The sequence below is a fragment of the Lissotriton vulgaris genome, chromosome 12 (assembly GCF_964263255.1).
Source record: "Lissotriton vulgaris chromosome 12, aLisVul1.2, whole genome shotgun sequence".
Classification (NCBI taxonomy): Eukaryota; Metazoa; Chordata; class Amphibia; order Caudata; family Salamandridae; genus Lissotriton; species Lissotriton vulgaris.
In genome coordinates this window covers 39,713,244-40,289,959 of record NC_141700.1, presented here as the reverse complement: position 1 = coordinate 40,289,959, position 576,716 = coordinate 39,713,244, and the positions used below count along the sequence as shown (strand labels likewise).

Below are 576,716 nucleotides of genomic sequence, written 5' to 3'. Positions count from 1 at the left end.
TCGACCCTCGCGATGCTCTGTCCCTCGACCCTCGCGATGCTCTGTCCCTCGACCCTCGCTATGCTCTGTCCCTCGACCCTCGCGATGCTCTGTCCCTCGACCCTCGCGATGCTCTGTCCCTCGACCCTCGCGATGCTCTGTCCCTCGACCCTCGCGAACTACCAAGCACAAAAATGTCTGCCCCCTCTATTTTATACAAGTGGCTCGTAAAGAGTCCAAGGTTTATAATAAGCATAATTGAGCTCACCAAAATGCATCACCAAACCACATAATCAACAGAACCACATAATTTATTAGGTTCATCTTTCTGTGATGAACCTATTAAATAGAAAATTACAAAATTCATATACATTTCCCCATTATGTGGTTCTGTTGATTATGTGGTTTGGTGATGCATTTTGGTGAGCTCAATTCTGCTTATTATAAACCATGGACTCTTTACGAGCCACTTGTATAAAATAGAGGGGGCAGACATGTTTGTGCTTGGTAGTTCATTTTTTCCCTGTCGGTCTGCCTCTTATTTAATTTCAGGGGGCCCCTACTTATTATTGGATCCTCGACCCTCGCGATGCACTGCGTCCCCCGCCCCCAAAGTCTGCATTACCCAGCCCCTTTAGGCCATATACTATGCCTACAAGATTACTTACCGTACTGGAGAGGGACCCTCTGGGAAGAATCAGATGGCCTGGCTGATCCCATCGGGGACACCATGTTCCAGCCCTGGGCTTTCCTGTAAAAATCGAAGCGTTCCGAGAGATGCAATATTGATGATTTCGACTGACACCCTTGGATTCATGCACGTGAAAGGGGGGATTTACAAAAGCGGGGCTCAGGGCTGAAGGCTGGTCCATGATGACGTGGGGTCACGTGGTAACCGCCCCCACCCAATGCCCCCCTACTCTTTGAAACCCGGATGTCCTGGTAAGCAGCTGCCCCCTACCCCACAGCTCCCCCGCAAGAGTCAATCACGTGGTATCTTGTGTATTTAACAGACTATTCACGCAAAGAAACCACGGTAACGGCGGTGGGGGTTGGGGAAGTAAGGCAGGGCTTAGGCCACCCCTAGGCATGCCCTCTTATTACTAAAAGAGGGTCAACATCCGTGCAATGTACAAAGCCCAAAGAGACTGGTCCTGCCGGGAGGTGCTCTTTAAAGTGTCTGCTCGCAGCTTGTGGAACGTTCATTTCACGGCACTAAAGCGCTTACATAGAGCTGCGCGCACCTCTTCGGCGCTAGAAAAAACGAAACTAAGAGCCCGGTGACTGATTCCCGCACAAAAATGAGGCATTAAATCAGAGGGGACTTGCAGTTACCACACTATAATGTGCCAGACTTTCCTCGGCTCAAGGCATACCTCCATCCATCACGGGGGTCTCTCCGTCCCGTCGTGTAAAGAGGCCACAGGAAGTTTGTCCATGCTGCTGAGGTCACCCCAGAGGCCCGCATGCCCCGGGGCAGCCTCCTACGTCAGGGGTCAGCCAGGGCATGACCCTTCTGCAGGCATCCCCAGAGGGTAAACACCGCTGTGGCCACCCAAGTGTAACTTAAAAATGCACACACAAAAAAAGGCTCGCACAAATAAATCGAAATTCAACAATTTCAGGCACTCAATTAGAGACATTACATTTTAGAAATGCAGTTGCGAGGGCAAGAAATTCCAAGCAATGGCGGACTTCCCATCTCATAAATGTACATTTGGATGGCAGGAGAGGCGGCGCGAGGGTGGGGCTCCGTGCATTGTGGGGCAGCGCCCTAGCCTGGGTGCTTGTAGGTAGGTGCATGCACCGTCCATGGAGCGGGTATAGAACAATTTTTAAAATTCAAGGTCGTTTGTAGGGCAGAGGAGGGGGCACAATCTGTCCTCATGGAAAAAAGGCCAGTATGGACCAAACTTACTCCTGAATACTTCCCCGCCTGTCGAAAGCTTCTATTCCACCCACAGGAAGGCCTACTCCAGCACAGACTGTGGAAAAGAACCACTCAGAAACAAGGGACCATAACGGATCTCCAGGGTTACTGGAAGGATCTGTGAACCCCAAAAATCAAGAAAACTACCCAGTGCGGGAGGAAAGATAGTGGAGAAGATTCAAAGCTTTTTAGAGGCGAGCCCTGCGAATCGACCCAGTGGTTTAAAAACAGAGGAAGGTCTGGAATGAAGCTGAACATTTAATTTTCATTTTTAGGTCTCGCGACCTATCAATGCGCGCAAGCGCATTGAGCGGAGCGAGAATTCATGTCTCGAAAATCCTCGTGAAACCAAGGGCTTCTTGCGCTGCGGTTTTCATTGAGTTCACGTGAATCACGTGACCAAACAAGCACATGCATTCACGGCCGCAGAGCACATCAAAGGGCTTCGCCCAGCGTGCGCTCTGCAGCTTCTCCTCCCCTAATTGAATCATGGCCGGCCGCAGGCCGGCCGTACTTTCAGTTTCCCGGCAATGCTTGTTTATTCACGCCCCCCCACCAGGCTCTCCCGCCCTCATACAGCTTCCCTCCTAATCCGCCTGCCTCCCCTCACTCGGAATCCCGCCCCAGGCTCTCCCGCCCCCATCCGGCTTCCGTCACAAGACGCCTCGTGCATTGCATTTGTAAACAGGGCAATGAAGGACGAATGTGCCCCGGGAGCTGGCGAGCTGCTGCAAGCCACTGCTTAGCCCTATAAACCGTCCTCTGCACGGCACTGCCCCTTCTTGCTTGTAGGCAGCCTGCAGATGTGGGGTGAGTTCCTGAAGTCTGCAAACTAATAGCAGCACGTTACCAGTCTACAGGCATGCTCCTTCGCTTCACCGCTCTGTGGTAACAGGTCATGCCTGTGAGAGTCACTACAGCGCTGGCTGCATCTTCCCTCTGCCTGTTCCTAAGGCGTCACGTCCCAAAAAACAGCACAACACCACAACATGGCCACAAGAAACAAACAATCCGCACCCATGATTAATTGCAAACAAGTAGGCGCACTTGAAACTGCTGTGAAACATGACTATAATTAAAGTGCAATGTATGTGATCACACAGCATTTCAGTTGCTGAATTGCTTCTCCCTACCACTTACAGGGTGAATCTAAGAGCGGGCCATAGATTCCCCCCCCCCTCCCCAGCCATCGGTTAAACAAGACAGAAACGGCATGCTTGAGAGACAGAAAGAAGGTCGCTATCCTGCGTTGCTCGATATTTCTATCTATCCTAAGCCTGCATAAGCATTTGACTTAGTAACACAACTGCAGGCACTTACTTTTTTGCAGCGGTATCACGCCTGCTGGTAGCTGGTGCCCACAACCCAGACTCTCCCGGGCGAGCCAGCCCACTACAACACCGCAGTCGGCATGATTTTAGCTAATACGGCTGCTGGTGTGCTCTGGAGAGGCTGAGGCTGCAGCTGAGGAACCACTCCAGCGGCCAGGTTCACTCAGCTGCCGGTGTGGGTTCGACTCTGTCAGGTGGCGCATTCATGATCAAGGGTAAGGGGCACACATGGACAAGACAGGTACACAATCTGTTAAACAGTAAAAGTATCCCTGACAAGGTGGCCACTGGCCTAATATGATCCCCCGAACCAGACACTTTACGTAAGATTAAATGTTAATTTACCATTTGACGACAAGTGAGAAGACTAATGTCGTAGCTTGCACCGCACCACCCAATGGCCAATGACACTGCCCTTATTTTGAGTTACAAACATCAGTAATGTCGACGAGGTCAGATACTTAAGACACTAATCCATTACAATGAACGGAGGAAAAAAACATTCCGATGAGCAATACAAAGGGTGCTCGAAGAGTGATCCTACATAGAGAGAGGTGCTTTACAAGAATGAATATCATTAATAAAAGAGGGTGTCACCCTCCGAGTTGACAGGTACGCAGACATGACATTTACAGTAACTGACGTGTATGTGTAGCTTGCGACACCAAAAGTTTAATTGGGGTGGAGAGGGTACAAAGACCCCTGCCACAAGTAGCAAACTTTTCAGATTTCATTGGCAACAAGCCATTCATTGGCCGTAATGAATAATTTATCGTAGTCATAGCATAAAAAAAGTTTACCATTCATTAAAAACAAAAACAACAAGCACTGGTGTTGCCAATAGGTCTCGCAGTAGGAAAGTTGGAGCTATTGGTTTTGTAAATGACAAAGCCCTTTATGTTTTTAAAATGAAAACAAAAATAAAAGGCATTGTTATTTGCAATTGTAATAGCTCCAACTTTTCTACTGCGATACCTATTGGCAACGCCAGTGCTTGTTGTTCTGTGTGGTATTGCACCTTACACCTACAATGCAGAGCTGTGATTAGGCGCGCTACGCTATGCGGATGCCAGCAGACGCAGTGACATCACATTTGTGGAGTGCGGGGGCGCCCATCAAGGAAAGGAACTAAACTGAAGCAAAAACATAAATAGAGATAAAACCAGACCAATCAACAGGGTTGGATCAATAAATGAAAATGGAGACATATCGTTCGACCTGCTCAACTGGTTCCTTTATCGGTGCCAATCAACAGAAAGACATTTGGCATCAAACAATGAATTAAAAAGAAATGGCAAAGCTGATGCCATTGAAAAACCTACATGGAGAAACCCATAAAAGAAAACAAGCATGTTTAAGCACCATTAGCCCTCATAACACGGACTACACCACAAAGGCATCAGAGTGCAACAATACATGGCAGTGGTAAGCGCAGCACCGTGTTCTGAGACAATAACAAGACAATAACAAGAAATCCTAAAGCAAGCAGTGAGCAACACAAAAGGTTGTTTGTCCCCTGCCACGACTTGTGGTTCGAAAGTCACAGATCAACTCACAACAGCATCTAAACCTCTGGCTTGGAGCATTTTGGTTTAGACTGTGGTGTGTGAAGAGTGCTTTTGCAGCTTTGACAAGGGGTCTTATAATGGCGTATTCATATGTAAAAGATTTTTGCAACATTATAAGGCAGGTTCAGTTTATACTTTGCTTCTCCACTTACTATTTTGCTGTGATGTCCAGACTTTCTCTTTCCCAGTCCAACAATACAAGCAGGTGAGCTCTGTCGCCTACTAACAAAGAGGTCTCTGTTCCGGTCTACAGCGAGTACATAAATCTGAATATTAGAAATATACCCCACTGATATCCGACACGGAATCAATCCAAAGATAAAACATCCCATGTGGAAAACGTGCTCTCATTCGCCTGCTGATTCCTTTGATTTGATTCGAACAAATACCCTAAGGCGTCTTGGCGCGAAGTAACATGGTAACAGAAAGATCAGTTATTGTTTCATTAAAAAAACAGGTTTTTAAAGACGTGCAAAAGCTCAGAACGGAGGAAGCACATTTTATTTCCAGAGAAAGCTAGTACCAGTTTCAAGCGGTGCGAACCACAAAACTCCTACCTCCCTAAGAGACAAATTTGTACGACAGCACCACCAGATTTCTAGCCGCACTGGAACGAAGAGTCCTATCAGGGTCACACCATTAAGCTTCTCTCTTAGAAAAGCTGGACCAGGTCCCTGGAGCACTTTGTAGGTGATACAAGGAGCTTTGAACATTATCCTCTTGTGAACAGGGAGCCAGTGTAGAATCACCAAGGCTAGGGCGGCAGCATGGAATCTCAGGAGTTTCATCAACCTCCCGGCCGCTGAGTTTTGAAGAATCTGAAGTGTTTTCAGGGGAGCTTTTGGAAAATGTATATATAGACCATTGCAATAGTCCATCCTCGACATTACAAGGCCCATAACAACTGTTCTCAACAGATTAGGAGGAAGAAACAGCTATTTTCCTGATCACGCGAAGCAAGAAGTTACAAGTAGAAATGACCTGATTTACGTAGGCCATATATTGGTGGTTGGAAATCTACACATTTTACAAGGCGCCTGGAAGCTCTGCCTACAGACCGACAAATCAACCTCTAGAACTAGAATTTGAGACTTCAAATGCTTCACTTACTGCTTTTTAAATGTCAGTGTCCAAAGCATGGATGCTGAACAATGGACTAGGTGACCCTCCTGACAGGGCGAACCCATACAACGAGAACAGATAAAGAAAGGGAAACAAAGTCTGAGATTAATTTTGTATTCTTTAAACAGTTAAACACAATGGCTTTTGTTGGACTTCTGAGGAATTTAGGGAAAAGATTCTCTAAAAACCAGCGCCAAAGGGGTGCCCTTGACCAGATCCTTCTCAACAATTAATGGGCACAGGGCAGGAAGGACCACACCGGTCAAGAGTGAAGGCAACAAACCGGAAGCAGCAAACTTATCTTCTGAAATACGCTTGTCGCCAGTGGTGTCCATTGCAAGACACCTCAATATTGCTTCAACCGTTCAATATCAACGTGCATACTGGGCGTCAAACCCAAGATCATGTTTATAGGCGAAGCACCAGACAGACCCCTCACTCCCTCTCCTATAACAAGCAAGAAACACAGGACTCTGCTTCAGGACACACCTTTCCCTTCTTGCTGCAGATCTCAAGGGCTACAGAGAGCTTGGACTTCCAGGTCTGGACACTGAAGAGAACTCTCCACCTCCTCCATCACAAAGACTGGCTGGAGCTCAGCAGGACTCAGCATTATCCTGCTTTAAATGCCGTAAACATCTCAGCAGTGCCGAAAAAGAAAAGTGTAGAACCTCCAAAGGATTCAAGATCATACGGTGGCATCAGGCATAAACAAAGGAACCAATCACGTCACATCTGTTAGTGCAAAGAAGCCAGTTCATAATTATTCGCACCAACTTCCGAGCCTCTGGTGATACAGGAATAGATTACACTGGAAAGCAGGTTCCTGAACCGGACTCCAACACTAACCTAAGGCAACACAAAATTAGCAGCACAACAGGGACTACAGTACTAGGACAATGTCCTTATGCCCCACATTTGAACATTAACTTCATGCCACCCCTGAGGAAAGACCTTAAGAAGTAGGTATTAAATAGAGAATTTTAACACCCACCAAGCTAGTCTCCAGGTCACACACTCACCACTTTAGAAGAGACTGGGCCACAATCTAAAGCGAGGTTATTCCACAAGGAATATGCACAAGCGATCCAGTAAAGAGGCGCACCATAATCTGGCATCAGGGGATCCAGAGGTCTCCTTACAGTGAGGATTTTACTTTCACTCCTCCGGTCTATTGCCCTCTCCCAGCATCTCCTAAATATTATACCGCATATTTCTTACTTTCAATATCCTGGTGTAACACATTGAGTTGTCACCTCTAAACTATCCCAATGGCCTGATAGTGCGGGCCGCACCCCATGCAATGTGCCATGTTCTTTTTCGTCTTTCACTCTTTACCAGTCCACTTTTTAGGTCTCGCCTGTCGATGCGCATGCGCATCGAGCAAGGCGAGAGTATTGGGACTTATCTACTCTTTATCCACACTGCAAGGAATCGTGGCGATTCCTTGCAGTGCCCGTGACTTTTAAGCTCAATGCGCATGCGCATTGAGCTTAAAAGCGCGTGCACGTCCGTCTTTGTTTACCCGCTCCGCCCCCTCCCCTTCCCGCCGTGTCGCATTTCTCCTCCCCCCTCCCCTCTCTTCCCTCCGTCTTGTATGCCACTCGCAACGCTCCCTGTTGCTGTCTCACACAGGTATGCGTCTCTCTCTCTCTCTCATGTCCTTCTCCCCCGCCCCTCTGCGCTGCTCTCTCCCCCTTGTGCTTCTCCCCCGCCCCTCTGCGCTGCTCTCTCCCTTGTGCTTCTCCCCCGCCCCTCTGCGCTGTTCTCTCCCCCTTGTGCTTCTCCCCCGTGCACGGTTTTCCCCTCACCCATTAGTGTCTCCATTGTGTACTTTAATGCTGAAACAAATCTTCATTTTTAGCTCTGACCTGCTACGCAGCATTTGCACCGTCCACTACGAGACGTATTGTTAGATTGGACTCCGCCCATTGCTTACCACTGGCTGGCGTCATTGCCACTCATTAGCTTGCTTCTTATTCTAAGACTTGCGTGGCTTTGCTTCCTGTTCATCTGCAGCATGGACACAATACTAGTATGCTTCCACTGTACATTTTTCATGCGCTGCTATAGTTTGGTTTGTTTACGCACTCCACTAGTGCATGTGTTTTCCAGCTGTCTCCCATGTGTGCTCATTCTCCTCCGCTCTCACGTGTTGTACCCTCATGCTGGTGTGCCTCTCCTCTGCCTGCTCCAGTTTCGGTCTCACTCAACGTGCACGTTGCTCTTTCTGTCCATTAGATTGCTCCCCCACTCGTGTTGCTTCCCCCACACCCTCCTGTTGCTTCACCATACCTCCTGTCCTCTACGACCCTCTGCGTTCTTTCACTGAAGTGCACCTCTCCGCCCTCTGACACGTCACACCAGCTGTACTCCTGCCCTTCCCAGAAACCCTGCAGAGTATTGCTCAGGAGTAAAGCAGCCGCTTGTTCTATCTGCTCCAAAAGCTTTGCATTAAACTCCAGGGAGTTCACGGTTTTACTTCTGCACAATTTTCAGTCTCAAGTACGAAGCGGCTTTAGTTTTAGCTGTTGTAGGGAGCATGGCTACGGTCGTGGCGCTATGTGCAAAAGCCTGGATCTCTCGGCCCCACAAGACAATTGCCCCCGAATGCTGGTTCTAATGTTTGCAAAGCTCCAGCGGGTCTGCGACTGACTCGAGAGCCCCACCCGTCTATGAAGGAACACGGCTGATCCACGTCAGTGTGTTTATTTCAAGGGTATTCATTCATTCGTCACTTTACAATCGAAGGTGAGCACTACACACGCATGACGTCAGCACACGGATGGCGCCTCCACACGATGATCACGCAACAATATTTCCAGCACGAATCGGGTCCATTTTAAAAGGGAGGTATGACGGGTTACCTCCTCAGGGCATCACGTGATATGGTGTTTAGACACATTATACAGTGCGCATATACACCAAGATGAGTGGCATTTGAATCACACTGACGTCATTGTATGCAAGAATTCTCACTCATATCCATAACAGTACTCTTAGGGTCATAATGAAGTGATTCTGTAATGAATTATGAGCTATGCGCTTGCCCATTGTTTAATACAGACCTTTTGCTTTCATTGCAGCAACTGTTTTTGATATAAAGTGCCTTTCCCAGTACAGGACCTATTAGTCCTAAATATTTTTTCCTGAGAATCGTAGCTAGAAACTGCTGTCCTATTTCAGAATACTCTGTCCGATGATCGACTGTGTCAAGTGAGCGCGGGAAAACTCGATGTGCCTTTTGTTAATTTACCCAAGCAGTCTATAGTTACGTTTGTTGTTATGACATGAGCTACATTTTTTAACAGCTTTAAAGTAGGCTACATTTTCGAAAGAAAGAGCTTAACTTCCGTATTGTAATAAGCCTGATTACAGATGATTTTACACACGCCACTCCATATTCTAAGCTTTTGCTTGACAATTGTTAGGGTGGAATTCTGTACGAATGTAATGTGGAATAATCGTTTCCATTGTTACAGCACTGCAAAAAAACACAAGCGCTTTTTACTTATATACTGGCTTGTTAGCCAACGCCGTGGTTCTTGTTTGTCTACTTCAAAAGGATGGAATGCTAGGCAGGCCCTGTATGGATTTATACCTTTCACCTACAAATATTTGGAGAGAGCGTTTAAACAAACTATCTCGCATGCTATTACCATATGTTTTGGTAAACACACCACTGCAGCAAATTCTTTCAGTTCACTGCTGTGCTTGAAAAAAACCTTATCATCACCGGAATGCACATAATAAAAGAGGGGCACCTTTTATTATAAGTGTGCACATAGACTTTTTTGTGCTAAGTGCAAATTGCAACATTTCAATAAATATTTTACTCTGAGTGATAGAAGGGGCTCTGTTAGTAAAAAGCTGTTACGTACTTTAGGATGCAATTTAATCACTTGTTGAGTAACATTTTAAACCCCTCACCCTCACCCACCCTCACCCTCACTCACCTTCAACACCTCACCCTCACCCACACTCACCCTCAACGCCTCACCCTCACTCACCCTCAACACCTCACACTCACTCACCCTCACCCTCTCTCACCCTCTACCCTCACTCACCCTCAATACCTCACCCTCACTCTCACTCACCCTCACCCTCACTCACCCTCACTCACCCTCACTCACCCTCACTCACCCTCACTCACCCTCACTCACCCTCACTCACCCTCACTCACCCTCACTCACCCTCACTCACCCTCACTCACCCTCACTCACCCTCACTCACCCTCACTCACCCTCACTCACCCTCACTCACCCTCACTCACCCTCACTCACTCTCACTCTCACTCACCCTCAACCCCTCACCCTCACTCACCCTCAACCCCTCACTCACCCTCACCCACCCTCACCCTCACTCACCCTCACTCACCCTCACTCACCCTCAACCCCTCACCCTCACACAGTGCAATAGGTCTCGGAGCATTTGAGTTAGAGCTTTTAGAAATGTTTATGGCTTTTTTTTTTTTATTCTTTAGCATTGGCTACAGGAAACAAAAATGCTAAAGATTTACAAAAAAACCCATAAACAATTCTAAAAGCACTAACTCTAATGCTGCGAGACCTATTGCATTTCCAATGCTTGTTGAGGTTTCCCTTTCGGTGAAGCCATTTAATTCCCGCTTTCACAAAGGAAGTCTGGTTGTCATCAAGCAAGTTGGCTAACCTCAGTTGTTCAGATAGAAAATACCTTACCACATGGTATTATTTATATCTGGGATTTTGTCATTTAGGGTTCTCAGCCCCGTTTCTGTTTTGTGGGACAAACCTTTTTCTCCTAGATGACATTCTTTTCTTAGGTTTTCCCACCTTGATGCTTTATTTGCTTTAGGTAAATGTTGGCCGTTCCACTGTGGCAAGTGCAATAACACAGTTCGTCTCAGAGAAGATGCAGTTTTGCTTCCAGACACCCCTATTATCCTGATTCTGGTTCTAAAAATGTGGCGAGTGTGGTTTGCGGACCTCAGGATTTCTTCCAGTTAGACTTTCCAAGATCCCATTTGCATGAGTGTGATTAACGCTACAAATCTCAATTCCCAAATTTAGGACCCTGCTGATTCACACTTTTAAAACAGGATTCCAATTTGAAGGACTACCCCCTTATTCACTGTTTTTTCAACAGATGTATTCCCTCGGATTCAAAAAGGATGAATAATGTAATGTTTGGAAATAATATTTGTTGTTGCTCGTACGTTCAGGGCAGGTTCTCCTTAAACCTGTCAAGTGGGAACAAATTTAGAGCTCCTTCCTCAGACAGGCTCAAGCTAGGCCACTAGAATTATGCTGCAATAAAGGCCAAAATATGCAGCCGGCTTGTCAAAAGTATACTGCAAGATCAGGCAAGTTATGAGGCAAAATGCAGCACAATGTGCCTCAGTATTATTTTGTCATTTCAACACCTATTAATGTTGTTTGGACAAAGTTGCACCTCAATAGCACCAGATTAACACGTTAAATACTGAAAGGTTACCAGTAACCTTTCGCTAGTGGTCTCCTTTTGAGAGGAGCCAGGATAGAAAATTGTTTAATTAACTTGTGATTTGTTTGTGTTAGAAACACCTTTTTTTGGTAAAATCTGATAATTGTTTAGCAGAAGGAGGATTCAGTGGAAAACGCCACAAGTCCATAATGATGCAAAAAAAAAAAGCTGCTGCTTAATTCCAGTGCCCCTGGACGAGAGGCGTCGCAAAGTGTGCGCTGTGTCAGGGTTTCATCTACAAGAGTGGAAAGAGAAAATCTACATTGTGTATATTTTATTTAAAAAAAACTTTGTTTAAAGGAATTTGCTAAGTGGAAGACAGAGTGGAAAGGAAAGATGACAAACATTCGAATATCATTTTGCTAACACTATAGCGCAGGAGGCGAAGACACAACACTCCAGTAGCTGTGTGGTCGTAGAACAGGTCACGAGAACCACGCACTTCTAACCAGAGGAATAAAGCGTGCAACCTGGTGAACATAGGATGGCCTTGACTTTTGACTGGACGCTTTAAAACCTTTTCCTAAGCTGAATCTTTGATGGGTCTGGGTTTCCAGAAAGTCCAATCTTCCTCTTATGAAACCGCCTCTGTATCACCAGAGAATGCGATTGGGCCTCAGGAGTAGGTCTTGGATTGCAGAAGAAAGGAACTGGACAAGGGGGCAATGTTTGTATATCCTCGGAGGTGGTGACCCAGCATGACACCGGCTCTGAAGCTTCCAGCATTAGTGTTGAGTGCCATATAATTTCAAGGCCCATGCCAGCCAATGGTTCGACTCCGGCGTGGTTCACCTTCATTTTACGCCCTTTATGATACACAGCAGAGTAGACAGTGGTGAGGCTCAACAGAACAACCCCTTGTGTCACACGCTCCATCACTCCACTGTAGGGAGTTTACAAGGTACACAATGTATGTAATCACGCCCCTGCCACCCCTCGATTCTGTACAGGATCCTGAATCGTCATTCACCCGCTGTCTTGCACAAAAGTCCATCTCTATTAAATGGATTTGCACTTTGTGGACAGCAATGCAGGCACCTAATGTTTTTTTACTCTGACCTGTTGTCGCTTTTGCACTTATGTCCTGCCTTCCGACCTATTGGAAAGAGCGCCGATATCCCTCGGGATCTTGTTTGCGCTATATAAAACTTTATAAATAAATAAATGTCAGCAGCAACGCGGCTCTGCTCAGCCTGGAAAGGCAGCGAGACATCTTAGGAGGCCTGGTCCCGCCTGCAGTCACAGCCGAGGCTTTACAGCGCACGCACCCGGGATCACCGTGCAAGATTCACTTCCACAGAAACAGGCCAAGCAGGGAGGGCAAAAATGGTTCAGAAAAGGGGGTGGTGATGAACAGAGTGTCTAAATTAAGCAGACCACTCTTACCCAGTCCAAAGATCAGGGCTTGATCCATCACCGTTTTTTAGCTCACTGCACCATCCCAGCTCAGAACTTGGCTATATGCAAATTAGTCTGACCCTGGCCCAGTGCATCATGGGAACAGGGCAGACCAAACTACCAAGCCAATTCTTATACTGGGAAGGAAACAAGCTACCGGGGACCGGTTTCTGGCATTTCAGCCGTCTTCGGCCCGGCTTGCTTGAATCCTGATGGTGCAATGAGCTAGGGACTCACATCTGAGTATACCCTTCCACGCTTATGGTGGACAAAAATGATTCAGAAAAGGGGGTGGTGATGAACAGAGTGTCTGAATTAAGCAGACCACTCTTACCCAGTCCAAAGATCAGGGCTTGATCCATCACAGTTTTTAGCTCACTGCACCATCCCAGCTCAGAACTTGGCTATATGCAAATTAGTCTGACCCTGGCCCAGTGCATCATGGGAACAGGGCAGACCAAACTACCAAGCCAATTCTTATACTGGGAAGGAAACAAGCTACCGGGGACCGGTTTCTGGCATTTCAGCCGTCTTCGGCCCGGCTTGCTTGAATCCTGATGGTGAAATGAGCTAGGGACTCACATCTGAGTATACCCTTCCACGCTTATGGTGGACAAAAATGATTCAGAAAACGGGGTGGTGATGAACAGAGTGTCTGAATTAAGCAGACCACTCTTACCCAGTCCAAAGATCAGGGCTTGATCCATCACCGTTTTTTAGCTCACTGCACCATCCCAGCTCAGAACTTGGCTATATGCAAATTAGTCTGACCCTGGCCCAGTGCATCATGGGAACAGGGCAGACCAAACTACCAAGCCAATTCTTATACTGGGAAGGAAACAAGCTACCGGGGACCGGTTTCTGGCATTTCAGCCGTCTTCGGCCCGGCTTGCTTGAATCCTGATGGTGCAATGAGCTAGGGACTCACATCTGAGTATACCCTTCCACGCTTATGTTGGACAAAAATGATTCAGAAAAGGGGGTGGTGATGAACAGAGTGTCTGAATTAAGCAGACCACTCTTACCCAGTCCAAAGATCAGGGCTTGATCCATCACCGTTTTTAGCTCACTGCACCATCCCAGCTCAGAACTTGACTATATGCAAATTAGTCTGAGCCTGGCCCAGTGCATCATGGGAACAGGGCAGACCAAACTACCAAGCCAATTCTTATACTGGGAAGGAAACAAGCTACCGGGGACCGGTTTCTGGCATTTCAGCCGTCTTCGGCCCGGCTTGCTTGAATCCTGATGGTGCAATGAGCTAGGGACTCCCATCTGAGTATACCCTTCCACGCTTAAGGTGGACAAAAATGATTCAGAAAAGGGGGTGGTGATGAACAGAGTATCTGAATTAAGCAGACTACTCTTACCCAGTCCAAAGATCAGGGCTTGATCCATCACCGTTTTTTAGCTCACTGCACCATCCCAGCTCAGAACTTGGCTATATGCAAATTAGTCTGACCCTGGCCCAGTCCCTTTCTCACTGCACCATCAGGATTCAAGCAAGCCGGGCCGAAGACGGCTGAAATGCCAGAAACCGGTCCCCGGTAGCTTGTCTCCTTTCTGGTGAAGAATTGGCTTGGTAGTTTAGTCTGACCTGTTCCCATGATGCACTGGGCCAGGGACAGACTGATTTGCATATAGCCAGGTTCTGAGCTGGGATGGTGCAGTGAAATAAATAAAGGTGATGGATCAAGCCCTGATCTTTGGACTGGGTAAGAGTGGTCCGCTCAATTCAGACACTCTGTTCATCACCACCCCCTTTTCTGAATCGTTTTTGGCCACTATAGGTGTGGCAGGGTATACTCAGACATGAGTCCCTTTCTCACTGCACCATCAGGATTCAAGCAAGCCGGGCCGAAGACGACTGAAATGCCAGAAACCGGTCCCCGGTAGCTTGTCTCCTTTCTGGTGAAGAATAGGCTTGGTAGTTTAGTCTGACCTGTTCCCATGATGCACTGGGCCAGGGACAGACTGATTTGCATATAGCCAGGTTCTGAGCTGGGATGGTGCAGTGAAATAAATAAAGGTGATGGATCAAGCCCTGATCTTTGGACTGGGTAAGAGTGGTCTGCTCAATTCAGACACTCTGTTCATCACCACCCCCTTTTCTGAATCGAGCAGGGAGGGCGGCACATGAAAGAGGCCATTGGGGGCGAGAAGGCAGGGCATGAAGGCAGGGCATGTTCATGGTTCCCGTCAACCTACACCTTAGGTCTGCCATCTCCGTACTATACCTGGACAATAGAATGCGCAGTTTGCAGGGTCTCGGGGGACAGTCTTGCCTCTGTAAAGTCCACATTCAAATTCTGGTCTGTGTGTGAACTCTGCCGCAGCAAAATCCCAAAACGCGAATATTATACAACACAACATGGAATTCCGAAGGGAGGCCGATGCAGGCGCTTCGAGGCGCGAGTCTTTCCAGCTCAGGGCCGGGGCGGCTTGAGTCCGGTGTGAGCGCGAGTACACCTTCCTTCAGTATGAGATGGCGCACCCCTCCGCCCCACTGTCCACATCTGCACTCTCGAGCCAGAAGGAACAGGGGTCAAAGGGTACGAGAAAAGGCCAGGGGGCGGGCACAGCGCCTAGCACTAGGAGATGAGACGCACGCATAGCAATGAGGGCTGGGACAGGCGCTCCCCAGCCCCCGCCTAGTACACAAGGATATGTACACACACACACACACACTTGTCGTGCTGTAAGCGCTAGCTGTGTAATAATGTAAACGGTGTTTACCTCACACAGCGCCAGGAGCACCAGCCCGCCGGGTCTGGTATCAAGGAATGAACGCCTGGCAAAGCCCAGCGGCACACTCGCTTGTAAAGCTAAGCAGGCGTGGTGGCACCGGTGCGCACGAGCTATGTGTAAACCCGGCCCCTGCCGCCCCGGGGCATCCCAGGGGCCGACTTTGAAGCTGGGGAACCGGATCGAGGCTGGCGGGAGGCGGAAGCATCCTGTGATTCTGGGCAAACCACTTCATCTCCCCCTGCCTAGATAAGAATGTGACCATCTGCTACATAACCGGTGCTCAAGTAAAGCGCCCGGATAGCTTCGGGGCGAGTTCGCGCGATAAAAAAAAAAGAAAAATAATCGGTGGTTTTAATGTCGGGGTGTTGCGGCTCCCTCGGGCCGCCTTTCGGGCGCGGGGGTAGGGATGGCAGTAACCGGTGGGGAGAGAGTGTCAGGAGGGCTGGGGTCTGAGCGCACTTCCAGGGTCACAGAGAAGGGTAGTGCGAAAGCGGGGGCGCCTGTGCCCTGTCGGTGCGTGCATTAAGCACACTGCAACACTGACGGGCCTCTAGCGGGACACTTGGATACTCCCTTGCGCTGAGAAGGACATGCGTGGAGCGAAGCGCTACGCGAAATCAAAGACGCGCAACTTAGGGGGAGGGGGGAGGGAGGCCGGCCACCTCTGCGAGAGAAACATGCGGCCATTTGTTGTTGTTTTAAGGTTCTGCCAAGGCCCGGGGTTGATACTAATTAGGACTTTAAATGAAATCGCAGGTTTCCAATTGTACTTTTCTGCCTTTGTTCACTTTAATTATTATTCATGGGCCGTTAACGCGGCTCCAGAACACTTTCATAAGTGCGTTCTATTTATATTAACTGTTGAGGTTCAAACAGTAAGGCCTAACTTGCCGGCTCTGTGTCATTCTCTCATCTTTGTACCCACCGGGGCATCAAAATACCGTCGGTGCCCGTAGAAAAGCTATCAGGTGCCAACCCAACCTACGAGGCATTTTGAGGAAGATTCTGGCTGCAAAGCAGCCCTACTTTAGGGCATGCTGCTGGGACCATGGAGTCCGACATCACAGGGGAGGAAACTCAGAGAAAAGAAAAGCATTGCCAAAGGCAAAAGGTCTCACCTTTGGGTCTATTAGCTTTGCCAACGCCTTATGACGATGCCTTTTGGCGATGCTGTACCGCACCCACAAGACAAGATGCTGCGCAGTGCCCACAAGATGCTATGCAGCACGGCTAAAAGGGGAAAAGGCCAATGAGACAGCGGCATCATTTTGTAAGGGGGGCACGTGTCATTATACATGTGCGCCATAACGTGTATTCTTAAAGCGCACATTCACCTGTAGGTACCTTAGCGCTGAATAACAGATGTTCGTTGTTACCAAACTCCATGGTACTCATTTTATCGACCTCAGATGGATGAAAGGCTGAGTGGACCCGCTGATATTCGAACCTGTGACCATGAGGTCGAAGACAGGCCCCTGCAGTGGCCGCATTAGTCCACTAAGCCATCAGACCCGACACCCTTAAGTGAAGTGGCTCAAAGGGGGAGTGGGGGGTCAGTGGCACGGGAAGCAGCTCACGAGGGAGAGCGACAGGCGCGAGAGAGACGCAAACAAGCGAGAACGCAACAGGGCTCAGGAGAGAGTTTGGCGGGGGAGAGATACAGGAGAGGCCGCCTGCAGCACTAAGGAGCCAGCAGGAGGCAGGGGTGGGACAACCACACGAGGGATAGCACTAGAAAACAAACGTAGCCTGACGGAGAGCTGAAGCAACACAAAAGAGAAGTTTCCTAAATGTGAGCAGTGGAAGAACAGAAGCCTGCCCATCAGAGAGATGGGAAATAAGCTGTGGCTCAGAGGAAGAAGATAGACGAGGAAAGCTATCCAATAAGAAACAAGCAAATGAGAGACAATGAAGCCAACCAATGGTAAGCAATGGGCGGGCCATGCAAGTTCTTGGTGCGTCCACAATCGCTCTTCTGCAACCAGACAGCTTGCACCGATGGTACACTCGGCCTAAAAAATGGTCTCCGAGGCATCGTACAATAAGGCTGTCAATGCATGAAGCCAAATCAGATTTATTGAATGAACGAAACTAGCACAAGAACTCAAGCTATCGCAAGTAACCTGGGATTACTGAAACCCCCCGAGGCGGCATCCATCAGAGAACAGGAAGGGGTGTATGGAGGGCAGAGAGCCAACTCAGGGCTGGACTTCAAGTCAAAATATCATGCAGGCTGACTGACTCACTGTGACCCTGGGCAGCTTACTCAACTGATACGCCAGCATGGTGGCTCATCGACCTGGAAAGTTACCCATGAAACTTGCAGTGATCAGCGGGAAGCTAGTTCGAATACTGGACAACAAGGACACTTCAATGCGTTCAAAGTGGGAACAAATATCCTCGGTGATCAATAGTGCATAGAAACGACAGAAGCGGGTGGTACGCACAATATTACAAAGGTATGTTGGACTATTCTTAAACATTCATATGAAAGGGCCAATATAACCAAAGTGGCAATGGCCATAAGATGGGTGTAACCAGGAGCACAGTTCTGTGAGAAGCCGGAGACGCAAACTTTTCAGTCTGAGGGATATCTCTGCTGTGCGAGTCCGGGAGTCACTGCGGTCCATGGGCACCGTTCACAAAGGTATGGCCATAAACTGATGTTTGTAGTTCTAATTCATTGTTACACCTGCTGGGATTTCACACATGGATTCCAGGTGGGTGTAAATGCGTTCACTGGTTTGGATTTTTCCGGAGGCATGCAGAGAAATCTACAGGAGTAAACCCCATACACAGAGTGAGAATTAGACAAGGCAGGGTTAGCCTCGTGAGTTTTTGAATAGCCACAAAGGTATCTTAGTGGCATTCACTAACGCCTGTCTACCTCCTTCCCACCCTGGAAATAGTCAAACCTACATCAGCCAAAGGGCTGGAATAAATCCCCTTTTAGGAACGGACCACCCTCAGAATTTATGGAGATTAAGGACTTTCTCTAGAAGGAAAAATGTTTTACCCCATGAACGAAAAAAAAGCAAAGTGCAGCTGTGCAGGGGAACCCATTCTCCCTATGCACAATGTTATGCTATGTAGATGTCCGCAAAGGCGGAATAGAAGCTGCGGATGTGTCGTATGACATTCCCAGAAGTACGACTGGAAAACCTGGCCTGGCACAGCTTTCAGGCGTCCATGCAATTAAAGTTAAAGTCAACACCACCATTCCCTCCCTGTCATCAATGTGTCCTACAGATCCTGGGCTTGGCAGGAGTGAGACAAGGATCAAGCTGCGGCTGTTTTAATAAGTACTTCTTCGTGTTACTCTGACGTCTTCTAGGGAGTGGCGAGTTAGTCAGCATCACGTCTCATCACAAACTAAGCACCTCCCCCAAGACGGGGTTCAGGAATCCTGGAGCCCTCACGGAGCTTGGACTGGGGCCCAGCTGCTGACATCTTTGGCACCGGATTCTTTTCTTGGCATGACTGCATGTGATGCAGAAGCTGAAACCAAAACTGGGCTGGGTTACTCACCCCACGTCAAACCTGCTCACATGGCTGGGTCTACAGGAAGCCAGAGTAATGCTCCAACACTTCTCCCCGGATCCGAAAATTGTACAACTTTGATGTAAAGAGGTCCATTGAGCAAAACAACAGCCTTGACCAGACTCAAATGTCCATGAATTGCACAGGGCGCAGAGTGGACCCTTCCTCGCTATGGACATACAGGTGTTAGAGAATCGAAGTGGGAAACATTGACGCATTATGCAGTAGACGCAACTGTCAAATTCAACCAAAACCAAGTAAACTCAGCTGTGCTGGAGTGAGATTGGGTCACCTTAAAGAGGGAGGGAGTATTTCACAATGAGAGGTGGGCAAAGACTGGACGGAAGCCATAATGAAACAAACTACTTTGATAGCTGAGAATCACTGCCTGTTATAAATATGTTTGTGTTCACGTACATCTTTTGCAATATGTGAAGGAACATAATTTTATATTATGGAGTTGTATAAAGTATCCTTCAAGAGCAGTGACTGCTATTAATGTGAATTTAGCCCTTATAGGGTCCAAGTCTATACAGCCTGCGCCCAAGAGGTGTGGGGTCATGCCTCTAGATTAGGTGGCATGCAGCCATACACAAGGATACCCCGACTGCTTAAGCACTAAGAGGGTCCTCCCCACAGAACCCGCAATTCTGTCCCCTGATCTCAGAAGCCCTCAAGGGCCTGGAGACGTAGGCCCTGTAGCCCATCACCTCCCTCCGCTCCTGCCTTGCACTTTCACCCTACTACACAACTATAGGGGACAGTGGAAGAGGTGAATGGGAACACAAGAGAATAATGGGAGAGGTGACAGGCAGGGAGTAGGTGGGGTGGGGTGACAGGACAGCCACATGTAGGGTCTGCACAGAAGATTCTTGGGCCAACAGAAGACAGGCAGAGGGAAGGCGTCCTTGATATGCATGTCAGGTGTCGCCCGTCACATCTCAATTCTTTTAGATGGCCCTTTTCTCCCCTGATGTCTCCACAGCATTCACTATGTGCTGTCAGGGTCCCTCAGAAAGCACAGCACCAACAGGCAAATTAATGAATGATTTTTAGAAATCAAGATACAGTTCCAAGTTTGGCGCCAAGGTCTCCGGCTTCGAAGCACTCTCAGTGTTGGCAGATATGGAAACTAAAGCACAGGAAGATTTTATGATTTAAACAGGATCATGCAATGTGAAAGAGGGGGCACACATTAATAGCCGGGTGCTCTCTGTTCTACAGTCAGCAATGATGGCACTAGATAGCACCTCCGGCAAGAATAAAGGACAACCTACTACTGCCATCGATGGACAACATGGGAACCTCCTACTCACTTAGAACACCAACTCATGGCACCTGAAGAGTTCCTAGCCTTCTGCCTTGATGGCACCCCCAAGGCAGCATCTCCATTGATGCAAAATGACCACTTTCCTCAAAACATTCCAAGCCAGAAATTGGAACGAAGTATGCCCCCTGATCTTTTTTGGGAGAGTTGCACGTTCAACAAATATTCTAGGAATGGCGTTAGAATAGTAAATTAGACCGCCCGCGTTCACCCTGCCCATTGCTGCCTTGAGTATGTAACAACTCAGATTTAGGCCATAATGCAAAGTAAAATAGAAGAATAAGAGACGCCAACTGCTCAAGCCAACTAAAGGCATTGATGGTCCCACCCACAGAACAGCAGGCAAAACGCTTCTATACTGTTTGATGGATGTGGCACGTATAACCACACTCGGAGGCTGGCGAGTGGCGAACTGACGTCTTTCAGGTCTAGAGCTGGTAAATGTGCATGGCATATCCAGGACGAGTAACTCTTCGCATACTTGCTGCCGCATCAGCTTTGGGTACCTCAGATCTAAAACCTGGCATGCTGCGTAAATGAGTCAACGGCGAAGCACATTGCTTGGTCATGATTACGTGGCAGAACCAAAAACAGAGGCACATGATCATGATTAAATCTGCCGACTGATGCTGGGTGTGGCAACTCGCCCTGTCAAGGAGAAGCTTGCCCATCTAAGTCCACTGGAGAATATAGTGTCCTCTTTAAACGGGGCCACCTCAGTGGAAGGCCTGCTGCTTCTTTGGGTGCTCACGCTAAACTAGGCTCTTCCGAGGGTACACGGCTCAGAATCTTCTGTACTGAAGCCTGCACACCAGGGACACAGACACAGAGTAACAAGTGGAATTCTGGGGCAGGTCACTGCAAATCCATCATGTAGGCCATTCCATTCCAGTTCTTTGTTGCACATTTAGACTGTAGTGGGAGGAATTGAAGGGGAGCACTAGTCTAAGAAAGAAACAGGCCTGCAGACTCCGCTCACCTACTTCAGAACCCTTCTTAGTCCCAACTCCACTCCGCTTTCCTCCTGCTCCGTCCGTACCCTAGTCCAACAAAGAGGATGTAAAGTCCCACTCCTCCGCCCCACACTGCCCCGGCCGGGATCCTGCAGGCTGTTCTGCTCATTCCGCACAAGGGACCAACTTCTATCAATTGTAAAGGCTGTTTCCACCGGCTCTTACATTTCTATGCGTGCTGAACTTCACAAATGTGCCCCATGCCAAAAGGAAGAATAGGAAAGAAAATGAAAGAAAGAAGAAGAAAACTGTCCCGTGCAAAGTGATGACTCCTGCCAGATCTGAGCCAGTGACGTGAAGGTAGAGCTGGGGACTTTCCAATCATGTGTCAAAGGGATTTCACAAGCACTCGACTGCCAGATAAGAGACCCTGCTGAAGAGACTGCAACTCTACTGGAACGATCTGCCTTCAGGGGAAAAGGATAGATTGGTGAAATTGCTAAAAACAGCTTTTTATGGAGGCAGGTAAAATGCACACATCAAGGCATCCCTCTCCACGCTGCAGTGCTGCAATGGCAAGTAGACAGGTGGGATTAAAGGCAATGCATCTGTGAGACCCAGAGGCAGTCGATCATCCAGGGCATGAGACCCACAGCCCTACTGCAAGTTGGAACAACTGGTGGGATCCATCTGAGGGAAGAAGCTAAAAGCCCAATCTATGCACTGAACCAAGGATCTCAATCTGACAAGTCTAGGCAGAGTCTTCGATTCGATGGACCATGGACCTCGTCTCATCAGCTCGATCCATCGAGGACCAATGGCTGCATACAGGGCCGATGTATTCTGATGTTCTCGTGAATGTGGAATGTTACATGAAAACTAGTCTACCTACTAGAACATTGGTGCGGAAACCAAAAACAGGCTGAAGATCATACACTATGGAGAAGAGAGTCCTAGGAGGAACAGACTCATGTGTGTACAAGGATTGCACGCAGACCAATCCCAAACAACAGCTGGAAATAAAACAAACATTCACATGAACCTTTCTATCATAATGAACTTTTCCAAAGTAACAGTTTTCCAGCTGTCCACCAGCCTACTACCCTGTGTAAACTGCAAGGAAGATAAAGCATCACTACTCAATGGGGTCTGTTCAACAGAAACAGATGGCCAATGGTGTGTTTGCTACACAAGGGCTTTTATACGCGAGGAGGATGTGTGGTACCACCAGGCGAGATGAGAGAGACTGCTGGAACAAGCAGAGACTGCGCCCACTCAGTACAGAAAGCCCCATCTCAGCAGCCACCCTGTTGGCCCTGCTTTCCTGACAGTAGTGTTTCTTAGTTACTATATCATGCCCACCTTCACAGGTTTCTAAATTAACTAAATGCATACAAAAAGGGTTCTTGGTTACTGGTAGTTCACAGACCCTAGCGGAGTCTGAAGTCCGGGCACTAAAGCTTGCGCTTTAAATCAAGCCAGAGGCAGCAGATAACAATGATTTAAAACAACAAGCATTTGCAATGCAATAGGTCTCGCATTTACGCGAGTTTGAGCTATTGGCATTGTAAATGACAATGCCTTTTATTTATGTTTGGTTAAAACATAAACAAAGGGCATTGTCATTTACAATGCTAATAGCTTAAACTCTCACAAAAGCGAGACCTATTGCATTGCAAATGCTTGTTTGCTTGTAGGAGGTGCATCGAGCTTAGCTCTTTCATTGTACGAAATCTATTCTTGAAAGCGCCTAGAACAATAGTTACTAGGAGGAGTGGCAGGTAAGACACGGTTATCTTATATATATATATATATTATTTTTTTAATCACAGAATAACATGACAAATACCGAAGGACAAAGAATGAAAACAGGACAGGATTGCTTCCGACACCTGGCATGGGAATTCTCGAGGGGTCTGCGTGTGCATGCAGTCTCTGGGGCACACAGAAACTGCTTTCCTAAGAGGCACACATGTGTTCACTCTTTTTCATACACAGCCACACGTGCATACATACATACAATCTTTCCACGGACACTCAGAAACATACACATTCACGCTGACTTCACAAGCGCACGCTCTCCACTCACTTCTCTCACACACACACATACACACTTCAAATACACCCTCACACATCACACACGCACAATTTCTTCCACAAACCTGCCTTTCCCAGCTGGACACCCGTGAATGCACGTTTTACCCCCAAGCATGCATTACTACAAAAAGACATTGAACAACGTTTTCAAAGACACCGACGGATTGCACTCGTGGGACCCGAGGGGGCTTTTGCCTTCTCAAGTTACTGACGCGCGCCCTGCGTTCCCGGCCGTGCCTGGGAAATGCTGTCTGCCTATTTAACCAGCACATCCCTTTATTTACTTTGGACAGAAACTTAACACCTTGCCAACTCCTATACAATGTGATTTATATTTTTTGTTTTATTATTATTATTTGTATACTACACAGTAAATATGGCGCTCTCTGCAGTGAGTGTAACCACGAGTCAAATGCATTACCCTCTCCTCTTTACTCCCACCCCACCTGGCCACCACCCACGCCGATGTTTAAACTGTGAAATACAGCAATACTCATGGTTCATTGGGCCACGGGGCCACGGGGCCCCTGCACCTGTAGCACCAACGGAAACCACGCGTCCGGACAAATGGCTGGTCTTGCGACTTACAGCAGCCCCACGTGTTTGAGAGGTGCGTCTTTTGTCATGAGCTTTGCAGTTGGGATGTGGTGTGCGGTTTGTGTCATAAGATTCCATGACGACACTCTTGGTGATCTTGTGTGGTGTTGAAATTGAAGACACTTGGGCAATTATCATAGGCTTCAGGTGGCTTATTTGTATTTACTCTTTATAGGTACAGGACTACAAGTCCCAGAATGCAAAGTAAAAAGGAACGGATCTGCTGGACGCGGGTCTTCTTGCGAGCTCTGCGTCTGTGTGTTCAGGAAGAGGCGTGTGCACGTGTCAGAAAAGCGTGGTTCTGCTTGTGTGTTTGGAGTCCATGCTTACCCAAGCGTCTTATCAAGAAACATTGTGCATAGGCTGAGCAGGCTGTCCATAGGAACTTACTGGCAAATGTACACGTGAAACAGATGGCGTGAAGGAGGGAAGAGGAGCGAGTGGGACGACACTTGACAGGACGGCTTGCAACAGCTATGAGTTGTGGAGTTTACAACTGCAAGGGGCAGTGCATGCTTCTGTGGAGACTGCATTGCGCATGTTTGCATGGAATGAGGGACCCTGCACGTGAACATGTGTGGGAAACACGAGCTTGTGAAGCAGGGTGCATTTGTCTGAGTGTGGATGCAGGGCGCCTGGTTATGTGTTCGGAAGGAGCGTGGGCTTGTATTTTAGAAGAAGAGTGCACACTTTCACCGGGGGGACAGACTGAGTGCTATTGTGTTAAGAGAGGGAATGTATGCGCCTAGTTTGTGACACTCGTTTCGTGCCAAATGCCGCTGTAGAGAGTTTACTTGGCTACGAGTTGCGTGGATTGGCTGGGGGGAATTTATGTGCAGTGCAGACCCCCTCTCTCTCCCCCACCCGGGCTCAGCGAGCGCTGCTCACGTCTCGCCAGTGCGATCGGTTTCTGAATGACCAGCTCTGTCCGAGGTGGGCTTCTCCTCGCCGGGTGCCAGTCACGTCAGCTGGTTGCTCCTTTGTAGCCCGTTTTCAGATTTGGTGAGGTCCTCTGTGAAGACATTAGCGCAATGGACACTTAAGCCAGTATTAATATACATGCTGTGTGGAGATGGTGTCTGGCCCTTTATGGTGGGTATGTGGATTTAGGGACATGACATACAGAAGCATTTCTCCGGTAGTGCGCACTGTGTGTACATACTGTCTATGGTTCATCCTGAGGTGACGGGACCACTGGCTGAAAACAAAGAAACCCAGCGTGAGGGGGACGACTGGTCACCCTCAGGTGCAAGCCTGTTACATATTGATGAGACACACAAACATGCAGACATTGGTAAAACTGAAAGAAGTCAATCACGCCTCACATATCCGCTCCTGCCTTTCATGCAAGTTTTCCCCAGCCTCCGCCGGCCGCCCCTGAATCTGTAGCTTCCGGGCAGCATCACAGCGCCGGGCCGTATATCGGCCTCTCTCTGCCACAGTGTCAGCTTGTTGTCTCATTGGGCTCCCTGGGGGCAGTCCCCGTCTTAAGGGCTCAATGGTCATGGCTGCTGGTATCGGGTGTGAGATATAGCGTGCACATGGCCTATCCAGGTGCCATCGCAAAAGTGAAAGCGTGGCAGAGCGCGAGAGGAGACGGGCGCATTCACAGCCCATGTCTCCTAAAGCGCTCTGTCACAGCCATTGTCTGCAATGGGTTTGGAGCTCGCGCACCTCTCCTGTCTTCACTTCGCGAGCTACCCGGCGGACTTCCACCCTTTATGCTGTGCGACGCCAGAGAGGAGGGAAAGATGAGAAACGAGAAGAAAAAAACCAGCAACACAGAACAGAAACAGAAAGCAGCCCGGGCTAAGTGAGAGGGCGGGGGCTGCCCGCTCATGCGCGCTCCGAGCCCCGGTGCCAAAGCGGAGTGCGGCATCTGAAGTCCCGGGTCCCAGGAGGGGGCCCGGGTGAAGACCAGCGCTGCGGAGGAGACACGGAACACGCCGAAAGAACCCGGTGAGTGGTGGGGGGGTGGTGTACGCGCATGTGTGTTCGAGTGTGTCTGTGCGTATGTCTGTCTGTGTGCGCGTGGGTCTGTTTAAGGGGGGGGTGCGTGTGTGTATGTAGTGTGTGTGTCTGTGTGTGTGTGTGTGTCTGTGTATGCGTGTGGCTGTGTATGTGCGCATGCGTGAGTGTGGCTGTGTTTGCGCACGGGAATATGAGGCACGAGAGGGGCACGGTGCCGTGCGCGCCCACAAGGTAAAATCTCCGGCAGGAGAAGCGCGTGTCAGTCTGCTGTCCACATTCCCCCCAAAGTGATAACATAAGTTGTCGAGCCCTAGACAGCAAAAGCTTCGCTTTTGCTTTCGTCTAGGCTCGATCTAAAAAAACGGCTCAGCAGACCACAAGACGGGGGGCACGGTGTTTGCATCATCACATGGGAAGCCGGAACTGATGCCTTTGAACTGCGCTAAAAATTGTAGTTATTGAGGAGAAAAAAGATCCAGGTTTTTTCAATTGCTTGTACTGTCAAAGTGAATTACTTATAATAAAGTTTGGTTTATAAAAGTTAAAAACATGCTAGACTTGGAATAGTCCGTATCTCAGGACAAATAATTCAAAATAGAAACCAAACAAGAACATTAAGAAACAAGCATTTGCAATGCAATAGGTCTCCCATTATTAAAGTTTGAGCTATTGGTGTTGCATTGTTTAGCAATGCCAATAGCTCAAACTTTAATAATGCGAGACCTATTGCATTGCAAATGCTCGTTATTGTGAGCGAGGGAATGCAGGCTAGAATCCTAAACGTGTGGTTACCTAATAATGGCAGTGTATTAAAGAAATCTGTTACGCCTGTCAAATAAACTGCTCTGGTTTTATTTGAGCCAGTATGCAAATCTGAGATGAGCATTATACCTGTTTACAGCGATGCACGGTGAACGTCTCGCAGGAGTAATAGTGACTTCTCCTTGTGACGTAGCCGGTGCCATTTCTTCCTATAATCGTGTTTGAAGTTAAAACAGCTTTTTGAAACATGTTATATTTATGATTTTTATGTAAATTTAAATTATATTAAACTAGTATTTATCCTTACCGGGCCTGTGTGCGTTAATGACTTGAACGTTTTGTATTTGAGCAGGTTGTCATTGTCTAATAATCCGAATAAAAATGTATATCTAGGCCCACAAAAATTATTGTTGTGCGACATTAGAGATGTTTGGATTGTGTGTGACAGTGACTAGGTGACTATAAACAGAGTGAAATTAGGACTTACAATACTCAAAATGCGTGCATGAAAATATTAATACTGCATGAACATTAATACTGTATAGGGTGTGAGCGCGCGCCCGCGTACGTGCATGTAGTTAAAACTACAGGCAGCTGAGAAGACATTATTATAATTCTAGCTGGCAAAGCTCCTTAAAGGAGCAGTGAAACCTGGCCTATCTCGTTGCAAAAAGAAACATGTACGAGGTGTAGTGATAAAACATTAGGCGCAGGTTCCTCAGTCTGAGTCCCACGGGAATTTGATGTTCACACGCAATGCTTTCGGGAGCAGCGACTGCCTTTGTGATGTCTGGCACCTGGGTCCTGCTGGGGAATCCACTACTGGGGCATGCCCTAACATAGGCTGCCGTGGCCTGTCTCCTTAATCTGCATTGGGTTCAGCTCTGCCTCTATCTGGTGATTAAAGGCACTTGGAATGGCGAGGCCACATCTGTTCTCGCTCGCCACGACTGCCAGGTCATATCTCTATTCTCTTCTACTTAAAAATGCAAGGCCTTGGTGACACATGGGCTCGTGCACCTGCTCCTCGGTGATTACATTATTGTGATACGAAGGGGTTGTACCTGTAACCTTATTTACAGGAATGGCATTCTCGTCACCACACGACCCGTGTCAGAATGCATAGGTCACATCAGGGATGCGCTCAGTAGAAGAATAAGAAGCAATTAAGATATGATTTTAGGAATTCGCTTGTTAAAAAAAAAGTGACATAACCTTGAAGCACATTAAACAAGCGGCATTGGAAGCGATCGCGAAATCGTTCCCTATTGTAAAACCAGCAACACAGAACAGAAACAGAAGCGGAGTGCGGCATCTGAAGTCCCGGGTCCCAGGAGGGGGCCCAGGTTAAGACCAGCGCTGCGGAGGAGACACGGAACACGCCGAAGGAGCCCGGTGAGTGGTGGGGTGGTGGTGGCGGGGAGGGGGGGGGGGGGGGGAGTGTACATGTGTGTTCGAGTGTGTCTGTGCGTGTGTCTGTCTGTGTGCGCGTGGTCTGTTTAAGGGGGGGTGCGTGTGTGTATGCAGTGTGCGTGTGTCTGTGTATGCGTGTGGCTGTGTATGTGCGCATGCGTGAGTGTGGCTGTGTGAGTGTTTGCGCACGGGAATATAAGGCACGAGAGGGGCACGGCGCCATGCGCGCCGACAAGGTAAAATGTCCGGCAGGAGAAGCGCGTGTCAGTCTGCTGTCCACATTCCCCCCAGAGTGATAACATAAGTTGTCGAGCCCTAGACAGCAAAAGCTTCGCTTTTGCTTTCGTCTAGGCTCGACCTAAAAAAGGGAAACAAGTTAAGCTCTCACTGCTGATAGCTGGAATCAGTAGATCTACCTGGAATCCCAGCATGACCAACTATGCCTTTCATCCTTCAAATGCTAAGCACCATTGACAATGACCTCAGTAGAAAATACACCCGAGGCCATAACAACCATCTTGGATATCACTGACATTTTCTTTGCAAACGTCAAATAAGCCCTAACAAAAAATACATCAAACAACGGTAATGGCAGACACACTACCAACCGTTGGAAATGGTAGATGACACACTATAACAGTGACAATGGCAAACACGCCATCAAACAATGGCAATGGCAGACACGCCATCAAACAAAGGCAATGGCAGACACGCCATTAAACAACGGGAATGGCAGACACGCCATCAAACAACGGCAATGGCAGACACGCCATCAAACAACGGCAATGGCAGACACGCCATTAAACAACGGCAATGACAGACACGCCATCAAACAACGGCAATGACAGACACGCCATCAAACAACGGCAATGACAGACACGCCATCAAACAACGGCAATGGCAGACACGCCATCAAACAACGGCAATGGCAGACACGCCATCAAACAACGGTAATGGCAGACACGCCATCAAACAACGGTAATGGCAGACACGCCATCAAACAACGGTAATTGCAGACACGCCATCAAACAACGGTAATGGCAGACACGCCATCAAACAACGGTAATGGCAGACACGCCATCAAACAACGGTAATGGCAGACACGCCATCAAACAACGGTAATGGCAGACACGCCATCAAACAACGGTAATGGCAGACACGCCATCAAACAACGGTAATGGCAGACACGCCATCAAACAACGGCAATGGCAGACACGCCATCAAACAACGGTAATGGCAGACACGCCATCAAACAACGGTAATGGCAGACACGCCATCAAACAACGGTAATGGCAGACACGCCATCAAACAACGGTAATGGCAGACACACTACCAACCATTGGCAATGGCAGACGACACGCTATCAAACAGTGACAATGGCAGACACGCTATCAACCATTAAGTAATGGTAAATACAGTATCCATCATTGGTAATAGCAGACACACAAGCCATCATTGGTAATGGCAGACCAGGTTTCTTGGGGCTGCTAGGCAGTATAAAAGAGTCATTGATGTCATCAACCAGTTTGTCTTGCTTAAAATTCCCCATTCAAATGTGTGCGCCACCGGCTTAAACATAAATTGGGACATCTCCTACCTCTTTGGACAAAAAATATTTGCACAGATAAATTCCTTCACACCAGGAAACGAAACCTCAGCTCATACTATAAACATCCCTGCATTACTCTATACCCTGGCTAATTGACAAAGTATGATGTTACAACATACAAGGTGCTTTATAAAAAAATAAAAAAAATAAAAACCATGAAATTGGACAAGCAGATTGTTTGTAGCAATTCTCAAAGTTAAAAAATCTACAGTAGTAAGCACTTCTGTGGAGGAAGCCAGCTAGACCGCCATCTACAGTGAAAGGCTGTCCCCGTACTCACCAGGGTCGGACTGACGATGCCCTGCTCTGGCAGCAGGAACGGGGTCCTTCCACAGCCCCAAGCCACCTTCTATGCTGGGGACTCAATCGACACGAAGGCTAAAAAAAGAAGCTGCATGCAGGTGGCAAAGCCGGCTGCGTGTGTCAGCCCGAAACCTCCAATGGCAGGTTGCCTCATGAAGCAATGTAAATACATCACGTGCTACATCCTAAGTGCTTAGGGCATTTTTATGAGGAAATTCCTGTTGAACGATTGAATATTACCATCCTGTGTCCTTGCCCTAAAAATGCCAGCAATGGGAAATGTTGAATGGATCATCACACACTACAGGGCTGACCATTCCCTCTCTGCCATTCTGAGGTCGAGTTGTGTGCCAAAGGGCACGGAAGCATGACTTTTTCAAGGTGGGCCATGAACTCATTTTAGCCCCAAAGCTAACCCGACTCTTGCACTTTGTGGCAGGCAGGACAAGCTGGCGCCCTACCTGGGGACAAGAACAGAAAACTTCCTACAAGACCCCGCGTAACACCAGCGCTCAGTTATTCACAGGCACGTCTATAAAACCTAAACAGCTACAACCGTTTGGTTGAGCGTCAGCATCTGGTTGGAACTGCTTTCAAAACCGACCACTCCACATTTCGGAAATCCTTCAATACGCCAACACAAGGGCACGCTGGAAAGGGCCTCAGGGCGCCTGTGCATGCTGCACCCACACCACCAGCTGAGGTGGAAAACGTGAAAAGCAAAAACACTGCCAAGCACAGGAATCATTGTTTAAGTGGCTGGTTAACCTGTTTAGATGCAGAAACATGCCCCGACTACTTACTGGTAACCTTCGGCCCTTCCTTACTGGTTAACCTGTTTCAAATGCTGCAACAACATACCCCGACTACTTACTGCTAACCTTCATTACTCAGTGTTTACTTTACAAGGTGTAAAGCACCTTCAGGACAGAAAATAAGAATAGTTTCGGACCGCAGGTACCAACTGGAAGAGAACACCCTGGCTGAGAGAGTTTACTTTCAGTTCATCCAGGACTGCTCCTACTCTACCAGCAGAAATACTTTAGGAATGTGCGAAATGTACTGTCAAATGTAGGAGATGCTGAGCAAAGTTAATAAAAAGATATGCAAAAAAAAGTAATGTGCGAAATTCACACAAATAGCGGGGAAATTACACATGACTACAGAAAAAAACAAATACAGCAATTTGCACTGAATGTTACGTGGTGTAATGGCGTAAATTCTATTAATGAGCATAACATTTCATTCTGGAAATTACTCTAACTATGCTGACGTAAATGACATTTCGTCCAGAACTTTTTGATGAAAAATTGGCCAACTATAATGTTTGACTTAAAAAACGAATTGGGAAATAGGAGTTTCTAAATAAATCACTCATGCAAAACAGGTCCATGTTATAAGTTCGGAGGAAAAAAAGACAGCTCACCGCAACTGATCATGGAGTTAATGGACAGCGCTACAACTACCTCCCAGATGCTTGTAAAATTCTGCTTCACACGAGGAATGACCTGCTGTCATCATAACACGAATATACCTGCAGTCAAGTGAACATATATTTACTATAGCAGAACACCGACCTCACATCTTTTTCCTTTACACATACATCAAGACGAATAAAGAGCATAGACATCCACTTTCAATAATCGCCTTGCCAAAACAGTTTGCTCCGGTTTCCGCTTTGGGGTTCTTTGATTATATATATATATATCCTTCCCAACAGCTACCTTGCTCCATCTCCAAATAGGCTTGCACCGTGACCTTGAGACTTAAAACATCTCCCAGAGGAGTGTATGGCACATATCCTTCGCTTTCTTCTCGCTACTGGGCTGCTGACATATATAATGGATCTTTTTGCCTGCTACCCTTAGACTGTCCCCAACCACTGACTATCCTCCTGGAGGGAAGGCGGTATCATATGAGGTCTTAGTAGTGATGGTGTGCAGGGGGCGCACAGAGACCCTAATGGTCTTTTAAGGGTGTTCCTCTTAGGCTAGGAGTCCAGGAAGAATCATCAGATGTTTCTATATTAATGTCCACCGTATCCGGCTGTAAAAAGGCAAAACAGATCACCTTTGCAAATGTATCCCTTAGCCCCCCAACCTGCCAGTCCCTGCCGTCTTCACATCATGGGATCAACGCCACCAGTTAATAACTTGGCCATTAGCTTCCAGAGGGGTACAGAATCCTCCTGTCACTGCAGCAAGCTTTGTAACACAAGACATCGGCATTTCAATCAATGCTTTTTTATTTGTAACCAATATTCTGCGGCAACAAGAACACACGGTTTTACTACACGATATCCACACGACATTTACACAATTACAGAATGTGAGTGAATCTATACAACTGTCAGTAAAAACAATGAGCTTGAAAACAAAAATCATTCACCAACAGCGTTCAATGAAAAAAACAGGGAAAAGCGGAGATCCACATTTTAAGAAAACAAGGAATGCCTATTTTCTGTGGCAAACGAAGCTATACGAATTGCGAATCTGCCCCCAAGCATGTTTACCAGGCAGTAATGATGTATCCGAATGGCACAACCTTACAGTGGGAAAATAGCAGAGGGTGAGTAATCAAACACACCGCACTATCAAAGGAAGCCACATTTCTGCAGCTTTCACTGAAATACTTCTTTAAAAGATTTAGACTGAGAACTCATAAAGCTATTACAAAGCCACAAACCAGCGATTTAAAAAAGACTAAACCACATTTCACTAACATCTGGCGGAAGGAAAACGAGAGCCTTGCCCCCAGCGACTTAACAAAACCTGTAAGCCAAGATGTCGACAGTTAAAATGATTTACTGACAAAAGCTATTACAGCAGACACAATATCGAAAGTTTATTTTATTCTAGCTTCGAAAACACTGTCGCCAATATTGCAATGCATATGAAACTGTATGAATCCCACGAATTATTACAGTGCTTTACCTTTTTATACAGAAAAGGAAACAATTGTTTCAATAAAAAAAATTCTTAAGAACAGAAAGCAACAGGGTGGGTAGAAGCAGAGCATTGGTATACGCTTTGTAAGGTACCGTGCAAGTCACGCCATTCTGTTAACATCCATAAAAGGGTTAAATTGGGGGCACGGCCTGACCGCCCAAGATGGCGGAAGCACACTAGCAGTGCTCTGAGACTTCCTCTTCCATTCAAAACCTGGACCACTCAACATACCCTATCCCGTGGGGCCTGGAAGCCCCCTGTTCCCCTGGACATAGCCCCCGCTGGGGGCCCATGGCAGGGTCCCGGCTTGCCATTCCACCTACAAAAGGGGATCGGGCCTGCGCGGAGTGCGGCCCAACGGTGGGCCAGTTCCCTTGGAGGCCGCGATCCAGGAGGTGCCACGTGTCTTTCCTTACACAAGTCAGGTGCCCGAGGGCTGCACTCCTGGTGGCAGGGGTCCCCGCTCCAACCCTCGCCTTCCGTTGTTGCCCACGCAACACAGCCCTCTCATGCTTTAACTCGAGGGACCGGGGCACTCCGGCCTGGGTGATCCACGGGACTGGACTGTAAAGGACATGTGGTGCGGTGGCTCCCCAACTGAATATCTGCTGCCCTCCTGCACCTGATGGACTGGAGTTTTGGCCCCAGCAGTTGTGGGGCCTGTGACAGCTCCGAGCCTGACCAGTTGCAGGGGGTCCCCCTCCAATTGCCTGCCTGTGAGTCAGGCCTCTGTCAGCCCTGACCAACCAGCAATGGAACCTTGAGGCGGTGACATCACACCAACCTACACACTCACACATCACAACCCAGCTGGTGAGTCTCACTCACTCCCCTGGCCTGACCTACAATTCCTGGGGAAGGTCCCATAGCCGCACGTGGCCCTCCCCTCATCAGAGGGTATGCAGGCTGGTCCAGAGGTGGGCCTTGGGGCGCCAGTGCTACGACTTTGGCTGGAGAACTGGTATGAATGCAGCCACAACTGATTCTGCTAGGGGGTGCAACCAGCTGCACGTGCCGCCAGCTGTGTGCCCTGGGGCAGGCGTGCCGGAGTGAGGCCCTGCTCTCCGCTGGTGGAGGACGGATTCACCCCTGGCAACATCTTGTGTCTAGACTGTCCGCTGCCTATTTTCCTTGAGCAGCAACATCACTGGTCCCTCCCTGAGTGACATGTCTGACCCGCTGGTAAACTACACGAAGGCCCCTTCGCACCTGCACGTCATAGGGAAAGATAAGGTTGTGGTGACCCAAGCCCAACCTAAGATCGACCATTCACTGTGACATCTACTAGCCTGAGCCCGGGGGGCGCGGTCATGGAACCGGCTATGCTTTTGACCCCTACGGATGTGTACACCATCTTTTCAGTAATCCAGACATCTAGGGAGGCAGTAGAGACCAAGATCGGGGAAGTGGGAGAGGACATATCACTTCTCCAACAAGACCACTGCCACATGGCCTCTAGGTTGACTGTGGCGCAAGACAGGATATCTGTCGTAGAAGAGGAGGTCTCCATCTTCAAGACCAATATGGCGAAGAAGCTAGTACTAATTGCCACCCTCAAACAGCAGATAGAGAACATCGAAACAACCCCCGCTTTGAAGGGTGATCCGAGGGGGTGGAGGCCCAGTCTTCCATAATGTTCCTGGAGACCTTGACGAAACCCTGGATACCCGACAGAGTGCTGTCACCCTGGTTTCCACTGGAGCAAGCGCATTGTTCGCTGGTACCCCGACCACACACAGGGGCTCCCTCGAGACAGCTGATCGCATGAGTACTTAACTACCGCGACATGGATTCTGTACTGCGGTTAGCACACAGGACAAGGCCTCTGCAGTTCCAATCCTCGCATGTCATCATCTTCCCGACTACCCACATCAAACCCAGCTGCAGAGAAATTCATTTGAAAAGGTTAAGCAAAAACTTTTTGCCCTAACTGTATATATGCTAATCTACCCAGAACGTGTTTTAAGGTGATCTTTCAAGACCGCACACAATTATTTGATACCTGGAGGCGGAGTGGACAACGGAGCAACATATCCTGCAAAGGCCGAAAGCCGTGCCTCAGTAAGGACCCTCGGAGAGACAGACTGTCCTTGGCAGGGGACCCAGCACAGGCACCCGTGCACCCCATGGGGTTGTGCACCCGAAGGAGACTCACCCGCACCAGAAAGCCCGGGCTGTCATAGAGTGAGAGGGCCCTCCCTCCCAGGGGCCCAATCTTCCCCTGCTGTCAAACTGGTGCTCAAGCGATAGCGCCTCAGAGGAGGAGATTCTGGCCTGCACAACTGGCTATGATTGCATGCTCACAAGTCTGATGCAAAAATGATCTGTCTCATCGGACAAGGTCCATGTCACGCGCACATTAACAGTTTGACTGTTTTGTTGTGTTAAAGGGAAGATTAGGGCAGCCATTGCTTCTGGGGTGGTGAAGCTGGGGGGTACTGTTTGTTGTTTTTGGGTTCAATATCATGCAGCAGCACCCACACATACGACCAACTAGATATCAGCTAGGGATACGATCAGCATTACTTCCATTCAAGCAAATGGAGACTAGAGTGCCCCGATGCATTCCCATATGCACGTTTAGTTCCTCCTCGCTTCCGTCCCCAATTGACCTGATGATGAAGCTCCTCATTATGTTGTGGAATGTCAATGGTCTTCTCGACCACATTTAAAGGACAGCAGTCCTCCAATATGCTAAGCGCCACCAGCCATATTTCCTGATGCTCCAGGAAACCCAGCTGAAGGGTTTCCACTGCCCATTCCTCAGATGGTACAGTTACAATAGGAGGTTTCATGCGGGATTTGCCTGGCGCTCCTTGGGAGTGGGCATACTTTTCCACAGAAACCTACCCCTTTTGGTGACGACCGTAACAGCGGACCAACTGGGTAGATATGTAGGGGTGGAACGGTTTCTAGAAGGGTATCAAGGTAATCTCCTTAGCATATAAATCCCACCACACTTGCAAAGAGGGACCCTGGCTGCTCCAACACAAGCCATCTTCGGGATGCCCCAAGGAGTGACGATCATTGGAGGCGACTTTAATGCTACCTCTAGACCTGCACTAGAGATGTCTCCAGAGACCCCACGGCAGCTCGCTAGACACAAGCTTGTAAGTTTGGAGACTGGATGCAGGCCCTAAGCCTCCGAGATAGCTGGAGAACCTGGTATGACTCCAGAAGAGAATACACCGATGCATCTGCGTCGCACAAGTCACTCTCGCATATTGACCTCATACTCCTTCCTGCGTCAGATAGGTTACGGGTCAGTGCAGCAGCCATCTGCCCTAGAGGTATGCTGGACCACTTCCCTGTGATGGTGGAATAGGGGGTTGGTCATGTGGCTCTGCAGCCGCTGAGGCGACTTAATGCCTGGCATCTTCAGGATGAGAAATGCACAGATCTTCTCGCCACTGAACTTGATTACTTCTTTAAGCTAAACGCTGGGAAGGTGGATTTCCCAGGTACCCTGTGGGAGGCAGGCAAGGACATGATTAGGGAGCTCGCCAGAGGCTATGGCAGGCTGTCAGAACGAAAGAAGGTGCGCACCTTGGTCACCCTTAACTCACAAATCCTAAACCTTGAGTGCCAGTTTATCAGACACCCTACCGAATCCCTCACACACTAATTGAAGGAAGCGAAAAACCTCAGAGAAACAAAGATGGAGGTGGCCCACAGATGCTTGATGGCCTCAACGCAACAAATGTATTAACAAGGAGAAAAATCCTGGATATTACCGTACTGGCAAGTCACAGGTGGGGGTGGCATCCAAGATAGTGCCATAGATGTACGATGGCTTCCACCCCAACATGCTGTTCTCTTTCTTTCATACAGAATTTATGACAGATAGATGACAGGTTAGTACTTCTTTCATAGGGTATTTTGGAGAAATGTGACCTACTGTTTGTTTTAACTGATGAGGTGACATGAAAGTCGATTGGGCTAAAAAGAAGGCTCTTGACCTCAAAGTTAGAACTTACTCATCACATCAATTCACTCAACCAATCATTTGCACAGACCAGCATAGCCCACCCACTGGTGGGAGCCACATCTATTTCCACCACAAACCGGGGTAAATCATTAAGAATTTCTTCTGAGAACACAAGACTAAATCAACTAACCAAAAAACACTAAATTAACCACCAACCATGGCTTCTGGAGAGGAATGCTACTCATTATAAAGAACCTGCAACGCCTAATCAGTGGTAGCAAGCACTATATAAATGCAATTGCAATACAATATACCAGTATTGCAATGGCCTGTACGGCGTTAATGGAGTCTTGTTCAGACGCTGTTATGTGGCAAACTTCACTGAATTTGGACAGAATTCCTAGTTCTAAATCCAACGTTGCAATGTGAAGATGTGCAATCCTTTGCAACTTAATGTGTCTAAGGTTTGTCTCAGTTCTCATACAATGGGAGCATAAGTGATGACGTTTGCAAATGTGTCATGCAAGTACACTATCCCACACAAATATTGCATCCCTTCCTTAGAAGGCCCAGGTGTATGAAGTTCCTGGCCTCTCTCTGAGAGTCACTTACGATGGAGCACCCGGGAAGTGAAGTGCACATCCTCTCTGTGAGACTTATTTAAGTAACCAAGCAAGTATAGTCCCCAGCCCAACTCTAAGTCACTTACTTCGAAGCTGCAGCTATTTGAAGTCTCCAGCCCCATTCTAAGAGCCACATACTTAGGAGGCCAAGGGGGGTGAGATCCTCAGCCCCTCTCAGAGACGCTTACATAGAAGGCTCAAATACATAAAATGCATATTCCCTCTCTGTAAGTCACTTACTTAGGTGGTCCAGCTAGGTCAAGTCCCCAGTCCCTCTGAGAGTTTCTTACTTAGGAAGCCTAGCTAAGCAAAGTCCTCCTCTATCTCTGGGAGTCACTTACTTGGAAACATCAGGTAATAAAGCTCTGGGAGTGACTTACTTAGGAGGCTCAGGTAGGCTAAGTCAGTGGCCCTTCTCTGAGAGTCACTAATTTAAGAAGCCCAGCTGGGTTAAGTTCCTCTCTGTGAGCCACTTACTTGGGAGGTCCAAACATGTGTAGTCCATGGCCCCTCTCTGAGAGTGAATTACTTAGGAGGCCCAGCAGGGTGAAGTCCCTCTTTGAGCCCTATAATTGAGATGGCCAGGTATGTGAAGTCCCTCTCAAGAGTCACTTACTTGGGAGGCCCAGGTAGGTGAAGCCCCTCTCAAGAGTCACTTACCTGGGAGACCCAGACAGGTGAGGCCCCTCTCAAGAGTCATTTACTTGGGAGACCCAGACAGGTGTAGTCCATGGCCCCCCTCAGAAAGTCACTTGATTAGGAGGCCCAGGTAGGTGTGTAAGTCCCTGCCTGGGAGCCACTTACTTTGGAGACCCAGACAAGTGTAGTCCATGGCCCCCCTCAGAAAGTCACTTGATTAGGAGGCCCAGGTAGGTGTGTAAGTCCCTCCCTGGGAGCCCTTTACTTGGGAGGCCCAGACAGGTGTAGTCCATGGTCCTTCTCTGAGAGTGACTTACTTGGGAGGCTCAGATCGGTGTAGTCCGTCTCTGGAGTCACTGGAAGCCCAGGGTCGTGGCTAAGGAGCCGGCCTCTGGTCTCTGCTAGCCCCCTTGGATGAGTCTGGTCTAGTCCAGTCCAGGCTGATCCCGGCCTCTTGAGCCGGTGCCTCCCCCAGTTGATCCTGGCATCGCTGCTCGACCCCCAGTGGGTCCCTCATCCGGGGTAAATAAGTTCACCAGGCCGTGGGTGAGGCGAGAGCCTCCGGCTCCCTCTGCGGTACCTGGAGCCCACGGCTGCCCCGGGACCCTCCGCGGGGAGCCCGCAGAGGACACAGGTGCATCCCGGACACACCGGCACCCGCCAGGCCCCCTCCTGACAGAAGCCCCGCACTCACCTGCCTGCTGGCGCGGGGTCCACCGCCGCCCCCGCCGGCTCCTGGCACCGAGCAGCCTCCGGGACTCTTCTGAGGAGGACTCTGGAGCAGGAGGTGAACTTGGACCAGCGCGAGCCACCCGGCCTGAACCCGACGTCACCACAGCATCTCCGCCCGTGCTGGACGTAGGGAGGGACGTATTCGGAAGAACCCGGAGCCCCAATCACCGGCCAGCACCCGCTGCGCGTGCGTCAAACCTAACCAATGTTTACAGATGGAACAATGACCTCGCTCCAGCCAACCGTGGGTCACGTGAGCAGGCTTCGTGGGGCGCCACCCGGCCTCTACCCTGCGTCAGGAGCGCTTGGCAACCACGAAACCAAATAACAGGGACAGGTCATAGACATAGAAGTAGGACTAAAGGTGGCCACCCAGGCTGAAGGGCTACAGTGATGGAACTCACTTATTTACATATCTGCCAAGTTTTTAGGTGGCTTATGTGTGACATAACCATGGTTTCAGTGGACTATGACATTCAATGACCAAATGTATGGCATTTAGAGAGACACTTTCCTGCCAGTAAAACCAAGCAATGAAAATGAATGGACACATAAATATCAGAAATTGTGTTAACCATGATATACTGAGTGATGTGAAAAAAGAGAAAACTAGAAGTCCCAGAATGCAAAGTGCTTAGTGTTAAAAAGTCAGGACTCACAAAAAGTATTACAAATTACATCATGAAGTCAGCTGAAGATCATCCACATTACAGTCCTTGGCCCACCTGACACTCAACCACTGTCTGCCTAGAGGTGGGTGAGCAGGGCTCAAGTCTGGGTACCACACAGGTGGACAGCGTCCCCCCATTTATTTTACTGAGAGCTCGATACTGGAGCAAATGGAGGCACACATTCACTCTTTGGCCTCTCTGGGGCGAGGTCAGAGCGCATTCAGAACATTGCTCAAGCGCTGGCTTCTGTCATGCAATCGCATCTCAGGGGTGAGTGAGGGGAGGCGGAGTCTGATGGTGCAAGCCACCTTTCGTGACGTCACTTCCTGTCGTGACGTCAGCGTCCCCCCACTTCTCTTTTTTAGGACTTGTGCCCTGTGGGTGAGGCAACAAATTAATAGGGAGTGCTGAGCCAAGGGTCTGGCTTGCCTCTTACAGCCCATGTACAAGCCGATCCCTGAAAATATTTGCAATGTAAATCACACAGCAAACATCACGTAACATACAATAAAGTATGTTCAGACGTCAAAAAAGTACATTACTTCAACACGTGGAAGCTCTGACGTTAATATGTCAGATTATAGCACTGTACTGAGAAATACTTATTAAAAGTGATAGTTTTTCAACATAAACCATTAGTGAACTACCAGACAAGACAATAGACATGTAAACCTTGTATGTGGCCCAGATTACTAAAGAGCAACATTACAGTCTAATAAACAAAATATAACAGATTTTTGTACAGCTGATATTCTGAACTATTTATTTGAAAATTCTTTTATACGGGATAATGGACAAAAAGTAATTTTGGTGAAATAAAATATTTGCCTAAGATCCCATTTAAGTGGGGGAGAGTTGTGGTCCAGCGCCCAGGGCAGCTGACTTTGGAGCACAGAGTTCACAGTTCGATCCCCGACTCCGGAGGCAGCTCAGCTCAGCACCATGTGGCTCTGGGCAATAGCTCACTTAATTTCCACGGCGGTCCCCAGCGCCTTGAGACCCGTAAGGGTGAGTAGTTTGCGCTTTACAAATACAGATTTATATTTTTTTACTGAGATTTATCCAGGTTTTCTGGTTTCACTTTATGAAAATCAGCCACTACAATTGCCAAAGATTAGTGCCAAACTCCCTGTTAGCTCATTTATTCACTGGCTAATTTACAAATGTGATGCTGTGGAGTCAATTGTGTTCTCTCATTTACAGTAGTGCTGAGTCATTGTATTGTAAAAACACGCACATATTCACTACTGCTGAGCAAATGTATCCAAGTTAGGAGCCTGATCACATCATGCACTGTGCTCTCCTTCGCATAAAGTCAAATGTAAATGTAAATGTTTTTGTACTTGTATAGCGCACAGCTACCAGCAGTGGGTTTCCCGGCGCTTGTACGAATACCGCAAGGGAACCCTTCCTGGCTTTTCCTGTGAAGTGTCCACTCCTGGGCACCCCCATGGTGCAGACCAGGCATCCCTTGCATTGTGGGGGCCGTTGTGGAGCCTAAGCAAGCTATTGCCCAGAGTTGCAGCGTGGGACCCATGATCAGATTAGGCACTGAGGGGAGAATATCCAGTCAGGGGAATTAATGAGCCCGAGACCCGCCGGGGCAGGAATCGAACCCTGGTCCCTGGCCAGAGCTCTGCATCGAGGTCTGCCTGCTCTAACCATTGAGCCACACTTCTCCACAAAGTCAATGTTTTGCCATCTACTGAACTCCATTCCTCATCTAGACATCTTTCCATTCTGTACAAGCCTCAATTGAAGGCCTTATTGGTGTTTTGTGGAATAAAAGGAGTGCATCTTTTAATTATCTCCTAATATTCAACATATCTGTGGCACTGTGTTTAGTGGGGTGAGATGCATTTTTGAATGACATTAAGGAGAGAAGTGCAATGACTTATTCTTGACATCAGAGATTATACAGTCGTTTGGTGAATTTGTTTTGGAATAAAGAAACATATTCCCCAGGGCAGACACATTTCAAAGTGTGCATTTCTGCCCGTGGCATTAACTTGTGACTGTAGATTGAGCCTCCTAGGGATTTGGCATGTGCAATGACGGTAGGCTTGCAGTTGAGAATGCTGATTGAGTGTATCCAGTATTGAAGCAGCAGTGGTGGCTGGGACAAGGAAATGAGAAATACTATTTGAGATGGATTGGGTTTTAAACAATGAGCGGTCATTTACCCTTAAACAGCCTTTAGAGAGACTGACAGGGTGGGAATTGTCATTTGGACAAAAGTCCTTCCAATACGTTTGAGTCCTCAACATATTGAGGGTAAAGGTTCATAGATTTCTTTTGTATGACTCCAAGTAGTTTGAATAAATGTTGAAGAGGGTAGGGGTTAGAATGGGGGATACCGTATGATAAGGCAACTGTTTTTGAGATGCTGGAATACATTTTTAACATCCGCAATCTGCCCATTAGGTATTACTTGATCTATTTGAGCACCACTTCATCTATGTCCATCTGACTCTTGAGAGCATTAAGAAGCATTCAGTGATGTACTGTACCCTAAGGAGTCGAGAAGGCTGTAGAGGTCGGAGCTGCCAGAATCCATGATGCAGACGCTTCATGGATGACCTGGGACAGTGTTGTTACAGCGCTGGAGCCTTAAATGAACCTTGCTGGTACTCCTTTACAAGGTCATTGTCTTGGATATGGTGAGTAAGGGGACTTGCTACTTAGTTTTCAATACCTTTTGCAAGACAGAGAAGATTGGAAACAGGGCAAATGTTGTTGAGTTCGCTCGTGTCTGCAGAAAGTTTTTGATAAGTGGGATGACTCGGCCACTCTTGAGCCTGTCAGGAAGAATTCCCCAGCTTAGAGAGAGATTCATTCGTTTTTATCCACAAGGGGAGCAGGTGAAAAGCAAGGTCTTTCGTAATATTTGGTCCACTATAGTTGGTACATAACTTTGCACTGAACTAGAGATAATGATGTCTTATACAGCTAGTTAGCTAAAGCTGCAACAACTCAGTTTAGTAACAAAAGTAGATTGTGAGTGCATCAAATGTGACACCTACCAAAAGTGTTATCACAAATTTAAAAAAGAAAGTAAGCAGTGAACATACACTTGACAGGGCCACTCTGAGGGTGGATTCTTTGGTGCAGTTGCTGTCTTTTCATCTATTTTTAGTAACCCAGTGCACACACAAGCATCTGATCTAAACAGGTATATTGAAGGAGAGGGTCACAGACTTTGGTTCCAATTAATGTCTTGATCCAAATCCAGTATATAAAATACTGACTCAAATTGCATGAAACTTCAGAACTGGGCTGACATTGAATCAAGTTTACACATTTTTCTAACACATTGGTACGTAATAATAATCACTTTTTAATGTGATGGCATATCAACGATAGTCTCAAAAAGTCCAAAACACTCTGGTTGAACTTTGTGTTGAAATAATGAGGTAGTCCAACCTCAGATTGCCATAGTAGAGCATACATTTGCAAGTGGACATAATGCTAGCAGTTGCCTTTTTGTGTTTGCCTAGATGAAACCATAAACAATACATTTATTAAAACAATCACAAATCATAATCACGCAAAAACTCTAGCCATATTCGGCCGCAAATGAGAGAACGTCTGGTAAAGGATGACATTAGGGATCACAATTGTTTCCCCGGGTATCATTAAGTCAAGACTTGTGTTGTCGCAAGCATCTGCACATTACATCAACAATCACCCAGTCAGGAGGAGCTTCACGGGCAAGCAAGATGGCCGCGTAAGCTCGGAGCTCCGGAGACCCTCCGACCCTCCGCATAAATCCTGGTCGAAATCCTGATCCATGGTGGTGGATTCTAGTTGGCGAATGGTCGTAGACACGGGATCCACTTTCCGTTCCAAAATCCGACACTCCTTGACAAAGTTACGTCGTGTCGAAATTCGGTGCCAGGGGCGCACCATTGGGGATGGCCGACGGCTGCAATACCGCAGGGCATGATCGATATGCTGAGTGAGCGCCTCCTGTTTCAGCTGGCGGAGTGAACGGAGTTGCGGAGTGGCCTATTGCCGACTGGACATTTGTGGTAGCTACGCTCCGCACTCGCTTGAGTGCCTGAAGTGATCTTGGAGTACTACCCTTTGTTCTGCCCAGATCCAACATGGGTTGGCAGGGGTGATCCTGATAGAACGGCGAACCGGGCCAGCAGGAAGACGGTCCAACCTCAGACCAACAAGATCGACCGGTACGCCCAGCAAAGGATCTCGCCACACTGTTGCCGCTCAATCCAAAGACTCCTTACGTGCGGGCTCGCCCGACGGGTCGGAGCCCACGTTCCGGGACATCATGGGGGCTATCGCCGGCATCAGAACAGAGATGCATAAGCAGCACGAGGTCCTGGCGCACAAAGTTGACACCCTGGCGATCGACCTCAACTTGATTAGGGCCGACCTTGGTAAAACGAACGACAGAGTGAAATCGCTCGATATTAAAACTGCCAGCCTCACGACCGATGTCTCGGACCTGCAGACGGAGGTCCGGAATCTGAGGTCGGTCAATGACCTGTTCTCGAGGCAGCTGGAGGACTTTGAGGGGCGTGCCAGGCGGCAAAATGTGCGCATTATTGGGGTACCGGAGGGGGCAGAGGACTCGGCCGCCGACCTCTTTGTCAAGGACCTGATCAAGACCCATCTGGCCCCGGCGGGCCTCAGCCACTTCTTCTCGATCGAGCGGGCCCACAGAATACCGGGTGGTCCTCCGCAGACGGGCATCGCACCGAGACCCATCATCGCCCGCTTATTCAACTTTAGAGATCGGGATGCGATCCTACAGGCTTCGAGGCGACATGGACCACTCAAGTTTCAGAACGTGGATGTTAACTTCTACCCGGACTTTACTAGGACTGTTCAGAGACAGCGCCAAAGTTTTGCGGGAGTGAAGCGGCGTCTCAGAGACTTGGGGCTGAAATACTCCATGATGTTCCCCGCTAAACTGCGTATTGAACGCGATGGCCACGCTCTGTTTTTCGACATGCCTGAGGCTGCTAGTGACTGGCTGGACACTTTGACGCACCGACGCGAGGAACAGGAGGAACATTCCGAAGGTGCCTCTGGAGGCCCCGATCATCAGGAGTAGTGCTCATCACACTAACTTTGTCGGTTGGTGTACCTGTTGACTATGACCTACAATGCCAAGCTGTTGCACTTTATTGTGTCTATCCTTTTCCTTACATGGAGGGTGGCGGGGGGGACTACGTGATCTCCTTTCTCCTCTATGGTCTTCTTGTAGCTTAGTTTATGGGGCGACAGGCACACTGCTGGTTGGGGGGGGCTTTTTAGTCTAATGCAGGGGTGCAGGGTGGGGGGTGGCATGAGGGTTGGTTTTGTGTGCTTTCTTTGTTTCTTTTTTCCTTCTCTAAGGCAATGTATTGTATGCTCTGCTTTGTTTCATGCATCGGCGGGGTCTTTTGGGGTCGGCGGAGGCCTGAGGTACGACGATGGGGGGTAGGCCGGGCCACGGCACAGACACCGCACTCCTCTCCGTCATCGAGGAGGCTAGGTGCATCCTGGATTCAGGAGGATCAGTGGCAGTGATCCTCCTGGACCTCAGTGCCGCATTCGACACGGTGGACCACCGTGTCCTCCTCCACCGCCTGGCCAAGGCAGGAATTGTGGGAACCGCACATGCTTGGATCAAATCCTTCCTCTCGGGTCGTTCATTTCAGGTGTGGGACGGTAACTCCCGCTCAGACCCCCTCCCGCTCACGCGTGGTGTGCCCCAGGGGTCCTCGCTTAGTCCCACCCTGTTTAATGTCTATATGGCCCCGCTGGAGGATGTGGTTACCCGCTATGGGATAAAAATAGTCAATTATGCCGACGACACACAACTCGTCGTCTCCCTGTCCCAGTTGGACAAGAACCCTGAAATCTTACTTAACTGCCTGCAAGATATACATACCTGGATGTGCGAATCCTCGCTGAAGCTGAACGGGACAAAAACAGAAATCATGCTTCTGGGCAACAAATGGTCCTCTGTCCCTCCCTCAGCCTGGCCAGATTCCTTCGGTGACATCCCTACGCCCAAGACAGAAATTAAAACACTAGGCTTCTGGTTGGAGCAGGACCTCTCCTTGAAGACCCAGGCAGTCAAGACCGCGGGGACCTGCTTTGGTCTTCTCCGCTCAATTCGGAAGATCCTCCCCCTCCTGCCCCCCCTGTCCAGGAAACTTCTAGTGCAAGGGCTCATATTAGCACGCCTGGACTACGGCAACACCGCATACCTCGGGGCTCCTGAAACCACCCTGGCCAAACTCCAGCGCGCACAAAACGCCGCGGCGAGACTCATTCTCAACCTTCCCCCCAGAGCCCACACCACACCAGCCCTCAAATCTCTGCACTGGCTTCCGGTCCGCCAGCGAGTGGAGTTTAAGGCCATGTGCATCACGCACAAACTCATCAATGGGGTTGGACCTGCCACCCTCAAAGATATGATTACACCTTATAAAGCCCACAGAAACCTCCGCTCGGACAACGAACATCTGGCCACAGTCCCAAGATTCAAGAAGTCGCGTACCGGTGGACGCCGCTTCTCGGTTAAGGCCTCCTCCACATGGAACGCCCTTCCTCGCCTGCTGCGTCTGGAACCTAGCCACGCACTTTTCCGCAAAAAACTCAAAACCCTCCTCTTCCCCAAATAGTTCCTGGTTTTCGCCTGTCCTGGATTTTACAGTATTATAGCGCGGGGATGCCCTCGGGTCACCAGGCGCTCTACAAATCTCAAAATAAATAAATAAATAAAATAGGCAATTAAAAGTTCTGTGTTGGAATGTTAATGGCTTGGGTGATCGTATTAAGAGAGGGGTGGTATTGCAATTGTTCAAAAGAAATATGCCTGATGTTGTTCTGTTACAGGAGACACACTTGGTGGGGAATACGTGCCGTGCGCTTAACAGGAAGGGTTTCCAGATGGTGGCACATTCAGGGTTTTCTTCGGGGTCCCGGGGGGCGGGTATTATGGTGCGCACGTCTCTCCCTTTCGAGATTGACTCCACTATCGTGGACGAGAGGGGGCGGTATGCTGCCATCACGGGGCGGTGGGAGGGGCGTGCTTTGATTCTGGTTTCGGTTTATGTTCCCCCGGGGCTGCAAAACAACACTTTTCAGGACCTTGGAAGCGCCATTTTGAACCTGCCTGCGGGGTTGCTTATTGTGGGGGGTGACTTCAATTCGGTCTGCTCCGGGACCTTGGACAGACATCCGCCTAGAGACCTCCGTAGTTCGCAATCATGGCTGCCCGACTTCCTTGACACTATGGGGTTGGTCGACTGCTGGAGACTCATGCATCCCACCCAAAGCCAATACTCGTTTCATTCTGGGGCACATGGTAGCCTCTCGAGAATAGATTATGTCCTTGCCTTGGCGGCCCATGCGCCGGCGATCTCGGAGGCCCGCCTGTTGGCGAGGGGCATCTCGGACCATTCCCCGGTGTGGGTGTCCTTCGATTTTGACATTGTGGTTGCCGAGCGGCCCGTGGTGGTCAACCCATGGTACTTTCGGAACCCAAAGACGCGCGGACTCTTGGCCAAGGCTATTGAGTTCTACTTCAGTGAGAATGATGGGTGGGTTACATCAGCCGCTACCTTATGGGAGGCATTTAAGGCGGTCTTGCGAGGTGAGGCCTTTGCCCTCATAGCGGACGTCCGTAGGAACAGAGACGCCGACATGGTGCGCATTGAGGCAGAGATTATGGAGCTGGACTCTCAATTGGAGGTGGGCCCTACGCCTGAGCTGCTCTATACCCTCTATCTTAAGCAACTGGAATACCGCGATCTTGCCTCCGACGCTGCTATCGTCATGGGTAGAGAACAACAGGGTAGGATTTATGATGTCGGGGACAAGACGGGCAAGCTTCTAGCTTGGCTCGACAAGAAGGAGAGAGCCAGTCGCGTAGTTCCGGAGGTGTTGGGGGACGACGGTTTGCTGGTCACTGACCCAAGGGCAATCGTTGAGTCGTTCTCTGACTACTTTTGGGGCATTTACACTTCGGTCTCGGACCGGTCTGAGGCCGACTCGTGCGTTCTCCTGGCAGATATTGATCTCCCGTGCCTGCCGGAGGCAGACCGTGATGACCTGGACAGGGACATTACTGCGGACGAGATTGCCCTCGCCATTCGCTCCCTGAGGTCTGGCAAGGCGCCTGGCCCCAATGGTATCCCTGTGGGACTTTATAAAATCAAACCGGAAGTAGTTTCCCCGCACTTGCGGAACATGTTCCTGGAGGCGCGGGAGGCAGGCATGCTTCCCCACGACCAGAGGTTGGCCACCATTGTGGTTATCCATAAGGAAGGAAAGCCAAGAGATTTGTGCCGATCGTATCGCCCCATCTCTCTGTTAAACGCGGAGCCTAAGATTCTAGCCAAATTGCTCGCCAACCGACTGATTGGCGTAATTGGCGACTTAGTGCACCCGGACCAGTCGGGCTTTATTCCACACCGCAACACTGCTCTTAACCTTCGGAGACTTCACGGAACCCTGGCTAGGGCCCACATGCTTGAGGAGCCAGCTGTCCCCGCGTCGTTGGATGCCACAATGGCTTTTGACTCCCTTGAATGGAGTGACCTGTGGGCAGTGTTGGCGAAGCTCGGCTTCGGTCCGGAATTCGTAGGGTGGGTCAAACTTCTGTACGCTAGCCCGTTGGCTAATGTAGCGGTCAATGGTCGAGTTTCGGCACCCTTTGTTCTTCAGAGTGGCACCAGGCAGGGCTGTCCTCTGTCGCCCCTCTTGTTCGCACTTGCACTCGAACCATTGGCGGCATGGCTACGCAACCACCCAGACATACATGGCATCCGATGGTCCCCTGACTTCGAGGACCGAGTGTCATTATATGCAGATGACATCCTTCTGTATCTCACTTCCCCTTGCAAGTCTCTCATCGTGGCCTGCGACGTGCTTCGGCTCTTTGGTCAGTACTCCGGCTTGGTTATTAACTGGTCGAAGTCGCATTTGTATGTCCTGAAAGGGGGGACGCCTCGCCTCCCAAGAGGCTGCGGCATACAGGTGGCGAGACAGGGATTCAAATATTTGGGGATTTACATCTCCACTGACCCTAAAGCGCGCTACGAGAATAATTTGCTTCCCCCTCTTCTTCGCCTCCGGCGGGATGTGGAGGGGTGGCGCAAACTTCCGCTTTCCCTGCTTGGGCGCGGGGCGCTATTCAAGATGATGTCCTTGTCCAGATTTCTCTACGCCCTGCAAAACACTCAGGACCCGGTCCCGGCCCGATACTTTGGTGAGATTGAGAGTTTGCAACGTGCCCTACTTTGGGATGGTCGGCCCCGCATTGCTATCACGAAGCTCCCGCTCCCGTGGTACGATGGGGGGATAGCGCTGCCTGACGTGCGAAGATATTACTGGGCCTCCCAGTTGGCAGCCATTAATCATGGCCTCTACGGCCCTGTGGGTAGTCCAGGGTACGCCATGGATCGGTGGCTCCTGGATGGCGGGAAATATCATAGGGCACTATATACGAGGTCTCTTGATAGGCGGATGTCTGGGCCAACGAAAACTGCTGTACATATCTGGAGAGCGATCACAAAGGCGCAGGGGTGGAAGGATAGGCTTACAAAGGTGATCCCACTCTATGATTCTGATATACTGGGTAAACTATGGCACACTAAAGGCTTTGATAAGTGGGACTTGATCGGCATTTCCAGGGTGGAGGACATGATGTTGCGAGGGGAGGTAAAGTCTTTTGCCTACCTGCAGACGGAGTTTCAGCTGGGTGAGACGGAATACTTCCGGTACGCTCAGCTGAGACATGCACTATTGTCCGCCATGCCGGAGGGTGAGGTGATTCCCGACAGTTCTCCCTTGGAGGATCGAGTACTGGATGGCCACATGCCGGACAGTGCTATCTCCTTGACATATAAGAAGCTGATCAATGTTCGCACAGATCTCCTCCTGGGGGTGAGAGATCAGTGGGTGCGGGACGGGATAGAGATTGACGACGAAGACTGGCAATGTGCTGTGTCATCCCCCAAGGAGGTACCTATCCCCTCCCGTCTTCGGTTGGTGCAGCTAAAGATCTTGCATAGAGTCTATGTCACTGGCCCTAGGCTTATACATATGGGACATTCTGCTGATGGCCTCTGTAGGCGTGGTTGTGGTGCTCTTGCCACCTTCATGCACATCATTTGGGAATGTCAAGCGATAGCTTCCTATTGGAGGCGAGTGCACATGATCATGAGCGAGGTGACCGGGGTGGAAGTACACGCGGAGGCCCGAAGATGCCTCTTAAATATCTGTGGCCCGACAGATCACAACATTGCCCAGACCCGATGGGTGACCCTTGGGAATATGGTTGCGAAGCGGGACATTGCACAGATGTGGGGGGCAACAGCAGCCCCGAAGGTGGTACAATGGAAGGCCAATATGGATTGGTGTATGTTCCGGGAAAAGACTGTATATGTTGCCAGGGGTAAACCTAAAAAATGGCAGAAATTGTGGGGGGCTTGGAATGAGTACAGGGGTGACATTTGCATACCTCCAGAACCCGCTCCACGGGAAGAACACTTGTCCCCATAGCCCATGATTCCAACTGACGGTTCGATATCTTTATTATCCTGTGCTTCCTTCTCCCACCGTTCTTAGTATCTCTATTGTTCTGATTATAACTGTGGTCATTGTGCTTGACCGACTCCTAGACTAGGCCTCACTGTACATTGGTTTCATTGCCTTCTCTCTTAGCGCCCGTTTCGGCGCCTCTTTCTGTATCTTTCTCCCTTCTTCTTCTGATACAAAAAACTGAAAAACGTAACCTTCATTCGTTCTGACATTATGCTTCTTGCACTCTAATTCACTGCATTTCGTTTTGCTGCCTAGCCTCCGGGATGTAAGGCTGAATAGCTGTGTGCACTATTTGAAAATAAAGGTTTTAAAATTTTTTTTTTAAAAACCCAATCACCCAGTCCAACTGTGATGTGTAAAATAGTGTTTCTTTTCAGTATCATTTCACACAAATGTCACATGTTCAGCAGACACATGGACCATTCTCCAAACATGTGCATGCATTTAACGTTTGCACCCTTGACAATGGAATCTTTCAAATTTAACTAAGAAGATCACAGTGGTCTCTGAAGTCCTCTAACATCCATCCACTCAAAGAAGTATAAATCAACTTCAGCAGTTACTACTCACTGTCCAACGATAAAAGAGTTCTCTAAAAGCATCATAATCCTTCAATTGAGTTTGTGCCTTTTCTACGATTCCCAGATTGAAAACATTGAAGTTCTCTAATATAAAAAAATCATATAGAGTCTTTGAACGCCATATCTCCTTTAAATACAGTCAACATTGGATTGGGTTCAGTCCTCTGGTCCTCCATGGGCATGAACTATTGGCTTTACCAATGTTTGCTTGCCTTAAACAGCACCTCCAGGGAAGCCCTTAGGGCAATGCAAATCATATCTTTTAAATCAATGTTAGATCTGGCTTTAGCTAAGATCTCTTGATTTTACAATCATAATAAACATCATATAATTAATCTTGGCTGGTTCCAGCTCTTCATCCATTGGTCTGTTGACGTATCATTCTGCACAGAGCATTGGTCAATAGGTCAGCCCACTTCAACCAATGTCTAACTTTACTATGAATGATGTCATTCCGCTCTGAGCCTCTTTCACAAGATGTACACCCACATACAAATTAGTTCAATTCAGTGCAGGGACTACAACGGCAATATGTATCTTTTGAGACAAATCTTTAAAAAAAACATATATTTATTATTGAGGGCACGACAGCTCCTCCAACAATAACACTTTACAAAAACCACGCCAAACAAACATTGGCTAAACCAAAGAGTTGGCAGCCAACACCAGACCGATTGGCTTAACCAATACAAGCTTTACATTCTTAGGGGATTTTTAACTCACCCCAAACTGTTCCACAACTGGACTTAGAATAGTAACTGAGCAAGGTGATTGAAGAAGGATGGCTGGTGGGTAATAGACTTCCTAAACACCACCACCACCACCCTTCCTCCCTACCCCGCACACTGACAGGTAAGTTGAGAGGTATATTCCAGTACTGTGGTTAGAATAGTAAATTTGCTTTACCAGTGCCCAAAAAATCCTCAGCAGCCCTCAGGGCTCAACTGAGGTCAAGAAAATGTGTTTCAGAGTTTGTACACCTTGTTGCATTTCAGAACATTTTGATTAGCCGAAAGAAGTTCTCCCAACACACATTAGTACCTCATTCAGCCCATGCCTTTCTGGTGCCAATAATCCTGCTCTCCTAAAGGCAAAAACAGCATTACAAGTATCAGAAGCCAAATCAAATGATCAAAATGGAAAGAGCACTGGAAAATCTACAGTCTGTGTTTCTGCGGGGGCTCAAGAAAAGCGGTGGTAAGATGCATATGAATTTGCAGCAGGAATTATTTGGCTACCAACACAAGTCTTCACGCACTTTCTAGCGGGGACGAACACAGTGAAGTTGTTGGGGACGTGTTGAGGTGAGGTGAGTGGCCTGCTGTGTACTTGTCGGCTGGAGCGTGGAGCTGTCGGTGCCCCACAAATTCTCCTGCTCAACCCCTGCCCACCTGCCACTGCGTTGTTAGAGTAAAACTTGGGTTTTGCACCAAATAGCTCTGGAGACTGAGAATGTACATCACACATCCGGGTAACCTTCTAGTTTTTCAACCGTGCAGGGTCCCCTGGGAATGAGAGGAGGAAGTGAGCACCACAGGCCCCTGTTGGCTTCAAGAGACTGGCGGGCAGCAAGTAACGTGAGCCCCAGGAGGTCGAATGATCCTCCACCTAGTTTGCCCTGCAGCCCTCCCCCCCGCCCCAGCGCCTTGAGACCCTCACAGGTGAGTCGTTGCGCTTTACAAGCCATTGCTTGATTGAAAGACGTACTGTAGAATTGCACCACCACCTCTCTTTGAAGGAGGCCCGTGGCGACCTAGAGCTGAAAGCATCGTGCAATATGTGTAAGAGCGGACCGTGTAATGACATATCAAAGCTCTGGACATGTAGTGCATTGGGAATGGCTCATAACTTGGGCATAAGTAGCCAGAAGCCATTGTGGGCTGTGATGGCCGGCACTCCCCTCCCAATCCTTTAGCTCAAGCCCATGTTGAACACATAGGAACCTCAAGGGCCACATTCACCCGCCCTTCACCGTAAAGAAACTTCAACAGGGAGGACGCGTAGCTTTTGCAGCACTGCATGTTTTCCTACAAGGCATCCCAAACTTTGTTTAGTGTTGTTTTGATTGGCCCCCTTCTGGAGTGAGAGAGCACTATTGACATGAAGGACTGTGGACTGGTTAGTCCATCACCAGCGCAGTGATGAAACTCTGCTTCCGCCATATGCAGGTATGCAATCTGAACCAGGCCACACATGCATGTTTTGAAGAATGTTGAATATCGAATTAAATGCCACAACAAAAACGAAACCACATTCCACCCTCTAAATAGACGACTCATCCAGGTGGCAGAACAATCGACGAGGTATTTAGCTTCTTCAAAAAAGGATTGTGTGTGTCCGCTTTTGCAGTCAGGGGCTGTATACAACAACCACTGACAGATTTAACAATGCATGCCCGTCCTCTATTGGCCTGTCACGCTTCCTCTGTGGACATCCCCCAGAGTGGTTACCGCGTCATTTACCACGAGCCGATGTAAAAGTGTCAGCTGCTGAGGATTTAGACTATCAGCTACTTGTTGTCCCAACACAAATCCTACACTTTCTGGCCTGACTGATAGATGCAACCTGCCTCAAACTATGCAAAAAGAACAATTGATGGACAGAATGCAGAACAATGTCATACATTCCCCCCAGTACAGAGATCTGGGCCAAAATCCATCGTTTTGTTGCTCACCATGCCATTCCAGTTTGGACCCTACCTATGCAGCACCTGGCCTGGAATAGTTGCCCATCTTGGAGATTCTCATCTATCCCCCCCCCCCCACTCCGTCCCCAGAACATTAACCTACTTTCAACGTTGTTAGTCCCACAGTTGTGGTGCCCCCAGTTCACTGAGCTTGACTCCATAGAGCACCTACTGACTCCTGATACCTCCCAGTCCATGACAAAGGACTCCTCCCTGATTCTTCTTGGTGGTCCCCATACAGCATCCAGGCTGCCTCTAAACAATGCGCCACCCGGGGTTGCTTATTTGTTGCTCCCGGATGGACCTTGGGGGGTTTCTTGCCTGTCTGAAGCCAATGCATGTCCAAGGGCTGCTGCTTTGTAGCTTCAAGGGGGGACCTTGAGAGCCTCCTGGCTGCCTACAACAAGTGCACAATCAGTGGTTGCCCTTGCGTTACTCCTGAGTGAACCGTATAGAATATTTGTGTCGGCTCAGCTGCTTGTAACCGGTGCATGGCCAGGGATTGCTCCACTGCTGCTCCTGTGTGGACCCTATAGAATATATAGGCTGCCTCTAACCAGGGCATGACTGGGGTAGCTGCTCTTTGCTCCTGGATGGGCAATATTGAGTATTCATCCCAACATGCATTGCAACAGATCCAAACACCACAATAAAAAGCTTCATTTAAACATTGATATTATAGTAAAACACATTAAATACAATTGACCAAGCATGGATATTTTGGTTCACAATATTTTAGCCGTCACAATATTTTGACCACAATACTTATTGTTACATGATATTTTGGAACAAATCTTTTTGGGGAACCTCCAAACCAACTCTGATCATCGCCTGGCACTATCCAGGTGTTTTAGGGGATGAAATGTTCGCTCACAAGCACATTACAACTGAACGTTGTCCGTCCATCCACACACCTTTGAGCAAACTGTGAAATACGGTACAGTATGGAAATCCACCCATCCCAGCAGAACTGGTGTGAACCACAGCTGCCGTCCCAGCTGTATATTCTGTTTGTATCTCAAACAAAGTCAGTAGATGACTGGAAATCAGAGAGGCAAGCACTGTTCCTGATCCCCCTAAAGACATACCTGCCCCAAATCTGTAACCCAAAGTCAGGCTCTAAACCTGGGGTGTTTAGCTTCGGACCAGGTTGTCCAGAATTGTGCCTGATAGCCACATACACCACAATGAACTTAAATAGAAGATATTTAAATATTCAGCTTAGTACCGAACATCTGGCATGGTCTGGATTTTCTGGACCAACTTTTTAAACCTACTTTTTTTCCTAGCGTAAAAAACCTAACCAGTTTTCATTGCATATTGTGTGATATGTTTCTGCTGTCATATGACCACATGTCACATGGGTGGTCTTCGACCATTAACTCTAAGCAGGCATGGGCATGATGGCCCATATGCATGGTGGAAAATTCATACCACAGCGCCCTGAAGGCGGGAAATCTAGGTCATCCTGAAAGCCCCCTTCATGACATGGGAACAGTTCACATCTACACATTTTTTCAGACATGTAATGTTGGACCTTCTGCACCTTTTCCATGGCCAATCACGGCCCACGGCTATGTGCTCATTCAAAGCACTGGATCAGTTTATACAAATTATAAAAGGACCAACAATAGAGCTTTTTTGTTTCACTTTGGTTTTGACTGGTATCCGGTTGCATCGGTGAGTTGTGGGAGCAGCAAAAACCAGCTCAGGTATCAGTTTGCAATCAGTGTCCACCACAAATGCCCCTCCTTCACCCTCAACCTCAGCGGGCAATATTTAACTGCCCTCTTTTTTTTTTTATAAGTGTCCACAAGTTAAAAACACAATGCCTTGTTGGAAACAAATTCAAGAATGCCCTCGATAGTTGATCATCCTCCTATCTGTCCAGCCTGATGATGTCATATGAAGTGATCAGACTTCTACAGTTAGCCAAGTGGAGGATCTCTGTTAGTTTGGTGTGAGAAAAAGGTTAAGTATTTTTTTTTTAATCCTACCAATGATAAACATTTTTAATGTGTATTAAAACTTATTACAAGTTATGTATAGAATGAATGCAAATTTTACATTTCAAAAAAAGTTTAAACTTTCATTTGCATTTTACATTTTTATTAAAATTTTATATTAATTTAATAATTTATTAACATATATACTTTTCAATGTGAAACTGATGTATATGATATATATATTTTAATCCTCTGCCTCCATTATTTCTAGCTGTGAGTGGCATGTGTGGGGCTGGATTTACTCCAAGGCTGAGCTGGAGTAGAAGAGTATATTTAGTACAGTTTTGGACCTTTTTTTGGCTGAAGTAACTTTAGACGTGAACCTTGTGAATGAACTCCCATTTAGGTGTACTTTTACCCCATTTTCTAGCCACTCCCCTGTCCCTCCCACATTTACTACTAAAACGTAGACTACATGTGCAGAGCTCACCGCCCACGTCGGAGACCTCCACACAGATAGGAGTAGCAGAGCCAGGGGTCTCTGCACATCGGTTCGCGATTAGCGTTTTGTTGGACGTGATTAGTTCTATTGTGGGACTACTCGGTGCATCACAAAATACTGTTTTTGAACAGGCCCCAAACTTGTTCATTTACTCACATTGAAAATAAACAAACCTGCCAAATGGAAGACTCTTGAATTTGGCAGCTCTCTTTCTTCCATCAGGCTGGTTGCAAGACACATCGATTTATATCCCCTCGAGCTTCGAGAACCCTTTGTTTACATTGTTAGAACATTCTGCCCTCTAGTGGCAGAATGTTCTAATAGCCTTATAGCCCTGTTTCGTTAAAGTCCCTCTCAGGCTCGGGCTGTTAACGATTCAGCGGGCCTTTAATAGCCGGTATAGCCCACTACGGCGGGCTATAAGGCTAAAATACAAAGCAACCCACATCTGTGGAAATTTTTTAAAGAAGGTTGGCACGTGGCCGGTATTTCTCTGACGTGGCCAGTACTGTTATGCATAGATGAGGACTGGGCCCATCTGAGTGGGATTCTAGTGGATGTGGCTGAGGGAAATGTCTTAATAGAACCATGGCCCTAAAGGCAGGCAAAACAGGAAACAAGGAGCAAACAAAAGAAATCCCACTTTCCCTGTAGCAGGAAGGTTTGAAACACACGGTACTGATGGGTCCTTATATAGAGAGGAACGGGAAATGAAGACAGGAAGTGATATACAAGAAGTTAATCCTCCATGAAAAGTGGTCCTCAACATATGTTCCTCAGAAAAACAATGATGTTTTGTTTCCATTTGCGATATTTGCACAATATATAGCAAATTTGCACAGAATGTATGAATTGTATATTTTAATCATGATTTTAACATGAAATATACAAGTTAATTTATTCTTTTAATTGATTGCATATTTAAATCAATTTAATCAATGGAAACTGACATGAGAGAGACATTGGGAACAAAGAGTTTATTGAGTGAAAAGGAGCAAGAATCTCCTTGAAAACGTTTATCTTTTTAATCTCTTTATATATGTTGCATTTTAAGTTTATTTGGACCACAAGTTATCAATTGAAATTTGACATTTGATATATTATGAATGCGTACCTGGACCAGGCTGAAGTCTGTTTTTTATATCCACAGGCTGAGGGGTCAGCTGATGATGTACACGCACTTTAAATATATGGGTGTAATGTCGGACCATGTCATGTGATCAAGGGACGGAGGTCCCGAAACGCGTCATGGCGGCGTGTTTTTTGCACGAAGGATGAAATAAATTTTGATTTTGCAAAATATCCACTTGGGTCCGGTTTCGTTGTTGTCCTGGAGTGGTTTTCGGGACGTAACGGAGTTCGTGTCATATATATATATATATATATATATGGATTGAGAAAGACCTTTCGGGCATATTTACAAGGGCATTGCGCCACTGGAACGTCACTTTTACCAACATTTCGGCCCTGCACCATATTTACCAAGCAGCGTTAAACCACTTTTTGTGGATTCATGCTGCTTTGTAAATATGGTACCCTTTCACGCAGGTATCTGCGTGAAAGGGGCGTGCAGTGGGAGTTGCTGTGGACATTCCTCCGCAATACCCATTGCTTTTTGATGCTGCCTCACATTTACAAGGGTGTGTAAATCTAAGGCAGCGGCAAAAACAAACGCCATGCAATAGCAGGCATTAGAATGGTGCAACGAGGAGAAATACTTTTATTTGTACGTGTTCTACTCATTTTCGCGTTTTCTGTGTGTGCTGCATTCTGCACTACACATAGAAAGAGCTAAACGTCATTAATGACTGTTTAGGTGCAGGAAGGCGTCCCTTCCTGCATATACACAATAATTAAATAATTAAATAAAGATGATTTGCTACTTCTATGTGTGCTGCATAATGCGGCACACATAGAAGTAACACATCACCATTATTGATTGTTTAGGTACAGGAAGCGACACCTTACTGCCCATACAAAATCATCCCGTGCAACGCAGGCACTCCCCCACTATGGCGCAAGGGTGTCTGTGTTGGCGCTAGGCAGCTATTTTTAGCAGCAGTGCTAGGGAAAACACAGCGGTGCAACGTGTTCTTGTAGATATGGTGCAAGCTCTGCGTTTTGGAAATGGAAGAGCGCAGCACAGCAAAAGTCGCAGCGTTCCGCCATTTCCTTGTAAATATGCCCCTTTGTGTCACTTCCTGTTTCATGGACAGAACAAACAGAATATGGAGTCTGTTGGGCACAAGCATGCAGAGTTCCCAAAAGATGCTTGGAATAGAAGAGGTTAGCCCCAATCCTGCCTTTCAACAGAATTCGGCAAACAAGAGGGACTAGTGCCACTCAGGACCCTGCGCGGGCATTAGCATGCGGGTGGAAAAATAGGGACTCGTCTCACCGCATCTGAATAGCCTGCAGATCCGCCAGCAAGAAAGACCAAGCTTTGCAACGTGACCCTTCTCTAGAAATAACACACCACCCAGCAGGGGCGGTCTTAGGCATGTGCAAGCTGTGCACCTGCACAGGGCCACCAAACCCCAGGGGCCACCACACCAATATATATCCTTAATATAATAATCCTCTGAGAATGGATACATATTTGCGTGGCGGCCACTGGCAGGGATTTGGCGGCGTCCGCTCTGTTCCACTTCCAAACACCTTCCTGAGCTCGGGGCGGACAATCTTAATTATGACAAGTCCCTGTCCTTTCTAGAATCTAAAAAAAAAAACTGAATGGTATTATTATCTGTGGAAGGTGGCAGCCACAATGTCAAGGCATATTTCTGTATTTCACGGGTTTCGTGTTGCACTAATCAAAGTTCTACCCCACTCCATCAAGCCAGTTTCTGATCACATAGTTCTTAAATATTATAATCCTCCTGCCAGTACATGAATTGACTAAAAACGCAAACATCCGAAAATTATACACCGGAATCATAACCTTTATCTGTTAAGCTGTCTTCTTGCCAGATTCGATTGCAAACTTTTAGGATATTGTATGCAGAAAAAGTACAAATTGATGTCTGCCAAATGGAAACTCTGGGCTTTTAATTTTTTTAATCTAGGTTCGTTTAAACAGATTTTACAATTTTCAATTGCAGTAAATAGTACTAACACAATAGTAAAAAAAACATTGTAATGACTTTCTAACTAATGTCATTGTAATGAAATGAGTTGTTTTTTCTGTGCTTTGCAAAGGTGCTTTCTTCTGTATTCTTAGCTCAATTGCAAAGCTTTTTATTAATCATGCAATAAAGAATTAAATTAAAATATCTCCCCCCCAATCATTTTATATTTTAACTATTTATCTATTCCAGTGGACTGACACATTATTCATTTGTGTATATATTTATATATTTACTTGGGAGCCAGTAGTGTGGCATTTTGAGTAGAATGGACTTACATAAGATCAAATTGTGGTACATAGCTAGTTGGAAATAATGGAATACATGTGACCAGAGGAGGTTTTGGATTTGTACAACTGAGCTGTTTCATGATGGAGTGACAATACCACCAACAGATGGAAAATACCAATAATGCATGTACCTATAGCACAAAGAAGCCGGCTTGCAGGTGCCTGTGACACTGTGAATAACACAATGGATAGATACGATAGGCATGTGTGTGCAAGAATATGAGAGCATCAGTGCGCGAGCCTCTCTAATAATAAGACTAAGATGGGTTATTAACTCCCCAAATACAATTACTTCAAGTAGAATCACTTCAAGGGGCTGTGGTGATAGACTGATGCACTGAGCATAAAACATGAATTAAATATATCCAGCAGAGCAATGGGTTGCGCTCATCCACTGCGCGAGAGCAGAGATCTTTGTTGTGATGAAGAAAGCAAGATGGCCGCCACATATGGCGCCATCTTGCTTCGAGTACAGAATCTTCCATAAGGGAACGGGAGCCTTCCGCACGCTGCTGGAACCTGCTAGAACAGGAAAGAGATGGGCCTTAACTCATGCAGCGATCAAGAAAGCTACTTTTTTTTTGTGAAAAAGACACTAAAGGTGGGAAGTTAGTAAATTAATGTTTTCATGGCAACAAGAAAGTATGTCAGCCAGAGTCAACAATAAGGAAATGAACAGGTCTTTCTATGCGTCGACAAAAATGCTCCCTTTAACAGGTTCGGTGTCTCTGCCTGGCTAGACTGAGCCCTCCCAGGGTGCAGGCGGAATGGTGATAATGAGAAAAGCAACATGTCCTAAGCAGGGCCCAGGGCTGCCTGCAGAGGCGGTATGCCCAGCTTTGGAGCCTCCTGCCGCTGGCCAGCACAGTGAGAATTAATATAATTAATACTTTTCAATGATCAATGAGGCAGGCTCTTTTTTCGGCTCTGCCTGACACCAGTTGCTAGGGTAAACTGTCCTCTTCCTTCCACTGTAAAAGGCAGATTGGAGTTGCAGAGTTGAATGTCCTGCCCCTGGGCAAACTGCAAGCTGTAGATACCAAAACGAAAGGCTTCTGTTTTTTAGGGTTTGCCATAAAAAGCAGCTTTAGTGATTACTAAAAATACCAATACATACATACATATATACATATATATATATATATATATATATATATATATATATATATATATATATATATATATATATATATATATATATATATATATATATATATATATATATATATATCCAAAACTAAGTTTGCCTGGAAGATAGAGGGGCCCACGAGCAAGGTAAAGATTTCAGCTTTTAATTCTTTGTCAGGATGCAGCTTGCGAAATGGATGCAAATACAGCAAATTCAATGAAAAGTCAGCCTGACGCGTTTCGTATTGCTACTTCTTCAGAGGCACTGACTCGAGCTGCAAAGCAGGCATTCTTTAGGCAAAACCACGGCACAAGTACCCGCCCTGAAATCTTTACCTTGCTCGTGGGCCCCTCTTTCTTCCAGGCAAACTTGGTTTCGGATATTTCAGCAGCGTGCCTGAGCCGCGGAGGTCAGCCCTGGGGCTGTTCCAGCCCCCCACGGAGACGCTTACAACGCCACCAATGTGGGAGCAAGGAGCGTTTGTTGGGGATAATGGACAGCTGCGGAGTTGTGATGTGACTCTGCATACCCCACTGTGGCCTCACCTCTTCATCAACAGTGTGCTCCAAGGCAGACCACTCACTGAAGGAGGACAGGACATCACACTACAGGTACCATGAAGCCCTGCGACCGGCAACGCCCACTAGGGCGGGTACTTGTGCCGTGGTTTTGCCTAAAGAATGCAGCGGCGGTCCCTCCGGTGGAATTAGGATGTGACCTCCACCCTGGCAGTCATATCCCGTATATTTAACATTTCGGCGGGTGCTGCTTTAAGCAGCACCCGCCGCAAAGTTAAATATGCATGCTGTGCATTTGCATGCACAAAGCCGGCAGGCACCGAGCGGTGCCTGCCGCGTAGTGCATGCAAATGCAGGGGGGTACCATAGGTACCCCCCATGTGCACCCCCCCTTCACCCTGGGGGCCCGCAATGGGCCCCCAAAGAAAAGACCGTATGCCTTTCCGTGGCGGCATTGCCGCCACGGAAAGGCATGTCCTGAAGCTCATCCTAATATGGCTGGCGGTGTCTGATAGGCACCGCCACCATATTAGAGCTTTTCCGCCACGGTCGGAAGGCGACCGCGGCGGAAAAGCAGCGGACGGTCTTCCAGTCCGCCGATGACCCCCCCAGCTATCCTAATGTGGCGGGGGGTCTTTTCATTTACTGCAGCGGTGAATCTGCATCCTCCGGGCCGGCGGTGGCTTCCGCCGGCCTGAAAGGATGTGGATTCACCGCAATCCTAATCGATCTCTATATTTGGCTATTCACCATTTAGGAGTGAAAAGTTACTCAGAAGTGTAACATATCTCCACTCCTGAAATAGGGTGTGGAATCAGTAAAAACTTAAAATACAACAGAAAAGGTCACTAAATGTTATGAATAAATGTTATCTAATTATTTTATTTATTTAAATTAAAGTTACATTAATTTTTTTAATTGAAAAAGTGTCTAACATGCATTGACGCAGAAAGTATTCCCAAAAAAGAAAAGTATACACATTCATATCGGATCTCTGAAAACTCCTCTTTTCAACAAGAAACTGCACTGCATAACAGATTTTTTAATGCACAGGACGAATAATCCCCCCCCCTCTTGATTGAATCTGTAAGTTATGAGTTTTGTCTGGAAGACAAAGCTCCTCGCCCGGTCCATCAACGAGGGATTTAAACACCATCTGATCAAAGGTCTTGCATTTTTAATGCCAGAATGGAGCAACTGACAAATAAAGGCTGGACAGTTATTGCTTATTGTCCAGAACTGTGCACCACTTGATGTGCAGAGAACTTTCATTTATTTTATTTCACTTTCATGCATTTCCATTTTCTATAGTGTGAATAGAGCCCAAATGGACGGAGAGGGATTTACATGTAATATAGGATTATACCGAAGTCAAGAAAGTTGGCGAGAAACGAGGTCTTAAAAAAGAAGAAATCATGCATTATTGCCTAGTCGAAAGTTAATCAACAGCTCCAACAAGAACATAAAAAGAGTCCCTGTCACATCCCATTTGCCCAGATATGCATAGTTCGAAAGCGGCTATAGCTTCCTTTGAGAATCATTATGCGGTTTCATAAGTAAGTGCAAAATAGCATTCAGGTGAAGGGGCTTTGCGAATGGAGAGGAGCACCGAGAAGAAGTAAAAAAAAAGATGTAGAGATTAAATATAGGGCCCCGAGAGGCTAGTGAACATCAAGCCTCCGATGGAGGAGCTATCCACTCCACATATCTAGGGTGAAAATCCTGAGATAGAGCAAGATAAGATGGACATTTTGGTGCATCTGAGTGCTTCATGGGTGGGCCTGTTTGAGGTAAAGACCTCAATGAAGCAACAGTCTCAGGTTTCGTTGGTCCTTGCTTGAGTAGCTCACACAGTCCTGCTGTTGTCCGCACAGGCGCTACAATTGTGAATTATACATAGACTGATAGTAGGCTTGACATCATTTCTAACTGCTGCTCCTTCCTCTTCTGGAGCGGAACAGCATTGGCGCGGAGCCCCACGACGACACTTCCTGGCTCACAGGGCACTGCTGAAAAGTTTCTAGATCCAGTCTGACACCCGGGAAATATCCACAAAGACAGGATTCTGCTATTAGAGTATCCACCAGAAAGAACGCTACCGAAGGTAAGTGGTTCATTCTTTTCTTCCCTTACACACTGTTGGCATTTCTTTTATAAGGGGGCATCCCTGTGTCTCCTCCATGCCCCCCTGGACTATCAGCGTCTTCTTACACCATTGCCTAACTTTAACTCCATCCTTTCCTCCTATATTAAAGCAAGCACCGCGCACCAAAGTAAGGGTAAGGAGAGCGTCTCTCTCCACAAGACCTCACCCGGAGGGATTAAGGGGCATATTAGCAACAAGTAGCGCGATTAATCGCTAAATAGGCTTAGCGACGATTTTTTTATTGCTGCCTATCGCTGGATAAGTTAGCGGAGAAAACATGCTATTAGCAACGTTTTTCTCCATTGTGCTAAAATATCCAGCGATGGCGGCGAAATACGTGAATATCACTGAGAATATAGCGATGTTCACGCATTAGCGACAAAATGCTCTTAGCCATGTTATCCACCTCCCATTGGATAACATGGCTAAGAACTGGTCTGGGCAGGTGTTAGTATTTGGAGATATTCGCGCTTATCGCGAACATTTCCAATGCTAGGCCTGCCTTGTTAATAGGCGATAGCGACGTTAGCGACTGCCTTCAGTCGCTAACTGGTTGGGTACGCCCACTTTGCATATCATTAGCAATAAACATCGCTGACATGCAAACCACTCGCTATCGCCTAAAAGCTGTCGCTAACATCAGTTAGCGACAGCTTGCTAATAGGGCGATAGAATTATCGCCGCTTAGCGCCGAAAACGGCTCTAAATCGGCGATAATTGCCTATCACCCGCCTTGGTAATATGCCCCTAAGAGATTACAGAATTACCTACATGAATAAAATAAATACCATAACCATGTTGTTCACATGAAGGTCCTTAAAAGGTGAAGGTTTTATTGCTGTCTTAGAGAAGAAATATGCATATTTTTACACTAAAATCCTCCCTTTCCTCTTCCTTAAATCGAACTTTAGCCCTCGCGCAACCCCTAACTAAATTCCTAACACTAACCAAAGGCAACTGGAATTATGCGGCAATTGAGTGCCAAATGACATGACAGGGTTGACTAGATTATGTGGCAAGAAAATGCAGTTTATGCAATATATTCTGTGACAGTATTGTTTTATTACTTAGCCCTCTTAACAAACATTAATGCTATCTGGGCAAATGTTTCAGCCCATTAGTATCAGTTTAATACTTCAATATAGTAATCAGCAGCTGTTCACCTATGCACAGGGTATGCTATTGTGCGGTACCACGTGTGGTGGGTTTTTATTTTTTTAACCTCATCGCTGCGGCGCATATTTTTGCGCTACGCAACTTTTTTCGAAAAGCCGTGCTAGATGACGAGCTCAGCTCGTCATCCGCACATGCCCCCCGTGGCTGATGACGAGCTGAGCTTGTCATCTGTCATCAGCATCGAAGGGGTTAAACATTTTTTTAGCAATTTTGATTAGCTTTAGCTATAAATATATTTGTGGTTAAATTCGATACATTTTATAGCCGATGTGGAAACGTCGTGGTCGTAATATTGCACTATTCCAGAGGCCCCTCTCTTATTCCAATCATAACAACCTTAATCCTTACGAAGATACTTTATTTGACATCATCCCTCACACCATACCATATTCTATACTCATAACCTAAAGGCCACCCCTTACTTTTCCTCTATAACTATCCTGTCCTCCAGCCCTAGCTCATGCATTTTATTTCCCCACTTTTTTTCAAGAATTTGTATCTTTGATTATTTTATACTCTAATTTTCTACATGTCTCTCTACTTTCTGGTGCTGTTCCTTCTTAATTCACCTTTCTTACTTCAAACCTATGAATATGGCATTCGAAGGCCGTTGTCAGTGAACACAGATTTTTTAAATTTTTATTAATTAAAAAGTCGAGAACGTGTTTAGTTCTACCTCTGTTAGCCGGGGTAGGAGGAATATGTGAAATTTATCATTGCACTTGTTAGGTGAAACCGGCATGATAAATACCACTAAACGAGTCTGTCTGTATCACGAGGCGGTCTATTTCGCCATCTAGTGGCAAGATTTAGGTAGGACATGCTGCATTCGTTTTCGTTACATAAGCGTACAGAGATAGTGAGTAATAAATGATTTACCAGTGCTTATTTGAGTCGGGTTCTCTCATGAGTCGGTCTGTTCCGCCATCTAGTGGCATGAGTTAGGTAATACACGATGCAGTAGACTTCGGTACACAAGAGTAATGAGTTCGTGATGATTTTCAGCGCTAAAACAGTGCTTGCTTAAGTTGAGCCGGTGGTTGCAGGTGGAGCCCACCAGCATTATTTTTAGAGTCCGACATTCATTTTTCCTCAACAGAATATAGAAAGCAGGGATCAGAAAGAACCAGCAAGAGTGAAAAAAAAGTTTCAGGAAGTGTCTGGTGAGGAATGAAAGAGGCTTAACATGAAATAAAGAATAGGTAGCCTCGGTAACCAGCACCCCACATTTGATAGTGGGCGCTGTGGGCTTCAGAGTAAAACAAAGGGCCCCGGCACTTCTTATTGTAGAAATTAAAAACTGGCTAAGACTATAGAGTGCCTATTTGAATGCTCACTATTTTTCAGGGGTTGTGGTCGGGCTAAGGCCCTCATTTGCAAGAGGCCTACGCTACCCAAGAATCCCTTTTTATGTCGCTCCGGTAGCGCAGGTCTCTCAATCATATCTATGAGGCGAAGCAAAGCCGCCCTGCGTGGCGTTGCAAAGCGCGGCCTTGCCTTACTCTATGTCAAGAAGGCATTCCACAGGTGTTTATGGGGGTGTTCCCTCTCAACACCAATAGAATTTGACACTCCCTCAGATTTACAACAACAGGTAAACCTCGGGTAGCAGCAAAAAGGTATGCTACCCCAGAGCAAGCGTAACTAGGAGACATGTTCACATTTCTCCTCGTTTTTTCCTCTTTCCATGCATGCTGCATTCTGCAGCACACATCGAACAAGGAAAACTGCTGTCATGCCTCGCCTGTGTTGGCGCTCAGCTGCAAATTGTGTGCCGGTGCTGGCTGTATGGATAGGAATATACCGTATCTTGTAAATATGGTACATTCCTTCCCTTTCCAATGGGCATAGGGCAGTGCAGGAAAACAGCTTGCAGTGCTGCTCTACGCCAATTCTTTATGACTGAGGCCCTAATTTTGTACAGTTAGAGTTGCTTCTTCTCTGGCATTATAGCAGCATTAAGTTGGAATAACACCACAACTGGAACCTGGCCTGATTGTTTTCTTGTTAACTTCTCTCTCACACCTTCAATGCAGTTAAATGTAATGGAAATAAGCAAAATAATTAACGTCACATCTAAAAGACTACAACTACTGTTCAAGATGTTTCATTTCTTGCAACCCCGGTCCTTAAATCTGGAATGTTAAGTCGATTTACTTCTTGCTACAAAGTAAAATGTACACAACTAGATCTAAATTGTCGAAAAGGCAAAAGCGTTAGCTATCAACTGTGCAGAGGGTGCAGTGACACCAGGGCCTGGGTGTCTGAGGGGACCCTTGCCCCACAAATGATATCTGTTTTTAACTACAAACTAGGAGGCCGGGCCTCTTTCACTTGCTTTTTAGAGCATATCGCAAACATGCTTATGCTACTACGAAAAAAACAGAAAGAAAATGTTTCCAAATTCAAGTAGCTAAGGGCAAGCAAAATTGTATGATACATTCTTCCAGCAAAGAATCATTATTGAGAATCCGCCATTAGTAAAGTTAGTTATTAAATACATGCTATGTTTGGAACTGTTAGTCACATCACCAACGTTTCCTCCAAAGAATGGGCTACCCAAAACATCTTTGTCCTAAAATATATGTTTGATGCTAGCAATGCATAGTTTTGAAGCAAAATTTCCAAAATTAGGCAAGGGTAAGTCACAATTCTTAGAAGTAATGAATCAATCAATTGGTATTAATAAAGTGCGGCTAATCACTTGGGAGGGTATCAAGGCCTGTCTTAGAGTTTGGCGAACGGGTTACCCCTTCACAAACCTTACGGATATCCTATTAACCCCTTCGATGCTCATGACGGAACGGTTCCGTCATGAGCATCAGTCGCGCTGTGCTCATGACGGAACCGTTCCATCATGACCACACCCGCAATTGGAATGTTCAGCACCGGGGGAGAATCGGTGCCACAGGCAAGGTCTTAACATAATTACAAGTGCATTAGGGTGTAATGCACTTGTTATAACGCAGGCGTGATATCCGTTACATTGGTGACAGAGTACCATCGCCCAAACTTTAAATTAGGCCCTAAATTCCCACTTCACTTGAAGCCTGGAAACTCCCCTCTGGACCCAGAACTCTCCGAGCTATAACTTAGACAACTTGGCCCCTTTGATCTGCTCACTCATAGTGTGTTTAGTACACACTTTGCTGAAAGAATAGTCTGTTCAGGACCCAAATACAAAATTGACTTCAATATACTGATGTCTGAGGTGTCAAACATGACACCCATACCCATGGCTTAGGACAAATGTAACCCCTCTACTCATATTTGGGGATTAAAAAGTGCCCATCTTTGCCCTATGCCTGAGAAGAGGTGTTTGCACTTTACTGAGTGGAAAGGCAAAACGGTACGACTTTCCCACCATGACTGGATCAGCGACCTGAATTCTTTCTCACTGCCTGCAGTAGTCCGTGGACAACTTGGTCCTGTGTTTACCGATAGCGGGCAAAGTACTCATTTTTGGGGACCGAGGCTTCAGAATCAGAATAGACTGTATTTAACCTAAATAAATGGGACATAAAAGTACAAAAGAAAACAATACATTAAACTACAATTTGTATCGAAACCAGACCCAGTCTTATTTTTCTTCTTCAGACTTTCGCCCAGAACAACAGAGAGAAAGAGAGGAAAGAGGAGGGAAAGATAGACAGGAAAACAGTGACAAATGGAATAAGGTGAAATCAACACTAGGTTGCTTTGGTATTCAAGAGATTGCAAGTGTAGGGTGGAGGAATAAAGAGGCGTGAGGTGGAATCAAGATTAGACAGCCTTGGAATTCATAAGAGAAAGAGACAGGAAGTGTCTGATGGTGGATGAAAGAGGCATGACGTGGAAACAAGTCCAGGCAGCCTCAGTATTCATGAGATAAAGAGACAGGAAGTGTAGAGTGGAAGAAAGAGGCACGAGGTGGAATCAAGACCAGGCAGCCTCAGTATTCATGAGATAAAGAGACAGGAAGTGTAGGGTGGAAGAAAGAGGCACGAGGTGGAATCAAGACCAGGCAGCCTCAGTATTCATGAGATAAAGAGACAGGAAGTGTAGGGTGGAAGAAAGAGGCACGAGGTGGAATCAAGACCAGGCAGCCTCGGTATTCATGAGATAAAGAGACAGGAAGTGTAGGGTGGAAGAAAGAGGCATGAGGTGGAATCAAGACCAGGCAGCCTCAGTATTCATGAGATAAAGAGACAGGAAGTGTAGGGTGGAAGAAAGAGGCATGAGGTGGAATCAAGACCAGGCAGCCTCGGTATTCATGAGATAAAGAGACAGGAAGTGTAGGGTGGAAGAAAGAGGCATGAGGTGGAATCAAGACCAGGCAGCCTCAGTATTCATGAGATAAAGAGACAGGAAGTGTAGGGTGGAAGAAAGAGGCATGAGGTGGAATCAAGACCAGGCAGCCTCGGTATTCATGAGATAAAGAGACAGGAAGTGTAGGGTGGAAGAAAGAGGCATGAGGTGGAATCCAGACCAGGCAGCCTCAGTATTCATGAGATAAAGAGACAGGAAGTGTAGGGGGTGGAAGAAAGAGGCCTGAGGTGGAATCAAGACCAGGCAGCCTCGGTATTCATGAGATAAAGAGACAGGAAGTGTAGGGGGAAGAAAGAGGCATGAGGTGGAATCAAGACCAGGCAGCCTCGGTATTCATGAGATAAAGAGACAGGAAGTGTAGGGGGAAGAAAGAGGCGTGAGGTGGAATCAAGAACAGGCAGCCTCGGTATTCATAAGATAAAGAGACAGGAAGTGTAGGGGGTGGAAGAAAGAGGCCTGAGGTGGAATCAAGACTAGGCAGCCTCGGTGTTCATGAGATAAAGAGACAGGAAGTGTAGGGGGTAGAAGAAAGAGGCGTGAGGTGGAATCAAGACCAGGCAGCCTCGGTATTCATGAGATAAAGAGACGGGAAGTGTAGGGGGTAGAAGAAAGAGGCCTGAGGTGGAATCAAGACCAGGCAGCCTCGGTGTTCATGAGATAAAGAGACAGGAAGTGTAGGGGGTGGAAGGAAGAGGCATGAGGTGGAATCAAGACCAGGCAGCCTCGGTATTCATGAGATAAAGAGACAGGAAGTGTAGGGGGTAGAAGAAAGAGGCCTGAGGTGGAATCAAGACCAGGCAGCCTCAGTATTCATGAGATAAAGAGACAGGAAGTGTAGGAGGTGGAAGAAAGAGGCCTGAGGTGGAATCAAGACCAGGCAGCCTCAGTATTCATGAGATAAAGAGACAGGAAGTGTAGGAGGTGGAAGAAAGAGGCATGAGGTGGAATCAAGACCAGGCAGCTTCAGTATTCATGAGATAAAGAGACAGGAAGTGTAGGGAGGAGGGAGAAAGAGGCATGAGGTGGAATCAAGACCAGGCAGCCTCAGTATTCATGAGATAAAGAGACAGGAAGTGAAGGGTGGTGGAAGAAAGAGGCATGAGGTGGAATCAAGACCAGGCAGCCTTGGTATTCATGAGATAAAGAGACAGGAAGTGTAGGAGGTGGAAGAAAGAGGCATGAGGTGGAATCAAGACCAGGCAGCCTCAGTATTCATGAGATAAAGAGACAGGAAGTGTAGGGAGGAGGGAGAAAGAGGCATGAGGTGGAATCAAGACCAGGCAGCCTCAGTATTCATGAGATAAAGAGACAGGAAGTGAAGGGTGGTGGAAGAAAGAGGCATGAGGTGGAATCAAGACCAGGCAGCCTTGGTATTCATGAGATAAAGAGACAGGAAGTGTAGGGGGTGGAAGAAAGAGGCATGAGGTGGAATCAAGACCAGGCAGCCTCGGTGTTCATGAGACAAACATGCTTGGAATGTGAAGTGGCGGAAGGAAAAAGCATGAGGTAGAATAGAGACCAGGCAGCCTCAGCACAAGGCAACATTCAGCATTGCTGGGGGCGGGCTAATAAAAAAATATATATATGTAGGCCTGCACTTTTTTCTTTCTTATTTTTTGAACACTGGTAGTACTGCTATGCGTAACACATGCGATTCCTTGGCTGAGACCATCTACGCCGACCCCCTGCAGATTATGCAATTTATGGGAAGAAAATATTACTCATTTGGTTTGCATATGTGCAGCAATGGCGGCCGAGAGAAAGCGATATCTGAAAACTGCTTCATTGATAGAGGTGTTCGCACATGTAGACATGCTATGGTAGTTTGTTTTCAGACCAATGGACATTACAATGAATGCTAATTTGACTAAATTCTTGATACTTGCAAAAAAGAAACCGGACGCCAGTGAGTCGAGCCCAGTAAATTTGGAAGTTTTAAATAGCTAGGGTTAATTTTGCACATAAGTAATGAAACTACAATGGCTACTATCCATATTAAGATGTATCTATTTTGTCTTGTAAAAATGACGGACTGAATTAATGTTTATAACTTTTTTTGGTATTATTTGAGAAAATTGTCCGAATAAGATTATTAAGAATTTTAGACCTATTTCCTATGTTTTAAAAGGTGTGTATTAAAGATTTCTCTAATTGTAAAAATTCTATTAATCATACAATAAATTTTACTTAGTTACTTACTAGTAATTCTATGTCAGTGTGACTAAATTCTAAGAGCTCAGGATTGGAGCACAAGTGCCTCTTCCAACGGTTAAACTGGTGCTGGTGTGAAGGGTCTTTCGTAAATACATCTGATAATTAAAGTGCCACCACTTTAATCAACTGTAGAGTGGGCATAGCCCCTCCCTCTGCCTTTCACAGCCTTTCTCTCATTGAATAATGTCCATGCTCCATGGTTCAGTCATCCTATCCCTTTGTTTTATTTCTTCAATGTATAATATTTACACTTCTCTTGGCCTCAGTAGGAACATGTTCACCCATTACCATGCATTACATGAGCATTCTTCTGGTAATGTTTTTTTTACAGATAAACCCTGCTGGATGTAGTCCTCCGAAGGGAAGTACACTCATTCCTTGCTGTGTCGTGCTCACCCCTTCACATCTTACTGTTAAAAGGGGTGGGCGTGTCTTGGTGCATTCCCGTTACATTTGCGTTTCTAGGTCTCTCGTGCTTATCCAGAAACGGCACCATACCAGCCTCGGGTGCAAACCTTCCCCCTGCCTGGTATTGCCGATATAAATATTCAGATCACGATTGCCTGCGTTATTCTTCAAATGCACCATCAGACCAGGAGTAATCCCATTAAACCACGGATAATCCTATTAGACCGCGAACGCTGCATCGGACCACGCATGCCACATCTAATCAGACCATGGGTTGTGCCCATCAGGTCATGAGTGCCCCATGAAACCCCAAGGATGTTCTACCAGGCTATGAAGATCTGCCATTAAACCAGGAATGTTGCATCAGCAGGATAATGCTGCATCAGGTCATGGATGCCACATCTGGCCAGGCATTTGCCCATTAATCTCGTGAAAGTCTCATATTACTTAGTGAATATCCGGCAGAAAACCATTGTTATCGCCCATAATCAATAAACCAAAGGAATTATAGAGCGCACGGCTACTCACAGAGTGTCTCGGCACTGGGCAGATTAGATGCCAGCTGGATCAAGAGCCAGCCCACTAATAGGAAGATTGGAACAACCGGGTTTTAAGATTGAGTCCGAAACAGCGTTCATCTTTCATAAAACCATGAATGCCACTCCAACCTGCAGTTGTCTTACCGCATCTTGGATGCCCTGCATAAGGGCACAAATGCCAATCACCAGACCAGGAATGGCATCCTTTAAAGCAGCTTTAGTAAACAGTAGGTGGTTTTTAATACCAGGTCTGGGCGTAGTTCACTGAGTTTTGCTACTCGAAACTCTGCAAAGTTACAAACAAACTCCGTGAAGTTCCGCGAGTGGCAGAGTGCAGTGCGAACTGCAGATTGCGCTGGTATTTCTGCCGCTCGGGTAGAAATTCTATCCGAGCGGCAGCTCGCGCTTGCAAACTGACCGTTCGCGATCGCGAGCGGGGAAAAAACTCAGTTGCACATCACGAAGCAGAGTTTTCTGCACTCTGCGAACTCCGCGGAGTGCGAAGTGCAGAAAACTCCGCAAACTCCACAAACGGAGCGAAGTTCACCGCCCAGGCTTATTTAATACCATGATCATTAAGCGCTCAGAAGTAACTGAAACTCAACACGCAGAGCTGTATACAAGTTCTATTTACTGCACTGATGTCCCTAAGATACATTTTCTCCAGGGTGACCACCCTGATCCATCATACAGCAAGCTTTATCTGCAGCGATATGTTCTGCGGTGGGCACAGTTGCCAAGAATGATTTCTCTGAAGACGCTCCCCGTGCACGCGGGGGATCCTGAGCTGTGTCGGCCCAGTCTTCTGTAAACACTGCAAGGGTCTGTTTATAACACAGATGGCACCCTTAGGAAGTCTTTCTTTCTTCAATTTCCAAGTGCATTTCTCAGTATGATCTACAGTATATGTTTAGACAAAAACACAGACTGCACATTAATATGAGAGTCAAAACAGTGGCGCTTTCAGGACAATGTGTTCCAGATTGCTCCGTGCAAAGCCTTAAGGACAAGAACACCCCTTTGGAGATAATCCAGGAGGACTGTGTGGTTTGGACCTGGGTAAAAAAGTATATTACCTTTCAATTACCCCTCAAAACTTGAGCTGTGATCAGCCCAAACACAAGGATTTTCGGACCCAGAGTCAAAATGACATGTCTTCATTTGCCAGTACTTTTGCACCAGCAAAAAAGTTTTTGGGGGAACATCAGTTTTTTTTTTTAGAGTTTTATACAGCGGGAACTAGACCCGAGACATTGGGTATCAGAGCGCTTTACATGGCACCAGTTTCGTTACAGAAGGACTCATTCATTTTTTTTTTGTTCGGCACGGGGAGCTTAAGTGATTTGCCCAGAATCACAGGATGTTGAGCGTCGTTGCCGAGACTCGAACCCAGTTCCCCAGCTTTGAGATCGACCGCTCTAGCCGTAAGGCTACATCCTTTTACATCTGTTGTGATCTGGTGCCTCTTGTGGACATGTGAGGTGCTGCCACAAGGCAGATGCCTGGGGTGTTCTTAAAGTAGTACTGGTCCTGTTGGTAAAATTAATTGCTATGGGCAGGCACCTCTGAGTAACATGAGCCTTTCATATTTCAGGTATCATATGTTGCATCGGAATTGTCGACTTTAGGCAAACCCAATGAACTTTGAAAAAATGTCAGGATTCCAAGGGGAGAGGGTTGTCCGACCGCGGTACAGGTTGTTAGTGGTAAGGTTAATGTAGGCGATTAGTTCATGTTGGTGGTCTTGTGGTGGATGGAAGAGGCAGTGCTTCGTTTGTAAAAGAAAGCTTGCCGGTGCCAGAAGCTCTGCCGAATATGAAAGCCGGCGGTCTGGATTCCACCTCATGCCTCTTTAATCCACTACCAGACACTCCCTGCACCTTTATCTCACTCTTGCAGGTTCCTGCTTTCTCTCCTTGTGACACTTCATTTGTTGCTTCTCTTCTCCCTTCTTTCCTGTTGGTGTGCTTTTTTCTCCTTGTGCTCATTAAATGTGGAAAAATAAGTGCTGGCTCCCAAAAATAAGTCTTGGCGGCTCCCACCGGCTCAAATTAAGCACTGGGATGAGGCAGTAAAATGCAAACCACAAGCTGTTGGAGTCTGGTGGTCGAGATATCTCGGCGACTGGGTCTCGTACTCACACTTCGTAACTTGTCTTCAGCAGCTTGACTACCAGTGGGTAGACAACTTGGCCATGATTATGTGACTGCATCAGTTATTGTACATTATTTGTTGCACCTGATGAATAACAATACCCTGGAGATTGCTACTTATTGGATGTTAAAAATAACAGCAATTACAAGTTTCCCAATTAAAATAGGCAACATGTGGACTGCAGAGCCAAACTGCCCAAAAATGTGCATGTCCCAGTATTTATTGCCCATTTGTTTGCATGAGAAGGTATTCAGGTTTGCCCTGCCTAAATTTATCACGAGAAAAATCCAACTCTCTTAAAATTCAGACACACTCATAAACCCGACACCCATCTTAACAGTGGACTCCACCAGTGTTGGGGTTTTATGTGTCTTTAAAGATTGAGGCCTTTGCCACCTTTTATGAATGGTCTAGACCCCAACACTCCATGTGTCACTTGGACCTCTAGATGTCTGTGGGTTGGTAGATTAGAGATTTCTCATTGGTGGGAAGTGTGTGGAACTTTGAAGTTGATCCTGAGTGCCACTAACAGCCAGCTGAGTACTGTCACTACAGCTCTGAAGTCCCTACCTTAGACCTTTCAGAGAGGCCAAGGACTAAATGGGTATTAGATTAATCACTGCCCCTTAGGCCATCAGAAGTTGTACCCTCCAGAACAAAAGTAGGGTTCTTTCCGTGCGGCAGTGTGACTGATGATTTTGTTGTCATGATCTATATTGCTTGGCAGTGTGACAGACACTTGTCGCGTCTGTGACAGGGCTTTCTGAGCAGTGTGATGAATGTCTAGCATGTCACTGCCATTGTTACCTGGGCAACGCAATGAATGCCTGCTCACCACGTTCTACCCTAATATCGCGTTTTCAGTATTGTTGTCAGTATATATATATGTTCATTTATGTTACATAGCATCAAGGTACATAGAGGTGGAGTTAAGAACCGACACTCGATATCGTGACATAGAAGCGCCTGTACAGACAAAAATGCCAAGGAAATAAAGGAGGCAAGGTGGGAAGACAATTTAAAGGCATGCGTCATCTCAGGACTGAAAAGGTAAAGCCTGGCTGAGAGACTAACTTCAGTTAAATGGAGCTCGAAATACATCAGGCAGCTGCAGGAGAGGCCTGGTTGGAGAAGTAGGGCTCATTAAACTTAGAAACCTCCAACCGAAGAACTTCCTAAAGAGGGACCAGTATGCTGATGGCCGTGCAGCAGAAGGGAAATGAAGCGCATAAGTTAGCAGTGACCTGGGGAGATTAAAGAAAGAGTGCATGGTGTGAGCAGAAGCTAGTGGTGAGAATGGACGTGTAATTGTAAAGTGCATGTTCGCCCAAGGGTCTCTTGGCGCTGACTAGCAGATGTTTATTGTTACCCAACTCAATGGTACTCATTTTATCATCCTCAGAAGGATGAAAGGCTGAGTGGACCCACCAGGATTTGAACCTGTGACCATGAGGTTGAACACAGCCCTCTACTACAGTGGACGCATTAGTCCCCTAAGCCACCAGACCCGGCTTCTCTCTACTCGAGATAGAACAAGAGGGTAAGCTCTGATTCTGAACTCAGTGGGACTAGGAATGAGTTTAATCCTTTTTAACAACACTGGTTTTTAAAGGGAGGATTTCAAAACCTAATCAAATGGATTTTTGACCTTCTCGTGAGAACAAGGTGTGAGCCGAGACACCTGGCCGAGTACGAAAGATGTCAAGTGAGGGCAGTGCGCAATGCCACTGGATGATGCTGTGGAAGATGTGATCAGTAGGAACAGGGGGCCAGATGTACAAAGAAGCTATTAAAAAGAAAGGTCTCAAACTGCGCACCAATGTTTTGTGAATTGGATCTGATTTTGCGAACCGACCTATGGACTTTTAGGTTTGTGATTGAATATGCCCCCTGCCTCATCGTTAATTTGCGACCTTCTTCATCAGTGTTCATGAGGGAGGTTGCAAATTAAGACTCGCTCCAATTGGATGCCATCCCACAGATGGTGGCCTGCTCGGGTCAGAAGACCACTGTGTCTGTGATTACATTTAAATGAAGTATAGTTTTGTTAAATGCATCCCATTTTCCTTAAAGGAAATGGTTCTGCATTTAAGAAAAACATTTTTTAATTGAAAAAGAATGTTTCAGATTTAGCTGTGGTGCCCTTGATAAATAAGCGCGAGTCTAAGGTTGTTCTTGGGAGCTCACCACCGCCTCTGTCAAAAGGCAGGGTTGCAGAAGGTACCAACACTTCCTGGTCTTGATTCCACCTCACGCCTCTTTCTTCCCCCTACACTTCCTGTCTCTTCCTCCCATGAATACGCTGGCCGCTTAGTCATGATTCCACCTCATCCCTCTATCTCCCACCACTATACACTTCCTGTCTCTCTATCTCACTCTTTCAGTTTTTTGCATTCTTACTTTCTCTCCCTCTTTCTTACTCTATATTCTCTCTTTCTTTCAAATTTTGATGCCGCAAAACAAATTGCCAAACATGAGAGCCAGTGTATCCCGCCTGCTACGGCCTGCAGAGGTCAAGTACCGCTTGCAGTTTGGAACCCACAGGTGATGCCATCAGTATATGGAGGCCAGACATCTAGGAAGGTATAGAAAGGTCAGAGATATTCCAGAGGAAAAATACCAAGATTGATGCTAGTGTGTGTAAGAAATCCTACAAAAAGAGATGAAAGCCTTCAATGGCAATATTCTGAAACAGATGGGGGAGATGTGACCGAGGCAAGAAAATGTCCCATGGGTATAAATTCTATAGAGGAAATGAATACACGACAGGAGGGGAGCAGAAACACTCCCTCGGCCACAAGTCCTTATATGCTAACAATAGCTATGTATGCATGTATCTATCTCCCAATGTATACAAAGAGGATGAAGCTCAGAGATTTATTTACATTAAATAGGATTGAGAGTTTGAACTTGATGCAGCGGTATCCTTCTCATAACTGATATGTTTCTTGGAACTTGCAGAGACCAGGGAGGGGCACAACTCATTGGTCTGGGATTTTATCCAAAGTCGAAGAAATCCAGTAAAACTCTTAGAAAAAATCCATCCTGCTCCCCGAGGTATGTCATTGCTCACCAGCGGCATGCTGCATGCCTGGAAGAACGCGTGAACGCCCATGCAGCGCAGACTAAACAGTACAGAGCAAGATTACGACTCCATCGAAGACCCACTGATATTTAATGTAACTATTGTAATATATATTTTTAATCTACGATCAGTTTTGCAATTGGTATTTATTCTCATGCCGGATTTGCTCCATGTGTAAAAACATTCTGAGTGCAAATTAATCTCCAGGAGGACTCTGAAAGCACAATTTCCAGTGCATCAAGGCACAAACACTATATGCTGGTACATGTTATACTGCACATGTCTAGCTGTGCATCAAAGCTTCTCAAAGGATAGGTGCACCAATATAGAACACATTATGAGCTGTCCTTCCTTTTCTGATCACTACCTTCTATATGATGCCCATGCTTGGAAAACATAAAACAAAGGAAGACGGGATGCTGCAGACGGGTGTTTGCACATGCCTCAACATTCCACCCTAGCCGTCTGCAGCACATTACACTTAAAAAGAAGCGTGTATTAAACAGATGATGTACTATTCCATTGTAACCTGTTTACATCTAAAGGTGGACAGCTTTAAAGGGAAGTACAAAAATTTCCTAAGACAAACCGCTAAGGTCTGAAAAGACACATCGGTCACATGAAAGATAAGCAACAAAGTGATGGAATGAATGTTTGAATTAATTTCAGCCACTGTTAGCTAAAGCCGGACAAGCCAAGGTCCCAGCTCTACCTCTTCCTACTTTTAGAGACAGACGACCATCTGAGACATTTCCAGATTTATATATAGTTTGTCCTCCTCTGGTTTTTTAGATAGAGGATTAATGAAATTTCAAAAACAGTATTATCATGAGATAATTGCCCACCAGCACATCCTGAAGATTGCATTGCCTATCATAATATATGATGATGCTATGGCACTCTGTCGATACTACAGCATGTCACAGGACGAAAAAAGAGACATCACCGTTTTTAAGCGGCACTTCTGAACAATTTGCAACGTATGAACAAATATTTTGTCTATGAAGGCAAGCAATAGACACTGTTAATTGTTTTCAGACTCTGCTTTAAGCCGACTGTCTCATCCTCCATCAGCTATTTGATCCTAGAACTCATAACCATTTGGAAATTCAAGAAACACTGTTAAAAAATATTTGAAGTTTAACATTTAATGATTTTACCCATTCGGCTATACATCTCACTAGTGCAGCACCGCTCTTATGACAAACTTTAGACAGAAAGGGACGCCCTGCTACAATTTGTTATCAATCAACAAAGAATGATAAAACCGCCAAAATCTACATTTTGCAAATGTAATTGTTGTGGATGGCTGAGTGTCAGAATATCATTTTCAAAAACAATGGTCCAATAGGGTGCAGATTTTTTATTATTAACTGTGTTTGGGCAATCATTTTGTAAAGGGTATCTAAAACACCATATTTCTTACAAACAATATTTTAGTTGCAAAATCCTGGTATCATGCCCTATGGGCACACCAGAGCCATTCCCCTAGACCCTAACATAAGCAGAAGGTACATCGCTTATCTAAGAATCAAACATGGCATCTCAGAAGGTGATCTCCCACAAATCTTGAACCAAAACAATAACATCACATGAAATACAACCACATAAGACAAGCCCTTCATGACATCACAGAAATTTACATCATCAAATGGGAGATCTACTTTCTACATCAAGAGTACAGATCACCACTAACGCAGGAACAAATCCATGGAAATAAACATAAATTGTTCTGCATTTCTTAAAATCATAACAGTTTTGTACAGGTTTAGGGGGCGATTCTTCTTCTTTATTATTATATAAATCTTTTATTAAGTAACTTTTTTCCCCTAACAAATAAAAAATAAATTTCTTAACAATTACTTAGAAACTCTAAATAAAAATAATCAGAAGGAAATTGCAATTTCCAAATGAATCACTTTGTATTACATTTTTAAGGATAATTAATACCATTCTATTTAGTACCAAATTTATCACAAATCATTTGAAAATTTTCTTTTTGATCATCGAGATATTAACAACAACTCAACAAGAAATAATTCAATAAAGCAATATTTCCTTAACTCCATTAACTACACCTAAAGTTATATATTTGTGTTGGGATACTAAGAATACCTAGCTGCATCATCAGTAAACTTAGATGAAAAAATAGAATTACACAGCAGAATGAGATACTGAGATATGGCTGTACTAGGTTTGTACTGTACCAGGGCATTCAGTGATGAAGTTACCCAAAAACGTTTAAATATCATTAAATGAACTCAATTTCAAAGTTACTTCCATAAGTGTTTTTATCATCAATCACTAACTGATTAGATGTTATAGCTTCAGCAAATGTAGGCAACTCATATTTATCCAACACAAGTACCATTTTCCTTTTTACAATGGCCATGACCAAAATGTAATATATTCTCTCAAAACAAGTATGTACCGGTCCATTAGTCAAGCCACACAAATATCTCTTCCTCAAAAAGTAGAGGGTTCTCAGGAGATATTGGGGCGGGAGCTCACTTAAGTGTAGGGAAAACAATCGGTTTCTGGAGTCGGATGTGAGATATCAACCCTCAATTATAATGACTGATACAGCAAGAATGAGGGAGAGATAATGCAGTTCATCCATACTCACTCAAACGTATCATAACTTCAACATTTACCAAGTTAACAAATGGAAATCTGTCCATTTCTTAAGCTATTCTTAATATCAGCCTTTATCATAAGCCTTTTTTTAAAAGGATTTCCCACTTTTTAAAAATGTTTGATTGGCTTATTTCAAATGATGTACAATAGTATTTCTTCAATTCTGTTTCTTGATACATGAAACTCAAATACAAATTGTTTCAACAACTGATCCAACAAACATATTGGCATTAAGTATTTCTTAATTTTAAAAGTGTCTTCTTAATAACTAGTGTCTCTCTTTGCTTAACATGTGGGCTCTTCGCCCCTTTTGGCAATTCATGTGGTTAAAGGCAAAAAAGAATGATAGAGGATGCCTTTGTAGAGCAAAAAGACTCTTTAGCTAAAGTAAGTTTTTAGAGGGCACTGCTGAGATTGCAAATATTTGTCCAGATTTCAGTTTTTTTACCACAAACATTAAAAATAGTTAATACTCAGAATGTTGTATACCGCCAAACACAAGGCAAAAAAAAGAAACTGTTTCACTAACCTTGAAAACGGACAACCTTGGCTCCCTTTTGGGTGCACGTATTCTACGAGCATGCGGCGCATATCGATAAAGGAAAAAGAGCCTTGGTAAAAATTGCTGTGGAATTTGGAGGATCCATCGGAACAGGAAATGATCTGCAGTGGAAAAGGGGGCACTTGGCCATGCTGAAGAGCATTTAACAAATTACATCAGCATGCAGGACTACATATCCGTAAACAGACCCCTAGTGTTGGTGAGTTTAGGAAGAACGGAGAAGCATGCGTGGTCCAGACCCTCTAATTCACAGTGAAGGAAGCTACTATAGAACATGAGGATGTAAGCAATGAGTAATCCATGCAGCTGTTTAATTTAAGAGTGATTTAAATGCTTAAATACACGTTGTTGCCTTTTTGAGCTGAAATAGTGATACGCCATGCCGCTATACCATCAGTGTGCATGCACTGCTATGTTAGTAAGAAACGTTGAAAATCCTGGCACAGTTCACAGCAGAAATGGAAGGACAGTGAGAGGACATGAGTACTTTTAGATGGTGCAAAGGTGTGAGTAAACTGTATTGGTGCACTCTCATATACTACACCTACAAACAAAGTCCTACTCCTCTGCACAGACATACACTACTGCTCAACTTAAAGTATTGTGGCAGTAGGTAATACCCTTAGTGATGACATTATTTGATGGGGCCACCTGGATGTGCACCCCAGGTCACTATACACTTGAAGCAAAGGACGCCTGTTTCATAAATCCCTGGTTGATCGGCACAGGGTCATAAAGAGAAGGCAGTGCCTTGAGGCCCAGTGAAGAGCCGTCGGACGCGCTAGGAGAGGATGCTAAATTCTCTGACTTTGGATGTAGGTCCTACTTTTCTGCAAAGCAAACTTGCAAAAGATGATATTGAGCTCTGGGAAATGAGTAGGGGTCCCCTAAAATAGCAATCTAGAGTAGTTCCTTCCTGCTTCCAGGATTGCCTGTAACAGCTTGCAGAGGCTGACCCTTGTCAAGGCTAAATTAAGCATTAGTTCAGCAATTAAATCCATGACACTGAAGTAAAGAATGAGTAAGGTCTTCGGGCCCCATGTGGTGTGGTACCAGAAAAGCGTTCTTAGAATATCATACGTAAATACTGTGCCCTAATTATCACCCGCAAAAATATTGGACCATTGGAGCTAATAATAGAAAATGTATACCCAATGAGGAATCATCTTGTAAACAATATTTAAGACACATAGGTTTGACTCGGGTCCTCCTTGTAACTAAAAGTTGTAAACTCTCAGATCCATCTTCCCACTAGCGAGAACTCCACCGAATGGAAACCCTAGATCAATAATAACTGTAAATCCCAGAAAGGTGCAACCAAAGTAGCTTGCACAGTGTCCGATTCCTCCATACAATAAAAAACAGAAAGGGAGGTCTCCTCACAAATCCAGTGTCGGGACGAGGAGTGAAGGAAAAACAAGAAATCAAAACAGTCCCTATATTTAACTTGAAAAGAGGATAATTCTATCCATAGTATACCACCATAACTCAAGAGATCCTTGCACCTAAATCCACTCTAGTAAATTATATACACAATAAAAAAACAATTCTTGTAAAATTTTGAACAATTTATTACAAATTATACAAAATCAGGATTAAAAAGCAATTGGCTATTAAAAACAAGTTGTCGACGCAGGTGTCATCATAAAAACCGAAACGCTGCGTCGACAACTTGTTTTTAATAGCCAATTGCTTTTTAATCCTGATTTTGTGTGTTTGTTACATTTGCACCACTGAACCATTGGAAGGGTGCTGACACTCTTTTTAAACATTTTACATTGTGGCACTGTAATTGATATTTGACATTGTATAATTTGTAATAAATTGTTCAAAATTTTACAAGAATTGTTTTTTTATTGTGTATATAATTTACTAGAGTGGATTTAGGTGCAAGGATCTCTTGAGTTATGGTGGTATACTATGGATAGAATTATCCTCTTTTCAAGTTAAATATAGGGACTGTTTTGATTTCTTGCGATTCCTCCATACTCCAGCTCATTTCTCCCTCGATAACATCTCATAGAGTTTATAAAGAATGCTATGGATATCCGAGAGGTACTTTAGGAGTCAATGGATGTCAATTGGGTTAAGTCAAAACTTTGTTTGTGTCCATAGGCTTTAATTGAAAATATACTATATATAAGTGGCAGTACTCTCCCGAGTATTTCACCAGTTCTTTGCAGTTAAAGAAGTGCAGGTACTCATCGCCTAACAGTACCGTTGCATTTAAGACTGTGCTCGAAGAACAACCAGACACCTGATAGATGGTGCTACAAAGGGTAGAGACTACTTTTGCCAGCCAGGACGTTTAGCGTGGCAGCTGTGCGGGTGCGTGCAAGCAGTGCAAGCCGGGGGTACTCACTTAGGCACTGCAGACCATTCTTATTCACCAGAAGTTTTCCGCACAGCGTGCAGCTGGTAAAGCTGGAGAAAGCCCCCGGGACCAGATGATGCCCGTGCACCAATTTCACCCTCTCCTTGGGTTCTTTTTCCTTTTCCTTCACTTTTGGTTGATCTTTGCTCTTACCCTAATAGGAGGAAAAACAAACAGAAAAAGAGTCAGTGACACGAACAGGTAAAATATCACAAGCCAAAGTTGTACTTTAGATAGGATTCCATCCTAAGGAAATGTTTCCTATTCCTAAGAAAGCTGTTACTTAAATTTGCTCTTGTTTAAATATATTACCAAATGCAACAAGTAATTAAAAATTCTGAAAGTGGTGGGCCTTTCCGAGGGTAACCATCTTTTTTCATTATAAAGGGTCCTTGAATCCCTTGAATGTTGTCCCCGTCATCCCATTCCAATGCTAAGTGGGCGACACCTGGGCTTTCTTGTTTCAATACCCCTTAGCGATTGCAAGAGGACTCCTTCCCCAAGATAGACATTCTCTGGTTAAGATTCCACTTCTGTAAAAATCCAGAGAGGCAAGGAAGAGGGAAATGGAGTTCGCGGCCCACCCTCCTCATATATCATATACAGTGTCACAATCAAGAGAGTCAGCAGACCAGCCGTCTACATCACAGAAACATTCAACATATAGAGTCCAACCTGCATCCTACACTTCCACCAACCCCCCCTTGATTCTGTGCTCTGCAGCCAACTTTACCGTCTAAGACCCCTAACACTTCTCTATCCTGGGGCCAAAGACCAGATCTTTCTTCCGTCACTATTGTGTAAAAGCAGAAGATCAGCCCACGTACCAGTGGCACTGCCCTAAAGCCGGCCCGGGGTCTCCGCACCTCTCTACCACTGTGCCTCAGGCAGGACTTTCATGCATGGTCAGTGAGTAAGTTCACAGATTCATACATGTGACAGTGTTGGTGGCCAAGTGGATGACAAAGACCATCTGGGAGCAGAAGGTAACAATCTCAATTCCCTACACTGTCTTCAAAGGTTTATACTTTTATTAATCTTCAGAAGGTGCTGTCAAAGGTGCAACAGTTGAACCTGTAACCGCGTAAGGGTCCGCCTCGAAACAGCGCCATCATCCCAAATACCTTATCTTTCTGCCAGGATCCGGTCACGCGGCTCTTCAGGGAACTCAGCCTCCTTTTCACTTTTGTTCCTCTTTCGACTTTGTCGTTCTTTCCACTGCCGACATTCCTGTAAAAATCCAAAAGATGGGTCCCTAAGACTTTGAAATACTGGTAGCCCATTGGTTCTTCTGAACGGCAGCTCTCACAACGTAAGACTGTTGACAAACAGAGATGGAATTACTCCTAGGGGATGTATCGTAAGAGTTTCTGACAATCATGAAGCCTCCGCGTGGCTGGGACGGGGTCATGAATGTATCAGGTGACCCCGGCTACAAGCCTTTACTTCCCAATGCTTAGCAACTCCGAGCATCGAGCAACCCAACAGCTTCAAGTCAGTAGAGTCCAAAGCTAGTGGCCACTAACCCAACATGGCACCGACCAGTGCATTCTGCGGCATGCAGGTCTGATTCTTATTGGATATATCCAAATTTACACTTTTTTTAATATAGACATGGGCATGCTGTGTGCTATATCCCTCCTGCATGACATCTGACACATACATTTGTCCTACTGTTTCAGCCTCTCCCATAGGCTAATTTCTGTTTCTGATAATTCCAAAAAGGGCTCAAATGTGGCACTGTTCTTTTACGTTGCATAATTTCCTGTGCCCCTGACACATGACTCTAGTCCATGTACATTCAGAGTAACTACTTTGGCCTGGCAGTTTGACCCTGACCGTCCCATCCAGGAGTGATTTGCCTATGGCAGGTTGGTTCCTGTCTGTAATAGAACAGATTAGCTAAAAAAACATGGATGAAATCCTTCGCCACATGACTGTCCCTGAAGATGTCTCCCTCCACTGTCAAATGGATGTTGTTGCATGGAGGGAGTGGGAGAGCCACATAACCCAATGTTGTGATAGGATGGGGGTGTTTGAGGATGGCCCCTGAGTGTCAGACACTTGTACGATTATTAGGAACAGACAGGTACATGGGATGAACCTACAGTCCACCTCTGGGAACTTTAACGGGCCTAACTTGGTGAAGGAACTAGGGTCACGGGGAAGGTAGCCACACCGCGCAAAGTGCCAAATGTACTGGGACTGGATTTGCAAAAGTGGCCACAAATTACGCACTGACTTTTTGCAAACACAATGTAAATGTAAATGTAAATGCCATTTGTAAAGAGCACAGCTACCTCCAACGGAGGTGTCCCGGCGCTGTCCGTATACCGCTTAGGAACCCTTCCTGATTTTTCCCTGTGGAATGTCCACTCCTGGGCACCCCCAAGGTGAAGCCAGGCATCCCAGCGCTGTTGGGGCTGTTGTGGAGATTAAGCAAGCTATTGCCCAGAGTTGCAGAGTGGGACCCATGATTAGAATAGGCACTGAGGCGAGAATTATCAGGTCCGAGGAAATTGAGCCCAAGACCCGCCGAGGCGGGGAATTGAACCCTGGCCCCGGGCTAGACCTCTGCATCAGGGTCTGCCGCTCTAACCATTGAGTGGAAAACAACTACGGGGAGGCTCTAATCAGCAAGGCTGAGCCGGGATATCAATGAACAAAAGAAGGTGCCAGTGCTGATGTGAATAATATTCAAATAACTAATGACCAAAACAAAACTCGAAAAAATCAAGAACGGGATTAACTATTTAATAGTTTTTTATTTTAACAAATTTTTAGAAAAGGCGGAACTTCTCAAATTTTTCATTTACAAAGGACATATTTACAAAAGGACACATGAAACTAGGGGAAGTGTTTGGTGTTGATCAATCATACAATATTACATGCATATCACATACATTCGAAACACATTCGTACCACTCAGGGACAGGGAAAGTGTGGGGCACAAATAGCAATAAAATCTGTACACTAAGATATACTACAAAATCAACTAAGCGATAGGCCACTGTCTGCGGACACAATTTACAGAAAAAATGACTGACAAATAACAATCAGTGTATACTGTACAATCCTAATATGGTCTACAAACAAAACTTTTTAATAGTAGAGCTCGGTATTGTACTAGCGACTAAGGAAAACCTATAAACTCTTGTCGCTCTCGCAGACACAGTGTGGCAGGGGCCTACGCGTTTCGAATCCCGCTGACTTTCCTGGGATTCTCTTCAGGGCCTTATGTAGTATCTGAATAGGAAAAAAAGGGATAAGAAAAAATACAAATATTACAAACGCGTAGAATTTCTAAAGAGGAACTTGCAGAAATCGCAAAATTAGAAGCTGAAATCAGCACTAATCCCACCATAGCTGATGCTAAAGCACTACTAGAAAAGGTAGCAAAGGAGATTCAAGAGTTCAAAGATTATGCGGTAACCCAAAAAAGTAACCAATTTGAGAAAGATAAAAAATCTTTCTCTTTGGAAAATACCTACCCTTATTTGAAGGCAGATTTCTATTCAAATACCGAATCACGCCGTTTCCTCTCTGAGAATCAAGGTAGGTCGAGGAAACAGTTTATCTCGTTTTCCGACACCTCGTCGTCAGGAACGGACAGTGACGCTGGCGGAAATTACAACCGCCCCAATAGAAATCGGAATAACTGGAATAGTAACCAGCAACAACAGAATCAATCTTCTAACCCCCATTTTTTAGGAAGAGGCCAGACGCGCCCCAGGGCCAGGGTGAGATACACGGTCCCATGGGAGATGAAAACGTGCCATCTAAACGAACTGATTTTGTAAAGATGAAATCAGAGTTCATTGAATTCTGTAGGAAGTTACGACTTACTCTTTTCTTTAGAGACATCCCGGCTCAAAATCATATGGAGGTGACCGGTCTAAGAAATAAGTCGATGTTCTGTCCTCCTTCAAATAAAATACCGAAAGAACTCTTGACCTTTGAGAAAAGCGTCCTTTCAGCCATTTCAGCCATGGAAAAGCAAAGAAAGTTTGTGAAGTTTAATACCACCAAAAGACAGATGACTGCATTGAATACTCTAAAAAATGATACCTCTGTAGTAGTAAAACAAGCCGACAAAGGCGGTGCTATAGTGGTTTGGGATACCAATGATTACACCGCCGAAGTGATGAAGCAACTAAATGACCCCACCTGCTATCGCAAAATAGAAAAGGATCCGACTATCGACCTTTAAAATGAACTCCTCTTGATAGTACAAGATGGGTTTGATCAAGGCTTTGTCGGCCCGAAAGAATTGGAATATCTTAAGACCAAACACCCCAAGACTCCGGTGTTCTACGTATTACCTAAAATTCACAAAGACGATAACCATCCGCCAGGCAGACCCATCGTGGCAGGATGTGGTTCTCTGCTCGAGCCTATTTCAAAATACGTAGACTGTTTCTTGAAGGAATTTATGTGCCAGGTGATATCTTACTTGCAGGACACCACGGACTTTATTAACAAATTGTCCAAGATTGATTTTTGTGAACATCGGGATATCTTGGTCACCTTAGATGTGACATCCTTGTACACACAGATCCCTCAGGACGAGGCGATTGCTGTATTGTCCCATTTTTTGGATTCAAGATCCCGCCCAGTGCGAGTACCTACTAAATTATTACTCGACCTCGCTACATTCGCCTTGAAGAAGAATTACTTTAGTTTTAACAAGGAGTTCTTCTTCCAAGTGAAAGGTGTAGCTATGGGCTGCCCTTTTGCGCCCGAATTAGCGGTGCTCTTTATGTCCCTGTATGAGGATACCTTTATACATAACAACAACCCATTCCATCAATACATCGGAACTTGGCTCCGAATTATAGACGATGTGTTCATGATATGGACAGGAGACAGTAACACCTTGTCCCTGTTCCATCAATGGCTAAACTCCAGGACAGCTGACATAAAATTCAGCTTAACTCAGTCCATGAGTAAAGTTTCTTTTTTGGGCGTCAAGGTCTTTCTGACAGAAGGTAAATTAGCTACCACGCTGTTTACCAAACCCACTGACCGCAATAAATCTTTGATGTTTAACAGCAACCATCCCCGTAGCCTCAAGGAAAATCTCCCCTACGGGCAGTTTCTGCGGGTCCGCCGAAACTGCACGTACAATGAGGATTTCCACCTACACTCAGAGAAACTAATATCTAAGCTTTGCGATAGAGGCTACCATAAAAAGCTAGTAAAAAAGTGCAAAAAGCGAGCCCAGTGGACCCCTCGTGAAACCCTTCTAGAACGTAAAGAGAAACCCGACCTGAAACGACAGGTATGCGTGACAACTTTCTGCCCCAACGCCAATCAGCTTAAAAAAATCATTAAGCAAAATTGGCATCTAGTGAACAACTTGGATGACAGCCTTCAAGAGCTGCCCCTGTTCGCATTCAAAAAGGAAAATAACATCGCCAATCACATCGTACGTGCGGCCTTGCCAACATCTAAACCGCCCACACTGCGACAAATGATGGGAATGCCTCCGGTGACGGGACACCACAAATGTGGTAGTTGTCTGTGTTGTGAGTCCACATTGGAAGGCTCCCTTTTCCAACATAATGGAATATCGTGGAAACACAATTCATTCAGCAATTGTAAAAGCAAATATGTCGTATATGGCATAATATGTCCCTGTCTACTTTTGTATATAGGAAAAACCAGCCAAGAAGTGCGGCAACGCATTTTGCAACATAAATCAAGACTGAGACATAACACTGAGAACTCACCATTGGTGCAACATTGGACACAAATGCAGCATAAGATCAGCGACCTCAAATGGACGGTGATATCATGGATTGAAAAGGATCCCCGTGGGGGGGACATGAACTTACAACTGTCTAAAAGGGAGGCATATCTTATTGTTAAATTCGACACGACCACATCTGGTCTTAATGAACTGAGTGAAATTTTTAAACTGTGAGAACTTCATTATAACCATGGATATTTTTCTTGTTAAATCCGCAGTACCATTCCTACTGCGATCATCTCTGGTGTAGTAACCTTTTGATTACCCCACCAGGTGGGTCGTTGTAGATGTCGATGGCAGGTTCCGCAAAGTTCAGCTGCGTAATGTTCCGAAATCCAGCCCGGGCTTTTTTCATTCGCCGCTAAAGCGCGCCTCTCGACCCTATATAGGTCAGAGAGCAGTAACCTAGGATCTGCGACACGCATGCGCTAGAGATTAGTACCTTCTACAACGCCAGTTGACCGGCGGCTGCCGGCTAACTATACGAGTAAGTCCAAACTTCTCTTGCTCTCGATCCTTTGTCGTTTGTACTTTATATCTCTAAGACTCCGCTTGCTTCTTTGCAGGTCGGACTTAAATTAAGTTTTCACCAGCGTGTTAATCCAATGCTTGCCAGAAGCGATAATACAAGTACCAGGCGGTAAGCGCTTTTTCTTAGAGTAAGCTCCAGTCTATGGTAACTGATGTGCCAGTATTTATACCTCTTTCCATTTACTTCCCCAGGCATAGGCAAAATTAAACTTCGGACCTTTGACTATACCATACCTTGGTTACAGTTAGCGGTAAGCAGAATTAGGTGACGGCTACATTTTAGAAAGACTTAGTCGTTTGAATTCTTAACCAACTGATCTTGTTATCGCTTCTTTTCCTTTAGATTGCTAACTTTCTGCATCTGTAAGGAATTGATAAACTGCTCTATGGTTCATCCTCAGACCAGCTTAGGTAACAACGATTCAACAACTGTTTTATACTAAAACACGGCATTTAAGGTGCCCCTATAATCGTCGTTTTTTCTACTTTATAGAACGACTGTACAAACTATCGTACTCCGGTTTGAAGCTTGAAAACCAAGGCTATCTTGTGCCGATGGTAAGCTTGATTTTAAATGCAGACCAATTGCTGGGTTACAAATAGGAGCCGAATCTAAAAAGTGTCATTTTTCCAACAGAAAGATTCCGAGTTCTGCTCCGGTTTTTTCAGCTTGCATTTCAATTATCCTCAGTTCCTAGGACAAAGGCCTACAAAGCAAAGGACACCAGGCAAGTAGGCCCGTAGATTTTGCTTAAACCCCGCTTTTTACTACTCTCCAGGAGGTTTTTCTAAAACATATGCCTTTGCACTTATAGATATAAAGACAACCGTATTGTGCCCCCACGTTCCATTCTAAGTTGGATTCGTCTCCACCGGTAAGACAATAGAGATATGGAACTTCACTTTGCCAGGTTCACTGATGTACGGTCTCTTGATTACTTAAAAAACAACCTTTTCTGTTTGTAATTTTTGTATTTTTTCTTATCCCTTTTTTTCCTATTCAGATACTACATAAGGCCCTGAAGAGAATCCCAGGAAAGTCAGCGGGATTCAAAACGCGTAGGCCCCTGCCACACGGTGTCTGCGAGAGCGACAAGAGTTTATAGGTTTTCCTTAGTCGCTAGTACAATACCGAGCTCTACTATTAAAAAGTTTTGTTTGTAGACCATATTAGGATTGTACAGTATACACTGATTGTTATTTGTCAGTCATTTTTTCTGTAAATTGTGTCCGCAGACAGTGGCCTATCGCTTAGTTGATTTTGTAGTATATCTTAGTGTACAGATTTTATTGCTATTTGTGCCCCACACTTTCCCTGTCCCTGAGTGGTACGAATGTGTTTCGAATGTATGTGATATGCATGTAATATTGTATGATTGATCAACACCAAACACTTCCCCTAGTTTCATGTGTCCTTTTGTAAATATGTCCTTTTGTAAATGAAAAATTTGAGAAGTTCCGCCTTTTCTAAAAATTTGTTAAAATAAAAAACTATTAAATAGTTAATCCCGTTCTTGATTTTTTCGAGTTCTGTTTTGGTCATTAGTTATTTGAATATTATTCACATCAGCACTGGCACCTTCTTCTAACCATTGAGTCACACTCCTCCATAATCTGATTTTTCAAGTCAACCTATGGACAAATAAGTCAGTTTGCAGAATAAGAAATCACAGTGAGTCACAGACCTTCAAGCCTAAATAATTTTCATTAGGCAGGACTCAATTTGCGGTTCACTACAATTGGTAGCCAAGGATGGGGGACTGCAAGGGTCAGCACACCAACGTCTGTGTGATTTGCTTTTCAAACAAAGAGTACTCTGTTTTTTTTAGCAGCCTGGTTTCCTTAAAACTTGTACACCAGTTTGCAGCGGGGATGGAGTCCAAAGGGGACCCCTTTGCGACTAAGTTACCACCTAGACTTGGGAGTTTGTAACTTATCAATAGGTCCCAACCAGAATTCCTGACACAAACTTTTGACACATAGGATACAGAACTGCTATTTGGAAGGGGTACCCGCAGCACGGCCACTCCAAACAGCGATTCGTAAACCATTTCTAAACCCACTTTAGGACCTGTAAAAGTTTACCGATTCCAATAATAGGTTTAGTACACAGGAATAAACTTTTTAGGAGTTTCAAACCCACAAATTTAGTGAATCACAGGGTTTCAACTGCTAAAACGTTTTACAGACCTGGCCCCAAGTTCTCACTACTGAGATAATACAAAATATTAAAGTTTGCCATCTCTGGACTGCAAAAATAGTGGCCTCCTTTGTCCTCTCCTAAAAGGGGAAGGAATTATACAGCACAGGTGGAACAAAAGAAAGAGCAAGAAACACTATACTGCAAGTGTAGGTGTTTGTGTATTTGTGTAATATACACCAAATGCCCCCTCCTTAATGCATTCACTGACATAAACACTTATTCATTCACTCATTCACCGATGTACTGATGCTCATTTACCCAATTAATTATTCAGTCACTGATCCACAGCTGCTATCACTGGCTCACTCACTTTTATTTTTTACTTAATCATTCAATTGTTGACACAATGACTTAATCAGTCACTCTCTCAATGACAATTCAGTCAATCACATACTCAATCGTCCGCTGCCCACTCCGCATTTATCACCTCCTCCTTCACTGATTCTTTGCTTACTCAGGCCTTGTTCCAACACTCAACAACTCATTCCCTCACTTGCACCCTCACTCTCTCACTAACATACTAACACATTGGCACCCTCGGTCACTGACTCATACTCATCCCAAGACATGAACCTCAATATTGACTACGACTATGAAACATCGTCGTTCGACAGTACTGTCCGCAATATATCAGCTTTCACAATACCATCAAGGTAATTAGACGTGGAGTTAGAATAGTAAATTACACTCTCCCGTGTGTGAGTAAACTGACAGAACTTTGGGGTAGATGTATCAAGATTCCATTTTGCGATTTCTAAATAGCGATTTTTAGGGAATCGCTATTTAGAAATCGCAAAATGTAATGTATGTAGAAAATTGCTATTTTTTAGCGATTTCTTAGTCTTCCTTATTTGCGAATTCGCATTTTGCGAATTCGCAATTAAGGAATAATTTCCCATGCATTCCTATGGGCCAGGAGGCCCATAGGAATGATTGTGAAAATATTCTCAATTTGCGATTCGCAATTTGCTAATCGCAAATTGAGAATAATTTCAAGGGTGCAGGGGTGTCTAAAAGACACCCTGCTGCACCCCTGAAATCTACATGTGTGTGCATATGGTGCACATACATGCCCTATGGGCATGTATGTGGGTCACATGCCACCTTCACAAATGCCAAATAGAGCATTTTTAAAAGAATTTGCAAATTACCACCAACTACAAGTTGGTGGTAATTTGCGATTTCTTAACCCAAATTCGCAATTTCGAACACCTACATACATCGCATTTAAGGAATCGCAAAATTTGCGGTTTCTTAAATGCTTAAGCAAAATAAGGAATCGCAAAATTTTGCGATTCCTTACTTTGCGATTTTTTGATACATGTCAAAAAATGCTAATAAGCCTTTTGCGATTCGCAAAGGCCGGAAATCGCAAAAGGCTTGATACATCTGCCCCTTTGTCAGTATCTTGCACGCATGTTGTTGCAGGCGGACAGTTGAGTTATCCATGTGTTTGGTTCGTTGGCAAAGAACCAAGCTCAGGTTCTGAGGTCTTGCCATGCTGATCTTTAGGTAATGCCAACTATGTTGAATTTGAACACTTCCAAGGCCGATGTTCCGCCCGCTCCACACTGTAGAAAAACACTTCATGCACTACCAACTCACTCATTGGACAGGAACTCGAACCACGTCAGGTCCTGCTTGGACTCCACGCTCCCTTCCGACGAACAGTTTCGCTGCTTTGCTCTGTGAAGTAAAACAATATGAAACACAGACATGAGATCGCCAGGAAGAAACCTCTCGAACACCACAGAAGTAACCCATGCAAGCACCTGTAGAACAAATCTCACAGAGATATCCCCCCATGCCAGTCTTGCTTCACTGAAAGCTGTTTCCTTGAGTTCAAACCCTCTTTGATGGAGTTCTAGAGTCTCGGGGGGAGGGGTGTTGGCGCACCTGGCAGATGGTAGATAGTTATTTTTAAACCTGCCCACGAGTGCGCCATTGCAGGCGGCGATGCCATTTATAATACAATGTAAACAATTTGCCACTTAGAGATATTTGCTACTAGGAGATGTGGTGTAGTGATGAAGCTACTGACTGCAGAACATGAAATCCAGATCCCAAACACTGGCCAAAATGCAGCTGCCAGAAGCCTTCTTGGTCTCCGTAGAGCTTGCCCTGTGTCGGATGCCATTCGCCGACTCCACTGGTTGTCGGTGGCCAGGCGGATTGAGCTTAAGGCTCTCTGCTTGGCCTTCAAGATTTAGAAATATGCAACTCCAGGAATCTTGGCCAACCTGTTGCTGCCATATGTACCTACACGCCAACCCCGTTCCTTGGGGCAAAACCTGGAAGTGGTTCCCGGGTAAGGCGGGTAAGCCCTGGGGGACGCTCGTTCCGTACTATGGCGGCAAAACTCTGGAACTCGCTTCCTGTACAGATCTGTAGCTTGAGCAACTACCTAGCTTTCTGGAAGGCAGTTAATACACACCTCTTTCCCCTGCTGTAGATCTTTCTGCCTCACCCCGTTTGTTTCTCACTGCTGTCAGCGTCAGGATGCCTCTTTGCAGGGGCAGCTTTATAAAATGTTATAACATAACTCCATCTCACGGTGGAACAAACCTTTTATCAACTAATGTTGACGCGTTCACAGCAGACTAACCCCCAGCGTAAAACACTGTATACGACACCCAGAAAGCAACTCACCCGTGGTACTCTTTGAGTTCTTGCAGAACCTGCTGCACTATTAACCTGTAGGAGGAAGAAGACGGGACAGTGAGATACGGAGCCGCTTTACAAGGGGCCAAGAAACCAAGGACCCTATTCACAAAGGGTCTCTGCACTCCTGGCGGGGGGCTCGCACTCGTGACGGGGGGGCTCGCACTTGTAATGGTGGGCTCGCACTCGTGACGGGGGCTCGCACTCGTGACGGGGGCTCGCACTCGTGAGGGTGGGCTCGCAGAGAGAATCTGCAATGCGGAGGTCCCGCCACGAGTGCGAAAGCCGTTAATGAATTGGGCCCCTGGTGTGTTTTGTTGGCAATTCAACTTTAAGAAAGAGTGACATCACCATTAGTTATGTGAACACAGAAGCTGCATATTGAAGGGGTGATGAAATGGAAGAACATTCTCACCCCTTATTGCTAACCCTTCCCAATCAAGGCGCTATATTGCTGTCCAACCAGCCAACCCGATGCACCTCTTGCCAAAATAATATTTCTCTCTGCCTTACATTGTTTTTAGCTTTTCTCTGTGTTCTGTCCTTAGTCACAGTCCAGTGCAGATCCTTAGCTCCTCCCTATCGACTCAGCTTCGAGTATGTTCTTTCAGTTCCTGCTACCATTTTCCATTGCCTCATATCTTGTATTTCTGTTTTGCTTTTGCTTTCTATTTTGTTTCTTTCCTTTGCTCCTGTACATACCCACCCTTTCTCATTTTTGATCATTTTATCCCCAAGCTGATTGTGTTTCTCCTTTCGCAGTCTCTTGTTTTCCTTGCGGTCCTTATCTCTTGCTTGTTAAGTCTCTGGTGTCCTTCAGCTTCTTCTGACCTATTTGGTCTACAGTTTGCCCTGTTTTTCTCGTTATAGTTCCTAGGCTGCTTGTGTTCTTCTGCTGCTGTTTGTTCTCTGTTGTTTCCTTGATTCCATTCTTTTTCATGCTCGCTGCAATTCTTCAGTTCTTTCTATTTGTGTCAGCCTCTAGTCTTGCCCTTTTGTCTTTTTAGTCCCATGCTTGCATCCGTTTCTTTCGCCTTACGTGTGCTTGTTACTTGGAGCTGTTTTCTCTCTGCGGCTTACCGTCTACTCTTCTTGGGCTCTCAGTGATTGGTGAGGGTTCTATTGTATCCCCGCCTGTGAATAGCTGTGTTCCTTTCGTGCAGGCTCCTGGATTCCAGGCAGCAATCTCTGCACCATCCTTGTGTTACACGCAGCCTTAAGTGCCATGTTGCATGATGTTGTGTAGCATTAGGAATCTCCGCCATGCTTCTTGTTGTTATATTAAGTTATTAATTTTTTTATAACGCGCAGACAAAGGGAATCCCCGAGGAATTTCTTAAATCGTGCTAAGCCGGGACAGGATCGTATGTACAAGGGCACCTTGTTCCAGTGATGGGGGGGAAATATGTAATGGATCTGCTGGATCCCAGAGGCGTCTCCTGTGCATGTATGTATAATATTTGTTTGTGCCCCAGGGTTCAGATGCAGAAGCATTTCTGCTGCTCCCCCTCTGTGGAGTTTGCAGAAGGACTATCTTGAGCAATAACCATCACAGAGACATTGATTTTCTTAATTAGAATTGTAGTTTTGGGTCTTCTCTGTGTACAACCCAAGTGCTCAGCCAGTGTTTGTCGAGGTATTGGTTCATTTCTCTGTTTATAAGTTTAAGAGTTGTCTTGCCTTCTCTTCCTGCTCTGTTCATGTCTGATTTATTCTGGCTTAAATCATCACCTGCTCCTCAGTACTGGTGCACCCACTCCCTCCTCTGTAGATCATTATCACTGGGCATTATGGGGTATTCTCCCCAGCCCCACAGGGCTTGCCACCTCACTCATCTCAGGTAAGAGCATGGGTACATTTGATTTATCAGGTTCAAGTGATCGACCCTTGTACTTGTATCAACAGCCCGAGTACTAGAATGTTGTGTCCTAAATAGAGTTTGACAAAAATATTGTGTCCTAAATATTGTTTACAAAAATATAACACTTTTGAAGTTTAAAATACAAACTCTACACCCAATGCAGTGATATTTTTGTGAAGCATGCTTATAGTTAGGTCAGGCAATGTTTTTGTTATCGATATTATGACTTAGAACTGTAATCATGAGTTGTTAGAACAACTCAGAAAATCAATTGCATCCTAATTATCTGGTTTAGGAGTACTACACAGTGAATCTTAGTGTGCATAGCAACCAGCAGGTATGTACAAGTGATTATCTACTAGGTGCACTCATGCAGACTACCATCATTTTATTGTTTTGTGTTTTTCCACAGCAGCTGACTACTTCTAATGTTACAGTCAGAACTCAAATGGAAACCAGGCCTATTGGCTTTGACAAAACTTGTTTACTTGTGGCGCATTTTGTTCCTAATCCCTTCTGTAGGGAGCTGAAGCGTGATTACGTCTAACCTTAACCTGCTTGTTAATAAGAGAGATTCACCAAGGGTTTTCAGTTCTGTGAATCATCCAGTTAAGGTGGTTGTTTGTGCCCTTATGTGCTTACCGGTATACAACCGTTACAACGCAACTATTTCAATGGACTACTTTTACAACGCAACTACTACAACGCAGGATCCTTTACAATGAATGCCTTTACAACGCATGACATTACATAGCAGATGCTATTACAACGCATGCCATTACAACGTAAGTATAGGTAAGTATATCATTTTATTTAAACATTTATTTAATTCCCAAAAATTATTTAATTAATTTAATAAATATTAAAAATAAATTAATTTAAGTAATTTTAAAAAGTAAGTATGTGTATAGGAGTATATGTTTTGGGGTACTGAGGTATATGTTTTGGGGTGTTTGGGTATTTTAAGGGTTCAGATATAGTTTTGGGTTATGGGGTACAGGGGTAGTTTTAGGGTTTAGGGATAGGTATGGGTTTTGGGGTACAGGGGTATTTTTAGGGTTCAGGGCTAGGTTTGGGTTTTGGGGTGCAGGGGTATTTTTAGGGTTCAGGGCTAGGTTTGGGTTATGGGGTACAGGTAACTCTCCCTGGAGTTAGAATATTATTTTAAAACACCTACACTATTTTTACACTAACTGGAGTTAGAATATTATTTTAAAACACCTACACTATTTAAAAAAATATATATATATATATTTACAAATATATTAATAAAAAATGAATTTAATAATTAAAATTAAGTAAATATTTATTAATTACATTTATTTAAAAAAATAATATACTTACCTAGACTTACGTTGTAATGGCATGCGTTGCAATAGCATCTGCTATGTAATGTCATGCGTTGTAAAGGCATTCGTTGTAAAGGATCCTGCGTTGTAAAAATTGCGTTGTAATGGTGTGCGTTGTTAAAGTATGCGTTTTAACGTCATACATCCGTGCTTACCACTCAAGTCTTCCTAATCCCATATTTTAATTAATTTGTCTTTTCTCAGTTGCACCTTTTGTTTCTAGCATTTAGGAAATGTCACGATAAAATATCAGTTTGAGTCGTATTAGGAAAGTCTCCATGAGTAGTTCAGTTTTTCGCTTACACGTGATGTGGTTCTACGTCATCCGGCTCAGCCTTTTCCAGGGGTAGGGTCTCAGCGCCTGAAAAAAGCAAAAAAAAAATTTTTTTTTAGTTCAGTAAATTTTATTGAGATTTTACAAAAATGCAAATTTACTGCATTTTAAAAAACAAACCAAGTAGGGGTATTGATCAATAGTCATCAGAATAAACACCTACTCATATGGTGGCTCTATAACTGCAAAGCTAGGAATAAAAACAGGATCGCAGATGACACGCCTGGTATGAAATCAGCCAACTACCAAACTAGCCACTGCTGATTGATAAGTACATGTACTTAGATTTATGAAGTAAAATTAGAATGATGATGAGAACAACTGTAAATAGTTGCTCCGCCACCAAGCAAAAATAATCTTTAAAGACACTCTGGGTTTGATTACAAGTCAGGCGGTCCTCGGACCGCCAGACTCGTGGTGGAGTGGCGGTCCAGCCACCGCCACACTGGCGATCTGACCGCCCCATTACAAGTTGGGTGGTCCGACTGCCCTGGGACCGCCGCCAAGGAACAAGTCAGTGAACTGCTGTTCCCTGGAGGTTGCATGGCAGTCAGGCGGCTGCAATATACTTGGCAGGCCCGCCGCGGTCCCGATAAGCATTGTACAAGTTTCCTCTCCTCCAGGGTTTACATGAAGGTTCATCCTCCATGTAAACCCTGGAGCAAATGAAACAAAGGGGGCCCTATAAGGCCTCCTGTGCCTCCTGAACGTGTGGATGCACACAGGGGGCATAACTTGTGCCCCCTGTGTGCATGCACCACAGTTCTTGCAATGCATGGACTTTCTAGTTCTGCCATGCAGGAACCTTGTTAAGCATTCCCATAGTGGTGCCTTTTTCAAAGGCACCGCTGCCTTTGAATGAGGCACCGCCCTGGGAACACCACAGTGCCCACCAGGCTACTTAAAACTCGTAATCTGGTGGGCGGTCGGCGGTGACCTTCGGTGGAGAGGTGGTGCAGCAGTTTCCACCACCACGCCACAGCTCGGCCAAAAGTCGTAATCAGGCCCTCTGTGTTATTCATAAATAAGGCTCCTTGTTTTCTGTTTTTACTGATTTTTACAGATAAGTACAGACTGAAAGTCATCTACTTCCTGCTTGTATTTATTTTTAAATAGGGATATGTACAGAACAAAGGGCCACATGTATCAAACAGTTTTTGCTTTCGCCCGTTTCAAATGCAAAAAATGCTTTTCACTTGTAACAAATCCTATTTTGCGATTTGGTAACCTGTTACCAAATCACAAAATAGGTTGGCAATTCGGTATTTGGAAGGGGCGTGTTTAGGGCGACCCTTCCAAATACCGAATCGTAACAGTATGTATAAATGTTTTGGAAGAGGTGTGGCACAGCGGCCAGGGTGCCTGACTACGGACTACACGGTTCACAATTCGATTCCCGGCTCCAGCGGCAGATTAGCCCAGCACCATGTGACTCTGAGCAATAGCTCGCTTAATCTTCCCGACGGTCCTCAGCGCCGGGACACCTCCGTTGGAGGTAGCTGTGCACTTTACAAATGCTGGCATTTACATTTTGTGACCGTGAATGCAGTCGCGAAACATTCACAATTTACCACCAACTTCAAGTTGGAGGTAACACATACGCAAAACCTTTTTTTAAGAGTAGGCAGTGGTCCCACGGACCACTCACTGCCTGCTCTTAAAAAAATGAAAGGTAAGCTTTCAATTTTTAATTGTGTAAAGCATCCCGTTTTCCTTTAATTGATTTTAGCGATTATTAATATTAATGAGGTAGATCGATTTGTGACCCCCTAGGGATCGCTAAATGAAACTCTTGGAGTTTTATACATTTGTAATAGTGATTACCTACTTGCGATTCCCTGAAAATCGCAATTAGGTATCCGCTATTACAAATGTTGATACATGTGGCCAATAGGTTTTCTTTCGGACGATTCTCACTACTGTCAATCATGAGTGTCAATAGCTATGCAAATTGAAGGTAGGGGAGTTAAAACAAAAAAGGATAATGAAGCTTAAATAATTGCACCAGTATGACTGCTTACGCTGTTCTACAGTGCAAATGGTTTCAAATGACTGTATTGTACTGTAAATGACTATAATTCATTGGTCCTGCAAACATGAGTAAACATTTGTTGGTTAAATAAATGTGGAAATATACAATTTGTAGTTTCATTTTTTACACTAAACACAAAATACATATATGGATAAAAATAGGTAATATAAGCAAAAAATTAAAATGCATAAAAACAGATAAAATGAGCAAGCAAATATGAATAAATACAGACAAAATGAGCCAAAAATAAATATGGATAAATACAGATAAAATGAGCAAAAAATAAATATGCATAAATACAGATAAAATGAGCAGAAAATAAATATGGATGAACATAGACAAAAAATATCCTGAAACTGTGAGCCCTATTCCTAAAACAAGAGTGCTAGAGAAAATACAAGGTCAAACCACTTCCCAGCAACAATGCGAATAATGAACAGCGCTGAGTACATGCAATTGTTCAGCCTACAGACCAGTGATTGATCATAAACCGTCCTGCAAGAAGGCACGACAACAGCAACAGTCCAGGAACATAAACATCAGCTTATAGCATATACAAAGGATCAAGGACATATAAACAAGAGCATAGGAAAGACATAAAACAGCAACGCACAGAAAGCAATGGAGCAACATAGACAACCGTGCGGGTGACACAAATCATCTCTATACACAGGAGAAACAGCAGTTCAGGAACACAGGAAACAGCTGATCTAGAATGTACTCACATTCATTTTTGTATTTATATTTTTATTTCTGCCCACACTCTATTGGAACTGCTGTACATAGGGTGTACTCCAGGTGATACGTAGACCTGTATAGATGGAGGCGAGGCTGAGTGGGAGGTGAGAGAGTATCAGGTCATATTTGACACTAAGGAAACTGAACAGATGAAGGACTCTACCACTTAGGCACACAGAGAATAACCCTAGACACTGGCACTGGAGAGGCAATGAAGTCTACAGTGGAATTGCCCATACAGGACAGGACTGGAAGTGGAATATGTGATCGAGCCTTGAATAAGTCTAAGCTGGGCGAAACACGTGTCGGCTGCTGCTGTTTTTTCTAAAAACCTTTCATTATAGAGAAAAACAAAGGAAGACAATGAAAGATATATAAATCCAAATATTTCTCTTGATCTATGTGCAGTGGTGTGCATCTTGATTGTTGTAATTTAAAAGTTTTGGTTACACCTGAAGGCAACGGGGAGCTTAAAGATTAGAAACCACGATTATCTTGAGCGTGTACAATTAACATTGGATGGGCACATAGGGAAGTGTGTACATTTTTAGGTCTCACCTGGCATTAGCAGCGTGCATGCGCTGCCCTCGCCATGCAAGGGCTTCTTGAAATCAATACATTCCAGAAGTCGTGTGTCCGCTCCGCCTGCAATTTTCATTGGCGTGCGTCGGTTTTCGTCACTAATATTAAAAATACTTTGATGATTGCACCGAAGGGCTTTTAGTCCCTTCTTGTTGCCACCCTGTCCTCTTTAGAAGATGTCCACCGGGATTGGATCTTTTACTTGCGGCAGGGAGACAGTGTCTCTTAATTAGCCGCTAAGCACTTGTTTGTGGTATTACTGCGTTTATCTTTAACAATGGCTGACACACCTTTCATTTCTCTTGCGTGGCTTGTTTCTTTGTTTCATTGCCATTCAGCTCAGATTACGAGCTAAATACTTTCACTTTCCCGCTTACAGAAGCTTCCCCAGCTGTCCACTGGTGAAACACTCCTCCGGACACCGGGCTTCATTTTTTTTCAAGGCTCATGTTTTGTTTGCTTAATTTCATCATTTTTTGATGTATGTCTGATCCGTGTTTCTCATGTCTGCTGTCTCATGCATTTAATCACAGTGTTTCACACATCTCTTTATCTGTGTGTCTATTCTGACTTCTGTTTATATCTGCAGTCTGTCTCATGTACGATCTATCCTTTTGTCCACTTTTACTCCCCTCTACCACTGGTTCTGTGCCACGCTCTGTCCTTTTCTCCACTGTCACTCCCCTCTGCCACTGGTTCCCCATCACACCATGTCCTTTTCTTCGGACTGCGCTACTCGTCTCTTCAGCTCCCCGCCCCCTTCATTCAGCCTGCCTTGCAGTGTCCAGCCTGGGTGGATGACCCCTAGCTCCCCCCATCGTGTGAACTAGAACCGAAGTCAAGAAGCACGCTTTGTCTTCCATCGAAACAGTGGGGTATCTTTAGGGTGGGGTCAGGGGAGTCTATAAAACAAAAACGCACAGAAACGCCCTCCCCAACAGCCTCCCCCCCTCCACACACACACTACCCTATTCTCGGACACTTCAAGCTCCCAGCTCTGGGGAGCTGCCCCCTGTAGCGCTTCCTGTGCTCTTCCTACACCCCTACCCCGCACCAGCCCAGCACTCCACACACGCCGTCTCTCCGTCCATCCCTGGAAGACAATGGGCTGATTCCGCAAAAGGACTCAGGTGAGCAGTGGGAGGTGAATGTGAGAAGTCTGGAGGGCAGAGAGGAGGTAAACGGAGAGAGAGGGAGTAAAGCGAGAGTAAGAGAGGAGGACAGTCATCACTGTGGTGCGTTGTAACTAGTTCTACCCACGTGTGATTGTAGAGTGTATGTGTAGAGTACCTTTGTTGTCAGTCTTCGCTACATTGTAGCCATCAACGAAAAAGAACCTGCACTTCCATCGGCCGGGGGGGGGGGTGCGAAGGTTAGGCAGCAAAGGCGCACAGGAGGTGGCCGTCCAGTAGTAGCAGTAAGGGTAAGAGTACAGTACTGGGGACAGCGGATGAGAGTGCATTGTGGGGCACAGCAGGTGATAGTTCAGTGTTGCGCACAGCGGGTGATATTTCAATGTGGCGCACAGAGGGTAAGAGTGCGGTATTGGGCACAATGAGCGAGAGTGCAGTGTAGGGCACAGCGGGTGAGAGTGCAGTGTGGGGCACAGTGGGAAATAGTTCCGTGTGGAGCACGGGGTGATAGTTTAGTGTGTGCCACATCGAGTGATAATTCAGTGTGGGGCACATTGGGTGAGAGTTCAGTGTGGAGCACAGCGGGTGAGAGTGCGGTATTGGGAACAGCGGGTGAGAGTGCAGTGTGTTGCACAGTGGGTGAGAGGGAAGTGTGGGGGCACAGTGGGTGAGATTGTTGTATTGGGCACAGCGGAAGAGAGCGCAGTGTTGGGCACAGCGGATGAGAGTGCGGTATTGGCCACAGCGAGTGAGAGTGCAGTGTGTTGCACAGTGGGTGAGAGGGAAGTGTGGGGGCACAGTGGGTGAGATTGTTGTATTGGGCACAGCGGAAGAGAGCGCAGTGTTGGGCACAGCGGGTGAGAGTGCAGTGTGGGGCACCTTGGGAAATAGTTCAGTATTGGGCACAGCGGGTGAGAGTGCGGTATTGGCCACAGCGGATGAGAGCGCAGTGTTGGGCACAGCGGGTGAGAGTGCGGTATTGACCACAGCGGATAAGAGTGCAGTGTTGGGCACAGCGGGTGAGAGTGCGGTATTGACCACAGCGGATGAGAGTGCAGTGTTGGGCACAGCGGGTGAGAGTGCGGTATTGGGCACAGCGGAAGAGAGCGCAGTGTCGGGCACAGCGGGTGAGAGTGCGGTATTGGCCACAGCGGATGAGAGTGCAGTGTTGGGCACAGCGGGTGAGAGTGCGGTATTGGCCACAGCGGATGAGAGTGCAGTGTTGGGCACAGCGGGTGAGAGTGCGGTATTGGCCACAGCGGATGAGAGTGCAGTGTTGGGCACAGCGGGTGAGAGTGCGGTATTGGGCACAGCGGAAGAGAGCGCAGTGTCGGGCACAGCGGGTGAGAGTGCGGTATTGGCCACAGCGGATGAGAGTGCAGTGTTGGGCACAGCGGGTGAGAGTGCGGTATTGGCCACAGCGGATGAGAGTGCAGTGTTGGGCACAGCGGGTGAGAGTGCGGTATTGGCCACAGCGGATGAGAGTGCAGTGTTGGGCACAGCGGGTGAGAGTGCGGTATTGGCCACAGCGGATGAGAGTGCAGTGTTGGGCACAGCGGGTGAGAGTGCGGTATTGGCCACAGCGGATGAGAGTGCAGTGTTGGGCACAGCGGGTGAGAGTGCGGTATTGGCCACAGCGGATGAGAGTGCAGTGTTGGGCACAGCGGGTGAGAGTGCGGTATTGGCCACAGCGGATGAGAGTGCAGTGTTGGGCACAGCGGGTGAGAGTGCGGTATTGGCCACAGCGGATGAGAGTGCAGTGTTGGGCACAGCGGGTGAGAGTGCGGTATTGGCCACAGCGGATGAGAGTGCAGTGTTGGGCACAGCGGGTGAGAGTGCGGTATTGGCCACAGCGGATGAGAGTGCAGTGTTGGGCACAGCGGGTGAGAGTGCGGTATTGGCCACAGCGGATGAGAGTGCAGTGTTGGGCACAGCGGGTGAGAGTGCGGTATTGGCCACAGCGGATGAGAGTGCAGTGTTGGGCACAGCGGGTGAGAGTGCGGTATTGGCCACAGCGGATGAGAGTGCAGTGTTGGGCACAGCGGGTGAGAGTGCGGTATTGGCCACAGCGGATGAGAGTGCAGTGTTGGGCACAGCGGGTGAGAGTGCGGTATTGGCCACAGCGGATGAGAGTGCAGTGTTGGGCACAGCGGGTGAGAGTGCGGTATTGGCCACAGCGGATGAGAGTGCAGTGTGGGGCACAGCGGGTGATTGCTGTCTTTTTAAAATACCTCATCTACTCAAACTGCATTATTTCGCGGACGTATAGGTGCAAGCATGTTTCATTGATCTTCGTGTATGCAAATTGATGGTGACTCTCTGTGAGGGGCATATTAATACCATGGATAATGTGCTGCATAGCTAAATACTTATAGGGTCCCAAAGACGAGACCTATTGGCTACGGCAGTGCTTGTTATCCACTGTTGCCTATCTGTGCGATTCATTAATGGAACAAAACATTCCTTTATACTGCAGTTTATACATGGATATTGGACCACGCCTACTGTAAGATCATGCAACAGCAATTTTGGTGGCAGAGGCATAAACCCTACAGGTGAAAAGCAGTTACTACTGAAGGTTTTTGAGGGATTTTAGTGTGTGGTGTTGCAAGAGAGCTGCATAGAGGGTGTTCTATTAGCAGGGCATTGTCTATCTATTGAAGCAAAAGTGTTTTAAGCCAGGTGAAGCTTGGTATCACACAAGGCGGGAGCAGGTGCGGTGGGAGTCTGTGCAAGATTGGGTGGAGGAATAAGGGCATGATTCTTGTCCATTAAGACCCGCCTGTTCTGCAGGTCATTGGGAAGAGGAATGTGGTATTTCATAAGGGAGTGGGCGGCAAAGGATTTGAAAGGCGACAGAGTGGAAGACCGTGAAGGAGTCTATTGCAACTGTCTATTTATCTAATGGCAAGGAATTTGGTGTTGGGTTTAGTTGAGTTGAGTGGAAGGTGAGGTGGGGTTGACTTTTGCAGATGTTGGAAGCTGGACCTAACTACAGCGATTTTGTAAGAATAGAGTCTCATCAAAGTGTCCTCCGAAATAAAAGGCATAGTTGCATAGCAACAGGGGGGAATTGTTCAACAAAAGAAGGCTCAGTATTTTTTACTTTGACCATCAGGCAGGGTTGTATGTTCTTACAACACATTCCGTTGCAACGCATGCCTTTACCACGCATGCGTTACAACTGAATGGTATTTCAACGCATAACCTTTTCCTCGAATTCTTCCGTGGTGACGTCGTATGCCGTAAAGAGGAAGCGGAAGTTTCTTTCCGTTTCCTCTTAAACAAAGCCGGTTGCCTGCACATCCCGACGTGACTTCAGGTGAGTTGTTTTTTTGGGGGAGGGAGACCCCCCCAAGCTTTTTTAAAATTTTAACCTTTACCACATATGCCTTTACTACATACCTCGTAGTAAAGGTATGCATGGTAAAGGCTTTCCTGGTAACCACGCATGCGTTGTAATGCATGCGTGGTTAAGGTATTTGTGGAAACGGCCGCGTTGTAGTGGCCGTTTCCCCTCAGGCAGAAAAGGCCTACAACAGCGAGTTCGCCACTCAAGCTTGGTGAGAGTTGGTCAAGCTTTAGCAAAGAGATGAAGGCGGACTAAAATCAGTGGAAAGGGGAAAGTGGTAGGCACAGAACAGAATGAAAGTGCCAAAAAAGGTGACACGGAGGATGGAGAATAGCGCCAGAGAGTAGATGTATGGAGGGAGGTGCCACCCAAAAGATTGGCGGCAAAAACACAGGATTAAGTGTTTCCTCGAAAAAGTGTTTTTGGTCATATTTCTTATGGGAATTTAGGCTCAAGATAGCGATGATAGAGGATAGGCGGCTCTGTGGATACTCAGTATGTGGTACATTACTTAAGGCCTTATTTACAGTTCCACAGATACCAAAGAAACTGAGAGCCCATCTGCTCTATTTAGAGTCAGGCAGGCCCTCAAGTTTCCGATGGCAGTGCCCCAGCTGGCTTTGCAAGCGGAAATCCTACACGACAGCCCAGAAGCGTTGAGGCCATGCAAATTGTCTGCCCCCTTTACAGCGGATGTGTGAGGTATTTATTTCTGTTCAGTACCGCAGGGAAAGCCTACTGGTCCAGAACAGAAAGGAATACAAATGGCCCCATACTCTGGAAGAAAACTCTCGGATGTCAGTGTCACTAGTACTCAGTTCTTCAAAAGCAAAGTCCAGTTTTGAAAGTTTGTTTTCGTAAAACCAAAAGGCTTGCTCAATGGCGGCATGAAATGGGAAACAGCCATTACAACGCAACTAAAACAACGCACTACCATTACAACAAAACTTTTACAACGCAGGATCCATTACAACGCATGCCATTACAACGCAGCTGCTATTACAACGCATGCCATTACAACGCATACCATTACAACGCAGCTGCTATTACAATGCATGCCATTACAACGTAAGTATGGGTAAGTATTTAATTACATTTTAACCCCTACACCATCCAACACTTACCCTACTATTACGCCCCCCTGGAGTTAGAATAGTAATTTTAACCCCTACACTATCCAACACTTACCCTTCTATTACACCCACCTGGAGTTAGAATAGTAATTTTAACCCCTACACTAACCAACACTTACACTACTATTCCATTCCCATGAATTAAAAAAAATAACACTTACCAATACTTATGTTGTAATGGCATGCGTTGTAATAGCAGCGGCGTTGTATTGGAATGCGTTGTAATGGTATGCGTTATAATGGATCCTGCGTTGTAAAAGTTTTGTTGTAATGGTATGCGTTGTGAATTTATGCGTTGTAACGTCATACATCCCATGAAATATGGTGTGCCTTCAGAGAAGGCATGGAGCTCTCCACATAGTTGATGGAAGGCACTTAATATGGTGGGGTCTAAATTGGCCAGGGAGGCATAGGTAATCGTCTCTGCCACCATGCCAAAATATTTTTGCAAGAGATGGGTGTTACAGATACTACTCAGATCTTGTAGGAGCTAAAGGCTCAGTTAAATTTTTCTAAGCACCGTACCGAACAAGCAAAATAGATTTTTATTTCATATTCATACACAGAACAGTCGGTCATTGTGACCACCAACCAGGGGGTTGGAATACATTTTTTGGCTTAGGATTCGCTTGACTTGTTCTTTTTCGTGGAAGCGAGCCCTGGCACGCGACTCCCGTAGCAGCGCGTTCCAGTTCCTTGGATTGACCTTCACTAACTCTCTGCACGTCAAAGAGTTAGGTTGAAGGAACTCGCTGTCTCTTCCAGATTTTTTACCTTCTTTGATGTCCTGTCAATGTTCCACTGATTTTTTTATTTATAACATTTTATATATCGCGAACATGACCCTTGTGGGTATCAGAGAGCATTACAATATTCAAGGCAACATGATGTAGAAAAACAACACCAAAAAATGGGGCTGGGAGCAACATCTGTCCACACTGTGGGACACTTGAGTTGAGACCTAAGACTTGTTGAGGTGTAGGGGAGCTGGACTACTGAGGTGCTTTAACTGGAGATTTGTAGAGTCCAGCACTGGACACCCCCGCTAGCACAGAAGAGGACCATATGAAGTCTATATTCACTGCTAAAAACTTCAACTTATGTTAATGTCTAAAGGAAGTTCTTCTTAAACCCCACAGATGTTTGTTTCTGCCCCACACTCTAGCAATACCCGTTGCCCTTCATCTGCCATCCACCTTATGGTTATCGAACGATACGGAGGGATCTTTCCCGTCTTCCTGATCTCCACAGATAAGAACCTCTGTGTATGTGGGGCTGGGTGTGACAGAGCTCAAAGTGTGTGATATCATGGAGGCTGTTTAAATATCTTTAAAAGAGTAAAAAACATGAAATAAATGCATCAAAGAGCTTCCCCTTTTAGGACGTGATTCACAAAGGGTCCCCGCACTCAGGGCAGATTCTCCGTATTGAGAATTCCAATTGCGGAGAATCCGCCCCAATTGCGGGGACTCCCCCATGACTGCAGAGCCTCGGCTGAGTGTGCGGAGGCCCTTTGTCATTAAGGCCCTCAGTTTCCTTCAAAGAGATCTGAAAGTAAGTGAATCAGGACAGAGGAGACTAGATTAGAATAGGTCCAGAGTGAAGTTTATGCCTTCAGTGTTTACTTCAGAATCTGTTCCACCTCACCTGGTATTTTTATGCCAAGGTATGCACGTTGTTTTGTCTCCTGTTGCAAAGACCATGTGTCATACTTTTTATGCAGCCGTTTTGATAGAAGCATCAAGTAAATTGATTTTGTAACCCAAGAAGTAGCCAAAACTATTCACCAGATTAAGCAATTCTGAGATGGAATTCTACAGGGAAGATAATGTTACAAACATATCTTCTGCAAATATCAAATGCTACTATTTGTCTGGAACCATCTTGACTCCAAGTGTGCTTCACTGATCTGGACGGTGATGGCTACAGGCTCTGAGGATAAGTTAAGCAATCAGGGGGACAGGGGGCATTGTCCAGGGAGAGTGCTTTGGAATCAACTTCTCTAGCCCTGTTACCACTCTCCACCCTCCCACACCTCAAAGGAGCCTTGGAAACACAGGTGTTCTCATGACAAATCAAACCATCTCCACGTCATCGGCAGAAGTACAACCACATGTAACATTTAATAAGAGTGCGCTGGGCACACCACACGCATAATAAGTAAACACGTATTGGCAGTGAGTATGGACACCAGTGATGATGCAGCTTCCTTTGCAGAACATCTGTTATAAAAATACTAAACTGAAATACATTAGTAAAATGTCACTAACCTTCTGTCACAGGGCAGGAAGAGCCCAAGGTATGAGACAGTCTCTGGGTGCAAATCTTATCCAGGGTGGCAGGGACCGACTTCGACCTCAGTCGTTTTCCAGTGTCATAATCCTAAAAATAAGAAAACCCACAGAGTCAGAAGACAGATGGAAATTGTTTGAGAATTCAGTTAAAGAGAAATTGCAGTCTGCCAGTGCCGTATCCAAAGTACACATATTTAGACCAATTAAGCTACATTTTATGGGTAATTTTATAAATGTCTTAGCTATGTCCAATTAATGTAGATACATAGCTAATTCTCAATGGTTAATGCCATGGAGTTTCCTGACCAATCCGATAGTCACTTTTAAGAAAGATGCTTGACCGGTGTAGGAATCTCAATTGTAAAGAACATGAGCATAAGGTCCTGACTTCTAGACCAGAAATTACCAGCATTGTGATCAGGTTCAGTCAAGTGTATCAAAATAACCAACTTGAGCAGCTTCCTCTGCACCTACCGCTTGAAACAATCAATGTCATTGGCCAAGTCTAACGGATTAAGCAAAGAACCAAATCATTGGCTACCAGAGTGTGACAATATTTACCGATCACCACACCAACTCAACACCCTGCAAGACATCAAAAAATGGATACCGTCCACTTCCAAACATTGAACACTGACAAAATAAAACATGGGCCCACCCTCCAAACAGATCTACACCCTTAGCTGGAGCTTCTTTACTAGGAAAAACTTGAAAGCCAGCATCCATTGCATTCCTCACGAACCGCAACCTTGAGAAGCTTGACAAAGATGCCCAGCCACAGCACTGTTGAGAAGATTGACAAAGATGCATCGTCATAGCAACCTTGAGAAGTTGTCAAAGATGCATCGCCACAACAATCTTGAGAAGCTTGACAAAGATGCATTGCAACAGCAACTTTAAGAAGCATGCCAAAGATGCATCGTCATAGCAACCTTGAGAAGTTGATAAAGATGCATCATCATAGCAACTTTGAGAAGCTTGACAAAGATGCATTGTCATAGCAACCGTGAGAAGTTGATAAAGATGCATCGTCATAGCAACTTTGAGAAGCTTGACAAAGATGCATTGCCACAGCAATCTTGAGAAGTTTGACAAAGATACATAACCACAGCAACCTTGAGAAGCTTGACAAAGATGCATCACAACAGCAACTTTGAGAAGCTTGACAAAGATGCATCGCCACAGCAACCTTGAGAAGCTTGACAAAGATGCATCGCCACAGCAACTTCGAGAAGCTTAACAAAGATGCATTGCCACAGCAACCTTGAGAAGCTTTACAAAGATGTATCGCCACAGCAACCTTGACAAAGATGCATCCTCACAGCAACTTCGAAAAGCTTGAATAAGATGCATTGCCACAGCACCCTTGAGAAGCTTTACAAAGATGCATTGCCACAGCAACCTTGAGAAGCTTGACAAATAGGTATCGCCACAGCAACCTTCAGAAGCTTGACAAAGATGTATCACCATTACAACCTTGAGAATCTTGGAAAGATGCATCACCACAGCAACCTTGAGAAGCTTGACAAAGATGCATCGCCACAGCAACCTTCAGAAGCTTGACAAAGATGTATCACCATTACAACCTTGAGAATCTTGGAAAGATGCATCACCACAGCAACCTTGAGAAGCTTGACAAAGATGCATCGCCACAGCAACCTCGAGAAGCTAGACAAAGATGCATCACCACCAAGGGTGTAGCGAACGTTGTGGGGGGCCCTCTGCAAAGTACATGAAGGGGGCACCTCTCCCTGGCCCAACAATCGCCACAGCAACCTCGAGAAGCTTGACAAACATGCATCACCACCAAGGGTGTAGCGAACATTGTGGGGGGCCCTCTGCAAAGTACATGAAGGGGGCCCCTCTCCCTGGCCCAACACCTAGCACTTTTGCTTAAGGGGAGCCAGGAGATTGGGGTCCCTCGCATCGCATCGGCTGCAGGGGCTTATGTTACACCAGTGAACACCGCAACACCCTGAAAATCTTGACAAAGATGCATGGCCACAGCAACCTTGAGAAGCTTTACAAATGTGCATCGTCACAGCAACCTCTAGAAGCTTGACAAAGATGCATCGCCACAGCAACCTCGAGAAGCTTGACAAAGATGCACTGCCACAGCAACCTTGAGAAGCTTGACAAAGATGCATCGCCACAGCAACCTCGAGAAGCTTGACAAAGATGCACTGCCACAGCAACCTTGAGAAGCTTGACAAAGATGCATCGCCACAGCAACCTCGAGAAGCTTGACAAAGATGCACTGCATCAGCAACCTCAAGAAGCTTGACAAAGATACATAACCAGAGCAACCTTGAGAAGCTTGACAAAGATGCATCACCACAGCAACCTTGAGAAGCTTGACAAAGATACATAACCAGAGCAACCTCGAGAAGCTTGACAAAGATGCATTGTGACAGCAACCTTGAGAAGCTTGACAAAGATGCATTGTGACAGCAACCTTGAGAAGCTTGACAAGGATGCATTGCCACAGCAACCTTGAGAAGCTTGACAAAGATGTATCGCCACAGCAACCTTCAGAAGCTTGACAAAGATGTATCACCATTATAACCTTGAGAATCTTGGAAAGATGCATCACCACAGCAACCTTGAGAAGCTTGACAAAGATGTATTGCCACAGCAACCTTCAGAAGCTTGACAAAGATGTATCACCATTATAACCTTGAGAATCTTGGAAAGATGCATCACCACAGCAACCTCAAGAAGCTTGACAAAGATGTATCGCCACAGCAACCTTGACAAAGATGCATCCTCACAGCAACTTTGAAAAGCTTGAATAAGATGCATCGCCACAGCAACCTTGAGGAGCTTGACAAAGATACATCGCCACAGCAACCTCGAGAAGCTTGACAAACATGCATCCCCACCAGGGGTGTAGAGAAAGTTGTGGGGGGCCCTCTGCAAAGTACATGAAGGGGGCCCCTCTCCCTGGCCCAACACCTAGCACTTTCGCTTAAGGGGAGCCAGGAGCTTGGGGTCCCCCGCATGGCATCGGCTGCAGGGGCTTATGTTACACCAGTGAACACCGCAACACCCTGAAAATCTTGACAAAGATGCATGGCCACAGCAACCTTGAGAAGCTTGACAAATGAGCATCGTCACAGCAACCTCGAGAAGCTTCACAAAGATGCATGGCCAAAGCAACCTCGAGAAGCTTGACAAAGATGCACTGCCACAGCAACCTCGAGAAGCTTGACAAAGATGCATCGCCACAGCAACCTCGAGAAGCTTGACAAAGATGCACTGCCACAGCAACCTTGAGAAGCTTGACAAAGATACATAACCAGACCAACCTTGAGAAGCTTTACAAAGATGCATTGCCACAGCAACCTCGAGAAGCTTGACAAAGATGCATCGCCACAGCAACCTTGAGAAGCTTGACAAAGATGCATCGCCATAGCAACCTCGAGAAGCTTGACAAAGATGCACTGCCACAGCAACCTTGAGAAGCTTGACAAAGATGCATCGCCACAGCAACCTTGAGAAGCTTGACAAAGATGCATCGCCACAGCAACCTTGAGAAGCTTGACAAAGATGCATCGCCACAGCAACCTCAAGAAGCTTGACAAAGATGCATCACCACAGCAACTTCGAGAAGCTTTACAAAGATGCATCACCATTGCAACCTTGAGAAGCTTGACAAAGATGCATCACCACAGCAACCTTGAGAAGCTTGACAAAGATGCATCGCCACAGCAACCTTGAGAAGCTTGACAAAGATGCATCGCCACAGCAACCTTGAGAAGCTTGACAAAGATGCATCGCCACAGCAACCTCAAGAAGCTTGACAAAGATGCATCACCACAGCAACTTCGAGAAGCTTTACAAAGATGCATCACCATTGCAACCTTGAGAAGCTTGACAAAGATGCATCACCACAGCAACCTTGAGAAGCTTGACAAAGATGCATCGCCACAGCAACCTCAAGAAGCTTGACAAAGATGCATCACCACAGCAACTTCGAGAAGCTTTACAAAGATGCATCACCATTGCAACCTTGAGAAGCTTGACAAAGATGTATCACCACAGCAACCTTGAGAAGCTTGACAAAGATGCATCACCACAGCAACCTTGAGAAGCTTGACAAAGATGTATCGCCACAGCAACCTCGAGAAGCTTGACAAAGATGCATCGCCACAGCAACTTCGAGAAGCTTTACAAAGATGCATCACCATTGCAACCTTGAGAAGCGTGACAGAGATGCATCGCCACAGCAACCTCGAGAAGCTTGACAAAGATGCACTGCCACAGAAACCTTGAGTAGCTTGACAAAGATGCATCACCACAGCAACCTTGAGTAGCTTGACAAAGATGCATCACCACAGCAACCTCGAGAAGCTTGACAAAGATGCATCACCATTGCAACCTTGAGAAGCTTGACAAAGATGCATCACCACAGCAACCTAGAGAAGCTTTACAAAGATGCATTGCCACAGCAACCTTGAGAAGCTTGACAAAGGTGCATCGCCACAGCAACCTCGAGAAGCTTGACAAAGATGCATCGCCACAGCAACTTCGAGAAGCTTTACAAAGATGCATCACCATTGCAACCTTGAGAAGCTTGACAAAGATGCATTGCCACAGTAACCTCGAGAAGCTTGACGAAGATGCACTGCCACAGCAACCTTGAGAAGCTTGACAAAGATACATAACCAGAGCAACTTTGAGAAGCTTGACAAAGATGTATCACCACAGCAACCTTGAGAAGCTTTACAAAGATGCATCACCACAGCAACCTTGAGAAGCTTTACAAAGATGCATCACCACAGCAACCTTGAGAAGCTTGACAAAGATGCATCGCCACAGCAACCTCGAGAAGCTTGACAAAGATGCATTGCCACAGCAACCTCGAGAAGCTTTACAAAGATGCATCACCACAGCTCCCTTGAGAAGCTTGACAAAGATGCATTGCCACAGCAACCTCGAGAAGCTTTACAAAGATGCATCACCACAGCAACCTTGACAAAGATGCATCCTCACAGCAACTTCGATAAACTTGAATAAGATGCATTGCCACAGCACCCTTGAGAAGCTTTACAAAGATGCATCGCCACAGCAACTTTGAGAAGCTTGACAAAGATGCATTGCCACAGCAACCTCGAGAAGCTTGACAAACATGCATCACCACCAGGGGTGTAGTGAACGTTGTTACTGGCCCCTCTGCAAAGTACATGAAGGGGGCCCCTCTCCCTGGCCCAACACCTAGCACTTTTGCTTAAGGGGAGCCAGGAGCTTGGGGTCCCCCGCATCGTATCGGCTGCAGGGGCTTATGTTACACCAGTGAACACTGCAACACCCTGAGAATCCTGACAAAGATGCATGGCCACAGCAACCTCGAGAAGCTTGACAAAGATGCACTGCCACAGCAACCTCGAGAAGCTTGACAAAGATGCATGGCCACAGCAACCTCGAGAAGCTTGACAAAGATGCATCGCTACAGCAACCTCGAGAAGCTTGACAAAGATGCACTGCCACAGCAACCTTGAGAAGCTTGACAAAGATGCACTGCCACAGCAACCTTGAGAAGCTTGACAAAGATGCATCGCTACAGCAACCTTGAGAAGCTTGACAAAGATGCATCGCCACAGCAACCTCGAGAAGCTTGACAAAGATGCACTGCCACAGCAACCTTGAGAAGCTTGACAAAGATACATAACCAGAGCAACCTTGAGAAGCTTGACAAAGATGCATCGCTACAGCAACCTCGAGAAGCTTGACAAAGATGCATCGCCACAGCAACCTCGAGAAGCTTTACAAAGTTGCATCACCATTGAAATCTTGAGAAGCTTGACAAAGATGCATCACCGCAGCAACCTTGAGAAGCTTGACAAAGATGCATCACAACAGCAACCTCGAGAAGCTTGACAAAGATGCATCGCCACAGCAACCTCGAGAAGCTCTACAAAGATGCATCGCCACAGCAACCTCGAGAAACTTTACAAAGATGCATCACCATTGCAACCTTGAGAAGCTTGACAAAGATGTATCACCACAGCAACCTTGAGAATCTTGACAAAGATGCATCACCACAGCAACCTCGAGAAGCTTGACAAAGATGCATCGCCACAGCAACCTCAAGAAGCTTGACAAAGATGCATCGCCACAGCAACAGCGAGAAGCTTTACAAAGATGCATTACCATTGCAACCTTGAGAAGCTTGACAAAGATGCATCACCACAGCAACCTTGAGAAGCTTGACAAAGATGCATCGCCCCAGCAACCTCGAGAAGCTTGACAAAGATGCATCACCACAGCAACCTTGAGAAGCTTGACAAAGATGCATCACCACAGCTCCCTTGAGAAGCTTGACAAAGATGCATCACCACAGCAACCTCGAGAAGCTTTACAAAGATGCATCACCGCAGCAACCTCGATAAGCTTGACAAAGATGCATCACCGCAGAAACCTTGAGAAGCTTTACAAAGATGCATCGCCACAGAAACCTTGAGAAGCTTGACAAAGATGCACTGCCACAGCAACCTCGAGAAGCTTGACAAAGATGCATTCCCACTACAACCTTGAGAAGCTTGACAAAGATGCACTGCTACAGCAACCTTGAGAAGCTTGACAAAGATGCATCACAACAGCAACTTTGAGAAGCTTGACAAAGATGCATCGTCACAGGTCCCTTGAGAAGCTTTACAAGATGCATCCTCACAGAAATCTTGAGAAGCTTTACAAAGTTGCACAAAAAGCAAATTAACTAAAATCACCAACTTCCAGTAAAACCCTATCTGCAAAAGAAAGACAACTTATGGCTGCTTCCTCCAACTAGACCATGGGATCCCACCTCCTACAAGCACACACAAGTAAATTTCTCTGCCCCCTAAATATTTGTTCAATACCACTTTAAGATGGGTGATCAGTGCAAAAGAGGAGTGTTCACTTTCAAAGAATTCCTGCAGCCTCTTAAATGCCTTGGCAGATCTTTGGGGCCTGTGAAGTAGCCAGTCTCAAACCCCCAACATATAATGAACTGAGTAAAATAAAATGAACCTGCCTTATCCTCCCGGTCGGTGCCGCATTCACACAATGCCAGATCCCGTGTCCCAGCGTTGGAGTCTCCGCTTCCAGCTATGATGCCCTGGGTCCAAGCTACGAGTCCTCCTGCCGGCAGGTTCAAAGACTGACTTGGGGACATGCTGGCCATGCTGTCGTAATCCAAATCCTCAATCTCCAAGGCATCGAGGCTGAGCCTGGGGAGGGAAGGTGTGAACTTATTAGAGCAAAAACATCCAAATACCTGGGTCTTTTGGTCCAATTCAGAAATCTCTGACTTCGTCTACCCACATCGTAGTGCGTGCTGTATACAGCATTATGATAAGACCAGATCCATTACATCGCCCAACGTCTACATTGCAAGGAATGTACAGGAAGGCTTAATAAATGAATGTAGCTAATGGGGTTCGGTAGATGACGTGGAGATAGAAAAAGTAATATACTTACTATAGTGATGTAATGGTACGCAATGTAGAATATGCTAAATTATTATAGGCTGACCCCGATATAGTGTCATACAACTATGGCTACACAAATTCAGTGGAGAAATTTGGGGAATGTAGCCATGGCAAGATGTGTGCCTGTTTAGAGCTTTTTCTAAAGCCCATGAGTGTTTCATCCTATTTCCTTCCATCAGCCTAGTGTCTTCTGATGTCCCTATCATTGCCTCCATCTTCTATTATCCCTCTGTGATCGCCAAAAGCTGTTGGCCCAATGCACTATGCCGCTTGCAGGATAAGTTGGCATTTGGTGGAGCAAAAGTAAGTTTTTACGTAGGTAAAGTCATATTTTGTATGTCGAAAATGTGATTTTACATTTGCAAATGGATTTATTTATAAGTATACACATGTAAAATTATAATAGCATGGTGCATGAGAAAAACATTTTTAGGGATGGCGTGTTAGTGTTGCTGGGCCAGATGCTTTGAAAAGTAGGCGAAGACGGAAAAACTGGCGAGTTTGCAAGTATTCAAAACCTATTCCGCAGCAGAATCCCAATCTTGATCCTACCCGAGACCTAGGGCATTATATGGCATGCTTAACTCCATTCCACTAGGGCAGCCTATAGATGTATTCCACTGCACTGTCAGCTAGGCCGAAGGTAAAAGGTTAGCACTGGTGGCAGCGCTATGGCGGATCACCCGTTGTGCAGTAGAGCAGTGCAACAGCAAGTATGGAGGACGGGGGACTCCGCCATGTTTGCGTCAGAGGACTCTGTGTGTCAAACTCTAAATAAAGCCCTTACTGCTTTCAAGGGCAAGAGTAAGTCCCTAGGAAGGGTGGAGGGGGAACAGCACGCCTCCTGTTTTTAAAAACATCCAAGCAAAAAGAGAGGCAATTGAAATATACTGAACTTACGCAAGTGGGGGCAATCAAGCAAACAGTGAAACATGTTCACAATCACAAACTCTTTTAACACGAGGTAACTTCCTACATATGTCCTAATGATGCGGGCTGAGAAACATCGGCAAAAGCAGTTGTTTATCCAATTTTCTAGACACCATATCAGGGGTCACAGAAGACATGGCTGTAAAACCCTGAAGAATTTCCAATTTTCAATAATGACTCATAGATTGTAACCAAGCCACATCTGAATGAGTGAGCAACCACAAACTCCTTCAGTTTGTTTCATAACAACTTGTTAAACAAGGTGCAACAAAGCAATGAGGAGTTAAAGGAAACTCAAATATTTCTTTAAGTCACCAATTAACATATAGGCACCGTCTTTCTCCCCTATGCTTTCTCTTGCAGGACGGCCTTCCCAGACAAATAGTCTTAGAATTGGGCAGAAAAGGTACTCCAGCTCTACCGGGTGCAGTGCCATGTTTCCGACAGCAGAACCTCCGCGGGCAACGCAGGTGCAATCCTTGGACCAAAGGGCCGACTGACATCAGGCGGTCAGTCAAAGTACCTCAGACTTTCCCGCCTGTTTATTGCAGACTTTCTAAGATACTTTTTTCCTCTTTTGGACCACCGGGGAAGGCCTTGCGATCCACGAACAGGAAAATAAGTAAGTGACCTCCCACACGTTGGGACAAAACTCCTAGAGTGTAAGGGATATTATTTTTTAGTTTTTCAAAAACAGACTCTGCTTTGGAAGTTTGTTTCTGAACAACAACAAACAGTGCCCTGTGGTCACTCTGAACATGGGGCCCGCATAGCAAAGCTTCAGCGCCTTTAGAAGATCCACCATGGTGGCAGCTCCCCTGAAGGCTGAGATATCTCCGCAAGACTCTAGGTCTAGGAGATAGAAGGTCTCTAGATATAGCGGCGGGCTGTCAGGGTACCGGAGTATGTGCTTTTGCTGCCTCTGCAGAACAAAGTACCGCCCAACACTTCCTGACTCTTTAACTCATGAATACCGAGGCTGCTTGGTCTTGATTCCACCTCAAGCCTCTTTCTTCCACCCCTACACTTCCTGTCTCTATCTCATGAATACCAAGGCCGCCTGGTCTTGATTCCACCTCATGCCTCTTTCTTCCACCACTCTGCACTGCCTGTCTCTTTATCTTGTGAACACTGAGGCTGCCTGGTCTTGATTCCACCTCGCGCCTCTTTCTTCCACCACATTGCACTCCCTGTCTCTTTATCTCATGGAGTTTCTTTTTCATCCCTGCTTTCTCCCTTTGTCACAGTTTCCTGTCTTTATGTTTTTTCCTTTTTTCCCACTTTGTTTCCTTATCTTTTTCTTCCTTTCTCTCTTGCTCTGGGGCACAGTCTAATGATGAAAATAAGCCCAGGGCCCAAAAAATGACACCCACCACCTGCAACCACATGCCCAATCACGCAGTGGCTCATAAACTCCTATTCAAACACCAGCTCTTTGGGCCTTGCAGGATCACAAATATCAAGAAAAATTGCCTGTGTTTTTAAACGAAAACTCGAGCTTTGCAGCTGCATAACAGTTTTTAAGGGCTGCCCACAAATTCGTTAAAAAAAAAACACCACATTTTATTTTGAAACAAAATATTGAGGCCTTGGCCGCTTCTTCTTTCTGACATTGTTTACTTCCGGGCAGATGGCGTCTTATCAGATGTTGATGGTTGAAGTTGCCCATCTGTTACGCAGAGCGTGGCACGTGACGCTGGACGTCGTGACGTCCATAGCGCAGCACCCAGGGTGCACCTGCGAGCATGGCAGCCACTGTAAGGAACTCACGCCTGGTGGTTAAGAAGGAGAAGCTCCTAAAACGAACAACATGTTGAGATACAACTGAGTTAGGAGAGACCAAAATAGATCTCCACGTGCCAGCCCCCACCCCGCCCCGGGCCTCAGCTGGGGTGTGAGGGGGTTTGCACGCGGGCAGCATGATGCTCTTTCGACAAATGTTGTTTTGCTGCACAGAAATCTTTAACCGCAAAACAAAACACTATAAAGTGTCCCGAATTATTCATGAATCCATTGCCTGAAGTATAAATGCACCCCTAATATCCCAGGCCCCTTTCAGGTGTGGGGGATGCATGTTCATCCGTGCTCTTTTTCAGATGGGTGGGCATCCGAAATGTGGGGTATATAAACACCTCACCCTCCGCAAATTTTCTCCTGAAATTTTTTCCTTGAGAACCCCGATGAAATTTACTGGGGAGGGGGGACATGGGGAGAATTTGATGACCCTAGAATTCAATGTGGAATTCCACATTTAATTATTTTAGAAAGGAAAATATTTTAGGGTATTTACAGCTCAATCTAAATACTACACCCTGAGGTAATGTTGGGCTATGTCTGTCGTGAGCGTTAAAAGTTTAAAATAACTCTATACTTTGCTAACATATTATTTAATTTTTGTAAGTCTGTTTTACATAATTTTTTCCTTTGTTGAAAATAAGTTAGGTAACCTATTACTTATAATTCAATGGACAACAGTGACTAATTTCACACAAATAGGAATATTTTGTGACGTAAATTAACATTTTTGGCCGGTGTGATGGCCCGCCCATAATTCATCTCAGGCCACACCCTCTACTTTGGCGGCACTCCATATTTAGGAATATGGGGCTGGTTCAGATCTATTATATGTATTTCAGGAAGGTGTAGGGGTTTGCTCCCCACCTCATCTAAAATCTGCACATCTAACTTGTTGGATGAGAGCACTTTTTGGAGAATCACTCTAATCCAGTGAATGTCACCAGCGGCCCCACTGGATTAAAAGTAGCTTGTTGCGATACACGTCAGCGCTCGCTAGTGGGGACACGTCCTACATTGCAATGTACCGCGCACAAGCAGGAGAGGAGTGTGTCTGAGCCAGTAGAGTTGGTAGTGTAGAAAACTACTGCACACTACAGAGGAGGTGTCGGGTACTCCATCGCCTGTCACTGCATCGACCTACCACTAGATTGCCTCCACTACGTCGGCTATATCATCTTGGGGAGACTTCCACCATCTCACGTTTTTACGTTTATGCCTTAAGTGATGACAATCCACTAATCCCAACCAAACACGAGAAGGATTCAAGGCCCTCTGCCCGGCGCCCTACACACTAACCGCTGCCTAGTGCCCTACACACTACCCGCTGCCTAGTGCCCTACACACTACCCGCTGCCTAGTGCCATACACACTACCCGCTGCCTACTGCCCTACACACTACCCGCTGCCTAGTGCCCTACACACTACCCACTGCCTACTGCCCTACACACTACCCACTGCCCACTGCCCTATACGCTACCCTCTGAATAGTGCCCTACACGCTACCCACTTTCTGGTGCCCTACACACTACCCACTGCCTACTGCCCTACACGCTACCCGCTGACTAGTGCCCTACACATTACCCACTGCCTACTGCCCTACACACTACCCGCTGCCTACTGCCCTACACTCTACCCGCTGCCTTGAACCCTATACACTATCTCCTCCCTAGAGCTCTACAAACTTGTCAGGGAAACTGAAGGTGCCTTATTATTGAAGAGGCACCCAGGGCAAATGACAACAGACCCTCCCTCCAGCAGGTCAGATGTAGGCACTGATGAGGAGATCCCTGCCTTGAAGCAGTCATCGTAAAGCAGAGAAGGCAAAAACTCCCCAAAATATGGACCCTGTCTGAAGTACAGGTCTCTCTGACCAGCAGCCGTAACTAGCAACCGAGCAGCCTGCCTTAGAGTCTGCAGGGAGCTCGCCACCCATAACTGCATTGGATTTCCCACCTCCAACAAGGCAGCAGAGGGGAATCCCTTTACTTTAAGGGCACTGTGACGACGCAGCAGTGATTCGCTCACCCTAGGGACGGTATCCCCCATGATGGAGAAGTGGCCGATCCAGCCATGCCCGTCTCTGCTGGCAGAAATTCTGCTGCCAAACATGGACCGTAGAAGTGTACCCTGAGGGTGGAGTGCATCACGGGCACCCATGATCTTTGTCTCCTGACACGCGGGGACATTTTCCAGTGCTTGTTTTGCAAAGGAACAAGGGCCCGATTTAGATTTCCGTGGACTGTTTACTCCGTCACAACGGTGACGGGTATCCTGTCTGCCAAAATAAAAATCCCTATTATATCCTATAGGATTTATATTTCAGCGGACTCGATATCCGTCACATTTGTGACAGAGTAACCCGTCCGCCAAGATCTAAATCGGGTTCCAAGGTTTTGCACAGAAGCCTGCGGCGGGCGTTATCCACCATTGCGCTGCCGAATACAAAGACTTTGATTCCACCTCGTGCCTCTTTATTCCACCAGCAGACACTCTCTGCCTCTCTCTCTCACTCTTTCATGTTCTTTTTCATCCACATTCTCTCCCTCTGTCACTGTTTATCACCTTTCTCTTCCTCCGTCTTTCTCCATTTTGTCTTTTTCTCTGTTGCTCTGGATCAAAGACTTTTGAGGTCAATTTAGTGTTGATCCACAAAACCGAATGGCAGCGGTGCCCACCTAGGAACCACCAGTTCAAATTAAGCACTGCATTTCCCACCATGTCAGGGACGCCACACTTTACTTTTTGAATGTTTGCCACCATTTCTGGGGGGTTCAGGGGGTGCTTCACTGACTCCATTAGACACGGTAGTGGAACAGTCACCCTAGATCTGATGCTGACCCACAATCCTTTGCTGCAGAGTTAACAATGAATCAACAACACTCATTCTGGTTGCCCTCACTCAAGCGGTTGTACCGCCAGAGGCGTGGAAGGGAGATGTGGTGGTCCTTTACACCCTCCCTCTCAACCCCCAAAGTGCTGAGAAGCAGCCACTGGCAGCTGGACTGTCAAGAGTACAGATTGAAAAATATATCAACCAAACATCAAATCAGGACTTCAGATGTCTTGTTGGTATGCAGAAGTACCTGTGCTTCTACGTCACAGTCAAACAAATACCATGAGCTCTCGGAAAAAGACGAAACCAAATCTTATGAGGGACAATGGATTATTTATTGTATGTATGTACATAATGCACAACCTTTACTATTAAGCCAAACTTTCTAAGGAAATCCAGTGAGCTGTGAGCTCAGTTTACTTTAATGACAATGCTTCGGATCTATAAAGGTGTCCACGTTTGCCAAAATGTAACAATAGGAGGCTGCTTTTAATTTTCCCAGAATCCTCCCTCATTATATGCAAATTCATGCAGAAGCCTAAGAACAAGATTTATGATTGGTTGCTTTCAAAATAAAATGTGCACAAAAAAATGCAGCTTGAAAGAAAATATTTTGCTTAACTATTGAGCAAGTTCCAGGCATCATGTAGTATAATGTGTTTGATGCATACCAATATTAAAAAAACAATCATAACAAAGAAACAGTGCACAAGCATTATGGGTAACATTATGTGGAACATTTAAATAAAATAGGGGCCTAAATCTTAAATAAAGTCACAAAAGTGTACAGCAGGCATACGTCCTTTCTTTCGGACAAATTTACGACTTTCAAGAATTCTGAAGAGTTTATAGAAGTAGGCCTGGAAACCGTACTCCTAGGAAACCCTTTGTGAATTCCTTGTTCATATGAGCAAGCATACATGCATATATATGCTTACACAAAAATGTGCTGAGATTACAGATTCACTTTCCGCACACCCACTCTTTTCCCCCACCCTGAAACAAGTTTCACTCCTGCCATTTTCAGAAGTAAATGTCCGACCTTTTTCCTATTTGAGGTATGGCATAGTTAGAGATGCTATTGCCAGAGCTTGGGTATAATAAAAACGTGGCCGTAATTTGGCACCAAAAGGGACAAGTGGATATTTTTACACTACAAGTAGATTTCTGAAGCAGCCTGTCCCTTGGACAAGTAGATATTTGATCAAATTCCACACCCCTGAAACATTACCAATTAGGAAAGAGATCCAAAAAGCAAACAAAAACAGAGCGCCCTCACATGCAGTAAGTAGTCTGCCTTACCTCCGTGAGTTGTCCGAAGGTGATATAGGACTCTCCCAACTGTATCGTCGTGATGTTGACATCGACCTCACCAGATCAGGAAATGCCTTGCGATCTTCATCATCCAGCCCCTCGTCTTTCTCCAGCCCTCCCAACCCTTCATGACTAATAAACCCATCTTGTGGAAGGCGGAGGTTTGAGCTCCCATGATGTGGTATATCGCAGCTCTCTTCCGTAAAGCCCAGCGGACAACATAAGGGCGTAGAACAGGTGATAATGACTGCCCCATCTGCAAAGCTCACATTGGCCTCGTCCGACAGGCGGAAGCTTGCGGTCACCCGGGAAGCCATTTGCTGGGCCGCTGCGGCGTCAGCGACACTGAGAAATCCCAGGTCCTTGTAATATTCTGTTTCACGCAGGGAAGGGTCCATTGAAACAAGGTCCTCGGCACTGCTCATGACATCGGCGGCATGGTCTTCAAGGTCCAGCGAGGAGTCATCCTACGGTGAGAAGAAGAATTTAGAATCACATTTCTCAATTCACTACAGTCTTCATATATTTACCAGGATAGATGGGATATTATGTTTTGAACAGTAATATGTATCTTTAATATTTTTATCACCCTTTCTTCTTATTCACAGTTCTCTGGCTTGGGGTGTCAACTCGCCAGCCAGGCCTTCACGAGACACTTGCATTGGAGACTACCGAGGCCCAAAGGGTGAACTTGGAGAGAGCATTGCGAGTCATGTACACATCCCTGACCCCATCGGATTCCTATTGCAAGACAGAGAAAGATACCACAGCGCCACCTCTGGCGAAAAAGAAGATTGCAAGTCCCTTCAACTACTCAGCAAGACCTTACAACAACAAAGACATAGAAAGACACAACAGAGACACTTCTGGCTAAAAGGCATATTGCAAGTCCCTCCAACTTGTCAACAAGACCTTACAAGAACTAATCACTAGGGCCACAGGCTCACTGGCCATATCGCCTGTGACTAGCTTTACTTTCTTGTCAAAGGAGGTGTGCTGTCCTAAATGACGAGTTTGATGCCCTGGCATCGCCTTTGAACTCAACCAGTCCAATTGCTGTCAACTTGTTTTGTTCTACGTTCACAATAATCAATTTCATGGTGAAATTTCAACTTTTGCAAACAAGAGGAAAACAGAACCAATGCAGTGAGTTACATAAAACCTTACAAACAGTTAGCAACAGTAACCCTGTTCAAGCAACGTCTACTGGCCAATGTAAAAATAAATAAACAGTTAAGACCCTTGAAAGAAAGACCAAAGACCAAAGGTATTTAGACCCTGGTGGTGGCGCTAAAACAGGAGTAATCAATGTTTGAACCGTAAGAGCACCTTGTCCACAATCACAAGTACCGCTGACGGACACCTGGTGTCCTCCGCGGAGGCGTAGTATCCAAGGAGTACGCACCGCTGGATGAGCCTTGTCCCAGGTGGCTGTGCAGACGGTGGCCCCGTGGTAGTGCCGCGCTGCCATGTTATGTGTGAGGGCCAGCAACTCAGATGAAATGAATGAACAACACTTAATCCGTCACTACTTCTCCTTTCCGTAGTGTATGCAATACACCCCGTGTTTTCAACTCAGAATTAGGGTTTTCGAGAAACGCTCAAAGAACGAAAGAGACAAACACTGGGGTGGTTCCCTTTTGTTAACGCTTCCTATATTCTGGGGGGTTTTTGTAACTGAGAAAGTAGCGTATGGGAATTTTAGGAGGTCACTCGAATCCTCAGTGACTAACAGTGGGTTTATCCAATCATTCCACACCAATGCATCTTCGCTTTTCATCACTGTTTTTCCAGGTAAGTGTGATTGCTTGCTGGAGACAGAGATTAAAGGTGGAAGCAGGGTGGTCTATTGTGAAGCCAGCCTGCCTCTAACACTTGGTGTGCTCTTTGGTTTCGCTTTTCACTGGCCCGGATATCCCAGCTGGTGAAACTGTTGCAGTCACCCTCCTCTCTGTGTGTTTATTGTTGTATAAACTTGACCTGAGTTGCTGCAACACACAGACAAACACATTCTCTTCTCAGTGCTAAAACAGTTCCTCTTAAAGCCTAGGGGTTTTAAACAAGTCTGTTCTCCTGCATTTCAGGAAACTGATCTGAACTCTCTATATTCTTGACATTTCTGGCCACTAACAAGTCCAGATTGGCGCCCTGTGGGACCATCTGGTACTCAGCTATAAGCAGCAGAGGTCTGAATATATCAAGATAGTGCCCAAAAGCCAAGAGGTGAAATAGTTCATTAGGCTTGCGTACAGCCGTTTATTGAGGCATTTACACCAGAAAGCCAGCCATGTGAATTCTTCAAATTCTCACTGAGACGCACCTCCTTTTTAGGTTTCGCCTAGCGGAAGCTGCGCTCTGCGCAGCTTTTCCGCGCAGGCGAAATCCTGTTGAGAAGAGTAGAGTGGCTTTTGTTCGGCCCTCGTCCTTGATTGGCTGGCTCCGTAAACGGAGCCTTGCCATTGGACGAGGGGCCTGTCCGTCAATGCCGGACCAGACACGGGGGCGTTCCCGACATTCTTTGGCTTTTGCCGACGTCACGGGACGCCGGGAACGCCCCCGTGTCTGGTCCTGGCATTGCCGGCACTCGAACGGGAAGGCGGCAATTAGCGGCTCTCGGCGGTGTTAAAAGTAGCAGCGCCCGAGAGCCGGCCGGCTCCGGGCGGAGGCTGCCAGCGGGAGCGGCAGGTAATTGGAATGATTCCGAGCACGGACTGCTCACACTTTTCCTCGTGGCCCGCCTCACGCATCCATTTACAGCTATCCGCGCCAGGGGCCGCACCCACTTTCCTGAAACGAGAGCTGCAACCGGTTTCGCAACACTGAGTCTTGCTGTTCCTGTGAGAGCCAGGGACTGCGCTGCACAGGCCCGCCGAGTACAGAACAGGGCATCGCGGAACGCATACAGGTAACGAGCGGCAGGAGCACCGTGCACCAGCCGCCGGAAAAACAAACGACGCCACAAGCGGCCGCCGCCATCTTACTGCTTGGAAGTGTGCGAGGCGCCCCCCTCCGTTAAAATGGCGACGGCCGCGCAACTTGTGTTCCATGCCCAATGAGCTTTGTGAATGGGGTATCATCCCGGACAGAGGGAGGTTGTTTACTCCATGTGTAGTGTTTTGGATGTGTTTCTTCCTCACCGCAGCTTACCTAACACGACTTGGCTGTTGCTGGCCTTAATACCCGTGCTAAGCTGTACTCTTAATAGGCGCATTTCTTCAGTCAGCTGAATGCAGAGTCTGTTCGAGAAAAGTGGGTGAAGTCGCCTCGGTAGAGAGGAAAATTAGACCCAGTGTCTGCTTAGTGAAAAGAAATACCACCTGGCCCCTCGCTTTTGATGGTGTATAATGCCAGGTTAGCCTCTTCCAGGTCTCCGTCTACCAGCTATTTAGACGTGATAGAGCAAACGTGGTTAAAGGATAGATCAAGAACTAAACAGTGCGATGGCTAATTACCTCATTTCTCTGGGCTCGCCGATGCAAATGGAGAAGTCGGGCCCAGTCAGCAGAATATGCATTGGATTTCCGTTGCACTGTCCCCCTGTTCCCCCACGGAGCATCAATTCTCTTGAATATTGCCGGCTCTCTATAATTGGATGCGAAATGGCATTATTTTATTACCATTAAATGGATGTGTTAGGTTCACGCTTTCAGTCCTTGACTTTGTTTGTGGAAAAGAGCGATATTTATTAATTTGTTGACTGCTGTGCCCAGAGTCGATGACTTTTCTCACAGTGCATGTTGTACATTATTTTGAGAGAAAACATTGTTCATGAAGTTTTGGGATCCCACCCCTGCTCAGAGATTAATGTGTGTTTATACATGTAGACAAACCTGCGAGCGGAGCGCCGTGTGCCTGTGTGCGTGTGTGTGCGTGCCTGTGTGAGTGAGTGCCTGCTGCTGCCTGCCACGGCGCAGGGAGTGCGGGGAGCAGACGGGAGGGCACCAGGCAGCAGCGGCAGCGATGGTACTCATTCTCAACCACATCCTCATCGCAGTCCTTCAATTTTTCAGACGGGGCCAGCAGGTCTTCCTGAAGGCGGAGGAGAAGCCGGCATGCTCGGACGCCCTGCAGGTAAGAGACGGCGCCTCCGGTCCCCGCGTCCCCTGTGCGCGCCTGTGTGATCTTGTGACAGCGCCGCGCTGCTTGTGCCCCTTCGAAGTCATTGCTGTCTCTTGGGCTGTGTGCACTGCCAAGCATACCCTGTGTATAAGCACGTGTGCGGGGGGGGGGGGGGGGAGAGGTATGAGGGCTGCAGGTGAGAACTGCTCTGTTGGTAGAACAATGAAGTGCTCGTGCCTACAAAGTGCTCATATTTCAACTTTTCCCCGCTGTGATCGCGTTCACTTCCCATTTAAGCGAAGGATGCCACCTCGGACAACGGCAAAGGTAGGTGCCCTCCCCCACCCCTCGCATGTGTTTTGTTCCCACCATCTGTGCGGGGCTTTGTGGGGCGTGATGGATGTGACCTGTAGACAAGTGGGGGCAAGAAGCCTGTCCCCTCCCCCTCCTGCCCTCGGCCAGGCAGATGCTCAGACTCTCTCCTGTTGTTTCCGAGCAGATGGGCTGGCATACTCTGCCCTGCTGAAGAACGAGCTGCTGGGGGCGGGCATCGAGAAGGTGCAGGACCCGCAGACCGAGGACCGGCGGCTGCAGCCCTCCACGCCCGAGAAGAGGAGCCTCTTCACGGTAAGCCACAGCGCCCCCTGCTGTCCCCCCTCACACACCCGCTGGGACGGGGTGATGACCTCTGTGAAGGTCACAGCCAGGCCTGGGCGGTGTGCTGTGGGCGGGCCTGGTCTCTGTGCAGCACTTAGTGTGTTCTACCATATTTGTTTGTATCCCCGTGGGTTGCTGTGCCTGCTGCAGGGGTCTGTGTGCAACCAGCTCAGTGTTTAGACTCATGGATAGCTTGACTCCTTCCGAGAGTATGCCGAGTTTTAATACATTTACAAACAATAGTCAGTATCCTCACTCCAATCACATGCTCTATTTCAATACACACAACGTGTATATGTATAAGCTGGATTCTTACACCTATAAGCTTGTTGGTTGCTGGCTTGTACTACCATTTCTCATTCGTAAACACGAGGAATTTTTTGTTGCTCGTTGCGGTTTTCTATAAGCCATCCCATAAAATGTGAGTTGCTCCTTGCTGATCACAGCCCCACGAGCCGCTCTCACCTTGCGTTTTCCTTCCTTGCAGTATTCCCTCAGTTCAAAGCGCTCCAGCCCAGATGACGGAAACGAAGTGTCTCCATACTCCTTGTCGCCCATCAGCAACAAAAGGTCAGTCCTGGCGCGGGCGGGGTGGCATAAAGAGTGCATTATATGAAGCGCAAATGTGCAGCGAATGAAGCTCTGCTCCATCTCCACCAGTTGTAAGAACCATGCTATAGTATAGGCCTTGATTATTCAAATGTTTCTTCAGACCTGTAGGGGGGAAATAAATGCCCTGCATGATGGTGCCCTCCATGTACCACCTTCGCCCCTTCCATGACCACTTTGTGGCGTCCATCAAAGTTAAAATAGAGCCCTTTCCTTATCGGGTGACAAATTAATTAAACAAAAAAAAGATTACATATTTTTACACTGGTGTAATACTAGAAGCAGACAGCGATGCAGCAGCATCAGTGGAAACCCTCTAATACTCTTTATCGCATCTTACGCCCACTAATAAGGGCCATGTTCCCAAGAAAACTATTACTGGCTGTTTGACTCGTTGAAAAGACTGAAGGGTCACATCACAGGTCTGAAAAGATTAAACCAGCTTTGTTCCTACCCATTGACTTGATGAGTCTCACTTCTTGCCTAGTGCTACTTTTAGCTGACTTGGGTATCCATGGAAATACAACTTGTATAGGCAACTTCAAGATTGTTTTCGTGCCTCTGTTGCCTGCTTGTGACCCTGTTGCTTGCTTGGGACCCTGTTGCTTGCTTGTGACCCTGTTGCTTGCTTGTGACCCTGTTTTCGTGCCTCTGTTGCCTGCGGGGGGGCTCGCAGCGAGCCCACAGTGTGTGGGGTGGGGCTCGCAGTGTGTGGGGGGCTCTGTGTGGGTGTGTGTGTGGGGGGGCTCTGTGTGGGGGGCTTTGTGTGGCTGTGTGTGGGGGGGCTCTGTGTGGGTGTGTGTGTGTGTGTGGGGGTTTGTGTGTGTTGGGGGGGCTCTCTGTGGGTGTTGGTGTGTGTCATTTGCAAGAGATAAAGCTAGTGGCATTGTAAATGACAATGCCATTTATTTATGTTAAAAAAAAAACATAAATAAAAATAATGTCAAGAGCAATGCCAATCGCTCTAACTTTAACAAAGGCGAAACCATTGCATTGTAAATGCTTGTTATCCCAGTGACCCAGGAAGAGGCCATCGCCAACGCGACGGGTCATAAGCCCTTTTCAGAAGAACCGACTCTCTCTTCAAAATGGTGTCCAAGCTGTCCTTAGCGAAGGCTGCCAGCCAACAGGATCTGAGCCCAGTAACCAACAGGGTCTGCCAGACGTCATTTCAATGATGTCATAATGTTAATGGGACGTCACAGGGGGAAACTGGCAACAGACTAGGGCTGCCAGCCAACAGGATCTGAGCCCAGTAACCAACAGGGTCTGCCAGACGTCACTTCAATGATGTCATAATGTTAATGGGACGTCACAGGGGGAAACTGGCAACAGACTAGGGCTGCCAGCCAACAGGATCTGAGCCCAGTAACCAACAGGGTCTGCCAGACGTCATTTCAATGATGTCATAATGTAAATGAGACGTCACAGGGGGAAACTGGCAACAGACTAGGGCTGCCAGCCAACAGGACCTGAGCCCAGTAACCAACAGGGTCTGCCAGACGTCATTTCAATGATGTCATAATGTTAATGGGACGTCACAGGGGGAAACTGGCAACAGACTAGGGCTGCCAGCCAACAGGATCTGAGCCCAGTAACCAACAGGGTCTGCCAGACGTCATTTCAATGATGTCATAATGTTAATGGGACGTCACAGGGGGAAACTGGCAACAGACTAGGGCTGCCAGCCAACAGGATCTGAGCCCAGTAACCAACAGGGTCTGCCAGACGTCATTTCAATGATGTCATAATGTTAATGGGACGTCAAAGGGGGAAACTGGCAACAGACTAGGGCTGCCAGCCAACAGGATCTGAGCCCAGTAACCAACAGGGTCTGCCAGACGTCATTTCAATGATGTCATAATGTTAATGGGACGTCACAGGGGGAAACTGGCAACTGACTAGGGCTGCCAGCCAACAGGACCTGAGCCCAGTAACCAACAGGGTCTGCCAGACGTCATTTCAATGATGTCATAATGTTAATGGGACGTCACAGGGGGAAACTGGCAACAGACTAGGGCTGCCAGCCAACAGGATCTGAGCCCAGTAACCAACAGGGTCTGCCAGACGTCATTTCAATGATGTCATAATGTTAATGGGACGTCACAGGGGGAAACTGGCAACAGACTAGGGCTGCCAGCCAACAGGATCTGAGCCCAGTAACCAACAGGGTCTGCCAGACGTCATTTCAATGATGTCATAATGTTAATGGGAAGTCACAGGGGAGAACTGGCAACAGACTAAGCCTGCCAGCCAACAGGATCTAAGCCTGCTAACCAACAGAGTCTTTATGACGGGTCAATGATGTCATAATGCGGTGGCGACGTCACAGGGGAGAACTGGCAATAGACTAGGGCTGCCAGGCAACAGACTAGGGCTGCCAGCCTGCCAGGCAAACGAATCTAGGCCTGGTAACCAACAGGGTCTGTGTGACGACATGTCAATGATGTCATAATGCTGTGGCGACGTCACAGGGGAGACTGGCAGCTCGAACTAGGGCTGCCAGCCAACAGAATTTGAGCCCGGCAACCAACAGGGTGTCGGTGACGTCATTTCGCAGATGTCATGAGGACATACAATAAAGCAATGATGGAGAAGGAAGTGGGGGAATGGGGGAAGGGATAAGGGACTGGAAGAAACAAAGAAGGGGGAAGAGACTGAGAGCTCAGAGGGGGTGAGACAGCAGCAGAGGGAGTGAGAAGTGACCTGCAGAGGTGAGACAGGAACCGACTGATTGTGAGGCACAGGGCACAGGGCAGTGCTTAATTTGCACACACAAACATAATAATAAGTGCCAGGGAGGGCCATAGTGAGGAGACCAGCGCAGCCTGCACCGCCCATTGCCCCTGGCAGCGCTGCCAATGACAGCACCAACACAAATGGCAAACATCACACTCCTACAAGTGTGACAAGTCAGACTATTGCAAGCCACCCAATGCTATAAAAATGGCTGGGGCGGCAGGCATTACTAATTTTTAATATATAACGAATTAATAAACTTTTGCTGTGCTCATCTCTAAATCGCTAACTTAGACAAACAGCGCCACCGTACGGCAGACCGTCATAAGTGTAGGTGTTGCCAACTAAATGCGGGAAACCACAGGCTCAAATTAAGCACTGACAGAGTGCACGCCACACTGGAGGTTGCATTGGAAAGCTTACGTGCATGCCAGAAGGTACCAGCAGGAGGTCGATGGGAATCCAAAGGCAGTCGGGTAACAAACAAGAAGCCCACCCCGTCCCCACACACAGAAAATACTGTGAAGGCCATTTATACTTGCATGTCTCACTGATATTCATAGATGTTGGGTTTAATGGAGTCCCCCTTGAAGGGTGTGCCTCCCTGTGCTGCAAGGGCTGTAAGATATTGCATAACCCCCCGCCCAAAGCACCACGAAAGGCTCCCTCGCCGTGTGCAAAGATCACTTTGTATGGTAGTGCTGTGGTTACATTGGGATTCAGAAAAGGGGGTGGTGATGGACAGAGTATCTGAATTAAGCAGAACACTCCTACCCAGTCCAAAGATCAGGGCTTGATACATCACCATTTTTTAGCTCACTGCACCATCCCAGCTCAGAACCTGGCTACATGCAAATTAGTCTGTCCCTGGCCCAGTGCATCATGGGAACAGGGCAGACCAAACTACCAAGCCAATTCTTATACTGGGAAGGAAACAAGCTTCCGGGGACCGGTTTGTGGCATTTCCTGCACCATCAGGGTTCAAGCAAGCCGGGCCGAAGACGGCTGAAATGCCAGAAACCGGTCCCCGGTAGCTTGTCTCCTTTCTGGTGAAGAATTGGCTTGGTAGTTTAGTCTGCCCTGTTCCCATGATGCACTGGGCCAGGGACAGACTGATTTGCATATAGCCAGGTTCTGAGCTGGGATGGTGCAGTGGGATAAATAACGGTGATGGATCAAGCCCTGATCTTTGGACTGGGTAAGAGCGGTCTGCTTAATTCAGACACTCTGTTCATCATCACCCCCTTTTCTGAATCGTAGTTACATTGGGACCATTTAATATGCCAAGGACCCTGCCCTATTTCAGGTTAATTATAAAAAAGAAAAGTGCAAAAAATACAATGAGGAGGTTTCAGACTTTTTCCCTGAGCACCATGTTGTATTGAAACTCTATTGCCGCCAGCTGAAGGGACTCTACCTAACGGCAATTCTATCCCATGAGCAAAAGAAACAAATAAGTATCAACAACTATTCCTGTACCGAATGTAAACACAATGCTTGATCACTTGATCAGTTGTAATAGCTACTCCCGTCTACTGATATGCTCACTGTATATGATCATTATGTGAATATTGGGTGTAGGCATTAAGTGTTTGGGTGCTCCTTCATGTACGCAATAACAATTTATTTGTATGTATTATTTAGGTCGGGTCCATTTTTATAGTTTCGATTGTTTCCATTGTTTTCATTCTCTCCTTTTATTTTACTAATTTTAAATCATCTACCTGTGTCCATACATATATGTATTTCTTTTACTAGTATTTTCTCTTAATAAAAATGACTTGAATTCAAAAAAATGTTGAAAGAAAGGAGGTGTTTACTGGTTTGAAAACAACACTATTGTTCAACAAGGTATGGTGGTGCTCTCGAAGAGGCTGCCTCCACCAATGGATGCATTTAAAATTTGATGGATGGTGCCCCAGCCACTGGGTGAGCCGAGACCCTAACCTACCCCACCTCCTCCAATGCAGAACCCCCCACTGTACTGAGTGTCCCCTCTCCCCCTTTTGGGGATCTCTTGGCAAAAGTGCACATGACCATAAGGCAGAAGTAATTTCGGCAAAGAACGCCCAAAGGGCCGCCATGTTGGTGTGGAACATTCCGCATTAAAAATCTCTTTCAAAAAGAAACCCCTAAGTTGAGCCTTTGTTTTTGAAAAACAAAATTGCAGTAGCCCTGGCGCACAGGGAGTTTTCTTCCTGCATCTGGGGGCATTGTTTGCTTTTCCAGCCCGTGTTCGGCATGCTACACAAGTTGGACTCAAACATGGAAAACATACTTAGGGAAAAACGCCCAGTGGTGAGACAGGCCGCCACTTGCTGACAAACGCTGCAACTTCAGATATTCAATGATGAACCAACTCTAAAGGAGGCAGAGTAGCCACGAGTTTGGTGGGGCGGTTTACAGCGATTCTCCCGTCCCGCTAAACTATGCGAACCAGGTTTACTAAGGGCTTGCGTTGTCCTTGCGTCATGCAAGGCAACGCAAATCAACGCAAACCCTTACTTTGGATTTAACAAGACACGCAAAGCTGCTCTGTGTGGTTTAGTAAATCCAGAGTAACGACATGTGTTACTCTGCGTGAAGGAGGCATTCCATGGGTGAAGTTTGGGTGTTTCCACGTATCCACCCATGGATGTTGACTCAATCACAGATTTATTAAGGTCAGTAAACCTGGGATTGTGGCAAAATTGGGCTTCTTCAGACCCAGGCGTCATTACTTCCTCTTTCCATGTGTGCTGCTTTCTGCAGCACACGAAGAAAGAGGAATATCCCTGTACAAATTGTTTTTATGCAGGAAGGTGCCCTTTCTCTCACAAAAACAACCCTGCTCGTAACGCAGGCACCCCTGCTCCATGGCGCTTGCACTGGTGCTAGGCAGCACACCGTGCGCCAGTGCAGGGAAACTGCAGAAACGTATCATATCTTTGTAAATATGGTGCATTCCTGCTCCCTCCCTGTGATGCAGTGCAGCATGTTCCAGTTCTGGGTTGCGTGACTTTTTAGTAAATTTGGACCTACATTACCACAAAAGGACTCAAAGCCCGATGTAGCTTTTTCTGTTGGATGTCCAATCCTCAGGCTGTGTTAACGCAGCATCCGCAACAACAGTCAACAGCTTACCATAAGTACCCGAGCCCGCCATGATGGCAGGCATTTTACCCAAAGTGCCCAACATGTTTAGGGACACCACGCTTCTCTTTTAATGAAAGTCTGAAAACATTTCCATGGAAACCCTAAGTCAGCCAAACTTGGTAGTGGACCACCAACCATCCTGCCCTGGGCACCGGTTCCAGCTACCCTGGTGACGGAGAAGCCACCACCCCTTGGGATGGCCAATGGTGGAGACGCAAGTGTCTCTACCAGCAGGAGATTGGCTAAGCATCCATGGGGTGTACTTACTCACCATCAATTTTTTGTAGCTCCTCCTTTCCATCCTTCCAATTAATAAAAGCCGCAGGGAACGCACTACTTTTTCTAGGACAAACGTAGCGCTCATCAACGCAACGCCACACGGAACCATCGAACAGCGGCAATGAACCACATCGATGGCACCTCTCAAGCGACTTTATTCCATAGTGTAACTATCTGAGATGGAAAAAATGGATCACAGTCAAACCCTTTTCATAAACTGTCTTAGTAGGCGTATTGGGGGACTACATCTTCTAGGAACAGTTTGATACTCATGTCTCTTGCATTCAGCTTTTATTGATTTATTTTCACCTTTTAAATCCCTATTAAGCTTCAACATTTCTAAAGAATAGAAGCCTAGCTGACCGCGTCCATCATTGTAACTCTAACCTCTCTTTCTTTCATTACATTTGTACTTTTTCCAACTCTCTGAAATCAGTTTCATAAGATGCCATAAGTTTATCCCAACACCATCCATGCGCCTATGGTCTGGGTAGGCCGCAGCCATCTTACTCAAGAGCAGGTTCCTGGAGACATTCTTGGATGGGGTAACAGGGTTGGGATCACTTGCCTTTTCCTCGGCCAGGGAGGCAAAGAAGACCTCATCTTCGGTGATCAGTGATGGAGAGATGGGGTCATGCTCAACGCAGGTCGTATCCGGGATACTGGCAAACTGGCGCGAGCAGGGCTTGCAATCCGAACCTGCAAAACAGGGGTTCACATGGGTTAAACAGGTTTACCAAGACCACAGAGCAGGTTAAAATCAAGACCTAAGTTCAATGGGGGAGAGAAAGTGGGATAACACTGATACGATAGGGTCTTCCGTTACAAGGTACAACTCTCCCACCAGACCTACCATTCTTTTAGAAGCACTAGTCTTATGGGTCAGGCCCTTTCCGTCTGCTACATAGACTGCGGATGCAAAACTTCCACATACCTACATATGCACTCTGTATATAGACTCAAATTGGACCACAGGAAGCCCCGCCTTAGCACCCAGGAGGTCCTAAGAAACATGACAGTGCATTTATGGCCCACAAAAAACACCAGTTAACCCTAAATCCAAAATACATTATTCCGCGTAACTCCTCCTACATTAGATCCGTCACCAAATGGAACTTAAAATTCAGATTTGTGCATAGTGGTCAGTGCAGACATCTGGCCTGCTTTTAAGTAGAGAAGGGGGATGCAACAGCTGTACCCAAGATTGCAAAGTTACTAAAGAGAGGAAGCCAGGATTAAATCTCTAATCATGATGTTCTGTGGTCAATACAGAAAACAACAACTCCTTCCTGAATTCAGAATATATACAAACTGTCCTCTCAGAGGGAGATTCATTCTCGTCCATTTTCCAAACACCTCAGGCTGAAGCTCTCGGAAGAGCACAATTATATATCTGAAGTTTCACTTTAAAGTGGACTTATTCCACCAAATACAGGGATCTCTCAGCGCTGGTCATCAGTCAATGACATTTTTGTTCCTGTGTTTGTAGCTTGTCGCTGTGTTGTTGTCCTCAAAAGGTTTAGGGGGTGGAGCTCAAGGGGGGACCAGTGCTAACTTGACAGCAGTAAACGGGGTAAACACTATTGTATGGTATCAACCCTATCGCCATGCCACACAGCATTCAATGGAGCCACAAGCAGGCCTGTTGGTACAGCCAAGGGATGGGTCTATTATTGAAGATTTCCCCTGTAATTACATGAGCATCCTGAAGGGGGCACTTCCACAATACTTTTAATGGGACAGTATTGGCACTTCTCAGTAGCAAGCAGGCACTTTAGGGTAGCAAGTACCCGCACTTTTCTATTTCCATTTAAAGCACTGCTCTCAGCTATAGATGTTACAATGCATAGTAAAATACATTTCCTAGATTCCACGCCGCGGCGTAGACACTGCCAACTCACAGGAGATGGCACACTAGCAGCCAATAGGATCAGAGAGTGCCTCGACCTGGTGGACTGTGCGTCAAACCGTGATGCCACCATCCTACAAGAATGTACAACAATTGGTCCAACTGGCCGGCGAAATGAAACACCACAAGCATCTCACGTCTGGATGTGAGATGCCCGCGGTGTTCCCATCACATAATATCCACTGTCGACCAGACAGTGTTCTAGTGTGGTTGCTCCTCCTATGGTCCTGATGAAGACCCGTCGTAAGGTACCAATCACCCTCTTCTAGTGTTTTGGGTCGAAACGTCGACTTTACCTGCAAATTGGACCTGTGCTTATTCGCTTAGCCCAGTAGTGGAGTATCTATCATGCATTCAAGGCATCGCACTTCTTGGGTTGTTTAGTTAGTCTTGATACTTTGTTAGACAGGTCGCATTCACATTGTAATATATTATAAATATTGTTAGTCTAATACCACATCCCTAGCCCTCCACGAGCACTACCTTGAGCACTTTATTCACTTTTTCACTTTGGAGCAACTATTGAAATTTTAAACTTGTGATCCTGTGATTAATTCTCAAACATAAACTTTTTGGAATAATCAAGTTAACCTGGTCATTGTTCGATTTAATAATTGTGGGGTGTCTTTTAATCTTGTTTTCCGCTTCGAGAAAGTTCCCCTGTCAGTTGGACCAATTGTTGTGCGTACCAATATTGGCCCAGGTGTAGCTGGTTACTGGGTATACCCTATTGTTATGTAACAACCTTCCTCCTAGAAGCCCAAACTCTGCATGAAATGAGCCCTTGGCACGCCTCTGTTCTCTGTTATCAAGTTTAACTGCACCTCAGCGTCAATGTAGTGACTGCAGAGAGGACAGAGGTACTTGCTGTACCAGCGTCCTGACAAGACACACCCGAAGCAGGACAGAGAATGAAATGTCCTGCAGTCTTCCTCAGACAGCAGCAGCAAGCAAAGCCGCCCCTTTCTCAGTCTTGGCTCAGCGCAGACATCAGAGCTAGCTCTCTCCCCCACAGACAGCAGAACTACCCACCCACGGTCACATCCAGTGCAGCTAGCCTCACTTATCACCAACAGAAGAGCTATCTTTCACCTTTGCAGGAAAAGCCCTTCCTCAGCTAGCAGAGTTCTCAGTCTGTGCAAACAGCAGAGGAGCTATCCCTCACTGACGGACAGCAGAGTTATCACCGTCAGAGAGAGAAGGGCTATCTCTCGCTTGTCTCAGGCAGCAGGTCTACCCATTGCTTGTGACAGACAACAGAGCTCCCCCTCATTTGTTACAGACAATAGCGCTATCCCTTACTGGCCACAGACAGCAGAGTTATCCCTCTTTTGTCACAGACAACAGAGCTATCCCTTACTGGTCACAGACAGGAGAGCTATCCATCACTTGCTACATACAGCAGAGATATCCCATCATTTGTCGCAGACAGCAGCGCTATCCCTCACTAGTCACAGGCAACAGAGCTATCCCATCACTTTGTCACAGCCAGCAGAGCTATCTCTCACTTGTCACAGACAATAAAGCTATCCATCACTTGCCACAAACAGCAGAGCTATACCTCGCTTGCCAGACAGCAGAGCTATCCCTCGCTTGTCTCAGACAGCAGAGCTATCCTCGCTTGTCTCCGACAGCAGAGCTATCCCTCACATGTCACAGACCGTGGAGCCAGACCCTGGCTGTAACAGACAGCAGAGCTAGACCGTGCACCTCAGATCTGTCCTAGACAGGTGCATACCTGTCGGTCTGCGTCCATCCATCTATCCCATTGCTCCAAAAGGTGACCACTGCACGACAAACATTGCTGTAACTCCCTCTGGTTGGATGGGGCTCTTACACGAAGCCCCCTGCAAAGCCTCCACCAGGGATCGCCCATACTCATAGCATAAACCAGACTCAGGCAGGTTAGACTGAAGGGTCACAAGACCAGTCCCCACCACAGGAAACACCACTGTGCGAGAAGCCCCACCTCACCACCACACGTTCACACCTACTTGGACCGGACGCATATCCGTCCTCTCCAGTACCCCCAAACCCCTCCCCAAGAGAACCTCCACAGTGGTAAACACACAATTGCAAACATCTCTGCCCACGAACAAATCAAGCGCCAAAAGGTCAAGTAATGGGTGAGTGCAGCGCTATATAATTACCCTTAGAGATTTGGGAAGCCCACAGGCTCTTGAGAAGGAATGCCAATGAGAGCTGGGGACAGGTTTACCTGCTGAAAACAACCTAGAGGATAAACTAACACCCCCACTCTATGATTACACAGTCCCCAAGCCCTGCAACCTGACATTAGAACTGACTTAAACCGCTGTGGAATCATGCACCCCACATACCAGCTCATACAAAACGTAGGAAAGTACAGCCAGACCCAACACAGATCACAATGACTCCCCCATCCCTGCCCTGCAACTCAAAATCCAACAAAACACCACAACCACTGACAGATACATCTGCGACTAAAAGTTCTAGGGTACCAGGTAATTGTCAGGCATGAGCTAAATAAAAATGCTTGACATATGTTTCACTTTATAAATAATATAAGGGGATATTAAAGTAGAGGAGAATTTACTTTTAGGTAAGCCACTGAATTTATGCCGCTGGAGAGGACCAAATTATGCTTCAGGGGCGACTAATTTAGGCGACAAGCAAAGGCAAAATATGCAGCAAATTACGGCACAGTTTTTGATAGTGTTACTTTAGGATGTTGACACTTTTACACATGCTAACACTGTCTGGTAAAGGTTCCACCTCATTAGTACCGAAGTAACACCCAAACAGAGCAATTAGCAAAAGAAAGGTGACCAGTCAATCTTTGCGGAAGGTTTTCTACTTAATGGCAACACCGGTTTTAGTAACTTTTGACCGATTTATCTAGAAACAAAGGTTTTTTTTGTTAAAATCTGTACATTATGCAGCAGATGATTAAACATGCTCAAATGCAGCAAATACATAAATATGCGGAAAATGCAAAATCACATCATTCCAGTGGCCCTGCTTTAGAGTTGTCACTAGAAAACTTTACAAGTTGGCATCTGTATATCTGACAGGGATGGAGCAGAGTCAGCCACAGGTCAGGCAATGCCTGGCCTTCCCCTAAATTCTCTATAGGGTTGCCTGGCTCTGCTTCATCTTCTGCTCAAGTCGTTTGGAACCAAGTTGAGTCTAAGAAGAACAGAGACAGCCGGGCTCTGCTCTTTGTAGGGCCCATAACTCAATGTAAAAATGATTTAATTTGCAGCAGCGCCAGAGGACAGGGTGTGCTCCCTCCCAAGCCCTCGCGTGCAGACGGAGAGCCATGTTTCCCCTCCTCGGTCCTGAGCAGCATCAAAGCCGTCCAGGGTGGAAGGGGAATCCGTTTTAATGGCTGCCAGGCAGCCGGCCAAGGAGGACGCCTGCTTGCAATGGGCCAGGAAATCTGCAGGTTTTTTTTACCAGCAGCACAAAACCAGAGTATGAAATTACTCTAGCTGCTTTAGCCGGCTTTAGATTCCCCAAGATTACTCCGATTCCTGTAACTTTTGCCGAAATCGACCAAAAGATTACTTTTAATGCATGACGCTGCGTAAGATTACCGGAGACGATTACTCGGGTTACATCGCAACGCATCTTATTCTGGAATGAGATCACTCCAGTTGAATTTCCCTCTACTGCAGGGGTCTTCAAACTGAGGACCCCCCACCCCCCAGGGGACCTCAAGTGATTCCAGGGGTCCCCAGGCTCTAGCCAAAAGAAGCATTATGCTGATAACAGTGCTTTGTTTTAGGAGGAAAGAAAAGAGCGACAATAAAGGGCCATCACTAACATCTTTTGCCACTGATGTCCTGGCTGGGAGAAGGTGACGAAAGGGAAGGGACTGCAAATATTCTTCGAAACCCCCACTCCCATGTCAAACCATCAGACTCTGGGTACACTTACACGTTAGCAAGGCCCGCCTGACCAGAACAGTATATTTGGAAATCATGTATTTGATTGCATTTTTAAAACGGTAACAGAACTTAACTGCAAAGTTTAACTACGTCTAGACATATTTAAACGTTGCCAGTTTAACTCCTTAACCGCTACGGTTTTTCCGCCGCGGTGTGGGCGTTCGAGTGGATGGGGCTCCGTCGGCCGTTGGCCAACGGCAGCACTCGCGCGGTAGTGGCCGACGGGAGCAAGGATCGGGTTAATAGAATGATTGTGAAAAGTTTAGAGGGAGGCCCAATTATTATTTTTTTCACGGTGGGGGGGGCATTTAAACTTTCGAAGAGCACTGCTCTACTGAATGATGAACAGAGGTCCCTTTTGCTTCTTTGATTCGTCCTTCGATTGGTAGCTCATGTTATAAAACTGATATAAGTGTTGGTCGATATTTAAACTCCGATATTGTATGTGTTTTTGCTTTAAAAGGGCTCCTGGCTCAATAACATGTCCCCCCCATAAACACAGCCCACCCACCGCACACATGCAGCGCGCGCAGATTTTGAACTTCTTAAATGCAGTGATCTTAATCCACCACGCAGACTTTAATTTCAGATTCAAGTTCATTAAGGCACATGCCTTCCAGAAATACCTAATAATGATTTACCCCTTATTAGGCGCTATAAGGCATGCTCTCTCCTCCACTCATTCACCATGGTAGTAGAAGTGGCCCAGTGGCTGCTAGAGTGTCTGTCTTGGATCTAGGACATGGGTTATCAGTCACATGTACTTGACCACATTGTGTGATCCTGGGCAAAGTTCACCTTTTCACTCTAACACCCTTCATTTACATGAGCAACTTGGTTGCTTAGGAACAGTCTAAACTCTGTGTCAACACTGGACCTTTACATTATCTGTGCACCCTCGCCTCCAGCATCTTTTTGTGAGTTTTCTGCCCACTGGAGAGTTTAGTCGCCCACCTCTCTGGATACACACTTCATGCCAGTCTCCAAGGCACTAAGTGTCCTGGAACTGTTAATGCCCTGAGCTCCATTTGTTATCCGCACGGTACACACATTCCCTAACATGGTCTCCCTGGCCCTCTCTCTCAGGCCTCGCTGCTCTCCAGGGAACACAGGAATTATCCGACACCTTACATACAAAGCTCTCACCCCGTTTCCTAAACCTGAAGGGATAAAAACACTTTATTGATGCTGCTGGACAGGGGTTGGGGGAAGGTCTCTGCTAGAGGGGGGCACCCCATACAGATGATTAAACATGTGCACATATTGGGGCATAGATAAGTACATTTTTAGGCATAAAAATTGAACTATTGTGGCACAAAAATTTAAATGTTGTGATATTTAGTGCCATTTTATTTTATTGTAAACCAGGGCCATTAGAATTAGGCGGCAGGTGAGGGCCAAATTATGCAGCAGTGTTGACTAAATTATGAGGCAAGAAAAGACAAATTATGCTGCACAATGCAGCCCATTTTGTGAAAATATTACTTCATTATTTTGTCATTTTTACGTTTCGTCTGCACAGTGCTTGTGCTGTGCTTGAGAAATCTATTGTTTTAAATATAAACTTGAAAGGGACTTACATCCCACCTCCTCTCTTTCCTGGGATCTCATTGGGTCCTCTGCGTGCCACTTACCTTTCCTCCATTTCTATAGGCTGTAGCATATTTTCCTGCGTTTACCAATGCGTGTTCCTCATCTGCTTCTCTTATCAGTTTCCCATGACCGAAATACTGATAGCATCCACTTTGGTGGAACTATATTTTCATAAAGTTTTGCCTTTTACTCTTGCAGCATATGTATGCAACTATTTATCACCAGAAGAGATTAAGTTATTTGCATAGAATCACAAGATGTTGTGAGGTGCCCCTGAGACTTAAACCTGGATTCGCAGCTCTCGAATCAGCAGCTCTGGCCTCTGTGCCACATCGTCTCCACCCCTGTGTTATCTGTCAGGGAGCTCTTTCCTTCTCCCAGACGATAATTGAGGAAAACAGCTTTTTATTCATTACATAGGCATTACCAATGCTTGTTGCACTTGTTAACACCGCCTGGGTATTGGTTGCACCTCATTAGAAGCAGTTTAGCACCCAAACATAGCAATAAACAGATGAAAGGTGACCACTCAACCTTTGTGAAGGTCGTGTTGTTGCGTTTTTAGTAACTTTTGAACCGTTTGAGCTCAAAAAAAATTTTGGGTTCAATTCTGCAGATTATGCAGCAGATGATGGATTATGTGGCCAATGCAGCAAAATCTATAATGACGCGACAAACGCCATGGCCGGATAATCGCTTACTTCCAGTAGCCCGGACTATAACTTACTTTGGCCAGTGGGGGTGGAGACGGCAATGGTGCTTTGGGTGAGGGAGGGGTGACTGTGAGCTTGCCGCTTGGGCTATGGATGGTGGGATTCGTTTTTTAGGTCTCGCCTAAGCCAACGCGTTAGCGGTGGCTTTGGCGAGATATTAAGTAGGGGCTTTCAAAAGTGCTCCCAAAGTGCGGATAGGGTACAGTGCATGTGCGCCGGGCGCGTGTACCATTTGCCCGCCTGCTGATCACTTTTGCGGCCGCTTTGATGTTCTCAATGAGCCGCGCGGCCACTGAGAACATCAAAGAGGCAGCGAAAGTTCTCACTATTTGCCACCCCTCCCTTATCCCACTTCCTGCTTGTTTACATACATGCACCACTGGCGTGCTTTGCCCCCCGTGCGATCATTTTCGCTTTCACGAGTGCTATCCCCAACAGGTTTTGCCACACTGCCCCAACCACAGCAACCTCTCAGGGTTACCACCTACTACCTTCCTCTGCCCGTTATCCCTTCCACCCCCTTCCAGTTACTCACGCCCCCGTTTACGTCTCACTTTTCTCCCCTCCTGCACACTTCCTCTCACAGCTTCACTGCAAGCTGTGGCCGTAATCAGGGTCCCCTGCTTGCCGCAACCCCTCCCTTTTCCCCCTCCCTCCTGGTTAGCCTCGCTCTCCCAAGCACCTCGCTTAGGCACATACATGCACCACTGGCGTGCTTCTATCCCCCGCGCAATCACTTTCACGATTGCTTTCCCCGACAGGCTCTGCCCCACTGCCCCAACCACAGCAACCTTTCAGGGATACCACCTTCTACCTTCCTCTGCCCCGTTATCCCTTCCACCCCCATCCAGTTACTCCAGCCCCCCGTTTACGTCGCACTTTTCTCACCTCCTGCACACTTCCTCTCACAGATTCACTGCCCCCTCGCGTCTCTCCTTTTAAATAATCAATAGAAATGATGCCTACTTGCATAAAACCTTATATTTGATTTTGTGATAATATTACTTCATTATTTTGTCATTTTTATGTTCCGCTTGCACAGTGCTTGTGCTGTGCTTGAGAAATCTATTGTTTTAAATATAAACTTGAAAGGGACTTACATCCCACCTCCTCTCTTTCCTGGGTTCTCATTGGGTCCTGTGTGTGCCACTTACCGTTCCTCCATTTCTATAGGCTGTAGCATATTTTCCTGCATTTACCAATGCGTGTTCCTCATCTGCTTCTCTTATAAGTTTCCCATGACCGAAATACTGATAGCATCCACTTTGGTGGAACTATATTTTCATAAAGTTTTGCCTTTTACTCTTGCAGCATATTTATGTAACTATTTATCACCCGGAGAGATTAAGTTATTTGCATAGAATCACAAGATGTTGAGCGGTGCCCCTGAGACTTAAACCTGGATCCGCAGCTTTCGAATCAGCAGCTCTGGCCACTGTGCCACATCCTCTCCACCCCTGTGTTATCTGTCAGGGAGCTCTTTCCTTCTCCAAGACGATAACTGAGGAAAACAGCTTTTTATTCATTACATAGGTATTACTCTGTATCTATCGCCATCACTCTATCTATCCATCGCCCTCACTCTATCTATCTATCGCCCTCACTCTATCTATCACCCTCACTCTATCATCCTCACAGTATCTATCACCCTCACTCTATCTATCTATCGGACTCACTCTATCTATCCATCGCCCTCACTCTATCTATCTATCGCCCTCACTCTATCTATCGCCCTCACTCTATCTATCGCCCTCACTTTATATATTGCCCTCACTCTATCTATCTATCGCACTCACTCTATCTATCGCCCTCACTCTATCGCCCTCACTCTATCTATCGCCCTCACTCTATCCATCACCCTCACTCTATCTATCGCCCTCACTCTATCTATCACCCTCACTCTATCTATCGCCCTCACTCTATATATCTATCTATTGGACTCACTCTATCTATCTATCACCCTCACTCTATCTATCACCCTCACTCTATCTATCTTTTGCCCACACTCTGTCTATCTATCTATCGCCCTCACTCTATCTATCCATCTATTGCCCTCACTCTATCTATCTATCTATCTATCTATCTATTTATCTATCTATCTATCGCCCTCTATCTATCGCCCTCACTCTATCTATCTATCTATCTCCCTCACTCTATCTATCGCCCGCCCTCACTCTATTTATCGGCCTCACTCTATCTGTCTATCTGTCTATCTATCGCCCTCACTCTATCTGTCTATATATCGCACTCACTCTATCACATCACTCTATCTATCAATCGCCCTCACTCTATATATCTGTCTATCTATCGCCCTTACTCTATCTATCGCATCACCACAGCTTCACTGAACGCCATAGCATCACTCGTTGCCACCACAACATCACTCAGCGTCACCACAGCATCAATCTGTGGAACCATTCAACAACAACTGATTCAAATATGTTGTTTCAATGTTTCAGGCTTTATTACAAAGGTCACAAAAAGATGTTAATATTTCACTTCTGTTCTTGGATTTTCATCGCAATAAAATACACTGAACATAATCTTCACAAAAGTTATTTACAAAAGTCTAAGCCATTGCCATTATAAATTACAACAACTTTTATTTAAGTATTAATTATTTAAAAAAAATAAAAGCCATTGTTATTTGTAATATGAATACATCTAAGTCACGTAAATACAACACACATTGCATTACAAATGCTTTAGGTGTCACATTTGCGAGAGGGTAAAACTACTAGAATTGTAAATGACAAAGCTGTTATTTTAGCTATTTTCAAAACCAACACATAAATACAAAATTTGTCATTTACAATACAATAGCTCAAACTTTCCTAATACGAGACCTATTGCATTGAAATGCTTATTTGGGTGGTGGGGGCACCGGTGCTTTAGTTGCCACACCTGTCATCTCTTGACTAAGAAATGCAGATGAGGTCAGACGAGAGGTAGCCCATTGGTGAATGGAAAAGGAACACTTTGTTGGTGGATGACGTGGGTTTGAAATGTGGGAATTTTGTTCGTTTGTAGGTGCATGAAAGTAAAAAGAGGGTGACAACCGCCCAATGTGAGTGAGTCAACAGGTACGGGTTGCGGAGAGGCCACTAAGGGGGAGGAGCGTCGCCCCACTGAACAAAAGGGAAAATAAAATGATAATAACCATTGTTTTTTTCATTTTATTTTTCCTATATAGGTCAGTGGTTCTCTGGACGGGGCTGGCGGAGTAGGGAGAGGAGTGGCTTTCACTCGTCAAGTGCGCAGGAGTGCGTAGGACCTCTTGGCCGCCCTCTTGGGCCGCCCCAAGCACTCCTGCGCACTTTGCAAGTCCCCCACCAGGCTGCATTACACAGTCTGGTGAGGAACATGCAAAGCCTCCCAGTCCCGTCTGAGCGTTGATCCACGGCGCTCAGACCAAACACAATGCTGCTTTGCAGCATTGTGATTGGCTATGGGGAGGCTGAGAGGGCGGGTGCTTCCTGCTGCTGGCAGGGAGTGAAGGAAAATTTTGGAAAGACATAGGACGAAGGAGAAGCGGTGGCCGTTTAACCCGTTCCGTGCTCGTGTCGGCCAACGGTCGACGAGAGCACTACCTCGCGGGTGCTGCGCACAACTATTGGCCGACGCAGCCCCGCCCGCTCAATAGAACGCCCCATATTCCGCCGCAGTAAACGGGTTAAGGTGTGTGTTTTTTGTTGTTGTTTATCTTTTCTTTTTTGTCCTCTCCCCGCCCCACCACCTAGGTCAGGTAGCAGCCACTACTGCTGGGGACCCACAATGAGCCTAACAAGTTTTGAATGGTGAGGAGGTGGGGAGAGCATCGCTCAAGTGCTCTACCCACCCCACCCAGTGCTTAATTTGTGGCAGGCTGTCAGAAATGCCAGCGATGCGAATTGAGTACTGGTGTTGGGCACCAGAAACCACCATCTCAAATTAAGCACTGACCCCACCACCACCCAAAAGTAAGTTAGGTGGTGCTTTGTGGGTGGGGCGTGGGGGCTGGGTGTCTGCTGTTGTCCTGTGATGGAGGGGTCCGATGCTGTCTGCCTCATGCCTGAGTTAATATATTGGTGCCTATGATGGGAGAAGGTGAGGTGGGAAACCCAATATACCCTTGGAGGCTTGGGCAAAATCAATATTATCGGGTAAAGTGTGCCAACAAGGGATTTCACTTAAGCAATTTTCTATTGACTTATGTTTAACAAATTAATAAAGTTCAGTCATACAAAATCTTGAACCAATGATATAGTAAATAACAGCAGTTCTGCAATCATGCACAAATCGATCAAATCAGGAAAAAGAAGAAAAATGGACACAGGAATATCGTATAGTCAAAAAAAATATTTTCTTATAACAATTTATATTGAAAGGGGTACAGTCATAACGGAAATGAATCTCAAGCAGGTACATGAAAAAGGCAAATCATCATAAAAACCTATAATTCATGTGTGTAAAACATCCATTCCAAATCAAATATAATAAGTGCTGTATTCCAAAGTCAATACAAAAAATCACTTAAAATATCGCTGGGAGCAAGGACATGGAGAATAAAGTCGACGTTTCGGTCTTCTGTGGTATTAATTCTTCAGATCATCTTCAGGACAGTAAAACAGTATGTTTAGCAAAGACCCTTGTATTAAACAGTTCAAGGCGAATTGGCTTCAATCAAATTCAATTTGCAATAAAAGAGACAGCTTCTTGATATTCTGACTCTCAAAAGTCAATGAGAGGACTTTTCTGATATTTTATATTTCATAATTGTGGCTGTCGGTTGGCCGTACGAGTTGAACGAAGGGGTGCTGTTTGTTCCTGCCCTATTACAGTCTTCATGCTTTGAAATTTGCGTACCGGAAATTGTTGACCGGGTCATTTGACAGAGGAGTTTCATTCTAAAACCTACAGCCACAATTCTGAAATATGAAAATTTAATTTGATTGAAGCCAATTCGCCTAAAACTGAAAAAAATATTAACTCTACAGCGGTGCCACCCTTCACTGCCATTGATGGAACTTCAAAGAGACTTGTTCTAGTTCTTTCAGTCTCATCATTTCAGCACTGAAGCATTTTCAATATTCTATATAACAAAGGTATAGTTGTTGCTTATTTATCTTATGCAACTAACAACCATTGGCAAAGCCAATCGTCCTGGCTTCTTGTAGGTGTAATGTGACTTGTGGTATTATAATTCTGGATGTAATGACAGAAGCAGCAAAGTATCACTGGGGCGCGTACTGTGGTAAGCACAGATTTATAACTTACTTTATAAGCCATGCCCTAATTACGTTGGCCCTGCCCCTTGAGAGACCCCTCATTTTTTTTTTACCCCACTTAAAGCCCTGTGTGTCGCAAAGAATATAATTTCGGCAATTTTGCATAACAAGCGTTGCATGACATTAACTAAGATTACACTAGTGTAACAAACATTTCACCCAGGTTTATTGCCAAGTCTGACAGGATCAATATACACGTTGATGAGACCATAGTCCTGTATTTAAATCATAATTTCTATAAATTAAACTCATAATCTGCAGGTTGTTGGGCCATAAATCCTGTAATATCCCCGCCACCGAGCCCTGTGTTTTTCCTGCCACTGCGGCTGACTCGCCGTTGCTCCTGGGCGCCTGCCAAGCTCCCCCATGGGTTTATATTTGCATGTATTTTTTTCTAAAAGGCGCAATCCGTCTTGGCGCAGCGGGAAGCAGGGGCTTCGTGGCACGAAAGGGCGCGCTTTGATGCATAGCCCAAACAAGCCTTGGCTGCACCTTGGCACGGCTGACAGAGGTGACGCTCTGTTTGCTTTAAGGGAACATGAAGCAGGTTGGGTCTCGTGAGCCCGCCACTGAGGCCTTAAAAGGGTATGGAGCTGCTGTTTGGAAGGGCTCTGCACCAGCGCGCGCCTCACACGAGCCTTTCCCGGCTAGGCCCAGGGGGGTCCAAGGAAGTGCCTCGGAGCGGAACTGGGCCGGAGTAAGCCCCTTCAGGCGACCTCTTAAAGTTACTGATGAGTCAGGTGAATGCACCTGCCCCGGAAATAGTTCTTCCCAAGCTCTGCCAGCTTTTCAGAGGCCTTAGCCTGCTGGCTGACGTCACGTGATCGTCACCACACAGTATAATAGCGCCTAGATTGGCCCCTGACATATGGCATGACACAATACGGTATAATCACATCTAGAAATGCGGGCGTGTCGCCTGACATGTGACTGACGAGACACAGTATGATAGCGCCTAGAAGCGCTGGCGTGTTGCCTGATATGTGACTGACGAGACGCCGAGGCATATTCACAAGGGCAATGCGCCACCAGAACACCGATGGAGCAATACCCTGCTCTATATTTACAAACCTTTGCCAAGGCACTTTGCGTGGCTTAACGCAGCCGTGTGAATATTGCCCCCTTTACCGCAGGTATCTGCATCAACTATGTATGCAATGGGTGTTTCTGTGGGCGTTCGAGTGGCGCAACGAGGAGAAATACTTTGTTTTCCTCCTCGTTTTTTGCTCTTGTGGGCTGCATTCTGCAGCACACCTTGAAGGAGCAAATTGCTATTAATGATTGTTTTTTTGTGCAGGAAGGCGTCGATTCCTGCACAAAAACAATCATCCCTGCAACGCAGGCATCGTTGCACGATGGCGCAAAGGTGTCTGCTTTGGTGCTAGGCAGCTCTTTTAGCAGCGGCGGGGGCGCAAAGGAAAACACAGGGGTGCACCTTATTCTTGTAAATACGGCGCATGCCTGCTTTTTTTAAATGACATTCAGCAGCTAAATTGCTTGCAGCACCGCACTGCGCCATTTGTTTGTAAAATTACCGCCAGTATAATAGCGCCTAGAAGCGCAGGCTTGTCGCCGGACATTTGACCAATGAGACACAGTATAATATCGCCTAGAAGCATGGGCTTGTCACCTGACACGTGACCGACAAGACACAGTATAATAGCGTCTAGAAGAGCGGCCTTGTCACCTGACATGTTACCAACTGACTCCACCCTTCCTGCTTTTCAGAGGCCCCACCCAGCTGACTGACACCCACCTGACACTGCCCCCGGGCCTGGCCCCTTTAAGATGCCACTGCTTACAATCTGACCTGTGAATGCGTCTGTCTTGGCCCTAGATGCTTTCACAGCCAGTGGCCAGCCGACTGACCTAGCCCAACTCGGTTGGCTTGTCATGAGGAAGAGGCTTGATGTCTAATGCCATGTTTGCAGGGCCCCATCCCAACCGGGTTCTGGGAGTCTAGTATGGAACTTAACTCACAGCCACGTCATCTAGTCGAAATTTCCCAACTTTCCATTTGACCTGGTCCCTTGTTTCTAAGAGAGTGTGGCTCTTCAACTGACTGACCAAAGGACCCATTTACGGGAAGCCTGAAACATGAGCTCAGTCAATATTTTGGACTGAAATACAAATCACCATAAGTTTTGGGTCATCCTGACTCTGATAGGTCCGCTGAAATGTTTACCAAAATTTGGCAACCAGGGTGCTCATTGTTCCATTCATGTGTGTGTTTTTGGGTAGTGGAAAGGTAGACATGGATATGACACCTCGGCATTCAACCCCTCCTCCGCTCTCTCAACAGACAGAATAGAAAGACTATTGTTTCTTTGGTGGAGACCCCCTAGACACCTGGCAGCTGTCCTGGACACCCTTGGTTTTAAATACAATAGATTAATATGTATATAGTAAGTCAGTTCAACCACAAACATAATAGTCTTTCTTCTATGCCTATTACGAGCACCGTCCTGTGTAATTGGCAGTTGTCCCAGCCCCGCGTGTCTGTAGACATAACAGTGTCCATATTTATAGTGACTGGGAGACACGGACAGCTGTCAGCTGCCTTGGTCGTTCTTTTCACCACTACCATTTATGGTGGGCCAGGGGGGCTAGTTAGAAGTTCATGGCACGTGTGAGTTATAGTTACCTTAGGGCACAAGTTATAGTTACTAGAGATAACTGGAACTGAATTTCCAAGATTTTTTTTTATTGTAAGATTTTACGTTGGCACTGAAATTTTCACTTTACTACAACGTCACTTAAACCTTTGTTTTTTTCAGTAAATGTATAGGTTTTTTAACGTAAAGTAATATTTTATTATCATACATACATCACGGCCTTCAATGCGGTTGGTTTTGCAGGTCTTGCCAGCTCTCAGGCAGACTGATTGAGTTTGTCAAAGAGTCACAACACCAAAATATTAAAAGTAAGCCTATTGGCTTGATAAAGGGGTTCGCATATCAATTTATAACGCAGATCTATCATCTTTCTCCAGAAAACAACTATATGGCTCTTTCCTTTTACATGGTTTTTATTATTACATTTAGTGGGTGGAAAAAGTTAAAATAAATAGTCAAAGAATATTGAGTTTTTGCTAAAAATAAAACCAACATGCCTCGGAGTCTTTTTTAAAATATTTTTTTGCCTAGAACAAGAGGACTTTGTTTTCCAGCTGAGGAGCATATAGCTCCAGCTAAGAAAGTTTTAGAAAGATATGGTAAGTTTTTCTGTGGTCAAGGATTTAACCCCTTCGATGCGGATGACAAAGCCAGCTCGTCATGGGCGTTACCTGCGCTGCGCGCATGACGAGCTGGCTTTGTCACGAAAGCCGCGATTTTGAAATTTCAGCACGCAGCGGGAAAACCCACTAGCGTGCATGCGGTTAATGACCTAGGAGACATACTGTTATTTTTTTAAATGTGGCTGGGGGCTGTTGGACTGCCTGCAGCCCCCAGCAACATTAGAAAAGGTTTTGGGGTGGCCCTCCCAATTCTAAGGGGCTTCCCTATGCTAAACAAATAAAAAAAAGCCTTTGCAGGGCATTATGGGGTGCTCCTTCAAAGGAACAGTGAACAATACATTATTATTCCTTTTGATATCCTGGTTCCCACCCAGCATATCCTTTTTTTACATTTGTTCGGGAGGGGGCATGTGGCCTTCCTCCCTGAGCCTGAAAGGTCCCAAGGACCCCATACTCTGGGACCTTTCTGTTTTTAATTACGGTAGGGGGATGCATCCTATTCGGGCCTTTTTTACCTCTTAGACTCCATTCCCCGGTGCCTTTTTCATTTTTAAGCAGAGGGGCGGGCGACAACTTTTAAAGCCTAGGGGCCCCATCCCTCTAGGCCTTTCTTTTTTTAAAGGGGAAGTGGCACACAACTTTGTGGAAGAGGTGTGGCGCAACGGCCAAGGTGCCTGACTCCGAACCACAGGGTTCACGGTTTGATCCCTGGCTCTGGCGGCAGGTTAGCCAGCACCATGTGACTCTGGGCAATAGCGTGCTTAATCTTCCCGACGGCCCGAGCGCCGGGACACCTCCGCTGTGTGTGGGGACCTTGGGCTTTTGAGGGGAAGGAGTTGTTGCGGACTCCCTCCCCGAGCAATAGTGGCCCCTGGACCCACATTACCGGGGCCTTATGTGGGCGCCCCAGGTCCCTACGCCCCAGGTCCCTACAAGGCCTTTATAATTTAATTGGTCCCCAAATAAATTATAAAGGCGTCGGAGGCCGCAACGGGCCCCCAGTGCCAGGGCCGTAGTTTAAAAGTGCAAAGCCGCCCGTGCTGCAGCCGGCACTCCTTCTGACCTGCTTACGGTAACTGCTGCAGAGTGCACACAAACGCAGGACTTAGTTTTTGGCAATATAATTGAAAGCACCGCGGCCGCCTGCAACAACAGTGCTTTCAATTATATCGCCAAAAACGAAGTCCCGCGTTTGTGTGCACTGTGCAGCAGTTACCGAACGCAGGTAAGAAGGAGTGCCGGCTGCAGCGCGGCTTAACTAAGCCCCGCGTTAGTGTGTTCTCTCGGACTCCTGGACCGTTGTTGCCCCTCCCACCCCCCGTCCAGCCTCAGAGTCCAGGGCCGTTAATCTTGTAGCATGCGCGGCACACGCGAGTGCTACCAATGACGGCCCTCGGATGTATGTCGTTACTACGCATGCTTTTACAACCCATGCCTTTACCACGCAACTTTTACAACGCAAGTCGTTACAAAGACTTGCGTTGGGGGGCGCTGGATAGTGAATAGTTTAATTTACTATTCCAATTCCAGTCCCCGTGGATAGTAGGGAAGGTTTTGGATAGTAAATTAAACTATACCCTATCCTACAGCGACCCCCAGCGCAAGTTGTTGTAACGACTTGCGTTGTAAAAGTTGCGTGGTAAAGATAGTGCGTGGTAAAAGTTGCGTTGTAAAACGCTGTTTCGCACGGCCCTCTAATGACATTTTTGGCCAGCCCTCGTTTGCGATTAGAACGTAGCAGAAACACATTATGCGCTTCACCACTACGCTCTCGTCGTGAGGAGTCAATTCTGGCCTGGGCAGTGCTTTATACTTGCAGGCAGCTTTGGGCGTTTTGCTGGCCTGGCTCTCTGGACTGTGAGTCTGGCTGCTGCACTGCAGACTCAGTACTAATAGGGGAACAAAGTTGAAACCGAACCATCCCTGCTTGCGATAGACCCTGCCTGGAGCGAGTGAGGTAAGAGGAAAGAAGCAGATTCAGAGGGGTGGGTGGCCGAGTCTGTGGCTCATCCATCATAGCTGCCAAGGTTTCAGATTGCTATGTGTGACATTTTTATAATGTCAGAGTAATTATGAGTGACATTCCAACTATTATGAGTGACACTTTCTCCCGAACAAAATCAAGCAATGAAAAAGAGGGAAACATATTAATATTAGGAAATTACACCCATTAGAGCAACAAGAAACTTTAAGAAGATGTTAAAATAGCCGGAAATCACCAGAAATGGAATGGCACACACATAGCTAGGGATCACAATTCGGCCGCAAAGTGTAATTTTTATCAAAAAAGACACATTGAGCCATTTAATAAAAATCAATTCGCTGATTACAGTACGGCGCCACCAGCTATTATTAACCTGTGGCTGAGAGTAAACTGCATGGCTATTTTAAGCACATAACATTACAGTTCAATGAGGCATGATTGGGAGGGGGGTTAGGACAAGCATCAGGAGAAGAGGCTGACTGAGGTACTAAGCCTACCTATGTAGGCTGTATTATATTAAAAATACATTTTCTGAGACACTGACCAGCAGTAAGAATTCTAAAGCATCCGGCCACCCTGGCCAGGGTCTGGTAAGTTGCCCTGAGCTATGACCTACGAGTGTACCGATGTGTGTCATGCAGCAGGCTGTAAGTCTAGTTTGAAAAACATATATGGCACAGAATTGTTTCTTTTAAGATATTCCAGCTATTTGCCAGAAACATGTCGAACTGCCACTGGCCCGGGCCAGTAACCCGCGCTACCGGGCAGAATGGCCTCATTAGAGCCCTCCCAGGGAGCACCTATGCCCGAACCTGCAGTAGTGTCTGCTGCTTTGCTAGAGAACATGCTCGTGTCCTGGAACTGCTTACTTTTGCACACTGGGGGATCATAGCAGGCATATTTAATGTTGGTGCTTCCGTCCGTGGGAGAGATAAAGAGCAGGTCTAGCCAGGGGTTGGTGGAAGGTGGCAAGGCAAGTTCACAAAGAGCCCCCCGCAAACTGTGTGAGTCCAAGGCATCTGCAGGCAGGACAGCTAGGAGGGCGCGGTATCCAGTGTGCTCACCGTCCTTTTTCCACAGTACCCCCCCCCCGAGGGGCGGCAATCTGAGGGATAGCCCCGGCGCCACAAGCTCTAGCTACATGATACTAAAATGTGCATGTTTTCTTATAAGTGCATATTTTATCATCTGAGTGTGTGTATATATATATATATATATATATCATTGAATCATGTCAGGCGTTCAGGCACAAGTGTACATTAACCAATTAAATAAATGCAAAATATACACATTTCAGCTTAATTTTTTCATAATATTTACAACAAGGGGTGGTGAGGACAGAGTCTCTGAATTAAGCAGCAAGCTCTCACCCAGTCAAGAGATCAGGGCTAGATCCAACACCGTTTTTTAGCTCACTGCACCATCCCAGTTTCAGAACCTGGCTGTATGCAAATTAGTCTGTTCCTGTCCCAGTGCATGATGGGAACAGGGCAAACCAAACTACAAAAGCCAATTCTTACACTGGGAAGGAAACAAGCTCCCGGGGACCGGTTTCTGGCATTACAGCCGTCTTCAGCCCGGTTTGCTTGAATCCTGATGGTGCCGGGCCGAAGACGGCTGAAATGCCAGAAACCGGTCCCCGGAAGCTTGTCTCCTTTCTGGTGAAGAATTGGCTTGGTAGTTTAGTCTGCCCTGTTCCCATGATGCACTGGGCCAGGGACCGACTGATTTGCATATAGCCAGGTTCTGAGCTGGGATGGGGCAGTGAGATAAATAACGGTGATGGATCAAGCCCTGATCTTTGGACTGGGTAAGAGTGGTCTGCTTAATTCAGACACTCTGTTCATCACCACCCCCTTTTCTGAATCATTTTTTCATAAAGCTTAAAATAAATATGGATAAATACAGGTAAAATTTGCAAAAAATAAATATGGATAAATACAGATAAAGTTGACAAAAAATAAATATGGATAAATGCAGACGGAAATGATAAAAAAATAAATACCATAAAACCAGGAGCCCTAATTACAAACCATAAGGCCCAAGCCAAGTGGTTTATAAATATCACAAATGCACATGTTGTGTATCCCCCTCCCAGCTCCCTCCTCCAGCCCTGGGAGTCCTGCTCAGTCTCATGTCTTCTGTACGTGGCTGCGTACCCTGCCAGGAGGCTAATCCCCTCTTCCAGAGCACAATCATCTTGTTTAAAGTGCACTGTGTGTAAATATATGATGAAAACAAGCTCCCCAGGGCAGGCTTCTTGGAGCAGCCCTGCAGGGATGTGTCGCCATCTCAGTGGCTGCTCAGCGGCACGTGTCCCACTAAGGGCCAGGGATGCCTCTTTGTGAGAGGTCATGAAAGAAATAGGGAAGATTTTTCCATCTACGCACCCAGAACCTGGAACAACATCCCCATCTCCATCGGAACCGCCCCTAACGCTGCTCCAACGTAGGAAAGAGTGAATGAATGCTCCTCTTTAAAGAATACTACATCACAATGCATTAGCCGTCCTCCACCCAGCTCCCTCACCTATTGCTTGTTTGCCGTATGCTTGCTTTACCATGTACAGCAGTCCGCTGCCTTCGACTAGGTTCACGCTGTAGAAATATCATATACCTACACACATACATAAATAAACATATAGAAACATACATGAATATATACATAAATACATACCCACATACATGCATACCCATATAAATACATACCCACATACATGCATACCCACATAAATGCATACATAAATACATACCTACATACATTTATAAATACATACCCACATACATACATACATACATACTTGCATACATACATAAATACATTCATAAATGCATACCCAGATACATAAATACATACATACCCACATACATGCATAAATACATACACACACCCACATATCACGCTTTAAGCAGCCCACACTACTGCTTGTTTTTTTAGACTCTCTGGTGCAGATTTACAAGAAACTGATGCATCTGTGGGGATCGTCAGTTCCCCTGCAACTCCTTGCAAGACCCTTGTACCACCAAGGATGCACCGTATGAAATGCGTTACTTACCTGTAACTGCAGTTATCCAGTATTAGTGTCTTTCATAGATTCACATGCCTGAATCATTCCCCGTCGTCGAGACGGGAGCCTCCGGTACATAAAAAAGTAATGTCCTAAGACATACATAAAGAGAATAGGTCTAAGGGTCTAACCTTAGTAACCTATCTAGGTCCTTATGCAGGAAGGACCAAATAGAGTAGGCTCCAGGGTCCCACCTTGGTAGCCTATCTGCGTCCTTTTGTAAAAAAGGACCAAAACAAAAGGAACAACCAATCAGCTACTACCTCCCTCTAGAACCTTCCTGTGAGGAGCCTCAGTCTCTCAGATTTTCGTACGCACCAAGTTGGATAGGTGTAAACCTGTAGAGAGAGGTGAGTCCTTCCAGGGGAGGCGGGAGGGTGCATGTGAATCTATGAAAGACACTAATACTGGATAACTGCAGTTACAGGTAAGTAACGCATTTCTTATCCAGTATTTGGGTGTCTTTCATAGATTCACATGCCTGAATCAGAGTAGCAAGCAATACAATATGCACATTCTGTGAAGATACAGACAGTATATTACTGCAAGAAATGAACATTTGTGACTGTAGGAAAAAAACAACAGCATACAATGTCATGCAGAATCTAGTAACAAAGAAATGTGCATACCAGTCAAGGATGGTGGGAAGTAGGAGGGCTCACCTCACTGGAATAGATGGCGAAGCACTGCTCTGCCCACTGCTGCGTCTTTCGTCAGCTCAGCGTCCAAGCAGTAGTGCCTGGTGAAGGTATGCGGGGACTTCCAGGTCGCCGCTCTACATATGTCTAGGAGTGGCACTCCAGCAAATAGTGCCGCAGACGTAGACATGGCTCTGGTGGAGTGGGCTTTGGCCCGTGAGTCCAGAGGTCTTCCTGCCTTCTCGTGGCAGAGAGTTATGGCTGAGGAGATCCATCGTGATATGCTCTGTTTAGTTAAGGGCATGCCTTTCCTAGGCCTGCTGAATGCGACAAAGAGTTGGGATGACTTCCTGAATTGTCTTGTTCTGTCAAGATAGAATTTTAGGCATCTTTGAAGGTCTAAAGAGTGCAGTGATCTCTCAGCCGGGGTAGATGGGTTCGGAAAGAATGATTTAAGAACCACCGGCTCATTAAGATGGAAGTCCGAAGGGACTTTGGGTATGAAACGTGGGTTGGTACGCAGGATGACTCTGTCCTCCTTGAATTGAAGGAATGGGTCCTGGACGGAAAGGGCCTGTAGCTCGCCTACTCTTCTGGCCGAGGTCAGAGCAAGTAGGAGGGCTGTCTTCCACGACAGGAATTTTATGTCAGACTTGTGGATAGGTTCGAAGGGATGTTTCATCAGCTGGTGAAGAACTATGTTGAGCTGCCACGTTGGAGGGACAGGTTTTGGTCTAGGGAAGGACCTAAAGAGGCCTTTCAGAAATTGCTTAATGAGTCTGTCCGCCCACAGAGAGGGGCCCCTAGAAGTTCGAGTGAACCTAGAAATCGCTGCCAAGTGGACCTTGATGGACGCATGGGCCAGGCCTGAGTGCGCCAGGTGTAGAAGGTATGGCAGGAGTTGTTGGGGAGTGACCCGGAAGGGGTGTAGACCCTCCTTTTCACACCAGATGCAGAAGCGTTTCCACTTGAGAGTATAGGTCTTTTTTGTGCTGTTAGCTCTGGCGTTGGACAGGACATCTTTGCACTCTTGTGGGATGTTTAGATGGCTGAACTCACGGTAGTCAGGAGCCAGGCTGACAATTTCAGAGGGCCCAGGTTCGGGTGGAGAACCTGCCCGTGAGACATCGTGAGCAGGGTTGGGTGACTGTGAAGACGAAGAGGTGGGTGGACGGATAGACGGTGGAGCTCCGTGTACCAGTGCTGCCTCGGCCAGGATGGGGCGATGAGGATTAGAGTGCAGGGCTCCGATTTCATTTTCCTGATTACTCTGGGTATCAGTGGGAATGGCGGAAAGGCGTAAGCAAACACGTTCTGCCAAGCTATTGAAAATGCATTCCCTAGAGTTCCTGGTTGGGGAAGCCTGCTTGCGAAGCTTGGGCATCTGGCGTTCTCCCTGGTGGCGAAGAGGTCTATCTGTGGTGTCCCCCACTTCGTGAAGATGTGGTTCAATGCACTCTCGTCTAACTCCCATTCGTGGGATAGGGACTGTTCTCTGCTGAGGGCGTCCGCCAGGACATTGTCCTTGCCTGGAACGTATTCGGCTTTGAGGGTGATGCCATGTTGTAGAAGCCAGTTCCAAACTCTCTGAGATTCTCGAGAGAGAGATAGCGAGCGCGTCCCACCCTGTTTGTTCAGGTAGTGCATAGTCGTGGTGTTGTCCGTCCTGACTAGCACTGGGGAGTTTCTGATGCGCGGGAGGAACGATTGGAGCGCCAGGAAGACCGCCCGTAGCTCTAGAATGTTGATGTGGAGCTTGGACTCCTGTGGCGACCATTTTCCGTTGGTCTGTAGTTCTTGTAGGACTGCACCCCAGCCCTCCAAGGATGCATCCGTGGTGATGATATGTGGTTGCGCCGGAAGCAGGAACGGTAGTCCTTGCGACAGGTGTTTGTCTGAAGTCCACCATTGTAGACTGTTGATTAGATGTTGAGTGACTCGTAAGCGGTCCTCGAAGGATCCCTTCGCTTGTGTCCATTGTTCTGACAGTTCTTCCTGAAGGGGGCGCATTTTTAGGCGGCAGTGAGGGATGAGAAGGATACATGACGACATCATGCCAAGGAGCGATTTGAAGAGGCGGACGGTCAGAGACTGTTTGGATGCCACTGACTTGGCCAAGGAGATGAGTTTCGACTTTCTCTCCTGTGATGGAAAGGCCTTCGTGCAATCCGTGTCCAGGGTAGCTCCTAGGAAGGTGATGACTCGAGCTGGTGTCAGGGATGACTTTTCCCTGTTGAGGGTCAGTCCAAGGCGGCGGAAAAGATGCAGACAGGCGCTGGAAGATGCAGCTGCGGCTGCTCTCGACGGAGCTTTTACCAGCCAGTCGTCCAGGTAAGGGAAGACCTGGTGTCCCTGCTGGCGGAGATAGGCTGCTACCGGAGAAAGGCATTTCGTAAAGATCCTTGGAGCAGATTTGAGGCCGAAGGGGAGTACGCGGAATTGGTAGTGTATCCCTGCGACTGCAAACCTTAGGAACTTTCTGTGACCCTTGAGGATAGGGATGTGGTAATAGGCGTCCTGTAGGTCGAGTGATGTCATGTAATCGCCTTTTTCCAGGAGTCCCAGGATCTCCTGTAGCGTGACCATTCGAAACGATTGCTTCTTGAGAAACACGTTGAGGGCTCTTAAGTCGAGAATTGGACGCCATTTCTTCCCCTTCTTGTGGATGAGGAAGAAGTGGGAATAGAAGCCCTCCCCCATCTGGGCGTGTGGAACTTTTTCTATCGCGCCTTTCTGGAGCATGGATGTTAGTTCTTGCCGAAGCAGCCGCAGGTGTCTGTGAGGACGCTTGACAGGTGGTGTCTGAGGAGGGTTTGAGAGGAATTCTAGAGAGTGGCCGAATTGAAGGAGTTGTAGAACCCACCGGTCTGTCGTTATTTGCCGCCAGTTTTGAAGGTAAAAGGAAAGCTTCCCTCCAAGTCGCAAGGGAAGCGATGGTGGAGGGGCTGGCCAATTGGAAAAGTCATTGTCGATTGCCTGCTGGTCTCTTCTGTCCTTTCCCTCTGTAGGACGATTTATTGAAGGAGGACTGACGTCCCGACTGGTTTTGGCGCTGTTGAAATTGCGTTTTACCCTGAGAGTAAGAGTAAGAGGACTTGTTTTGATAAGATCCTCTATAGGAGGATTGTCCCCTCCCCCTGTTGGCACGAAAGGACTGAGTGCGAGATTGCAGAGTGCCCAGGGCTCTGGCTGTGTCAGTGTCCTTTTTAATTGCAGTGAGGGCTTCGTCAATCTTCTCGCCGAATAGGTGATCGCCATCATAGGGCATATCTAAGATCTTGGTCTGGACCTCCTGTCTGAAAGAGGTGGCTTTAAGCCAGCCTTGGCGTCGCAGGACAGCGGCTCCCGCCAGCTGTCTGAATCCAGTCATGGCCACGTCAATGGCGCAGTCTATCAGTTCTGAGGCCGATGTTTGGCCCTCAAGGAGGAGCGAGTGTGCCTCCGCTGTAGCATCTTCCGGCAGGTCGGCAATGTAGGGCGCGATGTCCGCCCAGAGTTGGCGGTTGTAACGCCCAAGAAGGGCGATGGAATTGGCAATTTTCACCGTTGTCGCAGAGGTAGTGGAAAAGCGTTTCCCAACTGCATCTAACTTCCTGCCTTCTTTATCTGGTGGTGTCGATAAAGGTGATGCAGGGTTACGCGAGTTCTTCTGCGCCGCCTGGGTGACCACAGAGTCCGCCTTGGGGTGACCCGTGAGGCATGCTGGAGCTGAAGACGTAGCTCTGTACTTTTTATCCAGTTTGGGTACGATTACCTGTAGGGAAGCTGGAGATTGCATGAGCTGCTTGCCCTGTTTGAGTAGATAATCAATGATCGGAATCGATCTAGTAGTTTTCTTAGTTGGTTCTTTAAAGTCATAGAGGAAACATTCAGTTTCCTGAGATTCCATTGACATATGGAACCTTTTGGCAGCCCTTTCCATGAGGTTATGGAAACCTCCAATATCAGCAGGTGGAGACTCAGAAGATTGTGGCTCCGGAGAGGCTGGAGAGTGAGTAACATAGTCCTGGTCCGCATCCACGTCCGTATCATCATCTCGGACTTCCCCTTCTTCATGTTCCCTGTCCTCTTCCTCGGACGAGATAGGATCTTGAGCAGGGTCCTGTGTCCTAGGAAGGATCAGTGGAGGGGGCCTAGGTCTTGTCCCTTGTGCAGGAACGGGCACAGATGGCTGCGGGGTTGGTGGGACAGTAGGGGTGGCTTTCTGCGGAAACCGCAGTTTGTAGTCTTGGACGAGAAAGCTCAAGTCTGCAACCAATGAGGCCGGCAAGCACACCATTGGGGTCACCTGGGTGTGGACTTGGGTAGGCACTACTGGAGGGGTCGATTCCTCAACCTCCTGCTCTTCGTCCGTACTCTGGCACTTGACAATTAGGTCGGAAGGACTAGTGGCTTGGGTAAACTCCTCCTCCTCCTCCGGCTCCTGGTCCTGTAAGAAGCAGGATGGTGTCAGCTGTTGGACCTTACTAGGTGAGGTCATCTCCGGAGTGATCTGCCTTTTGGTGATCCTAATGGAGACATGGGAAGTCTGAGCGTCCATTGCGTGTGACAAGAGCTCGGATTCTTTCCAGGTACCAGTAGCCGTCGGTATAGTCTTCGTCGACGGTGCATCCGTCGACGACCCTCTCGTCGACGGAGCTTTAAGCAGCGTTTCCTTCGTCGACTGCTTCGTCGTCGGCGCCGCCGTCGACGGAGCGCCCTTCGTCGACGGAGTGTCCCTCGTCGACGGCTTCGTCGACGGTGTGACTTTCGTCGACGGTGTCGTCGTCGACGTCCTCGTCGACGGTGCTGTCGTCGACGCCCTCGTCGACGGTGCCGTCGTCGATGTCCTCGTCGACGGTCTTGTCGTCGACGGTGCGGAGGATGAAATCGGTCGTCCTGCTGACGACGAGTAGGTTAGAGTCGTCGATGAGGAGGACGCCGACGATGCCATCGTCGTCGATACCGTCGTCGTCGATGTTGAGACGGTTTTAGGCGATGAGGTGGTCGCCGATTGCGCCGTCGTCACCGTAAGCAGTGGTTGCTTCCTAGGGACAGGAAGGTCCTTGCTAGATACGGCAGGCTTGCCCTCTGAAGCCTTTTTAGACCTCTTAGGAGGGGTCGCTGAGTGGCCAGGCGAGGAAGCCCTAGGCCTCTTCAGGGAAAGTTGTGAGGCGACCGACATGCTCTCCCCCTCGGAAATGAGGTCGGTCGGTTTGTTTTTGAGCCTGTTCAGCCAGATAAGAAGTCTCCCTTCCCGGTCTTTCTGGGTTTTGACGGAGAACTTACGGCAAATCTTGCAGTCGATGGTCTTGTGGTGAGGGTAGAGGCAATACAGGCATTCCTCATGTTCGTCGTCCACGTGGAGCCTTAGTTTACCACAGGAGGCACAGGGACGGAAAAGTGCTCTTTTCTTGACGTCAGCCATAGTAGAAAGTCGAAAAAACTGTGAAGTTTGGAGAAAATACGATATTCCTGAGGAGAACTCAGGTGGAGACTCCCTAGCACAACGTGCGGTAGAAAATCTGAGAGACTGAGGCTCCTCACAGGAAGGTTCTAGAGGGAGGTAGTAGCTGATTGGTTGTTCCTTTTGTTTTGGTCCTTTTTTACAAAAGGACGCAGATAGGCTACCAAGGTGGGACCCTGGAGCCTACTCTATTTGGTCCTTCCTGCATAAGGACCTAGATAGGTTACTAAGGTTAGACCCTTAGACCTATTCTCTTTATGTATGTCTTAGGACATTACTTTTTTATGTACCGGAGGCTCCCGTCTCGACGACGGGGAATGATTCAGGCATGTGAATCTATGAAAGACACCCAAATACTGGATAATTACAATATGACACACCATGGCGCAAGGATTGACAGATGCGTCAGAAATTCTGACGCATCTTTCAGCACATGTCATGCATTGCTGGAGTGGTGTCGCAAACACGACGCAACTCCAGCAATACTTGGGGAAGGCCTGAACTTGATACACTGCATCACTCCTTACGCCTGCCAGTGGCGTCCTAGAAGTGGCGCAGTGAAATCTTGTAGATTTCACTGCATCACTTTTACGAGGCTTTCCTGCGTGGGAACGCCCACCCTGCATACGTTATACCTGACGCAGGTATAATGTAATGCAGGGTTTTACAACATGATGCTTCTCCCTAGATGCGGCCTGTTGTAATTTGGCCGCATTGTTTACGCAACGGCGGCGCAAAAGCGTTGCAAGAGGCTTGTAAATTTGCCTCCTTCTGTCTCATAAGGTCTCACTGCAGAACAGAAGGACTTCAATCGAACCAGCCCAGCTGTTCTTGAATACCACCTTGGGGTCAACTTCCTGCGGATGACAGATCTTCAGCAGATCACAGACTCAGACCGAGATCCCTCAGCAGGTGACCGTCTGCAGGGACGAACAGACTCAAGAAGAAATATCTGCGGTGATCTCTAGGCCTTCGGCTCCCCCGAAGGCTCTGCAAGTTTGGTGCATGGGCGCCATCTTTCAGGCAGTCGTGCACTATACTTTTTTGTTTTTTTAAAAACAATTTTCCAAAGTTGGCATTTGTTTTTGAAAAACAAACAACGAATAACCCCAAAATCCTGAGAGTTTTCTACCCCACCCTGTGGCTTTAATGTATTTTTCATGGCCGTTAGCAACCAGGGCCGGACTGAGAACCAATACCGGCCCTGGCAAAGTGCTCGGCCGGCCCCCTGGGGGTGCGACCAAGCTCTTAGCCAAGGTTGGTTTTCAGCCGCAAAAATGGCCCTGTAACAAAACCGGGCCCCAGGGCCTAAAACCGGCCCCCACCCTTGCGGCGCACCGGGGGATTGCCCGATGCCCGCAACGGCCAGTCCGGGCCTGTTAGCAACCGCTTTTTCCTGGCGATGGCGGACAGAACAAAAATAATACGAATGTCTGCTCTACACAGGGGAGGACATTTGTGACGGAGTTCCCTGTCTGTCAAACCGGGCCCTCTGACTGCTCCGATCATTCAGTACACTCCAGACATGACAGGGCCTCCGTCCTGGTGGACTAAGGCACAAACTACATCTTTAAGGAAGAAAACACTCTAGGCAGGGAGATATATATATATATATTGCTTCCCAAAGTTATTAACACCACAATAAATACTTATTTTTGTGTTAATAATTCACTATCACGGTTTGTTAAAAATCTTGTTTAGGGGACGAGACAAAAAAGAGACAGGAAATGACATCACACACTTTAAAGTATTAGTACTGGTTTTGTTAACTGCCACCTATAATCGAGACCAATGTCTTATGCTAAGACCGAAACGCGTAGATCGGCAGATCGGCTGCCTTTACCCTAATTATGATGAACTATTGAAAAATCGCAAAACACTGACGTGAGTGAGACCCCGTTTTGTCCTCCCTGGTAGGAAGTATTTGTGATTAATATTATATATATATATATATATATATATATATATATATATATATATATATATATATATATATATATATATATATATATATAACACCAAACGCTGTCTCCGCACCTCCTTCTGGCGAGCCCAAAGACAACACAAATCCAAATGCTTCTGGCACAAAATCTTTATTTTTTGGAGCCGCTAAATCTGACGCATTTCGGGCATCCGCCCTTGGTCACAGATTGTCCAGTTAAAAGCTCGCCATTTTCTTAAATATGTTTTACAACACCACATGTGATCATAAACATAGAAGACATACTATAAACAACCTAGTTTGCACTTTCTTCTTTTTTCGAAAAAACTTTAAGCAAGCATTTCAAATGTCAGCCGACAAATGACAATACGTAGGATCTAAGCCGCATAGTTCTATTCAATAAACATTTTCAAATATCACTGCATAAATGCAAAATATTTCAAGAAAATCTTTTGGGCTCCTAAATCCAGATTCCACATGCTATTTAAATATAACAATATACAGTTTTCAAATTTAAAACTCTGAAAGGCAGACAGCATCACTCCAAATTTGAGTGAAGAGCCTATGAATAAATAATAAACCTATATTCTCTTATCGTATACATTTGTGCAAACAATGCAATAAATATGTGCAAAATAGATACTTGTTTTGCCATATTTTTTAGTATGTGCAAATAACGCAATATAGTACTGTGCAAATGTGTTACATCTTGTGCAAAATATCGCAAAAATTTGTAAACCATCATACTCATGCATGTGATTGTGCATATATATACATATATATATATATATATTTTTTTTTTTTTATTTATTTATTTATTTATTTATTTATTTATTTATTCACATTTCCATAGAGTCTGTGTTGAGAAATGTTTAATCACTTTAGTGGTTTATGGCCAATAGACTTTACTTCCTTAATTCCCTGATACGCCGTATCGTTTTTTTTTTGCCTAAAATGTGTTAATTGTATGATTAAATAGACGGTCGTGCGGATTCGTCTCATGTTTAAGTCATGCACCAGCTCTCAGTGATGCCTCGGGTTCCAGGTCAGTACAGAAAGCCCTGTATTCTCCTCACAAATCCAGATTATCCTACAAAAAACAGGAGTTCTCGAAGAAAGCTTGGCTCCTTCCTGGAATGTGAGGTATTAAAAGGGCTTCTTAAAACCATGGGCTGGCAGCCACCCTCTCCAGGAAGGCATCCCAGCACCCCTCACAGCTGAGCTACAGTTTGCAACACCCTGTCAAAGACCATCTTAATCCTTCACCGTACATCAACAAGACATACTGGACCCAACCCGGACACCAGCATGACAGAACCTGGCTCCAGTTGGCTAAGCGTTTGCAGTCTCAAGGGTACATCCGTTCAAGTGTTACTAACATATATAGCTTGTAAATTCCACAGAGGATTTGAGTGAAGCCTACACCCCCTTCAGCCGCAAAGACTGGCAGCAGAACCACAAAATGGTTAACATATTCATCTGCTCCAACAGACCCCGTTGGCCTTGGTCAATGGGTGCCCAAGTATCGTAAGAGATTGCGAAGCACTAGTGAACCATACTAACAGTAGTAAGCGCTTTACAAATTTTCCAAACAACTGAGAGAAGAACATAGGGAAAAAAACTGAAGTTATATCAATAGGGGAGGCTCTACCCTGTCCTGTAAGACAAGGCCCATAACCTGTGCAATATCATGAAAATAAACACTCCTAAAAGCCGCAGAAAGATGTATTAGACACAGAATTCTGTATCTAGGACACAGGTGTGCAGAGTGTGAAAAGGAAGATGCATAAGCACAAAGTGAGGGATAAAACATCTCCATGGTACAGCTTCCTCTAAAAAGGATCTTAAAGCTTGTGGAGACAAAGAAAAGAATTATTAAACATGGATGTATGTGGTAACGCGATCAAACATAAGCAGACCTAGTCACTGCTGATCACACATCTTTGGGTGTCCTCAAACTTGTGGCGAAAAGTTGTCAAACATGGTTCGGTTTCAGAGGACTCAATCAAACGTAATCAAACATTCGCTTCTTTGACAAGCCTGATTACTTGGGATCATAGAAGGTCCCACATGGTGACATGCGTTCAATCTCAGTCAGACACAGTAAAAACAAACAACAATGTTCAATTGAGACTAAATAAGAGCATAATAGGAGAACCATGGAGAAATATGGACCAACATGGTCAAACATAAATGCACACGGATAAACATACTTAAAGATTGGCAAACATGAGGAAATGCATTCAAACATGCTTCAACATGATTAGACATGACCAAACATGGTCAAACATGAATGTTCATGGACAAACGTGTTCAAACATAGGCATCATGGACAAACACATTCAAGTGCGATCCATCATGGGCGAGGGTTCAAACATGGTGACAAATGTGGTGAAACATGCACCATCATGGACAAAAGTGCTCAAACATGGTCAATCACAAATCTTCATGACAAACATGCTTAAATATGGTACATGGAGAATGAAGTTCAAATCTGCCATCATGGTCAAACATGGACAAGTGTGGACAAACATCAATGTACATGGACACATGTTAAAATATGCTTTAACTTGGACAAATGTGTTCATCCATGGCCAAGCATGGAAGTACAAAGACAAACATGTTCAAACGTGCACCATCATGGGCAAACGTGTTCAAACATAATCCATGAGGGACAAACGTGTCCAAACACGCTGGTCTATTAAGGGCAAACATGTTCAAACATGGTTCATCATGGACAAACGTGTTCAAAAGTACAACATCATAAATAAACGTGTTCAAACACAATCCATTGAGGACAAACGTGTGCAAAAGGATACCATCAATGACAAACGTGTTCAAGAATAATCCATTAGAGACAAACGTGTTTAAACACGCTGGTCTATCAAGGGCAAACATGTTAAAAAATGGTTCATCATGGAAAAACGTGTTTAAACGTACACTATCATAGACAAATGTGTTCAAACATTATCCATCTAGAACAAACGTGTTCAAACTTACACCATCATGGACAAACGAATTCAAGCATAATCCATCAGGGACAAATGTGTTTAAACACGCTGGTCTATCAAGGGCAAACATGTTAAAAAATGTTTCATCATGGAAAAACGTGTTCAAACATACACTATCATAGACAAACGTGTTCAAACATTATCCATTGAGGACAAACATGTACAAACGTACACCATCATGGAAAAACGTGTTCAAACATACACCATCATGCACAAACGTTTTCAAACGTACACCATCATGGGCAAACATGTTCAAACGTACACCATCATGGACAAACGTGTTCAAACGTACACATCATGGACAAACGTGTTCAAACATAATCCATCATGGACAAACGTGTTTAAAGATAGGCAACCTGGACAAACCGTGGTCCATCATGGACAAACACATTCAAGTGCGATCCATCATGGGCGAGTGTTCAAACATGGTGAAGCATGAATGTACATGGACAAATTTGGTCAAACATACACCGTCATGGACAAAAGTGTTGAAACACTGTCCATTATGGACAGTCGTGTTCAAACATGGTCAATCACTAATCTTCATGACAAACATGCTTAAATATGGTACATGGAGAATGGACACACATTAAAATATGATTCAACTTGGACAAATGTGTTCAAATATGGCCAAGCATTAAAGTACAAGGACAAACATGTTCAAACGTACATCATCATGGCCAAACGTGTGCAAACGTACACCATCATGGACAAACATGTTCAAGCAAAATCCATGAGGGACAAACGTGTTCAAACACAATGTCTATCAAGGGCAAACATGTGCAAACATGGTTCATCTTGGACAAACGTGTTCAAACCTATACCATCATAGACAAATGTGTTCAAACATAATCCATTGAGGACAAAGATGTTCAAACATACACCATCATGGAAAAACGTGTTCAAACGTACACCATCATGGACAAATACGTTCAAACGTACATCATCATGGACAAACGTGTTCAAAAGTACACCATCATGGACAAATGTGTTCAAACACCACCATCATGGACAAACGTGTTCAAACAAACTGGTCTATCAAGGGCAAACACGTTCAAAAATGGTTCATCATTGACAAATGTGTTCAAACGTACACCATCGTGGACAAACGTGTTCAAACGTACACCATCATGGACAAACGTGTTCAAACGTACGCCATCATGGACAAATGTGTTCAAACATAATACATCAAGGACAAATGTGTTTAAACATAATCGATAAAAGACAAACATGTTCAAATGTACACCATCATGGACAAACATGTTCAAACATACACCATCATGGAAAAATGTGTTCAAATGTACACCATCATGGATAAACATGTTCAAGCATAATCCAGCAGGGGCAAACGTGTTCAAACATAATCCATCAGGACAAAATGTGTTCAAACGTACACCATCATAGACAAACGTGTTCAAACGTACACCATCATGGACAAACGTGTTCAAACGTACACCATCATGGACAAACGTGCTCAAACATACACCATCATGGACAAACATGTTCAAATGTACATCATCATGGAAAAACGTGTTCAAACACCACCATCATGGACAAACGTGTTCAAACATACACCATCATGGACAAACATGTTCAAACGTACATCATCAAGGACAAATGTGTTCAAACGTACACCATCATGGACAAATGTGTTCAAACGTACACCATCGTAGACAAATGTGTTTAAACGTACACCATCATAGACAAACGTGTTCAAACGTACACCATCATGGACAAACGTGTTCAAACGTAATCCTTCAAGGACAAACGTGTTCAAATGTACCCCATCATGGACAAACATGTTCAAACATACCCCATCATGGACAAATGTGTTCAAACATAATCTTTCAAGGACAAACGTGTTCAAATGTACACCATCATGGACAAACATGTTCAAACATACCCCATCATGGACAAACGTGTTCAAGTATAATCCATCAGGGACAAACGTATTCAAACACGCTGGCAAACATGTTCAAACATGGTTCATCATGGACAAACGTGTTCACACATACACCATCATGGACAAACATGTTCAAACGTACATCATCATGGACAAACGTGTTCAAACACACTGGTCTATCAAAGGCAAACACGTTCAAAAATGGTTCATCATGGACAAATGTGTTCAAACATAATCCATAAAAGACAAACATGTTCAAATGTATACCATCATGGACAAACATGTTCAAACATACACCATCATGGACAAATGTGTTCAAATGTAACCATCATGGATAAACATGTTCAAGCATAATCCAGCAGGGGCAAACGTGTTAAAACATAATCCATCAGGACAAAATGTGCTCAAACGTACATCATCATAGACAAACGTGTTCAAACGTACACCATCATGGACAAACGTGTTCAAACGTACATCATCATAGACAAACGTGCTCAAACATACACCATCATGGACAAACATGTTCAAATGTACATCGTCATGGACAAACTTGTTCAAATGTACATCATCATGGACAAATGTGTTCAAACACCACCATCATGGACAAACATGTTCAAACGTACATCATCATAGACAAACATGTTCAAACATACACCATCATGGACAAACATGTTCAAACATACACCATCATGGACAAATGTGTTCAAACGTACAACATCATGGACAAACGCGTTCAAGTATAATCCATTAGGGACAAACGTATTCAAACACGCTGGCAAACATGTTCAAACATGGTTCATCATGGAAAAAGATGTTCCAACATACACCGTCATGGACAAACGTGTTCAAACATGCACCATTATAGACCAATGTGTTTCAACATACACCATCATGGACAAACGTGTTCAAACGTACACCATTATAGACAAACGTGTTCCAACATAATCCATCAGAGAAAAATGTGTTCAAGCACGCTGGCTTATCATGGGCAAACATGTTCAAACACGGTCTATCGTGGACACACCTATCCAAAGTGGTTCTTCATGGACAGACATGTTCTAACATTGCTAAAAATGAATGATCATGACAAACATGCGCAAATTTTGTACATGGAGAATAAAGTTCAAAATTGATCAAACATCTGCCAACAAGGTCAAACTTGAACTAGCGTGGACAAACCAGAACGTACACGAACAGACATGTTAAACCATGGCTCAGCTTGGGCAAACATGTTCAAACATCGCCAGACATGAATGTGAATGGACTAAAGGGCTCAAGCGTGCTCCAGAATAGACATGCATGTTTAAGCATGATCAAACTTGAATGCATATGCCATATGGGGAATCATGTTTAAATATGAGCAACATTTCACCAACATAGTCAAACATGGATGGACTTAGATACACACTTTTAAATATGGGTAAACACAGTGACATACATTCAAACATGTTCTAACATGGGCGAAGTTCGGACATGATCAAACATGGCCACACAAGGTAAAACATGGCCACGTAAAGTCAAGCATGGCCACGGAAGATCAAACACGTCTGCACAAGGTCACACATGGCCACACACGGGCAAACACAACGGCACAAGGTCACACCTGGTCACACAAGAAGGTCAAACATAGCCACGCGACACGCGTAGTCAAGCTTGCTCAAACATGAAACACTCTCAAGCGTGTTCAAACATAAGTAAACGTGGTCGCGTGTTTGGTGGCCTTCAGCCGTGCTCACACCTAGTCACGTGCGCTCAAATGTGTCACACTTTCTGCAGAAATGGTTTGTGGTTGCTGAAGGGAAATACGCCTGGTATTTTTTAGGCTAAGCTCCAGTGAGACCGCATCGACGACTACAGCCGACTAGCCGAGTACATACAAGATACTCGGGACTGGCAGCTCACATGTGCTAAACAGGCATTGCATTCATGGTACAAACCTCAGAAGTCTGAGGGCCTAGGGCTGAGCCCGTGGAAGAGGCACCTATAGTTCGCTGCAGCTGGTGGTGCATTAACCTCCGGCACTAGTCAGATCTCATAAAGGAAGCAGGCCGAGTCGGATCCGGGCAAGAAGGGAGAGCGTGGCGCAGTCAAAAACAAAATATTACTGCACCATAAAAGAACATTATAAAAGCACACTGCGCCTGTTTCCAGGACACGATGTGACATTTTTCCGAGATTTATTGCCCGTCATTTATTTTTTGCTATTTAATGTTGTCCCTTCTCCGCTCTGTCGTTTTATGTTTTGCTTTTTTTCTCAGCCATTTCTGTAACAATTACTACCTGACAGTAACAATAGCTGCTGTAAAGCGCCTTGTCGCCCTGATTGCATCTAGTGTGCGCTATCTAAAAACTCAAATCCACTCTAAACACGGGGTCGACAAAGCCCATGGGCTGTGACTTCGGAGGCGTGTGAGGTAACACACTTTCTCTCGGGTCTGTGTAGGGCGAGGCTGCAAAAGACCATTCAGTCTCTTGGCCGCTCATTTTCTCCTCCTGCGTCTGGCAGCTGCCGGGCCTCAGACTCCGCCTCCCGCAGTAAAACCCTCCCATGGGCAACTCCAGCCATCACAGTCTTATTGGTATAAATCTAACGAGATAGCTCGGTGGGTTGGGCGCCTTCTACAGAGATCTCTTTGAAACTTGCACGCGAGGGATTGTGACCCTGGCGTGCACGCACGGCTCAGCATTTCATCCTACTGAAGAAGACACAAGGAGCATCATTCACTAGGCTACAGCAAGATTTTTTATTTAGAGTTCACAGAATCAACTTGGTTTGTAGGCTGTGCGAATCAATGCATTTAAGTGCAGTCAACGCGCAGACTGCCACAGTCCGCCTCGGATGCTGGGAAGGAAGCTGTTAGTGACATGTTATCCAGAAAAAAACGTATTTGCCACCAGTTTTGTGCACATTTTATATTTTACCCTTCGAGTAATTACTTAAGTACGAGGAGAGAGTTCTTGGTTTAAACAACCTCTAGTTAAAAAAAAAAAGGTTAAATGACGGGTCTACATGAAAACACTTTTGCGGAGTGTGAACCCTGCCGCACGAATCTTACTTTCTGTTTTTTAATTCTATTTGAAGAGCAGTTGCACAAGCGTTATGCAAAAACAAAGGCAGTTTGTAAGGATCGTAATAAGTGAGTCTTGCTGCCTGGAAGGAATTAAACGGGTGCAAAAAGAGATGCAACGGTATGCCAAAGATCACACGGTGTGGTCAAGCAGGGAAGCCGGGACTACGTGTCCAAGACTCCACGACCAAAGCGGACTCTTTAGCCACCAGTCACTTCGCCATGAGGGTTACAACCACGCAACGCTGAGACTTTCCAGTTGTGTCCAGTGCAAGCGTCTGCTTGTAGGAGTGAATGTATCACTCGGTTTGTGGTGCTGAGGAGATTCCTTATGGTGAAGCGTGTCACCTTTGGGTGGGGGAGGGGATTTGTCCTACGAAAGGGACATCCTTCCACTCTGACACATAACTAGACCCAGGGGCCTATTATTGTGTTTGCAGTTACAAGAATGGGGGATAGGCTCCCTGCTGGTCTTTAAAATTCCTCTGGTCCACCTGTTGCGTAATAGTTATAGCACTTCAGAACAATGAAACAAGAAGCTCTGAGAGGCAACATGAACAAACTTTAGAAGACTGAGGGCCTAAAGGCCAGACATGTACATATGAAACGAGAGGATATCTTTAGATATTTGATCCTTTATTTCAGATATTATAATGGAAAGCCAATACAGCCAACACGTTTCGCCCGTGGCGGGCTTCTTCAGGGCATCCAAAAGGAGAAGAACTCCTTGGTATAAGAGTTCGGTGTCAGTGTAAATGGTAAAAAAGGAGAACCACAAGCTGTATCTGTCGAATATCTTTTTGTATGATCCAGTATTGACAAAGGATGTTTAAGAATAGTGTTCCTCCAGCAAAGAGCTGTTTGGCAACAGTAAAGCATAAACGGCATTAGTGATGTGGAACCATCAGCCGCATCTTAGACAGGACCCGTATTCAGTTCCGGCATCCCGATCACGGCAAGTTCAATTGCTGCATTGCGTGACAGGGAGGCCGCAGGACAGCACCATCTATACAGAGATATGGCTCTCCCCTCGCGCTGGCACTGATTTCCGCTGCGTGCACCACGCACACACTCTAGCGCCATAGCGCTAGGGTGCCTGCCTGAGTCTACCATAGGCAATGTACAGGAAGGGTAGCCTTAAAATACCAGGCCTAGACAAGTTCAGAAGCTTTTCCCCATGCTTTATGCAAAGTCAGAAAAGAAAGGAGAAATAAAAACGTTTCTCCTTCTAACACCTCCTTTGAAATGGCGGTAACTTTTGGTGTAAAACCCTGTCTACTATTGTTTGTGGATAGGGTTTTGCTTCAAAAGGCATGGGTGGTGGCAGGGGAACGTCCAGGCACCCCCCATGTAACGCCCCCTTGGTCCTAAGAAGCGCAAAGTAGTGCTTCGTGTTACTTTTAGGGTCCTTTCCAGAGCAAAACAAATTTTGTGCATGAAATTAAATTAAAAAATAAGCATTTTTGCTTGTGACATCATGAACCATAAGTGACCTGTTGTGACATCACTAACCATAAGTGACATAATGTGACACCATTCACCATGTGACCTATTTCGACATCATTCACCATATGTGACCTATTGTGACATCATTTAACACCTAGGACCTATTGTGACATCATGAACCATAAGTGAGCTATTGTGACATCATGAACCATAAGTGATCTATTGTGACATCACGTACCATAAGTTACCTATTGTGACATCATGAATCATAAGTGACCTATTGTGACATCATGAACCATGAGTGACCTATTGTGACATTACGTACCATAAGTTACCTATTGTGACATCATTCACCATATGAGACCCATTGTGACATCATTCACCAGATGAGACCTTCTGTGACATCATTTAACAGATGGGACCTACTGTGACATCATGAACCATAAGTGACCTAAAGTGACATCATTCCGAATATTTTCCCTGTTGCAATATCAATCACGATATGAGATCTATTGTGACATCATTCCTTATAAGAGCTTTACTGTAACATCAGTCATCAGATGAGCTGTACAGTGACATCACTCAACGGATGTGACATCACCTCATTCATTAAAAGAGCACTACTGTGACGTCACTCAACAGACATTCACAGAGCTGAGGTCCAATGTGACATCATTCTCTTTGTCAGCACCAATGTGACGTCATTCATAAGGTGAGACTTGTGTGACATCCTTCACTATATGAGACTTGTTATGACATCACTCATTATAAGAGCGCTACTGTTACATCAGGGGAGCCCTATTTTGACGTCATTCCCCAGATGAGACCTATTGTGACATCATTCAGCGATGGGGCTGGCTGTGATATCACTCACCACATGTGGCCTCATCTCACATCCTTCATTATGTAAGACCTATTAGGACAACATTCAGCAGATGTGCTCAGTTGTGACATCAGAGACATATCGTGACACCATTTATTCTAAGCGACCTATTGTAATATTATGCACTAGATAAAACGTGTGGTATCATTAACCCGATAAGAGCCACTGTCATAGCCTTCATTCGCTTTATGAGACCGACTGTGACGTCATTCACCCTGAGCCCTACTTTGATATCACTCATCATAAAAGCTTTACTATGGCACTACCATCAGATGTGCTCTATCGTGACATCATCCGCCAGTCGTTACTTGCTGTGACGTCATTCACTCCTATGGCTCTATTACCTATTGCAAAACCATTCACAGAGACGAGGGCAATTCTGACATCATGTTCTACGTCAGCCCCGACGTGACATCATTCACCAGAAGAACTTGATTACATGATTCAGCAAATTAGACCAGTTGTGACATCATTCACCAGACTAGACCATATGCCATAAACCAGCTGAGACCTATTGTGACATCATGCACCCTGAGATATCACACATTATAAAAGCCGTACTGTGACTCAATCATCAGATGTACTCTATCGTGACATCATTCACTAAACGACGCCTCTCGTGACATCTTTCCCTATCGTGACATGGACCACTGGAGGAGCTCTTTCGTGACGTCAGTGGCAGAGCTGCCGGTACAAGTGCACACCCTGCCTTCAGTGACCGGGGGCCGCCGTCCCCGGGGGTCTCGGGCGCCCCCCCCCCCCTTCTCCCCTGGCCTTACCTCGCTTGAAGGACCATCTCTTCATCCACAGCTTGGAGAAGGAGGGCCACGAGTGGTTGAGGATGGAGTCGGCCATCGGGAGCGCGAGAGCCGCAGGGGCTTCCAGGAGAAAGTGAACTCCACAGGCTCATGTGAGACAGAAGGCAGGAGCAGGCTGATGAGGAGGGGGGGAGGGGGAGGACAGGGGAAGAGAGGGAGAGAGGGAGGGGCAGAGAGGAGAAGAGAGAGAGAGGGAGGGGCCAGAGCTGCGGGCCGATGCTGGACCCACACCGGAGCCCGCCAGCCCCCAGGGCTCCCAGTGACGGACTGCGGCGACCAATCACAAACAGAATGGACCCCAGGGGGTTACGGGCAGACCAGGCCCTTTACGAGGCCGGAGGGGCTGGGGCTGAGACTCGTGTGTCAGGATGCACCTTACAGAAGCACCAGCCTGACATCCGTCAGACCCTGCCCCAGCCCCACCGGCAGCGATGTGTCCACGGACAACTTGCAGACCCTGGCCTCGGCTATCTGAGGTATTTAACGATCACACCCCACTGTCCTTTCAGGGGAACTGGCCCAGCATGTGAGACACTGCCCCAGGTTTACTGTCCCATTAATGGCCTTCCACCCAGCATGTGACAGACTCTGCCCCAGGTCTACTGTCCCATTAATGGCCTTTCACCCAGCATGTGACAGACTCTGCCCCAGGTCTACTGTCCTTTTAATGGCCTTTCACTCTAGCATCTGACAGACTCTGCCCCAGGTCTCCTGTCCTTTTAGAGGGGCTAGCCTTTCACCCAGCATGTGACAGACTCTGCCCCAGGTCTACTGTCCTTTTAATGGCCTTTCACCCAGCATGTGGCAGACTCTGCCCCAGGTCTACTGTCCCTTTAGAGGGACTAGCCTTTCACCAGCATCTGACAGACTCTGCCCCAGGTCTACTGTCCTTTTAATGGCCTTTCACCTAGCATGTGGCAGACTCTGCCCCAGGTCTACTGTCCCTTTAGAGGGACTAGCCTTTCACCAGCATCTGACAGACTCTGTCCCAGGTCTACTGTCCTTTTAATGGCCTTTCACCCAGCATGTGAGAGACTCTGCCCCAGGTCTACTGTGCCTTTAGAGGGACTAGCCTTTCACCAGCATTTGACAGACTCTGTCCCAGGTCTACTGTCCCTTTAGAGGGACTAGCCTTTCACCAGCATCTGACAGACTCTGTCCCAGGTCTACTGTCCTTTTAATGGCCTTTCAACCAGCATCTGACAAACTCTGTCCCAGGTCTCCTGTCCTTTTAGAGGCCTTTCACCAGCATCTGACAGACTCTGTCCCAGGTCTACTGACCTTTTATTTGCCTTTCACCCAGCATGTGAGAGACTCTGCCCCAGGTCTACTGTCCCTTTAGAGGGACTAGCCTTTCACCAGCATCTGACAGACTCTGTCCCAGGTCTACTGTCCCTTTAGAGGGACTAGCCTTTAACCAGCATCTGACAGACTCTGTCTCAGGTCTCCTGTCCTTTTAGAGGCCTTTCACCAGCACCTGACAGACTCTGCCCCAGGTCTACTGTCCCTTTAATGGCCTTTCACCCAGCATTTGACAGACTCTGCCCCAGGTCTCCTGTCCTTTTAGAGGGGCTAGTCTTTCACCCAGCATGTGACAGACTCTGCCACAGGTCTACTGTCCTTTTAATTGCCTTTCACCAGCATCTGACAGACTCTGTCCCAGGTCTCCTGTCCTTTTAGAGGCCTTTCACCCAGCATGTGAGAGACTCTGCCCCAGGTCTACTGTTCTTTTAATGGCCTTTCACCCAGCATGTGACAGACTCTGCCCCAGGTCTACTGTCCTTTTAATGGCCTTTCACCCAGCATGTGACAGACTCTGCCCCAGGTCTACTGTCCTTTTAATGGCCTTTCACCCAGCATGTGACAGACTCTGCCCCAGGTCTACTGTCCTTTTAGAGGGGCTAGCCTTTCACCCAGCATGTGACAGACTCTGCCCCAGGTCTACTGTCCCTTTAGAGGGACTAGCCTTTCACCCAGCATGTGACAGACTCTGCCCCAGGTCTACTGTCCCTTTAGAAGGACTAGCCTTTCACCCAGCATGTGACAGACTCTGTCCCAGGTCTACTGTCCTTTTAGAGGGGCTAGCCTTTCACCCAGCATGTGACAGACTCTGCCCCAGGTCTACTGTCCTTTTAGAGGGACTAGACTTTCACCAGCATCTGACAGACTCTGTCCCAGGTCTCCTGTCCTTTCAGAGGCCTTTCACCAGCATCTGACAGACTCTGCCCCAGGTCTACTGTCCATTTAATGGCCTTTCACCCAGCATTTGACAGACTCTTCCCCAGGTCTACTGACCTTTTAGAGGGGCTAGCCTTTCACCCAGCATGTGTCAGACTCTGCCCCAGGTCTACTGTCCCTTTAGAAGGACTAGCCTTTCACCCAGCATGTGACAGACTCTGCCCCAGGTCTACTGTCCCTTTAGAAGGACTAGCCTTTCACCCAGCATGTGACAGACTCTGTCCCAGGTCTACTGTCCCTTTAGAAGGACTAGCTTTTCACCCAGCATGTGACAGACTCTGCCCCAGGTCTACTGTCCTTTTAGAGGGACTAGACTTTCACCAGCATCTGACAGACTCTGTCCCAGGTCTACTGTCCATTTAATGGCCTTTCACCCAGCATTTGACAGACTCTGCCCCAGGTCTACTGTCCTTTTAATGGCCTTTCACCAGCATCTGACAGACTCTGCCCCAGGTCTACTGTCCTTTTAGAGGGACTAGCCTTTCACCCAGCATGTGACAGACTCTGCCCCAGGTCTACTGTCCTTTTAGAGGCCTTTCACCAGCACCTGACAACAGACTCTGCCCCAGGTCTACTGTCCCTTTAATGGCCTTTCACCAGCATCTGACAGACTCTGTCCCAGGTCTCCTGTCCTTTTAAAGGCCTTTCACCCAGCATGTGACAGACTCTGCCCCAGGTCTACTGTCCTTTTAGAGGGACTAGCCTTTCACCCAGCATGTGACAGACTCTGTCCCAGGTCTACTGTCCTTTTAGAGGCCTTTCACCAGCACCTGACAACAGACTCTGCCCCAGGTCTACTGTCCCTTTAATGGCCTTTCACCAGCATCTGACAGACTCTGCCCCAGGTCTACTGTCCTTTTAGAGGCAGCGGCCTATCACCCAGCATGTGAGAGACTCTGCCCCAGGTCTACTGTCCTATTAAAGGGACTCTGCCCCAGGCCTACTGTCCTTTTAAAGGGGGCTGGCCTTTGTCAAACAGGCTGTTGGTGGGATGTGCCTTATCCAGACTTTTGTCGCCAGTACATTTATAAACTGATGTCACTGGCTGCGAGGTCACCCCCGCCGCGTGCCCCTGTGACGACATGCTCATGACATGTGTCCTGGGTGTATGTAGAGCTTACAGCAGAAAGCCCCGCCCGCCCGCCAACCCCTGGGGTCAGTCACGGAGTGAGGGATTATTAATATGTATCATTCACTGAAACCCGCCTCCAGACAGAGGTAAACATCTGGAGCCGACTGGGTGCATTTTCCACGATTTACAGTCAATGAACTCGTCCGATTTGATTTCGTGATTGTGAACATTAAAGCTCAGAGGTACAGAGTAGCAAACACTTAATATAAGGATTGTTGGGGCTCTGGGCAAAATGATATTTTGCCTGTGAGTCGCTCCCTTTCGGCAAAAAGGCCGCTTTTTGTGCCAACTTTTTGGATGTTTTGCCACCTGTGGTGCTTTGGACTGAGTGAGTAAGGCAGGTGTCTGCTATCCGCTCATTGTAGCATGAGCACAGATTTAATCCCTTCGTGGCCGCAGAGAGTCTGGTTTGATGCTGTCAGGGACTGAAGATTCTTGCCAGAAGCAGCCTGGCTGGCTGGTGGGATCTTGTAATCTGGCACCGTCATCTCTTCACCCAAAGAGCATCAGATTATATATTTAAAACAGGACAGAAGTCTAGGAGATCAGCCGCCCTTCCCTCCACCCCTACACCACCACCCAATCCCCCAGGCACGTTCTCAACCCATGTCTGATGGCAGAGCAAACTACACGTTGAAGAAATGGCTTGCCCAGAGCCTGCTCGATTCGCCCCTTTTCTGCGTGTGACGGAGGCTTGCACGGGAACCTGCTCTTGCCGCCCCTTTTCAGTGTGTGAGGGAAGCTTGCACTGCTGCTGCCTTTTTTGTTTCTGTTCTCTGTGTGAGGGAAGCTTGCACTGCTGCTGCCTTTGTCGTTTCTGCACTCCATGTGAGGGAAGCTTGCACTGCTGCTGCATTAGTTGTTCCTGCACTGCATGTGAGGAAGTCTGCACTGCTCCCTTTGTTCTTCCTGCGCTCCGTGTGAGGGAAGCTTTCACTGCTTCTGTCTGTCATTCCTGCGCTCTGTGTGAGGGAAGCTTGCACTGCTGCGTAATTAGTTGTTCATGCGCTTTTTCTGAGGGAAGCTTGCACTGCTGCATTAGTTTTTCCTGCGCTCCCTGTGAGGGAAGCTTGCACTGCATCTGTCTTTGTTGTTCCTGCACTCTCTGTGATTGAAGCTCGTACTGCTGATGCATTCGTTGTTCCTGCGCTCCATATGGGGACGCTTGCACTGCTTCTGTCTTTGTCGTTCCTGCGCTCCGTGTGAGGGAAACCTGCACTGCCGCTGCCTTCTTCGTTCCTGCCATCCATGTGAAAGAAACCTGCACTGCGGCTGCCTTTGTTGTTTCTGCGCTCCTTGTGAGGGAAGCTTGCACTGCTGCTGCATTCATTGTTCCTGCGTTCCATGTGGGTGATGCTTGCACTGCTGCTGCCTTTATCATTCCTGCGCTTTGTGTGAGGGAAGCTTGCACTGCTGCATTAGTTTTTCCCGTGCTCCCTGTGAGGGAAGCTTGCACTTCTTCTGTCTTTTTCGTTCCTGTGCCCTGTGTGAAGGAAGATTGCACTGTTGCTGCCTTTACTGTTCCTTTGCTCTGTGTGAGGGAGGCTTGCACTGCTCCTGTCTTTGTCGTTCCTGTGCTCTGTGTGAGGGAAGCTTGCACTGCTTCTGTCTGTCCTTTCTGTGCTCCGTGTGAAGGAAGCCTGTGCTACTGCTGCTTTTGTCGTTCCTGCGCTCTGTGTGAGAGAAGCTTGCACTGTTGCTGCCTTTGTCGTTTCTGCACTCCATGTGAGGGAAGCTTGCACTGCTGCTGCATTAGTTGTTCCTGCACTGCATGTGAGGAAGTCTGCACTGCTGCCTTTGTTGTTCCTGCGCTCCGTGTGAGGGAAGCTTTCACTGCTTCTGTCTGTCATTCCTGCGCTCTGTGTGAGGGAAGCTTGCACTGCTGCGTAATTAGTTGTTCATGCGCTTTTTCTGAGGGAAGCTTGCACTGCTGCATTAGTTTTTCCTGCGCTCCCTGTGAGGGAAGCTTGCACTGCATCTGTCTTTGTTGTTCCTGCGCTCTCTGTGATTGAAGCTCGTACTGCTGATGCATTCGTTGTTCCTGCGCTCCATATGGGGACGCTTGCACTGCTTCTGTCTTTGTCGTTCCTGCGCTCCGTGTGAGGGAAACCTGCACTGCCGCTGCCTTCTTCGTTCCTGCCATCCATGTGAAAGAAACCTGCACTGCTGCTGCCTTTGTTGTTTCTGCGTTCCATGTGGGTGATGCTTGCACTGCTGCTGCCTTTATCATTCCTGCGCTTTGTGTGAGGGAAGCTTGCACTGCTGCATTAGTTTTTCCCGTGCTCCCTGTGAGGGAAGCTTGCACTTCTTCTGTCTTTTTCGTTCCTGTGCCCTGTGTGAAGGAAGATTGCACTGTTGCTGCCTTTACTGTTCCTTTGCTCTGTGTGAGGGAGGCTTGCACTGCTCCTGTCTTTGTTGTTCCTGCGCTCTGTGTGAGAGAAGCCTGCACTGTTGCTGCCTTTGTCATTCCTGTGCTCTGTGTGAAAGAAGCTTGCACTGCTGCTGCCTTTGTCGTTCCTGCGCTCCGTGTGAGGAAAGCTTGCACTGCTGCTGCCTTTGTCGTTCCTGCGCTCCGTGTGAGGAAAGCTTGCACTGTTGCTGCCTTTGTCGTTCCTGTGCTCTGTGTGAAAGAAGCTTGCACTGCAGCTGCCTTTGTCGTTCCTGCGCTCCGTGTGAGGAAAGCTTGCACTGCTTCTGTCTGACGTTCCTGCGCTCCGTGTTAAAGAAGCCTGTGCTTCTGCTGCCTTTGTTGTTCCTGCGCCCTGTGTGAGAGAAGCTTGCACTGTTGCTGCCTTTGTCGTTCCTGTGCTCTGTGTGAGGGAAGCTTGCACTGTTGCTGCCTTTGGCATTCCTGCGCTCTGTGTGAGGAAAGCTTGCACTGCTTCGGTCTGTCGTTCCCTCGATCTGTGTGAAGGAAGCCTACACTGCTGCTGCCTTTGTCGTTCCTGCGCTCTGTGTGAGGAAAGCTTGCACTGTTGCTGCCTTTGTCGTTCCTGCGCTCTGTGTGAGGGAAGCTTGCACTGTTGCTCCCTTTGTCATTCCTGTGCTCTGTGTGAGGGAAGCTTGCACTGCTTCTGTCTTTGTCGTTCCTGTGCTCCGTGTGAAGGAAGCCTGTGCTTCTGCTACCTTTGTCGTTCCTGTGCTCGGGAAGCTTGCACTGCTTTTGTCTTTGTCGTTCCTGCGCTCTGTGTGAGGGAAGCTTGCACTGCTTCTGTCCTTGTCGTTCCTGTGATGCTTGTGAAATAAGCCAATGCTTCTGCTGCCTTTGTCGTTCCTGTGCTCTGTGTGAGAGAAGCTTGCACTGCTTCTGTCTGACGTTCCTGTGCTCCGTGTTAAAGAAGCCTGTGCTTCTGCTGCCTTTGTTGTTCCTGCGCTCTGTGTGAGAGAAGCCTGCACTGTTGCTGCCTTTGTCGTTCCTGTGCTCTGTGTGAGGGAAGCTTGCACTGTTGCTGCCTTTGGCATTCCTGCGCTCTGTGTGAGGAAAGCTTGCACTGCTTCGGTCTGTCGTTCCTGCGGTCTGTGTGAAGGAAGCCTAAACTGCTGCTGCCTTTGTCGTTCCTGCGCTCTGTGTGAGGGAAGCTTGCACTGTTGCTGCCTTTGTCGTTCCTGCGCTCTGTGTGAGGGAAGCTTGCACTGTTGCTCCCTTTGTCATTCCTGTGCTTTGTGTGAGGGAAGCTTGCACTGCTTCTGTCTTTGTCGTTCCTGTGCTCCGTGTGAAGGAAGCCTGTGCTTCTGCTACCTTCGTTATTCCTGTGCTCTGTGTGAAGGAAGCCTGTGCTTCTGCTACCTTTGTCGTTCCTGTGCTCGGGAAGCTTGCACTGCTTCTGTCTTTGTCGTTCCTGTGCTCCGTGTGAAGGAAGCCTGTGCTTCTGCTACCTTTGTTGTTCCTGTGCTCGGGAAGCTTGCACTGCTTTTGTCTTTGTCGTTCCTGTGCTCCGTGTGAAGGAAGCCTGTGCTTCTGCTACCTTCGTTGTTCCTGTGCTCGGGAAGCTTGCACTGCTTTTGTCTTTGTCGTTCCTGTGCTCTGTGTGAAGGAAGCCTGTGCTTCTGCTACCTTTGTCGTTCCTGTGCTCGGGAAGCTTGCACTGCTTTTGTCTTTGTCGTTACTGTGCTCTGTGTGAAGGAAGCCTGTGCTTCTGCTACCATTGTCGTTCCTGTGCTCGGGAAGCTTGCACTGCTTTTGTCTTTGTCGTTCCTGTGCTCCGTGTGAAGGAAGCTTGTACTGCTTCTGTCTGACGTTCCTGCGCTCCGTGTTAAAGAAGCCTGTGCTTCTGCTACCTTCGTTGTTCCTGTGCTCTGTGTGAGGGAAGCTTGTACTGCTTTTGTCTTTGTCGTTCCTGCGCTCCGTGTGAGGGAAGCTTGCACCGCTTCTGTCTGACGTTCCTGCGCTCCGTGTTAAAGAAGCCTGTGCTTCTGCTGCCTTTGTTGTTCCTGCGCTCTGTGTGAGAGAAGCTTGCACTGTTGCTGCCTTTGTCGTTCCTGTGCTCTGTGTGAAAGAAGCTTGCACTGCTGCTGCCTTTATCGTTCCTGCGCTCCGTGTGAGGGAAGCTTGCACTGCTTCTGTCTGACGTTCCTGTGCTCCGTGTGAAAGAAGCCTGTGCTTCTGCTGCCTTTGTTGTTCCTGCGCTCTGTGTGAGAGAAGCCTGCACTGTTGCGGCCTTTGTCGTTCCTGTGCTCTGTGTGAAAGAAGCTTGCACTGCTGCTGCCTTTGTCGTTCCTGCGCTCCGTGTGAGGGAAGCTTGCACTGCTTCTGTCTGACGTTCCTGTGCTCCGTGTGAAAGAAGCCTGTGCTTCTGCTGCCTTTGTTGTTCCTGCGCTCTGTGTGAGAGAAGCCTGCACTGTTGCGGCCTTTGTCGTTCCTGTGCTCTGTGTGAAAGAAGCCTGCACTGCTGCTGCCTTTGTCGTTCCTGCGCTCCGTGTGAGGGAAGCTTGCACTGCTTCTGTCTGACGTTCCTGCGCTCCGTGTGAAAGAAGCCTGTGCTTCTGCTGCCTTTGTTGTTCCTGAGCGCCGTGTGAGGGAAGCTTGCACTGCTTCTGTCTGACGTTCCTGCGCTCCGTGTTAAAGAAGCCTGTGCTTCTGCTGCCTTTGTTGTTCCTGCGCTCTGTGTGAGAGAAGCCTGCACTGTTGCGGCCTTTGTCGTTCCTGTGCTCTGTGTGAAAGAAGCTTGCACTGCTGCTGCCTTTGTCGTTCCTGCGCTCCGTGTGAGGGAAGCTTGCACTGCTTCTGTCTGATATTCCTGCGCTCCGTATGAAAGAAGCCTGTGCTTCTGCTGCCTTTGTTGTTCCTGGGCGCCGTGTGAGGGAAGCCTGCACGGCTGCTGCCTTTGTTGTTCCTGCGCTCTGTGTGATGGGAGCTTGAACTGCTGCTGCCTTCGTCGTTCCTGTGCTCCGTTTGAGAGAAGCTTGCACTGCCTTTGCATGGGCTCTATCTCTCTTGTGTGTGCTGAAAGCTACTCTCTATTGTACCTGTTCTGCAAATTTCATTAGCTTGGACTCCCATTGCCTTTATGCAGACACCTCTGTGTGTGAAGGAAGTTTGTAATGCTGTTGTGTGGGCCTTACCTCTTCAGTATGTGATAGAAGCTTGCACTGATGATGCCTGTATGTGACACTTTTTCCCGCAAATGAATATGTTCTTCCCGTGAGGGAAGCTGGCACTGCAGCTGGCTTTGCTGTACATTTGTTGCATGTGCTATACCTGTTTTCTGTGTGATTGAAGCTCGCATTGCCATGCTGTATGTTTTCAATGTGATAGGGTATTGAGGTACTGCTGCGTATGCTGTACCGTTGTGTTCTGTGTGATGGAAGCTTGCAGTGCTGCTGGTTATGGTGTATGTCGGCTGCGTGTGCTGTACCTGTTCTGTGTCTGACAGAAGCTTGCAGTGCTGCTGGTTATGGTGTACATCGGCTGCGTGTACTGTACCGTTATGTTCTGTGTGATGGAAGCTTGCAGTGCAGCTGGTTGTGGTGTACTTCGGCCGCGTATCCTGTACCGTTGTGCTTTGTGTGATGGAAGCTTGCAGGGCTGCTGGTTATGGTGTACGTCAGCTGCTTATCCTGTACCGTTGTGTTTTGTGTGATGGAAGCTTGCAGTGCTGCTGGTTGTGGTGTACGTCGGCTGCATGTGCTGTACCTGTTCTGTGTCTGACAAAAGCTTGCAGTGCTGCTGTCTGTGCTGTACGTCCAGCGGTAGCCGGCGCAGGTAAGCGCAGCGGGACGGGAGGGTTGAAGTCGACAGACGATGGAATAGGTCAACTTAATTAGATAAATCAAACATATTCTGTTGTCTGCCGACTTCTCCCTGGCCCTGCCCCACTGCGCTCCACCGCCCGCGACTGTGTACGTCTTCTGCCTGTGCACACCTGTTCTCCATGTGATGAACGCTTGCACTGCAGTGGGCTGTTTTATACGTCTGCTGAGTGCTGCACTTGTGCTCTGAGTGATGAAAGCTTGTACTGCCACCAACTGTGCTATATGTCTGCCGTGTGTGCTGCACCTTTTCTCTGTGCAACGGAAACTTGCACTGCGGCTGTGCTGTACGTCTGCTGCACATGCTGTACCTGATCTCTGTGTAAATGTAAATGTACCGGTATTTATAGAGCGCACAGCTACTTCCCTGAGGTAGTTTCCCGGCGCTGTCCGTATACCGCTTAGGAACCCTTCCTGGTTTTCCCTGTGAGTGTCCACTCCTGGGCACCCCCAAGGTGAAGCCAGGCATCCCAGCACTTTTAGGGCCATTGTGGAGATTAAGCAAGCTATTGCCCAGAGTTGCAGTGTGGGGCCCATGATTAGACTAGGCACCGAGGCGAGAATTATCAGGTCCAAGGAAATTGAGCCAGAGACCCACCGAGACGGGTATTGAACCCTGGTCCCGGGCTAGACCTCTGCATCATTGAGCCACACTTCTCTGTGTGATGGAAGCTTGCACTGCTGCTGGCTTTATGTACGCTGCATGTGCTGCACCTGTTCTCCGTCTGATAGAAGTTTGCACTGCGGCTGAGCTGTACATCTGCTGCGCGTGATGCACCTGTTCTCTGTGTGAACGAAGCTTGCCCTGCAGCTGTCCTGTACGTCTGCTGCGCTGCACATGTTCTCTGTGTGAACGAAGCTTGCACTGCTGCTGTGCTGTACGTCTGCTGCACGTGCTGCACATGTTCTCTGTGTGACGGAAGCTTGCACTGCTGCTGGCTGTGCTGTATGATGGAAGCTTGCACTGCGGGTGTGCTGCGTGTCTGCTGCATGTGCTGCACCTGTTCTCAGTCTGATGGAAGCTTGTACTGCGGCTGTGCTGTACGTCTGCTGTGCTAACTGCACCTGTTCTCTGTTTGATGGAAGCTTGCCCTGCAGCTGTCCTGTACGTCTGCTGCGCATGCTGCACATGTTCTCTGTGTGAACTAAGCTTGCACTGCTGCTGTGCTGTACGTCTGCTGCGCATGCTGCACATGTTCTCTGTGTGACGGAAGCTTGCACTGCTGCTGGCTGTGCTGTATGATGGAAGCTTGCTCTGCGGGTGTGCTACGTGTCTGCTGCATGTGCTGCACCTGTTCTCCCTCTAATGGAAGCTTGCACTGCGGCTGTGCTGTACGTCTTCTGCACGTGCTGCACATGTTCTCTGTGTGACATAAGGTTGCACTGCTGCTGGCTGTGCTGTACCTCTGCTGTGTCTGCTGCACCTGTTCTCCCTCTGATGGAAGCTTGCACTACGGGTGTGCTGCATGTCTGCTGCATGTGCTGCACCTGTTCTCCGTCTGATGGAAGCTTGCACTGCGGCTGTGCTGTACGTCTGCTGCGCATGCTGCACCTGTTGTCTGTGTGACGGAAGCTTGAACTGCTGCTGTGCTGTACGTCTGCTGCGCGTGCTGCACATGTTCTCTGTGTGAGGAAAGCTTGCACTGTGGCTGTGCTGTACGTCTGCTGCGCGTGCTGCACCTCTTCTCTGTGTGACGGAAGCTTGCACGACTGCTGTGCTGTACGTCTGCTGCGCGTGCTGCACATGTTCTCTGTGTGATGGAAGCTTGCACTGCGGTTGTGCTGTACGTCTGCTGCGCGTGCTGCACTTGTTCTCTGTGTGATGGAAGCTTGCCCTGCAGCTGTGCTGTACGTCTGCTGCGCCTGCTGCATCTGTTCTCCGTCTGACAGAAGCTTGCACTGCTGCTGTGCTGTACGTCTGCTGCGTGTGCTGCACATGTTCTCTGTGTGATAGAAGCTTGAACTGCTGCTGTGCTGTACGTCTGCTGCGCGTGCTGCACATGTTCTCTGTGTGATGGAAGCTTGCCCTGCGGTTGTGCTGTACGTCTGCTGCGCGTGCTGCACATGTTCTCTGTGTGATGGAAGCTTGTACTGCGGCTGTGCTGTACGTCTGCTGCGTGTGCTGCACATGTTCTCTGTGTGATAGAAGCTTGAACTGCTGCTGTGCTGTACGTCTGCTGCGCATGCTGCACATGTTCTCTGTGTGAGGAAAGCTTGCACTGCGGCTGTGCTGTACGTCTGCTGCGCGTGCTGCACCTCTTCTCTGTGTGACGGAAGCTTGCACGACTGCTGTGCTGTACGTCTGCTGCGCGTGCTGCACATGTTCTCTGTGTGATGGAAGCTTGCACTGCGGTTGTGCTGTACGTCTGCTGCGCGTGCTGCACTTGTTCTCTGTGTGATGGAAGCTCGCCCTGCAGCTGTGCTGTACGTCTGCTGCGCCTGCTGCACCTGTTCTCCGTCTGACAGAAGCTTGCACTGCTGCTGTGCTGTACGTCTGCTGCGTGTGCTGCACATGTTCTCTGTGTGATAGAAGCTTGCACTGCGGCTGTGCTGTACGTCTGCTGCGCGTGCTGCACTTGTTCTCTGTGTGATGGAAGCTTGCCCTGCGGTTGTGCTGTACGTCTGCTGCGCGTGCTGCAGATGTTCTCTGTGTGATGGAAGCTTGCACTGCGGCTGTGCTGTACGTCTGCTGCGTGTGCTGCACATGTTCTCTGTGTGATAGAAGCTTGCACTGCGGCTGTGCTGTACGTCTGCTGCGCGTGCTGCACTTGTTCTCTGTCTGATGGAAGCTTGCACTGCGGCTGTGCTGTACGTCTGCTGCGCGTGCTGCACTTGTTCTCTGTGTGATGGAAGCTTGCCCTGCAGCTGTGCTGTACGTCTGCTGCGCGTGCTGCACTTGTTCTCTGTGTGATGGAAGCTTGCCCTGCAGCTGTGCTGTACGTCTGCTGCGCCTGCTGCACCTGTTCTCCGTCTGACAGAAGCTTGCACTGCGGCTGAGCTGTACGTCTGCTGCACGTGATGCACCTGTTCTCTGTGTGACAGAAGGTTGCACTGCTGCTGGCTGTGCTGTATGTCTGCTGGGTCTGCTGCACCTGTTCTCTGTGTGATGGATGCTTGCACTGCGGCTGTGCTGTACGTCTGCTGCACGTGCTGCACATGTTCTCTGTGTGATGGAAGCTTGCACTGCGGCTGTGCTGTACGTCTGCTGCGCATGCTGCACCTGTTCTCCCTCTGATGGAAGTTCGCCCTGGTGCTGCTCCCTTCAGGCCTGTATTTGCATTGAAAGCGGTCCAAGCCGGTGTGATACGTCACCTTTCATAAAATATAAAATGACACCTCGCGTTGCAAAGGTTACATTAAGCACACCGGTGTCTGCCGCCCACTCACATCAGTCATATTTTTATGTCGGTGCGCTGCTTTCTATCAGAATTCTCCTACGCAATCTCCAAACTTAATTTAATGGTACACACTTTTCATGTAAGCAAAGAAAGCTATCAATTCTAACGCCTATAAACCCACCTGAAACGTGTTGTACTTTGCATGTTTGACACTTAAATGTCGAACTTGCGTTCCTCAAATGCACAGTGCTCATCTCAGCCAGGAGGAGGCCGCCAGGTACTAGGGGCGGCCTTAGGCATGTGCAAGCTGTGCGCCTGCACAGGGCCACCAAACCCCAGGGGCCACCACGCCATTATATATCCTTAATATAATAATCTTCTGAGGATGGATGCATATTTGGTGGCAGCCCCTGGCAGGGATTTGGCGGCCTCCGGCTCTGTTCCACTTCCAAACGCCCTGACCCCCCCCCCCTCTTTACTGACCTCCGTGCTCCGCCCCGCCCGAACCCCCTCTTCCAGGGCGGGACTGGAAACCACAACCGGCCCTGGCAAAGTGATCGGCCGTTCCCCCCTCTACACTCAGGGTCGTTGGAGGTGCCGCCGAGCTCTTTGCCGGGCCGTTTTTCGGCCAATTTTGGTACAGGGCCAATTTTGTACCTTTAACAAAAACAGTTCCCAGGGCCCCAAACCAGCCCCCACCCATCTGGCACACCGGGGGATTGACCGGTGCCCGCTATGGCCAGTCCGGCCCTGCCGGGCCCCCTACCTACGCTCCCTGCCCAGGGCCACCATGAGCCTAGAGCCGCCCTGAGGTGGAACAAGACCTCTTGTACCCTGTGAAACTCTTCCAGGAAAACACATTCCCTGCCACAGCGCCCCTGCTGGCTGTGAGCCCCTGCTGCAATGCCTGACTGCTGTCAGCAGTGCCACCTGGTGGCAATGAATCAGTGCTGCAATGCCTGAATGCTAGCGGCAGCGCTCCCTGCTGGCTGTGAGCTCATGATGCAATGCCTGAATGCTAGCGGCAGCGTCCCCTGCTGACTATGAGCCTGTGCTGCAATGCCTGAATGCTAGCTGCAGTGCCCCCTGCTGGCTCTGCATTAATGGAGACCATTAGGGCATTTCCATAGTCTAGCCGACCTTGAACCAGCGGCATTCGAGATGCCAGTGGAACCCATTGGAAGATCTAATGGAGACTGCGCATTAGTCCATAGCAGATGCCTGTCACATGATTAACATGGTCAGTCATGGAGAGGTGGTTGGCAATCATCACTCCAAGATTACGAACCACCGACTTGGGAGATGGACAGGGGCCGAGATTGGGAGGCCACCGATCACTCGATCACAGGGTTTGAGCTTTGCCAAAGAGGGTGATTTCCGTCTTGCTGGCTTTAAGTTGCAGATGATTAGTTCGCAATCAGATGTGTATGTCAGACATACACTTCATGAATCGGAATTTGGCACCCGCTGGATCTGGGCCTAGCAAGGTTAGTAGTTGTGTATCGTCAGCTTACGACCCAGTGTCGGAGTCATACAATTTGATCCCTCTAGCTATGGGTGCCACGTACAGATTGAAGAGTGTGAGACTTACGATAGAACCCTGTGGGACACCCTTGTCTATCAATTGGCTACAGGAGACAAAAGTACCAACGTGTAATTCGAAGATCGATCTGTTAGATAGCTCCTGAGCCAGTTCAATTCACCTCCCCTGACAACCATCTCCCACAGACGATTCACAAGCGTACTGTGGGAGATGGTGCCAAAGGCAGCCGATAGATCAAGTAAAACCAAAATGGCTGACTGACCAGTGTCGAGGGAGAGTGATGATATCGACTACCTCCAACAGAACGGTTTCCGTGCTATGTGCAGCCCGAAACCCAGATTGGGAAGAGTCCAGTAGATTATTACTACTCTCTAGAAAGGTGGTAAGTTGTTTGTTAATTAGCGACTCCAAGAATTTCCCCCAAAAAGGGAGAAGGGGGATGGGCCGATAGCCTGTGCTGCAATGCCAGAATGCTAGCGGCAGCACCCCTGCTGGCTATAAGCCTGTGCTACAATGCCTGAAGGCTAGCGACAGCACCCCCTGCAGGATATGACCCTGTGCTGCAATGCCTGAATGCTGCAAAAAGAGTAATCGATGGACAGAATGCAGAACAATGTCATACATTCACCCCAGTACAGAGATCTGGGCCCAAATCCATCACCATGCCATTCCAGTTTGGAAATCAGTCTGTTTGGAAATCAGTCTTGACCCTGGGCCCAATGGGAGCAGTCCAGCCCGAAATGACAGGCCAGGTCCTCCCTGCACTGGAAACAAACATCCTAGGACCGGTTTCGAGCTTTCAGCCCTCATCAGCCAGGATAGCTTGACTCGGGTGGCATGGAGAGCACGGAACCCACGTCTGGGCATACCCGTCCCACTTGGGGTGACAAATACAAAAAGAACAATAGATGGACAGAATGCAGAACATTGTCATACATTCACCCCGATACAGAGATCTTGGCCTAAATCCATAGTTTTTTTGCTCATCATGCCATTCCAGTTTGGACCCAGCCATATGCAAATCAGTCTTGATCCTGAGCCCAATGCCTGAATGCTGCAAAACGAGCAATTGATGGACAGAATGCAGAACAATGCCATACATTCACCCCAGTACAGAGATCTGGGCCTAAATCCATCACCATGCCATTCCAGTTTGGACACAGCCATTTGCAAATCAGTCTTGACCCTGCGCCCAATGGGAACAGTTCACCCCGAATTGCCAGGCCAGATCCTCCCAGGACCGGAAACAAGCATCCTACCACCAAGATACAATCCTATCATGGACCATAATTCTTCTGGAAAATCTTAAGGTACTCGCACTAAGATACCATAGTGTTTACTAGGTTTTGAAAATGTGAGGAAATGTGAAAACGACTGGTATCTCATGTGTGAATATGGTTAGCTATTTTATCACCAGGGCTTGAATAATGTCCATAGACCTAGCGGCTGTGGGTTACTTGTCGTTTTAATAGTTAATTGTTTTTCTGTTTTCTGTTTTATAACATAGGATTTTGAATTTGGGGGGATATTGTTTTTCCCTGAAGAAGGTGGCGGTCGAATAATAGTACCCACCGAAACGCGTTGATGCTCTGATGATAAAGCCCACCCAAGATCTCACTGGACAACTGTTACACTAAACATATGATAAGAAAAGAAGTCATCCTTCTGTGTAATAAGTGATTTGTGTCAAATTGGTGTGGTGCTTTTATGACTAGAAATAACTTTCTTGCATGTTCTCCTGCAGTGTATTATTTGGTTTCTGCTTCAATTATTGTTTTTATGTGACTTGTACAATTTGGACAATGTATTGACATCTGTACAATTTTTTTAATTTTTTTTTATTGTAGAATTACTTCTGTTGTATAACATATATGTGTTTCTATGTGTTTTTAAAGAATGGAAAATAAATATGTAATGTTCAATTGACCCATACTGAGTTTCTGGGATTTGTGGAATTCACGTTGTTTATGTTTTGGTGATAAAAAAATTGTCCTTTGAGTATGAATGTGATGTGATCGTAGCTACCCAAAGGGGATTGTTTGTGTGACTTTGGTGTAAGTCTGTGCTACAACGCCTGAAGGCTAGTGGCAGGGCCCCCTGCTGGCTATGAACATGTACTGCAATGCCTGAATGCTAGCGGCAGCACCACCTGCTGGCTGTGAGCCTGTGCTGCAATGCCTGAATGCTAGCAACACCGCCCCCTGATGGCTGTGACCCCATGCTGCAATGCCTGAATAATACAAGCAGCGCCAATTGCTAGCTATAAGCCTGTGATGCAATGCCTGAATGATATCAGTAGGGCCCCCTGCTGGCTGTGAGCCCATGCTGCAATGTCTGAATGTTAGCGGCAGCGCCCCCTGCTGGCTACGGGCCTGTGCTGCAATGCCTGAATCCTAGAGGGAGCGCCCTCGCTGTGGTGGAGGAGTGTCGTGCCCACCCCTCCTTTTGCAGGCCAGTTGAGAGAAAGCAAAAAAAAGCTAATAAAACAGTATTATTTTCATTTTATTTTTCCTCTTGACGGAGCCGAGTCTTTGGAGGCGGGCCATGTCATGACAAGCACAGAAGGCGAGTGGTGGGCAGCTCTGCTGTCAAAGCGCTTGATGGTTTGGCCGACCGTCTTAGGATGCCCAGACTGTCTTGCGTATTGACATCTTCCCAACCCAAGCTGCATAGCCTGGTAGAGAGAACAGCAGGCATAGGCTCCCAGTCCCCTTTGGAGCGGAAAACAAGCCCGCTCAGGCCAATCCCAGGGTTTGTCTCATGCTGGCCAGGATTAGAGAAGCGTTGGGATTGGCTGTGGGTAGTTTGGAAACCACAACATGTACACAGCAGGAAGGAGAAGAGCGGCAGAGCAGCGATCGGCGAGGAGCAGGTACATTATTTCAGTTTTGTTTGTTTTGTCGCCCGTCCATCTGTCCCACCACCCAACACCCTTCCCCCACCCGGCCCCGCCACTCTACTGTGAGACCAGCCGCTACTGGTTTCTTCCTCTGCTTTGCCCTCCCTGCTAATCTACTTCTGCAACCCACAGACGATTTGAAGCCCTGGTAAGCCTGCAGGTGTGTTCTGCTCTTAATTCCTCTTTCTTACTTTGGGGAGCAGTGTTTTGGTGATGCAGGGGGTGAAGATCGGAAGGTGAATTATTGGTTCGCTTTTAATTCACCGAAGCACACATTTCTAACTCCCTACAAGAGAGATTCTTTATGTCCTTTAACCAAAATCTTTAAATTTACCATCTTTTGTTTGCTTTGATCCAGTGCTCTAAATGGGCCGGTACTGTCCGGTACGGAGTACTGGCATTTTTTTATTTTGAGAGGGAGAGTACCAGCACTTCTCCAGAGAGACGTAATACTTTTAATTAGAAAGTCCCGGCACTTCTCCAGAGAGATGTAATACTTTTAATTGGAGAGTACCGACACTTCTCAGAAACAAGCCGGTACTGTGGTACAGAGTACCTGCACTTCTATTTTTCCAACTCAAGCACTGCTTTGACCCACCTATAATACCGTGTTATGTTATGTAGATTTGTATGGCACAGCTTATCACCGGTGAGGGTATCCAGGCGCGAGACCTTTTGTTTGATAGGTCATTGAGGCCAGCACCCCTACTACCTGCCTTACACTGACCTCTGAACCGGAAGCTCTTGTCTCAGCACACTTCCTGCTCTGTGCCGTCCCACCAGCAGCTCTGTGTCCGGTAGCGCCAGTCCGCGCCTGCATGGACGTCTAGCTGCTAAATTTCCCTGGGTAGCAAAAATGACGTCACGCACATTGTGAGCCAATAACATCAGAGGGCGGATTACTGTGCCGCGGAGGGTTCTGCTACAAGGCCAAGGCGTGGAGAGTACAGGAAGTAAGCAGGGCTCAATACATTCTGTATGGTTTCTGTTCCTGGTGCTGCCTGCATGGCTTTTAGGACCAGAGGTTGCCATGGTTATCCAAAAGCAAGCCAAGGGTACCAGCTCCCAACCATGTACGAAGGCACAGAGTGCCCATATAGAGTTGTTGACTCTTAGCTCCCCTCCCCCCCTCCTTCGCACTCAAAACACTTAGATTTTAGCCACTCAAACTGAGCTCTGGAGAAGCCACAAGATAATTAAGAGTGTGGAAAACCAGAAACCTAGGCATGGTTGTGTTCAACTAGTCTCTTAACCCACTTAGTCTGCAGTTAATCCCTTTACCCCCCCTCCTCGCTTCTAATTGATACATTTACCTGCAATGCCCAGAGACGGATGTCAGGTGGGACTGCCAGAAACCAAAGAGGAAAAAAAACACACTTACCTGCTGAGCGTCTGCGTGTCAGGTGACCCACACCACGACATCATGCCGCGCCCCGCCACGCGCTGCTCTGCCTGGGAGTCGCTGCAGCGGCCAGTGTTGCGACACCCGCTCACTCTTTCTCAGGACTTCCTCTTTTTGGGGTGCCCGCTTTCAACAGCGGCTTTTGATTTCCTTTTCCGCCACCTAAAATCGAGTTATAAAAACACAGTCATACAAATGAGCCCTTTCTCTTTTTTGGGGTTGATTTCCATGTGTCATGAGGTCCATGGTGGGTTCTGTGGCCCCTTCAGAGTGCCCCCAGTGGAAAAGAGTGTACCTGGGCCTGGGTGAGCAGCTGACCTGGGGTCCCTGGCACAGAGACCACAGCGTTATCTCAGGGTGAACTCACACAAGCAGTCAGGCACTTCGCTGTGGCTGATGGCACAAAAATAGCCGTGCAGTCTGCATGCAAAAAGATCATACCAGGTCCTTCCTGTCCTAGAGTGACCACAACAAATGTGTAAATGTGCAAGTTGAGTCAGTGCTGGGCTGCTCTGCCACACATCCTTTTTACCAGGTGGCTGCTGCATGCATTTATCTGGGTTGCATGAATGCAAACCAAGACTCCCAGAATGCATTGCTGTCAAACATAAAGCCAGGACTGGCTGCATGGTAAGATGTGGCATCAACGATGCATCTGCCCACTGGTTAAAGAGGGGGATCTTCCATTAATATATTTGTTTTTTTCTGTTTATATGAAGGTATTTGATTGTTGAGCATTATTAACTTTAAACAATGTTATAAAGAATTGAGATACAATAAAAGAAAATTCTGTATTGTGCCCCCTGGTGAAAGCCCGACTCACACAAATGTGTTCCTGGGGCCAGTTTACCCAATTTCTTCAAATTGAAGAGTACCTCTCGCCTAAGTCAGGGTAAGGCACACCCACTCAGAAAAAGCTTTCGAAAATTAGCCCTGAATGAGTCTTGGAGCAACAAACAGACCCACCACTCATGTCCTTCCCACTCGGCTGGCGGGCACAGCCATGTGTGCTCCTGGGCAAGAATCCTATGGTGGACCCTGAGAGAGAGGAACTAGCTTCAGTCATGCCTGAGCAGTGTCGCAGTGCCCACCGGGCAGTGCCAGGGAGCCTACATTACTGGTGACGTCTGTTCCCAGTGGCCTTAGCAAGGACGCCTTTAACATAAACTACAATACACCTCTGTATTCATACATGCATAGTTGGCACTCTGTGTGAGGTGATCTCTGAAGTCTTGTGTTGGTACACACCTCTTCCATTATATGGCCTTCTTGCACTCTCACCTTCGGAGGATGGTGATTTCTGGGTATCGCGTTCTCGGTCGTCCCCGAGTGAGAAGCGATATATAGTGTTCAATGAGATCAGAGTGTGTTATTTTTGTGTGGTTGAGTTATGTGGCCTTGGGATTTCACGAGTTGGGTACACATCCCTCAGGTAGGTAGTGATGGAGCAGGGGAGAGACAAAAAGTTTTGTGTAGCCCTTGTGAAATCAATTTCGTATAATAATAACAGAATTAATGGAGCGATGCATGAAAATTAATCAACAAAACACATTTAGACATTTAAGTTACACGTGGGAAACAAATGGCCATTTGCAAAAATAATATACTAACAATTGTGAACAAGTCATATTAATGTAAAGCTATAATAATATACACTAATCAAATAAGCATGTATGTTTACGCTTTATTAGGGAGTAAGTATATGTTGTGACAAAAGAAATAAAATGCACTTGGTAAGTAAAAGAATGCTATTTGTATTGCTTGATGCTAGGTAACAATTAACTGGGAATATTAGAATGGTGGGAAGTAAACAGAAGGGCTATAATTCTAAATCTAACTTCTGTTGTGTTTGTTTTCACATTAGTTCTCATTGAGGCCTACGCAGCCTGTTTGTTGAAAAATGGCTGGTGATTGAAACGTTGAAAAAAAAAGAAAAGAAAAGAAAAGGCCTCCACGCATGCGCGTCAGTGAAAAGCCAAGTAAATGGAATAGCCTGTGCGCAAAGTGAATGATGTCATGGTCAGCGTGGTCTAGGGCACGGAAGTATGCCAAAAGATGCCTCATCTAAGACAGTGTGAAAGGAACAGTAAGGATGAAGAATAACAAATTCTGTAACAAAACGAGAATGACGAGCATAAATCGGAGCTGAATGCTATGGGAACATTTTGTAGATGACTTCGCAAAAACACAAACTGGTTTAGGCAAAGATGAATGAGGTGATCATCACCACCCCTCTAATGGACCAATCAGAATGAACTGTGGGCCCTAAAAGTTTCAAATTTAAGTTAGATACTCTTCTGACCGACTCGATAGCTGCTGTTAGACATATTGTTGCCATGTCTAACGTATATTGGATCGTCCGCCTAAAAATACACGTCCTAAGACACACAATGAGATCTTCTCTGTGGAAGGGATTTTTTGGTTCATTCGCATATATCTCAGGATATCTTTCTCGAGAGGTCAAAACTGGGCCAGACAAAGAGATATCCGTTCTACACTCGTAGAACCCTAGATATTCCCGATGAGAGATCCGTCCCACCTGGGTTTGGCCGTAAACGGTGGACTCATCTTCACTGCCTCTATTCGGTCAAGACTCGAAATGCTGATAATCATGGAATCACGCGGAGTACCATGCCCAGTAGACGGAACGGGTATACATGGAAGTGAAAAGCATGGATATAAGCATTACTGTGGAACATATGGAGATAGTCAATGTAATGTACATCAGATGGACTCCATGGAGAGAAATTGCATAATGAAGACCTGGGTTAACACAGACATATTCTATAGAATCCCATTGACCGCCTATGGGCCCAATGGAGTACGACCATGTATGTAAATTCATGAAATTCCACAAAGCTTGACCATGTCATGGAATGCATGGAGTAAGGCCATACATGGAATTGCATGGAATTCCGTGACAGACACCACAAACGGCAATCCATGGAATTGTATTTAGAGAGATAAGATATGGGAGGGGATGTAGCCTTACGGCTAGAGTGGTCAACCTCGAAGCTGGGGAACAATGTTAGAGTCTCGGCAGGGCGCTCAACATCCTGTGATTGTGGGCACATCCCTTAATCTCCCCGTGCCTAACAAAAATGAATGTGTCCTTGTGTAACGAAACTGGTGCTCATGTAAATAGCTCTGATACCCAATATCTTCGGGTCTAGTTCGTGAAATATAAAACAAAAAAAATAATAATAATAAAAATGGAAAGCCTTGTAATTCCTTGGAGAAAGACTATTGTTGGCCCTCTGCTATGTCTTATGCACTAGGTATTGCTTGAAATTTTAGCTTAGAATGTTTACTATGTAATTCAGAATTTATACTGGTGAAACTTGTTCGTCTCAGTTCTACTCTCTACAGTTTCCTCATCAAACACAATCTACTTTTCAAAGGCACACAAACAACCTTAGTCTCATATTCACGGACTCCTGGTGCACTACCCCCAAAACCCTCTGTCGAAACTAAGACAATCATGAAAACAATTGGGCAGCGCGTCCACTCAATCAACAGGTAGAGAGAATAAATGCTCCATGCGCCAGGCTCAGTCCCATTTACTGACCTCATACCAGCAACAAGTTCACAGATTCATGACCAGACGATGTGTCAGGACCTCGCGTATTACCGCCAACTGTTCCCCTGAAGGGCATGATACAACCACACAATCCCACCTATGACCACCAGGCAAGTTGGAGCATCACAAAGCCACACCAGAGGCAGGTGAACACTAGACAACTATTATAGCCTTAGAGCACGTCGTAGCGGGCTCTATTCCGGCCATTAAAGGCCCGCTCCAGTGTTAAAGGCCCGAGCCGAAGACGAGGGCCTTTAACAAGGGAGTGGGCCTTAAATGGCCGGTACACCCTTCTACGGAGAACTCTATGGCTATTAGATCATTCTGCCCCTCGATGGCAGATTGTTCTAATTAGTCTAAACAAACACCTTTCGGAGCCCGATGGGATTTAAATCCCCTCGGGCTCCGAGAGGCCTTTTGTTTACAGCAGCAGCTGTTAACAAAGTCAAACATTGGAATGTTGGAGCTCCGGGCTTCTACCAGCCATTAGATGCCCGGAACACTCCATTGTTTTCAATGGATCACGGAACATTCCTCAGTTATAATAGTTAATAAAACCTTTACCAACCAAAATGTGACACTGGGCCTCCGGTCTCAGATGTTTCTCAATTTGTGTGAAAAATGCTGATTTCATATTCTTATAATTTTTTGTTGGTAAAAACCAGATGGTCAAATGAGAAATAAAAATCAGAGCCGGACCTTTGTTGTCAGTCTTTTGTGTTTTTAGGTGTGGAGGTCTGTGATAGAGTCTAAAGTCCATCTGAGCTAGTCAGTTTCACAAGCGGGTCACATTCCATGCCCTCCTTCCTACACACTCAGGCCTCTTCCTGCGCTTAGCCGCCACTGGGCGCTTTGCCATGCGCAATGCCCTCAGTCGAGATGAACCCTGACACACTACCTCCAACTTCACATGAAGTCTATAATCTTGTCAGCACGGTACACCGACTCCGATCCTGCCCCGTTCAAAGCGCGGATCCAGAGATTCAGCCAAGCTCACCAACATCAAAGGCGGCCTCGCCGTTGCCACCAGCTGGGCCGGTTGGCAACGATAAGACTCTCCAAGCAGCAAGGAGTCTGCGAGGCCAAAAGAAAACGCAAATGCGCAAGTGCATTCGTATCTTTCGCACTACACAAGATCACAGAGCGCGTCAAGAAGGGATTGGCGAGAATTGAAGATGACAGGAGAGTGTGTCAAAGTTTTCTTAGTCTGTCTGGCCCACCAGCAAGTCCTCCGCAGAGTTCAGCCTATGACCAGGTTTGGTGATTGAGGTTGAACTCATTGGTGCCTTCAAAGTGCATCTTTCACTTGGATGACGTAAGCAAAATCACGATTGGCGGTTTGTAAAATGCACCACTGAATCCGCTGTTGGAGCCTAATTCACAGATGATATACCATAACTCAAAGGTACTCATCTGATCAGCTTGCAAGGATGAAATGCTGATGCTTTCCCCAGGATTTAAGTAGGAAACGTACAAGTTACACATGGCTCTCAGCAGCATGTGCCTAACCCATTCAGTTATTTTATATGCTTTCACCTTAAAAATATGTAGCAAGCAACACCAACACAGATGGGAGATTTTTACCAATGCTATTTTTAAACATTGTAGGAGTAGCAGTGACACAAAGAGATTACACATAATTTGATGCCAATTGATACAAAAAGAATGACGCCTTGTCCTACCCTTAGAACCTCAACAGCCTCATATTTGCTTCTAAATGGAAACTGCACAAAGTAAACAAGATTGTAGAAGCTTTTTAGGTCTTGCATGGAGACAGGTTGAGCTGTCTCACCACCTCCCTATTTTCCCAAAAATTCATTATACATTTATCACTGGAAAATCCAGGTAAATGTGAATTATGGTTCTGCAAACACAAACCCTACAAAAGCCCTGAAATTATGCCACACACAACAGTCCAGCAAACTCGGTGACGTGCATATCACAACGGCAAACGTCATGCCTTTTCAAGTTTCTGTTCACTAGCAACCTTTTGAGTGTGCTTTTTTCAGTGAACTTCTGGGTTTCTTTTAGGAGTAGAACATTTACCTACTTGAAAAACATTTCACCCTGTGCACGCCCAATGGGAGGAGTTGACAGCTGGCCTTGCAGACCCATGATTCCAACTCTTCCAAATTCTCTGAAATTCTCGAATCTGGTAAATTGGTGTGCATTCTTTATTTAAAAAACGAAGCTGCATGCCCTTGAATCTTATAAAGACTGCACATTCACTATGTGTCTCTTCCACACCTCTGACACCATCTCCACCCCCACACGGGTGCTTGCAGCAGGTCATCATGCTTCACCTTCTCTGAGAATTTAACAACTTCAAAAGTTTCAAGATGGTCCAAAAAAATGAAAATATCTCGAAAACTACTGAATAGATTTACACAAAATCAACCACATTTTCTAAGTGAAGTTCCTTTTTCCTTCCACGTTTGCTGTGAATACGGTCAGCGGTTTTTCCTGCACTGAAGAGCACATTTTCAATGTGAGCTTGAAAGGGAAAACAAACTTTTTTTGACCCCTATATTTAATTCCTCTACATCGATGGGCATACACATTTGCAGAATTCCGAGCAGCCATCTTTATCTACTGGTCAGTTCGAGGCATATTCACTTCTTCCTGCTGTCTGCCATATCATGGGCCGGTGGGTCCGCCCACGTCAGTCATTGGCTGTCTTCACTGTGAGTGACAGCATTTTTACCTGTGCACATGTGACCATCCCCCTAAAAAGTAGTCCACTTCAGTGCCAGAGTTACACTGCATTTATTTATGTAATAGGTCCGTGTGCTTATTTTTTTGCAAACATATATGCACCACATTCAGATTACGTAGTTTTAATTTGCTCTAATACTTTTAAACCTTTATTTCCATGTTTGCAAAAAAAATGCTTTTTAAATTGCACGCTTGCCAAGGCCTGACCTGTTGGATTTACCTACACTTCTGACGTGGTAGCCACTACCACTGCCTTTACGACCATTGAGACCGGGGGTAGCAGGGGCAGTGCAAGTCTAAGGAAGAGAGCAAGAGAACCAGTATTGTAAATCGCCCATGCACACAGCAAAGCGGTTTCAAAATGGCTTCCCTTCGCATGAATGAAGGGAGATGGGACGATAGGGTAATTGTAATTGTAATAGCATTTTTAAAGAGCTTACTACCCCCGACGAGGTGTCGAAGCGCTTTTTCGGCAAAAAGCACACTACTCCGGGACCCATAGAGGATTTGGGTTGAATTAGTATGGTGAAACATGCAAGAAAATTTTAAGTGGCGGATATGTTAGACGCCCGGGTAGTCGGCCAAACCACCCACTTATAAGGCATTTCCAAAATCATGGTGATCGTGTTGAGCGCCTGCACAATGGTCTTACGACAATGGATCGGAATCTAATTGAAAATTCAAGTAAGTAATCACGTGATGCCACAACTGCTCCTGCAGAATGCGTTGACTTTGTCGTTCATGGAACGGCAGTCATCGATCGGAAAGCCACATTTCTCATCTGGTTTCTTATAGATCGGGGACAGGCCTAAAGTATCCAACGACCAAGAGCCAGTCCAGAGTATTCCTTCCCACACAGGATTATCTCCGTTTTGTCTCCATTGAGCTTTAAGCAGCGGCTCTGCATCCAATCGGCCTTGTAGTTCGGCAGACCATTAGAATCGCCTATTGATAATGCGCTGTTTTCCTCAATCGAGACAACTAGCTGAATGTCATTTATGTATGATGTAATGTCAGACCCCAAACTCTAACGATGTTTGCCGAATGAGTCATATATACATTAAAGAGTGTAGGGCTCAACGAAGAACCACGAGTTACGCAGCAGCTGACCACCTTCGGCTTAGACCTGAAGGGAGAAAGATGGATAGACTGGGAACCCCTGCTCAGAAAGGAACCAAACCACTTGAGAGTGGTTGAGTAGAAGCCGATCTTGTGCAGTAGTTTTTAAAGTGAATGATGAGGAACCGTATCCAAAGCTGCAGACCGGTCTAGCAGGAGGAGGGCCGCCGAGCTGCCTTCATCCACCAATGGCCAAATATTGTCCATAATAACCAGCAACGTTGTTTCAGTGCTAAAATTTGCTCTAAGGTTGAGGAAAATCCAGTAAATTGTTTTCTTTCACATATTGTGAAAGCTGAATATTAATCCACTTCTCAAGAAACTTAGAAGGTCGATTGGGTGATAACTAGCCATATCGCACATAGCCAATCCAGCGTTCTTTATATAGGGGCAGCACAAAAGCACATTTCCAGTTTGAGGGTCCTTAGCATTAATAGCATGGACATCATTTAGGGGTCGCCATGGGTCACAGCTGCGACTCCTGGCTTGCCCCTGCGACTCCTTTGACTGCATTTTTTACCCCTGGCCTCAGAGGTGGCAAAATTATTGCCAGGATCACAGGGGCAGCTCATCCTTATGGACATCGGTTGGGCCCTAATCTTGTTTCTTGGCAATTTTCTATCACACTAATCGTTAATAATTATATATTATTCACTAGTCATAAAAAATGGAGAACAGTTAGCTGGAATATGACTCTCCCTGGCAGCAGAGGAAAGTAAAAAATGCTTTTAAATGCATGTTGTGTGCATGTGTGCAGGTGAGAGTGTGTTTATATGAGAGAGGGTGTGTGTGTGTGTGTAAACATGTGTGTGAGTGAACGTAACGGTCAAATGTTGTGTGATGTCACTTCTGCTACCCCTGACCTTTGGGTAAACTGACGTTTGTGAATAATAGGAGAACAGTTGAAAAAATCTGTTGAATAAGGGCTCAAGAAAAAGGCAAGCCACAAGTAAATAAGATCTTGGTGCACCTGCGTCCGCACCAAAATGAAAACAACACACTGTTAGGGAGCTCAGCAGGGGTCGCAAATGTGAGAAGTTGGCCTGGTATATGCTGTCCACTATTCTAGTGGGCACCTTGCACCAGTCCAAACGACCCTTATTGATGATAGGTTAAAGACAACCTTATATGAAAGCTATCCTAGTGGTAGCTGTGGAGAGGAGCCTTCGGGCTAAGTCTTGAAGGAGTGTAAAGCAGCTTCTTTTACCAGTCTATAATCTCGTAAATGACTAAATGAAAGGAGAACCACACCAGGTATATATAAAAAAATATATGTATTTATTCTAAACACATCCGACTAGTCTCTTTATGAGGCTAGAGGCAAAAGTACATACAGTAAACTTAATATCACACAGTAAATTAGCACAATATACGTTGAGCCCTAGGGGTGTACCAAACCATATATTAAGAAAGTGGTATAAGAACCACAACTTGACTAGGCACAAGGCCTAGAGCCTGTAGAATCACTGGGGCCACAAGGAACCACCCAAGGTAGTGACACAGGGAACCCACGGAGGATGCGTGCAGTGTCTAAACACAGTCGCGAATCACCATTGACTTCTATGGAGAAAGTCTAGTTGGAAATTTAAAGATAAAGGACACTTAGGAGTGGACTTTGAGCAAACCCCTTTAGACTTAAGGGGTTCTATGGGCAACACCCATGGGAGCACTGGAATACTCAAGTTACCTCACCCAGGCAAGCCGGGTACATAGGTGTCTTTTGGTGTTGGGAATCGTTGTCATTTTCAATGGCGATCTGCTGCAAAGTGCTGCTGTCGTGGTAGAGGAAAGTGTCCAGGGTGATCCAAGCCTGGATCAAAGATGAGAAGAACCTGAAAGCAGAAGGGACAGAGTCAGGGTCACTTGCCAGTGACCAGGGGCACGATAGTCGAATGCCCACTGATCTTGGGTGATTTCAGGTAAAAGAGGTGAAGCTTGACTCTTCAGCCACAAGGACCAGGAGGCGTCGACGACTACCAGGATCTGGAATCGAGCTGTCCCACAAAGGATGTCGAGTGCTGTGGTGTCAGTGCCCGAATTGGACCCAATATGCCTTGGCAACAGCAACCCACGCAGGAATAAATTAATATGCTTCGGTGTGGACCAACAAGGTCCTGAGGGACTCACCACTCGGTGGGGAGTCAGGACACGTATGGAGCAATCAGGGAAGCCCAAGGAAAATCAGAGTTGCCTTCGTAGGGACCCACCAGTCGATGGACCAAAGATCGCAAAGGAACCTCGAGCGGAAATGCAAGAAGCAGGCTCACGGAACACTTGTGGAGTGTAGGCCCACAATCTTAAGTGCAAATGGTGCTCGGGGCTTGCGCTACAAGTAACCCAAAGCACAACTTCAAGAGACGTCGAGAAGTCAATGCACTAGCAAATGTGCCAGTGTCCAGGAGTTCTGGTTCCACGTCACTCACGAGGGCTGTGGGTCTCGGCTTTGCTGGGGACTCAGGTCGGCCTCTGAGAAGTCTGGAAATCATCTTCCTGTGTTGCAAATACTTCGGAGTCCGGCAGGAGCTTCGGAAATGCAGACCGGCAAGATGCTTCATTGGTGCCTGCCAAGCAGGGGAGTCACTCCTTGATGCCAAGGGAGATTCTTCCATCCTCTAGTCTTTAGTAGAGCGTCAAAGTTCAAAAATTCAGTTTCAGAGTTTCGTCCAGGTGTAATCTAAAGTCCTGTAGCCAGGGGTTCCTTTCTTATAACCAAGGAAGGGGTTGGACATACTCTGAAGACCCACCTATGGGAGGGTCTGGAAAGCCGGGTGGCTACACCCATTTCCTTTGTCCAGTTTCGCGCCAGAGCAGGGGCTAGTAGCCCCTGCAACCGGTTTAAACTGGATGCACAAGGACACCAAATGTGCCCCCAGTGCAGACTTCAAAGCACTCTCAGAGTGCACCCACTCAGCCCCAATACACTAAAGCCTGTCTGGGAGGTGGTTGCACCGCCCTGTGACAGGAAACCGATTGTCCAGGCCTCCCATGCCAGAGTTTCGGTCAGCAGCAGGAGGCCAGACTTGTGTCTGTGGCTGCAGCATCCATTTTGTGATGCCAGGGCTCTTTTAAACTATTACCGGTTCGACCAGTGTGTACATGTCTCTCACTCTAGAAGGGTGGAATTCTACCCCGCCACCAGAACTGGCGGGGGTGGGGGTAGGATTCCAAAGCACTTGATAACCATGATACCTCACAGTTATTAACAGACCTTGCAGCAGTTGGCATGACTCAAATGATAACTTCTCCCACGCACCAAGCAGGCCATACCCTAGACGGTCTATTTACCAACAGCCCCTTAGTAAAGATCACTCAAACTATTCCTCTCGTCTGGACAGACCATGCAGCGATTTTCTTCACTGTAGAAACTAATCCACCAAAACCTACAGTCACAGCCTCCTCCCAATCTTCATACAGAGACTGGAAAAACATCAATCTACCGCATTTAGCGGAGATGATGCAAGAAAATTTTACTCCTGATGAGCATGACCCCATCATAGCGTCCTCTACCTACTTGAGGAACCTAAACATGGCCTGTGATAAGCTAGCACCAATCAAATCCTCCTATCGAAATAGGAAAACACCATCAGCACCATGGTTTAATGAAACCCTTCGGATGCAGAAACAACACTGCAGGAATCTTGAAAGGCACTGGCGACACAACTATAATCCTGCAGATAAAATGACCTACAAAAACGCCCTAGTCATCTATAAAGGACTTATAGTTGCTGAAAAAAGCCGCTATTACACCTCTCAAATCGAGCAAGCAAAAAACTCAGCGGGAGAACTTTATAGGGTGGTCAACACTTTGTCCAACCCCCCTGCACCTCGCTTAGAAGGCTCTCAGTCATTAGTGGATGCCCTGGCCACCTACTTTGAGGAAAAAGTCAGATCCATCTTCATCACCTTTACGAATTCCGCCCCCCCTCCTCTCTCCGAGGCACCCCCTACTAATACCCTGCCCTACCTATTATCTTTTGATGCTGTCGATCAGAATCATATTCATCGCTTGGTATCCAGCATCAAACCCGGCTCCCCTCTTACCGCATCCCTGATGCAATCTCTCCTGCTTTGACCACTATCTGCAACGCCATGTTTGCAACGGGCGTATATCCTTCAGTCTGGAAGGAAGCCATTATCAAGCCCCTTCTAAAAAAGCCTACACTGGACCCTCAGCTTCCAGCTAGCTACAGACCCATCGCCTGTCTCCCCTTTCCAGCCAAAATTTTCGAAAAGTCTATCAACATCCAGCTTTCCAAGTTCATCAATGATAACAATCTTCTTGATGAGACTCAGTTTGGTTTTAGACAGGGTCATGGGACGGAGACGGCACTACTAAAGGCCGCAGACGAAATCAGAGCAACCATGGACATGGGAGGAGCAGCAGTCCTAATACTTCTGGACCTCTCGGCTGCTTTTGACACGGTCGATCATGTCACTCTGATCGACCGTGTCTCAGCGTTAGGAATAAAAGGCAAAGCTAAAGATTTGATTGCCTCATTCCTAGCTAACCGCCCTCAGACCATCAAGTTGGGCAATTTCACCTCCCACACCTTCTCCCTCCCGTGCGGTGTTCCCCAGGGCTCCTTGCTAAGCCCGACGCTGTTTAATATCTATGCGTTGGACTTGGCGAGGGTGATAAAATCTTATTGAATTGCCCTCACTACTTACGCCGACGACACCCAACTAGTGTTATCGGTGTACAATAATGGAACATCTGTTGCAGCCAACTTCCAGGAGGGAATGAAGGCAATAAGCTCCTGGATGTCATCAAATTGTCTCAAGCTTAACTCCGATAAAACGGAGGTGATTACATTCGGGAGCTTGCGCCCAGCATGCTCCTCAGTGGTGGCCACCTCAGTTAGGACCCCCACCCCAGCCGGTGGAAAAGGTTCGCAACTTGGGAGTCATCTTTGACAACAAGCTGGCGTTTCACCACCATGCCAACGCCGTTGTTTCATCGGCTTTCTATACCCTCAAAAAAAAAAAACTGCTTCCTTACCTTCCACAATCAGCAGGAAAGACTCTCATCAGTACATTAGTGTTCTCGAGAACCGATTACTGCAATTCACTTTTTTTGAATGCGCAGGAAAGTGTTCTCAATAAATTACAATCAGTACAAAATGCTGCAGCCAGAACGCTACTGCGAGTAATACTGAAATCTAGCAGTTTAGACTAACAGTATGTCTAAACAGGAAGAGTCCGTCTTAGTGGACCTCAGTCTGTCATCGAGTTCTATTAACACAAGTAAAGTCAGGCGTGGTTTTACTTTCCACAGCAACAGCGTGTACACATTTGTCCCTTCCTAGTACATCATAGTCTCTCCTCGCGTTCTATGCACTAATTAAGTCAGGATTAGCCTAATTAGCGGCAGCGGTGTTCACATAAATACGCGCGCGCTGCACCACTCTTTCATTTCATCCCGGGACTACGCCCGAAGCAGACGTTCGCCTCCACGCTACTTTGACTCCAGAATTAAAAGGTATGCCATCGGCAGAGAGAGATTAGTACGCGTTAGCAATAGAAATCACCTGGCCTCACTATAACTTAGGAATTGATGTTGCCCTGTAGGAATCTGGAAAGCTGCATTAATTGCATCTACACGCTCCAACTTCATCTCGCCATCTTGCAGAGAAGTTACAAGCCAGCAATAACGGTAGGTTCTGAGTACTTACTTGCTAGCTTAATTGTTAGACCAGACTCCGTCTAAGATATATCCTTGTCCCAGACTATAACAAGCATTGCTCTTGTCTTTTAAGGAATTAGACGTATTTGTATGTATGGCCATCACATACACAGCAAGTACTAATCAGCTTCTGACCCCCTATCAGTGACGGTCTCCAATTGACAATAAGCCCGGTAAGCATGCAATGGGGCAATCTAAAGAAAACCGGTCGTTTGTAGTTAATAAGACAGATTCTCCGTACTGATATTTCCGTTTTTTATTTGTTTCAATCATCAGATACCGCGGGCATCGCAGATTTCGAGACCTAATTAGCATATATTTACAGTGTGGAGGCGACACTTTTCGAAGCTCTCATTTGGGTAAGAAGAGCAATTAAGTATATTTATCTTTGGCATAGCCCTTATAACTATCAGACATAGCCCATATCAAAGCATATCCTAAAGGGTGATTCTCTATTTACTATCTAGGCAGTTATTTATCCAACAAAAACAGATTGATATATCTATCTATTAAGTAGCAAGACCATAAGAACTGACAAGTCTTCAAAATAGGTTAGTTGCCCTCTTTACAATTCAACTATCCATCTTGAGATAGGATTGCATTCATGTATACCTGTAACACTAATTGTGTTTTCTATTTGTAGTCATCAACATCACAGAATTAGCTTTGTATCACATGTGTTCCGGTTCAGAATAGTAGATGAAACCGCTCTAACGTCAATACCATCACTTATTTTCAAAGTCTTTTCGTATCTGTGGTAAGTGTAAATTAGATGCATGAACAGAATGACACCCGTTAGCGATAATCTTATCGTAAGAACAAGGAGATCATCTATATATATATATATAGATATTCATAAATAGGAAATCCATTCTGCTTTTCAGATACTCTAGTAAGAACAGAAATATCCATGTGATATAACTAATTAAGACTCCAACAATAATTGGTAGAAAACGATTTAATGTAGAATAAAGAACTATGAGATTCAGTTTTTTTCTTTTCGTGTTATCTCCATTCAATCCTTTATCTGCTTTTCTCTTAATTATATCCTTAGCTTTATTCTTACTATTTAAGATGTAATGTTAGCTTTGATCATCGCCTTTCAATTACTGCTATATAATGGTGACTGTATAATGGATCATGAAATATCATAATGGAATCAGACCTGTTCCTGTTTTATCTATCAGATATTTAACCATATCTGTCATACTTTGCATGATGTTCTAAAAATCATATAGGATCAATTGTTTATGCTAGTGATGAATACTCTTCTTATCTGACACGTAGGCTGATATATATTTATTTTGTTACAGATTAGTATTTGTCAGAAATGATTTATTGTATAATAATGATGATCAAACCCTGAAGAATAAAACAATGAGACCAACAACCCACAAGTCATTACATCTAGAGACTGTGGTTAAAATATATATACAAATCAGTAGCAGGCTATAAAAGAGGTTATGATATATGAATTGATGCTTCACAATTTTCATAAATTATCAACTATGTTGTGGATAGATTTAGGACCTGAGACTTTTTGAACAGTGTTTCTTTTATATAAAATGTATAGAATAAACATATTAATGTAATAACTAAGAATGATTTAATTAATACTATACATCATTTTATTTTCAGATAGTTGTAAAATTGTCTTGAGAAAGGCGTTGGCCGCCGAAACGCGTCGACACACAACTCACTCTTCTATGTTCAAGAATTTTTATGTTATGATTGATGTAAATTCAACTTTTTATGAAATGTACTTTTTAGCTATTGTTTATATGATTGTAATAAACTTATGTTTTTAATTGGAAGCTGTTCACTCTCAGTGTTGGTCCTTTTCGTATTGTGTGTTTAAATTCAAAATTACTGCCTAGGTAGTTTTCTCCATTTGCCAGAACGCTACTGTCCATTCCTAAATTCTCATCTGTTTCCCCGTTCATCAGAAAACTCCATTGGCTCCCCATCAGGAGCCGAATTAAATTTAAAGCTATGTGTATAGCCTATAAGACCCTGAACAATACTGGACCACAGTTTTTAAAAGAAGCCCTCCGTCCAGTTGAACAACATAGAATTCTACGGTCCTCTTCAGCTTTTCTGTTGAAAGTCCATCGAACTAAAAGGGCCAACTGGGGAGATAGACGCTTCACCATTGCCACGGCCAAATTGTGGAACACTTTACCTCTCCACATCAAAACTGCTCCCACGCTTCTAAAATTTCGTAAAAGCCTCAAGACATGGCTATTCTCTTCCTCCTACTCCCCTGTCTAGACTCCCCTGACTCCCTCTAGTGAGTTCTGTGAATTAGCGCCGAGACACCCTTATGGGTATTTGTTTGCGCTTTAAAAATTGCTAAAAATAAATAAATAAATAAATAAAGTGTTTGACACCAAACACTACATGTTTCCATGCAGCCATTCCAAAGTTAGCATTTACCGCAAGGTTATAATGCACTTAAGAGTATATGGTCTGTCTGCATCACAGAACAGCCTCAGAGAATAGATTCCAAAGGCTGCAGAGGGTCCTGCTCATGCATGGGCTCCCTCTCACACAAAACCAAGCACTCTGCCTTCAGGATTGATAAGGCCTGCCATAGGGGTGACTGGTAGGTTTCTATGTGCAGTGATTAAAGGTAGATATAGGTAACCTTTATCTTAGTAAGGGGTGCATGCACCACCTTACCCAGGCTGCAGTAGCAGTCCTGTGGTGTCATTTTGGAAAGCTTCCCAGGGTGGCATAATACATGCTGCAGCCCCTGGTAGTCCTCTGGGGTACCTATGCCCTTAGTACCTAGTGTACCATATACTAAGGACTCACAAGGGTACCCCAGTAACCAAACTGGAGTGTACCTAAAGTACTTGCAATCAATTGAGAGAGGAATCAGCTAGGCTGGGGTCCTGGATAGCAGGGCCCCAGCCAGACTGAAGTAAAAAAACTGTGAAACACCAGCAAAAAGTGGGGGTGACCCTAGTAAGCAGATCCTTCTCTCCTACAGCAATGGCCTAGATGACAATCTGGCAGCACTAGAAGTACTGGACTAGCAGCTCAGAGAATAGGCTTTTTTTCTGCTGTTTGTGGCCTTTTTTTTAATAGTCTGTTGGGCCAGATTTTACTGTTCATTTCCCTAATATTATCACAGGCATTGCCTGCCATAAGTGTAAATGTATGCACTCTCCCATACCTTGCGAAACACCTGAACAGCTTGTCTTTACAAGTGCAAAACTGGCCCCATGTGTAAATGTGGGCTGCGTTTTCCAGCTGTCTGATTGGCTGAGGGCCACTTCTATTTTAGAGGCCGGGCCTATTTCGTGTCCCAGGCCGACCCTGCCTATCACATCCCAAAGTGCACCGCCTCTCCCGGCGCATGACTGGATGCTGACGTACGCCTCTATAAATAGAGGAGCCTCTTGACCTCTGACCCCGCCAATGCAGCGTAAGAACGCGCAGTGGATTTGGGTGAGTGCGGAGCCCTCGGCATGGGTGGGGTCCTCCTTACCCTCACCTGGAGGGCTGCAGAGATACCTCACTCGGGCGGCTTCAAGGCGCTGCAGGTGGATTCTCTGCCTGCTAAGCTGTGACCCTTCTGCTCGTTACCTCGTTTGAAGCTAAGCTGCCCTGTCAGGCTACAAGACACAGCGGAGGCCGCTGAGTGCCTGGGAAGAAACACAGAAAACACTGGGAGACTAGATGGTTGTAGTGGCTGTTCATCTATAAACCACGGCTCTAATCTTGCTTGTCGCTTAACCACATTGTGTGATCCTGGGCAAACAACTTATCTTCTTGGGCTTCCGTGACAAAACAAAAATAAGGGGGTGCGGAACAAGACCACTACTAAGCACTATAAATAAAGAAGACAGGGTGAAAGTGTGTGCTTTGGGTCAGCCCATTGCTCGTGATTGGCCATCTTCCTTGCCTATCCTATTTGCTTGCTCCCATTGCGATGGCTTATTTATTTATTGAATTTATATGGCGCACAGCCCTCCCAGTCGGGCTTTAGAGCAAAGTTCTCTATTGAGACTACCCTGTTGGGTGTCACGGAAATGCTGCGCCAGCGTTTGGATGCAGGGGAGACCGTGGCACTTATATTGTTAGATCTAAGTGCCGCATTTGATACGGTTTCTCATACTGGATTAATAAAGTCTTTTCATGCTATGGGCATTTCTGGATTGGCACTTGACTGGTTGTCTTCTTTTCTATCCGAGCGAACATTCCAGGTCTTCTCTTCTAGGGCCACTTCTAAGTCCTTTTCCTCCCCGTAAGGGGTGCCGCAGGGCTCAATCTTGAGTCCACTCTTTTTTAACATCTATGTGCAACCTTTGGCAGCGATTGCTGAAGAAGCAGGGTTGACGATCTTCTCGTACCCCGATGATACTCAGATCATCTTTTCCTTATCGGTGGAAAAGAAAGTGGGTCCTTCGACCCAGTGGCGGCTGGTGACATTTGAACTTGGTGAGGGGGCGCAAAATTCCCCGCGTACTGCACTGAAGTGAGCAAGCCAGAACAACCTACGAGGGATTTGGGGGGATTCTTCTCCGAATAGTTTTTGAAAAAAGAGTGGATAAATGGAGCATTTTCAAGCAAATTTGAGGAGAGGAAGCAGGAAGGTTAATTAAGCAATACAATTTAATTATATATGAGTCTTCTTTTTCAATTCAAAAACAAATTATTGAAAACATATATCCTTTATGGGGATGAGCACTGACTGCTTACATTCAAACGCCATTATCACTGCCCTCAGACATCCCACCCCCACAACCTGTGCCAGCAAAATACACTGTACAAAAGATAGCAAACACCTGGGAATCACAGGAAATCCATACAGTGTGACATACAGCTAGGTAATCATTAACATTATTTTGAAATGCTCCTTTTAAAATCTAATTTTTTGGTCCTTTGCAGTTTAAAAAAGTACTGTTTTGTTTGAACATCTTCATCACTTGGTCCCAGCAGGCGGTTAACACATGTTGAAGTTCACAGCACCCACATACCGAATTGTTGTGTGACCTGTGCTCTGATCATTCTGTGTACTATTTAGAAGTTCTTAGGCTGTGAACTGTTGACATGTAAATAGTGACTACAGTTTTGTATACACTCCGTGTATGCAATAATTTGAAAGTGGATTAATCGATTTTGTGCTATTGAAGAGCAAGAAAAGCATGAAGAGCATCAAAGTAGGAAGCTCTATATAAATACCCTTCAGTGGAATAAAATTGTGAATAATGTACTGACCTCTGACGTACACTAAAAGAGCTAAGGGCAATACAACTATAACAATGCATCATTCGAAGCCAAAAACGAATTGACTCAATTTTTAATTTGTCCCTAAAACTCAAAACTAGCGCCAGTATGGCTTGCCTTGGTGAGATTTGCCTTTGTGCACTCATTTTCTTTCCGAAAACGGAAAACGTTGTTTCCCTGCTTACCAGTAAAACTGCAAATTTGTCATTTCAGAGCACAGGAAATGAATAACAGATGACAATCTATGGTGCTCAAATGACTATACTGTAAAAGACGGGGAGGCTGAGCCTGCCTTGCCTGAATTGAAAACAGCAGAATATAATTTCAGATGGGAAGGGAGTGAGAGAAATAGCACTTCTTAATCTTAGGCCTGGAAAAAATGAACACACTGGAGAACACCAACTGCAGTTGAAAGCTATTTCTTACACTCAATGCAACAGTCCATTGCGCAAACGCTTAAACTTTGCACAGTGTGTCTGCCATCCCCCCTCCCCACCCCAGCCGACATCCATAGCTCAAAATATTCAAATAACCGAAAGCTTAATTTTAATTAATATCGACACAAGTTAATGAACATCTTAGGATCCATAGCTCAAGCCTCCCAGTCTTTTTAATTTCTATAGGCCCGTTTAGTTACTGGACATCAAACTGTTACTGAAATTTCATAGCATAAATCCATAGCTCAATCTATAAAAATGACACTTCTTAATGCAGCACCTGGAAAAAAAATAACCACACCGGAGAACACGAACTGCAGTTAAAGCTTTACACCAAATGCAACAGACACACACAGCCCATAGTGCAAACGTTTAAACTTTGCACTGTGTGTCGGCCCCTTAGGCACCCACCCCACCATGGCATCCAAGTGACGACATTCACCAGGCATCCATAGCTCAAAAAATTCAAATAATAACTATTGCTGCAAATAAGCAAAAGCTTCATTTTGTATTAATACCTGCTGGTATGTTTCACAGTACTCGGTCTGCAGTGTGATTACTTTCCGGTCTAGGAGTCTGTGCCTTCACCATTCATCAGAACTCTGTGCTGTGACAACTCACACTCTGAGACCAACTGAGTCCCGTGCGGATCTTTATCTCTTCACCCAAACCCCTCCTTTCTCTTCTGACAACATCCTTGGAAACTGGCCTATGGATTTGAGCTGTCCATAGCTCAATCCATTAAAGGGCACTTCTTAATCCAGCGCCTGGAAAAAATAATCACGCTAATCATCTCACCGCCACCGGAGAAGAGCAACTGCAGTTAAAGCTCTCCTTTACACTTAATGCCAGACTGCCGATTGAAAAATGCAAAACAAATACACACAGCCCATAGTGCAAACGCTTTAACATTGCACTGTGTGTCAGCCCCCTCTACCCCACCCCGGCTGACATCCATGGCATTGGCATCATGCGAGGACAAGGCCCTAAAAGGGCCTACAGTATGTAAGAAGTTTAAAAATGCCGGCTTGGGCCCTACCTGGGCTGGTGAAATTCAACTGACCAAGTCACAACGTCAGACAGCAACTACCTGCAGTAGATGGTGGACTACAAGCTGCTGCCGGCAGTGATGAACTCTCTGCTCCTAAAATGCAGCCGGTCCGTGACGCAGTAACCAATATGGCTTCCTCTCAGTACTCTGACTGCCACAGTGCCACTGCAGTGCAGACTCATGCGCGGGAAGCCATTTGAAGTAGAGTCTGCGCAGACTCGATTCCTTGGCTTCCCGCCTGCCACACCCCTTTCCCAAGTCGTCACAGGGTTGGTCCCACCACGCCCTGTAACGAGTTGGGAAAAGGGTAGAGTGACAAGCTCAGAGTCTCCACTCCCTCTGATTGACGTGGAGGGTTAGAGATCCCGGGCTTGTGTTTAAAACGCCCGGCGCTAACTTTACCTCCACGCCATCAGGGGGTGGAGACTGTGCCTCGCAGCTAGGTCTTTGCCGAGCTGATGACATCACAGCCTTCAGGGCTGTGAGGTTCTCAGCCGGCAAAAACCCACGTAGGCACGTATGTTTACGGCAGGGAAGAGACTAGAGAATCAGTCACGTGATGACCAATAGCGGCGATAACAGTGAGTGGGGCATACACAGTGCCCCACAGCCCCGTCTGCAAGTACTGTTGAACCAAACTTGTTAGATATTATTAATGCATTTTGGCAAGTGGTGTAAATGTTTTTTTGTTGTCGTAAAAGCCTAGGTGCTGAGCTTTGTTGAATCCAGCAATGTAACGGGGGCGGAGCCCCGACACCCTCGTAGAGAAACCGCCGCTGCTTCGACCCTACAATTGGGCTTGCATAGTATTCGATCGTGGATGCAATCTAACCTGCTCAAACTTAATGGGGAAAAGACGGAGGTGCTCATTTTTGGTGAAAATGTCAAACATTGGGGCCCTCAACATTGGCCCGCCGCAATGGGGCCTTTACCCATGCCTTCCCCTCAGGTCCGCAATCTTGGCTTCATTATCGCCAATAAATCGATGAAACAACAGGCAGTACAAACTGCTGCCACCTGCTTTACCATTCTCCGATGGTTAAAGAAAATCATTTGGATGCTCCCTGTTGCTACCCAGAGGACAGAAGTCCAGGCACTTGTAACATCTCTCTCGGACTATGGGAACATCTTGTTTCTGGGTGCAAACAGGGACGTGCTGCGTAAGCTGCAGGTGGTGCAGAATTCCGCAGCCAGACTGTTGTGCAGACTCCCTAGAATGGCCAGTATGTCGAATGCCCTAAGAGAACTGCATTGGCTCAGGGTAGAAAGCCGTGCTAAATTCAAAGCTTTGTGTTATATGTTCAGAATCAAGCATGGCTCCGCACCCAAATATTTGCAAGACCTGGTGCGTCCATACCACCACGCCCGCCTGCTACGCTCCTCTACAGAAGAGAAATTTGAAATTCCCAGGTTCAAAAGGGTGAGAATGGGAGGGAGTTCCTTCTCTTTTCTCGGTCCAACCGTGTGGAACTCGTTACCTGACATGATGCGGAAAGAGAACTTGTATTCCAACTTTTGTAAGCAATTAAAAACTTGGCTTTTTAACCAATAATTCTATATTGGGTTTTCAGAATCTCTTTCAGGATCTGCGCTGGCAAACCCTTGTTGGGTAGCTGTGCGCACTAGAAAATTAAATTAACATAACATAACAGCTACCCGGAGGTTTCTCGGCGCCTACGGACAATGCAAGACAAGAGGCAAGGGCCAGCGGGAGGATTTGATGGTTTTACTGACTAATAGGCCAGGTTTTCAAATTTTTGCGAAATCGGAGGTACTGCTTTTCAAGGCGTAAATGGATAGGAAGGGAGTTCCACAGGGAGGGAGCCAGAAAGGCAAAGAGCGTCCTCCCATTCTGGCTCGTTTGATTCTAGGCTTTCTTCCTCTTGCTGTGATTGACCTTCCCTTTAAGCATGGCAGTTCAGGGGAAAAAAAACTAGCAACACCGGCTCCTTTCCTACGCTTTTTATTGGACGGCTCCCATCCTTTCACTTCTGGCACTGGATGCAAACAGTGGAAGGACATGAGCCGTCCAATTAAAACAGGGTAAAGAAGATACGGTCCATTGTCGGGAGACACAAGTCAATCAATCTATCAGGGTATTGAAGAGTGCAAATACTCACCCGTAAGGGTCTCAAGGCGCTAAGGGGAGATCTGCTCTTCAGTTGAAAAGCCAGCTATTGAACTCCATCATGAATTGCGGCAGCGACGGTGATTGCCTGAAATGCAGAAGAAGAGAGTTTGAGGTCCTTGCAGCGAGGTTGGCCTAGGATCTTCCTCTAGCGGTGGTCCTGCAGATCCGTGGGACGGTGGTTAGGGCCTGATGGGCGGAGCAGAGATGTCTGGTGGGGGTGCGGAAGGAGAGGCGGTGCTTGAGGTATGCAGGCCCGACGTCGTGGAGGGCTTTGGAGGCGGGCATGAGGAACTTGTAGGTGATACTGGCAGCCGGCAGCCAGTGAAGGTCTCCAGGTGGCCCCTTAAGTAGGGAGGCAAACCATTAAAGAAAAAAGCAAGGGACTGAATAGACAGGAAAGTCCTCCAACAAGAGGAGGGTGCAGACCAAAGCCTACTATACATGTGAATTTAACACGTTACATGCAAAATGTTTTTTACTTCAGGAAGTGAACTATGCCTGTAGGCGAAACCTTAAACTGCTTAAGTGGCAGGTTCTAACTGCAAGCTGTCATTGTCTTTGCAGAAGAACCTCAAGTTTTGCTGCGCATCCCTTTTACCGAGACGTGTACAGTTTTTAAACATAAATTCAATTCATTCACACACTTGCCACAGTAGTATCAAACACAAGCAGAGGAACTTTCGGGGCTGCTTTCCCAAAATGGCTGGAGGTACTGCTGCTTGTTATGTATACAAATATTGGGGGACTGTTCACAAACTACATTTTGTAGTACGTTTAGTAGGATTACAATAGCACTACTAACATACTACAAAATGGTATTCACAAACCTATGTGCAGAGGTTCCACCTCGGCCTGTACTATCGTTTTTTGTGCACAGATCTCCGCACAGGTAAGTATATGTTTTACTAGTAAACGTGGGAGAGGTCGGGATGAGTGGCAGGAAAATAGGAAGGGAGTACAACTAAAGGGGTGGGTTGGAGGAGGTGAGTCGGGAGGGAAGTGCACCCACCCACAAGGAGTAAACCGCCCCTATGCAGAAACGTCACTTCTAAAATTACTGCACCCAAAACAGACGAAAACTGTCGTAAATGTGCTCAAGCTCAGAGTTGGAGTAAGTCTAGCACCACCCATGGCCAATCACTGGCATTGCCACTCTCTTCCATCGAAAATATTGGCGATAGTGGATTAAAATAAAACCTCATGGGAAATAATGTTGCATTAAATTGTTTAGAATATTTAAAAATACCAGCACTTTTAATTTAGTGTTGAAAAAAATCAGTTTTATTTTATTTTGGCATATTTTAATATCCTTTATTTAGTTTAAAACTTAATGTAACATTATTTTTTAATTAAAATCTAATGGCATTACTTTTAATTAATTCTATGCATGGCTTCCAAAAATTAATAATACATATTGAAGAATATTTTTTACTTCATATGGGATTGTTTATTATAATGTAACCTTCAGAAAAGCGATGTAATTCCAAATTAAGTAATAGCACTGTAGCACTTTTTAATTGTTGTTCTATAGTTAAAATAACAACAATGTAGATATATATATTTATACACCACTCTTTTCTTCACTGTCAGTGAGCTGAGCCCTGCCACCTTTGATTCTAGTATTGTAGTAGGGCCTCAGTGACAAGCACCTTAACTTCAAATTATTTTGCATTTACATCGCTGTGACCTTTTACTCTGTCAGCTGTAAATAAGCGATAGCATCAGGGTCACTTTGGAATACTTTTCATTAGGGAGCCCTGGTTGGTACAAAAACTATCGACATGGTCCAGCAAGCAATGCACTTCTGGTCGTTTGCACTTATATGTTCCCGCAGGAGTTAGCGCTTCAAGGACTGTCCAACTGCTCAGGCATTAGCACTTTCTTAGTAGTAGAGCCTTCGTGATAAGTCCTTTTAATATTGTTTTATTCTAATTTGGCAACTTTTTAATTATTTATCTGGCTCAATAACCCTTTTGATGCGCCCGTCGGCCAACAGCCGTCGCGAGCACTACCTCCGTAGTGCTGCGCACGTCCGTTGGCCGACGCGGCCCGCCCACTCTATAAAACCGCTGTACCACGGCGGGTTGCCACAGCGGTTAAGCGGATATTGTTCGCCTCTGATCAGCCTTAATGCACGTATTATTTATGTATTTGCTTTTTAGAGCTGGCTGTCAGCTGTTTCACAGTCATGTTATGTTTTAATCATTGAAGTATGCTATTTTATTTTAAATGTTTGTATATTTTGCTGTATATATTGTATGGCCGGTCTATGTTAGGCTGACACAATAAATAACATTGAATTGACTCTTTCCCCTTTGCATTCACATTGTTTCCTTCGCTTGCAGCGAGCTGTGCCCTGCCACCATTGCACCCTTCCACCTCTGGTTGCACAGAATTGTGACCTATTCACAATTGCTCTCAGTGCACTGTGCCCTCACAGCTGGGGCTTGCACATTAACGTGTGCTACAGTAATGCTATACACTCTTTTCCTCCACTTTAGCAAAGCTTTGCGTGTCCGCTTTGCTTCTAGAAAAGGAACAAATTATGAATGGAATGCTGAACAATGCAAACAGTCATCCCCAGTCAAGAGATCTGGGTTGAATCCATCATCGTTCTTTTGCTCACCATGCCACCCCAGTTTGGACCCAGCCATATGCATATCAGCCTTGACCCTGTGCCACATGGAATCAGTCCAGCCCGAACTGCCCGGCCAGGTCTTCCCTGGACCGGATTCACGCATCCTAGGACCGGTTTCTGGGTATTACCCTTTATCAGCCAGGCTAGCTTGAATCTAGTGGCAGAGTGAGCAAGGGACTCATGTCTGGGCATACCTGGCACACTTAGGGCGACAAAAGCAAAAGAAACAAATGATGGACAGAATGCCGAACAATGCAAACATTCAGCTTCGGTCACTAAGATCATGGTTTATTGCATCATTCTTTTGCTCACCCCGCCACCCTAGTTTGCTTCTAGTGCACTGCACTTTTCTCCTTTCTTTCTGCATTAATGCCTATTTCCTTTACTATCAGTCAACTGTGCCTTGTCACCTTTTTAGAGCACTGTACCCTCTCATCTTTGCTTCCACCTTGCATCTTCCTACAGGACTCACTGCTCGCAGACACTTCCAGTGTCACTATTCCCCGTAGATATCTGACCCTTGCACCCCCATCAGAGCCCAAGCCCATTCTTCCAATGAACATGACTTTGTGCATTTAAGTGTCCTTTGGGTATCTACTAAATCTGTACATGGGGTGCACTTTGACATTCTCGGCCACATTTACAAAATTCAGACACATTCAACATTAAACCAAGATATTTCTGGGAGTGTGTGTGACTTACTCTTACCTTAATCCAGAATCCCAGAAGTAAGCCAGAAGTACTGTAAGAATTAGGCAAAGCATGTCTTTGTGAATTGTACCCTTATCTCTGCAGTTGATTGGACGGATCATTCACCGGAAGGTTCAGTGATTGGCTGTTGATGGGACGTCCTCTAAGGGGAGGCCACCAATGGCAGGAAATTGAGGCATCTGCTTGCTTTCTATTCGATCGCTTTCTTTCCTCTTCTAGCCTTTATCCTTCCCCTTAAGCGCAGCTTGTATCCTAACATTTTGATTGGATGACTTACATTCAGGGAACTACTTTTTTCCTTTCACCATTCCATGAGAGTTGGTTTGTTTTCTTGCTCTCTCTCCCCCACGTGCTGCTTCGATGTGACCCCCCTGCTGTCCACTTATATTTACCCTACTTCCTGTGGGTACAGTACTATTTATAGGAAGCAAGGCTGCTGTCCGCTGATGTGTACTGCTTGTGGCAGGGTGTCTTCTCACTGCAGAAGGTCAAGCTTGGACCACCCATATACTTTTAGGCATCACATAGTGCACAGTTCTGCTACTAGCCCACCCCCTACAAAGGTGTGCAAGTGTCCTGCTGAAGCAAGGAGGCAGAGCGACTTTTGGATAACAGTTCAAAAATTAAATAACATATTGTCGGAAGTATCTAATACATTGTTGTAAAGGTGTCTTGATGTTTTTAATCTCTATATATTAGCATAATATAGGCATACTTTGCATATTTAAAGAAATAAAAGCAAGTGTCTATTTCAGAGTATGAGCCATCTCCGAGGGTGGATGGCTCGTTGGACAAATCCATACTCATCCCAAACGTCTGTTTTAAAATACTGCAGGGCAGACTCAGCCTTTCATCTATCTGAGGTTCATCAAAAACGAGCAATGTTAAGATAGGCAACAGTAACCACTGTCGTTTACCACAAGACTGGCAGCAGGTTAAGTAGTTGGTGCATGTGTGCTGCATAACCAAAGCAGAAAGTATCGGAAAAATTAATTCCGAGCACAGAAGCTGAAATTAGAATGAGGCTCACGAGGGGCGAAGCACTGAGGGAGTCATAATGCCCCTCTCTTCCCTGAACAAGGGCAAGAAATGCCATATAATACTCTGAGCATCAGCCAATAGGGTTTATGCCAGGGCATTTTTTTCATGTGTGTTTGTTTTATCAAAATGTATTTAATGAAAACCTGGATTCGAGGTGTTATATTCGTGCAGTGTGGTAGGATTACTTTCAAGAGACCTGGTGACTTTTAAGAGAGATGTTTCTTTGTAAAAAAAAGTCCCTTTTACATGTAATCTTTGAGACAGAAAACAGGTTCCTTGTGAAACACGGGTTTTTATGCCACTGCACTTTACACTATAAATGCATCAAAATATACAATACTTAAATATATATATACTTTTGTATAATTTAAATATATTCACTGAAAACAGCAAAAGTTAAGGTGACGTTATAGTTAGGTATTGTAAAAATATCTTATTTTGCACTAGCAAAACCTAGAGAATTTCACTGAATTAAGCAAAGGGTAAAGTGAAGCTATAGTTAAGTGAAATGTCATTTTAAATTAAAAATCACCGACAATCACCTGTTGTACTTATTTAAGGTAATTTTAACTCGCGTCTCCACCATGCACAACATTGTCATCAGAGAAGTTATGAATGATGTCACAGAACATGTCAGGGGTGATGTAATACGTGAGGTCATACGCAGTGCATGGCAAGAGTTATAGTTACTTTAGGGCTCGGTTATACTTACTTGATATAACTGGTGAATTTCAGTGAGAGCAACATCGACAACAGGAAACAAGGCCCTCCCAGCCAATCAGGTTGCTCTATTATCTAAAGTTGTGTATTCACAGGAATCCCACAGTAGTAGTGCAAACCCAACCGTCCAGATATAAGTACCTTTTGAACCCTCATTTCTCAAAAAACAGAACAAATTTACACTAAAGCACCCTTTCTGGGTAAAGATGAGACTTTCTGCCAGATTTAGTGTCATTCCGTTCAACCGCTTGGGGTGTAGTGCTTTTCAAACACCTGTATGGAAATTGCATGTGTAAATTGTGTTTTGTGTCCCGATTCAACAACCCGCTTGGAGGATCCCCCTAAAACTTTCAAGAAAGGAGCTGACGTGAATAAACTTTTCTTTTGGAAAGTTTCATGGAAATTCGTCAAACAGGGCCAAAGTTAATTATTAGCAAACCACAAAACGTTTTTCCTGTGGTAACTAGGTCCTAACTATAAAGTGGCGACCGCCACTGTTATATATGACATATATACATACATATTATTTTCTCTCTCCAGCAGACTTACGGGGAAACAACCAATGAAATAAATAAATTGCCAAACCCGCTCTACCAATGTGAGAGTTTGCACCTAAAACATAATTATAACCACGGTTTTAAATTGCCCTAGTAAACTTTTCCTGCTCCCGCAGTGGACTTATGGTACATCCGCCAACTTCACTATAAAAGTGACTGGCTGCTACCCACCAAGCCCCATGTCCTCTCCAAGGCCTGGTCCAGTACACAGAACCTCCTTCCTAGGCTTGTCTTGGGCACACTGCCATCAGAATTGTTAAAAGTGTTGATATATGCTCAGCCGTACGGATAAATCAGGGGTGTGTTTGCTTTCACGGACAAGCCGCACGCCTTTACTACCGAAAGACCTTTGTAACGAGCCAGGTAAGGTAACATATCAAAGCACGTTGTTATTGCAGCCCTGACACCAATAAAATGTGCGCCCTGGGAAGAGCTTTCATGCTTAATGGCAGGGAGGATGACTCACCCAACATCAATGGTAAGGCTGCCGCCATTTTGGAAATTCGTCAAAATGGAGTTTCACCAGACCGGGAATATATTCTTTCACTGAAATGACAGAGATGACCAGCCAGATTTCTGTGTGTAAAAACAAAAATAATATTAATAGTTACTAATAATACCTTGTTATAAAGTGCTTCGCCCTGCTCTTGTTGGCAATCCACAGTTTTTGTTAAGTTGGCCTCACCTGGATTCAAACGTGTGTTGTTGATGTCACCCCAATAAACAACCAGGGATGTAAGAAATTCTCAGTCTCAGCCACCGGCGGTCACTCTAGGCATTTCCAGAGCATCGATTTCATCCACTCTAGACAGAGATCAGCCATATGCAAATCAGCCGTGGCCCTGCTCCAATAGGAATAGTCCAGCATGAAGGGCCACCCCGCCTCCTGACGGGAATACAAACAACCCCCAGACTGGTTTCGGTCCACTTCGGCCTTGACGGAGAGGTGAACCTGAAGTCCTATGGCACAGTGAGCAGGGGACCCACGTCTGAGCATACCCGCTGCACATAGGGAATCTATTGCAACAAGCAACAAATTGATGGAAGAAATGCTTGAATTAAAGTCAGCCTCTGGTGATTACCACATTCCAGACCATCACTTTTAACACATTGCGCCACTCGAGAAAGAGGCCATCCATATACAAGTCTTGGTCCTGCTGCTAAGGGAACAGCCCAGTCCAAACCGCTAGGCCTGGTGCCCTAAAATAGACGTACAAGCAAGCCCAGGTTAGTTTTATCTTATATAGGCGTCATCAGAGAGGAGCAGCTGGAGTCCAATGGCACAGCGAGCTCAAGAGGTACCAGTTGCAAGCTGAGCATCTCACCGAGGAAAGTTTTCATTAATGTCATCCACAAAAATAGAGCTTGTTTTGAAAATTTTAAATAATTTTGTAGGCAACATTTTTTGGAACGAGCGAGCTGGACACGAGCTGCTGAGACCCAACTCCCCAGCAGGCTAAAGTCGCCGATCTATGTTACAGATAATAAAGGCAACTGGAGCCCAATAGGGGGGGGGGAGGGGATTGGAAGAGACAAAGACATGGCTCAGGATCCTGAGACTTTTCCGGGACGACTTCTACCTGGAATACGGTGGCCGTCATTCCCGGGAGGACGAGATTCAAGATTAATGATGCGAAATGCACCGATAGCCTAGTAACACACCGTCTTGTAAAGGGTATACCTTGTTCCTCCCCTTTCCCCGCCATCTGAAGGTTTCCCAAGAGACGTCAAATGGCAAGGACAGGAACAAACAGGGATCCCTGGAGCTGGATAACCTGCAGGTATATGTACAAGTAGTGTATTGTTGGTCTCTCTATCACTGATATAAGATGCACACAAGTACGAAGATCACATGAAACAATGTACATACCCAAAGGTACACTAGGAGGCCCCTTGTACCTATATACCGATGCCTTGTAGGAAATAACGTAGATTACAACAAAAAGAAATGAAGCTTCGACGTACGTTTTTATGGTCTATAAAAAGTACATGCATGCTGAAAACCTTCGATGTTATGGGGATAATGCTTCCAATGGATCAGTAAGTTAACATCACTCACCAATAATATATATTATGCCCCATTAACATCAAACATGTAGCCATTCATTTAAGACAATAGCATTCTTGCCCAAAAATGTATTGGAACCTCTTGCATGCAGTCAACACTATATATATATATATATATATATATATATATATATATATATATATATATATATATATATATAGTGTATCCCTCACTGTGTGAGGCCTCTCGATGGGCAACTCTTGTGTTTCGAATATATATATATAGGCCATGTGATCAAGCTTCGTTGGAAGCGAAACGGGTTATGGCGGTGGGCTGACTGAAGAATAAAAAACCCTGATCAAAGCACAAAGTTTGGGTCTGCTTTTCGTCATTGGTTTCTGGGTCTGAAGCCTGGTTCGTGGTGGCGATTTACTTTTATATATATATATATATATATATATTCACTGAAAAAACCATAGGTTATAGACCATATATAGTTAGGGATTAGCATTTTCAAAACCTTAATTTACTCGCACAAAACCATAGAAATTCGCATATATAGTTAGTTGCAATAACTATATATCGCGCACCCGCAATCCACTGCTGATGATGTCACATATTACATCATTCATGACATGGTCAGTGACATCACTGATGACATCACTGATGACATCTCAAATGACATCACTGATGACATCTCAAATGACATCACTGATGACAACATCCAGTGACTGTATGTTTCTGTAAAGTTAAAATATGTCTTACATATTGAAGAATGAGTGGATGTATAAGTGTCTGGATGAAGGATTTAGTAGGTGCATGACTGACTGTATGAGAGAATGATTAAATGTGTCTCACTGAGTGCATGGGTTAGTGACTAAACTGTCTTAATTTGTGCATCATTATATCTGTTGTTCTGTAAACTGCTGCATGTGTTGATCAGTAGCTATATGAGTAACTATATGGGTTATTGATTGGTTGCCCAAGTATTTGTATGGGAGAGTGAGTGTGTGTGTGGGGGTGGCTGGGAGGTGTGTGACTCTGTGCATAGATGTGTGAGCAGTTGATTCACTAGATGTATGGGTTCAAAAGTGCATGTGGAAACAGCTGTATGGGCGGTTGACTGTCTCCATGAGTGTATTGGTGAGTGATTGGATTTCTCAGTGCTACATGTCAAAGTAAGTACATATGTAAAACACACTACATGTAAGAGTTGACATATATAAATAACTGTGCATAAGAGCCAGTGAATGTGTGAGTGGCTGTATGGATCATTGTGAACTTGTATCAGTGATTGTATAAGAGAGTAAATATGTGTTAGTATATGTTTGATTAAGTAAGGTGTGTATAACTGTGTAGTTGAGGAAATGGAGGTGTGATTGATTCTTTGCATGACTGACTAGGTGTGTGAGTAACTCCATGGATGAGTGACAGTCTGTGAGTGTCTGTTTACACTGATTGTATCTAAGGTTATATTAGAGTCTGAATAGGTTCATCGTATTATCACATGAATTATATCATCAGTGATGTGATCAGTAATGTCAAATGAGATGTTATCAGTGATTTCATCAGTGATGTCATTTGAGTTGTCATCAGTGATGTCATCAGTGATGTCATTTGAGATGTCATCAGTGATGTCATTTGAGATGTCATCAGTGATGTCACTGACCATGTCATGAATGATGTAATATGTGACATCATCAGCAGTGGATTGCGGGTGCGCGATATATAGTTATTGCAACTAACTATATATGCGAATTTCTATGGTTTTGTGCGAGTAAATTAAGGTTTTGAAAATGCTAATCCCTAACTATATATGGTCTATAACCAATGGTTTTTTCAGTGAATTTTCAAGGATTTGTAAATGCAAATTCCTAACTATATATGGTCTATAACCTATGGTTTTTTCAGTGAATTTCATTGGTTTTTTAAAAGCTAATATCTATAGCTGTAAAATATATTCTTTATTACGTGACGTATCACGTAGCCATGTGAGATGCCTCATGACGCGTCACATAAACGTGACTTATCGTCTCTGCAGGGCAAACAAAACCCGTAACGTAAGCGCGCCAGAGCACGCTTACAGATATATATATATTTTTTTTAACCTTAATTAGACAAAATCCACACGTGCACATATCTTGAGGCCTTGCAAAGGCACATCAAACAAACAGTCCCTACAATTTTGCTAAGTTTGGTGGAAATCTATTCCTTAAAATTTTATTTTACTGTTTCTCTTGGTTTTCCCCTTGTTACGCTTACCGGAACGCTACCCGGTACGCAAACCGGACGCTCCAAAAACACAAGATGTCGGACTCCCGTTACGCTACCGTTTAGCTGCCCGGTTCGCGTACCGGGAAGCACCTCTACCGCGAAAAATCGCAATTTTTTTTCTTTTTTCCTTTTGCCCTGTGGGGCACTTTAATATCCCCCTCATCAATCCTAGGGGGTCAGGAGGGGTCTACCCTGCCCCCTTTCCTTCATTTCCCCCTTCGTTTTTCACCACCTCTTGTCTCTCGATCCTACCGAGAGACAAGATGGCGGCCGCTCCGGACTGTTTACAAAGTTGACAGCCAATCAGCTTCTCCTCAGACTCCCGTTACGCTGCCGGTTAGCTGCCCAGTTAGCTGCCCGGTTCGCGTACCGGGATGCGCCTCTACGGCGAAAAATCGCAATATTTTTTTTTTTTGCCCCGCGGGGCACTTTAATATCCCCCTCATCAATCCTAGGGGGTCAGGAGGGGTCTACCTTGCCCCCTTTCCTTCATTTCCCCCTTCGTTTTAAACCACCTCTTGTCTCTCAATCCTACCGAGAGACAAGATGGCGGCCGCTCCGGACTGTTTACAATGTTGACAGCCAATCAGCTTCTCCTCAGACTCCCATTACGCTGCCGGTTAGCTGCCCGGTTCACGTACCGATTTGCGCCTCTACGACAAAAAATAGCAATTTTTTATTTTTTTATTTTTGGCCCCGCGGGGCACTTTAATATCCCCCTCATCAATCCTAGGGGGTCAGAAGGGGTCTACCTTGCCCCCTTTCCTTCATTTCCCCCTTCGTTTTGGCCTCCTCTTGTCTCTCGATCCTACCGAGAGACAAGATGGCGGCCGCTCCGGACTGTTTAGAATGTTGACAGACACCGGAGAGCCAATCAGTCTCGCTTCGCAAAGCTCCGTTACGCGAAAAGTGCGCGAACCGGTTCGCTATCCGGGACGCTGTCACAGATATATCTGTTTTTTTAAACGTTAATTTCTCAAAATCCACTGGAGCACATATATTGAGACCCAGCAAAGGCACATCGGGCTAACAGTCCCTACAATTTTGCCAAGTTTCGTGCAAACCCATTCAGCCGTTCGAGCTAAAAGTGAGGCCAAACGCCCTATGGAAAAATGAATGGGAAAAACGTGTTTTGGGACCCCCCTTTTTTCTCGCCCCCCCCCCCCCCCCCCGTGACGGAACCCCCCAAATTTTCAGGGGCTGCTCAGAAACAAAATGTGCCATTTTCTTGAAAATTTCAGCCAATTCCGTCCGCAAACGCTAAAGTTATTAGACATAGAATTTTCAAAAGTTCCATAGAGAAAAAATCCTAACTATATATACCTACTGGCGACCGCCAGTAGGTAATATATATATATATATATATATATCCAAACCAATCCACTTCAAAAGACAGAAGGGGCCGACACATGCTCGGTGTGGTTAATGGGCTTTAATGTTGCCAAATTCCATCTGCGCACAACAACGATAATTACAGCAGCGAAACGCTAGGCAGACGCGTTTCAGGCATTCGCCTTTCTTCAGTGCCGGTTTCACTGTCCACGCTGCACATACACCTGGGAGCCTGGTTAAGTACTCGGTAGTCCACTCCCTTCCGAGTTAGTTGTCACGCCCATGTTCTCACTGCCCCAGGCTATGGAAAGCGCAGGTCCCAAATCCTGTCCCAGCCGGGTTTTCCAGGTATCGCTGCAGGAACCTACATACAGTGATTAGGCTCCCGAACACCATGTGGTGTCCCACTTTACTAGCCACGGACCCAAAAACCTCGCGGGACAGTTGCTTTAGGAGGCATAGATGGTAAGTCCATTACAAACACGCCTTTTACCAATCCGTGATGGTACCTCTCTCCCCAACAGTAATTTCGATCTCAGTAGATGTTCTTATCTGTCAGGGGGGCATCGCGCTGTATTTTCAATACTGCACCAAACACTTTTACAAGCTGTCACGAAGCTCCTGAACGAGAGGGCGTGCCGGTGCTCGGTGCTTGTGACCCCGAGATAAACATCCAAACCAATCCACTTCAATAGACAGAAGGGGCCGACACATGCTCGGTGTGGTTAATGGGCTTTATATATGTATATCTCTCTCTTTCTACGGCTCTACGCCGAAGATCTGGAACTCTCTCCCACCGGAAATACGCAGAATCTCCTCCAAGTTTGCCTTCAAATTGGAAGTAAAAAGATTCCTCATAAAAGAGTTCCTACCTTAAAAGGGTGTCCGATCGTCTGGTCTAATCTAATACTTTGGACTTACACCCCAAGTCCTGCGTTGGCTGTTACTCTTACTAATCACTTGCTCCCCTCCCAGTTCACTATGTACCAGTTATTATCTTACCCTTTGTTGTCCCCTTTCGATTGTAACCTTTTTTATGATATTCACATTTGATTAGTCTGGGTTGGTATTCCTTTTGATGATTGTACCGCAACTATTACCTTCCTCTCCGATATCCTTCCGTACCATGTTTGCGCTATATAAAACGTTATAAATAAATGAAATATCTATTGCATGCACCAATGTAAAGGTACCTCACTAGAGCAGAAAGATGTTCTAGGCAACAATCAACACTCCTTAGCCACTATAGTCTGCGGAAGGGATGTCAGGACTTGAGGTTATTGGTTGTTAGAACATAGCAGTTCTACCCTAACGTGATGTAGCATCATTTTGTAACTTGAGCAATCTGGTACTATGCCATTATTTTATCTTGTCACGCATGTAAATGTCATCGCTTTAGGGCAGCCGTGTCTTTAATTAACATCAATCATGGCTGACCAAGATTATTAAATAATTACGACCTTGGCTAATGTAGTGATTAATTTTTCTACATTGTATACGCATGTAATTTTTATTTGTAAACTTTGAAATCTTATTAGCACTATAATAATCAGTTGGATTGTGTTTATGACATTTATCAACCCTTACAGTGAATAACTATCCTCGATTGCAACAATCTTTGGATTGTATTACATCTGTTTAGGATGATTTGTTTGAATGTTATATTTTATTAATCACCGATTACATTTTGCTAATTCATTCTGACTGAAGAGGAACCCATGTTTTAGGCTTTATTTCATTTTTTTTTTTTAAACGCTGCATCGAATGGGACGACGCTGGGACGCTCCGGGGTAGCCATGCGCTTTATAAATCCTTTTCAATTTCAATACTGTAAGTGTTCCCCTTTAAATGCACCATGATCAATTGTTATGATCATGTGATGAAGGCCACAGCAGCGGTCGAAACACATCTTGCGTCTGCCTGAGTACGATTAAATATTTTCAGCACTCATGATTGGTGTGGCTCTTGAATCTTCGCTGCAGTGTGGTGGAATTCTTGTTGTGCTATATATCTATATCTATATATATATATCTCTCAAATACGATTTAAGGAGAACTTTTTTTTATAGGCACAATTCAATTGTCACTTTTTTATGTATCCATTTTGGTTGCAGAGCATGACTTCAGAATGGTGCCAGTAAGAAGTGAAAACAAAGATTGTCAGAACTTGCGAGAGAAGAAACGCTCCGAAACACGGATAAGTGACGTTAGCGCGGTTACCACCTTTAGAGGATTAATATCTTTGTTCTCATTTCATTTCAGGTCTCAAGAATGCTGCAGGAAGCAAAGGCGGGCAAGGACACGGACAATGCCACCGGAGAACCCCAGCAAGGAACGCCGAGGAAACAGAGTCAGGGGAGGCAATCCAAACAGCAAATCCTGGGGAAGAGTAGAACGAAAAGTCGTTTCCTGCTTCCTCCTGACATAAAATAGGACGCCTAAGCAAAATGGCCGCAGTCCAGGCAAGACTCCGGCTGTCAGTGCAGCGACTACACCACCAAATGGGCAGGCTTGACACCTGTTGTACGAGGGTCCCTACCTGCTAGCGCGTCATGGAGAGCTCCCGACACCCTCAGAAGTTGCTCGAGGCACAGAGTAGGTTATCCATCTACTTGTTGATTCGCTGTTTGAAAACTGATAATTTTTATGAACTTGCAAAATTACAGCTGGACACTCTTGACTAAGATTAGCACTCCTGTTTTAGCATAACCAGGATTCATTTTTTATCTATGATTGCTGAACGCATTGTTCTTCATCTGTTTAATACTAGGGTTGTGCAAAGTCTTCTTTCTCACTAACCCAATTACTACTCACTGTTTACAAACTTTTCAGCATGTGGATTTCAATGTTTGTGAGAAAGTGCCTCTTTTGACATGGTTCGCCCCCACTTTTTGCCTGGTATTTGATGTGCTTTGGATTGCAGTGCACAGGGTACCTGCCAACCAGGTCCCCTGTGCCAGTCCTTTTCCCCTAAATCTATTCCACAACTGGCACTTCTGGCCCCCTGCAAGTCCCTAGTAAATGGTAACTGGGCACTTAGGCCACTGGGTCTGAAGAGGGCCCCCTCGGAACCCCTCACCTAGGCGTTGCAGACTGCCACTGTAGCAGGCATGGCCTGGTGCAGACAAAACAACAAAGTTGACATGGCACACTGCCTGTGTGTCATGCCAACTTGCACTGCCTACGGTATAGGTAAGTCACCCCTCTAGCAGGCCTTCCAGCCATAAAGCAGGGTGCATTATACCACAGGTGTGGGCATAACTGCACGAGCCCCTACAATATTTAAGTCTATTCTTAGATGTTATAAGTGCCAGGGAAGCCATAGAAAGTACATGGGCTGGAAACTCGATAACTTTAGTTCCCCAGTGCCACAATGGCTTCTCTGAAACCAGGAGTGTTTAGTACCACACTATTCCCATCAATAGACCCACACCGATGCCAGTGTGGGATTTATTGAAACATGTACTCACAGGGCATGACAGAGGTGGCCCTTTAAAACCTACCAACCCTAGGGTGGTCACAGACTGACTGTAGGCAGCCAGCCACCACCAGACACATTTCTGGACCCCAGGGTCGAGAGCCTCTGCTCTCTGGGACCAGCAACAATGCACATATTCCTCCCCCAGGATGAGCCAGTGCTCGAGAGGGACGTTTCAAAGGCCTGCTGCCTTTGTAATGCGACCCCCAGACTCTGCTGCTAGCAGCATATGGCAGCCCCCGGCTTACACCCTAACTTTGGGTGGGAAAGCAGTAGGAAAACCTAAGAATAATAGAAGGTGCGCCCACCTCTGCCAAAACTACCCCTAAGGTGGGGGAGGCGAGGTGAACCATATCTTTCAGTCCCTGCCATCTTAAAGATGGGGAGACTCCTTCAATCATGGCAAGGACTATGCCCCCTCACACAGGAGGGTGGCATCATTGAGGGTATAAACACCCCAAGTAAGGTGCACATTGGCCCTACCTGAAACTTCCTTAACCCCTTCCATGCGGCCGCGATTCTGCGCCTGTGCGGCAAAATCGTGAGTGGGCGGGTTTATGACGGCCCCCAGCCATCATCAGCACACGAGCACCGTAGTGCATGACGGCTGGGGGCCGTCATCAGCATGCAAGGGGTTAAAACACCCCTAAATGTAGTAGTTAGGTAGCTCACCCAGACCTTGAAACTAGTTCCTGCCAACCTAAGAAGAAGGATGAAGAAGATGCTTTACAGCAAAGCCTGAAGACGCACACTGACTTTACCCCAGCCCTAACGGCTTGTCTCCAGCTTCAAAGACCCTGACCTGAGAAGAAGACGTTGCCTGTCCTACAGCCAGTGACTTACAGAACCCAAGGAAGACTGCCGGCTCTTCAACAAAGACCAGTGATTGCAGAGGATAGCGTATCTGTCCCCAAGAAGCCTACAGAAAGGACTCTGGTGCACCCTCGGATCCACAAGTCCTGCCACTCTGCACCCAATGCCTCCTGCCCGTGTCTAGGTGGAACACCGACCCAGAATAGGTTCATCAGCGATCCTATCCTCAAGTCCAGCATTGACTGACCCCTCCAGGACTCCACGAGGACGCCTGCAGACTGAATCCAGAGGCTACCCCCTGACCACGACCAGCTTTGGTAAGAGGAATCAGACGTCTAAGGGCACCCCTGCACCCGAAGCCCCTGGGCCTTGATGAGCTGCACCAAGGGTGCCCCTGTGAACTTCAACACCTCAACTTACTTCTGCTGTCACTAGTTTCCCTCCTGCAGCCTCCAGTGCGACGCCTGTTTGTCCAACCGAGTTTCTCCATTTAAAAAAACTGGGCGCCTGATGCTGTGTTTGCGCCCTGTACCAGGCCGACCCTGTGCCGCTGGTGGTGTATGTTTGATGCTGCCTTGTACCTCCCCCTGTGCTTGCTCTAACCCCCAAAGCTTCGGCCCTGCAACAGATCTACTTACCTGCAAGCAGTGAGGCTTCGAACACCCCCACTCTCCATTGAAACGCATTGGGCCTATCTCTTATTTGACCTCTGCACCGAGCCGCCCCTGTGCCGCTGGTGGTGCAGACTTTGTGCTTACCTGTCCCTTGCCCTCTGCTCATCTTAAATCCTGAAGACTGAAACTGTAAGTTGGGTACTTACCCGTGAAACCGCATTGCTGTTTTCCTCCATAGGCAACATTGAACTGTTTGAAAGAATAAAGTATTTTTCCTGAAAAAGGTACTTACCTTTTTGCAAAGATCTTGGTCTTAAGATAAAAACGTAGGCCTAAGGCTGCTCGCCTACACTACCACCAACAGAGCACTTTGGGTTTGCACTGAGCCCTGTACACTTCTCGGGGAATCTCTGGACTCTGTGTACAGTATAACCACCTAGTGGCATATCATATAGAGAGCCAGCGTGGCATACCATATACAGAGCCAGCGACCGACAATGTTAATATCGGAACTTTCATGCCTCTTCGAAGAGAAAAAAGATCACCACTATCTGTCCAGTTTCATGGTCCTGGTGAAAACAGTTTCAATGCCAGCTCTCATATGAAAACGGTAAATATATTTTTTGCTCCAACTATAACTTGCACGGAAGCATTTCCAGTTTGCAGGTAGAATTAATCTAAGACATATACCCAGGAAAAGTGGGAAAACCTTACAACCTCTGGGCCAAAAACAAGCTTTATAATTAATTTTATTCCACACCTGTACTTGTTAAAAGCCTCCTTATATAATAAAAAATATATATTTTAATAGATTTTTAACAAGCAGTTTTTTTCTGGCTCAGCTCCAGTAGAGTGACATAAAGAAATAACATTTTTAAAACACTTGGAGCATCTCCTTCTGATTCTGTACGGCTTCAGGGTGTGAACTGTTCATATTTTAATTCCTGGTAGTGTGAAACTCTTTGGCATAAGTTCTGAGAGTCTCTGGAACCCCAGTAGCCTGGGATTTGTAACACATACATACTCTTTTATTGTTCTGCATAACGGTTGCAAACCCGTCCTTGTACCTCAGAGGAGCAAATGACATTTGCGAAAGACGCCTCCCACATTTTTGGACCCAATTGTCAGCTTTACAGAAAAGAATGTTCGACATACTCAAACGAATCATGCTTATGGCCACTTTACATGTATGTTTTCCATTTTGTACTTTCACGAGATATTCGCACAGTACCCAAGGCTGTATGGTGCCCCAAATGTCATGGTACGTTATCACAGACGGAGGGGTAGGTCAGGGGGGCACACATCGCTGGACTGCTGCAGTATCTGCCTGAGAGTGTGGGGTTGTGTCATATGAGTTAATATCAAGTAAAATCTAGCGAAGAGCAAAACCCCAGAAAGTGCTGGCTGTGCTCAGCTCTATGTTAAAGGTAATGGAAAAAGGCGCGAAAAACGTTTGCGAACAATTTTCTCAATGAAGGCCATTGGTGGGGTCTCCAGACTTTTGAGCAAAAATAGGGTGCAAAACCGCTCTAGACAAATTACGTTTGCATTGGCAATCCTCTGCGTTTTGTAAGTAATTTGGGTATTGGTGTAAAAATGGAGAATAACGTGTACGCCTGCTTTACGTTTGCAGTGTTGACGTTTATTTTGATTTTGCATTCAAGTTTCCTCCTTCTATTGGTTAGCGCAGGTGCAAACCTCAAGCAAGTCACAGATTCCCCTCCGCTCTAAATCAGTTACCACTGGAAAAATGTGCTTCCGTTTTACTACCACCTCCTTACCAACTTAGTAAAGGGCTATGCAAATATATAACATTTACGTGATTTTATGAAGCGTACCATGCCGGATTTCAGCCACCTCAATGAGCTGTAATGTTCTGCAAGAACATATAAACAGGGTTCAGTGACGGCTTTCATGTCATCTGTTCCACAATCAGATGTCTTTGGGAGCCTGTGGTATCAAGCCATTGCTGTAATGGGCAAGATGGGCTGGTCTTCGGCAGGTGAATGGCTGTGTTAAGTGCAAAAGGTCTTGATCTAAATTGGAGGTCAGAATTTGGAAACTCCAGGGGCATCTTCAGGTTTTCCAGATCCCTTAAGCTTACTTGAGAAAGGATGTTGTAGAAGGTGGATCCATGGACCTGGACGAAGGATGTTGCAGAAGGTAGATCCATGGACCAGGAGGAAGGATGCTGCAGAAGGTAGATGCAGGGACCAGGAGGAAGGATGCTGCAGAAGGTAGATCCATGGACCTGGACGAAGGATGTTGCAGAAGGTAGATGCAGGGACCAGGAGGAAGGATGTTGAGATCCATGACCCTGGAGGAAGGATGGTGCAGAAGTTAGATCCATGGCCATCACAAAGTCCACTTCTGTATCTTCTGAGTCTGGTCCGGCAGATGGGCAGTAGAACCGCAGAGGCTGACCTCAGGTGGCTGTGGTTGAAAGGCTGTTGTGGGGTGGCCTGGAGGGCAGCCATATTGTTGCTTTGTGGATGGCACTGAAGCAGAAAAATGATGGTCTGGAAAACAGCCCATAGTGATTGCCAGTCGCTAAGATTAACCCAAACCTTCCATCCATCACCTGCTGGTTGCTGCAGATGCCCTCGGTCCGAGGGTCTTGCCCATGCGTGGGCCCCGTGCTCACCGCCAGTATTACGGACAAGATCTTAGAGGGACACAACCTTCTATGGATGCTTGTGTACCAGTCTACAGAGAACCTGGCCTGGCGGTTCCGGATAAACTGTTCCTATTGGAGTAGGACCAAGACTGATTTGCATATACCTGGTCTCGGTCTAGAGTGGCATAATGAGTAGGAAATGATGGTCTGGAATGCGACCCGAATGAGTGACAGTGGCTGACATTAACCCCTTCGCTGCTTCTGTCGGCCAACGGCCGTCACGCCACTACCTCTGTAGTGCTGTGCACGTCCGTTGGCTGACGCGGCCTCGCCCACCTAATGGAACGCCCTGCGGCTGAATTGCCGCCGCGGTTAAGGTGTTAATGAAAGCACTCCTCCATCTCCTTGTTTTTTTATGTGCATATGCCATCTTGAGCGGTGACCCCTCTTCGCCCCTCAAAGATTGGTTAACAGCGAGTGGCACAGGAGGAGTGTGTTTCAATAGTTATATCATACGCCAAGAAGTACCCTCTCCCAGGCTTCTTGGCCCTTTGAAGCATTTTCAAGGGGGCTATTGCTGCAACCCTGTGCCAGTTTGAGGCAACAAAGCAACAGCACACGTGCAGTTTGCCAGTCCTCCAGCTAAGGCGCTCATGTGGGTAACCATGCAGCTTACCCACCTCCAAATGAGGCAGGTTTAATGGCGTAGCGTCAGACACTCTAATGCTGACGTCATGTCTATATTTATTTATTTAATCAATAAAGTGATTCAACAGAAGACACCTAAAACCACACTCAATAAATAAAAAACATGAATACAAGATTAAAATAAACAAGGGAGTTTAAAGACATTAATATAAAAATAATCACAAAACATTCTCAGAAATATTAATAACACATAATACAAGAAAAAATCCAAAGAATTCGTCAGCCGGTAAAGGTTCACCGTAAGTGGATTTAACAAAAGGTAAAGTGCTTCACACTGCTGACATCTTGTGTCTGCCCCTTACCTCACAACCCTTAGATGCACCCATCATTCTGTTTGAGTGAAAACATATTCATATTTCTATACCTGATGTTTATAGCGCTACCTGAAGACATGTTTTATCTGTTACTTCTTATATTGTAATTGTATTGTAATTACATTTGTATAGCTCTTACTACCGCTGACGAGGCGTCGAAGTGCTTTTCGGCGAGTAGCACGCTACTCCGGGACCCATAGAGGATTAGTGTTGAATTAGTATAGTGCCGTGGTTCCCAAAGTGTGCGCCGCGGCGCCCTGGTGCGCCGTGATGAGAAGCCAGGGGCGCCGCGACGCCGTGCAGGATGTGGGCCGTGAAAACTGCAGCCACAAGTCCTCCCCCTCCTTTGTGCTGCCAGGTCAATTGATCCCAGCCCTCGCCCTCTGCATATGAATGGCTCCAGGGCTGTGCTCATCAGCCCCAGCACCTTGCCTGCTTCTGCCGCCTCAGTAACGAGCTGCTAATTACTGGACCATTGACTGTGCAGATAAGGCCGGCCAGGGCGGGGGCTCTGTGATAACAGCTAATGTCAGGTGTGCATTTTACATAGCTGCCAAGGTTTCAGATTGTTGTGTGACATTTTCAAGATTTCATTGTAATTATGAGTGAATTTGAACGACTATGAGTGACACTTTCACCCAATCAAAATCAAGCAATGAAGAAAACTAGGCAAACATATAAATATCAGAAATTACAGCCGTCTGAGCAATAAGAAACTACAAGATGATCTTTAAACTGCTCCGAAGAACCAGAAATGGAGGCGCACTAAACTAATGCCCTTGTAAGATCGTACTGTTATATAAATGTGTAATCATGATATTAAACAAGTCTTTTCGAGGAAGTATTTTATTATAGTCCTGTGCACATTTGCAGACATGCAGTTAAATAGGAAAGGTAATACTAAATCAATAAAGTCAGCTGACTCACGAACACTGACAGGCACTGGACATTAATTGGGCAAGCCTCAGCTGAGGCACACACAGTCACATAACTCACAGCGGGCACCGAGGGTGCGCTGATGTAGTGTATTATACTCACCCAATTCATTAATTCCCTAAATCAGTCCCGTCTGCCCTGGTTGGCTCACAGCTACCTGCCAGCCCCTCAGCTACTCTATGATGGTGTTGTATGCATTGCGATGTACTTTATAAGATCTTTGTGATTGCAAATAAAGTTTTAAATGGTGATGGCTACTCTGAATCCTTCATCACGTCTAGGCTTGATTCTTCATGTAGACCAGTGGTTCCCAAAGTGTGCGCCGCGGTGCGCCGGTAAAAAAATGGTGGGGAGCCACGGCCAACTGCCAATTAGGTCAAGGGAGCCACGGGTCAAAAAAGTTTGGGAACCACTGGTATAGTGAAACATGCAAGTACATTTTAAGTAGTGGATAGGTGAGTCAGTTATTTGGATTCGGAAGGCTAGCAAAAGGATAGAAGAGGAAAAAAAGGTTTGTATATATGGTTCTTGAGAGCCAGTAGTTTGTTTGGATAACTGGGAATGCCATTCGTTTTGAAAAATTTCAATAAAAATTTCATAGAGAACGTTTCCGCCCAAAAAGGTCTAGTAGGATTTTCTCATAGTTAAAGAACAGCGCGCCATTTCCCTGCAGACTAGTCGTCCAGCTCCTTGCGTTGAGCGCCATCTACTGGCCAAGCTACAGTACTGTCTATCACCAGAAACAGTTGTAATGGAAGCAGCTCTCAATGCGTGCATATTCACTGCCTGCACCAGGGCATGTACTTCGCCAGCGCCTCGAGTAACTTTTCTCCGCGAGAGTAGATACCCCTTGTCCAGAAAAATCCATCGAGCTACTGGCAAGAGACTGATTCGAGGAGGAAATGCCTTGCTTAAGGAGAAAATGTCACTTGGTGAGAAACCATCATGCCTTGGATAAAAATCATGTGAAATTTGGCATTATACGAAACAGAGAAAATTTCACAGAACACAAAATCCTAGGATTACACACAAAAAAAACAGGAGGCCTACTCTTCATCCAGCAAGTGTCTGCCTCTGGTTCATATTTTTTTCATGTGTTGCAACCTTCGCCTTGATATAGTGACAAAACAGATTGTTATCGAAGCTGAAAAGTGGGAAGCCTTTTCTGTGGATGTACAATCTACATCTTCTGTTCCTTCCTCGATTCTGAGGTGCAAAGTTTTCTAAGCGCTACAGGTGGGACGAGGGAAGGTAGATGGACTGAGGAGAAAGGACTATTCCGACTCCAGTGCTTGATGCCTGTAACATCAGTCCCTGTGAGGGAGTCAGATTAGGATGCAAGGTGCAGTGTCACAAAAAAAAAACGAACTTTACGCCTGTGAATTTACACCTATGTACATATTTCTATAGCGTGCAAGAAACGTGAATGGTGTGAATTGGCTGTAAGCCATAACACCTTCTCATCTACAAACAAAACAAGTATTGGAAATGCAATAGGTCGCGCATTTGCTGGAGCTATTCACATCAGATGCGCAACTAGAGCCAAATTTCGGGGGGGGGGGGAAGAATTTTTTTTGGGGGGGGGGGCTGAACCTTTAATCAGTAGGCAGAGTGGAGCTGCAAGGGCTCTTAGAAGGGGTGAAACAACTGCAAGGCCTAATTACCATTCAAATGGTCTTTTAAAGACCTGTGAAAAGTTCGGGTGCGGCTCTGTGTGTGCCTGGGATTTGTCTCATCCCGGGCTGCCACACACGACGGGGGGGGGGGGGCTGAAACCCGGTGAGTCCAATGGGTGTTGCGCGCCTGATTCAGATTGTAAATGGCAATGTTTTTTATTCATCCTTGGGGTTTTATAAAGCGCAAACTTAACTGCCTCAGTTGTGAATTTCGATTCATCAAAGTTTTGTGAGCCCTGAAATTTGCACAAGTAAAGTGCTAACAGTATAAATATGGGCACTGTTTAACAAACGAAGTCACTGCAATTCAAGAGCAAAGGTGACCGAGTGACTGCTTCGGGGTTGACGGAGTTGCTTACAGTCACTGCCCGTTAAAGCTAGCTAGCCCGCTACTAGGAGTTTATCAAACTTAATGCATTGTTATGCTATGCTATACTATGCTATGTTATGCTATGCTATGCAAGGCTATGTTTTGTTATGCTATGCTTTGTTTTGTTTTCGTATGCTATGCTATGCTTTGTTATGTTATGCTTTGTTTTGTTATGCTATGCTATGTTTTGTTGTGATTTATGCTATGTTATGTTTTGTTATGCTATGCTATGTTTTGGTTTGCTGTTTTGTTGTGTTTTGGTATGCTATGCTTTGCTTTGTTCTGCTATGTTTTGTTTTGCTATGCTATGTTTTGTTATGCTATGTTTTGTTTTGTTATGCTATGCTTTGTTATGGTATGCTATACTTTGTTATGCTATGCTATGTTTTGTTTTGTTATGCCATGTTTTGTTGTGTTTTGCTATGCTATGCTTTGTTTTGTGATGCTATGCTATGTTTTGTTGTGTTTTGCTATGCTATGCTGATTTGTTTTGTTATGCTATGCTTTGTTAAGCTATGCTATGTTTTGCTATGCTATGTTTTGTTATGCTATGTTTTGTTATGCTATGTTTTGTTGTGTTTTGTTATGCTATGCTATGCTTTGTTGTGTTTTTTTATGCTTTGTTTTGTTAGGTTATGCTATGTTTTGTGATGCTATGCTGTTGTGTTCTGCTATGCTATGCTTTGTTTTGTTATGTTATGCTATGTTTTGTGATGCTATGCTATGTTTTGTTGTGTTTAATTATTCTATGCTGTGTCTTGTTATGCTATGCTATGCTTTGTGTGGCTATGCTATGCTTTGTTTTGTTATGCTATGCTATGTTTTGTTATGCTATGCTGTTTTGCTATGCTATGTTTTGCTATGCGATGCTTTTTTTTCTTATGCTATGTTTTGTAATGCTATGCTGTTTTGTTGTGTTTTGCTATGCTATGCTTTGTTTTGTTATGCTATGTTTTGTGATGCTATATTATGTTTTGTTGAGTTTTGTTATGCTATGTTTTGTTTTGCTATGCTATGTTTTGATGTGCTATGCTTTGTTTTGCTTTGCTATGCTTTGTTTTGTTATGCTATGTTTGGTTATGCTATGCTATGCTTTGTTATGCTATTTTTTTTGTGTTTTGTTATGCTATGCTGTTTTGTTATGCTAGGTTATGCTATGCGATGCTATGTTTTGTTCTGTTCTGTTATGCTATGTTTTGTTATGCTGTTTTGTTGTGTTTTGTTATGCTATGGTTTGTTGTGTTTTGTTATGCTATGCTGTTTTGTGTTTTATGCTATGTTTTGTTGTACTATGCTGTTTTGCTATACTATGTTTTGTTATGCTATGCTTTGTTATGCTATTCTTTGTTTTGTTATTCTATGTTTTGTTATGCTATGCTATGTTTTGTTGTGTTTTGTTATGTTAGGCTATGTCTTGATTTGTTATGCTATGCTTTGTTATGCTAATCTTTATTATACTATGCTACATTTTGTTTTGCAATGCTATGTTTTGGTGTGTTTTGCTAAGCTTTGTTTTATTATGCTATGTTTTGCGATGCTATGCTATGTTTTGTTGTGTTTTGCTATGCTGTGCTGTTTTGTTGTGTTTGGTTATGCTATGTTTTGCTATGCTATGTTTTGTTGTGTTGTGTTATGCTATGCTTTGTTTTGCTATGCTATCAATCAATCGATCAATCACGGCATTTATAAAGCACGCTACTCACCCGGGGGGGGTCTCAAGGCGCTGGGGGAAGGGGTGTGCTACTGCTCGAACAGCCAGGTCTTGAGTTGCTTCCTGAAAGAGAGATGGTCTTGGGTACGTCGAAGGTGAGTGGGGAGGGAGTTCCAGGTCTTGGCTGCCAGGTAGGAGAAGGATCTTCCTCCGGCGGTGGTTCTGCGGATGCGAGGTACGGTGGCGAGTGCGTGGCTGGTAGATCGTAGCTGACGCGTGGGCGTGTAGAAGGTCATTCGGTCGTTGAGGTACTTGGGTCCCAGGTCGTGTAGAGCCTTGTGTGCGTGGGTGAGGAGTCTGAACGTGATTCTCTTGCTGACGGGGAGCCAGTGCAGTTCTCTCAGGTGTCCGGTGATGTGGCTGTGTCGGGGGATGTCCAGGATGAGACGTGCTGCGGCGTTCTGGATTTGTTGGAGTCTTCTCTGGAGTTTGGCTGTAGTTCCGGCGTAGAGGGCGTTCCCGTAGTCCAGTCGGCTGGTGACGAGTGCCTGGGTGACGGTCTTCCTGGTTTCAGTGGGGATCCATCGGAAGATCTTACGGAGCATGCGCAGGGTGTTGAAGCACGAGGAAGAAACGGCGTTGACTTGTCTGGTCATTGACAGGGAGGAGTCTAGGATGAAGCCCAGGTTGCGTGCGTGGTCTGTAGGTTTGGGGGCGGTGCCCAGGGCCGGGGGCCACCAGGAGTCGTGCAGGCGGAGGGTGATGATCCCAGGATGAGGACTTCTGTCTTGTCTGAGTTCAGTTTAAGACGGCTGTTTCTCATCCATTCGGCGACGTCTTTCATCCCTTCGTGTAGGTTGGCTCTGGCGGTGGTGGGATCGTTGGTGAGGGAGAGGATCAGCTGGGTGTCGTCGGTGTAGGAGATGATGTTGAGGTCGTGTTGGCGTGCGATGGCTGAGAGGGGGCTCATGTAGACGTTGAAGAGGGTCGGGCTGAGAGAAGATCCTTGTGGTACGCCACAGATGACTTCGGTGGCCTCGGATCTAAACGGAGGGAGGCGGACTCTCTGGGTTCTTCCGGTGAGGAACGAGATGATCCATTCCAGCGCTTTCTCTCGGATTCCGATGTTGCTGAGGCGCTTCACTAGGGTTCGGTGGCAGACTGTGTCGAACGCTGCGGAGAGGTCCAGGAGGATGAGGGCCGCTGTTTCCCAGTTGTCGATCAGGGTTCTGATATCGTCAGTTTTTGCGATCAGGGCGGTCTTGGTGCTGTGGTTGGCCCGAAATCCGGACTGCGAGTGGTCGGGGGAACCGTTCGTCTCGAGGAAGGCAGCAAGATGTATGTTGACGGTCTTCTCGATGACTTTGGCCGGGAAAGGAAGGAGCGAGATGGGATGGTAGTTCTTGAGGTCGGTGGGGTCTGCTGTTGGTTTCTTCAGGAGGGCGGTCAGCTCGGCGTGCTTCCAGCTCTCCGGGAAGGTGGCGGTGTGGAAGGAGGAGTTGATGGTGTCTCGGAGATGGGGTGCGATGGTGGCGGCGGCTTTGTTGAAGACGTGGTGTGGGCACGGGTCAGTTGGTGATCCGGAGTGGATGGAGTTCATCGTGCGGGTGGTGTCTTCGGTGCTGATCGGGGTCCAGTTGCAGAGGGTGGTGGTGGCGGGCGTTGGTTCGGTGGTAGGGTGCGTGGTCTGTGAGTCGAAGCTGTTGTGTATGTCGGCGATCTTGCGGTGGAAGAACGAGGCGAGGGAGTCGCAGAGGTCTTGCGTGGGAGTGATGTTGTTGGTTCCGGCGCTGGGGTTGGAGAACTCTTTGACGATGCTGAAGAGTTCTTTGCTGTCGTGGGCGTTGTTGTCCAGTCGTTCTTTGAGTGCCGTCTTCTTGGTGGCGCGGATCAGTTGATGGTGTTTGCGGGTGGCGTGCTTGAGGGCAGTCCAGTTGTCTGTGGTGCGGTTGAGCCGCCAGGCTTTCTCGAGGGTGCGGCAGTTCTTCTTGGATTCCTTGAGTTAGTCGGTGAACCAGGGGGTTTTCTTGCTGCTGGGAGGGTTCATGAGTGGTGAGAGGTCATCGGCGCAGGCGGTCAGCCACTTGGTGAGGTTGCTGGCTGCTACGTTGGGGTCCGTTGTGCTGGTGGGAGTGTTCTGGCTGAGGGAGGCGGTGAGTTGCTCGGCGGTGATCTTGTTCCAGCTGCGGCGGGGGACCCATTGCGGATGGAGGTGGGTCGTAGTTCTACTGAAGCTGAAGTGGGCGCAGCTGTGGTCTGTCCAGTGGAGTCCGGTGGCATAGCTGAAGGAGACGTGCTTGCTGGATGTGAAGACCGGGTCAAGCGCGTGTCCGGCGTAGTGGGTGGGGGTGTCCACCAGTTGCTTGAGTCCGAGGTTGGCGAGGTTGTCCAGCAGGGCGGTGGTGTTTCTGTCGTTGTTGTTCTCCAGGTGGAAGTTGAGGTCCCCTAGGAGGATGTAGTCGGCGGAGGGAAGGGCGTGCGGGCTGATGAAGTCTGCGATGTCTTCGCTGAACTGCGTGCATGGTCCCGGTGGTCTGTAGATGAGGGTGCCTCGGAGGGTGGTCTTGGGGTCGGTGTGTATCTGGAAGTGCAGGTGCTCGGCGGCGGAGAAGGTTTTGTCGGAGTTAGTCGAGATGCAGATGGTGTTCTTGTGTACGATGGCGATGCCTTCTCCGGTCTGGTTGACGCGGTCCTTCCGGGTTATCTTGTATCCGTCCGGGAGGGCAGTGGCGATGTCGGCCGCTGAGGAGGCGTTCATCCAGGTTTCGGTAAGGAAGGCGACGTCCGGTGTGGTTACGTCGAGCAGGTCCCAGAGTTCCACGGCGTGCCTGTGGACTGATCGGGTGTTCAGCAGGATGCACTTCAAGTGGTTGCTGTTAGTGTTGGAGTTGGCGGGGGCAGTGCAGGTCCGGTGGCAGGTGAAGAGGCAGGCTTTGCAGGCGAAGGGTCCGTTGGTGCGTCTCAGGGTGGCTCGGTAGCATGCAGGGTTCCGGCCAGTATTGAGTGCGTTGAGAGTGGTGGCGTTGTAGGTCTGTCGTGGAGTCTTGCATCGGCGGTGGGGACCAGGGGTTCTGGCTCTGGGCGCAGTCCAGGCGCGGACAGGCGCAGACGGGCTTACCTTTGGCGCACCTTCGGCGCTCATTCGGAGCTCCCGCTGCGCGGTCGCTCTGGGGGCGTCATAAGAAGGGAGCCGGGAGGGAGGGTCCGCTGGGAGGCGGGAGCGTGGGAGCCTATAGGCTGGCGGGGGGGTGGGGCCGCAGACAGGCAGCGGCGGGGAAAAATGAGTGCGGGCTGGCGGGCGGCTCTGCGGCGGCTGGAGCGCTTGTGGAAGAAGCAGTCAGCGTAGGCGAGCAGGAAATCACAGGAGTAGGCGTAGTCAGCAGGAAGGCACAGGCAGCAGGAGGCAGGTAAGGCACAGGAAGCAGGAGGCACGAGGAGCATGGGGGCGACCAGGCTGATGAAGGAACAGTGGTCGCTCCAGAGAAGGAGTCAGGGTCCCCTTAAGAAGGGAGCCGGGAGGGAGGGTCCGCTGGGAGGCGGGAGCGTGGGAGCCTATCGGCTGGCGTGGGGCGGGCCGCAGGCAGGCAGCGGTGGGAAAAACTAGTGCGGGCTGGCGGGCGGTTCTGCGGTGCCTGTGGAAGAAGCAGTCGGCGTAGGCGAGCAGGAAATCACAGGAGTAGGCGTAGTCAGCAGGAAGGCACAGGCAGCAGGAGGCAGGTACGGCACAGGAAGCAGGAGGCACGAGGAGCGTGGGGCGACCAGGCCGATGAAGGCGCAGTGGTCGCTCCAGAGAAGGAGTCAGGGTCCCCTTAAGAAGGGAGCCGGGAGAGAGGGTCCGCTGGGAGGCGGGAGCGTGGGAGCCTATCGGCTGGCGGGGGGCGGGGCCGCAGGCAGGCAGCGTTGCTATGTTTTGTTATGCTATGCTATGTTTTGTTGTGCTTTGCTATGCTATGTTATGTTATACTAGGTTATGTTATACTAGGTTATGTTTTCTATACTATGTTATATTTTGTTATGCTATGTTATGATTTGTTATGTTATGTTTTGTTAAGTTATGTTATGCTATGCAATGGTATGCAATGCTAGTGTAGTCCGCATTCGTGTCAATCTGAGCCATCATTAATGCAAGGAGACATTCAATAGTTTCGGAAAGCACACGCTACAACTTGAAAGCTTGGTTCCTGTGCTCCACTGATTGCAACTAATACTTGCGAGTATTTAACATGCTGATGGATGAGTACTTTTGTGATCTTGAATCCAAGCCAATACGTCATCAGTGCACAACTGCATTTAGGTATGACGGGAAATGTAATTGTTGCCTCGGAAGGAAAACACAGAGTCCGCTGGGATCCCCCTGTCCTCCCCGTGACCCGGTGCACCTCTGAGCTCTGTGCCTGCTTCACAGCTGTCATGAAGACTTTTCTATCTGCTTGTTAAATAAACAAGCAGATACGAAAAGTCTTCATGACAGCCGTGAAGCAGGCGAGCCAGTCCGAGTGGGCCGGAACAAAAAGCGAAAGGGAGGCAACCCAGAAAGCTCATTTCCAATGGCAGGCCACTGTTTACCATAAATTGTGACGCCAGCCAATGGAAATGAGGGGCGGGGCTTAAAGCCCCTTTCTGAAAATCCTCACCTACAAAATCTCTCGCGGAGGCGGAGCAGCGCTTTGCGCTGTAACGCACGCGAGACCTAAAAATGAAAAGAATATATTTTTTTTAAATCTGATTAGCATGATTTTCCATATTCCCTAAATAATACTTCATAACAGCAAACTGAAGTGGAAACAATCTATAGGTTATGTTGCCTTGATGCAGTCCTTGGAATGTATTATCATGAATAATAAAAACACCAATAACTCATGCATGTAAATATAACGCCTGTAAAAACACTAATTTAATTCCGATGTCAACCTACTGCCATCTAGTGGCCACAGTAACATTGTAATTCTATTCAAAGACAAAGTATACCAAAGGGCTCATCTCATCACTAGGTCTATAGCATCTTCTCAGAACTCCATTCCCCCAAGAGATACCCATGTCAGGGAGGGGCCCTGGGGGTTAGTTACTTGGATTTTAGAAGAGGGTAATCCAATGGTCCTCTTAAAAACAAGGAACGCAAGGGGAATTTTTTATTTCATGGCACTAAAATGGCAAGTGTAGCAGAACTAACATCATAAACCCTTTGACCTCAATGACATCACAGAAAGTGGCATTACATGACCTTTGACCATTATTGCCAGGAAGCGAAACCACACTTACTTGTTCATGAGGACATCCAAATTATTTTTTTCACTTTAGTTTATTGCATCACCAAGAGAATATGTTCTGAAAAAGCAGAGAGATTCATAAGAGATTTTTTTTTTAACTAAAAGTGGTTATGATCACCAGTATTAATCTATGCGTGCCATATGTTGAATAATGGTGTGAGTTGATTTTTATGGAACGTTCACACCAGACCCAGGGGGTATCAGAGATTGGCCCTGTGCTGTAAACTGCAGGTATGCAGCCTCCTAACACACATCATCACTCTGAAGCCTCCCCACCAGGTTGGGAATTGTCTTCAGAAATAGACAGATCAAATATTTATCGGCCGCCCAAAAGCTGCTCTTGCCCCACAGGCCGGTCACCCTAGGGGGTATTCGCATTCAATTGCTTTCCTCACTGACAACTATCCATTAAAACTCTCTTTGTGTCCCATGCGTTACATTCTACCCCTTAGACTCCTTGTCCAGATTTACTCATGTCCTTACCTCGCGCATGGCAACACAAGCCCTTAACTGGGATATTTAAGCCACGCACACCACCTTGCATGGCTCCGCCAACCGCGGGTAATGCACGGCAGCGCATTTCACTGCTTTGCGTTACCTTGCCAGGGAGGTGTTCCATGGCTGAAGTGTGGGCGTTCCATCGCATCCAGCTATAGATTAAAGAGCATTCCCACATTCAGGGCCGGTTCTATGATTTGCGGGGCCCTGGGCCAAAAGGGAATGCGCGAGGCCCCTTTAATTTACTTAAGTGACCCCTTCCAAGGAGGCCCTTCAGAGACACTGGGAGAGGCCCAAGGTACAGGATTTTAACGCCCCCACAGTTTTCACTTTCAGCCCACAAGCAATTCTCACACCTTCAGCCCGATAGGTGTGAGAATTGCTAGTGGGCTAAAAGTTAAAACTGTGGGGGCGCTACATTCCTGTACAATGGGCCCCCGCAGTGTCTTTGAATGGGTCTCCTTGCAATTGGGACAAGAGGAGGCGTCTCCCTAGGCCTCCAGATACCATCCCAGAGAGGCCCAGGGATGCCCATGGACCCTAATTGCAAGGAGACAGGGAAACAGGGCACACGATCCGTGCGGGCCCAATGCTGGTGGGCTGAGTGCAAGGCCCTGGGCAGCTGCCCACGCTGCCCATGCCTAGCGCCGGCCCTGCCCTGCCCACATTTACTAAGAGCTCTAAACTTTGAAATAACGCAGGCACCCTTGCACGATGGTGCACATGTGACTTTTTTTTGGCTCAAAGCAGCACACTTTGAGCCAAAAAAATGTGGCACATTTCTGCTGCACGGAGGCAGCAGAAATGTGCCACATTTTTATAAATATGTTACATTTCTGACACCTCCCTTCCATGCAACTCAGCGAGAGAGTTGCCTTGCTGCGCTGCATTGCGTGAAATGTTAGTTAATCGAGCACCGTGTCTACAGCAAGTTGTCTTTAAGGTCTTGTATAATTAGAAAGGGGTCTGACCAAAACTCGATCATGCATTATTCTTTTTTAGTAGTACTCAACCTAATCATATTCACTCAGCTCTGGAATTTTCCACATGAGGGTGACAAATGCAAAAAGAACAATTGATGGACAGAATGTAGAGCAATGTCAAACATTCACCCCAGCAAAAAAACAATGGATTAAGCCCAGATCTGTTGAATGGTGGTGAATGTTTGCATTCTTCAGCATTCCATCCATCATCTGCTCTTTTTGTTTTTGTCGGCCTAAGTGGCCAAGGGTATGCCCAGATGTTGGTCCCTTGCTTGCTGGATTCAAGCTAGCCTGGCTGATGAGAGGCGATACCCCAAAACCGGTCCCAAGATGCTCGTTTTCGGTCCAGGGAGGAACTGGCTTGGCAGTTTGAGCTGGACTGTTCCCATGAGGAACAGGGTTAGACTGATTTGCATATGGCTGGGTCTGAACTAGATTGCCATGGGGAGCGAAAGAACAATGGATTAAACCCAGATCTCTTGAACGGGGGTGAATGTTTACATTGGTCAGCATTCTGTCAATCATCTGCTCTTTTTGTTTTTGTCGCCACATTAGGGTGAGACTCTGTACCAAGCACTGCCTTCTCTTCTCCACTTAGATTCTGACTTTCTCAAGTAAAGCTACACAGCCACCTTAATGTGTACACTACAATGGTACAATTTCCTACTATTGCCTTGGGAAGATCGAGGAAAGGGGGAAGAGTTAACTGCAGTGGGAGGTGCCAGAGGCCTTCGCTGCCTCCAATTCAACCACTTTACCTTCAGAGCTTCGCCTGGTACGTGAGGGTGTATATTTATCTAGATCACACTGTACTGTCATTTCATTTTTACGCCTGCTCAAAACTTACTAAAGCCTTAGCACACACTTACACATATTTTAAACAGGCTGACATTTTGCTATCCTGTGTTCTAAATTGTACGTCGGCTGTACCATCATCGAAAGCACAGCCTTGCTCGGGAATAGGCACGACAAAGCGAGGACTGCAGAAGTCAATGAAGCCAGCTTTTTACTCAAGAAAACTCTTACCATCCCCTAAGGACTTCTCGCATTTTTCCCACAAGAAGAGTTCACTAAGCAGCCTAGTAATCGCATCCAGTACTGAATAATAATCCTCTCGTGTTATTTCGGTTTTATAATCATTGTTTTAACATTGCTTTTTTATCGAGCATGGATTTTGTGGTCTGACAATTTTGTGTTGTTGGCTTCCTAGCGTCTCTTCAGATTTCCATGCATTTCCGCGGTTACACGAAGTGCTGCAATTCTTCGCTTCAGACGACACACTGCAAAGTTCGAGCTCTTGGACTCTGGGCCATATACTTTCCCTTTACTACTGCTAGCAGGCATGGGAACCTCAGCCGTCAACACAACATTTGTTGCAAATTGATCACTAGGAATGATCACTGTGGTTGTCGTACTCACTGTGGGGCTACCTTCAGCGTGGTCTCGTATGAAACGCTGCACCGGGTGGAGTATTCCATCGTACCCTACCAGTTCAGAGCAAGTGTGCAGCCAAGAGGCACGGGATGGGGGTACCTGGAGGTGAAGTTTGGGCACTTTGCAGTATCGCTAGGTTTCCCCCACATTGAGACACTGTTAATTGCTTCCTGATGTTGCTGTCATTTTTGGGATATACCGGTCTGTCTGCTAGTGTCCGTTTTATTCCCACCTCTATAATCGAAGAAACATTTTTTCTCAAGAAAATGCATAACCTCACTCATGCGGTCTCTAAGGGTTTACATAATATGACTATGGATGTTTGTGCTATCTGACCAACAAGTAATCAACTGATTTGTACACTGTACATATCGTTTTACATGTTTATCTTTATTGTTGTGTCACCTAAGCCATGTTTTATATGTTTTTTTAACAGCCCTGAAGAAGTCCCTGGGTTGTGGGATGAAACGTGTAGTCTCTGATGTACTTTATGTGAAAAAAATGAAGAAATAAAAAAGAAATACTGGAAATAATATACAAGGTGCCTTGTTGTCTCTTTCTGATCTTAATGGTTTAATATTCGCATGATGGTTTCTTGAGAAAAAGAGTGGCCTTGATTATAGAGGTGGGAATAAAGGGACACGAGTGACTGGGGTTTTATAGATCGACTAGTCTAGTTAACAGTGCTCCTCTACCTTGCAATTTGAAGTTTTATATGCCTGGGGTGTTTTGAACAGTTGACCCAGTGAGTGAACACTTTTATTGTATAGAAATTAACAGTGTGCTGCATTTGTGTACCACAACTGTTTTTAAATTGATCTGTCTGCTAGTGTGTCGGCCTCCACATTTTTTTTCACCTGGCACGTGCTGTGCCTCCAGCTACATTTAGTGAGTCAGCTATTAACAAATGTGCTGTGCCAACCTTGAGTGTTCAGGACTTTGTTCCTCCCTACTTGTTTATGCAACACAGTGTACGGGTGTTGTCTCTGCATCTGACTCCCTTAAAGCCATAAAACAGTTTGAGTGCTACAACATTTGTACTGGTGAAGACTTGGTCTGGTCTCCATTGCAGGTTCTTCAGATGTGCACCCCACCCAGGTGGTGAAGCATCTGTTTTTGTAACTCTGGGGGTTGGTGGTTTCAATTATTTAATCTTTCTCAGGCCACTTCTACCCAGCATATAGATCAGTGATACTCAAATTACGGCCCAGGGGCCGCTTGCGGCCCTCCTGACCTTTACATGTGGCACCCATGGTGAACAGCCATTAATATTATGGGGAGACCCAGTGACCCTCAGAACCTGGGTTCTAAAGTTTAGACAAAAAACAATGGTTCTGTCGGATGTGCTAAGCAATTTCTTTGTTATGTTATAAAACTAGATATTCTTTACGCATTTCACAATAGAAATTCAATATTCAAGAAAACACCACGCAATTCTTACTTTAAAAGATTTTTCTTATTATAGATATCTTGCATGTATCCGTCAATTGGAGAATGGCTGTCCAAGACACAAGTGACATGGAATCACATACAAGGTGAAATGTTCTTGAGTGACTAGAAGTGACAGGTGATGACCGTGCTATACAAGGAAAGGGGAAATAACACATTTACGAACAAAACATGAATTTTCATCAGTCCATTTTTAAACTCGATAGACGCAACAAACAAGGCTATTTTCTTTTTAGAGATTTGTGGCTTCACATAGACAGATTGACAACACAACATCGACGTTTCGACCCTAAAATGTGGTGCAGAATTATTTGCATCTCGAGCGGGTCTTCATCAGGACAAGGGGAATGGAGGACAGCCTGTAAATGTAAAGGAGGACTATAGAAGTGGTGTGTATTAAAAAATAATAAAAAGAGAGGCAATGCCAATTGGCTTGCTGACCTGAGAACTTTGGTGAGCTAGAGATGTCTTGAATAGCTTCAGAGGACGGGGCATCAGCCAACACCCTCCCAGTGATATCCTTTATTATAGTATTCTGTGGAGATATGTACATGAGGATCAGTACATTGGCAAAGTCGAATTGGGTGGCGGAAGGGACCTCTGATTATGTACATACCTTCAGCAGATAATGTAGAATTTCTTCACCAGCCGGTGAAGAGATAAGGTATGTGTGCCGCCACAACAATCACCTGAGGAGGCAATGAAGACCCCCGGATGAGTGCCCGGCCCTTAAGTTAATATTAGGCTTAATCACATTTGTGAAAGTAGCTGAGACATGCATGTCTAGGGAGAGTCACGTATGTGAGGGAGGCACCCATAGTGAACAGCAGCACAAGCTGCTGTCTACTTGCTGAGCACTAATATTCAGAAAGTAATGTTAATTAAATGGGCAAGCGCTGTAGGACACTCGGTAACAGGAAGAAATGGGCTATTACTTTGCAAAGGATGTAGCATCTCCAGGCCGAAGCAGTCATTTTACTGTCCCTCTTCCATCTTTCAGCATGATGAACTCTTCCGGTGCTCAGGGTCTGGAAGGGAATGGCCAAACTCATCTTGTGGAAGATGAGTTTCATTATTCTACCATGTAATGTTTTCAAAGTGTGCAACTTGGGTGACGTCTGCATGACCATGAGGCTGGTATTCAATGTTAAGACGAGGCTTCATACTTAAGTTAACATTGAATAAAGCAGGCGTGCTCAGACTTTAGCCATATATGGTTCTGGTCCATCTCTCTTGCTCCATTCTAGTTACTATCTCAAATGCACTTAATGCCTTATAAAAACAAATTCGTTTGTAGCAAAAAAAAACCTGCCCTCATCATACAGTTGAGCACTGCATAAAAACGTCACGGTTCAATGCCCCTCGGTCAGGCTCCTGACTGGCGCCGATATCTGCAGTATTCGATGCTAATATTGGGGGTCAGTCTGGCCTTCCAATTTAAGTCTTGATCTGCAACTCTCAAGTCTCACTTCTGAACACACCTGCAAATTAAAAAAAAAACTCTGAAGATCACGAGTAGAGTTTGAGGTCCTGAGAACCTAAGAACAATGTCGTTGTGGGTCATACTGACTCATCCTACGGTTGGTGCTCAAATATAAAAACTTTTTTCACTTCGACGAATACTTCCTGACCCAACCACTACTTGGCAGAATAATGCACATCATGTGAATCCAGGCTACGTCCACCCTGCAAAACTGCACATTTGCGTGTGAGATTGTCGCATGAGTGACTAGATCTAGGACAGAAGAGAAAGCATACCATTTATTAGGAGTTAATTGTCCCTTCGTGCGCCACTTATTTTCTCCTTAATTCTAAAATCCCTCTCCTAGGGCTCATGTTTTCTGGGCGCCAGTGACTATGTAAAACTCCGGAATAAAAGGTGCGAGTGAACACCTGCAATTGACATCGAGAAGAGACACACTAGGCGCTACCAGAGGGTGCTGCTTCATAGCATTCCCCCTCTACCTTCCATTCCCCATAAGACGTGTGTCTTGGCTACACTACGTGCTAATTACCCATATTTTTGTGTAATCTCATGTTTTTCTCCCATGTCTATACTTGGCTCCTGTAATTGATGTATTATGTAACATAAATCGCTGATCCTCATGTAAAGCGCTCTGATTCCTCCGGGTCTAGCCAGCGCTACATAAAAACTTTGCAAATAAATAAATAAATAACTGCGGGAAGTGAGATGCATGAGCGCACCATCCCAATGTTCTAAAGTTAACACCTACTTCACTTCGAAGTAAAGAAGAAAATTCACTTTCCTACAATACTTGAAGAGATACTGAAAGTACCAGGTGGCTCAAACCGCGGACGAAGCATACACTTGAACAAACAGAGGTCGACAACAGTCCGCCATGATAGCAACCGCCATTCCAAAAGCAAGCTGCGCTAACTTCTGCCTTCTCTCAATCCTACCTTTTTTTAAGAAATATGACAAACTGCCCTTTTTCAAACAACAAGTCTGCTCAACTTCATTCAAACTGTTTGCAAGTAATGGCACCTGTTCTCCTCCATCTTTGGCAATGAGTCAACTAAATATTTTTCCATTCAATGTTCCTTCTTGCTTGGATGTACTTCTAAAGCCACTGTGTTACTCCCGGAGGTCTTCTCGGAGCTATACGCTTCGTGATCCGGCGACAGAGGAAGTCGCAAAGGCACCAGAACAAAGCAAGAGAGTGTCTGTGATGGAATCTTGACAGTACCAACTTGTCTGCCTGGTCCACAATGCTATTTAGTGTACATTTTGCTTTTTTTCAGCCCATCCCCTCACCTCCTCGACTGCGTGCGCCTAACCCAACCCTTCTCCCCTACACCTATTGTATTTGTTGGTGCATGTCACTAAAAAGAGTGAAACATTCTCTTTGCCTATGAAGGAAGTTTTATAAACTTGAGGTTTCATAATTTACTTGTTTTTAGATTTTGATTGGACGGCGCACACCAGCATAAGAGAGAGACAGAAAACGTCACAATACTCTTGGATAATTTTATTTTCATAATTTTAATATAAACAGTTAATTGTTGAATAATTTACACACAGCAAGAATTTCTTTTAATAGTCAAAGATACTTTCTGTACATGTCGCTGCTTGGCTCGTGTATGAAAACATTGAAAAATAAATCAAGCTTTTCTTATTTTTTTTTCTTTCTTTTTTTCAGTTTAGTTTTAAATTTTTTTAAACTATGGCACATTTTTGATCCTTTTAACTTATTTATTTCAAACAAGAGGTATCTGCAAAAAAAAAAAAAAAAGACTAAACACAGCATTCTGGGACCAAACTATGTGCACAGAGAAATAAAGGGAGCAGCAATTTCTTTTAAACACAGAAGAATAAAGTCTTTACAAAACATCACCTAAAATGCAATTGAATCTGCCTTCATTTCATTTACGATACGTGGAAAGCACCTGTTTGAGTGTGTGAGTGTGTGCACACGAAAGTGAGAGCGAGAGTGTGTGAGCGAGTGTATGTGTTGTGTTTGGCATTCTGTTTTTACACTGGGCTTGACTTGAATGGCACCTGCAGTGATGCTACCTGGGTGGCTACAGTGCTGTAAAATGTGTTTAAGAGATAGACAAGAACAGTGCATGTTTCTTTCAGCACTGTCCTGGGACTGAACCTCAACCACTTTTAAAAGGGGGCAGAGTTTGAGACACAAAGCTAATAATTGCATCAAGTTCCATGCAAACTGTGTCTATCCCTTGAAGAGGGCAGACCCACAGGGAAAATGTAGCATTTCCCCAAAGGTGAGCAGAAGGGGATGGATCAAAGCAGATCACATATGATGCTCAGCTTGGCATACAACTCGCTTTACCCGATCGAAGCACGAGTTTGCAATGAATTTTCCTGATTTCTATGGTTATGCGATGCTCCTGTGTCGCTGGAGGCATAATACTTCCATTCCTTGACTCACATTTTACGCCGCGTTGTGATATGGTAGTTTAGTTCAATTGAAGAAAGATAGGTGAATACGTCCCAGAAAGCATCTGGATTAGAAAATGAAAGTCCTGGACTGGAACACTGGTATCACCTGGAGTTTTCTGATATTCCTTGTGCTTTCACTATAGACTAGTTCAGAGACAAATCTGGAGACCACCACAGAAGTACAAAAACATAACCCCTTTTAGAGTGGTAGTAGGCCACACGGCGTACTTACACCCCATCCTGAAAACCAAATTATTAACTCGACTCGGTCACAACAGAAACCATCAGGCAAAACAAGCGGGTACTTTGAACCATACCACCAACAGAAAATCCTCAATAAATAACATTTTAAAAGGTAGATTTCATGTAGACATTGACGCAAGCTTCGACAAGTGTTCTAGCACGATTGTATGCATGAACGGAGAAAGGAGTGAGCGAGAGGAGAGATCTTCCGCCACAGAAATAAAGACAAAGATGTAGATGTCAGCAGAGTTCAAATGCTGGCTTGTGCTTAGCGGGGGTAGAGTCAGATCCCGACATGCCCCGCAGCAGAAGGTGAGACCATGGCCGATGCCGACATCCATTTCAAGACCGTGTCACCAGGTAACAATTTGTAAAGAGATTTTGCATTGGCATTCTCACTTTTTGCAGCCTAAATCCATTCTGGCAATAGCAAAGGGGGGGGGGATGCCCGCAGGGGGCAATAAAACACAGAGTTGTTTATTTTAGAACCTTTGAGGCAATTCTGTATCTTGAGGAACTCTGGTTAATTAAAGAAGGTTGTGGTCCAAACGCGTTCAAAATACAAATTTTTCTACTGGTCTAAAATTCGTCTTTTGCAACCTTCAGAATCCTATGAGGTGCCAAAGTGCTGGTCTTTCTACTTCTGAGAAAGGTAGAGTTTTCAGATGCAAAGAAAGGCTAGTGGTTTGGAGAGGACATATGAGAAAACCGATGAAAGATGCACTGAGCCTCTGAATGCGCAACCACAAAGGATAACGTGAACAAATTTGCTAAGATAACCACAAAAAGAATCTCTGCTCAAAGAGTTGTCATTTGCAAAAGAAAGCATTCCTTAACAGAATAATAAAGCTGGAAGTCTATCAACAGTTTAAAAATGCAAACAAAACACCCAACTTTTAAGAGATGTATTTTGAGGTGGGGATGTTACAAATCCAAAATAAGAAACCAAGAGCTGGCTTAGCTCTAAAATAAAAAAATAAAAAAAAACACAAGTCAAGCAGTGATAGCCAAGCCTCCGTTTGTACCATAGCATCTGTCAAAAGTAGGATATTGTCATTTCTCTATGAATTATGCACCTTTTTAAAATGTTGACTTGGGTTGACATTTCATCTTTAGCTTTCAGGAGTGTGACAGAAATCACTAAAGTTTAATAAAACACCCTACATTCTGGAGAAAAAAAAGTCATTCAAAGCACGTGCTCACAGTCTAGGTGGACACGGGGACAGCACGTAAATCGAGCAAAAAAATTTCTGAAAAAACAGTGTCAATCTGAGAGATTCATAAAGAGGCCAGTCAAAATGCTCAAATTTCAACAGGAAGCCATGCTCCCAACCAGACAAGCAACAATAATCCCTGTGGGAACTTTATCAAGAAGGACACTGCATTTAAACCGTTTTGTGGCTAAATAATTTAATCTGAAATTTACTTAGAAATACACCAAGACCCTGCAAAAACAGACTATTAAAGTTCAACTCGCGGTCTCCCAAATCATATTGCCTAAGTACTTACAAAGACCAACACATTCACGGCACACACGTATGTATGAATAAAATGATTTTTTAATGGACATTTAAAGACATAAGTCTCAGACAGAGGGCTCCCAAAAAAAATACACTTTGCATTTTAACAATATGGGAAGCAAGTTTTGAATGGGTTTTAGATCAAAAGTGCTTTACAGATGGATTCTACAAACATACCCACTACGACGTGATACTAAATTGCTATAGAACGTGTCTCGCAATCCCACTGCACAGCGACTGGAGCCACGACGAGGCAACAGTGCCACCTGGCACAGCTCCTGTGCCCGAGGGCAGGGCTGCTGTGCAAGAAGGCACATCTACCAGGGATTCTAACGTAGCGTAACGACCACCGCACCCCACAATTAGCTACTGAGCTCACAGCCGAGCTACTGTACACCAGCCCAGCACTACTGGGAAACTCCACTCCATGGCATAGCGCCTCTTCACAACTGCAATGGGATTCTTGCCATGGCACAGCTACCGTACACAACCGTACTGAAAGGGCCTTTTTTTTATATTAATGCAATAAGCGTGCCAGAGCCGATGTTCCCTCGTAACTCCTTTGATAAAGCAGTACACAGTGCGACGGGTACTGAAACACACAGCATCGGCACCCGTACCACTGGGCACCGCTTCCGTACACTAAGGGACAGGATCGGCACCCAATACCACATACACCCTATGGCGTGCCAACCACATACCGTGACACTAACATAATTTCCTAGTTACTGTACCCCACAGATCAAGAGTGTAGGAAAACAGAAACTCTCTCACCGCAACCCAGTGACGGCAAAGTGTGGAAATGTGGCATGCGTTAACAATCATTGGCAGTTTAGACACTAAAGAAGAAAAAGAAATATTGACCAACAGGAACATACTTGTTTTGCTGTCTGCAACTACTATGGCGAACAAATATATAATATATATGTATATTTAACACTTTCAAAAGTTAATACTAATTTTATTTACAAATTACAAAAATAACCAGCATTCGACCGGCCATTTCACAGCTTGCCTCGCTTTGCAGTGAAAATTAGTTTAAAATGACAGATTTAAGTGCTTAATTTACAGAAGGACAAAGTGGTAAGTTAGGAAGAAAAAAAACAGAACAAACCGGCAAAAAAAATTCCTCTCAATGCCGGAATACACTTCTCAACGCTCCAACTAAACCAGGCATTGAATAGAGGAAATAGTAGAGGGGAAGGACGAATCTGTAGGTACAATTTAAGACTAACTACAAAACCAACACAGGACGTTCGCGGATAGGGGGGGGGATGGTCACGTAAAGTCTGTGTATATTATTTGCTTGGGCACAGCACTGCAAGCAGAACGATGGGGAGCCCAGCTCACGACTGGCTAACCTTACTTATTTGTGAGAAAGAACAAAAAAAACAACCTTTACAAACAATTCAGAAGAAATTTCATGCAATTGTGAGTTTCCTACACAAAAGTCATCAAACATTAAAGGGTAAGTTCCACATTCAATATCCTCAATGCAAAATCAGAGAACAATAAAGTCATGTTACCATCTCTAATGTCAAGTTAACAATTTTTTTTTAAAGTTTCACAGCTTGGCTGCGGTCATCTTTGTCCCACCTTGCTATTGGTCGACACATTTCAAGTGAGTTAGAAGTACATGAAACTTTGTAGCTTTTTGTTGCACCCTGTACCAATGCATCTCCATGAGGCACCAAAGTAGCATGCACCTTTGAAATCGGACAGAGCACAGCAAGGAGGGAGAACGACGGCCGCCGTCAAGTGCCATCTTTCATCTGTTGAAGGTTGGGTGAACGTGACAGATGTTGGAACAAATAAAATGAATTGATCATTCTGGGATTGTGCATTGTGAGCTGTTCAATACCCAAAAAAGTGTTGGTGGAATCGGCCCAATAACCGGCCAGGTCTCACCACCTGGAAAACCAAATTAACGCAACCAATAGTGGACATTTGCAAGAGGCGTGGGCGAGCTTCCTCCAGGTTGTGTTAGAAAATGATCAACTGCACAGGGGAATATGTCCATCATTCTGGCACAATATATACGTCTTAATGTGCCAAGCATATGCCAATACCTGGCTTGAGTACACATGGTAACGTTATCACTGTGCCACCGATTAAGCCTCCACTTGTCACACTTCATATGGGAATCACTGCGCCCCTTAAAATATCAGTCAGTGAGCCACTTAACATATCGATTTTTGTGCCAAAGATAACACCCAACAATGTGTCAAAAAAGTATAAAATAAATTCTAGGTGAAAACTATGTCAATCATAGTGCCACAGAAAACAAATCTCTATCGTGAAAGGAAAGCCTATTATTACTCCCAAAAAAGACAACAAATGGATTACAAAATATGGCAACGAATGCGCAGTGCTATATGCAGATCATCGCCGCAGAACAGAAACTGATTGGGCCAATAAAGTGCACGTCAAATAGGATATGTCCATCACAGCGAGACAAGAGATGGCTTCTGCTGTACCACAAAAGATGCCAATCCTCATACAGCACAATCGTTGTAGCAGAGAATAGTGCCTCAATTCCCCACAGTATAAGCGCTACATTGTGACACAATTACCTTTCCCGCCAAGCTGTTTAATTTCCCAATCATGACTGTGACAATCATAGTGTGAAAAAATACAAAGACGTGCTCATACCTGCGTACACAGAGCTGTGCCAATAGAACTTTGTCGAGTATAAACTCGGGTGGCACATCTGGGGTAGGACTGCCAGGACCCACAGCTGACACACGGCAGAGCAATGCTTGAAACACTATTCAGTGAAAAGTCACAGTGTCAACCCTAGCCTACTGAATATATTTCTTTAAATAGTCCAAAAGAAATAAGCGTTACACGTCCAAAGCAGACCTGATGACAATTTTTTTTTTTTTTAAACGGCTCTTCAGTTGGTAAATAGAGAGAGGGTCCAGTGATATTTTTCCAATACGAATGATGATTTTATTTTTAAGACCTTGGTCTTTGATATGTGCAGTTAACACAAGCTTTACTTTAAAGAAGGCTCGGCGTATGAATTTGCCCGCTAAAAATCAAATGCAAAAATTGTTTTGCAAGGTTTTTAAAGGCAGACATGCAACTATACAAAGTAAAAATGATGGGGTATTTTCAAGTGTATGTGATTGGGTCACAGCTTGGTACCCGGAAGCAGTACATTGGGTTTATTGATTGGCTGGGATAAGTTGTTTGGTTGCACTTAAAGTGGACCTATATGCAACTCAAACTCGGGAACATTTCTTCTGCTATGCAGAATCAGCTCTTATAGTTGCATTTACGTCTCTCATCCTGATTTTATAAACTGGTCTCAGACTTCAACAATTTCCCTCCATAAAATGCTTTCGCCATTACGCTGGTTTCAAGGTTGAAAAGTAGAGACGAACGGTAAACAACGTTTACCCCGAAACTATTTTCCCGCATGGAATCACAACGCATACCATTACTCCGCAAGTCGGAACAGCGACTTGCGGAGGAGGGGGGGAAGGTTTTGGATTTAAAATCCAACACCTTCCCCTAGTGTCCGCACTAACTGGAATTGGAATAGTAAATTATACTATTCCAACATCCAGCGCCCCCCCTCCAAAAGTCGTTGTTCCGACTTGCGGAGTAAAGGTATGCGGAATCACAACGCGGTCGTGGTATCGACTGCGTTGTGATTCCCTGCGGGAAGAAAGACTGCGGGGTAAAGAGACATATTCATGACAAACATCTTTCAAAAATAGCTAAAAGGATAAACCAATGAAGCATGGGTTATATGACGACCACATCAATGACCTCATGACACGGTTATGAGTCAGAAGTAATTGACTGGGAAAAAATTACCTTTTTAATAGGTCGGTACAACAAGGCAATGAGAACCGGGATCAAGTACTATTCCTAGTTTTCTTGTTTATCTTGATTAAACTGTTGCTGTAGTCAAATTGATAGTTTTGGGCCAATATAGATTCCTTTTTTGTTGTCCAAACCTCTGAAACTGATGCAACAAGATCCCGAGTGGGGACTCGCTTCAACAAAATCCCAGAACCGGTGACACCAACATATATGTTTACCCAATAGGTTCTTTAACAGTGTCAGCCACCTCTCCCTTTTCCAAAAGATGACCATTACCAGCAGGGGACAGGTTATTGTCGGCGAACCGAAAGAGTTTTGTCCAATTTTTAGGTTTATCTATTGCACCCTCATCGGTCAGCATCAACTGTTTTTCTTTCCCTTGCCATTTCAAAACATTAAAATATTTATATATAGACACACCAGTTTTCCAAATTTGTTGTACGGTGAAGAAATGCAAACAAAATGAAAAACGAAGTGAGTCAAGCGCGACGAAAAAGATGATGCACAGATTGGAACACGCCAGCTTGTGAGGGATCTCTATGACGAATTTAAGTAAGTTCAAAACTCGGTTTGAAACATACTTATGGTAGATAACCCTGGTGCTTGGATTTTAAATGACGTACCTGCTAGTGTGGACACAAAACTTTCCTCTGTCATAAAAAAAGGCTGCACATTTTACTGGAATAATATAGAACACCCAGCAGACCTGGTTCAACTCAAGATCTATGAATCTGCATTGGCACACCTGGGCTACTATTTCTGGGCCTTCAATCAGAAACAATCCTGCCCTCCAAAACAAAGAATCATACGGAGAGAATATGAATTCTTTGCACAGGCGAGTCCTTTTTTGAACATCTCTCAGCTATACAAATCCATGAGCACACCAAATATAACAATTATTAAATTGCAACTGCACATTTAAATTCATACCAATGGTGACATCAAGCCTACACTTACACATATATAAAGTATGAAATCAGCATTTGCATTAAAGACATCAATATTCTTAGATATTGGATGATTTATGAATTTAAAGTTTCCAATGTGCACATCTCACGTCTGCGAATTTAATCCCACGGAATAAACCCTGATTTTAAAACACTGTGTATTCAGTTGTAATTGCACTTATTGTCAAATTGCGAACTTGTGATTAAGCAGAGATTCTGTAGTTTTGCATGAGTAAATCGTATCCTCAGGCATTCTATAGAGTCTATACATTGGTACCTCTTTCATCCTTATATTTGAACCTCACATATTCAAAATATGCAGGTACAATTCAATAATAAAAATGTGCCTTCAGAAATATCTTCTGATTTACTTCCGTACCCTACAATCACTTACCCAACAAGCCCATTAGCTCTCTGCATCTGCTTCCAAAAATCAAAAATGAAAATTACAATACAAATTAATTCATTTACTTAACACCCCAAAAACTCAACTTGTCACATCTGCATATCAGAAATCAAAGGTGCCATCTTTAACAGATTTCAATTTACCGAACATTTACAGAGTGACCGGCATTACTAACCCGAACTGTGTAGGTATCTGCAGACAAACAGCATCGTGTGAAATGTCAATTTGTCCACATCACACTAAAACAATTACAAGCAGACTACGACGTCAAGATGTAAGCTGAGCAACTGTAGGCATTGATAAACTGATGATGATTTTGCAAGCTGCCGATATACTCAAAACTTCTTAAAAGCAGAGTCATTTGTGGCTTTATAGTAATATCAAAGTGTAAAAGTCTCACAAACTTCAAATTGTAGGTAGAATTTGGTTTTGATCAACACTGCTTTCAGCGACATGGACAGAAGTCAACTTGAACGAGTACAGGGACTCAAAAGTACAATTAAAGGGGTTTTGGGGCAATCTATCAATGTTCAAAGCTCATCCTTGTCAGAAAGACTCAAGTCTTAGGAGCAAACCCATGACATTTCTCTCCTAATGTTTGAGTACATTTTACTGCAGGAAGGTTACAAAATGGCAGAGTAGAGTTCCTTCACCAAACATAATTCCAAGAATGAATAGAGAGAGATTTTGTGCCAGGCTAAGAATTTATTCTATTTTTTCTATGGTGAATTTTGCATGGCAAAGTCCAAGAATGTTTGCAGCAGTGTAAGAATGGATAATTTGCTCATTGCCATCAGAGACCGGTTATTCAAATGGCAAAAAGAATAACAACTAAGACAATAAGGCTGTAGACGACTGCTTAGTTCCACTTTAAGCATCGGAATTTCTAATGTCAAGGAAAATGATTTACTAGAATCTAACAAAAAGTCCAATGTAAGAAAACAAGGCAAGCTGGTTGAAAATGTTGCGACTCAGAAAAAACTAGGATGGTAAAACTTCTGCACCAAACTGAGCATGCCCTAACTGATGTCTTCATACGTGTCCCAACTTAATAAACCAATTAGTGCCTGACGGTGAATTAACCGTAATTCGATCGGTTTGTTGGCAAGTACCCAGGTTCCAAATGATGACTGAAGCATTCCAATTAGACTTCTATAACTTTGTTAGAGTTGGTGAAATGCCAATAGACGTTCAATGTGTAGTTAATTAAAAAAAAGTTTGATTTTGATAATCAGAAGCACTGCTTTTAAATTCCAAGAAGGAGAATATTAAAATTATCCAGCACAGTCTTTAAAACGTTAGTAAATCTGCTCGATTTTATTTATATTTCAAAACGCTGAAAATATGAAAGATTAACGATGGATCTGGGGAAGGGGCAAGTCTAGCATTGTAGATTGAACTAATTTACAATTTAGTCACTGCTTATTTTAAGCCATTACTAAAAACACCTAGATAAAACCTGATAAGACGACTCTGGAAGGGTCTTTAAAAGAAACTGCAAGTGAAACAAACATTGAGATGCGTGCCAGAATTTGGCAAATTAGCACAATCTTGCACAATTACAGCACAGATATTCATAAAAAAATAATCTAAAACACAGAAGAAAGGAAAATAAAGGTTCCTTGACAATATGTTAAATTTAGTGTGCAAACAGCACTTGTATTAATGGCAGGAGACCTAATGGGCTAGGAACTAGAAACAAGCTATATTATATATATATATATATATATATATATATATATATATATATATATATATATATATATATATATATATATTAAAATGATATCCAGCTACAAGTCAAACACTTTTACAACTCCACAAGAGCTGGTCTTAAATTGAGTGCAAAGTACACACTAGTCTATGCTAACCTTCCTCTAATGTGTGTCGAGAATGCGAGCCAGTCGCGTGAATTTAAAATTGTGGTTTTAATGAAGGTCAAGTGAGTGCTTGCTGGCTTCAGCTTGGGGTTCATCGCACACGCTACTTTGAGTAAGCAAGATTCACTTATTTAATCGAACAAGGCAGCAATTGTAGATACAGGGAGGAAATCGAAATAGGTTATGCTCCTTCTCTTCTCCTTTGAAAAGGAACAGCTTTCTCAACTGGAGTTTTGAAACAGTATTCAAAAGGGGGTGGCATTGCTGGACCTGGTTAAAAGGAAAGCCATTACAGACCGTGAACAAAAATACCATGAGAGATCTTTGGTCGCCGCTGTATTGTATTAAAGAGTTAGAAAAGCCTGTGTCTGTATTCTCGCCAAGATAACAGAGCCATGTTTGAATCACCTGATACTCTGTTCTGTCAAAATCGCATATCGTTTAGAAAAGAGTACTACTGAAAGCAGAGAGGTGCACGGTATTGAAGTATCCCTGCAACATACTGAGGTAGACTGTGCCAGAATAAGAAAAAATAAAACATTAAAATAAAATCGCACCACCTCCTCCTCCGGTTTATTTTCAATTGATAAAAATGTACATGCTTTATATAGTTCTCTTTTTTTAAGAAAGCAAATGGGTTATCTATTTTTGTACAGTGATTGCTATTATATTAAAATAAATAAAAATTTCTCCTAATAAGAAAATCTTCTGAATTATAAAATGTTGAGAATATTTCTTCTTTCCTGCATGTGTAGTGTAGAACTGCTTTGTAGGTAATTAGCTTTGTGGAAAGTACAAATAAAACAACTATATTTAGGCCCCTTAAACATATGCATTTATATAAAGTAGATACCCTATTATTTACAAAATGAGTTCTGAAGCTACTTTCAGGGACACAACTTGCCCTTGAATCCAGATTTTTAAGTACAGAATGAGTGAACAGGTAGTTCTGAAGTCCATGTTTTTGTGACATGAACACAAATCATTTCAGTTTTAGCTTCACTGCCTTTAAAAAAAAGTATACTTCCCTTGACTTTCCTGCTGTGAGGGGCCATGCAAGGTTTAAAAGCAAGCATTCCAAGCCCATATTTGCGACAACATGTTATTTCTTACTTTCAACATGTGAATGGCAGACCTGGGAAATATTGAAAAAACCTGCACCATTCGAACTTAAGCACCCCCTCCCCCAAATGATCTATTTCCAAAACAAGGTAAGCTGAAGTTTGTCAGCCATGTAAAATTTGTTGTTGGCTAGAGCGGCAAGGGATACGTTAATCATCTTAAAAGAACAGCAATATGAGTGGACGGCTGTAGACAGACAAAGGACACAACTTCGATTTGTAAAGACAAGGGGGCAGGAAATTTGCTAAATGGATAATGTAAAAGATGGTGGATATTTTGACAGTGTCTAGTTCCAACAGTTGAGACAGGGCCCTTCATTAAACAAAATTTTGCCCAGTTTTCACATTTCTCGGTTTTAGTTTATACACTACTTACAAAACAGTTTTAAAAATGGAAGGACAGCTGTCAACAATGCCAGCATTTCAATTTTGATGTTAAGCTTACATTTCCGGGGTGGATCACCATCACTGATCAGATTCACCTACAGGCTCTAAAGAACTGTTGTGTAAAAACTACGTGACAGAGAACTTTCTAGCACTCTAAGGCCTTTGCTTGAACAACTGTATGTCTGTGTGATTTCCCTTTTGACAGAGCTGCAACGCAAACACTGTCGCAAACCACCTCCGCCATGTTGAACAAGCATGACCATTTATAAGGTTGTATCTCAAAAGTCCTAACTATGCAAAAGACTAAGATGATCTCTTGCAAATGGCCTTCCATCCCAACTCCCAGATTATATATTTGTAGTGTATTGAAATATCATCCTTCCTGAAGTTTTGAGGGCGGGTGTACTGTGCTGAGCGTGTGGTGGTTTGAGTGTGGGTCATTAAGGAAGTTCAGAGAATGACATCTACCTCAATATTACGGACAAGGAGAGCGTCAGAATGGTGTGGTCTCTTAGTGTCCATTTGATAACTGTTTTAGCGACACCCATACAAGAATGGCTGGAGGCATAAAAAAATTAGGAGCCAGGTCATTAAAATTCAGAATATCACCCAGGTCCATCTTGCATCGACAACTGTCAACACGTAGGTCTCACCAGAGTGGAGCAGGCATCACAACATTACTAGAGCTCGGGCCTAAAACATCCATACTGTATACTGATTAGCTTAACGGACCAGAAGCATACATTCATTTTTACCAAATACACACATTCACAGCTTAGCAGACTAAATGGGCAGCATGTTATTTTACGTGGATGTCATTTGTAAGCGGTCTGGTTCTGGTTGGGCATTCTGTCTGCCACCAATTCCTGTGCACTTGCTCTTTCTTGGTTGACCATGTTGATGGTATTATCTCTCACTTGGCATTTCCGAGCTAGATTTTGGGTCCTTTTATGCACATTAAATACATTCTCTGTTCATGCATTTGTATTTTCGCCGGACAGGCGTAGACCCTTTCTCTGTGATCCGTCATGGGACTGACCATTTCTACATCTTTCATACCAACACAAGTGCTCTACACATTTAGATTGGAAGTGTTTGTTGTGGTAATAATACAACCAACATGTGTTTTATTCTCCATGTTCATCCTTTCCATAAACCTATGGTGGCCATTGCATATGGCCCTCTCTATGGATGCTTTCGGCCAAAGACCTTTTTCTCTCGTTGCATCCCGTAAAGGTTCACTTTCCCAAAAGCATCTCACGTTTGTGCCAATAGCCCTTGTTTGTGTATCCTTCCAATGTAATCATATATTGTGCAAACAAACTTGCAACATCATGTATGAGGCCAGACCGTCTTTGCCACCACCTGTTATGCTTAGTGCTGCGTACATCAAAATAACACGAAAACATAGGGAAGATATCAAAGAGACACATATTTAAATTCTCAATTACTTCCCTTTCTCAACTACAGTGTCATCAAGATTACTTTGTCAACATACAATTGAGGTCAGCAGTCTCTCTCATAATTGACCACTATTCCGTCTTCCATTGCATCGCGCGTACCTTCAACACGACACACAAACACACACACAGGTTTCGCTGAAATCTTTCTGTTCTCCCCCTCCATTCTCATCTCTAGCATGAAAGCACCTACTGCTCTGAACTTGCCAACATCAGCAGGGTCTACAGCAACCATAACGGGTCCACACAACTGACAAACGTGAAACATGCCACTCACGAGAGTTACATGAACATAGCAAAATACAGCTTCTGTGTATTTTGTGAACACAAATACTTTTTATGTACAGGATACAGAACAATTTGTTTGTTGACCTCACCAACCTAAAGTTCCGCTTTTGTACTTGGCAGAAAATTAGTGCTGGAAGTGTAGGTTAGGGTGGCCTAGCACACAACAGCGTTATCCTCTGACCAGATATGTCAAAATGTTAGACTAGGCTTCACAGCCTGGCAAATTATGAATCCCGGCACGCTCAATCCAAGACCTCGCCCAGTAATTAGATACAATTTGTTTGGGGTTCAAAGGAAGCGATTGCTTTAAAGACCAAACAAACCCAAAAGAAAAAAAGATTGAATAAAAAAAAAAACAATAACTTACATAGGGTTAATGCTTAAATCTAGCACAATCAAAAACATTTTAGAATATGTTACAACAAACAAAATATATACTTATTAATGCTGTACTGACAAGATAGCTGGATAGCTCAGTATAATTTTCTTCTGTTTCATTTGGTCTAAAAAAGCATCCCCCCCCCCAAAAAAAAAGACAACAAATACAAGAAAAACACAATATAATCGGAAATAAACCATCAACCCTGTCTGAATTTCATCACATGGTTACCAGCGCAGTTTTCCCCATGTGGGCAAAGGATTATTTTGGCATCGTCCCTGTTCAAGACAATACATTTCTAGGGCTTGGCATGGCTAGGGTTGGCGAGTGGAAATTCGGCAGGCAGATTCCAGCGGCTCTGTGGGGCTGGAGAAACACAATGATCGCTGGTTTACACTAATATATCTGTGGACCACAAACCGTCCTGGCCATTTCCTAGTCAATCTGGCAACCAGAGGGGCAACCCTGCCAACAGAGCTTGCCAACCACTTGTCGGTGCTTGGCACATGCCACAGAGGTTTGAAGAGGCCCTCTGCCACGTTAAGCTGAAATCATTGGAGCTGGGGAGCAGAACGGTAAGAAGGAAAGGAAAAGAGTTATGAAGCCAAGAACAGGAAAAAGCCATTGTAACATTTTACAAATAACTATGTACAAAAAGTGAATTGTGTTTCACAGGTGTGCGTATTGCATGTGTGTCTTGCGAAGACCTCTCTCTAGCCATGCATACCAAAAGTATGCGCGCACACCTGCACACACACAAGGATTGTATACCCATAAAAAGTATGAAAGCAGCAGCCATTGGTCAATCCAAGAAATTGTCTGTCCAATCAATTTGTGTTTTCTAAAAAAAATATATATATATATGTTAATCCTTCAGCCTTGATGAAAGAAAACAAAATTCTGAAGTGGTATCTGCAAAAAGCCTGGAATTCATCTGGAAAATAAAGTTTTTGACTGCCCATCTTTTTCAGAAGTTTTGTTCCGCGAACAATTTCTTTTGATTAAATGTAAGTTTATATATATATATACATATACATTTATATATATAATCTGTTGCTCAGATACCAGAGAATTTAATTTCCTTTGATTGACTTGCAAAGGTGGATTTTGTTTTCTTCTGTTCGACCTTAAAACACATAAGGTCACTTTCTGTTTTTCAAACCACAGTTGCATTGAGAGAGCCGAGCGGTAATTGTTTTTCTTTCCTCAGTACTTGCGTTCACAGTTATGTCCACTGACAAGCAGTCAAGTTGGCAAAAAAAGAGGAAAAGTATTGGGAGATCAAAAACAAATGAACTGAAAGTTTATACTTGTGTCATACTGTGGCAGCAGCAATTATTGTCCTGACCTGAGAATTTTGGAGGGCCTTTTGACGGAAAAAGCAAAAACAAAAAAACAAAAAAAAACAAAAATCACACCTGTACCTAACAGGAAGTGTTAGGAAGGACTAGACCGTGGCAAGGAGAGGATGCGGCCATTTTTCTTCCCACCATTCATATGGGTGTAAGGTATGTGTTCTTCGTAGCTTCCCTTTAGACCCGCCGCTGGTCCGTTATTCCGCCCCGCGTCTTCATCTCTCTGGGAGCAGGAAGAGGGATCCAAGGGAATGCTCTCCATGTTCTCAAAGTCTAACTCAAACTCCTCAATTTCCGGTGGCTTGTTCTCCTCGCTGTAAAAGAAGGAGAGTTCCTGGAAGCTGGGAGGCAAGTCGTCTTTAAGCATCTCGATGATCTCCAGGAAAACGGGACGCATCTTTGGGTTGTACTGCCAGCAGAGCGACATCAGGCTGTGTCTGTGGACGAAGGACAAAAACATGCAACAGTGACCAAGTGGACAATCAATGGACTATCATGCACTGCGTCATTCTGCCTATAGATACTTGCACTGACTACTTGTTCATGGGTGACTTCACGGCTCCAGGTCACAAGACCCTCTACGTCCCCCTCCATCCTCATCCCTATCACTCCAACGAGCTCTGAGTTCTGCTAAATCCAATACAGCACATTAAATGGGAGACCCAATAACTGAAAAGAGCCTTTCTCTGGAGTGAGTCCTACATGTCTTACAATCCCCGACAAATGGCACCGTGGAACGCTGCTTTGTTTGATGATGTCTGATGGGGTTTTGAAATGGATAATGGTATCATTCCCCCCTTCAAAATCGTTAATAGAAGGACAGTCATGACATTAAATATACAGAAACCTTTGATCTGGGCCCGCTATACAATTCCATTGTTCCTGCCTCGTCGGCCTCACAGCCTGCTCGGTCCTTGCTCGACCACCAAGTCCAAACCCAGCCACTTACAGTTTCTATTTCTTCAGTCTCAAATACTTCTTCTATGAACTCTCTCTTTAACAGGCACCTACACCCCTCCTCAACTACTTTTTTTCTATTACCTCTCCCTCTCCTGGACACCTACAACCCACTCAACCACTTCTTATATGACCTCTCTTTTCTGGGCACCTACATTTCTCCTCAACTACTTTTTCTATCTCTCTCTTTTCGGGGGGGACCACGTTCCCTTCTCTCTATTTAGATTTGTAGACCCCTTGTCACGCTTCACCCCAGCAATTTCTCATGGTTCTTTGGCTTCCTTTTCAGTCAATATCCAAACTTGGCACCCCTAAAACAGCTCACCAGCATTCAGAATATTGAGTGAAATCCTTTATCCCAGGCTTGCCAAAGAGAATTTTCTGTATGAATTTAGCTTTGCTACCCATTAGTCTCATAGCATTGCAAAGCTCAGTTCCATTAAGGCAAGGCTTAGGTGTGAATATCACATCTGTTCTGATGCAACACCCCAAAAAAGGAAAAGGATACTTACCCTGTAAGCATCAATGTGAGGAAGGTAGGTGCCGTAGAGCTGTATGTTCAGCATACTCTTGCCTTCTAGCATTGGGCTTCGACATGTACAACTTGTTTTGCTTTGAATTATTGTTGCAAGTCACAAGGTGTTGTGACTAAGCCTATGACTGTTATTGCGCATGGTCATCGGTTCCATCGTTAGATTGCGATCCCGCACGGCAAGTGAAGATGGAACAGAAGATGACCGAGCACAGGAATGTATGAACAGTATAGTAAAGAAGAGGAAATATATCTGCAACAGCAAAAGGCTTCTCGGAAGAAGGATGGGCGCATGTGAATCTACAGCACTACAAGCCACGAACAGACGTTTACAGGATAAGTAACATTTTCCGTTTGAGGCATGTGTAGCTGTAGATACGCATGCTGTGCAAAGACTGTAAAGCAGTCCTCCCAGAAGTGGTGGATAGCCTGAGGAGCTTGCAGAAGAAGGGAAAAGGGAACGTACTACAGCCTGGCCCACTTGGGCTTGTTGACGAGCTAGGTCGTCCACACAGTAGTGTTTAGTGAACTTGTCTGGTGTGGACCAGGTAGCTCTCTTACAGATGTCAGCTAATGGGGTGTTTCCCAGAAAAGCCATGGAGGCGGCCTTCTTGCACGTAGAAAGCGGCCTGGGTGAAGCAAGGAGCTGGCATTTGGCTTTGGTATAGCCTGACTAGCCGGCGGGCTACTCTTGCTTTAGAAATAGACCCACCTTTGTGTGTCTTAATGTAGGCAACAAACAGTTGCTGAGCCTTGTGAAAAGCTTTTGTGCTATCAAAGTAGTACATGAGGGCCCTCTTAACATCTAGTGTGTAAAGAGTTCTCTCCCCTACAGAATCTGGATGCAGAATGAACACCGGCAGTTCAATGGTTTGGTTGAGGTGGAAAGGAGAGACCACCTTGTGCAAAAACTTTGAATCTGAAGATGGCAACCAAAGGTGGGAGCTTCCGGAGGAAGCACGTGGACGTCATGAAGGACACCAAACTGTGGTATGTCGACGCCCACCTAGGCTACGAAGAAAAACAAGCATTTACAATGCAATGGTTTTGCCTTTGTTAAAGTTAGAGCTATTGGCATTGCTCTTGACATTATTTTTATTTATGTTTTTTTTAACATAAATAAATGGCATTGTCATTTACAATGCCACTAGCTTTATCTATCGCAAATGACACACAAACACACACAGAGCCCCCCACACACAGCCACACACACACACAGCCCCCCACACACAGCCACACAGAGCCCCCCACACACACAGCCACACAAAGCTTCCTACACACACAGCCACACAGAGCCCTCCACACACACCAACACAGCACAAGCAGGCAACAGGGGCACACGGAGGCACAAGCAGGCAACAGGGGCACACGGAGGCAGAAGCAGGCAACAGGGGCACACAGAGGCACAAGCAGGCAGCAGGGGCACACGGAGGCAGAAGCAGGCAACAGGGGCACACAGAGGCACAAGCAGGCAACAGGGGCACACAGAAGCACAAGCAGGCAACAGGGGCACACAGAGGCACAAGCAGGCAACAGGGGCACACAGAGGCACACAGAGGCACAAGCAGGCAACAGGGGCACACAGAGGCACAAGCAGGCAACAGGGGCACACAGAGGCACAAGCAGACAACAGGGGCACACGCAACAGGGGCACGAAAACGGAGGCACAAGCGGGCAACAGGGGCATGAAAACGGAGGCACAAGCAGGCAACAGGGGCACGAAAACGGAGGCACAAGCAGGCAACAGGGGCACGAAAACGGAAGCACAAGCAGGCAACAGGGGCACACGGAGGCACAAGCAGGCAAGCTCTGTACCCCCACGCCGGGACGCACGCGAACATATTAGCTACATTCTATTAAGCACAAGCACTAAGGACACCCCAGCAAACACTCATGTGCACAACCCTAAACCACCAGGGAGCTTTCGTTTAAAATCCTATCGACCTAATGCCGCTTGGCACCCTGCTGCAGGCCTGTGTACATTAAGTGACCTTAACACCATCACTGGTAGTAATATCTATGCAAAACATTACCTCAAAGTCACATAACGGCACCAAAATGGTTACAGCTGGTAATTTATAAAGTATAAAATCTAAACTTAAGACATAGTAGAATAAAAGCTTCAACATAGCTGGAAAAAAAATAACCTGCCTACCCTGTTCTATGAACACAGGACTCCATGTCTCAAATCTGCCCATTATTTGATTAAATATATATCAGTGCATACCAGCCCCAAATAGTTGGCCCCACCAACCAACTGATACCATGTACGCGGACACAACCAACTGACAGCGCAATTGAAGGACCGTCCCGTCCCCTTGATGACAACTGACCCTGTACATACCAAGTAACACATTTTCAAGAGGTTTCATGATTCTCAACTACTGCCTGTCCTTCATTAGACTCACGACCTGGTGACAAGAATAGGACCCCTTTCAAACACCAACCTCTACCTGATGCCGGAGACTCTTCGTCCCATTGTTCCATACCACCTCCCACCCCCGTTCCTCTTGCCAACCATACCTTCCCTTGGAAGCACAGGGCTCTATAAATCGCATGTTTTGCCCCACTTTCCAGTTCTCTTACCTGCGGAGTCCTGGGCAAGGGCTGCCCGCTGCTGCCGGGACTGGCAGGTCCATGGTGTCCTCTCTGCTGTGCGGCCCCCCAGCCTCCAGCTCCAGGTGGACCTCCATATTGCGGGGCCGGGGCTCCGTCAGGACCTTCGGGAGGGTAGCCGGGGTAAGCGCGGGCGGGCGCGGTCAGCAACTGGTTCAGAGTCGGGGTGGCGGTGGGAGAGCCCCCTAGGAAGCGCTGGGGGCCTCCAGGGTAGGGCTTAGCGCGAGGGTAGGGCGGGTAGGCCCGGCCTGGATAGGGAGGGTATGCCGGGTAGTAAGATTCTGGGGGCTCTCGGTAGGGCGCACCATAACCACCAGGCTGATAGGCAGTCGGCTCCGGGGGGCTGGTGGGTCCGTTGCTTTCGGGGGCGGCCGGCTCTCCGCCGCCGGGAGGAGAGGCCTCTTCTTCGTCGGGGCCACTTTCCGGCCCGCTGTCTGCGGCCACCTCGCCCGGCTCCTCGGTCCCCCGCTTGGCTTCAGCTCCGGGGGACTGCCGAGGCCTGAAGGGGGGGCTGCGGCCGAGGCCACCTGCGGGCCATCACCGGGGAGGCGGAGGGCTGCTCAGTGCGCAAGAGGCCTGCTCCCGGCCCCGCGGCCCCGGCACATTCCCCACACTGCCCGGGATGGGAGCGCTGGATCCCGGGAGGGGAGACCCGGGGTCTTTGGGGGGGACGGTCGGTAAAACGGGGAGAAGGGCCGTTAGGCCCAGGAGTACGAGAGGGCGTCTGCAAACCCGACAGCCAAGGTGGGGAGTCCGGGAGTAGGGGGTCGAGAGGGCTCCAGAGGCCCGAGTAGGCCTAACCGGAGAGACGGTGATCGGTAGAGGAGGAGTGGTGTGGCCGGGGACGAAGGGGGCTGCCAGTGGGCAGAGGCCCGAGAGCCTGCGGTAGTGTTGGGGGTTGCCTTGACTGGAGTCCTGTGCGCTCCCGCTTGGCCCGGTCCGCCCTTCTGTTCGCTCCTCGCCCGCCGCCGCTCCTCTCTCTCTCTCACTCCGACACGAGGCTCAGCGGCAGCTCTGCCATTTTACCGAGAACCGCGGAGCGTGCGGAAACCCGGAGCGGAGCCAGCGCCGGGCGGAGCGGGACCGGCCCGGAGCACAAAGAACAGTCAGCCCGGCAGAGCGCAAGAGCCGGAGCGGAGTACAACGGGAGTCGGGGCCGCACAAAGAGCCGGAAACCGGCCAAGAAGCCGAGCGGAGCGGGGCCGGAAACAGGGTGCACAGTCGGTGAAAGAGGTGAAACCCGGAACGGAGACCAGGGGGAGGGGAGTCTGCGGGGAGCGGGCCTGGCTGAGACAACAGGAAAGCACGGTCACCAGCGGGAGGGGGGCGGGAACGGGGACGGGAGACGCTGCGAGCAGGAGAGGGGGTGGGAACAGCGGGAAATTAAAGGGAGTCGGGGCCGCACAAAGAGCCGGAAACCGGCCAAGAAGCCGAGCGGAGCGGGCCGGAAACAGGGTGCACAGTCGGTGAAAGAGGTGAAACCCGGAACGGAGACCAGGGGGAGGGGAGTCTGCGGGGAGCGGGCCTGGCTGAGACAACAGGAAAGCACGGTCACCAGCGGGAGGGGGGCGGGAACGGGGACGGGAGACGCTGCGAGCAGGAGAGGGGGTGGGAACAGCGGGAAATTAAAGCAAGCACTCACCTGGACTTCTTCCGGGTGCCTTCAATGCCGGACCGGATTCGGGGGCGTTCCCGGCTTTCGGCTGACTTCGCGTGACGTCGGCAAAAGCCAAAGAATCTCGGGAGCGCCCCCGTGTCTGGTCCGGCATTGACGGACAGGCCCCTCATCCAATGGCTAGGCTCCATTTATGGAGCCAGCCAATGAATGACGAGGGCCGACCCAAACCCACACACAGTACTCATTAGGTTTTCGCCTGCGCAAAAAAGCTGCGCAGAGCGCAGCTTTCGCCAGGCAAAACCTAAAAAAGAGAAAAAACTTACAATTCGGGACCCAACCACTTGATGGCAGAATAATGCACAGCATAGTGAATCCAGAAAGATTCACGCTGCAAAACTTTGGGCTAGTCCTAAGGACTACCCGGTCAGCACAAACCTTGAAGAAAGGCACTTGAGGGGAGAGGGCTTGAATCTCACTGACCCGCCTAAGGGAAGTAATAGTGACCAGAAACGCTACCTTTCAGGACAAACTGAAGAGTGCACAAATGGATGTGCTCGAAAGTGGATCTCATGAGGCTAGTGAAAACTATACTGAGGTTCCAGGAAGAGGCTGGTGTAGCCCGGGTGGGATATCTTTTTTAAGTCTCTCCATAAAGGATATAATGACTGGGACCCTGTTCTGCAGGTAGTCTGCCACTTCAGCCAAATGTAATCAAATGGAGGTGCACGCTAGGAAATGAGCGTTGCAAATGAAGGAGGTGGGAGACGATGTCCTGCACTGCAGGCTTGAGTGGATCTGTGTCTTTGGGTAGGCTGTAGTGAACCAACCTTTTCCACTTTGCTGTATTGCAAGCTCGAGTGGTAGGGTGCCAAGCCTCTAATTATAGACATGCACACAGCCGGCAAATTCAGACACCCACCCTCTAAGACCTGAGGAACCAGAATGACAAGTTGAGATGACTGGGGTTGGAATGCCGGACTGTGCCCTGCTGCTGAGTGAGAAGGTCCAGACTGTTGGGCAGCTTCTCATATGGGACTACTGACAACTCGAGTCGGGTTGTGGACCACAGATGTCTGGCCCACGAGGGAGCCACCAGGATGAGGGTGAAAGAAGTCTGCCAGAGTCTCCAGACCACGTAGGAAAGAAGTGGGAGAAGCAAAAAAGTGTACGGAAAAATCCCTGACCAGTCCATCCGTGGTGTTTTGCCTATGGACTGTAGGCGCGGAAACCGAGAGGCGCAGCTTTGGAATTTGGAGTTTTCTGCGGTTGGGTAGAAAACTATGTGTGGAAACCCCAACTTTGGAAGAATTGAGGCATCAAGGTCCTTGAAGCCTGTTGAGGTGAGCCCCGTGGATTAACGGATGCATCAGTGCCGAGGTAGTAAAAGGCATTGATGGCGCTGCCGGCACAGAGGAAGGCTGGGTCTTGTGTGACTGTCTCTATGTCGAAGTTGTGGTTGCTCCAAAGCTTTGTGTCGGTGCCGGCCATGGCTGGGGTGCAATGGCACCCCAGGAGACAATTGGGTTAGTAGTGGGTTTGACCTACTGACGGACAGTGATAGGCCAGTTGGTGTGAGTGATGGGGAACGTAACTCTGGGTTTACGTCTTCGGGTGTTGTAACGGTGATGGTGGCTGGTCATTCGCCTCAGAGCCCGAAGGTGAGCTCGGCTCAGTACTAAGCAGGCTGGTTGCCCTTCAAAAGCAGAGGTGCCCCCTCCTCTTCGACATCTTCACCGAAGATATAAGGGTGTCTTTGTCTTGCCACTGCGCAATTTTGTGTTGGATAGGTCACATAGGTAGCTGAGGTTCTTCTTGGACCACAAAATGAGACAAGTATAGTAGGTCATCTCATCGTGCTCCAGCGACAAAACAGATTGAAGACCGAGAAGTGATCATGCCACAAATATTTTGAGTTGCGCTGTGGACAGCACTAAAAAGGGGTTCTTTACATCGCAGCCTACACATTCTCAAAGAGGGTGGCAGAAGAGAAAGGCCGAGGGGGTCCGAGGTTCCAAATAGAGCATTGGTGAATATACCCAGACAGTTGAAAAACTGCAAAGAGCGCAGTTGTTTCATGCCAAGGGGAGTGGAAGCACCAGAAGGCCCAGACGACGAACGACGCATGGCATTGACTCTCAGCTTCAGTGACACATGTCCGAACCCTACGGTGGAAGAAAATAATCTTCTATGGAACTCATAGGAGGAGCCACAACACCTCATGACTTGATAGAAAAACAAGTTCTACATGTCCTTGCCCAACACTAGATGGCAGGAGTGTGCAGGGCATGTGTATATTTTCCCTGGCCAGGAAAGACCATGTGAATCATTTTATACTGCACTAATACAAACCCGAGATGTCAAATAAAAGGGAAGTAGCTTAATCCCAGACAAGATTTCTGATAAACCATCGAGCACCACATATCTTCTTGCAGCCCCTCCTCCACGATGCTGGGCACAACAGTAATTTGTGTATGGCACTTTTTTACATCTGGCTCCGAACCAAAGCTCACAACCTCTTCTACGTGCTCCCACATTCTCAGAGTGATTGTCAGGGAAAGCGTTGGGGGGTGTAGGGTGGGTCTATGTGATGTGAAGCAGGTGACACAGATATACCTTTTCTACACCAATTTAAAGCAAGTCCTCCAGGTTGCTGGACTGTTAACGTGCGCCCCAGTACAAAGGTGTCGGCATGGTGCAACACGGACACATGCCACGATGCATATCCACCAGCTTTGACCTGTGGATCTACAAACGCATACGCTTCGTAGACCGACAAATGTTATAAATACTGAGGCTTTTATATTTTTAGTTTTAACAAACACGGCATCAACCATCTTTTACCTATTTGAATATAAAAGAAAAGCAGACGCCAATATATACTCCCTTTGTGTAAAGCACTTGTGCTATTCAGAAGTTCTGCCAGGTTTACAAACCATGCTCATTTTCAGAAATACAATAGGTCTGCCTCTTCGTATTAAACTACCAGCCTCTTACGGGCAAGTGCCTGCAGTTATTTAGGCTCTCGATTAAGTGAGGGACTGCGCAGAATGCAGTGGTTGGAAATTAGACAGGAGTGCTGCAAACGACGCTGCCTGACGGTGGACGAATGAGCGGCTTTACTTGGAAAAAGCTAAACCCTGCATAGTTTCGTAGCACCTATACCACTGTTAAACAATTTTGGGATGCTGAAAAAAATCAATTTTATTTCACCACTGTGCACTAAAATGCAATGAAATTCCAGCTAGCAGATACAGTAGATGAATGCCTACTACAGCGTACACCATCCGCTGTCCTGCTACAAATATCTTGATGCTGTGTGCAAAATAGTGCACCATCAAACAACTGGCCTGGTTCCACCATCTCAACTTCCCCATTCCCAAACCCTACTCTTGGAAATCCTTCTTTTTCCCAGGAATCCCATATAAGATCAGTACTGTTAATGTTGCCAACAATCCCAAGCCAGCTCAGTCTTGGCTTACCTGAGCTGCTGTCGTGTTAGGAATAATCGCAAACACTCCCATTTCAGTGAGGTAGCCCTGTTACCCCAAACCTTTATGTTTTTTTTATAAACACGCCCTTCCAAGTTTAAGCCTCTAAGAGCTTAGTTGTGACACATGATTCTGTTTTTGTCTTTGGTAAGCCTGAAATCGTACAGTGGACACTGGACACTCACATGCAAACGTTATGTTGTATAAAAATTGAGAAAATACAAGCATCTCAAGCAATAAGCATTTTCAAGCAAAGCACACTTCTTATCAAATTCTTGTAGGTGGCAAGGCAACCAGAGAACTCAAACAAAGAACATGTTGTAAGAAATGCATGGGTGATCGGTGCCAAGCGTCACGCTTGCATGTAAGAAATAGTCTCACAGATGCTTGGGTGGTCTACTTCTTAAGTCTATAGTTTCGATGCACACTTACACCTAACCCGTATCTCAGCGCCCTTCGAAGGAACCAGAGCACAGGCTGCAATAGGCTTACGTGGAAACCATCCAGCTGTGCTTTGCTGGAAATGCAACAGTCCTTAGTTCCTCAGATCACTCACTTGTCTACTTTGAGTAGTTTTAGGATTAGGAATGTCGTCAGAGGGCTTCCGTGTTTTTACTCTGTCGTTTTTTTAATTGCCTTTTTATTTATTGAAATCAGATTGGGTTTATGAACATCTAAAGGAGATATGTGGTTTGAAAGATGGTTGGCGAAGATGTTAATGGGACAATTGCAGACAGGTACAATTAAGCAGATAAAAAGCCTATTTAGCGTACTCCATTTTATTGGAAAGAGGTACAGTTGCGTGGTGAGGGGTCTGCTTGGGAGTTTTTCAGTCATTACAGCTTGTGACTAAAAGGAGGTGAAATGTGAGTGCAGTCACAAATGCAGGAAGTGGGGAGATTGCATAAAGTTGGTAAGAAGCCAATTACCAAAAAAGGAGGCCGCACTAAGATGAACGATTGGAATCCCAATCGGCGCATGGAGTTTCGAAGTTTAGGTTGAAAGTAGGGGCGTCTCACGGGCAAGTTTGGCTAATAGAATGGCATGATTATATTGTACCATACAACATTCAAGGGCTACTTACAGCCTCACTGGGCAGTTTTCGGGCTGCTCCAGCGACCCGCCATCCATGACAAACTTCAGCACTTGCTCGTTGGAGAGTCCCTGATAGGGCTGCTCGGCTAGACTCGTAATCTCCCACAGCACGACGCCAAACGACCTGGAGGAACACAAAAACACAAATTAAGCTGCTGCGGCATTACCTAAAGCAGGCAGACGTACATGGGTCACACTGTATATGTCACTGCTTCACCGCCACTTCAAAGGCTATGCTACTTCAATCGGATCTCAGCAGCAGCACAAGAATGGCACCAGCCTTGTTCTCCTGCACAAATGTAACCCTTGCTTTGAGCAAGAATGCATTAATCTTCCTCAAAAGAGCTATACCTACTTCTAACTTTCTCCTCCCTTTTCCCACTCTTAAGGCATTTAGAAGCCTACATTTGAGTTGTAAAATGTGTACAGTAGAGTGCTAAACCACTCCCCTTCAAATCACCTAAGGATACAGAAACATTTGGTGCTTGCAACAAGGTGTTTAAGTGCTCTGGTCATAAACCCTACTTCAGAAGATCAGCGTGTGAATTCAGATAACTGGACACGTCGATGTATTGACTGGCAGAGGAAGGCGTGTTTAGTTTAAGAAAAGATGGGAGGACAAAAAGAGCAAATTATTTTCTAATGATGAGGCAGGAGGCTAATGAGTCTTGTGGAGAGCAGCGAGATGTTCCACAGGTGGTACCCTAATACGGAGAGCACACTGCCTCCATAGAAGGCTTATGAAGTTATCCCTAAAGAGCAAAGTGGGCTGGCTGATGAGGAAATTGTGGATTTGTTTCACAGGTAGAGGATACTAGAATGCAAATTAGAACATTGGAATGTTGAGCGCTCCACTGAAGACAACGGAGTAGCTCCAGGCTTATAATGCCTTGTAGAAGCCCAGAGCTCCAACAATCCAATGTTTGTCTTCATGTTTCTCCATTTTTAATTTAGAACATTACTGAGAGGGCGGAGTTTTCCAATAGCCTTATAGCCCTTCTGCCTTGGGCAAAATCGATTGTTAAAGTCTCTCTCTCTCTCATTATAGAGCCTCACATGCATCTTGCACCTATAATTTGGGTTCAGGGGCTTTAACAACTGGTATAGCCCTCGGCAGCAGGCAATAAGGCGATATGGTTCTAATGGTCACAGCACACCACTGGATCCAAATTAGTTCTTAAATCGCGGGTGAAAGAGGACTGCTACAAAGTACAAAAGAACTGAATTCATAATTTGGTAGCCTAAAGGACTAAACCATGAAATAAAACTAAACTAATGGACACTTGTACTCTTGATTTATTCACAATGGAAGTGCAGAGGCAAAAGGTTTCACCTGTGAAAACCAGGAGTGTGGGCACATCACTTGGTATATGTGGGCAAAGCTTTTTGCATTCTCAAGCTCATCGATCAGAAGCACAAAAAGAGTGCACAGGACAGACCTAAAGACACTTACCAGACGTCTGAGTAAGCTGTGAAGACACCGTCTTTCAAGGATTCCGGGGCCATCCACCTCACTGGCAAAAGACCCTTCCCACCCTTGCGATAATAGTCGGTTTCGTAAATATCTCTCGTCATCCCAAAATCTGAAATGGGAAATTAAGAGAGTTAGGATGGCGCAGTAATATGATCTGTATTTGTGATCTAAAAGCCCGTAAATTCAAAGTAACATGCTTGGTAAATTACCATCCTAGCGGTAACGTAATATATAATTTTACAGCAATTGACTATCCATAAAAGATATAATGCACAAGTACAAATTCAAAAGCTTGATTTAGTTCAAAGTTTCACCATGCAGTATGTGACGCTCCATACACCATAAGCCAGCAGTTCTTAACCTCGGGTCTGCGATGCCTACTCGCAGGTTCCTCGTTTGTTTAGAAAATTAAATAATATTAGCAGATTAATAAAGTGTATATCCATATAGCAAAATGTAAAATTCAAATGTGAAGGAATTGGTTATTGGAGGCAAAAAAACTAAATTGGTATCCTTAGCTCGGTTAGTGAGGAGCATCGAAAGCACAGCAGACAGAATCCAGCATGGACAACTGGCGGCCTCTATTGGAGGAGGCACAAGGGCAGTGCCGCAGCTAGGCCTTATGCTGCCCGTGGCGGCCCCTGCGTTTGCCGCCAGCGGCTGAATTTATGAGTGGTAGTGCTGGCGAATACTGTGCCTGCTGCACCGCGACGGTAAGCAGTTAAGAGCGGGGTGGGAAGGCCCCCTGCCCCCTAAACTCGTGCCGCCTGGGTTGGACCGCAACCCCCACTTGCTACACCACTGCATACGAGGCAAAAAAGACTGACGTGCTACAGCCTAGCATATTACTTCGTCTTTGAGAAACTAAATCAAATTAAGGAAAAGTACAACTTTCCTGTTAAAATTTAAATTTCAGTTGTAGTATCTTTTTTGTAGGTGAACTAAATAAAACTTTTAATAAATTGCGTATTTATTTATATACATTGTGTAATGCTGTGTACTGTCTTGAGGTTCAAATGGCATAACTGCTGATTCCAGGGTCCCCGGCTACCAGTAGTGTTCAGTGAGCACCCGCAAAAGTCAAAATGTTAGAACCACTTCCCTGGGCAGTGTCGCCTCTTGTAGCCGGGATACGAGAGCACTACTGAAAGAGAACTTCGTGGCTTTGATCTATCCAAAGCAAGAGGCCACAAAGGCCATCATATAACTCAGAAGATGCGAAGCTACAATTCTGGAGTCAGCGCCCCAGGTCATTTCAGAATTACTTTTTCCTGTCCCTGTAAAAAGACAGCTAGCCCTAGATTTGACACAGAAAAAAGATCATGCACTCGTCTTTCGTTTACATACATTACTTCTTGCTTGCACTGGTGCAGGGGCAACTACTCTGTTTGAGCGTAGGAGCGTCGACCCACTTAAAAATCCCCAGAGATGAAAAAGAAAATTGTAATTAATTACTATTTAATTTTTCATTCCCCCTCCCGAGCCAAGCGCCAGAAGAGGGGCTGGTTTGGCACGGTTTAAAGTGCCCATATTATTTTGAACGGCTGTCCTGCGACGGCCAGCCACACATGCACACTTTAAACCGCTAATCCAGCTGTCTTAAGACAGCTATGTTAGAGCTAGCCAAAGCATCCAGAGCGCTGTGGAGCGCCAAGAGAGGCCGCACCCACCAATCCTAGGGCTGCTCTTATGCTGGTGAGAGCAGCCCTAGGATTGGCCAAGGAAGTTGCTGCATCCGGTTCCTGTGTCAAAGGAAGAGTGAGGACTTCGCCGGGCTCAGGTAAGCTTTATTATTTTTTATATATATTATTTTAAGCGCCCGCACCCTCCTCCCCCGTAGATGCCAGCCGCCACTGCACTAGTGATTTTGCAATCACAATACTTTCACTCATTAAGGTATGAGTGTTTGCCAAAAGGGAGTAATATCTGCATGAAAGCAGAGCATGACGCTCTTGGGTTAGAATTAGTAAGGTGGGTCGCGATACCATGAATATAGGTCCCAAGCTCTAATAGCATTAAAAGAGTGTCGTCTGTTTGTAATGCACCAAAAGTAGTCTAACCAGGCGCCTCCAGCTGACGGGTCAGCTGACCATGTCAATAAACATCAAACTGATCACCATGAGACCTGGGATGGAAAAGCAAGCACTGGGTGAAACTGCCTGAAAACGAAGAGGTGCTCACTGCGGATTACGAGTGAAAACATATCCGCGTGCACTCCCATCGCCTCAAACACCTTCCAAAGAGTGAGGTTATCACCAAAGGGTAAATTGATCAGAATCTTAAATTCATACGCAACTGAAGGAGCGCAGCGGAATGAGCCTCAAAGGAGTCCAGGAAATTCCCTGAGAAAAATCGATTAGCCACAACCAGGAAGTTCTAATTCTTGTAAATGCCTGTACGTTCGCTTCTCTAATTCATTTAATCTCTGTGAAATGATCAAAGTGAGTTTTCTTTCAGCAAATTTCCAAAATACAAAACTAAATAAAAGTTATTGGGGTGTTTAGCAAGAACGCCAACATATTTTACCCTCCCTAATAACAAAGACTATTCACCTCCAATTTTTACAGTGAAATCTTCCGCTACCATACAGTTACGAGCAGCGAGATCTCGATGGACAAACTTTTTGGCGTTGAGATACGCCATGCCGTCAGCAATCTCGGCCGCCATCTGAAGCATCTCAGGAAGAGTGGGAGGCGGGCGGCCTGGATTGTTCTGCAATGGTAAGGAAAGGAGATTACTCATGCAGAGTGGTTTACATTCCCAGGAGGAAGTACTCTTGACCATCCCCAACTCAACCCCTCAATCACATGCTTTCAGCCACCTCACCTCTGCCTCGGGCCGCAATGAGCGGAGGTAACTTTTCAGGTCACCATGTGCCATCAGCTCCATGACCACCAAAGTGGGTTGCCCCTTTGAGACCACTCCTAGAAGGCGGACCTAAAAGATCAACAGAAAAACATGATGTAGCAATTGTTCAACATGCATTCATTTCAAATGTCAACACTCAGCACCAGACAGTATAAAAGACATTTAGCTAAATCTAAATTTTTTTGAATCTATGAAAGTTTAAACTGCTGCTTTCAAGTTTGTACCAGGTTTACTAAATCAGCAGATTCAACACTCTTCTAGGTTCCCGCATCCCAAATAACTGGTACACACAGAGCACACTTCGGGCAGTGAATTCTAGATCACTGCTCACCTATGTACTGCCACTATGCACATTAGCTTATGTAGCAGAAACTTTTCCAATACAGACTGCCATCCTTAAAGACTTTGCACGTTGGTTAGGATGGGAGAGGTCGAGGAATTGTTGTCGCTAATTTGCACTGTGCTAATAATCCATGTGGCCATACAATCAGGTCCTGTCCCACACTTAACCCTGCGGCTTACCTATGTACGAAAGGGATGCTAAACTCAATCGAAGGTCTGACTCCAGCCACTTCTGCCAAGTCACTGCAGATGGACTTCCTGGATGGGACTAGTGGCAGTCACAAGGGGGCACTATCTGTCGGGAAGGCTCCCAGGCCACCATCCCACACACGTGATCCCTCTACTGAGCAGCAGCACAATAATTCAGAGCATCCCTAAATTTGGGTCCAAGAATAATCTGTGAGACCATGTCATCTGCAGGTTGGAGGGAGCCTGGTTCCAAGGGATGCCTGAGGCTGCTTAGAGTAAGAGGAAGGGACATGGACGGGGGAGTGGGAACTGGGTCACAAGACCGAATCGGTATGGGGTTCGACCATTCAAACCATCATCGCTCGGTGTTCGGTACACATCAGTAGTTCCTACCACGTGATGGCAGCTGAACGCCTTCATAACAGACGCTTCATTTAAGAACTCTATGCGCTCCCGTAGACTCGCAGATTCGTTCACGGTCTTGACAGCCACACGGTTCTCCGGGTCGCCTTTGATGATATCTTTGGCAATGCCTTCATATACCATCCCGAAGGAGCCCTGGCCCAGCTCCCGAAGCAGGTTGATCTTGTCTCGAGGAACCTCCCATTCATCAGGAACATAAACTGTAAGAGAAGATAAACATATATTCAAGACCCATTTCAATCCAATTTCTATAACACACGTGAAGCAACACGAACAGTGCTACCCTGGGACTAGGTGTAATAAGTGCATGGGAAGATTAAAAAAAAATTATGCCTCTTCTGAAGAAAAGAAGAGACGGTTAAACAATGTAGGTAACACTGGCAGGACAAGAAACATGAACCATCTCTCAGTCTGTGGTTGTCCTCGTCTGGGTTTCATGCTGCATTTTCAGGTTTTTAGTGTTACGTCTCCATTCATGCGGTTCGCTCTTACAAGCTGCCGGGCTGACTACAGACCTGGAGCAGACATGGACCAACCACATACTGATTAAACGGGCATTTGTTATTACTGCTTACAAGGGAGTCTCATTATACAAAAGACCCAATGGCTGAACATAAAATTATTAATCATGTGCAGCACCGGTTGCTTTGCTCAGGGAGCTTTGAAGCACTTCCAGTGAACAGCTGAGCATCGACACAATGCGCGACACTGATTCACCAAGCAAGGAGTTCACTGGGACCGAGTTTCGAAGGAAAGGACATCCCATGAGATGAAACCCAGCTGCTCAAGGACATTTAGGATTGTATACGATAGACACGCAGTACAAATAGGAGGCACTTACCTTCGCTGGCACTGATATACTCCGGGTTAGAGGATGCATAGAGTGGTCCAGACGGGCCCCCAGTTTCCCTGAAAATAATTAAAACATGAAATTACTAGGGGCACCATTTAGGAAATACTTCACCAATGAAGTCACCATTGCTGCGCAATCATGCGCATGCTGGCTCTTTTTAATTGCTGCTCAAGCCTATGGAGACCGTCTGCTCCCCTTCACAGGGGGCACTGTCAGCCCCGCAGCAGAGCAATGGAGGTCGACCCCGTCTTCCTCTTTCACATAATAGACGACAAGAGACTTTTGGCCTCTCCACGATAACGGTTAGTCCGTTCTGCGATCAGACTAGGGTGAGACTCGACTCTTTTTACCATAATTTCTTAATGTTTCAAATATTTTTATTTGGTTTTACATTTAACTAATGCTGTTATACGCTGTAAGTTAATTCAATAAGCATCACTCCACAGTGAAAACTCTACAATAGGCAAACATGTTATTCAATATAAAGTTGCATTCTCTTGTAATTACTGGAACTGAATCTCACTTTGGGCAAGTCTCAAATTATCCTGAAGCTTTTAGTCTACCATGTTTCGCGGATTACACACCGGTCATATACTGATAGGGAAGTCGAACATCGATACATGTCATACTGTTTATCGACACTACAGTTTCAGCTGCACCCTGCCATGGGGGATATATTTACGTTTGCTCGTTCCCTTTCTGGGGGCAGAGTTGATGCAAGACTCCAACCTAAAGTGGGTAAGAACCCACATCCACAACACTTCTTTCTGTTTTACAAAGTTGGGCGTCTTTTGTGAGTGTACTGTGTCTGGCCACCACGTACACTCACTGAAACATCACTGGGTTCAGTCCCCACAATAGGATAACTGGACAAGTCACTCTTACTAGTGTTAGATGTGTTGTCATGCAATATGTGTCTGTTTTTATCCTCTGAGAAAAAGATTCAGACACTAGTAGAGTCCAACAAATACTTGTCTACCACTCTTTATATAATTTCCCATTTAATTTTTATTTTTTTTATTTTGAATTAGTTGAAAGGAATGTGGTCCTTAAGAAACCACACTTCTCTTTCGAAAATGAGTCAGGAACAAGCCGGTTCACATATAGAAATATGTCGAACTAAATGCCATTTTTTTTTACTTCTACCCAAAGGGGACAGAAATAAAACATTTTAGGGTCCACCAGGAGGTAGATCTTATAGTTTGTTTCAGCAACGTCATCTATTCATACAATACAATACTAAAGCGCACAGCTATCTCACAAAGGCGTCCCTTCATCAAGCCTAGTGTCTCAATGGTAGACATGTCCACTGGATGTGAATGTGTCCGACATATCTCCGTGACGGAGGCCATCGCTGCATACATCAACCCCAAGCCTGCCTTTGCGCATCTGTCCTGTGTGCAGTGCAGTCACAGGTGCCCTTGCATCCATCTGTGACATTGTAGCATTGTAGAAGCACTCGCTCATCACACATCACAACTGATGGGCAAACGTGACAAACCATGCACCAGTAATGCCAATGGATTTGGGGAGTTTCAATGCCTTCCCACCCGACCTAAACATTTCTCCTGTCACACAGAGCTGAAGCAGAACCCAACGCCATCCTTAAACTGCCTGAAACTCCTCCCTTTACATCACTGTATACAAACAGACATGCACAAGCCACACAACTCAGGCTAGTGGCATCTGAGGCATCCAATCAAACCAGAGGAACTTCTGGTTGAAGGATGCCTCTAAAAGGCTAGCAGGATGTGCTGGGATCAGTGATTGTGTATTCATATTTTCCGACTAGTGTGGAGGTTCTGTTGTCAACTCTAATTCAAATCTCAGTTTTTTCGCTCGCCACAAAGACGTGTGCACGTTCTGCAATACATATCTTCCCTGATTGAGTTCAGAAAAAATCTTAAACCATGGCTTTTCAAGAACTAATTTCACTTTACAGTATGCGGTCCGTAAGCGCTTAGACACCTAAGGGTATTAGCGACCTATAAAAGTTGTTATAACATAACGTTGTGGGACCAGCTGCTACTCAACAGCAAAAATACTGACTCACACCACAAGCTGGCACACAGAATATTTTGAATACATTTTAAGCACCATCTACATTCGTCTGATCTAAGGAGGGCACTCCAGAGACAGGGGTTCAGCTCCTCAGTAGTAGTTGCTGTTTAGTAAGATGTAAAGCTGCAGCTGTTACAGGGCCCAGATCTGGGATACTCCTGGATGCGATTGCGATTTAAGTGACCTACGACTGTTCTAGTGCTTCAGAAAGCGTACGAAAATTGGAAATGCCTACAGGTCTGGCTTATTAATGCCCTGTCAAGCCAGAACTAAAAATCCATGTATGTTAATGACTGCCTCCTCACATCCCTGCTGCTGCCAGAGATAAACGCCATAAATGATCTCGTTATGTGATTCACTTTAATAGCATTACAGTGCCAGGTGTGTGCCTTCGAAAGCAAGCCTAGGCAGCTGGACAGGTAAATAAAATGCTCTCCCTTTGTGGCAGGCAAGCACTATTTTTGTGGAAGCACGCATCTTCTACCCAATCAAAACATGTACTCCTGGCTCCCAACAAGTGGGCGGAGCCAAGGCTCCTCTCCTGGTAATTCTCACATAATCCCCTGGTGACAGTTGCGATGTTAAACCAGACCATAAACAGGTGCCTAACAAATCAGAAAATGCTCCTAGAATGATAACAAAAAGCGCTTGTGCGGGCTGCGCCAGGCACCTACCTCTTTTTCAGCACCACGTAGCCGATGCCAGCCAGGAAACACAGCAACACTACGATAGTGATCGGCACTACCACCATGAGGATAATGTTCAGCGTGGCGTTGCCTGGTGAAAGACAAAGAGTGGAGAATAATCAGAGACCCCTGAAAAGAAAAGAAAAGATGTCCCAAGCTCCCCTTCCGCAGGACAGTCTTCCAAGCGCTATCATGTGGTGGCCTTCAAACACATTTGTTTATAGTACCCAGAACAAGAGGCTTTTGTCACCATAAATATAACGTACCATTTTATAGTGTAAAAAAACCCTCCACTGACCATTGACTGCATTCTAAACCAATTGTAGAATAAATACACTATTTTAGACCACAGAAATGCAGCACTTTTTGCCATTGTGAAATTGTCATTTTAGACTGATAGAAACTTTTCACGATTTGCAGCCATGGGAAAAAATAGAATAGACTTCTGGCATAATTTATTGCAAGATCTAACCTCGTGCCTTTTTAGCGCCTCTTGTTTACATAGTTTTGGATGCCTGTTCCGCCATCGGCCACTAGATGGCAGGGCAAGCAAGCGTCTACAGTAGGGAGCTGCCATTTAGCAAAGAAACCTCACTTAACCTTACAACTAAGAAATGCTTTTGATAATATAAATACAAGTAAAGTGTCTGTAGATAGTATGTAGCTAGCACTAAATCCAACTTTTAAAATGAAAATCAGAGTGAGTGCACGATGGAGTAGTGTGTCAGTGCAGGGGGACAGCCCTTCCCCACCCCCTTTAGAGTTTGTCCCACGCGCCACCCCAATATTTGTCCAGAAAGAGAATCAAAAGGTCTGTAGCACGTCAGCCGCGAGATCACAGCGCCGAAGGCTGCAGCGCATGCGCAGGGGTCGAGGCACGTGCAACTGCGCATGCGCAGGGGTCGAGGCACGTGCAACCAGAACCAGCAAATCAAGGGATGGCGCATGACGCCACAACACAGGCACAGAAAAAATAACAACTGTCACTCTTGACGTGTCACGAGACAAGGACAGGGATGGCACGAGGAGAGGGGTCCGACCAGGAAGGAGAAGCCATCGAGCTGGAAAAAGGACAACAGCCGCAGAAGACAACATGAAGTATTTCAATAAATCCACAGAGGCCTAGGGGTGCACACGAGAAGCATTCAGACTCCAGGACCCCAAAGACCCCTCAATGCCAAACACTCGACGAGCGCAGAGGGGCCACCATAAGTGGAAGCACAGACTAACCATGGGTCAACACGGTCAGGGATCCTGGGGAAGGGACGGCCATGGACTGGCCCATGCCATGCCCAGAGTGCCAACCTCTGGAGGGGCGCGTGGAGCTGGCTGCATTAAAGGGGCTCCTGGGGCAGGGACGGCCATGGACTGGCCCATGCCATGCCCTGAGTGCCAACCTCTGGAGGGGCGCGTGGAGCTGGCTGCATTAAAGGGGCTCCTGGGGCAGGGACGGCCATGGACTGGCCCATGCCATGCCCTGAGTGCCAACCTCTGGAGGGGCGCGTGGAGCTGGCTGCATTAAAGGGGCTCCGGGGGCAGGGACGGCCATTGACGGGCCAGCACCATGCCCTGAGTGCCAACCTCTGGAGGGGCGCGTGGAGCTGGCTGCATTAAAGGGGCTCCGGGGGCAGGGACGGCCATGGACTGGCCCATGCCATGCCAGAGTGCCAACCTCTGGAGGGGCGCGTGGAGCTGGCTGCATTAAAGGGGCTCCTGGGGCAGGGACGGCCATGGACTGGCCCATGCCATGCCCAGAGTGCCAGCCTTTGGAGGGGCGCGTGGAGCTGGCTGCACTAAGGTCCCGCAAACCTTGCCCAAAGGTTATGTTTAAACTACGTTTAATCATTTCTGACCTGCTGGAAGCACCATGTTTGACATTTCTTCAAAGCCTTTCCTTTTCCACACATCTCCCTCTCAACCCTGCCGCCAGGTGGAGCAGCAGCAACTGCGCCCACCAGAACCTTGCACCGGAGTAGCAGAGCATGGCGGGCGGGTTCGGATGCATTGGGGTAGGTGTGGTAATGTTTGCATTCAGAGGGCTGTCACTACTCTGATGTAACCAGCCACCGACTGACCTGTGACCTCAAATGGGCCCTGCTGATTCCTTTCATTGACCAACAGCAGTGATGGGGCCAAGCTTCTTCCCGCCTACGGTGCTATCCGAACAAAGTCCGGCTCTGTTGGCAGACCGGAAGCGCGCTCATGTGACCCGGTTCAGTGTTGTGAGCTGCAGGGTCACTATGTAAGTTGCCAGAAGTAATCCTTCATGGGGCTTTTCACCTCAAGTGCCCTGAACCAGCGGCCTAGTCTCGTGCTCCAAAGAAAGTGGCTTCAAGCAACTCTTTCAGGCTGAGAAACTGGGGATGATTATAATATAATGGTGGAACTTAACCATCACCCTACACAACCAGTTTCTCAGCACAGAGAACTGCTACGTACACCCACCAGCAGATTATGGAAGCTGGTCCAGGGTTGCTCTTGAATCCGAGCATCTCGCTACAGAATTAAAGAGCTTCATGTATCGTAGGGTCGGCCATTCCTTCCACACCTCCTCTGACCGCTATGAGTTAGCCACACTGTGCAGCGATCAGCCTACAACTTGCAGGGTCAGTTTGCTTGCAGTGCGGTAGCTCAGCAATTCATCCACTAGGCATCGATAAATAGAGTAACGCTAGGCTGCCCTTGGACAATATCAAACAATCCATATTGTGTTGTATGTTGCCAGAAAAAGACAACCACTGGCGAAAACAGTCGATTTCTTTATGGTCTTAGTTTCACTGGAGGTTTTTCTGTACAGAAATGTATAAAGATTACAGTGATCACATGCCCTCCGGTGTCACTGTAAACAATTTGTATAGTGGACGTGCTTACGAGCATCTCTATTTGCACATTGCCTACATGGGGAAAAAAAATCAGTAGATAACGACTATGTGCTGTGATGCCGTGGGCCCATACTCTGTCATCAAGCCATATTGATTCCACCCAACGTTGTACTGCAGTGCAGCATTTATATAGCACTTACTACCCTTATGCGGGGCACCTAAGCGCTTGCCTATACGAGTAGCACTCTACATCATGTAGAGTCTGTGGCTGGAAGGTCGTTGTCTAGGTTTTGTAATCCTATGAGGGAAGTGTTCCCATGTTGCGTGTGTTGACCACGAATGTACGGTTATCACGTCATGGGAAGCCGCACGTAGCAGTGTGGTGGATGAAGAAATGTGAGAGACACATGCAGTTCTATGGTGTTCAGTACGCTGGTAGCTTTGAACACCTCTGCAGGTTCCTTTATAGTATTTATGATTATAGTCTGCTTAGCGGGCTACTGCACGGGGTTGTACAATTTGAGATTGTGTGTATACTTGTGGACCAGGTATGGTTGGAGAGAGAGATATAAGTGGAGGGATCTGTTGGGAGGGCATTTTTACTATCCTCTCACATCGGAGTGTCTTTGTGAGACATAAAGAAGCAGTCCTGGTGTGTAGATAGTTGTGGCTTGCAGTGGTGGACTATATTAAAGTCACCCAAATGATCCAGCAATGTGTTACGGATCCCATCCATTATTCAATGTCTTTTTTTCATTTGATGAGGTCTGTTTTTTTGGCTGTAGAGCGCTGGTGATGTACAACTTTCACAGCAGATACGTTTTATGTGAATTTAAGAGGGATTAAGCTACAGATGGCGACTGACTGCTGCTTATTATGGTTTGAGTATTATTGAGGGGCTCAAATGTAGCACTTGCTAGTACGTAATTATATAGTGCCAGGCGAACCATGTGTCAGCCATGCTTAGGCTTACCTGAATAGCGAAAGCAGTTTGCTGGTTTTCAATCTGTAAGCAGAAGATTGCGCTTGAAGGTGCGACTATCTTTCTGGGCTCTGATGCTGGGATGTGGGGTGGTGAAGTTATCTAGAAACAGCAGTGTTTTCAATTGTCCTCTGAAGTGTGTATGCTCCAGGGTGCTTCTAATGCTGGCTGCTCGTGAGTTCCAGAGCTTGGCAGCTTAAACTGAGAAAGCAGTGCCTCCTACGGATTTCTTATGGTACGGTGATATAATTGGTGCAAGCCTGGAGCGCAGTGTTCTGTTTTGCTTGTTCTGCTTGAATTTAACTCAAAGTATAGCAGTCCTTTTCCTTGGGAGGCTCAGAGGCCAATGCAGAGTGCCTTGAACATGTCCCTTCTAGCTGTAGGAAGCCAGAGGAGCGACAGCTGGACTGGAGTCATGCGTTCTCTTGGGCGAAGTTGGAGAAGAAGCCCTGCAGGAGTATTTTGGATGATTCCTATTTTGCGAATGATTAATGCAGCTGCGCCAAGGCATAGGCTTGATACTCAAAAGAATGTGTGTTGGCCTTCCAGATGGCAGAGCAATACACACAATAGGAATTTAGTAGAGCTCCATGCTGCAAAAACTATTGTTATACACAGCTCTCTGGGGCAACATTAGCACCCTATAAGGACCAGCAATATAATAAACTAATTCTATAGGTGTCTTTTAAAATCCAGCGTTACCTAGTTCAGTGGGTCTCATCTGTGCCACTAAAGAAGAAAGGGCCCCGGAGAGAAACGCTGCCGCTTGGGAGCCATTGCCAGCAGCGTCACTGTGACTCTTTCCAAGAAAACAGCTGGGCTCAAGCCACACGTCTTTAAACTTCAACACTTTCCAGAAAATCCCCTCTGCTTAGCTCATGGCCCAGGCATGCAGGGAACCAGCCAATATGGAAACATCCCGTACAAATGTTTTGATGCTTTGAGCAGGCATAAGCCGCTCTTGGAAGCAGCGCACATGAAAAAGACATTTAGAAAAACAGAAAAAAGGCAAAAAAACATCACAAGCCTGACCGTAGCCAAAAATGACAAAAGGCACATTTAACAGATAAACACAAATCACCCATTTGGCTTGCAGCCACAAACACGGTTAGCAAATGCGCATGCTGTTAAGGGCTACTTACTAGTGTCCGGAACGAAGAAGTACGAAATGTTGGTCCAGGACCCGTTCCCTGCCAGCGAGGTCGCGCGGATTCGGACACTGTAGTTCCCGGGGTGGTGAACACGGAGCTTACACCCCTGTTCCTTGTACTCTTTGCCAGAAACACAGGCTTTTGTTTCCTGGGGAAAGAAGTTAAAGGGGTCAGGGTCCGCTATAACTCTAGATAATTACAACACTTAAAATTAAGAATATCAAAAGATCAATAAAAAGCTATTTTTCCTGTCCTTATTAGGTTATTCTAGCCTAAAACCTGGCACATGAACCTGATTAGTAAAACCCCATTAATGCAGACGAGGTCTTTAGCCAGCGTCGGATAACAGCAGCACCCATCTACCCAGGGCTTGGAATGAAGCATTTCCATAAAAGAGAGCTAATGGAACTGGCTAACATTTTTGCATCATCGTCAACTGTGGCGGGCTGGTAAATAACATTAAGACATCACTCTCTCCCATCTGAGAGACAACGGTGCTTAATTTGTGCCAGTGTTTGCAGGTAGAGGGCACCAGCATTAATTTGTATCTGCCCTGTCTTCCAGAAAAGAAAAAAGGAGGAGAAACAGAAAAACAGTGACAAAGGCATGGAGCAGGGATAATAAACAACCTGCAGGATTGAAAAAAGAAGCAGAAGTGTAGGGTAGTGGAAGGAAGAGAAATGAGGTGGAATCAAGACCAGGCAGCCTCGGTATTAATGGGATAAAGAGACAGGAAGTGTAGGGGGTGGAAGAAAGAGGCATGAGGTGGAATCAAGACCAGGCAGCCTCGGTATTAATGGGATAAAGAGACAGGAAGTGTAGGGGGTGGAAGAAAGAGGCATGAGGTGGAATCAAGACCAGGCAGCCACGGTATTCATGAGATAAAGAGACAGGAAGTGTAGGGGGTAGAAAGAGGCATGAGGTGGAATCAAGACCAGGCAGCCTCGGTGTTCACGAGATGATGAGACAGGAAGTGTAGGAGGTGGAAGAAAGAGGCATGAGGTGGAATCAAGAGCAGGCAGCCTCGGTGTTTGCCATCCTAGTATTTAGCAGCACTAGTCGCAGACTCCTAAGAAAAAGTTGTGCCCATATTATTATTATTTTTTAAAACCAAAGAGCACACACTTGGCTCAAGGTGAGGTGGTACAGTCATGCTTTCCAACATAAACTGCTGCAAAGAGCAAGGTGATGGAGTAATGCTTGAATTAATCTCGGCCACATTCCAATGGTGATATATAAAATGGGTACAAACTAAAAGTCCAAGCAGGACCAGTGCTGTGTGCCACAGAGCAAGGCATGTTGGAGGCATGCTCCTACTGTACTTGGTTCCGCATGCTGCAGCACATACTCTTTCCCTGGATGCGTTCATACCACAAGGCACTGAGCATCTCTGCATACAGGAAGAGGAGTGGAAGATACAAATTCCCCTTCTCCAAGAACATGGGTGGGAAAGCCTGCAGATACACTGCTGAACATGGCACAAGTGAAGAAGACTAGGCCTGGGCGGTAAATTCCGTTCCGCTCGTGGAAATAGCGGAATTTGGGAGAACTCGAAATTGCCCAAAATTCTGCGTTCCGCGACTTCACAAAATGTTTTGCTTGTTCGCGTTCTCAAAATGCGTGTTCGCGAGATATTACCCCCCCGAGCACGCAAACAGCGATTGCGAACAGTAAAAAAGCATTGCGAACAAGCAATTCCGCGTGCTTGCAGAATTTCTGCGTGTTAGCTTAGATTTTTTACCGTTTCGCGGAGATTTGTGTAACGCGATTACGCAAATTCTGCCCACACATGTGCATCCAAAGGGTCACAGGGTTCACATCGGGCAAAGGGTGGTTCGACTTTCTATTGAAAATTAAACGAATACCACACAGTGGAACGAAATGAGACTAAGCATAGCCAATAGGCCTCGTCCGTAAAACATATTGGCTTTGCCAATGCTTTTTTTGTTTGTTAGATGGTCAACCGTAAGTGCACACACAGGGGGAGTGGGCATCTTTCAATGGTTAAATTCGAACAAAAGGAAATTAATTCAAAAGCGCGCCTGCGCATGCACACTCAATGGCGGCCATAATGGAATCTCTCAAAAACATTTTGAGAAGTCCACCCACCAATGTAGCAGCGGGCAGCACTGAGTGGGCCAGGGAGCTGGGATGGCGAGCGGACATTAGGTGATAGTTTAATATGAAGAGCAGAGTAGGGAAGGACGTGGAGAGCAGGAAAGGGGAAAGAAAATGTTCCTTCGACGAAAAGCATGATGTCAACAGTGGAAGGATAAATGGCCTTCAATCTCACTTTGTCACTGAAAATTCCTTAGGGTGGGAAAACAAACAAATTGGGAGGAAATCCTCTGACTAAGGAGCACAGAAGTGAGATCAGCAAGAAAGCAAACCAATCACGAGCAAGCAACAGACCCAAAGCCCACTCTTTGCATTGGATTGTATTTTTCACAATAGGTCTTTGAAAACAGACAGCTAAAGCCAAGGGCGTAGTTGGGTCAATAAGATTGGGGGGGGGGGGGTCGGGGTGAGCTTCAGATTGCCCAACAGTCCCGTTGGGATAGCTTGCAAAAACACATTTTCTGAGAAGCAGGACACAAGGGGGAATTAGGAGGTAGTGGAAAGAGAAAGGAGGGCGGATTGTTAGGGGCACTTAAAACAACTTTTTCAAACTAATCAACATTTTCAAACCAATCAACATTTTGAAGGCCTTCAAAACATGGTTGAGAGTGTGTGTGTTTTTGTCAGTGCGGGCATGTAAAAATCCCAGGCGAAATCGACAGACACTTCATAATACCCGACTGAAAGCACCTGCACCCAACTATTTACCACAGAGTACATTTTTTAGGGGAGTTTAAGACCCTAAACACCCCCCTAAGCTATGCCCCTGGCTAAACACTCTATACCCGACAACTAAAAAAAAACCTGGCCAGCATTTTGCGAAAGCAGGTTTTTATAAACACAGAATTATTTTTAAATAGGAAGTAGGACCGGAGCAATTCAGATTAAACTCTGATCGCCCAATGGTTCAGAGGAGAAAAAGCGCTCAGAATTTCAAATTTCATAAGCAGTGTACATCATAAAGAATACATTTACACTCCTACAAAGGGAGATAAAACTGAAATGCCAATAAAGGGCACGTAACCAATCATAATCAAATCATTTGCGATTGGGGAACAGGTTCACAGAGACCAAGAGCAACTCCCATTAGATCCGAAGGAAAGCACATGAAGTTGTTAATATGATTGTAAGTCTGGTCAATCACGACCAACTCTAAGGTGAATGGAGGACACATGTTACAAAGCCCATTAAAAAAAAAACCTCCACACAGTGTTCTAACGTGATCACCACTTTAAAGTTTTTGTTACGGGGGAACAGAAAACACTGTATGGCAGGAGAATGCATGTTACTCTGCGATGGCCTGGTGCTCGCTAACATGGAAACTGATGGGACCCCAGTTGTCTCTGGGCGTAGAACACACCAGAGCACTGAGGGCACGCAACCAAACCGAAAACAACTTCATGTGAAGCTCAAAAACTATATTTTTAATTCATAATTTAAAAACCTGCAAACTCAAAGAGATAAATATAGGAATAGCCAGCAGGCATTAGTATGTAATGCATCATCTTTAAGACATGTTTGACAGCCTCCAAAAGAAGAGGCACCTTTATCACGACTCAGGTTTGTCGTCAAGACTCGCCATGTCAATTATCACGACTTGTGTTTATCGCAATGACGCGTCATATCACTTATCACGACTCATGTTTATCGCCAAGACTCGCAGTATGAACCAACAGTAGTTGCAGTCAAGGGACAAGATTCACAGCAGCACTGCAGTGCTCCAGAGCTCCTACTGAGCAATAACTCCTACTGCGGATCCAAGGATTTATTGGCGAAACTAGGCTGCAGAAAGACACCCTGTGAGCAAACCCCCGGCGCACTTATCTGTCAGTGTTATGCTTGCATCATAGGTGATTTGTTTTCCTTTCCAGGAAAAATGGATTTGGTGTACTTGAAAGAGCCTGGTGTGAACTCCACGCCGCTCGCAAACAAGATGGGTATTTAGAGCGCTCTACGAAGCAGCATCACTGGTTCCTACACAAAGACGAACCACAAATCACGGGGTCCGGTTTAGCACGGTTCTGTGCATCAATGAAAAAGTCTGTTAGGAAAGGGGCAACTGTGCCATGATACAGATACACCTAGTGGGAAGAAGAAACAAAAGGGTTCAGACTGTTTACAAAAAGTAATAGGACGTAGGAACAAAATTTGGGAAGAGCCCGGTCTGTACGCTGTTTTAGCACGGAGCTGCATTATGTTGTAAAAGACTCGTAGCGAACATAAGAGTAGGGTACCAGCTTGATGTCCATCGTCCAATCAAAAGAAACATGGAGGCGGTACAACTAGGCTCCGCCCCTGACAATAACCTTGCTGTCCAGTGCCATAAAAAAAGGTCACCACAGGGGGAGCTATTCTGCTGCCATGGGGAAGGAAGTGATTTTCTATATTAATCACACCTTTTAATTACATTAAAAAGCTGCATATAACATACATTTTACTTGCGATACCACACATTGACAGAAGATACTCAAATAGAACCTCTTCGAACTCCTATTTGCGACCCAGTCAGATGCACAACCTTAACGCCAAGCATAGATGAAGGAAGGCGGCGCTCACCTCTTTGTCGCCGAGCTTCAAGTAGTGCACCTCGTAGAGTATGATCAGTCCGTTGGGAGTGGGCGGCTCCTGCCACTTCAGGACGATGTTGGGGTTTTGGTACTCATAGGAGACAGGGCCAACAATGTCATCCGACTTGGCTGTAAAGGGAATATTTGTTAAAATAGAAAAGTAAACACACTGCACAGGAACAAACAAGCAACAGTGAAATGCTGGGGTAAAAACTGTCCTGCATTCACCAAAAAGATTACAGACTGGTTGGCTGCCATGCAAGTCCTGCAGCTGCTACAAATCAAGGCTGAACTAATCTAATACTAAAGAATGATAGATCATGGGTCAATTTCATTATATTGCTATCAGGGATACACGCTTCAATGCCACAAGCTCTTGTCAAGCTGTAAACTGTCCCTCACGGCCCGCCCAGAACTTTTCTTTCAGTTTCTGAGATCAGAGAGAGGAGGTGACCACTCTGCAAGAGTGAACGCCTGTCATGATGGATGGTGGTCGCTTCTGCATCCAAACTCCTGCCGGAGATGACGACACCAACGGCTATCCTATCCTAATGAACACCTGTCAGGCAGACAACAACTGCCGTTTCTGCATCCCAATGAACTACCGCCAGGGCTGACACCAATGACAACTCTCCTATCCTAATGAATGCCTGTCGGACAGAGTCAATGGCCACTCTCCTAAAGAACGCCTGTCAGGACAGAGTCAATGGCCACTCTCCTGTCCTAATGAATGCCTGCCAGGAAAGAGTCAATGGCCACTCTCCTATCCTAATGAATGCCTGCCAGGACAGAGTCAATGGCCACTCTCCTATCCTAATGAATGCCTGCCAGGACAGAGTCAATGGCCACTCTCCTATCCTAATGAATGCCTGTCGGAACAGACGTCAACCGCCACTCTCCTATCCTAATGAATGCCTGTCGGACAGAGTCAATGGCCACTCTCCTAAAGAACGCCTGTCAGGACAGAGTCAATGGCCACTCTCCTGTCCTAATGAATGCCTGCCAGGAAAGAGTCAATGGCCACTCTCCTATCCTAATGAATGCCTGCCAGGACAGAGTCAATGGCCACTCTCCTATCCTAATGAATGCCTGCCAGGACAGAGTCAATGGCCACTCTCCTATCCTAATGAATGCCTGCCAGGACAGAGTCAATGGCCACTCTCCTATCCTAATGAATGCCTGTCGGAACAGACGTCAACCGCCACTCTCTTATCCTAATGAATGCCTGTCGGGACAGATGTCAATAACAACTCTCCTATCCTAATGAATGCCTATCGGGACAGATGTTAATGGCCACTCCCCTATCCTAATGAACACCTGTCAGGACATACATCAATGGCCACTCTCCTATCCTAATGAACGCCAGTCAGGATAGACGTCAATGTCCACTCTTCCTAGATGCCAATAGCCACTCTCCTTTCCTAATGAACGCCTGTCAGGACAGACATCAATGGCCACTCTCCTATCCTAATGAACGCCAGTCAGGATAGAAGTCAATGTCCACTCTTCCTAGATGCCAATAGCCACTCTCCTTTCCTAATGAACGCCTGTCAGGACAGACATCAATGGCCACTCTCCTATCCTAATGAATGCGTGCCGGGGTAGAAAACAGCCACTTTCCCAACCTAATGACCACCTGTGACAGCAGACAACGCCCACTCTCCTATTCTAATGAATGCCTGTCGGGACAGACATCATCGGCCACCCTCTTATCCTAATAAAAACCTGTAGTGGAAGGCAACAACGCCCAATCTCCTAACCTAATGAACAATAGCAGCCACTCTCCTATCCTAATGAACTCCTGTCGGACAGATGTCAATAACAACTCTCCTATCCTAATGAATGCCTATCGGGACAGATGTTAATGGCCACTCTCCTATCGTAATGAACGCCTGTCAAGGCAGACATCAATGGCCACTCTCCTATCCTAATGAACTCCTGTCAGGATAGACATCAACGTCCACTCTCATATCCTAGATGCCAATAGCCACTCCTTTCCTAATGAACACCTGTCAGGACATACATCAATGGCCACTCTCCCATCCTAATGCATGCCTGTCAGGATAGACGTCAACGTCCACGCTCCTATCCTAGATGCCAATAGCCACTCTCCTTTCCTAATGAACGCCTGTCAGGACAGACATCAATGGCCACTCTCCTATCCTAATGAACGCTTGCCGGGGTAGACAACAGCCACTTTCCTAACCTAATGGCCACCTGTGACAGCAGCGACGACGAAAACTCTCCTATCCTACTGAACATCTGTAGGGGGCAGACAATACATGCCACTTTGCTAACCTAATGAACACCTGTCAGGACAGACGTCAAAAACTACTGTTCTATCCTAATGAACACCGGTTGGATCAGACAATAATGGTCACTCTCCTATCCAGATAAATACCTGTCGAGGCAGATGCCAACAAACCTCAGTCGGGGCAGGAAACAAAGGGCACTCTCCAATCTTACACAACACCCGTCCGAGAAAGACAACAACAGCCACTGCCCTAGCCAAAAATGAACACCTCTCAGGACAGACAACAATGGGAGAAGAGGAGCCAGTCATCTATCCTAATGAATATCTGTCAGGACTATGCCGGCCAATCTCCTATTCTTAGGTGCAATGTTTGGTCCAACAGAGGTCCCTTTCCTGTGCTAAGGAACCTTTGTCCAGACCACAGCAGTCACTGTGATAACTTAATGAACTCCTGCCATGATGAGGGTGGCCATTTCATACCTTGAACAGTAAGTGGGCTGTGGTGGAAGCTGTTCAAGGGATGCTCTTACCTGTCCCTCTCCACCTATCACAGAGTGATGAAGCAGCTTCCTCTACATAGACAGAAGTGACATCGGTCTAGCTGACACGCATTCGAGAGCCAGCACTCAACACCTACTTGCACTTTATGCCCACCGCACTCAGTTTTTCAACGATGAATCTATAGGTTTTTATAAGGCATTTTATGGGTTGCAGTTCCCCCTTATTTGTTCAGACCAGTTTCATGCAGCCCTTGTAAATGTTACCCACAATTGGCCAAGAGAGCATTATCGCAGAGTAGAAAGCCTTACTTTCAGGCATGGTCCTTGCGCTGACATACGCTGGGACGCTGCAGCCTCGCTCCAGCATGTGGTTGCAGGCGTGGATCTCAATGCGGTAAGCCGTAAAGTGACGCAGGCCAGATATGACCAGGGACTCCTTGTACCAGACTTTCTGGACAAATTTGGTGGGCTCCTGGTTTCCCGGCACGGATGGCGCGGAAGCATTCGGCACTGGCGTGGTTGTGGTTAGAGGCATGCTGCCGTTGGCAATCCCAACAAGGTCTCTCCGTTTCCTGGAAGGCCTGTGCACACAACCAAGAGATGTCAGCCACAGATTTACGTTAACAAAATAATTCAAAATTAGACAATATCAACGGAGAGAGAAAAAGGAACAACTGTGTGGCAGCTGAAGCGAAACACTTTTCTGAGGATTGCTTCCATCCATGAAGTCACTAGCCTACTACGGACTCTGGGAAGTAGCAATCCCAGCCCATCACTGTTTTTATTCCACCCTATTGCCAACCAAAGTCTTACAATTCTGCTCACATCATGAAGGAATGTATCTGTAAAACGGTAGAAAACAGCTCAGCTGGTTAGTGCATTAGCTGTGGAGATAATGATAAGTTGACAGATTGGAGTTAGTGCAGAAATGACTCTTCCTTTCATCCTTCCGCAGTTGATATGATGATCATCACTGATCTGGTTAATATTAACAGACTGCAGCAACCAGACAAGCAAGCACTACCTACCAGACAACTGAATACCCCTCCTTCACTTCCTGGAGTTTACTTCATAGTGCTTTTGCTATTAACCCAGAATCATGATTTCCCCCACCCCCAAATAAAAAATAAATAATAAAACCCACACTTGTACATACATACAGGCGCTCATGGGCCATTCCTATTTTGCTTCTGACGGCCGGCCACAGCATGGGCAATGGGGCAGCCTACCTCATCAACTGGCTGCCCTGCACCTATAGTGGGGCCATTTTTTCTGATCACATATGCACAGCTGCCTAAAAGTAGTGCAGTTGAGATCCAGGACTTGCATGCCTGCTCTGCTGAGACTCTTCTTTATTTTGATATTTTTATAGGTTTGCTTTAAAAAAAAATATATATATAAATATATTTAAAGCTCCAAAGTTACCCTGTGCAGGCATGGACGCACTCGGACAGCCACTGGAAAATGACCATTTATTCGGTAAAGACTGTACCAGGCAGGATGATTCCTTTCACAGCTTGATGTCGATCTTAGCCTGTCGCCTTTCAGCGCTCATCGCGCTTTCTTCAGAGGCTCGACTATCAAATCCAAAATCAGCGTGTTGTGCTGCATTCATTTGGAGTTGTAATGCGAGGCACACACTACAATGCCCAGAAACCAACACAAGTCCAACACAGGGCGGGCAATAGACTATAAAAAACATGGTGTGTGTCAAGGAGCAGCTGATCTCATCTTGGATTTGATAGTCGAGCCTCTGAAGAAAGCGCGATGAGCGCTGAAACGTGTCAGGCTAAGATCGACATCGAGCTGTGAAAGGAATCATCCTGTCTGGTACCGTTTTTACCGAATAAATGGTCATTTTCCAGTGGCTGTCCGAGTGAGTCCTTGCCTGCACAGGGTAACTTTGGAATATATATATATATATCTTGCCAAGGTCAGGCCCACTGGATTTCCCAATGCTTGTTATTATGTGGGGCTCCAGTCCATGCAAATATCATTAACAATACAAGTCTCCATCCAGGCCTCCAGAAGTGGCACTCAGAACCGGACAGCTTTGTTGTCTGTTGTGTCCATACATCATTGCACCTTGCAATGGCGTCTCCCGCGCCACCCTCTGCTGCGATGTGTGTATGGTGGGAGGACTTTAACATATGGGGTCAAATACCCATCTCCAGAAAAGGCCATGTTATCAGACAAACAAACCGGGGGTACAACACACACTCTCGCCCATGATTTTGAATGGTGTTTCAAAATAAAGAGCTCAACAAAAGGGGTGTTAAGTTCTGCCTTGTGGTAAGAGGGAGTAAACTTCACTGTGCAATCCACACCCCACCATATCCAGATCACTGGCCTTTATTTCCCAAAATTCTTAAGCCTTGATGTATCTCAACACCCAAGACCATGTAGGACCAACACAACAAGACCTACAAACATGGTGTAGCTTAAAGCACAACAGCTACAGAGGACACATGTGCACAGCTCTGTTTGGGGCTTAGGCAGCACGGGTGCCCCAATGTGCACATCTGCTGGAGAGGGTGCAGATTTTAAGGTCTTTACAACAAATGAAGAATGTACAGATCCCAGGGTCTGCAGGGCAGCTGAAGAGGCCATATTGAACCAGGGACGTGAGCTCAAGCACAGAGCAGACATTTTAGAGCAGTCGCCATAGAGGAGTTTCATCGCCTTCTTTCCACCGTCATCTGATCACATGCGGAGGTTACATAAAACGCAACATGACGACAGCCCGACACCCGCCTAAGAACTCATCCCATATGGTAGAATCTATCACGACAGCACAGTAGAGGACTGAAATGCCTCAAGACGGGATCTTACCTTGTAGCGGTGCTACGACTTACCTGGGTAGAAGCGAGATGTGGGGAATTGATTATGATTTAAATCTATTAAAGTTATCAGTAACAGACATGTTTTTTTCCACGATACATAGTAAAAACATGCTAAAGTTGAATTGAACATATATTTGTATTGTTGTGCGCTGGAAGACCAAGCATTTTATTATTTCCACTGATCCGAAATGATTAGACCCAGGGCAGCATTACAGTGTTAACAAGACACTAAATGTAGACCATGGCACATGACCGGAAGAGCTTTGAAAATTAAAAAAGATGAAATTGTGGCACTTTAAAAAAAAAAAAAAAAAAAGTCTAGACAAATGAGGCGTTAAGTGGGATAGCCTATAAGAAGCGACGCTGTGCGCGGTCCTAAGTGCTACAAGGAGTACTTAGAGCATGTAGCCATGTACAGCGTTTTTCGTGCTTCAGACTGTACTCTGCAGCAAAAAAGCCGCGTGTGCACACGCTTTCAAAATATCGAATCTAGTGTAACATGGATGATGGACAACTCAATTTTAGATTTGATTGTGCAAGTTAAGAATTATAGTGCCATGTTTTATAGCATTATATCCCCAGTGAAATGTATATGTGCTATATGCATTTCATTTTTAATCAGTTCTATATGTATGAACTATTAACGTTTCTCTAACTTCCTATTTTACCCATATCATGTCTCTTTTTACAAGAAAACAGATACCTGATTACTATCAGACTTTGTTAGGGGTGTGTATGTTGACGAATACTGTTGTGTAACTGCATTTTCACATTTACTGTGTAATTATTTAGAAATGTAAATGTATAAAAAAGATTGCATGCCTGCTTTGAACTGCAAACACGCATGGCGCTGCAGAATGCACATGAAATGCGTAATAAGATCGCAGTTCTGTTGCCGGGGACTGAGCCGATACCACTCTGACAAAATGATTAGACCAAAGCCAGCTCTGGCCCCAGTGAAGGTTAGCAACAATCCAGGTTAGTAATCCAAGCATCTGTTTCCGAATTAAAGTCCATGATTCAGCAGTCGTGCTTCAACCACTAGTTTTTATGGTGGATGGGCCGGCAGGGCGTCTTTATCCATACCTGAACTCCAATATGATCACGGACTGTGCTACGAAGCAAGGACCAGGAGGACCATTCACCATGCGGAAGGGAAACATTCCATTCATCACCAAGCACTCCGGCACTCATCCTGGCTGAGCAGCAGGGAAGACGTAGTTAAGCAAAAGGAACGCCAATAATTAAGTTATAACAGAACAGAAAGCGTCCTGCTACGGTCAACGACCCAACAGCTCAAACCAGAAGAACTATGAAGATTTCAGGGGCGAGGAGGCGCTACCTTTAACAGAGCAGGATTAGGAGCTGCTGTTTGTACACTTTGACCTGCCAGCAGCATCCCACCTCACAGATTCTCATTGGGTCAAGTATACTGGCATCACCCTCCCATTCCTGTGCACTGTGGGTAACACTGCATCTATGTTTACATCAGAAACCTATTGTAGGGTTAACTACAGGGGGCCAAAGGAAACCAATACACCAGCTCTGCAGCCCTGAAAGATTCAACATTTACACTTCAGAAAGTCCTTACAGAAGAAAGGATGAAAGTTATTAATTACCACAATCAATCATGCTCACTAAAGTTAACTTTTATTACACTTCAAATTACTGCCCAGCCGTCTAATGCGAACACATGCCTGCGGTCCAAACCCATGGAATTCATGTGGAGACCAATCTTGCATTTACACGCGTATACCTTCCTAACTCACAACTCCTGGACTTCCTGACCTCTGCAGCACGTGTAGCAAGCACATGCAACGCAGTAGATCTGCAAAGGTTGCATCACATGGGTGGAACTACATAGTCTGGGACTGCGCTACCTCTTGCCTAGCAAACCGGTCACAAACACTCCAGGCCAAGTGTATCTGCAAGGAGAAGCCTGCCACTGCCTGCAAACACCATGCACAAAGACTAGTGGTTGAAGCACACCCATGTAGTGGTGAGCTGATGATTCGCTAGCGGCACGCTTGCAGTATTTCTGATTCTTCCCAGGAGGAGAATTACGGTACTACGTACCTAGAGTCCACAGTGCCAGCTCCAGAGGGCTGTGTTCTGCAAAAATAAACAAATCCACCGCTTTGAAGGAACCACATATTTATTTTTGAGGCAAGTGAAATGATAAGTTTGCTACATGGCATAAACAGCGTCGTTGGGCGAAATGCCAAGTAGCCCTGGTGTGAAATTAAATTCCCTGGAAACTGCAGCAAAGTGGAATTTCAAGTTTCAATCACAAACATCAGGTGTATTCTCAATAGCTGTATTTCTCTTCTCAACAGGTCTTTATACTGTGGGAGCTTCGTTAATGTGGCCAGGTTGGTGGGCTCAGATTAGTGTGAACTTGAAAGCCTTTATGCTTGATACAGATATTGGGTTATCCTTTTCGCTCTTTTCAGAAAACAACACAATTTCTACCATATTTCCATGTGTGAATATTCTGCCCCCCCCCCATCCGCCACCCCCCCCCCCCCCCCCCCCCCCAGTCTTTGCTTACAGACTAGGCTTTTGTACATTGTCACACCTCTCTCTTGCTCCTACAGGGAGCCAGAGGTAACTTCTAAATGCTACTTTGATAACAGGACACTTCTTTCAGACAGAATCCTCTACTGAAGATCACATGGTGTGCTCTAAGCATATTGAAGATGAAAACGAACATAGCTGTCATCGATTGATAATTCAGCAATAACCACATGCCGGCATGTTGACTACTTTTGCGTATATCATAGTATAGACTCGATGGCACAGGAGCCGAAGATGGAAACTGCAACCAGGTGAAGGTTCATTATCAGAAGTGAGTGATGGCAATCAGCCATGTGGGAAGTCCTCAATTACTTTGATGCTTCAGAAATCCAGAACTATTGAAACCCTAGAACATTTATGTACTGCCAGACCCCTTAATTAACAACCTAAGTTAAAAGGCCCTAATGGCAGCTGTTGGGGAGCCGACCTGGGAGGACTGGTAGCAGATACTAGAAATATCTATAAAGACATAATTGCCCACCACGGTGGGACAGAAACACGCTACAGGAAGACAGAATATAGTATCAGGAGATACCTATGGTCAACACAAGAAACATGGAATCCGCGACAGCGGATAGTGGTGGGCAGGACATGAACCCAGGCACACCAGTGGGTATTGGTGAATAGGAAACATGGGCTAAGAGACAGCAGTAGGTATTGGAAGATAGGAAACATGGGCTAAGACACAGCAGTTGGTATTGGTGGATAGGAAACATGGGCTAAGACACAGCAGTTGGTATTGGTGGATAGGAAACATGGGCTAAGACACAGCAGTTGGTATTGGTGGATAGGAAACATGGGCTAAGACACAGCAGTAGGTATTGGTGGATAGGAAACCTGCGCTAAGAGACAGCAGTAGGTATTGGAAGATAGGAAACATGGGCTAAGACACAGCAGTTGGTATTGGTGGATAGGACACATAGGCTAAGACACAGCAGTAGGTATTGGTGGATAGGAAACATGGACCAAAAGACAGCAACAGATATTGGCGGGCATGAAATAAGGAGCCGGTTACAGCAGTAGGGATTGATGGACAAGAAACTGGAGCCCAAGGACAGCTTTAGGGATTGGTGGACAGGGATCATGGGCCCGAAGATGTCAGTAGGGATGGTGGACAGGGACCGGAGCCAGAGATAGCGGTAGGGATTGGTAGACAAGAAACATGGACCAAAAGACAGCAGTAGGGATTGGTGGACAGTCACGATGGACTCAGGGATATCAGTGTGTTGTAGCATTAACATGGCACGGGGGACATTTCAAGGTGTCTGCGTAAAATACAAACACAAACTGGAACACAACCTAGGCACAGGAGTACACAGACCACTGTGTTCTCTCTATTCGTTCTTTGGACCACTGTTTGCTAATTATTTCTCAGGGCTGAGTAGATTGAGGCCCCAGGAAATACTTGGGTTTACCAGTAATGTCTGCACGCACACATCACAAGGAGGTACGTAACCGACCAGCAGCGAAAAACTGACATCAAAACAATTTAAGATTTAAGATGTTACGTGACATCAGAGCTTCCTCTTTGGATAACTGGGTCTCAGCTTTGCTCGGTTATCACAAACATAGCCTAAACAAGCATCGGTATACTGCTAAATCGCAGGGAAAAAATTAACCAAACTAACTCTACTGGACTTTAATCCCCAGTCTTGGAAGAGATGCATTACTTTAATCACACATTAACAGCCACCTTTTGCCAAATGAAGACAACAAGTTATCTTGTCCTAAGATAGCACTTTCAACCGTGCCCTCTTGAACGGAGCCGGAGAATAAAGCTCTAGGGCAAAATGTGACTTGAGTAAAATAAAAGCAGGAATCCCACAAATTCAACTTCCAAGGTGCACTTTGGTTTCAAATTCCTCTGCCAAGGCCTATCTCAGCAATTTGCTTGAGATGGTATATGCTTGACTAGTGAAAGAGTCATCTCAACCATATTAACGAAGTGCCGGTAAGAGCTCTCCAGCTAGGTGACCCCCAGTGAAACAGTGCAGCGGGCAGGCTCAAACACCGCCACTTCCATCTTGCACAAGTGTAGGGCTCCACCAAGTACAGGACAATTTATGAAGGGGAGTCCAAGTTTTCCTTCACCAGAGCCCAATTGTTCTAAAACTGCATTTGCATTTTTATTAAAAGGAGATTCACAGTTGAGAGATAGAACCTTCTTCACAGAAAACGTATAAATATTATATCTCTCACCATGCGTTAACTTCGGAATACGATGACATAAAATGGAATCCATAGATGGCGGTCACAAAAAGGAGAATGTTGGCTTACGGACAAGGTCATTACAAGTAACACAGACTCCACCTTTTGAGCGAGACCCTTTATGTATTCAACAAGTTTCCAAAGCCCAAATACTAGATGGTGGAATAATGCACAGCAACTAAGACAGTAGCTACGTACCCATCAAATTATTTCTTGGCTTGAAATGTTGTGCCTTATCCTGCCATTTAGTTGAGAGGGCCAGAACAAGTTTCCTTTAGTTTCGACAGGAGGTGGCGTCGATATGACTCATTATGACGCTGCCTTAAGCCAACAATGCCCACATATGTGGCCTCCCTTTTTGATGAATTTTTCCGGCTCAGCTGTGAACTAGCGATCTGCGGGGAAAACTTCAGCCCTCAACTCTAGGGGCGCTAGGTTTCATGATGAGGTCGTTTGGGGAGGAACCTGGGGAACACATTTCGCCAGACATCGAAGAGTAATTTTTTCCATGTGTCCTCGGCCAGGCGGGAGCAGAGCTACCAATGTCAGAGATGGGTTTCGATGATGACCATTTTATGGCAGAAGACACTCGGGGAAACATTATGGTCTGTCAGTGGTCGCAGAGATTACCGCTTATGAAACATTTATGTTTCAATCTCTACCCATGATTCTGGGAGCAATAAATCTCCGCCTTTTCCCCAAGATTGCCAAAGAACACTCCTGCTTACTACTGTTTCTTGCAACAACTTGGGGCGTGCCCCGTGCCACGTGTTGCTTACGACTCGTCTAATAGGTTCTGCATCTTTCTTGCTGAGCTTCCTTCACAACTCAGGCCAATCAGCCATTTTATTATTGTGCTGGAGGCGCTCTGAACTTTTCCAGCAATCGTACATCATAGCCCAGGTTCACTGAGCCCACCCCTCAGTTGTAAAAAACATGATAAATACAGCCCAACCACAGTCTTGCACAGTAGCAAATTGTTCATCTGGTTCTGCTATCCATACAGGAAATAAAAACGAAATAAACTGATAATTTGTTGCAGTAAAAATATTTTTTTTAGGGTAGAATGGCGCTTTTCTTCAAGCGATAACGGTGAGCAGCAACAAAACACACAATTTTAGAAACAGTCTGACTTACAAAGGTGACGAGGTAACGCAATACATGGGGAAAAGGCTGAGCGATGGGACGTGTTGCCGTACCATAGCATTGTTTCTGTTACCATCTCTCCGTTGACTCCACATGGTGAAAGAAACATTTATGAAATAATCATTTTGTTGGAAAAGGCCACTACCATTCATTTACCTTCCTCCAACATTTCCTGTTGTCTTTCGATTCACTATTTCTTAATTTCCATTTTTTATCTTTCACCTTAGGAGTACACATAATATTAACAATTTGGAGTTCTCTCGCTCACTGCAAGTAATTTAATTTTGCATTCTACTGTATTCGGGATACGTGCAATTTCTCTCTACGGTAACATGTGAAGCAGGTGATTTCTCGGCCGGTTCTCAAATTTAAGGGCCAGGCCAGATTTTCATGACAACTCAGTAAGAGACCCTCTTGCGTGTATAAATGTAAATTGGAATCCTTCACACAGTCTTTGTGTAGCCGGAAAACATGGTGTGACTGCGGTCTTCGAGGACCAGAGTTCGAAAGCTGTGATGTCAAGAATTTTTCGAATCTGGGCAGGAGGAAACCTGAAAACCCTCAAGTGTCCTTTACCATGATAATCTGCAAGGTTAATGATGGATTGGGGGCAATGGTGGCTTGGTTGGCAAACACAGACAAGGGCGGAGAGCATGATTTAGTTAACAGAAGGTTTTGCTTTTCTGGCGTTCCCAACATAAGTCTCAGAACTTGGGCAGAAAGGAGTTTTGGGCCTGCCCCTCACGAACATCAGAAGACTGAAGGACACGTTCTAATTGTAAGTTATTATGAGATGGCCACAGCCGTGGTTCCTTAAGATGATTCCTTTGCTTACATTCCAACAGTGGGCTCAAACCCTTCTTCGGGCAGAAGGCTGCTAAGCAACAAACCCTCTCCAGAATGTTTACTATTATTCTGTATGCCTTCGACCTTCTCAAACCAAACACCTCGAAGTCGTAGAATCATCTGAAATGAAAAGAAAAGGGTGATGCAATCGAGAGGAGACTCCAGGTTGCCTACCTGGGAATAAACACCACGTTGTGAAGGTAATTCTCAAAGGCTTTCCGGAAGCGCGAATCTTCCTGCTCCTTCTGTATCTGTAACTCTGTTTTGGGACACGCGCAGCACTCGGAATGACAATCTTCGCTTTCGCTCCGATTGTTTTTGTGGGGATCCTCAGGCTCTTTGTCGGGAGACCATACCCTGGAAGGCACTTTTAACCCTGGTGAGAAAATAAAATTAAACTGATCAAATATACAAAAAAGGTAAAATCCAGTCATTATAAATGTTTTCTTGGGTCTATCGCGGGGAAAGGGGCTACCATCAGCGTTCATCTCACATCAGATGAAAAATTAGACCATCAATTACACCAGACAAGAAAAACACCACGGCTTTGCAGCTGTTTGGGTCGCTTACAAGGTGTCCAAGTGGTTGCAAACTGGGAAGGACAGAAGATAAGCCACTGCAACCATTTTGTTTCAGAAGAAGCAATAACTGGAGATGTTACGATTCAAAGTGGTTGCTGAACAGATTGTAAGAAGGTCGGTGAAGATTTCTTTCAGGGTGTTTTGTATCAGAAGGACACAGCCACCTCCTTCACACTAAAGCTACAGTTCTTCAGATCTACCCACCGCTACATTCGAGAGGAGCCAGGCAGCACCCACCAGGGTCTTGTCTCCATAGGCACAAACACAATAAAACAACGAGCACAGGACACTTCAACTCCACTCCCAACTTTACACAGAAGACAACCACACAGCACTGCGCACACACACCAAAACTGTCAGGCAGTACCATACGTCAACATGCACACAAGTGACCAGGACAAAACCAAAGAAAAGCCTATTCAACTTCCCCACCCTGGCGCTGGTGGACAATAAAGCAGGTCACGGTTGAGCCAGCGGACGCCCTTGTATTTTTATTACCATTTATCATCGTGGGATAGCGAGTGAGAGGGCTCTTATTTATGTGCTGCAACTCTGTGTCTATCATGCCAGGGGGACACTGGGGCACAGTCGTGGCCTGCCTTATCCTAGTCCACCAGCAGTAGTACCATGAGGCGAGTCGCTTCACTAAACACTGGTATACCAGGGCCAGAGCCTGGAAAGAAATTTGTCAAGTGGACGACCACCCTATGACGCCTCAAAGATGTGAAAAAACATGATATTGACGAACTGTATCACCAGCGGCGGTTCCCCCACTATGGTGGAGAAGTGTTGCGACCTACCCCCAAAAAACTCCTGTTGAGTCTTGGGGGCGGGCCCTTGAGGGTGACAGCACTGAGCGGGGTGGTATGTGCACTCCCTTCACTGCGCATGATGGTTTGGCTGGCCGTCTCAGGCCGGCCAAACCATCATGGGCAGTGACAGCTCTTTCCAATCCCAGCTGCATTGCTGGAGAGAGCAGGCACAGGCTCCCAGTCTAGCCTGGAGCGCTAATCGAGTGCACTCAGGCCAATCTTGAAGCTGCTCTCATGTGACAGCAGCTTCAGGATTGGTCGCAGGGAATTCGCGGAGCCTGTGCCGAAAAGGAGGAGCAGAGGGGCGCGAAGCGGCCAGCTGAAGGTAACTTTAAAAATTTTTTTTTTTATTTAGACCACCCCTCCCTTTGCGACCCTATGCCCCCTCTCACCCCGCCCGACTACCTTACCACTCATCAACAAACACCGGCCGCTATAGTGTATCATACTGGAAAGAAATGGATAGCAGAAACCTAGTTCGCAGTGGACAGCCACTCTCGCCAGCCTGCCAAACACAAGTGGTGCTGATGGTCACTGACGATGTAATACTCTGAACAACAATTTCTCATTAAGAATGTGTATATTTACAACAATTCTTGGCTACATTGACAGATGGACATACCTTCCAAGTTTTCAGTTTGGTTATGTGTGACATTCCCGCGTAGTCTTCGTTTGTTCTAATCAAATGACAGACTAATGCACCTTACTGCACAGACCTGTAACACAGAGGCTCAGGACTGGGATACATCTACTCTGCCAACCTGGAAGGAGGGGGGTGTGGCAGCATCTTAAAGCACATGAAAAGTAGACAGCATAAGCATGTTGTGGCATGCCTTAGCAACTTCTTCCACGCCAATGTGCTACAGTCTCACCCCAACCAATGATCGAACAATCAGAACCTTCATATCTCACCCAAAACACCCAAACTCCATCAAGACTATAGTCTTTTGACCCACTTGACTAGGGTCACTCAAACTCTTTTCCATCTTATGATCAGAAATGGCCCCTCCATCCAGGAATGCACAGTTCCCATAAAGAATTGCCTCTTGGTACTGTAAGAGAAGTCCTAACCCCGCCTCTCAGACACTGTACAGAAGGAGATTTTCCTGATTTTGCATCAACGCCTACATCTGCCTGTTTTGCATTTTGTATACACAGAAGGTTTCAGTTGTTTTGTGTTCTTGTGTACATGTCTCTGGGCTTTACACTCACAATGTCTACAGCTCCCATCAAATACTCCAAACCGGGAACAACATGAAGGATTAGATATTGAGACAACAAACAGCAAAATATTTTTCAGGGCCAACAATATTTTCACTAGTGTAATGAGACTTGTTTTTAAACTATGAACTTTAGCAGATGCATCATCCAAGAATTCGAGGATCTGTTGACTGATGGCTAAGAGTTTACAATGGACCCAGAATCTGGGATTAAAACATTATGATGAAAATAAATACTGGGGAAGAGGTTAGACTGAGCCTTTGGTTTGTCTTCAGAGTTCGAATGATATAGGGCCAGATGTAGGTAAATTCAATGTTACGAGTCCATAATAGTGATTTTACCAAATCGCTATTAAGTACTCGCAAAATTGAATGTAGGTATGAATCGCAAAAATATTTGCGATTCCTTGATATTCATTGCATGCGAATCGCAAATTGAGATTCCCAATCAAGGAATACCATCCCGTTTATTCCTATGGGCCAAGAGGCCAATAGGAATGTATAGGACTTGCGCCCGCACTTTGCGAGTAACCAAGAGGCACTAGCAAATTGCCAAGGGTGCAAGGGTTCCGAAAGGACAACCTGTTTCACCCCTGAAATGTGGATGTGTTTTACTGCTTGATGATATTTTAAAAATGTATTTTTGTAAGATTTGAATTAATCAAACAAATAAACTTGACTAGTGGAGGTGTGCACATGTGGCGCACATACATGCCCTGAGTGCATGAATGTGTGCCACATGGCACTTTTAAAAAAGCAAAAAAGTGAGTTTTTAAAGGAAATCGCTTATTACCACCAACTTGAAGTTGGTGGTAATTAGCGATTCCTTAAGGCTACAGTGCCCTTTCTTTTGTGCTACTTACATTGCATTTAAGGAATCGAAATTTGCGATTCCTTAAATGCAATCACAAAATAGGGAATCGCAATTTTTGCAATTCCTTATTTTGCGAGTAGGTTTAATCTTACCTACATTGCTCAAAGCCAAATTGCGATTGCCGAGGCTGAAATTATGCGAATTTCTGCAGTTGCGGTCACCATTTACCTTCCTACTATTGGCCCATAGTTCTGTATGGGATGCCTCTCTAGTTCATATTAAAAAAATGCAAAAAAAACCTGAATTTCTCTTCACCTACATCAGATGTCGGGCACAGCACCATCCTTACGTAAACCTTATTTGCTTAAAATCTAGAGCAGGTAAACACTCACCTTTGTGACAGTAGTCGAGCTCGTACAGCTCGCTGTCCTCGAGCTGTTGATACCAGTAGACCAGGTAGTAGGTCACGTTACCGTTCGGCTCGGAGGGCGACTTCCATTTCAAAATTATTTCCGAGGAAGAATTGGAAATGGATATGGGATCTATTGGAACAGACGGAACTGCAACGCAAAAGGAAAATTGCATTTGTAGAAATAGTAAAAAGATTTCAAGCAACATAAATGGACAAACCATGCATGGGTGCAATACAATTTTCAACCAGTGTCACAAGCGTCATTTGTGCCGACCAAAGCAAAAATTGCTTTTGTGCAAGTTCTGGACTATTCGAATTATCTTTATTCATAGGTTTATCGGTGAAAATGTTGTTTCAAAGTTGGACTTCATCGGCACAAAGTTTGTAAAGCTCTGGGATAGATTTCTTGAATGTAGATTTCCTTACAAGGTTTCTATGCAATGGGATAAGAGCACTGACGACCTGGAGGGATGTGAGCAGCTCTCGTGGGATACTTTTAACCCTTCATTGATATATAATCGTAGGGATATGACTGACCTACAGAGATATGACAGAGGAAAAAATGGATTTATACCTTAAGGCAGCAAAGGACCGTCTGAGCACTACAAGATACAACAAACACACCCCTCAGATGCACAACACCACAAACATCTTACTAGGTCGCAACAGCTTAACTTTCACCACAACTTAAACAAACACACTCCACCAGGGGTGTGTGTTCTTGTACGGACTCCTGACGAATACCGAGCTAGGGGTGCGGATGGCCATGTCCGCTAAATAAGGGGGTCGGGTGAGAGGATCATGAAGCCGAGTTAGGGCGTAGGTGTAAACAAACAGTTATTACCAACAGTGGCTTCAATATAATTGGCATTACGAGGGCCGGCCACACCCTACTAATATAGGCCTGAATCTGCCCCGGTCCTAAACAAGCTAAAATGATCGGTCATTGAATGCATGCCGACTGAGCCGTTACCAAAGCAGCTAAGTGATACAGTGGAAATGCAAAGAGCACTCCGAATATGCCCAACCGGTTGCACAACCATTCTACCTGCTGTGTAGTTCCTATAAAAAGTATACAGGATCTGCGTGTTTAGACAACATACACTGGAGGATTGGTGTCAGACGAACGCCTACCGGCTATGTTGGCCCTTTTTGTACCAACTAGCTCACTGTGCCACTAGAATCTCCTCTTACCAAGGAGAAAAAAGTTCTTGGCAACCATTGAATAGGACAACCCTGATCCCCCAGGACGGTGGAAACAAAATCCTAGCTTTCGCTCTGTCACTCGTGCTTACTTAGTCTGTCTCAGAGAGATACACCGAATAAACAGGCTAGCCGTTTTAAATAAGCATTTATTGAACAGTTGCTATTCTGGTGTAGAATAGATGTGCTCCAACAACCTTTAGACAGTATAAGATATAAATGATTAACAGTACTATAAAGTTAAATGGATGGTACCATCTTACTATAATCATGACTACAGTCAAGTATATAAAACACATGATAAAAGATGCATACTGCTACGATGCCTCCCTAACTAGATGTACCCGAGTGTACGTAGCATGGGTGTAGGTGTTAAGCCAAGAAATTGTCTATGATTTAGTCAACCCCATTAGGTGAAATGTGAGACTGTGGGACCACGTCTTGGTCTCGAGTTGGACACCCCGCGAGGGATGTTACACCACTGCGAGCTGGAGTATATGCATGCAGGAACCGCAACATCTCTGATCCGTGTGTCGGCCGAGAAGTCTCATCCTTCTCTAACTATCTTAGCAAGATGTGATATATTCATACCCATAAGTCTCCCCAGGAGTCCTACCTTGCTGTATTACTGTGTTGGCCTAAGGATGACGTTAGGCATGAACTTTATACATAGACTTTATACAGGAGATGGTAGTCCTGCTGTGTTTCCAAGAATCCTCATTCATAATGCATGAGATTTCGAATTAGGGAAAACCTGCGTTCTCAATGCAGTGTAATATCTAGGTAAATGGTCAGTCCCTGTAAATCCTGACAAGTGAAATGTAGGGAGAGAATATCGGTGATGGGTAACATCTTTACCGAAGCTTATATTGTGGTACCTATATGGAATATAGCATACCCACCTCCTTTGCATCCTGGAGTCTCCTGAGGTAGCAGTCTGTATGGCCAGGTTGCACTCTTTCAAAAACAGCTCCAAAACAAGTGAAACATGCACCCCATAAAAACACATTCACAGTTGTAAATGGCTGCTCACCCGTCTCATTGGTCCTGATGTAAATGATTTTGCTTTTCGCTCCATACGTCCTGCGTTCGTCAGAATGGGTGACCAGTGTTTTCACGAAGATGGCGTACTGTGTCCAAGGTTTCAAGTTACGCATTAAATACCCAGGCTGGGCTTGTGTGCTCTTTGGGTCAGTGGTACGCGCTGGTGGGTCGATATCCACCACTGTCCAGCTATTGGATCCGCAAGCGTCCTGTCCATCAAACTCAGTCACGTCTTCATTCGGGCTGTTGAGAAAAGAGGAGAGGGGCATATGAGCCTGAAAAGCAGTCATTTCTTCGGTATAATGCATAGAGGAGGGGCTGGTGTTTCCTTAACCAATACAAGAAACCCAATATTTATCATGCCAGAAGCTGAAATATTGACAGGGGTGTGGCATGGGATACAGACACAAGTATGGTGACTGTAGAGGATGTAATGTTGTGGTGATTATGTCAGTAGTATGCTCGGGAGAAAAAAATGAGAAGCTTGGCGCATCTTAAACTCCCTTCAGTCTCCTTAAAGTGCCTTACTGCACACAACTAATTTCTAGGATTAAAAGAGATAAGGAGCATAGCCATAAAAGTAGAATCACAAACTGATCGAAAAAGGAAAATCCCAAACAAATTGTAAGGCTGAAATTCTGTTTATATGAAGTAAAGCAATCTAGTATTGAAGCAAACATTTATTATACCCGCACTTTAAGAGATTTCAGAACAGTGGTTATAAACGTGAACGGTCAACAAAAGTGGTTCTTTACTTCACTAACATTTAGTTAAAAGTAATAAAAGGATGATTACATTTTGCAATGTAGAAGAAAAAGGTTAAAACAAAGCAAAAATCAAGTTGATACTTGTTATTAATTAAACTAAAAAGTGGATACTAATTTTGCTTGTTTTACATTTAGTACAATTTGGAAATGAGTCAAAATTATGGTTACTTTGAAGTAGAATATGCAAAATAGGGAAATGGAAATAGTCTTGTTAAACCAGAAAAAATATCAATCGTTTTTTTTCTTTTGTTACTTTTTTTGCAACTAAGCACTATCCTCTGTTTTGACATAGGTCAAAAAATTGGAATAACTAATGAAACTATACTTTAAAAATGAATTGTTTTGTTAAGTGATAAAATGTAACAAAGCTGGAATCGGCTACAAGTTGTGTGTGAAATGGGTCTTTCAGAAGCCAGTTGTTCTGAGGGTGATCTGCATCTCTGAAAGCTAGAAAAAAATGGCAAAAATATTTTTTAGGGTGAAGTCTTGAAGACTGGCACATGGTGCAAGCATGCACTGGTGATGCTCGTCTTTAATGGGCACTACTCAACCCTCAAATGGGCAGTCGTTCTTCTAGGGGCACAAAGTGGCCTGCACAGACGCTCATTGGAGCTTTTGTCTTACATCTCGACGGGGGGCACTTTTTCTCAGGGTGCCAACAACTATGGGGTGAGGATTCAAAGTATGCATTGAGGGGCAGAGAGCAAAGAAAATGCCGGACCCACACGAGAATATGGAGAACCTATGGGGCGGGCATACTGTGAAGGGGCAAGTGCCCAATGGGTGAAGAGCGAGAAACTTGGGAAGGCAAGTGAGGAGGGTGTTGAGGGAAAAATCAAAACTTAGTATTCAAATATTGATCACTCCAAGTGCTGGAACCTGCAAGTCTGCCCAGACTGCTGATGTGGATCAAGAATTTGAGAGACCACACTACTGCCCATTTGCTAAAGCTTTCTGGCAGGCTGCAGACGGGAACCCGTATGGTAGTTTTGAAAAGATTTCCAGCACAAACCATATCAACAAAGAGCATACAGTACATAAGTAGCTAGAAACAAAATAAATGGAAACATAATGGGTGATAACATCCCAAATGAAAGAATGACTTTACATCTAATTCTTACAAGAACATCAGCGGTCCAGAGATGTTATCAGTAACGATGTAGGTGAATGGGCATCAGATTGCAAGAAGAGCGTCAGTCAAAGAGAGCATTCAAGGCCATAATGTTAAGTAGTAAGAAGTATTACATATCCTCTTTCAACGCTTTGTTGCTGACATTGGTTCTAATTGCTAAGCTTCTCCAGATCAAGCTTGTTCGAGTGTGCGCACTATATACGTGTCACATCTGTGATGATGGAAACTTACAAAAAAGCTTCCACAGATGGCACTTGGTCGAACCCAGACGCTCACTTACGCTTCCTTGTAGAAGAGCATGAATCCCAGCAGGTCGCGATAGTCGGAAGGCCAGTAAGGGCTCCACCTCAACATGACCTTGTCGAAAGAGGTCCTTATGGAGGTGAACTTCAGCTCCTCATCTTCACCTGGGGGGAGAAACAAAGAGTTACATCTGTAGAAGTACAACTGAGCCCAGGGGCACAAAGGCACAGAAGATAGGATTTTTTCCCCTTTTAAATCCTTCGATATCGCAGGATCTTAGGCGGGTTTAGAGTAAGAGTCGAAACCATTGCTAGTCCTCTCTAGTCTCAGCCAGCTAAAACCTCAATGCCTGCTGAAAGTGCGATTTGATCTCCATCACAACTACAGTTGTGATACAGAGACCCTCAGTTCTGATGAAGGTTATAGCATGGGCACGGTGCAACAGGGAGAGGCGAGAAGACTTAGAAGGAGAAAATAGGTATGACCGGAAGGTAACACAAAGAGACAATGCAGCAGGACACGAATGGTGGATGCAAGGCAAGAAAGGAGAATAAAGAACATAACAAGGAGATTTGATACCAGAGGCTGGGGTCTAAATTAGTAAAAGGAGATGTCAACAAGAGGAGTACAAAACAAAAAAAAGACACAAACAGAAAGGTAAAGGAAGGATGCAAAACAATAAACAGGCAATAGCAAGAAATAAAAAAGATGCTGGTGTAGGAGCAGACATGAATAAAAAATATGAGCAGCAAACAGAAGACAGTGCGGTTCATTTAAGAAATCAAGGAGGGGAAAGATACACAAAGAATATTAAAAGACATAAAAGTTCAAGTATAGCTTTTCAGATGATTTTGTATGGGGTGCAAAAAAAAGTACGAAACTGGCAGCAATTTTTGGGAGAATTGCTATGGAATTAGCCCAGTGAAAAGTATTTTGATTAAATGTATGAGTTGGAAGTGCACATAAGCAGAACATCAGCTGTGGTGAGAAGTACAAAACATTACAAAGCGTGTGGCGACACAGTACTCTTTGCTCGAGCCAACCTATCCTGTTTAGTTAATATTGCTTTGTGGGCAGACAATCCTGTAAATCATTTAAACTGGTGACACATGTAAAACTACAACAAAGTATAACTATGCGACTGCAGTAAACAGGCTTCGAAAAACGAACGCGCGACTTCTGGAGCGAGACCAAGGGACGGAGGCCCTTGGAACCACCTAGAGCAGTCCGTTTCTGTCATGGCCTCCCCAAAGCTGCCTAGCTCTGCTGTGTCCACTACGCAGCCTGCGTAAATCACCAGCTCCTCACCTGCTGTAACAAAAGCCACCGACAACTTGTTTCAGTTACCGGTGAGCAAGTGAACAGGCAACAGTGTGGGAGGAGTGGTGCTGTGGGGTTTGCCTGCAGAACTAGAAGACCTGGTTAGGAATCCCAGCCTCGCTAAAACAATGTACTGTGTGACCCTAGGCAGGTCACTTTACAGATGTGAACCACAGTTCCCATTATCACAACCTAGAAGTCTTTAAAAGTAAAACTGGTGAACTAGCATTGAAAACCATGCATATTTAGGCAGATTAAAAATAAGATATTGGCCATAGACAGGTTCACGAGTCGGTATTTTGGCCCTTAGCAGTAGTAACACCTCAAATGCAGCCACTCGACAAAAAAACATTACTGGAACCTCCTGCAAAACAGTATTGACAATTTTCAGTGGCCTCAAGATGTGGGTCTTTCCAGGTTAGTTCTTTTCAAGGTACAAGTCATATTTCCTGATTATGAGATAAGCGAGGGGTTGAGAGGAAGCTCTCGACAGTGCAGACTGCGACAGCTCACATGCCTACACACAGCTCTCACCTCGCTTCAAGTGTGTTACACTCACTTTCCAAAATTTGCACCTTGACTTTAGTACTACATGCAGGCGAAGTGACCTGTAGTGCCTGTAGTGTGTAATACGGCCCCGCGTGGGCTGCAGGCGAAGTGACCTGTAGTGGGTAATACGGCCCCGCGCGAGCTGGGCGTCTAGTACTGGGGGATTGACACACCGTCAGAGCCAATGACTGACACGTTGACAATCTTCACAGCACAGCCACCTTCTACTGGAACTGAAAAGTTTGTATGTTTATAGCTTGGATTATTTATTTGTCTTTTTAATTTTCTTGTTAATGCTTGATTTATAAGATTAGCACGATGTTTAGAGTTATTTAACAAAGCTTCAAAGTAAATCAAGGCTCCTTCAAAGGACTTAGGTGGGACTCTGGTATCTTTCACTTCCGCAATCTTTGAAAGACCCGGACACTCCTGGGCACACTATTGGGTAGTAGGCTTACTGTTAAATTAAATGTTAGCTTTTTTTTGTTTATTTAAACACAATAAAGCATCAAGGGGGGTGCTTTTTGCTCGAAATAAATGTACTTTCCTGCCCGAACATCCCGCTGCAAACCTCAATCTCGGGTGTAACTGGATACAGAGGGTGAGCTGCCTGTTGTCAGCCATGCCCAAAATGCACTTTGGCCTTCTCTTTCCAAATTCTGCCTTGTCAAAACATCAGCCATTTCACTCTTGCTTGTCTCGCCAAACGTGAAGGGTGAAAAGCTTCATTTAATCTTACCCGGTGGTAATTTGGGTAGCATTTCAGCCCAACATATTTTTGCTCTCTACAGACAAGGGCGAACCACATGGAATTCAACCTTCTCCAATAGAAACAGTCCAGCCTGAATTGCTAAGCTGTAACCCCGCTGAAGAGGAACAGAGGGCAACCCATCCAGTTTCAGCCTTGCTGGGCCTCATCAGTGAAGACCAACCAGAGTCCTATAATACAGATCTTGAGCACCACTTGTGGGCGTGTCCATTGCACTTATGGTGGCTCACTAAAAACAGAAGACAGACTAGGGAATGCTTGTATTAACCTGACTCACAAGTAATTATACCGGGACACATTCCAGTGTTTCTAATTTTTTTTTTTTTTTGCAGCTCATCGTGCCGCTAAAGGGTCAATGGGCCTGGGGATATTTTTCTCACATCTTTTATACAATTTTCTCAAAAATTAGAGTGTATCTCAGTACACTGTGAGGTAAGCCTGTGGTCACCAACGAATGAATACGCTTTCTTTCGCACTGATCGCGGTTTGTGCGCTCTCGCTCTAAAGTCAGAATCCCGCCACTGCTTCTTGTATTTGTATATTAATTCAAACACCCCGAATTCCCCAAGTGAGCACTTATTACCACTTTATAAAATTGCTGAATAAATATAAATGCAAAATGGAATGAAACGCACAGGAATGCACACACTGCATCACATGTTGGAAAAGGTCATCTTGTTGGTCTTGCTGTGCAGTGAGGCACCACAAATAGGGAAATGAAAGAGAATAAGGAGGAGGTTTCCAGGGTGAATAGTGATCCCGGCTCCCTCCTAAGATGCTATTCCCTTCAAAGAGCTGGGGATGGGTTACTTTCAGCGGGGAAGTTGCTGGCCAATGAGGTGTCCTCTTGCAAGTGCAGGGAATGCAAGAGCGGAAATGGTTTACAACGATGTCCTCGCTACAGCTACATTGTAACTGATGCAGTACATATTATTCAATTGGAGCCTAATCTGTATTCTTTTTAGTAACAAATTGACTACGCCCACTAGATCTCCCTGCAGGTCGGAAATGTTACTCAGGGTAGTCTGTAGCTTGAAGTTCTACGTACAAGAAGCTTGGTCGCCGTTAGTCTTGGAAGCGATGTTGTTGCTCTCCTGCCGGTCCTTGGTTCCGGTAATCTGTTCCATTTTGTGGATTTCAGCCAAGCAGAGCTTGGGGTTGTAGTGAAAGAAGAGGTTTCCCTGCATTATCGTCATCCGGTGTTTGCTCCAGTCCCAGAGTTGCCGCAGGTTCTGGTTATCCAGAGCGTAGAAGGAGTAGTTCCTGAAAAGAGAGAGATAAGATAACTGTGGTCAGCATACAACAAACTCCACTAGAGGCAGGAACCACGCAGTGATTCAAACCAGTGGTTGATCTATTGTGTAGCGGAGTCAGACATATCCCAACCAACTTTTCAGCGAGACCGGTCCGATAGAAGATCTTTCAGTCTTCTTATATGCGCGTCCACCACTGGGACAGATTCCTAGAATCGAAGCCCATGTAGACGCCAAATGCCATGACCACAAAATGATTAGATCTAACTTGTACAAATAAAGACTGTAAGTGGCCCTAAGGTGAGACCACCCCATTGGCTCCCTGTGAGAACTGAAACTTAATGCAAATGCAAATTGAGATAAATACTGAAATAGTGTCGCATTTTTAGTATTCTCTCCACAAGTGCCTGTAAAGTCTATGTTATTTTTATTGCTGCATTTGGCAAATCAGTGGGATTTGGGGATGCATTAAACCCCGCACCCCCCAACACCCTAAAGATTGTGAGCTGAGGATCTCGTACTACAGGTTATAAACTAAATAAATAAATGCTCCACTATATTAGACCCTTGAAGCTGCATTGCTAAAAACTGCAATGATGCTTCAATAAAACACTTCAATAATATAAACAAAAATAATGGTGCAACTGTAGCTGCTTTCTGATAATGTAGACAAGTCGAAAGAAGAAGTTGTCTTTTTGGGGGGGAATGCCCAGACCAACCGGCTGGTGGCAACATTCATGAGACAAACTCAATAAGGTGTACTAAGGTTGACAACAGTACTTTTTTACATATATATATATATATATATTTTTTTTTAATCAGTCCCCTTTTTGAATGTAAAAGAGTTCTCTCTAGAAACGTCTAAAAGCGTGTACATATGAGAAGAAAAACACCAACTGTGTTGTGTCCTCTGGTGCTTGTGTCAACTGTGTCCAGTACAGGACCCAGAGTACTCAAATATGCTTATTTCCAGAATATCCACTTAGGAAAATATTTACATTTAAAAAAGCAGTCAATTTATAAAAACAAATGTAGCAAAATACAGTTTGGAATCAAAAAAACACTTCCAGAAATTGCACAGGGTTGTATCGTAATGTCTAGAAATAGGCCTAAAAAATGCCAAGACTTGATTTACCTAACATAAATTATACGTTCCTTCGATCTTTTTTGTTGCTGCTATGGGTCTGCCATCAAATGTCAGACTGCAGGCACTATTTTGTAAAAACCTTGTAATGTTGACGTGACGCAATGTGACAGGCACCGAGATCACTCTAAGGAAGAAATTATTGAGGTCACGTCTTTGGAGAAGGATGGATTGGAAGCGGGGTGACTGCGTTCTCAGAGTGGAGTCGCAAAAGATTACGATACTGGATTTACAGTGCCGGGTAGCGGGCACTAAGGCTATATTCTGTTTGACGTATCGACCCCGGAGAGGGCAGTGTACATGGTGGCGCAAGATGGCCAGAGTTCGTCAGCCTGAAATTCTGTAGTCATTTTGCCTTTAATGCTGAAGGCGCTTAAGAGGCGCCCTATGGAGGTTAACAAAAGGCACTGTCCAAAGATGTGCCAAGCCTACCCGCTACCTGTGTGCCCTCTCTAAACCATCACAGGATGCGGCTTCCATCCCACTGCCGGCAACTAGTCAAGCTCAGGGTTGACCCAGGGTTCACGCTCTGATGTATCGAATGCAGACCTTAAGCGGGATGTAAGGACAAGTGCCGCCATTCAAAGAATATCCGCTGTTCACAAAACGCCTTCTGTGGAAAGAATGTGCACGCTTTACGAAGAATGCACATTCTTTGCAGAGAAATATGCATTTTCTGACAAGCTTTGCCAGCATACCATCACCGAGTCACAAGGATGATTGCAAGCGTGACACCAAGCCCCTCCCATTAAACTGACCAAAAGGGTCACTCACCCAAACTCAAGGGTCTCCCCTCTGATCACGTGCAGACTCCGGAAGAAGGACAGGGACACCAAGGCGTAGGAACGTTTGATCATCAGGAAACCAGTGATTTCTTCAATTAATCCGAGGCTCGCTTCCAGCTCTGTTGCAATATTGCCTGGAAGACACAACAACATGTTATAAACCCATTGAGTCCATGGCTGGGCGGCATCCTTGGACGGAAGCAGCCATGTTTGTTTCAGAAAACGACTGTACGCAATCGAGCATCCAGACAAACAGCATTTAGAAATATGCAAAAGATCATATTAAGAGCTATAGTTACTATGTTACTCCAGAATCCAATAGTGCATTTTACCATGTTACTCCGGGTTGCATTGGTGAATCCTAACGTTACTCCAGGATGCAACAGTACATTTTAATGTTACTCCAGACTACTGCGTTGGGGCATCTAAATATGTTATTCTAGAATGCAACACTGCATTTTAATGTTACACCAGAATGCATGTTAATATGTGACTTAAGAATGCAACACTGCATTTTACTGTTACTCCAGAATGCATGTTAATATGTGACTCAAGAATGCAACACTGCAATTTAATATGTTGACATGCATGTTAATATGTGACTCTAGAATGCATGTTAAAATGTGACTCCACATGCAACAGTGCATTTTAATATGTTAAAATGCATGCTAATATGGCGGCCTTCAACACCATATCGCATACTATTCTTCTGGACTGCCTTAGAGAATGTGGTGTCGAGGGCTCCGCTTTACAGTGGTTTGAGAGTTACCTCTCGGACCGATCTTTCAAAGTGGAAATTGATGGATTTTCTTCCAAAAGTCAGATTATCAACAAGGGCGTTACCCAAGGATCAATCTTAAGTCCCACCCTTTATATGTCACCCTTAGCAAAAATAATCAGAGCACATGGTTTTGATACCGTGTCGTACGCTGACGACACACAGCTACTGATCACTCAGGGTCCGGACCATATCAATACACAGCACAACTTTATACAGTGTATGATAACCATAAATGATTGGATGTCCAAAAATCCTCTCCTGCTCAATGCGAGCAAGACAGAAATCCTGCTCTTCGAAGATGCCCAAAACATCTGATCTTCCAACTGGTGGCCACCCTCATTAGGGTCGTGCCCCTCACCAGAGCTAGCTGTACGCAACTTAGGAGTCATAATGGACAAACTTTCAATGGCTGACCATGTAAATACTGTGACTCGTACCTGCTATGGTATAATACGAGCCCTCAGGAAAAAAATTTTATGGATTCCACTGTACTCTCGCTTACCTTTGGTTCAGGGACTAATCATAAATCGCCTGGACTATGGTAACGCACTGTTTGCATCCATAAATGATAAGCTGCTATCTAAACTTCAAGTACTGCAAAACACCGCAGCTAGGCTGGTGTTAAATCTTCCCCCACGCTCACCATCGGCCCCCAGGCTAAAGACACTTCACTGGCTCCCTATTGAAAAGAGAATTACATTTAAGATATGCTGCCTAGTACACAAAACAGTCAACAATAATGGCCCAACCTATCTGGCAAAGAAACTGAGTAAATTTCAACCAGTAAGAGCGCTCCGTTCGGCCAGTAACCGCCTTCTGACCGTTCCTAAGGTACGCACGGTGAAAAACAGCAGCAGGTCCTTCTCTAGAACCGCGCCGGAGATTTGGAATACTTTACCGCTGAAACTACGTTTTGAAACAAATCACAAGACATTTCGTAAAGCCCTAAAAACGTGGCTTTTCTAAAAACACTCTGTTTTTGATCTGGCTTTCAGCTAGCGCTATGAAACCTACGGGTGAGATAGGCGCATAATAAAAACCAATACACACACACACAATATGTGACTCTAAAATGCATGTTAAAATGTGACTCTACATTCAATAGTGCATTTTAATACGTTAAAATGCATGTTAATATGTGACTCCATATGCAACAGTGCATTTAATACGTTAAAATACATGTTAATATGCGACTCTAGAATGCATGTTAATATGCGACTCTAGAATGCATGTTAATATGTGACTCCACATGCAACAGTGCATTTTAATACGTTAAAATGCATGTTAATATGTTACTCCATATGAAACAGTGCATTTTAATACGTTAAAATACATGTTAATATGCGACTCTAGAATGCATGTTAAAATGTGACTCCACATGCAACAGTGCATTTTAATACGTTAAAATGCATGTTAATATGTGACTCTATATGAAACAGTGCATTTTAATACGTTAAAATACATGTTAATATGCGACTCTAGAATGCATGTTATAATGTGACTCCACATGCAACAGTGCATTTTAATACGTTAAAATGCATGTTAATATGTGACTCTATATGCAACAGTGCATTTTAATATGTTAAAATGCATGCTATATGACTCTAGAATGCATGTTAAAATGTGACTAAACATGAAATAGTGCATTTTAATATGTTAAAATGCATGTTAATATGGGACTATATGCAACAGTGCATTTTAATATGTTAAAATGCATGTTAATATGTGACTATATGCAACAGTGCATTTTAATATGTTAAAATGCATGCTATGTGACTAGAATGCATGTTAAAATGTGACTAAACATGAAATAGTGCATTTTAATATGTTAAAATGCATGTTAATATGGGACTATATGCAACAATGCATTTTAATATGTTAAAATGCATGTTAATATGTGACTATATGCAACAGTGCATTTTAATATGTTAAAATGCATGTTAATATGTGACTATATGCAACAGTGCATTTTAATATGTAAAAATGCATGTTAATATGCGACTCTAGAATGCATGTTAAAATGTGACTCCACATGCAACAGTGCATTTTAATACGTTAAAATGCATGTTAATGTGTGACTCCATATGAAACAGTGCATTTTAATATGTTAAAATGCATGCTAATATGTGGCTCTAGAATGCATGTTAAAATGTGACTCTACATGCAACAGAGCATTTTAATATGTTAAAATGCATGCTAATATGTGACTCTAGAATGCATGTTAAAATGTGACTACATGCAACAGTGCATTTTAATATGTTAAAATGCATGCTAATATGTGACTCTAGAATGCATGTTAAAATGTGACTACATGCAACAGTGCATTTTAATATGTTAAAATGCATGTTAATATGTGACTCTAGAATGCATGTTAAAATGTGACTCTACATGCAACAGTGCATTTTAATATGTTAAAATGCATGCTAATATGTGACTCTAGAATGCATGTTAAAATGTGACTCCACATGCAACAGTGCATTTTAATACGTTAAAATGCATGTTAATATGTGACTATATGCAACAGTGCATTTTAATATGTTAAAATGCATGCTAATATGGGACTCTAGAATGCATGTTAAAATGTGACTCCACATGCAACAGTGCATTTTAATACGTTAAAATGCATGTTAATATGTGACTCTATATGCAACAGTGCATTTTAATATGTTAAAATGCATGCTAATATGTGACTCTAGAATGCATGTTAATATGTGACTCCATATACAACAGTGCATTTTAATACGTTATTCCAGATTGCATGGGAGCATTTTCATTGGTTACTCTAGAATGCAATAGTGCATTTTAATATGTTACTGCAGACTGCCCTGGTACATTTTAATAAGTTCCTCCAGGGTGCCATAAGGCATTTCAATATGCCACTACAGATTGCATGGATACAGTCTAATATGTTACTCTAGAATGCAATAGTGCACTTTAATGTTACCACAAATTACAGTAGTGAATTATTTGATGTAATATATCTTTGAAAACGGAGCTAAACTTGTCGAACCTGCTACCCACACAGAAATCAGTCATTCCCTGCAAAACAGGAACCCTCTGAGGAGGGTCGTGACACACCTGCAAAGCGGCTTCTGGCCACAGAGCAACGTCTGCACCAGTTTGAAATGTTATGCAAACCAGAGCACACAACTAGACGAAAAGGACATGATGTATTCAATTCAAAGTAAAGTGGTACAAAATAATGGTATTTCTTAAATTTGTCCACTGTTGTCCGACTAAATCTTGAAATGTCCCCGAAGGCCTTTCTTTTAGGCAGGCAGGCTTCTTGGGGAATATTCTTGCCTTTGCCGGAGACACATCTCTTGAGGTGTGGGCTGCCCAAGATACATCGAGGAAACCCCGCTGAGTGCACAAAAGTCCAGACGTAGAGCTTCAGATTCAGAGAACCCACTTTTCAAGACTGCCTCATCAAGAGAAACTCTTACTAGTTAAGAAAGAAGGGTTGGAATTGGACCAAGTCTGCTCATTACACCTACCACTTGAATGTAGGAGTTTATGGCTGTGAAAAAGACCCAGGGCCCATGTCAGTGGCAATGGAAAGCCTTCTAAAGGAGGCGTAACACACGTGAGGCCCACGATCAGGTCATCATAGCCCATGGCACTTGTAACATTGTGGACGGGACTACCGCCACATTCGGAGAGAGAACCCCATCTACCAAACTCAAATTAAGAGCCTAAGAAAAGCGGTTTGATGAGATTCATTATAGAGCGGAGAGTGACACAGAGGAAAAGGCATTTCCAAAGTAGGACTGGGGAGGTCTGTTTATGTTGTCAAGGACAGGTCAGGAGAGCGATGCGGATGACTTGGCTGTGGTGGGATTTCACAGGACGTACCCAGCTAGCTCACACAAATGTTTGGGATCACTTTCTTTGTGGACTGGAATGAATATTGTTGTAGTCTATCTCTTGAACAAGCCTGCAAAGGTTGCAATTAGTGTTGTTTTGGCATCTTATGAGTCACCGCTTGATGCACCTGGGAGAGGCGATGAACCCAACGAACCAAATGTCCCTTTTCAACCATATGAGCGTCATCAGACCCAACACTGTGCAATGGCTGCAGATGGGACAACAACAAAGAATGAATCATACCTCTGTGTCAATAAGCAGTGTGGTAGGAAATATCAGGTGGAGAATTGGCGGCGAGGATGGAAAAGGCTAGAAGGAAGCATCAGGCTCAGCGGCTCGACTGAATTAACCAACCACATTTATGGGCGCTCAAAGAATTTCATTCCTGTGGCTGTATCCACTTTGTGTTTTATCACCTTCCTCTATTCCCTTACTGGAGTTTGCCTGTCCTAACCTTTTCCTGTCACAGTTACATTTCATGAGTTTCTCATGGCCCTCTACTGAGTCTGCATTTCCTTATTCAATGATGCGGTTATTGTCGCTGATTGCACGTTTGGGGCAACGCCGTATGAACACTGTACGGATGTTTGAATAGTAGGGGTCGTTACTGCTCTGCCTTTCATACTGAGACAACTTTCGCAACTTTTGTTCTATACCTGGACTACTAGCTGTAAAAATAATAAAGAATTGCAACACACATGCTTCATGTTTCATCACCTTTTGGCGCTTCTCGTGTTCGTCACATGACAGCGACAAAAACCTACAAGTTGCCAAACTCTTTTGCAAGAACACAAGCATGCCCGCCCACCACATTACAGTTTGATTTTATTCTATTTTGCTCCCTGTATGCTAGCCCCAGTTCACTTTTCTTAAAACCTTTACTGCGACAAGCTGGTTTGAAGAATAATTTGCCCGCAATGGAATTTTTACAAAGGCTACCCTCAGTCGAAATATGTATTGGTATTCTGAATTTTATTAGGAACGCCATGAAAATAAGAAACTGTTATGAACAGGTTGATTTTTAAAACAGATCCTTTTAGTTTCACACGTCATACTCTATGGCTCCGTTTTCTAAGATTTTAAGATTTAGTTAAAAAAAATTTTGATATTTTAATGGATTTGTCTTATGTTTGCACGTATTTTATAAATGTATACTTTTTGGACATTTTTAAGCGTCAAATAAAGATTTCGAACTGAATGCATCAGAGTCTTCCATTTAAATAAAAAAGAAAGCGCTTACTCCCTCCACGGATGTTGATGGTCAGACTTCCGTTGATGATGGTGCAGCCCTGCAGCTCCTGCGCGGCCGTCACCGAATCGATGACTTTCACAGAATGCACCTTGTCGTCCTGGTATAGGTTGCAGACCTTGGGGCAAAGGCCGTCGCATGGCGAGCAGTTCAAGCTGTGTGGCAAGAGAAAGGGAAGGGTAGACACAGAAAAGGACCCTTAGAACATTTACCACCATGAGACGCCGCGCAGTGCAGTGACGCATGCAGCCTGTGGTGCAGTGATGCATGCAACGCGCCAGCAACGGTGCAACAGGATCATCCAATTACTAAAAAAAGCACAGATCTTATTTCTTTCACATTCTGCAGGAACCAGGACTGCAAAACCACTGACAATAGCCTACCCACACTCACAAATTGTATTAAAAGCAGTAAAATCCAACTAGCACTGATCTACGACACTTGAACTCTAAGAGGCAATGGGAGACTCCTCAGAGATGCTGTGAAAATCTGCGAATATAGCCAACGTAGGTTCACCCGGTGGGTGGCAGTGACTGCCGATGGCTCTTTTTTGATAGTCAAGGAGTAAAATAATGAAGTTTTGTATTTAAAAACGACAAAGTACCCTGCTCAAGGGCCTTCTGCCCACTACATTACCCTTACAAACCGTGAAAATTTGCTTGGAAGACAGCAACAGGAGTGTAAAGCTCGTGCAAATTAGAACACTGCTCAATAAATCAGACACTCTTGGTTCCCAAAGCAGTGGCAGGTCCTCCGCTAAGGTGGAGGAGCGTCGCCCCACTGCTCGTTGAGCAGTGCAAAAGAAAAACTAAAATGCTAATAACAAGTAGTTAGTATCATTTTATTTTTCTTTGCGGGATTCAGACTCCAGCCAGGTCGGGCGGGGCGGGACTAGGCTCCCCACCGTCAGAGGCAGCATTAGTGGTTTGCACTCCCTCCCTAAGTGCGCATGACAGCTTGGTCCGCCCTCTGTGGCCGTCCAAACAGTCATGCGCACTTGGCATGTTCTCCACTAGGCTGTGTTGTACAGCCCAGTGGAGAACATGCCCAGCCTCCCAGGTGCTGCTTGCAGACCAATCACAACCCTGCTACTGCAGTGCCGTTATTGGCTGGGAGAGTGCGGGAGACTGGGTGCTTCCGGGCTTTGCGAGGACCGAGGAGAGACATGCGGCGGCAACAGAGGCGAAGAAGGGAAGTTTATTTTTTATTTTTAGATCATAAAATATCCCCCATCGACTCACCACCCCTGTACAGAGGCAGCCACCACTGGAGAAGGTTCTAAGCTTTTGACTGCACCGTGAACAAGGCAGTGAGCTATGGGCGGTTGCAGGGCACGCAAGTGTGAGGTACAGAGCTCCAGTTGGAGAACAGAAGCACGGCGAGGCTGCTGAACGAGGACGTCCAATGCACATCCAAATACTGAAAGGTGGCATGGGTACGAGAAAAGGCTGCAGGGTAAAAGAGAACAGGAGAAGAGATCCAAACTGCAGCAGATACAGGCAGGGAGTGGAGGTATACTGCAGCACTTCTAGGGAACTGATGCAGAACTTCGCTCTGCAGTAGATACAGGCAGTGAGTGGAGGTATACTGCAGCGCGTTTAGGGAACCGATGCGGATATTCACACTGCAGCAGATAAAAGCAGCAATTGGAGGTATACTGCAGCACATCCAGGGTACCAATGCAGAGTTTCACACTGCAGCAGATGGAGCCACTGAGTAGAGGTACACTGCAGCGCATCTAGGGAACCCATGCAGAGATTCACACTGCAGCAGATACAGGCAGTGAGTGGAGGTATACTGCAGTCCATCTAGGGAACCGATACATAGCTCCACACTGCAGCAGATACAGGCAGTCGGCTGGCTTATGATGTGGTGCATGGGAGAAACGGACGCAGTGATCCACATTGCACCAAGATACTGGCAATGTCAGTCTGCATTGTGCGGGAGACCACTGTACAGTAACATTCTGCAGTTCATACCATACAGTAGGCAGAGACCTGCTGCAGTGAATGTGACGACAGGGGCAGGGATTCATAATGAAGCAACATCCAGGCGAGGGGGCGCCATGCTGCAGCTAATGAGAGGAATCCAAGTACGCCTCAGTGCAGGAAGCATGTGGAACTGCACCGCCATGCAAGTGTGAAAAGGGTGTGGCCACTGGCCCTTTGTGACTCCAGCCAGACAGTGATGCAGCACGCTGCAGTGCATTGAAGAAACATGTTCAGCTTCATTTGAAGACACTGGCAGTGTGTGGCAGTGCACTGCAAAGCCTGCATGAAACACATGGGAGCTTCACACCACAAAGAGACACCAACACTGTGTGGAGAGACATTCACATGCAGTTGAGGACTATTGAGATGTTCATTCCAGCCCTGAACTGGATTTCACAGTCCAGAGGAATATGGCTTGTAGACTTCCTGGTGTAGCCATTAGAAGCCAGGCGCTTCCCATCGAGGCGCATTTAGTGAAAAGTCAGACTATGGAAGGACACCTCAGGTTCGCGATTTTTGATGGCGAGTGTCCAAGGTGCCAAAAAACACCTTGAGTCCATTATCATCTCAATGTTCATGTTTTTTAAGTGTTTCTTCATAGCCATCAAAAAAAGTAAAGAAACCAGAAATATGCAAATGGGTAACAGTATTTACAAATCACCGCTTTGCTGGTGACAAGCGGCTGGTCTGCGGTAGAAAGGTTCCAAGCACCTGTGTGAAGGCGGTATTGCGACGGTAGGGTGTTACGACGAGGATAATTGACAGATTACCTGCACCACTGCCCTTTTCATGCACATCTTCACCCTCCTGTTAGGGATGAGAGGAAGCTGGCGAGGCGCTAAACATGTTTACCTCACCAATGTATGTAAACGCTGAGGTCAATTCCACCAGCAAAAGGCGGTAGCATGTGATGACATTTTCCAAAAACTCTTTTACAAAAATTACTTTTTAAAAACATCTTTTACAATAGCATTGTTTTCCCATAAAATGCTAGGCCAAATGAATCACTCCATTCTATGAGGCAAAAGCGAAATTTAGCTTCAAATGTGTGTTTTTTTAAGTTAGCAACAGATTTTTTCAACCAGTAAAATTTATTAGGAACATTTTTGTAAACTGATTTTAAAATACATGAATATTTTGGACCATGTAAATGGACATTTATGGATAATTAGATAAAAAGGGGCAATTCCGAGTATTTTATTTACGGCGAGGGAGGGAGCGAGCGCAAGCGAGAAATTTAAGGAAATACACACACACAAATATATATATATATATATATATATATATATATATATATATCCAAAACCAATAAAGTGCTTCTAATGGTTTTCTCTCTCGTGTGGCCTCTGCTCTTTTGTAAGAAGGAGATATAAGTATATATGGATATAGATGTGTTTTGTGTATAGAAATAGATATGTAAATAGAATCAGGCATGCATATATAAAAAAAACCTAAATTGAATAAAAAGTTGTTAAGGAAATGTCAAAATCTGGGAAACAAATGTTTCGATCTAAATAATGCGCTACATCAAAAAACACGATGTTCTTCCAAACATGTTTTTTCAAACGCAATGCTTGAAAAAGATGTTTTGGGAAACCATGTTATCACACGGAATCACTACAAGGTACTGTCAAAATACACAGTAAGTTGATACCTATAGAACAGAATCTCTGAACGAGTATCTGTATACGTCATCCTGTGATGTCACCAATCACGGACTACCATACCAGTGAACCCCTCCCAACAGGAATCCACTGGCATTCGTACCATCAAACTTTTACTATGAATTAATAGTTGGATTGGCATGCAATACCTAGTAATTAGTAATGGCCCCTCAAGTTGTAATGGTCCTCTGCTATTTCTAAAAAATGGGGATACACAATAGCGACAACTATTTTTACCTTAAATTCTTCACCGTCTTCGGTAGAAAATTAGTAACTAAGCACTAACGGTAGCAGCACTGGTGATTACAACCGCTTTTATGGAATTTTTTTTATCTGTTTCTCGATCTCCCTTTTTTTAATCCTAAGCCTCTCCTTCATGGTGATCAAAACTAATTTTTCTGTTTTTTTAAACTTTTTTGGATTTCTACCACGTCTAAGAATTAATATATGGTGAAGCGTGCATTATTCCATTCGATAATTGAGCGAGCTCAAGATTCCACAAATCACAGGACAGAATCAATTTTTGTAAATACCAATTCTCGGGTGTCAGACTTGGCTCAGAAGCGCAACAAAAAAAAAAAGGCCCAACCACAAACGGTCTCTTTGGGAGTCGGGCTCTGCTGCGTCAATCCTCTCTTAGACCTCCGGCCACTAAATAAATGCCAATTTGTCCTCTCTGTAACTACATGCAGCCCTGATAAAAAGGCATCGTTGTCTCCAGAATAATGATTCAGTAAACGAATGTGTTTACTCAATCACATCAATAAATGCTTATTTTGTTGCTAACCGCTTTAGACCACGGCTTAGTTGGCGGAATCTCATTTGCGGATGGTCCGCACGACCTTGTACCCCTGGGTAATCTACGCCAAGAGGAACAACGCACCTTGTTACAGACAACTATCTTTAGAAAGGCAATCTGGCTACAGGAAACAGGAGCACGTAAACCTATTTGTATTGACCTGCTTGGAAGCAACGCGGTTGCTCGCCAACGGTGATGGCAAACGAATACAAATGTGTCACAAGGCCCCATTCTGAAGAAGACCCATGCTTGGGCCATGAACAGTCACCGAAACCCCCTCATTCTAGAAGCTAAGCTAAATCTGCCGCTATCTAGAAGTTGCTGCAGAAAACTGCGACACCCAACAAGAAGCTCCTAGCTTTGCCCTGGCATCTGGTGAAGGCTATGGATGGAGTTTCAAGTACAAGAAATGGATGGGTCATAGATGGTGAGAACGCTGCAACGTCAAGTGAACCCTGAGACTTACCAAAGATGTCACAACATCACAACGGGCATCATAGTCGGGCACTTCCTGTCTGGAGATATGGCGGCCTCAGAGTTGGAAAAGATGTGACGGCTAGCGAATAGCCTTGTAGTAGACGTCACTGGAGTGCATTCTATAATCTGTATTCATTAACTTTAAAGTGGGTCCATTTTTGTGCCTAGAGTGTTCAAGGCATTTAAAGTCCGTCAAAGCTTCCAGGGTCCTGTTTTGTGACTGATCAAATCGTGGAGAAGTGTGGCTCAATGGTTAGAGCGGCAGACCCTGATGCAGAGGTCTGGCCCGGGACCAGGGTTCAAATCCCGCCTCGGCGGCTCTTGGGCTCAATTTCCCCGGACCTGTTAATTCTCGCCTCGTGCCTATTCTAATCATGGGTCCCACTCTGCAACTCTGGGCAATAGCTTGCTTAATCTACACAACGGCCCCCACAACGCTAAGGATGCCTGGCTTCACCTTGAGGGTGCCCAGGAGTGGACGCCTCACAGGGAAAGGCCAGGATGGGTTCCACAGCGGTATTCGTACAAGCGCTGAGATGCCTCATGGTGATTCGTGCGCTATACAAGTACCATTACATTACATTACAAATCCGGGCTGGTTTTTAGGCGGATATGTTAATACACGAGGGAGGAAGAGGGGGGGTCGCATAGGAAGGAGTTTGGGGGAGTTGAGAATGTTGGTCTTAGTTTGGTGGCAGAACTCGGGACGGATTGCTTGTGGTACCAATTGGACGCCATTTTTCCACGCAGGGATAAAAATGAAACCACAAAACATTGTCAAAGTGGTTGTCTACGAGTCTAAAACACCACAATATAAACGCCAAGTTCTGCTGGTAAAAGCAAACACGGTGCTTATCGAGGGCCCATCTTCCATATGATGGAAGTAAGGTCGCTAGAAGAGTGCACACTAGCGATTGCTGTCCCAATCAATCGAGACATGGACTGTTCAAAACCTGAACGTTAGGTAGGCCTACCGTTCTTTCTCCAGCAGGAAACACCACTCGACCGCAGGAGGAGTACCCTACACTCCAATCTGTGTGCAGGAGGTGGGAGCTAAACCCAAGAGCGGAGACCAGGCCCAGGGAACTAATTGGAGCTCATTCGAGAGACCAGCTATGAATGACCAGATGGGTTCCATTGACCATGTGCCCCCGCTTTGGTCCATCCTTGCTCGACTGGGACATCGAGAAGACCATTACGGTCATTTTAATTGTTTGATATCCTTTGCTCACATACTCTCTCTGGGTTGGCCACTTCCCTTTACAGTTCTTTTAGCCGGCTTGCCAAGCATTCAACAAAATCAACCCTCACACAGAGCACTTTTTCCACCTACAGTGGTACGGAGTAGAAAGGTATCTATCAATCTGGGGCCTCAACGGCATCACTTGTGAGATGAGTAAGAGTTATACAGCTTGTCAGCATATTCACACTTTGTGTGCACGAAGAAGGCAGCGTGAAAACAGTCCAGGTCGGTCCACGACAGCTACCAGCCTCCGTCTGGAGGCAAAACGGTCTTGACTAAGTATCATACTGTGGGCCTGGATTTACTTGTGGGGGACACATACTAGAGGTTTGCAGGATCCAAGACAAAGAATTTGCCTTCTGGCACAACCCATAGATGTACATAAACTGAGAAGGTCATTTCGTCTTGAGATCTTAGCAACGCGTGGGGATTCTGAAATAGCCTGGATCCCCAGAGTTTAGATACTTGCCCGCAGACTCCACGTCCAATGCACTCGTCAGCATCTCACTGGTTTTCTGCATAAGAAAAAGTCTTCTTTCTGAACATGTGGTGCACAGGCCAATAAGACAGGGCCCTGCGGGGGCCATTAGTCCTAGGACTCCTGGCAGCTTACAGAACCTCGATCCATTGCCATCTGCAACTCGAAATGACCAATTATGATCATTTGTTATAACCGGTTGTCTTCACTTGGCGTTTAATTCTGGACTGACAACAATCACCTCGGACGTCATCCTACAATCTCAGGCCAATAGGCTCTACTGCTTCAAAAGGAAAAAAAGTTACTTTCCTATAAAAAAAGTTTTGTAGCTTGAAAGAAGTCTAGGTTTGCAGCCTGCGCGTGGTCCCACCAAACTATTCACCAAAGTAAGTTTGTTGAGTTTTTATGATCCCAAACACACAGTTTTCTACTTCTGTCTGGTATTCCCCAGTGCACGACAGACCTAAAGTATTGTCTAGCAGAGGCACAAGGTTACTTTGCAGTAGGTTTAATCTTCGTCAACTTTTATTATTTGGGTCTCAGTTTTTGGCCAGGCTGCGTTCCCTCGGACAGCTGGAAAAACATGCACTTTTGCCTCTTACAAAACTCTTCTCTCATAGGCTCAAAATCCTTCTTCTCCAAAATTCTACCTGAAATCTGAAATCGCAGCAGTACATAGACGGCCGCAATCTTGCATTTCATGAGGTTGTTAAACCTGGTCACAACCATGGCCTCGTTTTTTTTTACTCTTTCATCCCCCGCACCGCCTCAACAGAAACCCACATTGGGTCTCACCTGCTTTCCTTCTTGTTATTTTTCAGCCTGTTACTTCCTGTTCCCTTTGGAGCACACACCAAGCACTATCTTCCCTTTGGACTCTTTGTTACTGTTTTAACTTCTTCTAGGTTTTTTTGTCTTTGTGTTCCTCCATACATTTTGTAATGAGTCCCCCCTTACAGCTTCTATCTTTTGCCTACCACGGCTGCCGATGCGGCCGATGACTTGGTTTTGCCGTCCCCAGTATTGCGCTCCAACTTCCCACATATTCACACCCGATTTTTCGCATTATGGATTAGAATATGGGTCTCAAAGTTTTCAGATGCATTATACCTACCTTTGGTTTTACACCGTTAACAAGACCGGTTTTAGTTTTTTCTGCAGTTTTTTTTCTCCATTTTTGCTATTTTAAGTTGCATACTTTACCCCAGTTTACATATTTCATTTTCTTGTTGAAGATTGTAATATTCTTTTTGTTGTTTATTTCAAGATTGTTGTGCTTTTTGGCATAATAATTTGCTTTAATCAGCCCAGTGAAAATGGCACCAACCATGCATGGTAACTCGCGTGCCAATTCCAGATCAGGTTTTAGAAAGCTGTGCTTTTTAGGTCTTGCTTACCAGACATTGCGGGCTGCCTGACGCCGAATGACCGGCTGTGAAGTTAACGCGCGCTTATAGCTTGCCAACTGGGTGGCTTTCTTGTCAATCATTTGCTCGCCGCTTAGTCGATCGCTTGCCTTTCGCTCGTTTTGTTTGTCCTATTCCTGGAGCACAGCCTCTTTACCAACTTTTTCACTATGTGACACTTATCCTTCCATTTTCATAGGAACTACTATTTCTTTTTCATTAATTTAGGAACTACTTTTTTATTTAGCACTTCATGAGGCATGTTTTCTAGCTCTCCCCCTCATGTGCTGCATTGCCTCTTCAACCCCCTCCCCTGTACTGTGTTGCTCCCCACCCCACCCAGCCTGTCTGTAAACGCACAGCAAGAAGGTTATTTTCTGCTGGAGTTTGGCTGAAGAGGAAACTTTAAGGGTTGTTTGTGTTTTTTGCCCTGCAGTCCACATACTGCATGTAAGCAGAGGCCTCAGGGCACAAAGGCTTCTATGGTGCTGGGGAAGGGAGAGCTGCTGCACTCGCTCAGTTGAAGCTTAAGGCAGAAGGTGTACTTGGCATGACGCTGCTCCCTGTGCTGCTACAGAGGACCAAATGGCTGCATCCCGCAGAAAGTAGATTAGACTTTGGCAACCATTTCTAGCTACATTCGGACGCTTCCTTTTTCTTGTTAAATTCTGTTCAGAGCTTCCTGAGTGAAACGTATTTGAAAAATAAACCATGGCATTAATAAAGAGTGAAATATGAAATTCAAAGTACTGTTTCACGATACCTCAAGGTATGTGCTTGCTTTTCATCCAGTTATTTGCTTTTGTTTCCTTTATGTTATTTAAACAATACGTTACTGACAAACATTGAGAAAGCCAACAGGTCGGGACATGCCTTATAAATCCGAGACCTATTGACTTGGCCAATGCTGGTTATGTTATTCTTTCCTACACTCTAATTTAGACACAGCTTTAGAATTTGAAATATAGATGAAAAGGCATTAAAAGCGGACATATGGGGGTAAAGTTTGAACAGCCCCTCCCGTGGGAGTAAAAATATATCTCACACTTGGGTGCTGTGGTTCCCACGAGGCGACGTAGCACAATTTGTCTTTATTTTAATCTCGGGGGGAGTAGTGCCTCGGTGTCCCACCGCCTCCCCCACAAATGCATTCCTGGGGGTCAGGATGTCCTTACCCTGCCTCCGTGAGTGCTTTTTCACAAACTGTTTCAAGCCAGGGGAACAGAATTGACTGGTCCTATCATGGCAGCTGCCAGATTTTGATCAGAGTTCAGGCCAGCCAATCAGATCACTCAGTATGGTGGTACCAAAATGGAAGGCAGGAGAAAAAGCGCACCCGGCCAATCAGAACACCTTTTTCATACAGCGGGACTCCTGCAGTAACAACCACCCTCGCATACCTACGTTTTCATGGCTTTAACCCTTCATGCCCAGTCCAAACCCCTCTTTAAATGCTAATTCTCTGAAGAGCTTAAATGAATTTACATCAAATCACAAAAAACATGATGTCTGATTACAGTTCGACCTTTCTGTAGAACTGAGTGTAATTCTATTAAGCTGCTTTTACTGTATTGAAGAGCAAAGTTTCCTGTGGGAATTAACATGGGAAATCAATATTTTTGTCCCTCTCTATTTTTTCGTGGGCCCCCACCCGACAGATCAGCAAAAAACTTTTCACGAAGGAGTGGAGGTTACAATGCCTTCTGAGGAGAACACATTAAACCACCTTATAAAAGGCGTAAAATGTTAAAGATACTGTGCCAAGTTACTAGCTGAAAAGACGCATAAGGCCACAGGGTAATACATTTGGAAATGTGGAAATGAAACCCTAACTCTATCTCAGAAATACATAAAATCAAGGTACAATACCCAGAGGGTGAATAAATGTTCTATTTAGGGGGCTAGCTTGTGCATCGAATGTTGAGTTATCACTCTGGAGCGCGCTTGCTTGATAAACTGTCATTTTTGGCAAATACCGGCGTCCGGTATGGAGGGCTTAAGGAATAAAAACACCTTTGCAGGGAAGTAAGACAGTGTTGAGAAGCAATACCGTCACTGCGCTACTCCCGCAAGACTCACCACATGCAAATGCTTGCAAGCGCCATGTTTGCTTACTTGGTGGAGTTCATGGTGTACCCGAACGGGCAATCGTGGAGACACTCGTCCTCACTGTGCTACTGCAGCAAGGTTCACCACATGCAGATGCTCGCACGCGCAACGTTTGCTTACATGGTGAAGTTCATGGTATTCAAGAACGGGCACTCGTGGAGACACTCGTCCTCACTACGTTACTGTCGTAAGGCTCACCACATACAGATCCTCGCGCGCGCCACGTTTGCTTACTTGGTGGAGTTCATGGTGTACCCGAATGGGCACTCATGGAGACACTAGTCCTCAATGCGCTACTCCCTCAAGGCTCACCACATGTAGGTGCTCGCATGGTGTACCTGGTCGGGTACTCGGGGAAGCACTCATCCTTGCTGCACTACACCCTCAAGGCCAACCACATGTAGACGCACGCTCGCGCCATGCTTTACTTACTTGGTAGAGTTCATGGTGTACCCTGATGGGCACTCAGCGAAGAACTCATCCTCATTGCGCTACGCCCTCAAGGCCAACCACATGTAGATGCTCGCTCGCGCCATGCTTTACTTACTTGGTGGAATTCATGGTGTACCCGGACGGGCACTCGGGAAGGCACTCGCCCTTGTGGATGACATACTGGTGGCAGTCAGGCTTACGAAGGTTCTTGCACTTGTTGTGAAGGTCCTGGCAGTAGCTGAACGGCACACAGCGCCACCCCTCGAACTTGTAGGTGTTCGGCGGGCACTTCTCCATGCACTCGCCATTGTACTGGAAGTTGAGGCAAGCCACGCACTTCTTGGGGTTGTTGGGCTCGTAGCAGTTCCCCAAACACTGACTGTGGCAACAATGATTATCCGGGGTGCACCCATGCGACTTGCATTCAGATAGACAAACTGTGAACGAAGAAGAGAGAGACGTCCAGAACATTAACCAGCATCCAATGAAAGAAATTCAACACAAAGCGATCAGAGTACGCTCTCAAAAGCAATGCTCGCCGAAATGGACCATGCAATGCGCCAGCACAGGAACTAATATCCGATACAGCGTTGGCCGGGAGAACGGATAGGCCAACTACTTATTCAACCTCCATGGCTTCTGATCAACTAGTCAAGCAAAGACAGGCTACAAGGGTTACAGATACACGCTCACGCTCCTCCCCTAGTACGTCAACTCTGCTTGGTGTCGCACATAACTGAGGTGCGTCGCTAGCGGTTGTCAGCCACCCCAGGCTGAGCAGTGTACAACAGGAGCCTTAGCAGATGTGGATATAAGGAGTAATGTGTGTGGCTAAACCAGTGCTTAATTTGAGCCCACGGTTTCCGGTGCTCTGCACCAGCACTTAATTGTCATCACCACACTTATGAAACTCTACCACATGGTGGCGCTGCTCATTTAATTTAGAGATGAGACGAACAATGGTTGTTTATGAATACAATATACATTCAAAAAAATACTATACCGGTCTCTCCAGCCAGTCCTTTTGCTTTGGGGACCTGGAATAATCTGAAGTGTTGCACTTGCAGGCGACAGCAGTGATTTGTACTTGTTTTGGTACAGTCATCGGCAGCGATGACGGGCAATGGCTGGTGCAAGCTGCAGTGGGCTCCTGGTCAGGGCCCTGGCATTTATTATTTAACAAATTAAGCCCTGGGCTGAACTAGTCATCATGACCTGGGGTATGAGGGGATGTCACTGGTACTGGCCAGAATGACGATGCAGAAGTAGTACATTTACTCCGGGAGCCCATGGACCAGGCAGGGAAGTCATGGGCATCCCGCGTTCTCCATACATTGATGGATTAAATACTCAAAGGGTGAATATGCCAATAGACCTTAGAACATATCAAGCGTGAATCAAGCCCAGCCTCAACTCTGGAGAGATGCACGAGGCCAGGGAAGCAGCATGGCAGCGCGTGCCCGCCCCAGCACCAACACGGAGGCCGTCTGGTCCGGCATCCAACACGGACTTTTAGGTCTGGCCTAGAGGCAACTTTAACCGTGTCACCAGCCTCATGTTTTCCAGAGCATTCATATTAAAGATACATATGCATGTGCAGGAATCATGGAAATTCTGGACAACACTGTTCACCCATTGGCATGTAATACACAATTTACTAAATGGGGTAAGAGAACAAGCTACCTGCAAGATATATGGTGCATTCACAGAAAATATATAGATCAGGCCTTAATCTATGTGAAAACAATTCTTTTAGAGATTATTTGCTGATCAAATTATGACAACAGTTCGTTCTTAAAAAAAAGACATTCATTTATTATATTTAGTTTTTTGTGATCAATTGATGTACTCTTTTTACATCACATATATCAACTATATATTTTTCTTTTCTTTATTTTTTTTGGTAGTTATTTTCCAATTATTTCAAAACGCACAATATCTTTTTCAGAAATACAAACACAATGTAGCACAATTTAACACAAAGCTATTAAAATCCTAGAGAAGGAGTTACTGAACAGTTTAAAGGCTGGTGGTCGATGAAACACAATTCACTTCCACTCACCCCCAGCCTACAATGTGGAGCAAAGGGCCGCCCATTTCAGTCACCGGCTCTCTTCGTTGTGAGTGACAGCATCTCGCACACGTGCATGGCCGACTAAATTGAAGTCCATTAAGTGTCAGGTTGGTGGGCCAATCCCTCTTTTTATTTCTTTTTTAATTTCATAGTTTGTTTTTTTAATATTTAGAAAGGGTCTCTTTTTACTGACCCCCGGCTGAAACCGTACCCTACTGCCTTTAGCCCAAGGTCAACCCTGGTAAACAACCCAAAATCTAACCCTGGTAAAAAAAGAGTGTAGAGTCGAGGTTTACATGTGCACCCCCCCCCCCCCCTCCCTTAAATACGTAAGCTTTAGAAAACAGAGAAAGGGCGTTTACAAATGTGTTTAACTTTAAAAAACAATAAACATCCATCGAAAGGCACGCTGGTTCGTTGCATGTGAAAATATTCAAAAAAACATGAAAACATATTTCATATCATAGTGTAAAAGCAAAGTAATGCATTGAAAGTTTCAAACATTTACTTGTTCAAGTAGTTTTGCTGATTTGACTGTTGTGGCTTCATTTGCTGTCCATTATTTCAGTAAAACTTAAAATGTGGGCGTCATCCTCTGACAAGACTCGCGGTGACGTCATCATACAGCACATACGTTTTCATAAATAGGATCGACTAAAGCAACATTTATAAAGACTTGCGTTAAACTCGCTGGTCACACGTGTGTATGTACCATCAGTGGGGCCTGCTCCGCCTTTCATCCATCCTTCTGAGATGGCTGTGAGGCGTGCAGGCAGATACTATTAACGTGGTGTTTACAGTTCAATAAAGCAAAAATACACTTTGGAAGCAAACGCTATTTAGAGAAAGAAAACGTTTGCAGCCTGTGGGCGAACAACCCGTGGCGTTTGTGACCTCCAATCACACCCCCTGGGGCGCAGCACTTCCTCTCCAAAAATGTGAATGAATAAATACGTCCTTCCTGGTAACCTGGCGGGCAAAGCATCCCCGCACAACCACAAAAAACAACACAGCTTCCGCTTCCGGCGCACTTGTGCAACCCCTGCCTGTCCTGGGGACATTGCTCATTCTGCCACCAGAGTAGTAGACATGCTTTTCAGCTTGAAAATACTAAACCCGGGTTTATCTTTTTATTTTTTTATCATCATTTAGGTGGTTTGTTAAGCGCTGGTTGTCATTTTAGGACAGCCTCTAGGCGCTGATGGCCGGATTAGGGACCATCCTGCCATCCTGCTCCGTGGTCTCCCAATGCGGACATACCCAGTTCATTTCAGCCCCTCTCGCGACACTGACACGACTCCTGAGCCGACGTACACGCCGCGACGCCCGTTTCCAGGCGCATGCCATACGCAGAAAGACACGTTTTGCATTTTTGAACGTTCAGCTGCTCCTAGCAGCCTCCCCCCGCCTCCCCACCCCGGTGGACCGGGGCCAGATTCACATTAAAGCCGCCCTGAGCTTCTGTTTGTCAAGTGCGCTGGCGCCGCAGGAGCAGTAAATATGTTTACATTATAAAGCGCTTTTACAAACGGGTCAGGGCGGCCCTCCCCGCTTGCTGAAAAGTATACACAACACTTAACAAAGTGTCCTGTCATCAGGCAAGCGACTGACTCTGCCCCAGCAGAGCTGGCCTTTCAGAGGTAGCATATCCATATCTTCAACAAGGAGCACAGAGAGAAAAAGAAAAGCAGGTCGCCCTCCACTCAAAATCTATTCACACACAAAGACCTGCTTTCTGAGGCGTCTAGTTTCCAAGCGCTCCCACTAAAACGTATGCACAATACTGTAGTTTTCTACTTTACATAAACGCCTCTTATTCCTTTACTTTTTGAGGTCGCCACATCACGTTTTTCGCCTCTAGTTTCAGAGGTAGCGCCTGTTTTCCTCTTCGCGTCCCCCGTGGCTGGCGCCATTACCACAATCGTGGAAGGCCACACCACGACAGGCCAAATCTGGTGGCCCACGGCAGGCCGCCAAATCAGGTGGCCCACGGCAGACCGCCAAATCTGGTGGTCCAGGGCAGGCCGCCAAATCTGGTGGCCCAGGGCAGGCCGCCAAATCTGGTGGCCCAGGGCAGGCCGCCAAATCTGGTGGCCCAGGGCAGGCCGCCAAATCTGGTGGCCCAGGGCAGGCCGCCAAATCTGGTGGCCCAGGGCAGGCCGCCAAATCTGGTGGCCCTGGGCAGGCCGCCAAATCTGGTGGCCAAGGGCAGGCCGCCAAATCTGGTGGTCCATGGCGGGCCACCAGGGTATTTACTCTACACCCAGCCAATAAAGAGGACTCAGGTGCCCAGGGGAACCGTTGTGTCAGGAGGTGAGCCGAGATTCATTTCATGGCAGCAGATTCTACAGCTGAGGTGTCCAACACGCGTCTCAGAGGGCAGAGCAATGCTGCTTCTTTCACGATTTCATTACAAGACCGGAGGCTACCATTATGCAATGACTTATTTACTGCCCCAACATGCAGCCCTTTAAAGAATGTTCCTACATCATAAACATTAGAATGTTCGTGAAAACACTATAAATATCCAGTGCACCATCTCATCTTCGTCTTTTATTCATTCGCTGCTCCTCCAACACCGATAAGTATACAATCCGCTTGAGGTTTTACTACTTCTCTAACGCTTTGATAAGTTGTCCTGTTGTATGACTTAGCATATAATGTTACTTTTGTTGTCATTGTAATTTAGATTGTAAACAAACTAATGTTTATACCCTACCAGAATATGGTAAGCCTGTTTATGGTGGGGCCTGGTAAGCGTTTTTTTCCATTTAACCTTAGGAGTCCACCACTCGCGATTGAGACTAGATAGCGTCTTCAGTACATCTTAATTTAGGAACAAACAATAGTTAATATAGCAAAGTATAGTCAATGCCGCCCGTCTTTGACCTGAAGACGCGACCAGACGCCGGCCGACAATGCCGCGCTCATCAAACCTGCGGAGATGCTGAATAATTTTATAAAGAAAATAATCTTAAAAGATCTTTAAAAAGCAACCAATTGGCAACACCCATGGTCACGGGGGAGGGGGTGGGGTCAGAAACTTAATTATGCAGAAAACAGTCTGAGTAATGTTAAACTGGTCATGGATAACAATAAGAAAGATAACACAAGGGGAACAATTTACCACAAAATCCCTGCCTGCATTCCAAACCCTGGAGGAACTAAACCCAGCCCAACCCCTTCGACTATCCAACCTTCACACTAACTTCAACCACAATCCTAACTGCAAACCTCACGGTCAAACGACAGCCACCCAGGCCCAAACCATAATCCAGCCTTTGATCTTTAATCCAATCCTACAGATATCCCTAGTCCTAACCCTGACCCCACTACAACCATCCTGGAACATGACCATAGCCACAAAAGTTAACATCACCTCGCACAATCCTAATGCAGCTAATTCATGGCCAGAACCAAATCTATACAAGGCTGAAATTGGTAAGCACAAAAAACACAAAGTGACCCAAAGTGTGCATTGCTGACCGCAAAAGTTGTTCATTTGGACTTTTCCCCATTGTGACTGCACTGATAGCCCCAGACTACGTCTTCAGTGGCCGCCAGACGTCGTTGCATTGTCGCAGGATTGCTTCTCTCTCACCGTGGCACCTCGTCGCCATAGAGCGCCAGGGCTTCGCTGGGAATTTTGGATGCACCAGTCAGGAAATCCTCACTATTTACTCTGGGGGGTTTAGCTCTCTACGGACAGTAAGCCATAGAATCCCATTTTTGCAGCTTAAAGGCCGATTTAGCAACCTCACACCGCCCCTTCTGTTCTCGGCTCCATACCTCAGCATATTGAAGGCGACTCAGCCGAAGAACTGATGGCCACAAAGCCACAGGGAACCTTTTGTGTTAGAGAAACATTCCAAAAAAATGGCGGCCAAACTGAGGAAATGACGATCACCCCCCCCCCCCCGACACAAGCCACGCCCACACTGTGACCCTGCACTGTTCCGCCACATGGTCGACTACTGGGCTGACATATCAGCAATCACAAGGTCAGACACCACCCTCTGGGCTATGTACTGGCACATCCACACTGAAAGGGTTACTAGGCCGCGGGCTCAGTAGTCACAACATCGGGTGCCATTATCTGCGCTGTGCCCATTCACGGCGGATCATGGCAGGTGACCATGGTGAGGATTCAGATGTCAACATGATCACATGCCGGGCCGCACGCAGCTCAGCGACAGTCGGCAAGCAACAAAGGATTAGTCGCGAGTACCTGTACCATCCAGCTTGCTGCGAGCATCACCCATCATTTCAATAACTGTATCCACATTTTTATTTCTGTAGGTTACAATACACTCAAGAAGTGCCTTCCTAATTAAAATTACCATCAATAACAAATCTCTCTACTAATCGACTAACAAATTTAGAATCAAGCATCAAGGCCCGTGGGTGACGCATGCCAACCAGCTGTCGAACATTCAGAGGCAGGGAACAGGTCTTTGTAGACATTCTAGATTAAGAAGCTTCTCAGCTCCTTAAGAAGGCCAAACCACAGGCAGAGCCAGACAGCACCCAGCAACCACACTGGCCAAATTTGAGCCCGAGTTATATACGTACGCTTGAAGTTGAGCTCAAGAGGAGCTCGCATCGAAGCTCCCACACTGAGCTACCGACCACCGGGAGATCTATCTTCTCAATTCACAACCAACCCTGATTTCTGGATCCCCTCCAAGGTTTTTTTTTTCAGGACTACCTGGAAATGCCAATTTGTTCCCTACATTTGCAAACAGGCATATTTTCACTTTTTGAAGGTAATCGGCACCCCAACCAATGGTAACGGTCCCTGGATTTTTTCCAGCTCCCTTGGAGCGTACCTGGAAAGAGATTCCTCGACAGCACGTCAGATATCAAGCCAAATCGTTCAGGTATTAGGCGGCGACCGCAGCATAATCCCTTTCCCTTAGAAAGTCCTTGGCTTCGGGAGACCGCGCACAAAATACCCAATCTCATTTAGCTTTCAGCTCAGTTTTCTGCATGACGCAGCAAGGGATGTTGGCATTTCCATCACTATGGTAACTGTGTTTTTCAGACACCGGTAAAACCACACAAAAGCAAACATGGTTAAAAACAAATCACACCTGCAGAGAGAAATGACTAGGAGAAGAACTCCTGGCCTATGCTCTTCAACCTGAAGAACTATCATTAGTGGCTAGGACGCGTTCCAGGTGGGAACAAGATGTGATTTTACACCCGGTCCAACAGTGGGACCATGTGGCGTGGGTGGAGCATCGGCGCGGGCCTGAAATGGTACAGCCCACTAGGGCGCTCTACGATCACAGGGCATCTGCCTATATTTCAGACCAATTCTTGTTAGATGTGCTGTGTTTTGTACAGTCCGATTCAAGCCTTCGACAAAGTATATAGTCACAATGTCCGCGAGGGACGATTCACGCATTAAAAACATAGGTCACTAAACACGCCTTTCGAGGGTTGGAGTGAAACAGGTGGTGCCGCGAGGTTCTTTGCTTGTCATGGTTGGACATCATCTGTGGCAGGTTCCTAAGCAAGCCACCATGGTTATTTCACCTGCATACGCCCGCTGGCCTTATCTTAGGAACCTCTGAGAAAGAGAGGAGCACAACCGAACAGACCTTACAATACCATACTTCTACAGGGCATTGCCAAATACAACATTTAACACCACAATAGCAAAAAACACAGTTGATGGACAGAATGTAGAACAATGTCATACATTTACCCCAGTACAAGGATCTGGGCCTAAATCCATCGTTTTTTTTGCACTCCACAGCACCCTGGGTTAGACACTGGCTATATGCAAATCAGCTCTGACCCTGTGCCCCACAATAGCAATACAAATGTGGCCACAGAAATTATTGTTGAGCCAAACTTGATTTAATTGAATGTATGCAGAGGTGGGGGAATCGGGACATTGAACGTCAATAAATGATGTCTTACTGGGTATCAACAAAGAATTTTACAATTTAAAATGTTAATTCTGGGAAAGATTAAATACTCATCACAAATAAAAACAGGTAATGAATTAAATGTTAAAGAATGCCCAGGGACACCTATCGATAGTTGTTAAAAATGTATCCTGAATTTAAAATATATATATCCTTCTAAAAAGAATTCATATAAGTACAATTGAACTGAATTGGTAAAAGTAATTTACGGGTATAATAATACTGTGCTTTCCAGATGTAAAATAGCCCCTCATTCAGTCCAACTGGGATGGAAGGATACAAGCAAACAGCCAATAGAAAGAAGATGATGACCCTATGGGCTGGTCCACCATGGAATTGACAATGTCTCACGCCAATGCCTAAAGGTTCCTGAGCCAAAGCAGCCAATGGCTGAAATAAGCTGAACCAAAGCAGCCAATGTCTGAAGGTTCCTGAGTCGAAGCAGCCAATGGATGAAATAAGCTGAACCAAAACAGCCAATGTCTGAGGGTTCCCGAGTGAAAGCAGCCAATGGATGAAATAAACTGAACCAAAACAGCCAATGTCAGAAGGTTCCTGAGTCAAAGCAGCCAATGGCTGAAGGTTCCCGAGTCAAAGCAGCCAATGGCTGAAGGTTCCTGAACCAAATTCCTCTAGCCTATGTTTAGAATGCAATATGTTCTCCATGATCAGGGACAAGCAGCCCTAAATGTAAAACCTCAGAATGAACGTTTGCTAACCTGACAACCTCAGACAAAGGACACGTAAATCTGGAAGGCAGGTTTCATGACAGGTTTTCAGTGAAACCACAGGCTAAGAATACAAGTGCCAATTAGATTTAATATAGGCACATTTATTTTATGTTGACATCCTGAACATTTGGCATGGATACAGCAGCCCTCCGGGACATAGTTTGGCCACACGATCAAAGCCAACATAAAATGCTTTCGGCCTCTATTCTATGAATCTGAACACGTTTAAGACACAAAACTCTGCCTCCATCTGAAATCCTGCAATTATTATGATGCTAAAAAAATTATTATTCTGCACCTTCACTAAAGCAACTTAGTATTTTGTGATAAAGTCGGGATATATTTTTTCTGCACAATAACCATATTAGGATAGAATTATTGGGAATTAAACAGCCGTTCAGGAAGGCCCCAAGTTGATGGTTTCAACAGGAGAGATGTAAACACACCCCACCCGCAGACACTTCGCCCCGAATTCCCTGCTGCTTTGCGTAGGGTGAGCGGCCATTTTTCAGCAGGAAGTGCGACAGCCCCTCGAGGATGTTCCTGCATGTCACAGTCCGTCACTTCCGCCCCTGGCGCTGCACACACCAAGAGAATGCTATTGATTCACTGCGGCAAAGCAGGGCTCCGCGCGGTCACAGGAGCCTGGCATGTCCAGGGTAAAATTGGATTTGACATCAATCCTTGCATTTAAAATAAAAAGACGACAGGTTGCTCCACACAGATGAAGTTTAAAAGCTAAAAAACTAAAAGCTAAAAATATACATTCTTAGCCCCATAACCAACATAAACATACTGCGAGGCTCACTTAATTTGTAAAACAAAATAAGTGGCAGGGCTCTCGTCAGGAGGCCACTGCAGCTTGCACCACACATTGCCCCTGCCAGTGCTGCCAAGGACAGCACCAACACAAATGTCAACCATCTCCCCCCTACAAGTGTAACAATTCGGATTATTATAGGCCCCCAAAGCTTTAAGAACGGCTTGGGAGGCAGGTAATAGTAATTTTTAGGGTATATTGGATTAATAATTTACCTGTTGTTGTGGTCCTCTCTAAATTAGCCAGACAGTGCCACCTTGTGGCAGACTGTCACAAGCACCGGTCTTGACAATTAAGTGCAGGTGCCGTGCACCAAAGCCACCGGCACAAATTAAGCACTGGTATACTGGCTGCCAATGTTTTCAGAATATCTGAAATTGGAGGGCGCTTGTACATACCGGATTATTTCACAAAAATCAAATGAGATCACAATGGAATACTTTTTTTTTAGGGGGAGAGGTGGGGAAAGAGTAAGACCAGAGTTCCCTTGGGCTTTTGCTTTTAAAAACTTCTACATAAAGGCTTCTGCCCAGTTTTACACCTCAAAGGCTGGAGTGAAAAAGAGGCACTTGAATACCGCACTCAATGTATTTTATGTACTTTATTTTCTGTAACATTTGTATAATGAAGAGATGCCACTTGCCAGTGCGGGACCCAGACAAACCTGCATGTTTGGTTTGAGTTTATTTATTTATTTATTTATTTTGAAAGTTTTATATAGCGCGAACAAGATCTTTGCAGATATCAGAGCGCTTTACAATGGCACGGGGGTGATAGTCAAGGTACATGTGCATAGTTACATAGTTGAGGTAGATAGGTACAAGGTGAATAGTTACATAGGTAGGTCAAAAAACAAACAGGAGGTAGGTCGCAGGTGAGGTAATGTCTGTACAAGGTGCATAGTCAAACAGTTGCGCCAATAATATAAAAGTATAAAAGTGTTGTGTTTGGTTTGAGTTGTGTGTGGTTGCTGTACGTCCTCTGTGGACCGGGGAAGGTGGTGTGCTACGTGCACCAATGTTGTACAAGTCTATGTCATCACACAGAGCGTGGTTCATGCAGCATTTGTTCTACGTCCATGATCAATGAGTCGTAGCATGGGGGGTGTAATGCTCAGTTGTTTTGAGGAAGGTTGTGATGCACAGTCAGGACAGCGAAGTCTTCCGACAACATACGTCAACAGTCATGGTTCTATATAAGGCAGTGGTCGCCTTGTTCGGCTTGGTGGGAAGCACACAGCTGTGTCTGAAGGACCACCCAGTGTTGTGCGGGTCAGGGCTCCACAACTGTGTGAGTTACGGATATCCTAGGGACAAATAAAAGCTCCCTCACCAATTATGAAGGATCACCTAATTCTCCCGAATGATGATGAAATAATGTGTGGGGGCACCAGTCTAGAAGAGGGTCACTCAGCAGTGGGCTGCAAGGGTTCCATGTAGGTTGCCACCTCCATATAGTTGGCTCCGTGGATGCAGGATTCCAACAGACCATCGTCTACTAGGGGTTGTGAGGGCCCGACAAATTCACTACCGTGCCCTAATGTGCTCCAGATCCAGGAGCCCAACCTGGTCCGGCTGCTCCGATGCGTGGATGGGTGCAGGGTGACTGTGGGTGGTAAGATATTAATACCAAGGTTGGAACAGTCCAAGAACGGAGGTAGATGACAAGCAGGGATATGTCTGAACATTGGTATAATGTGATCTGACCGAAGCAGCCTCGCTTGATCCAATAGCCTCAAAAGGGTGCAACTGACGTGCAATTAGAACTCCTTTTGCTAGATGTATACCACCACCAGTGATCTGTTCTGTAGTTTTTTTGCGTAGTGCAGCATTCGTCAATTGACCTCTTGGCGCTCTTGTAGGTTTTCAGTGGCAACTGTCATATACAGGGGCATGGACTTATCACTGGACAAATCGTGTGGACTTTCTTTACATCGTTCTACTCTCAACCAATCATTGAGAGCGCCCACAAACCTCATGAACAAAAGATCTAAGATATATAAAATATTGACCATTGGCAGAAGACATTTTCTTGCAGATGTTAGTATCTGGAGACATTGTACCGCGAAATGCATGGCCATTGATCGAAAGGACAGAGGAAATGATGGGGGTTTTAAGAGTCGAACACAGTACCACCTCCCTACCAAAACAGATTCAGAACAAAAAGACTTATGGACTCTGGCTCAGTCGAAACACATTCTGTGTTCCAAGGGCCTAAGTGTTTACGTGATTACATTTTTGTTCATCAGAATATTTTTATGCTACATTGAATAACCAAATTAAAGGAGTAAGTCTGAGTGACGAAAGTATTTTCAAATGAAGAAGTAACACCTCACCCACTTTGGGTGGCGTCATCATCAGCGTACAAATATTCTAATGAATAAAAACATAATTTAAAAGACTGCGTCCTTCCTTGGAACACGGAGTGCGTTTCCAACTCAGCCAGAACCCACAAGTCCTTTTCTTTCAATCTTGTTCTTCACCAGCAAAAGAAACGGAGAAAATCAATGTTAGCATTGAGTAAAAAATAGTTCATAGAGATGAAAGAAGCAATACAGACTTCAATTACCAAGCAACTAATCACTGAAAATCAGCATGAAATGGAGTCCAACTTACTAAGAATACTCTGCTACTTCACAGAAGAGCCACACTAAACTGGACTGTTCTCCCACGAGAAGGATTAAACTGGATTTTCCAGGGAAATTCTTTGATAGGTCTTAGCTTTCGATAATACACGTCTCGCGACGTACAACGACAAGGCTGCAAAAATGCTCAGCTGCTGACTAATTGGACCAGCTGACACCCTGCTAAAAGAAGGCACCGGGTGAAGATGTTTACCACTCTTCCTAGCTCAGAAGAAGAATGGAGAAAACGGACTGCGCGTGGATCCACTTCTTAAATGCTACAGAATAACGAAGCGCAGGGTTGTCTAGCGATGGTTAAATGACATTTTGGGGGCAAATCCATTTCCTGTTTGATGCGGTTGGGCATCTTTCAACTCTGTTAAGCAACCTGTTCCAATGGTCTTGCTTCTTTCTACTCTTACCGTGGCTCCTAGACCACACTTGTGAGAAGTCACCAAAATTCACCAAAGAGTTTGCTCCGCAGACCTGAAACTTACCCACAGGCACTGCCTTCCGCTGCTTTATGATCATATCTAAATTTTAATGGCGTTTCCGTGATCCAAAGAACATTAAAGAAGGACTCATGCAGGTTGCATTCAAGCATTCATTGAACATGAACTTGTGTGTCACTTGTATGTACCCACCCACAGCCATGAACTCCCAACCCTCCCTTCCTGTCTGTTCGCTTCTTCCACTCCAGACCTCCATACAAGAGTATGATCTCTCCCATACCTGGCAGATGAGCTTTAATGTGACCTGACAGTACTCCCACTTTCCTTGACCTGCACATCTGTAACCACAGCCTCAAGCATAATCTAACAGAGAGTGGGCTGGAGTAAAGTGTATGGCTGGGGAAACAATTAAAGTTAGAGTACCAAGGGCGTTAGGTTCATGGTAATGGTAAGGGAGAGATTTCGGTTTATGGTAAGAGGTATCATGGTTCGGGGAAGGCGAAAGTGAGAGCTAGGTTTTAAAATATATATATTTTTTTTAGAGTTTTATATAGCGCGAACTAGACCCGAGACTTCGGGTATTAGAGCGCCGTACATGAGCACCAGTTTAATTACAGATGAACACATTAATAAAAAAAAATTAAAAAATGTATTATGTTATTATGGTTATGTATATGGGATGGGATTAGCGTAAATTTCAAGAGTGTGGATTATGGTTCGATATCAAAATAGGGTTACAGTGGCAAATAGAGCTAGGTAACCAATGGAATTAGGGTAAAAGTGTTGGGATGAGGACTTGGCTAACATTAAGGGGGGCGAGGGCAGAATAAAGAAAAAATAACCCTAAGGTTTAATTCAAACAAAATGATTTTTAACTAACGCCCATTTCAGCAGAAAAGGGAAACTTCATCTATTGGCAAGCAAACATTTTGATTAAAACTATGGGCTTTGTTGATTAAATTGCTTAAACTCTTCACCTGGGAATTGTGCAAAAGGCTCCACGTAACCCTATCTTTTCACGACTGGTCAGAAACCAACATGTCTTGAAGAGCCCTTTGTAGGGCAATCCTCGGTCCAGCTTCCAACAGAGGGTTCAAAGAGAAAGATACAACAGGCAAGACAAAAAAAAAATCAAATAATGAAGTAATGAAAAAAATCCCAAATTGATAAAATATGCTATGGTGAGTTTAAAATCAATTTCCAATCAGTAATATTGTTCAACTGTGGGGTGCACCTGGACATATCCTATAAAAAACAAAGCACGGGTGTCTCCGCCGGGGGATTATTGTGAAACAACAGTAACAGTCAACACTAATTTTACAAAAACAGAAACAAGCAATTTCCTGTTATCTTAAAATGGCTAGAGCACTTAAGTGACAATTGGATTTCTCTCGTTGTTTGCAAAATATGGGACATCTCGTACCATATTTTGGTACAAACAGTTGATCACGGGATTGTGACATCACTGTACCTTCGACAGGAACAATAGTGTCTGTGTGCAGGGATGTCTTCCCCCTACCACGAGACGGATTAATAACCAGTAACAAAAGACCTTCCAAAGACCAGGGTTCTAAATGGAGTCATGTCCTTTGATTCTGTCCTTCAATACCAGGTTAGGAGCCAACAAGGAATATTTTAAAAGATGCTGAGCATACAACGGAGGCCGTTGTGTCCACTCTGTATTTTGCAAGCAGCACGCTGTGCATGCCCCATGTTTACATTTTCGCGTCTTTGTGCTGTGATTGTCCAATGGCTGGAACACTGCGGCCACGACAACGATACAAGTTGTCCTCTTCACGCAAGTTGGTCGCCAAGACTTGTACCACTACAGAAGGGACCTGGGCCTGCACAGCCAGTAGCCTGGTTTTCCCCCAGTGCAATGACTGTTTTGGTAGGAAGTGCCTGTGTCAATGTTAACTCACCACCATCTAATGTAAAGTGCACAGTCACTCAAGGTTAGCTCCAGAGTATGGGGTCCAATCGCACGCTTCCGAACAAGTCAGATCGGAGGACATAGCAAGAGAATCTCCTTCCGCTTCACATTCTCATGATGCTTATTTTTTTATAGCTTAATATTTTTTTCACAATCTTAATTGTTAAGAATCAACTCTATTTTGAGGTTTCCAAAAATCTCGCCAACCGGCCCTCCAATGTGTAGCTAGGGCTTTTGTTAGTTTCTTCTCTGCTCCTCACACAACAACTTTTGGCAACTCCGAGGTTTGTTGTGACCCCTTTTTGAAGTGTAAAGAGGCTCAAAGCCGGCCAACAACACGGCACTGGGTAATACTCAACAAGGACACTTGCGATTGGTTAAATGGGAATATTCGACTCACAATTTTTTTATGGTCCAAATCCTACATTTTCTCTTAACTCCACAGGTCTTTCTTTTTAGGCCCCAGAAATAGAAAAAAACATCTGTTACGCTCCCTAGGAAACTGTCTAACCAATCATATGTACCCAAGATGGCCAAAAAGCACCAGCAGCACACATCAAACCTTCGCGAATAATGCCCCAATACTATTTAAAATGGCAGGAGCCCTGTCTTGGGGTTGCCCGGGTAATGATCTATACAAGATGGGCACACATGCCAGCTTCCCACAATACCAACCCACAAGCAGGGGTCCCACATGTCAACATGGCCGCCATGATGGAGAAGCACAGGCTTTCCTAGAGAGAAGGTTCACACTGGCAGGGCCTAAAAAAATATCGAAATGTTAAATACATCCCAATTAAATGTGAAGGGCAGATCAAGCAAAACAAATAAAATATTTGTTGGGTTCTTTGTTAAAAGTTCAAATGTGTTTTAAATAATCCCATTCCACGTCTATTGTGTCATTTTTTTTCATTTACTTTGCTACCTTTAGCTATCCAAGCGGAGGTGTTCTTAGGTGAGGGAAAAGTTATTTACAGAGCTTTCTTTTTATCCAATGGGTCTTAAAGTACCAGAATATTTATATACTACTTATGAATTACTTCGCTTCAAGTGAAAGTCCAACAATTGAACACTCCAATATAAAATGTTGAATCTTTTGAAATAAGTAATATAAAAGCCAGGATGGCTACATTTTGCCTTCATCAGTTTGAAGTGGAGTTACCCAGTTTGGGTGGGACGCAAACCAATTTTTGGTAGGTCGCAGAAGTCCAAACAATCAATAAAAATGCCTTTAAATTCTGTATTTAGTCAAATGTCACGTTGTGCCTTCTGTCAAATTGCTGCTTATTAATTTTCATGGGGATTGGTGTTTAGAAATTGCTCTCACTTCGCAGTCAGAGAAAGAAAGGTAAAGTGAATTATGTGGCAAGCTTGTTAGAGTAAAGCAGTGTGAAAGGAAAAGCTGTAGGGTGCATTTCATAACACAACAAAATGTAAATACCTGTAAGTGAACTGTACACATTCAGCAGTTAGAAAAGCAAAAATGACGCACAATTTTTTTGTAATTCTGAAATGTGATACAAAGATTTTGAAAGAATCAAAAGAAATCTAGTCACTTTACTTAGTGATGCACAATCTATAAATATTCATTAAAATCAGATTGTGTGCAATATAGTTTTATCAGTAAAACTGTACATGTGCAAATTCTGAGGCTTTTCAATGGAAATGTGCTGTCTGTGAATGACAGTGAGCTACCACACCATATTATATATATATTAAAAAAACACACATCGCCCTCCTCGTGTCCATTAGAGGTGGGCGGGTAGCAAAAGTTCATCATTCCAAAAACTGGGTCACGGTTCAAAAAGGTTTGGGAAGCGATGGTATACAGGCTTACCGTTACTCTGTTGTTTAGACACACTTTTGCGCCAGATTTATTGACATTTTTACATGCCAACACCACTACCTTTGGACCTGGCCACAACGAGAAATAACTCATCCTTTCCAGCATTGTCAAAGCCAACAAGTCTGACTTGTATTTTGAGCCCCGAATAAAACATTAAAGAAAAGTCAACTACTTAAAAAAAATATATTTTTTTTTATTTTTTTGGGGCAATTGCAATTCCAATGACAATTATAAAAATTAGACATAGGGGATACACCCCCTTATAAACACAGAAGCAAGCATATTTTGATAATGTTTTTATGGGATCTTGTCACTTTCCTTTAGGATCATAACCAATAGTAAGTACTTTAATGATGAATTGTTTGTTGCTATCACGTTTTTAACATTATGCACTTGAGCACCTTACTATTCGCCAGGTTAAACAATTGTATTAGATGTGGAGTAAAGATGGCCACCGTTTTCATCATGATTGACCATCTTCTATGTTGATGAATAATGTAATGACCGGTGGTGTTTAAAATGGCGATCATTTTCAAGCACAAACTGACACTGACGTAGCTTTAATTGCAAAAAGAGTCTGTCTAGGGTGAGGGGGGTTTGCAATAAAATATTTAACAAAATCGGTTACCTACGTGCTTGCCGTTTTTTCGACCTCATCGAGTCGATACGTGCTGCTATATATATATATATATATCGTGCATTCCGCCGTCTCACCTAGCTTCGAAGTAACACACAGCCAGGATAAGCACCACTCGGACACGGACCAGTAAAGTTTCTTTTCTTATTTATTTAGTGCAGAAAAAAGTCCATGACGTTTCGGCTCCCACGAGCCTTGTTCACATATATATATATATATATATATAAAATCCTTTCTGGATGCAATTCATCTTTCAGATAAATAATTTTATGTGCGAGAACTTCGATGTAATATAGGCCCTCTTGCGTTGGAATGCAAGCACCCCACAGGTAGCGCAAAGAAACACTTGCCCGTGGAGCGAAAATGCTTCTCTGCCTGTAGTCAATGCTCGTCTATGTATATTTAAAGAATTGGTAGCAGGTATCTCCGACAGCTGAATCATCAAGCAAGACCTAAAAAGGGGAGTACATACTGTCTCGCACGGTTTTTAATTGGTTAACTGACTCTACTGTGACAGCTTTGACATCAAAGACCAGTGAGCACCGAAAATCTAGGGTAGCCCAATATCTCTGGTGTGTTCGAACATTTTTGGTTCCAGTTTCTTTACTAATTTGTGTATTATTTTTTTAAACGTTCAATGGGTTTTTAGCAAATGTTCGGATTATTGATATGGGACTGACCGTCTGAAGCAATGTATGTATGTATATATATATATATATATATATATATATATATATATATATATATATATATGAAACACAAAGGTTTGGCTGACCCAAGCGCCCAATCCGGCGGGCACACAGCTGGGGTAGCCACCCCCTCTATACCCAACACGCTGTCACCCAGAAGAGAACTCACAGGATTCACGTAGAGTTGCCAACAAAGGAGCCGTGGCCACAGTTATCTCAGTGCAAAGAGGTTTATTCAGGCACGATGTCCAACGCGTTTCGGAGTTGTTGTTGTAGTCACTCCTTCATCACGGGCCTATATATATATATATATACTTACAAAATGGCAGAGGATAGACATGAGACCGGTCACTGGCAGGACTTACAGAAAAACTACCCCCATGCATGGGTGCATTTAGCAACAGTCAACAGAAGGATTTAAAGTGGAATAAGGTGGGGGCTCTTATGCATTTATTGATTTGGGGAGGGCCAGGTATGGAGACGGGAGTAGTGGCGTAAGACACAAGAGAAGGAAAGCCAAGTATGCACACGGGTGAACAGGAGCCAGGGGGTAGGATGCACCACCGCAGGGAAACCACGCAAACCTACAAACACCTGCGACCACACTCACATCAAGTTGAAGATCGCGAGGCCTTGTCCAAAACATATGTACATCAGACCACCTCCTCCAATGGAAAGTAGCACGGATTTCATTAATTCAGCACCATTGAAATCCTCTGCAAGCGAACATAAAAGCCTATAACAAAATGTATTCTGTAATTGTGTTTTTGTAGTCACTAAAGGGGATTAGTAATTTCTCAGCTACAAAATAAAATGTGGAAATTAAATATTCGCTAAATTAATTACTGAGGCAGGTGGCACAGGAGAGGTTTGTAGGCAAATAAATAAATCCTACTGGCATTACACAAGGTAGCATATTTGATATTCAGATACAGTACTGGTATAATAATGGTGTGTTTGCCAACGTAATTTATGACCGTATTCACATTTCTGCCATTCCTACCACCTGAAGTGCCTGGAATTTACATAAAAAGTACATGTGTGCCCCTAGGGAACATCAGACATTTTCTTATCTCAGCTAACTGAGAAGAGGGAAATATTCCATGGGTCACGATTCGCGATCTGACTCCTCCCAACTGTGCGCACTTGGGTAACTTCAGATCGTCAGCGATAGAGAGGTTGACGTTTAACAAAAAGCTTTGTCGCTGTAAGATCACGCGCGGAGTGAACTTAGGTTGTTACCACTACAGAAGGAGTGTTTTTTAGGTAAACAAGAAATTTCTATTATGGATAAGATTGTAATATGTTTATGTTCATAACAGGCCAACTTGTCCAATCTCATGAATGACACCTCGCTAACGTATTCCGGAACGTGCCGGAACCAGATCCCCAACCAGCACGAGTCTGTTTGAAGAATGTTTTCTTACCATCATTTATGTAGGAGATTCAACCATTAGTATGGCTTCGCAGTGCAAGCTTAAGGTGTGCATGCTTTGATTGCGGTTCTGAGATGTTGGTTCATGTCTTGTCCATGGTTGTAGCAGAGATTTGTTGAGCGTCTTCTTTTGGAATGGTCCATGTTGGTTAATATGGAAGTGAATCAAGTTAAATTCTTTCGCTGATCATGGATACAATACTAAACATCAATTTCACGGATAGTACGAAAGGTCAAACATCCAATAGAACGCGCCTCATACAAACTTGAACTTTCGTTCAATTCAAGGCGCTCAGAGCAGGTGATGGGTCAAGACATCCCACTAGAGCACCTCAATTTGTACCCTCAATGTCCTTCACCAAATCATCAGCATAATATTATTATCTAAAGGCTGCATGACTCTAGGCGGATTTAATTCACCGAAGACAGATATTTTTCAAAGACAACCCGGACTCACCCGCTTTTGCTATTGGCATGGAAGCTCAACTGTGAGACAAAGGGACATCCCATGCTAAAAACAAACATTGGCAAATGCATTTGTTTTTGCTTATGGGGGGTTTGCTTATGGGATTAATAATAAGCTGTTTGTGCAGGTGAAACCTAAAAACAAAGATAACCAACTTGATATCTGAGTTGACTATCGGTAGTCGGTTCAATACCTGGTGGCGTCACCTGAAGAGAAAATGTATGCAAGAGAAATTTTTATATTCAATTAAAAAATAACCAGTAGATACCAGCATTGTCCAGTTCTTCCAATATGAGGAGAGAATGACGTGAGATCTTCACACGGCTCCAGCAGGCACACTAAGTACCCAAAACAAAGTCATAAAATCGAGTCCAAGCACTTAAGTCCACAAAAAATGTAGAGTGAGAACAAATGAATACTCCTTGGTGGAGTCACCATGACAAGATCAAGAATGTAACACAGCCGTGTCTATGTGTGCAGCCAGGGAAAGTAAAAAAAATGGTCCACCCAACAGCGGATGGACCCAGTAATTCGGCAACAGGAGCTGATAAGAGCCCACTTAATATATATTAAATACAAGAGATGTCACAAGCACAGCGCTGTAAGGGCGAAACCTCATAAGGTTTAAGCTTTTAAGCTTTACAGGGTCAAAATTGTCTTAACTAATGGTATGCAAAACCCAACTTGTCAATTTCCCGGAGAATTACACAAAATCAACTCCAACCCTCCTCAAAATGACTCCAGCCCAAACAGGGACTGTCAACCTCCCCTACTTCAAACAAGATAATCAAGATAGAGGTATTATTTATAAAACTACAGTACTTGAGAATGGGCTAAAAGTCGGCCCTTCGTCGAGATTTAGAACAAAGTAGGCCCAAACACGGGGGGTGGGGGGGGGAGGCACAAGAATCCGGATCACTCACAGCCACCACAATTTCAACGTTAGTAGAATTTCAACCCCCTTTTTATTTTAAAAACAGAGGTTTTTGTATTTTTGCTTTTTATAGTCCTCTTTTAAATTGTTTTTTTTTTTTTTTTTTAGAAATGACAAATGTTAAATACCTTCGCTAGTGCAGTTTTGATTGGTTCGTTCAAGGCATATACAGCAACGATTTATGTGACGTAAAAATGGATTATGCCGAAATGTAAAACCTGCTCTGGCTTTCCGCCATTTCGCGAAGTTATTCAAATCATCAAGCCACCTGGATATTATTCTGCAGTACATGTTTTGAGGTGATTATTTTATAAACAATGCGAGGGCCTCGCTGTGGAAAAGAAAAGTTTCCTTGGTTTGGATCTGAATCGGTTCACAAAGACACAACCTATAAAGAGGAATAAATTAAATGTCTCTAAAAATGAAGAACCTTAAAGTTAACATTTTGCTGGCGAATGACTGTTGTCTTTAGAACAGCGGTTCTTAACCTTTTGACTTCTGTGAACCCCCGCTGAATCATTACTGGAATCTAGGGACCCCCACTGAATCATTACTGTAATCCGGGGGCCCCCACAAGGTCATTTTTGGAATCTGAGGAACCCGGCTTAAGCAATTTCAACAATTTGAACCAGAAAACAATACACAAAAAATGGAAACCAGCATTAATCAAACCAATATACAAATGATGCTGTTTCATTTGATGCCCAAATATTTTTGAAAATTGCAATTTTAATGGAAGGTCAGAGCTTTTCTAATTTCAATTGAGACTGCACTTAATGCATACTATAGTCTGTTTGATGCACTTGCACCGCCCCCACGAATCCATATGAGAATATCTAATTAACGTTTAACTTCCAATTGCCACTACCTTCTCATTTGCAAAGCATATTGAAATTTCCATTTCTACTTCTTCATTTGCATAGAAACGAAAAATTCTGTTAATATTACTTCATTTTCTAACCAGTCGCGGACCCCCTGAGAAGCAGGTGTTCCCAGACCACGGGTAAGATGGCTGCTTTAGGATATTTATTTTTGCAGGCATTTAGGGAATCTGGAACTATAAGGATGGTTTATATTTGTATCACAATCCTTGATGGAGTGAAATAAGGAAGAAAATGGGTTAAAAGTGGCAAACAAAAGAACCCATGGGAAGAAATAACAGCTCACACACCCGCCTGCTCTCGTTACACAGCACGGAGTGGGCGCCATCACCTGCTACGACATCATATTCTGCCAGTCAGGTAAATCACGCGTGTGAAAATGTCAGCTTGAGGTAGGAAGGGGATCTTTAATTATTACTTTGAAGGAAATTTGAGAGGTCGCGGGCAGGAAGGGGCGGAGCAAGGCGGTGGACAGAAAATTAGCGAGTGCCCGCCGCTATTGGTATAGATATATCATTACCAAACTAGAGAAATGTACTCGGAATGTGCATAAGAACATGCTAAGCTTTCGTCAAATTATTAGAAACCTCTGAATAAGGCTAGTTATGGTCACCTACTAAATATTACAGCACACTCAAAGAAAACTCAAATCGAAAAAAGCAGTTTGATGCATGCTACAGAGAAGACAAAACAGTTAACAATTGTATCAGGAAATGCTTCTAAAAAACTGCAAAAGGGAAATAATCCACATTCTTTGTTCCCGCAAAAGACGTCATTTAAAAAAAAATTATGTTTTGTGTGCGGTCTATTGACATCCACAAAGGCAACAGCAAAACCGAAGGGGAGAGGTGGAAAGGACTTTAACCCCTTCCAGGCTCATGACGAGCTGGGCTCGTCATGGTGTAGCCTCCTCAAACACTGATGACGAGCCCAGCTCGTCATGAACAATGGGATTTAGAAAAATCCAGCGGAGCAGCGAAATATCGCTAGCAGCGATGGTGTTAAACTTCTGTAAATACTACAAAACGTGCTTGAAACAAACAAGTGTTGTGCAGCTGAAGGCCGTCACGGCCGCAGCGATCCCGGCATTATTGTAGCCGAAACATGCACGCTTCAGGACACAGGGTCTAAATGTGGTGCATATTTCATGGCACTTCACCTTGGTACACAATTGTTAAGAGACACCAATATTTACATTGTAAAGACACAAGCTCACGGGGTGTACAAGAGAACCTGTTCAACAATTGTATGGATTTGCACAATATTGTGAAGTTTCTAAAACAAAAATGGTAAAAATGTGCAGGTAATAAGACTGCAAAGCAAGTACGGCGATTGTGTCCGAATGGGTGTGTAAAAATGATGATCAGAAATTCAGGGATTGTAAATCATTATGTCTAAAAAATGTGGGAAGTGTGCAATTGTTGTGCTTGTGTTTTTTGCACAGCACAATGTCTGTCTGATGACAGAAAAAAATCAAACGCAAGTTCATTAAAAAAGTAGCTATATAGAAATTGTCACAAATTGTGTGTAGAACTGAATATGTGGGCCTCGGAAGTCACCAAAAAGTGGATGTGAAATCTTGGCCAGTGTGGCAGTATAAAAATGATGATAAATCAAGAAATTCAGACAAAGACAACATTTCCTATGGTGGCGCCAGACCCACCATAGGAAATGTCCTATGGTGGGTCTGGCGCCGAGACCAGGATTCAAACAGCAGCTCGAGCTACTAGGCCACATCCTAGCACCAAAACCAAATCAATTACACACGATGTACAGCACATCACGCTCACAGGTGTGTAAAAATAAAAATACTTCTTGCTATTTCCAACATAGCATTTAATCACATGCTCCATATATTTAAAAGTAATTTACAGCAGTAGTACTAAGGTGGTTCCATTCCGTGGTTGTGTAGATGCAGAAAGCCCGCCTGCCTCCCTTTCTTCTTCTCCAGTGTAGTGATGCTCCTAGATTCTAGTGTGGCCCATAACTACACAGTTAGCTTCGCTGCTGTGAACGCAGGGTGTCTTTATTGACGGCCCTATAGGCGGTGCTGCTGGTCTCGAAGAGGATGCCAGCCTGGACCGGGAACCAGAGTAGGCCTCGAAGGGCTGGGCCGATGACTACTAACATCAATGGCTTACAAAGGCTTTTTTCGAGAGGCCTCTAAGGGTTGCAGCCGTGTTCGAGGAGGAGGATAAGCAGCGCCAGTGATTGAGATATTGATATATATATATATACATACACACACACACACACACACACACACATATATCATGGCTCTCGGCAGGAGGCCACTGCAGCTTGAGCCACACATTGCCCCTGCCAGAGCTGCCAATGATAGTAACAACACAACTGGCTAACCATCACACTCCTACAAGTGTAACAGTTCAGACTACTTCAGGCACCCAAAGCTGTAAGAATGGCTTGGGCGGCACTTAATATAATCATTCTAATGCATTTTGAATTAACCGCTGCACCGTGGCGGCAATTCCGCCACGGTGCAGCGGTTTAGCGGAGTGGGCGGGGCCGCATCGGCCAACGGACGTTCGTAGCACTACGGAGGTAGTGCGTGCAACGGCCGTTGGCCGACGAACGCACGCAAAGGGTTAATAATTACCTGTTGTTATGGTAATCTCTAAATTAGACAGACAGCGCCACCTTGTGGCACACTGTCACAAGCACCAGTGTTGACAATTAAGTGGTGGTGCCGAGCACCGGAAACCACCGGATCAAATTAAGCACAGATCAGCGCACAGCCTTCATACTGGTGGGAGAGCACCAGGGCTTGACTGGTACTCTGAAGTCGGCTTCTAGTAGGGAAGATCTCACTTTTTTCAAATCTATTTTTAAAGCATTATTTTGAGAATTCGCATCGAGGACGACGACTTCTCCCTCCAGCGATTTATGGTGTCTCGGGCGTCTTTGTACAAACTTACCTGTGAAACAAAACTTTCACAGCTCAGCTTCCAAAGTCTTGCACACTGAAAAAGATTGCAAGGGTTCTCACCCACTGATACATTAGCCTACCCTGAAAGATCTCAGCCCTTGATAACAACATTCACCCCTTCATAAAACAATACTTCACTGCATGGCAACACAAAGTAAACCAGCACCCTCACAACACTACACAACCAATCTGGTTTACAGGGCACTGCCACACTCTCAGACACACATGCCAGGCAAGGTACAAACAAGTCACCCCAGATGGCATGTACCCAAACTGAAGACATCAAGCTACACGCACCAAACACTAACCATTAAGGTCCAAATCATATAAATTGCTTGGGCCAAGGCTGGTTGGCTTCCAGTAATGATTCAGTGGGGGGTCCCCGGGTTCTAATAATGATTCAGTGGGGGTTCCCGGGTTCTAGAAGTGATTCAGTGGGGGTCCCCGGGTTCTAGTAATGAATCACTGGGGGTCCCCCGGTTCCAGCAATGATTCAGTGGGGTCCCCGGGTTCTAGTAATGAATCAGTGGGGGTCCCCGGGTTCTAGAAATAATTCAGTGGGGGTCCCTGGGTTCTAGAAATGATGCAGTGGGGGTCCCCGGGTTCTAGAAATAGTTCTGTTGGGGTCCCCGGGATCTAGAAATAGTTTAGTTGGGGTCCCAGAGTTCTAGAAATGGTTCAGTGGGGGTCCCAGGGTTCTAGAAATAGTTCAGTTGGGGTCCCAGGATTCTAGAAATGGTTCAGTGGGGGTCCCAGGGTTCTAGAAATGGTTCAATGGGGGCCCCTGGTTCTAGAAATAGTTCAGTTGGGGTCCCAGGGTTCTAGAAATGGTTCAGTGGGGGTCCCAGGGTTCTAGAAATGGTTCAGTGGGGGTCCCCTGGTTCTAGAAATAGTTCTGTTGGGGTCCCCGGGATCTAGAAATAGTTTAGTTGGGGTTCCAGAGTTCTAGAAATAGTTCAGTTGGGGTCCCAGGGTTCTAGTGTTGATTCAGTGGGGGTCCCCGGGTTCTAGAAGTGATTCAGTGGGTGTCCCCGGGTTCTAGTAATGATTCAGTGGGAGTCCGCAGCAGTCAGAAGGTTAAGATAGTTATTGGATGTATTAAATAACCCAACCTTAATTAAAAATCTGCAGGACAAACCTGCTGCAATTTAACAGAGGTAAACATCTGGTTTTTACCACAACATGCAGATTTCGGAGCTTACACACCCACATCCTCAGGTTATATTCCCCTTGAAGTCGTGATCGGTGTTATCGCACCTGATAAATAACGGACCCTGTGGTATCGGAATTTTTAAGGACGAAAAACACCGCCTTCACTCTAATCAGACCCTGACCTCACAACCTCTTACTCTATTATATGAAGTTTTGTAGTTTGGCCCTTTTGAGGGCATGCTGTCCAGGGGTCGCACACACTGATGTTTTAACGAGGGTCTCACCACCGCGACCACCGAGCTGGGATGTAATAAAGCTGCGTCGGCACAACCATGGCCACACAAGGCCAGACATGACTGGAGCGGTTACTTGGCGGGTTCACAACCTGTGATGTGTCCGGGGAGGGGGCGATGGATACACACACATTCGAAGCCTCGCTCACTCCTTGTGACGAGACTGCACAGGCGCCTCACACGAACGACAGGATTCACAGCAGGTTAACTTGGATGAGGCGCTTGATAGGAACACGACGCCTCTATGCGCTGATGTCTCAACACCTGACTAAGAGTTGTCTGGGGTCCTGACCCCCACCCCACCATTAGTTTTAACAACAGCTGACGGCCCGGTTATAGCGCTTATCAAGGGCCTCACAGGCACATGCAAGGCTTGAACGCCTTTACGCGGTCTTCGCCGCCGGTGTAAGATGTCAGAGGGGGATCTCAGCCCGGCGTAAATCTTTACGCAGAGTTTACGACCCTTTTATACTGCTGCGTAAGTGAAGGTGCACTTAGTGAGCGCCCCCTCCAAATCCCTGCGAGGGAGCGCACGCCCTCCCCGCCCCTCGGGCGCTCCCGCCCCTCCCGCCTCACACGGCGCGTCAGCGACGGCTCCGGATCCCCGGGACTCCAGTCCGGGACTCTGGCCCCGCCGCAGATCCGCCCTCCCCCGCAGCCAATGGCGAGCGGCGCGGGGGGAGGGGCCCCCCAGCCTCCGTCCGCCCAGGGCCAGCGGGGGCTTAACCCTTGGGGGGCCGGACCGGGGAGGGGCCGAGGGATGAGGGGGGAGCGGGCTAATGGGGGGGCACTGAAGGGCGTGGCCCCGCAGTATGAGGGGGAGGGCTGGGGGCCGAGAGCTGGGAGAGGGACCCAGGGAGAGGGAGGGATCCCAGGAGGAGGGACCCCAGGAGAAGGAGTGATCCCAAGAGAAGGAGTGATCCCAAGAGAAGGAGGGACCCCAAGAGAAGGAGGGACCCCAAGAGAAGGAGGGACCCCAAGAGAGGGAGGGACCCCAAGAGAGGGAGGGACCCAAGGAGGAGGGACCCCAGTAGAAGGAGTGATCCCAGGAGGAGGAGGGACCCCAAGAGAAGGAGGGACCCCAAGAGAGGGAGGGACCTCAGGAGAGGGAGGGGCCCAAAGAGAGAGGGAGGGATCCCAGGAGAGGGAGGGACCCCAGGAGAAGGAGGGACCCCAGGAGGAGGGAGGGACCCCAGGAGGAGGGAGCGACCCCAGGAGGAGGAAGGGACCCCAGGAAGGAGGGACCCCAAGAGAGGGAGGGACCCCAAGAGAGGGAGGGACCCCAGGAGAGGAAGGGACCCCAGGAGAGGGAGGGACCTCAGGAGGGGAGAGACCCAAGGAGGAGGGACCCCAGGAGAAGGAGGGACCCCAAGAGAAGGAGGGACCCCAAGAGAGGGAGGGACCTCAGGAGGATGGAGGGACCCAAAGAGAGAGGGAGGGATCCCAGGAGAGGAAGGGACCCCAGGAGGAGGGAGCGACCCCAGGAGGAGGGAGGGACCCCAGGAAGGAGGGACCCCAAGAGAGGGAGGGACCCCAGGAGAGGGAGGGACCCCAGGAGAAAGAGGGACCCTAAGAGAAGGAGGGACCCCAAGAGAAGGAGGGACCCCAGAAGGATGGAGGGACCCAAAGAGAGGGAGGGACCCCAGGAGAAAGAGGGACCCCAGGAGAAAGAGGGACCCCAGGAGGAGGGAGGGACCCCAGCAGGGCCGGACTGAGAACCAAAACCGGCCCTGGCAAAGTGCGGGGGGGGGGGGGGTTGGGGGTGCCGCCGAGCGCAAAAACGGCCCTGTAACAAAATCGGCCCCCAGGGGCTCAAAACCGGCCCCCACCCTGCGGCGCATCGGGGGATTGCCCGGTGCCCGCTATGGCCAGTCCGGGCCTGGACCCCAGGAGGAGGAAGGGACCCCAAGAGATGGAGGGACCCCAGGAAGGAGGGACCCCAAGAGAAGGAGGGACCGAAAGAGAGAGGGAGGGATCCCAGGAGAGGGAGGGACCCCAGGAGAAGGGAGGGACCCCAAGAGAGGGAGGGACCCCAGGAAGGAGGGACCCCTGGAAGGAGGGACCTCAAGAGAGGGAGGGACCCCAAGAGAGGGAGGGACCCCAAGAGAGGGAGAGACCCACAGAGAGGGAGGGACCCACAGAGAGGGAGGGACCCAAAGAGAGGGAGGGACCGAAAGAGAGGGAGGGACCCCAAGAGGAGAGAGGGACCCCAGGAGAAGGGCGGGACCCCAGGAGAAGGGAGGGACCCCAGGAGAAGGGAGGGACCCCAGGAGGAGGGAGGGACCCCAGGAAGGAGGGACCCCTGGAAGTAGGGACCTCAAGAGAGGGAGGGACCCCAAAAGAGGGAGAGACCCAAAGAGAGGGAGGGATCCCAGGAGAGGGAGGGACCCCAAGAGAGGGAGGGACCCCAAGAGAGGAAGGGACCCCAAGAGAGGGAGGGACGCCAGGAGAAGGAGGGACCCCAGGAAGGAGGGACCCCAGGAAAAGAAGGGAATGACCCCAGGAAGGAGGGACCCCAGGAAGGATGGACCCCAAGAGAGGGAGGGACCCCAGGAGAAGGAGGAACCCCAAGAGAGGGAGGGAGGGACCCCAAGAGAGGGGGGGACCCCAGGAGAAGGAGGGACCTCAGGAGAAGGAGGGAGGGACCCCAGGAGAGGGAGGGACCCCAGGGGAGGGAAGGACCCCCGGGAGGGAGGGACCCCAGGAGAGGGAGGGAAAAACCCCTGGAGAGGGAGGGAAAAACCCTAGGAGAGGGAGTGACCCCAGGAGAGGGAGGGATCCCAGGAGGAGAGACCCCCAGAGAGGGAGGGACCCCAGGAGAGGGAGGGACCCCAGGAGAGGGAGGGAGCCCAGGAAGGAGGGAGGGAGCCCAGGAAGGAGGGACCCCAAGAGAGGGAGGGACACCAAGAGAAGGGACCCCAAGAGAGGGAGGGACACCAAGAGAAGGGACCCCAGGAGAGGGTGGGAGGTACCCCAGGAGAGGGGGGGACCCCAGGAGAGGGAGGGACCCCAGGAGAGAGGGTCCCCAAGAGAGGGAGGGACACCAAGAGGAGGGAGGGACACCAAGAGGAGGGACCCCAGGAGAGGGAGCGACCCCAAGAGAAGGAGGGACCCCAAGAGAGGGAGAGACCCCAGGAAGGAGGGACCCCAGGAGAAGGAGGGACCCCAGGAAGGAGGGACCCCAAGAGAGGGAGGGAGCCCAGGAGAGGGAGGGAGCCCAGGAGAGGGAGGGAGCCCAGGAGAGGGAGGGACCCCAAGAGAGGGAGGGACCCCAAGGGAGGGAGGGACCCCAAGGGAGGGAGGGACCCCAAGGGAGGGAGGGAAGGACCTCAGGGGAGGCGCATAACAGGGAGAGCGGAAACTACACATGGCAGAGAGGCAAAGAGAAGGGGCGTGTGTGGACGAGACAGGAATGAGGGGTGGGGGCAGTTGGGAGTGGGTTTGGGGGTCACCTGGGCAATGGGGGAGGCCTGCCACGGGCGGGACAGTGGGGAGAAGGGGTGTGCGCATGTGCTGAAGTTAAACACCGCAAAGCTTGCTGGGGAGCCGCAGCGCCCTGGGCAGTTTTAAACTCTGCACATGGTGAGGGGTTCCTTGGTCGGTCACAGGGGGCAGGAGGAGGAACAGGGGTACTAGGGGGTGTGACGCAGATGGAGCTCAGTGGAGCTGGGGCAGGAGGAGAGGTGAGGAGCCCGCCTGGAGGGCAGGGAGTGTGACTGGGTTATACAGAGGAAGAGGGCTGTGGAGAGCAGGGCGGCTGTGACATAGAACGGGCGTGGGACTGTGGAGCTACAGCCCTGGGGGGAGTAATGACAGAGAGATGAAGTTATGGGCCTCAGCAGAAGATGGGTATAGGCAGGGCTTTAAAACACCTTGGCTGCTAGGCGTTTTCCCCCTCCTGTGCTGAAAATTGCCATTTTGCTGGTGTCATGACGAGCTCAGCTCGTCATCAGCACAGCTCAACTGTGCATCATGACGAGCTGAGCTCGTCATGAGCATCGAAAGGGTTAAATGGGATGAACAAACTGGAGGGGGGGGTGTCTCTCAAAGGGGCATGGCCAATGCAATTTAAGTTTGCCTCTTAAATCACGCAAGCCAAAAATCTGTGCTTAGCATAGGGGGCCGTCAACTTGTATTTTGCTGTTTTTGTCATTGCTTCCAGATATATGATACAAGTAGTAACATCATACCTACAACAAGTCAAGACTATTGGCTTTGTCAATGGTTGTTAGTTGCATAAGATAAATAAGCTGCAACTATGGTTTGTATATAACATTGGAAAAGCTTCGACTTAAAGCCCTGGTGACACCACGACAATGTTGCTGCTCCTGAGTTTCAAAAAGAGAAGGGATTACAATTGTCACTTATGAAGTGCACATCAATAAAGGAATCTCTGTGACAAAAGCAGTAACCACGAACCTAGGCACATAAAATGCTGCTTTTTAAGATGCATGTTACACGTTCTTTGCAGTAGGCACATTAACCCTCTGTGCTACATTAGTTAAACCATAGCTGCCACTGAACAAAACTCTCCTCACTCATCAGCAGGTACATTAATCACTGGCATTCTCTTGACACTTTTATTGTTGCTGGAAAGCTGCTAATTATACAAGAAATGTTTCTGTGCTTTTAAAACTGTTGCCTATGGACCCCCTGGGAATGTGTCAGGGTCCGCGGACCACAGTTTGGGAAACACTGCAATAGACCATACCTTTAATCCAATGCGGCACTTTCGGTTTCGTCTCCCACCTTATAGCAACTCTGCGCTTGGCTAACAGTAGTGCAATACGTATGTACTTCCCTAGGACCCCCCTGGCTTGAGGAACATAACATAGCAGACAGACTTGCGGCGTAGTTGAAATAATTTCATATCTTTCTAGAGAATCTGTTAATGTAAATATATGTTTAAAAATAACCATCTTCAGGACATTGACAGTTCAAGCCAACAACTGGGGGTCCTGCTCTAAACTGAGAGCCGCCCTTGAGATCAGGGCCGCCTGTCGCTGCCCTTTAGCGCCTGCCATGTAATAGCGGTGAAAGATTATGAGATGGCAATTATTGACAAAATAATACCAGGCTGCAGTGATAAAATGTCTGCCTGTCAAACGCTGCTCAGAGACCAAGAAAGACTTACCTGCGGCGGGGATACCCATTTGCCCTACAGCAAGAAGGCAGTATCGTTTACTCGGCTACTCTATCCATGTTTGCTTTCAATTCCATTTATTTGTTTTTTTCATTCTTTAAGATACCCTATCAAGATTCTGTGTACAGTGCAATAACACCACCACAGAGGGTTAGGTCACTACAAGGAGATCAGTCCCGTCCGCGAGCATGGAGCATGGCTAGAAATCTAGGTTCGTACAGTACCCCCTTGTCCGTCGTCTTCGTCAGCTTTTCCTCGAGGACCGCCTCACCACGAGGTAGGCGGCCCATTTTTATTAAAGAAGACAGACCTCATTTTACCAACTTCTCTAAAGCTTGCTCTTTTTTTCTCTTTTTACAGTTTCGCCCCGCCTCCCTCCTCCCAGTTAACCCCTTCTTGGCCTAGTCGGTATGTAATGTTTCAGTTCTTGTTTGTTTTAATTCTTAGAATCCATGCATCTCCTTGCTCAGTTTTAGCGGTCTTTTGGGAAGGTGCAGTGTGGTGCACTGCGTCAAGGTAGATGGCGCGGGCAGTAGCCAGAAGCGTTCTGCCTTCCTAGCCATAGCCGACACACTGACTCCGCTTAAGCGGTCATTCAGAGGAAGGCGAGGGTTGGGTGGTGAGGATTGGACAGGCAAAGACTTTACCACTCAGTTAACCAACTCTTCAATTGGACAATTGACCATAATGCTCCAGAATACGCCGACACTGGTCCACCACCTGAGCAGGCGCACTGTTTACTCAAACGTACAGCCACACGGCCAAGGCCTATATAAATGGCAGACGAGGGTTGGACGGGGTGCAAGATGCTTCAGCCGAGCTACTCTATCTTTGGACCAGAGCAGAACGCATGCCCGGTTGGGGGGTGTGGCCTTCGACTGTTCCCACCAGGCTGCAGCTTCAAGCGTTTTGTATTCTGATGTGGCGGGGACCTGTTAAATGAATGCCGCATAGTTTTTGAAATTCCACATATTCAATAAGCAGACCACCATCCGTTTGCAGCAGTGTGGATTTCAACTTGCGTTTCACTTAAATTTTCCTACACTTAAGAAATTCTCTGTGTATTACCCCCAAATAATCCTTAGCCGGTCCAAATGCAATTAGCCAGGGTAAAGCGGACAAGTGGTTTGGACAGTACGATGCAGCCTTGATACGCATGGGCACTCTGCGTTGCGAGTTTCTTCGTCCTGATGATGGCCACTTCCATTTTTTGCATCCAAGACTGAAACGTCGACAACCAGAATTGGCAATGTCTTAATGTTTGTAAGTTTGCGTGTCTCTCAATTCTTAAGAGTTTTGATTGTTGATATGTTTGTATTTTACGCTGCCACCGACTGTGTTACCCTTCTAAGTTGCGCAATGTTGGATGTATAAAACATCAAGTTTCACATGTTAATGTAAAATATCTGCAAAGTCTCACGCTTTTCAAGAAAATACTTGTAATGTGTGTTAAAATGAACATTCTGTCAACTGAAGAGTTACATTTGACAGACTGTTGAGTATTTATGTAAATGAATGATCTGGTTTATAGATACTACTTCTGAGCGGCCTATCACCTCGCAGAGAGCTCACACTTGTGCTATCGACGGCTGGCACCCTGCTGGCACGCGACAACCTGATACCAGAGTAAGTCTGGTCGGTCCCTCATTATCACCATCTCACCTGCATACATCGGGCACATCCTACAGAGTTATTGGTACAACTGGTTGCTCATTGGTGGGCATACTGGCCTATCAGGAGGAAGGTGTATTCTAGGACAGAGAACCTTTTTTTCAAATTACATTGGTTGCAAAGCCTACTTCTACCTGCACCTATAGGCCTGTTCCTTGCACTATTGTATTGTTCAAGTCCATAGGGCTGGGTCCTTCCCTCCAGTGTTCAATATCAAGCAGTAACACAGGAAGGACGTACGGAGGGGCGGAAGGGAAGAACGCGACAAAGAAAGTTTGGACTAATGAAGATCACCATTATACACTTTCTTCTTAGGTGGGCATGAACAGCTCTTATTGGCCTCCCTGCAATGTTATTATAATAATAATACCAGCATTTGTAAAGCGCGCATCTACCTCAGGCGAGGTGTCCCGGCGAGGGGGGCCGTCGGGAAGATGAAGCGAGCTATTGCCCAGAGTCTCAAAGTACTGGGCAGACCCCTGCCGCCGGAGCCGGGGATCGAACCGTGAGCCCCGGTGTTCAGGAGTCAGCCGCCCTGGCTGCTGCGCCACACCTCTACTATATTAGACACATACATACATACTTATATTAAGTATATTGACATGCAACATGACAATTATGTGGCACAAAAGGCAAATTAGGAGGCATTCTGCTGCCTATTCAGTGTTTATATTCTCTCACTAGTTTGTCATTTGAACGCGCACTGCTATTAAAAGGATTCCAACTCTATAAAAATAGAATGGTATCTCAAATATAAATAAAAATCAGCTTTGCAATGTCCTATTAAAATGGTATTTACCACAAATGACTCTGCATGGAAGGACAGGAACGTCCTTTCATTAGCACTCTCTCTTCTAGGTCTCAGAGTGAAATACCATGTGTAAAATATATATTTTTAAAGGCCTAGCTGTGCCCCCTTCATGTAATAAAAGAGGTGCCTCGTTTGTTCTTTGTGCACTCCTAATGTTTTAGAACTCATCAAAAAGGTTTGGGAGTGTCTGAGTGTCCATACAAGGCCCTCTACAACCCCTCTTTCTGTTAGGTAAAAGCCTTTCAGAGAAGTAGGTTACACTACATATGAATTGTAGTGTCTCGCCTGGAGACTAAGATTCAAGACATCAGACCAAAACAAGCATTTACAATGCAATGGTCTTGGCATTATTAAAGGTAGAGCTATTGGCATTGCTCATTACATTTTTGTTTAAAAATCATAAATAAATAGCATTGTCATTTACATTGCCAATAGCTTAATCGCTTGCAAATGCATGACCTATTGAATTTACACCCACACAGAGCCACACACACAGAGCCACACACACACACATACAGAGCCATCCACAGAGTCATTCACATAGAGCCACCTACACAGAGCCACCCACAAAAAAAGCTATCCACACAGAGCCACACACACAGAGCCACACATCATATATCTCATTGGTGTCAGGGCTGAAGATATTTCTGGATTCATCAGTAGCATTTGACATTGCCCATCATGAGATTATTCTGCTTACGTTCCAAGCTATTGACATTGTAAATGACAATTTTTTTATTTATGTGTTGGTTTTGAAAACAGATAAATAAATGGCATTGTCATTTACAATGCCAACAGCTTAATCTCTCGCAAATGCGAGACCTATTGCAGTGTTTGTGCAATGGTATTGTCCTTGGTGCATCACTGGTTCACTATTCTAAGATGGCTGAGATATTGCTTCTAAATGAGTCGCCATGTTGGAACCTTAAAACAATGATAAACTATACACTATACCATTCCAAGATGACCACCCACAGTTATGTTTACCTTATTCTTTAATGCAAAGCATTTTTTAAACTTTTTTCTGCTTTTGTATAAATGTATCTTGCATATGTTTGCTTACATTGAGTGTGTGTTTTAGTAATCATGAGTGAAATAATGAATTCGGTGAGTGGGTGAATGCAAGAATGAGTCAGAGAATGGAAGGGTGCATGTGTGGAAGAAAGAGCTACAGGGCACATGTGTGATGAGTTAGTGAATGAGTGCCTAAACTCATCAGAGACTGAATATGCACGTTTAGTTATAAGTCAAACAGTGGCATTACCATGGCCTGTTTTCAATAGAGAGCCCAAGCATGCCTCAGCAGGGCTCGTGTATCTTAAACTGAACACCACATGCAATTCTCATGTGTGGGTCTATGCCTTCAGTTGGAGAGTACCAGAATGTTTCTGCTGCACTTTCAGTTGGACAGTACAAGCACTTTCCCACAGGGTGGGTGTACTCCGATGGCGCTGTGCTTTCAGTTGGACAGGACCAGCATCCGAGCAGGCAGCTGAACTTTTCAGACTTTACCTGACTGATGTCCTTTAAATTAACCATTTGCTGCCCTCTCGGCCGAGTTTCCTTTCTTTCAACGGGACTGAGCAGGCAGGCTGCTCCGCTGTTAAATGGACAGTGCCATCTCTTTTAATAGGCCTGCTGTGCTGGGGCACTTCCATTCTCAGCCAGCCAGATGCATCATAGCTCAACAGCAGAAGCACCTCTTCTCCTCGGGCACGAGCAGGGGGAGGGAAGCTTTGAGGGGGGGTGCTCAAACGAAAGTGTGGTGTTTTCATGGAGAGGTGATGAGCGACTGCGACTCGTGTCTATCCTGCATCCGGGGCTCTCACAGCCAAGAGACTCGGGTGTCTCAGGGCCACTCGGGGCCACTCGGGTGTGATACGGGGCAAAGGCTCTACAGGGGTGCAGAGGATACACAGGGTGAGGGGGGTCTTTCAGGGCGGACTGCAGACATGGGGGTGCTCAGACGTGAGTCCCTTGCTCACTTTGCCACTGGATTCAAGCAAGCCGGGCTGAAGACGGCTGGAATGCCAGAAACCGGTCCTCGGAAGCTTGTTTCCGGTCCAGGGAAGACCTGGCTTGGCAGTTCGGGCTGGACTGTTCCCATGAGGCACAGGGTCAGACTGATTTGCATATAGCCATGTCTGAACTGGGGTGGCAGAGTGAGCTAAAGAACGGTGATGGATTAAACCCAGATCTGTTGACTGGGTGTGAGTGTTTGATTGGTTCAGATGCTCCGTCCATCACCACCCCCTTTTGTACCGCTGTGATTGGCCAAACAGGCCGCTCAGAGCAATCAGGACCCTGCTCATGCAGCGTTTGGATTGGCTGGGAGAGTACAGGCGCCTGGGTGCTTCTTGTGCTTTCCAGCAGATAAAGAGGACGGAGGAGAGGCGTGCGGCGGCAAGTTTTTTTTTTTATCCATTCCCACCTCCCGCTTGGCCACCCCCGTTCTGAGGCAGCCGCCACTGCAAAGTGTGCCACATTACGACTTTGCCTTTTCTTGCAGCATAATTTACTCAACCTTGCTGCATAATTTGGCCATACCTGCCACATAATTTCAGTGGCCCGGGTACATCAATAATACCCAATAACAGCAAACAACAACTGAAAGGTGGCCAGGGTAACCTTTATAAAGTTCCTGCCGTGGCGCGGTTCAACTTGTAGCCCATCTTTTTATATACTTTTTATTCATTTGATCTAAAAAAACATTTTTCTGTAAATTATAAAGCAGAGCCTGGAAAACATCACAATTCCATTTTCTAATGGTTTCTTTAAAACCCAAGTTTAATGCCATATTTTAGTTATTGTGACTTTTTTAAGGGTGTCATGGTTCTGTCAACCTACTGTATCATGAGTTATCCGTTATTTTGAAATGTTCCATTTATATTTCTCATTGCTGTATTTCTTAATTATGGCTCTCTTGTTTTCAATTTAAAATATGCACTAGCTCAGGTACAACTGGTGAATGACAGCGCTGCAAGGCCCTCCTACCGCCAGGCTAAGCACTATAAAAATGTCTGCAAAATAGATCTATAGGAAGTTTTCATCGGAGGAGGTACTTTAAATGAGCCGGAGCCGAGTGCCTCCCTTTCTTCACGTCTGTGGGAGTCACATCACCGGAAAGGGTCCGACAGGGGGCAGTGTGCCAGGACACAGCAGGTTCAGATACGACAGGCGATATTTTAGATGTGTTCAACGCTACACAGGGAGATCTGGTTTCCACTGCCCGCATTTCCTCAGTTACCTGTGATTCTTGTCACTCCTTCACAGGGAAGGGTATGTGTGCCTGGTCCTCTGGGTTCGATCCCAGCGGCCGCCCCATCGCACGGTGTGATCTGAGGCATGCCTGTGGGGCCTCCCCCCGCCGTGTAGGGCGGTCCGAGTCTCCCAGAGAGAACAAATATGGCTTGTGAATCTGGCTGGCACGTGAACCTGTTAACCTCCTGTTTGCACACATGTCACAGGCCGGGGGACCTGAAGGCCTCCGAGTCGCCGGGCTTCTGAAAAGCAGCCCGTGATTGGCAGCGCATGCAACACCCATGCAAGCAAAACAAAATACCAAAATGGCTTCCATGTGACAGGGGCCGGACAGGCCCCCTCCCCCACACCCTGCAACCGGAGAGCGGACGCTGCAGCGCCCAGAGGCTCCTTACAGAATATAGCGCCGGAATGGTGGATTCGGTAAATGCCTCATTGTGAAACCTGGAAACCGCTGGTAAGTGACCCACTGTAAAACAGCCAAGTGCACTGTAACATTTATCCCGAGGTGACATTACCGGCTGAAAGGGCCGTGCTCCTGGGGCGTAACCCAGACCCCTGGGGTGCAGGGGGGACCCAACCCTCCAGGGGGCCCCCATGACTTTGTTAAGCCGCTGCCAAGCTTTGCTGCGCCCTCCTTGCAGAACAGAGTCCTAACGTTGGCATCAGCTGAACTTTATTGCTCTGTGATATAACAAACAAACAAACAATATATTCCATTCACATGGCTCCTTCCTCATTGGCTCTTTCATATGACCTCATTTCCTCTCTCCTAGGCCTGCTTCCTACTTTTCCAGCTCTTCTGCCCCGCCCCCTGCCCCTTTCTGTGTTGTGGGGCAAACTGAGTGACATGAAGCTCTGCTTAATAAACGCCACGACAGGGCAGAGACATATGTAAAGCACAGCTGTCCTCCGAGGAGTAGGTGCCAGCCCTTCTAGGCGTCCATTTAAAGCCCTGAGGGCGGACGCCGGTTTAATAAAGGAGTTCCTGCCGTCACTGCCGGTGAACTCCTCCTATGCGCCTGTCATGAAAGTGGAGCCGAGATCCGGCCGTCGAGGGCCTGCGTTGGACACCCCAGATTCCTAGTACACCTGCTGGCCACCAACTCGCCCAGAGACGAGAAGTCACCAATTGTGGATAAACTGTCCATGCGTTTTTCTTTTTTTTTTTGCAAAGTTTTAAAAACTTTTTTTAATCGCACGTCAGCAGCAGAAGGGGCAGCTCTCCAATTTGCATCCAAAGAACCGGCTTTGAAGATTTTAAATGCAGGCCAGGGTGTGCTTTTTATCGCCATTGACCATTATGTCTATGAGAACTACAGTCCATAGAAGTTGGGCTGCACAGTTCTGGCACTGCAGCTCAAAGGTGGCCCCGGTCTACACAGAGGCGAAGAAAAAGGCGACCTCTGCGAAACCCAGTATAAGCTTGCTCCCTAGAAACCACAAGCATCTGGGCTTTAAAAAGTGAAATCGATGAACAGAGGGTTTGAAAAACGTCAAACTGGGCCACCGAAATGACCCCAGGGTGGGCACGCTGACAGGTTAGCTAGACAAGCATCGTGTGGAAGTATTTCTGATAGAAAGTAAAGGTTTTATGGACGGATCAATCATTGAAAAACAATATGGCACACATATTTGAGCAGCAAATACATCTCAGTTTGGGGTGGGCAGATGCAGTAGTTTACCACTGGGGTTGCTTCGTGTCACTATCCCGAATGACAACTGGTATATTTAAAATAACTCAAGATGGCCACACATTTCTTACAGGTATGAAGTCAGCTTGCTCCTTAAACAACCAGCTACGGAAGCACTCGCCGTACGACCCGACCTCAGTCGAGAAGTGAGCCACAGAAGCCAGGTGCTGTAGGCAAGCCCAAAAAGAACAATTGATGGGCAGAATGCAGAGCAAGGTCATACATTCAGCCCAGTACAGAGAGCTGGGCCTAAATTCATGTTTTTTTGCTCACCGTGCCATTCTAGTTTGGACCCAGTCATATGCAAATCAGTCTTGACCTTGTGCCCCATGGGAACAGTCCAGCCCGAACTGCCAAGCCTGGTCCTCCCTATACTGGAAACAAGCTACCGAGGGCCGGTTTCAGACTTTCAGCCCTCATCAGCCAGGAAAGCCTGACTCCAGTGGCATGGAGAGCACGGGACTCACGTCTGAGCATACCCAGCCCACTCGGGGTGACAAATGCAAAAAGAACAGTTGATGGACAGAATGCAGAACAATGTCGTACATTCACCCCAGTACAGAGATCTGGGCCAAAATCCATCATTTTTTTGCTCACCATGCCATTCCAGTTTGGACCCAGCCATATGCAAATCAGTCTTGACCTTGCGCCCACCCAGTAGTAGACTCTCAATGTCACTGGCATGCAAATAACACGTGTGACGCTAAGGCTGAACTTCAATGGAGGGGCCACGCCATTGATCCAATGGCATAAGACGCTACAGTGGAACTATAAAGGATCACGAGGGCCGATAAGCTATAAAGGAACTTCAATGGAGCCTGAGAGCCAATCATGCTACAGTGGAACTTCAATGGAGCCTGAGAGCCAATCATGCTACAGTGGAACTTCAATGGAGCCTGAGAGCCAATCATGCTACAGTAGAACTTCAATGGAGCACCGAGGGACGTGTTCTTGACCAATGGCCAATGAAGCTACAGTGGAACTGCAACAGAGCACACCAATGGCTGTGTCGTTGACCAATGGCCTAAGATGCTTTAATGGACCTATAATGGATAACCAAGGGCCATGTCGTTGACCAATGGCGGGTGAAGCTACAGTGGAACGTCAACAGAACAAGCAAGAGCTGTGCCATTGAGCCAATGGCCTGTAACACTACAGTCAAACGTCAGTGAATCACCACTGACCGCGCACACGGATCCAATATAAATTCATGTGACGTCATGGCTGAACAGCCACGCCTGTGATGCTAAAGACACAGCATCTCAGGCCGCTGTGCCCTATTCCTACCACACATGGCTGGATGCCAAAGCGGTTTCATGCCCAAAACATGCCTTGCTCTGGTAACCATCACCAGCGGTGACGCCACCTACAGTAACTTCCATAAATAGGAAACCTAGACATCCGTACTGGGCTGACGGGAACAGCCAATCAGAACGGACCGAGCACAGGAACCTTCACGCCCTGGGTTCAAAGGTCCACCATAGTTACTCTGCTCTCAAGAATACGGCGCTCTGACATCACCGTCAACGCAAGGTGAAAAGCACCATGGGGCCTGGCCCGCCAGGGTCACCGTGTCGGGTCAGAGGGCACACCCTGCTGACAGCAGCCCCGTCCCTTTGAAACCGCAGCTGCCACCAGCCGGAATGCATGACGGGGCAGAATGTTTCTGCCGGATTACCTTTTGCAAATTAAACTGTTGCCAAATCATGATTTTCATGCAAATTCGCGAGATTACATCTTTATGAACTTTTCCATAGAACTGCATGACGTATGGGAGAATAAACCCCACCCCCTCCCCTCCCCTCCACGTGTTTATATCAGCATCAGACGGAAATGCGTCGGATTGTTGCCGAAACCGAGTCCAGCCAAGGGAGCCGTGGAGGCTGCAGAGGTCAACAGACCCCTTGAGCACATACAAGTGACGCGCTGGCTTTAGGAGTGACCAGTCCACACAGGAGCGGCCCTCGCGCCCCAGAGAGGCCCCCCGGCTCGAGCTGCGTCACTCGCATGAGCTCACCGTGAGCTCTTTTGGGAGCCCCTCGGGGCGGGGTGATGCCCTGTGACGACAGGCAGCGCTAACTTTAGCAGAAGTGCAGCTGAAAAAGACGTCGAGGTACTTGGGAGAGGTATTTGCATACCAGGGGGCACCCTGAGTTCTCGAGGGCACGAGCAGAGGGTGCTGGTGTGGAGGCGCTACATCACCTCTACCCAGGAGTAAAAGAACCGCTTTCAAGATACAGACCACACAGGCGCTACGTCCATATCATTAGGCGCTACAATATATGTCAAACGAATGCGCACCGCATTCCTTCAGGTCCATGGACTGGACGACCCTGGAGACAGTGCCTAGAAGGCCAGCAGTCTCAGCTGCTCAGGATTGTGTGGAAGGTTTCTTGCGACTAGATATAGCGCTTAAGTGTCCGCAGAGAGGCCCCTTTGCACGTCTACGACAGGCCACCAAGAGGGAGGCTGCTACCCTTTGCGATAGGAGAAGTGCGACCTAACAGGTGTCCAGTGCCCGATGGCCCACCATGCATGGCCGCCACTCTGCACGAAGGAGCTCTGGGACAGAGCGGGGACTGGCGCGGACACTGTCCCAAGCGCGTGACCACCCTGCATGAAGGAGCTCTGGGACAGAGCGGGGGTGGGCGCTGCCTCTGCCCCCAGCCCCCGACCGTCAGACCCATCCTGCCCGGTGGTCCCTGGTGTCCGGGCCGCGTCAGAGCGCGCGCTGCGGCGCAGGCTGCAGCCACGGGGCACTTGTCACACCCAGTGTGAAGCCAGTGTTTGTATTTATAGCGCGGGGGGAGTTGTGTATTTTATAAAGTTGGATCACGTCTCAGCAGGCCGCGGAGTCTGGGATGAGCAGAGCAACCGGACACGAGGCCACTCAAGGATGCACGAGCGAGGAGCACCGAGCACAGGGGGAGTGCAAACACAGAGGAGGCTGGGAGCACCGCCCCCGGGGGGGGGGGGGGGCGGGGCAGGGCACGCGAGGGAGGGAGGGAAGGGTGCAGTGCATGCGTGGGAGGGAGGGAAGGGTGCAGTGCATGCGTGGGAGGGAGGGAAGGAAGGGTGCAGTGCGTGGGAGGGAGGGAAGGGTGCAGTGCGTGGGAGGGAGGGAAGGGTGCAGTGCATGCGAGGGACGGAGGGAAGGGTGCAGTGGATGCGTGGGAGGGAAGGGTGCAGTGCATGCATGCATGGGAGGGAGGGAAGGGTGCAGTGCACGCGAGGGAGGGAAGGGTGCAGTGCACGCGAGGGAGGGAAGGGTGCAGTGCATGCGTGGGAGGGAGGGAAGGAAGGGTGCAGTGCACGCGAGGGAGGGAAGGGTGCAGTGCATGCGTGGGAGGGAGGGAAGGGTGCAGTGCATGCGAGGGAGGGAGGGAAGGGTGCAGTGCACGCGAGGGAGGGAAGGGTGCAGTGCATGCGTGGGAGGGAAGGAAGGAAGGGTGCAGTGCACGCGAGGGAGGGAGGGAAGGGTGCAGTGGATGGGTGGGACGGAGGGAAGGGTGCAGTGGATGGGTGGGAGGGAAGGGTGCAGTGCATGCATGGATGGGAGGGAGGGAAGGGTGCAGTGCACGCGAGGGAGGGAAGGGTGCAGTGCACGCGAGGGAGGGAAGGGTGCAGTGCATGCGTGGGAGGGAGGGAAGGAAGGGTGCAGTGCACGCGAGGGAGGGAAGGGTGCAGTGCATGCGTGGGAGGGAGGGAAGGGTGCAGTGCATGCGAGGGAGGGAGGGATGGGTGCAGTGCATGCGTGGGAAGGAAGGGTGCAGTGCACGCGAGGGAGGGAAGGGTGCAGTGCACGCGAGGGAGGGAGGGAAGGGTGCAGTGCATGCGTGGGAGGGAGGGATGGGTGCAGTGCATGCGTGGGAGGGAGGGAGGGAAGGAAGGAAGGGTGCAGTGCACGCGAGGGAGGGAGGGAAGGGTGCAGTGCATGCGTGGGAGGGAGGGAAGGGTGCAGTGCATGCTTGGGAGGCAGGAAGGGAAGGGTGCAGTGCATGCGTGGGAGGGAGGGAAGGGTGCAGTGCATGCGTGGAAGGGAGGGAAGGAAGGGTGCAGTGCACGCGAGGGAGGGAGGGAAGGGTGCAGTGCATGCGTGGGAGGGAGGGAAGGGTGCAGTGCATGCATGGGATGGAGGGAAGAGTGCAGTGCATGCGTGGGAGGGAGGGAAGGGTGCAGTGCATGTGTGGGATGGAGGGAAGGGTGCAGTGCACGCGAGGGAGGGAGGGAAGGGTGCAGTGCATACATGGGAGGGAAGGGTGCAGTGCATGCGTGGGAGGGACGGAAGGGTGCAGTGCATGCATGGGAGGGAGGGAAGGGTGCAGTGCATGCATGGGAGGGAGGAAGAGAAGGAAGGGTGCAGTGCATGCGTGGGAGGGAGGCAAGGGTGCAGTGCATGCATGGGAGGGAGGGACGGGTGAAGTGCATGCGTGGGAGGGAGGAAAGGAAGGAAGGGTGCAGTGCGTGGGAGGGAAGGGTGCAGTGTGTGGGAGGGAGGGAAGGAAGGGTGCAGTGCGTGGGAGGGAAGGAAGGGTGCAGTGCGTGGGAGGGAAGGAAGGGTGCAGTGCGTGGGAGGAAAGGGTGCAGTGCATGCGTGGGAGGGAGGGAAGGAAGGGTGCAGTGCGTGGGAGGGAAGGATGCAGTGCATGCGTGGGAGGGAGGGAAGGAAGGGTGCAGTGCGTGGGAGGGAAGGGTGCAGTACGTGGGAGGGAGGGAAGGAAGGGTGCAGTGCATGCGTGGGAGGGAGGGAAGGAAGGGTGCAGTAGGAGGGAAGGAAGGGAAGTGGGGAAGGAAGGGCGCATGCGTGGGAGGGAGGGAGGGAAGGGCACGGTGGATATGATGCAGGGAGGAAATGTGCACCGGATCTTACCAAGACTGAAGAGGTGAGTTTTGAGAGCTTTCATGAACTGAGAGAATGAAGGAACCGCCTGAGCTGCAAATGGCGGTTGTTCCAGAATCTTAGTCCACGTGGAAAGAAACCGTGGTGACGTGCGTTCTTTGAGAGGCTTTTCAGAAAAAGACATACATTTCAAAACCCAGTGGCATTTTTGAGCCACATGGATCCGAGTAAAAACCGCCCTCTGGAGACCCCAGGCCCAGGCGCAGCGATGGCTACTGGGAGAGAACGAGAGATCCCTGGGCGCGCCCAGGCCAGAGTCCTGCCCTCAGTGGCCAAGATGGCCCTGGTGGACTCCCCAGAAGAATATGTCAAGAGTGTGCCCCCGGACCACCATGGTCCCCTCCTGCAGCTCGAGCCAGCAGCCTTTCACCGCCCTGGCTCCGGTCCATGCCAATGGCTGCAGAACAGGCCCCGGAGCTCGGACTGGCGCTCAGTGCCAGCCTTGCGTTTGGTGCCACCGTGCCCAGCGCATGCTCGGATCCACCCCACACCAACCGATGCTCAACGTCACCTTTCCTACTGGTGAGTCCTGCGTGAAAGACACAAGCGCGTGTAGAGTGGCCAGCATGGCTGTGAGGTGGGCCAGCATGGCTGTGAGGTGGGCCAGCATGGCTGTGAGGTGGGCCAGCCATGGCTGTGGGGTGGGCCAGCCATGGCTGTGAGGTGGGCCAGCATGGCTGTGGGGTGGGCCAGCTATGGCTGTGAGGTGGGCGTGCCAAGAGTTCCTCGGACACCAGGAAAAGACAAAATTACCTGAGCAGGTGACTGTGTTCCCACACCCCCAAAAACAACCACAGCGAGCAACTGCTCCTGGAAGATGGCACCCCCACCAGTCCACTGGTCGCCAAAAAGAGGCGCATTTGTCTAAGTATCCAGCAATGTTTCAAGTACTCCACGCCTGGTCTTCGAGATCCAGAGCTGAATGGATTCGCTTTTCCAATCGTTGCCTGCCCTTCCCGCATCTCCGACAGCTCCGGGGTGCATGAGCACCGTCACCCAGGCCAGCCCCACAGCAGCCCCACCCAGCCAGGTTCCAGCCACTGAATGAATTACATGAGCAAACATCCTTTGTGCAGGAGTTTTCACCTGCTACTTTTTTCCTAAAACTAAGCCAAAATTGTGAAGTTGACCAAGTATTCATGATATATAAAGAAATCGGCAATTTCCGCACAAAACTTTGTCATTATGGAGGCTGCGAAGGTAGCCTACTGGTGCCTGGGTGAACTCCTTGAAGCTGCGCCTACATGGCTGTTGCTTCGCGGGGTTGGGTGATGGACAGTGTCACCCTGTTTGCAGACTGCAGCAGGATTGTTCACTGGGTAAACAAAATGGAAGCAAGTGGAAGGTTAGAGGTTCTTTGGTGGGGGTCAACGCCTCTCGCTGGAGGCTCAAAGGGATCCTGGCACGGGTCTCACCTGCCTGGCACGGGTCTCACCTGCCTGGCACGGGTCTCACCTGCCTGGCACGGGTCTCACCTGTCTGGCACGGGTCTCACCTGTCTGGCACTTGGCCACGGTCCCAGCTTCAAAACAAACCAGGAAAGAACTCAACTGACCCATGCCGATTGTCAATGGTTAAGCACCTGTCAACCGTGTCCCACCCATCCTCAAAGGCAGGATTACCCTGAAGATTGGCGCGGGGCACACGTCTGACGGATGAATATTTGGGGGAGAAAATCAGGTTTCTCCGGTTCCAGGACCAGTCTGAGTCTTGGCAGGTATGAAGGCTTCAACCGAAAACCATTCGTCCCCGTTTGAAAGCGAAACAAAGCCAGGTTGCCGAATAAAAGCAATGAGCAGACCCAACCTGGAGCAAACAACGGCTTTCCAATGGGTAAAGGTGTAAAGGATGAAGTCTGGAGCAGACGGTGGGTCAGAGAACTAGAACAGCGCGACCCCTGCGACTGACCAGTGTTGGTCCTCCCGCGCTGGCCAGAGCGGTCCAGAGTATTTGGAGACCTTACATCACTGGTACCGTTGGTGCCAGAGGAAAAAAGAAACCATGAAAACTTGCTGGTTACATTGAAGTGAAGAAAACTGGCCCCTCACAGCCAATCCGATGAAAACCCATTCTGCACAGCAGTCTGGCAGATGTGAAAGATCCCTACAAGAAAACAAAACCTATCAACAACAAACAAGACACTGTAAACACCACAGCTCGGCCTAAATGCTTACAAATTTAAGAAGCCCAGTGGAAAAGGCTTTTTTTTTTAAAATGAAAGCAGAAATACCATTATAAAATATTTTCTGTGCTTCCATATTCATTGCTTCGATATTTTTCTCTTTCAGCAGTTTGAGCCCAGCTTCGTCAGAATCACGTTCCATCCGACAGGAGGCGCTCTCTGAGGACACGCAGCGTCAATCACTTGGCGCTATAAGAACGTGTGCCAGTTGTGCAAGGATAACTTTTGGTGCTTCTAAGCACCATGGTTTTATTCATTTTACCGTATTTGTATAGCGCCTCACTGGTCACCTGAGAAGCAGAGGGCTTCACCTCAGAATATTAATATACAGGAAGTAGTGACAAGCCACTGGGGTTATCGAGAGGGAATTGGCCCAAGATCAGGCCCTGAGTCCAGGGGAAGGAGATACTCTATAGGGAAAAAATATTTAAACCATGGAAAAGGAAGAGAAAAAAATATACGCGTAAATTGTACTTATTAAAATTACGGAAGGCGTAAAAATTCGCCAGGTACTGCTAGTGGGCTGGTAGCAGGTGTGGGGTACAGGCTCACGAGAGGTGGGCGGAGGTAGAGTAGCCAAACAAGGTTGGGGGAAGAGAGAACGACCGCTGTGAAATTTATTCCACAGAAAAACTCTCCTCGCTCTCCAATCTAAACAGAGGTGACATATAATAAATAAAACTAATACAAGTATTAAATTAATAGGAATTAAATTAAGCTCACACTGCATCTTCTTTCGCAAGGAAATTACACTATGATAAACTCCCTAACGAAGATCAAATTCGTAACACCAAATTTTCTATCCTCTCCTGTTCAATCCGAATCACGCAGACCCCTCCTTGGAAAGTATCAATTTCTTTTGGAAAAAACTCCCATCCGATAAAGTGAACTTTGAGGTAGAAAAATATTGATGCCTGGCCCGGATGGAGACCGCAAACTAGGCGCGATATATTTCGTACTATCGTCCTTAAAGAGGCCTGGCCTTCTCCAGTTGGTACTTTTTAGTCCTCGTCTTGTTGTAATTCAGAAAGACCCTTTGAAGGAAGGCCTGTTGGACAACACAGTGAGGCAGCGGAAAACTGGGGACAAACAATATGGCGACTTTGAGGTCTAAAGAGAGAAAATCATGCTAGACAGCATGGATGTACTCCTCATTCCTATTGGTCGGCACACTGGACACACCTTCTCTGACTTATGTCACTTCGGCTTGCTTGGCCTGGTGTCCCCTCGACGCCGATAGGACGCAACCTGGACTGGGCTTTCCATAGGTTTCACAACTGTCCCCGGTGACCCGACCACATCCCAGGCCTGTTCGCATAACTCCTACCTCTCTGGGGCTCTCTCCGCTTCCACAAACCACAGACCGGTGTGTCCAATTAATATTTAACCTCCCGCTTCACTCCGGCAGAGGCATGGCATCTTGCGAGCATTTCTTTGATCATCTCTTGCGACACATGTTTCGCTGCATTAGTTCGATTCAGTCAACAAAAGTTGCCATTCTACAACCCACGAGGTCTCCAGTGAGCTGCGAGCTGCAGCAACAGGATCCTTCTCTTGGGATAGGGTGGCCATGCGTACCCGGTATGAGTCTTGGTAAACTGCGTATACGTACAATCAATTGCATCTTTTAGCACATCACAAGAAGTTAGTAGAATTACGTTCCAACAGTGCTCTGCTAGGAAGAACAAGTCTGAGGGGATTTTGGAGGTTCTATTTGGTGGTCGATGGTCACGGGGCTGAGATGTAGGGTCAGCTGGGGGAGTAGTAACCAAAGGCAATCCCCATCTGGTAGCAAGTCCTAGCCACTGGTGTGAGCTGTCCGCCTCAGTCCAGTTCCCAAAGTTAGTTTGCAAATGGAATAAGACATGGTGGGTGGCATGAAGGGCGGTAGGATGGTTGTTGGCGAGAGGAGACACCTGGGAGCAAAGGAACCAGAGTTTACATGCCCTTTCAGGCTTATTCCTGTTATCACTTGGAGATGGTACCGCAAAGGGGAACCGCAGGGAGGCAATCAGAAATGAGCAGTCAAGAATTAGGCAGACACGTTTCGGCTCACTTCTTAAGAGTACCATTTCAGGACAATGTCTCCACCTCCTTATGCAGGTGAAACTGCGAGCAACAGAAGAGAGGAGGGGAGAGAGCACTTATTCAGGTTTTTCGGATGGCAGGGTTGGGGGCCACAGAGCTCTGCAGTGCACTGGATGCAGTGCCTAGAAGGCTTTGTCTTCTCACCTACGTATTGAGTGCAGCCCAACAACTTCAGAGCTTGCAATATACAAGGATCACCTGGAGAGCATGCCCTGATAGGTAAGAGCTCTTGGCTAAGAGCTTCAGCAGATGCATCAACCTCCCCACAGTGCAGCTTGCAGAGAAGAACATGTTAAGGAAAAGTACCACAACTGTTCTTCCTATAGACCGTACGCTGGTCCTTCGAGCTTGCCGCCTGATGCAAAGGCCCACAAGACTGTACTTTGGTTGAACGTCAAGAATTATGGAAACACTCGAGGAATAACCATCCGCTAAAACAAAAGCAACACAACTGCCCCACCTGGTGTTGTAGGAAAGCAGCTGGAGAGCTTGGACACCCCCAAAAAGCCACCTCGGAGGACACACAGAGTGGACAGCACTTCAGAGCAAGGACCATATGGAAACACGACCTAAGACTGGGAATCCCTTCTCAGCCTGCATTTACTAAAACAAGCCCTTTTGCACAATTTTGTATCTCCACATAAGAAAAGTAACTTGAGCACAACTTATTTACAGTGTAATCTATATATACATTTCTAACCATCACGGAGAGGATTCATGGCCGACCCCTCAACAGGCCGTACCAGCACCACACAGTCGAGCGCCTTTTTCATAGAAGGGCTCTGTGAAATAAGGAAATCACTCCGCTCCCCTATCAAGAAGGAAAGCCAGCTCTGAAGCGGACACTGTATTTGTGGCATCCTCGTCGGGACCCCCTGACACCCTCAGGTCACCATTCTGGAAGGTGCACCTGGGCATCCGAGCCTTAACTTGGTTCCAAGGCGCAAGCACACCTCCCGCGTCCCTAAGGGCTGTAGATGGAGCACCGCAGAAAAGGGGGCTAGAACCGGATGCAGCGGGGTTCCGCTCACCCCCGGCATAGGCGGGAGGTGCATGTGGATTGCAGGACTCAAACAGGTCAGGTGGCTCTTGTCCTGTGTTATGTTACGTGGTTTTATATAGCGCATAGCTGCCCCGGCAAAAGGGCGTCCCAGCGGTGGCATTCATCTTGCATGCAAGGTCTGCCCACCGCCGCCTCTGCTACCCACCACCAGTGACCAGGGCTTCTGCTGGACAGCCCTTCTTTGTGGACTCCTGTGCCACTCCCCTCACCCACACAAGGCCCTGGACGCCATTGGTGGACAGCCATCTCCACTCTTTGGCTGCTCCTAAATCCAGCACCCACCAGGATAAAGTTACAAAGCGGCCCCATATGCAGCTCAAGGCAAGTACCGAAGTGGAGGTGGGAGGAGACATCCAAACAGCCAATAGCATTAGGCGAGAGATGCATACTTCACTGGGCTGATCCAAGATGTGATTGGCATAGTCTCCAGCCAATGGATGAAAGAGGCCTGTTGAAGAAATACAAAGGTTGAAATGCGCAGGTGCAAACCACACTCAATGTGAACTGCAAACAACAGGTCTCTTGGACAGATGTAAAACCCAAAAGTAAAAAAAGCTCCGAACTCAGTAAGCAGGCCGTGCACCATCAGAAACACACTCAACACCAGACGTTAATGCTCCTGGAGTCGAGGTGCTTTCAAAGCAGCAGCATTTTGTTGGGAGCAGGTGTGTTTGTGGCCAGAATGTTCGCCAAAATGTGAATGACCTCTTAGACGTCACCACCTACACCCGGAGCAGAGGAGATCAGAAAGAAAAGAGGGGAGGGGAGGGGTGCGCTTCCACCTCAAATGCACTCCGTGTCTGTGTTTTTAACCAACCTGGCCGGTGTTTTTAGGTCCGGGTTGATACAGGTATTGGAGCCAGCAGAGGAGGCCGGCCATATAGCCCTCTCTCAAACATATACCGAACAAGCAAACAGAAGGAAAACAGCTCAGCCCGACTTGAGCGGTTTGTACGGGTCCAGACGCTTTAGGATAGCAGATAATTATTATGTTACAAAAAAAACTGACAGTTTTACACCACTGCTTTTTTACCTCCCAGAGCTTGGCTGAACAGCAGCAAAACATAAACAAACGGCCGGTACTTTATCTATGATAAGTATCTGCATAAAATGGCAACTCTCCCGACTGCCTCAGTGTTACAATCCCAGCGCAGCCGCTCCGGCGCCTTGTGATCCTGGCGCCATGGCTCGCTCACTTCCCAGGTGTGTCGCCCGCTTGGCTTTGACGCTCTCATCCTGGCGCGCTCCATAAACAGGATGTCCCGGTTCGGTCGGTCTGATAGGGGCGGGGTGAGAGGCACGAGAGCCGTGTGATCTTGTGCCAACCTGCTGCGTCACTTCCACGGGTGGCTGCGTGCGTGCGTGCGTGGACCAGGGACGGGTGACGCACGGCGCCACTGAGAGATGCTCCAATTCTGGGTTCGAAGCTCCGGACCGGCTCAGATGTCCATTGGTTTATTTAAAACAAAACAAAAAACAGGTGTCTGTCCTCTTGACGTGTGGCAAAAACCGAAGGCTGGTCCCAGTTGTACAATGCATTTCGTTAAAAAATAAAAAAAAGTGTCTCAACACATGCAATGCATAAAACTATTCGTTTCACCAATGACCAGGTAGAAAGTCTGTCCTCGGTCTGAAAGAGTTGTACTAAAAGGAGGCGTGCGACTCTGCAGCCGTGCCTGCTCACCTTAGCTGCAGAGACCTTTTCAGGCAGGGCCACAGTGGGCCCTGACCGGGGCCCCAGCCCTTCAGGGGCCCCGATAGAGCCAGCTCTGTTCTTGCCGTGATTACCTTGAATAACTCTTCACCAGGGCCGGCCTTAGGCATGTGCAAGCTGTGCACTTGCACAGGGCCACCAAATCCCAGGGGCCACCACATCAATATATATCCTTAATATAATAATCCTCTGAGGATGGATACATATTTGTGTGGGGGACCCTGGCAGGGATTTGGTGGCCTCTGGCTCTATACAACTTCCAAACACCATAACCCCCCCTTTTCACTGCCTCTGCGCTCTGCCCCACCCGGACCCCCTCTTCCGGGGCCCCCTACCTACGCTCCCTGCCCAGGGCCACCATGAACCTAGAGCCGCCCCGGTCTTCACATATCGTTTAAAATACCGTTTTCCTTTAATGTATTTGTAACATGGGTGATGAATTGGAGTTGTTTTTTTTTTTACACTTTTGACAGAAATGTTTGTTTTTTAACCCCATGCAGCATCCATATAAACATTTCCTTTTAGCTCAAAACAGGACCTCGCATATGAGAAATGGCGGGGGAGTCACACAGATTGAGAGCAATAATTTTGTGAGCTGCTGCTGCTGAATTAAAATATTGAAAACACACGTACAATTCCTGAATATTCGATGTAAATACACATTGAATCTGGACGAGTGTGCCCATGCCCCCCAGTGACCTGAAGGAGGACGAGAAGGAGCTGGAATTGGATCAGAAAGACAAAGCCGTTAGGAACAGGGGCCCCAAAATACGTTTGGCCCGGGGCCCCTGAAATCCTGAAGATGACCCTGCTTAGCTGAGCTGAAGGCACGCATCAAAACAAAGGCTTACCAGGATGGTGCGACATTCACACAGGGATTTTAAACCAATCTGTTTAAACCACTTAAGGAAGTGCAAAGCCTTGGAACAATGATGCCGGGCCGCCACCAATAGAAAGAAATGGTGGCTAAAAGAAAAAAAATATTTTTTGATCTCAAAAAGCACACATTGACATTCTAGACCCTGGCAGTGAAGGAACTACTTTGCGTGTGGATGCACTCCTTGTGAAAGAGCAGAATGATGTCACTCAGTCATGTTAGCCAATGGCTGCAGTGGGCGGACTCGCTGCCCCATCCTGTATGGTGCAGGGGTGGAAGAAACATGTAAATGACAATACCAGACCGATGGGTGACGAGGGCAGGCTGACATCCCCTAGAATTAAGTAATATATAGCCCCTTCCGAAGGCATTATCCATGCATCCATATCTGGGAGCTCCCATGAATTATCCCGGGACTACTGTCCCAACCCGCGGTATCAAACTACATTTTCCATGATACCCAGCGGCGACTCGCCGGTCGACACTAGCACCACGTCACGAGGGTTAATTTCCCTGACGTTCATGTATGCGAGTCCACAATTGCACAATATACATATTTGCAATTGTTTCCGGAAAGGGTAGTCTGCCAATATTTATCACGACCACGCACAATCTTGCCAGCGGAGTAGTCGGACGTTGCCTACTTTCCACACTAGACACACCCAACAAATTGCATACAATGAATGCTGAAATGTTGACATAATGAAATATAATTTGTCGAATGTATCTTTTTTCATTGAGAATGTTTACCGTTAAGTATTTTCTTTATGTCTATTGTGTACTGAAATAGTTGTGGGACTATAAGTATGGCAAAAAACAAAATGGTGGTTACTTGATAAAGGCTTACGCCGAAACGCGTCGTCTTGGGTTAACGAGTGCACAATAAAGGGTTTGTGCAAGGTTTCCTGGTGTGCCGTCTCTGCTTCCTTCTATTTGGTGGGATCCAGTACCTACATATATATATATATATATATATCCTGTACACCGTTAGTCACCAAACTCGCGCGTTCGTGCAACACAGCAAGCAGACTCCGGACACGGACCTCGAGGTGTATAAAAAGGTTTTATTTAGCAGAAAGAGTCACCGACGTTTCGGCTCAGCGGAGCCTTGATCACATGACAGCGTTTGCTTAGTTAGGTACACCTTTTAAAGTGCAAGCGAGTGGTTAACTAAAATCACCTGTGCAAATTCAGTAATAAACATAGAAAACATACTTTGCATCGCATTCAACATTGTATTGCATTTATATGTTTCTTAATAAATGTAAAATACATTTATAACCATATCATATTCACAAGGTTAACAACAGATTAAATAAATAAATTGAATGACTAGAAAAAAAGGGGGGGGTATTGTTGTAAAATACACATAACAATTGATCTAACCCGTTTTAAAAGCCCTATTTACAAATAAATATACATATATAGAACCCCTAATCATTGTATATACATATTTGTAAACATAGTTTTCGATATTAACTCCTAATTCAGGGACCTCGGTACAATAGTTCAATCCCTATAAAGTGCTACGTGCTTTCTTTTTAAAGTGCAAAACATGCTTCAAAAAGTGCATCAATATGTGCAAAATTAGCATAGTGCAAATACGCATAATACAGAATACCAAGTTCCTGATCCAGTTCACTTAGATACAGTAATGTTTACAAATAAAACTATTGCTCAAGAGGGGAGAAGTAATTGCACTTTTTCTTGCAATATTCCTTACATGCTGTCTTATTAAGGCTTCTAATATTTTACGGGTAAGTTTTTCATTTACAAAAGTCAAACAATTCCATGTTAAAACTTCCTGTATGAAGGCAAAGTGTTTCTATGTTTAAAAGAAATTTTTTTCAAGTGCTGGAACGAGTTAAAATAAATAAATCAGGCCCACAAAGGGCCTAAAACCCAAAAACCAAACTAATCCAAAAATACAAATAAACAAACAACCTAATGGTAAAGAACCCATACATTTCATTATAATTCAGTGGTTCTAAACCTGGTTGCAAAAAACGTGCACAGTGAAAAATAATAATAAATGGACAAGCATTGTGTTCACATAGCAGCATTAATTCTTTCAGTGATGGTTCATAAGGACTGTGGCTGCTCGCAGCCCCCACGGGATCTGTCCCGGCCATCCCCCAGCCGGGTGAGTGCCGTGGACATTATCCACGTGGGGGAGAGCACACAGTCCTAATATCTTGAGTCTACTAGAGCAAGCATGTGTGGAGATCTTCAGTCACATTCAACCCATGAGGCACCTTAGTATTAAGTAGGAGGATGTATTTTGTCTCAAGCTTTCTGAGCCTGGTCTCCCTGTCTCCGCCTCTTTTTGTGTTGATGACAGAATCAATAACCCAGTATTTTAGACCACTGTTATTGCTTTGGTGGTGGTCCTTGAAATGGCGCGCAACAGGATACGTGCTGTCCATATTCGTAATCGCTCGCAAATGTTGCAAAATGCGTTTATGGACAGCATTCCTGGTGCTGCCCACATACTGTAGGCCACAAGGACAGCGCAAAACATATATAGCGTATTCTGTCTTGCATGTCAGTACTTGGGTTATTGTATGTTCCTTTCCTGTGAATCCATCCCTATAGGTTTTGGTGTTTTCACCATGAGTACATGCTTTACAGATTTTACAGTTATAGAACCCCTTATTCCTTTGCCACCACTCAGTTCTAGTAAAGGGATCAGGGTTGGTTTGAACTATATGGTCCCTTAAAGAGGGGGCTTTGCTGTAGGTCAAACCAACACCTTTTGAGTTTACTAAAGTTATATATATATATATATATATATATATATATATATATATATATATATATATATATATATATATATATATATATATATATATATATATATATATATATATATATGTATAACTTTAGTAAACTCAAAAGGTGTTGGTTAACGCCGCACCTAAAAAAGAAACCTGGTGAGCTTTTAAAGCATGTTCTTCCTATTTTCCTAAAGTTACTAGTTTTTCGGATTCACCCAAAAAACTGTAGGGCTAAAAAGCAAAATCTACGAAAAACATTTTCCTGTGCTTAGGCCTCTCCCTAACGTGGGGAAATTGTTGCCAGGAAAAAAGCTGCCTGCTGATAATTTACAGTTAAAATACTGCTGAAACTTCATTTTATTTCTACAATACATAAAAAAAAAATTATATCTAAAGGAATCGTTGCAAATTCTGCACCCGAACATGCTCACTGATGCTAGCCTTGCATTTTGTTTGCCTGTGTGTGTCAGGGTGATGTTTGGGTGTGAAAACCCACCAAGAAGATTTGCGAGTTTAGTAGAGTTTTTGGAGTGAAAAAACGAGAAAAAAGTGCAAAACAACTAAATGACCTAAAAATCCCTCAAGTGGTTTGCACACAGTGTGGAAAACATTATTTAATTACAAAGGCATAAAAATAAATATATCAAATAATTTGGGGCAATAATGCAGTACTCGCCACAAACTTAAAAGCCGCCATCTAAATACTAATATGTTACAATGCTCAAATAGGTTTAATTTGTTCCCAGCTCAACCATTTCAGCCTCTGTCAGAGGATGCATTTAACAGGAATCTAACCTCAGACCTGCAGAGACAGACATTTCACCTGCCTACTCAATTTTTTTTGACGCAGGATAAAATAATTAATATCATACAAGAATTTAATATAGAAGACATTGCATTTTAAAAATGAATACTGTAGTAGGAATTGAAACCTATTTGGATGAAATGATGCACTGAAATGATAATTTTAGAATTTGTTTAGTTTTTAAATTGAATTACTGTGCTATATCTCGGCTCAGCCTCTACCACTCGGTGTGCCCTCCTCCTCTCCTCTTCCCAGTCTCCTGTTTCCACTAAACCTCACTAGTGCAACAAGCATCAGACACACCACAATTCACCTTCCAAGAGGGAACAGCTAAAGCCACAAGGGGAAATAAAATATCTTTGCCTTAAATGAAAAATTCATCACAAAAAAAAGGTAAAAAATGGTTCGAGGTCTAGAAGACAAGGCCGAGTCTCAGTAATCCAATTTTTACAACAGGAGGGTGTCCTTGCACCAGGATAAAGGAGCACACGATACACCAGTGAGATGGGCAGAGGGATGGCAAAACAAGAAAAGTCATGAGCAACTCATGCAATTTAAATGTGACTCACTTAAATGATGAGCGTGGCTGGGTTAAATTCTGCGCACAACCGTAAAGCAAGTAAAATTTCCTAAATTCCCCTGAATGCTACCAAGGATAAAGGAGAAATGGGCACCCCACGTTCCAAAGAATGCTGTGGACTAAGACGCCCAAAAATTATAAGTAATAACCGGTCTTTATGCTGAACAGAAAAAATAATGTCCAAGAGTTCGTAAAGGTATAGTGGCTGAAAAACGTCTTCTTTAATTCCAAGTATGCATTTCGTAACTTATGAAAATCACATCCAGTAGTGCATGATTACAGTTTGGTTGGTACAATAGTTGATATAGTCACATCCAGATGATAGATGTAGCCAACACGTGTTTCGTCATTGGGTCATCACCCATCGACTTCTTCAGGGCTACAACAAGAAGAGTAGATTGCACCCCGTAACTATTTACGATGTCATGATTTCCAAGGGTAAGTATAGTTAGGGTCAGGTGTCCAGAAAAACCCTCGAGAAATGAGTAGTGTGAATTTAGTTGTTTTTAGAGACCGATATTTAGGAAGCAAGAAAGAAGTGGGAGGGGAAAGAGGGAGTGTAAGAAAAGAAACGCTGATTTTTTTTGTGCCACTATATGTTTACGAACTCTTGGACATAATTGTTTCTGCTCAGGATTAAGACAGATTGTTAAATGTGAATCACACCCCTGCAGACGAGAACCTTCAAAAAGCACTCTTTCCAGGAAAGAAGTTTCTGAACTAACTGGAGACATTTAGAAAACAGACAGTACACTGCAATTCACCAGGGAACTCCAGATAGAACAGTACTTGATAGATGGGGTTACTCCAATCCTCAGAAAAACCATGCAATGGAGACCGCTCATATCTGACGAACCTTCCCGGGCTCAGAGACCACCTTGTTGTGCATAGGTGAGACTTTGTATATGAGGTGTTAAAGGGGGAATTAACTGAACATGCTCCATGCCACTCACTGTTGTATGTTCCACTGAAATTTATACTGCAGACATTTTCACCACCTTGCAAGGATAGCTGACAATTTTTATTTTTTTTAACTAACTCAAATCTCCGCAGGGGCTAAAATATTAGTAGGACAAAATATTGAAAGAAAAAAATCAAAAACACCCATGCAGTATTTTACAATTCGGTGTAAACTGGATCACATGGGGAACATCACGGAGAGCCCGGGCTAGATACACATAATGTAAAATAAATTAAATGTTAAATTGCATGTGCATACTACTTCTAAGATGGAAACCCATAAAACCAATCCCAGAATAGATTAACTGCATCCTGCTCAATGAATCGATCAATTTTACAAGCCACAACTATGAAGATGAAGGTCTCAAGCAACTTTCTGTATCCCTCCAATTAAAATCCACTTTCCACTCTTTTTCACCAGGGAGTAAGCACTGAGGTTGACAGCACCTTCCATGTGAAGGTCATGGGTGCTCTGGACTTTCAGGTGGGGTCAGCACCCTCGTTGGCATTCGCACCATCCCTGGTGGTATTTCACAATCTTAATGGGAACCTGCACAAACTCAAGCCATACCTTACAAGAGACCCTCAAAATCTCAAACCCTATCATAGAAGAAACCTTCACACTCTCAAATCCTATCTTATGAAAGATCTTACAAATTTCAAACCCCATCTTATGAGACCTTCAAAAATCTCAAACCCTATTTTACGAGACCTTCAAAATCTCAATCCCTATCTTACGAGACCTTCAAAATCTCAAACTCTATTTTACGAGACCTTTAAAATCTCAAACCCTATCATACAAGAAACCTGCACTCTCAAATCCTATCTTGTGAAAGATCTTAAAAAATTCAAACCCCATCTTATGAGACCTTCAAAAATCACAAACCCTATTTTACGAGACCTTCAAAATCTTAAACCCTATCTTACGAGACCTTCAAAATCTCAATCCCTATCTTACGAGACCTTCAAAATCTCAAACCCTACCTTATGAGACTTCCAAAATCTCAAACCCTATCTTACGAGACCTTTAAAATGTCAAACCCTATCTTACGAGACCTTTAACATCTATCTTACGAGCCCTATAAAATCTCAAACCCCATCCAACAAGAGACATTTAAAATCTCAAACCCGGTTTTACAAGAGATTAAAAAAATCTCATGTCCTATCTAATGAGAATTTCAAAATATCAAACTCTATATCTTATAAATGATCTTCAAAATCTCAAGCCCTTCTCTTACAAAATCTTCAAAATATCAATAACTATATTAAGAGTATACCATTGAACTGCATCTCAAAAGCCAGCATCACTAGGCTTATAACTGCTAGTAAGAGGACTCAGTGTGCTAACAGGTTGATGCCAATATCTTCTACAATTTTCAGTCTTGGAGAAGACCAGTTCCGGTCGAGGAAATTCAACCTTCCATCCTTTCTAGCCCAGGAAATGAGAACAAATCATTTAAGTGTGTAATAGTAGCATCTTTTCTTTGCAACATTTACTTGAACTCTAAATATTGTGAAATGAAGAGGACAACAAATTATTTGTAATTATGCTCAAGTCGAAGTGCACGCGTGCTGATTTCACAGCCAACCACTTTTCAGGTCAGACCATTGTGTCTTAAAGCCAGGAAGGATGATTATCGGAAGGAATGCCCTTCGGCCACATCTATATGCCTACCTACGATCCCTGCGGAGATTTCCAGGGACCGATGCTGTTACCATTAAAAAAACAAAAATTGGACCATTCATTCCTCTGTCCTTGTGTGAGAGGCCCATTACTGCACGGATGCACTTGGCACGTGCCAGCCGAAAGGGCTCTTTGCTGTGTTTACAAATTGTACAGTAACTTGATTTAAGGTATTGGAATGGAAACCATGCTCCACTGACCCCCGTTACCCTGGCTCCTCCCCACTGGTGCGGCTGGTGCAGTGGCACCAGGGCCCACAGTCTCGGGGGACCCATTGATTCTTGACCATTGATGTAGCTTCCTAGCCCAACAGCAGTCCAAGAGGTCACACGAGTTAAAGGAGTCTTACCCACTTAAATACTATATGACTCGACCTGCCTGCCGGTCCTGCCTCAAGCCCTGGGGTACATTTAAGCCAAGCCTGTACAGTATGTTCCTGGCTTACTCCAAATGTGTGAAGGGCTCACATCACGACCGAGGTGGCGGGCGGAGGCAGCATGGCCCCGGCTACTACTGTGCCAATACTGGCACCGTCCGATGCCAACCAGAGCTTGGTCTGGCTACCGTTCCTAGCTAAATATGTATTTTCTTCGACCAAGAGGCCAGGCTGTGAATCCGGAATCTGTTTGAGAGGGCAGCGCCAGGCAGAGAGTGCTAAAGCCCTTTACCCCCGGTAACCCCGGGCGGTGTGCTCACCCCGCTGAGAATATAACATGATGCGCGGAGATTCCTGCAGCAAGATGCCAGCTGGAAGGCCGAGAAGTGCCTCCGGGCACTGGTCCCAGAGAGGGAGGAAAGCAGCGTGGCACTGCCCACTTCTGTCAGCCGAGGATGAAAAGGCCAGGCTTTGTTTTAGGCGGTGTCTGGCTGCCCGCGGGCTCGAATGCTAATCCATGTCACACTGTGTGATGTAAACCAACATACCACGTACCCACCTATGGACAACGAGGCGTCGATGGAACGCTCCTCGTCTCCCTCGAGGGCAGGTGGGGTTGGATTTGATTTGCTGGACGCAGAAGGCTTTCCTGTAACAATTGGTATTCAGCATGTAATCTTGTAATTTTAATGATCTGTCTTTTCTTGTCAGCTGGTGTTGGGTTCAGAATAATGCATTTTTTTCACATTGTAATGATGCTCTGTAGTCTGTGGTCAAAAGGATAGCTTTATTTGAAGCAATATAAACAAATACAGGTGAGTGCCAGGGAGCAGGTGAATCCAAGGACTGCTCCAGTATAACTGACTCTCACATACGAATGATGCACATACAACATTCTGAACCAGGGCCTCGTGCATCCCAACAAGAATAACAGCACGAGACTTAAAGACATACTAACGTGAAGCAACATAACACATCCCCCCTTAAAAAACAAAGACACACAAAAAAATAATAATAAATAAACGAGATAATCCAAAAAAAAACAGTAGAACTCATTTGGTTACATAATCCTTGAGCCATGAAGGTAAAACACTTGTTCTTTTACCGTGTTCCCTCTCCACAACAATGGAATCACAATTGTCACTGTTAAGAGTCAAATTTAACATCACCACCAGAAACCCTTCCTCCCCACTCACAAAAAGACTGATTGACAATAGAAGAGTCATCAACGACCCCATTATTGTTTCTTTCAACATCAGCCAATTGAGATTGTAAACAACTATTTTCAAAATGATCTTCAGTCCACGCATAATCATCCTGTCTAACACCCACCTCAGCACACTCAACATTGTCCTGTTCTGGATTAATAGCAATACTTTTCATGTTCCATACTTTCCCGTTACTCAACCTTACAGCATTCCTCATAACTTCAACTACTTGTTTGGGTGGATCAAAACTACTTTCCCCCTTTGGTACCCTCCAAGGTTTCCTCACACGCACCCAATCCCCAATTCCAATTTGCATATCTTTTGTGCGATAACGATCATCATAAAAGCTTTTACTTTTAGCATGGAGCAAATCCAGATCCTTCTTGACCTGATCAGAAGACCATTGTGTGACCTTCCCTTTTACTAACCAGCCTGGGTTAATGTTGCTTCTTGGCAATCTGCCTCTCATCATAAGGAACGGAGACAAAACCAGTACTAGCATGTGATGTTGTTCTGTAAGACCACACCGCTTTTTGCACCTGAACTTTCCAATCCAATCCTTTGTTAACAGCTGCCTGAATTACCCCTTTGATCACCCTATTAAAAATTTCTACTGTGCCATTTCCGCTAGGATTGTATAAAGCAGTCGTTTTATGCTTAACACCACATTTTTGAAAATACTCTTTAGCCATGTGTGACAAAAATTGCACTCCATTGTCTGTAAGAATACAATTTGGTAAACCTTCCATAATAAAAATCTTATCTAAAAATTTAAAAAACAGAAAAACTGACTCTCTCACATACGAATGATGCATATACAACATTCTGAACCAGGACCTCTTGCATCCCAACAAGAATAACAGCACGAGACTTAAAAGCATACTAACGTGAAGCAACATAACATACTTCTTTACATTCCTTGACCTAGGACAAACCACTTACCTTTGCCGTTCATTTATCCTAGCCGGCCATTTTAAATGTGTCCAGGAAGTTGTGCATCGTAGCAAAAACTTGTAATAGGGTTACCCCCAACAAAAAACAAAACAGTAAGCATTGAGTGGAAGAAAAAAAAAATCACTTTCATCCACTACATACGTGGCCATGTTTTAGAATTCTTAATATTGCATCCACTTGCCATGCGATGTAGCGCTTAGTTCGATGTAGCGGGTGAGAGTTTGTCATGTGATTTATCGAAGTGACAGTGCATTCTGCACACAAAAACCCAGTTTTTGTTTGTTCATGAACAAAAATATATTCAAAAACGAGAAAAGATGTTGCGGGAAATACAAAGATCGAGAAAAACCAGCCCGCTGGGTTCGGAGGAGCTGTGTCGAGAGAGAGGTACCGGCTGAAGGTTCACGGTACCAAAGCTGGGTTCCGTGTTTCAGCGCTTTATCGTTTATCCCCCCTTGCTTGTTTAGCCTTTCAGACCAAAAAAAAACTCTTCGGTGGTATGTTTTTTTTGTTTACAAGTTCACTGCTTGTAAATATCTGTTATTCATAAAGTGTTTCACACCAGCGTTCAGCCGGTTTCTAGGCGCCCCTAGTTAAGGGCAGACTCTGGAGAAGAGTTGGGAGCGAGGAAACTGAATTTAGAACTAGCGCCTCCCGATTCGCTCCTCATTCGAGCCAATAAAAGAGAGTAGGTCACAGTATCCAAGTGTGAATAATATTGAATTACATGCATGTGGACTCCAAATGGTGCCCACCAACATACTGCCATGGCCACCATACAAAGGAAATGAATATGCAACTAACAAAGGGCATATTTTTACTTTGCAGAACTACAGTATATATATATATATATATATATATAACAAAACAGGTATATATATATATATATATATACTTATATATTTATATATTTATATATTTTTATCTAGGACTCCGTGGGACCTCCTCTACTCATCTCCACCTCGACAGGCCCCAGCCTACAGTCCACCTTATAGTGTGAATGAAATGCACCCATTGGTCTCTCCTGTTCCCATTTTCTTTTGCATGTTGAGCAGGCTGGCTTGTAGTTGTCCCAATTTTAAACGTCACTTCCTGTGTGCGCTGCCCAAGCACCGGAAGGTGGCTCTTACAGACAGGCCCGAGACGCCTCGACGCTCCCACGGTGGGCGCACGTTTGTTGGCCTTCCGATCTGCAGCCTGACAAAGAGGCGGTTTATTTTGCAACTTCCCGCCAATAAATTAGCCGTGGGTCACACAAGCACTAATTGTTCTGCGCAGAGCTATAAATCAAACGCACGCCTCCCTGAAGAGAGGGGGTCGGCGGACATGTATTGTCTGCGCTGCTCGTTTCCTCTCGGGCCACACCACGTGCACCCACTGCAGACACCACGCGCACCCCAGCGCGGGGCACCAAGGCTGGCACCTACAGGCACAAGACCATAGAGTGGTCGCCTGCACAGACCACCAAGGATGGCATCTACTGGAAGAACTAAAACGGTTCACATCCTCAGGGTGTCACCAACAGGCACAAGACCACAGAGTTGTACCCAGCACTGGCCACTGAGGCTGGCATCTACTGAAAGAACTAAAACGGTTCACATCCTCAGGGTGTCAACAACAGGCACAAGACCATAGACCAGTACCCAGCACTGGCCACCGAGGCGGGTATCTACTGGAAGAACTAGAACGGTTCACTTTCATCGGGAAGAAAACGTTGTTGCATATCCCACTCCAGGCACAAGAGCGTAGACTGATGCCCAGCGCAGGCCTCTGAGGCTGGCACCTATAGGAATCACTATGAATATTTCCTTTCCGTAAGGGTAAAAGGCTTGTTGCAGATCCCAGCAACAGGCCTAGGACCGCAGACTGGTTATCAGCATGGGCACAGAGGCTAGCATCGATTCAAATAACGAGGTACCTTTCTAACATTTGAGATATATCCAGCAAGAAGAGATAGGATCGCAGACTTTTCCCCCGCGCAGCATGGGCCGCCAAGGGTGGCACCTACTAGCAGAGCTGGGAATTGTTTGCTTCTTCAGAGGTGATTGGCTTGTTGTATAGCCCACCTAAAGGCCTAGACCACAGATTAGTCCCAATGTCGGCATCCGAGGCTAACATCTATTCACATAACAAGGAATCTTCCCTTAGGGGTAATAAGCTTGTCACATATCCAACAAGAAGGCCTGGGATCACAGGCAGGTTTTTAGCACAGAGCACGGTGGCTGCCACCAATTGGTTGAACTAAGAACAGTTCACTTCCTTGAGAGCAGTACAGCTTGTCATCAATCTCACTAAGGGGGCTTTGACCTCTAACTAATTCTCAGCACAGTGCCAGCCACCAAGAGAGATGCTTATTGGCAGGACTAATAGGGTAGCAGAATGTGCCCAAGCATGGGTCTCAGAGGCTGCCACCTATTGGCAGAACTAGGAAACATACAGGGGCTAGCATGGCTTGACGTAGATCTTGCAGACTTTTCCCCAGCAGACCATAGGATACAGACTCTAGTACTTATTGGCTTGACAATTTACTTTAAAGGACAGCACTTCTGGTCATAAATGCCACCACATTGCCTACAACAGGAGATTGGCTCCCAGCACGTTAGAGGGCCCAGAGGATGGGTCCTACTGGCAGAACAAGGAACCGTTCACCGCCTTGTGGTTAGTACGGCTTCCTGTAGCTCTCAACAGGCAAAGACCGACGACTGGTTTCCCAATCCAGAGCAGGACACAGAGACTGGCATCTATTGGCATAGAGGAACCTTCCTTGGGGCTGTAGAGCTTACTTTAGATCCCACCTAAAGCTCGAGAACGGCAGGCTGCACTACAAAGCAGTGTAGGCTGGAGAGGCGGGCGCCTACGTCGAGAACTAGGACCATCCACTTCACCATAACTTTCCGTGGACGGCACCAAACGGTCTAGGGCCACAGCCAGGGTCTTAAGGAGGACACTGGCCAAGCCTCCTACTTCCTCTGGTCCTGCACCCAGCTTGAGAGTTGGTGGGAGTTGCAACAGCGACACGTGGATCTGTGTAGACGACATGATGCGCTCAAGAGGATCTGTGTAGACGACACGATGCGCTCAAGAGGATCGGTGTCCACGACATGATGCGTTCAAGAGGATCTATGTCGACGACATGATGCGTTCACGAGGATCTGTGTAGACGACATGATGCGTTCACGAGGATCTGTGTAGATGACATGATGCGTTCACGAGGATCTGTGTAGACATGATGAGTTCACGAGGATCTGTGTAGACATGATGCGTTCACGAGGAGGATCTGTGTAGACGACATGATGCGTTCACGAGGATCTGTGTAGACAACATGATGCGTTCACGAGGATCTGTGTAGACGACATGATGCGTTCACGAGGACCTGCAAGCGAAAGAGAACCCAGGCTGGTGCTCAGTGTGAACATTGGACGGGCGCTTCTCTCGGTCAGGACAGACCTGGACTATTGACGCCGATTATAATGCTGGTGGCCACCATCAACTATCTCCGATGAAGCTCCTCAGTGGGATTGAAGGCCCTGGCGGGGCTGATACTCGCTTTGCGCCAAGCGAAGATGGAAATTGAATAATAAGGACATTTCATTTTTTCACATTTGGAGATGGAGACTGACATGTATTATATGGATCCCTGGAGAACCGGATGAACTTTCGTTCCAATATCATTAATTGTGAATTTGGAACATAAAGACCCTTCTTATTTTGATGATCTGTGAGAGGCTTGGCTGAAGGGACTGATGCTCCCTCCGCAAGAGGACAGCGTGTCCTGGGTCTCCCGCGTGGGACAAGAGCCACAGATGGAGGGAACCCTTGGAGAGCGCCAGGCAGGGGACGCTGGAAGGCTGGTTGGGCCGGGGCAGAGTCAGTGAGTGTGCGCTTGACATAAGCCTGGCGCGTTCCCAGCCTTGGTGGATATTTAGAGGACACCCCCACCTTGTTGACAAATTGGTGAGAGGTTGGTTTGTCTCCGCCATTCCCTTCACTGAGGCTGCAAAGCACTGAAGGGGTTCAGAGCCTCGGGTTCAAGAGCTCTGATCAGACCAGAGCACCCCCCACACGTCACGAGATTCCATGGCCACCCTCAGTTTGAGTCATGGCAGGGGCGGCCTTAGGCATGTGCAAGCTGTGCACCTGCACAGGGCCACCAATCCCCAGGGGCCTCCACGCCAATATATATCTTTAATATAATAATCCTCTGAGGATGGATACATATTTGCTTGGCGGCCCCTGTCAGGGATTTGGTGGCCTCCGGCTCTGTTCCACTTATAAACACCCTGACCCCCCCTCTTCACTGGCCTCCGCGCTCCGCCCTGCCCCGACCCCCCCGCCCTCTTCCGGGGCCCCCTACCTGCGCTCCCTGCCCAGGGCAGCCATGAGCCTAGAGCCGCCCCTGGTCATGCCCCCCCCCCCCCGCTCTGGTCAGGAGGGAGGGAGGCTCCCCCTACTGCAGCTAGAGATAGAGATAGGTCTCTAGTTGGTATGTTACACATCCTTCCTACAACAAAATCTATCCCTGCTAATGGGTAGCAGGGTTGCACATGTGCTGATCCGGCTGAGAAAGCTCAGCAGGTCAATGCACCTGCTGCAGACACCTAAGGTCCATGGAATCTTATCCCGAAACATGGAACCCGATCTGTATCCTTATGAGGGGATACAACTTGCTATCAGCGCCCAGAAGCAGCCTTATGTAAACGTCAAGGCTTCTTAGCGCTATAGATAGTATGTATATGACTTGTTCTTTCCCGAGCCTCTGTTCGTGCAGAGCTGCTGCTGGCCCCAGGTGAGGCGTCCATCTCGCCTGGCTGCAGCAGCGGCCCTGTCCCCTCAGCGGCCCCTCTGGCCTCCCTCCGCCCCCTCCGCCGGGCCCCTTCCTTCTCGGTAACCCGAGCCGCGCTTCACAAGAACCCCTGTCATTTGCAGAGCCCTGAAATTCCTGCCTGGCAGCATACCAGCGCGAGGCCTGCCACCCCCGCCACAAAATGGGGGCGCGGGACCTCAAAATGGGGCGGGCGCAGGGCGGGGGGCACACGTGCATGCGGGGGGCACACCCGTGGTGTAAAGTGCACACACACACACTGGAGCTTCGCAGCCACACACACACCAGCATTCACAGCACACACAAGGGTGCACATTGGGATATATGTACCGCACACACGTGCATGCGGAGGGCACACTCGTGGTATAAAGTGTGCACACACTGGAGCATCGCAGACACACACACACCCCTCACACACACACCCCTCTGCTGAAAAAGCCCACTGCTGATGCGAATGACCTCAATAACTACCGCCCCATCACTAACCTTCCCTTTCTTGCAAAGATAACGGAAAGATGTGTAGCCAAACAACTCTCTCGTCATATCAAGGACAATGATCTTCTTGACAATTGTCAGTCCGGCTTCATCCAAAACTGCAGCACTGAAACAGCCCTACTGCAAGTGGTTGATGATGCGCTGAGGATACTCGACTCAGGGGGGTCCTGTCTGCTAATTCTCCTTGACCTCTCCGCAGCCTTCGACACTGTTAATCACAACACCCTCCTCAATATTCTTCAACAGAGAATGGGCATGGAGGGCACTGTGCTTAAATGGTTTGCATCCTTCCTCTCTGACAGATCTCAAATGATCAAAATAGCGAACAGTCTTTCGTCTCCTGTGGCGGTGGGTCAAGGTGTTCCCCAAGGCTCTATACTTGCACCCACACTGTTCAATCTCTACTTAGAACCACTGGGAAACCTCCTAAGCAAATCCGGGATTCACTATCATCTCTATGCAGATGACACTCAACTCTACCTCAAGGTTGCCTCCACTCATGATCTCTCCATCCTAAAATCTACTCTTGACTCCATTCAAAACTGGATGTCATCTCATCAATTAATTCTGAATCCCTCCAAAACTGAATTCCTCCTCTTCTCCTCCTCACTCTCTCCTCCCCCGGTTCAATCATGGATGGATCAGATGAATCTACTAAACAACAAACCCATCATTGTCGACAGCGCAAAATCTCTTGGTGTCATTCTAGACAAAAAACTCAATCTAACTCCCCACATCAATTCTATTGCAAAATCTGCTCGCTACCAACTGCGCCTTCTTTGGGGAATCCGTCGCTTCTTCCCGGAGCAGGACCTTATAACCCTGGTGCAATCGCTGGTCCTCTCCAGACTAGACTACTGCAATTCTCTTCTTACTGGCCTCCCCAAATCTCACCTGTCCCCACTTAAGTCTGTCTTCCATTCAGCAGCTCGTTTCATCTATGGGGCCAAAAGAAGCGATCACATCACACCGTTGTTATCCACCCTCCGCTGGCTTCCCTTCGAGGCTAGAGCTATCTACAAGACCGCTTGTATCACCCACAAAGCCTTGCACTCCTCCTCTCCCCGCTACCTGGTGAATAAACTGAAACTCTCTGGAGGCTCTAGACCTTCACGCAATGCCGAGAATCTACTGCTTGAACCTCCCACTTTCAAGAAGGAAAGAACAATGGCCCAATCCTTTTCAGGCAACGCAGTGAGAATCTGGAACTCGTTTCCGCCTGAGCTCCGGACCACCGCCTCCTCCCAGGCCTTCAAAAGGGACCTCAAAGTTCTCCTCCTCCAGAGACACCTCCAAAAGTAATTCACGTCCTCTTGCTATTCGGAGGAAGACTTCCCACTACTGATATTTTCTACTTTCCATGACCATGGGAGTGCCTTCCCAGTGTTTTCCTGTGGTGGGAGTGTCTGCCTTTTTGCAGTATTCTCCATGTACTTGTGTTCGGTGCCCTTTTGTAACATGCACACAACACTTTGCCCTTGTAACACACGGTTGCTACCTCTCACATGTTTTTACCTTTGATACTTGCACAAGTGCCACCTTGCCTACGTAACGCCTGTTCTTGTGCCTAGCACTTATTGCAGTATTATACCTCAAATTATACTCTGTTTTCTCTTATAACTGCCCACTTGTCACTTTTCCTCTTGTGCACTTTTGACTACCTCATGTATTTTTGGTTGTTCACAATTTTTACTACCTCAAGTATTTTGTTTGCTCACAATTGTCACTATTACCTTTACTACCTCATGTATTTTTGGTTGCTCACAATTTTTACTACCTCAAGTATTTTGTTTGCTCACAATTGTCATTATTACCTTTACTACCTCATGTATTTTTGGTTGCTCACAATTTTTACTACCTCATGTTTTTTGTTTGCTCACAATTGTCACTATTACCTTATGTAAGTAACGTATGTTTTAGTAATCTGCTCTTCTGTAATGTTTCTCATTATGTTTCATTTCTGTTCCTAATGTGAAGCGCTCTGACGCCTTCGGGTAAAGTCCGCGCTATATAAAAATGCATAAATAAATAAATAATAAAATAAACACCAGCATTCACAGCACACGCAAGGGTGCACACTAGGATATGTACCGCACACACGTGCACGCGGGGGGCACACTCGTGGTATAAAGTGTGCACACACTGGAGCATCGCAGCCTCACACACACACCAGCATGCATAGCACACGCAAGGGTGCACACTGGGATATGTACATGCACACACTTGCATGCGGGGGGCACACGCGTGGTGTAAAGTGTGCACACACTGGAGCATCGCAGACACACACCAGCATGCACAGCACACGCAAGGATGCACACTGGGATATATGTACACACACACACGTCCATGAGGAGGGCACACGCATGGTGTAAAGTGTGCACACACTGGAGCATCGCAGCCACACACCCACCAGCATGCACAGCACACGCAAGGGTGCACACTGGGATATGTACCGCACACACGTGCATGCGGGGGGCACACTTGTGGTGTAAAGTGTGCACACACTGGAGCATCGCAGCCACACACCCACCAGCATGCACAGCACACACAAGGGTGCACACTGGGATATGTACCGCACACACGTGCATGCGGGGGGCACACTCGTGGTGTAAAGTGTGCACACACTGGAGCATCGCAGCCACACACCCACCAGCATGCACAGCACACGCAAGGGTGCACACTGGGATATGTACCGCACACACGTGCATGCGGGGGGCACACTCGTGGTGTAAAGTGTGCACACACTGGAGCATCGCAGCCACACACACACACCAGCATGCACAGCACACGCAAGGGTGCACACTGGGATATGTACCGCACACACGTGCATGCGGGGGGCACACTCGTGGTATAAAGTGTGCACACACTGGAGCATCGCAGACACACACACACCAGCATTCACAGCACACGCAAGGGTGCACACTGGGATATGTACCGCACACACGTACATGCGGGGGGGCACACGCGTGGTGTAAAGTGCACACACACACACACTTGAGCATCGCAGCCACACACACACACCAGCATGCACAACACACGCAAGGTTGCACACTGGGATATGTACTGCACACGTGAACAGTCATGGGGCGAGTGCACACAGGGTAGTGGGGGGCACGTCCAGTATAAACAAGGGTGTGCACCAGCATGCACACAACAAAAGAACGGGCACATGTAGGGGCGGAGACTTAACGCCCCATGAAACGGGAGGAATGGGGGCAGGTGGAGAGGCACCCACCTTGCAGTCAGGCGGCACCCACAGGGGTGGGGAACTGAACCTATGCCCACATCTATACTGCCATGGAGCCACACAGGCCTGTGGGAACAGGAACACTGGCCGTGCACATATCTGGGTGCACATGGGGGTTGTGTGACAGTGAATACACCCACTGCACAGACATTCAAGGTAACTAAACTGTTGACATATTTATGTTTATATGTTTTCCTTGAAGCTTAATGTTTTGATCTAGTCATGGTAAATCACTAATGACTTGGTAACTTATAAGGTTTTGTCTCTTGAAATGCACCTGTAAAGCGCTATGATACCCTACGCAGGGTCATGTTCGCGCTATATAAAACACTAAATAAATAAATAAATGCACAAGGGTGTATGACAGGGACATATGAACTACATATACTGGTCATGCACAGTGAGGGTTAGCGCAACGTGTAGAATTTGCTGTAGCGTAATTCTGGGAGATTGCAAGGGGGTGTACGTAACCCAGCCTCCCGCACTATTCTCTTAACACAAAATGCGCCTTCAGGTCCAAGGCAGACCCGAGGGCGCATTCTTCTAAAAGCAACGGAACCGAACATCTGCTCACGCGCCCTCCTCTGGGTCTCCTGTGCCCCTGTGATAGGAGTTTCGTGGCAAATGGACTCAATCACGGCAACTGGTGCACTTGCGTAATTTTGGGGCAAAAGAGTAACGCGAAATTGCTCGGAGTACTCCAGCGTAACGATTAGTTTCTTACCTGTCGGTGTAGTTTTGCAGCTTGATGATCTTTCTGGATTCACTATGCTGTGCATTATTCCGCGGTCTTGTGGTTGGGTCCGGATTCGTAGTCTTTTCTCTCTTTTTTTTTTTTTTTTTTTTGTGTCCCAGGTGGGCGTCGGCGTCACCCTTCCTTGGGTGTATTTCCGGTGACGTCGGCATGCTTCCTGCGGAAGCTCCCATCCCTGGGCGCCATCTTCGGATTCTTTTTTCCGTGTTTCCTCCGTTTCCGAAGTGATGGCAATGTTCTATGTAGGTGAATTTTCCTTAACCGCCTTGTATGTAAAATCCATTTTATCTATTCATCTTCTCTTTTTTTTATTTATTTTTTTGACCACCCCTTTTCTCTCCAGCCTCATCTTTCTGGCGGAGGTGGGTGGGTTCGCTAGTGAATCCAGAAAGATCATCAAGCTGCAAAACTACACCGACAGGTAAGAAACTAATCGTTTTGCAGCGTGAATCTTTCTGGATTCACTATGCTGTGCATAGATTTTGTAGCGGTTTCTCATTTCCGTGGCGGCTGGGTGGAAGATGAGTTCTGGTTTCTGAATATGTGCTGGAGCACCTTTTGTCCGACTTGCGCTTCCTTGTTCATCTGCACATCCACGCAGTAGTGTTTTGTGAACGTGTGCACTGAAGCCCATGTTGCCGCCAGGCATATGTCCTGTATGGGCGTGTTAGCCAGGAAGGCTATTGTGGCCCCTTTCTTCCTAGTGGAGTGTGCACGCACTCCCTCGTCTAGTTCCTGTCCTGCCCTGTTGTGGCAGAGCTGAATCGTATGTGCTATCCATCGTGCAATAGTGTTCTTCGTTACTGCTTTGCCCATGTAATTTTTGGCGAATGACACAAAGAACTGTTTCGTTTTCCTGTGCTGCTTTGTCCTTTCAATGTAATGCATGACCGCCCTTCTGGCGTCCAAGGTGTGCAGAGCTCGCTCAGCGCTATTGGTTGGTTTTTGGAAAAAACTCGGTATCTGTATGGACTGGTTCATGTGGAACCTGGAGACCACCTTCGGCATGAAGTGTGGGTCCGTCCTCATCACAACCCTATCACTATGTATTTGTATGTAGGGCTCCTGTAGTGTCAGCGCTTGCAGTTCGCTTACCCTGCGTAATGACGTTATAGCAACTAGGAAGGCTGTTTTCATGGTTAGCATCTTTAAGGAGGCCCTGTGCAGTGGTTCAAAGGGCTCCTTCATGAGTTCCGTGAGAACTATGTTCAAGTTCCATGCTGGTGGTGGCACCCGCTTTGGCGGTGCGATCCTCTTCGCTCCTTCCAGGAACCTCTTGACAACCTGGGATGTGAAGAAGCTTCTGCCCATCTCACCCCTTGTGTAGGCTACTATAGCCGCTAAGTGAACCCTCAAGGAGGATGAACTGAGTTTTTTGTCCAGCAAGTGTGTCAGGTATCGCAGCACTGTGGAGTCTTTCTTCATCTTCTTGTGAAGTTGTTCACGTTTGCACCACATCGTGTATCTTTTCCACTTTGCGACATAGCACCGCCGTGTGCTCGGCCTCCGTGCCTCGCGAAGGACCCTGAGGGTGCTCTCTGGCAGTCTCAAATGTGCAAACTCTATGTCCTCAGGAGCCATGCTACTAGGCTCATGGTCTCTGGCTCCGGGTGCAGCACCTCCCCGTTCTGCATGGAGAGCAGGTCCTTTCTTCTGCCGAATCTGTGGGGTGCACTCTGTGACATCTCCATGATCTGCGAGTACCATGTCTGCCTCGCCCACTGTGGCGCGACCAGTATCAGGGTCATCTTGCTCGTTCTGCACTTGCTCAGTACTCGGTGTATCAGTGGTATCGGGGGGAAAGCGTAGGCAAATCTCCCGGACCAATCTATCCATAGGGCATTCCCAAGGGACCCCTCTTCGGGTAGTCTGGATGCGAAGTACTGGCATTTCGCATTCTGGCGTGTTGCAAACAGGTCCACTGATGGCGTTCCCCACCTGTTGAATAACCACCTCGTTTCCTGAGCATTGAGCTCCCACTCGTGGGATGCCGATGTCTGTCTGCTCAGCCAGTCTGCCTGAATGTTCTCTTTCCCTGGTAGGTGAATGGCTAGCAGGTCTATCTGTAGTGGGATGGCCCATCTCCATATCTCTTGTGCCAGTGTTGAAAGCGTTGTTGACTGTGTTCCACCCTGCTTGTTGATGTAGAACATCGCCGTGGTGTTGTCTGTCTGCAGTAACACCCTTTGTTTGTACAGTCTTGTCTGGAAGGCTTTCAGTGCCAGGAAGATTGTCTTCAATTCTAGGTAATTGATATGCTTTGTCGCATCTGCTGGCGTCCACAGTCCTCTCACTTTGAGCTCCTCCATGTGAGCGCCCCATCCCTTCAGGGATGCGTCCGTGGTGATGGTCACAGTCGGAGTTGGGGGTGTTAGAGGTTTTCCCATTGTTAGGTTTTCCATGTTCCACCATGTCATCTCCCTTTGCACTGCGTGCGTCACCACCACAAGATCCTCCCAACTGCCTGACGCCTGTGACCACTGTTCCTGGAGCCACTCTTGCATGGGTCTCATGTGTAGCCGCACATTCGGCACCAGGTGGATGCATGATGCCATCATCCCCATGATCTTGCTCGCAGTCCTCGCTGTCCGAGCTTGCCCCTTCCGGTAGAGGCGAGTTTCCTTGACCAGTGCCCTTGCTCTCTTCTCGCTGGGGAACACCTTGGCCTCCACGGTGTTGATCACCGCCCCCAGGAAGGTCTTCACTTGCTCCGGTTCCATTGACGATTTTTCCCAATGGACGGAGAACCCCAGGTTTATGAGCGTGCTCGTCACTGTCTGTGCGTGGTGTTTGCACCTTTGGTACGAACTCGCCTTCACCAACCAGTCGTCTAGATAAGGGTATACGTGTATCCCCTGTCTTCGTAGGTGTGCAGCAACTGCTGCGAGGCACTTCGTGAATACCCTTGGTGCTGATTTGAGTCCGAAGGCCAGCGTTGTGAACTGGTAGTGGCCTCCCCCGATTGTGAACCTGAGCATATGCTTGTGCTTTTTGTTCATCGGTATGTGCAAGTAGGCGTCCTTGAGGTCTATCGTGACCATGAAGTCTCCGACCTGCAGTTGCGGTAGCACCTCCTGCAGGGAGGTCATTTTGAATTTCTGTGTTCTTATGAATTTGTTGAGGAACCTCAGGTCTAGGATGGGTCTCATCTTGTCGTCTACTTTTGGCACCAGGAAGTACGTCGAGTAGACCCCCTTGTTCCTTTCCTTGAATGGGACTCGCTCTATGGCCTGTTTTTGCAGAAGTTCCTTTACCTCTTCCTGAAGCCTCGCCAGCTGGTCTCCTGCTGGTGGTCTTCCCCTTGGTTTCCTGCTTGTTGGCCTTTTCTCCAATTCCAGGCAATACCCGAATTGGACAATGTTTAGGATCCATTTGTCTGATGTGATTTCTCTCCATTCCTGGAGGTAAAATTTCAATCTTCCTCCCACTGGTGACATGTGGTCGTAGGTGTTTTGATTGTCCCGACCCCTTGGTACGTGGTGCCCCCCGGGGTCCTTTACATGGCTGGGCACCCAGAGTTCTGTGGAGTCACTTCGAGGAGGGCTGCTGTCCCCCTCTCCTATTCTGGCCACGTCCGTTTCTCCCTCGAAAGGACTGACCTCTTGGTTGGTACTGCCAGGACTGCTTCTGCTGACCTTGATGTCCCTGTGAGTCTGTCTGTTGCGTTTGCTGGAAAGCCTGGTGTGATGTACCAGGTTGGTTTCCACCTCTCCCGCCGGGCCTCCGTGACGGGGTGCCTCTTCTGTTGCCTCTGAATTGCAACGCCCCCATAGACCTTGCCGTCTCATTATCCTTCTTGAGTTGGCTGAGTTTCTCGTCCACAGTTGCCCCGAAGAGCGTTTCGCCGTTGAACGGTGTGTTGAGGATACTGTGCTGCACCTCGGGTTTGAACCCTGAAATCCTGAGCCAGGCGTGTCTCCTTTCTGTGACACCCATCATCATCAGCCTGCTGGCAGTGTCTGCTCCGTCCAGGGCTGTCTTAAGGCAAGAATTTGCCGCATTTTTCCCCTCTTCGACCAACATCTCGGCCTTCTGCCTGGCCTCCTGGGGTAGGTCCTTCACCAAGTGTCCCAGGCCGTCCAAGATCTGGTACATGTGCCTGTTTATAAGAGCGTTGGAGTTAGCCATGCGCCAGTGGGTCGCAGCATTCCGTTCGATCCTTCTGCCCACCAGATCCATCCTCTTGCTCTCCTTATCCGGTGGTGGGCCCGAGGTAGTGGATACGTTGGCCCTCTTCCTAGCCGTGGCCGTGATAATGGAGTCTGCGGAGACCTCGCCTCGAATGTAGGCCGGGTCCTTCGTGGAGTGTTTGTATTTTTTCTCCGTTCTAGGGGTTACCGCCTTGCATGTTGCGGGCTCCTTGAATGCTTCTTGTCCCTGAGCCAAGACGCTCTCGAGCATTGGGAGGAACTGGCTCCTTGTCTGTGTTGGGAGCAAAGTCTCGAGCAGGAAGTCTGCTTTCTGCTTTTCCTCGTCGAGCTTTAGCTTAAATGCCGCTGCGGCAGACTGTATCGCCGAATTGTATGCCCCGATGTCGTCAGGCGGCGAGGGCCTCGAGGGGTATGTGTCGACCGCCTCCTCCGGGCTCTCGGTGTCGATATCCAGGTAATCCTGTTCGTTGGGGTCAGAGGTGGCCGACTCGGCGTCCACCCTACTGCCCTCCTCCTCGTCATAGCCGTAATCCTCGTAGGGATTCTCCTCATCTCCCTGGTCGTCGACCATCTCGGCGACCGGGCCATGTGTGTCGACGAGTTCTTCTTCCTCTTCTACCAGATCTAGCACAACGTGCTTGGTCTTGTGTGGAATTGTAAAGGCACTCATCTCGGCGTCGAAATCCTTTTTTCGCTGCAAGATGCTCGCCATCTCGGCCTCCAAACGCCGTCTTTTCTTTTCCCTTTCGGCCGCGTTCTCGGCTTCGGAACGCTCGGCCCCTCTCTTCGTCACCTGGCTCGGCGGCGAGACTCCCGGCGTCGAATGTTTGGACGGCGAACCTTGTTTCGGGTCCTTGGATGTCGTCAAGGTTTTCGGGTCTTTCTCCCTCGACGCCGATCGGCCCCTTTCGGAGGCGATCTTCGGAGCCTTCTGCTGCTCAACAGCTCTCGGCGCCAGGGACTCCTTCTCCGAGGATCCGCTGGGCCTGTGTGTGGTCGCGGACTGCAGATGTCGCTGCGTCGGCGCCTTCGGGGTCTGGCCCTCGTTCTTTCGAGACTCAGGGTCTCTCGTGCTCTTGTGGGACGTCGAGTCTCCTACCTTATCAGGCGTCTTCTTTGAATCGGTCTCTACGACCGTGTAGCTGTCGTCTTCGGCGGCAGCGTTGTCCTCTTCCTCTGAGGACATCCCCAGGTCGTACAGCGAAGGCGTCGGGGCTTTTCCTCCGAGGGTGGCGTGTGCTACCCTCTGACTCTTCCTCACACGAAGGGTCTTCGCGGCGAAGACGGAGCAGGCGTTGCAGTCTTCGGTTCTGTGGTCCACCGGTAGGCAAAGGTTGCACACCGGGTGCTGATCTTTCTGCGCGTACTTGTGTCTGCAATTCGGGCAGAACTTGAACGGCGTGTTGTCCATCCTCGAGCGTTTCAGGCCTCCCTGACCGCGTGGACGTCGATGATCGTCGAAGTTCTCGACGTTCTCTCCTTCTTCTCTCTTCGCCAATGGTCTGCGAAGTCCTCCTTGGTCTTCTTCCTTCAATTTCTTCTCGAACTTCTCTCTTTGCAGTACTTTCTCCAAAAATGTCTGGAGCCCAACGGGAACGATCCAGACCCGACCGCGGAAAAAAGAATCTGAAGATGGCGCCCAGGGATGGGAGCTTCCGCAGGAAGCATGCCGACGTCACCGGAAATACACCCAAGGAAGGGTGATGCCGACGCCCACCTGGGACACAAAAAAAAAAAAAAAAAAAAAGAGAGAAAAGACTACGAATCCGGACCCAACCACAAGACCGCGGAATAATGCACAGCATAGTGAATCCAGAAAGATTCACGCTGCAAAATTACAAATTCGCCGGGCCTCGCCATGCGGAGCACACGTAGGCCTAGAAAAAACGTGTGTGCAAAAAAAGAGCGGGGTGGGGTGCGTGCGTGCCTCATGTGTATGGCACATTCCAATATAAATGTATATCACACAGGGGTACCACAACACAGAGCAGCCCTGCTCAGGCATGAAATGCACATAGAGGCAGGCATGAGACGGAGACCACTCAGACAAGCAAGCATGCATTCTGGGTATTGTAGTCTTGGTTGGCCTCCCCTGAACTCCTTCCGCCCACATGCCTGATGGCGGTGACTTGCAGATGAAAACTTCAGGACTGGAAGCAGTGTCCGTGATGTCATGGAGCAGGTGGTCAGGGGTGGCTCTAGGCTCATGGCGGCCCTGGGCAGGGAGCGTCGGTAGGGGGCCCCGGAAGAGGGGGTCCGGGCGGGGCGGAGCGCGGAGACCAGTGAAGAGGGGGGGTCAGGGTGTTTGGAAGTGGAACAGAGCCGGAGGCCGCCAAATCCCTGCCAGGGGGCGCCCGCAAATATGTATCCATCCTCAGAGGATTATTATATTAAGGATATATATTGGCGTGGTGGCCCCTGGGGTTTGGTGGCCCTGGGCAGGTGCACAGCTTGCGCATGCCTAAGGCCACCCCTGAGGTGGTCCCCCGAGCACAGAATCACATCACCTGCGTGGTCATAGTAGGGACTTCTGCGCACAAACACACCAGCTACTCCGCTAATGGAGAACAGAACATTTCTGAGGAGGGGAAACCCACCTCCGGGAAGGCGGCTTCAAAGAAGGCCCTCTGCTCTCCCGGAACCACCGCTGGACGCCAGCTGCCTCCAAGCCGCCATTTGTGAACACTCGCCCGCAGTGATTACCTGCACACCCCATACACGAGGCATGCTCTCACGTGCACCGTCCGCAGTCATAGTGTTAGGAAACTTTGTGAGGTAAAGAGCAGAAATCAGGCTCAGGGAGTTGAACGCTCGCTTCTAAAACATGTAGTGATCTGTAGGCGGCGTGCTCGAAACCCGTCAAAGCCGCTCAGACATCCATCCTTCCGAAGCTCAGAGAAGGGAGTACCTGCACACTGGGTGTTAAGAACGCCAGTTACTAACAACCCGTAGAAATAATAAGGCGCATTAGATGAAAAGTCCTTACTTCATTTTATAGTTGTTCCTTAAAAGCCACTCACAATTACTGTGTTGTTTTTGCTGGTTGCATTCTCCAACGGATAGATCAAAGATAGAGAACGAAGGGGGCAATGGGGAGATCCAAGAAGGTAGACTCAGGTAGCAATCAGGAGATCCAAGATGGCAGACGCAGGCAGCAATGAGGAGATCCAAGATGGCAGACGCAGGCCGCAATGAGGAGACCCAAGTCGGCAATCGTAGGCAGAAATGGGGAGATCCAAGACGGAAGACGCAGGCAACAATTGGGAGATCCAAGACGCAGGCAGCAATGGGGAGATCCAAGATGGCAGACGCAGTCAGCAATGAGGAGATCCAAAATGGCAGACGCACGCAGCAATGAGGAGATCCAAGATGGCAGATGCAGGCAGCAATGAGGAGATCTAAGACGATGAGGATATCCAAGATGGAAGACACAGACAGCAATGGGGAGAGCCAGGATGGAAGATGGAGGCAGCAATGGGGAGATCCAAGATGGCTGACTAAGGCAGCAATGAGGATATCCAAGATGGCAGACGCAGGCAGCAATGAAGATCAAAGATGGCAGACGCAGGCAGCAAAGAGGCTATCCAAGATGGTAAACACAGGCAGCAATGAGGATATCCAAGATGGCAGACGTAGGCAGCAATGGGGAGATCCAAGATGGCAGACACTGACTCCAATGATGAGATCAAGGGGGGGATAATGCGGATGGCAACATGGAAATCTAAGATGAAGGTAGCGGGCATGGGGAGATCCAAAATGGAGGTTCTTTTTATTTCCCTTTTTTTCCTCAATAAAATGATTTGAATAAAAAAAAAAATAGAGGACTCTGGCAACACTAAAGACATCCAAGGAGGAGTAAGATACAGGTGGAAACTGGTAGATCCAAAACAAAGGATGCAGAAGGCAATGGGGAAATACAAGATGGTGACCCAGGAAGTAGAGATGACGCCCTGACTGGAGCAGGTGGAATGTGTGCGGAATCAAAACCACGTTCTGATAGTTTTCCTTATCAGTGTTTCTGTAGGCATAAACATTACATAAATAGCTTTTGTAGTCATGCACCTGCATGCCCCTTGTGATGTAAGGCAGAGCTAAGGGCACAAGTTACATTATGGAAATTTTAGAAATTACCAAACTCCTCTTCAAATTTAAGAACAATCTTGCACTTTCCCAGTTCTTCTGAGATCCGGTAAGACCCATCCCTTATCGCCGTCAACATCCCGAGCCAACCCAATGTTGAAATGCTGGTTCTTCCTGAGCCATGTTTTTGATAGGTGCAATATATGTGTGGGATTATAAACTACAGAAGTAAAATCCTTGTGAGTATGGGAAAATGCAAGATCTGTGACAAAAAGATGTCTGAACCAAGGATTCGGTCTACGGTTCGATAGAGAAGGTCAACATAAAGAACCTGACATTTGAGACGGGGTTGTCACCCCGTATTTTACAAAAATGGGCAGTCATTTTCTATGAAACCCGAAAAAAATAAATTAAAACTGAGCAAAAGTTGCCATTTTCTCCTTCAGTAGAAAATATAAACCGCTAAACGGAACAAGGAATGAACTCAACTGTATTTGATATATTTCTGAATGATTGTGAAAGCAACAACATCTTAAAATCTATGACTGCATCAAACAATAGCTCCTACAAATGGTAAATGATCACATCAGGCTTTCTTAGTTTCTATGTTGGACAAATAAATCGTTACATTAAAACATTTGAACATAAAAAAGGAATTCACACCAAATGAAGTGTAAACCCCTGACCCTTCCAGAAATTCAAAAGCTGAATACACTGCCAATATTAGTGGCAACCCTAGGACACAGGCAGGAGTTTTCAGGAATCAGTGACCTGGAGAGTGGACATCCATGGAGAAAGCCTGCTGACCACATCGGAGAAGGGTCGGCGAAGGGGCCCGGAAACTGGTCCATCAAGGCGAGCTTGAGGGGTGTCTGGTGGCAAACACCCCAATCTCTGCCTGACCTTATTCACCGAAGACCCACTGGGTCGGTGATGGGGGTGTCTGCAGAGTCCATCTGCATTCACAAGATGGACTGTGGCCGGATGGATGTTCTGCGTCTCCATGGCAACTTGGCAGAGAGGATGGAATTGGAAGCCCTATTAGAGGTTCTGACAGAACTAGGGTGCTGCTACAAGACACCCCCCAAAGGAGGGCCAACAGGACCAAAGGGTCAGAGACACAGAAATATATTCAAATCCAGCAAGACACCCGCAACATACGACCGTGTCATGGAGAGGTTTTAGGAAACTGGTTTGGGGCACGCATTGTGTCATCCCATAGTAATGCAACCACTATATTGCCGTATTATATAGAATTATTACGAAACTGTAGTAGTGGAACCACCATACGTCATCACCTCACGGAGAATTACTAAGGACATGGGCAGGTTCTGTATCTTATAACCTCAGAGTAGTTTGGCCACTACATGGCCCGGCCGTCTTATAAAGAATTAAGAGAAAACGGGCCCGGGTCGTGAATTGCAGAGTTGCATAACCTGTACATGACGGTCTTATAAGACATTATTTGGAAACTGGTCCAGGTGGCATATTGTATACCCTGAGTGTAGTGTAACCGCTGTATGGCTGTCTTATAAAGGATTATTACAAATCACGTCATGCAGTCTTAAAGCAGTGTGACCACTAAACCCGTCTTAAAAAGAATTACCAGATAGTAGGTCCAGGTCGCGTTTCGTGTAACCTCCAAATACTGGTCTCACTCTCGAACCATATTATAAGCTACAAGAAGCATTAGAAACCTCCTGTGTAAGGTTGTAAGAAGGGTCAAACTTCACCTCACAGTTAGTCATTGTTTACTTCGCACAGATTACTACTAGCTGAGTTTCCAGAACGTAAAACAAGGGAGAACTTTTAATGCAGCAAAAAAAAAAAAAAAAGATACAAGTTCTGAGAGAACCTGCTCGCTAAAACTTTCATTTGAGAATTCACCGCAGAAAGAGAGCTCTACATGGTTTTTCTCACAATACACATTCTTTCAGGGGACGAATTCTTCCAGGGATTTGAGGTTTCTTTTTTCTTTAAGCGATGCGAAGTCTGAAGATCCCAGGAAATTTAACTTTAAAAAGAAAAGTAAAACATTCAGCTGAACAGGAAAATCTTGTGGAATAACACAAACCTCTACAATTTATACACACTCCCTGCATAAACATCAACATTTGTAACATTAACACAGGAAACTTCTGCACGCAAGAGCCAGTATAGCTAATCTTTACAGACCCCAAATCCCTGTCGTTATTCCTAAAAACCTAAAGCAGTAACTGCTACAGGTGTGGTTATACCTGAACACGAACAGATTAAACCATGTACAGCGGCAAAACGAATAAATCCAAGCAATCCTACCCACGCAAGGGTTTGTTTCGCATTGGAATCACATTCTCACATGTCCTCCTATTTCTGTCCACCGGATTGTCACTAACAATTGTTTTTATATCACATGATGCAACCTTTACTACAGTGCACCTGGGAAGCCATTTTCTGCTTGAAATAGCTAAAAACTACAAATGGCAATTATTCTACCCGTTGAAAAGTAAAACCCTACACCAAATAAGATCCGCCACACAGAACACCCCCTGGCCTTCAGAGCAATCAGGAAGGCACTTTATATTTTCCATGGAAATTTGTCAGCAATAGTAAGAGATGCCTTTGGTGTTTTGATGCCCTCAATACTGTTTGAGCGTTTTTTTAAGTGCTGGACAGCAAGGATAACAATTCTCTGTTTTCAAGTTCCTAGAAATAACCATATCCTTGCAGAGGCAAAAGCAAAAAAATAAATTGTGGTTTCGCAACCTCAATAATGGCGTCTGCAAGGTTCAGAGGACAACACATTTCCATCACGTTGCCAGGAAATCTAAGAGCGGAGCTGCTGGGGGTAGATTTTGAAATATTAAGACATAGGATTAAGAACCCGCCAGAGGAACGGCGAACAATGTATTTCATAAATCTACATTTGCGCTCCTGCAGGTATAGAACACTTGGGAGGCGATTATGCGAAGTCAAACCCCGTTCAGATGAATTACCGCTTCAAAGCGAACGCCCAAACTCTATAATGCTGTTTTTATTAGCAATCTAATCCATTCAAAGACTCATTTTCACAACAATTAATGAATATTTATAAGCTGGGCTATTGCGTTGTAGTGTTTTTCTCAGCACGTTACCCTTCGATGCTCGGCTAGTCGAGTGCCCTCTTGGTGGCTCCTCAAGGCAGTGAAGATGAATGATTCTGGCCTTCAGAGGCTCACGACTAACCAGGCGAAGACCCAAAGAAATCTTTCACTCACTGAGCCGCAACGCGTATGACTCGGGCAGTGCCCAGGGGAAGTACAACCACCCAGGAGGAAAAGCACCAATTCCCCATGTAGAACTTAGCAAATTCTGCAAATCCCAAAATTATCAATTCTCACCCACCCTTCCTGGGCATCGCCCCTACTGCGAAGACTATGCTCAGGTGTGGCCAACATAAACCCAGGAAGGCCAGAGAGTCATGCCAGGTTTCCAAGACTTGCACGCAAGATAAATGTATCTAACTCGCTCACTGACTTGGTGCTTATCCTGAAAACCTGGCATGGTTGTGGCCCTCCTGCGCCCATGCTGGACACTGCTGGCTAAGGCGCTCAGACACAATCTATTTCCTATGAACGTTACCAACGTTTATCTCTCCTCTTTCATTCAGTTCAATCTCTTGTGGGTTTCTTCGCACAGAAACGAGAAACATTTGTTTTACACCCAAAAAAAACATCAACTAGGCACCACGCATGGCAAAACAAATCAAAGCCGCTGACATAATAGTCTGTTTTACTGCACCTAAAATTTAGAAATCAATCCCAAAAATCAGCAGACGCCTACTGGACCCGCTCATCTTTACCAAAGCACATACCCGCTGCATGCCCAACGGATAATCTCACGCCCTCCCTAACATTTGCTGAAATTTAATTTTCTGCCACTACTCTGGTTATAAATCCCTGTAAAACGCCTGGCTGCTTTAGGTTTCAAGGTACTTTCTATATAAATAGCTGAACACATAAATAAAAAGATCTGGTATAGGAGAGAGCAAAACAAAGATAGGAAAAGGCAAAAGGAAAAAAAGACTGGAGGAGAGCGAGAAAGTCCCATAAGTTGAGATTTCACAATGTCCTCCTGCTTGGGGGCTGCTGGTTGGCTAAGGGTTTCAGAATGTTCTTTTGTTCGATGACAGCTACTTCCGTTTTCGATTCTAGAATATTCCTCAGTTCCATGAAGTCTTGTTGTTGGTTTTTGGGGTTCCTGTAGCATGGCTCAATATTGGATATTGGACAACCCCATGGACCATCGAGAGAGAATTTAGCTTGCGGTCTGCGCTACGAAAGCCAAAGTTGGATGTTGTATACCAAACACAATATACGATACACCACAACACTAAAATTCTATTCAAAAACTTTGAGGAATTACCAGTCTTCTTCCGTTTTTATTGACACTAAATATTATGGGTGACTGTTCGAACTCATAAAAAATAAGTAAATAAATTAATCCGCGCCAACACCCACAAAAGGATTCCCGTCCAAACAGGCTGAGCACTGAAAATCAACTGTTGACTGGAGGAACAATCACCCAAACCTTACAATGCCTAATTTTTAGAATCATGCCGCGTGACCATGCACGCCAACCAAGATATATCTTTATGGTAAAATAAAAATGCAATAAAGTAACTAAGCGCAAAATTCTATGAGCTTTTCAAAAAGTCCAACCAATGGAGGGAGTGCTTTGGAAAAAAAAAAACTTTACATAAACACCAGAAATTAAAATTTCGATCATTCATTTATAAATATTGAGTAGAAAATAGAAAACATGCGTTGGTTTCCTTTAAAAAAATTCAAGTAAAACAATACAACGAAGAAGTCTTTCAAACAATGCCAGTTCACTACTGGTTTGTCACATTCCGCTTTTGGTGAAATTATCAACTAAAAATCATTCAGAGACGCTTGACAACACAGTCCAGCCCTAATATCTAGGTCAAACACACAGGGGTGGCTTCTCCGTTGTGCGAAAGAGCATAGCCCCACTTAAGTTAACCCCAAAATGAAAAATAAAAGGGTAATACATTACCATTTTATTTTTCATCCTCCCGTCCTGAACCGAGCGTCAGCACAGGGCGGGGCCGCTGCTGAATGACAGCAGCAGGGAGGAGTGTGGGCTGTGTTTCCACTTTTCAAAGTGCGCATGTCCCTTTGGCTGGCCGTCTTTCGATGGCCAGACAGACATGCACACTTTGAAAACTCTAAACAGCCGGGTCAGAGTAAGTGCAGGGCTCCAGTGTCCTTGGAATGAGGCCACTCCCTCCAATCAGGACGCTGCTCTCACAGCAAGAGAGCAGCTCCAGGATTGGTGCCCGCTTTGCAGCATCCAGTTGAGAAGAGTTCTGGTTGAGAAGAGGTCCAGAGCAGAGGGTGTCGGAGGACGACGGCTCAGGTAAGTTTTTTATTTATATTAACATATTTGCACGCAGCCGAGCACCTCCCCTCCCCCTTCCTGTAGATCCCAGCCGCTAATGCCAACACCATCCAGCTCTTCCAAAAAAGTTGTGATCTTCCAACTTTATATTGCGTCACCCCCCCTTTCCTACTAAAAAAAAATGTCATTGCGGCTAGGAGAACAAAAACGGTATCTCTTAATTGTTCTATAAAACTGGCAGCTCCGAACCAAGTTAACAATTCAAACATATTCAACTATACCTTTAAAAAATATAATCAAATACATGACTGCCAAGATCCTAGTGGCAGCCTCGTCTCCCTAAAAGTATAACTGTATGAAGAGCGGGATTGTTTATCAGAAATGGGGGAGGGACTTTGACGCCTATTGGAAGCCTCCTCCGTCAAACCGACACACTTATCCCCACCCAGAATATGATTGACAGGAGACTTCCCTGATGACCAACCACCAAGTGGCGGTTCATTGCCGCTCTTGCCCTGTTCTCAGCATGAGGTTTGTATCTATTCCCGAGGGCCATTATGATTGCCCCCCTTTGTAAGAGATAGTTCCAGAGGTCAATTTACGAACACCCCAATTTTGAGAGCTCTTTGCCAAGCATCCTCCTTGTAAAGGTCCTTGGCCAACCCTTAGTGTCGGAAGAGTGTGATACAGGCAGGCTCAGTTTCACAAATTAGGGTTTTGTGGCGAAGAGGCTGCTGAAGATGCCGGTGAAGAAACACGTGCCAGAATTTATTTGACGACTACGCCCACCAATGAAAGAACCTCCAAGAGCATCACCCGCTACATACAAACCGGGCCAGTGGCACCTGAAAGCGGCCAATCACGGGCCACGCAGCAGTATCACAGAAACTCAGCTGCTTCTTACTTAACGAACAAACACACACAAAAAATGAACCACACCGGGATAATAGATCTTGCGAAACCACACGTGTTAAAAATTTATGGGACAAATTCCAACTGGACTCCCTTTCTCACCCAGATCGGAGCCTTGATCTGCTGGGACAGATTCTGCTGTTGTTTCTTGACATTTGTGCCAAGGCGTGAGTGGTTGAAACTTTAAACTCATTTACTGAGGGTGCAAGGGTTATAGAAACTGAGATTGCAAAAGACTTAAGTCACAAAGGACAGCACACGGTTGTTTTCACACTGCTGGACGAGAGTGGACTTTGGCCCAAACACCGACTTTGGCTCCGTCTTGGAGATGGAACCTGCCACAACACAACACAAAAACAACTAGGGATTGCTGAATCAGCCATGTGATCGTCCTCCTCCTCCAGGCTCAAGCTGTGGGAGAAAGGGACAAGGCACCAGGAAGTGGATTAGCAAACCTGCAGCAGGGAGAACACGTTTTGCCAGTAGAGCAATAACAAGATGGAAGAAATTATGCAAAGCTGCTTAAGAAGCCGGATCTTCACAAACCACAGAGGAAACAGGGATGTTTGTTTTGTTTGGAGATGCTAATGTAGTCATTCATTAAAATCCTTATCAGGGAGTGTGGAACTAGGACCCTTATGGTTTAGGTGCCCACAAGGTGTGCCTGCTTAAGAGGGATTTTGAAAAGACCACCCCCACTGGACACCGAAGAGTAGAGCTCATGTGCTCTTTCCTGCCTGTAGGCTATCCCATAGGGATAAGTCAAGAGAGTGTGATACAATCGCATAATGGCACGGTCTCTGCATGACCGTAAGGAGCCGTGTTCGTGAGATCGTTGATCATGTAAAAAGTTAAAGAAATTTAATTCACAGAATATAGTTTTAATGAGGTCTTAGCCCTGGCACCCAAGGAAGCAGGACGATCACCCGGAGGCATCTTGGTGCCTATCAAACAAGCCATCTCATGAGCCGCTATCCAGCAGCTTCCGATACGTACTTAACAGAATAGCGGAGTCTTAAGAGCCCTTCGACAACTCGTACAGGATTCAATGGATCTAATCTGAAGTGGTATTTGATTCCACAACTGTGTTTCGAGGTACGATTGTGACCTACCGTCGATTTCTTGATTCAAGGATTGGGAAATTTTGTTTTAGAGATGGAACAAAGGTCTCTAAGGGGTAAAAAACATTTGAATCGTGTTGCTAGGGGAGTCTTTTAAATTCCCCAGGAGATCCTGTGAATCAGGTTAGAGAGGGTTGGGGGGAGGGGGGTGCTTTTCCTGCCGCTGCCTCTAAGCTCTGGAATACTCTTCCGCCATCAATCCCTGGACAAGAATCTCACTCTCTTTTCCGCAAGGCCCTGAAGGCCTGGCTCTTCACCACTTGATTGTTAGGAGCCCTTCTGTGCCCCTGCAACCTCTCGCTCTATCCACAGCGCCTTGACGCCTTTGGGCAAAGTTTGTGCTTCATAAGACTAATCTTCCTTCATTCATTCAGGGTTTTAAACAGAGTCCTCTGCTCCGCAGAGGAAACGTCCATCTCTTCAAGAAGGAGAGATGCGCTTAGAAGTGTCCAAAACAACGCCAATGGTTAATGTTCAGATTGAGAGTAAACCTGGCAGACTGTGAGGTTGTTTCAAAGCACTCCCAATCTTTGAAGGTGGTTGACCTGAGGCAATGGGGATTGCGATTAGCAAGGCCACCTCCGACTGACGGAGGCGGATATAAAGTTCTCCAATCCCGCCCTGGAACGAAGAAAGCTGTAGATCAGAAAGAAGGAGTTTATGAACCCTCAGGTCCAGTGAGGATGTATTTTTGGGAGTGTGGGGGGGTTAGATGTCTGAGGGAGAGGATTGCATTCATTGAGCCAACAAGGGAAGGTAGCAAGCTCCAGGAAACAGACCTTGAAGCTGTTGCCGCCTTCGTCTGATATGAAATCCTCGCAAGCAACTGGTGTTGACTAGCAGCAGTTAAACGCTTGAGACCATTCCTGGTGGGTGAGGTCAGATGCTGGAGGTCAAAGTGCATGCGATGGCACTTACGCTAACATATAATTTTTATTAAAATGGTACAATCGTGGAATGCACCCTGTACCAACTATACTGACTTTTGGAGAAGTTAATAATTCTCTTACGGGAACCCAAACACACAGGTCACACCTCAGAAGAAACACACATTGTTAGTTTCCTCAAGTCCACTAATGTGTCCTTCAAACAGCAAGATGCAAATCACTAGACACAAGCAGCCTATCATTGGAGGCCGCCAATTCTCAGTTGGGGAAGCACAACTTGGAATTTGTCTCTTCGACATTGAGGCTAGAAACAAAACTAAACCACCTTTAAGGAGACCTGATAATCGCCCCCCTCGATGCCGATGCTGGTCCGCGAACCATGCAACCTTGCTGGATTCGACTTCACATTAACTCTCTGCTACAAGTGCTTGGGTTCAACCAATAAAGAAACTAAAAGCCCTTAGCAACTGCCCGAAAGGCCAACCAAGACAAAGCTTGCCACCCTCTACCACAAGGCATTGTGTAATTGATCTGATTATAACCTCTGGGGGGAGCTGTTCTGGAAGGCAATGCATTTTAGATCTGGGAGCTGTTGCCATCACACCACACACACAAACCATAGAAAGGGGCATGAGGAAAACCCCTGTCAACCCTTAGATACTGTGGTTCTGCTAGCGTTAACCACTGCCTGAGAGGGCAGCCCAGGAAGGTTGGTAACAATCCACACCAATTAGCAGATGTGAACTCTGAGAGAACAGTGAGACAGACACGCGCACACAGACACAGACACAACTCTCTACACCCTCCGGCACTCCTTTCATCCGCTACTTTTATGCACTCTCCTGTCCATCCCACGCCAGTGGTCCCCGATCCAATCCTTGGGTTTGTTTTGTGTGTTTTCTCCACATTTGTTCTTGAGGTCCCAGCAGCTACAAAAGGCTACCAGGCCACTCATTTGTGCTTTGCTCTCCAAGACGTATTTTTTTTAAATCCCATACCGTTCTTACGTAGCCAAAACGAGCACTGCTGCATCACAACATGCGTGTGAATACATCACAATGCATGTGCAACCTGGGCATCCATCTTGGACATTATTTCTTATCATTCCAAGATGGCCCCAAATGCGCGCATGCAACGTACCACATGCATAAGGATGCATCAGGCATAGCAGCCTCAACGCAAACAAGAACAAGTAAAGCCTAGGAGTCGTCATTCGCCTTATAAAGTCGAGGCCTAGTGGTTTTGCCCAATGCTGGATAGTTTTGAGTATACATTGATCTGCAAAGAGAGCCTGTCCCATGCTAGATGCTCATGTGATACTGAAGTCAGTGACACATCCTTTGGCGACGGTGCGACCAGCAAGTATGTTTACCACTCATATCTACAATCCTTGCTCCTTCGCCGATGATTCTATTAAAAACATATAATGGGAAGAAGGGGAGTAAAAGGAAGTGTTCCAACTTAGAATTCCGAATGACGCACTAATCCCAAACTACAAAAGTTCATTCAAAACTTTCTGACAGGCTGAGTACTCCCCTTAGCCCGCTTCACCAATCAAACACAGATTTGTGGTTTAGCATCTCAAAAGCATACCAGAAGAAGTGCATTATAACTCGAAAAATGTGGATAGCATCTGAGGCCAAAGCAGGTCACACTAGCAAAAGTGACAGACATCTTAAATTTACTGAAATTTCCCATCTGAATTCGTAGCACGCGCTTGCGCGCCCCCTATAAATAGAGCAAGACTCCATGGAAACTCTGTCTCAGGGATCAGTAGCACACTCTGAGGAATTCTCTTAAATAGTGATTTAAGAAGGTTTTAGGGGACATAAAGCACAATAGAGTACTCCCGGAGGACAGGTTGGCTCAGGTTCCTACTAAGATAACGTGGCCCACTTTCACGGCACCAGGCGCCTCTTCACAGCCAGCAAGGGTCCCCACGTCAAGTCAGGGGCCTTCAGCCAGTCCTGGCTTTTGAAAGAATAGAAATGTGCTTTCTGGGGCTTGTAGTTTTGTTTTGCCATTGGATGTACGAACCAAATTAGGCCAAGGACTGACCTGTAGGAAACATCAACCGGTTGAAGTGGGGTTACTACACATTTGATGCTTCAGGTCTCAGATCACGAGGAGCCAATGGGAGAGGTGAATTCCAATGATTCAACCTTTCAAATTGTCACAGTGACACACAACTACCACCAAAAGCATTCCATTTACTAGCCTCATTTATATTTTAAGTGGTATTTCTTTCATTATATGCTTCACTTTGGCATGTCGGACAGGGCTAGGGTATTCTATTAGACCTTCTGATGGAGCCGACAAGGTGTGCGGGGTTCATGTTGATCTATTCACAGAATTCTGCCCCACATTAGTGGGGATGGAATTTAGGGGCAGCCATCCTCCACCTTGCAACACCCCCAGCCCTGTTCCACAGAAGGGAAAGCAAAAGAAACATTAGTTCCTCGGATGTTAAGATCAGAAAGCGACCTGTTGTTATCACGCTTAAGTACATGGTTCTCCAAGAGCGTGTTCAACCTTGCGTTGAAAAAAGTGATGCGCCCTGCAAGGTATCAATCTCAGAGCCGACGCCATGCTCCAACTACTAGTGAGACCTAAAAAAAAAACTATGACACTGCATGAACCATTGCACTGCCAGTGTACTACGCGGTCATGTATCGAGTGTTCGCAAATGTGCAAAATTCCAGGTATGCCCCATTCGTGTACTTCTACATAGTATTTGTATACTTCTGTGAATTCCGAGAAAAATCGAATAAAGTTTCTACAACAACTACATAGTAAAGTGATTTTCCGCCGTCCACGGTTTCTTGGATGCAGAGAGACCCAACTGGTTTAGCCTCTTCTTGGAAGCCGCGTCTCTTTGGATCTTACGTCTTCCATCTCTTTAATTAAACTGCCAGTCCTTGAATTTTCTTCTAGGCACGAATATCCGGTTTCGTATATGCTGCCAAAGCGTAATATCACACAACGACTATATCCTTACTACAGCAAGCACAGTCGTAAAATCACTTGTGCAGCTGTACCTTCCATGCTCCTTTTAGCCATGGCGCATACTTACCTCGGGGACATGGTGAGCTGGTTGCTACACCCAGATACTTTTATTGAGCAGTTTATATTTGTGCCCGAGATATGTCCCCACACACATATTCTTGTCGTAGTGTATTAACAACGAGTATGCACATTTGCTCCTAGGGTGTCGAGATTCCCCATGGAATTACGCATGCCATTCTCTGTATGTATTAGTGAAGTATGAGTTTCTTCAACAACAAAAAAGGCAACGTTGATCCCTGTGAGTTTTAAGTAATGTATAAGAATGTAACAACGTACACAACCGGACCTTACGGAAAATACTACTTACCTTTAACCAACTGTTTGAAGCGAGTTGCGTTGTATATCCATATGGTCGGTCTACTTTCCACATCTAGTCGTTAGGGTCAAATCTACTACTTGTTTTTGTTAAAGTGGTTTACACTACATTTTCCCAACACCAGGCACATGTTTTGCCATTCATTTCCAGCTTCTAAAGTCTTCCCCTCAGCACACTTTCAATTCATTTGCACATGCGCACACCAATCTCTTTTTAATGGGATTTCAGAAATAGCCTTTTGTATACCTCAATGTGAAAACCTTTTGCGGGTCAGAGTATATAAGATACACCTGAATTCTAAAACCTACATGGTTACTCACCCTCTATGAACATCACAAATGTGTGCCGTGCGCCCTTTAAAGAGAAATAACTTACCAGAAATGTTCAATTTTCCACAAGAGGCTAAAGTTAGGTCCTTGGTTGGGATCCACAGTGAGTGTAAGCCTCATCTTACATTGCAGTTTCCATGGAGATCGATGGATACGAAATTGATGGAGGCCAATGCAAGACAATGGACCTTTTAACGTCACTGTACTAAAGAAAGGGGTTAGGGTTAAAAAATATGAAATACCAGGCGGACCTACTCAAAAGTTATAATTTGTTGACAAATGTATGTTTGAATGAACCTGCAGCTTTCTGGATCCAAAACAAGGTGTGTTGCTCCAAAGAGTAGGAGCACAGCCATGTTGGCCTCGTAGATTAGGGCATCGCAAGGTTGTGCAAGTGAAAGGGCTACGTGAACCCATCGCAGTATTCAAGCACGGACTGCGAGAAGCAAGGATTGGACGGCCACTGTATGCCTTCATGACTATCCGCTGCTCATAAACACAGTAAAGCAGTTTTGATGCAGCAAATGCAGATTTTTAACCCTTGATTTGGTGAAGACCAGTCATATCGGAGACACCGTATTTGAGATGCCGCAGGAAGAAATGTATTTACAAATAAGATTTGGTGCACAGATCCTGCAAAGAATCTTAAGGTGCCAGTGGGTGTGGCCAGCGCACGCTTGTCTGGAGCAAGTCATCAGCCAGATGGGAAACATTTGGAAGCAAAGGCAGAGGAAATACTCCACTCAGATGTGCCAGATAACCAGGGCACATAAATAATTTGGAATTAAAAATTTAATGGCCTGGTAGTGGTAGCGATCCATCCAGATGTTCGTTACAGACGTTTAGTGGCCCTAAGAATCCGCTCCTTCTAGGTACCATGTTTAGATCCTATAAAGGACCAGACCATTTCCCATACACCTCTGCCAATGGCACTTGCACACTGCAGTCTCATGCAAGCAATTCATTCCAAGTTGTTCTTTGATAGCTGTGGTCCTCTCAGCTGACCCTCTTCACGAGCCACTAATAAAAGCAGCAGGGCATCCTGAGAGTCCATTCACTTCCTCCCCTAGGGAAGCAGCAGACAATGCCCGGATACAATCCAAGCGGAGGTTTGCTGATCTTTAATCGGCTATTATTGCGAGCTGTGAAGGGCCAGGCGCCACTTCCTTCTGCTCCCGCCCGGTCGGTCGCCGGCCTAGGGCGGCCAAGAGGACTTGCACTATTTTTTCACCCCTGAGACGGGAACAACCTTTGCAGGTCTTGTCCTTCGGATGGCTTCCCAGGCAAGTGTCTATTTACAAAAATAGTAACTACCAAGAGTGCGTGGTTCCTGCTCGCTGACGCACTTCAGCTCGTGCCGAGACGAAGTAATCTATCAGCCGCAACTTCCACTTCTTGGCGCCGGCCCATGTCGCTTCCTGTAAGAAACACCCAAGTAGTAAACTTTCTGTAACAAAGTAAGGTGAGATAGGACAACCACCGTCATAGTTTATTTAAGCACAGCATCTACAACATAGGCCGCACATCACTCGTACACGGCCTATCCAGCCATACACTAGCGTCCAATGATTACATGGCCACACGACAGACACAAACTCTTCTATCCATAGCACCTGCACGCAGTAGCCTGTAACCCATCGGCAAATTTGCTTTGAGGACTCCTCAGGGGTACTGAGTGCTACATAAAGGCAACGACTAGACAATCGCCAAGTGAATGTACGTACATACGCGGGTAAGATACTCGTTGAGTGTGAGCCTAGCTACAAACAACGGAGCAATCCGCAGTAGACGGGTGCACCAATGGGGACAATATGTGATGGGAGAGCGCAAGAACAAGGACAGTGGCTCTAAGTGGCTGAAGTTAAAGGAGGAGCCACTCTAGCGGGGGTGTCAGAGGTGGGAGTGTGGCGCCAGCTCGAAGTGCCGCATCAGAGCAACACCCTGTCCAGCCCTCCTTTACCTTTTGACTAAGATACACATGCCAACATTTTAGAAGAGGAAAGTGGGAGAGTTGCAGATGGAAATTCCAAAGGAAGTTTCTTCACTATAAAGCATTGAAAAGAGCTAAGTTGAAACCTGCTTTCACGTCTGCTCAAGGCCTCATTGTTCAGAAGGTGCTTTCGACCAACTCGCGAGATGACACGCGCAACTGTTAGAAAAAATCTCATCTTGTCGACCAAGATTGGGCTGAATCTTCAAATACAGGTGAACATAATTTTCGGTCCAAACATTAGTAATGGGATAGGTCTTGGTTAACCTGTACCTACAACTACACAAGTACAAATTTACCAATGGCACAATCAATTCCCATAAAAAATGAAATTTCCAATTTTAAGTTAAGTCCACCTAATTGGAATTTCGAGACGCAACACACCGACCAAGGGGTGCTGGAACCGCTTAACCAGAGGGGTAAAAATCTGCAATTCGACGATTCGTCCCTAAAGTCATAACATTGCTAGTGACGTTATTACAGCTACCTGCCATGCGAGAATCGCTTATAAACACATCTTTCACAGAAAAAGACTTCCAAAATATTGGCTGTAGAGCAATAACTCCGGCAAAAAAACTAGACCTGAAGCTAAATCCATTTTCCAGAACTTAGCCCTTATATACCAGACCTGCAATTAAAATAGTAAATTAACCTAGCCTTGAATTATGTGGAAAGTGAAGTTGGATGACGATGGGAATTAAATAAAGTTCTAGGTTTATGTAGGGAGAAATTTTATTACGGTTAAGATTTTTATAGACTACAAATTTGCAATTATTTGGGCTATGGTTTTACACTGAACAAGGAGCTGATTTAATTTTTGGTGGGCCCATGCAAGTGTCTGCTGTTACGATGTTCTTCCCTGACAAAAAAACTTAGGTGGACAAGGCAGCAACACCTTCCCTCAAGGGAAAAATTGTATCAAAGGTTGAGGGGTAAAACACTACAAAAAAAACACCACTTTGTGATAAAACGAAAGGGCTGCTTTAATATTGCATGACTGCTTTGTTCCAGGTCCGGGTGGGCGGTCTGATCGTGAATTCATGGTAAATGAATGACACTACAATCCGAGATCTGAATTTATCATATCACTGCATTCTGGGCACTTTAGTATTGGACTGCTTCCTCTGAACCAATTAAGATACCACCCCTGGTATCATTGACTTGAAATAAGAAAGTCCAGGGCGGAAGCATAGTGCCGCTGTGTCATGGAGCCTTCAAGGCACCCTTACTAGAAGTGTTATCAGCCATACAAACAATCACCCAATTGCTGCAGTTTATGAAAATGTCACCGCAAAGAAGAAAGGCTTCTCCGTACCAATCACTGTAGGCTCAGGCTTTGGTTTTGCTTTGTTCGCCCTAAGTGTGGCAGGGTATGCCCAGACGTGGGTCCCTTGCTCACTTTGCCACTGGATTCAAGCTAGCCTGGCTGATGATGGCTGGTTAGCCAGAAACCGGTCCTAGGGTGCTTGATCCCAGTCCAGGGAAGACATGGCTTGGCAGTTCAGGCTGGACTGTTCCCATGAGGCACAGGGTCAGACTGATTTGCATATGGCCATGTCTGAACTGGGGTGGCAGAGTGGGCTAAAGAACGGTGATGGATTAAACCCAGATCAGTTGACGCAATGTTCAACACTCCGTCCATCACTCCCCTTGGTTTTGTAGGCTCAGGTTGCCAGTGGATCCTTTCTTGGTACTTTTATATGACACAGACCCCCTCAGTGGCTAAGACTTGGATTGATGACAAAGATTGGGGTCACTTCTCTTGCGCTCTGCACTGTGGTCAATGGGCGTCTGCCCGTGAGGTCCAAAGATTTACCGATTCACTTGTTCAAACCCTCAAAAACAGGCAACAAAGGATAAAAAGCCAAGACTTAAAGAAGTTTTGCCCCTCAGTAATGAAAAAATGTCCAACCTCATGATGCGAAGCCTTGAAAAAAAGCAGCTTTTGGTCTAGAATCTGTGAGTGTGCTGACTAATGAATGCTGTGGAAACTGTATTACTGGAAGCTGGAATTTTAGACTAACCAACTTGGATTTTTCCATGAAAGCCAGTAGCAATACTAAGAATTATAAAAATAAATGCTGCCGTTCCAATAAATCCATCTTCTTGGACACTGTTCACCTCAATGTGTTTGCAGTGCTCGGCTCCACTTTGCACAAAGATAAAAACACCTTGGTCCCATGCAAAGACCACACCCGCTTCATGTGAAGCAGGAGCCAGACCGACTTCCTGTACAGCACAAGCCACGCCCTCTTGCTATACAGCACAGTTTACACCCACTTCCTGTACAGCAAAAGCCACACCCACCTTCAAGACAGCACAGGCCATTATCTTATTCAAAAATGTCTTCCAAATGCTGGCTTCATGCGTGTGTGTGTGTGTGTGTGTGTTTCGATTTATATAGCGCACTTTAACCCAGGGGTCCCAAGGCGCTTGCTTAGGGAACCCGTCCTGGTATTCCCCTGTGAGATATCCCGGCCGGGTATCCACAAGGCGCTCTTGTGTTGCAGATCAACACCATTGTTATTAAACCTCTTTCCAGTGGAGTATTGCCCAGGGGCATTAGATTATGTTTTGTACAAACAGGTTGTGCAACATGAGCACTTGTAAACTTGAAATACTGCCAACGGATTAGAAATTATAGCAAAATGGAGCATCTTAGTGTTGTGGCTTGGTTACAAAATTGACAACTTCATAGAGAACAATGTGGTGGCATCACGGCTACTCCAAAACAGCCCAAGTGGAGGGCGAGCAAACACATCCAAGACAGATACAACTGATTCAGGAGCACGCAGAGCCTGAAGGACCCAACTGGAGCCAGACAAGACCATCAGGAGAAAAACTACAGGCAAGACAACAGGAAAGAAAAACAAGACACATACAACTGATTCAGGAGCAGGCAGAGCCTGAAGGACCCAACTGGAGCCAGACAAGACCATCAGGATAAAAACTACAGGCAAGACAACAGGAAAGAAAACCAAGACACATACAACTGATTCAGGAGCAGGCAGAGCCTGAAGGACCCAACTGGAGCCAGACAAGACCATCAGGATAAAAACTACAGGCAAGACAACAGGAAAGAAAACCAAGACACATACAACTGATTCAGGAGCAGGCAGAGCCTGAAGGACCCAACTGGAGCCAGACAAGACCATCAGGAGAAAAACTACAGACAAGACAACAAGAAAGAAAAACAAGACACATACTACTGATTCAGGAGCAGGCAGAGCCTGAAGGACCCAACTGGAGCCAGACAAGACCATCAGGAGAAAAACTACAGGCAAGAAACAAGAAAGAAAAGCGAGGCCAAAAGCAACACAGACGTGCAGTAGGATGGGAGAGCCAACGCGCTCTGAGACACCCAGGCCTTCCGTTGTTTCCAGAGAAAAGCTGGAAGACATCCAAGAGCCGGGAAACTGGGGACACGTTCCACAGCCCGCAACCAGACGCCAAAAACTGCTCGTTCGTATAGATTTACAAAACAATGCCGGCTGCACCTGCCTTGTGGACAGGAGAGAAACGCGTCTGCAGAGGTTCATGCGACCGCGGAGACCTACAGCGCAGACCTGCGGTAGATGCGCATGGCTAGCAAGCCAGGGCATGAAAGAAAGAAAGAAAGAAAGAAAGAAAGAAAGAAAGAAGGAAAGAAAGAAAGCACAATAAGAGGGATCTAAGACCACACAGGGAAAACAAAAGGCTTGAGTTATTGCAGTGAATTTGTGGTGGCCCAAAGTCACCATTTCTGCTCCTGGTGGTATGATGGTCTTTCTCCTGAAATCTGCTACACCCTGTCACAGCAAGCACATCATTCAACAAATGAGCACCCCTACCACTTTCATGGGCTGGCTGCGGCATCCGCAAGCTGGCCGCTGCACGTGTTGGAGGACGGCTGCATTTTCACCTTCACCACAGCATCCTCAGTAGCAATGCCGTGCCCAGGGGAGCATCACGGCAGACTCAGTGCATGGCTGCATCCTTTGATAGACTGCCACATCCTCTGGTGTAGCGCTGTGAACGCTGGTCCACCGCAACATTGTGGGTGCAAGTGTCACTACCTGCTCTGTTAGCATGCAACGTGGGTTGGTGCACCGCTACCTGCTCAGAGGAAAAACCACATATTTTGCTGGAGTGGGGCATGGTCTCCTGACCTGCCATTTTCGGTGGTGGACCACCAAGACCCCTGGTGGCCTGCTTCATCTCAGGGCCTATCACTGCATCCTCTGGGGCACAGTGTCCTGGGGAGTGTGGGACATTGCCTGGCGAGAGAGATTAACCTCTGGTTCAGCAGCATCCTAGGGTGGACTAGTTCTTCTCTACTTAGATGACCTCGCACGCTGCTGCACTGCCTCGTGCTTACGTGCACACGCTGGTGAAGCACCACAAGCTTAGACCCTCCGCTCCACATGGGCAACTCCTGCTCCACAGCCACATTACTCAGTAACCGCTGCCACCACCATCACGCAGTGGTTTACCCCTTGGCATCATGGCCTGGAGGTCTTGACCCATCCGATGATGGATTCAACCCAGATCAGTAAATAGGGGGGGTTGGGGGAGTGTTTGCAAAGTTTCAGCGCTCCGTCCATCATCTCCTTGTGTTTGCTTGTTCGCCCTAAGTTGGCAGGGTATGCCCAGAGGTGGGTCTCTGGCTCAGTTTGCCCCTGTATTCCAGCTAGCCTGGCTGATCAGGGTTGTTACCCCAAAACCGGTCCCAGGATGCTTGTTTCCGGTCCAGGGATGACACGGCTTGGCAGTTCTGGCTGGACTATTCCCATGAGGCACAGGGTCAAGACTGATTTGCATATGGCTGGGTCTGAACTGAGGTGGCGAAGTGAGATAAAGAACGATGATGGATCCAACCCAGATCTGTGACTGGGGCAAGTGTCTGAAAAGTTTCAGCGCTCCGTCCATCATCTCCTTGTGTTTGCTAGAGGTCTGTACGATCAGCCAATGAGCAACATCCAATTTGTGACTAAGGCAGAGAGGAATGAAAACTGTGGCCACGTCCAAGGCACAGCGGAGAGCGGTATGGCCAATAGTCGCTGAGTAACCCAGAGTTACTTCGAACTCCCAAACGGCAAGAGAGCTACTAAGACAAGCCAAGGGAGTAATGTTACTCTATGGTTCAAAGTGTACCAACAACATAACTCCGTAATAACAGAAACAGCACCTTCCAAGTCTGCACTGATGGCCCCCTCTTAAGAGGCTTACGCCCAACATATCTACCTGCTGAAGAGCGACTTAACGCCACTGTGCATACTGCCCAGGAAACCAGCCCCCAAGGATTACTTGGGATTACACAGGCCTCCCCCCTAGGCTAAAAAACACAAGGTGTGGCCGACAAATCTCTGCAAGGCGCCAGGCACCACAAAGGGACAAGGAATTAGCCTCTAAGACCAATGCAAGTTCGTGTCGACATGAAGGGATCATAAGTGCCGCTACACCTGTCCGTCACCGGCCAATACCTGTGCGAGGTGCTCATTACCTATAGAATGTAACCTACCTCTACTTACTGTGAGAGCAGGCGCCAGCAGTCATTTTTGTGGCCATTGACTGTTTTTCACAGAGCAAGAGGCAAAAAAGGATAAACAAATACAGAGACAGAAAAACAGCAATACTGGGCGAAAGACAGAGGAACAGAAGTAAAAGAAAACATTTTTAAGGGAAGAAAAAGAATCTGCAAGAAAGAGATAAATAGACAAGAAGTGTAGGGTGCTATGTATAGTAATCCACTGGGTGAGTGGAGATTGCTGAACACCGTCATGGGTACATATGGTTGACATATTGTAACATGCATATGACAAATTCTGCTATATGATACAATGCAATGTCATTAATAAAGACACGTTTAAAAAAGAAGAAAAGAAATGTAGGGTGGTGGAAAAATAAAATGCACGAAGTAGAATCAAGATTAGGCCGTCTTGGTATTAATGAGATCAAAAGACAGATAGTGTAGGGGGTGGAAGAAAGAGGCGTGAGGTGGAATCAAGGCCAGACAGCCTCAGTATTCATAAGATAAAGAGACAGGAAGTGTAGGAGGTGGAAGAAAGAGGCATGAGGTGGAATCAAGACCAGGCAGCCTCGGTATTCATAAGATAAAGAGACAGGAAGTGTAGGAGGTGGAAGAAAGAGGCATGAGGTGGAATCAAGACCAGGCAGCCTCGGTATTCATAAGATAAAGAGACAGGAAGTGTAGGAGGTGGAAGAAAGAGGCATGAGGTGGAATCAAGACCAGGCAGCCTCGGTATTCATAAGATAAAGAGACAGGAAGTGTAGGAGGTGGAAGAAAGAGGCATGAGGTGGAATCAAGAACAGGCAGCCTCTGTATTCATAAGATAAAGAGACAGGAAGTGTAGGAGGTGGAAGAAAGAGGCATGAGGTGGAATCAAGACCAGGCAGCCTCGGTATTCATAAGATAAAGAGACAGGAAGTGTAGGAGGTGGAAGAAAGAGGCATGAGGTGGAATCAAGAACAGGCAGCCTCGGTATTCATAAGATAAAGAGACAGGAAGTGTAGGAGGTGGAAGAAAGAGGCACGAGGTGGAATTAAGACCAGGCAGCCTCGGTATTCATGAGATAAAGAGACAGGAAGTGAAGGGAGTAGAAGGAAGAGGCATGAGGTGGAATCAAGACCAGGCAGCCTCGGTATTCATAAGATAAAGAGACAGGAAGTGTAGGAGGTGGAAGAAAGAGGCATGAGGTGGAATCAAGACCAGGCATCCTCGGTATTCATAAGATAAAGAGACAGGAAGTGTAGGAGGTGGAAGAAAGAGGCATGAGGTGGAATCAAGACCAGGCAGCCTCGGTATTCATAAGATAAAGAGACAGGAAGTGTAGGAGGTGGAAGAAAGAGGCATGAGGTGGAATCAAGACCAGGCAGCCTCGGTATTCATAAGATAAAGAGACAGGAAGTGTAGGAGGTGGAAGAAAGAGGCATGAGGTGGAATCAAGAACAGGCAGCCTCTGTATTCATAAGATAAAGAGACAGGAAGTGTAGGAGGTGGAAGAAAGAGGCACGAGGTGGAATTAAGACCAGGCAGCCTCGGTATTCATGAGATAAAGAGACAGGAAGTGAAGGGAGTAGAAGGAAGAGGCATGAGGTGGAATCAAGACCAGGCAGCCTCGGTATTCATGAGATAAAGAGACAAGAAGTGAAGGGAGTAGAAGGAAGAGGCATGGGGTGGAATCAAGACCAGGCAGCCTCGGTATTCATGAGATAAACAGACAGGAAGTGTAGGGGTGGAAGAAAGAGGCATGAGGTGGAATCAAGACCAGGCAGCCTTGGTATTCATGAGATAAAGAGACAGGAAGTGAAGGGGGCGGAAGAAAGAGACATGAGGTGGAATTAAGACTAGGCAGCTTTGGTGTTCATGAGATTGCTCAACAGGAAGCGTAAGCATGCAGACTCGGTATATGGACCCCTGCATTTTTAAACAAATTAAGCACAGAGAGTGACCCTACAGAGGCTGAGTTACGGCGTTGCCCACACCTGCTTTATTATAGTGACAAAAATTCTGAATCGTGAGATATACCACAAATTGAAAGGTAGCGAGGGCAAGATGATGGTTGAGGTGTGGGATTGTACAATGGGGCTGAGTGCGCACGCAGATAACGGAGAAGGTACCAATATTCACATAAATATTACATCAACAGAGATTTGTGTAGCGCTGTATTACCATGTAAATGTAAATGTATTTGAGCTTATATAGCGCACAGCTACCCACAAAGGGTTTCCCGGCGCTTGCTTAGGGAACCCGTCCTGGTATTCCCCTGTGAGATAACCCCGGCAGGGTATCCACAAGGTGAAAGCCAGGCATCCCGCCGCGAGGGACCATCACCTCCCAGCACTTTCTGGTTTGGGTACCTTGTTCAAACAAACTCCCATTCCAGGTGAGCAGAGGTGTGGTAGGTCTCTGGCGCTCTCCGCGCAGGATCGCTCTTTTAGCAGAAGGGCGCAATCCTCCGCTTCTGACCTAAGGGGCCTCACAGATTGATTCAACATGGATGGATCATCTTATACGGAGGTATGTTCATATTAGGGGGGTACTATATACCCCTTCTAGGTGTAGGGTAGGGATCTTCTAGGTCCTGAAAAAACACTAAGGGTTTGGCTGGAACAACAGGCTGAAACATGTCGACCGCACATATACATTAAGGCTATCTTGGTCCATTGAGCCCCCTCTGATGGCCTTTTTTGTTTGTTTTTATCTCTGCCAAGGGATCCATCCTATTAAAACTAATAAGGTATCCCATAGACAGTTTTCATTTGTTTTGCACTTTATTTGCCCTAACTCTACCCTACACATTCTGCATCCTCTCTCACACCATCATTATGGCTAAGCACTACGATAAAGCGCCCTCTCGAGGGCCCGCAGGGCATTGCAGCGCCGGCCCGACGAGGAGCACGCCCTGTGATGAAGCATGACACCCATCTGAATGTGTGGGGGCACCACCACATACTCACAAGAATTCCCTAGGATGACCCACCTGTGACCTAGTTTTCATCCTCCTTTTCTATAGGAATAGTACATTCTAGATTTACTGACAACAAACGCAGGGCCATATTCTTTGCCTGCTGTGGACGGACACCAGCTGTAATACATTTTTTTTAAAGTAAATTAAAAAAAATAACCTTTGTAGGGCGTTGTAAATCTGAGACTGCAAAGGCATACAATCACCATCGATGTTTTACACCCACAGACTAACCTACTGAATCGGCAGTGGTGGTAGGTCTTCGATAGACATTAACCCCTTAGATGCTGATGACGGCCCCCAGCCGTCATGCACTAAGGTGGGCGTGTGCTGATGACGGCATAAACCCGCCCACTCGCGATTCTGCTGCACAGGCGCAGAATCGCGCCCAAGGGGTTAATTTGGCGTGGGGGACTGAAAACAAGCACCCCCATGGGAGAAACAGGGGTGACAGCCGCTTCAAAGTGAGTGAAACTCCCTAAAGCTGTACATTTTTCCATCCACTCTGTAGACAGATTTACTCCCACAAAAAATTAGTAATTGGGGTTGAATCGAACACCACATAATTTCAGAAGAGGTTAAGGACATTAGTTTCTCCACCAGAGAAAATATTTTCCTGTGGGAGGTAAACTAAAATAAAAATGTTATCAAATAACCTTGCTCCTGCAGATTGTCCACGAGAGAGTATGCAGGGCTGCGAGTATGCATGGACACCTAGGATTTACCAAGATGTCCGTGTGTACCCCCCAACAGATTTTTAAATGGAAATACAGAAGTGCAGGTACTCACTGTTCAGAGTACCTGTCTGGTCGTGTGAAGTGCTGGTACTCTCCTATTAAGTGTATTGCAGAAGTGCTCGAAAGTGCCTTTCAAATTAAAGAAGGGCAGGTACTCAGTACCAGACAGCACCTGCCCATTTAAAGCACTGCCCTTCAGGGTTATCTTCGAAGCAGCTAAAAGTTGGAAATAATCCAGTAAAGGAATAGATGGATGCAAGTCTACAAAATTGCAGACATTATCAATCAAATATGAATATGGCCTTTAATATTTAAGAAACAACAGTCCACGCAGCAGGCACCAGCCGCTACAAGTGAAAGGCCATGGCAAGAAACACAGATGACAAAAAATATTTCATGGAATTAAGAAACATTCCCAGTGATCAACAATCCACCAAAAGGACAACTTACAGGTCTTGGCAACCCATTCCCTTCCAGAATAAAGACACAAGGGGTGGGGGGGTAGACACCCACATTTTCAATAAGTTAGGCCGGGCCACATTTGCCTCCAAAGACCTCTAACAAAAGTTTACTGTACCCTAAAAGGCTCTTGCTAGTCACAGGTAACAGGACCACTAGACAAGGGCAGACATCTCAGAAACGTGCTCAACAATCACAGACACGTTTTGCCCTGTTACAGAGGAACATTGTTAAGTACCAATATGCTTCAAAATGAGAGAGCGCTACAATGACGCATCAAAGCAGTTTGAGGTGAGTGGTCTTTAAAGAAAAGAAAGTATTTATTTTTTATTTTGGGTGTAGCTGAATGAACAGCAATTGATCAAAAGGTATACACCTTCAAATTAGGGTAACCTCTAGTTTGGGAAATTTTACTTGGATCCCTTAAAGATGTTTGCAGAAAAGAAGTATTTTATGGTTAAGTAAAAAAATTACAGAAAACAAAAAACAAGTTGGATGATGTAGTCGGTTCAGGGTTCAAAAGCTCTGTCTGGATCAGTGGGGTGTGTGGGGGATACTAAGCGCCTCTTCCTGGCAGTGAACGGAAAACAGTGGATTTCAACATAGCAAAGAGGGGCGTGGCCTGACTGGAACTGGCCAGCCAATGAGAGTCTTTTGGAGGGATGGCACGCTCTAAGTTTGCTCAGTGGGTTGACAGCCTGTTGCGCAGATAATGGGTGACAACACTGTGATTTGTAAAGAAACAGTTAGTGGAAGTGTGGGGATGAGGTGTACACAGCCACTGTAACTTACGCCAACATTCAAGGGCTGTATAAATACAAATAAGCCATAAATGTGCGGTAATTAATAAACAGCAATTTTTGGTGTATCTGTGGATTTTTGTCAGTCACCGATTCATCGCAGCACTACATAGTAAGCGGTTCGACGCCTCGTATGGGGTAGTAAGCACTATATTTATTTATTTATTTATTTATTGAGTTTTATATAGCGCAAACTAGACCCGAGACATCGGGTCTCAGAGCGCTTTACATGAGCACCAGTTTTGTTTCAGATGGACACATTCATTTTTTTTAGGCACGGGGAGATTATGTGATTTGCCCAGAATCAAAGGATGTTGATCGTCGTTGCCGAGACTCGAACCCAGTTCTCCAGCTTCGAGGTCGAACGCTCTAGCCGTAATGAATCATTGTGTGTATTTGCAAATGTCTTGCACTCCTCTGTGTTAGGCTCAAGGCTGCTCGACCACACTACCCCCTAATAGAGCACTTTGGGATTGCATCGCAAGCCCTGCCCACTAGTAAGGGAACCCCCGGACTCTTTACACGGTATGTCAGGTTAGTCACATAAAGAGACAGCTTCCTACAGTGCATCTAAAGGAGAGAGCAGCATGCACATTTCTGATTTCTTCAATTATCAAACCTTCTTTCTTGCCGTTTGAGGTAGCTGGTGTTTTATAGATGTTGCTCACCCAAATAAGCTGCTGTGTATAAACCCATATACAATACAATACAATACAATACAATAGTAATTCGGATTCTCTTGGATATAAATCAGGCTCCTTGGGCCTTGGCCAGTGCACCGAGGATGCTCATTGCCAAAGCGGTACCAAGATGGCTACTTTAGGACTTGCAGAGGGCACCCTTTTAGTCTCCAATTCTCCATGGGTTTACAATCTCTTTTAAACAAAGTTGCTGATTTGGCTATCAATTAATGCACAAAGAATTTAATGATGTTTAGACCACACAAAGTTGTGAGTCAGAACTTCACACTGAATAATTCGAGGTTGGAACAGGTGGTGGTGTTTCCTTATGTAAGAATCAACTTGTCAACACATACCTCTTGGACGCCACACCTCCAGAATGAGGAATATCCTGGCGCCGTAAGCGGGAGCCACGCCCGCCTTGCTACAGAAAGAGGGCGTTAATTTGTATCACCGGCTCTGGAAGTGTAGAAGACCCGGTGTCAGAGCTCTGGGCTAGTCGAACTTGGCAGGCGTGGCTACCCGTCACGAAGTGTATGCTGGGACTTTGCTTCCTGTGGCAAATTCAGACCATATTGTGTCGGCCAAGAGTCAGGGTGCCAGCGTGCTGGTCGGCTGCAGGGCTGCTCCCAGTGATGCTCTGGGATTAGCCCTGCGGTGGTCCAGGGACGTCAAGAGGACATTGGGGATCACACGTCTCCAACATCTCTGGGACCAACCTAACACGACCATGCAATAGTGTCTTAGACACAAGATTACATACAAGCAGTGCTCCGCGGGGGGGGGGGGGTTTGGGGTAGTCTTATCAAGTGCACACTATGGTAGCTTGACCACAGCTTTCCTACTTCAAATCCCAGCCTTTCCTAGACTATATAACTCTGCTTTTAGTCAAAGCTCCATTTTAAATTCAGAACTGGCCTTTTGCAACTGAACCATTTTACCTCTAAAAGGGGCACCTATCCTTCTCGTTTCCCGAGTTGTCCACCTTGTACTGGTGTCACTGAAGATAAGAAACACTTGTCATTCTTTTGTGCCGCATGTTATCTCCTCAACACAAACGGCTGCTTACCCAATTACGAGCCAAAGGCGTACAAAATGTAATAGTTACTATAGACACACTGAAATGTCCCACACATAGCGAGATGGGTCAGCTGTGGCCAGTTACCTCCTCACTACCTGGTTCACCAGGCGACAGGTGGTTGGCTTGTGACGATGATTCCCTTTATATATTTTTAACTTTTCGTTTTTTTTCTGTTAGTCACTGGTGTTTTATGGGTTATAATAATAATAATAATCCACATTTGTAAAGCGCGAACCATCACCCGTTAGGGTCTCTAGGCGCTGGAGGCTGTCGGGAAGGTTAAGCAAGCTATTGCCCAGAGTCACATGGTGCTGGGCTAATCTGCCGCTGGCCCCGGGGATCGAACCGTGATCCCCAGATTCCGGAGTCAGTCACCCTGGCCGCGGCGCGGGTTGAACCCGAAATAAACTTTTTGAAAGTTTTCATTTAACACCAGCAAAAGGTTGGCGGCAATCAGCATGGGAAACTGGAGGTACAAAACGGTAACGCTGCTACCGCAAGTTGTTGGCCATGTGTGCTGCGGAGACCTAATTCCGCCACAGCTAACCTTTACGGCATTTCAAGCCAGGCTCATGTTTTGGTGGCCGAGGGTTGCCCAATGCGAGTGCCAAGGAAAATTAGCAAAACCCAGGCTTTACCCACCATGGAGGTCAAATATTGAATATTAAACCAGTTCAATGGCGGGTACAGACGTTAATGCAGGAAAGGGTGATCTTAAATTATGAAAGATATTCTGTGACATATTATTACCATAAAAGAACTATAAAAAATGCCCTAAAAATATCGACAAATACGTAGAAATCACCTAATTATGTGTTGAGGTCCTGTAAAGTGCGCTAAGGTGAACAAGAGGTTCACCTTATTTGTGAGAATTCTACAAAAAAGAAGGAGAAAGAAAATGTGACGAAGGGGAAGATTGTGAACAATATGAACGGAATTGTTTGATTGCATACGCCGATATACAGTGGTGGCTCCCGTCTACGAGGAGGGCGACCGCAAATATATATATTTTTTTAAATAATGAAAAAACTTACCTGAATCAACATCCTCCGATGTCCCTCACCTCGGACCTCTTCTCAACCAGACCTCTTCTCAACCGGATGCTGTAGTGCGGGCACCAATCCTGGAGCTGCTCTTAAGCTTTTAGAGCATCGCCCTGATTGGAGGGAGGGGCCTCACTCGCCGCTCCTGAGGACACTGTAGCCCTGCACTTACACTGACCTAGCTGTCTTAAGACAGCCGGGTTAGAGGTTTCAAAGTGCGCATGTCTGGCCGGCCGTCCAAACGGACATGCGCGCTCTGAAGGTTGCAAACGCAGCCCACCCTCCTCCGTGGTGTCCGCCCCGATGCTCGGTTCAGGACGGGAGGATGAAAAATAACACGGGAATGTATTACCATTTTTCATCTATGGGGGTAACTTAAGTGGGGCGACGCTCTTCCGCTCCAACGGAGGACCCGCCCCTGGATCAGGTGCAGCCTGTAGGGTCAGGAGTTTAAATCTGTGGGTAGAAGGGGGGATTAAATCAGCCGTCCCATGTTCAAAGATTAAACTGAGATAATGCCAACACTTCTTAGTCACAGCGCTACAAAACTGCAAGCCCGTGGCAGCAAGCGTTCGAAAAATTCTATATCATTAGGGGAGGCAGGGCTTTAAGTGGGCCGGGTCTCACCGGGTCTGAGCACCAGCGGTTTTTTAAAGAAGGCCTCGAAACGGGTCTCTATCGGGCTCTGTTTTGTGCCCTGGCGGTCCGTTTTTTCCAGACTGCAGTGACGGCAGACACAACGATGTGCGCTGCTCACACTCCTGAATTCTCCCTAGTGGAGAAGATATGACATGACGTCATGTCAGATGAGCGATGAAGGGGAATGGAAATCCTCTAAAGAGTGTAATTTTCTCTCTGGATTTCCCTTCTCTGTTGAAACTCAGGAGCAGCAGCACTGTCGTGGTGTCACCAGGGCTTGAAGTGAAAGCTTTTTCAATATTATATACAAGCCACAGATGCTGCTTTTTTAATCTTAAGGAACTAACGATCATTGACAAAGCCAATAGTCCTGACAAGGTAAGATGTTACTTGTTGTATCATATATCTGGATTCAATGACAGAAACAGCAAAATATAAGTCGGGTGGCACACTATGCTAAGCACAGATTTTAAGTTATGTGGTTTTAAGCCACGCCCTTAATTACATTGGCCACGCCCTTTAGAGAGACCCCACAGTTTTTTCATCCCACTTATAGCCCTGAGGGGAGGTGAGCGCTTCTTTGCTCTCAGCAAAAAGCAAGAGCGACATCTTTTAGAATTCGAATCATTCTGCACATTTCTGCGGCGTGCTTGCGACTGCAGTTTGCCATTTCACAACAGACTGACTAAAAGTCCCGTGGATTATTCCGAGTTAATGACCCTCCCCTTTCCGGCCTGCTCCAAAGCCCGCCATGAACGGCTCGCAGGAAGTGGCGCCCCCCCCCCCCCTGCCCCAGGCAGGGGACCGTCACGCGCGCATTCCACCCCCCCCAGCACCCTGTGTCCCCCAGCAGGACAGGAATGCTTCTCCACCACCGGAAGGCACTGTGGAATTCCCTCCCGTCTGCATCTTGCTCGGGTTAAAGGGCCCCGGGCACTTCCGGTGCGCGCCCTCACCTGCGCTCTGGGCACGTGCTCGCGCCCAAATACCTTCCCTCCTTGCTGCCTCCTCCCCGGTCTTAACTTCTGAGGATGTTTTATAGATCTTTACCGGATTGTCGTAAACATTCCTGTCCCTCCCAAGCAGTTCAGAAACAGGTTTGTGTTCCCTGCTCATCACAGGTGTGGACAGCCAGGGCTTAAGGGTTTTACGTTTTTTTGTTGTTTCACCTCTGCAGCTGGAATGTGACAAACTCTTAAATGAAATCGCCGCCTCGAGCCGTTGGGCAACAAAGGCGGCTTAAAAGGTGGGTTTGAAGCCGCAAGGGCCTAGAGCGAAGAAACCGCGACGAAGGTGCGGATTGCGACACATGCACGTCGGACTTCTTTCTGCAGCTTCTAAACGTCCCCTATGCCCCCTGGACAGGCCTTTGTGGCGTTCCTCGGGCACCTTCCTGAGATGCTACCTCAGCGGGCCACGCATTCTCAGGAACATGGGGGGTTAAAAGCGCCCTGAGGGGTCACTGGCCTTTCACGGCTCATAACCAGGGCCATTGGAATGATGCGATTGTGCGGCCGCTGCGATTTTTGCATGGTTATATACATTTACTGCATTTGCCACATAATCCGTCACCTGCCGCATAATCTGCAGATTCTAACAAAAAAAATATTTAGTTTCTAGCTCACACAGTCCAAAAGTTACTAAAAATGCAGCGACACGTGTTGCAGCACAGTGGAAGGCCTTTTGCAAAGCTGGAGTGATCACTTTTCTGTTGCTTATTGCTATATCTGGGTATTAATCTGATACTAATGAGGGGCAACCAACGCCCAGACAGTGTTACCAAGCTAAAAAAATAGCAAAATATTGAAGTAATACAATTACAAAATGTGCCACATTATCCCGCAAAATCTGCTAATTTCTTGCCGCATAATTTACTCAACCCTGCAGCGTAATTTAGCCCTTTCCTGCTGCATAATTCCAGTGCCTTGTTCATGAATCATCCCGACTACAAGGCAGAGGAATATATACAGTCGTTCATTTTTTTTTCCACTGTGGGCAGTTTTTGCAAGACCTTTCAATGAGTATGGTTCAGGGGCCTAACATTAGCCCCCACAGCCCTGCAGAGCTTGGGGGCCTCTAAACTCCATGGGGCCCCCTTCGGCACAAGTGGCAGGCCCCTGGCCAAAGAGCTCCTGACTGGGTCTGGAGGAACGTGGGGTGTCCCTCCGTGTGCTTTGCAGATGGGGCCCTTAAGTTTTGTTACGCCACAGGTATGGTTGAGGGGCAGATACTTCCATCCTCACCAGAAACAAGTGTCGTTGCCACCAACGCCGAAGCTTGGCCGCGAAACACAAGGTTCAACCGTAGTAAGTGTTGACTTACCTCAGTAGATCACTCTGTCCAAATTAGAGGGCGCAGGTGCACAATAATTTGGAATGTAACCGGACCGTTTAAAATAAACTATCAACCACTAGAATTATCTTTGGGTCGGCGTCATGTTAACTCAGGGTCGGCTTCAGGTTGGCCCACGATTTTAATTTACCAACAGAGCAGACTGCCTCCAGCTGAACGGTTAAAAAAAGGAAATCTTACTGTTTGGAAAAGTTAAATGCCCCTGCAATCCAGACTGGTGGCCTGCAGAGGTGGGGGCACCTCCTAAGCCATGCCACGTCGTAAAAAATCTGGGTGTTAAACTGGACCAGGAACTTTCCATGGATAACTACATTTTTACTACCTGCGGCACCTGTTTTGCAACTTTGAGACTTCTGAGGAAGGTCTTTCCTCGGCGACCATCCTTGGCCAGGAAAATACTGGTTACGACCTTGGTTATAAGCCGCCTGGAGTACTGTAATGCATTGTTCGTGCTAGTCAACGACACAGTACTGTCGAAGCTCCAGGTGGTGCAAAATACGGCCGCCCGCCTGGTCTGTAATCACCCGTCAGGCTCTTCTCAGCTCCTATTCTGAAGGATCTTCATTGATTCCCCACCGAAGGCGCATCCTGTTTAAGATATGTTGTGTCACCCATAAGTCGGTGATGGGCAATGCCTCTCTCGACCGAAAGGATAAATTGCGTCACTATCTGCTTTCCCGCACATTAGGATCTAGCGATAAGGAGTTTCCGATTGTCCCCAATGTTCGCACCGTGAGATACAGTGGTAGAGCCATTTTCTCTATGGGCCCAAATGTCTGGATAAACAGCCTCTCCATCTTCGCTTTTGGGCTGATTTCACTACATTCAGGAAAATGATGAAGACAGGCTGTAATCGTCATTGGTTATTTGTCTGTGCTGGCCGAGCGCAGAGATATACCTTAGGGTATGATTTGTTGCACTTTATCAAGTGAGATTAACATAATAAAACGGTAGGCTTCATGTTTTTTTATTTAGCAACACAGCAGACTCAGGGTAGGGTTCATGTTGGCCCTTAGTTTTTATTTAGCAACCGAGCAGAATCTGTAGTGCTCATATTGGTCCAATATTTTTATTTAGCAACAGAGCAGACTTAGGGTAGGCTTCTTGTTGGCCTTTAGTTTTAATTCAGCCACAGACTAGACTCAGGGTAGGCTTTATGTTGGCCCAGGTTTCAGAGACGCCTCTTCCGCTAAGGCGGAGCAGCCTCACCATGTGCTCGCTGAACAGTGCATAAGTAAAAATAAAATGATAACACAGCGTTGGCATTGTGTTTTTAGTACCAGAGCCAGGTTAGGGCCGGCTGGGCCAGAATGTCGTCAGAAGGAGGAGGAGTGGTTGGTGCACTATAAAAGCGCATGGTGGCTTGTCCGGCCGCCTTGGGCCGTCCAAACAGAAAAGTGCATTTGTCATTTCTCCACCTGGCTGAGTTGCACAGTCAGGTGGAGAAATTTCCCATACTCCCAGGCACTGTCCGAGCGTCAAACCAGGACGTTCAGACCAATCACGACGCTGTGGTCATGCTGTGACAGCATCGCTGTGATTGGCTTATGGGAGTCTGGGAGCTGCTGGAGAAAGGAACACAGGGGAGGACACAGGAGAGGCGGCGGCCAGTAGGTAAGTCCTCTTTTTTTCCTAACACCCCCCAACCACCACTGCAGTTCCGTATCGGCCGCCTCTGCCAGGTTTCCTTTCACAGCCGAATAAACCCAGAGTGGGCTTTACATTGCCCCTTACTTTTCATTCTTCATCCAAGTTAGGAATCTACTCTTTGCCACCCTCTGAAAAGGGAATGTGGACCGGAGTTCTGCAGTCTTGATGGCTGTGGCTGCTAAACTTGCTGTGAGTTCTCATCCTGAAGTTACAAGACTTCACCAAACTGTTGATCTGTTTTGAATCAGTTTAAGCAGAAGGTGATCCATACCACTGACTTCAAATCGGAAAATTAGCCCGTGAGAGCATAAAACGTGAACCCTGTCAAAGGTATGATAGGCAGAAAAAAACACATCCCGGAAAATACAAGTCCTCAGCTCCTGAAACCTCATCCTTAACTTGTGGGTGAAGCCAAAGGTGGCCTTTTCTAGAGCAATGGGGTGAATGAAATGGCATACTAAGCCACTTCGGCCAACCTTCATGTTTTTCCTCTCTGCTCCTTCAATAATATGCCCCATACTGGATTTTAATTTCCAAACCTATGAATTTTAGTACAATACACTGCACCTATTTTTAAGAGGCTACTACAGCATGAAGATTCTTCAGAGTGGATATATATCGGGGGGTGTTAGTATCTGTTCCGGAATACAACTGCCGTACCCCACCTTTTCTTCTTCACCTGCCGACAGTCTCGGAAGCACCCTGAATCCATATTTGTGCTCTAACTGGCGTGATCTCCACTCTCTTGCCCCAAGAGGGTGCCCATCATATGTTCCACTCATGGTGCCTCACTCAAAATATGGCTGAGGAGAATTGTCACTGTAATATTTATTTTAAGTTGGAACCCTGCAAAGCAGGAGCGAAAATAACCTGTCGGAGGCATGTCTACCTCTCAGTCCTTTCTGTCACTTCAAAATCTGGGACCGGCTACTGCCTCGTAAACCAAGGCCAGTGAGGGGGTCGGCCCAGCTCACGCCTCCGCTCCATGGTCTTCACACACCTTGTTGAATTTTCAACAGCCAATGATGCCCCTGGATTTCCAATCTGACAGCCTTCCTCTTTATCTATGTACACCCTTCCTCTTGTGTCAATGCACTTTATTTACCCTGGTCCTGGTGCCTCTAGGTTGCTCACACTTGCATTTCGGTCTCCACTGCTTACCTGTACAGCAGACCCACCTGGATCCTCCCTTGCTCAGCCTCAAACAATCAGCGATGGTTCTGTTTGGGTCAGCTGGTTGTCCCCTTGTTCAGTGGCAGCTGGCGGGGAGGGGGGAAATGTAAAGAAAAAAAAACAATAATAAAATAAAAAAAACATACCTTATCGCCGTGCCTCTCCTCCGCATCGGACTCAGGCTGAAGCAGGAAGCACCTAGGCTCCCCTGACCAATCACAATGCTGCAATGCTGTGTTGCGTTTGGTCTGAGCCGTGGTTCGGCGCTCAGATGTGGACTGGGGGCCTGGGTATGTTCTCTGCCTAGGCAGTAATGCAGCCTGCGAGGACAACATGTAAAGTGCGCAAGTGCCAAAGCGCCATGCCTGCCTGCCTCCCCTGTCAAGCTCTGGGATCAGAGCAGGCCCGCACACCCCGCTGCAAAGCAGCAGGAACCAATGAAATTATTACAACATTGGAGTTATTATCCTTTTATTTTTCCTTCAGATACGCTGCTTGAAAGCAGTGAGGCGACGCTCCGCCGCCTTAGTGGAGGAGCCGCCACTGCCCTTGTATAGTCCAGATAGTAAATTACTTGCGGTCAGACCATTTACTCCATGTACGTTGTGCTTTTAACACACTGCGCTATAACACCCATTGAGGTATGGGTCATGCACTTGAACACGCAATATAGGTTTCTTCTCTTCCGACACCCCGCTGCAGTCACGAGGCACGACCTGCTTCACACCTTTCAAAACAACTCCGCGGTGCACCAGTTGTAGAGAGGGCGGTCCGCGTCAAGCGGCGATAAGCCCATATGTAACCGCAACCTCTGGCCTCTCACATAATAGCAGAAATCACAAGGTAAGCAATGAAAAGCCTTTGAAGTGATTAGACCTTGTAAGTGGAGGTAAATATCTGTCACACTAAGCGGGGAGTAAAAGCCCTTGTGAGGTGGTATCTAGAGCGATAAACATGGCGGCCTGATAGCCAACGCGCGAGCCTGACGCCATATGGCTTCCTCCCGAGACGGCATGGCTGCACAAAGGGTCACGCCGGGGGCCATCTTTAAACAGTACGAAGCATTGCTAAGGACTGCACCAAACTGACCCAATGTTACAAAGCCACAGCAAAAGATACACAAAGGCTGAAGTAACACAACAACGGGCTGTTGGGCAACCATATCTTGCAGTCGATGCAGGTTTATACGGATGGGTAAAAACTATCCGCACATTTGATAAAACCCCAAAGATGGGCTTATCTTATCTACATACAGTATGGACTATTCCTTTATTAGCATTCAGGCAGAAACTTTACATTTTTTCGTTGTTTTTCCAAAAGTTTGACAAGCAAATCCATTAATCAGGCATATCTCTCTCCCGCTCTCTCTTAGCAAACACAAAAGACTGCTTCTAGTAAAAAAAAATAAGATGGCCAATGAAGTCAAAAGCTGCACACATTTGCCTAGCCTTCCCACCAATGTCCTTGATAAGTGGCGTCATAAGCCTTCACCCAATCAACGTGCAACTGGGTCCCAAATTCTCTCCAAGGGCAGAAAATGCCGCCATCTTAATACAGAGGATGAACCAGGTACAACCGTTGGACCTTTTGACCATCCACGAAGGGAGAGGTAAAGTAATGCCGCGGTACACCTGGGATTGCCACCTGACCAGTAGTATATGAATGTCACAGCTGGTACAAAAACTAGGAAAATCCGCTAAAGCTTGTATTGGTGTCCTTTTTATTGGCACCTACTTTCAACAGTCATTATATGTAAAAAGCACTTTGAAACGAGTTCTAGCGCTGCCTTGATTACCACCAGGCTTGTAATTAAACAAAAACAGAAAGTCCATCTTAAAATCGAAAACAGGTGACTTTGTTGAAAAAGTTCCAGATAAGTGTGATTTCTGGTTCTTTGTAAAACGTTAAAAGGTGAATTAATGGGCGTTATTTTTGTCTGCGAAAAGGTACAACCCTTAGTAACCTGAAGAAGACCCTTTTTGGAAGCCAGGACCGGAAGTGCCTGAAGGCCTTATCTGCCGCCGCATTCTGCTTTTTGTGTCCCGCAGCAGCCCCCCCTCTGCCCCCAGACCATCAATTCTTCCTTCGCGCCGTCTATCCAGGGCTGCAGGTTTTCCCTCTTCCAAGAAGGCCGGTCGCGCACGAGGGCCCGTGTGTGCCGCCTCCATCCTCGGCGGATTCCCGGAAGACGCCCCCACGGTTCCTCGAAGCCCGCGCCAAGCGTGTGGCTGGGGGGGAGGGTCTGAGCACCCCAGCAATCTGCAGGAGAAAACGATCCACGGATTGCAGGGTCTGTAGATGAGCCTTGGGCGGGAGGGGGAGGCGCCCCTGAAAGAAGGGTTCATCAAACTCTCGAAGTGGGTCTGATCAAACTGATCTGTGCATGTTCAGATTTATAGGAGCCCAGTGCTTAAAATTGAAAAAGAGAAGTGCGGGCACTCTGTACCAGAGTACCTGCTTGTTTCTGAGAAGTGCAGGTACTCTCCAATTAAAAGTATTATATTTCTCTTGAGAAGTGCCGGTACTCAGTAGCGGCCCATTTTAAAGCACTGTATGAACATGTATCAGGTCGGCCTGAATAATTTCTGGAGGGGTGCCGCGAGCCAAATGAGATATTCTGTGACGTAAATCTACGTTTTTGGAAAATCAATAAGCGCGGATCTGGAGTTGAGGCCCAGTTACACTTGTGATAGACATGGGCAGTGCCAACTGTGGCCCTCCAGGCCTTTCATCGCACTCAGTGGGGTCCCATGACGCCAGGATCTGTTCCTGCCAGGCGTGGACCACTGCCCATCCGATTACGGAGGCCTCTCGCCCAGCGCCTGCTCTACAAAGGTCATCGGGGCTCTCAAACCGAGAGCCAGTCTCCTCAAAACTTAAAACCGGTCCAGGGGGCAGAGGTTTGTGTAGTGCACAGTGCATTATGGGAAAGACGTCTGATAGGGAAACGCAACAACTAGAAATCTCTATCCCAAACCTGAGAGGCAAAACCCCTACACGACATAGTCCAGGGAGGCACATCATTCTTATTGGACAGCTCACCAATTATCGCCCGCCCCTGGCCAACAGGTTGTGGGATGCAGCTAGGAAGACTTGAGGCCGACCATTGGGGCCGGTCATGGCCTTCAACTGCACCAGTGCTGTTTGACTACCGCTTAGTGGTACTGCACGCCTTCTAGGCGCCACACCCGGAACCTGTAGGTACTACAGAGGGAGGACTGCAGACTCGGCCTACAGGGATCAATCCATACGTATGATTATAGGCCACATCAACCAAACTTACAGATTTGTACATTTGCCGCCAGCTCAGCGTCAATAATCTAGAGAGGAAAAAAGCAGCAGCACTTGGTAAGACTTGGGACAACTGGCAGGGCAGAAGGATGCCTGTTCATTGCTTAGACTGGCATTGCAGAGAACACCAAACGATGCCACCAAATTAGAAGCATGCTGAAATTCTCAGCACTGAATTTTTCTTTAAATAAAATAAGAGCTGGGCAAAGCAAAAAAGCAATACCAAAGGGGATGATGGATGGAGCGTTTGAGCAAATGAAGCACTCACCCCCTGTCAACTGGTCTGGGTTTAATCCATCACCATTCTTTAGGTCACTCAGCCACCCCAGTTCAGACATGGCCATATGCAAATCAGTCTGACCCTGTGCCTCATGCGAACAGTCCAGCCCGAACTACCAAGCCAGGTCTTCCCAGGACCGGAAACAAGCATCCTGGAACCGGTTTCGGATTCACCCTATATGGGAAGGGTATGCCCAGACGTGGGTCCCGTGCTCACTACTCCACTAGAGTCAAGCTATCCTGGCTGTTGACGGCTGAATAGCCAGAAACCGGTCCTTGGATGCTTGATTCCGGTCCAGGGAAGACATGGCTTGGCAGTTCGGGCTGGACTGTTCCCATGAGGCACAGGGTCAAGGCTGATTTGCATATGGCCATGTCTGAACTGGGGTGGCTTGGTGAGCAAAATAACAATGGATTAAACCAATATCTGTGAATGGGGCTGAATGTTTTGCCATTGTGCAACATTCCGTCCATCATCTTGTGTGTTTTGCTGAGCAAAGCAACAAAGCTTGTATTATTTGGAAAGTAGCAAACAGGCCCTATTCAGAGCCATGGAGTGAAGTGGGCACCTGCTGCATGCTACCACGGGACATAGTCAGAGCTTGCACAAGCTCTACCAGCTCTCCCTGCCACAAGCTCCAGCTTGCTCAAACTCGAACAAGTTAACTGTGCAAGCAAGCTCTAGCTTGCACAAACTCAAACAAACCACTGTGCAAGCTCTAGCTCGCACAAACTCAATCCACTGTGCAAGCTCTGGCTCACACAAACTCAGACAGGCCCACTGTGCACACTCCAACAAGGCACACCCTGCACGCAAGCTCTAGCTTGCTCAAACTCACGTTGCATGCAAGTGCTATCATGCATAAACTTGAAAAAGCTCCCGGTGCATGCAAGCTCTAGCTTGCACAAACTCACATTGCATGCAAGTGCTATCATGCATAAATTTGAACAAGCTCCCGGTGCATGCAAGCTCTAGCTTACACATACTCACGTTGCATGCAAGCTTGATCATGCATAAACTTGAACAAGCTCTAGGTGCATGCATGCTCCAACTTGCACAAACTCACGTTGTATGTAAGCTCTATCATCCATAACCTTGAACAAGCTTTAGGTGCATGCAAGCTCTAGCTTGCACAAACTGTTGTTGCATGCAAGCTTGATCATGCATAAACTTGAACAAGCTTTCGGTGCATGCAAGCTCTAGCTTGCACAAACTGTTGTTGCATGCAAGCTTGATCATGCATAAACTTGAACAAGCTCTCGGTGCATGCAAGCTCTAGCTTGCACAGACTCAAACAAGCCATTGTACTAGCAAGCTTTCGCTCACTTTAACTCAAACAAGCCTGCTTGCAACCAAGTGAACAGTGCAAATGGTCCTGCGAGCTCAGTCTCGTTCTATACTGAAAACGTTAGAATGTGTAGGTAAGTAAGCTCCTGCTTCCATCAAATCAAGGAAGCAAGCAGTACGTGAAAACTGTAGCTCAAATCAGATTGGACAAGATTTCTTGTGACACCAGTCCAGTTTTCTGTATACCAGGCAAGACAAGCTCAAGTTTATATCTAATTCGGAAGAGGACAAGACAGTGCTACAGAGCCAGAGCAGCAGTACACCATGCCTATACCAATTGAATAAAGACAAGCACTGGCAAAGCCAGAAGGATTGGGGTTGGCTGCCAGCCTTTTAGGGTGGTCAATGCTTGTTTTATCATGCTTTTATCAAAAGTGATTATTGCTAATACAAAAGAATACACTAGCTAGAGGCAAAATACTTTTTGTATAAAAAAAAAAATCATACATTGCCATCGTAGTCCTTGTCACCAAGAGCACTACTTTGCGTGTGGATGCGCTCCTTGTGAAAGGCGGAATTCTGCCACTCACAGAGAAGTTAACCAATGGCTGAAGTAGGCTGACCTGTAGCAGTAGCGGCACCCCCCTCCCCTCAGCGCCTTGAGACCCTCACGGGTAAGTAGCGCGCTATACAAGCACTCTGATTGATTGACCCATTACCCCATGGTGTATGCTGTAGTAGAAAAAGTGATTGACACAATAATAGACCAATGGATGAGGAGTTGGAGCGAGCAAAGAATTCCGCTCTGCCGCCAGAGTTCAGAGAGTTTTGCCCACTCCGCACTGAGTTCCAGAAAACTCTGCAAATTGAGGCGGAGCAGAGTTTTTTCTCTGGGGCTGCTTGCCATAGGTAAGTTGGCGAGCGCTCGCGAGAAAAAAATAAAGCTCTAAACCTCCTCCCGGCAAGATTTCTCATAGCGGGCGGTATGTTACAACCGCTCGCATTGAGAAATCTGCCATTCGTGTTGAGGAAGCTGCCTCTCGAATATAATGTCTACTCGAGCTAGCAGAAAGTAGCAGCGCCCTCTGGAGCGACACGCAGTGCCGTTCACGCAGATTTTAAAAGCACGGGACAAACTCCAGGCACTAAAATTCAAACGAAGCAGCGTGACTTAACAGACTCCGCTAATGGCGGAACTACGCAGAGTGCGGCAGAGTTCTTCTTTTGTAGAATAGATGCGCTTCTGCTGCGTGACAGGGGCTTGCTTTCATTTACATGAAGACATAACTCTAAGGCACATAGTCCCCCCTTGTGATTGCCCCGCCCCGCCGAGGTGGAGCCCTGGCAAGGACAGGATCCACCACGGTTGCAGCGCCGGCTTCTGCTCGTCTCCCGTGCTCTGCAGCAGGAAAGGGGCAGGAGTCCAGGGCATTGTAAAGGAGGCTTTCAGGCCCAGGTTATACGTCAAAGGCAGTATTTCCAAAAACACACTTCCATTTAAGTCTGCAGCATTGCATTTTTTAATATATTATTAATACATTATTATTGCCTCTGTTACGGAGTTCTCAACACAAACTAAATTGTTGCTGCTAAAAATTAAGAATGTAGGTGCTGACTCACCTGGGCATCTTCCAAAATAAATCAAGTGTATTTACTTACTTTACTTGTTTTTATTACATGTATGTACAACCACATGAGGCTACCGAGCACCTTAAACGTGTGAATTAACCCTGCTAGCAGGGGCGGCTCTAGGCTCATGGCGACCCCGGGCAGGGAGCGTAGGTAGGGGGCCCCGGAAGAGGGGGTCCGGGCGGGGCGGAGCGCGGAGGCCAGTGAAGAGGGGGGGGGGTCAGGGTTTTTGTAAGTGGAACAGAGCCGGAGGCCACCAAATCCCTGCCAGGGGCCGCCACGCAAATATGTATCCATCCTCAGAGGATTATTATATTAAGGATGTATATTGGCGTGGTGGCCCCTGGGGTTTGGTGGCCCTGTGCAGGTGCACAGCTTGCACATGCCTAAGGCCGCCCCTGCTGCTAGGATTGTTCACACTCCGCTGCAGCGGGCGCTGAACCCACAGAGATATCCTGGGGGTGGCGCAATATGGACCAATCATGGTCCATCTACGGCTGACCCGGTGACCTAGATCACAGGGGGTGGCTGTGGGTGTCCAGGGGTGCAGCAGGTGCAGTGACACCGGGGCACAGAGGATCTCACTTAACCCAGACAGTGCTGCATTTTACTACCAGTGGCTGTGGGTGTCCAGGGGTGCAGCAGGTGCAGTGACACCGGGACCCGTAGGGTCTCATTTGACCCAGCAGCAGTGAAGGGGCCCCTCTCCTTGCTCGCTCCAGGGACCCCCTCTTGCGGCCCGAGGTGTGAGGCTGGAGCCCTCCATACTGGGTGTTTACAAGGGGCACCGCCCCTCCCCCCGGGGGCTGCCGGGCGGGAATGGAAGCGCGGCCCCCGCCGCAGGGCTCCCTCCCTGGAGAGGGCGCAGATCTGTGCTCGCCTGCGCTCGTCGAGACCCCGCTTCCTATCGGGCGAGCCGCTTCCCATGACAAAGAAAAGCAAAACACAAAAACAAAACACAAAAAATACCCCAGGAGCCAATGGCAGGAAGCGGTTGCTAGGTAATGTCGCTACCTAACCAAACATCACAGAAAAACACTTCCCACGCAATTTGTTGGGAAGGGGGAAAGATATATCAAGCTCACCTTGACATGTTTACGCGAAGGCAACGAGCACGAATTATTTAGAGCGACGCGGGAAAATCTTCGGAATACTCTCTTACCTCTTGATGACGTTATGGATACTGGCTTTTTTGGGGGGAAATTCTTTATTCATTATTGTCATAAACGTCGTCCTACGCTCCACATCATCCGTTTCTGTACATTTTGTACGTTTGTTCGTATTTGTTTTACATTCTCATCACGTTTGTTGTATAGCGCACAATAAGCAACTGGTAGGTTATCGAAGCACGTTTGCAAATGGGAGGCAATGGCGGGTAGCCAGTGCCTGCATTTCTTTAATTTGCAAGTGAAAGTCCCAGCACTCCCCAAGGGTGTAGGTATTTTAATGGGAGAGTACCTGCACTTCTGTTTCACCTGGTACTCGGCAGACAGTACCTGCACTTCCGAGTATCAAACTGATACTTGGATATGGAGTACCTGCACTTCCGAGTATCAAACTGATAACTGGATATGGAGTACCTGCACTTCCGAGTATCAAACTGATAACTGGATATGGAGTAACTGCAGTTCCGAGTATCAAACTGATAACTGGATATGGAGTACCTGCACTTCCGAGTATCAAACTGATAACTGGATATGGAGTACCTGCACTTCCGAGTATCAAACTGATACTTGGATATGGAGTACCTGCACTTCCGAGTATCAAACTGATAACTGGATATGGAGTACCTGCACTTCTGAGTATCAAACCGGTACTCTGATAGTGAGTAACTACACTTTTTGCACTTGGGTAGTGAGTACCTGCACTTCGGAGACTCAAACTGGTAAGGTACTCCACCAGTGTATACCTGCACTTCTGGGAATCAAACTGGCACTCAGATAGTTAGTACTTGCACTTCCGAGTATCAAACTGATACTTGGATATGGAGTACCTGCACTTCCGAGTATCAAACTGATACTTGGATATGGAGTACCTGCACTTCCGAGTATCAAACTGATACTTGGATATGGAGTACCTGCACTTCCGAGTATCAAACTGATAACTGGATATGGAGTACCTGCACTTCCGAGTATCAAACTGATAACTGGATATGGAGTACCTGCACTTCCGAGTATCAAACTGATAACTGGATATGGAGTACCTGCACTTCCGAGTATCAAACTGATACTTGAATATGGAGTACCTGCACTTCCGAGTATCAAACTGATACTTGGATATGGAGTACCTGCACTTCCGAGTATCAAACTGATAACTGGATATGGAGTACCTGCACTTCTGAGTATCAAACCGGTACTCTGATAGTGAGTAACTACACTTTTTGCACTTGGGTAGTGAGTACCTGCACTTCGGAGACTCAAACTGGTAAGGTACTCCACCAGTGTATACCTGCACTTCTGGGAATCAAACTGGCACTCAGATAGTTAGTACTTGCACTTTCGAGTATCAAACTGGTACTTGGAAAGGGAGTACCTGCACTTCCGAGTATCAAACTGGTACTCGGATAGTGAGTACCTGCACTTTTTGTACTTGGATAGGAAGTACCTGCACTTCCGAGTATCAAATTGGCACTTGGATAGTGAGTACCTGCACTTCCGAGTATCAAATTGGCACTTGGATAGTGAGTACTTGCACTTCCGAGTATCAAAATGGTACTCAGGTAGTGAGTACCTGCATTTTTTGTACTTGGATAGTGAGTACCTGCACTTCGGAGACTCAAACTGGTACTCCAGCAGTGTATACCTGCACTTCTGCGTATCAAACTGGCACTCAGATAGTGACTACTTGCACTTCCGAGTATCAAACTGGTACTTGGAAAGGAAGTACCTGCACTTCCGAGTATCAAACTGGTACTCGGATAGTGAGTACCTGCACTTTTTGTACTTGGATAGTGAGTATCTGCACTTCCGAGTATCAAATTGGCACTTGGATAGTGAGTACTTGCACTTCAGAGTATCAAAGTGGTACTCGGATAGTGAGTACCTGCATTTTTAGTACTTGGATAGTGAGTACCTGCACTGTTTGCAAGGCCTTCACCGCAGGCCCGTGTGGTCTTCGCCGATGTGTCATCAGTGACGCAACAGTGTGTAGGAGTCCCCTCCAACAAGTTGTGGTGACTTTTCTTGATGTATGGGAGATGAGACCGGTGGACTGCACCAAATCTCTTGTGTAGCTTCTAAGATTGTGCGGTGTGTGTGAGCCCGGTGAACACGGAGGACGCCACTCGAGGGCTCGCTTGGGCTGTGCAGTGTGTAAGGAGTTGTGTCCGCATTGTTGTGTTGCACGATAGTGCAAGGCATGTCCTGGACATCACTGCCTCACAATCATACCCAACAATGTGGCGCGTCTGTCTGTGTTCTGTGAATGAGCCATGTTGGATCTAACGTGGGCTGCTGGTGTGGTGTGTGTAACTTGTGATCAGAAAAGTGCCACATTCAGACCAGGCGGACGGCCGGGCATGGGTGCATCAGCGCTGTGCCAGCCTCGGAGCCCGCTGGGCACCCGCCCTCCTCCGCTGCACTTTAGACTGGTTACTCACAGCCCAGCCCGAAGAGGAAGTCCACCCTAAGAACATTGTGATAACTTCCCAGGTGTGCAAATCTCACAAACACCCTGGTAAACACACTGCGTCACAGGTGTAGAGAACACAGAGGTAGCAGCTGGTGCGGCAGAGAGTGTCAGCTTCACAACAGCAGGCGTTTCTCAGAGCTGGACAGGGCATATGGGGCACAGGGGAAAACCCTGGTAGGCTGAAGACTAGGGGGGGGGTCGGCTTTTAGAAAAACACCGGTAGACTGAAGACTAAGGGCCGGCTTTTAGGAAAACACCGGTAGGCTGAAGACTAGGGTGAGTCTTTTAGAAACACACTGGTAGGCTGAAGACTAGGGGGCGGCTTTTAGAAACACACCAGTAGGCTGAAGACTAAGGAGCGGCTTTTAGAAACACACCAGTAGGCTGAAGACTAGGGGGCGGCTTTTAGAAACACACCAGTAGGCTGAAGACTAAGGGGCGGCTTTTAGAAAAACACTGGTAGGCTGAAGACTAGGGTGAGGCTTTTAGAAAATCACTGGTAGGCTGAAGACTAAGGGGGCGGCTTTTAGAAAAACCCTGGTAGGCTGAAGACTAGGGGGTCGGCTTTTAGAAAAACACCGGTAGACTGAAGACTAGGGAGCGGCTTTTAGAAAAACACCGGTAGACTGAAGACTAGGGGGCGGCTTTTAGAAACACACCAGTAGGCTGAAGACTAGGGTGAGGCTTTTAGAAAATCACCGGTAGACTGAAGACTAGGGGGCGGCTTTTAGAAAATCACCGGTAGGCTGAAGACTAAGGGGCGGCTTTTAGAAAAACACTGGTAGGCTGAAGACTAGGGTGAGGCTTTTAGAAAATCACTGGTAGGCTGAAGACTAAGGGGGCGGCTTTTAGAAAAACCCTGGTAGGCTGAAGACTAGGGGGTCGGCTTTTAGAAAAACACCGGTAGACTGAAGACTAGGGAGCGGCTTTTAGAAAAACACCGGTAGACTGAAGACTAGGGGGCGGCTTTTAGAAACACACCAGTAGGCTGAAGACTAGGGTGAGGCTTTTAGAAAATCACCGGTAGACTGAAGACTAGGGGGCGGCTTTTATAAAATCACCGGTAGGCTGAAGACTAAGGGCCGGCTTTTAGGAAAACACCGGTAGGCTGAAGACTAGGGTGAGTCTTTTAGAAACACACTGGTAGGCTGAAGACTAGGGGGCGGCTTTTAGAAACACACCAGTAGGCTGAAGACTAAGGAGCGGCTTTTAGAAACACACCAGTAGGCTGAAGACTAGGGGGCGGCTTTTAGAAACACACCAGTAGGCTGAAGACTAAGGGGCGGCTTTTAGAAAAACACTGGTAGGCTGAAGACTAGGGTGAGGCTTTTAGAAAATCACTGGTAGGCTGAAGACTAAGGGGGCGGCTTTTAGAAAAACCCTGGTAGGCTGAAGACTAGGGGGTCGGCTTTTAGAAAAACACCGGTAGACTGAAGACTAGGAAGCGGCTTTTAGAAAAACACCGGTAGACTGAAGACTAGGGGGCGGCTTTTAGAAACACACCAGTAGGCTGAAGACTAGGGTGAGGCTTTTAGAAAATCACCGGTAGACTGAAGACTAGGGGGCGGCTTTTAGAAAATCACCGGTAGGCTGAAGACTAAGGGGCTGCTTTTAGAAAAACACTGGTAGGCTGAAGACTAGGGTGAGGCTTTTAGAAAATCACTGGTAGGCTGAAGACTAAGGGGGCGGCTTTTAGAAAAACCCTGGTAGGCTGAAGACTAGGGGGTCGGCTTTTAGAAAAACACCGGTAGACTGAAGACTAGGGAGCGGCTTTTAGAAAAACACCGGTAGACTGAAGACTAGGGGGCGGCTTTTAGAAACACACCAGTAGGCTGAAGACTAGGGTGAGGCTTTTAGAAAATCACCGGTAGACTGAAGACTAGGGGGCGGCTTTTAGAAAATCACCGGTAGGCTGAAGACTAAGGGACGGCTTTTAGTCACCAAGAGCACTACTTTGCGTGTGGATGCGCTCCTTGTGAAAGGCGGAATTCTGCCACTCACAGAGAAGTTAACCAATGGCTGAAGTAGGCTGACCTGTAGCAGTAGCGGCACCCCCCTCCCCTCAGCGCCTTGAGACCCTCACGGGTAAGTAGCGCGCTATACAAGCACCCTGATTGATTGACCCATTACCCCATGGTGTATGCTGTAGTAGAAAAAGTGATTGACAGAATAATAGACCAATGGATGAGGAGTTGGAGCGAGCAAAGAATTCCGCTCTGCCGCTAGAGTTCACAGAGTTTTGCCCACTCCGCACTGAGTTCCAGAAAACTCTGCAAATTGAGGCGGAGCAGAGTTTTTTCTCTGGGGCTGCTTGCCATAGGTAAGTTGGCGAGCGCTCGCGAGAAAAAAATAAAGCTCTAAACCTCCTCCTGGCAAGATTTCTCATAGCGGGCGGTATGTTACAACCGCTCGCATTGAGAAATCTGCCATTCGCGTTGAGGAAGCTGCCTCTCGAATATAATGTCTACTCGAGCTAGCAGAAAGTAGCTGGAGTTTTAGAAAAACACTGGTAGACTGAACACTAGGGTGAGGCTTTTAGAAACTCACTGGTAGGCTGAAGACAAGGGAGCGGCTTTTAGAAAATCACCGGTAGGCTGAAGACTAAGGGACGGCTTTTAGAAAATCACCGGTAGGCTGAAGACTAAGGGACGGCTTTTAGAAAAACACTGGTAGACTGAAGACTAGGGGGTCGGCTTTTAGAAAAACACCGGTAGACTGAAGACTAGGGAGCGGCTTTTAGAAAAACACCGGTAGACTGAAGACTAGGGGGCGGCTTTTAGAAACACACCAGTAGGCTGAAGACTAGGGAGCGGCTTTTAGAAAATCACCGGTAGGCTGAAGACTAAGGGACGGCTTTTAGAAAATCACCGGTAGGCTGAAGACTAAGGGACGGCTTTTAGAAAAACACTGGTAGACTGAAGACTAGGGGGTCGGCTTTTAGAAAAACACCGGTAGACTGAAGACTAGGGAGCGGCTTTTAGAAAAACACCGGTAGACTGAAGACTAGGGGGCGGCTTTTAGAAACACACCAGTAGGCTGAAGACTAGGGTGAGGCTTTTAGAAAATCACCGGTAGGCTGAAGACTAGGGTGAGGCTTTTAGAAAAACACTGGTAGACTGAAGACTAGGGAGCAGGTTTTAGAAAAACACTGGTAGGCTGAAGACTAGGGAGCAGGTTTTAGAAAAACACTGGTAGGCTGAAGACTGAGGGACGGCTTTTAGAAAAACACTGGTAGACTGAACACTAGGGTGAGGCTTTTAGAAACTCACTGGTAGGCTGAAGACTAGGGAGCAGGTTTTAGAAAAACACTGGTAGGCTGAAGACTAAGGGGCGGCTTTTAGAAAAACACTGGTAGGCTGAAGATTAAGGGGCGGCTTTTAGAAACACACCAGAAGGCTGAAGACTAGGGTGAGGCTTTTAGAAAATCACCGGTAGACTGAAGACTAGGGGACGGCTTTTAGAAAATCACCGGTAGGCTGAACACTAGGGTGAGGCTTTTAGAAACTCACTGGTAGGCTGAAGACTAAGGGGCGGCTTTTAGAAAAACACTGGTAGGCTAAAGACTAGGGGGCGGCTTTTAGAAAAACACTGGTAGGCTGAAGTCTAGGGGGCGGCTTTTCAAAAACCGTATTTTCTAGAAGGTTAGAAAAAGGGGCTATTTTTCGAACTTCCCCCAACCCTCGGTAGGCTGAGGATCAGGATTTACTTTTAGGAAAACCCACAGTAGGTAAAGGATCAAGGGACTGCTTTTAGTAGGTAGGCTGAGGACCAGGGGGCTGCTTTTAGAAACCTGTTGGTAGGCTGAGGACCAGGGGGCTGCTTTTAGAAAACCCTAGTAATCTGAGGATCTTTTGGAAAACCCCAATAAGGTCAAGATTATGCATTTAGAACCCCCCCACTACCAAAGTAGGCGGAGGACGCGGGCGGGGGGCACAGCTTTTGGACATGGGGCTAAGAAGGGGTGGAGGAACCATAAGCTATCCTCCCAGGCCAACCGGCCTGAAAGAAGCCACACATTTTTCTTACAGTAATATAAGCTGTTTGCCCTCGTATTACTTGAGACGGACTCACTCGCTACGCTCACGGGGTACAATATGGAACTGGCGGATTTTAACTCCCAGCCCATCGCTGGAGCTCTTTTTTCCCAGCGGCCTAGCTTAAACACATCTATTGTTTTTTCTCTTTCCTCAGCCATAGGCAGCCACCTATAGCGATTTTACAAAAATCGTTTGTACGGACCCGCACTGCCCATCTAAAAGCACAATCTAGGCCTCTCTGAGCCCCGCCCGGTAAGCATGTTATTATTATTTGAAAATTATTATTATTTAAGATCTTATATAGCGCGCAGCTACCCTTGGGCATCCCGGCATTTTCCAGACAACATCCGATGGTAATGGGGACAGAATTGACGCATTATGCAGGGAACAAAAAGGTTTTAAGACCTTTGCGGAAACGCAGTGTGCAGGGCTCAGCGCGTAGTTTTAGAGGAAGCGAGTTCCAAAGCTTTGCCGTATTAAATGAGAATCTTCTCCCGCCCGTGCGGGCCTTTTTAACTCTAGGAACTAGCAAGAGATGTTTCCTCTCTGATCGCAGCGTTCTGCTTGCTTTGTATGGAGTAACTAGGTTTTTTAAAATGAGGGGGCCTTTACCTGCGAGGATTTTATGGGCAGTACAAAGTGCCTTAACAGTCCACTTAACCTGTCCTTAAAGAAGTTGTGACTACTTTCCATTCCAACTCCACCGCAGCGGACAGATACACGCGTTTATGAAAGCTTTGCCCCACGCTCACAGAGCTGAGATCTGTGGGCAGCCACATCCGGGTCAGAGGCGGAACTTCCTGTTAGGACATGTAGGCACAGCTTTTGCCAAGATCCGCCCACCCTTGCAAGTGAATTAAATCTTGACCAATGTACCGATCTGGTCTCAACTTACACCAACATGCCTTAACCGGAAGTTCTGCTTTTTTCCTGATGCACTTTGCCATATTGTAGGTAGGTAAAGAGGCCGATGTACCCATCAGGTGGTCCACCACCACTAAACGTCTCTTAAAGGCGCTGCCACAAAGTGCACAGAAATGTTTAGATTATGTTCACTGCAACTGATATCTCTACGGACTCAATCCTAAACGTCCAGTATAAGTGCACGAAGGCCAATCCTTCTGGGACAACCACTATGGAAAGGAGTCCCATATTTATTTATATTATTTAAATATATCTTCTCAAGATCGCCTCAAAATCAGGCATGGATAGGCCTTCCAGGACCGAAACACCAAGTGGCTGAAAAGGTGGTATGTTGGCCTTGTTTTATAAATTGAAATAAATGCTGTTTCAATGCATTCGATATTTTGCACCCAACCCACCGCCAACAGCCAATGATTCACCGAACAGTACGTCCACGCGCAGAAATCTTTTCCTCAAATGGACGACGTGTACACGTAGCAATTCTCCTGAAAACATATGGTAGAGGAAGGGAAAAAAACCACAAAGGCATGAGGAACCAACACACACTGTACGGCATGTCCTGCCAAGTCCGAGGTCAAGCGATGCACTTCCCAGTTCCTTTGTAGGCAGGCCGCGGTGATACGCGCTCAGCGAACAAAGGCGGCGAGGACATCCAGCGAGCCATGCCAATGGGGCCAGCAGCGCGTACACAGCCACCAGCCTCAGCTTCCATGTTTTCATCCGGGATCTTATTGGCGCGCAAGGGCGGGGCTAGGATGCAGGCTGGGCCGATCTTCAAGTACCAGCATGCAGCTGGCACCCAGTTGCGCGCCCACATTTTCAAATTTTTTCAACTTTCCAAAAAAGTTTAGGCACACCATCTATTGTGATTCAGGCCACAGACCCATACATTCCAAAATACCCGATTCAGGGGGGACTCCTGATTTTCAAAAAACAAAAAATGTCTTTATTTTGCTGTCTCCCACCTGAAATTGCCTCTCCTTTAATCCTTCAATGGAAATCAACGGGGAAAAGATATTCTTCCAATATATATATATATTTTTTTTAATCTCCCACTTTTCTCTTATAAAATGTTGGAATGTAGGTTGATCCTTTAAAATCATTTGCCTGGGGCAGCGCAGTAATCACACGATCAGTCTGCGTTTGTCATATAATTATAAACTTACTACAATACTCCACCACCTGCTGCATAATTTTCATATTTGAAACAAAAAGTTGTTTCTAGCTAAAACGGTTCAAAAGGTACTTTACAAAAAAAAAAACCATCACATGGGGTCAAAGAACTATCGATTGTTTGGGAGGGTTTGTTATGGATTGATTAGGGCATTAAACTGGTAAAAACATTTAGTTATTATTGCAGCATGATCTGGTCCGACCGTAGATGCATAATTCCAGTGGCGGTGACCACAGCAGTCTACAATGTAAAGTGCCTAGTACCTACTTCAGCAGGCGCTAGGCACTAGATGATGTTTACTGCAAACGAACTCATTGAAACTCCTTTTTTTTCCAAACTAGATAGAATGAAACTAGTGAAGCCGCCAGGATTTGAAACAGTGACCGCAAGGTTCAATAAAGACACCCCTCACCTCAACGAGAGCACGAGGGGGGGGGGGGCTGTTTCAAGAGTCACGTGTACAATTGCAAACTAAGAAGTTGGTTCACATGAAACAGGATGAGTGAGGTGGGAACGTGAGCATTGATATAAAATGCAGTGGACATCCGTTCCTGTAAGTTCCTGCTCACTTCGACCTCCCTGTTGAAGTGTTCTCGATGACCGAAAGGCAATACATTCCTCGCCCCAAAGGAGATCGTTGCTACAAGCTAAAGGGAGAGGAATCAGTGGACCTGGAAAAGAAAGTTTAAGGTCAATTTCCTCTAAAAACTGGTCAAATCGGAAAAGCTTTGCAATTCCTCCAACTTGCCAAGTTAACCAACTTTGTTTGTGGGAGAAGTTTCCATTTGGAAAAACAGCTTTTTGCAAAATACGTGTTGCAAACACTTTTTAAGGAACATTTTACCAGATTGTTTTTTAGGTCTCGCCTGTCGATGCGCATGCGCATCGAGCAAGCGAGACTATAGGGGCTCATCCACTCTTTATCTAACTGCAAGGAATCGTGGCGATTCCTTGCAGTGCCCGTGACTTTTAAGGTCAATGCGCATGCGCATTAAGCTTATGCGCATGCGCATTGACCTTAAAAGTCACGGGCGCGTGCACGTCCGTGTTTGTTTACCCTTGCCTACTCTCTCTCTCCCCTCTCCGCCCCCGTTCCGCCCCCTCCCCTTCCCGCCGTGTCGCATTTCTCCTCCCCCCTCCCCTCTCTTCCCCTGCCTGCCTGCCGCTAGCCTTGTTGATGCTTGTTTTCCTCCCCGCCTCTCTCCTCGCCCCGTTTACTGTGCAGCTCGCCTAACTCGATCTTGACTGCACAGAACATATTTATTTAAAAGCAGGGCGACTAGTTTTGTGACAGGAACGTGCAAGGATGCGCACGCTGCATGTTCTCTTTTGTTAAATAAATGTTAGGCTTGTCTCCCTGTCCCGTGTTTGACCGCCCCCACAACCCCACCGTAATTGCTGTTTTTTTTTCCTTACAGCGCACAAACTACTCTTTTTTTTGTTTTAACAACCAGTCATGGCCGTGTTTGTTTACCCTTGCCTACTCTCTCTCTCCCCTCTCCGCCCCCGTTCCGCCCCCTCCCCTTCCCGCCGTGTCGCATTTCTCCTCCCCCCTCCCCTCTCTTCCCCTGCCTGCCTGCCGCTAGCCTTGTTGATGCTTGTTTTCCTCCCCGCCTCTCTCCTCGCCCCGTTTACTGTGCAGCTCGCCTAATTCGATCTTGACTGCACAGAACATATTTATTTAAAAGCAGGGCGACTAGTTTTGTGACAGGAACGTGCAAGGATGCGCACGCTGCATGTTCTCTTTTGTTAAATAAATGTTAGGCTTGTCTCCCTGTCCCGTGTTTGACCGCCCCCACAACCCCACCGTAATTGCTGTTTTTTTTTCCTTACAGCGCACAAACTACTCTTTTTTTTGTTTTAACAACCAGTCATGGCGGCCGCTCGTCTTGCTGTACGCCAGTTGTCCAAAAATATGCCTTGATGTTAATAAACCATTTCATTCCACTGATATTTTGAAAACCAAGTTTACATTACGATGTGGGGAAACAAATATGGGGAACACGCTTTTCCGTAGCTTTCAGTAATTGCTTGTTCCTTTCATGTTTTATGCACGACTTTTTAAAACTTTTTTTTTTTTTTACTTTTGTACCGGCACTCCAAAGGTATCACAGCGCTCGCTCGCAACCGGTTCCCTCGCTTCAAAGACGCTCGCTCCAGCCATTACATCGGGATCCTCGTCATTGCCCTGTTCTGCCTGACCCCTCCACCCGTGCTAATTAATTACAGGCATAACGGGGTCAGCATTTTGGTGAAGGCAAAGGTATCCATTGTATATGGAGGGCGCTCTTTTTAGATGAGTATTGAGTGGCAAATTGTCCCCAATAACTTAGATGTTTCTGCTGATGAGACAAAACAGATTTCATTTCGAGCGACATTGACACCAAGTGAGGAGCCGTCTGGTTTGCATTTTTTTACAGCGCAAACACGGCCCGAAGGTATTTCAGCAGAAACATACGGTACAATAAATTGCTCACTCACTCACCCTCAACCCCTCCCCCTCGACCCCTCCCCCTCAACCCCTCACCCTCACTCACCCTCACTCACCCTCAACCCCTCACCCTCAAACCCTCACTCACCCTCAACCCCTCACCCTCAACCCCTCACTCACCCTCACTCTCACTCATCCTCACTCACCCTCAACCCCTCACTCACCCTCACTCACCCTCAACCCCTCACCCTCACTCACCCTCAACCCCTCACCCTCACTCACCCTCACCCTCAACCCCTCACCCTCACTCACCCTCAATGCCTCACCCTCAATCACCCTCAACCCCTCACCCTCACCCACCTTCACTCACCCTCACCCTCACTCACCCTCACTCACACTCACCCTCACCCACCCTCAACCCCTCATCCTCACTCACCCTCAACCCCTCATCCTCACTCACCCTCAACCCCTCATCCTCACTCACTCACCCTCAACCCCTCCCCCTCCACCCTCCACCTCAACCCCTCACCCTCACTCACCCTCACTCACCCTCAACCCCTCACTCACCCTCAACTCCTCACCCTCAACCCCTCACTCACCCTCACTCTCACTCATCCTCACTCACCCTCAACCCCTCACTCACCCTCAACCCCTCACCCTCAATCCCTCACCCTCACTCACTCACCCACACTCACCCACCCACCCTCACTCACCCTCACCCTCACTCACCTTCACCCTCACTCACCCTCAACCCCTCACCCTCACTCACCCCCACTCACCCTCAACCCCTCACCCTCAACCCCTCACCCTCCCTCACCCTCATACACCCTCAACCCCTCACCCTCACTCACCCTCAACCCCTCACCCTCACTCACCCTCAACCCCTCACCCTCAATCCCTCACCCTCACCCACACTCACCCACCCTCACCCACACTCACCCACACTCACCCACCCTCACTCACACTCACCCACACTCACACTCACACTCACCCACCCTCACTCACCCTCACTCTCACTCACCCTCACTCACCCTCACCCTCACTCACCCTCAACCCCTCACCCTCACTCACCCTCAACCCCTCACCCACCCTCAACCCCTCACCCACCCTCAACCCCTCACCCTCACTCACCCTCAACTCCTCACCCTCAACCCCTCACTCACCCTCAGCCTCACCCTCACTCACCCTCAACCCCTCACCCTCACTCACCAACCCTCAACCCCTCACCCTCACTCACTCACCCTCAACCCCTCACCCTCACTCACTCACCCTCAACCCCTCCCCCTCGACCCCTCCCCCTCAACCCCTCACCCTCACCCTCACTCACCCTCACTCACCCTCAACCCCTCACCCTCAACCCCTCACTCACCCTCAACCCCTCACCCTCAACCCCTCACTCACCCTCACTCTCACTCATCCTCACTCACCCTCAACCCCTCACTCACCCTCACTCACCCTCAACCCCTCACCCTCACTCACCCTCACCCTCAACCCCTCACCCTCACTCACCCTCAATGCCTCACCCTCAATCACCCTCAACCCCTCACCCTCACCCACCTTCACTCACCCTCACCCTCACTCACCCTCACTCACACTCACCCTCACCCACCCTCAAACCCTCATCCTCACTCACCCTCAACCCCTCATCCTCACTCACCCTCAACCCCTCATCCTCACTCACCCTCAACCCCTCACCCTCACTCACCCTCAACCCCTCACCCTCACTCACCCCCACTCACCCTCAACCCCTCACCCTCACTCACCCTCAACCCCTCACTCACCCTCAACCCCTCACCCACCCTCAACCCCTCACCCTCAATCCCTCACCCTCACTCACCCACCCTCACCCACACTCACCCTCACTCACCCACCCTCACTCACCCTCACCCTCACTCACCCTCACCCTCACTCACCTTCACCCTCACTCACCCTCAACCCCTCACCCTCACTCATCCCCACTCACCCTCAACCCCTCACCCTCAACCCCTCACCCTCCCTCACCCTCATTCACCCTCAACCCCTCACCCTCACTCACCCTCAACCCCTCACCCTCACTCACCCTCAACCCCTCACCCTCAATCCCTCACCCTCACCCACACTCACCCACCCTCACCCACCCTCACCCACCCTCACTCACACTCACCCTCACTCACCCTCAGCCTCACCCTCACTCACCCTCACTCACCCTCACTCACCCTCACTCACCCTCAACCTCATGCTAAAGATTTACAAAAAAACCCATAAACAATTCTAAAAGCACTAACTCTAATGCTGCGAGACCTATTGCATTTCTAATGCTTGTTTCTGTGTGCTGTTGACCAATATTGCAAACGTTTTTTTCTTTAAATGTTTTGCTTTTTTTTTTTAATTTCATGAGTGAAAAACTTTGCACACCCCAATTCCAAACGATCCTTCAAATATGTCCAGGTTTCAATTGGTCAGCGAAGGACCAGCCTGTGTCCAAAGAACATGGAAGGTCACCATGCAACCTTTGAAGCAAGCAATGCAAATTTAGGAATTTTCAGAGCCCTGTTCACAGAGATCTTATGGGGCACAACAAGATGCCTATTAAATAAGATGTGTTGGTCTGCTGCACAGCCATGTAAACAAGTCATTAACAAAATGATCAACCTTGCTTAATTTATGCAAGAGGTTGCAGGTGGTGGGCACCTACAATGATTTTTGGGAACTGGGAATTATATTTTGTCATCAGACAAGGAGCAACAATTTGAGAGGGAAACGCAGAAATGGGAGAAAGGAGGAGAAATATATGAAAACAGAAGTAAAAGGAAACAACAAAACCTTCTAGATTGAGATAAAGAGACAGGAAGTGTGGGGGGTGGAAGAAAGAGGCATGAGGTGGAATCAAGGCAACCTCAGTATTCATGAGATAAAGAGACAGGAAGTGTAGGGGGTGGAAGAAAGAGGCATGAGGTGGAATCAAGGCAACCTCAGTATTCATGAGATAAAGAGACAGGAAGTGTAGGGGGTGGAAGAAAGAGGCATGAGGTGGAATCAAGACCAGGCAGCCTCAGTATTCATGAGATAAAGATACAGGAAGTGTAGGGGGGAGGGAGAAAGAGGCATGAGGTGGAATCAAGACCAGGCAGCCTCAGTATTCATGAGATAAAGATACAGGAAGTGTAGGGGTGGAAGAAAGAGGCATGAGGTGGAATCAAGACCAGGCAGCCTCAGTATTCATGAGATAAAGATACAGGAAGTGTAGGGGGTGAAGAAAGAGGCATGAGGTGGAATCAAGACCAGGCAGCCCCGGTATTCATGAGATAAAGATACAGGAAGTGTAGGGGGTGAAGAAAGAGGCATGAGGTGGAATCAAGACCAGGCTGCCTCGGTGTTCATGAGATAAAGAGACAGGAAGTGTAGGGGGTGGAAGAAAGAGGCATGAGGTGGAATCAAGACCAGGCAGCCTCAGTATTCATGAGATAAAGATACAGGAAGTGTAGGGGGTGAAGAAAGAGGCATGAGGTGGAATCAAGACCAGGCTGCCTCGGTGTTCATGAGATAAAGAGACAGCAAGTAAAGGGTAGAGGAAGTAAGGGGCATCAGGTGGAATCAAACTTAAAAAAAATAGGAAATGTCCCCGCCATCTGCAAATTATTGGCTAGTTACATACTAGACTTTCTACGCTGCCCAAAGACACCAAACTATGTCGCTAGGAGAAGCGGTACGCGTAACTAACTCTGGGACGGTAGACGATGAAAAACAAGTCCAGGCCAAGAGGGAGGGTGAGTATGATGCATTTTAAAGGGCCCTGTGAACACACATGAGCATTAATACTCTGAAAATCCTTCCACAAAATCACTACCACCAATAAAGCTTCTACAAAACACAAATATGACTTTCCGCCTGGCTCGCGCTATAAAACAACAGTATATATAGATACGGAGTGTCCAATACAAGAACCAAACCTCTCCAGCACAACTAAAGAATGTAAATCTCATATCACCCAAGTCAACTGGATGTAGAATTCTCAAATTCTAAGATTTTGCAGGCTTCTTTAACATAACATTTGTTTATAAAACGACATGCGGGACTAGGCGTGCCAGCATGCGCCAACTGGTCAGTGAATGCCCTTTTGAGATTTCTCATATTAAAAATAAACGTCTAACGTAACAAGGAAACAAACACACAATGCACTATGTACAGTACTATCTGGGGGTGGGTGGGGGTGCAAACAAACCGTGTTTAGGCTTAAAAGGATTTGGGACTTTAATGTCACACTAGCTATGACTCACCACCACCCGCGCACCAGCAGCTCCGCGGATAGTGTTACCGCCGTTTACTGCTAGACGAATATAGTAAATGATTAGGTGTTGGTAAACGAAGCCTTCGTAGAGATTGAAAAAAATCTTCAATGGACCAGCACAGCGCTACAAGATGACAAATATTGGAAATCGCGACGTGATGGACTTCTAACAGACGATAGAGCAAACCAGGCTTGAGGAAGAGCTAAGGCGATGAGCCAACCAAGGCGTATAATCCAGTTTATTTCAAAAGCGGACTTCCGCCAAAGGAAAAGCCATGACCAATAGGGCGGTCACAATTAAAAAGACATAATTGAGGCTAATAAGGTCTCTTTTTAGGTAAGAAAGGGATCACACATTCAAAATGCTACTAGGCTAAAATCAGATGTTGTTCAGATGTGGTCTAAAGGCATTTCTGAATGGTCTTTTGGACAAGAAAGCCATTTGTTTCTAGAATTCAAGTTTGTAGCACAGCTGTCGCGCCTGATGCGAAGAAAATCTAGATGCACTCTTGGAGACGCACGGAGAAGATGTCAATGGTCCAACCGGCTGTCTGCTTTCTGGGATTTCCTCACAATCTGAATGCGACCAAATATGGCCTACAACTCGCCTCGTCATCTCATGTGCACAGCCGGTGCTGGCGTAGCTGCCAAATTCAGGATAGAGGTCACCTCAGACCTCAGCCTGGAGACAGAAGACTCGATAGGGTACTTACAATTAACATTTCTCATTTTGACTTACAACACGCAAAAAGGGTTTTTCTGCCGTCTTGGTTACCTTGGTCGCCACAGATGTTTTATCAAATCATTTAATAGTAAAACCAGTGGAACAGTGAAAAATAATTTTAAATACCAGAATGTCAACTATATAGGGGCTTTCTGCCCCTCTGATTGCTGAATGTCACATAAAGACATGCCGGGACTAGTTCGACTGACCAATTTCAACAATGTTCTTCAGGTCTTCAAAGGGCCACTCTGATCAAGCCCAAATGTCGGACAAATTTAAAAATTCATGAACCTGTGAAACAACTTTGAATCGCTTTGGGAAACTGAGTGAAACAATAAGTGCAAGCCAAACAGAAAGCCACGCGGCAACACGGCGTACCAGACAAACAACAACGCATGTGATCCCGAAGACAGGCCATAAATTGACAGGTTGTGCGACTGTGGGAAAAAAAATAATGTTCAACAGGTGCACTAAAAGATGTGCTGATGCTGCCAAAAAAAAAAAAAAATCACATCAACCAATCAGAATGATGCAGAGGAAATTTGCAACATCAAATATCGTTATGACATACAAGCCTCTAAAAAGTACTTGGGCGAAGAAAGCGAGACACCCCTGTTGGAACAACACAAGCAAATTTATGGCTGATAAGTGTGGCTTTGTAGGATCTTCACCAGTCCGTTCTGTGCCCCCTAAAACATGAGATGGTTCCAATGAGGTTGCCCGACAATTCACTTTTTTGGGGCTACAATTCACGGTTCCCGTCTCCTCCGGTGGATCTTTCATATAGCACCGCACTACTATGAACGTACTGCCACGTCACCGTGTTTTGGTACAGCCCTTTACAAACCCTAAAAAGCCTGCATCAGAGACACCCCACTTCCAAATCTTGAAGGGAAGGAAGAGACTGAGGAGCGCAAAGAAAGAATTCACATGTGGAATTGGATTTAGAGAGGGTTTGGCCCCGCATGCGTTAAGAAGCTGGGTATTATTTATTTTACAGAGTTCTATATAGCGCAAACTTGACCCGAATCGGGTATCAGAGCGCTTTACATAGCACCAGTTGCGTTACATGAGGACACATGAATTTTGTTAGGCACAGGGAGCTTAAGTGATTTGCCCAGAATCACAGGATGCTCAGCGTCGTTGCCGAGACTCGAACCCAGTTCCCCAGATTGGAGGATGACCACTCTAGTCGGTAGGCCAACTACTGTCCCCAATTAGCTTTACATCAGCATCGAAACCTGTAGTAAACTGGTATACGGATGCTTGCTAAAGGCAGGTGGAGGTCAGTCTCGTTCCCATAGCTACATGGGAGGCCTCGAGGGGAATAACCTCGAATTATCCCCCCACCCCATCAGATCCAAGGTATTGGAAGGAGAGGGCTATCGACAAATCTGCAGCATGAATCTATCAAGGATTTATATAGCGCAGCAAATCACCCGCAAGAGGTTCAAGGCGCAGGAGTAGCGGACTGCTCTGTGGTGATTTGTTCATTCAACAGCCAGGTCGCGAGTTCTTTCCTGAATTCTGGGAGCGATGGGCGGTCTTGGGTTGCATGAGAAGCCTCAGACCAGGAAGTCCAGCCTCACCGAGACGGTGGTTCGTAAAGATAAATATGGACAATTATAAGAACGCGACTCCCCTAAAGCGTGCGGCAAAAAAAGAACATGACAATTGTCCCGAAGCGTGCGCAAGAGCAGCGTACGACAACTAAAAAGATGAGCACTAGCAAAAAGTCTACAGGTCGGCCCTGTTGCCAATATCTATAAGAACCAGCATTAATCTATACATTCAACATTAGTGATTATTTTACTTATACAATAAAACCACACTATTAAAACAAACTCCACGCGATCCTCAGTTCCATACCAGACACACAAAATCACAGGCTCAACATCCATCCCCCTTCCCCAGGACATCGCCTCAACAACCCAACATGGCGACCATTTTTAGTCTTCCGGTCGCCACGTCTTAGCCGGGGAACCCAAATGAGGGTCAATCAGACACAGATCACAAAGTCTGCGCTACATATTGAGTGTTCAGTGCTTTAGACACACAGACTGGGAACCGTGGTGTGCTTACGTAGGCAAATATCCATAATTAATGTGTTATTACTCACAGGCTCAATGGAGGCAGACGCGGACTATAAACACAGCGCTATTTCTATCCTGGGAGTAAGGCGAGGAAACAGAAAGAAAGGGGACTCCATTAAGAGTCTTCCTGTATCCTGGACACTGCCCATAAATGTATATCCATCCTTAGTTTCCATCTCCGTTCACAGGGGGATAGTCCAAGTGGCTAAAAGGATGTGGGATTAAAGGGGCAAAGAACACTTGGTCCATTTTACAGAGTGCAGAAATAGAGCCCGTAAAACGGCAAGCGGATTGTGAACCTCAGAACATCCCGGCCCCAACTGGACCCCCACTAACTGTGGGGGGCAACATCGACCACTCACCACCTGGACTAGAGCCCACCTTGCCTCCTGACACCTTCCCCAAACATTGTCCATCGATCTACTTTAGTCTACCCCATTCCCTAAGAGGAGCAGAAAATTCCCCAGTATCGGGGGGAGCATGTTTTATTTATTTTATTTTAGAAGTTTTCTATAGCGCTGTCAAGACCCGAAGGTATCAGAGCGCTTTACAGTGGGAACAAAATACATAAACAACAGAAACAAGACAAGTGAGCGATAGACAATGAACGAGTGACATAGTATAGAGCGGCATAATTGTCATGTAGAGCATCTTTGGTTTCAAGGTTCTTATGGGTCACATAGCTCTATGGTTGCCGACTGTCCCGTGTTGTCCATCACAAAGGGAACGGGTAAGGAATAGGGATTTGAGTTGACTTTTGAATTCCACAAAAGAGGGTATGGTTCTGATGTGCAGAGGGATGGAATTCCAAATTTTGGGGGCGTTTCCAGTGAAAGAGCAGTCCGCTTTTCTTTTCTTTCAGGTTTTAGGTGGGATGAGTAGGAAGTTTCCTGGATTTCTTGGGACCGCCTGTTCATAACCCATTCCATGGGCTCAAACTCTGACCTGCATGGTGTCGGCGTTCTATCACAGGCCGGAACCGGTGATCCTTGCAGCGATACGTTTGTCACCCCTGCACCGTCCATCTCTTGATCAGGTCCTTAGAATGGTCATACCTGACGTAATGGGCTTCAGTGCCATTTCAAGATGTAACCTGCACACATGCTGACCCAGGGGCAAAATGGTTTCCTGGCACATTCCAAAAACTGCCTGGGCAACACCTGGGCTCTTCAATGGCCACGTGCATATTTGCAAAAAAGTCAACCATTTGGCTTGGCATCACCATATGCCTTTTTGCTATAGCTCCCACATATGCACTGGCACATGAAGTACCTTATTTTGGGGTAGTGAAATCCCCCATAGCAGTACAACGTCAATTACACAAGCAATACATTAGAAAACAGTGTCCACCTTAAACGACCCAGAGGATTAAATGACATCCAATAATACTTTCATTACCACTATCAGTTTTGCCCCTGGTAGTTTCAGAGGAGAAGGTGACCGAAAAAAGGACAGCATCTCATACATGGCACTCGCCGGCAGGAGAACCGCTCTTGAAGAGGCGCTGCGATAGCCACTAAGGTTTACAAGCCGGAGGATAGGCTCAGCTTTGGCAATGGGTTTGAGGTCCTTTTCGAATCCTCCAGTCGGTCAGTGGCCGTATCTCGGTCAGATGTCTTCGGAAACAAAAGAAAATCAGGACTGGCACCACGACACCAGCTTCCTTATAAAGGTTAGCTGGAGAAGATGAATTGGTGCGTTTTGGAGTGATGCAGCCAATCACCTGGTAAAGGGGCAATGAGTTCCGTCTAATTGATCAAGCCCGTAGGAGCATCAAATATGGCATAACCGGTCACCCTGCAAAGGAGCAATGGAATGGATCAGAGGGGTACGAAGAAACACAATGAATCACCCTGCATTTGAGTAAGTCTGATGCAACTCAGCACCCTCTGGAGGGGCACGGAGTTTGATGCAGTGGATCACAGGGGCAATTAATACAATACAGTGGATGAGAAGGTCACCGAGTGTGATGCAATGGATCACAGGGGCAATGAGTACAATGCAGTGGATGAGAAGGTCACCGAGTGTGATGCAGTGGATCACAGGGGCAATGAGTACAATGCAGGGGACGAGAAGGTCACCGAGTGTGATGCAATGGATCACAGGGGCAATGAGTACAATACAGGGGACGGGAAGGTCACCGAGTGTGATGCAATGGATAACGGGGGCAATGAGTACAATGCAGGGGACGGGAAGGTCACCGAGTGTGATGCAATGGATAACGGGGGCAATGAGTACAATGCAGGGGACAGGAAGGTCACCGAGTGTGATGCAATGGATCACAGGGGCAAGGAGTACAATGCAGGGGACGAGAAGGTCACCGAGTGTGATGCAAAGGATAACGGGAGCAATGCGTACAATGCAGGGGACGGGAAGGTCACCGAGTGTGATGCAATGGATAACGGGGCAATGAGTACAATGCAGGGGACGGGAAGGTCACCGAGTGTGATGCAATGGATAACGGGGGCAATGAGTACCATGCAGGGGACGAGAAGGTCACCGAGTGTGATGCAAAGGATAACGGGAGCAATGAGTACAATGCAGTGGACGAGAAGGTCACCGAGTGTGATGCAATGGATCACAGGGGCAATGAGTACCATGCAGGGGATGAGAAGGTCACCGAGTGTGATGCAATGGATCACAGGGGCAATGAGTACAATGCAGGGGACGAGAAGGTCACCGAGTGTGATGCAAAGGATAACGGGAGCAATGAGTACAATGCAGGGGACTGGAAGGTCACCGAGTGTGATGCAGTGGATCACAGGGACAATGAGTACCATGCAGGGGATGAGAAGGTCACCGAGTGTGATGCAATGGATCACAGGGGCAATGAGTACAATGCAGGGGACGAGAAGGTCACCGAGTGTGATGCAAAGGATAACGGGAGCAATGAGTACAATGCAGGGGACGGGAAGGTCACCGAGTGTGATGCAATGGATAACGGGGGCAATGAGTACAATGCAGGGGATGGGAAGGTCACCGAGTGTGATGCAATGGATAACGGGGGCAATGAGTACCATGCAGGGGACGAGAAGGTCACCGAGTGTGATGCAAAGGATAACGGGAGCAATGAGTACAATGCAGGGGACGAGAAGGTCACAGAGTGTGATGCAATGGATAACGGGAGCAATGAGTTCCATGCAGTGGATGAGAAGGTCACCGAGTGTGATGCAATGGATCACAGGGGCAATGAGTACAATGCAGGGGACGAGAAGGTCACGGAGTGTGATGCAATGGATAACGGGAGCAATGAGTACCATGCAGGGGACGAGAAGGTCACCGAGTGTGATGCAAAGGATAACGGGGGCAATGAGTACCATGCAGTGGATGAGAAGGTCACCGAGTGTGATGCAATGGATCACAGGGGCAATGAGTACAATGCAGGGGACGAGAAGGTCACGGAGTGTGATGCAATGGATAACAGGAGCAATGAGTACCATGCAGGGGACGAGAAGGTCACCGAGTGTGATGCAAAGGATAACGGGGGCAATGAGTACCATGCAGTGGATGAGAAGGTCACCAAGTGTGATGCAATGGATAACGGGAGCAATGAGTACCATGCAGGGGACGAGAAAGTCACAGAGTGTGATGCAATGGATAACGGGAGCAATGAGTACCATGCAGGGGACGAGAAGGTCACCGAGTGTGATGCAAAGGATAACGGGGGCAATGAGTACCATACAGGGGACGAGAAGGTCACAGAGTGTGATGCAATGGATAACGGGAGCAATGAGTACCATGCAGGGGACGAGAAGGTCACCGAGTGTGATGCAATGGATAACGGGAGCAATGAGTACCATGCAGGGGACGAGAAGGTCACCGAGTGTGATGCAAAGGATAACGGGGGCAATGAGTACCATACAGGGGACGAGAAGGTCACAGAGTGTGATGCAATGTATAACAGGAGCAATGAGTACCATGCAGGGGACGAGAAGGTCACCGAGTGTGATGCAATGGATCACAGGGGCAATGAGTACCATGCAGTGGATGAGAAGGTCACCGAGTGTGATGCAAAGGATAACGGGGGCAATGAGTACCATACAGGGGACGAGAAGGTCACAGAGTGTGATGCAATGGATAACGGGAGCAATGAGTACCATGCAGGGAACGAGAAGGTCACCGAGTGTGATGCAATGGATAACGGGAGCAATGAGTTCCATGTAGTGGATGAGAAGGTCACCGAGTGCGATGCAAGGGATCACAGGGCAAGGAGTACAATGCAGGGGACGAGAATACAAGGGATCACAGGGGCAATGAGTAACATACAGTGGATAAGAAGGCCACCGAATTGAGCACTCTAAAGAGGTCCATGTGATCTCGCTCAACAAAGGGCCCTCCAAAGAACATTGAATCTGACACAAAAGATAACCCTCCAGAAAGAATGAGCAGAAGGCAACAGATCAGCCTCCATAACGTCAATGCTTTTATTGCAATGGATCACACTCTATCTGCAGCTGAGTTCAATGCAATTGATCCCCCGCAGAAGGGCACGGAGTCTGATGTAACACAACACACAATGCCCTCCATGGGGCAATTAATCTAACTCAAAAGATCTCTCTCGCTCCAGAGATGCAATGGAGCCACTGAAACAGGCCACACTAGCGAGGGCTAAATCTGCACCCGAAGCACCGGACCCCCAACCAGCGATCCACCCGCGCCTAAAGGAAAAACTCCAATTCGGAGGCAGTCGGATCCCTTTTATCGTCCAAGTGTGGAGACCCTACAGAGGCAGTGCCCGTGATCTGCAGATACAGTCTCAACTGCCACACTTTCACAGAATTGGATTCACACTAAATGTTAAATAAAGATTGCGAAAGACAAGTAGAAGCCAAGCCTGCAGCACAAGGCGAGACAGGCTCAAGAAGAGGCGGGCTTAGAATAGAAAGCGGCATCCATCGACGCTCCCGGCTCCACGGAGAGTCATCCACGCCAACAGCCAGACGAGCCGCATCCAGCACAAACAGCTGGACGGAAGGGGACACGGTGTGCTGTGCCAGACATGTCATCTCTGCTTCCGGGTACACAAAACAAAGAAAAAGGTTCGCGAAATCCAGGCAGCGCAATAAACAATGACACCAACAGGACCGTGAGAACGACATTGGAGGCAGAAAAACGAGTAAAACTGGAAGGAAGGCACCCTCCAGTCATCAGTATGGTGTATTATTGTGGTTTTTTTTTTTACATAGACATTCTGAAGAAAATCAAAGCAGAGGTCAGAGGACTTATGCGTTGAGTGAGATGGGTTATTCAATAATTTGTCTGTTGGCTCAATGAACACAGCCTGTGCTTTACCCACAACATTTAACAGATGTAGACTCAAGCTGTATAACAATAAAAGTCCAGATTGAGCTTTCCACCCTAGTGGCTCGTGACATTACAGATGACAAGAGAAAAACTCAGAGCCTGTGGTGAGGGGGGACATGAGGTAGGGCAAAGCCTAGGGTTTAACCGGTAGCCTAGGTGTGTGGGAGGGGGGGGGGGTCTGAGAGACCAGGATCTCTGAAAATTTGCTAGAGGGAGACAGATCCCTTTCACTCTAAGTGGGTGAGCTATTTCACCCGTTGAAGAAGGGCAAGTTATAAATGGCCTCTTCGCCGGGTGGAAGCGAGGGTAGGCGGAAGGACAACTGCTTCGACTGGGATATGGAACGAGAAATGGATTGATGGGAGGGATTCTGTTTTGGGAAATAAGAGCCAAGGGAAGGCGGTCTCGGGACAGCCAGGAAAAACAAATGAAAATGAAGTGATAGCAATTATCTTTATTTGTTTTATAAAGCACTGGCTCGTGGCCAGTGGCGGCTCCTCTGCTAAGGCGGAGGAGCGTCGCCCCACTGCTCAAAAGATCAAATAAAAATATAAGAACGTAACTTTATCTTCATTTTAGTTTTCCTGTTGCAGTTAGTGGCGGCCGATGCCGGCCAGAGCGGGGGAGGAGTGGTTTGCACTCCTTATGTGCCGATAACAGTTTAGCCGGCCCTCTTGGGATGGCCAAACAGTTCATGCGCACTTTGCATGGTCCCCACCAGGCAGCATTACACAGCCTGGTTGAGCAACATGCACGGGCTCCCGGTCTCATTCTGAGCAATGAACTACGGTGCTGCATTTCAACGTTGTGATTGGGTCAGGGGAGCCTGTGTGCCCGGATGCTTCCTGCTGCCGACCGCGACTGGAGATAGGATGATAAAGAGGACAGAGGAGAGGTGGCGGCAGGCCATTCCCGGCAAGTCCTTTTTTTTTCATTCCCTCCCCCACACCACCCCACCACCCTCGTCAAGTAGCAGCCACTACTGCTTGTGGCATAGAACCACATGGTAGGGCTGATACCCGCACAGGCAACAGTTCTTGGTGAGCACTGGCAGCACCCAGTCTGGATGGTCAACTCTTTTGGCTTCTTGACTATACATAATTTAGCTTTGATCTTTGGAAGACGACCAGCGCATAGAAGGTCTTGTCCCTCTTTAAAGAACGGCACGGGGAGGAAGTGTAGATTTGGGCAGAGGGTCTAAGAGCTAACTAAGGGTGATTTGATTTCACACCACAAGACTTCTGTTAATTGTGGCTCAGCAAGTAGTTTGGCAGTACTGGATCTCCGATTCCATTGGCCGTGTACCCAGGAATAGGCGATATAGGCGCAGATGAATGAACCGTAAAGACAAAATGGATGAAACATGAAGATCCTGATCACAGGTGATCACTGAGAATTCTGAGACTCTGGCTTCAACCGCAGGCCCTGTGAAGAGTCCTGCATCCTCTACGGCACAGAGGTTCTACTTCGCATTTGTTTGCAAATAATGGTGATGAAAGCTCCTCAGCTTTTCCTAATCCAAGATTTGGACAAATATTTGAAGAAGTCAGGGGTTCTGGTCCCCCTGGGTGCAGAGCTAGACCAGCCTTTACTAGACATCTCTGCAAAGACCTACATGCCGTACTTGCTATTCCACCAGGAAACCAAACGGCGTTAGAGATGCTCGGGAGATGGGGGCCAAGGAGACCCCTTTCTACAGCGCAGAGCCTCTTTAAATTCAAGAGAGAGAGCCTGGAGTGTGCAGGCAGCTCAAAATCCCTCCAGGAGCGTCTCAAACTCCCGGACTACACTGAGAAGCTGTTATTCAGCAGAGACACACTGCGGCGAGAGCAACCTCAACACCATGTCACACCACAACCTGATGTTGATGCTACAGCACTGTACAAACACGCTGGAACAGCCAAGTTTGCGTACGCGAGAAGGGATCCATCAGTGTGGGCAGGTGCCCAGAGCAAGCGTCCGGGTCCTACCAGCATGCTCGCTGTGCAATGGCGGGGGTGTTTATTCAGGCAAGCTCTCAGGCTCCTGTCCAAAATATCGCCCACATTCAGAATTGCAAAACAGATGAAAGCCGTAACACGGTAGGCAGGCATGAAATTTTCTGCATCGAAGGCCGATCTGGGACAAACCAGATTACACGGTGATGGAAAACTCTTCACCGGTTGGTAGGACAGTTGTCAAAAATGATCAAAGCTGAACGAGATGTGGTCACCAGAGACCCTGGAGAATTGAAAGCATGCTGAAGGTATAGCAGCTTGATCATAACAGATCCGAAGGACTTGCCTGTGACCGACTATCCGTAGATTGACGGAGAGCTCACAAGGGTAGTGTGGCGAGTCCCACGAAAGACCACTGACCCGAGACTGTTGGATCAGTGGATCACCGACCGACTCCTGGGAAGATCGCCTCACTCGCAAGATGGAAAAACAAGTCAAACTAGGACATTTACTGGCATAGCCATTAAAATTCAGAACTTAACTCTGCACATTAATCTTTAGAAAGGTTATTTATGAAAACATGTTATGAACGTCAGTGCTCGCTGCAGCGAAGCATCATGCAGGCGTGGAGCCAGCGAGCTTTGCCAACTTACCTCGGTGTCGACCTGCATTAACCTCACAAGCGCAGAGACCAGAAACCAGGCACAAAGAGCAAAGGGAAAGAGTGGGAGGGAGGTGTGTAGGTTTATGCATGCACAAGTGTGCTTTCACATGGTTTGTATGCGTATAGGTGAGATTATAGGAGTACCCTTATATAGTTTAGTGTAGGTACTTTGCCACAGGAACTGTACATGCTCTATGTGCCAAGGGGTAGTAAGAGCTATATAAATGCAATTACAATACAATACGTCATTTCCTGGTCACTATCAAACTGAGAAAGGTATTAATTAAGAATTTACTGCAAAACTATGTACAACCTGATCTGATGCCTTCAGAGTTTAGACAATCACTATCGAAGACAAGTCGACTAGCGGAGCAGCTGCATCAGACAACTAGCATACACGGTACACGCTTGCTAAACCTTCCACGGATCAACAAATGTCAACAACATACAGGAGTGTCACCTAGTAGTGCAAACTCAACACAATTTTCTGGGCAAGCCGATTGCCCTTCCAGGCCGCTAACAGCATAATTCTTGGCACCACTCCACGGGTCTATGTCGGAGGTCCCCTGGTGTTTTAAGTGTACTCAGGAGTAGCACATCAATTATAAATAGTGCAGCTGAAAATATTGCAAGATATTGTCTTGTTAAATTGAACACAAGAAAGCTGCATGGCAAGTTGATCACGCAAGAAAAAACTTGAGACATATTTACTAACTACACACACTTTGTCTTCTTGCCAAAGTATTCTCAGGTGAAATGTTGGAATGATTGCCTGCTAAAATCCATTATAAAAGGCATAGTAATAACCAATATTTTTTAAAGTCTTTAAATGGCAATTTAGGAAACATAAAGGCTTAGGGTAAAAATGTATTGTTTCACAAATACTATAAAATCTTCCAAACTGTCAAGTAATTGATAATTATAATGAGGACTATGTTAGCTTAACAAGCACAGGCAACCTCACAACCATACATCAAACACAGAAACAGAAGCAGTACAAAGATGAGATTAAGATCAAATGCGGACTTGAATCAACTACTGAAAATAAGTCTAAACATTATTTGAGGAAGATTTAGGTGAAATATAACCGGTTGTTGATCAAGTGTAGATACAAAAAATTGTAATTTACAGAAATCAGCAAAGTGAATAAGACTCTGGTAGATCGAAGAAAGTTTACAAGTAGGTTACTTTAAAATAAATTAAATTTCATTAGCAACCCTGCCGTCTCCACATTGTGAGCTTTAAAAGGGGTCTCAAATTGGAACAGAGTTAATCAGTTAGCTTTAGAAAAATTATTCAAAAAAGAATTACCTCTTTGGACAGCTTAAATCAAGACTGCGATACAAACAAAAACAAAATCATTTTTTCTCGATTTTCCTTACTTCGTTGACAGTGGTCTTGAGTCCAGCAGCGATCCAGGTACAAGTCGTTCAAGATGGTGGTGGGACAGTAGGTTTTCCCCTTCATGGCGCCGGGACACACGTCCCCGCATTCTTTCACATCCTTGTTAGAATCAATGAAGTTGTCCTCCACGGATTCAAGAACACGAGTCCAGTCGATGGTGGAGATGTAGCAGAGCTCGTCGTTCTTCTCGATGCGCACCGAGCCGCGGATTATTCTTGTTAGACTGTACAGGCCAATCTCCCTCAGGTGCACCATCTCATAGATAACCAGGGCATAGTTGAAGAAGAGATGGGTGCCGCGTATCACAGTGAGGTTTGGGAATAGATTCTTGAGGCTCTCCAGCCCGTAGACCCGGAAGAGGAGCAGGTAGTTGGTGATCATAACAAGTTTGGGGAAGCGGAGGTGGCGGAAGTCTTCCGCCTTGGTGGAGAAGATGAGCAGGATTTGCAGGTGGCCTTCGATCACGGTGCAGTTCTCAAGCTGGCTGAGTTGGCTCAGGTTATTTCGAATATCGATGCTGGGACAAACTGAAAAAGACGGAAAGAGCGTTAATGGCAAGGCATAAGTGTGCATGGCCGATATGCAAACGCATTAGGTCAAGCGAACTAGAATACAACAGAAAAGCTAAATCACACATTCGGACATTTCATTTTGTTTTAGAACCACAACTAGTTATGGGTATATATCTCAGACAATCTCTATAGGATACAGAGAGCCCACTTCAATTTCTGTGGAAACTTACACTCTACATTTAGAGTAGAGCAACTACTAACTAAATCCACTAGAGGGTGAATAATGATTTGAAGTATAATTTTAGGGAAAGGAGGGAGTGTTATTCAGGTGAGAAAATAAGGAATTAACTTCACTTATATACACAGATTATTAGACAATAGTGCACATAAACATACATTTTTAAAGTAAACAATGATTAAAAAACATTTCACAATCTATCCCCACACATTCAAATACGAAAATATTTTTCAGATACGACGCTGTCGTCAAAAGACATTTTTATGTCATTTAAAACAAATAAATAGTCCATTGCTGCTTTAAGTGTCCTTACAGAGTTTGCTTTAAATAAAAGTTACAAGTAAATGGAGGACTGTAGGTCTCACTACTCAACGTGAACTGTAGATCACACCCAATCTGGACAGATTTTCAATGTAATACAGGTGCTGTTTATAGAAGGGTGTTCCCAATTGGATAATTTGGGCATCACTCACTCGTAAAACGAATACAAGACACAAGTTTATTTTTTCCGTGCATACATTATTTCTCTGTCACACACTTCAAGATGCGATCAGAGGAAACTCAACAAACCAATGAATGCTTCCTGCTTTTATCTTGCTATCAGGCCTGCATTTCCTTTTCACACTTTAAACTGTAATCGGATTGGCCAGGCCTAGAGGAAGAGGCGATACTCTGTTTCAATTCTAGCTTCGCGGCCCATGGAGCGGACAAGGTGGTCCTGAAACTAGCAACGAAAGAGGTATTTGAGCGGGATCAAGTCATATCTGCAAGCGCGCCCATAATGCTTTATAAAAGGACCTATGCAGTCTACGCGTTTATATATGTGCTTTTTAAAGCAAAAAATGCGACTTGACAAAGACAAGTGTTTCTGCTCATAGCCACGAGGCGTAATAAGTGCAAATTTATTTTCTCGTTTATAATAAATACACATGACAAACCAGCAACAAACGACCCTTATTCACCGACCCACCCTGTGTAATTAGACATTTATTAGCACTGTTGAGTGTCAGGAGGGACCCATGACTCACCAAGCTGGACATCTTATGCCCCTCGTTGCCCTCTATACTAGACTACCTTTAATTTGTGTTTGTCTCCATTGGCCAACCAAGACATTCTACCCATTCTGTTAAAGTCCAATCCAATATATAACTTGCTATAAATGCAGATTTGCAGAGTGTAATATGCTATTTATTACCATTGTTGAGAATGCGAAAGGGCCAATGAACCACGAAGCTGGGACGGTCATGCGCCTAGAATGCCCTCATCAAATACCTTTAACCAGTGATTTTCTCCTACAGAAAATAACATTTTTCTCCAACCACTCTCACAAAACTGTTCCAAATCTAATATGAAACCCAACAATCAATAAATCATAGACAGCCCTTAGTCCAAGAAACGAATGCCTCCAATAACCCGCATTTGGTTTTTCATCAGAAATCCAACATCACTCTGTACCCAACAATAACACCGCAAACCAGCACTGCAATCTCACCCACAAAACACTGCACTCAAACGGGCATGCAGGACTGAACCCCCACACCATCAAGCACAACACCAGGCATACAGTTGTAGCAGGGCTGACAAGCACTGCCAAAGGAGCAGGATTGTCAAACGTTACACCCACAAACATGCTAGAAAAAAACATATAATATTAGTAAAAACACGACGCAACCTCCTGCGCAAAGCATTACGACACCCGCCTTTGTTATCAAGCTGTACTCTGGCTGAGCAAAATACAATTGAAGAAAAAGGAGGACCCCACACAGAGTTATAAGGGACTGGGGGGAAAGACAGTAGTCGAAAAACAACAATGTGCTGATGTGTATCGATAATTAAAATACATCTCATTGTACCTTTGCCTTTCCCGCCGATTTCACGGCATGCCTTTTTAATCACTATACCCCTACTACTAACACTAAAATAGGACAATCCTCTATTGTCCACCTAGTTGGGACATTGTTGTTTTTCGACTACTGAGCAAAATACAACCCACAAGCAGCTACATTTAACTTTCTTTTTTTTAAATGAGGAAATGTTTCTACTTTACATCATGACAATGTAAGGCTGGGACACACTGAATTGACTAAGTTGCTGTTTGACTGGACGCTCTGTCCACTCTCACCTCCTTGACTGCACTGTGTGATCTTTAGCAAATCACACAGCAGGTGTGCCTGAACCACCACATCGAGAAAACACTGGGAGTGCGTCGAAGAGGGTATCTGCATGACGAGGCGCTATGTACATAACCGGATTTTTACACTTATAGAACATCACATTATATTTCTCTAAGGGTTTATCATGGGCGTCTTTGTGGCTACTTAAAAGCATATGCCTTCCAGACGGACGACACTAGGCAATTTCTAACACTGAAAATGTATGCAACATATAATTTACAAGTCTACAAATTAATGCAGTGATTATTTTCCAAATGGTCAAGTTATACAATGGATATCAGAGCCAACAGCCACTTGAATCCACAAAATAGTCAACATGGTTATTTTTTTTTAATTCTTTTATTGCACTTTTTGTCCTCGTCAATTCTCAATTTTTCTTTTTATTTGGTCACAGTTTAGCATTTTTTTTAAAGTGACTACATAGTCTTGCTCACAATAAAACAATGATCTGAGTTTCAGTCTAGCTAAAATTGTTAGTTAAACAGTCCTCACTTGTTTTAGATGTTTTTTTCCGACATGTTGGAATTATTTCTTTAATTTTGAGTTACTCAATAAAAAAAAAATATGAACGTCTAAAGTATGTTTTTAGCGTAGTGCTAGTGAAACTGTTAAAGATTTTTACAAAGCTGTACTCCCAATTTAAAAAAATCTATAATATTGTTAAACTGATCAAAAATTATATTTGGTCAAAAAACTTGCAGTTAAACTTATCTGTTAAAAAGTCCTACAGGCATATTTATCAATCCAGTTGCTAAGAAGTTTAGGTGTTCTTAAACAGCACTAAAACTATTTTTGCATTTTTTAAATGTTAGGATTGGCTGAAAGTCATACGATTTATAAACAACAGCAAAAAAATAGATTAAGGGCCATATGTATCCAGCAAATTAGCATTCGCAAAGGCCGAAATTCTACGAATTTCGGCCTTTGCGAATGCTAATTTGCTAAATGGAATGTATGAAACATTTTCGCAGCAAAATAAGGAATCGCAAAATTTGCCATTCCTTATTTTGCGATTGCACTTAAGGAATCGCAAATTTAGCGATTCCTTAAATGCAATGTATCAAATAAAAAGTAATGCAAAAATGCCCATAAGGAATCGCAAATTACCACCAACTTCTAGTTGGTGGTATGTTGCGAATTCTTTTGAAGAAGCAATTTATTTAAAATCCAAAGGTGGCATATGACGCTCATACATGCCCTTAGGGCATGTATGTGTGCCATATGCCCACACATGTCATTTTCAGGGGTGCAGCAGGGTGTTCTTGTGACACCCCTGCACCCTTGAAAATATTCCTAAATTGCGATTAGCAAATTGCTAATAGCAAATTTCCCCTTCATTCCTATGGGCCTCCTGGCCCATAGAAATGAATGGGAAATTTGAGAATAGCAATTTGCTAATCGCAATTTAGGAATGTTAAGGAATCACTAAAAAGAAGCGATTTCCTACATACATACCATTTTGCGATTTCTAAATAGCAATTCCTTAAAATTCGCTATTTAGAAATCGCAAATTGGCATGATGATACATATGGCCCTAAAAGTCTGGAAATGTTTTGGAGGGGCTTTAGGCATATTTATAAGGTTTTCAAACTTCGTATTACCTTTCAAACACTCACATCTAAAAAAATGTAAGCATTGACGTTTAATAGTTTGGAGACCTTTTTATAGGTTTAAGAACAACAAAATTACCTAATAAATAATTTTAAGACATTCCACATTTTAGATAGAATTAACAACTCGACTTGATTTTATATCCTAATCTGTTGTAAATGCCTTAAAATTCTTTTTTTTTTTTAACGAAACATTAAGTAAAACTGGAGTGTTTATTTTCTGTAAATTAGATGCACCAAATTTCTCATAAGCAAAGGAATTTAGGAGTTCCAAAAAGCTACATATATTCTCTGTTTCAGCATATCAAGCTCCTTAGGATAGTGCAAAAAACAAAAAAGCGAAAAAAACAGGAAAATGAAGCAGACTGTGGAAATGTTAGGCATGGAAACAGGCCGGAAATACACAGACCAATCAAGAAATACAAGTGTAAATAACAACACCTTTCTACATAGTGACATGCATATATGAACAATCAAAATGTAAACCAGTTTGGCTGATTTGTAAACTTGCGGGATGACCAAAGTGTGTCTGCGTGTGCCAGTGTTTAAAGGATGCATTCTAAGGAATGTATGGAACATGTATTATACACTGGTGTATCATGTGAAATTCCACCTGTTACACGCTTCACGAGTCAGGTGTAAATTAGGCACGAGTAAGAAAGAAATTTATCTAGGGGTAAGTCGCACTTACACCTAAAAAGAGAAGTGTGGCTCAATGGTTAGAGCGGCAGACCCTGATGCGGAGGTCTAGCCCGGGACCAGGGTTCAAGTCCCCGCCTCGGCGGGTCTTGGGCTCAAAATTCCACGGACCGGATAATTCTCGCCTCGGTGCCTATTCCAATCATGGAGTCCCACTCTGCAACTCTGGGCAATAGCTTGCTTAATCTCCACAACGGCCCCCACAACGCTAAGGATGCCTGGCCTCCACCTAGGGGTTGCCCAGGAGTGGACGCCTCACAGGGAAAGCCAGGATGGGTTCCACAGCGGTATTCGTACAAGCGCCTTGAGACCCTTGCGGGTGAGTAGTGCGCTATACAAGTATCAATTTATAAAACACGCTTGAGAACTGGGCCCTATCTTTTTAACCTGCGATGTGTTTTTAGCAAACCATAAGTAACTCTAAAGCACTATATATTTGACAGCAATTTAAACAGATGTGTTACTAGCGTACAGTAGTATTGCGGGAGGTATGCGACACAGGGAGTTCCCAGGGGAGAGGCAGTTTGGTAGCCACTGGAAAGGGTCAAACAACCAAAAAGGCGAAATTTTGACGGAATTTTCAGGAACATTTTCAATAATTTTTCACATGAAATTTGCACAGAGAACTCTGGTTGCAGAAATTACTGGAGTAAAAGCATACATTGACGCCTCTATATTATTAAAGGGAGTAAAAGAGAGGATTTCGCTACAAGGAAAATGCATTCAATGCAGAGGAAAAAACATAAAATATGTACCTATCTTAATCCAAACAAGCGTTTTAAAAGATAGGTGTGAAAAGCGATGATTCTGAAGGTGTCCACGCAGAAGGAAAGGAATTATATAAGGAACCCCATCTTTATGGCTGGAGCTATAGATTCCAGGGACCTTTCCAAGGATAGTATATATGCCTCCCACGTTCTTCCCCTTATCCCCTTACTCACAGATGGAGCGTCGTCCCACGTCAGGATGAACAAGCATAGGCAAAGCCAACATGTCTTGCATTGGCTGCAAACCTTTTGGCTTTATCAATGCCTATTTTGTTTTGTCATGGTTTTTACAAAACTTTGTTGGGGAAGCTGCTGGGCCCTCATCAAGTGAAACAAAAACACACTGGCTAAAAGCAAAAAAAAATTGGTGTCCCAAAATGCGCCACAGTAGTCCCTGGCACTGAATGGAACTGCTTTGTGTGTGCATGTGCTCCTTGGGAAATGGCGGTGAAGACAGCCAATGACTAAAGGGGGCTGACCTGTTGCACTGTAGGGTCTTCTGTAGTAGGTGAATTAAAATGTCAATGACACAATAACAGACCTGTGGATGAAGAGGGCTGGCTGACATCCCCTAAGTGAGTTCAATAACCCCTTTGCCCCGGGGGGGTAATTCCCCCATGGTGCGGGGTGGCGTGAGCACGGCGCTGCGGTGCTCGTGATGAGACCAGCTCGTCATGAGTCACTGTGGAGCTGGGCTCGTTACGACCCCGCCCACTGATTGATTCTCCCGCACAGGCGGAGAATCAATCGCGCGTGGGCGGATCGCGGCCGTTATGACGAGCTGGGCTTGTCATGAGCATGGAAGGAAAGGTCTTGGCTAACGCCAGACCTACAAGTAGTGTCTGTAACTTTTCTTTCTCCTACTATTATGAACCGGGGACTTTGAGAACTAGAGGAGGCAAGGGAAGAGAAGAACTGATGGGCCACTCACAACAGCGCTCACCACCTCGAAAGGTCCTTTTATACACCCCAGACGCTGAGCCAATGCCCTGGTCTGGCCTATAATATAAACAAATGCTCTCACGGTGACAGTTTTGAGACAAGATGTCGGAAATCGTGTGACAAATTTAATACAGCTTTTCAAAACTCTTAAAAGCTTCTTTATTTTCCTAACATAAAAAAAGTTTTTTATCCCATAATAGTGATTAAAGACAGAAGAGCAGGCAGTCACACACTGATGACATCATGCTACAGCAGTGAGGTCATCAGCCCGCAGCGATAAGTGGGCGTTGACGCGGGCAACGGAGCTGGCTCAATCCGACCACACAGCATCATCTGTTTATATACTACAGACATGTATTTGGAGATGAAAGCCTGGAGAGCCCCGTTTTAAGGGATGATAATTTACGTTAACTATATAAACACCTGTGGACGGGGCCCTGCGTAGCATTAACACCTGCTGGTGACTTAACCCGCGGCCTGGAAGGAACTTGCCATGGCATACCTCAGACTTTAAAAATGGAAACTGTCAGGGTGCCAGGGCAGGCCTGCAGAAGGCATCCGGTGACTGGTTGGGCAGACCCTTAAAGTGCGGCACGCAGCCCGGGTGCAAAAAAACCTCAAAACCTGGCGCTTCGACAGACCCCCTCCTTGATGGACTGGAACCTGCAACCCCCCCACACCCACCAGCGCCTTGAGCCCCTTATGGGTGAGTAGTCGTGCTTAACAAACGCCTGATTTGATTTGATTTTATCAGTCCTCTCTGTGCAAAAGACAGATCACATGAAAGTATGCTGAAAAGTAAAAAAATAAAAAAAACACAAATAAAAATGTGAATGAAAAATGCATAAAACTATGGGGCGGTTCACAACGGTATTTTCGGCTGTAAACTTCTGTTTACCGCTGAATTCACTCCCATTTACAGATGCCAGAAATTTAGTAAAGATTCCTGGAAGGCTTTACTTATTATTTATTTATTTATTTATTTATTTAATAATTTTGTAAAGCGCTTAGTAACTCCGAGGAGCATCCCAGCGCTGAACTGCTTCTCCAGAGATTTTTAGCCAACTAGGGGATTATATTTGCGGGAAAAGGAAGGTTTTCAGGGTCTTTCTGAACTGGAGATAGTTCGGTTCAGTCCTAAGTTTTCGGGGTAACTGGTTCCATCGTTTTGCCGTGTGAACCGAAAAACGGCGGCCACCAGTCCTGGCTTTTCTCACTCTAGGGACAACAATGAGATTTTCTGTGTTGGATCGAAGATCCCTCTCTGCTTTGTAAGGGATTAAAAGTTCTTTCAGAAGAGGGGGGCCGTTGTTATTGATTGTTTTATGGGCCAGGCAGAGGGATTTGAACAAAACCCTTTCTCTGATTGGGAGCCAGTGGAGAGAGTTGAGGGCCGGCCTGGCGGAGGGTCTTCCAGGAGTGCCCGTAAGTAACCGGGCTGCGGCATTTTGGGCTTTCTGCAGTGAGTTCAGGGTGGCTTCAGGGGCTCCCAAGTATACAGCGTTACAGTAGTCTAATCTTGCCAGGATTAGACCCTGTATGAGGAGCCTTCTTGCAGTCTCTGGGAGCAGGGGAAAGATCTTCCTGCAGGCTCTAAGTAATCCAAAGCAAGTCCCTGCGGTTCTCTTTGCCTGGGTTTTGAAACTCATGTCTTTCTCAATCCACACACCAAGGCTCTTGACCTCTTCCTTGGGTGCGGGGGGGTCCCCTAGGCACCTGGGCCAAAGGTGCGGTGGTAGAGAGGGTCCATTATGGCCCATCAGGAGGATCTCAGTCTTGGACCCGTTTAATTTTAATGAGGAGAGATTCATCCATCGGTGGACTTCGGAGAGGCAGCCGTGGAGGTCAGATGGTGCATGGTGAGGGTGGGAAAGGGTGACGACCAGCTGAGTGTCGTCGGCGTAGTTGATGACTGACACGCCGTACGAACTGACCCTCTTCTCCAGTGGGGCCATGTACACGTTGAAGAGTGTAGGGCTCAGAGATGAGCCCTGTGGCACTCCACACCGGAGGGGGATGATGGACGAGCAGCTGTCGTTTTCCCGCACCTGGAAGGAGCGTTCAGTCAAAAAGGATTCTAGCCATTTCAGGGCCAGACCCGTTACTCCAATCTCTCCCAGTCGGTGGATCAGGGTGGGATGGTCTACAGTGTCGAAGGCCGCACTGAGGTCTAGGAGGATCACTGCCACTGATCCTCCTGTGTCCAAAATGCTTCTGGCCTTCTCCACTGCGGTCAGGAGGGCGATGTCAGTGCCCTGACCTGGACGAAATCCTGTCTGGGAGGCCGCTAGGAGGTTGTTGCTTTCTAGGTAAAGCGATAGTTGCCTATTTACCAGCTTCTCTGCGATCTTGCTGTTTCCGGGGAGAAGGGATATAGGCCTGTAGTTGGCAAAGTCCTGCGGGTCTAAAGAGGGTTTTTTCAGCAGACCTTTGACTGCTGCTGCTTTCCAGCTGGGTGGGACAATGCCCTCTGAGAGAGAGGAATTGATCAGGGCTGTGAGGGGAGGGATGATGGTACTTGCCACTTTTTTTAGGAAACGAAGGGGGGCAGGATCGAGGGGAGAACCACTTTTAATAGCGGCCAACGTGGCTCCTACCTCTTCCGTTGTTACGGGTCCGAAGGTGTCCAGGGAGGGTTGGGGGGCTGGCAGCAGTGGAGGGTTGGCGGTGGTGATGGTAGGGTCCGGCTGTGTGGGGTCCTGTTCGGGAGGGGGTATGGTAAGGAGAATGTTTTGAATTTTCTCGTCGAAGAAAGTGGCTAATTTTTGACATTTGATTTCAGCTGCTTTGGGATCGAGGGGTTTGAGTGGGGGGTCGGGGGCATGGAGTAATTCTTTTAGAACTACGTAGGTTTCGTGAGCCGAACAGGCCGCGTTTTTAATTCTGTCCTCGTAGAAACTGGTTTTGATGCTACGGAGCTCTTTTTTATAGGATTTTACCGCGGCGCGGAATGCTTCTTTACGTTCCTCGGTTTTTTCCTTCCTCCAGATACGTTCATATCTTTTGCATGCCTTACGTAGCAAATTGAGTTCCGGGGTGTACCAGGGTGAGGGATTAACTCTCTTGATATGTCTAAGAGAGTGGGTTTTGGGCAAAATGGCGTCCAGCGATTGGGTAATCCAGGTACTGAATTTTTTGTCCCCTACTAAGGTGTTATTGGGGGGGTGAGGAACGTTTTCTCGAAGTTTGGCTGCCCAGATGTCTGGTTCCAATTTTTTCCATTGTCTGGAATACGTTCTGATTTTTGGGGGTGGCGGGGGCACAGTAGTAATGTCCCAAACCAGGGGAACCAAAAAGTGGTCCGTCCAGGGAAGGGGGATATGGTCTAGGGATCTAAGGTTGGGGATGTTGGAAAGAATGGGGTCAAGCAGTTGCCCTTTTTCGTGAGTGGCCTGTGGATTTTTAAGATCTAGGCCCATTGAGGTGAGGTCCTGTAGTAGTTCGTTGGCCGGTTTATCGTGTTGGTCCAGGAAATGCACATTCAGATCTCCTAATAGGAGGTAGTTGGTAGTAGATGTGCATTTGATGGAGATCTGGTCAACAATTTTGGTCGGAAAGTCCCCTAAATTGCCTGGTGGACGATATATCAGCGTTCCTGATATCGAGGTGACAGGGGAGATTGTAATGGTATAATGGTAACTTTCATAGCCCTTGATGTCGCCATCAGACGTTCTACAGGTGAGGGTGTCTTTGAATATTATTGCAAGTCCACCTCCTCTGCCCTCTGGTCTGTTCTGTGAGCACATAACGTACAAGGGGGGGAGTGCTAAAACGATGTCTGGTCCACTACTGGGGGTAAGCCAGGTTTCTGTTAAAAACAGAATGTCTAAGGCATTGTTGGTGATTAGGAGATTCACTTCTTGTGCATGTTTCACAAGCGACCTGCAGTTAAGTAGGCCTAAGTACAAACCTTTTGATGCCCCGGTCTGATTGGCGGGGTTACAGCGGTCACAACCGGAGAATTGTGTGTCGCTGGTTAGGATGCGCGGGCAGGAGGAATGTTTATTGGTGTTCAGGGCTAGCAACTCAGCCCGCGTGTAGGTCAGGTTGTTAGGAGCTGCCACGGCCAGAGTGGCTGGGCCTAAGGCCGGCTGGGCCCGGACGGGCCCAGACGGGCTTGCCTTTGGCGCGCCTTCGGCGCGCTGACGGCGCGCCCGCTGCGCCCGTCCGCTGCGCGTCCGGTGATTGCACATTTTTGTAGGTGGGAAGGGGGCGGGTGGGCGTGGCCTGAGAGTGGGCGTGGCCTCAGTTCCTCGCCGTGAATGGCGTCCAACTGTTTGTTTTGTTCCTGAATCGGTGCAGCGAAGGGGTCGCTGTTTGGCGTGTCTCAAGCCCGCTGCAGAGGTGCCAGCCGGGTGAGTGCGCAGTTAAAAATACAAGTTATTTAAGCGTGACACAGAGAAAACTATTTTTTAAAAATTCGGTCGTCTCCCGGCTTCCGCCTCAGGAGATTTAGCAGTTCTAATTACTTAGCGCTGTAGCTCGCGCTTTTATACTGTGGCGGGTGGGCGTGGCCTGAGAGTGGGCGTGGCCTCAGTTCCTCGCCGTGAATGGCGTCCAACTGTTTGTTTTGTTCCTGAATCGGTGCAGCGAAGGGGTCGCTGTTTGGCGTGTCTCAAGCCCGCTGCAGAGGTGCCAGCCGGGTGAGTGCGCAGTTAAAAATACAAGTTATTTAAGCGTGACACAGAGAAAACTATTTTTTAAAAATTCGGTCGTCTCCCGGCTTCCGCCTCAGGAGATTTAGCAGTTCTAATTACTTAGCGCTGTAGCTCGCGCTTTTATACTGTGGCGGGTGGGCGTGGCCTGAGAGTGGGCGTGGCCTCAGTTCCTCGCCGTGAATGGCGTCCAACTGTTTGTTTTGTTCCTGAATCGGTGCAGCGAAGGGGTCGCTGTTTGGCGTGTCTCAAGCCCGCTGCAGAGGTGCCAGCCGGGTGAGTGCGCAGTTAAAAATACAAGTTATTTAAGCGTGACACAGAGAAAACTATTTTTTAAAAATTCGGTCGTCTCCCGGCTTCCGCCTCAGGAGATTTAGCAGTTCTAATTACTTAGCGCTGTAGCTCGCGCTTTTATACTGTGGCGGGTGGGCGTGGCCTGAGAGTGGGCGTGGCCTCAGTTCCTCGCCGTGAATGGCGTCCAACTGTTTGTTTTGTTCCTGAATCGGTGCAGCGAAGGGGTCGCTGTTTGGCGTGTCTCAAGCCCGCTGCAGAGGTGCCAGCCGGGTGAGTGCGCAGTTAAAAATACAAGTTATTTAAGCGTGACACAGAGAAAACTATTTTTTACTGCAGTTACTTCTGTGATTTCCCCCCCACAGGTGCCTTTTAAGTTTGGGGCGTTTGCAGCATTCACTAACTGAAATTCAACCCTTTCCCACTCTGGGCATGGTAAGTAATGTACTCCAGTCAAGGGCCGGCAAATATCCTTTCGAGGAAGAAAGGGGAACGGATCCCCCCCAGATGTGGTCTGGGTGGAAGGGAAGGGCTTTCTTTCTCCAGGCCGGAAAAGGAGAGAAACATGTCAGACTCCGTGTCCCCTGGGATCCGTCTGAGCGGTCTAGCTCTTCTCGGAGGGGGCGTGGCCACTCGCAGGACTGTCACGTGACTCTCAGAGCTGCACCTGGCGCGGCCTTGAAGGGCACCAGAGGGAATCTTTGTGAATTAGAAATAATGTGAAGTACATTCCGGCGGTGAAGAGCCCCCCGTCCGTGCCTTTAAGTTGTTGTAAGTGAGCGGAGACCTTTATTTAAATCATTTGAAGGTTTTATATAGCACGAACAAGACCCTTGTGGGTATCAGAGCGCTTTACATGTCAGATGTAGAAAACAAGAGTAGACATAGCCGACAAAGTTATATGAATCAGATAAACAATGCTCGGAAACGTAAAAACTAGCGGGGAAAAAAATGTGATTGGAGAATATCACAGGTCACCTGTGCCACCTATTTTTGGAACTCAAACTGTGCCACGGGCATTTATCAGGTGGACTGCCATCTGTAATGAGGAGAAAGAAACCCGGGGATACAATGCCACCTGTCCTGAGCTGGAATCGTGTGCCAGTCCTGCCACTTTTCTTTAATCGACATGCCCACCTGCCCTCAGTACCGAGGTGTGCCGGGTGCCACCCCTCCCCCTAATAAATGCGCAGACTGGGCCTCCTCTCATGCACACAGTGGGCATCGACCCTTCATGTTTGCTAACAGCTGGCTGGCTTCTGAAAAGAAGTCCTACGTGTATTCAGGTTGCGACTGATCTTGTGTGACTCAGTGAAGAGGGTTTGCAAAGGTAAATGTTATATATATTAGGGAATAGGTACTGCTAAGTGTCAATGTCGAGTGCCCTTTCATACACAGATTGCGTCACGAGTCCATAATGCACACAGGAGGCCGTCTGTCCATAACGCAGACATGTCATGTTCTTAATATAAATCCAGTGATATCAGCCTTGATGCCGAGTCTGAACCCTGTCCTAAGTAGCGACCGTGCCACCCCGCCTTCATGCCACCCGTCCATAACACAGTCTGTGCCACCTGTCAGTAACCCAGGCTGGCCCACCCGTCCTCCCCATATTCATTTCATGCAAAGTTTTCAGAGACCCAAGTTTTAGTCTAGCTACCAAAATGGAGGCGTTGGGGGGTCCTTTATCCTGTATAGTACATAAGTAGGAAATTCACTAGAAGCCTGATGATGGACCAACAACAACAACCTCTAATAGAAAACTGGAACGGTTTCTCCACTGTGACTTTAGAAGGCTCTTCCAGGGGGTGAAATGTTCATATTTCACTGGCGCCCTCTGCTCCAGGTGGCGCGGGCTGTCAATGGCTCTCGAGTGCGACTGAGGCTAGAAGTCTGAAGCTCAGCCCTCTGCAGCGTGAGATAATGCGAGATTATAGCACTGGGATGAGGAGAGCTCCACTACACACAGCAGAGTGGCCCGGGGCCAATAATGGCTGGTACAGACCTCCTGCTCCAACATTCCGATGCCCACCTTTCTGCTTCTCTCCTGGGTGGCTGGAATGTGTTAATAGCTTTATAACACCTCAGCCCCTGGCAGTAACAGCTCTTAAAGGCCTTCACCGCCGTTATAGGCGCTTGCCTGCGGCTAGGGCCTACAGCTCAGGTTCCGGGCCTGTAACAACCATTATTGCCCTGGGCTATAATTCTTAGTTATAAGCTTGCTGGGATGATGAAAGGATGTCGCCCCAGAGGTGGCAGAGTTGGTTTAAGAGGAAGAGCCTGGGAGCAGTGGGAAGCGAACACGACTCTGAGGCGAGAGGGTGTGTTTTGGGGAAGACCGCGCGACAGCCTCCACTTCAGATTCTCCTGGGCTTATAAAAGGATGGAACCCCTAGTTTATAAGGAGAGTAAAAAGCCAAGTGTGGCTATAAAGAGGCCAGGAAGGCTGGGAATCCCACGCAGGCCATTTACTGCCATATTAACTTTAGCTGCGTGTCGTTTATTAGCTCTATAGGGGAAGTGGAGGGCTGATACACCGCATTTACAAGGTATTTAAATGGATACAGCCATATACAACTGGCCTGCGGTGGATGGGCCATACCATCCCCACATACCAAGGGAGTCCAGCGCAGGCCCAGAAGAGCTTACTCCATGCCCGACTGATCAACCACTGACTACATGAATCATGCCAACCCCGGTATTGAGTTTCAAAAGTGCATCGAGTGGCTGCGGCATGGATCTGGCCGTCCTGGACCAACTTTGGGCCCCCTACTCCTGTACTTGAATGGAAGCTACAATGCATTGGAGAGAACAGTCGAAGGCAGGGGTGGAGACTGGTTTAGGAATCAAGCCTGGCATGAAGGAGCCTGCTGCGCCAGAGTGACGTATCTCAGCTGCATCCACCAAGATCAAGCATGAGATCAGCAGAGGCGCGGGGATCCCACAATCAGAAGCAACACTGTGGTTTCAATTCACGAGCACAGCTCGTTTACAGGCGGTTTAAACTTCTAAACATATTTATGAGTTTAACATATTTTTCCAGCATGCTTGTGCTTTCTACAAATTGCTCCCCCCACCACCTTATAAAAATTGTAAAAATGGGCGCACTTTCAGCATCACTTACAAGCTGACATTTCAGCAGTAACCCGGATGTGATGTAAAGTGTGGTAGACGTGTTCAGGTATCTGGACCTTCCTTCCGGATGTGGGGCAGACTTGTACGCCATCGTCATCACTACATGCCCCTGGAACAGGCCTCTCATTCGTGCACGGGCCCGGGCATCTGAGGGGCCAGTACCCGCGTGGGAAGCAGCGGCTTGCCCTCGGGCACCGCTGGCAGTGCCCTTGCTACCCCTGGTTCCGGGGCTGGCAGCAGGCGTACAGGAACCGTAGCAAACACTCCTGGCCCTCCCTCCTCTTAGAACCCCATCAACAAACAGAAGGCCGTTGAGGGGCTACGGGTGGGAGAAGAGGACAAATCTGTGATGTCATCACGGGTTGAAGGGAGTATGACGTCACTTTCAGTTCCCCTTGCATTTTGGTCCAGAGCCACTGGATTCTCTTAGACTGGGCACCGCGCCAAGGAGAGCCACTGGATTCGCAAAGACTCCGCAGCCGTCTAAGAGGAGCCTTTAGATCCCTGCAGCTCAATCAGAGGCTCACCCCAAGGTCGCGCTCCTCAACGTACGAAGAAAATAAGGAGAACATCAAAAGTGTCTCAAAAATGTACTAAACTGCAACCTATTGTAAAGAGCGGGTACATGATTTACAAACCTAGCAATTGAAGACATGGCTGGCTGACCACAACACAGCAATTGAAATGCAGGAACAGGTCTGTTTCGATGCGGAAGAGTTACGTGTAGTATGCAGCACACCAGAGCGGCCTCCATCAGCACCACCTGTGAAGTACCCCGGCCTCTGCCTCCAGCCCCCCCCTCCTGCCCCCGGAGGACAGACATTGCCCCAGTCCTGGCTTGGCCGAGATGGGTCCATGCTTCAGTCCTGGTGAGGGTTCAGCTGTCCACAAAACGCATCCGGAGGGTGCACAGCACCGCCCAGCTCACCTTAGGAGAGGAGACGGAGGCCGCGGAGTACACCAGCCAGCCCCCTCTACCTCGGCTGGCCAAACCTCCCATGGACCTGCCTCCAGAGGTGGTCACCGGAGAGATACGCCGTGTCTCCGGCTCCAAGAGCCTGAAGATGTTACTGGCATGCTGAAATAAATCTGAACTGCGTGAAGAAGAAATGTAATATATATATATATATACACATACAGACAGGTGTTCTGCAAGTGGCTCTAGTGAATAAATACTGGAAACTGACCACATCACCTTCAAAAGAGTGAAGGTGCTCCAGAAGGCATTAATCTTACTCTACAGGTCAATTCCAGTTTTAAGAACCTTACTGTTCTGGCACCCAGGCACTCAAAAATGGAGTTGTTTCTTCTGAGCAAGTTTGAGCACTATCATAACATCAATGTGATACACGGCCCATATCAAACCCCGGCTGCATCAGGAAACCACGGGCAAGGCTTCGGTTACAATTCGATGTTGTTGTTTACGTCTCAACCAGAGTGTTTGTGAAGCAAGCTAGAGAATCCTCCGGAGGCGAAACCAGCTTAGTGACGTTACAACCATTTCACAATCCAGGAACTGCTTCAGGAGAAGTTCTCGCACTGCACAGTCCTGGAGGAAAACATGTTTGCGTACCTTTCAAGGACCAACACATTTACCAAACAAAACCTACGTAAGAGCACACAAGGCAAGCCCTTCACATCACAACTGGCTTCCGTCAATTTCCCACACACTGTGGAACAAATGCTGTAGGACATGCGCTGTAGACCAGGAAGGAACAAAGCGAGACGCACAAGAGGCAGCAGTCTAGTTGTTTATGGCTGAGGGGACCATACTTTTCAAGATCACCATCTGGCCCCAAGGATAACCCAAGATTGTCCCAGAGATCCACAATCATGCCGTATTCTCTGTTGGTGAAGGAACCGCCAGATCTTGAATCATGCTAAACTAGTGCAGCCAATCATATCCAGAGCTAGCAGGACAGGGATCCACCATTCAAAGCAGCATTTGAAAACCAGTGAGCAAGGCTATTGGGGGCCTCCACAAAGTCTGAAGGAGATGACTAAGAGGTGGAATCCCCCCGGTGCTCATGGAAGATTGGTACATTCCAGAGCAGAACTTTACTTCCTCTACCACAAGGCCATGAATGGAAGAACCTTAATCTCTGGGACAAAGAAGCCACCACCTTCTGATGGCTATTTTTCACTCATGTCTTACTCTCTCCAACAGATTTTGAGGCCTATTGTCCTGACCGAACATTACTTTAATGTTCTTCCCAGGTCAGGTGTTTTAAAATATACAAGTCACAGCTTTCTAGATCCTCTTGCTGGTAGAACTTGCCCAAGTGAGAATACAATCAACGGTTTAAGGCAGCGTCCTACTAGAAAAAACTAATATTTCTGAGAAACAGCTACGAAAGGAGCAGGCTCGATGAAGTCGATCAGCAACAGGATCACCTTCGCTAAATTTTACGCTATAAAAACATTAAAGAAGGGAAGGGAAGGGTTTTTTCAAACAACAAATGTGAGCCAAATAGCCTCCCAAGAACATGAAGCAAATGTTATCACCAAAGCACTGCAGTGAACCCAAGCTGGGACTCCATTGGCGGGTCTTAGAAGAGCAAGGCCAAAATGGAGGCATCACAGGACGAAGACGCTAAACCAAAGACTGATTTTGATCATGCACTAAAGAAAAATAAAACCTAACCTCCAGAATCCCAGGGTTAACCACAGGCTCTTTGTGCTACCCCAGAAGGCTGAGCGGTGGTGCCCACCAGGGTGAATCTTTGCCCGACAGCAGTCACACAGGTCCAGAGAGGAATAGGAAAGGTGTCTCAAAGTCCAGCCACACCACAGAGACCAAATCGCGGCATGTCATCCAGAAGTATAACCCGCTTAGTGGTACTTGAGAGCTTAGTTCCAGGAAGACAGCCCTGAGGAAGTTGTGAGTAATATTCCAGACGACGAAACACGTGATGGCTGGCTGGATAACAAAAATAAGAAAATAAAGACCAAGAGAATTTTATTTGGAAACGTGTTCCATTATATGATTATATTATGTTGGAAATTGATTCAAATGTGTGCTCGGGTTGACTGTATGCACCCAACCTCTCTGCCCCCAGCCCTGGAATCTATATAAAAAGAAACTGGCTAAAAACCTACATAAAGTGAGAAATGCACTCCTAAAGGCAAAAAGTATATATGAGCAGAAAAGTTCATCTGCTTAAAATTAACTGCGAGAAGGACTTTAGTGTGAAAGACAATAGGATACCTGCATCCTATAGAAAACAAGCATTTGTAATGCAATGGGTCTCACATTTACGAGAGTTTGAGCTATTGGTATTGTAAATGGAAAAACACATTACCATTTCCCATAAAACCCTACCCAAGATGGCGCCCAAGAGTGAAAATGATGGAGGTTAACCAGGAGAATCTATTACGACAACGTGGAGACATGGGTCATATGCTCTCATTATTAGAAGGCATGGATAGGAGAATACCCATCTCAGAGCACGCCCGCACACTCATTTGATGCAATAACACGGATCATGGGCACAAGTCTGACCAAGTGAGATGTTCTGTAAACAGCAGACAAGAAGTGGCAGTGCCAAGCCAGCCGCCACCCATATCAATTTGTACTGTGGTTTTGGAAGACTGGCCCTAGCATAAGATGTGACGGGTAGAGCGACACACCCTCCTCGGCTCGACCCACTCCCTTCACCTGGACGCGCCTGGTTGTGTGCACAACCCAATGGTTCCCATGCGCTTGCATACCCACATGAAGCCAGCTCTTCCCATGTGCACACACGGCTCCTCCTATGTGGTCAGGGTTTCCCACGCGAAGCCACAACAGCTGCAGGCCCAAGAAGCCTATAACTCCAGCACCTCCAGATTAGGAGATCACAGGGCTGCACTTAGCATCACCCACAGAGACCAATTACCGACCAGCCACCCTTTCAAAGAAACAGCTCAGTTTGGGACGTGAGAAGCAGCACTTTTCAATTAGAATGCACTTGTTTGTGTTGAGATTTCTTTTAAAAGCTCTTGCGAATTGAGAAAATGCAAAGCTTGTTTGGCATTAAAGTTCTAGCCAGTTTACGTTCTGTACCTGATAAGCTGACTGGAGCATTGTCACAAGGTCCAGACAGAAATCCAATGCATCGCATCACTGGTCGTTGGCAATTTAAGAAGATTATAGCTAGAGAGCGATGTCAACCATTTCTATACCAAAGAATACCTTTCTAAGTCTGGGATATAGACATGTACTTGACAAGCACCCTATAAGAACATGATATACATATGCAAAAAACTTTACTTGATAAGTTTATTTATTTATTTTTTTAAATTGTATAAGATTCATACTTCAATTAACGAAACAATGATTCGATTATGCATTTAGGAATCTCATTGATTATTGCAGAGAATTAATTTCATCAACAATCATGAGTATTTACAAATCCATATGATAGACGAAAACGTTGACTCAGGCAGTGCGGCAGATGTCTACAACGCGCTTTTCGGCATACACGCCTTCATCAGGTAGCCGTCCACTACTCATGGAGCTGATGGTGAACAGTGATAAACTGTGGCTTCAACTAGATCTGTACTTCAGGGAGGATAGAGCAGAACTATGTATATATACAGGAATATGTCATCTTACTGTGAAGGAGGACACTATAGAGGTGTTTAAGAGCAGCGTAAGCTACTTACACATGAAGATCGTAAATGGGCGAGGGCGTCAACACCTGGGAATTGCTCAAAGAAACGACAGAAAATTATTGGATTTCGTTATGTTATGTTAACTTTATTTTTGTATAGCGCACGGCTACTCCAACGGAGTGTCCCGGCGCTCTATAGTGGCAGCTCATGAAAACATAAACACAGATATCCAGAGAACAGCTAGACAGCACAACTACCTTGACTAGATAACAATGGAGTCGTATCGGCTTTGTATCACCGCAAAACATCACATGTTGATATGAATCAGGTCAAGTAAAGCCTGCTGGTCCTAAATGATACGAAGAGATTCTCCTTTAAAGTGGAGGAAACGATGCAGGCCGCCTCTCACCCGGATGTCTCAGGCTCGGAATGAGCTCGAAAGTTAACGGTTCGTTGGCAATTTTAGCCCTGCAAAGCTTTGCTAAGCTCCTGATTCCTGCAGTTCTGAAGTTTGCAAAGCTTCCATGCTTGTGTTTGTGCCTGCCTTGCCTTTCCTGCACATTGTAAACACATTCTCCCCATGGCGAGCTCATCTTAACATTGTAAGAACCCAGTCAATTTGGATTATACAGACTTTTTCTGCAAGTTTACCTTTTGAACAAAAAAAAATGTCACGCGAATGTGTGGAAAGTGTAAAACTTTACAAGTACTTGAGTTTTAAACTTTTCCACAAAATTTAACGAAGTTGCAGGAAAAAATATTGGCCCCTTCGTTCACCTCTGCTGGTCACACACAATACATCCATATTGCCGGAGGACCATCAAAAGATATAATGGACCTACTGACAAATTGAATTTTTGCTTCACAGCTCATCAGGCCCTGGTCTTGGAGGGTATGGGGAGGTAAGTCATTCCGGAGGCTTAAACAGTGCTTTGCGCTTTCCGTAATCCATGAATCTGTAATGCCGGGAGGTCAGTGTTGCTACAGTCCACACAAGATATGCCTTGTAGAGGGACAACGACACCCCAAGTCACTCCTCGGTTCCTCCACTTGTCCCTGGACTGAGTCTCATGAAGGCGAGTGATGGCCTTAGAGGCGGTAGGCCTCGGATGGGCCTAGAATCCGTTCAGACCCATAAGCTTCCCGCTATCCATTCTTGACCCATAAGCTTCCCGCTATCCATTCTTGACCCATAAGCTTCCCGCTATCCATTCTTGACCCATAAGCTTCACGCTATCCATTCTTGACCCCCACAGAAGTCCAGATAGGAAACTTCTCCACAAAAAAACAAAACCCTCGACAGATCAGCCCAAAGAAAGCCTCTACATGCTACCTACCAATCATAGACCAATTCTTGCAGCGGAATCTACTTCCCCTTCAGGGTAGGATCCAGGTTTGGAATCTACCGGTGCACCCACTTCCTCCAAACCAGAGCCTTCTTTACCAATTGTGACTGCATGCCTGGCGCTCGGACAAGCCTGCTCACTTCAATCTGCGGTGTAACTTCTGCTCATGGTGCGGCATCAAGGTGTCCGGCTTCACAACCGGTGATCTCAGATATATGCACAAGTGATGGCCACTGACCTGCTGCTAGAGGCCCACAGAATGCCACATAAGCCCAGATACATTCTGCACTGCACCTGGGTGCAGAAGGGCCACACAACACCCCATGACACCAGGACTCCAACCACCAGACGCCCCGCGTGTGCTCCCGGTGGAGGAGAGGCTTGATTGGCTGCAATTGCAAGAGGGAGCACAGGCATGGTGCAAGTGCACGAGGAAGCACAGGCATGGTGCAAGCGCATGAGAGAGCACCAACATGGTGCAAGCGCACGAGGGAGCACCGACATGGTGCAAGCGCAGGAGAGAGCACCAACATGGTGCAAGCGCACGAGGGAGCACCGAAATGGTGCACACGAAAGAACCAGCATCGCGCAAGCACCAAAGTGCTAGGTGCTGCAGCGTCAGTCTGTTACGATCACAAGACTTTAGAGGGAGGACCACCACAAAGAGGAAAATCAATGGTACTTTGCAGAAATCAGTTTTGGAAAAGGGGGTATTTGGTGCCCACGTTCGAAAAGCAGCTGAGGATATCAAGCAGGACTGGCACTCCAATAACATCCTTTATACAGCTCTTAACACAGCTGGCTGGGTGGCACTGTGAGCGAGAAAATAATAGATGTTAGAAGCCAACACTGAGGCTCGCGTGATTACTTCTGGCGGGTAAAGATTGTCAATTCTGGGTTCGAACCGGAGACCAAGTTCCACTTTGAGTATCCGCCAACGATCTATACAGTGGTCCAAACCTTGCACCTATGCACACTACACTTGGAAGGGTGAGAAGAGCCGTAAAACCCAATGGGTCTCGCAGGAAGAGCCAAGGAGCGGCTTGCGAAGCTTGGAAGCGTTTAGTGCTCAATGACGGACACATCCATACTAGGTACCCAACATCTCGCTCACACCTCCATGGAAGGCAGTGTTAGGTGCTGGGGTCGGTCAAAAGTTACATTTCAACTTCTGCGCCATTCAAATTCACCAAAAAGAATTCAGCATGCCAGATTACTGAGGCAAATGACGTTTAAAGAGCAGTAGGCTTTCACTGTATCCGTATCCACCCTCCTAGGTCGCGTTGATGGCCTACTCGTCCTTACGCAAAGTGAACTCCTCTGGAATGAGTGCCGTGGCCCACCCACCCCCTTTGCCGGCCAAGAGGAAGACATGAGGCCTAATGATGGAGTGGTGTGGCAGTGGGACCAGGAGAGCAGTGATCTAACCCCAGCTACCACACTTGACTAAACCATGTAGCCCTCGTCAAATCACACTGCGAACACTTCTACTGCCGGCACAACGTTGACGCCTCTCGAAGTGGGCGTAATGATTTACAAAAAAATTGTTATTGTATGTACCGCATTTTTCAGATCTCCACAAATTGAGGGCTCATTGAAAGAGGATTGACAATTTCCAAGGGCTGTGTAAATCATTGGTCACTTAAATAAAATTATAGTTATGGGACTTGAGCACAGAAAATGGCCACCAGAGGAGGCGGGAACTTACTTCCAGTCAATGAAAGTAAAGAGGGACAATTCAAGTCGGTGAAAGTGAAGAGGGACAAGGAGACACTTCTTTGAGAAGAACGAGACCTGCAGCTTTCAGTCGTTCATAGGTTGCATGAGGCAACAGGACTCTAAATCCAGTCCACAGACCTAACCACGCGGGATGCCTCCCGTCCCAACTGAAGAGGGACCATGCTTAGCCAAAATAGCAAAGAAGGCGGAACTCCAATTAAAAGCACCAATGAAACTTGCTGAGCACTAGGCCAGTGACTGGCAAAAATGGCTGTGATATTGCAGAGGTCAACGTGCAACAAAATAAAGCAGTCATTGCCAAAGGCTTTGCTAATGTTTGCTTTGTTTCGTCATTACTCTTGCACAACATTATTGCTGGAGGATCACAGGGCCATGGCCAATATAAAAAAAATTGCCTTAAAGCAAAAATATTTATTGGTCTCAAAAAGCACACATTGTTATAATAACCTCTAGTATAAAGAGGAGAACTACTTGGTGGGTGGACCTGCTATTGTGAAAGGTCAGAATGCAGTCACTCACAGGGACGTTAGCCAATAGCTGAAGGGGGCTGACCCACTGCTCCATGCCGTACTGGGTGGAATAAAAAATGTGAATGACAACAACAGGCCAGTGTGTTTAGAGGACTTGATGAAAGCTCCAATAATTAGGTATATTTTATATATACAATTTTAGTAACACCAAAAGGTATTGGCTAATGCCAGACCTAAACAAGCATTTGCAAAGCAACAGGTCTCTCGTTTGTTAAAGTTAAAGCTGTTGGCGTTAAAAATATCGATGTTTTTTACTTTGTTTTTATATCTGTAGGAGTTATTCTATTTGTATAGCACTATTGCCAATGGTATGAAAAAAAATCAAAAGAAAAAAACATTGTCATTTTCAATGGCAACAGCTCTAACTTTAACAAACGCAAGACCTATTGCATTGCAAATGCAATGGGTCTCATATTTGTTGGCGTTGGAGTTATTTGCATTATCAATGGCAATGTTTTTTACGGTTACTATTTATCCAGGTTTCACTGCTTAACCCCTTCACTGCGGCGGCTATTCCGCCGCAGTGTTAAGGGGGCGGGGCGGCCGCGCGGCGGCCGCATGCTGGTGACGGAACCGCTCCGTCACCAGCGTCGGTTGACCTGTGCTTGTGACGGAGCGGTTCCGTCATGGCCCGCCCCGCTCAATAGAACGTCAGCGCAGGCGCGAAATTCGCGCCGCGCAGGCGATCCGAGCGGGCCATGACGGAACAGCTCCGTCATCAGCACAGCTCACCCGTAGCTGATGACGGAGCGATTCCGTCATCAGCACTTAAGGGGTTAAATGTTTTTTACTAGCCAATTTGCATGGTACAGTACCATATGTGGCCAAAAGAGGTCGCATGGGACCCCTTTTGGTCACATATGGTACTGCTACAGAAGATATGGTAAATCCAGTCTTCCCATTATGCTTTGCATGCAAGACAGTACCGGGAGTACATTGAAATAGCTATGTCCATATATACTGCTAGTAGCTTTGAAAATGTGACAAAAGAATGATTATATTAATACCGGGTCTGGTTTTACTCTGTGTGGAGCTGATGAAAGGGCATTTACAGAAGGTCGCATACAAATGTGATATGTGCTAGTGAGTCGAGTAAACACTGCCAGCCTTGCTTAGGACTAAGCGTGTGTGCTGCCTGAAGCTCTTAAGGAAAATAGTGCTGGGAGGCTGTAATTACCTAGCGAGTATCGCAAGAGAAAGGGGACCCCTGAAATTCTAGTATGAAGTAACCTCGACAGGGAAAATACACTCATGTAAACATTCTAGGACTACTTCAAAGTAACGCAACGCTTAAATCATGATGAAGGGAATAACAATAGCGACACTTAAGAATATAGAAAAAGGCAAAAATATTTATTCATTAAATATAGTTTTCTGGGTTTTTTCATATAGATATATAAATTGCATTATAAAAAAGCATATACTCATGATAAAAAAGTAACATACATATCATACAGAGACTTATAAATCATGCACAACATTCTAACTATTTTCATACCACACCATATACACTAAACCATACATACAATCGACTGAAAAAAATCAAATGCTATCCCAAGCGGTATGTTGCGATGCCGTCAGTGCTTGACACTATATATGCGGGGAAAAAACACGATAAATTGATAGGGTGCCATTGTCGGTGTGATATTTGAAGTACTCTTCTATATCAATACAATCCTATCTCGAGCCCGAGACAGGTCTCAATGGCACCACCGCTAAGGGCCCGGACGATTTCCTCTCTCCAAAGCGACTATGGACACTTGGACGAGCTGTGAGTCCTGATGGAAACGATTCATACAGCTGAATGTAAACACAGATAAAAGGAAGTAACAGAGCTTAACAGCTCTACACTGGTAACCGGTAAACCAGCAAATATTGGCCACAGCATTACCTAGTGAGTAACAACACATGTAACAGGGGATGTCCTCATGGGAGGTTACAAGAAGAGATAAGGCGGTACTAAGGAGGGACTACTAAGCCTACTGACCTATTTAAAGCCACCATTTACAAAGGACAGGGACAGGAGCCAATTAAAAAGATGGGCGGAAAGTGGGCGAGCTTTATGTCCATATCCTGAATGCAGCATGTCTCGAAGAGACAGGGCAAGCGCTGCCTAGGCAAGAACTAAAAAGCAGGCCTTTGAAAAATGGCTGAAGGCGGAAGGTGGGGAGGAGATGCCAGGATGGCATGGGAAAACACCTGCCACTGGGATTTATGAAAGTGTAGTTGGCTAGGCAGTAGATAACAGCCGAAGGCTAAGACAAAGAGGAAATAGGTTTGCATCAGTAGCCACTCCTGTTTTTTGACTATCATTCACAATTTGCTTCCACCCATCACAGTGTTCGCCATATGCATGTCAGTCTAAAAATGATGTACTTTAACAACTGAGCTGGAAGGACAAAAATCTTTTTTATCTTCTTTACATTTGCTATCATTTTAAACATTTTTTTAGTCATTCTCTGTCTTCATGTTACAGTAATTGTCTTTGTGCCTTGCGAGTGCCAAGGGGTTAGGTGTTAAAGACAGTAAATCAGACTGCTGTACACTGCCAAACTGCTGTATTTTGATTGGCTCCTAGTTGGTCGATAGCATCTATGGAGGTAATGGCAAGTACATGATACAAGCTTCATTGCAGAATTAGCCCACACGTCATTTTGGCTTCTTCCTCTACCTACTGCCTATGAAGATCATAGCGTTCTAGGAACGGTCTAGAATGTCCACCTAGCTCACAGAATGTTCCTGCACTGGCTTACAGGTTCACAAAATGTTCCTGCACTGGGCAAAAGGTTCACAAACTGTTCCTGCACTGGGTAACAGGTTCACAAACTGTTCCTGCACTGGATAACAGGTTCCCAGAATGTTCCCCGCACTGGATAACAGGTTCGCAGAATGTTCCCCGCACTGGGTGACAGGTTCGCAGAATGTTCCCCGCACTGGGTGACAGGTTCGCAGAATGTTCCCCGCACTGGGTGACAGGTTCGCAGAATGTTCCCCGCACTGGGTGACAGGTTCGCAGAATGTTCCCCGCACTGGGTGACAGGTTCGCAGAATGTTCCCCGCACTGGGTGACAGGTTCGCAGAATGTTCCCCGCACTGGGTGACAGGTTCGCAGAATGCTCCCGCACTGGGTGACAGGCTCACACAATGCTATCGCACTGGGTGACAGGCTCACACAATGCTCTCGCACTGGGTGACAGGCTCACACAATGCTCTCGCACTGGGTGACAGGCTCACACAATGCTCCCGCACTCGGTGACAGGGTCGCAGAATGTTGCGTCACTGGGTGACAGGGTCGCAGAATGTCCCTGCACGGGGCGACTGGCTCGCAGAATGTCCCTGCACGGGGCGACTGGCTCGCAGAATGTCCCTGCACGGGGCGACTGGCTCCCAGAATGTCCCTGCACGGGGCGACTGGCTCCCAGAATGTCCCTGCACGGGGCGACTGGCTCCCAGAATGTCCCTGCACGGGGCGACTGGCTCCCAGAATGTCCCTGCACGGGGCGACTGGCTCCCAGAATGTCCCCGCACGGGGCAACTGGCTCCCAGAATGTCCCCGCACGGGGCAACTGGCTCCCAGAATGTCCCCGCACGGGGCGACTGGCTCCCAGAATGTCCCCGCACTGGGCGACTGGCTCCCAGAATGTCCCTGCACGGTGCGGCTGGCTCCCAGAATGTCCCTGCACGGGGAGACTGGCTCGCACGGGGCGACTGGCTCCCAGAATGTCCCTGCACGGGGCGACTGGCTCCCAGAATGTCCCTGCACGGGGCGACTGGCTCCCAGAATGTCCCTGCACGGGGCGGCTGGCTCCCAGAATGTCCCTGCACGGGGCGACTGGCTCCCAGAATGTCCCTGCACGGGGCGACTGGCTCCCAGAATGTCCCTGCACGGGGCGACTGGCTCCCAGAATGTCCCTGCACGGGGCGGCTGGCTCCCAGAATGTCCCTGCACGGGGCGGCTGGCTCCCAGAATGTCCCTGCACGGGGCGACTGGCTCCCAGAATGTCCCTGCACGGGGCGACTGGCTCCCAGAATGTCCCTGCACGGGGCGACTGGCTCCCAGAATGTCCCTGCACGGGGCGACTGGCTCCCAGAATGTCCCTGCACGGGGCGACTGGCTCCCAGAATGTCCCTGCACGGGGCGACTGGCTCCCAGAATGTCCCTGCACGGGGCGACTGGCTCCCAGAATGTCCCTGCACGGGGCGACTGGCTCCCAGAATGTCCCTGCACGGGGCGACTGGCTCCCAGAATGTCCCTGCACGGGGCGACTGGCTCCCAGAATGTCCCTGCACGGGGCGACTGGCTCGCAGAATGTCCCTGCACGGGACGACTGGCTCCCAGAATGTCCCTGCACGGGGCGACTGGCTCGCAGAATGTCCCTGCACGGGACGACTGGCTCGCAGATGTCCCTGCACGGGGCGACTGGCTCGCAGAATGTCCCTGCACGGGGCGACTGGCTCGCAGATGTCCCTGCACGGGGCGATTGGCTCGCAGAATGTCCCTGCACGAGGCGACTGGCTGGCAGAATGTCCCTGCACGGGGCGAAAGGCTCACAGAATGTTCCTGCACAGGATGACAGGGTCACAGAATGTTCCTGCACAGGATGACAGGGTCACAGAATGTTCCTGCTTGGGATGACAGGGTCACAGAATGTTCCTGCTTGGGATGACAGGGTCACAGAGTGTACCTGCACAGAGTGACTTGCTAGCGGATAAGACAGCTTTATAATCACTAATCCCCTTAAAGCTCCTTCACTTCAGCCAGCCCCATTGGAAAGTCTTTAACACAACAGCTCCTGTTCCCCTCACTCTGGTCGGTGCTTAAATACTGCAGAGGGTTACAAATGCCTGGTAACCCGCTTACCCGACATATTAACCACTCCCCAGCATTAGTCTGAAGACCTAAGTGACAGCTTAGGTGCACAACACAATAAGAAAAGTTGTATTTTTTGTATGTCGATGAATCTAAATCCTAATGCAGGTGTGGTGGAATGCTGGTGTTTATGTAGCTTTTTTGAGCTACATAAACAGTTTACTATTAGTTGTAGGGAGGACTGGGGTTTAAAGGGGCTTTTCAAATGTTGTGGGGAGGCGGTACTTGGGCCCTAGACCATGGACTAGATTGGTCTACTGCAGGTAAGTTGCGATTACCCCTAGTAACTTAACTAGTAGCCAGAGCACTAAAAAACAGAGATACCAATCGTCAGATACGGTGGACAGCAGCTTGGCAGTCGCCGCAGTCTAAGACGCGAAACAAGAAAGATAAAAACCTAAACCAGAGGTGGCGGACACTGGTCCATGAAGAAAAGATCCACGTCAAACCCGCCACGTGAGGTCAGTGCACACAACGAACCCGAAAGGAACCTATTCACAGGCAGCTGCTTTCTGGAAAATTGTTCTGGATCCAGCCTCTTGGACCAAGAGTGGGGCAGCTCCGGCCCAGGGCAACTGAGACCCCAATGGTGGCTCTTATCGCACACCAAACCAGGTCTTAGAAACGACCAGCAAAGTACGGTCAGGCGCTGTATAAACATATGTAATCCCTGGTCGCCTGTCCGGCTGGTTGGACTTTTACCGCTGGCCCGACAGGAGGTGAGGGCACTCAACGAACAAACAGAATGATGCCGTGGGTGCAGTGCCAAGCTATCTGGGCAGTGCCAGGGGCCTTCACACCGGAGAGGAGTAGTGGAGTCAATACATTTGCACGAGGAAGTTACACAGGGACTAAGGCTGTCATTTAAATATATCCAGGGTTTTCCATCATGGTTTTCCTCCATCGTTCGCTGGGTGAGGTACGGCAAGAACAGGGTGGCGCAGTCCTCAATATGCAGTTACTAAAGTACGTTCTGCTCCAGAATGTCCAGGGACCCCTGGGGCGGGAGCACAAAGCCTGCTCAGAGGGTACTCCAGTGCTTAGAAAATAAAAAAAAATATGAACAGATCGATAAATGGGAAAAAATAAAATAGAAATTAAAAAATTTTAAATTTAAAATTTTCAACGTTCTGCAAGTAGGAATGAATTTGAAATTGGAGGCTAAGAAGTCAGTTGGTAGCTTCAGATTGATTCGTTGGAGCAGTGCCGGTGCGTCAAACAGAACATAGTATGCTCGACGAGTGCCCTCAATTCAATTTGGAAACGCTCCAATCTTTTTTTCATCAAAGTTAAAATGTTGATTGTTTTAATATTGGTTTGTGAATTAAATTAATTATTTGATCATTTGTATGTTGTGTTGTGGTTCAAATCATGGAAATTGCCGTGACTGGGGTCCCCAGCTTCCAATGATGACTCAGTGGGGGTCCCCAGATTCCAGTAATGATTAATTGGGGGTCCCGGCTTCCAGTAATGACTCAGTGGGGGTCCCTAGTTTCCAGTAATGACTCAGTGGGGGTCCCCAGATACCAGTAATAACTCAGTGGGAGTCCCCAGATACCAGTAATGACTCAGTGGGAGTCCCCAGATACCAGTAATGACTCAGTGGGGGTCCCCAGATACCAGTAATGACTCAGTGGGGGTCCCCAGATACCAGTAATGACTCAGTGGGGGTCCCAAGATTCCAGTAATGACTCAGTGGGGGTCCCTAGTTTCCAGTAATGACTCAGCGGGGGTCCCCAGATACCAGTAATAACTCAGTGGGAGTCCCCAGATACCAGTAATAACTCAGTGGGAGTCCCCAGATACCAGTAATGACTCAGTGGGGGTCCCCAGCTTCCAGTAATGACTCAGTGGGGGTCCCCAGATTCCAGTAATGATTAATTGGGGGGTCCTGGCTTCCAGTAATGACTCAGTGGGGGTCCCCAGATACCAGTAATAACTCAGTGGGAGTCCCCAGATACCAGTAATGACTCAGTGGGGGTCCCCAGATTCCAGTAATGACTCAGTGGGGGTCCCCAGCTTCCAGAAATGACTCAGTGGGGGTCCCCAGATTCCAGTAATGATTAATTGGGGGTCCCGGCTTCCAGTAATGACTCAGTGGGGGTCCCCAGATTCCAGTAATGACTCAGTGGGGGTCCCCAGATACCAGTAATAACTCAGTGGGAGTCCCCAGATACCAGTAATGACTCAGTGGGGGTCCCCAGATTCCAGTTATGACTCAGTGGGGGTCTCCAGATTCCAGTAATGACTCAGTGGGGGTCCCCAGATTCCAGTAATGATTAATTGGGGGGTCCCGGCTTCCAGTAATGACTCAGTGGGGCTCCCCAGATTCCAGTAATGATTAAGTGGGGGCCCCAGCTTCCAGTAATGACTCAGTGGGGGTCCCCAGATCCCAGTAATGACTCAGTGGGGGTCCTCAGATCCCAGTAATGATGAACTAGGGGGTCCACATAAGTCAAAGGTTAAGAACCACTGCACTAAGTCATTTCGTGATCAGCACAATGTATCTATTCCCCCGATACTCAGACTGCAAACCACGAGTCGCACAAATGGACAAAACTGAACACACACAGGCTCCAAACCACTCGCCAAACCACACAGCAACGCAACAGAAATGGCCACAGGTGCAAGACTGGACTGCGAAAGTCATTGAAGTCCAAAAAATTGTGTACAGCGTGCCATAGGCGGGCCAGCCCATGGCTCAGGCCAATGACTTCATGACAAGGGCAGGTCCAGTCAGTGGAAGGAGATGGAGAGGACGGTGTGGACGTCACATGGGACCATTCTCTTCCCTCTGCCCCGGAGCACTATATTGTCTTAGACGGGTACTCTATATGGTCTACGACGGGTACTCTATATGGTCTACGACGGGTACTCAGGGTGAGGTACACATTGAGCCTACTTGTGGTCCCCAAATAAACGCTGCACTTCCATGTTGTGAGTTTATTTTCAGAATATTCAGTAGAGTAGTGGACAATGAAAATATTTCTGCATCTGTTGTGTACACCTGCTGGTTGGCGGACCGCTGGTGGCTAAAAAGGACTAGTGTAGAGCGGTACAGCAGGTATAAGGTTTCTTGAACTAGTCGACTTGGACACCGTATGAGGGTTTTACATAAGAAATACATGCCATAATTTTAGAGGTCGAGATAAAAAAATATTTAAGGGATACATAAATTCCCCTTCTTGCACCATTTTTTTTTTTTTTTTAAAAAAGGCAAAAATACAAACTCTGTCTTTAACTTTAGCCATATAGGTATTTATTTTATGTAACCCAGGCGAAACCTGTAGGTGAAAGACAGTGGGGGTTCGAACAGGGCCTGGTCGGCGACTTTTTTCACCATAAGGCCAAAACTAAAGCAGGTTCCTTCATAATGCAAAGCTCTGCTAAGCACTAAAGGAAGTCTGTATCATTAATGTTTTGATGGCCCAACCTCCTCCCTTTCCCAAGCAACAACAAACAGGCTGCCTCACATTATCAAACAAAGCCTTAAATACTATGACAAACATACAGGCTCAGTGGCTTTGCATCCTTACAGACCAATGAAAAGTTCAAAAGAGTCTGTTGTCACTCAACTTTGAAGTTACCTTAAAAATGCAAGGGAGTAGTCAGAAAGCGAGGGAGGGCCGTATGACGTCACACGACTGTTACGCGCAAAAAGGTTCTCCGTACGCTTCGCTACCAATAATAGCTTTACGGTGCGCTGTGTAATTTGCTCTCAGTTTCTGCTGTTTGTTTTTTCCCTCTTGATGTTTCTTTCCTGCGAGTTATGGTTTGCTCAGAGGATTAGAAGGTGCCACCCATGGAAGCATCGCATGGTACAACCTTTCTAATTTACAAGGCGTGGGAGCATGGAGAAACACAATTAGTTGGGTTAACCGCCTTGCCTTACCCAACAATTAGAGTAAAGCCTGCTCGCTTGTGGGGCTCGCTGCCAAAGAGCAGCACGTGATTGGCAGGCAGACATACACAAAGTATTCCGTCAAGACACAACCTGCCCCAAGCCCAAGAATGCTCCTCCGCAGAGACAACTTTGAAGGAGCCTGTATCGACACAGATGGCGGAGATATTTAAAGGCATGGGCAAAGTGGGCCATTGCCCAGGGACCCTCTCAGAGAGTGAACTTTCTCTCTCCAGCTCACCTCTGTCTATTCCTGAATTTTAACCTCTCTCCTCTCTGCCTACCTCAGCCTCAACCTCGGTCTGCTCAGTGTCAAATTCAGAATTTTTTAGGCCTCCGGAAAGAAAGATTTCAACTGTTTTTGTGTGACCCCATTTCTGAAAGTTTGACAAGCATGATTCGGTCTTCAATTCGCAGATAATATGTAATTTTTTTGATAATCAATTTTATTGAGTTTTCAATGTAACCAAACAAACAGCTCCATTCAGAATTACATCGCATTAGATTAGTCCAGGGTATGCACATTCCACAACGATACAAAACGTGACGTACATGCAAATCAAAGGTCAACATATCCAGAGGCAGATAATATGTAATAAAAAAAAATTCAAAGCTGTTAGGAACAGGGGCCCTAAAATAGGAGTACAGGAGCCCCAAAACAGATCTTGTCCCAGACCTGAAAATTCCTTAATACGAAACTGACCCCCAATGTACTCCGGCCATAAGCCCGGTGAAGGTGGCTCGCTTCCAGCAAGGTCCTTTCAAAAGCGTGAAACCTAACGCAAAGCCAACAGCAAGTGACAAACACACTCCGAGGAGTCCTCCAAGACGAACACAATGTGCCGGAAAAATGTCAGGTTCTGACCTCTCGGTCAGGCCGGTAAATACTTGCTCTAAGCAATGCTTGTTGAAATACCAGCCGACACCCTCTCCGCGTTATTAGTTGGGACTCCCACTGATATTTGTTCCCAAACTTGCAGCAGCGGGACCACTGTGCTTTTAATCCACTAGCCGGTTTTAGATTAGTCTCGCCGCTAGCGGACACGATCCGTTGGAAGCCACGCACCGAGAGACCATGAGGAAATTGAAAAATGCCTTTATTTTCCTGGAAATCGACAATCTGACCAGAGGTGGGCCGACCGATGAGGGTATTTGGTCAGTTCCTTAAAACTGGTGAGATTCCTTGAAACTGGTAGGAAGGCGTGTTAGGAAATAGTTGATAATCAAGAGAGATACCCTCTACAGGAATGAGGAAGAAGGGAAAGTACCTACATTTACTTGCAGAAAAACAAATGAAAAGAAAAAACGTTTTTTTTTTTTTTGTAAAACCCTCACCTTCCCGGGTTTCCCTTGGTGGCATGCTTCATCATTGGGTCCATCCCTGCCCTCTACGGACAGGGGCGTGCTACGACCTCCGAATACGGAGGAGCAGTAACTTGTAAATTACAGGGGTGTCCTTATACACCTAACCGCTTATGGTGAATTAGAAGGGAGTGTTTTTTTTTTTTGTTTTTTTTTGCAAAAGTAAAAAGAAGGGTATAAAAAAAAAAACAGATTAGTGGGTCCAAAAATAATTTTATTTCCTATTCCCAAAATGCAATGGCAAAATCTGGGGACGCCAGGGAAAAATTCTAGGCGTAAATACCTAATATTTCCCTTAGTGGTCAACTAGTTTCATGCCTATCCCCAAGGCATTTCATCAGGACTTAGAAAGGAGAAATGATGTTCCCACTCCAGGTGTTATTATAAACACAATAATAATAAAAATTCAGAATAAATATACAGCAGCTAATTGGTAGGCAGGGTGAGGGTTTTATGAAAAATAAAAAAAGTTTTTTCTTTTTATTTGTTTTTCTGCGAGTAAATAGGAGTACTTTCCCTTCTTCCTCCTTCCTACAGAAGTTTTTGATATAGGAAATTGTCAAGCCAACCGTGTAATCCCACTATCTACAGACTTTCAAAGGCCTCAGTCGGTTTCATGTACCCTCACCCCAGGAGATACCAAGGGCAGGGGGGGTATGGAATTGTAATCTCTTGTGCCCATGGATGTGGCATGGCAACCAGCACCAGGCCTGCACCGCGCCCCTGCAGCTGCACCACTCTCTCTCCTGAAAGGTAGTGCATTGAAATGAACCGCAGGACTCCAGAGGACAAAGCTGCCCAACACATGTGAACATCATAAGTATTCCACCCACGTGTAAAGCTTCCCTTAACCCCTTCGCTGCGGGGCCGATTCCCCCGCTGTGCTGGGGGAGCGCCCTGGTGCTCATGACGAGGTCAGCTCGTCATGAGCCACGGTTCTCGTATGCTCATGACGAGCTGAGCTCGTCATGACCACACCCGTTCCTTAGAACGCCCAGCAGAGCAGGGGAATCAGCCCAGCGTGCAAGCGTTCTAACGGTCGGTCATGACGAGCTCAGCTCGTCATGATTACACGAGAACCGTGGCTCATGACGAGCTGAGCTCGTCATGAGCGTGGGAGGGGTTAAGAGTGGTTTCACCAGAGTCCTGTTTGGATCCTTGCAAACCTCCAGGTTTGTTTGGCTGATCTTCAGGTGGAGTGTAGAGTCTCTGCAAGTGAGAAGGGCTGGAACAAGGCTTCATCGGTCAAGTCTCCGAGACACGACCACGGTCTTGATCCAGGAGAGTCTCGTCTGCTCATCTACCAGACGGACGTTCCTTCACACCGGTGGAGACAGTAGAGTCCATGATGGGTCACCCAAGTGCCTTGAACCCCAAAGTCACAGGAGAACACAAAAGGTGAGGACAGTGGAGAAGATACTTCAGTGTTGGGGAAACTAAGGTCAGCCATGCCACGCTGATTTGCTGGAACATTAATGGTTTAGCCCATGGCGAAACACAACCACCCTACGGCCTTTTAGCATATCACAGTCAGTCTTCATGGGCCAAAAAGCACCAGACAAAACACATGTGCCTTGACCTTTACCCAAGAAACATAACACATGCTCCAGGGCCATCACCCATCAAAAGCACTACACGCTCCAGGGCCATCACCCAGCAAACGCAATAGATGCACTAAGACCTTCAACACAATACGTACTCTAGGCTCTCGCCCATACACCACTATACATGTTCCCGGGCCATCACCCATCAATCACAACACATGCTACAGGACACTCAACCTTCAAAGATAGTAGACCCACTGGGTCCTAACCCACTAAACAAAATATATGTTACAGAAACCATGACAACAAGCAATACAAACTACTGGGCCCTGTTGTGTCAAACACAAAACACACTCCAGGGCTAGCACCCATCAGACACAAAACCAGTAGCTGCAGGCACGGTTCGGGGATGGCGGGGAGGGGGAGTTAAGGGTGGGGGTTGAAAAAGATCTTTAAAAAAAAAAAAAAAAAATTCCTTACCGCATCTCTCCATCGTCTCTCCTCGCGAATAGAACAGGAAGCCACCAGGTTCCCCTGACCAATCACTACGATGCAATGCAGTGTTGTGCTTGGTTTCAGCGCTCAGCCAGGAACTGGGGGCCTGGGCATGGTCTCCACTCAGGCTGCAATTCAGTCTGGGTGGAGAACATGGGAAGTGCGCATGACGTTTTGGCCGGCCAATAAGGGCTGGCCAAATGGTCACTGTGCACTTAGAAGGGTGAGACCTCTCCTCCCCTGCCCTGCTCTGAGAGCAGAGCAGCCCACCCCTCACGCAAAGCTGCCACAGCACGACAAAATAAAATGATGACATCACATTGTCATTTTATTGTTCCTTTCTTTCACTGCTTCAAAGCAGTGGGGCAACGCTCCTCCGCCTTAGCGGAAAAGCTGCCACTGCACAGAACATTGCTGTGGCCTTGCCAATCAAACAATGCATGCTGCGGGGCCTGCGTCCATCAAACAGCACATTCTTCAAGGCCCTCGTCCATCTCACCACGCCAGTCATCAAAATCTGCAGCACAACAGACGCCTCAATACTGTGTATCCTTGGCTCTGATCAGCGAGTACCCCCAAAACCTGAGGAATCATTCGCTCTCCTGATCGCTCACAGCTCTACAAGGGCATGCGAATGGGGCAAATGGGGCAAATGTGCATAACTTAAGGCACAGTGGACACGTGACTCGGCTTGATGGAGGCGCGTCAATTTGAATATAGCTGTGTAAATTATAAATCGTATGTGCACATTAACTGGGCACGCTAAAGTCAGTTTCCTCAAAATGAAATAGGTTACCTCACTAATGATAATAGCACACTTTTATCCCAGGTTAATAAGGACTACATGAGTGTGATCTCACAAAAGTTCTTCCCTTTTGAACCAACACTTGCAAAATGCTGCATTTTATTTTAAAGCTGGTTCTTGGGTTGTTCAAAAAGTGTGCATATAGTTTCACAAAAATCAGTGGCAAAAGTCCCGTCCTACTCAAGTGCTTGACCAATCACTGCACACTAGAACGATATGGTCTTAACTGCACGCTCTGATGGCGTCGTTAGCAGCCATCTTTGATGAGTATCGAGTAGAGCAGTGGTATTAGAGGGGAACTAAAAACAAAATGGCGCCAATGATGCACTAAACCGGAAACAGCCTTCTACAAACCTATGACGTGAGCATCATAGCGCTGCATGCAGATGGTGAACTGTTTCTATCCATGTCTCATGCACAGCCAACAGAACAAGTACAGGGACATGTGCTAAAGATGAGGTGCTGTGTGAGGACCACAAACTTTGTGCAGCACTATATATAGTCTGTGAAATTTGCACAAGTTTACAGGTGATGTGCAAAGCTTTATGCAAACGAATATTTTAGTGGACTCATTTTACCACTGCACTTGCTTTTGTGGGGAGATAACTTAAATAAAGTACATTTGTCAGATGATTTATCCACACAAATATACTTTTTAGGTCTAGTGTTACCCAAGACCTTTTGATTTAAATCTATTACACTTTGTAGGCGCGCCTGCAAGCTCCCTTCATCCACTGGCCTGACAGAGCGGCATTCACACTATGTTTCACGCACTAAACAATGCATCAGAGGGCACAGGTAAGGCCACTTCAGCCCTTGACTTACTTCTCGGTGAGTGACAACATTGCACTTTTGCACAATAAGCACTTACGTGCAAAAAGGAATCCAAGGAAAAGCTTCACACAAAACCCATTCACAAACTTGGGCAAAGGTAAAAGTAGGCAACCAATGCCAGACGTATTGGCTTTGCCAACGCTTGTTAAATACGTTTTCACTAAGTGTTTTTAAAGACGTCGGAAACATGAACAAGTTCACCAAGTTAAAAAAACAAAGCACACTCACAAAGTGGGTGAAAGGGAAGTGGAGAAACCTTAAATGCTTCCTAAGGAGTGTTGTGAAATCAATCAGCGCGTAGTGGTGTAGGGCTCAGCTGTCTTCCTGCCGCCAGCAAAAGGTAAAATGTCAAGCATCGGCCTCTTCCGGAAGCTTGGCCTCACTGAAACATAGCCAATGGGCTTCCAGCACCACCATTCCTCTTCCTCTCAAAGTTGGGATCCAAATACGTATGTGAACTGGTGGTTCCATAGACAAAGTGGGAAGCTGTTCGTAGGATGCTGACCATATTCTCTGCCTCATTGGTGGTGCTCTTCTTCGCTGGGGCGGCACCGGTGCTCTTCCTTGCTTGGGCGGCACTGGTGCTCTTCCTTGTTGGCTCGCTGCTGGTGGTCTTCCTTGCTGGTGCGGCACTGGTGCTCTTTGCTGGCGCGGCACTGGTGCTCTTTGCTGGCGCGGCACTGGTGCTCTTTGCTGGCGCGGCACTGGTGCTCTTCTTTGCTGGCGCGGCACTGGTGCTCTTCTTTGCTGGCGCGGCACTGGTGCTCTTCCTTGCTGGCGCGGCACTGGTGCTCTTCCTTGCTGGCGCGGCACAGGTGCTCTTCTTTGCTGGCGCGGCACTGGTGCTCTTCTTTGCTGGCACGGCACTGGTGCTCTTCTTTGCTGGCGCAGCACCGGTGCTCTTCTTTGCTGGCGCAGCACCGGTGCTCTTCTTTGCTGGCGCAGCACCGGTGCTCTTCCTTGCTGGCGCGGCACCGGTGCTCTTCCTTGCTGGCGCGGCACCGGTGCTCTTCTTTGCTGGCGCGGCACCGGTGCTCTTCTTTGCTGGCGCGGCACCGGTGCTCTTCTTTGCTGGCGCAGCACCGGTACTCTTCCTTGCTGGCGCGGCACCGGTGCTCTTCCTTGCTGGCGCGGCACCGGTGCTCTTCCTTGCTGGCACCGGTGCTCTTCCTTGCTGGCGCGGCACAGGTGCTCTTCTTTGCTGGCGCGGCACTGGTGCTCTTCTTTGCTGGCACGGCACTGGTGCTCTTCTTTGCTGGCGCAGCACCGGTGCTCTTCTTTGCTGGCGCAGCACCGGTGCTCTTCTTTGCTGGCGCAGCACCGGTGCTCTTCCTTGCTGGCGCGGCACCGGTGCTCTTCCTTGCTGGCGCGGCACCGGTGCTCTTCCTTGCTGGCGCGGCACCGGTGCTCTTCCTTGCTGGCGCGGCACCGGTGCTCTTCCTTGCTGGCGCGGCACCGGTGCTATTCCTTGCTGGCGCGGCACCGGTGCTCTTCCTTGCTGGCGCGGCACCGGTGCTCTTCTTTGCTGGCGCGGCACCGGTGCTCTTCCTTGCTGGCGCGGCACCGGTGCTCTTCCTTGCTGGCGCGGCACCGGTGCTCTTCCTTCCTGGCGCGGCACCGGTGCTCTTCCTTCCTGGCGCGGCACCGGTGCTCTTCCTTCCTGGCGTGGCACCGGTGCTCTTCCTTGCTGGCGCGGCACCGGTGCTCTTCCTTGCTGGCGCGGCACCGGTGCTCTTCCTTGCTGGCGCGGCACCGGTGCTCTTCCTTGCTGGCGCGGCACCGGTGCTCTGGCGCGGCACCGGTGCTCTTCCTTGCTGGCGCGGCACCAGTGCTCTTCCTTGCTGGCGCGGCACCGGTGCTCTTCTTTGCTGGCGCGGCACTGGTGCTCTTCCTTGCTGGCGCGGCATCGGTGCTCTTCCTTGCTGGCGCGGCACCGGTGCTCTTCCTTCCTGGCGCGGCACCGGTGCTCTTCCTTGCTGGCGCGGCACCGGTGCTCTTCTTTGCTGGCGCGGCACCGGTGCTCTTCCTTGCTGGCGCGGCACCGGTGCTCTTCCTTGCTGGCGCGGCACCGGTGCTCTTCCTTGCTGGCGCGGTACCGGTGCTCTTCCTTGCTGGCGCGGCACCGGTGCTCTTCCTCGCTGGCGCGGCACCGGTGCTCTTCCTTGCTGGCGCGGCACCGGTGCTCTTCCTTGCTGGCGCGGCACCGGTGCTCTTCCTTGCTGGCACGGCACCGGTGCTCTTCTTTGCTGGCGCGGCACCGGTGCTCTTCCTTGCTGGCGCGGCACCGGTGCTCTTCCTTCCTGGCGCGGCACCGGTGCTCTTCCTTGCTGGCGCGGCACCGGTGCTCTTCCTTGCTGGCGCGGCACCGGTGCTCTTCCTTGCTGGCGCGGCACCGGTGCTCTTCCTTGCTGGTGCGGCACCGGTGCTCGCACCGGTGCTCTTCCTTGCTGGCGCGGCACCGGTGCTCTTCCTTCCTGGCGCGGCACCGGTGCTCTTCCTTGCTGGCGCGGCACCGGTGCTCTTCCTTGCTGGCGCGGCACCGGTGCCGGTGCTCTTCTTTGCTGGTGCGGCACCGGTGCTCTTCTTTGCTGGCGCGGCAGTGTCTTGGCTGGCGCAGCAGTGGTGGTGCTTTTCTTTGCCTGATCAGCAGTGGGGGCTTTTCTTCACTGGCTTAGCAGTGGGTGCTTTTCTTTGCCGGTGCGGCAGTGGTGCTTTTCTTAGCAGGTATGGTAATAGTGCTTTTCTTTGCTGGCGCGGCAGTGTCTTGGCTTGCGCGGCAGTGGTGCTTTTCTTTGTTGGCTCATCGGGTGCTTTTCTTTACCAGCGCAGCAATGGTGCTTTTTTTAGCTAGGGCGGCGTGGTGCTTTTCTTTGCTGGCTCAGCATTGGGTGCTTTTCTTTGCCGGCGCAGCAGTGGGTGCTTTTCTTAGCTGGCGCGGCAGTGGTGCTTTTCTTTGCTGGCGCAGCAATGTCTTGGCTGGTGCAGCAGTGGTGCTTTTCTTTGCCTGCTCAGCAGTGGGGGCTTTTCTTTCCCGGCTCAGCAGTGGGTGCTTTTCTTTGCCCATGCGGCAGTGATGCTTTTCTTAGCAGGTACGGTAATGGTGCTTTTCTTTGCTGGCGTGGCTGTGTCTTGGCTGGCGCAGCAGTGGTGATTTTCTTTGCCAGCTCAGCAGTGGGTGCTTTTCTTTGCTGGCGCCGCAGTGGTACTTTTCTTTGTATGCTCGGCAGTGGGTGCTTTTCTTTGCCAGCTCGGCAGAGGGTGCTTTTCTTTGCCAGCTCGGCAGTGGGTGCTTTTCTTTGCCAGCACGGCAGTGGGTGCTTTTCTTTGCCAGCACGGCAGTGGGTCCTTTTCTTTGCCAGCTCAGCAGTGGGTGCTTTTCTTTGCCGGCTCAGCAGTGTGTGCTTTCCTTTGCCGGCTCAGCAGTGGGTGCTTTTTTTTGCTAGATCAGCAGTGGGTGCTTTTTTTGCTGGATCAGCTGTAGTGCTGTTCTTTGCCGGCTCAGCAGTGGTGCTTTTCCTTGCCGGCTCAGCAGTGGTGCTTTTCATTGCCGACTCAGCAGTGGTGCTTTTCATTGCCGGCTCAGCAGTGGTGCTTTTCATTGCCGGCTCAGCAGTGGTACTTTTCATTGCCGGCTCAGCAGTGGTACTTTTCATTGCCGGCTCAGCAGTGGTGCTTTTCATTGCCGGCTCAGCAGTGGTGCTTTTCATTGCCGGCTCAGCAGTGGTGCTTTTTTGGGCCGGAGCGGCAGTGGGCGTCTTTTTTTGCTGGCTCAGCAGTGGGTGCATTTCTTTGCCGGCTCAGCAGTGGGTGCTTTTCTTTGCCGGGTCGGCAGTGTGTGCTTTTATTGGCAGGCTCGGCAGTGGGTGCTTTTATTTGCTGGCTCAGCAGTGGGTGCTTTTTTTTGCTGGCTCAGCAGTGGGTGCTTTTCTTTGCTGGCTCAGCAGTGGGTGCTTTTTTTTGCTGGATCAGCGGTGGGCGCTTTTTTTTGCTGGCTCAGCAGTGGGTACGTTTCTTTGCCGGCTCAGCAGTGGTGCTTTTCGTTGCCGGCTCAGCAGTGGTGCTTTTTGTTGCTGGCTCAGAAGTGGTGCTTTTCTTTGCTGGCTCAGAAGTGGTGCTTTTCTTTGCCGGCTCAGCAGTGGTGCTTTTCATTGCCGGCTAAGAGGCTGCATTGCAGAAGTGACCCGAACAAGAGACGTTACTGCACAGCCAATAATGTGTACACCCAGCTCCAACCTAGTGAGACCAATGGCATGTGAATGAGACGCCTTTGTAGGGTTTGATTACTGCAGGACCTTCTATATTACACTCAAAAACTCAAGGTGCTGGATTACACTCGCTGCACTAGATGAACAACAAGCATTGGCACCTGCTGGGAGTGGAATGTGTGCTGGCGCAGTCCTCAGAGGGTCGGTTCTCTCATTTGCATGTTCTTCCACGCTGTAACATGCACCTGAGCTCAGGGGGGTAAATAGGCCATTGGGGGGATGTGATAAGGTGCTATGCAGAAGGTGGTGCAGTCAGTGGGGGCACTTGTAAGGACCCTGGACCCAAGGACCCTGTAAGTGTCCCCACCACCCCGGCACAGGTGAATGAATATACACACTGCCCCACTCGTGAGGCAACCTCAAACAATAACTCGGCTCTGACAGCCAGAGCAAACTCTGTTACACCGGAATATGAACTGCACATCCAATGTAATCCATTTAATATTCAGTGGAGGCAACAAATGATACTAACTTTACGAAATTCCCTTATAGGCTACGCACCCATATTTAAAAGCAGTACGTATGTAAGGGTCTAACCCAATATCAGAGAATCCAGTCATTGGTACCTGCAGCAGTGCAGTTCAGAAAAAAACCTACACATGTTCAACATTGGACTTTTGGAGCAACAAACCAATCCTCAAATCAACAAGTAAGGCAACTCTTAGTGAAAAGTAGGGAAATGACAGAGTTCTAGAGAAGGACGGGGAACCGAAAGCTAATGCGCTTAACCTTCGGCTCCATGAATGCACAAGGGGCGTATGGACCGAAGCGCCCATGCCACTCTGTGGCTCAACGTCGCAAACCCTCCGTATGAGACAGGATCCATCACCCAGGTCCTGGTGTGCAAACCCTCAGCCTCATCGCTGCACTAGTGTGCCAAGACCACCTGGCTCAAGGTGACTGACCCCGATGAAAAGCAAGAGCGATCACTGAGCTCACGCACTATGGAAGGAAAGGGCAAAGCGGACCAGTGCAAAAGGCAACCCTTGTCACACAGAAGTCAACTCTTCAGCTAAATGACAAGCATTTGCTCACGATTTGGAAGTCGGGATTTTGGTTGCACAAGATCCTTTTACTATTTCTAATTTGAATTTACCAGGGCCGAAAGAGCATTCGACCACTATGATGCCACGTTGATGTTCAAATCTGTATGCCCTAGTCATAACTACTGTACTTTGATGGTTCCCTTCTATTAAGCTCCACTTTCGTTTAACTGGAGGCGGACTGCTTCTGGGAGAAGGTAAATTAATGTAATCTATTTAACGAAGGGGGACTGCTGGACTTATGCAGCCCTTGCTAAGGCCAACAGAGCCTAGTTCAGCTGCAAAGTACAGGCAGCAGCACAGCGCCTTACCTGGGAAGAACTTTCCAAATATGGCCGGTCTCAGCCGCCAAATAGGGATAGGATAGACCGCCTCGACCCAATATTCGCCCTATGAGGTATTGGCAATAGTTTATAGTCTTGGATCCGAACAGTGGGCAATGACGAAGGTTCTCAGCGCTACAAGAGCCACTCTACGGTGCAGGCCACCCTTCAAGCTGTCCTGAGACGGAGTCCAAAAATCAGTTAGTGAACAAGTGGCTTCACCAAACGCAGTTGAAGCATCAGTCAAAATGTAGGACAACTTTAGATCCTTGATGTGAGTCCTTGACACCTCTCTATACCCGAGTAGGAGATTAGTTTAGGAATCAGTCTTGGTTGGGGAAGCGTTATTAAATGATATTTAAGAATAAAAGCTGGAGACGAGTTCAGGAACAGTCTTCTCTGGAAGTGTTTCAAAGAATTACATCTAGGAAACAGTCAGAGTGCAGTGGTGAACAAAATCTAGCAGCAAATTTTAGTAGAAGACTCATTGAGGAACAAAGGCCAAGCATCATTCAAACTAGGGCATTTTACGCGTGTATGAAATTTAGTAAACATCAAAGGATCTTCAAAAATGGAATAAAGTAATGTGTTGAAGTGGGCGGGCCCGGGTCTGCCCACCCAGAATACACTGAATGCTTTGGTGGCATCTGAAACAAAATCTAGAAAATGGTTGAGGTGGGAGTGCATCATGAAACCACCTAAAATCTGTTGAATGAGGGAGCATAAAGACAGAGTCCAGGCATTAGAGGGGACAGGCTACAATGCAGAGTCAGAATGTATGATCACTATTGCAAGAGGTTAAAGGGGGCGGTGTTAATTCTTTCCACAAGGATGTAGATCCATGTCTTTTCTGACACTTGAAGGCCTTGCATAGAATTACTCAGCAGCATATTTTCAGCCACCCATAATCCCATGACATTCATCCTCGAATGTCATGCTTCACCATCACTGAAGAGGTCATTTGAAGGGCAAGGCCTTATGAACGGGGACCTCCTGACCCTCAGCTCTGGCAGTGCAATGTCCAGAGTAAATGGTCAAAACAACCTTCCCTCTGCTCTTTAAATCAATCACCAGTGCACATAGGAGTCCAGTAGGCTCTTTAAAATGATTTACCTTTACATATTTTCATATGGTGAGAGATACTGTAGAACTAAAAAGAAACTGGGATTCTCGAAGTTTGTTAGACAAAATCCTGAATATTGGGGACAGCGTGCGGGTAAAAAAAGAGTCATGGGATACTGTGGAGAAAGGCTTACTGAAAAGTTGCATAGATTGAACCAAGAATGGTATGCACTCAAAAAGTATTTGGAGGAAGAAAGATGAAAAGGAAGCCATTTCTTGTAAAACCACCACTAGGCTCTTAAGTTTAAAATTAACCGGGGTATAATAAAAGTCACAAGAGCAGGCATACCTAACTCCCCCTCCCCCACCAGTCAACTAGTAACCAATTAAAAGTTACTGAAAGCCGTCGCACACGTAAATAAAAGGCTGACAAACTTTCTCAAGTGGTCGATAAGAGAATAAGATGCGAGTAGGGTTGAGGCAGCTGTAGCCGCATGCCAGAGTGCCAGCCCGACAGATCAGAAAATCAAAAACTGTTGAGTTCCTACCTTGGCCAATCCACCTGTAACCGGCCTGACTCCTACTGTGCTTCAGAACGCTTTAGCATATTCAGTGAGGGACCATCGTCATCATGCTACGCAACTGCTGACCGCTCACGTGCTGGCAAGTGGCGGGAGGCTAAAAGCTGGGCGGTTACCATGGCCTCAAGATCATGCTTCTAAGAAACAAGGACAACTCTACTGGCAGCGAGAAGTTGCCGCGTACCAGAGATGAAGTTGTTTCGATTTCCATCTGTAAACAAATTCTCTGTTATTTGCGCCCACCTAAGGTTTTCCTAGGTATTACTACTTGTTGTAGTGAAGCTAATGAAGGTGGAAACGCTTCCTCGCCAGTGGTGGACACGAGGACTTAAAGGAGCTCTACATTGTGAACGTGGACACGGCTCTGACCCGCTCCACACGAGAGGGTTTACTATTGCCGCGATTCCTTATAAGATTATAGAAACAATAATGATCCACCAGGGCTCGTTATTATTTCTAATGAAGTAAAGACTGCCACAATCAAAGCGGATTATTGAACCGGGTGGCAGAAAACACAGTTTGTTTTGGTTGGGCCAAACATGGAGCACGTTGACGATCTGTATAGCACCCATGAAGAGGTCCTAAAATGCAGCCCTCAGCGTCCTTCTGCTGCACTACAGCTCTAAGAATGAACTAGCAATTAAAATTTATTTTTCAACTATTAAAAAAATAAATTCAACAACCTGTAAAAATCTTACATTAATCCACTCCTGGATAAGGAAGAAGAGAGAATTTTTTTTTTTTTTTTTTTGAGAGCAGGACTTTTTTGTCAAGTTTTTCAAAGGTTGCAAGACCATTACAGCAGCTGTCTTTTGGCAGAGGTATTGAGGATGGTCCAAAAATTATGCTGAACATTGATACTCAACAAAATGAACTGAAGTTAAATACAATCCACAAGGCTTGGACTGGAAGATTCCAGAAGCAAATAGTGGACTTGGAGGAGGAACAGTCACCTAAAGAGAACCAGCCGTAGACTAAAAAGGTGACCATCTCCGCAAGCGCGCCTCTTGTCTGGGGAGTGCTGCATCCGCCAGATCTCAAAAGAAAAGGAAGAAAGCTACGTGTCAGGCAGATTATGCAATTACCCACAATCCTTTTCTTTCAAGCATACTCATGGCTTGCATTACCAACTCAATATCACAGTGGCAGACTCAGGAAGAAAATAAAGGCAAGGCTTTTTTGCCGGAGATGCCAAGGAGAGGTACTTAGTTTCTGGGGGTGCTCTCTGCTCTTTAGTGCCAAGGGGCTCAACCTCTGGAAGAGAGTTGCTCAAAAAGCACCAGCACCACTGATCTAAGACACGCAGACTTTCGATGCACATGTGAGAAAAACATTGGCAACGCCAACAGGTCTGGCCTTGGCAAACGTGGAATACTTTACATTATTTTGTAAACATATGGACTAAAAAGTGGCAAAATATAAAAACAATAGGGTAGCCAAACAGGCATGGATGTGTTATTCTCTTCAGGTGATTGGTTGCGCACACCAGGAAAAATGCTGTCACTCAGCACAAGAGGGCCAGTCGTTGAAGTGGGCTGACCCGTGGACCCTTGCTGTGGTGAGCAAAAGCAAAATGTGAATGACAGCTGGAGAGACAAATAGATTAAGATTTGACCCAATGCTCCTGGCAAACAGCTAAAGATCTAAAAAGAGAGAAGCCGATCCAAGACAAAACTGTACCACCCTACCAAACTTGGACCAGTTGAGCACCAGAAATCAGTGGCGGCAGCTCCACTGTGGCAGAGGGGCATCACCCCCTCAGACTCAAAACTTGAAAAATAAAGCGATAATAAAACGGGTTTATTATCGTTTTATTTCCCAATTTCTAGTTTTGGGGGCGGGCCATCGGGGGGCAGTCATAGAAGGGAGTGGTGGGCACGGCTGTCAGTGCGCATGTTGGTTTGGCCGGCCGTCCGTCTCATATATTGGACCCATACATAGGTAGCCTAGCCCCATTCTAGCTTGTAAACTCATAATGGGCAGAGGCTGGTCCGCTCTGCCACATCTCCAGATTCTGTTGTGAGATCATTTATGGGCACAGTAATGCACACAACATTACGGTACGTTACTAAGTGCTATGTTTTACATCAAGCTGTGTGAATGCATCACTTAACCAGATACTACCGGCAACTCCAGCGGGTAGGGCTGCTCGGCAGAGCCCTCCACTGTGCCAACCAAGATAAGGCAGCATCAGAAGAGTGGCAGCGCCAGGGCAGTCTACAAAGTGTGACAGAGCCAGATCGCTGCATGAAGCGCAACCGAGCCGGGGCACTGCATCAAGCGTCACCAAGCCGGGGCACTGCATCAAGCATCACCAAGCCGGGGCACTGCATCAAGCGTCACCAAGCCGGGGCACTGCATCAAGCGTCACCAAGCCGGGGCACTGCATCAAGCGTCACCAAGCCGGGGCACTGCATCAAGTGCCACCGAGCCGGGGCACTGCATCAAGCGCCACCGAGCCGGGGCACTGCATCAAGCGCCACCGAGCCGGGGCACTGCATCAAGCATGACTGGACCAGGGCACTGCATCAAGTGTGACCGAGTCGGGGCACTGCATCAAGCGTAACCGAGCCGGGGCACTGCATCAAGCCCGACTGAGCCGGGGCACTGCATCAAGCACAACTGGACCAGGGCACTGCATCAAGCCCGACTGAGCCGGGGCACTGCATCAAGCCCGACTGAGCCGGGGCACTGCATCAAGCGCCACCGAGCCGGGGCACTGCATCAAGCGCCACCAAGCCGGGGCACTGCATCAAGCGCCACCAAGCCGGGGCACTGCATCAAGCGCCACCGAGCCGGGGCACTGCATCAAGTGCCACCGAGCCGGGGCACTGCATCAAGCGCCACCGAGCCGGGGCACTGCATCAAGCGCCACCGAGCCGGGGCACTGCATCAAGCATGACTGGACCAGGGCACTGCATCAAGTGTGACCGGGTCGGGGCACTGCATCAAGCGTAACCGAGCCGGGGCACTGCATCAAGCCCGACTGAGCCGGGGCACTGCATCAAGCACAACTGGACCAGGGCACTGCATCAAGCCCGACTGAGCCGGGGCACTGCATCAAGCCCGACTGAGCCGGGGCACTGCATCAAGCGCCACCGAGCCGGGGCACTGCATCAAGCGCCACCGAGCCGGGGCACTGCATCAAGCGCCACCAAGCCGGGGCACTGCATCAAGCGCCACCAAGCCGGGGCACTGCATCAAGCGCCACCGAGCCGGGGCACTGCATCAAGCGCGACTGGACCAGGGCACTGCATCAAGCGTGACCGAGCCGGGGCACTGCATCAAGCGCGACTGGACCAGGGCACTGCATCAAGCGCCACCGAGCCGGGGCACTGCATCAAGCGCCACCGAGCCGGGGCACTGCATCAAGCGCCACCGAGCCGGGGCACTGCATCAAGCGCCACCGAGCCGGGGCACTGCATCAAGCATGACTGGACCAGGGCACTGCATCAAGTGTGACCGAGTCGGGGCACTGCATCAAGCCCGACTGAGCCGGGGCACTGCATCAAGCACAACTGGACCAGGGCACTGCATCAAGCCCGACTGAGCGGGGCACTGCATCAAGCCCGACTGAGCCGGGGCACTGCATCAAGCGCCACCGAGCCGGGGCACTGCATCAAGCGCCACCGAGCCGGGGCACTGCATCAAGCGCCACCGAGCCGGGGCACTGCATCAAGCGCCACCGAGCCGGGGCACTGCATCAAGCGCCACCGAGCCGGGGCACTGCATCAAGCGCCACCGAGCCGGGGCACTGCATCAAGCGCGACTGGACCAGGGCACTGCATCAAGCGTGACCGAGCCGGGGCACTGCATCAAGCGCGACTGGACCAGGGCACTGCATCAAGCGCCACCGAGCCGGGGCACTGCATCAAGCGCCACCGAGCCGGGGCACTGCATCAAGCGCCACCGAGCCGGGGCACTGCATCAAGCGCTACTGGACCAGGGCACTGCATCAAGCGCCACCGAGCCGGGGCACTGCATCAAGCGCGACTGGACCAGGGCACTGCATCAAGCGCCACCGAGCCGGGGCACTGCATCAAGCGCCACCGAGCCGGGGCACTGCATCAAGCGCTACTGGACCAGGGCACTGCATCAAGCGCCACCGAGCCGGGGCACTGCATCAAGCGCGACTGGACCAGGGCACTGCATCAAGCGCCACCGAGCCGGGGCACTGCATCAAGCGCCACCGAGCCGGGGCACTGCATCAAGCGCCACCGAGCCGGGGCACTGCATCAAGCGCCACCGAGCCGGGGCACTGCATCAAGCATGACTGGACCAGGGCACTGCATCAAGTGTGACCGAGTCGGGGCACTGCATCAAGCGTAACCGAGCCGGGGCACTGCATCAAGCCCGACTGAGCCGGGGCACTGCATCAAGCACAACTGGACCAGGGCACTGCATCAAGCCCGACTGAGCCGGGGCACTGCATCAAGCGCGACCGAGCCGGGGCACTGCATCAAGCGCCACCGAGCCGGGGCACTGCATCAAGCGCCACCGAGCCGGGGCACTGCATCAAGCGCCACCGAGCCGGGGCACTGCATCAAGCGCCACCGAGCCGGGGCACTGCATCAAGCGCCACCGAGCCGGGGCACTGCATCAAGCGCCACCGAGCCGGGGCACTGCATCAAGCGCCACCGAGCCGGGGCACTGCATCAAGCGCGACTGGACCAGGGCACTGCATCAAGCGTGACCGAGCCGGGGCACTGCATCAAGCGCGACTGGACCAGGGCACTGCATCAAGCGCCACCGAGCCGGGGCACTGCATCAAGCGCCACCGAGCCGGGGCACTGCATCAAGCGCGACTGGACCAGGGCACTGCATCAAGTGCCACCGAGCCGGGGCACTGCATCAAGCGCCACCGAGCCGGGGCACTGCATCAAGCGCCACCGAGCCGGGGCACTGCATCAAGCGCCACCGAGCCGGGGCACTGCATCAAGCGCCACCGAGCCGGGGCACTGCATCAAGCGCGACTGGACCAGGGCACTGCATCAAGCGTGACCGAGCCGGGGCACTGCATCAAGCGCGACTGGACCAGGGCACTGCATCAAGCGCCACCGAGCCGGGGCACTGCATCAAGCGCCACCGAGCCGGGGCACTGCATCAAGCGCCACCGAGCCGGGGCACTGCATCAAGCGCTACTGGACCAGGGCACTGCATCAAGCGCCACCGAGCCGGGGCACTGCATCAAGCGCGACTGGACCAGGGCACTGCATCAAGCGCCACCGAGCCGGGGCACTGCATCAAGCGCCACCGAGCCGGGGCACTGCATCAAGCGCCACCGAGCCGGGGCACTGCATCAAGCGCCACCGAGCCGGGGCACTGCATCAAGCGCCACCGAGCCGGGGCACTGCATCAAGCGCCACCGAGCCGGGGCACTGCATCAAGCGCGACCGAGCCGGGGCACTGCATCAAGCGCGACCGAGCCCGGGCACTGCATCAAGCGCGACCGGACCAGGGCACTGCATCAAGCGCGACCGAGCCGGGGCACTGCATCAAGCGCCACCGAGCCGGGGCACTGCATCAAGCGCCACCGAGCCGGGGCACTGCATCAAGTGCCACCGAGCCGGGGCACTGCATCAAGCGCCACCGAGCCGGGGCACTGCATCAAGCGCCACCGAGCCGGGGCACTGCATCAAGCGCCACTGAGCCGGGGCACTGCATCAAGCGCGACCGAGCCGGGGCACTGCATCAAGCGCGACTGGACCAGGGCACTGCATCAAGCGCGACTGAGCCAGGGCACTGCATCAAGTGCCACCGAGCCGGGGCACTGCATCAAGCGCCACCGAGCCGGGGCACTGCATCAAGCGCCACCGAGCCGGGGCACTGCATCAAGCGCCACCGAGCCGGGGCACTGCATCAAGCGCCACCGAGCCGGGGCACTGCATCAAGCGCCACCGAGCCGGGGCACTGCATCAAGCGCCACCGAGCTGGGGCACTGTATCAAGCCCGACTGAGCCGGGGCACTGCATCAAGCACAACTGGACCAGGGCACTGCATCAAGCACAACTGGACCGGGGCACTGCATCAAGCCCGACCAAGCCGGGGCACTGCATCAAGCCCGACTGAGCCGGGGCACTGCATCAAGCCCGACTGAGCCGGGGCACTGCATCAAGCGCCACCGAGCCGGGGCACTGCATCAAGCGCCACTGAGCCGGGGCACTGCATCAAGCGCCACCGAGCCGGGGCACTGCATCAAGCGCCACCGAGCCGGGGCACTGCATCAAGCACAACTGGACCAGGGCACTGCATCAAGCACAACTGGACCAGGGCACTGCATCAAGCACGACCAAGCCGGGGCACTGCATCAAGCCCGACTGAGCCGGGGCACGGCATCAAGCGCCACCGAGCCGGGGCACTGCATCAAGCGCCACCGAGCCGGGGCACTGTATCAAGCGCCACCGAGCCGGGGCACTGCATCAAGCGCCACCGAGCCGGGGGCACTGGATCAAGCGCCATCGAGCCGGGGCACTGCATCAACACATAGAGCGCACATTGCCCTTGTGAACCGAGGGACAGGGGTTTCACAAGCTCTTCAAGACACAAACACTTCACCTCAACACTCCTCCAGCTGTAAGTCAGTGCCTAATTGCGGAACAAAGTCCAGTTAGGAGGAAACGCACAGTCACTGCCCTCGAATACTTAAGGTGTACAGAGCACTGCCGGATGCTTAGACCAGCCAGCGCTACCTGGCGCTGCCAACAGAGGGGGCTGGGTAAATGCAATGTCAGCAAATCCACTGATGTCTGCTGTCCTCCCCCTGTGGTCCTGCTGCGCACTGAAGCCCACTCAGTGCCATGCTGAGGCAATACAAGCCCAAAAGAATATCACGGGGGTCGACAATGTCCCTCACTGTCGCGCCCTCCATCCTGTGTCAACAGTGTCCCTCACCGTCACTACTGCACCCTCCGTCCTGTGTCCACACTGTCCCTCACTGTCACTGCTGCACCCTCAGTCCTGTGTCCACACTGTCCCTCACTGTCACTGCTGCACCCTCAGTCCTGTGTCCACACTGTCCCTCACTGTCACTGCTGCGCCCTCAGTCCTGTGTCCACACTGTCCCTCACTGTCACTGCTGTACCCTCAGTCCTGTGTCCAGACTGTCCCTCACTGTCACTGCTGCGCCCTCCATCCTGTGGCAACAGTGTCCCTCACCGTCACTACTGCACCCTCCGTCCTGTGTCCACACTGTCCCTCACTGTCACTGCTGCACCCTCAGTCCTGCGTCCACACTGTCCCTGCTGCGCCCTCAGTCCTGTGTCCACACTGTCCCTCACTGTCACTGCTGCGCCCTCCATCCTGTGTCCACACTGTCCCTCACTGTCCTGCGTCCACACTGTCCCTCACCATCACTGCTGCACCCTCCGTCCTGTGTCCACACTGTCACTGCTGCGCCCTCAGTCCTGTGTCCACACTGTCCCTCACGGGCACTGCTGCACCCTCAGTCCTGTGTCTGCACTGTCCCTCACCGTCACTGCTGCGCCCTCCGTCCTGTGTCCACACTGTCCCTCGCGGGCACTGCTGCACCCTCAGTCCTGTGTCCGCACTGTCCCTCTCTGTCACTCCTGCGCCCTCAGTCCTGTGTCCACTGTCCCTCACTGTCCTGTGTCCACACTGTCCCTTACTGTCCGGTGTCCACACTGTCCCTCACTATCACTGCTGCGCCCTCAGTCCTGTGTCCACACTGTCCCTCACTGTCACTGCTGTGCCCTCCGTCCTGTGGACACACTGTCCCTCATTGTCCTGTGTCCAAACTGTCCCTCACTGTCACTGCTGCACCCTCAGTCCTGAGTCCACACTGTCCTGTGTCCACACTGTCCCTCTTTGTCCTATGTTCACACTGTCCCTCACCGTCACTGCTGCGCCCTCCATCCTGTGTCCACACTGTCCTGCGTCCACACTGTCCCTCACCATCACTGCTGCGCCCTACGACCTATGTCCACACTGTCCCTCACTGTCCTGTGTTCACTGTCCCTCACCGTCACTGCTGCGCCCTCCGTCCTGTGTCCACACTGTCCCTCACGGGCACTGCTGTGCCCTCAGTCCTGTGTCCACACTGTCCCTCACCGTCACTGCTGCGCCCTCCGTCCTGTGTCCACACTGTCCCTCACGGGCACTGCTGCACCCTCAGTCCTGTGTCCACACTGTCCCTCACTGTCACTGCTGCGCCCTCAGTCCTGTGTCCACACTGTCCCTCACTGTCCTGTGTCCACACTGTCCCTCACTGTCCGGTGTCCACACTGTCCCTCACTGTCCGGTGTCCACACTGTCCCTCACTGTCCTGTGTCCACACTGTCCCTCACTGTCCTGTGTCCACACTGTCCCTCACTGTCCGGTGTCCACACTGTCCCTCACTGTCCTGTGTCCACACTGTCCCTCACTGTCCGGTGTCCACACTGTCCCTCACTGTCCGGAGTCCACACTGTCCCTCACTGTCCGGAGTCCACACTGTCCCTCACTGTCCGGAGTCCACACTGTCCCTCACTGTCCGGAGTCCACACTGTCCCTCACTGTCCGGAGTCCACACTGTCCCTCACTGTCTGGAGTCCACACTGTCCCTCACTGTCCGGAGTCCACACTGTCCCTCACTGTCCGGAGTCCACACTGTCCCTCACTGTCCGGTGTCCACACTGTCCCTCACTGTCCGGTGTCCACACTGTCCCTCACTGTCCGGTGTCCACACTGTCCCTCACTGTCCGGAGTCCACACTGTCCCTCACTGTCCGGAGTCCACACTGTCCCTCACTATCACTGCAGCGCCCTCAGTCCTGTGTCCACACTGTCCCTCACCGTCACTGCTGCGCCCTCCGTCCTGTGTCCACACTGTCCCTCACGGGCACTGCTGCGCCCTCCGTCCTGTGTCCACACTGTCCCTCACGGGCACTGCTGCACCCTCAGTCCTGTGTCCACACTGTCCCTCACTGTAACTGCTGCGCCCTCACTGTCCCTCACTGTCACTGCTGCGCCCTCCGACCTATGTCCACACTGTCCCTCATTGTCCTGTGTCCAAACTGTCCCTCACTGTCACTGCTGCACCCTCAGTCCTGTGTCCACACTGTCTCTCACTGTCACTGCTGCACCCTCAGTCCTGAGTCCACACTGTCCCTCACGGGCACTGCTGCACCCTCAGTCCTGTGTCCACACTGTCCCTCACTGTAACTGCTGCGCCCTCACTGTCCCTCACTGTCACTGCTGCGCCCTCCGACCTATGTCCACACTGTCCCTCATTGTCCTGTGTCCAAACTGTCCCTCACTGTCACTGCTGCACCCTCAGTCCTGTGTCCACACTGTCTCTCACTGTCACTGCTGCACCCTCAGTCCTGAGTCCACACTGTCCCTCACGGGCACTGCTGCACCCTCAGTCCTGTGTCCACACTGTCTCTCACTGTCACTGCTGCACCCTCAGTCCTGAGTCCACACTGTCCCTCACGGGCACTGCTGCACCCTCAGTCCTGTGTCCACACTGTCGCTCACTGTCCTGTGTCCACACTGTCCCTCACTGTCACTGCTGTGCCCTCCGTCCTGTGTCCACACTGTCCCTCATTGTCCTGTGTCCAAACTGTCCCTCACTGTCACTGCTGCACCCTCAGTCCTGAGTCCACACTGTCCTGTGTCCACACTATCCCTCACTGTCCCTCTTTGTCCTATGTCCACACTGTCCCTCACCGTCACTGCTGCGCCCTCCTTCCTGTGTCCACACTGTCCCTCACTGTCCTGCGTCCACACTGTCCCTCACCGTCACTGCTGCGCCCTCTGACCTATGTCCACACTGTCCCTCACTGTCACTGCTGCGCCCTCGGTCCTGTGTCCACACTGTCCCTCACCGTCACTGCTGCGCCCTCCGACCTATGTTCACACTGTCCCTCACTGTCCTGTGTTCACTGTCCCTCACCGTCACTGCTGCGCCCTCCGTCCTGCTGTCCCCGCCACTGATGTAGTGTATTATTAAATTAATAATTGTATTGACAGTAGTGTGGCTCACTGGTTAGAGGCCGCAGACCCGAGAGCAGAGGACGGCCCGGGACCAGGGTTCGATTCCCGGCGCGGCAGGTTTCTGGACCAGGGTCAGCGGACTCGATAATTCTCTCGCCTCGGTGCCCACTCTGATCAGCGATCACACTCGGCAACTCTGGGCATTAGCTTGCCTCATCTTCACTAACGGCCCCACCAGACCGCCGGGGATGCCTGGTCTCACCCTGGAGATACCCATTGAGGGACCATCTCCCAGGGAAGCCAGGAAGGGTTTCGCAGCGGTCGAAGCGCCTTGGGACCCTCAGGGTAAGTAGTGCGCTATATAAATGCCTATACATTTACATACATTACATTTACACAATCTAATGAGCTCCTAATGAATTCCAGATATCCCATGGTCGAGCTGTGTTTATTTTAACACTGGATAGTGTCGGCCTCGATTTTGCTGTCGCTGGTTGTTTGCCCGCAGACATCCCTGGGTCCTGTCCACACCACACACTCAGCCCACAAGAATTATTGTGTGAACAATGTTTTGAATCATGGTGTAATCCGCTCATGTGCAGAATGATGCTTCGTTCAAACTTTGCTTCCCGGCTGTGTTCGCAAAGGGAAAGTTTAAGAATCGATTCTCATGGGAGCCTAATCTTGAATTGTATCGATAGCCGGACTATTCAGAGGGCATGGGACCACTGGGAACGGGACCTGCATTATATGAATCTGTGGGACAACGCGGAATAATGTGACTTTAGAGACCGTATCATTCATTCTTTAATTCGATTGGTTTAATGCATGTGGTTCCCGGGCTCACTGTGCCACTGGAGTCAAGCTATCCTGGCTGAGGAGGGCTGAAGATGCTTGTTTCCAGTCCAGGGAGGGCCGGGCCTGGCCTGGCAGTTCGGGCTGGACTGTTCCCATGAGGCACAGGGTCAGACTGATTTGCATATGGCCGGGTCTAAACTGGGGTGGCATGGGGAGCAAAAGAACGATGCATTTAACCCAGATCTCTTTATCTGGGGTGAATGTTTTGATTGGTTCTGCATTCCGTCCATCAATTGTGTGTCTTGTGGTTCTTACGTAGTCATGTTTATGTACAGTTCTTTTATATTTTTCCATATAAAAAGCACCCGTTCCTGGGGGTGTTGGGCTCACTCTGGCTGACACTCTGGTCTGACCTCGGATTTATGATTTATTTACTGGAACTGAAAGGCACTCCTTTCTGCTATTCCATATATTGCATTTTATTCCGAGCTTCATGCTTTTATTTGACAAACGACTGACGGACTCCCTGCCACTGACTTTGCTTTCTGTAATACGATTTATTTTCAATAAGCCTGCTGGTTTTCATTAGAATACTTGTCAGCCTTTATGACGCTTTTCATTTAATTCTGAAACGTTATGTGACGCTGAATTGCTTTGAATGACCAGATCCAGAGAGGAACAATAAAATCCTTAACGGATTAACACCGCTCCCCGTTCACCGTTAGCGCTCCAATTTGTTTTCGGTGAAAAGCGCGACATCACCAGAGCACGGGGTGCTCTATGGGAGTGTCTAAACAAAAGTGTTATTACTGGTTCCAGGACACTCATATTTTTGCTCATAGGTGAATGAAACCCCTTGCCGGCCCTGCTGAGATTTAAAGCTGCGGCCTGGAGGTACACGAACCCAGGGCCGGACTGGCCGCAGGCATCAGGCGTTTCACCGGGAGGCTGGAAGGGTGGCGGCTGGTTTTGGAGTGGTGGGGCCACTTTTGTTACTGTGGGATGGTTTTGCAGAGGTGCTGCAACTTCGGACCCCGGTAACAAAAGCAACAGTGCTGGGGGCCGGTTTAGTTACCTGGTATCAACAAGAGAGTGAGGGATGGAATAAAGGAACACTCTTGGTCCCCCAATTAAAGTAGTATAAACAACAAAAGAGTGTAACTATCAACAGGAAGAGCGAGCATGAAGAATCTTACTAGATTCTTTAAGAAGGCCCTCACTCACCAACCTAGTTGGTGACATGCTTCATCATCGGGCCCCACTGATTGAGTGCCGGTTTAGTTAAGCAGAAGTGCTTCACACTTGTACCATTGCCCAATTCCCTGCCCCCTTCCCCCCCCCCCCCCCCCCACTTCACGGGCCGGTCCAATAAAATTGCCAGGACTGCTTTGTGTTCTCAGTTGGGCCCTGCATGAACCCCTGCAACGCTCAACCAGCCGATCTATCTTACTGGTTGTGGAAAACTAGACTCCAGGAGAGCAGAAGGCTGGCCAGCCCAGCAGCTGGCCTGTTCACAGCGCTCTCTAAAACACGTGGACTTGACGCTCCGCCAGCCAGAAAAAAAAGTTCCAAAAAAATAGAAAGTCGCATCCTCGCTTCCTAATAAACAAAAGCGCATACTTTGTGCGACTGGCCGCATTCCGCGGTTGCCAGCAGAGAAATCACTTGACTTATTCCAAAACCACAAAAATGTGATATTTTGGTTTGATAAAAATAGTAAACGCTTCACATCCGTTACTACAAGTCACACGGCTCAAGCTCGCAGGCTGAAGGAATTTGCATGCTTTCTAGTGAAAAATTCCTGCCGTGGAGATGGTTTTGGGGCCGCGTGAGGAGGCGGGGTCTGAGCCCGGTGATGTCACTTTGGCGCGACCATCACCACAAGGCTCAACGGGCCAGCAGACAAAGCCGACCACAGTGGGACAAGCCCACCCGCCTAGAGCGTACACCAGGGCTTTAAGTGGGATGAAAAAACTGGGGGGGGGGGGGGGGGGGGGTCTCTCAAAGGGGCGTGGCCGATGTAATTAAGGCGTGGCTTTAAAACACTTGCGCTATAATTCTTTGCTTAGCATAGTGTGCCGCCCAACTTGTATTTTGCTGTTTCTGTCATTGCATCCCGATATATAATACAACAAGTAACAACATATCTACAACAAGTCAGGACTATTGGCTTTGTCAATGGTTATTAGTTGCACAAGATAAATAAGCTGCAACTATGGCTTGTAAATAATATTGAAAAAGCTTCCACTTAAAGCCCTGGTGACACCATGACAATTTTCCTGCTCCTGAGTTTCAAAAAGAGAAGGGAAATCCAGAGAAAAGGACTCTCTTTAAAGGATTTCACTTCCCCCACAACGCTCACCTGGCATGACGTCATGCCATAATTTCTCCACTAGTGAGGAGTGAGCAGTGTGAGCAGCGCACATCAATGTGTTTGCTGTCTCGAAACGGGTCCCTATTGGGCTGTTTTACGCCCTGGAACTTTCTTCCAGACTGCAGTGACAGCAAACTGCTGTCACTGCAGTCCGGAAAAAAACACGGACCGCCTGTGCCAGGGCTCAAAACAGAGCTCGATAGAGACCCGTTTCGAGGCCTCCTTTAAAAAACTGCCGGTGCTCAGACCCGGTGAGACTCGCCCACTTAAAGCCGTGGCGTACACTCCGAAGATACTCATGCCCGCTCGTCAGCGCTCCGCTGCTCTGCGCCTGGGTCGACACGATCTGTGGTCCTCAAGATGTAGCTTGTGCTATAATTAGGCTTTCCTGTTTTCAGTTTCTATTTTTGGTAAATTCTGGTGGGGTTTTTTCAGTTTTTCCAATACCTTAAAAAACAATGGTTATCAGTGGTTACACATTTTCGCGCCAAAGAAAACAACAGAAACAGTGTTTCGCCAGTGTTTATGGAATTTTAATCTAATTTTAATTATTGTTTGCCTTCTGCACCGATAGTGCATGTGTATAGATAGGGTGTGCACAGGGTAAATGAGGTCCAAATAAATTGTTCCTGTACCAGAATGGACTACAAAGTCAGTAGCATTCTTCATTATCTCTGAAGAATGTAAAGATGCTTTCGGCATACCATCTAGCTAGTGACCAGGATCTCTAAGTGAAGCACTTCAGTTCAGGTATCGATTTTGACATGCCATCATACACCTTTTTCATATACGTAGCTGAATTACTGCAGATACAAACAATATTACTCCAATCTTTATTGAATTTGGTAGGAACTTTTTTATCAGCATTCCAAGTGACACTGCGTTCCATGCTTACCAAACGTCTGGTGTCATGTTTTCACCAATATCTCAGATGCTTGGTGACAACATTGTTTTCACATATAACTGTCACAACATCTTGCATTGAATGTTTAAAAGCTTGGGTGTTTGGCAATTCACTTACAATCAATACTGACTCGCTACAAAAAGGGGCTGATGTATCTAAAGATTTCACCCATTCTCTGTCTGTGGGTAAATGTGATGATACATATTAGGAAAGATTCTTATAAAACCAACCATTTTACCTATCAGTGAAATCAAATGCAGCCAAAATATCAAATATGATTTTGATATTTCCCGATTTTCTTCAGTTTTAAAAATAAATAAATAAGATCTAAAACACGCATCTAAATTCTGCATCTTGGCTGCCCCCTGTCTCCGACTCTCTTTGCCCTAGCGCTGGAGCCTCTGGCGCACTGGGTGAGGACGGACTCAGGGGTGTGGGGGATAGCAATGGATGGCGGCTGGGAGGAGCATATCTCGCTATACGCCGATGACATCCTGCTATACACCCGGAGGCCGGCAGAATCGATTCAGCGTCTCATGGCTATCCTACGTACTTTCGGGGAATACTCCGGGTACCAGATTAACTGGAGTAAATCCCTCGGTTATGTTCTGACGGGACCCCAGCTGCCCGCGATGGTGGGATGTGAAGGCCTGGTATGGCAGGAAGCGTTCCGCTACCTCGGGATATGGATTACGCCAACGGCCTCAGAGTTCCTCCGGCTTAATGTGCAGCCACAACTTGACCGCCTACGTGGCGACGTGCAACACTGGCGCTCTTTGCCGGTCTCCCTTATGGTGAGGGCGGTACTCTTCAAAATGATGGCCTTGCCATGGCTGCTCTACGTGTTGCAGAGCTCCCCTTTCCCGCTCCCGGAGCAGGTTTTTAAAACGGTGGAGGCGGAGCACCGCTCCCTTCTCTGGAGTGGTGGCTGCCCGCGGATTGCCCTTGCTAAGCTGTAACGCGGTCCCTATGAGGGGGGGCTGGCGGTCCCTGACATCCGCCTATACTACTGGGCGGCTCAACTGGCCAACGTTAACGGCTGGGTTTTTGCCCCGCTGGAGGAGCCGGCGTATCGGGTGGACCGGGCAGCCATGGGTGCGGGTACCTATCTGGCGGCCCTTTACTCCGGGACACGGCGTGGCTTACCCTTACCCCCCCAGACTGCGGTGGTGGTCCAAATCTGGAGGCGGGCGACGAAGTTGCTTGGCTGGGAGAAGAAGCTTACGGCACAGACGCCCCTATGGAAGGGGGACTCCCTACAGGAAGTGGTTAAACTCCGCAGTTTGCACAAGTGGAGCCTTATTGGCATAGACCTATTGGGCGATGTCTGGAAGAGGGGGAAGAGTGGTGGACTTCGCGGCTTTGCAGTCCGAATTCCAGATGGGGAATGGTGAGTTTCTCCACTACCAGCAGCTCGCGCATGCCCTAGGTTCGCACTTAGCTCAGGGGGACCAGCTACCCGAGAACGCCCCACTCGAAGACAGACTGCTTCTGGACCCCATGATCGGTAAGGCAATCTCACTCACCTACAAGAAGTTGATCAATAACCTCCCAGATCCGCTTGGCCCACTGCGGGAAAAGTGGGAATCTGATTTGGGTTTGCTAGAAGATGACGATTGGAGCGAGGCCTTACAATGACCCAGGGAAGTAGCAATTCGGGCGAGATTCCGTTTGGTACAGCTTCGTATACTCCATAGATCTTACACCCCACGCACGGTGCAAATTAAAATGGGATAAGCAACATCACGTTTCTGCCTGAGAGGGTGTGGATACGAGGGCACGTATATATCATCTGGGACTGCCCCAAAATCCGCTCCTACTGGGTCCGGTTGACAGCCTTAATGGAGGAGGTGGTTGGGGCGGAGGTGCCGCTGGAGGCCAGGTGGCATATATTGGGAGTCACGGGAGAGGTAACATGGCCCAAGGGAGAGAAGGTGTGGTTGGCCTTCGTGAGTATGGTGGCTAAGAGAAATATTGCACGTCTCTGGGGGAGTGACCTACTACCGACAATAGAGAAATGGGAGCGGGACTTGGACTGGTGCCAGAGGGCAGAGAAGGTCATATATCACAGTAGAGGCTGCCCTAAAAAATGGGAAAAGATCTGGCAGGCCTGGAGAAGATATAGGGGGGAGTGGATGGACGCCTCGGAGGACGAGTAGAGAGGCCCTGCCGGGCCGAAAATCGTCCATGGTTTGTCCATGTTTCCTCCTTGTAGGGAGGCTATGGTTTTTTGGATCGGCTTCGGGCTGCTTTTTTAGAGGAGGGGTGGGGACGAGGGAGAGTCAGGAGGGGAGGTGGTTGGCTGAGCAGGGGGCGGACTGATGACCGGAGTTAGGCTAGAGGGTACACTGAACTGGAGATGGAACATCCCAATACCTGTAGATGATTGGACTTTCATACTGTAACCTAATTCTGCTCCTGTACTGCTCCTAAGTATGTATTACGATTTGACTTTCAATAAAAAGATGTTTAAAAAAAAATACTGCATCTTTACATCAAAGACAATAAAACTGAAAAAAGTAGAAGGAAGAAGAGACAATGTTTTGGTGACATCTCTAAACAACAAAACTCAAGCAGAATAATGTTAGCCCAGTCTTTCTTGATGCCACCTTGTATAACAAAGCCATTGAATTGGCCCCTTCAGGAAGAAAAATAAATGACTCTTTCTCTCTTCTTTTCCTTTCTTTGAATGGCACTTAATTTATGGTTGCAAAGGTGTTTTTTCAGTGTTTATATGTTTACGCTGGTGATGGCTATTTTCCTTTCGGTGGGGTTTTATCAGTTATTATAGGTTTAAACCTAAAACCATATAGCCTAGCTATAATGTAATATAATGTTGCCCACCAGAAGGACAAATTTTCGGGGTGACCAGAGTGAGGCATGAAGGAGGATCATCTTTAATGGCGGGGTGGCAAAACTTAAAGGGTGTTGTAAGCTTTGTTTCGAAGGCCTCACTGAAGAGCAGAACAGGAAAAATCAACTAAGAGCTGGTCTCAACATAGTAGAGGCAATTTGCAACCAGTAAATTCACGATTAGTGTGGTAATTTGCGACCCGACATTTGAACTGATAGGTCAGTTTGTAACTTACCGATTGCTAGGGGGGGGTCTCAAATTTGACCTACCTCTTGAATATGAATGAGGTAGGTTGCAAATTGTGACCCACTAGGAATCGCAGCCATCATAGGGATGGTGTCCTGCAGAGGTCAGCAGACCACCAACTCTGTGATTGATTTTCAGTAAAAGCATTTTTTAAATGCATCTTGTTTTCTTTACAGAAAAATCGGGATGCATTTGAGAATTTTATTTTTATTATGTTTAAGCTTCCTTTTTTAAGATTCGGGTGTGGCCTATGGGACCACTCCTTACTCTTAAATATGTTTTTGTTAACATTCACTAAGACAAAGGGGTCCCTTGTTTATAAAAGGTATACTACCTCTTTAGAGGAGGTGATAAAAGAGGAATGTTTTGCAACCGGAATGTGGTTGCAAAACATTAATACATACCAATCTGATTCACTATTTAGAAGGGAAGCCCTAAACGCTCCCCCAAATACCACATCTGTATTTGTTCACAGATCTAAATTGGATTCAGTAACGTGCTACCAAAACACAATTTAGTTTTCTACATAAGAAAGAACTTTTTGCAGGTGCAAATGGCCTGGATTCAGCTAATCGGACCCTTTGTATCCAATAAAAAAAGCTTTGTACATCTGGTCACAAATGGCTACAAGGGGCAAGACACATCTGGGGAGAGGAGGAGATCGCGAAAGGAAGGCAGAACCTCTCTTCTCTTCCAGCTCTGGTGTCTGCAGCACCGCCACGGCTCGGCCAGCGATAGGGCCTCCGCTTTTCAAGACTAACCAGGCAGTGCGATGACAGCGTGACCGCATCAAAGTCCCTTTATCCTGCGTGGGATTGGCAAATAATGCACACTGTTAGTTCACTTTGTAATCCTCTACAATGCTAACAGGAGAATTATGGAAGCAGCAAAGTGATGCTGCGGGCATTTTGAAAATCGCAAAGTCGTGTGCGGTCTGGGCTTTACAGAAAATTGCAAAATGCGTGACCAGGAGGATCATCAAAACCTACAAAAATCTGCATGTTGCCTCTGGGTTAGTTGTGGGGTTGTGGAGTGGCATGTCTAGATCCAAGTTCAGGGTGAATGCCAGGCTTCTATTCAGAGCACCCCTTCAGCGATAATATTCACAACACACTCACACACCAGATTCTCATACACAGGACAGACTGAAGCCAGATGAAACCATGCAGCAGACTCACGGTCTGCAGAACTTCACACCACGCCTTCCCCTTCCATCAGCAACACTCCCCACTGGGACTAACACACAGAGAAGTAGATGGTTGGGTCTTCTCCAATGGTCAATCCCAACCAACCACTCTTCATAAACCAGACCCCGGCAGCCCCAAAAGGCCTCATATCTGGCAAACGCTACTATCCAAAAACAATGCAACAAGAAGCAAGTCAACCTTGTCTATCAGCACAAACCAGGAGAATCTCATGGGTGCCCCACTAAACACTGTCAACTTACCGGTCCTTGGCAGACAAACACAAGATTTAAGTCCTGCTCATTACGAACAGGAGATTATAGCGAGTTCTTGCCAGGTCTCCAAGTGTGCTATAAAGTGACTTTTCACCAACACACAGCCGCCAAGCTAGAGCAAATGCCCAAAGAAGAGCTGGAGATGTGGTGTGTACTTTGCCAGGATCATCTATTTCCCCTTTTAGAAGCGTATGTGTCCGCTGGTGCATTCTGAGGTGTGGCCAAGAAGAGGCTTTCAGTGAGTGGTGCATAGCTGTTAAATAGTTGGTTTACAGCACTCCAAAAGTGGGTAGCACTCAGTGTTGTACGCCATATTTAAAGGGCTTCTCCAAGTGAGTCAATGTAGACTCGAAGGGGCGTAAAGGTCGAGCACCAAGTTGTAAGAGTGGAAGAATTATATCTTCATCATCTTGTCCGAGTAGATCCTGTTTACAGAAACCGCCACGTTTCGACCACTCTTTGGAGCTCAAGGATCTAGCGTGCATTGAGTTTCAGAGCTTGGCCATCCACAAAGCTGATGCAAGACTTTCTGAAGGGACGTCAACTACAGGACCCAGGAAGACCAGAGTGCCCTCCCTAGTAAGGGGAGTGTAGTGTGCCATGTCAAAGACAAAAGAGCAGCCGGAGGACAAGCCATTGGTGCCGACAAAGGTCTTAAGGTCATCCGTAGTGGTGGTAGCGGTGCTTCTGTGGCTAGGTCGTGGTGGAATCCAGTTCGGTGGTCAAAGTAGAAGCTTTCCTTCAAGGGAGGAACAGATCTGTGCACAGGCCGAGCGCTGCCGCTGGGCCGAGGCCAGGTTTCTCTAGAAGGCTTGTACGGCTTGTCTTCAGTTTGGGATTTCCATGTTCACACTAAAGCCTATTGAATTTATTTGCTCCTTTAATAAACAGCAATGCAGAACAGTGCAGCATACATCACACGTATGTACCCTGGAGTTGTGCTTAGACTGTGCATTTGTCCTTAAATAAATCAACCAATTTAGGCCTTGCTTGAGCTCTATAAAGCCACAAATAAATTCATATGTGTCATTTACTTGTCTCAGAGGAGGTACTCAAGACAACAAACTTAAAAAAAAAAATGGAAACGGTTTGAGATTCCTATAAAAAACGCAAGTGTAAATTTTGAAGTTATTATTGCTTTTGCGAACAAGGAATGTGCTATAAACTAACAATTGTGTCAATAATGAAACAACATTTTCATGCTAAAGACGAAATCATTCCCCTGTACGTTTGAATTGATTTGGGCGAACGGGCTAGGGCTGTCGATTTCAAATCTTGGGAACTGGGTTCCAGTCTCGGCAGGGACGCTCAACATCCTGTGATTCTGGGCAAATCATTTAATCTCCCCGTGCCCAACAGAAATGAATGTGTCCCTGTGTAACGTAACTGGTGCTCGCGAAGCACTCTGATACCTTCAGATCAAATTCGCGCTATTTAAAACTCAGAAAAAATAATAATAAATATATATATATATATATATATATATATATATATATATATATATATATATATATATATATATATATATATATATATATATATATATATATATATATAATTTTTGTTTCCCAAATGACAAAATCCCTTCCCAGAGGCCACCGTGATAATAAAAATATTTAAATTCTTCTTGAATTATAACTTTATTTACTTTTTCACCTTAATGAAGAAGATACCTCACTTAGCCTTTAAACCTTTGGCAAGGATGGTTCTCCAAGTTGCTTCCAGCAAGTTTTTACTTCTACAAGCGTGAAGGTAACTTATGCAACATAGGTTGTTTTTTTGTTTTGTGCAAAATTGTGTTTACATCTAAAACTGCCGGGCTATGCCCATCATCAGGGCAGTTGCTTCAATACATTATTACAACCACTTGCTTACTTTTTGCAAGATTTTCCAAACTCATTTGTTCAAATAATTTAATAGGGACCAATCCAGACCTCCACAGTTATTGGATGACTCTTCCCAACAAGCACTGGAACATGTACATTTCTAGTTTCCAATCCCGATTTGTGCAGATGAATTTAGTGTAACAATAACCGGGAAAGCAAAATGTACTCTTTAAGGAGCCGATTTTAGCTGGACACTAGAAACCCTGTAACTTTGTGAACAGCTTCAGATAACACAAAAGAGTTGTCCATATATTTTAAATATGTCTATCCACACAGATGAGACGAGTGTAAAACACGATTTATCACTATTCTTGCATGTGGTGATGGACCAAGGGTCATATGAGGCAAAGCCTTGAATAGTACAGGATTCCCCTCCCCTCCCTCAACAATGGTGATAAATAGAATATTATACTTTGCATATATGGCTTACGACCTGGCACTAAACCAAATTGTGTAAACAGGTGAAATAATAACCAAAATTATGAAGTAAAGAAATTTTGAAATATAATCATAAAAAAGATTGAATCAAACAAATTTGAGAACAAAGCATATTGTTTAATTCGTATGTTTTGAGTTTATGGAGAGGCAAATCCTACAACAGTATTGGCAATTCTTTTTGTTTAATACTAAACCAAAACCAGCACGCAAAGAGGAAAAAATGAGCACAAGGTAAAATAAAAACCACAGTATATCGGACAATACGTGAGTTGCTTCCATGTGAGAATTAACGGTTCCATACAATCTGTGAGGCAGCAAAAAAAAGAATTGTTCTCATACCACCTACACTATTCTGTGGTAGTAAACTCAATTTTGACCTTTGCACAGTAGTAATAAATGTGTGAATTAGTGCAGTTGCTCTAAATAACAGGTTATTGGGAAACATTCGTTTTTACTGACAAGACATGTGTATATTTTTTATGTACACACATATATAAATATTTTTTACATATACTGGAAACATTTATGAGTAGGAAACAGTAGGGGGCTTTTTTTTGATTACCTACATCTACTTAACCCCTTGCCTGCCCCAGCCGTTATGCACTACAGTGCTTGTGTGCTGACGACGGCTGGGGGCCGTCATGACCGCACCCGCAATCGGAATGTGCCGCACAGGCGCAGAATCGCGGCAGCATGCAAGGGGTTAAAAATATATACATTGTTTAAGAACCATGCCCAGAATTAACAGGCGCCAAACTCCAGGCGCCCGCAACGTCTCCGCGACAGATTATCCAAGCAGGCCCAGATCTCCATCACCCGTTGCTCCTTGCTCTACAAACAAACGTCAGAGTCGCTGAATGGAGAAGTTGTCCCTGAAGGACCTTCCTGAGCAGCAGCCGACCACTGGATACGTGGGCACTGAAGACCGCGCGCGGGAGCCGAGCGCCCTGTGTTTTTCATGCCTGTCCGTACTGTGGTGGTCACCGCCGATCTTTGGTGAGGCGCGTGCCTTGAAGAAGCACAACCACCCTCAAAACCACTGGACAAAAAGCACTCATTACGCAGAAGGCTCCAGCCAGAAGAAAGAAGGAGTAGGCGTGGATGTATCACATGTGGCTGTGGTAGTGGGTAACGCGGATTGTTAAAACGTACAATGCAGTGACTCAAATAGCACCACTGCAGAGTCACAAAAATATAATTAATGTGATAAATTAAAAGCATTTGATAAAATGTTGATGCACGAGGCTCATGTAACACTCTGCGTTTCCTGCGGCTCAGTAAAATAAGGCAAAATTGTGTTGCGGTCAGAAAAGTCACATGTTTTGAGCCACAAAAGGCAGAAAACTGCAAAAAGGCAGATGGGAAAAGAAGGAACATGAAATATGTAGCCACTGACTATGTGCTTTAGTATCATTATACCATAAAGAAATCCAGGTGATGCAAAGTTAAGTTGTAAGACCAAACACTGAGTGGGTTGTCAATGACCCCAAGACACAAGACAGCATTTAAGTAATATAATAAGCCTTTACCTCCATGCGGGAGGTTTGAGTAAATTATGTGGCATGAATAGACAAATTGTGTGGTGTACTGCAGCACATTTTGAGATAGCATTTCCTGATTATTTTGTCATTTTTAAACTCGTGAACACTGCCTGGGCATTTACCCAAATATAGCAACAAGCAAAACAACTGTGATCAGTCAACCTTTGAATAGGGATTTCCACTACAAAGCAACACGTTTCGCTGCATTTTTACTAACTTTAACCGATTGTCCTAGAAACAAACTTTTTCTTTTGTTTTAAATCAGCAGATTGTGCAGCAGATGATGGGATTATGTGGCAAATCGATAATTATGAAACAAATCACTGCAGTCGCACAATTGCATAATTCCGGTGGCCCTGTCTTTACCCAATGTGTAGTTTTTGGTTTCTTGATAAGATTGTGCTTTATTCTCAATCTCAAAAAGAAAACAATAGTGCACTCAATAATTATAACTATTGCTTACCATGAACTAAAAGCCTCTAAGCATCTATTTATATAACAAGGCAACTAATTCATATGATATGAATCACTGCTATGTATGGGGATGATCAGAAGTTAAAAATAAGTATAGAGACAAAAAAATAAAGTACAAAAATAAAAAAAGACTCCCATGCCAGGGCGCCCACAAGGCATAACAGTTCCATCAGTTCCAAGAATCCACCAGAGGGGCAATTTGTACGTGCCATGGGGTGGGACGCCAAAGCAACATAATTGAAACATGTAGTGGTACTTCCGTGCTGGTGGTTCCAATTTCAGACAACTGGATTAGTTGAGATTTTCACTCAAAAAGTCTAAAGAGCAGTGCGCTGCAGTCCTTGAAACAGCGAGCATAGAATACTGCTACGATTTTTTACTCCGGGGCAGAATGTTATGCCCACCCGTAACTAGAGGCAAGCGTTGGAACCTAATCCCTCTGACGGGAGTTCAACACACACGACATTACTCGGTCTACGTGTACTTTGTAAGATCATTCCATTCAGGAAGATAAAAAAAACTCTTCGTCCAAACTAATAATATTCGACAAATTAAATTCAGTTTGATTTTTTATGTGAACACCAATTCCAATCTAAGGGCTACAATGGTGAGTGCACAAATATTACATAAGTGAACATGAGTTTTAATCGTAACCCTTAATTTATTTTAAAATGTTTTTATTGAGAATTTGTAAAGAGCCGAGTGTCCCTCCTTAGTTACTTTAGAATATTTTTGTTAGCTCAAATATTGTCTTTATTGCAGATTTCCCAGCTTTTGTACTTCTTACTGCTGAATTTTGAACTGCAAAACTTCAGGAAAATGTTTTAGGTCAAGCAATAAATATCCATTTAAAATAAGACAACAGAATGAACAATTGAGCTAGAAAATTTTATGATCTATTGTGAAACACCAGCTAAAATACAATGTCTTGTATGAAAGCAAAAATACTTCAACTTCACGAGTTTTCATTTAAATTCTTCCCAGGGATTTTCCCTGATTCTTAACATGGCATCTGTTTCTCAACATCCTTTCAAGTTTACACCCAAACTGACATGGAACCTAAAATAAAATATTTTCCCGCATTTGTTTAAAGAAGCCCATAAAAATTTTCAATGTGCTGTGATTTAGGAAAATGACCAGGATACAGAAAATTACATTTTAAAAATTGGCTGAGGAGCTGAGCTATTTATTCACCAAACCAGTGGTAAAATAATTTTTTGGGGAGGTTGAACAGAGGACTGTCAGAAAAGAGTCACCAAAGGGCATCAGAAATTCTGCCTCGCCACAAGAGTCAATCAATCAGACGGCCTCCTGGCTTGTTTACTGTAAGCCTGGGAGAAGTGCCAGACGGTCACCCTGGCAGGCGGTGTTTTGAAAACTTAAGGCTTGTGACAAGGTTCACTTTTAACTTCCCTGTACCTTCAGGGTATTGTTGGCACAACTTGTGCCGCTGAACCGCACCGGATTTTTTCTCATCAAACTTTATCGACCAGCCCCTGAACGCCACATTAAATGCCTAATCAAGACCTCTATAAACAAAAAAAAATGTTAAATTAAGAAGCACACTCCATCTGGTTTAATTTACTGAGTAGTAGTCACAAATTGTACAAACCCCTAGCTGGCCAATCCCTGGGCATATGACCTAGTGGAGTGCCAGTTCACACTCCGGTTAATTCGATATCTTGAGATGGAGTCAATATAAAAACTACTTTTCTAACCAACTGGAACAACGAGAACTGAGATTTATACAGCAGTACAGAGGATAGCAATACTCTAGCTGCCCGAGGAGTGGGGCAACTAGGCTCTCCTACCAATCCCTTTTTTCTCCGTTGAAAAACTATATACATTTACCATCTTTCTTAATAGAATGTACATATTTAATTCACAAGCTAACTTATATGAGCAAGACAGTAACTTTAAATGTTGTAGACATCAATAATGCCGGACAAAAAGAGATTAAAAAAAAGAATGTGAAATGAAAATTTTAAATTTTTTTTTAAAAAGACATCGAAAAGAGAAATACAGATTTCAATGAGAGTGTAATGAGTCGTGCTGAGAAACTATGGTAAGATTTTATTCATATTTTTGTGGGTTTTTCTTTGTTTGCGGTCTGGACAACTTCCCTGCCAGCCCCTCTTTAAAGACTGTCCGGCATGGAACGGCAGGGAGGGGCGGAATTCAAACCCCTCCCCAACGTCTTGTTAAGTGGGCGGAGTTTGTGAAGAAAGCATAAACAATTCCTTCCACACTAAGTAACCACTGATGGGTTACACAAACACACACTGACAGTAAACAACACATTCCTGCTTTGCCTCCATACTAATGGTATGGTTGTCAACAGTGACTCGATTGTAGAGGTGTTATTAGCATATTTACTTTATTGTCTGACCTGGATTCTTCGATCGAGTCACTTTCATTGTGACTCAGCAAGACAGCTTGTAGAACAATCCCAAGTCACCATTCCAACTTTTTAAGGTCCGCCAATTTAATACAAAACTGTAAAAGAGGTATGAAGCGCTAAATTAAACAAACACTGCAAACACCATACAAACCAATTCATTTAAGACAGTTCCTGTTAAGAGAAGGGAAGTAGAGTTGGCTTGCAACCAAAGTCAGAGAGACAACAGTACAACCAGCGCAGTTCTCCAGAGACCTCTGTACCGCAGCCAAGCTTCAAGAACATTAGGAAGTCAAGTCAGATTTACTTGCCAGATAAGTCCAAGTTTAAACAAGGAATACAATATAACACGCACAAGTCGCGTGATCCAATTCATAGATCAAGGGTTCAAGAGCTGCTGGACCCACGCTAGATTTTCAGGAAAGCCAGTGACGACAAAATCAAGTTTCATTCAACATAAATTCAACTCAAGAAGAAGAAAATCTGTTGTTGGACACCGCTGATGTACCTCCTTCAATCGTATCTCAGTGCCCTAATTGGACATTGCGGACACTCATCAGAATCCTTCAAAACAACAACAAAAATGCTGGTCATTGCCTGAATGCGGACACTTTCACTGAAGGGTACACGGGTCTCCTGAAGGTGAAGTCCTTGGCTTGTCTCTTAAGGAAGATGCCATAGACAATGTGCCAGCTGGTATCCAGCTGCTTTGGGGTTTCTACAAGCACCCCACGACCTGGAGAGCTGGTGGTTACCAAAATAACTTGATAGCGTGGTTGGAGAGCAATGACCTTTTATGATCATGGCATGGCATGGTTTGGAGCAGCATCCTTTTGAGGCAAAGCTCAAGCAATATGCCTGAGGAGTATTAAATCTTTCAATCTGTGTTAATAGCTCGATAAAACGATTATAGTCGGAACACCCGCTTATCACAAAGAGATCATCCGGTAACTTCTCTTGCCTACGGATCCTTTCTCGCTTTGCATAGAAAGCGAGATTTTCAAATGCGAATCAAAATACTGATTATGGTATGGGAAACAATAGATCCGTGAAGGAAAAACTTGTGTGAACAACCAAACCCAATTGTGAAGAATGCCTCTCAGAAGGACAAGCCTTTAGCATTAATTCCTCTGAAGTGAAAATTTAAAAATAAATTGTTTCTTGCTGGCGGATTAAACTGCTAGTCAAACTTAAATATCCTTTTCAGTTCCAAATTCCAAGAAAGGTCTTTCATGATGCAGCTCCAAGCACAGCGAGACTAAGTCCTTTCACCACTTCAACCAAGAATTCTTCCACAGACACAAGCTGAACCAGATCCAAAGTGGGACAGATCGGCCTTCCGCTGCGTGAATTCTAAGCAACTTACCACAGCTCTACCCCGATCAGAAATTAGCAACGTCACCTACCAGGCTCGGACGGAAAGAGTTATCATGCCCCCTCAATATTTAAACATACAGCGGAGTGAACAAGGATTCTGGTCCCAAGTGGAGACCCTCAAAGTGAACCCCCTGCAAAGGTAACTATTGATTGCCTGCCGTAGGAAAATGGAATAGGAAAAATTCACTCTTGGCCAGATTCCCACCCTTACAACCTCCAAGCATCAAAAATAAATCTTTCTTCCAGTAAAAAAATAGAGCAAGATATTTCCCCTAAGCAGAGTTGTGTTCACAGTTTCAAACTTCCAATCCTTATCGGAGTGCAAAGTTACATGAACTATATTCAATACTGCACGGATTCAGAATGCCCTATAAGGAAATCATTGAATTATCAAGTGAGTTACGAAACAAAGTGCAATACATCAAGCTTGTAACCAAAATACAAAGAGGTCTATATTGAGAAGTTTAACTTAGCAAAACACAAATTGGACACAGCAGTTACATAAAAAAGCAAGTGAGACTGTTCACTTCAGTTTCTGATGCCTGCAGTTTGTGCTGTCCATGAGTAACTCTCAGAAGTGTGGCTCAATGGTTAGAGCGGCAGGCCCTGATGCAGAGGTCTAGCCCGGGACCAGGGTTCAATTCTCTGCCTCGGCGGGTCTTGGGCTCAAAATTCCACGGACCTGATAATTCTCGCCTCGGTGCCTATTCCAATCATGGAGTCCCACTCTGCAACTCTGGGCAATAGCTTGCTTAATCTCCACAACGCTAAGGATGCCTGGCCTCCACCTTGGGGGTGCCCAGGAGTGGACGCCTCACAGGGAAAGCCAGGATGGGTTTCACAGCGGTATTCGTACAAGCGCCTTGAGACCCTTGCGGGTGAGTAGTGCGCTATACAAGTATCAATTTACATTTACAATGAAAGTTTATTTGTACCCAAGATCTTAGGTGCCCGTGGCCCGCGTATGCTCCCTGGATCGTCCACACCCACCAATATCTGGGCAAGGCCATTCACGAGAGCATGCGGGGACCAGCAGCAGTGGCAAAATGATGGGACCCCCGGGCAGCAGTTGCAGAGTGACCCCTACGTCTCGCAGATCTTGATTGGTCTTGGGCTGAATTGGGCCCTACTTTGCCACAGCGACTGCAAGGGATTGCGGTACACCCCTGTCCTGAAGATGGATAGACGGTCTGTCCAGACTCTAGGACCTTCATGATGTCAAAACCTGATTGATAATGGGAACCAGAAAAGAAGGCAGTCACAAGGAGAACCAGAACACGCTTAAATTAACCATTAAAAGAAACCAAATAGCACAGTTATGATAAAAAACAGATATCACAGAACATTAAGGAGAATACATATGGAAACTAGAAAAAGATTAACACTGCAAAGTTGCAGAGTCCTTCACCAGAATACAAAGACCATCAAAGCAAGTTTTACAAGAACCACAAAATCTAACAGACCAGAAAGACAAATCATAACAGCAACCAGAAAAAAGTAAATCTTATGGAGATCAGAAAAAGCAAAGATAACAGGGATCAGAAAAGTAAACCATTTGAGGACTAGAAAAAAAGGTAAAGTTACAGTCACAGAAACATACTATCTTTCACAGACTAAAAAAGTGAATCTAACAGAAACCAGAAATGGTCAATCTAGCTGGAACCAAAAAGAAACACATCTTAGGCAGCCAGAAAACCAAACATTATAGAAGATATGAGAAAATTATGGAGACTATTAAATCAAGCACTATGATCCCAATCTACAGCAAAAATAACATTGCGGGACAACCGGAAATAAGCATCAAGAGGCCCTGAAAAAGCAAAAGCACTTCACAGAATCTTTAAAACCCTGCTCCCTTGGTGGAACCAGATCACAATCCTCACACCATCGCATGCTTGGCAAGTGGGATGATAACTTCCGCCATCAAGTGCGTTCATCCATACCAGACAACAAAACAACCATGCACCAGACCACGACACCCAACTGGCCTCCATGGGCGTCTTTCTTCTCCATTCACTCTAGACTGGACTACAAAGTCTTTGACATACATCCACCATTCACCACCCCAAACTGTGCATAATACACACACATACACACACACACAAAGCACAGCTTTGCTGGCTATTTGTGTTCAATATTTTTTTGTCCCCAAAAAACCTACAGGCCGTCGCGCCCTCCACCGGATCAGTTTGATTTGCATTGATTTTGGATTAGACACTTCTGCAATAAATACGTTTTTAGGGATCTTGCTGTACTATATACCCGGAAATCTCTGGAGCAAAGACGTTGGGTTACTCCACACTGAAGGGCAACTACTTACTTACATTTTTAGGAAACACATTCTAACATCACATTTAGTCTTTCCCAATTAACTCTGATGTCTATCTATAGTTTGAACATGTAATTAAGGACTCTCTAATTATTAGAGTCCTTAAATTACATGTTGACAGATAGGACTTCAGCACCTAAAAATTACATAAGTCGCCGTAACTTTTGCAACCCGTCTCGTTCAGTGTACAGCGCAGTGGAAAAAGGGCGAGTTCAAAGATCATGGAGAAAGCTACAAGTTTCATTCCAGTGTGTATCCTTTTTGTTTTTAACTTGTGTGCCATTAGGTTTAAGGATCTTGGCACCTTTCTAGGGATCGGATATTCTCACTGCCCAGAATGGCGGATATATAGTCATAACTTGCAGACACATTTAGGTCTAACAAAGGTCTATTTTGGTGAAGACCTATATTAGCTGATGATGGGCAAGGTTGGAACCCATCAATGCATTGTGTAGTAACAGGTTTGAAGGTGGAGTTGCCAGTTACGTCCCCTTATGGAACTGCGTGGATGCATGTGCCGCAGAGCTTTGGCATTCATTCGGTTCTGTTGGGGGAGCGGCTATCCATCGCTGTGCTTGGGCTGTCTGTTGACTCTGGGGATATCTTTACCGATTAGCAGGCTTCAGTGTAATCTTATGCTGGTGTAGTATATTAAAATTAACATCTTACACACGCTTTACGAATGGGCATTAGTAATAGGATCACTCATATTAATATCGTCCCAGTACATTCTGAAAAACTTGGCTCTCCCAGAATCCTTCACCATGGCGCATGGCTCTGTTGCAGTCGCTTGGCACCCACTTTTAAATAAATATACAGATGTTTTTATAGCCAGAGACCTCAGTAACTCCCAAATGCAATCCGGTGGCCCATATTTTGCAAAATACAGCTGTTTATTCACAAGTTGTGAGGAAGAGAAAGATGCTCTGCAAGCTGCAGATTCCAGGGCCCACGATCGCATAGTTTGTGGTTAACGCTGAGCTCTGACTGCAACTGGGTGTCTGCTAAAAAGAAGCTCTTCTCTAACAGCTGCTTTTGAAACTTACTTTGGCACTGTGTGTTTCACTGACAAAATAGAAAAAGAAAAATGTACAAAAAGATTATACTAAGGGGCTGTCTCAAAGGGTGCATTTTTTGTTCAAGTCTTCTTGATTCTGATTAGGAGGTTGGGCTTGTTTTTTTTCTAACCATGAGGTTCTTCACACTCACCTTTCGCAAACATTGCAGCTTTACCACTCCGATTATGCTAACTTGTCCTATGCATTTTTAGATGATTTTGCTTGGTTAATCGGCACATTTGATCGAATGGCACTTTAGGTTTACAGAAACTAAAATCTTTAACTCCACAATCTCGAAAGGCGACTGCATCTGTTAAATACCAACTTTGGAATATTAAAGGAATGCTTCAGCATCATTTGCATTGGATGGTCACATCACTGGAGTTTTTAAAAAATAGTTATTGGTTAACATTCAAGAAAGTCCAATCTAATTTGGAAATAATCATGTAGTGCTGGGCTTAAGAAAGGGCTCAACAAAGCTGAACCTTTTTGCATGAAGCCTCCTTTACTTAACCTAGACATGCCGTTACCATGAGGTAATTGGCTGCCGACCACCTTATCCGCTCAGAGGCAGGGGCTCACTGCAAGGGTGAAGGGCAATTATCTCAAGATAATGCTCTTCGAACGATCATTGCCATTAGACCATATTAAAAACAAATTAAAGACCCTTTACAATTTTGATTTTTTAATCAATTACTTTTGACAATTATTGACTGTGTCTGTTATTTGGCTAAGTATGTACACAAACACACGTTTGTGCTTTGTAAAGAACTGCAGAGTAACATTCTGCTCACCCTACCTACTTCAACTGGCCAAGTGGGACATTTTGTAAGAGCGAAAGAACATAATAAACATATGCAGAAAAAAAGATTTCTTAACGCACGCAACCGGGAAAAGTGGGTTTTCTGGATTAGAAAAAGCATCATTTTTTTATTTTATATCCTCAATGTTCAGCAATGTAAGAATTCACCCCAGTTTAACAAGTAATGAACTAAAAACAAGTTTTCCTCAATAGGGTTAGAAACTTTATCACCTTTCCAAAGTCAAAGAATCTCCCTTGAAAAAGGAGAATTTGCTGTCATTCAGCCCTCTATGTATGTCCATTCAAAAATACAAAGATGTTCCCTTTGAATCCTGAAAGCTGCTTGAATTTCCTTTCATTAAAAGGGAAATTACTTTCAGATCAGGACAGCTGCTTGGTGGTCTTGGTAGGGATTGTATTTGAGGTCCACTCTTGGGCTATGATTCTCCCTCAGACTTTGATAGTTTTGGAAATATGTAAGAGTAAAATAACAGCACACTTTTTTGCAAAGGCATAAGAGAACTTGTTTATTAAGTAAGTTTACTTAATAAAAAAAGTTGTTAACAAACACGCACATTCCAGCCTAGTATTTCTGGAGGAAATGGCGTTAGCAAATGACTGCATATTATTGGACGACGGATCTATGGATGAGTAAGGAGGTATGCTATCTTACCAGGTTAGTTTAGAGAATGGGGTCTCTTTACATTCATGCAATGATCATTTCTTTTCACCGACCTTGCTCCAAGTTCAGTCAATAAAAGTTCATAAACGCGGTCATATTGACTGTGAGGTGTCTATAGTTAGCAGTTCAGACACATTCAAGATAACCATCACACCCTTCGGACAATTCCTGCCCCATCGATTAGTCCCAAATGTTAGACAATCGGGTTTACCTTGAATATTAAAAGATCTCCCATGTAAGAAAAAGAACACTGGGAAGAAATTCCGTACATTGGTAATTTACAGAACATTAACAGCAAACGCCAACAAAGTACTCAAAATTGAACGAGACCGCCCATCGGAAACCCAAACTATAAATCAAGATCTCATTATATGGCCTTAACTTACAGACTTTGAGTTCAACGGATGCAAGATCACTTACTAAAAACTATCAAAATCACCACAGAATCAAATCATCGCAAAATACCACAGACATCCATAATTCCAAGTCTTTAATTGATGCTTTAACCTAACCTGATAATGCTGAGGGCTTAAAAACGACCAATCAGAATCTTCAAATTCAAGTCAGTGTTATTAATCAAGAGAAAAAAAATGTGAAGGACAAATCTGATGCGGATAATTACACGATATTTCAGGAATTTCTTGAAATAACTAGATTGAAATGATGATGGGAAGTTGTGTAGCTCAGCATGTTAAAATGTTTGTTTTGTCTCATTGTTTCAACTTCCTAAATCATCACCAACCATACCATATTATTCTGCTGTGCAATACTGCAAAGGGGACTTTGAGTGCTATCATTTGCCAGATGTTGGCAAACCATACAACAAACTTCTGAATTGCGTACAACACATTGTGCCTCGACCGAGTTATTTCTGTTCCTCTACCACATCAAAGACGGTGCTGGTGCAGGTGTGCAAACCAGCAGGAGGTGTCAAAGTTATCTTAACAGATGACTTCCTTTTATCATTTTCTATTTCAGAAGATTGTGTTATTTTTCAGAGGGAGTGAACTCTGTCAGCACGAGGAAGCCAACACCATCCCAGTCATAGTGTTTAACCAAATGCCCTCATGGACATGGAGTAACATATCGCGGCCGTACGTCAGAGTCACATACTCCGGAGATAACCCGATACCAACAAGCAAAGACGGAATGTTTCATGCCCCTATAGAGTCTACCAAGCAAAACAAAACAGGATACACATTCGGCAGCAAACCGAAACATGTATACAATTCGTAGTTTCCCCATAGAGAAACACAACGCAACAAAACACATCTGACTTGAGTCGAACGCGTTTTGGAAGATCTGGAAGATATTCTCATAAGAAGGAACATTGGGATAATTCCTACTGTTCCTCTGTATCCATCTTACCACAGTTTGCTAGCTTGTTCGCAGAAAACATATATTCATAAGCTTATCCTAACTGTCCATCCACCTCTATCTGCATGAATCTTCTCTCTAGACACAGCGCATGGTTTATTGTCCTCCAAACGGCTTGGAGATCTTAGACGCTGGAAAAAGGCGCTTTAACTATATTGATTATTTTGTAAGCTTTGATGTACCTTTCCAAACGCCAGTTCAAGAATGGAACCTCCAATTTTACAACAACCACCTGAATTTCCCCTGAAGTTGCAAAGACGTTGGTAAACTTACTACTACATGTTTTGTTCGAAATCATATATAGACCATGGTTGTTTTTTTTTTTGCTGAAGTAAACCATGCAATAAGTTAAAAAAATAAAAAACAAACATATCAAATATCAATATTGGTGTGTACGACATCTTGCCTCCTTGTTGGATCGTCAACCTGCGCTATCTCCAAATTAAAGACAAATGAGAAAGAACTTCTCTACTCCTCGTATCTCTCCTGTTAGGAGTCTTGTGAAACAGCACAGACTAGGTTTACAGCTTTCACACTATTCCCTTGTCTTAAGCATTTTTAAACTTTACATACTGTTTTCACTCACCTGCGATGTAGCTTAAGTTTTATATCCTGGTCATGTACAAAATTAAAAGATTAGCAAAACTTACGCTGACTTGAAACTTTAAACCCACTGCACGAACAAATGTGTGTGGTGCCGGTGACCAATAAATTCTGCTTCTACCGCTAAAGTTTGTATGCCTTTGATTTAAAAACCTACACATGCTTAAAGTCAAAGACACAAAAGAAACCACAGGCCTCCGGCCGCCCTAAAACAACAGTGAATCCCACTTTTTACAGACTAAAAAATAATTGCGATGGTACCTTCTTAACAAGCCAGAGTTATTGGTGGCTTTGCAACTGGTAACGGACTGTCCGAGATGCCTCCACAGACCACCGAGGCCGCCATGGGGGCCTCCACAGACCACCGAGGTTGCCATGGGGGCCTCCACAGTCCACAGAGGCAGCCAGGGGTTCCTCCACAGTCCATCGTGGCAGCCAGGGGTGGCTCCACAGTCCACTGAGGCAGCCAGAGGTGCCTCCTCAGTCCACAGAGACAGCCAGAGGTGCCTCCGTAGTCCACCGAGGCAGCCCGGGCTGCCTCCACAGTCCACTGTGGCAGCCAGGGGTTCCTCCACAGTCCACAGAGGCAGCCAGGGGTTCCTCCACAGTCCACAGAGACAGCCAGGGGTGCCTCTGCAGTCCACAGAGGCAGCCAGGGGTGCCTCCGCAGTCCACAGAGGCAGCCAGGGGTGCCTCCGCAGTCCACAGAGGCAGCCAGGGGTGCCTCCGCAGTCCACAGAGGCAGCCAGGGGTGACTCCGCAGTCCACAGAGGCAGCCAGGGGTGCCTCCGCAGTCCACAGAGGCAGCCAGGGGTGCCTCCACAGTCCACAGAGGCAGCCAGGGGTGCCTGCGCAGTCCACAGAGGCAGCCAGGGGTGCCTCCGCAGTCCACCGAGGCAGCCAGGGGTGCCGCCGCAGTCCACAGAGGCAGCCAGGGGTGCCTCCGCAGTCCAGAGGCAGGCAGAGGTGCCTCCGCAGCCCACAGAGGCAGGCAGAGGTGCCTCCGCAGTCTCCAGAGGCAGCCAGGGGTGCCTCCGCAGTCTCCAGAGGCAGCCAGAGGTACCTCCACAGTCCCCAGAGGCAGCCAGAGGTACCTCCACAGTCCCCAGAGGCAGTCAGGGGTGCCTCCGAAGTCTACAGAGGCTGCCAGAGGTGCCTCGTCAGTCCAGAGGCAGCCAGAGGTGCCTCTGCAGTCCACAGAGGCAGCCAGATGTGCCTCCACAGCCAACCAATGTTATTCATGGTTTCTCCATCACCAACCTTACGTGACAATGGATTGGAGTAAGAAAACCAAACTCTTTGGTAGCCTGTCATCATTTCAAAGTACGAAAGTCCTGGATTGTGGTATTCACCGGCAGCCAGGCCTAATTTCACATCATACTTCTGCATTTCTAAGGCACAGTGCTTGTCCACATGGCCACCACTCCCAGGGACACAGGAAGTCCACTAAAGAAGACAGAGTTATTTTATTGGAAGCCTAGTAGCCAGCACTGTGCGGCAGACTGTCATGTTTTCTAACACAGCTAAGACCTCCTTGGAAAAGACTACCAACAGTGGGCCAGTCGGCTGGAATGTCCTGGTCTGGCCAAGCTGTTCCTGCTAATTACTGAAGCCAATCAAAGAAGCCTGGGTCAGGCAAGAACTGGGAACAGATGTGTGAACAAAAATGAAAGTCAAAAGGTTTCCTTCTTCCCAGAGGTAGCAAATCTTCAGACATACTTCTTAAGTGGATAAACTGAGTGAAACTTGGCAGCTGGTGGTGTCACAAGTAGAACAGGAGGAACCTTTCCACCTTTCCATTCTGTGCCCAAACACACATGCTCATTAACTCATCTACAACAAACCGGTCTTTCCCAAACGAGGAGCATCTACCATTGGTCAAGACGGGCCAGATCCATGCAGAGATTTCAGGATTATCACAAAACACAGAAAAGCACCAAGGTTGACCTGAATTTATAGAATGAATTCTACTTTCTAGCTCTAAGCACACAGCATTTTTCATCTGCCCACATTCGATTCAGACTTTTTGATGCAACACCGACTACTACTATTTAACGTAGTTGTCGGCCACCATGCTAATTAGTAATGGCTGTTGCGGAGAGGGTAGAAATGGTAACGAAAAGAGACTCTGCAGTACCATGTTTACACATTTCAAGAACCTCACATACAGGTTTTAGGCTACATCCTCTCAACCTTCATGAACAATTCCAAAATGTTTACAAAAACAACATGGCCTTCTGCTCAATTTTTATTTGATCATGCATGTCCCATCAAAGTACAAACCTTGAACTCTTGACTGGAGAAACACAAACTACTAAAGCTCAACTGTGAAGGCAGGGAGTCGCAAGAGGTTGGTCGCACAACCAATTCAACGATTAAATGTGACAGAACCATGACAAGAATAGGCCAGGTGCCCACCACTCACCTGAATCCAGTCTCACCTACATCCCAAGAAAATTCAAGGTTCATACAACACGCATTATATAAACATAAGTATTGTTCTCACAATCTTGTAAATTATCACTTCCAACTACAGCCTGGCCAGCAACAAAGGCCGGGTACATGACGTAACCTGGCTCCAATAGACAAAACAATTTACTCTAGGGCGTCGCATCACTACAAACCGTACTAGAACCAAAACATCAGATGTGCAACGAGGACATGCTACCACTGTGACCTGCCAGCAGCGACAGCAGCCATTCCAACCTAAACATTAGCACCATAATGGCCAATGACAACAACAACAACAACAACAAAAAAAATCTTGGGAGCCTCGTCGCCAGCTAAGACCGTCCAACACACGCCAATACCCTAGGGCCCAGGAGAATCACAGTTCTAGTAATCCACACCATTGAATAAATTGGCAGGAAAAGCAGAACCCCTATAAGTTCCAAGGCCAATGCAGTAACCAATAGCATGGAAGCAAAAGCAGTACGTACCAATCCAGCCAGAGCTACCTTTACCATACGGTGCCCCGCTGCTGTGAGCAGGTAGGACTGAGTAGCAGGTGAGGAGCAGGTGGGAGGCCCTGATGGGATGCCACAGATAGGACACACCTCACTCATCAAGATACTTAAAAGGCCAGCATGGAGAAGCGCTCTACGATAAGTATCCTGCCTACCTGCAAAGTAGGGAGTGATGGAAGGGAACGAGACCGCTGCCACGTTTCAAACGTCACTTTGAGAGATCTCGCGTAACAAAGACATTTTGAGTGACAGGTGCAAAAGCCATGCTGGAAGTCTTTTGAAGAGTTTTTTACGCCCATTCATGAAGGCCCACAGAAAAACGTACACGTGCCCAGATTCCAACTTTTTTTAAGCGTGGCACGCAGCACTCGCTGCAGTCGTAGGACCTGGAATATCAGAGACACTGTGCTTAGTGATTTTGTGAACTCTCCTTTAAAGGACAATAATTTGAGGAGCCTAAGCTCCAGCATAGGTGTGGTACAAAATGAAAACAGGCACTGGCAAAGCAAATTTTTAATGCACATTTATGTAGCACGAACTCGACCAGAAGGTATTGGAGCGCTTTACATGAGCACCGGTTACGTTGCACAACGACACATTCAGGCACGGGGAGAATAAGTGATTTGCCCATAATCACAGGATGTGGAGGCAACCCAGGCTCGAACCATGGTTTCCAGCAAGTCGGCAATCTAGCCGTAAGGCCACATCCTCTCCCCTTATAAATCTTGCCTTGCCTGTGATTTCATATTTATTTTTCAAGCATCTGGAATAGGCATTTAAAGTATAAAAGTAATTTAAAAAAAGTAAAAACACCACCATCTTAAAGAGGCATATATATATTTTCAAACAAAAAAAGTAAGTAAAAAATTAACCAGTGCAAAAATAAAAGTGGCGCTCAGGTAGACTTCAATTTTTAGGCAGATATGTACATGCAAGAGCTATGTGCTGTTCCTCACTGTGAAGAGAGTCAGTGACGTATGTGGGCTGACCTCCTGCTGTGGTGTAAGCAAAACTTGAATGCCACATATATAATATTATTATATATATGTATACACACATAAATATATATGGATTGTGAATTTTTGAACATGAGAGAGGAGTGACACAACTAAAGCCGACTCTAGGGTACACCTAAAAGAGAAGGGCTAAACGAGGGTGCCTGCACAGAACCTCTGAAAGCTAAAAGGTCACTAGCAAGACCGATTAGAATTTGAAAAACACACTAAGCACTAAAGGTATCGCCATCCTGGGGTCCCCAGAACTTCACAAGACAGTGAAACTAACAATTCATGGACTCTCTATAACGTGAAGGAGTACATTTCCAAGAATACTATATTGCTTGCCTTACTCTATCTACATATACAGTAATGCTCAGAATTTGCAACATAATGGTGACAGTCAGCCACCAGAAACCAGAGATGGAAGAAACCAGCATCCGAAAATAAGGAAAGACCTTGGGATGTACTTCAACCCGCACCTCCGGGATATACCGCAACCCACACCTCCGGGATATACCGCAACCCACACCTCCGGGATATACCGCAACCCACACCTCCGGGATATACCGCAACCCACACCTCTGGGATATACCGCAACCCACACCACCAAGATATGCAATGCAACGCAACCCACAACTCCAGGATATGCCACGCAACCCACACCTCCGGGATATGCAACGCAACCCACACCTCCGGGATATGCAACGCAACCCACACCTCCGGGATATGCAACGCAACCCACACCTCCGGGATATGCAACGCAACCCACACCTCCGGGATATGCAACGCAACCCACACCTCCGGGATATGCAACGCAACCCACACCTCCGGGATGTACTGCAACCAACACCCCCAGGATGTACCGCAACCCACACCGCCGGGATGTACCGCAACCCACGCCTCCGGGATATGCAACGCAACCCACACCTCTGGGATATGTAACGCAACCCACACCTCCGGGATATGCAATGCAACCTACACCTCTGGGATATACTGCAAACCACACCTCCGGGATATGCAACGCAACCCACACCTTCGGGATATGCAACGCAACCTACACCTCCGGGATATACAACTCTACCAACCCGCACCTCCGGGATTTACTGCAACCAATCCCTCTGAGATATTTCTATAATTTGAGTACTTTTTCAACTACTCAAATTTACAGATAACTCCTGTGAATGGCTAAAGTGGTGACCTTCCTGGACTACTCAAGTGTACTTACTTCTGACACACACAAACTTATACATCCATTCTGTACGCAGAAATATAAAACATAAGCCCATTTTCATTGTAATTCTTATTTGTTTCTCGAGCAGAAATAAATCCCCTTGTAGAAAACATGACACGGTTGGTGTTAACTCAAACTCCTTCGCTTTTTGTGCACAGCAGAGGCCGCCACCTTTTTTGTAATAAGAGCTACTTATGTTCAATGGAACTTATCCCAAGCTACTATTATTACTGAGGTAATGGTGACTATACCGGCCAATAGAGGCCCCTCTATGCAAGATACTTAGCAGAAATGGTCTCCGTGCATAATGCAGGATTGCCAGCCGGGATGTAAAAAGTTTTAATCAATTTGGAATGCCTCTACATGGGTAATACATAACAGTCATAGCTGCAATGCCCCTGGCACCAATATGAGTAACAAATTTCCCCCCACGCCGCGTGATTGATCAATCCTATATCAACTTTAAATATATTTTGTAAATTGAAACATTTTTCTGCAAACATCTTCTGAAAAAAGTTCTGAAATTAATCACATTTTCATCTTGAGCAATGCTTTTCAATTTTGATGTACATATTTTTATTAAACCAAGCAAAAGCTTCTAATGTTGTGGGCTGGGCTGCAAACAGGAGATGTACTTCAGGGTAGCTCATGAGCTACTCGCTGGAGAAGCCTGACCTATATCATAAGGAGGTCCCATTCGCAACATTAGACGAAGTGACAGGCCGGGCTGTAGGAAAAGCGTCAGTTTAAATGTTATGAATATTAATAAGGCCTGGTCAACGCAAACGTACACAAGACAGTGTACATTTTAAAGTAAGCAGACTATAGTATGAAAATCCCAAATGGTCACTAATTAGGGGTGGGCGGAATTTGCGTAGTCGTGCTATGCAAAGCTCTGTGAAACGGTAAAATATCTCAGTGAGCACGCAAAAGTTCCACAAACACGCAGAATTGCTTGCTCCGCCCTTTCACTGTGCTTTTTTCCTGTTCCCAAACGCGGTTTGCGTGCCCGGGAAGAAATATCTTGCGAACATGCATTTTGAAAGCGCGAATAAGCAAAAAATTCTGCGAAGCTGTGGTACGCGAAATTTTTGGCAATTTTGTGTTCTGCGCGGAACGCGAAATTACCCTAATTCCAAGAGCGGAACTTAATTTACCGTCCAGGCTTATCACTAATTCTTGACTCCGAAAATATTCCTCAACAGGCTGAAATACGAACACCCAAATTATCACAGTTTACATAATGCAGCAAAAAATTCAAAATGCCAATCATGGACATCAGGAGTCAATCTACCTCCTGAGATAGGCATAGAGAAGAAAAAGCGGAAATAGCACTTGCAACTAGGGGGGTTTACCATAAAACTAAGGACACCGACATACTACAGCTGCAAAAAGCAACCCCTTGGACCCTAAAAATAATATTCCATTCCAAACACAAGAGCATGGCTTTGAAGGACCGGACTCTCTCTCTCCTCTGCATCCACTATTACCACACCCCCCAAAACGCATCCAATTCAGGACTTCAAAACTTCTTTCTCACAAATTTTTATAATTTAAAGTTGGGAAACAAGTAAGATTGCTGTTTGCTGGTGATTTCCTCTGCTTCTCGTGTTTTAAATCATGGACTTTCGTGAAATTTTCAATTCACCGTTTGAGCAGGTGGGATCTGTGGGTGACAGAGGCAGCTTGGAGGTGACGTGCTCCGTAGTTTAAAGGTCTGATGCTCACCCCCCAGAAGAAACACACCTGTTGCCGTTTCTCCTTGGGACTTCTGGAAATGTGGAACGCGAAGATAGCCACGTAGTGTTAAGATACCGCGTGGGCATTTAACCATTCATTCAGTAGTGTGTGTGCGCATGATCTGGGGTTTTTTGCCTTTGTTAAGAAATGCGGTTTCTACAAATTGTAGCTTAAAATGCTGAAACATTGTCATATCTTAAAAAAACACATGGAAGGTATTCAAGGGGAAACTCGAGGCTGGCATGTGCCCCCTCCACAGTTAAAATCATTCTCCCCACTTAGGGCGAACCAACCTCAAGAAAAGTGTCTTTGACCCCAAAAATGTACTTCAATGTTTCCAAGTTTCGTTTATTAAAGCCTAGAACACATTCCTAAATAAAAAAAGACCCAAATTCCTCTCAAAATACCACACAAAACCCCTCTTATTTAAACCACAATGTCCTCAGCGTTGCACATAAAATGCGAATCATTTGAACCCCGAAAATGGCTCTCCTATCAGACCCAAACCTCCCTTTAACTAAGTCTACACATGTCGTCAACTGATTCTCAAAACCCATTAAACCAAAATACAACCCCAGACCCAAAATGTGTCCCTTGATTGAGCCACAACGTCCTCAATAAATAATCAACAATGTTAGGCTAATTTTGTGCATAACTCCTTATGGTGCAGCCCTTTAAGAGCCCTGGAAAAACTGGTGTTCTTTGAAGTCAGTGAAAAATACAATTTAAATTTACACCACAAACGGTCCCTTGGTAGACAATTACTGATTTCACAATAGCGGCACAACAAGCCATGAAGAGACAAACTCTGAGTAGGCAGAGACGCAAAATGATTAATAGAATAACTTCCCCTGAATAGATATTCAAAAATATCCTTCAAATATCTCAAACACAACACTCAAGGCAAGAAAGAAAATGTCCTCTACAGTCAATAAATGTCCCTCCGATCAAAATACCTGCTGGGATTAGGAATACTATCATAACTCATAAATACTGCCTGATCAAGCCTCAAATATGCACATGTCTATCAACAGAGCTCTAAAATTGGTTCACAATTAAGCCTTCCAAATGTCATGATTATTTACCTTCAAAATAGGCAAAAGTGCTCCTCAATTAACCCCGTCTGCAAACCCCACAATGTCCATCAATGATGTAAAAAAAAAAACGACAGATCCCCAAAAGTACACGAGCTAAGCAAATGCCCCTCTATGCAAAATACCCTTCAAAAATCTCAAAATGTCCCTCAAAAAAGGGCACAAATTGTCTCGCAAGAGGGTCCTACAGAATTCATGTATGTGGCCTGGAATGATTCTTAATATAGCTCCCAATTGCCCTCAAAAGAACCCTGAAACACCTTGAGGTGTCCCAGGACCTTCTCAAGAGAACCCAAAGTGCCCCCCAAAAAGACCCTAAAATGTCCATGAACAGTAAGCACTGGATTCTGAGAGCCAACAAAGGCACTCAGGAGCCCAAAACATCCCTCAATATCACCCTCAAATTACTAGAGCCAGCAAACTTCTATCAGCAGAAGCAAAAAATGTCCCTGAACTGATACTTAAAACATCCCATCAACACCATCCCACATGACCCTCAATAGAACCTCAAATATCCTCAGAGCCAGGAACACGTCACATCAGACTGTTATCAAAAAAGGTCATTAACTACACCCTCAAAACATCCCTCAAAGAATCCAAGGTGCTCTCATAGCCTCAAAACTTCTCCAACCAGAGCCATAAATAATTTAAGAGTGTCACAAAACTTCAACCAATAGGCATGCATCTTACAACGTTACTACTGTTATAGAAAGCTCTAAAAAGTCCCTCACAGCCTCACTCAACAGGCCCTCAAAAATGCTTCTCAATGCAGACCACAGACTTGCCGCTGCAGGACTCCTCACTAAAAAAACAAAAGAATGTGTGTATTTTAAGACAGCACCCCCACATTTGTCAGAGTGGGGTCACGCTCCCCTCACGTGGGTCAGGTGCCCTGTGGTCCCAGTGTCCAGTATTCTCACACCCACACTATCACCCCAAGGGTCGTGTTAGACATATCTGGGAAGACGCGGAGCAGAATCAGACACCTTTAAGGGCAGCACCCCCACCTCCCACCCAGGTCAGACCCCCAACTCCCACCCAGGTCAGACTCCTAACAAGAGCAAATGACTGCCCTGCCCCCAGCGATTAGACATCTCTTGCAGGGAAAATACCAGGGTGTGGGGTGGAATCAAGCACCTCTAATATGCATGCCAACATTTACAACTAGGAAGTGGGAGATTTTGAAAGAAAAAAAAAAATCAGCAGAAGGTATTTACTCAATTGACATGTTCAAGCAGAGCCAATTAATTTTAGGCAGGAGACAAGTAAAATAAAGTCATTTTTGGCTTCAAAAATTGGGAGTCTCCCATCTAAATAAGGGTTTGTTGACATGAATGCTCCAAAGTGTCTGGTCTCCCACCACCAGCTTGTCACACTCCATATAGGGGCAAATAAGCCTCCCTTCAGAGGGATTTGACCCCTCTTTAGGGCAGGCACCGAGGTGAGGGGTAAAGAGGAACCTCCAAGAGGTCAGGTGCCCCCCTCAAAAGGGTGTCATATTCCCTAGGTGGACAAATGACACTCCTTCTCAATGGAAGATTAATATCTCTTGGGTGCACAGGTGTCCCATGGGAATAAATAGGCCCCTCTAAGAGCTATGGGGCCCCTGGGTTGTCAAACTCCTCGTGGGTACCAGGGGCCTGGGTTGGTAGGGTGTTCGGGAGTAATGGGGCAACCCCAACAGGCCAGGTGCCTTCCTCAACAGGTTGTCACACGCTTTATGTCAGCTAATTACCTCCCTCAGAAAAGATTAGATGTCTCTTGGGGGTACAGATGTCCCACGGGGATAAATAGCCCCTTCAAAGAGCCCCCTGGGTTGTCAAGAGTCCTCATGGGGCAAGTACCTAGGTTGTAAGGGGTGGGTAATCATATGCCCCCTCAACAGGGTGTCACACTCCCTGTGTGGGCAAACGCCCCCTAGGGAGGATGAGCCACCTCTTGGGGGGCCTGGGGATTAATAGCCCGCCTCTAAGGGCCGAGATGCCCCCTGGGTTTTCAAAGTCCTCATGGGGGAGCAGTTATCCTACCCCAAAGCCCCTCTGGGAGTTCGACGCCCCCCTCAGACAAAACAGCGCCTTCCAGGCCCCTCCTCTCCCCATGTTTACAATCTGGGTGCTCCAGCGCCGCCCGCCGCCTCCATTTTAGAATCCCCCGGCGCCGCCCCACCCGCGCCCGCCTGAGTCCTCACTCGAGCCCGGGGCTCGCTAGGCCGCAACGGGCCCCACACCACCCGGGGGGAGTGGGGACACCCAGGAGCCCGGGGACCGGCCCTGGGGCCTCTCTGGGGCCCAGCAGAGGCCAGGCCCTGAACGTGTTACTGGAGGGGGCGGAGGGGCAGCGAGTGCATGGCGCCCGGAGGGGACCGTCACCATACAAGAGAAAGACTGCCGAACAGAAGGAGAATACACAAAATAAAATTAAAATACAACAATACAGCGTTAGAGGAAAAATACAGACATTCAATTGCCAGGAAATCATTAGAAAAAAACGTAAACAAGTGGTAAAACAAATGTAAAAAAACGTAAACAAGTAGTAAAAAAAAAAAATCTTATACTCACTTTCACCGTCACTGGTGCCGCCGAAAGCCAAAATACAGAGGGTCAAAGAGACCACGAAGATTTTCCACCCCATCCTCCTGCGACTGTGGGACCCCAAAACACTGGGGTCGGATATTGTGCCCCAAAACAGAGTCCTGGCGTGAACCGGTGCTCCAGAGAAGGCCGATCCACCTCCCCTCCTGGGGGTGTATGTCCAAAGTCCACGGGTCAAAAATCCAGCGCTCGGGACAGTGGTACTCCTTTCACCTTCCTGGTCCCCACCTTTTCTCCCCCTGGAACCTGGATCTAAATGATGTGATCCTGGCTGCTAAAAAAATGACTTTTCATAGTGCCTGGAAGCCTGCTTTTGTTGCAGGTCATCAAGGAGCTTTATGCAACGACCCCTCTCCCGAAATGCTCCTCTTAAAGAACAATAAAGTTGCATTAAAATAGATTGCACTCTTATCCTTTTAAGGAAGAAAAATAAATATTATTTTCCCTCTTGCAAATTGTTGAGCCAGTTGAGCTGCTGCAGCGCGTGCCTTCTCTTCTCCACTCCGGACTGTGCACAAGTTGTCAATTTATCCCCCACCGAAGCTGACAAAAAAAAACCACATATAATCGCGTTTTGCTGTGTTGTTGTTGCTTACGTCAAGCCCCTTCCTTTTGCATTAATCACAGGAAAATGATGTGTGAACCACGTCCTTTTCAAAACAAACAATCCAGGGAAAAGCTGTTAAAAAAAGTATTTCCTTTGCAATTTGTTTCCCCTTGCCACCATAAAAAATATAATCTGCAGACAAATAAAGATATATATATATTTAAAATAGAGACGGGGGGGCGGGGTCTTCCTTTTTGCAGTGGGAGCAGCTCTGGCTGGCACCCCAGACCCCCGAACAATACGGCTGCCTCCCCGACACCAGGCTGGGGCCAACAAAAATGTGCAAAAAAGATCCTATCCGGCTGTTGTTGTTTTCATCGCCTCCCGTGTCGTCTTCTTCTTCTCCTGCCTCCTCCTCCTCCTCCTCGGACCACGTTCTTGTGTCCCAAGCGCCCAGCAGGCAGGCCCCTCCAGCGCCTCCTTCGACCTTCCTCTGCAAAATGGGGGCTGGCTGCTTCCGAGGTGGGGGCCTGGCACGGATCTTTTCCCTTCTTCCCAGGACCCCACAAAAAGTGGGGTTTTCAGCACAAGCCAGAACTGAGAGCGTGAGATTTTTTTCCCCCCCTTCCTCTTTTTTTTTCTGCTGAAAGGAAAAAAAAACTTCCCCCTCCTCCTTCTTTCCTCCTCTTCCTCCCCCCTTTCAGACACTCTCTGAAAGTCTCTGGCCAGTAAACAAGCGCTGCCAGTCAGCTGGGATAGGAGGGCAAGGAGGAAAGAAAAGGCGGCCTGGAGTCGCTGGAAGGGATGCTGTGTGCGCATTGAGTCACTGCAAATGCCATTCATGCGCCTCTCTGGCTCACGCATTTACATAAACATCCCTCCCCTACACACCACCCCGCGAAAAGAAGCCTGCTGCGCCCCTGTTTACATTTTCTGCATTTCAACAGCAACATTGTAACAAGAAATTAGCAATGTTATTGATAACTGGAGCTCTTTTTGAAGGGAACATTTTATTTTTTTAGTTTATTCTTCGTGTGCAAGCTACCATTGCCACATTTGTATGGAAACGTGTTTTTTTGTACCTTGTGCATTTTTTTCTCTCAGTATTTTGTTTTGTTTTTTTTTAGTCCGGCAACTGGTTGCAACTGGCGTGAACACAATTTGCACACAAACGTGTGTAGTTTAAATCAGGCACCTCGGAGAAACAGCAGAAAGAGATGTTGTGTTGATGGATAAATATTGGAGAGTGCCCGTGTGACCGGGAACCGGGTAAAGTGGTGAATATTACTTAACAGTTTGCCCTACACACAGCAGCGCTGTAAGTTGTTTACCATGCCTCAACACAGATAAAACCGTTGTGTTGTTTACAGGACTACCGAATAAGCACGGACCAGCCCCCCCCCCCCCCGGATTAAGCAACCTGCACATTTTAATAAAGTTTGTTATTTTTAATGGATGTGGGTGAGTAGCAGCTAATGTCCACTGTGCCCCCCACATTAACACAGCCCCCCCCCCAGAAAACACACGTTTTTTTTGTTTATTATTTAGAGAGACCATAACTCAAATTAATCTACTCCTAGTCAAAGTAATGTTTTCATTAAAACACATTCCTTTTATAATTTCCTGCTCTGTGCCAAGGGACGTTTAAGGATGGCTTGAGTCATTTTAGTGGACGCAGGGAGGAGGTGTACTAACAGATTTATTTTTAGGGAAGTTTTCTATGACATTGTGTAGGTTTCTTGGAGATTTCCTAGGGCATACAGTCATATTCATGATT

General features: G+C 46.7%; 3 protein-coding genes across 9 annotated transcripts in view; 1 reads left to right on the top strand and 2 right to left on the bottom strand.

Moving 5' to 3' along the window:
- The window catches only part of ARHGEF18 (Rho/Rac guanine nucleotide exchange factor 18), a 290,711-nt gene extending 115,366 nt beyond the window's left edge, over positions 1–175,345 (bottom strand). The window contains exons 1-10 of one of the 6 annotated variants that reach the window (XM_086946962.1): positions 175,221–175,345; positions 134,970–135,100; positions 122,912–123,390; positions 115,593–115,788; positions 108,554–108,665; positions 97,283–97,340; positions 93,758–93,802; positions 92,714–92,794; positions 83,747–83,852; positions 82,611–82,776 (exon numbers count right to left, since the gene is read on the bottom strand). In XM_086946962.1, the coding sequence (XP_086803088.1) occupies positions 82,611–82,776; positions 83,747–83,852; positions 92,714–92,794; positions 93,758–93,802; positions 97,283–97,340; positions 108,554–108,665; positions 115,593–115,788; positions 122,912–123,390; positions 134,970–135,100; positions 175,221–175,296 (1,450 nt within the window). In that variant the 5' untranslated portion in view covers positions 175,297–175,345. Of the gene's footprint in view, positions 1–38,964; positions 39,114–82,610; positions 82,777–83,746; positions 83,853–92,713; positions 92,795–93,757; positions 93,803–97,282; positions 97,341–108,553; positions 108,666–115,592; positions 115,789–122,911; positions 123,391–124,328; positions 124,395–134,969; positions 135,101–175,220 lie in introns of those variants that run through there. The other 5 variants (XM_086946969.1, XM_086946963.1, XM_086946964.1 and 2 more) reach the window with 5 other exon arrangements.
- LOC147673184 (fizzy-related protein homolog) lies at positions 126,861–128,483 on the top strand. The gene is made up of 3 exons (XM_086946972.1): positions 126,861–126,994; positions 127,482–127,609; positions 128,127–128,483. Exons 1-3 carry the CDS (start codon positions 126,976–126,978, stop codon positions 128,253–128,255), a joined length of 276 nt encoding a protein of 91 aa, XP_086803098.1. The 5' UTR covers positions 126,861–126,975; the 3' UTR covers positions 128,256–128,483.
- Positions 175,346–264,766: 89,421 nt separating the features above from the next.
- On the bottom strand, positions 264,767–575,662 carry INSR (insulin receptor). Of its 2 annotated transcripts, XM_086946970.1 has the most exons (22): positions 574,360–575,662; positions 485,899–486,447; positions 339,726–340,047; positions 329,003–329,166; positions 323,104–323,248; positions 320,981–321,195; positions 317,332–317,458; positions 315,142–315,395; positions 312,886–313,053; positions 309,241–309,442; positions 304,366–304,401; positions 299,756–300,027; positions 296,682–296,821; positions 291,999–292,155; positions 287,041–287,143; positions 284,294–284,361; positions 283,423–283,652; positions 282,457–282,567; positions 282,183–282,342; positions 279,610–279,739; positions 278,146–278,280; positions 264,767–268,287 (listed from the first exon to the last, which is right to left on the bottom strand). In XM_086946970.1, exons 1-22 carry the CDS (start codon positions 574,430–574,432, stop codon positions 267,933–267,935), a joined length of 4,116 nt encoding a protein of 1,371 aa, XP_086803096.1. In that variant the 5' UTR covers positions 574,433–575,662; the 3' UTR covers positions 264,767–267,932. The 2 variants fall into 2 exon arrangements, with proteins under 2 accessions (XP_086803096.1, XP_086803097.1); XM_086946971.1 differs by lacking the exon at positions 304,366–304,401.
- Positions 575,663–576,716: the final 1,054 nt, after the last annotated feature.

What these genes read in the sequence shown, in the direction of transcription:
- INSR (XM_086946970.1), bottom strand. Translation starts at nt 574,432, where the DNA reads ATGGGGTGGAAAATCTTCGTGGTCTCTTTGACCCTCTGTATTTTGGCT. An exon ending in ATGCTCTTCTACAAGGAAGC is followed by an intron (nt 315,396 to 317,331) that starts GTAAGTGAGCGT and finishes TTTTCTCAACAG; the next exon opens with CCCGAATGAAGACGTGACTG. An exon ending in CATCAGGACCAATGAGACGG is followed by an intron (nt 313,054 to 315,141) that starts GTGAGCAGCCAT and finishes TTTGCGTTGCAG; the next exon opens with TTCCGTCTGTTCCAATAGAT.
- LOC147673184 (XM_086946972.1), top strand. An exon ending in AGAAGAGGAGCCTCTTCACG is followed by an intron (nt 127,610 to 128,126) that starts GTAAGCCACAGC and finishes CCTTCCTTGCAG; the next exon opens with TATTCCCTCAGTTCAAAGCG.